Source organism: Lissotriton vulgaris, chromosome 10 (genome assembly GCF_964263255.1).
Source record: "Lissotriton vulgaris chromosome 10, aLisVul1.2, whole genome shotgun sequence".
Classification (NCBI taxonomy): Eukaryota; Metazoa; Chordata; class Amphibia; order Caudata; family Salamandridae; genus Lissotriton; species Lissotriton vulgaris.
In genome coordinates, this window is record NC_141698.1 from 838,581,917 (window position 1) to 839,158,632 (window position 576,716).

At 44.1% G+C, this 576,716-nt stretch overlaps 1 protein-coding gene across 2 annotated transcripts; it reads left to right on the forward strand.

Annotated features, from left to right (window-relative positions):
- Positions 1 to 37,981: 37,981 nt before the first annotated feature.
- Positions 37,982 to 459,904, forward strand: HYCC1 (hyccin PI4KA lipid kinase complex subunit 1). 2 transcript variants are annotated; one of them, XM_086941769.1, is made up of 12 exons: positions 37,982 to 38,339; positions 154,404 to 154,486; positions 198,797 to 198,898; positions 217,543 to 217,722; positions 243,518 to 243,598; positions 245,926 to 246,041; positions 299,934 to 300,029; positions 405,342 to 405,458; positions 409,454 to 409,541; positions 418,709 to 418,868; positions 452,747 to 453,040; positions 455,692 to 459,904. In XM_086941769.1, exons 2-11 carry the CDS (start codon positions 154,436 to 154,438, stop codon positions 453,010 to 453,012), a joined length of 1,257 nt encoding a protein of 418 aa, XP_086797895.1. In that variant the 5' UTR covers positions 37,982 to 38,339; positions 154,404 to 154,435; the 3' UTR covers positions 453,013 to 453,040; positions 455,692 to 459,904. The 2 variants fall into 2 exon arrangements, with proteins under 2 accessions (XP_086797895.1, XP_086797894.1); XM_086941768.1 differs by lacking the exon at positions 452,747 to 453,040.
- The last annotated feature ends 116,812 nt before the right edge of the window (positions 459,905 to 576,716 follow it).

Here is a 576,716-nt window from a genome sequence, read left to right on the forward strand (position 1 = left end):
ATATTTTCGGAATAAGCAAGCTCTGTCACAAGAGCTCTCTGCGGGTCAAATCCTTCGGCATAGCTCCGTGATCTACAGAGCAGCGGTGCAGGGTCTCGGGAGGTTGCTCGGAGTGCGCGGACCGCTCTAGCTAACGGCCGCCATGTTTCCCCCCATCTCCATTATCGCCACTTTTATCGTCAGGAAACTGCCGATAAAGCGGCGATAATGGGCTTGATATTATGCCCTGTGAATTCCCATGATTTTTAGGAAAACAAGGGGGACCCAGCGGGTAACTATGAACCATGGGTATCAGTTAGGTTTTAAGGAACACTGGTTCTTAGCTTTTTTGAAAATAGAACAGTTATTATATAGAACACAGTAGGCTGCTATATGCTTAACTTCCTTGTCCAGCCGGGCAAGGAATTTATTTATCAACAGATAAAAGATAATTAGTTATAATACATTTCTACAACAGTAGCAAGACACAATCCTGTGCCATACCGGGAGGAAAAAAGAAAATAGAAAAGGGTGAAAGGGGTGTTTCAGGCAAAGGAAAAGAGCAGGCAGGGTACTGTTATGAATTAAGAATGTTGACAGTATCGCCTGGAGTAGTACATACAACCACAAATATAAATTATTTTCATGTATGGCCACTCATGGGTGTCGATGTTTCGATCCCTTGCTCAATTAATAAAGGGGATCATCTTCAGGACTTAAGTTAAGTAGTTTTGCCTGAGTTAAGAATGCCTCTTGGTGGCGGTATCGGGTCGCGAAGCTGGTGGCGCCGCCGGGGCTTTGAAAGTGAAGCAAGTTGGTGATATCAATTCCTTGGGCTGAATGGTTGGATGCCCGTTATTTACTTCGAAATACGATTTGTACAGCTTCTTGTTGTGCCGTTTGTTGGACCCGTGAGCGGCGTAGATCCGAACGTTGATAACGATATTGTTCCAACTGGGCTGAATGTTTGGATGACCGTTATTTACTTCGAAACAGGATTTGTACGGCTTCTTGTTGTGCCGATTGTTGGACCTGTGGGCGGCGTGGATCCGAACGTTGATAACGATATTGTTCCAACTGGGGAGAGTTAAGGACGGGAGGCTCGATGGCCGTCGCCACGGTGCGGTCGATACCGTAGATGAGCAGCGAGTAAAGAATGAGCTCGTGGTGATAGCCGGGGTGCCTGGTCCTACTGCCGGTGCATTCCCATAGCAGCCCAGGTTCTTGTGTTAACCTGGGCTGCTATGGGAATTCGCAAGGGCATATCAGCAAGCCCATTATCGCCGCTTTATCGAAAGTTTCCTCCCGATAAAAGAGGTGATAATATATCACCCTTGCTTGATAATATGGCCCTTTCCTTCCAAAACAACAACAAATTATTTGTGAAAGGAAAGAATGTATAATTACCGCCAAGAAGTGACAACAGATAGGTTACAACAGTCTGACAAACAGATTTACAGGCTTATTACGCCACAGGGAAGGAGCGAAACTGAGCAGGCCATTGTTTTGGAGAAATTCGTGAAGATTCGTCCACCAGCGCCAAAGTTATTCCCAATAGAATGTTGTGGGTTTCCTATGAAAAGTAGGTCCTAACTATAACTACCTACTGGCGACCGCCAATAGGATATATATATATATATATATATATATATATATATATATATATATATATATATATATATATATATATATATATATATATATATATCTATATATATATATATATATATATCTATATATATATATATATATATATATATAGATATATATATATATATATATATAGATATATATATATATATATATTCCACTCCTTCCCTGAAAGTTTGGGGGTGATTTGTCAAGTGGGGGCTGAGAAAAAAGGGGGGTCCCAAAACATGTTTTCCCCATGCAATTTTCCATAGGGACCTTTAGCCACCGCTACAGCCTGAACGGCTGAACGGAATTTTACCAAATTTGGCAGAGAGGTAGAGTTCTGTTCACAGATTCTGCTTTTTGTTAAATGGTATAAATCCGTTCAGTAGTTCCTGAGAAAATCAAAAGTAAAACCATAGTGATATCTAGAGACGAAGTACTGTACTCGTACGTAAATCCGTACAATTACGAGCACAAGCTGCATGTTGATTGGATGTCAACTGTCTGTCAACACTCCAAACCATGAAGCGTTGGCAGCCATCTTGTGCATCGGTAGAACCGAGTCACAAGAAAACAGTAAAACAAAGTTGAAAAATAAGGAAAGGGGGCAGGGTAGAAACATCCTGACCCTCTAGGCCTGCTTAGGGGGTCCCACATGGATTTTTAGGCCCAACATTTTTTTTATAAGAAATCGCAGGGTACTCGTATGGTACTCGTACGCGGTGGAAAAGTAAAAAAAATAGAAGTCCGTTTTATTCTAAATTAGTCCCCGGGGGGCCAAATATCGGGGGCAATTTTTTTTTCATAATGGTGGGCCCAGAGGAGTCTCCCTACTCCGGGGATCGCCATCCCTCAGGGCTTTAACTATATGTATGCGGGGGGCTTATGGTCCCCCGGAACCCCGGGGATTCGCCAGTCCCTGGGTCCTCTTTTTATTTCAAAAAAACTGTGTGGGGGGTTTCAAGACCCCCCACACACCCCGGGGACCGCCACCTCCCCTGGGCTCTAATATAGAAAATAGGGGGGACGGACCACCCAGTCCCGGGGACTATCACCCCTCGGGGTTGTTGAATGTTGGGAGAGGAGGTGCGCGGCCCCTTTCCCGGAGCCTTTGATGGCCCTGGGGACCTCCACCTTTCAGGGCCGGCTTCTGCAGTGTCCCGGGGTGCCTATAGTGCCGCCTTTTGCAGTGCCCGGGGTGACGAAAAACAATGCCGGCTCCCGAAGGATGCGTGGAGCCGGATGGGACCGTGGGGGCTTTGGAGCTCATAAAAAACAGTTCTTTTCAGAACTAACTTTACTGGTCAAAAAAAGAGCTATATTTTTATGATAGTATGTAAAACTTTCCGTTTTTTTTCTGCACCAGTTGTACTCTCTACGCATGCGCAGCCTCGTTTCCAAGCCCACGCTTCTTTGTTTTTCTTCAAGTTCTCCAAGCAAACCTCTCCTCATTTCAGGTATTACATTTTCCACTTTCTTCTGCTGGGTCGTGTTCCTCATCCGCTGCTATACTTTTGTAATATATTAATAATCATATTCTATTTATATTTATTTGAAACATATTGCAGCGGCACCAAACGGTAATTACATACTCCGTCCTCCACCATTTTAGTAGTTTTCCTCGGTTATTTTTATTATACCTGCTACTTTCAATTTACCCCGCCTATCTTCTCTGTGATCCATGAGATTTCCTGCCACAGACACCACAGTGTTTGTCCTTGGCTTCCGATCTTATCAGACTTGGTCACAAGCATACCTAAAAACTAATTTGAAGCACGTAAGGCACAGCCATTACAACGTGTGACCATCACCACAAAGCAATTACCGTGATTATGCCTTTATCATGCGTGGTAAATGTATAGTAGTTGTAAAAGCATGCATGCTAAAGGCATGCGTGGTAAAGCCATATGCGTGGTTATGACCGCGTTGTAATGGCTGTTTCTCCCCAGGACACTGCAGTAACCGGGTCTGGGTGTGGCGGACTCCAGGGCATCAGGCGTTGGGCCACGCAGCCTCCCTCACACAATATAGAAATCTCCGGGGGTGGTCGTTTTCGAGGTTTGAGGGGCGTCATTGAGGCCCACACAGTTAATTTTGTAGGGGGGTAGGTTTGCACGCAAAAATGTTGCAAGAGGTTTGTAAATGGGGTACACATTGTTTTGTTTTACTTTGATTTCCTTTCTATGTTGTAGTCCATCCAGAGAAAATATAACTTTTTGTACAGCCAGTACTTTTCAACCCTACTGTCAAACATCTTACTATAGTACTTCAAATTATAAATATTATTTTTGTTGTGGACTGTCCCCCCAAAAAAAACAAGTATATAGTTTTTTATTAACTTTTATTAAAACAACAATAACTGTAAACGTAACTTAAAGATAATATAATAAACAACTAGAAAAATAACTTTAATAAAACAGTATTATAAACAAATTGTGATGTGGACTCCAAAAGATGTTGGGTAGGTAATCTGCAAAACAAAAAAGAAAAAAATAGTTTAAAGTTATGTAGATGTGACTAAATAAGGTGAAGCATTACAAGTGAAGGTAACACTACGATTTTACGTGTGCAGTGTGCCTAGTACATTTCACTTCTGTTATAGTCCCGGCGTTCAAGTGGTATCTATGTGTAAGTGCGTACTGCGTTACTGACACAAAAGTGGCACAACGGGATTGTAAATACGCTGATTTATTTCTAATGCATTGCAATGGAGGCATTGTATATCTAGGCCGCTGTGCTTACCTTGTATAAACACTGCGGCCACCAGAGTTCACAACTTCAATTCAACTCTGCTTCTACACGTCAAAGTAGACAGCAGTGTGTATAACTTTAAAAGCGAAAGAGAAATGATGTCACAGAGAGTGAGTGAGAGAAAGAGAGAGAAAACAACATTAAAACTGTCTCGTAGTCAGGAGTTGAGATTTTTTTCTTGAAAAGTCAGACTCAGATTTACAAGCTCCTTGCGCCACTTGTCCCATGTTAAAAGTGACACAAAAGTGGCACAATAAGCTTGTAGATCTGTTTCTCAAAATGCTGTAACCGATCTGTTGTCACTGCTCGGAGGTAATTATACATTTCTACAGAGTCAAGCTGCTGCATACTACCCACTCTCTCCTTTCACAAATAATTTGTTGTTGTTTCGGGAACAAAATTCTTTGCTCACCTAGTGCCATTGGCCTGATTGAAAGAGGGTGGTCTATGTGTCGAAGAAGCCTTTACTGTAACAAAGAGAGTTAACCACTTCAACTCAGATAAGGTTGTATACAGCAGACTGGAGATAGCAGCATCCAAAACTTTAAAAAAGAAAGAGAAACGATGTGAGAGCGTAAGAAAGTGAAAGAGGGAAAAAAGGACATTAAAACGTGGGAGAGACACACACGACAGGGGGGGTGCCTGAAGCCAGAGGCGCACCCACAGTCAAAAATATCGGCGGGGGGCTAGAAAAAAATTTCGGAGGGGCTTAACTTCAAGCAAAAAGAAGAGTGGAGCTGCAGGGGCTGTAAGCGGGGGACATCAAAGCCTCATTAACAAGCAAAATGTCTTTAAAAGACCTGTGAAGTACTCGGGTGCGACTGTGTGTGAGCCCAGGAAGCTATCTCATCCTACCTGAAGCCCCGTTAGCCCAATGTTTGTTTTGTGCACCTGCTGTATACTACACATTGTCTCCTTTCGCAGATAACTTGTCGTTCTTTCGTAAAATAGCTTCTTTGCTTACCTTGTGCCATTGCCATCATCCTTGTTACATAATCCATCCTGAAGCTCTACATCTAAAAGATATTAAAAGAAAGATGTTATGATTGGTAATTGTTACTATATTAATTTGGAGTTAGATAACATTGCGCTTTTATACACGTTCCTTCTCAGGTTTAAAGTCTTTATTTCGATTAAAAAAAATCATAAAAGACAATTAATAACAAACATTAATTAGCAATAAATTCATTAACAATAAAAAAGCATTAACAATGTAAAGACAGTCCTGAGTCAAATTTTCCTTGAGGGGAAAAAGGATTACAAATAAATTACAAACAATAAAAAAAAAAAAGAAGAGGCATATACCATCGGTGTGTTAAGAAAAAGGTCTAAGTTAGACTAATGTTTTGCCCTCAGTATCCAGGCCCAGCCCAGGTATTTGGCCGTACACACTGTAATAACTTCTAGTGTGTTAGTTCTTAATACATGAATGGCCTCCTCAGATTTTCTAATGGGCAGGCGCTGAAACAATGGTTTTAGCCCTTTAGCCCTAGGAGCATGGTATCTGGGACAAGCAAACAGAAAATGGCCCACTGTTTCCTTATGTCCTGGGCACCATTTACAATGATCCGTGGTACTTGATGGCCATTTTTTCGTGAAGGTGTTCAATGGCAATGAGCCCACCCTGAACTGGTGAAAGAGTTTCCTGTCTAAGGATTTGGAAACCTTATACCAATATTGTTCACGAGATGGGTCCAGCTTGAAGGAAAGGAACCTGCCCGTGAGGTTGGTAGAACTAGAGGCATTGATTCTAGTCAAACGAAGCATAGACCAATACAATTCTTTTAATGCCAATTTGGAAGGGAAGGTAACGGTGGCAGGGGATATCCATAACTGCTCTAGGCCCATATCCATCAGGATGGATTTTACCGTTTGGAACCAGGGAATTTTCTCCGATCCCCTGATTGACCTAACTTCTGCTACCCCGTTTGCAAATAGTGTAAGCTCGGGGGAGGTCCATAGGCGCCTCCAGAAAGCAACCAGTCTAAATCTGGCCATCTCATTAATCGGAGGGCATCCTAAGTCCAGGCAGAGGGGAATAGAAGGGGACGACTGTGGCAGGCCTACCAAATTTCGGAGGAATTTACACTGTATTTTATACAGACCCGTAAGATCCATATGGCCCCACAAATCTGCACCATATAGGATCGCAGGATTGATTTTAGCATCATAGATTTTAAGAGCTGGGGTGACCCGCTTGGTGATAGATTTCCTTTGCTCGCTAAGGAGGCAGCCAGTAAGTCGGGCAAACTTGAGATGTTGAGCATCAACTTGTGCTTTCCACTTCAGGCGACTATCTAGCGTGACCCCCAGATAGATCATGTTCTCCACTTGATCCAACTTGATTCCACCCATACTAACTGAGCTCCGGACAGGGCAGTTCTTAGTTAGCACCATGAATTTGGATTTTCCCACGTTCACCTTAAGGTCGCTGATGACACAGAACTCCTCAAAGCGGTCTAGGGCCCGCTGTAATCTGCTGCGTGTTCTGGAGAGGAGTAGGGTGTCATCAGCAAAGATGAGCATTGGGAAACGCTGTCCTGCCAACATAGGGGCATCTGTCGGGGTCGATTCAAAAAATTTGACCACTTGGTCAATGAACAGTAAGAAAAGGGTAGGTGCCAATACGCACCCCTGACAAACACCTCGGGTGACAGGGAAAGGTTCGGTCACTTGGCCCTGTCCTCCCCATCTTACCCTCGCAAAGTTCTCCTCATGCAATTTGACTATCAGGTCGAGCAATTCTACAGGCATCCCTAGATTCCTCAAGACTCCCCACAGTTTGTCCCTCGGGACTAGATCGAAGGCGGACTTCAGATCAATGAACGCTGCGAAGATGGTACCGCCGCCAAGCTGCACCACCTTCCAGTAGATCAGACAAAATCTGAACACCTGGTCGATGGTGCTTGTTCCCGATCTGAAGCCCGCCTGCATGGGAGATAAAATGTCCTCCATTTCGATCCAGCCTTGGACCCTACCCAAAACCATGCGAGCAATGAGTTTTTGCATAGAGTCGGGCGGTACTTTCCCGGATCAGACCTACTGCCCTTTTTATAGATCGGTAAGATCTCCGCCCCCCTCCAAGATTTAGGTATTCTTGCACCTGCGGCTATGGAATTTGCCACCTTGATGATATATGGTATCCACAGGGCGGGGTTGGCTTTAAATAGATCGGCGGGTATAAGATCCATACCTGGAGCTTTCCCTCGCATAGTGCAATTTAGTGCCAGCTCGACCTCACCTTCTGTGAAGATGATTGTCTCGCTTTGGGTAGTAGGTTGGTATGTCGTTTCCAAAATACTGGAAGGCGTAGAAACCTCGCCACAAAACTGAGTTGAGTAGAAAGTCACCCACACGTTAGGGGGCACATGGTTTGAAGGAATACGTGCGTCCGGGTCCTTCCCCCACTTAACTAATTCCCAGAATTTAATGGGGTTATTGGACAAGGAGGCTTCCAGTAAATCTAGCCAATACTTGTCCTCCCACTCCAGTTTGGCTTCCCTCTGTATTTTCCTATAGGTCTGTCTAGCCGCTTTCACTAAGCCCATATTCCGAGACTTGACTGTTTTAACCAAGTCAGTGTGGGCTACCCTGCATTTTTTGTTGTACCATTTCTGGGGGCGGGTAGATGCCTTGTGGTTTCCCTGCCGGCAAGGTTGCGAAAGCAGAGATTTTAAATCGTCAAAACAGCGATTATGCAAATTAATAGTAAGCACATCTATTTCAGAGTTGTCCCCCAGCTCGGCGTGGGTCAGCATTTCATTATAAGTATTATTTACCACGCTGAAAATCTTATTCCTCAGTGCCTCATCCTCCTCAACTTTTGACCATTTAAGCCTCTTCCTATCATTTGTTAAATAGGTGTCCCCCATCTGTGAGGTACCGGGTCCTGCTAGTCTCACTAATCCTGGCAACCCTAGTTGCAGGGTCAGAGGGTTATGGTCACTTTCTGGACGGGATGATACCTCCATGTCCACCAACAGGGGCCAGTCTCCTACTTTCAGTAGGATATAATCAATGCGGCTTCTTCTTAACCCATTATCAAATGTGCATTTGGCTTCCTGATCAGATTTTGTCCGACCATTACAGGCCCGAAAGCCACTATTTAGACAAAAGGCCGTCCAATTCACCGCTGCCTCAGTGGCGGGTACCGGTTTGATGGACAGCAGGTCGGGTATGCCCCATACTGCATCCTCCGCTGAACCCCAACAGTCCCCTGGGTCTAGTAAGGGTTCAAAACAACAATTTAGGTCCCCAGCAAGGAGAGTAACGCTATTGCTATCTAGGGCTGCTAGAATAGGGTCCAGGGCCTCCAGCAAAGGTGGCGTACGGCCGCCCGGCAAACCACGTGCATATATGTTGAACAGGATCAGGTCCCGATATCCAGACCTGCTCAATTTAACTATGAGGAGGTCCGGATTTTGTACACATATCTCCGTGGTGTGATATCCCAGGGATTGTTTCACCCAAATCAGTAGCCCCCCTGAGGCCCTCCCTTTAGCATTTCCAGTAGTGCTTCGAGTAGCTGCTTTATAAAAATTAACATAGCCATGCCTAAAGATTGGGTCAGTGGCCCAAGTTTCCTGGAGTAAGATGATATCAAATTTCTCCATGAACTCCGGCCAGTCCTCAGAATGGTTACGACTTTTGACCCCAGCAATATTCCAGGACACAAGGGCAAGAGTTTCCAATGTGGGTACCACTGCAGGGGCCACCCCCTCTAAGACTACATGCTGATCCGGTCCAGCCTCAACAGCCCACCCATTTTCAGATCTTACAACGACGTTCTGACTATGTTCTTTCAACGTTGTGGTGGTTCCCCCTACCCTATACGATTGTGCACCCAACCCAGTTAATACTGGGGCCCTCTTACACTCCTCTGCCATAATTGTAGACTGTGGGGACTCCTGACCATGCCACCAGCTCTCTACCCAAGGGTCAGCTTTTTCTACATGGAGTTTTGGAAGTCAATCAATGGCCTCAAGATCAGACAGAGGACCAAAATGATTAAATAGGGGAGGGAAAAATGGTAGTTGCGGTGTCCTTATCCTGGGGTAGCTCCTAAAGGTGGGCCGACCCTGTTTGGGGGCCTTCAGGGCGAGAGCCTGTCTTTGTGGATAGAAATATGAGAGGTCTAGGGTCTGGACGTCCCTCTGCCTAGCAAACCTGGCTTCTCTACAGATTGTGTCCACTACCCATGGATCCCTGAACGATATTAAAATACAGTCACCCTCCAGATCTTTGCTACCCTGGCCCACCCAGTCAACCCTTCTCACAAATAAGATTTCTGTGGGCGAAGAAGGGGGTAGGGGTCTATTTTTATTCAGCCAGTAAATGACCTTGTTACGCAGGTCATCATGAGTCTCCCTTTTGCCAGATTGTTGTGGGGCTACACCAGTCAGTACCATGGTGTATGGTGTGGCCTCTATGGGGATATCAACCCGGGGTGTTGGATGTCTGGAGTGATTTCCCACCAAAGGGTTTTGAATACTATGTTGATTTACTGGGGGGCCATGTGAGGAATGGCTATGGGTGGCTGTGCCAGGTTTTGGCAGGGAGGGTGGTTTGGTTGTGTTACGTCTAGTGGGGGTTGACCTAACCAGTTTATTCACGGGTTTTGTCAAGTGGGTACGTTGGGGCAAGGTCTCTGGTACCTTGCTTGGAATATTTTTAGAAACACCAACCCTGTTTAATCTATCAGTTGCTGTCCCTGGGGGTTTATTGTTGCTGGGATTGCCATTAACAGTATTCGGAATGTTCTATATTTTTGGGACAGGGGGAAGAGGTTTAGCCCCCCCTGAATTAATACCAGGCATAGACAATAATATGGCAGAATTTGCATTGACTACAGCCTCCAGTGCATCTATTTTCAATGTCATTAATCTAGTCCGCTCCAAGACAGGTAATAAAAGGTTTTTCATCAGAGCCTCTATCTTAGCCAGCAGGGAATCATCGCTGCTTAGGCATGTTGGGCAGGGGTTTGAGGAGCCTAGGGAGATGAGGGAGGGGCATATAGCATTAGACAGTGTATTGGTACATTGTGTTTCGCTGGGGCGAGGATTACCAGCGGTTTCTTTTAATTTGGGCAACTTACTTTCTCTCCCACCCTTGTAGCTCGTGTCTTGTTTTCTCTTCCTTGAGACCTTGACTGTACCCAGAGAGTCTATGTGGACTGGGTCATTAGAGACTGCTTTGAGTGAATCAGGGGGTAAGTCAACAGATTCCGAGCTATATTCGGAATTTTGACTGTCCTGAGTATTAATTTCCCCAGTCATTTCATGATCATCTGATGGGTGAACAGGAGGAGGTAATGTGTGTGCAGAAAGGTCAGTCCCCTCGCTATCCATATGAACTATAGCCTCCGTAGTGTCTAGATGTATACAATTAAAAGCTGCGTGTGCTTGTGCATGAGACACGGGGCTTGGAATCTTGGCCAGCCTACCCAGTGAGGAACGTTTTCCGCTGACCAAGTCAATGGAGAGACGTTTTTCCACCATTGCAATTTCCTTTTCTAGGATACCCGTGGCACGTGTGATAAAGGCGTCCAGTGGACCCGAAACCACTCCTGAGGGTGTTTGAATTTGGACATTACGTGTTTTACCAGACCTTAAAACCATGATTTCTAAAAAGTACCAACTGCAGTAATCCGAGCAACACACACTCTTTACACAAATAAGATGATAACTTAATAGTCCACTCAGTCAGTGCAAAGTCTCTTATGGCCTTCCAAACTATGGGACACCAGATCGCCTACCTTACTTGTTTCACAACTAGCCAAGAGATATGGGCCGGGGCCGTCCTCTGCCGTCCTCGAACGGCCTCAAACGGCCCGCTCTTAGCCTGGTCTTTGCTCCGGGCTGCGTCCCCCGCTGCGGGAGGAAAGGTCCCAAATATACCGGCGTACAGGGAGGTGGGCGGGCCGCCAGGGAGAGCGGACCGGAAGTTGTAACCGGTCTAGCAGGGACTCCTGGGTAATGGAGTCCCTGACGCTCGCAGCCCTGCAGCCCTCAGCCACTGATGACAGAGTCTGCCCCCTGGAAGTCCTGGGCAGATGCCCCTTGCTTTCTCCGGCGATGCGGCACCCGCGGAGCGGGTGCGGCGAGGTCCGGTGTCAGCTGACACAGAGTACGGTGAGCGCGTCCTAGAAGTGCGCTGTCTGCTAGGTAGACGAGTGAACAGGAAACCCACTGGTGATTTTGCAGGTGAGGGTTTAAAGGCACTTCAGGTGTGGGTTGGGCCGGCCGCCAGGGAGAGCGGACCGGAAGTTGTAACCGGTCTAGCAGGGACTCCTGGGTAATGGAGTCCCTGACGCTCGCAGCCCTGCAGCCCTCAGCCACTGATGACAGAGTCTACCCCCTGGAAGTCCTGGGCAGATGCCCCTTGCTTTCTCCGGCGATGCGGCACCCGCGGAGCGGGTGCGGAGAGGTCCGGTGTCGGCTGACACAGAGTCCGGTGAGCGCGTCCTAGAAGTGCGCTGTCCGCTAGGTAGACGAGTGAACAGGAAACCCACTGGTGATTTTGCAGGTGAGGGTTTAAAGGCACTTCAGGTGGGGGGTGGGCCGGCCGCCAGGGAGAGCGGACCGGAAGTTGTAACCGGTCTAGCAGGGACTCCTGGGTAATGGAGTCCCTGACGCTCGCAGCCCTGCAGCCCTCAGCCACTGATGACAGAGTCTGCCCCCTGAAAGTCCTGGGCAGATGCCCCTTGCTTTCTCCGGCGATGCGGCACCCGCGGAGCGGGTGCGGCGAGGTCCGGTGTCAGCTGACACAGAGTCCGGTGAGCGCGTCCTAGAAGTGCGCTGTCCGCTAGGTAGACGAGTGAACAGGAAACCCACTGGTGATTTTGCAGGTGAGGGTTTAAAGGCACTTCAGGTGGGGGGTGGGCCGGCCGCCAGGGAGAGCGGACCGGAAGTTGTAACCGGTCTAGCAGGGACTCCTGGGTAATGGAGTCCCTGACGCTCGCAGCCCTGCAGCCCTCAGCCACTGATGACAGAGTCTACCCCCTGGAAGTCCTGGGCAGATGCCCCTTGCTTTCTCCGGCGATGCGGCACCCGCGGAGCGGGTGCGGCGAGGTCCGGTGTCGGCTGACACAGAGTCCGGTGAGCGCGTCCTAGAAGTGCGCTGTCCGCTAGGTAGACGAGTGAACAGGAAACCCACTGGGGATTTTGCAGGTGAGGGTTTAAAGGCACTTCAGGTGGGAGGTGGGCCGGCCGCCAGGGAGAGCGGACCGGAAGTTGTAACCGGTCTAGCAGGGACTCCTGGGTAATGGAGTCCCTGACGCTCGCAGCCCTGCAGCCCTCAGCCACTGATGACAGAGTCTACCCCCTGGAAGTCCTGGGCAGATGGCCCTTGCTTTCTCCGGCGATGCGGCACCCGCGGAGCGGCGAGGTCCGGTGTCGGCTGACACAGAGTCCGGTGAGCGCGTCCTAGAAGTGCGCTGTCCGCTAGGTAGACGAGTGAACAGGAAACTGTTCCTTCTCACATTTCTACAAACTGTTTGTATTGGTAATATTCCGGACATTTCAGTGATTATAAAACGTTCCTGCTATTAGAAAAAAATGTGTACATGTAAATGAATAGACTATATAGGAGTGTGTTTGTCTAAAATACTAAGTCGCGTTTTTGTATGTAGTCTGTTACAACCCTGACTCCCTCCAATGCGTACTCAAGCCTCATGCTCACCTTTTCGTGGTGTCAATATTATAATATAAAAAGACACTATATATAAGGTGAAAGGAGCCAGAAAAGGAACAATGTTTGTTATAATCTATCTGTTTCTAAAAACAAGCTGCTGATGTTACAGAGAAAAAGCGAAAAACATACAATAACATTTTTTTCTACAGATAAATGTTTAAATATTGACAAATAGCCACAAAGTATAACTAAGTACTGTGCCTAAGCCATATTGAAGCAACTAGCAACTCCAGAATATGTTTGTTGGCGCAAAAAGAGAATCTGATGCTAGAAAACGGAACCTGCAACATAGATTGGCGACTCAGAAATAATTCACGAAAACGAAACTAATTGCACAGTAGGTGTGGTTTATATAGTTTTTGGTTGTTTAGTAGTCTACGGAAGGAAGCTGTGGGTCTGCCTATTTAGATGGCACATTTTGCAGTTTACACGTGCTCACGTTTTAACTGTTTTTCTTCTGCACGTGTTCTGAAAAATTACAAACTGTGAAGCTGTAAAGCTTTCGATTTATTTTGATCGTAACACGAATAAGGTATTATTATCTACATACGTTGGAGAATTTAAAAAGTGTTACTCGTTAAAATGTGTTCTTTGCATTCTCATTATTAAAAACATGTAAATAGAAGACATAGAAAAATATCGTTATCATGGAAGAAAAAGAAAAGATTAATATTTGTGATTATTATGCTTCTTAATATAAAACATGCTAGCATTTGTAAACCGTAAACCTACCCTCGGAAAGGTGTGCTGGTGCTTGGGGAAGATTAATAAATAATAAATGCCCTTTTGTATGCACCTGCAAACTTGGCTTTTAAACTTTCAATTGCACCGTCTGTATCTTTACAATTCCTCCAAACATTCTGCTACTGCTATTTTAGTATTGTAGTGAGCCATACAGCAGTATGTGTTTATCTATACACTGTTTTAAAAGTGAAGCAGTTATACATTCAGCTCGACACTTTCCTTGGACAACTGTACTCATTCAGCCACTACCCAAGTAGTCATGCAGCAAAGTAGGACTAAGGGATGGACTGCTTCAAACACCTATAGATAATAAATGCACTTTTCTATGCATCTGTAAAGTTGACTTTTAAACTTTCAATTGCCCAGTCTATATCGTTACACTTCCTCCAAACATTCTGCTACTGCTATTTTAGTATTGAAGTGAGCCATACAGCAGTTTGTGTTTATCTATACATTGTTTTAAAAGTGAAGCTGATATATATTCAGCCAGACACTCTCCTTGCAGAACTGTAAGCATTCAGCCAGTTCTCAAGTAGTCATTCACGAAAGTAGGCCTAAGGGCATGAACTGCTTCAAATCTGTATAGACTATGCATGCACTCTTGTATGCACCTGCAAACTTGCCTTTTAAATCTTCAATTGCCTAGTCTGTATCCTTACAGTTCCAATAAACACGTTCACACTTATGTTTCAGTATTGTAGTGAGCCATACAGCACTATGTGTTTATCTATACACTGTTCTAAAAGTGAAGCTATATACATTCAGCCAGACACTCTTCTTGGAGAATTGTAACTATTCAGCCAGTACCTAAGTACTCATGAAGCAAAGTGGACCTTAGGGCATGGACTGTTTCAAACCCCTACAGACTATGCATGCACTGTTCTATGCACCGGAAAACTTGTCTTTTATACCTTCAATTCCCCAGTCTGTATTCTTTCACTTCCAACAAACTCTCTGTGATTGCTGATTCATTTTTGTACTGAGCTATTCAGCAGAATGTCCTTATCTGTGCACTGTGCTAAAAATGAAGCTCCTATAGATTCAGTCATGCACTCTCTTTGAAGAACTGTAATCATGCAGTCAGTACCCAAGTAATTATGGAGCAAAGTAGGCCTTAGGCCTTAAACTGCTTTAAACTCCTATAGACTATGTTTGCAGTCTTCTATGGACCTGCAAACTTGTCTTGTATTCATTCTTTTCCCCAGTTTGTATTCTTATACTTTGAGCAAACACTCTGTCATTGCTGGTTCAGTATTGTACTGAGCTATTCAGCAGAATGTCCTTATCTATGCAGTGTGCTAAAACTGAAGCTCTTATAAATTTAGTGAGTCACTCTCCTTGCAGAACTGTAATCATCCAGTCAGTACCCAAGTAATCATGGAGCAAAGTAGACATAGGCCATGGACTTCTTTAAACCCCTATAGATGATGTTTGTAGTCTTTTATGTACCTGCAAACCTGCCTTTTATACCTTCAATGTCCCTGTCTATATAGTTACAATTTAACCAAACACTCTCACAATACTGTTTCAGTATTGTAGTGAACCATACAGCAGTATGTGCTTAACTATACACTGTTCTAAAAGTGAAGCAGTTACACATTCAGCTTGACACTGCTTGGAGAACCCTTATCATCCAGTCAGTACCTAATTATTCATGTAGTAAAGTAGGCCTTAGTATATGGACTGCTTCAAACTCCTATTTAGTATGCATGTACTCTTCTATGCACCTGAAAACTTGTACCCCCAGGGACCCCCAGTATTCAAGGGATTTAGTTCCCCCTCTGCAAACGCGCCCGGGTGCTGCGTTGCAGAGCGGTGTAATGAGGCCATGCCCCTTTTTACACCTCTCTGCAACACAGCCCCCTGGCGCATACTGGAGGTTCCTGGTGGGCTAGTTGGCCCCCAGGGACCCCCAGTATGCAAGGGGACCTAATCCCCCAACTTAGAACACGCTACAGGGGGCGTTTGCACAGTGGTGAAGGTAGGGGACAGGGCTTGAGGTGATGTGAGTGCAAACATGCCCTGTGGCACGTTTTAAGTTGGGGAATTAATTCCTCTTCAATCCAGAGGTCCCCTAGGGGGCCACTAGTCCAACAGGTATCTCCACTAAACGCCACGGAGCTGTGTTGCAGAGTTTTGTAAAAAGGGGGCGTGCCCTCTGAACACCTCTCTGCAACGCAGCTGCCTGGCGCATACTGGAGGTACCTGGCGGGCTAGTTGGCTCACAGGGGACCTCAGGATTGAAGAGTAATTAATTCCCCAATCTAAAACTCGCCACAAGGCTTGTTTGCACACATGTTACCTCAGGCCCCACCCCCTTCCTTCACTATTGAGTAAAATATTCCTGTAAAATCGCCGAACTACGAATTCCGATTTACTCACCTGTTATCAAAAGAAAAGTCAGTGCTACATCTTTGAGCGCACTACTGATCCTGAAAAGTAATTCTAACCATACGGACTGAAACTTGAATTTCCTTCCATAGGCTAACATTGACTGGTTTCACTTGGAAAATTTTCTAAGTGTGGAGTTTTGTAACTTTAAAAAATTCCTCAAAAATCAGTCGAACTACGAATTCCAATTTACTCACCTGTTATCAGGAGATACCTCAGTGCTGCATCTTTCAGCTCACTACTATTCCTGAAAAGTAAATGTAACTGTACTTACCAGTAACTTTAATTTTCTTCCGTAGGATATCATTGCCTGCTATATAAAATATATATAAATTAAAAAAATATTAAATAAAAAATAAATATTACAATTTCAATATTTTTAAAAACATTTTTTTTTCAATTTATATTAAAAATATGTAATGTAATTTAAAAAATAAAATATCTAAAAATAAATACTTTAAAACAATGTAGTAAATTAGTATAAAAATATAACAATTAATACATTTAAAAATTATCATTTACAAAACCTTTGAAATTCACTGAAAAAAACATAGGTTTCAGCCACGTTATAGTTAGGAATTAGCATTTAAAAAACCTTTGAAATTCACTGAAAAAACCATAAGTTTCAGCCACGTTATAGGTAGGAATTAGCATTAAAAAAACCTTGCAAATTCACTGAAAAAACCATAGGTTTCACACATGTTATAGTTAGCTGGACATTTCACTCATACAAAACCATTGAAATTGCCCCGTTATAGTTAGTTCAGCTAACTATAACTTGTGCGCCCGCAATGCACTGCTGATGATGTCACATACGACATCACTCATGACATGGTCAGTGACATCACTCATGACATCACTGATGACATCTCAAATGACATCACTGCTGACATCATCCTTGTGAAAGAGTGACACACCTCCTCTTACCCTAACACAACCTTTGATAGACACATTCAAAAATAGAAACTAAATTTTTCAAAACAATGGAGATATCAATACTAGTTAGAACAACCTATTCAGTAATTCCAAAATCTACATATACATCCACTCATTTACCAACAGTTCTATATATTCACTCATACATGTACTCACTCATCATATGTACTCATACACCTATACATCCTGTTACACACCTACACTCATACATAGAGTTACACACATACTCACACATGCAAATACATTTTCAAACATCCATTTGCTTGCATTAATAGCTATACACACACCACTACACATACTTACTCTCTTAAACAAACACTTATAGAAACACACACTTGGTTATACAGGAACTCTTCCAATCTCTCACTCTCATATATACTCACTTATATACACCAATACTCACTTATAGTAGTTTAAAACATATGTACTTAGTCATAAAGACAGTATTGAGACAGTCATTCACTCACAAACACACCTATACACACACTCATCCACCCATACAGTCCTGCACACATGCTGTCTTCAAAACACATACAGTGAGTCACTCATTCATCACCTATGCGCTAAGTAATATCCCCCACCGAACCATATAGACACTCAGACACTCATTCTGATACTCAAAAAAACAACTAATAACCTATATAGACACTCATGTAGCTACTCACCAACCCATGCAGCCACTTATTCAAAAAAAGTGTGAGACTGATACAGATATTTACATATTTAAACATTACTCACTAACCCATGTATTCACTAAATTACAATTATTCAGTCAGTTATACAATCAATTTTATAAAAAAATCATCCATTTAGACACTTATATACCCATTTATTCTTCCATCGACCTTGAGATATACATATATAAAACATATTTAAATTTCAGAAAAACACACATTCACTGGATGATGTCATCAGTGATGTCATTTGAGATGTCATGAGTGATGTCATGAGTGATGTCACTGACCATGTCATGAGTGATGTAGTATGTGACGTCATCAGCAGTGCATTGCGGGCACGCGAGTTATATTTAGCTGAACTAACTATAAAGGGGGAATTTCAATGGTTTTGTATGAGTGAAATGTCCAGCTAACTATAGCATGTGTGAAACCTATGTTTTTTCAGTGAATTTGCAAGGTTTTTTTAAATGCTAATTCCTAACTATAAATTGGCTGAAACCTATGTTTTTTCAGTGAATATATATATATATATATATATATATATATATATATATATATATATATATATATATATATATATATATATATATATATATATATATATATATAAATATATATATATATTACCTACTGGCGATAGCCAGTAGGTATATATAGTTAGGATTTTTTGTCTATGGGACTTTTGAAAATTCTATGTCTAATAACTTTGGCGTTTGTGGACGGAATCGGCTGAAATTTTCAGGAAAATGGCACATTTTGTTTCTGAGCAGCCCCTTAAAATTCGGGGGGGTTTCATCAAGGAGGGGCCGAGAAAAAAGGGGGGTCCCAAAACACGTTTTTCCCATTCATTTTTCCATAGGGCCTTTGGCCTCACTTTTAGCTCGAACGGCTGAATGGATTTGCACGAAACTTGGCAAAATTGTAGGGACTGTTAGCCCGATGTGCCTTTGCTAGGTCTCAATATATGTGCTCCAGTGGTTTTTGAGAAATTAACGTTCAAAACAAGATATATATCTGTAACAGCGCTCCGGGCTGCGCTCCGGTCCGCTTACTTTTCGCGAAACGGAACTTTGCGCGCAGAAAGCTGATTGGCTCTCCGGTGTCTGTCAACATTCTAAACAGTCCGGAGCGGCCGCCATCTTATCTCTCGGTAGGATCGAGAGAGAAGAAGAGGTGAAAAACGAAGGGGGAATTTAATGAAAGGGGGCAAGGTATACCTCTCTTGACCCCCTAGGAATGATGTTGGGGTTATTAAAGGGTCCCGTGGGGAAAATAAAAAAATATGTATTTTTCACGGTAGAAGCGCTTCCCGGGCCGCGAACTGGGCCGCAAACTGGTAGCGAAACGGGAATTCGCCATTTTGTGTTTCGTTTTAATTAAATTACTAGGTATAAGGGGGTGCGGGAGACGTATCCTGACCCCTTATGTTTTCTGAGGGTGGCTGAGGAGGCTCATATATGTTGATACATGTCTTCCAGCGGCTGTGCGTGAGCTTTTTTTTTTTTTTTGCTGCGTGACGTCTGTTAACGTTCGATTCGATGGAAATCAGGAAGTGTTGACCACCATTTTGTCACTGCGAGTAAATATTTTGTTATAAATGAATCCTTATTGATAAACATTGTCTGCGCCATCTTGCCTTTTTGTCCAATGCCACAATTTTGTCGTGCACGGCAGCCATTTTAGATGCCTTGACCAGACCCACTCTCTGCACGCCGTCGATTCTCAGCACGGCTCCCCACCCTCGCAAGCATCTCCCCCACGCACTGGTCACCCCCGCTCTCTCTCTCATGCATGGGCCATATACTTCCCCCCATCTGCGCTGCTCTTCCCTGAGAATCACACCCTGTGCCCGCCCGACACCTCCCTTTCACCCTATTCACTACCGCACCCTCTGACACTCCTCTTCCTCTGTGTCCGATTGTCCAGGCCGGACCCAGGCTATCACCTAGCCCTGCGGATGTAGTTTATGGCCCCAGCTGTAGAGAATCCAGACATACCAATCCTCCCGATTCAGGCGTGAGACTACTGATTTCAGTGCTAGTCTTCCGCCTCCCGATTCCTGCAAGGAAAAACCCGGGGGCATATTACCAACAACTTGCGCTAATTTTTGTCTCTAACTTGTTTAGAGACAAAAATTATCGCCGCACATCGGCGAATTTTATCGCAGATAAACCTTGCTATTAGCAAGGTTTATCGCAAATGCGATAAAAAACGACCGCAATGCATGAATATCGCTGAAAAGTCAGCGATATTCATGCATTATCCAGCAAATGCTCTTAGCCATGTTATCCACCTTCCATTGGATAACATGGCTAAAAACTGCTCAGGGCAGGTGTTAGCTTTTGGAGATATTCGCGCTTAGCGCGAATATCTCCAAAAGTTGGTAATAGGAGATAGCGATGGTTAGGGACTGTTTCCAGTCGCTAACATCTTGGCACGCCCACTTTGCATGTCATTAGTGATAAATATCACTGACATGCAAAGCGGGGGCCAAGAGGGTCGCTATCTCCTTTTAGCTGTCACTAATTGGTGTTAGCGACAGCTTGGTAATAGGGAGATCATTTTATCTCCTTTTTTTTGGCTTTTAAAGCCAAAAAAGTGGAAATAAACCCCCTTGATAATATGCCCCACGATTCCTCGGGGGTTTCAGCTGACAGGGCTTGGTATTGTGTTACGTGCTAATTCTTCCAGGAAACGTCAGAGGGTCGATGCAGGGGTTCTAGAAGGGGTGATAAACCATTTAAGCCTCATGAACAAGCGCATGGTCTTTTAAAGATTTGTGAAGTACTCGGGCGGCGGTGTGTGTGTGCCCTCTTTCAGGAGCGGGCGGGGGGGCACTGCCAGCAACTTGCCAGGCAGTGTTCAACACGTGCATCAGCCTTTCTCTGCCTGCTATTGCGCTCCATGCTTCGGAAAGGTAAGAAAAAGAACGTGCATTTGAGTTTGAAATGTCCGATCCTGTAGCAGTACACTTGCAAAGCCCACACATGACAATAACCCGATTCAAGGCCCCATTCACCTGATTTTTTTTAAAAATATAGTACTCCAAGAAAGTTGGATTATAAAACTTTATTAACTTTTAAATATAACGAACGCAACAAAAACTGTAAATATATTTAAACATTTTTTGATTAAAAAAAACAACAATGGTCAGAAGCTGTCTTTTGTGCGAATAGTCCCAACTATAGTTTCAATGAGTGCTATGTCCCAGGTTTTACATAAAGTAGTGTTTACCTAGAGTGGTGCTGTGTAGGACACTCTGAATGGAAATTAACCAGAACTATAACGATAACAACAACAACAACAATAATATAACTTTTATGCCCAAATTACGCAAACATTTAGCTAATCTGCTAAAGGGGGGAGTCGCCATTTCTTTTGATAATTTATTCACCCATCCGTAGCCTCTCTAATCTCCATTACAATGTGTTTCTTGCTAAAATTAACCAGAACTATAACCATAACAACAACAACAACAATAATATAACTTTAATGTCCAAATTACGCAAAGATTTAGCTAATCTGGTAAAGGGGGGGAGTCACCATTTCTTTGGATAATTTATTCATCCATCCGTAGCCTCTCTAATCTCCATTACAATATGTTTCTTGCTGTCGCTAGCTGATGAAAAAACTAAAGTGATAACTTCCTCATCCTTATTTTGTCTTTCTTTGTTCCTTAAGATGTTATCTGTGTCAACCTCTTCCGAGAATGCTGATGCGTTAGGGATTTCCTTGTGTTTCTTAATAGCATTGGTGTCTGCACACTTCTTTGTCAATTCTGTGAACAAGATAACTGCTTCATAAACAGACGATATCTTTGTTAAGTCATTAGTGTTAAGTGTGTCTGAAACTACAGTGCCCTTCTGTTTTTCTTTCTTCAGGCTCTACAGAGTTTTGTGTGTTGTTCTTTTGAGCGACAATTATTCCAGAGGTTTCAGGTTCACTTGTTTTGTCCTGCAGTGAGTTAACAGCTTTAGAGACTTCATGTTTATTTGCTATGTCCTGCTGTGCGTCAACTGCTTCAGAGACGTCAGCCTCATTTGTTATGTTTGACTAGATCCTGGACCTGCCCGGCCGCGCCCAAAATGGCGCCGGTGTAAATGGGACTCGTAACTGCTTGTTGTGTACTGGTTGCCCAACCTTGATATCACGAGATACGTATGCAGTTATGAAGCACATGGCGGAGGCTCGTCTGCTGTAGTGGGGCGCCCCTTTATCGTTTCAGTCGCCATTCCGCCCGCTTTTGCTACACTGTGCCTTTTCCGCCATTCAGCTGTTTACCGCCCGCTCTTACGGCTACAGCGTCTCGCTCACCATGTAGTTGAGTTGCTCCCACTCTTGCGGTGCAGCGATAGGCGGCTGCCACAGGACTCTTAAAATGGCGGCCGGCTCTTCGGATTTGGGCCTGGTCCAGTAAAATGGCCCTGGGACACCTTGGAACTCGGACGCTTGTCTGCCAGGGCTTGGGTCCCATTCTCGAAAGCGTCCCCTCAGCCTTGAAGATTTTACAAACGTCTTGGGGGCCCTCGACTCCCGCAGGCTTCCGGTGGGGAGCGGCTGCCATGATTGCTTGCGGAATGGCCACGACGGAGCTACGAGATGGTGGTGCTCTCATGGTGACGCCAGCTTCAGTCTGAAACATCCAGAAACAAGGTGGGGCTTTCATCGTTTGGGAAAAAAAATGTTTTAATCCAATGAAAAGTGTTATTTTTAGGTCACATGACCTAGTCTTACATCATTAGGAAAACAAAAGTAAAATGAACCAATGAAAAGTTTTATTAACAAGTCACATGACCTGTTATGCTTACGTTACGCGCTGCGCGGCGCGCTCTAGATCGTTTCCGGGAAGCTGCGCCTTGCGCACCAGAGCACTTCCGGGTGCGCTAACGCGGCGCGTCATATGACGTATTACGCGACAACGCAGGTCCAGAATATAGTCAAAATGTCTACACCAACCAGCGGTCGGAATACAACCGCTTTCAGCAGTCCAAAAAGTTCTGTTAAATCTTAAGAGCGGGAGCAACTCAACTACATGGTGAGCAAGACGCTGTAGTCGCAAGAGCGGGCGGTAAACAGCTGAATGGCGGAAGAGGCACAGAGTACCAAAAGCGGGCGGAATGGCAACTAAAACGGTAAAGGGGCGCCCCACTACAGCATGTCTTCAGGTCAAACGGATTGTGGGACAAGGTCCAGAATGGAAGAGTCATCAAAAGGCAAAAAATTCCGCCGGACCCCGGGAGCCGGCCGCCTATGTTGGGGGCGATCTCAGGCCACACCAGGGCAACACGACTTGGGGAGGGGGCAGGAGCCAAGCGCCCCCTCCCAGTCCGCGCCATCTCACCGCCCCTCGGGGGCCTCCGTCAAGCGGTTTAGGGAGGCACCTTATCACATTGTTTTCCAATGCAGTCAGGTCCACAAACGGACCCCACTTACTTTGAATAGTGAAGCTGCAGCAGGTGCAAATAAGGTTTAGACAGTGTTACAAGCGCTGCTTAGAACTCTGAAGTATGGCACTCAACATCCAGAACTTATGCCATTTGTGTAAGGCAGTGACATCGAAGCAACTCAGGGACCAAAAGCATGAACGAACACTCACGTATGAAAATCTTATTTGGGGAAGGGGCAGGATCCAAACGCCCCCTCCCAGTTCGCGCCACTACACCGTATGTAGAAAATCTGAAGCCATCGTTCTACAAACTCTCAACGCTTGCTATCAGTGCATGAGTTTCATGCTCGATCGATTGAGCTAGCCGGATCGGGCAACAAAAAGTATAAAATAGTTATGTAAATAGTTATTTAATAAAATGTTTTACCCTGTTTCTTTGCTGGTGTGTTAGCTATATTTATAATATTTGCATAGGGTTTGTTGTTATTTTGGGCGGGGTGGGTGGCGGAGTCGAGCTGTCTTGCAGCCTTTATGGTGTGGAGCTCAGTTCATTTCACTATTTTCGTATTTCTCATGAAGGGTTGTTCCTAATGTTTGTATTTTAGCGAGGTCAAAAAGAGATCCAATTAGTGGTCTACTGATTTTGCACGATTACTTTTATTTTTTTACACGATTTTTCACTATCTGCAAAGACTAAACAGAGTATTGCGAGTTTGTGCTTGTTTGTAAATAGAGAATGATCCAAAGAGAACCAATTCTAAAACAGTAAATGCTTGGATAACAATCAATCAAATGGAGAGACAAGCAGGTACGACGGATTACAACGGGGGTAAAGGTCTGCGTTAACTACCCTTCACTATCTGCAAAGAGAGAGTACTACTAAGAGAAAAGAGGGGAGTGGGGGGGGGGGGAAGCGTTCAAAGCACATGAGCGTGCATAAACACGAAAACGTTTTTACCTATCACGTACTTGACATTTGACAGCTTTTGATATTTGCTATTAAAAAACCATTGAAATTCACAGAAAAAACCATAGGTTATAGTCCATATATAGTTAGGAATTTGCATTTACAAAACCTTGAAAATTCAATGAAAAAACCATTGGTTATAGAACATATATAGTTAGGAATTTGCATTTACAAAACCTTATTTTACTCGCATAAAACCATTGAAATTCCATATATAGTTAGATGCGCTAACTATATATCGCGCACCCGCAATCCACTGCTGATGATGTCACATATTACATCATTCATGACATGGTTAGTGACATCACTGATGACATCACTGATGACATCTCAAATGACATCACTGATAAAATCACTGATAACATCTCATTTGACATGACTGATCACATCACTGATGATATCATTCATGTGATAATACCATGAACCTCTTCAGACTCTAATATAACCTTAGATACAATCAGTGTAAACAGACAGTCACAGACTGTCACTCATCCATGGAGTTACTCACACACCTAGTCAGTTATGCAAAAAATCAATCACACCTCCATTTTCTCAACTATACAGTTATACACACCTTACTTATTCAAACATATAATAACACATATTTACTCTCTTATACAATCCCTGATACATGTTCACAATGATCCATACAGCCACTCACACATTCACTGGCTCTTATGTACAGTTATTTATAGATGTCAACTCTCACATGTACTGTGTTTTACATATGTACTTACTTTGACATGTAGCACTGAGATATCCATTCACTCACTAATACACTCATGCACAGTCAACCGCCCATACAGCTGTTTCCACATGCACTTTTGAACCCATACATATAGTGAATCAACTACTCACACATCTATGTACAGAGTCACACACCTCCCAGCCACCCATACACACACACTCAGTTTCCCATACAAATACTTGGACAACCAATGAATAACCCATACAGTTACTCATATAGCTACTGATCAACATATGCAGCAGTTTGTAGAACAACAGATATAATGATGCACAAATTAAAACCCAGTCACTAACCCATGCACTCAGTGAGACACATTTAATCACTCACTCATATAGTCAGTCATGCACCTACTAAATCCTTCATCCAGACACTTATACATCCACTCATTCTTCAATATGTAAGACATATTTTAACTTTACAGAAACATACAGTCACTGGATGTTGTCATCAGTGATGTCATCAGTGATGTCATTTGAGATGTCATCAGTGATGTCATCAGTGATGTCACTAACCATGTCATGAATGATGTAATATGGGACATCATCAGCAGTGGATTGCGGGTGCGCGATATATAGTTAGCGCATCTAACTATATATGGAATTTCAATGGTTTTATGCGAGTAAAATAAGGTTTTGTAAATGCAAATTCCTAACTATATATGTTCTATAACCAATGGTTTTTTCATTGAATTTTCAAGGTTTTGTAAATGCAAATTCCTAACTATATATGGACTATAACCTATGTTTTTTTCTGTGAATATATATATATATATATATATGCATATATATATATATATATATATATATATATATATATATATATATATGTGTGTGTATATATATATATATATCTATGCAGATGACAGAGAAATGTTTGAACAATAATACTTTCCTGTTTAATGATGATGTGTTTCGCCAAACAAGAGGTGTCGCCATGGGGTCATGTTTCTCCCCCAGCTACGCGGGGCTCCGCGTAGGCTGGTGGGAGGAACATGTCCTCAGGGTGGAACATAAAGAAATGTGGTCCAACAATGTATGCCAATATTGGAGATATATCGATGATATATTCATTATTTGGAGAGGGACTGAGGCGTTAGCCAGGCAGTTTGTAGAGGCTATTAATGTGAATCACCTCAATCTCCATTTTACAGCGAACATCAGCAGTACCACAGCTAGCTTCTTGGACGTGAAAATTGACATCATTGAGAATGAGATTGTCACCAGCCTATTTAGGAAGGAAACTTTCGGCAACTCAATTCTACATGCGTCAAGTTTTCACCCCAAGCATACCATTAGGAGCATCCCCTACGGGGAGTTCTTACGAATCCACAGAGCATGTAGTTGCCCTATTCTGAGAAATAAATGCCAGCAAGAAGCTAGGGCAAGATTGATCTGCCGTGGATACAAAATAGCTTTGTTGGACTCAGCTATGAGGAGAGCCAACCAACTAGTGATGCATGATATTTTGCACCCTGACAGAGAGAAAAACATCACTGCCACACAATCAGGAGACATTAATGCCTCTAGACTCATTACAGGGTATAGCCGCCAATCCAAACAAATAACCAAGATCATCAAACAGCAATGGCCCATTATATTATCAGATCAAGTGCTCAGAGATATCATGCCATCAACACCAACTGTTACATTCAGGCGAGCATACTCCATGAGAAACGATTTGGTAAAAAACAGTCCCGAGACCATCAAGACCAACAACTGGTTGTCCCCACGCAGGGGTTTCTAACGTTGCAGCTCATGCAGAGCTTGCAAATTTGGTGTCAATACAAGAACGTACACAACCCCTTTTGAAGTCAACCCCATACCCCTACGTGATCATTACACTTGCCGCACTGAACTAGCAGTGTATGTCCTCACCTGTAGCTGCAATTTGCAATATGTCGGCAGCACCAAACTTCCGGTGCATCAACCCATATTGCAGCACCTACGTGCCATTATGCACGCAGATCAGAGCTACCCAGTGGCCCGACATTTTCAAACTGCGCACAACAAAAACATGACGCACTTGAAATACTACGTCATTGACGCGGTAGCCACTAACAGGAGAGGGGGCGACTATGAGAAACAACTGAGACAACTTGAATCACGCTACATAGTTCTCCTCAACAGTAGGAGCCCGGGGGGTCTCAATATGGGGGAAGACTTACACAATTTTTTGTGAGCAAATCCCAGCTCTTTTTACTACTGCTAGCTGATTATGACAACTGCACTGGAATTAACCTCTGAGCCATGATAATAGAGACTTCACGTCCTGTAAAATTTAAACATTTGAGATAAACCCAACAACCCCATAGTCGAGTTGATGAATTTTTTCACTATATATTTCACGAACACTTATGCACTTTAATTAGTTTTCTTTTATTTTCCTCAAGATAACATAAGCACTAGTGAAGCACCCCAATGTATGTAACACACTCAACACCATTGATGTCAGACATTTATGTCTGTTAACGTAGATGATGGAAGACAAGAGCCTAGCATGTTAACATCGCGTTATGTTCCAACATGTTCCTATCGTTGTATTTCAGGCGAGCTCTTTGAGAGCTTTGGTTTGTTCATAAGACTAGGATGGGTGAATAACTTGTTTGCCATATATTATGAGAAATATTCATTTTATTAAGATAATACGACAAGTTTCACATATCTGTGTATTTGCACAGAGGATAACCTACGGCATTAGCTGTTTTTTAACATATTAACATGTCAAAAATTATTTAAATATGTTTCCCCATTTTTTCTGTTTATGGACAACATAGAAATATAGGATCATGTGATTTTCATTGTTATCATTACGATTTAAAAATGTACATAATTTGATTACAAACGCGAGCAAGCAAGGCATCCGAGGACTAATGTACTAAACATCTGCATAATCGATGTGACTGTGGTATTTACTGACATCGCTTACACTTTGAAGGGATACAAGATAGTATTGGGCATTTGAGTCAGAAATGAATAAGGACCTGTATGGTCTCTGGATAATATTGTTTAATATTACTTGTTTCCGTGTTACGTTTTTGTATATTTGAATACGTCAACGTATATGCTCAATTCATGTCAAGTATTACCACATACTGCATGCTATAAGATGGCGCCCATTTTCGTAACCTAACACCATTGTAAGTTAACTATGAGTCTTTCCACTATGTCTACAACTCTCTTGGCGGGAAAACGCGCAATTGATGTGATTTCAAATAGTGTGTTCCTACATTCTGTCTATTGTCAGTGAGCAAGGGCACGGACGTGCCCGAAACGCGTCTGATGACAGCTTTTTACCCACACGATGAATAATAAACTCAAGAAGTTGGATATCTGACCTCGCCTGGGCGTGCTGATTCATGGTCTGTGTGCCTTTCTGTGCAGCAAGCACTTGTGTAGACGGGCTGGATACATATATATATATATATATATATATATATATATATATATATATATATATATATATATATATATCATTACTCCGCATTGATCCTGGAATTCTGCATCCCAATACGGACACGGGCCAACGATTCTGGTGTTAAATTAGTTTATTGCAATTCCGTCATGACGTTTCGGCTCGTCCGAGCCTTGATCTCATGACATTGTACAACTATTTGAGAGCCATATTTAAAGGGACAGGTGCTTACAAATCGATTTCACATGATTAGTGCAATCATAGACATAGACAAGTTATTCAAAGTGTCTCAAATGCCTATACACAAACCTTTTAAAAGAAATCATTTTTTAGTTAGCCGTTATTGTGTTTGACATTTTTCCAAGTTCATTATTGCCATATATAACCATTTTACTAGCGTTTATAAATCTATTGAATTAATTTTTTCATTTTTTTATTTTTTCAAATTTCGCAGTTAAATCCACTTTATCCATCTCTTCTACTGGGTATGTGTTGACTTTTTCCCTGACTAGGGTGCCTATGTGTATTCTTTTTAGTGTGTGATAAAATCATCGTGATATGTATTGAAAAATGTGATGATATAAAAACAGTCTGTTAAAATTGTCTTTTTGAGTTCAGCCGGTAACAATAATTTGGTACTTCATTCAGATCGTGTCCTCTTATTAATGGTCATTTTCAAGCAATGTGGTGAGTATGCTACGATACAGCTTTGTTCCCATTGAAATTTACTGGTTTGCATGTTCCTGTTTCAAATATTTTTTTTTTTGCAGGGGTCCAATGCTGAAATGCTGTTTAAATTCTGATTCACCCAAAACGTATATTAGGTAGTTATAGTTAGGACCTAGTTTCCATAGAAAAAGCATTTTTTGATTTGTCAATATCTTTGGCGTCGTTTGACAAATCTTTGTGAAATGTTCAAAACTAATCGGGTCGTCAGGTCAGCTGCTGGGTTGAAAGCTTCGGGGTGATTTGTCTAGCGGGGGCCGAGAAAAAAGGGGGTCCTAAAAAGCTTTTGCTCCATGTTAATTTCCATAGGAAACTGTTGACTCAGCTACAGCCCGAACTTCTGAACTTAATTACACCAAATTTGGCAGAAAGGCAGCTATCAGAACTCAGCAATCCTGCTGTTTGGGACTTACTGGAGGCAATAGGAGGGTTAGATGGTCCCCAAGAAAAAGTCCTTGTGGGCCAACTACCTCTCCTGTTACCTCAGTAAGCCCCACACAGTGGGATTGCTAAAAGGTCTTCGGAGGCCACGCCCCCTTTCTCCACGCAGTGGGATTCCTGAGCGCTGGTTGGAGGCCCAAGCCCCTTTCTCCACTACTCTGCAAACGCAACTGCTAGTTAAAAAAAAACACAGAAAAATCCTGACGATTATAAAGTTATTAGTGGGAATGAATCAGTGGTTGACGATTGCTGCATTTGCTGCGTGCCGCTTTTGAGAAATGATTTTCCTAAAACGCGTCAGGTATGAAACTGCTTCGTCTTTTTTTATGAACTTACCAAGAAAACCTCCAGATAGTAAAACTGCTTGCTCTGACGTATATATACACATGACAGGTACCAACACTGCTATACACCTTAACTACTGGGAGCTACTGTGCTGAACTTTCGGGATGATTTGTGAAGCAGGGGACCAAGAAAAAGGGGGTGGTTCTAAAACGCATTTTCCCCATTCAAATTCCATCAGGGATTTTGAAAACACTACTTCCCGAACCACTGGATGAAGATACACCAAATTTGGTAGAAAGCTAGCTCTTGGGCCAGAAAGAGGGGTTTTGTAATTAGGTGTAAATCCTTTCAGTAGTTTTGGAGTTATTTAAGAAAAAAGAAATATAGATATCTAGGAACACTAATCCTCTGTGGATCAGAGAGTTTTCCAACTGAGTTCTGATTGGCTGCTAGCACTTCACCCAGGAAGTTTGGCAGCCATTTTAGGACTCCAGACAACCAAGAACAAAACCTGAACCTGGGTACCGCAGGAAATGTTGAAAGATCAGACAGTATGAATATGTTACAGGTTATTAACCTCTCTGATAGGGAATTGAATGTGACAGAATTGAACATTTTACAATGGGGTCTGATTTTCAGTCCTAATAGTTATTGTGACTTTATCGAACTACAAATTGATCTGTATAAATTTGAAAGACACCTCAAACTTAAAAGTTTTTTTACTACAATTGACCAAGATGATGATAAAAAGATAAGAAATATTAAAAGGTCTAGCAACACATTCACTGATGTTTAAGAGCTGTGTGTTCTATCATCAAGGAATGATGATGAGGAGCCGGATGTTGATGATATTTATACCATGTTGGATGTTGAAATTGACTATAATTGTGAGAGTGATCTTGCACCACCATCCAAGTTCACACCACAGGAGACTCAATTTTCTGCAATTAATTTCTTTGCTAAGAGGGCAGTAGCTGCATGAATTGGAAGATGGTACGATGGAGTAAAAGAAGACGTTCCAATAGGTGTGATAATTTGAAATATGAGAAAAAAAAGCTCTGACTGGCCTAAGTACTGACAATACGATAGTTATAAGGGAGGCGGACAAAGGAGGTTTTATTTGTCAGGTCCTTGAATCCTCAGAATCGTATGATGCTTAAATGGGTTCCACCTCCCAACAGCTCCACGGTCTGAGTAAAACAACAGACACGTTGGAGTGATCAGGCGAGGGAAGGGAAGGATGGGGACAGCAGGGAGGGAGACCTGTAACGAGAACAAGGCACTATGAGACCAAAAAACATACGCCACTGCTATAGAGACTGTTAATACTCTAAGACAAGCCTTAAGCCCCTACAGATATAACGCAAGGCTCCAATACATGTAAAGGAAAATAACGCAGTGATGCTGCATAATCAGTATGTCCATAGAAGCGCCACCACTAGCAACCTATGGGTGGAATAGGATACATCAGTATAAACTCAACTTAACATGTACTACGGAATTTATAACGTATTACCAAACATACCCATTAGATTACCAAAGATCTTTCAACAGGGGGGTAATTGGAGCTAGCCCCAGTTGTAAGCTCAACAAGCCCCTGCTGTGTGAGATACATAAACAAGGATGGTTATATTTCCAGCTGAAGCACTGGTACGCAACCACGGAGAAACACTCCAAATGATTTGGAACCGCAGTGGTGTCCTACTGCGTGCGCATGAGCTTTATTACCCGAGTGTCTAGTTACGAGCTTGCGCCTATGTTTACAGTGCCATTGCGCATGTGCAGGTTTTAACAAAGAAAGAGTCCCGCGTAAAGTGGAGCTACTACTTTTTGGTACAGGGACCTGCTTGTGTGGCCACACCGTGGGAAAGAAAATATTACTGTGTGCAGTTACACCTGCCGAGGGACATGTGTAACTAATGACTCATAATTATATAATTATTATAAAGGCAATTCCGTAGTGGGGTTCCTGATATGTTCCACGGGACAGGCACAGAAGTCGGTCACCACTATTAACTGGCAACAGATTTTTAATGGAAAAAAAAGAAAAAATTTAAAAAATCACCATGGTCCATTATAATGCTATTAGGCTAATATGCCCGGGGGTACGATGTCTGTATTAGCCGGGACAGAAGATAGTGAGTTCCTTAAAGTGTTCATTTATATAGCATGCCATTGGTGGGCAAAACCACTGTGGTTTAATGATGTCCTCGTACTTGGTTCATAATACTGGATAGGGTTACCCCGTCAGCTGTAGGGATTTCGTCATTCAGACCTCTTTCCCATGTGCGCAACCGGTATACCCAGTGTTGTTCCCGGATATGCAATTGTCTGCTAATGCCTGTTTTTTGTTTTCTCGTCACCTCCAAAACCACCCAGCGTAGTTCTGACTTGTGTTTTTTTTCTGTGAAATGTTTAGTCAGTTTGGTGTTGGTCTTCCTGCATCGGATTGTACTGTGATGTTCGCTGATCCGTGTTTTAACCTTCCTTGGTGTCATCCCGACGTACTTCAGGTTGCATGGGCAGGTGAGGAGGTAGATCACGTTTTCTGTGTTACACTACTTCGAGAGGGCGTTTCTGGGGAATGCTCGTATAGAGCGCTTCAATGTCCATAGTTATGAACAGGTCTTCCTCGATGTTGGTCTCCAGGTCCCTCAGATGGCACAGAACATCCTTTGTGTCCTTCAGGTAGGACTGGGATTTTTGTTCGAATGGTTTTAAGAACCAGTCGCAAAACTGACCTGGTACGCTCCAAAATCACACATGAAGACAACAACAGTCAGATCACCCTCTGGAGCCAACCAAAACCAACAGGCCATTTCCATGTGGGAACGGTGTGTGCTGCTGCCTGACCATCAGTACCAAGGAAGTCGACATCGGCATGGACAACCCATGGAAACTGAAAGACTTAAGCAATTGTAACTCGGAAACCATGATCTACCTCCTGACCGGCCCATGCAACCTGAAGTACGTCGGGATGACAACAAGAAAGGTTAAAACATCGCAGTACAATCCGGTGCAGGAAGACCAACACCAATCTGACTAAACATTTCACCGAAAAAAACACAATGAGTCAGAACTTTACTGGGTGGTTTTGGAGGTGATGGGAAAACAAAAAACTGACATTAGCAGACAATTTCATATCCGGGAACAACGCTGGGTATACCGGTTGCGCACATGGGAAAGAGGTCTGAATGACGAAATCCCTTGGCTACAGCTGACTGGGTAACCCTATTAAGTATTATGAACTAAGTACGGGGACATCATCAAACCACAGTGGCGTTCACCACCAATGGCATGTTATATAAATTAACACTTTAAGGAACTCATTACCTTCTGTCCTGGCTAATGCAGACATCGAACACCCGGGCATATTAACCTAATAACAATATAATGGGCCATGGTGATTTTTTCCATTTTTTCCTTTTTTCCATTAAAAATCCGTTGACAATTAATAGTGGTGACTGACTCCCGTGCCAGTACCGTGGAACATATCAGGAACCCCACTACGGAGTTACATTTATAATAATTATATGACTATGAGTCAGTTACACATGTTCCTCGGCAGGCGTAACTGCACACAGTAAGAATTTTTAATTTTTTTCCCACGGTGTGGTCACACAAGCAGGTCCCTGTACCAAAAAGTAGTAGCTCCACTTTACGCAGGACTCTTTCTTTGTTAAAACCTGCACATTCGCAATGACACTGTAAACGTAGGCGCAAGCTCGCAACTAGACACTCGGGTCACAAAGCGAATGTGCACGCAGTAGGACACCACTGCGGTGCGTGGAGAATGACACTGCGAGTATCGGCACCACTCGAGAAGCAAGCTCACAATTGAAACTCTGGTCATATAGCGCATGCGCACGCATTAGTACACTATATCGTGCACAAAGAGCGGCTCAGATGGGCAGATACTCAACCAAACCAATGAGGTAGCAAATAAACGAAGGCACGCTGAGGTACTGGGTTTTCTCTGAACCAATACTACTACAATAACCCAGCGGTGTCAGGGCAACACCCAAAGACCCCGGATTTCCCTGTCTTGGCAAACAGAGACACTGGATACTTCTGGATGACGTCAAAGACCAAAGTTTAATGGTTGCAACCAGGGACAGAGGTCTACGAAGTACACACGGGTAGTTCGACAGAGACTGCACCATCTCAATGAACGAACCTCAGTCTTTTATGCCGAAAATTACTCTCATGGCAATATCACAATTTACATTCAGTGCATACAAAACTAACCAATGAACAAGTAAACATTTCAAAAGTAGCGAATCACGACAGTCAAAGTTAATCCCACTTTCCGTTGTCCAGCCCACCAAAACAATCGCACATATGTTAGTTTCCTGTTCGATCAGGCCGGACAAACCCACCATAAAACCTTCAAGTAGATCGATGAGCATGTCGTAAAGGAAAGGTAGAAACAGATGGAAAGGGGATAGAGGAGTGGGAACGGTGGGCCATAAAATCGGACCACGTCCTGTTCTTTGATCTTTATCAGTGCAGCTGCTAACCAAGGAACTGGCACAGCAGGATCCGCCCCAGGCAAGGAGTCAGTTCGGCCAGGTCAACCAGAAGTCAGCTAAGGCGTACGTGTCAAGGACTCGTTCGGCCACAATCGCAAGGCCTATGTTAGGGCAACCATACAAGATGGCTGCCACATACAAAATGGAACCCGAGGGTTCGAACTAAATCCTCAAATGTAGAGTGTTGTCCTATATATCGATTCATACGAAAACACTCAAAACACGTTAGACTCGTCATTTGCGGTCTGCTGACACCAAGATCGTCCATTTCCGACAATCTTTATAAACCGGGTTGCGGAACTATCGAACCCAATTCGAGACCACGGAACCACAACGCCTGCACCAGGTGGACAGGCATGTTCTCAGCAGTACACAGGATACGCAGCAGGCAGCTCCAATTACCAACTAATTAGTGAGTAATTAGCCATTTGACCACTGTATATAAACCTGCTCCTCACTCACTACAATCCAACGGCGCGGAGGTGAAGCGTACGATCGTAGATGGGACTGCTGGAAGTGCTGAAGTAGACAGTAAGAGTGTGATAGACATGGATGATTGAGAAGGTTCAACCTTGGTTCACTTTCTGATGCATGTGTATGCACTGCCTACAAAGGGAAGGCATTTTTTAACAGGACACTTGTATGTTTTTATGTGTGTCATAGACCAGTATCCACAACAACAGGCTTTGACTCCGTGTACCTCTCCATTGCAGAATGTCACAGTAGGCCCTTCCGCCCTTGACCCCCCATGGAGTAAGTAAGATAGTTATACAGGGTAAGAAGCGTACTTAAGTCATTTTTGCTCATTTGACTTTGACGACACGTATGAATGCCACGTGTCTCACATAGTTCCCACCACGCGTGCAGTAAGTGTGGTGATGTATGAAAGGCAACTATGCTATCAGTATATATTTACACTTTCAGTATGTACATCTTTTGTGTCTCCTTTTCTTTTCCTACAGAAACGCTCACACTAGTACTATACTGATCGGGGAGTTTGATTTTCACTACCCCCGACCCTTTAGTGGTAGCTCCTTTTTGCACTATGTGTAGAAAGGTTCAACCCACATTTAGAAACTCTCTGGTCCTGATGAATTCTATGTACCCCACGGGGACAGGTAAGAAGAAACATGTTGACCTCACTTAGCACGGTGAAGGGACAATAAAATCCCATATCATCGCTCATTTCTTTTAATACCATGCATTCCCTCCTTGAATAAAATTAGTTTATTGACGAATGTAAATCGTTTTTAGATCACCTCTCACTTAATCACTGGTCATCACTTAGCTTTAGAAGTGCATCCCTGTCTCCAGGTGTATGCCCGCCCTCTATCAAACTGAGTTTTTAGAGGAAGAGGACAGCCTATGATGAAGCAAAACACTGGGCAGTGTGTGATGCCAGTCCGTTACTTTTTATGAGATGCCCCCACTGCTGACACATCTTGAGGAAACTCTGTAGGAATCAATAGGAGTCCGTACTAGGGACAGCCCCATTTTGTGTTTACATGTAGTATTGGAGGCTGGCTAGTCCCTAGGCCCTGTGCCTCTAGTTCTCATCCCCAGCAAGGTCTGGGGCTAGTGTGCGTGACATTTAATACTTCTTGCCCTGCGTATTTTACTGGATGGTATTATCACATCAGGTCTTTTTGCTACTCTGTGGGACATCAATGCAGGTAAAGAGCTCTTAGATTATCTTAATACACATGAAGAACCTTATATTGATGAAGAAATATATCACGAAAAGTACTGTCTTAATAGGTTGAAGAACAGTGGTTCAATCGTAATGACAAAACTGCCTGTGCAACTGATACATCTTGACATTTGCCCCTTTTTAAAATAGTTTATGGGGCCCTAATCCCAAGAGACTCCTGAGACTTCTGACATGGTGCCTCTTAGGGACACACATGGTGTATCAAAGCATTGGTAGGACGATCAGTTCTCCTCTCCACCCCATAGCCTTGATGAGTTGGCACTCCTCAACCTCTCTGTCCAAGTCCTTTCTGGTGGGAGCAGATTATAATGAATGGGGAACAGAAGATGCACTCTGGTGTGATACCTGCTGGCATCCCAATCTAATGAGGCCCAAGAACCTGTCACAAATGAGCCACATCTTTTTTTATGTTTATGAATGTGTGCAACAGTAGGGGCAAGTGTTTGGCACCAATGATGCCAAATAGTTGAAACTGTGAGCAGAGCATCGACCGCCATCGCCTTTGGTGTATCTGTCGCTAGGGTTAGATTAAGTTCATTAAAAACATTTTTGGTGGAAATCAGTTCGTTTCAAAGAAAATTGAAAATGACTCGACCCACAGGGGCATAGAGTAGCCAATGAGATTCGGGTGGTGTGAATCACATATTTCACAACTAATAAACAGTATGCCGAAGGATGGAGGGGTGACCAGGGTTTGGGATACATTGTTTCCATGAGGAACAGGTTAAAAAAGTATTTTCATTAAGTATGCCTCTGTCTAAGATGATCCTGTAAAAAAACATTTTTTAAGTTAAAACCTTTTAGACAAAGGAAGACGACGAGAACAAACAACAAAGGCATAGAACACCTGACTCAGGGGCCCTTGGCCCAACTCTCAAGGTAAGAATGCATTTATTTGGAGGGGAGGGTCAACCACCAAGCACTACGCCACCCCCACAGAAAAACAATGATAGCCCCATCCTTGTACATTGCGTGATTCCTTTGTCTCCAGGCACTATTTGAGGGTAGACAAAATTTCCACCCACATAATATGTTGGCAGAGAGATTAGTGCCAGGTGGGCACTGGCCACCACAGTACATCCTAGGAGAAGAGGTGCCCTTTCTGGAAACCTCTCTGAGGAGGGGAAACTATACTCGAATACTGTTGGTTGATATTTCGAACTCTTACAGTTTGGTGTTAGTGGACTTTGGCAGAAAACCCTGGAGGACGTGGGGTGTGATTTTATGGGTAAGACCCTTTGAAAGGGAAGGAGTTGGCTGGATTTCAGATTCTAGCTGCGCTTCGTGTGGTATCTCTCTTCATTTAAAGGACTGGGCCAGGAAGGATGAGCTCGTAATAATGAGAGATTGGCAATAAATCACTAAAACAGAATTACATTTCTCCTCTCCCTTGCAGTTCTGCGAGTCTCTCCAGGGTTGTATCGCGGCTTCAAGTGTATTTATTAAGTTTCCTGGAAAGCAAGATACCGTTTGTTTTCGGGGAAAGGACGAAGCATTCAAGTGCATGAGCCCCCATAAAAACTGTGCCGAGGAAGAGAAGAGTCGGAGTAACAAGGATTACCGGAAGTAATCCAAGCAGTTACTTCTCATAGTCTATGCTGTTCTTCGTAAAGAGGCATCGCTCAGAGGCTCCGGCAAATTGCTAAAGTGCGTAATTGTTAATTTTCTGCGTGAAAACCAGTTTAACGTGACACGGCCCTGTGACCTGCGAACACGACTAGAGGATCTCGCAACCGAGCGCTGTCACAGAGCCACGGCGGTGCCAGTGCAGATTGTGGTGTCTCGCGGCCCTCACCCGCAGAGGGGCTGCTCGGAGCTGCTCGGAGCCGCGCGCTCGCGCGTCTCTCGCGGCCTCGGGGCAGGCGGAGGGCCTGCACCGCCCCCAGGCGGCTTCCGGAGCAGCGCCGCCCAGCGGCACAAGAGCGGAACGTCGCTGGTGGACCATGGCGCCCTACAAGGAATAGTTTTCTGGTTTTTGGCAGGCAGCAGGAGCGCTTGGAGCCCGAGTTCGGCTCGCGCTGCCTGACGTCACGTGTCGGTTCGGGACGGCGGGTTGAGTCACCCGGGGGTGTGGCGCCGCGCCCGGAGCCGAGGCTGATGCGCCGCTGCACGCCGGGAGGCAGCCGCCCCGGCTCCCGCGGAGCTCTTTGTTTTCCACCCCCTCGCCAGCAGGACTTCCCCTCAGAGGAACTGTCGCTTGTCCTCCTGCCTGCGGAGACTGCTTCACGTGAAGGCGAGTTGTTTCCAGGAGAGTGAAAGTTGGAGTCCGAGCTGAGATCAGAGGAAGCGAGAGGGCGTCGAGGGCAGCCTCCCTGGCAACTTCACTGGGTGAGTACAGTCCCGGCGTTACACTGTGGGCACGCGGGGCTGGTGGGCACCACAGTCCTGGCCGTGCACTCTGCCAGTCTATGGGCACGCGAGGCGGTGGGCACTGTCTACAGTGCTGGCTCTATGCACGCTGCCTTACACCCTGCTTATGGGCACGCGGGGCTCGTGAGACCGCAGTTTTGGCCCTGCACTCTGCCAGTCTATGTGCACGCGGCACAGCGGGCACTGTATACAGTGCTGGCTCTATGCACGCTGCCTTACACCACGTCTGTGGGGCTCGTGAGACCGCAGTTGTGGCCGTGCACTCTGCCAGTCTATGGGCATGCGGGGCAGCGGGCACTGTATACAGTGCTGGCTCCATGCACGCTGCCTTACACCCTGTCTGTGGGCACGCAGGGCTCGTCGGGACTTCATTCCTGACAGTGCACTCTGCCAGTCTATGGGCACGCGGGCGGCGGGCACTGTCTAATGGGTTCTTGCCATGCACGCTGCCTTACACTCTTTGGTGGCACGCGGGACTGGTGGAGACCGCAGTCCTGGCCGTGCACTCTGCCAGTCTATGGGCAGGCGGGCACTGTCTAATGTGTTCTGGCAGCTGTCACCATCTCAGATGTCATCGGTGTTGTTGCGGTTTTCCCACATCTGTGCCCGGGCTGCGGCTGGCAGGCACGCGCCTGCTGTTGCTGTCTGTAAGGTGTTCCAGATATTGCTGTCCGAGAGGCGGAGTTGTGAGTAGTTTTAAGGTGCTGCCACGCTTTGTGGTTATTGTGCAGTAACAAATTAACGCACAAATCCCTATGGCATGCATTTATTTAGTAGCCCCGGTGAATTACGCTGCCTCCTGGTGACATGGGGCATGACGTTTTCTCCAAGAATCGCGTTGTCGGCTGCTGCTTATGACATGATCGGTTCTCTTTGCGTGTACCACAAGTTCAGAAAAGTGTTTGCTCTATTTTTTTGTTTACAGTAGTCATTAAAGGCCCGCTTAGAATCGCAGCTCATTGGATGTCGGCAGACTTCGCAGCCTGCAGATGTTCATGTAGATTGCCTGCGAGGAGGGCAACTGCACCTTGGATGGGAACTGAAACCACTGCCGTTGTCGGCGGGGTTCACTCGGTGCACACCCGCACTTAAGGGTACATGCGGGGCAGAGAAAGTGGAAAAAACAATGCTGGCTGCTTTGTGTACATTTACAAAGTAGGGCATATATTTATTATTTACGGAATTGGCTGTTTTAAATCCATTGACTGAAAGTTCCCTCGGTGTAGCAGTTAGAGGCCGGAGGGCATCGAGCTGCGGTTCTCACTCTGAGCTGCTTGCATCTGAATCCCGCTCCTTCACACCAAATGAAGGCTTCGGTTGTGTTGTTCACCCTTCCCGGTCGTGCTTTTATTTGAGCTGGTTCCCATGCCTTTATTCCCGGGTTCTCTTCTTACCCCATGGCCAGTTTGCGGGGCACACACATTGCAGTAATGCTGTTGGTTGTTTTATGTTAATTTTTTGTTTCTCTTAGCTTTAGTGAGCGCGACTTTTATCATGGCCTGTCTTTACAGCCATCACCACCTACTTTAAGAGAATTTGTAGTTTCGCTTTTTCCATGACAGGTTTGGGCATACAAGTCCCAGCACGCTTCTTGTTGGCGGAATGACCAGGCGGTGGCTACGAGTCGTCTCCAGGACGACTGGTAGTCATGGTACAGGTTCCCTGCACTGCGTTCCTTATACGACTGCCCAATCTCAATCCACCTTGTACATGGGATCTCTAAGCAAAATGTAAGAGCAAATTGTAAGGCCGCTGTTCGCCTTTGCATTAGTGCATTTAGACACGATGCGTCCTTTCTGCCAGACGAGACGCGACCCTCAAGTTTTCCAAGTCCACGTTTACGCCCAGCTGGGGCGGTAGAAGCTTCCTTGTACATGCAGCACATACTTGGAATCAGCTGCCTCTTGCCATAAAAACCTGCCCATCTTTGGAATCCTTTAGAAAGGAAGTAAAAACATGGCTGTTCTCTGCATAACTTTAGACACCGTTCAGGAGATGGAAGGATCTATCATAGCGCCAAGACGCCCACGGGCATTCCCGCGCTCTACAAGTTGACAAATCAAATACGCCCCTCCATCAATACCTTTTTTATTTATTAGTTTGAATTCTGATGTGCAACTACTTTTTTAAACAGGACTACAAATACCAGAATGCCTACAAAAACCGTCCTTGCTTGGACCACATTCAATACTCAAGCACTGACCCGGCAAACCTGGGAGTGCTTGAGACGCAGTAATCACGTGGGGAAAGAGAGGCTGGGCTGTCAGACACTTGTATCCTTCCATATATAACTGTAAAGATATCACATGAACAATTGGGGCTTTGGAACCCGGACCTGTAGTTCGATACCGCCTTACTGATGGCAGTAAACCTCCGCGTTGTAGACTTATTTATAAAGGATGCGAACCCTCACTAGCATCCATGCTTAATCTACTGCGGACGTGTACTGCCACACAGGTTGGTGGGTGAGAGTTCACCTCTATTTTATTTGTATTATTACAGTTATTGTACGGAGGTCGTCTGCAAGGCTGTATCTAACTAAAGGTCCAGGTTGCTAGGTCAGGATTGTTCATTTGAAACCTGAAAGCACTGCCTATATTAACATAGGTTGCAGGTGCTTTAGGTCTAAATATTACTTTTTTCAGTGGCCCTAGTCAGACAATGCACAGCGTTATAGTGAAATTGTTAATATGTGGACCGTTTTTTTCGTGAACTTCTTTGACACTTTCTTTAATGTCCCCTAATTGGTATCTGGAGCTATTTTTAGGCCCGGGGCTTTCACAAGGGCTTTCATCACATGTCACTTGTGCAACCTGGCTCTGGGCGTTGCTCAGTTTGTGGCGAAATAATCCTTTGTTGCATTTCTAATGTCCCGGTGGCAATTCTGAGTCTGTATCCTTTTGACTTCCGATTGATTACAATTTTTTTAATGTCGCGGTGCACCATCAGCAGCAAAACATTTAATAAAAAATATGCACGTCAAAAAACCAGAGTTCAATGCTTTATTTCAGATTGCTGCTTCTGCAAGGCACATAATGAAATACGTAAGGTAAATAAAATGTACCCAATCAATAGAGGTTTGTATCCTTAAAAATATTTGTATGTTGATATTTCTACTAAAACATGTTTACAGTTAATTTTAGTTTCTGTATTTACATCATCTTAGGTTGTTTATCAGGTCGTTAGAAACCCAGCTCCTTATAGTACCTGTCCATCAAAATTAGTGTCTCTTCAGTCTGATTGGTGAGAAGATAATTGTTAGTGTCGTTCTTTGCTCGGATCAGGTATAACAGGCTTTCTTTCTCCCCCTCTAATCTTTTCAGTTGTTTCTTCTGCTTTACATTAGTGAGGGTTTTTTACTAGGCCGTGTTGCATACATTTTTTAAATTAAAAATTCTGTGTAACTGTGTAGCATACGCAGAATTTTTAATTGAAAAAAAAAAAGTAGCACTTGTTCAGATGAGCAGTCTAACTCCTTCGCTCTTTTATTCATGATTTGGCTACTCAAGTGGCAAAATGGATGTTCTCTCCCATGTAATTTTCTTGCTGCGGGAATAACACCTCTTTTTAATACTTTAGAGTTTTACGTAACTCACTAGTTTCTCATGATTTTTAGGGAGTATGATGTAGTCTGCCTGTCTTCTCCTCTAACTCCACCCGCTAACCTGAGAACCCCTTTATCCTTCCTCCATTTCCACGCTTAAGTTTTACTTCCAATGTATGGGTGAAAGGCGGCGGCTAACTTAGTTCACCTTTCAGTAGGTGAAACTAATGGTGCTGTAGCCCCCTCAGAAGCAGCAAGGCTTGTTATTAGGACTTATAGTGCGTCCTGGTTGTAATCTTGCACAGGGAGAAACTGAAATTCAAAATAATGAAAATAGACGTCAGAGAGGGCTGAATGACCATATGGCTAGTGCAGTGGAAACAGAACCGCCATCTAGGTCAGTGCATTGCGTATTTCCCTGTGGGATGAATCAGTGCCTTTTCTTTGAAGCCGCCAGCCAAACGAGAGTAGGCCGCAGACATGTTTGTATGAGTTAATGTCTGATTCTGAAATGATGAGCTGTGAGGGGTCTGTTCTCTTTCCATGCTGCAGGCCAGAAGGGGGTGGGGGGTACATTGTCCTACTCCCCTATCTGCTAGCCAGAAAGATCTCTCTGTTAGCCGGCAGCTGGGTGCATGCGAGTGGGACAAAGAGCATCTCCTCTCAGCCTCCAGTGGGATAAGCCTCCTCCCATTCAGTGCTCTAAGCAGTGAGATACGTGTTGTAATTCACTGGCCCATGAAACACTCTTTCTCTGTCAGTCACCCTCTCCTAGGAGCTGTATACAGCAAGGGACAAATATGCCAGTGTTCTTTAGCGGCTGGAGAAAATTGGGATTTTAGAGTGATCTGTATAAACAAAAAAAACAAAAAAATCAGGCTGCCTACGCACCTTTTCCTGAGTCTCTAAGCATGTGAGTTTAGTTCAGCCAGTGATGCCCTGATTCTAGCCTTCAACACATACATCGCATCCAGAACAGATTCCTTTTTATAGTGAAAGGTGTCCTTAGATGTGCAAAAGGGAATGGAAGTGCCCCGTTTCAAATTGTAAAAGATTAAGTGTTAAGGCCTCAAAATATGCTTAGAAGCCCACCACCGGCAACTACTGAATTTTCGGTGGGCCAAATACCAAGGTTCCACCTCGTGCCTTTTTTTTAATCCACTCCCAGACATTCCCAGCCTCTTTATTTCACTCTTACAGGTTCCTTGTTTTAATTTTTCTGCCTTTCCTTCGTGTGTGCTTTTCTGTCTCTCACTCTGGATCAGTCTAATCAGGAAAAATAAGTGCCAGTCCATGAACATGAGTACTGGCGGGCTCCACCTGCAACATCTGGCTCAATTTAATCACTGACCCTTTCTACATGTTCAGCGTTGATGCTCCCCTTCGCTCTGTTTGAACTGTTGGTAGCTGGGCGCTCCTGTCCGCTGTGTTCTTATATTGCTAAGAAAGACTCTTGTATTGGACCTTACTCCTAGAGGGCAGGTGCTGTTATCCATAGTAGATTTACAAGCTACTATTATAAACTTTGGGGTAGGATACATTGGATGCACTCTGGAATATTTATTTTTCGTCACATTTTCTTTATTTACATTCCAACAAGAAAGAAACAGACATGTTCATATACAAATTATATACACAGAGGCGGGTGATGGCACACCAAGTAGTCAGTATACATCCACATATGTTCTATGAACTTGGCGCATGTGCTATCTGGTATGCTCGCTATCGGTTCTCATTATCATCAAATGTAGAATGTTGGTCAAGGACGAGCATAAAGTCAACAAGTAGTGGGAGTGGAAACTGGGTTGTGGACGGGTACTGAATTGTAATGTAGTGTTCTTTAACCGCATCGCTGCGGCGGCTTTTCCCGCTGTATGCGGCAAATTAAAAAAAGCTGCGTTACATGACGAGCTCAGCTCGTCATCCGCACACGACCACCGTGGCTTATGACGAGCTGAGCTCGTCATCAGCAGCGAAGAGGTTAAAGAGGTGAGTCTTAAACTCTTTCTGAATTGGAGCAGTGTTAGGGGTGGTCATGATGAATATGGAGATGTTGTTCCAGATCCTGGTTGTATAGATGGAGAATGCTTCTGGTCTTGTTTTGTTCTTTTATACACTTCTTAGCCTCCAGCTTGATGGTGTCCTAGCTGCAGGTGTGCTGAGGATCCCCAGAGATGGTGAGCTTGTCTGTAGCATTAGGATGGTTGCTGGTCGTGATAGCTTTGTAGATGATGGAGCTGGATTTGAAAATGGTGTGGCTCAGCAGAGGGATCCAAATGGAGTTCAGTCAAGATGGGTAAACGGTGTTGTGATAATCTCTTCAGGCCCTGATGAGACATGCCGTGACATGTAAGATGTCCTTTACAGGTCTCATTGTCGAGCCTGGGAGGCCATGGAACAAGGCATTTTCACCATTCAGATGTAAAAGTGTAAGCGCTTTAACAGCAGTTCTGGATTACATCTCTGGAAGAAGCATGTTAGACCTGTCCCTCTTTGCAGGATCACCCCCAAATGTTTAGCCTTTTTACCCTCTGTTTATGGCTGAATTCGCTTTTGTTGGCCATAGGACTCTTTGGACTTTACCACTGCCAACCAGTGCTAAAGTGCTTGTGCTCACTACCCTAAACATGGTTTGATTGGCTTACACCTGATTGGCATATTGAATTTACTTATAAGACCCTTGTAGTGTGGTATACCATATACCCAGGGCCTGTAAATTACATGCTACTAGAGGGCCTGCAGCACGTATTGGGCCACCCACTTAAGTAGTATCTTAAAACATGTCCTAGGCCTACCCTATTGCACCCCCCTGAATTCTGTTTTACACTGCCAATTTTACATGGCAATTTACCCACCTTGGCAAACCTTAAACTCCAATTGTATTGCATATGAGTCACCCCTAATATAGGCCCTGGGTAGCTATAGGGCAGGGTGCATTTTAAATAAAAGGTTGAACGTGTACTTTTGTCTTTTACATTTTCTGGTAGAAAAAAACTCCTAAATTTGTTTTTCACTACTGCGAGGCTTACCTGTCCCAAAAGATAACATTGGGTTGCTTTATTGCATTTAATAAGTGCAAACTTTTGAATTAGACTAGGTATTTAGTTCATGTTTGGTAGCTATGAAATTGCTTTGAAAAGTCACATTTTTAATAACAATTTTGAAAATGCCCCTTTTAGAATGTTTTACAAAAATAAAGACAGAATGCACTCCTTCCTTTTTTTTTTTTTCTTCTTAAAACAGACTGCCCCTACGTCAGTTGGCAAAACAGACTGCCCCTACGTCAGTTTGCACCCTGTGGTCATATCATTGAAGATTATTAACTAAAGTATTGAGCAAACATCCATCACTCTGAAGGCAGCGCGAGAACATGAATAACATCAGTGATGATTTCGACCAATGCGGTTGGTAGGATACGCACTCATTTAGTTGTTTAATTGTGATCAAAGTCAATATAGGTGGGTGGTGCCCGTGGAGTAGAACCCCCTGTACTTGGGGTTGAACAAAACTGTAGAACGCACGGTCTCCCTCGAGATCAGTGTCTCTCCCTCTGGAGAGACACTGATCTCGAGGGAAACAGTGCGTTCCACAGTAACATCAGTGATGCTCATGTATGGATATTGTGAACATAACGGACGGACACAACGGATTCTGTTGCAAGGAGCATTAACAACTCTGCAAATATTTGGGTTTTTCATTCAGAGCCGCATTTTATTCGGAGCCGCATTATTTTTATGCATCTGGATTTACACCTGATTGTATTTTATGCACTATTTCATCTCTTCATTTTATGGTTTAATGTGGGAGGGTTGTATTGTCATTTCCATAATTTAAAAGCTCTGTTGGGTTGGTGTTTCACGTAATGCATGGGTGTGATTGCTTTTGCCTTGCTTTTTGGTAATACCTTGGGACCTGTTTCTTTAAGGATTTTAAACTCGAGTGATTTTGGGTTATCGAGTAGAACCACACCTCTTTTCCATAGAGTACGAGTTTAAAAGTGCGGTTGAAAGGCTTTCACTCAAACCGAATGTTGACTGTGTTAATGGGAGCTGTACGTTACGATGAGACTGCCATTCCTGGTTGTTTAAGGTGATTAATCTGCTCATATCTCGCAGCGCACTTTGGGGATGGTTATCATTAATATCAGTGTAGTGGGTGAATGTAACTGCGGGTTTCAATTGTGGAAGGCTACGCACTCAAAGGGTATGTGAGCAAGGGCTGTGGTTTAGTGTGTTCACCAATTGGTTTCCACATGTATTTACCACGTAGTATGTTAATTTTTGGTTTGGGCAGGGGATGAATTGTGGGAGGGTGGAGATTAGCATTAGGAGTTTTTAGGTTTTAATTGCACCGGGTTTGAACATGTGGGTTTATGTTACACCAAGGATATCATTTTATTATACTGCAGAGAGTTTGCATTGCACAAAACGTTGAGAAGTCTTTTATTATCCATTTCAGTGACCCCTGACGAAGGGCCCCTGCGGCCTGAAATGCATTGGGTGAAATGAAATAAACATCTTCTGAGCTAAACTAGTTTCCAATGATTCTTTCCAACGTGTCGCTGTTGAAGGCCCGGAGGGCATGCAGGAGATATGTGAAAATATTAAATGAATCATGCTGGAATTTCGCTGCTATCATAGTGATGCTGAAAGTATGGATGAACTTCAGGAAAAAAATGTTGATTACAGATTGGTTTACTGTGAAAAAAAGAGTACTATAACTAAAAGGAAAAGAGAAGTTGTTGCTGGCAAGGATACACTCCTAAATTCGCAGTGCAATACATGGGTGCGCATTATCGCACCCTTTTCGACAACCTTTTAGAATGTTGTCAGTTTCTGCCCTTAGCCTTTTGGGCCTTCAGCCTGTCTTGGGTCACATGACTTGGTGTAACTGATAGACATTTCGAATTCCTACCAGATGGTCACAAAATAGAGGGATTAGATATGTCTGAATTCTCCATCTGCTTGCAGGACGGGGAGGAGTGGAGCTGATTACAGCCCCACTTGCAACTGAATAGGGTGTATGTAGACTGCCTTAAACCAAAGGACTTATCGCCTCCACATCATCACTGCAGCCAACTTGGAGCCAGGTCAGGAGAGTCAGGAAATTCCATGTACTTCAAAGAACCTTTCCAGCACTTCTCTCACCTTCCAGAGGAAGACGACCAGGGTATAAAAATAAGACCTTCAGACCCGCTCTTCAGTTAACTCCTGGATCTCCGGAAGGACTAACAGAGGACTGCATGATGCTGTAACCTACTGCGCATTCTGTAAGACGGCTGTACCTGGAAAGACTGTTTGCTTCCTACCCAGGACTTCCAGAGTGACTCAAAGGGCTAGTTTGATGACCTTCTGTTCAGAGCTACAGGGAGACAAAGAGCTTCCACCATCTCGAACCTGCACCTGGGCCTACCCTGAGTGAGTCTTGTTACCCCCCCCCCCCCCCCCCCCCCAAGTGGTGTCCCACCAGTCCTGGACCCTTGGTTATGGTGCTACAGGGGCCCAGATGGCTAATTCCCAAAACTGAGGACGTGAGCATTTTCAGCCAAAAACTGCTCTCAGAACCAGGAGAGAGACCAGGACCAACCTGCTTGCCTATCTACCCGAGGTGCATCGCCTGTTAGATTGCCTATGCAGCTTCTCCTGCTACGTCCTTCTCTGCGACAGCAAATCCTATTTAGCAGTCCTTCGCCAAAAGGGTATCTGGCCTTACGGAACTGTCTTCGGCTACAGCCTTCTGCCTCCTGTCTCTGCAGCTTTTTAAAATTTTATTTCAATTATCTTTATTGTTCTTTTTTCACAACATAGAACATAGAACATAGAACATAAAACATATAAACATCATTCGACATCCAAAAAAGAGACTAAGTCTGAACTTAGAAATCTTCACCATGGCTTCGACCTAAGGCTCCCCAACAAAAAAATGCACCCTCCTCGAACACCGCCTGCAGCCTTGCTTCACTGACCTTTTACCTTCTCAGAACGTTTTTCTCAAAATGTATTCCAAAACCGAAGGTAAGCTCTGACCGGGCCCAATTCACTTCTAGTATCTGAACCGACGTCCAACCAGTGTCTGCCATATTTTCGGGCTTTTACCTATTCGATGCAAACAATTTTTCCGTGGTTGGCCCTTTTAGGCTCTTTATTTTAGTATAAACGTAAAGAATTCGTAGCTCCGGTTCTACTGATTGGATTTCTGTCTTAATGGGGTCAAATAATTTATTAAAATTTACTCTGTTTCTAAATTGGTATGGGATTTTTCCTGTGTTGTATTTTCACTTTATTACTGTTTGTGAGCTGCATAAATACTTTATGCCTCCGAGTTAAGCCAGCCTTTGTTTTGTGCCAAACTAGCCAGGGCTAAGCATAGGTTAACTTGGTGACCTTTTGTGGTTCACCCTGTAAGAGATTGTGGCTGTTGCTTAACCAGGGCTTACACCCCAATCAACCATCAACTCAAGTTCTCGCAAAGCAGTATGACTTTCTTTAAAAGAGAGTACTGGCACTAGGCCATCTTTGTTTTTTGGCAAAATGTTCCTCGACGGTGAAGTTGGTGTCAGGTGAATCAAATTGACTTGGTATTTGATGAAAGTTGGGTTTAAAGCTTCAAAGTTCATGTCATTGAGTGAAGTTTGTATAATCTGTTGCCCTTGACGAATAACAGGAATTCTGTCTTGGTTGGGTTGAGCTTAAGGTTGGAGCTGGACACCCAGGCCTAGATTTGTGCATCCTCTGTTTGAGGCATCAGCTGTCTGAAGCAGAAGAGACTTTCAAGTTGAGTTGAGTATCATCAGCATATCAGTGAATCTTGATGCTGTTATTTGTGAGTAGTGCACCAAAATGCACAATGTCAAAGTTGAAGAAGGCTGGATACAATGTGGAACCATCGGGGACTACTTTACTAAGCATTTCTCTACAGCAAATCTCGAGCTACTTGTGTGCAATGAACTGACAACCTTCTGTTAAGGTGTGTGATACAAATGCGCTGCTCACAGATGCTCCAATTACCTACTGGTTCACTTCATAGCCAGTCTTGCTGAGCAGGTTTTGCAGTGTGATGTACATTAAACATATTCTGTGTATTTCCGAGATCAGAATGTTGTAAATTGTGGCCACTGATTGCTGCTACACACACTGTGGAGGGCTGAGCTTTGTGTAGATTCCATTTCTGTAATGCTCTAAGGTAAGGAAATGTTATCTTGTCTTACACAATATTTGACACTTTGAACAGGACATCAGTAATGCCTGAAGCAGAGTTGCCACACAACACCATTGTGATTGGTGTGGGCTGGGTACAAGTCTTTGTTTCTGCATTTCTTTCATCAGATAGGTGATTTGAGGAGTCCCCTTCTATCATTCCACCTGATAGCAACCCTTCTAGCTAGGTATCCCTGCTTTCCAGTGACTACCTGGGGCATGTGGAGAACCTCAAGGTTTATTCCTCTGTCATTTTTGATCTTTACTTTGACGCTTTTTGAGTTCTCCAGGCTAAGCACACATTCGAGAATCTTGATCTGGTTCTTTACCCTTAGTACCTGATTATGATTGATGAGGTAATAATGGAGTTGGTTGTAAACTTCAGTTTGTGCAGGACTTGTGTTAGACCTGGCACCTTGGCGTGAGTCTCCCTTCCACTTTTTGCTGATGTGCCTCCGATGTTTTGCTGGTTTTCCGATACTCAGGGCACTGCGCCACGGCTGATCCGTGCCGCAGTGCTAGTGCTCCCTACTGTAAACTGTACATACGATTGGTATCCATGATTGGTGCATTGGATTTACTGTTAGTCCCTAGTAAAGCGCACGAGAGAGTGCCGGGGCTTGTAGATGCCAATACTGCTGGTGGGCCTGCAGCGCTGGTTGCGCCACCCACCGAAGCAGCCGTAAAGATGTGTCTGGGAACTGCGACCGCAGAACCCGCGTGCGGTCTCGTACTGTCACGTTAGCTGGGCAAGTGTCCCCACTTGCCAGCACCGACCCTTCCCTTGACTACATATTAGTCACCCCTATGGTAGGCCTGCGGGCAGGGTGCGTTGTAGGTGCAAGGTAGGACAAGCCCTGATGTACGTGGCATGTCCTAGTAGTGACTTACAACGAAGATCGTATTTCACTACTGAAGGCTACCTGCTCCATTAGGCCAGACTGAGCTGCGAGGTTTATTACACCCTATAATCCCCGCAGGCTCAAGGAGCATGGTAGTGAGTCATGTTTAGTATGCCTGAACTCGGGATAATGAGATATTTCTTGTAGTCAAGTTTATTTCAGTATCCTGGGTTTGCAAATGCTACTTTTAGAAAGTTAGCATTTGCTTGCTTAACCATTTCAGCCGCCTCTGCTGGTGTGTATCTGACTGTCTGGGGTGTGTGAGTGACAGGGCTGGAGGGATGACGGGTGGTGAATGCGCAGATTACACCTTAGTGGGAGGTAGGAGTGCCTCTTGACTCGAGCTGTCACTGTGCTCGACCTCCACAATGCTGGCTCCACCCTCCTGGGGAGCGGCGGATGACTCTGCCGGCACCTGGCCCAGGAAGGGCGAAGCCCCCATCAACAAGGTACTCTGGCCACTCCTGTCCGGACAATGCTGGCTCCACCTCCTGTGGGGCGTCTGATGCGCCTGCCCCTCACACTGAAAGCAGAAGCCGGAGTACACCCGCGGGGGTACTCCAGAACTGAGAGTGGCTATGCAAAGGCCCCCCTGGCCTGCGAGAACAAAAGAATTGGCCTATAAAAGACGGAGCCCTGCTCCTTGAAATTTAGATCCGGTTTGGGCCACAGAAAGACTCTGCCCTACGAGAAGGACCGTGAGAGACAAGGAAGGGTGCTGACTCTTGCCTGTGTCTGGTGCCTTGCTGCTGAAGGAGAGGAAGACAATAAGACTACGAAAAGACTGTTGTGCTACTTGTGCCAAACTCTGCAAAGAGATCTCCAAGGGCTTGCAACTGAACTTGCCCCCTGACCAGCGTCCCAGGACCAGTGGACGCTACCCCCTTGGAAAGCGACTGCGGGTGCTGACCATCGCCGCAGCACTGACGGAGGAATCTCCTCTAAGGCATCAACATCCTCCCGACCACCGTGACCGGGGCCCAAAGCAACAGCGGAAGCAAAGTGAGGACCAGCCGCCGCTGGCCCGAACACCGTGACCGCAACTGCACCGGGAGCCCGAGAGCAAAGTAAAGGAGGACCCGTCCGGTCCGAGCTACCGAAGTGACGGCATAGCGAGCCATCACTCACCTGCAAAGACGGACAACTGCCCTACGAGAATCCACAAGGTCGGTGAGCCTGCCCGACAGCCCAGCTGTGAGCCCACAGCTGCACCGACATTTGGCTGGGTACGTCCTGCACTTGGGGACCGTACTGCCACTTGTCACCACCGCACAGCCGCCGCCTCCAGGGTCGGAGCAGATGACGAGGAAAGGACCCTGCCGCCACAGAACACCGCTGCCCCGGACGACCAGTGACCTGCTCGGCCGAAGAGCCGCAACGATCAGCGACCCCGGGAAGGCAACGCGACGTGGGACAGATCCCTTGGAAGCCGCCGGCTCCACAAGAACATTGAGTAACCTCGGCCTACGGGCCTCAAGAGAACTTCCATAAGAACTGTGGTAACCCGAATTAAGTAACCTGCAACCGTCTTCATAAAGTTATTGACTGTATTCATAAGCCTGCTTAAAATCTATATAAAGATATATATTTTTACAAGAATACAGTCTGGTCTCGTTGTGTGGTGGGTTGGTTGTAAAGGTGTACTGTTGCAAGTGTTTAACCCTATGTGCCCCAAAGATTAGCCTACGACTGCTTAAGCCACACTACCTAGAGGGTAAGCAGAGGTTGTCTGGAAGGTAACCCTCAGCCCTGACGAGGAAGAGAGAGTCCCTGCTTGTCGCTAGTGTTACACTGCGCCAACTAGAGCCTCCCCCTTCCTACATTGGACGCAGCGGTGAGGATTTTCGAATTTACACTTGCGATAGTTATACCTGAGCTTCTGACCACTACACAAGGATTACGGTACAGTTACTAAACCACAGACTTTGCCGAAAGAGGATTCCGAGCGCAGAAACCATGCCGGGCACAAAGAGCTTGGATGGAGCGGAGTCCACAACCTCCGAGGTGTTGGAGATAGAGTGGGATGCCGCAAAGCTGGACAAATATTCAAAGATGGAGCTGAAGTTTTTCTGTAGGAAACTAAAGGTTCCGCACGCTGGTTGCAAAAACAAGCCGGAGCTCTACAAGGCCCTGAAAGCCTGGGTGGAGTCCAGAAAGACCCCGGAAGAGCAAGACGTCCTCGCCGAGCAGAATACGACGGAGGAGCAGAATGCACTTGGGGATCTGATCGATCTCGAGAGGCAAGACAGCGAGCACAGCTTTGGTAAAGGCTTGTCGCCAGAGGAGCTGGCGGACAGGAAGGAAACCCGGAATCACGAAAGAAAGTTGGCAGAATTGAAAATCCAGCTGGAGCTGGAAACCAAAAGAATGGCGCTGGAAGAGCGAAAGCATCAGATGGATTATGAAATCAAGATGAGGGAGATAAGTCTCAAGGAGAGAGACTTGGATCGGCCTCCCTCTGGTGGCAGCACATCGCCAGTGCAGGTAGAGTCAAGAGTGCACATCCCGAAGGACGTAGTTAAGGAGTTCTTTAAGGGGGATGACATAGGACAGTGGTTTAGGGCATACGAGGTAGCCATGTCCTCCCACCGGGTCCCTGACAAGGATTGGGGAGCGGGGTTGTGGGGAAGGTTCCTTAGCGAAGGGAGAGATACCTTGCTAGATTTGCCCGTTGAGAATCAGAGATCCTATGCCCACATGAAAGAAGCTTTATTAAACAGGTACGGGCTTACCCCTGAAATGTATAGACAGAAGTTTAGGGGATGTACTAAGCGGCCTGGGAATACGTATGTGGAGTATGTGACTTACTTTTGCAGAGCACTGGATGGTTGGGTGAAAGGTAACAAAGTGAATGATTTTCAAGGTCTCTTTGATTTAATTGCATGGGAGCACTTGTCTGATCACTGTTTTCCTGAGTTACGCCAACACCTGATCGATAGCAAGCTGTCCAACCCGAGGAAGCTTGCTGAGGAGGCGGACCGCTGGCTCAGCACCAGGGTCCACAAGGGTCCCGTGGGAGACTCCGCCAAGAGTGGGCAGGGTCCCCAGCAGAAGAGTGGGGGGGACAAAGGGGGAAAACAGAAAGGGTTCCAAAAAGGCCCCCAAAGTAGTTCCCAAGGGAATCCACAGCAGGGTTCTCAGCCTCCCCCACCCCCGAAGCAGAATGGGGCCCGACAGGTAAACCTGTTCCAAAGGGGCCCTTCAATTGTTTCAAATGTGGCGAGCCTGGGCACATATCCAGTGACCCCAAGTGTCGCCTATTTGGAAAACCCGCACCCACTGGTGCTCCGCCCCGACAAGTGACTAGCGTTCACCTGGGAGAAGAGATGATGGTCCCGGGGGGTGGAGATCCCGTTCACATGACCCTGGTCTCGCTAGGAGACAGCGAGATGATCCCTACGAACTACCTGCCCTCTAACACTAAGAAATATGGGCAGGTGGTGATCATCAATGGTAAGGAAGCTGAGGCTCTTAGAGACACAGGAGCCAGTGTGACTGCAGTGAGGCAGCACCTGGTGTCTCAAGAGCAGGTTGTACCCCATGCCTACTGTAGGGTTATCAACACTGATAATTCTGAGAGTCAGTGTCCGATGGCTCAAGTTCCCTTCGAGTGGGGGGGGGGTCTCTGGTACTCTGCAGGTCTGTGTGAGAAAAACCATGCCTGTTGACTGTTTGCTAGGGAACGACTTGGAGCACTCCCCTTGGGAAAAGGTGGAGAAGACGACTCACCTGCGGATGGTGGGTCTGCCTGACTGGGCGTGCGTGACCACCCGGTCGATGGCAGCCAGTAAGGGTGATCGAGAGGTCCTGGGGCCTGATGGAGAGGCCCAGGAACCGGCTTTAGGGAGAAGGCGCAGGGGGCGCGGGAAACCGGCCCCTGAAGTTCCTACGGTCCAGGAGGAGGCAGACCTTGAGGGGGATGCCCTGGAGCCTACAGGGGAACAGATCGCCGAACTGGGGGACCTGCCTGAGCTGACCCATTGGCAGCAAGAAGGAGGACCCTCCAGGGAGGAATTCTGCAGGGAGCAGAAAGAATGCCCTTCTCTCGTGGGTATGCGGCAGCAGGCTGCAGACCAGGCCAATGGTGTTCAGGCCAAAACACATTACGTGTACTGGGAGAACGACCTCCTGTATTCGGAGCCTAAGGCTGCTGAACCTGGGTCAGCCCGTGTGCTGGTGGTACCCCAGAAGTTCAGAGCCTTCCTACTGGGTCTGGCTCACGATGTGCCTTTAGCAGGACATTTAGGGATGGACAAGACCTATGACAGGCTTGTCACCCACTTCTACTGGCCCCAAATGCATAAAAGCTCAGACGCTTATTGCAGAACCTGTCCGACTTGCCAGGCAAGTGGGAAGACGGGAGGGAAGAACAAGGCTCCCCTCCAACCCTTCCCTGTGGTCGGTACGCCATTCCAGCGAGTGGGTATTGCCATCGTTGGGCCTCTGGACCCCAAGACAGCCATGGGCAACAGGTTCATCCTGGTCTTGGTGGACCATGCAACCCGGTACCCTGAAGCCATCCCTCTGAGGACAGTGACGGCTCCCGTGGTGGGGCGTGCACTGATGGGAATTTTCTCACGAGTAGGATTCCCTCTAGAGGTGGTGAGCGACAGGGGGACCAATTTCATATCGAAATATATGAAGTCCCTTTGGCAGGAGTGTGGCGTAACGTACAAGTTCACCACACCCTACCATCCCCAAGGTAACGGGTTGGTTGAAAGATTCAACCGAACCCTCAAAGGCATGATAATGGGCCTGGAAGGTCCGATGAGGCGTAAGTGGGACGTCCTCTTGCCATGCCTGCTGTTTGCATATCGCGAGGTACCACAGAAGTCCCTAGGGTTCAGCCCCTTTGAACTGCTGTACGGTCACCCCGTGAGAGGACCACTGAGTTTGGTAAAGGAAGGCTGGGAGCAATCTCCCAGGAAACCTCCCCAGAATGTATATAGCTACATGCTGGCCTTCAGAAACCAGACCAGACGCTTCAGACAACTTGCCGAGGCAAATCTGGAAGCGAGCCAGGAAGAAATGAAGCGGTGGTACGATCAGAATGCCACTCTGGTCGAGCTTCAGCCTGGACAGGAGGTGTATGTCTTGGCCCCAGTGGAGCCCTGTGCCCTTCAAGATAAGTGGACAGGACCATTTGAGGTTGTGGAGCGCAAGAGCCCCGTGACATACTTGGTGGACATGAAGACGCCCAGGAACCCTTTGCGGGTCCTACATGTCAACCGCCTCAAGCCCCACTTGCGAAGGTCCGAAGTGGGCATGTTGTTGGCAACCGATGACGGAATGGAGGAGGAGTCGGAGCCTCTTCCTGACCTCTTGGTGGCCTGTGAGAAGGATGGGTCAGTGGATGGAGTTAACCTCTCACCCTCCCTGACCGCCGAACAACAGGAGGACTGCCGCCAGTTGCTGGGACAGTTTCCAGACCTGTTCTCCCTGGTTCCGAGTGTCACAGATTGGTGCGTCCATGATGTGGACACTGGAGATAGCTTACCGGTGAAGCACAAGGCTTACCGGGTAACTGACAGGGTCCGGGCCTGCATCAAGGAGGAGGTCTCCAAGATGCTTGCCCTCGGGGTGGTTGAGTCTTCCAGCAGTCCTTGGTCCAGCCCCGTGGTCTTGGTTCCGAAGGCTGCTGCGCCGGGAGCCACACCCGAACTACGGTTCTGTGTGGACTACAGAGGACTCAATTCAGTCACGAAGACTGACGCGCACCCCATCCCCAGAGCTGACGAGCTCATTGATCGGCTAGGGGCTGCCCGGTTTCTCAGCACGTTTGATTTGACGTCTGGGTACTGGCAGATCGCCTTGACCGATGGGGCAAAGGAGAGGTCGGCATTCTCTACACTAGATGGGCATTTCCAGTTCCGGGTTATGCCATTTGGAATGAAGAATGCCCCTGCCACCTTCCAGAGATTGGTCAACCAGGTGTTGGCGGGACTGGACGAGTTCAGTGCCGCCTACCTGGATGACATCGCGGTGTTCAGCGGCACCTGGCCCGAACACCTGCGACACCTCTGGGAAGTGTTGATGGCCCTGCGCAGAGCAGGCCTCACGATCAAGGCAAGCAAGTGCCAGATTGGGCAGGGTTCAGTGGTGTACTTGGGACACCAAGTTGGGAGTGGCAAGGTAGCCCCCTTGCAGCCCAAAATCGAAACCATCCTGGCTTGGGAACCCCCCAAGACCCAGACTGCAGTGAGAGCCTTCCTGGGGCTCACTGGGTATTACAGGAGGTTTGTCAAGGGCTATGGCACGATTGTGACCCCCTTGACAGAGCTGACTTCGAAAAAGCAGCCCAGGAATGTGATTTGGACTGACACCTGTCAGAAGGCTTTCGACACCCTGAAGACTGCCATGTGCACGGCGCCCGTGCTCCTGGCCCCAGATTTCTCCAAGGAGTTCATTGTGCAAACAGACGCTTCAGAGCATGGTGTAGGGGCTGTTCTTTCACAGATGACTGAGGAGGGCTTTGACCAACCCGTAGCCTTCATAAGTCGGAGGTTACTTCCACGGGAAAGTAGGTGGAGTGCAATAGAGCGTGAAGCATTTGCTGTGGTCTGGGCGCTGAAGAAGCTAAGACCCTACTTGTTTGGGTCTCACTTCCGAGTTCAGACGGACCACAGGCCCCTCAGATGGTTGATGCAAATGAGGGGTGAGAACCCGAAACTGTTGAGGTGGTCCATTTCTCTACAGAGTATGGACTTTACGGTGGAACACCGCCCTGGCACCGATCACGCCAACGCTGGCGGTCTGTCCAGATTTTTCCGCCTTAGTGATGTGGAACTCCCTGGGGAAGGGTAGTTCCCCCCACATTTCCGCTGGAGGGGACACATGTTAGACCTGGCACCTTGGCGTGAGTCTCCCTTCCACTTTTTGCTGATGTGCCTCCGATGTTTTGCTGGTTTTCCGATACTCAGGGCACTGCGCCACGGCTGATCCGTGCCGCAGTGCAAGTGCTCCCTACTGTAAACTGTACATACGATTGGTATCCATGATTGGTGCATTGGATTTACTGTTAGTCCCTAGTAAAGCGCACGAGAGAGTGCCGGGGCTTGTAGATGCCAATACTGCTGGTGGGCCTGCAGCGCTGGTTGCGCCACCCACCGAAGCAGCCGTAAAGATGTGTCTGGGAACTGCGACCGCAGAACCCGCGTGCGGTCTCGTACTGTCACGTTAGCTGGGCAAGTGTCCCCACTTGCCAGCACCGACCCTTCCCTTGACTACATATTAGTCACCCCTATGGTAGGCCTGCGGGCAGGGTGCGTTGTAGGTGCAAGGTAGGACAAGCCCTGATGTACGTGGCATGTCCTAGTAGTGACTTACAACGAAGACCGTATTTCACTACTGAAGGCTACCTGCTCCATTAGGCCAGACTGAGCTGCGAGGATTATTACACCCTATAATCCCCGCAGGCTCAAGGAGCATGGTAGTGAGTCATGTTTAGTATGCCTGAACTCGGGATAATGAGATATTTCTTGTAGTCAAGTTTATTTCAGTATCCTGGGTTTGCAAATGCTACTTTTAGAAAGTTAGCATTTGCTTGCTTAACCATTTCAGCCGCCTCTGCTGGTGTGTATCTGACTGTCTGGGGTGTGTGAGTGACAGGGCTGGAGGGATGACGGGTGGTGAATGCGCAGATTACACCTTAGTGGGAGGTAGGAGTGCCTCTTGACTCGAGCTGTCACTGTGCTCGACCTCCACAATGCTGGCTCCACCCTCCTGGGGAGCGGCGGATGACTCTGCCGGCACCTGGCCCAGGAAGGGCGAAGCCCCCATCAACAAGGTACTCTGGCCACTCCTGTCCGGACAATGCTGGCTCCACCTCCTGTGGGGCGTCTGATGCGCCTGCCCCTCACACTGAAAGCAGAAGCCGGAGTACACCCGCGGGGGTACTCCAGAACTGAGAGTGGCTATGCAAAGGCCCCCCTGGCCTGCGAGAACAAAAGAATTGGCCTATAAAAGACGGAGCCCTGCTCCTTGAAATTTAGATCCGGTTTGGGCCACAGAAAGACTCTGCCCTACGAGAAGGACCGTGAGAGACAAGGAAGGGTGCTGACTCTTGCCTGTGTCTGGTGCCTTGCTGCTGAAGGAGAGGAAGACAATAAGACTACGAAAAGACTGTTGTGCTACTTGTGCCAAACTCTGCAAAGAGATCTCCAAGGGCTTGCAACTGAACTTGCCCCCTGACCAGCGTCCCAGGACCAGTGGACGCTACCCCCTTGGAAAGCGACTGCGGGTGCTGACCATCGCCGCAGCACTGACGGAGGAATCTCCTCTAAGGCATCAACATCCTCCCGACCACCGTGACCGGGGCCCAAAGCGAACACCGTGACCGCAACTGCACCGGGAGCCCGAGAGCAAAGTAAAGGAGGACCCGTCCGGTCCGAGCTACCGAAGTGACGGCATAGCGAGCCATCACTCACCTGCAAAGACGGACAACTGCCCTACGAGAATCCACAAGGTCGGTGAGCCTGCCCGACAGCCCAGCTGTGAGCCCACAGCTGCACCGACATTTGGCTGGGTACGTCCTGCACTTGGGGACCGTACTGCCACTTGTCACCACCGCACAGCCGCCGCCTCCAGGGTCGGAGCAGACGACGAGGAAAGGACCCTGCCGCCACAGAACACCGCTGCCCCGGACGACCAGTGACCTGCTCGGCCGAAGAGCCGCAACGATCAGCGACCCCGGGAAGGCAACGCGACGTGGGACAGATCCCTTGGAAGCCGCCGGCTCCACAAGAACATTGAGTAACCTCGGCCTACGGGCCTCAAGAGAACTTCCATAAGAACTGTGGTAACCCGAATTAAGTAACCTGCAACCGTCTTCATAAAGTTATTGACTGTATTCATAAGCCTGCTTAAAATCTATATAAAGATATATATTTTTACAAGAATACAGTCTGGTCTCGTTGTGTGGTGGGTTGGTTGTAAAGGTGTACTGTTGCAAGTGTTTAACCCTATGTGCCCCAAAGATTAGCCTACGACTGCTTAAGCCACACTACCTAGAGGGTAAGCAGAGGTTGTCTGGAAGGTAACCCTCAGCCCTGACGAGGAAGAGAGAGTCCCTGCTTGTCGCTAGTGTTACACTGCGCCAACTAGAGCCTCCCCCTTCCTACAACTTGGTATTAGTTACTGCATGCATTCTAGTATTTTTGCATGCCCAGATTCTGATAGGTCAAGCCTGGTGCACATCAGGGCCCACATTACAAAGAGTGCACAGTTCCTGTTTGTGCCTCAGTCCACCTTTAAATGGGAATGCCAGGTGCAGGCTAGTAGAGTACTTCTTATCACAGTGAATGTGATGCCTACAGTGCAGCCGTAACTCGTTCCTGTCCTGGGTGCTCCCTGTTAGTGAAAGTTGGACTGGCTATTTGAAGCAGTCATTCTTTACAGGTGGAAACTATGCCTGCAGTTCAAAGGGAGAGAGAGAGATCCCCCTGCAGGTGATTACAGTGAATGATTGCATCTGGAAGAGTGGGGTCCAGAGGATGCTCTTTACCCCTCAAGAGGAGTGCTCTAAGGGTGTGCATTGACGGTGCACTAGCATTTTGGGGCACACACTCAGTGATCCCTTTAACAGCTCCTTTCCCTTTATGCCTGCATCTATAATATGTGTGATTGCAGTTCAAAGTGCTTCCTAGTTGCTTGGTACCATGATCCATGTAAATGAGGGAACACTTTAAAGGGATCACACTGGAGTAACAGGTGCGCCGGCATGACCTGTACTACAGAAGGTGCCACACAAGCATAAGCGTCCCCTCCCCTCTGTGATATCAAAGAGCCCGAAGGCACAAAAAGTAGATGGACATACCTGTGGCACTCTCAGGACACTTTTCACACAATGGCCCTAGGCAGGCAAACAACTCGTGCCGTTTCCAACACTTTAAAATGGGGGGTTAAATAGTGTTTGATGTAGATAGTGCACCTGGTAAATACCCACCAGCTGCATAGTCTGTATTTACCAGTGCACAATTTGCAGTTTCAGTAGGTGACTTACAGGATTGAGGGGCCCACCTTCCCCTGCTGTGCATATCTTTTACTACACCACCAGGTGACTGGGCAGCATCTTCCTTTCTTGCATTGCGGACTGTCTCGCCCTTGCTATGCCACTGAGTTATTTTGTGGTTGGGACGTTAAAGGGCAGCAACACCTCTAGTCACAGATGACCCCACTCTTCCGCAGCTGAAATTACAAGCATCCTGCAGGCCACTACTCGACTCATCGAATGTCTAAAGAATTGCTCCCACGTGAGTCACATGCTAGCAGAGCTGCAGCATTGTCTCTGTAGACTCACGTCATTGTCAACGCCTAGTGCATCATCTCCAGGATTGCAGCTCATAAAATGCCTGACTCCTTAGAAGCAAAAGCAAGCATTCAGGAGGACAATACAGCTAGACCAGATATTAAGTTTAGTGATAGAAACAACTAAAGGACAACTCTTTTCTAGTTGCACTCCTATGATTTGCATAGTTGCCCGCAGTAAAGGAAACTTGCTGCTACAGTCCTGCACTTCAGACTTAAGAGAAGTTCTGAAAAATAATCTCTTCAAGGGCAACCTCATCTGAGACGATAAGGAGATTTCTAGCTCCTTTTTGCCTGACCCCCTTGATGACAAGAAATCCCAGCAGCCATCTTTTCTCACTTCCCTTTGTAAAACAATCTAAAGTGTTCCCCATCTCGATTTATATTACAACCTTTCTTCTTACCTAGGTTTTTCCTCTGAATGTGGCAAAATACCCATCAGGAGTTCCACGAAACAAAATGTGAGGAAATAAGTAACTGGGTAACTACAGTGACTATAATCCATTGGAACATCAATCACTTGAGGCATTTGTTATATAGTAGAGCACTTGCAACACCCAGAAATACAAGCATTGTTTTAAGTGGGATGAAAAAGATGGAGTTTCTCCAAAAGTGGCGTGGGAATACAAGTGTAACTAGGAATCTTTCCCAAGAGGGATGGCCTATGTTATTAGGGTTGTGACTCAAAATACATGAAGTAAATTCCTCTTTACACAGTACCACATGTTTAGTAATTAGCTGCCTTTTCCGTTATCGCATCCAGACATATCACACAACAGTGAACATACACACAACTCAGACCGGTCGGCTTTACCAATGCTTGTCAACAGTATCAGATACTTGGATAGCAACAATTATTTTGTTTCAGTTTTGAAAATATGAGACTGATATTGCGAAGTTCTGTGGAAGGGGTGGTGGGCATCGGAGTGTCTCAGACACACATGTTCTCCACCTCACCCCTTTCCTCTATTACACACTTGTACCCTTTTCCTCTTGACATCTTTCTGAAATCCTCCATCGACATATCTCACAGAAACACAGCATCCTGGAAAACACTCTTGGGCAATGCAAGATGAAGTAAACCACTGTGAAGCGTTAACCAGGACTGTATCGCAGACTTGGAATACCGTGAGGGGTTTTACACTCATTAATGAAAAATTCGATAAGTGGCTTTAGCTGTAAACATAAGGAAATGTATATCAAGTCTGGTAGTGAGGGCGTTTTAAAGTCAGTTTTTAGGTTTTTCCTGCCCAGCTCTTGCGCTGTGTTTGTGAAATCTCTTGTATTTAATATATCTTAAAAGCGGGCCCATATCAGTTCCCATCGTCAAATTACTTTGTTCATTCGCTTTTGTGTGGAACTTATTTTCTTTATTGACTACCCCTGGCTGCATGCATTTACCATACTTCTACTAAAGCTGTTCTCACTGTTTAAGCCCCATTCACTATCAAGATAAGACCTCTTTATACAGAAAAGGCTGACAACTTCTACAGTATGCTCGAATGCTTGCTTTTTATTACTTAGTTGTGTAAAGTATATGCCTTAGCCCTAGAACATTTGTGGCATTTCCTATTCATGCCTCAGTACCTTTCTTTGCACTTTGTAGGCATTATCTGATTGATTTTTTTCAATGTAATCTATTTGGTCATTATGATGAAATTCTAAATGTAATAAACACTGCACGTTAAAAATAAAGTTAATATGCAAGAGCGATGCTATATTTTACTACCAAACAGGCAACCACAAGTGCAGTTAACTTGCAGACAACAGGGTCTTGATTTGAATGGTGCAGCAGGTGCAGTAGTACCGGGCCACACAGTTGTCAGACCTCAAGAGATAATAATGCTATATTTGACTACCAAACAGGCAGTCACAACTGCAGTTACCTTGCAGTTCAAAGGAGTCTTGATTTGAATGGTGCAGAAGGTGCAGTGGCACTGGGGCCAAACGCTCTAGGGACCCCACTAAACCCAGATTATTGCTACATTTTTACTACTAAACAAGACAGTCACACGTGCATTTATCTAGCAGGCAATTGGGTCATGCTTTGAATGGTGCAGCAGGTGCAGTAGCACCAGGACCGAAATCTCTTGGTACTCCACTAAACACCTAGTATTGCTATATTTGACTACTAAACAGACAGTCACAAGTGCAGTAACCTTGCAGACAACAGGGTCATGATTTGAATGGTGCAGTGGCACTGGGCCTAAAATTTGTCATGACCTCCCCCAAACAGGCAGACACAATTGCAGTTACCATGCATTTAAAAGGGGCTGGATTTGAATGTTGCCACAGGAGCAGTAGCACTGGGGCCAAAAGCTCTAGGGTCCCACTAAACGCATAATATTGCAAAACTTTACCACTAAACAGGCAGTCACAAGTGCAATTATCTAGCAGGCACTAGGGTCATGATTTCAATGGTGCTGCAGGTGGGAGAGGCACCGGACCAAAAGTTGTCAGATCTCCTCTAATGACCAAATATTGCTAGCTTTAACTACTAAATAGGCAGTCACAAGTGTAGTTACCTTACAGGTACTAGGGCCATGATTTCAACGATGCAGCAGGTGAAGTGACACCGAGGACCAAAGCTCTAGGAACCCCTCTAAACACCAAATATTGCAATATTTTACTACTAAAAAGGCAGCCACAAGTGCAGTTTCCTTACAGGCAATACAGTCATGATTTGAATGGTGCTGCAGGTGCAGTGGCAAGGAGCCCAAAAGTTGTCGGAACTCCTCTAAACTCATAATATTGCTATTACATCAATTAATTCTATTATTTCCCTATTTCATTTAATTTTTCAAAATGTTGTTCCTTACCTACACTATACCACTAGTAACAGCACAATTTTTTTTTTTAATATTTTTTTTTACATAATCAAGCCTTAACATTTTCACAAACTTTCTGTAACTTCTAATGCACAACTACTCAGCAAGCTACAACTTACAACAAAAAAGAGCTTATTATTAATCATATAGGCGAAAACGTAATGCATTTACCAATGCTTGTAATTACCGATGGCCATTAATATACATGGGGTGACCCAGAAAAAAGTCAAAGGGCCTGGGTATCGATTAGTACAGAAGACAAAATGGTCCTAGCAATAGTGTCTAGGACTATTTTGTCTTCTGTTGTGATTACTGATGGGTCTAAGCCCTAGCAGGAGCCGTCCCATTTAATGTTCCAAATTCCAAGATCCACAACAGAGGAAAGGCTATTACAGCCAAGAAACACAACTGAAAGGCATTGTTGCTGGTTTATCGGTAGGCAGCCACAATGTGTGTTTTGGACAGACACCTATTTTTACCTGGCAGTAAGGCAGAGAAACAAAGGAGCATAATGCATACCGTCTTCTCTTCATGCAGGAAGGATGGCACGTAAAGCCAAAATTGTGCTTCTCTTTACTTGGCACTATTCCCAGTTGGCAGAAGATATTAATTGCTCCTAAAGTTCGAAGTGTAACAAAAAAACTGCTGCTCTTTGACCGGTCAGGTGATGGTGGGAATGGCGGCAATCAGTTCACTGCTCACCCTTCACTTGTGCAGGCACCTTTCACCCTGCACTCCCATAGACTCTCCTCTCTCTGCTCTTAGTAAGTCACATAGGCCTCTCCGCACTCACACAGGCACCCTGAATTTAGGCACATAATCTACCCTGCACTCACTTGGGCACAAGCCTGCGTGTGCACCAGGGCCGGCTCTAGGCTCATGGTGGCCCTGTGCAGGGAGCGTAGGTGGGGGCCCCAGTGCAGCAAGGCTCATACAGATGACGGTAAAGGACATGATGGGTGCTGCTAGCGGGTGATTGTAGGGATTTGTACAGGTGCTTGCTGTCTGCCACAGTGCCACGCTTTTCCTCCCCCCCCCCCTCCCCATTGCCGAAACACCATACCAGTTGGAGGCAGCGTAGTGACACACAAAGGGCAGCTGAAAACTGTGCGACCGTACGCCCTCCAGAGAGCAGCCGCCACCGTGAAGAGGCTTCATGCCAGGGGAAGAGCATGGCCCTGGGTGCCTGACTGCAGTGAGATTTAATATTCTCCCAAGTTAATGTAGAGATCTTCGTTGTATTATTTTAGTAACCATCCAGTCAGCACCCTGCTTGGCCTCAAACTAGCGGCTAGAAGAGCTTTAGCCGTGTTTAAACCCCATGAGAAGGTGCGTGTAAAGCCTGTAACATTGGGAATGGTTGGGGGAGATGGCTTACAGAAGCTGGGGTTCCGCCGCCGAGGCAGTCCTGAGGCACACACAGTGGGTGGGAAGTCGAGCACACAGCTTCCCCTCTCCCCGGTGTTATTATTTCTGACAAAGCCCTGGGTCCATTGCTCTTCCTAATGCACCACTCTCCCCGTAGAGACAGTACCTTCCAATTATTCTGACAGCCAAAGGCTAATTTGGCCTAGCCTGTGAATCCACAACCCCACCGCCATGTCGGCCTTTGCAGCTATTTGCATACAATACACACCAGGTATGAGGAACAGCCTCAGTCATATCTTGTATATAATGTTCTTTTTACAGAAACCAACTTTGATTTACTGTGGCCCATTTTCCTGACGAAGGCACAGCTCAGTGCCGAAACACACGTAGAACACAAGAGATTATTACTTGTGTGCCACACTGCCTTTTCCTCATAAACATTGAAATTGTTATCATTGCATTTATCTGAAATGTAGAAAAGTTGCAATTTTTAATGTACACTAATTTCTTTAAAGTATGAATGAAGATGAATGATTGAGTTGTATGGGACCTTGTCTTTTTTAATGAAATGAATTTCTTATTATTATCAATATAAATTATGTCTATTTTGTAAAACATATCCAGATACATTTGCTTCTCCTTTCATCCATGTTGGTTTGTCATTAACTGTTGAAATCATAGTTATGTTTATACATTTGTTGCTTATGTCTGTACACTAGACTGTCAGGATGACGGTCAGACTAGTCAAAAACATACAGACATCAAGCAATAGTGGGGATGATCAGGAAAGCAGATCCTACTTTTCTACACTCCCCATCTTACCCTTGAAGAACAGTGGATGATAAAGATGATTATAATGACAGATTGCGCAATTATATGGCATGGGGGTGAGAGTGAAATATAACTTTCAGAAACTCGCTGTAACTTATGTTTCACTGCCTCTTAAATGCCAAAAAGAAGTGCCCTCTCTGAGGGTCCAGCATGTTGTTCATATCTTGGCTCGAAAGTGAGGAAGTGTTTAGGTTCCAAGTGTTTACTAGGCTCCCTTTGTTTGACTCCACCACATGTCTCCATTGCAAGCCAGTGTGTATCCTTCTATAACTGTGTGTGCTGCCTTTGATGGTAGAGCAGTTTCCAACAGGTTTCCTGGACTGGAGTTCCCTCTGTCTTACTGAATGTGTGATTCACAGATTATTAATTTCTCTTAAATCCTTTCAGACTTTAATTAGTGCATGGAGAATGTCTTTAATAGACTGTTGGTTGTGGCAGCGGACAATCACAGCAGTCGAGACAAACCTTTCTCCTTTCACCTGTATAGACAGAGAAGCCTCCCAGCCTCTTTGGGAGGCTTAGGGTGCTGACAGTCCCTTTTACCTGATCACACATGAATGCTTTCTCTGCAGTAGGGCTGCTTTATTGTATAAATTATTAACATTCATAACTATTCATATAGAAAATACATAGGTATAAAGTGTAAAATGCAGTTTTCAAAAAACGTATTCCCTTCAAATCTATTGAGCAGTTTTTTAAACCTTATCCAACTACAATACAAATGTTAAAACAATTTAAATACATGAGCTGTGCAATGGAAAAATGCTGTGTAATGTTACACTCTCCCATCCTAGGCTGCCGTCAACACCTCATCATGAGACTGAATTACCAGTTTTGAGCCATCAACAGTTTTGAGGCTACTGTAAATGTGCTCCAAGAACTTCGCAAAGTTCACAATAAAAGTGTTTGTTTGCAATGCAGACTAAAGGTCTGTTGCTTCTTTTATTGTGCTAGCGATAACTTCCTGAAAGTCGGGAGGCGATATTTACTACGCATGTCTCACATGCGCGTGCAGAGGCATAGCATCTGCTGTAAGGTTTCTGGTGTACACAGGAGTCTCAAAGTTTTTGATTATTTTTCAAGGAGCCGTCAAACTGTTTCAGCGGAATTTAAAAAGATGACATCTTAATTATGTCTATTTCATAGTGCCTTCCAAGTTGAGTCGATGTATTGCTGTCTAAGTAACAGTTGGAAGTAAGGTTCCTATAGGTGTTTTTAATAAGACACATCCTCTAAGCCCCCCCCCCCCCCTCCTTCTGCTCGAGTCCCAGAGCCTTTCTACTGGACCTTTGAGCGTCATCCTTTTCTGCAAGTCTTCCATCGGTGGTGCCTTCTGTTCCTTGAATATAGAGTGGGCCTCTAGTCTACGAGGCGGGCAATTAGGTCTCATTAGGCCTGAGCCACGTCCCGCTCGCTGCCTTCAACACCGCCCCCCCTCTGCCCCAACACGTTTTTCACTTGCTCCGGTCTCACAGCTTCTGAACGGAAAAGTGGAAGGCGGGGTCGGAGGCCGCCAAATCCTGCCAGGAGCCTCCACGAGAATATGTATGATTGTATCCGATCCTCGTTGTGGCGGCCCCTGCGGTTTGGCGGCCCTGTGCAGGTGCACACCTTGCACATGCCTAAGGCCGGCCCTGTGTGCACTCACATAAGCACACCCCTGACTCTGTGCTCAAATTAGCACACTCCTCACCCTGCAATCAAATACACAGTGAAACCCTGCACACAGCACATTGTTCATAATGCATTTGCATAGGCACACCCCTCATTCTGCGCTCGCACAGGCACTCCCAGCAATCTCACAGGCACTCCCCCCACCTTGCAGTCCCTGAGGTACACCACTCATCCTGCACTCACAGTATACACTGGAACCCAGCATAGAGGCAGGTTAATTATCATTGCACTCGCACCGTTGAATTGCTCACTGTGCACTCACACAAACCCCCCTTTTACCCTGGAGTCAGACAGGTGTAATCTTTGGCTGCAATCAGATGGGCACAGCGTGCACCCTGCGCTCTGACGGGAATAGCAAGCACCCAGCGTGCACCTTGCACTCTGACGGCACAGCAAGCGATTTGCCGGGCAGAGCGCGCACCGTGCGCTCTGCTGGACACAGCAAGTGATCTGCCCGGCACGGTGTGCACCCTGCGCTATGCTGGTCAAAGGGCGCATCCTGCGCTCTGCCGGGCAAAGGGTGTATCCTGTGCTCTGCAGGACACAGAGCGTACCCTCCGCTCTGCCGGGCATAGGGCACACCCTGACAGGCTCAGCGTGTCCCTTGCGCACACCATGCTCTAAGCAGGGCACAGCACACACCCTGCACTCAGACGGCAGTACGCACCCTATGTCCAGACAGGCACAGAACACTCCATGCTCCTCCTCACTTGCACTGCCCCTCTGCTCATTCTCACTCACTGCTCATTCTCACTCACTGCCCTACTGCTCATCCTCACTTGCACTGCCCCATCTCACACACTGCCCACTGCTCATCCTAACTCACACTGCTACATCTTTGACTCTACAATTCCACAGACACATTGGTCACCTCACCCTCCCAGGTACGCAACTGTAAATGTAAGTAGGCATATCTGCATCATGTTTGAGGGTGTAGCCGTAGGGATAACCAGGAGCGGTAGATAGGGGTAGCACGATAGGGCCCACCCGGTATGAGAAATTGCGAAGAATGCTCCTGCAGAGGGAGAAGTAAAGGGGTGGTGGTGAGGGAGGATGGGTGGGGGGCAGCATGAAGGGAGGCCATTTACATTGAGACGCAAAGGGCAGTCCTCCGGTACTGCTGCTTCACTGTGGCCTTAGGCTCAGCTATGCTCCCTGTCTATTCTATTTAAGACTCATGCCAGGAGTGAAAAGTGAACAAACCAGACAGGCTCCATATTTAGGTGAGACAGGAGTGTGCACAGCCTGCCAGTGGCACTCCTTTCCTCAGGCCTAACCAGTGACAGCTGGAAGTGTAGGGGGCAATCTGTGTTGGTTTGGAAAAAAACATTAACTGTATGACAGTATTTGGAAGTAAAAGGGACTAGTCAGTGGGTTCCTGGAAAGGATTAATGGTGCACATCTCACTCTCCCAGAAAGCCACAATGATCACTTGTCTTTAATGTAAAAGTACCAAGCTGCACAGCAAGTAATCAAAATCAAGCTGTCATTTCAACTGTCTAGAGCTTTGCCTAGAAAAGGGTCAGCTAGAGCCTAATACTAAAATACATGAAATCTACAAATAGTTTTTTATGTTTTCTCTCAACACAAATCTATGGAACCTAATCACATGACAGAAACGTGTTACTTTTAGCAAAAACAAATGTAATGAGCTAGTGGCAGGACCTTCTCCTGGAGGAAGCTTGAGACATCCTTGAGGAGGATATATAATTCTTGAATAAAATATTAAATAGAACATTCTTCAAAAACACTAAAATCTTCTTCAATCAATCAATCAAGAGTATTTGTAAAGCGCGCATCTCACCCGCTAGGGTCTCAAGGCGCTAGGGGGGGGGGCTGCTACTGCTCGAAAAGCCAGGTCTTGAGTTGCTTCCTGAAGGAGAGATGGTCCTTGGTGAGTCGTAGGTGGGTGGGGAGGGTGTTCCAGGTCTTAGCCACCAGGTAGGTGAAGGATCTTTCTCCGGTGGTGGTTCTGCGGATCCGTGGGACGGTGGTGAGGGCGAGGCTGGCGGAGTGGAGCTGGCGGGTTGGCATGTAGAACGTGAGGCAGTTGTTGAGGTATTTGGGGCCCAAGTCGTGGAGAGCCTTGTGTGCGTGGGTGAGGAGTCTGAACGTGATCCTTTTGCTGAAGGGGAGCCAGTGCAGGTCCCTCAGGCGGGCAGAGGTGTGGCTGTGTCAGGGGATGTCCAAGACGAGTCATGCTGAGGCATTCTGGATGCGCTGGAGTCTTTTCTGTAGTTTGGCGGTGGTCCCAGCGTAGAGGGTGTTCCTGTACTCCAGACGGCTGGTGACGAGGGCCTGGGTGACCGTTTTCCTGGTTCCAATGGGGATCCTGCAAAAGATCTTACGGAGCATGCGGAGAGTGTTGAAGCAGGAGGAGGTAACAGCGTTAACTTGCTTGGCCATCGTGAGGGAGGAGTCAAGGAAGAAGCCCAGGTTGCGTGCGTGGTCCGTGGGCTTGGGTGGGGGGCCCAGAGCAGGGGGCCACCAGGAGTCGTCCCAACCGGAGATGGATGGGTCGAGGATGAGGACTTCTGTCTTGTCTGAGTTCAGTTTCAGGCGGCTGAGCTTCATCCAGTCTGCGATGTCTTTCATTCCGTCCTGGAAGCAGGCTCTGGCGGACGTGGGGTCGTTGGTGAGGGAGAGGATCAGTTGGGTATCGTCGGCGTAGGAGATGATGTTGAGGTTGTGCTTGCATGCGATGGCTGCGAGGGGGCTCATGTAGACGTTGATGAGGATGGGGCCGAGCGAGGAGCCTTGAGGTACGCCGCAGATGATCTTGGTGGCTTCTGCGAGGAAGGGCTGGAGACGGACTCTTTGAGTTCTGTCGGAGAGGATGGAGGTGATCATTCCAGGGCCTTTCCTTGGATCCGGGCGTGGCGGAGGCGGGTTGCCAGGGTGCCGTGGCAGACCGTGTCGAACGCGAAATAAAAAAAATCTGAATGTATTTACTTACAGCTAAAAATGCCAGTTGCCAACATAAAAAACGAGGTTCCGCTTTGCAGAAATATGTAATGTGCTACTCTGAAGAAAATGGTTTCTCTGCCTCACATCTTAACACGCATAATTGAGACTGAAGAACCATTCAAACATCCATATGTGCTTATAACATATATCCGTTCAGTGATGGCAGATATATAGCCATAACGTTGAAGTACCTAAGAATATTTGATTGTGATATTATTTTTGTATAATGTAGAATGCAAGTAATCCTGATGGGTGAGGGCAAGTGAAAGGCATGCATATTTCTAGCTAAATATATGAAGTTAAAGGTTAGGAGAAACTGATGCAGTGAGCATTGTCTTTCTGCACAAGTGGATTACACCTATTAAGCGTGGAAATGGTATAAAGTACAGCATTTTTAGCTGCAAGTAAACACATTCAGATTTTTTTATTTTTGGCTAAATGTCATGCATACATACTCCTGTGCTGCTGGATTCGAACATGGAAATGCAGGTCGGTCGCTGTTGGTGCTACCTCGAGACTACATTCCATGGGAGTGTTCTTGTGCTCCTCGGGTATCGCTCCTTTGAACCGGATGTGTTATGTCCCAGCCACTCTAGGGCCAGTCAAGTACTGGAGATTTGTGAAAAAGGGTTAGGAGACTGCATGTTGAAGAAAGACGTTTTTTTTTCATTAAAACTTTTTTTTTGGACATTTAATATAACTCACAATAAATTGTAATACACCATTGTGTATCAAGGCCATCTTACAACAAAGCATTATCTTTTGGCATATCATCTAGTACATGATCTGTACACTACCCTCCCTTGAGAACTTCCCTCACTCCTCTTCCACATCGTATTCAGAGTCTCTCGCTGAGGCATGGGAAACCTCTGTACTCATTCCATATCTTATACCACTTTTGGGGACATCCTCTGTTTTCGTAGATGGTCTTATCGGCTACCAGTACATATCCTTCTCCCAATCCTTTAGAGTTGGTGTCCCCTCAGACCTCCAATTATGTGCCTTATTTCTTTTTGCGATCATCAACCCCAGAGTAACGCAAATTTGTTATCCTCTTCCCAAATCCGTCACAACAGTCACATCTCAAACATTAAGCAGAAGAAAGACGTTTTTAAGTGGCCAAGGGGAATTCATATTGTATCCCAAACCATTCTTAACCATTTTTCAGATAGGTCCAGAACCTTTCATTAGTTTCTAATCCAAGATGGAGGAACTTCTGTTTCAGCTCCACATAAAGCGCTCCAGGACTGCTTCTCCTAGAGTTGCAATGTAGTCAAAGTCTCATACACTTTCCTTGCCTCGATCATGTCGTCCACAGGGAATCATGTTTTCCAGTTAGCTGTTTTATTCAATCATCCTGGACTTATTTCCTAGCTACCTACAGCAGTGACTGCCTTCCTTTAATTCATGCCCTGCCAAGTCCAGGGTTTTTTGGCCCATGTTTCCCACCTTTTGTTCATTTCTTCTTGCAGGCTCTGTACTGCTCCATGTTCTCTACCGTCTTTAATTGTCTCACACGTGTCTTAGACTGAGCAAAGCCAGGTTGAAGAAGCCTCCTCCAAGCTTGAAGAAGCCTCCGCAGCTTTCAGCCCATAACAAATATTGGAAGGACAAAAAAATGAAAACTGAGTGGTGTGTATTGATTGGCTTGAGAGAAGAACTTGCAATGTTCCTGCTCTGGCTGTTCGACTTTTATTTGTATAGACAAGGAAGTCTGGCTTCTAAGCTGGGGCCTCCTTACTGCAGTGGTAGGACTGGGTAGGCAGTGAGCCCTAAGGAACAGATTTGAACTTTCAGGGACCCTTGTTTTATATTGACTTGGAAGATATTTTTTTTATTGCTGTGACAGCATTTCTTTCATTTTTCTTTTTCAGCTACTGTCTCTTCCATTTCATAATGGGATTTCTGTGGGTCATTCCACTTCACTTGATCTCAAATTGCATTATAATTGTCCTCTCTAGGAGGGAGTACGGGTAGGCCTCCGGGGATTTTTGATATTCGGTTAACTTGGTTATCACATTAAAAAAAATTCTTGAATTGAAAGAAAAGGCAAAGAAATATGTTGCCTAATGAGGGAAATGTTCTCGCCTACCAATGAGAGAGAATTTTTTAATTCACAACGCTTTCTTTCTCATATCTGCCGAGCTGGTAGTGTCGATTTTGGTGCAAAAATTAGTATGCACCGGAATCGGGATCACGACATAGGAAATTATAGCTCGGATCAAGTAGTTTTCTGCCAATCTTATTTTGAGTGGTAAATTTGGTGACCATTGTGCAGGAAAAAAAATCCCAAGTTATGAATTTTGATGCAGTTAATCTGGGAAGTGGAAAGATATCTGCTATTACAGCATTCTTCATCATTGTGACCCGCAGTCTCTGAGTAAGAAGAAGTAGGGGATGGGGGCTAGCGGGTCATTAACCATTCTTTTCAATAAAGTATTTACCACACAGTGCCTTTATAATGCTGGTAAGTATCACACAAGTAATTAATCGTGGCTTTACCATGCAGGTAAGGGTTTTTAAGTGACACACAGTAATTGGTAAATGGAGGTAAGGTTAATTTTAGGGTGTATGGTTGGATAGTGGTAAAGGGAGGTAAGGTTACTTTTATGGTTTATATGATGGGTAGTGGGAAAGGAGGCTAAGAGTAAATTAAAACAAAGTCAGTTTGAAGGATTCCTTCAAATTAAATATATAAGTGTGTATATAGGGTGTTACTTACCTTACGTATACTCACTGCGTGGTAAATACATTCATTGCGGGGTTGTAATTGCAGACAGGAAAAACGGAGTCCTACAGTATTTGTCATTCCTCGTCCTGCAGTATTTGTCATTCCTCGTCCTGCGTTACTGCACCAAAATACTAGTTCGGTCCAGAAGGACGGTGTCTTGTAAAGAAAACCCCTTTGAGAATAGTTTTAAATTTCTATTTTTTTGTAGGTTGGAGCCTTCATGCTTACCTTGAAGGCAGAAGTTGGTAGTCATTATGAGAGGAAAATTCTCCGTGCATTAGATTTGCTGAAGAGCAGACCACATCTGAAGCTAATCTTGCCTGCTTACAATTTTCTGCTCTGGGCTGCCTCTTGCTTCCATCAGTCCTTTTGTTAGAGACAATCCTCTTACTTCATATTTTCTGCTTGGAGCTAGGTCTTGACGAGAGTGGATTTTCGCAAGTAATAGCCTTCTGGCTCAAGAGATACTGTGTCTGCATGGGCGCAGCAAGGATTTTAATGGAGGGGGATGGTGGATATTTTAGTGTGGAGTCTAGAGGCAAATCACGTAATAAATGAAGCTGATATGAAATGTTCTTGCTTGTGCAATTTATAAATGTGATTTATATATTTTTTAACGTTATGAGTGGCAGGACCTGTTAAACTTTTGTGGGTCTATTTCAAATGCTTTGGGAGAGGGTGTTGTCAGTACAGCAGAGCAAGCTCGTCCACATACCACCACAATATTATGTAGGCAGTAAAAGGTGATGGAGGGAAATGCTTTGATTCATGTAAAACACTGGTCATTATTCTAGTTGACATTCCTTAATAGCATTCTTCAGCTTGTCTGTGACATTACTGAAGGGAATCAGCCATCTGCAAATCCCTTTTGGTCCTGCTGCAATAGAATGAAGCCAGCCCAAACTGACCATGAAAATTGTGAATGAAAACACAAATGGCATCAGACTGTTTTGGATTTGTTAGGATTCATCATGGAGCGGAATGTTGAGGCCCTGAGACATAGTGATAAATTGATGCACATCGTGGCATGCCTGCGCCACTTTGGGAGTTCCTGCGTGGGATTCAGCAAAAATGATGTTTGAATTGTTCTGAATCATATGTAATTTCTTTGGGTACAGGCCTAACCTATATTTTTATTAGCTTTGTTGTTTCATTTCCCTCTGTGGCATGGCATGATTGTAACGAATATGCAAATTAGGTCCTGAAGCTCACTATGGGACACAACCTACATTTCACTGATAAAGCCCAACAAAGCCAGAAGATGTCTAGGACCGCTTGTCTTCTGCTGATAAGAACACGGCCTAATAGTTTGTACGCGGGATCCCTTTTGCTGAAGAATCAAGACTGATTTGTATAGAGTTGGTCCTTAATAGAAGGGACTCTGTGAACATATTAATGGAATGGAAGGCATCAAAGAGTAATTTTTAGTCGCAGAGATTATTTCAAGCATTCTATCCATTGTCCTTTTATTTTTTTCTAAAACTTATCCATGTGGTGATATTTATTGGTTTCAAATTAAAAACTCTGTGCAGAGAGCTTTTGAGCTTTTAGCTGGTATAAATTTGCATCCCAATGTAAATATATTGGATTTAATTTCTAGGAGATTCAACATTTTATTAGTGGTGCTTCTACTTGGCTTTGTTGTATTGCATTGTAATGTATTTAGCATTAGCTTTGGTAGAGTACAAGTGTCTAGATGCATAATAGCAGATGTTGTTTGGGGTGTCACAAGGCTGACAGGGACTATTGGGTCGCATCTGTTTTGATGAGGTCGTTTGTTATGGGAGTTCTAGGGGCGGCCCCTCTATGGCTCTGCAAACTGGGCCAAGAACACCATTCCTCACTTGAGGTAGTTAGGGCGAACAATCCGAGGCTTCTCAGGGTAGTATGTATGTGTGTGTGAGGGGGAGGCAGAGACTCAAAGTCACTCAAACAACAGATTCAATAGACCACTGACCAGCTAGTGCTTGCCTATAGCAAAAGAAAGCAATTTTAACATTGGAACAAAATGGTATACTACACAGTTAGATGGGGGTACATCTACAGGGCATAGCATCTAACCGACATGCTCTTTTCAGGCTCTACACCCTTTCTGGCGCCCTCTGCCACTCTAGGGTGCTCTCCCCAATGTCAGTGGTAAATTTCCAGAGATTTATATATGCACCCAAAGATTAGATACAGGTGCAAGTTTAGTAAGTCATTCGCAGCTCAGGTCAAATAGTTCTTGAAACAAAGAGTTCACACTAGCAAAAGCTTAACTAACAGCAATTATCTTTCTGCGGTCAAGACAGTCTGCCTTTCGAGCTGAGACCCCATGTTTCCTGCTAACCTGAGACATGGTTGTTAAAATACTGGTTGGTGTGCTTGTCAGGATTGCATCGTTGCCATCTTCTCTGGCATTGCATGACTGCGAGCAGTGGCCCCACTCCTCACTGGCTGCTGAGGTGATAGGCACCGTAAGCTTGATTGGTGAATCACCTCTGGGCTGTGAGGCAGGTGTTTGTTCCACTTCGGCAGTGGGTGTCAGCTCTGGTGGCTGCATCTCTCTTCTGTCTGGCCACAGAGGTGATCGGCAAAGCTGACAAAATCAATGAATGTTAGAATTTAGCAAGGGCGATCTCTGGGCCATGATGGAGGTCTTCGTCTTCGGTGGTGCCAGCAGCTGTTTGCTGGATATGCAACATGTCCGGTAGCAGCACTAGCTTCAACTTCTACATACACTTCACCACATTCTGGGAGACGGGGTGACCCTCACAATTTGGGTTGGCACCGGTGTTGCTCCTGTTGGCTGTCCTCTTCTGGGTGCTCCACAAGCCAGGAACATGGCTGGGTTTCTCCTCTTCAACAGTCCTCTTCTGCAGAGCCATACACTCTCTTGCTGTCTTAGTTGGCTGGCAGCCTTGTAGACTTTAGGCAGACCCACAGTTTCTCTGGCAAGTTGTACCGGCTTAAAGGGATAGCCCATAACTTCTGGCAGACTGCCTGTAATGCAGACACCAGACTTGGTCTCACTGCAGTTCTTCTAGTATCCTATGGAGCTCTCCTTTCTTTGGTTAATCGGAACCTGGAATTGGAAATCAGTGGGGTGTTTTTGGGTCTCAATTGTATACCCCTGTCTTAGACAGAGGATGTGGATTCACTTTCTGAAACCCTGGAACCAATTTGAGGTGGTTCACTTTGAAATTACATTTTCAGACTGCAGTGCAGACACAGCCTTTATGCAATATGTGTGCTCTCCCAACAGATAGTGATGATAATGGATTCAAGCAGGAAAATCCATATATGGGCACAGTGAAATGTGAAGTCTCTGAACCTGGCTGTCATCTGTCTTTCTGAAGTAGCAATCAGGAGTAGAAAAAAGGACAGGCCCTCTCTAGAAACGTCCGCACCTTTAACTACAGACTCTGCTTCCTCATTTACATATCCCCTCTCCTCTACCACACAACAAATGGCAATGCCAGGACTATCTAGTCCGCAATCCCTTGATAAAATGTCCTCATATAATTTGTAAGAAGAGCCCAGTCTCTACCGCCTCTCACTTCAGTGTCTTGGGTCTCCACCTTCCAGACACAGAAATGCAGACATTACACCACCACTGTATTGGGAAGCTGTATACATCTTCCAACTTGTGGCATGATAAACCAGGGGCATTTAAAAAAGGATCCCAAAGGTCATGTGCACATCTCATCCAGAATCTAGCTTCCACATATGGAATCTCACAGCACCCGTCTAGGTGATGCATGGAAGAGGAACTTTGCACAAGTGGAGCTCGTAGGCTGTAGTCCTCCTTGACACTGAAAAAAGGTCTGTTTAGGGCTATTGATTCGAACAAATTGGTATACTGCTACCATTTTTCATCAACCTAGGTCATGGGCAGTTGTCGCATGATGACAAAAGCGGGTGCATTTGGTGTGCTTCCCTAGATCACAGAACACGTTCTTAACCTTGGAATTACTATGTCCAGGCCTAGCCTTAAGAACCGACATTAGATTAGTGTGTCAGCTGACCCAGTGAAAATTCACGAGCCCAGTTTCACATGCAGTAGGGTCATTCAGGACAGGTGTACATTCCTGTATAGCGTGCAGGAGAATTCCTATTCCAACACACATAATACTAAAAATGTGTTGCTTTACATAGGTTTTGGGCTGGCACTCATTCCCTGAGTTGGAGTTCCATGTTCTATTGTAATGTAGACTAAAAGGCTTCAACTTTGACACTTCTAGTCCATAGTAAGCAAACTGTGACATCTCTTAAGTGAAGGATTCTAACTTTGACACTGTCCACATCTGAACTGCCTAGTCTAGTTAGCCCTAACTCTGATATTATGAAAGTCTAACAGATGTGATGCAGACGAGTTTGAATGTCACAAGCAAGGAGGCCCTCTTATTTTGATGATTATGATACTTAAGACCTTCTGTAAGGCTCCTGATTGAACCCCACTTTAATGGCCTTTGGTGAGAGACAGCCCTCTCTATTTGAAGGGCTGTCACTTTGGAGTTCTCTCAATTTGCGGGGCACTAACCTTCCTTGTGTGACACATGATTTTGGTGATTCTGCTACCTTAAGGGGCACTGACCATGAGAATCTCAGAAACAATGAGTTCAGGCTCCAAAACATTTTGTTCTTGCCTGCTACGATTGTGACTAAGCTTGAAGGGCTGTGACTCTGATACCCTCTTGGTGTGAGTGGCCCAGGAACAGAAACTTCCAAAGCCTGAATATAATGGCTTATTTCTGTTTGCTAGTTTGAGGGGCTCTGGTTGACAGACCCCACCTAGTTTGAGCCTTATTTATGGCTCACACCAGGAGTCTGTCCTGATCTAAGTTGCTCTGATGTGGAGTGAGGGACTGGAACACTGATAGTTTCTAGTGATGGTGCCACCAAAAAGACCCAGCTCTGATACAGAAACAGTCTTACTGTAGGAATAGCAGTTGTTACCATGCACACAGCTGTATGCCTTTCATAGAGGCACTGTCTGCATATTATGCAATGTGCTATCATTTTGCCTGGATTGTTATTATTTGTATTGGGATTGATTGGGAAAAGAACAAAACAACAAGATATCATTCTAAGTTGAATTCATCAACAAATGTTTCTAGGCATAAAGCTCTTGTTTCCCATGCAGTAGTTATCCACTGCATTCACCCATGTAGCAGCTTAAACCCATATTCATATCTATGTTCAAAATATTTGTTTCCAAACACAATGTTTAAAACCACTGCAGTCATTAGTTTATTCCCTGCCTTCATTTGTCAAATTGTGCTCCAGGCTGATAGCACAAGTTAGTCATAGCGCTGCAGTTTTCAATTCACCAGGCTAAAAGATCACAACAAGCCTCTTAACCCCCTCCCTCTACCCCCACTTTATATACCAAGCCTTATCCAAGTTATTTTGATAGTCTCTTATCCTTTTGATTTACAGTGTCCATTATACCCAACTTACACTGTGAGGTAGAAGGATGGAATAGTTCAGCTCCTCTGGCATAGCTATTGACCACTTCCGTGATGAGCGCTTATGCACTAACTGGGGACTTTTGTTTGTGGAAGGCCACTAGGGAGCTATTTGAGACTTGGAGACCAAAACCTCGAATTAAAGCTGATCCCACCTTTGTTGTTTGTTGTCCATACCCTTTTTCTTTCAAAATGGATATAAAGTTGGCTACACATGCCCCACAATTGTAGTCTTCTGAAATGAATATATAATTTCTTACATATGAATATAGACCCTTAATATGTTCATTGAGGTATTTTACAATTGAGATTAAATGCTTGTGCTTTCACATTGATTTGCACTGTTCAATTTGAAACTTGTATACATCTTTATTTGTAGTTCACTTGACATGGCCCCAAGGCCAGTCAGAACACATGTGACTCAATTAAGCACTGCGCTCGCCCCCTTATATCACTGTCCACTGCACCCTGTATAACAATCTTATAATTATATAGCCATCCTTTTTATAAATGAAAAATGAATGCAACAAATCTGTATATCGACCCGAGACATTTCTTGTATGGATATTAGTTTCTACAAGCTTTGAATTATTATACTGCATATGTTGAATTGATTTTCTGTTTAGGTGAACTGTGTAGTAGACCTAGATACTACCTGCTTTAAAGTTCTAACAATTGTACTTCAGTGCTTCAAAAGGAATGCTTTTCTCTAAAAAAAATGCCCTCTCCCCCAACATGCGACAAAAAAATTGATGCATACTGGTACAGTTCTCATGCAGCCAAACCAAGGAAGCTTTTGTGTGCAGAGCAAAGATGGAGTGCCCCACCCCTGTGAATTGGCTGTTGCCACTACAATGTAAAGGAAAGTGGTAGAAATTACAGTTGCACAATTCAAAATAGATGTTTTGCAAAAGTAAGCTTTCAGTGTCATACAAATCATCTGAAAGAATTCTTCAACATTTTGAAGATTCAAGCATCCAAGTATGCTCAAATTTGCTTAATAAATCTAGGTGTAATAAACTGGGCAGCTGTTTGTCACTTCCACCACCCTTTAATACTGTAATTAATACACGGTGGGGGGGGGGGGGGAATAGTTTGGCTAAATGCAGCTGCTTCACACTGGTAAATCGAGAGGTTATCAAAAATTCACTAGACATTTCAATACTTTTCTGGTTTCCAATCCCGCTCCCCTCCCTCATTAGCTAAAGAGGAGATGGTTGCTCTTATTCCAATTTATTGTAAAGTAGTAAATGCCCCCCTTCAACAAGGTTATGTCCATTATTATAGGACATATTTGACTGCTGCTTAAAAAACATTGATTTCCATAGTTTATTGAAAATGTTAAACTCATTACTGGTCTTCCCTTCTTGGCAAAAATCCTTGAAAGATATGTGGCCCAAACACTGAAAGACTTGACTGTCAAACTCCACCATCCGAGTCATTTTCATTTTGGCTTCTACTCTTGTCATAGCACTGAAACTGCCCTTTTCATAATCATAGAAGACATCCTTTAGGTATTGGAGGAAGGAAACCCTTGTCACTCACTACCTCCCAAACGGTCCAGGGCATTTGATACAATCGATTTAACTAGGACATCCTCCTGAACTCGCATAGAAGGATTGTTTTTTTATAAGCATTGTCCTTCAATGGTTCTCTTAAATGAGCTCCTGTACTTTATAGATTTGGCGTGCCCTAAAGCTCAGTCTTTGCCCCACTACTTTTTAACTTGCATGTTGAGCCAGGAGGTGAGTTATTATGTAAGCCTGGTATCTCATTTTAGTGAAACACCAATGACACTTGCCTCTGTCAGACCCAACTGCCCTGGCAACCTCGACACTTTAAATATATGCCCCTCTAATATAGAGTTGGGCATGCACCAGATTTAGCAATTTTTCAACCCTGAAATTATAAAAATGATACTATTCTCCCTAATCATAAATGTGACCTGGATTAAATACATGCACACTCTAGGCCTCTTCCCGAGAATATATAGCACTGCAAAATACCTTCATTTTTCTCTTGACTTAAAGCTTAACTTAGATACGGATCCTAAGAATATAGACAGTAATGCCTATCATCAGTTGAGAAACTTGTGAAATCTCAGCACCTGACTCTCAAGAATGGACTTACATCTGACAGTTCAGGCCATGGCGAAATGCAGTATGTTAATCCTCTACTTACCGGAGCTTGCTTTACTCCCCTCAAAACATGCAAAATTCTGATGGCAAGGCTTGCTGCTATTAGAAAATTATTATATTGTCAGTTCTGAGCTCCCTACATTGACCACCTGTTGAAGCTTACAGCATTTACAGGATTGCATGCAACATTTACAAGATCGCATGTTTCACATAAAATAGCCCACACACGAATACTTCATGAAAAAAACTAATTATCTCTGCTGACATTAGGGCCTCATGTAGCAAATGTCTCTTAGGTTTGGATATCCCTCAGTTCAAGGAAAAGACCACCCTACAGTGAACTTTTTCCGGAAATGCTCTAAGGATTTGGAATACTCTTCCAAGCTAGATCAGACTCTTTCCCTAGTACAGTTCCACAGGGCCTTAAAGCCCATTTAATGAATTATCACAAGCCTATCCCACACCCACTCAAACATTGCATTGTTCATACATAACCAAACATCTCACCTGTTCATAGTTCCCTTTCGTAAAATAGGCCTTAAACAATTTGCATTTCATTTCTCTGCCATTCTCCCTATTTTGCCTTACTTCATGGTCTGTTCTCTCTATCCACTCTCTCCCGGTTTATGTACTAGCCATACTTTACACACAATACATCATAGAATTGTCCTTTTCACCTCCCACTTGCAAATGAACCTCTTGTTTTTCTGCACCAGAATACTTGACTTTCACACATAACCTCATAGGTATACAGGTATTGATTGTGATATACTTATCTATTATTCTGTATTATAATCTTATTTTATTTCTCACTTTTCTTTTTTTTAGCTCCATAAGAAAACTCAAATAAATATACTAAGTGACCAGCAGATTGCATCAGAGTTTAATAATCAGTTTCTAATTTGCAAGACAGTTCTACAATTTGAAAGTTTTGCTAGGCTCTTTACACAGTATTGTGTGTATATAAAATAGAGTACCAAGATAAGCCTTGCACAAACACACTGAGATAAAAAAGTCAATAAAATACCCTTGCCAAATCTCTGTAATTGATTGACCCGACGCTCCATTTACTACATTCCTCTGAATGGAGGTGTCTCACGCACACTTTATTTGATGTTGCACAACCCTGTATTTCCTGTTCGTCAGACTGTTCCAAATACACTCCCTGTTGTGTTGAATGCATAAGAATTCCTTAAGATCTAGAGAATATAACTGCTTAATTTCATCTATTAATTGGGAGTGCCTGAGATTAAGAGGAGGGCCATACCCGAGCCAGTGTCCAGCATAGGTCCATGAGAGCCAGATCAATGCCACATTGTAAGGAGAATCACTGACTATGTGGATTACTTTCATTTGGATTCATTGTATGTATATTTATAATATTAAGTGTTAATTCTGAAAACTTGACTTTGATACACTCCTTTTGGACCTCCATTGGGCATCCCTGCTCTAAATACTATTGGAATTCCTAAATTGTTAATGATGGTCTTCTCTTTTGTATGTCATCATCACTACCCAATGACACATACAAATTTTAACTGCCCATCTGCTGCCTGTAGGATACTTGATCAAGTTTTGACAATGGCAAGTGCTGTGACAACCAAATCCATTTTCACAAGTCCAGCAATGGATTTACTTTCATGCTCAACCTCACTGTTGAAATGGACTTAATGATTATTTAATTTCGTCCTACTTTTTCCAGTATTGATTTAACCACATCCGTGCGGGTAAGATTTACCGCCGGTGCTGAGCCTTAATGAAAACAGGCGTGGTCATGACCGAACGGTTCCGTCATGAGCACAGCTCAACCGATGCTCATGACGGAACCGTTCCGTCATGATCATCGAAGGGGTTAAAATACCCTCAAAAAAATCTTACTGTGCAGTAATGGTTCACGCCCAAGATACAAGGCTTTTATTAGCTAGAACTGTTAGATGGGATTAATGAGTTTAATACTTAGTGCAAGATTTTCTTTCTCCCTGCGGTATGTGGGGCCCACCTTTCAGAAGAATGGCGTCTCGCACATCAACTTCAACAGACACTCAGCCACAGCTAGGTTTTAGTAATCTGTCGTATGAGATACAGAAATGACAATCAAAGATTGACACTTTGACAACCAAGCGGCAATACCACAAATTCTGCGTGGAGAAGTGTGGCTCAATGATTAGAGCGGCAGACCCTGATGCAGAGGTCTGGCGCCCGGGACCATGGTTCAATTCCCCGCCTCGGCGAGTCTTGGGCTCAAAATTCCACGGACCTGATAATACTCGCCTCGGTGCCTATTCCAATCATGGAGTCCCACTCTGCATCTCTGGGCAATAGCTTGCTTAATCTCCACAACTGCCCCCACAACGCTAAGGATGCCGGGCCTCCACCTTGGGGGTGCCCAGGAGTGGACGCCTCACAGGGAAAGCCAGGATGGGTTCCACAGCGGTATTTGTACAAGCGCCTTGAGACCCTTGCGGGTGAGTAGTGCGCTATACAAGTATCAATTTACATTTACAATGTATTTGCTAGAAACAAGTGGAACCCTATCCCTTTGGCCTTGGGGTCCCTCTCTCTTTTAATAGAGATTTTGCTAAAAACAAGCCAAACCTGTATTTGCCAAAAGATGTCAGTGGGCTTCACACTTCCCCTGACCTGCGACAGAGGAATGCACCTCTTTCATTGTAGTCATGTGAAGGGCAACGGAGGTGTTAGATTTACAATTGTCAACCATGGAAATGAAAACTAACGTATTAGCAGAAGTTCTACAACTAAGGCATGCTTCCACTGAGCCTCTGCTGCCTTTTAATGCAGCGCTTATTGACACCCTTCTGAGCACCTAGATCAAGCCCTGTTTAGGGCCACCAATTAATAGGCAGGTTGTGTGCCACCATCATCCTGCACTTGGCAGTCCTGCTGTCCTATCACAGCATCCCACTATGGGGAGCCTGGCGGTACAGGCATCCAAAAGCCTTTCTTACTACTCCTCCCAACCGCGAGTCCAGAAGAATTGAAACTTTTGACAAGAGAATTTTCTCCTCTGTGATCCTTCCTTTGAGATGCGTCAAAGCCAGTTCTCTCCTCGCCGTTATTGCTATGCCTTTTGGGATACCGTGGGTAAAGTTTTACTGGTTGTTTCAGATGATGTTCAGGTATCTCTCACTCAGGCTATTCAGGACGGTTGTGATGTGGCATGCTCAGAACTGGACACAATTGATTGTCTAGAGTGTACCATTGGTGCCAGTGTTGAATCTCTCTTGCGTTTGGTCCGCAGGTTTGTCCAGTGACGTCTTGGCATGCCTTTTGACAGATCTCACCTTTTTCATGATTAAGCCGACTCAGTCTTGGAGAGTCTTAAGGAGAGCATAACTAAATCTCGATCTTTGGGCTTTTCTGCTCCTACAAGACAATTCCACCAACAGGTTCAACCTCTCCGTGGTAGAGGCTTTCCTGTCCATCATGCCAGACTCCTTCTCCAGCACAGCAGGCTTTTCAGCCCTTTTGTGGCATAGGCCGCAGTTCTCCGAGTCAATGTGGACAATGGGGACAATGTGCAGCTCAGTCCTCTACCCCTCCAGAGGCTGCAACCACAAAACCACTTTAATGTGTCTTTGCCAGCACATCACACCTTGTCTGAGGCAGGATCCGATATTTCATCCAAGCATGGCAACCCATCCCGACAGACAAGTGGGTCCTCCAAATTTTCAATTGTGCTATGCCCTCCCATTTATTTCTACCCCGACACACCTTCACCACCTTAAGGGCCGCTATAGGAGTACCATCTGTCCATCTTACAGCAAGAAGTGCAGACTCTTTTTACAGAATGGGCAATGGAGAGGTTTCAGGCCTAAGAAATTGGAACTGGGTGTTACTCCTGCAACTTCATTGTGCCGAAGAAGGCTGAAACCTTTGTCCTACTTTAGATCTTTGTCCTCTCTACACCTTTCTGTGGAAAGGGAAATTTAAGATTCTCTTCTAGCCCATGTCGTATGCACCCTAGATCCTGGACAATGGATTGTGGCATTGAACCTGCAGGGCAATTATTCTCACTTGTTACTGTTGAAAGTGATTCAGTTTGCATTGAAGGTCTTCCTGCGCAACATCAAAAGAAGGTTGGTTAGTGCAGGTGCTCTCAGACAAGACCACGGCCATGTGGTACTACAGCAAAGAGGGCGAAGTGATGTCTTGGGTCATGTGTCGGGAGAAGCTGCACCTCTGGAAATGACTGGACCACCAAGGGATTTCTCTGGCGGTGACCCACCTGGCGGGATCTTGAAAAGCCAGGGCAGACAAACTCAGTTGCAGGCGCCTAGCGGATCACGAATTGCAGTTGCATCTGGAGGTGGCACAAGTCGCCTTCGAGCAATGGGGAGAGCCATAGCACAAACTTTTTCCCACTACTGAGAACGCGCAATGTCAGTACTTCGGTGCGTTGGAGTTTCCAAAACAGCTCTCACTCGTACATGCCTTCAATTTAGAGTAGAGTTCAGGACTCTTGTATGGCTTACCACCACTACCTCTCTTGCCCTAAGTTCAGAAGAAGATTAGGAATGACTGGGTGCAGGTCATCTTAGTGGCACCGTATTGGGACAGGAGAGTGTGGTTACCAGAACTCCTGGGCAGGAGCGTCACTTCTCCTATTAAAGCTACAGCTTCGGGAGGATCTCTGTCGCAGCAGCAGGGCAAGTTATTGCATCTGAGCCTGCACACTTTGTACTTCCATTCCTGGAGATTGAGCAGCAACAGTTGACCTTCTTAGACCTGGCCCCAAGGTCATTGATTTTATCTTGGCGGCGAAGTGATGCTCCATAAACTTTGTGTAAGTCAGCCGATGGGACACATTTTGTATATTGGTGCAGCACCCAGCAAATTGATCCTTTACATGCAAAGTTGTCTAACGTTTCACTATTTGTTGAGTCCTGCCCCAGCAAGGACTTGCTTTGGGCACTGTTATGGGCTACTTAGTGACTCATTCAGACTTCTTGTGGTTGCCCGGTTAGCCTTTGTTATTCAAATCACTTGTTGTAAAGAGGTTTTCAAAAGGTTTGCAATGTTTATCATGACCAAAAGCCTTTGTGATGCCTCAGTGGACTTAAATTGTTTCTCACTTTCTTGATGTGCAGCTCTTTCCCTTTTTAACCACTGCACAATTGTCCTGTTTTTTAACAAACATATTTGTATTTGCTTTTACGAATTTGCACGTATGAACAGTAAAATCATGAGTACACGATACCAAGTGATCGATGGACATTGACAGTCGGTGTAAGACAGAAAATATTACAACACTTCCACTGAAAGAGAGCACGGGCCGAATTCGCAGTTTTACATATATACATGTGCTGAGGGTCATATCTGAGTCAACCATCATTTTCAACAATAGGTCAGGTAATACAAGTTTCAAGGCTCTTTTCCCGATTTTCCCAATTCCAGATCTAGTCCCTCCCCCTCCGATCCTAGTTCCAAACCATAATATTGTAGCCATGGAGTCCATATCTTTAGAAACTTTCGGGGACACCCCCTTGTCGTATATGTCACTTTCTCCGCTACCATATACAGATTTAGACAGTTTCTCCATTCCTTTAGTGTAGGGAGTTGGTGTGCACCCCAGTAGCGAGCTATGTCCCTCTTAGCTACTACCAGTCCCAGGTTAACGAACATAAGCTTCTGTCGGGGGAGATGCACCTCTATGGGGATTCCCAGTAGGAGGTATCGAGGTTCCATCTCAAGCTGGGCCCCCAGTATATTATTTTATTCCTGTACTACCTTACAACAATATGTTTGAATCCTGTTACATTCCCAAAGGGTGTGTATAAATGTACAACGTTCCGTGTGGCATCTAAGGCAATCCGGGTTATCGGCCCTACCCATAGTGTGCAGCCTCGCTCTATCAAAGTAGGTCCTGGGTAGGATTTTATATTGAATAAGCTGCAGTCGTAATTTAATTGCCACTTCACGTGGGTGCATAAGGGCGGGCTCCGAGTCAATGTCCTCTAACGGGCCAGTAGTGAGTTCCCATTTAGCTCTAAGTGGGCCTAGTTTGTCAGGCATATTGTTCATTTGTGTTTTGTATGTTAACGAGATAGCTTGACTCAGGATCTCTTCCTGTAGGAGCCTGGCTTCTAATGGGGCATATTCCAGCAGTGTCTCCGTGTCCAATCCTTCAGCTCGCCTTGCGTTTTGCAGTCAAAGGTAAGCATAGGATTGAGTCTGGTGAAATTGAGAAGTGGCTTGGAGCAAGGGGAACGGGGCCAATGTGCCTTTTTCCATAACATCACCTAACTTGGAGATTCCCATTAAATCCCATTGTTTAAAACCTCTCAGTTTTCCAATTTCCTTCAATCTAGTTCCCTCCCATAAAGGAGTTTCCCTTGTGGGTTTCTTATCCCATTTTATCTGCTTCTCTGCACTTTTCCATGCCTCTGTTGTTCGTTGGGTAGCTGGGAGGAGTCGGCTACAGCCTTTACCGCCATAGAGGTAGTGCAATTGTGTGTGGTCTCTGAATTGCAGTCGCTCCAACATGTAGGTGGGGTGGTCTCTTGGTGCGTGATTCCATTCATTAATTATAACAAGGTGAGCAGCGTCCATTGAGACTTCTGACCTCAAAGACAGTCTTTCTCATTGTGATAACATTGGCTAGACGTGTGAGCGAACTTCAAGCTCTCTGTGTAAATCCATCTTATGCCACTTTCTTTCCTGACCAGCTGCTTCTAAAGACCTGGGCTTCATTTCTTGCCAAATCAGTCACTCATTTTCGTATCAGTCCGGCTGTCTCCCTTCTGGCGTTCCTTGCTTTATCTCACCATGCCCAACAACTTCATTAACATACAGCGTGTCTACCCTATACATCTGTCAGGCGGGTACATGGACTTTGGTGCACACCTTCAGCATTACTTTCTTGACCGTCTGGTACATTGAGCACAGCATTTGGCCTGCCTAATCCTGCAGGTCGTTTTGGCCAGTTCACAAACACACCGCCTTGGGAAGTACTGCCCTGGTATCTATTAATCAGGCGAGGAATCTGCATTTAAAGTATCGATCAGGTGAACTGGGTACTTACTATTTGTAATGATGGCTTTGGTGGATACTCTGTGTAATGTGAACTGGATCCATCAAAACAAGGTCCAAATGTATTGATCTACACAGTTATCATACTAATTTGCTGAAGGGCTCTGCATCTGAGGCCGACAGGCAGCCTAGAAAGCAACTGACGTCAGAACGGATATGCGGCGCTTGTCACTATCTGTAACTTCATTGGTGTGGAGCTACACAATGCTTTCTTGCAGCACGCATGAGAACTGCTTTAAAAGTGTTCGGACCCAGTCTGACGCAATAGGATTATTCACAAGGTGCGGAATCTGTTTTTAGAGTACCCACCAGAAAGATTGTTACCAGAGGTAAGTAACTTTTTAGTTTTAATGTCTGTAATCGGTTCAATACCACAAACAAAAAATAGGTAGCAACTTATACAGAGGACTCTGTCGAAGCTTGTGCGTGTCCTGGACTAGTACTATATCCAGAGGTGCCACCGGCCACAGGAATACGCTCTGTCACTCCAGTGTGCCCTAAATAAGGTGTTGAAGGTGAAAAATTTGCATTTTAATTTTAGTGCGATCCCAACATGAATTGCCTAAAAAATACTCATTGTTAGAAATGAAAATGATAGATTTGACATTTATTTTTAGCTGTTTGAAAATACTTGATCAGGGAAGAAAATTATGTTTTCCCTCCACAACGACCCAGGCGCTAAGTTTCTTTTGCATACCTAAGTGAGGCTGCTGTGTGCAAGCAGCTGCATTTATGAGTACAAATTCAACTGTGCTGTCACAAGGTGTGAATATGCTCTCGGGCTGAGTTTTGTGCATTCCAGGAAGTTGACACCTCCATGTGGTGAACAATAACAAACCTGCAATTTTATGAATATTTGTGACCCTTTACTTACACGTTGTTTGCCACCCTGAAAATGCTGATATTTACTCGGGTGATACCAGAAGCCAATGCAGTATTTGAGTGGAAAGGGAAACACCCTAAAATTACTGAGGTGTATGAGAAGGCTTTTTCCAGAGTGAACAGTGGTTTCCACGTACAGCAAAACAAGGTTAACAAGGGCAAATGCATCACGTAGACTTTTAGAAATATGCACATGCTACATTGCTGAATGCATAAATGTTTACAGACGTGAGTAGTATTGGATAATATATGTATGATAACAGCTCTCCAGCAGTACTCCTGGAATTTTTAGAAAACTCCAAGAAATTTGCTCCAAGCATAGGAGAGACCTTACAAGATCAACCTTTCAGTATGTAAATAACTATAGGAAACCTCTTTAAATGTGGAGAATCCGAATGTACCATAGTATAATTGGCGATATACTGATTAAATGAACTGTGATGGCAATAAGAGACTGATTCAGATACATGTTATCATCAGCTCTTCAATGAATGTACAGATATATACATATGGTTTCATTGTTTTATACTTCTGAAAAAAAGTTTTTGAATAAAAAAATTATGAATTTCTATTGAATTATAATCCATGGGTTTGTACATATATGTTTAAAGTTATTTAGTCCACGTTTAAAGATGTTTCCTATAGTGTTATTTACATAGTTTGTTTACCCTGATATAGGGAACGTTATTAGGGGTACCCTTTTTGTTACAAAAGGATCAACCATTCAACCTTCTCTGTAAATCGTAAGAAAGGATTTTACTTCCAACTCAAAAAGAGGAATGTAAAATAATCCCTATCCAAAACCGTGTCTGGAATGCTGCCTGAAATTACATGGTGGTAAAATGCGAACAGTGTAGTTATCCAAATACCGAAGGTGGCTGACTCCACTCCTAAAAGTACATTTTAACTTCTGAAATTGAAATAGCTCGTTTGTAACTGGCTGTACTTTGCATGTGAAGCAAACCTGGTTCTCGTTTGTGTCTGTCATGAGAGATTTAACACGTGAAGTCCAAACATAATAAAGACAAATTCATTGTGCCTAGATAATTTTAAACAAAGAACAGTCAGAAGATGTAGATTACATAACTAAGGTTTAGGCTATCAGTCATAACCTCTCTTGCTGGCCAAAATGAGAATTATGAGAGAGAATGAGGCGATGTAGATGCAAGAGAATTCATTAGCGAAGGCCAGTTGTGCATAACGCCTACTTTACCAGAACAGAGAAGTTCCACTATAAACCGCAAACCTACTTTTAATCAAGTGGTATGAAATCTGAATGAAGCTTCACTATTAAAAGTGATAATATAACTCCAGATATACATGGAGTTGGCTAGAGATTTAGCACAGCAGATGGCCAGAGTTGATGAAACAGATTGCTTGTATTTTATTTAACGTTAACAGATCTCCCTTAGATTGCTTATTCTTTAGTTTGATTTTGTCAAGGGAGAGTCAACAACATGGATTAGCTATATGTGAGCAGAGTTAGCCAATGCTATAAAGTGTACTTTGTGCATGTTAAGATGACTTTTGTAATCCTTGTGTTATCTTACACCTGTGACCTTTGGTTTCTCACCCATAATAATTCTTCTTTGTTTGAACGCAGTTATCTGATTACCTGTAATAAATACTAGATGTTCGGCCTATACAAGTTTTAAATGGCTCCATCGTCAAGAAATCGCCACTCCCTACGATTTAATTAGAGGAGAATTATTTTCAGGATGTAAAATATCTGGCTGGGTCAGTAACCGGGAATCGGCTATTGGCAAAGTTAGATAAACGCAGTTCCTAATTTTTGCAGGTGATTGCAGTTGGTGGGCTCTGGAATTCATTTTTGGGGCTACGAGTCATTTTGTTACATCCATGCTGGGAGCTTACCTGAGGCAATGAGTGTTAAGAAGAATCTGTGCACTTATTGTGCAGTGATGCGCTGTGTATCTGGATGCTGTGCTTAGCATGTGGCTGGATGTCCTCATGGCCTAGATTGCACCTGCGTGCCCTTGGATACTGGTATTCGGAGTGGTGCACCACATCTTACTTGGATCATTGTAATGACAGGCTGGCAGTTGGGTACAAAGTCTTTCATCATTGGAAAGATGTCAAACTTGGCTTTCTTGTTTGTGTGCCTTGTTGACGCCATGTTTTGGAAGCTAAGGACATGACCAATCCTTATGAAGTGCCCTTTGTGAGATGATGTCTGACCGGGGGATGGGGCTACCTGAGGTTCTCAATTTAAAATGAAGTTGAGTCTTTTTCTGTTATCTTTCCATGTATGAATAATATTCAATGGAGGGGTTAACGACTGATGGATGTGTCACAGTGTGTACAGTGTGTATGTACATGTGTTCATGTGTGTGTGTGTATATATGTATGTGTGTGTATATATATATATATATATATATATGTGTGTATTTATGTATGTATGTGTATTAATGTATCTATGTATGTGTGTATATATATATATGTATGTGTGTATATGTGTATGTGTATATATATATCTTCATCCAAAGTGATCCATCAGCCATGTGAGCGTGCTCAGCAGTGTGTGCTCTGCCTAGGGGTCGGATCCTGACCCAGGCAATTTTTCAAACAAAAGAGGCGGCACAATCAGGATATCTTTTTAAGCCTTATTTATTCAAGACTTCACCCCACCAAAATATATATATATTACCTACTGGCGGTAGCCAGTAGGTATATATAGTTAGGACCTAGTTTCCATAGGAAATCCCCAACATTCTATTAGGAATAACTTTGGCGCTGGTTGATGAATCTTCGCAAATTTCTCAAAGAAGATGGCTCGCTCCGCTCCTCTCCTTCCCTGAAAGTTTGGGGGGGATTCGTCAAGTGGGGGCTGAGAAAAAAGGGGGTCCCAAAACGTGTTTTCCCCATGTTAATTTCCATAGGACCTTTAGACTCGGCTACAGCCCGAACGGCTGAACGGAATTATTTGAAATTTGGTAAAATGGAAGAGACTGGTTCGCAGATTACGCTTTTCTTTAAATGGTGGAAATCCGTCCAGTATTTGCTGAGAAAATTGCATTTAAAATCAATTATATATCTATCGGCGCGCACGCGTGCGCGCACTCTCCCCGCCTGCCTGCCTGAAACAAATTATGACATCACTGATGACAGCTCATTTAACATCAATAATCACACCACTGATGATATACTTCATGTGATAATACAATGCACCTCCTTACACTATAATTTAACCTCTGTTACACCTGGTGTAAAATACAGAGTATCATTTTTGAAACTATTGACACACCAATACCATTTACTACACACCCACTCACTGATTCCTACGTCTACTTGCACATTTATTCATTCACCCATAAGGTCACTCGTACATACAGTCACTCATCATTGCAACACTATCATATGCACTCATACACCTATGCAGACACTCACACACTGCCACTCATCCATGGAGTTACTCACACATCTACTCAGTCCTGTAAAGAATCAATCACACTTTGATTTCTTCATCTATACAGTTAAACACAGAACAGCTTACATTTTCACAGATATACTAACACATACTTACTCACTTATACAATCAAATCCTTCATCCATACTCTTATACATCCTCCCATTCTTCAATGTGTAAAACATATTTAAACCTTACAAAAACACACAAACACTGGATGATGTCATCAGTGATGTCATTTGAGATGTCATCAGTGATGTCATCAGTGATGTCACTGACCATGTCATGAATTATGTAATATGTGACATCATCAGCATGGGATTGCGGCTGCGCGAAATATATAGTTAGTGCAACTAACTATATGTTGAATTTCATTGGTTTTATATCAATAAAATGTCCAGCTAACTATATAGGAGGAATTTCAATGGTTTTTTATATGTTAATTCCTAACTATATAAGGCCTAAAACCTATGGTTTTTTCAGTGAATATATATATATATATATATATATATATATATATATATATATATATATATATCTCGAACAACCTCCGTCTCCTCCCGCAATCGCTCTCACTACGATCACGCTGTGGACACAGACACGGACCAGAATTTCAGATGCTGGTTAGATTTTATTCAGCTGTCGCCATAACGTTTCGGCACAAAGCCTTGATCACATGTATATATATATTCTTTGATATGGCTCTGGAAAGACTTTACTTGGGTATCTTCCCTTCCCTGGTGTTATCAAGAGTTTAGTGCCTTGCTTGTTTTCTATTGAACCCCTCAACCTTAATCTAGATTTCCAAGTGGTTGTTTCCCTTAATAACTGAGATGCTCTTAAGGAGACACTTGACATCTTTCATGTGTGCTGTGTGCTGAGTAGCAGTGAGGCTACTGGGAGGAGTTGGCCCTTCTTTGGGCAGTCAATGAGGCAGATATTCACAGCATTCATTCCTTACCAATGTTTTGTCATCTTTGAACAGAACATGAGAGCGAAAGGCAGGAAAGGGGAAAAGAAAGAGGAAGATAAACATAGGCAAAGTCTGAAAAGGAGAGAAATCAGGAATGAAGAGCAACCCAAAATAATGTGAGGGTAAGAGACAGGAAGTCTAGGACTGTGGAAGAAAGCAGGTGAAGAGAAGGTAGTCTTGGTAATTAGCAATGATTGCATTCCGCAGAACCAGTGGTTGGCTAATAAGAAAAACCTTGGGCCCTTGCCCTTATTTATTTCTTTACAAATCAGGCACTGAGTAAATGTTGCACATTCATGTAAGCAAATGGGTGAACTAATATATGTATAGGGTGGAACTTGCCCAGTAACAAGCAACTGGATGCTTGAGTCTTAATAAACCAGGATCCATAAATAACAAAGTGTACTTATAAAGCCTACCCAACAAACTTATTCATCCAAGGGTGCTTGAAAATAATTGGGGTTATTGTCCGTATCTGTGGTATTCTTTTTCTCGCTCTCAGAAAGATGTATGGCTAAGTCGAGGATCCAAATGTATTACCTGGTTTTGTGTGCTATACGCAATTATCAACTGTGGATGCAAAAAAGATGCCAACTTTAACATAAGCACCTAAAGCCAATGGGCCTGATTCATAAATGGATTGTAAATCTGCTCTTGTAACAGTAGTTTGTGCATGCATACCCATTCACAGTTTGGCCCTAGTCCCTTATTGTAGCAGTATTACGTCTGCAAAGCTGCACCATTTAAAACTTTCTAGAGATACTACTGGGTAAGTTGTGTGAATTTTAGGTCTTGATAAGACAGTTGGAAAACAGATGTGTTGTATTCAATATAGAGTTAGAGTAGGCTGTGTGTCCACCTATTGCTCATGATTCAGAAGCTTTTTTGTCTGCCTCAGAACCCCAATCCAGACTTGATGGCTTTCCTCCCTGTTCTTGTGCTTGTCCCACCCCAGGAGTATTTCGGTCTCACCATGTTTTGATTCAACTGTTTGTATTGCTCCACTGTTGATGTCTCAGTTTTGCATTTCACTGCTTGCGGTAATATTTTCCCTCTCTGTCTCCTCTGCTGTTCCTCCCTCCTTTGACCCTCGCTCTGTTCATAAAATATTTGCCCCCCATTGCCTGCTTGCCCCTCCATCTCCTATTGTGGTCACTGCTGCCCACCAATAGTCAATCAGCTATCTTGGAAGGGATTTAAAAGATTCAAACATGGTGTTGCAGCGTCTAGAGGGGCATCTTTGCAAAATTGTACGGCCCAATTCACCGGGGGTTGTATTGTGAACTCTGTGCTGCCTGGAATAACATCAGGGGCTGGCCCAGTGACGCCTTCACCTCACGGACGGACTACGTGTCCCAGGAGCCCTTCGCTGGACACACCTGAGCTGGAGATTGTGCCCTGCCCCGCCTACCACCCAGACGTTATTTAACCAACGCTATCTTCTGCTGCACAGGAGCGTCCCGGGAGAAGCCTGGGACAAGGGCGGGACCGTCTGTGGCCGGACGAGGTCGGACAAGGCTGGGCTGGGCCACCTCTTAGCCACCCTAAAAAGAATCAACAAAAAAATCGACCCCTACTGATTGGTTCTCTCTTAACAATCTCTTAGTTCCTACTGTAGCCTTTGTGTATACAATTGTACTTTCCTCTTAAGCAGTCAAAGCTTTATTCTTTTTAATAGGCCTTGTATACGAGTGGGTCTTACTAAGATATCTTTTATTAACATTATTATTCATTGAGTCTAATTTGTATTAAAATTACGGGCTAGTAGGGATATAGCCATTTTGGCTTATGTAATGAACAGTATGGGGAAAAATATCAAGCCCTCTACCACACGTCCTATGACCAGGTAATTAGCAGCCACGACACAACCGCGCCTGAGCCTCGCAGCCATTGATAAAATGCTCCAAAAAACCATAGGAGCAGTAGCAACGGCCATTGAAAATACGGAAAGGTGCCTATCTATCACTCCCGGAATTGCCCCCCTTCAGCTAAAAGGGGATATTTCCGTACTCCCAGTTAACCCCTATGATTCTACCTCACTCCTAATGCCCTCATTTTCTGACCTACCGTGTGCTCAGATTGCACCGGATGTGATTGTCTCTACCTCGACTTCTCCGTCTATGCTACATCTAGTAGAAAGAAATGACCCTAAGCCCTACCCCAAACGCAAAAGACCAAACCCAACTAGAAAATATGCTAAAGGGATAGTACCTCCATCTACTGGGTTGCAGCCCAAGCCTGCTCTCCCCCCCCCCCCCCTATTGGACCACCTGTTTGCGTTTCAAACCTAGTGATTGATTTGCAAGCCCATATCGAACAGGTTATCAGCTCCCATGTTAAATCCCTGTCATCCAGGATAGATAGAATACTCTCCCTCATCACTAACAAGTGTGCAGGGAAATTCCAGCTAACTAACTCACAGGGGAATGTGGCTATGGGAGAGGGTTCTAGCACTGCTGTGACTACCACCACGGGCACGGCATTGGGGGAAGGTATTCTTACCACTAAACCACCACATGTTATGGCCCATGTAGTTGTGCAAAAAACCTACCCCAGTATTAACCAACTCTGGTTGATCCAACTGTTTTGATGCACCCCCAGCCATAGCTGTCCAAACAACACTTGTCTCCCCCCCTCCGCTAGCAGTCCCTGGGAAACAGCAGTCTGTTGGTAGGAGACCCGCACCTGCTGTTTCTCCGAAACCCCGGTAAATACTCCAATAAAATCAAATCCCCGCCCCCAGTTACCGCCTGAGGCATCGCCATATGTGGTAGTACTCACAGGTGTGCCTCCCCTGGATAAATGTAGTACCGAAACCTATCCTGAGCTAAAAAATAAAATTATCTTTTGGTTAATTAGGCATAGACAATTAGTGGGACTTGGGCAAGGAGAGATCCTATTTGCACGCAGAGTTAGCTGGCTGGGATCCAGACCTAAAGATATAGGAGGTGATTGTTTGATCATCAACTTTAGGGACATAGAGGTGGTCAAACACATCTTAGGCAGTGGTGGGACGGAAACCATGGGCACAATATGCACCCACCTGGGGTATTTCTATTCACAAATCTCCGTAAAGCCCTATTCTTTCTATGGTGGGTCTGACTTGGAGTATAATCTCCCAGTGGGCAATAGATATAGGGCCCTGAGTAATGGTTAAATAACGTCTGGGTGGTAGGCGGGGCAGGGCACAATCTCCAGCTCAGGTGTGACTCCCTATACCCGGGGGGGATGATCTAATGGGCATGCATCCTCTTGAGAGGCAGGCTGAGAGAGGTTTAAGTGTTGAGCCGGGGCCTACGGAACAAAACCCTAGTCTTATGTTGCCTTGCACTCTGTCCCCCTACCACTAAGAATTTTTTCAGAAGGTGGACGGGAGTTGGGTATCCACCCATGCAGCCCATCGACATCCATTGATATACGGCAACCTCCGGAGGCTTCTCCTGTGCTAGAATCGCACTGCCGCTCATTGATCGGGTCCTGGAATGTAGCAGGGCTGGGGACAAAGTTGAACATCCCGGAGTGGGGAGATTTGATGGATGATTACGACATTTGATTATTCCATGAAACCTGGCTTCTGTCTCCTCCCGTAAGGGTAGGATTCGCGTCCTACCATATAGCGGCAGTACAGGGTCCCAGGGGAAGACCATCGGGAGGTCTGTGTATCTGGGTGGCGGTGCATTTGGGGTGCACAGTCAAGGTAGTTGATTCACATAGCCCAGACATCCTTTGTATTCTTCTTACCTTCAAGGATGCCATGGTATTGGCAGTGATCAACATCTATCTATGACCAAAACCCCATCAGCTAGGATTAGCAATTCTAGAGGCTCTGGAGGCACTTCTTTTTTCCTTCCCCTCGTCCTATAACATAATAATAGGTGCAGAATTTATCTGCCATTTCGAACCGTTTTTGCGGATCCCTTCGGTAACCGCAGAAGAGGATGAGACTTGGTCCATCCCTGAATGTTCCATGTATCCAGAAAAGCGCCTATCGCCCGTGGCTCTTGCGATTAATAACTTGGTTGTAACTAATTCCCTCAGGGCATGTAACGGAAGACTCCTCCCTGATATCCCGGGTGAGCATACTTTTAATAGAACAGGGAAAAGTACAACAATTCACTATATCTTGGTCAATGTGGAATTTTGGGCAAAAGCTAAAACGTTTTCTGTAATTCCTAGGGTCGATAGTGATCACAACTTGCTATCACTGCAACTGGTTAATTATTTAGGGTACCAAAGTACTCAGGGAGATGCAGCGATCTCATGTAATGAGAATCTGCTCCAAATGGCGGGAGGTAGACGTGTTAGGTGGGCAAAGGTGACAGTAGCACCGGACACAATAGCGGCAATATATAACCACGCAGTAAGTGCCTTACTAGAGGTCAGTGATTTGTCAAGCTGTAATTTTGAGCCCTCGTATTTTCTGGCCCTGCAGCGCACCCACAATGAGCTTTTTAGTGTATTGGCTAATTACTTTTATTCTACTAAAATCGGCAGGAATGGGGCTTGTAGGAATGATCAACACTGGTTGAACAAATTGTAGGGCGGCCAAAATCGTCCTGGTAAAGGAGGTAAAACTGGGGTCATCCTTGCGGATTAGAAACGCTAGACAAATCTATAAAAAATTAATTACAGAGGCTAGGTCTGAGTGGGAGGCTGACAGATGGGATAAGGTCAGATTGGCGCTTGCCGCCCGCGATTATAGGTCCTTCTGGAATATGGCCCGTGGGGGACCGGCGGCAGGGATGAATGCCACACTGCCCAATCTCAGTGAAGACGTTTGACTTGCCCACTTTAAGCCACTTTATTCACTCAGTCCTCTAGATTTCCCTGATGTCGCACCTGATTTACCTAGTACATCTGTATCACCCTTTTTGAAGGGTGGGGCACAAGAAAATTACCCCTGCACGCTGCTAGAAGTTAATGCGGCACTTAAAAGTATGGCTGTAGGGAAAGCACCGGGTCTGGATAGAATTCCCGGTGATCTCTACCGGAGTGAGAAAAAGGTTTGGGCGCCCTATATTTGTGCACTTTTTAATGCTATTATGCAGGGTATGGATACCCCAGCGACATGGCTGGGAGCAGATATATAAGAAGGCCTCTCCCCTGGACCCGGCGAACTACCGCCCCATCAGTTTGATCGACGTCCTTCAGAAACTCTTTGCACGTGTCCTCCTAACTAGGTTGCAGTGTTGGATGGACAACAACCCCATCCTAACCGCCCTACAGGCAGGATTTTGTGCGGGCGTGTCTATGATCGATCAACTGTTCAGGCTTCAGCTGATATACTGGAGGACTGTGACTTTAGGGTCGGGTCGTCTGTACTTGATTTTTGTGGACCTTAGTTCCGCATTTGACCTGGTCCAGAGGGATAAGCTTTGGGCAATACTTTTAGAGATGGGTGCCCCAGCCTATTTGTGTGAGCTTTTTAGACGAATGCATCAGGGAACCTATGCTAGGGTAAGATTTGGCAGGGGAGGGGAGTTGTCGGCCCCGTTCCCTGTGGATAAGGGCATGAGGCAGGGGTGCGTTCTAGCCCCCACGCTCTTCTCTTTATTCCTTAATGGTTTGATAGCACACTTACTTGGTGCCAGGGACTTGGACTCCCCTAGTTTAGCTGGGCGGAAAATACCTGCCCTAATGTTCGCTGACGATACCCTCTTACTGTCTAAAACATCTGGGGGTATCCAGCGTACATTGGAAGCTTTCTGCTGCTTCTGCAGAATGAGGAACCTGGAGATTAATGTCTCCAAAACCAAGTTCATGGTTTACAACTTGAAAAAATCTAATTGTCCCCACCCGCAGTTGGACGAAGTGGCCCTGGACCGAGTGTCCACATTTGACTATCTGGGGGTCACCCTAAATGATAGAATGGACTGGACTTCCCACATGGCCAAGGCCAACCTGAAACTGGCCCAATCCTCAGGTGGTATCTTAAAAGTTTTTATCGAAACCTCCCATAAATTGGTGGGCCCACCTGTTGAAATTTATAAAGTCCAGGCGAGAGGGGATGCGATTTATGGTGCGGATTTATGGGGGCACGCCAGCGCTCTTTCGCTATCCCTCACTGAGAACAGCTTTATTAGACACATTTTGAGACTCCCTCTGAGTACTCCCCTAACCCCCCTAAGGTTCCATTTGGGTTTAGTCCCAATACAGGAAATCGTCTCGAATCGCCCGTTATTGTATTTGAGACAAATTTGGTCCACTTCGGAGCTAGAGAGCTACAGAGAGGACCTGGGGGATCTCTTGTCCAGAGGGAGCGCAGGGAAGATCCCTTGGTTGAGTTATATCAAGCACCTTACTCTAGCTCTTGGTAAGGGGGACATGTGGTCATCTCCTGAGGTTGCCTGCCCCCGGATATCCAAAAAATCCCTGACTTTGGCTCTAAACTAATATCACCTTGCCAATGTTTTAACAAACCCTTCTATGGGCAGGTTGACTAACAACTTTTTGGATTTTAAGGTACTTCCAAAATATGAGAAATTCCTGGATGAGATCCAGCCTCCCCTGGCACAAAAACTTTATATTCAGTTTAGGCATGGTTCACTGCCCCTTTGGGGTCTCACGCATAAGTGGTCAAAGGCTATACCACAAATTAGCGCTTGCCCAGGGTGCACGGGTGCTAAAGAGACTGATCAGCACGTTCTCCTCTTCTGCCCCTTGTACTCTAGCGCGAGAGCAAAGTGGATAATCCAATTCTGCAAGTCCAGGGGTCTTAGGGATTATAGGGATGTTTTTAGAATTTTAAAAGCCGATACCACGGCTTTGGCAGTGTTTGCAACATCAAGATTTCTTTTGTCCATGTGGTATTCTAGGTGTGCAATCCTAAAAAGTATTAAACCCATGGCCATTACTCTTGGGTCTGTTCCCTGATTCTGGGGGGATATTTTCTATTAATATACTGTGTGGGGCCACTAGACCTATTTTGATTGTATATTGTAATGGTATAGATCTTATATTGCGCAACTAAGCCCGGAGGCATCAAGGCGCCTAAAAAACAGTATCATAAAAGTGGTTAGATAACAAGCACTACGGATAGGCCTTGGAGAAAAGCCACGTTTTCAGGACTTTCCGAAAGTTCTGGACCGATGGCTGTGTTTTAATTCCAAGAGGCAAACTGTTCCACAATTTAGGGGCTACAACTGAAAATGCCCTCCCGCCTCATTTGGTTTTGCGAACGCGGGGAACCACCAGCAGATTCTTGGTTGAGGATCGGAGAGCTCTCTCCGGAGCGTAAGGATGCAGCAGTTTCCTCACGCCCTCAGCCCCCTTACCAGTGAGCGCCCCGTAAGTCAGACAGAGTCTTAAAGGCAATCCTAGCCTCAATAGGGAACCTGTGTAGGGTTTTCCTGGCCGCCGTGGCGGAAGATAAGTTTAGGAGCGTCCAGCACAAATTTGGCCGCCGCGTTCTGTACTGTCTGGAGGCGCTGCAAGAGACCTTTGTTCGCTCCTGCTTAAAGAGCATTACAGTAATCAAGCCGCAAGGCCACTAATGCAATGACGACCTGCTTACGAGCCTGCGGAGACAGGTAGTGCTTGATACTGTTCTATTTACCTGCAGTGCCATTGAAAGGTCCCAGTCCATGATTACTCCCAGGTTCTTAGCAGACTCTGTGGGAGAAGGACAGGTTCACAGCGAAGGAGGCCACCATTCGGCCATCCAGATGTTGACATTGCCACAAACACCAAAACTTCTGTCTTCTCCCCATTCAGTTTGAGTGAGTTGTTAATCATCCACTCAGCGACCGCCTCCATACAACTTCTAAAGTGATGCATAGGGGCATGCACCGACCGAGGGAGGGACACCAAGATCTGTGTGTCATCAGCATAGGAGACTATCTCCATCCCATATGATCTCACCAACCTGGCAAGTGGGGTCACATAGATGTTAAACAGGGTCGGGCTTAATGCCGACCCTTGGGGGACCCCACATTGCACAGGAGTGGGAGGAGATAGAAAGTCTCCCAGCTTAACCCTTTGCTCCCTCTGATTCAGTAAAGAAGCCCGAAGGCTCAAGGCCACACCATCTACCCCTATCTCCCTCAGACGAGATGTTAGAACAGAGGGAGATAGGGTATCGAAGGTGGCTGTCAGATCTAAAAGAATCAACAGGGAGGTATGGCCCTGGTCGACCTCCGTGTGGATGTCATCAAGCACAATCGTGCTTGATTGTGACATTGATGTTTGCTACTTGTGCCCTTCTTAATATTTTATGACTTAATATTTACTCAGGACATTTTATCACTGTAAATATTTTTTTATTTTGTCTGTAAAAGTGTAATTATGTATTTTTATGGTTTTTTAACCGATAATAAAAGCTTTTTGACTGACTGGTGTTGCATGTGCTCTTCTTTAACCACTTGACTTGCCGCCTACTCCTCAACACCGCAGTCCCCATGGTGCTAAGTTCTTTTTGGATGTTTGGGATTGGTCACGCTTAAACCTTTATAACTTTCTTTCAACCAAAGGTATCCGCAACAAATTTGCATTCTTTCACCCAACATCCCAGATATTCTAAATGTACTCTGGTTGTGGATTCCCCTAGAGGGGAACACCATAGCTGCACACAGCAGCTGCTGCTTCAGTGCCCTACTCGTTTAGGTGTCCTCCCGATCAATAGCAACTGGCTGCAGGAGCTCTTGACGGGAAGGTCACCTCATTAGTGTCAGAGAGGTTAATACAAGAAAAGACATTCAAAAATGCACTTTGCCAGCATGAAATGGTTTTTTCCTTTTTTAAGGAGAACCATTTTTAAATGGCTTCAGAGTGTGCTGTGCATGCATGGTGCCCATTTCTAGAGAACGGAACATTGTCATAGCCAATAAGTTTCATGTGCACAACCTAATGGCTTTGCCAGTGTTTGTTTAAAAATGTCGCTAGTTCCCAAATGTTGAATTGTATGCAAGATACTATAGGGTTGTGGGGAAAAGCAGCCCCCTATTCAAGTGCACGCTTTGTTTTGCTTTTTCCCACCCACAGAAAAATAAATGTTTTACTAATAGAAAGCCTTTCGCTGCAGCACTATGAAGTTTGGGGTTGCTCTCCTCTTTTCCCATTTCTAGTCTGGAAGGAGATTTACTCTATCCCTCTGTTTGAGTAATTATTCAACCATTTTCAGAGTGCAAATGGTTGGAAAGACGTTTGTAAATGGCATAAACTGTCAACTTTGCAGATGTTAACAAACGCAAGTCAAACCATGCTTTTTCGATCCTCTCACTCTCCAACCCTTGCAATGGTTTACTACATTTATGTTGCAATAAGTGCATTTATGCATGGTAGGTATACTTTTGTAGATAAATGAGAGGCATAAATGCTGCTGTGACCTCTGAAACATTACGGAGCCCCTCTGATCGGCCGACTGACGATATTTATCTTTAGCCTACCGTACCCTCCTGCCGTTACTACATCGCTTCTATCCAGTGGGACTTTTCGGAATATGGCTGGACCCTGCGGCCTCCCACAGGCCTAAACCCTTCAGTGAAGGTTCCCCTGGAAATGCTTGAAGCACCACCGCACCTTTTGCTCTCACAGTTTGGACTGTGTCCATTGAGACATCTACCCGACCCGATGATCTATCCCCTCGGATTCTAGTGTGGATCCCGCCGTTCTGTGTCTCCCATTCAATACATCATTGCTTGACCACGAGTGTTCTACTCCGCTGTTCCAGGCACATCACTCTGTAGGTCTTTCACATGACCCCTGCGCCCTGAAGGTGTGACCCATAACCGGGTTAGATACTGAAACGCGCGTCGGCGCTTAAGCTGATCCTAGCTTATTGTTTTCATTCAACACCTTTGAGAAAGCAATTGGATAATGAACTGTATGATCAACATGCTATGGGAACTTTAGAGACTATTACGGATTTCATTTAATTCTGTGTCTGAATTTTTGTATCACCTTATCTGACGGAAAGATTCTGTGATTATTTGTATATTTAGATTTAAACTGTTTTGATGTACCATTTTGGTTTAAATTGCTAGTATGCAAGAGGTTGTTTGGGTATGTGTCTGAGTTTTGTGACTGAGTGGTTGAGTGTATGGTATTTTGGATGCGTTTGGAACTTTTATTCACCATGTTCATCAGTTTGATAAAAATCAAATAAATAAATTTGACTTATTAGCCTATCATGTTGTGTATATCATAACTGGGATGGTTGAAGCTGTCGGACTGATTTCTATTGACTAATGACTGTTTAGCTTTTTATGTATCAATTGTGGACAGAGTGATTTTTCGTTGTGATTACTGAGACAGGCATAAATGGGCCCATTTTCAGGGAGAGGTAAGCTACTTTGTAACAAAAGATCCTTGTGTTCATATGTGTCTTATGAATTGTTTGTGGTCATGTAGGGCAAAAAGTATCCAGGGCGAGTTGTTCCACAAGACTTCCTCAATCACAGACATAGAATCTGCCCCCTATCATGCATCCCTATGGAGTTGCAGCCTTCTCCATTTGAATTTTTGTGGGATGTTTCTTTAAAGTTTCTGTCGCTCAAGTTTTTTTTCTCATGGCAATCACTTTTGTTAAACAGTAATGTGTGTTTTGAGTGATGCTGTGTGTTATGTCCTATCTCAGAGGGTTTCATGATAGGGTAGTTCTCAGTCTTAGCCCTCTATGCCCCTTGGGTCCTCTCCTGGTTGCAATTCCTCCTGATTTAGTTTGAGACAAAGCTGTTTCTTCACGTCCAAGGCACTTTTCATCTACCTCACTGTACTGACTGAGTTTTATTGTGGTGATTTCCGTTTTTGGGCCTTCCTTGATTATGCAGCTGTTGCCAGACAATTATATGGTTATCACCAAGAGAGGGGCTTTGGCCCCACTCCTATAGTGGGAACCAGGAATACTTGTTTTGATTGGGTAGTTTTGTTCTTCCCCCAAAAAGTGCTTGCCCTTCACACAGCTTTGATCATTTTGTTTATTTATCCAGTTGCCTGAGGTTGAACTTTGAGAGTCACTGTGTGACATAGCAATGCTATTAAAGTGCCCTAGATAACTAAATAATGTATGTTGTTTTTCTCTGTCTGCTGCACATATGGGAGGAGGACAGTCATTAACCTACTTGGATTTTGGGGTGTGGCTTGACAGTGCACGTCACCTGACCTTTTAACCTACACCAATATTATTCTTTGCTTCCACACAAATATCCTCTCCCGTGTTATTTACTTGTAATGCTTCGCATTACCATACATCATTCCTTTAAAGCCAGAACTGTTTGCAATGTTTGTCACACTGTGCCTAACACAGGTGGTCTTGGCCAAGGCCACAGTGGGCGTCCTGTGCGCACATAATAACACTTTACGTAGACACTGCTGTTTGATAACAGGATTTCAGAGCTGGGAAGCACGCCATGCTTTTATCATCCAAGCAATAGCCGTGTTTCCTTCGGTGCTTGTATCTGTTTTGCAGACAGTTTATTTCTGAGTCATCAAACATTTGTACCGCGGCAGTGGAAACGCGGAGCCCTGCAGACTTTCTACAGGGCGGGTTTTGTTTTCTCTGGACCCCACGTCGACGGTCTGCGTGAAAATGAATCCGTGCCGACCTGTTATTGATGGGGTATTTGTGTTGTTGACATTGTAAGATGTATTGCTGTGTGTTTGTTGTTGATTTTGTGGCTTCTTTCATAGCATAATATTTAAGTTAAAACCATAATTCCTAGAGTTATTTTGTTTTTTGAGTAGCTGTTTAAGATGCATTTATACTTAGCTCTTGGCATTAACCATAAATAGTTTTTTTTTTAATTGTAGCACTTTTCCAATTTGTTTATACAGTATTTGATATCGGAAAAACACCCAAAAAATTGTATTTTACAGTAGGGACACCATTTAACAAAACTGAATCACTTTCTTATGTATCCTAGCAACAAATTGGAATACAAAATTAAAAATACATCAAAGTTACATTGCAATTTTTGGAAGGATGCTTTCCATCTAAAAGAATGTCATATTGCATACTCTTTAACGCTCGTGGGTTTGATTATGGCTCGATGGGCAGCGCGCGCCACAGAGAATCCTGTCCGCGCCGATTAACCTTCCATCCTTCCCAGGTCCATCACATTGGATAATAGGTATACTTGTTATGTACGGCACGTGTAATCGGAAGGCGCCTGGTGTGAAAAGAAGTTATTATTATCCTCTGCAAACACACGCATCGCCATCACGGAGTAGTCGAAAAGTGTTTGAGCAGCTACACGTGAAATCCGCGCCTTTAGACACAGTTCGTGTGAGGGGAAAGGCTGGACGCTGTCTTTCCGGATTTACAAACTGATATAACCTGACAGGTCCGCAGTACGGTGTGATTGCGCAGGTTGTGCGTTTTGGGATGTTCTGTTTTGGATTTTGAACGTCCTGAGTTTTTCTGCGCAGTTTCTTTCGTCAGGATCCTGCGGGCACTACTAATGCCTGACCAGATTTCGGATTTCCAAAGCGCTTACTTTTCTCGGAGGGGCACACTTGACGTTTTCAGGCGCTCCCTCCCCTAAAGAGCTTAGGGCTTGGTTTAGCATACCGTCATCCCATTACCGCAGGGAGCCGTGGCGGCTGAGTGACAGGAACCGCGTCACCGAGCCGTCCTTGTCAGTCAGGCCCGCGCCAAAGGCAGCTTGGGGTTCTCAGCTGATGCCTACATCCTGCCCCTCTCCAAGTGCTTCACGTGTTGCTGCCTAATACTAGTCTTAACCCCTCTGTGTTTATGACGTTAAACCCCTACGCCCCAGCCCGTTTGTTTGTTGTGGTCTGGCTGGATGTATGTGTATCTTGCCGCCGTACAACCCGTATTTTTGATTGGTGCATTGGCACAAAAACTCTTGTTAACAGTACACTTTATAAATAGTTATGGCCAACAGCAATCTACTTTTTTGGTGTCAAATAATATGTAAAAATGATGGTGATTTGTGCGCTATACAAGTACTGGATTTACATTTACATTTGGGTTACCAACTTTAAACCTTTTACTTTCATGCACTTCTTTATGGGTTTCCCTTATTTGGATGTCTTCCCATAAAAGCCATGCCATTTAATGGATCGTGCAGAGTAGCAGTTGCGTTCCCCGGTTTTGGTTATGGAGCATCATGTAGCCTTTTGTTAGATTTGAGGTGCAACATGACGTGTAGCACAGCCATTGTGTCTTTGATCATCTTTTTTTGTTTTTGCTGGGATGACATTTTGATTGCTGTTTTATGCCTTTTTTGTTGAAGTATTGGGTGCTGTTTGGATGCCTTGATCTGTTATAAAGGCACAGTGTTACCACTTGTGATCTCGTTCATGTGGCATCCAGCTTTTACTAGCCTATATTCGCTGAAGGTGCTGTCATCTACCACTAATACCCAAAGCCACCGGAATTATGTGGCAGCGGAGGACCAAATTATGTGGAAGAGTTGACTTATTTATGCATCGTAATGCTTTACTTATTGTTGGGTATTACTTCATTCTTTTGTCATTTTTAAACATTAACACTGTCTGGGGAAAGGTTTCACCTAATTAATATCAGTTTAACCCTAAAATATTGCAGCCAGTAACTGAAAGGTTACCTGCCACTGCTCATTAAAGAGCCTGCCACTGTAGCGCAACACTTCATTTTTGCTAACTATTGATCTTTTTGAGCCACAAAATGTTTTTGTTCAAATCTGCAAAGTATTCAGAAGACAGTGGATTATGTGTCAAGTGCGGCAAATCATAATTCTGTGGCTGTGGCTTTTTCTACATAGTTACATAATTCCAGTGACCCTGCAAAACCACAGGGGCTTAGGCACTATTACCTTTCAATTGGAAAATCAAATAAACTTCCTTTGTACAGTCTGCTTCCAAAGAGTATCAAGCATGAGCAGTGAGGCATACTCCAAGAGGCTGCAATATGTTTGGATTACAGATACACTTCGCACACAACTTACAAAAAAGAAGAAGTCTCTGTCCGCACCTTCAGGGTTATAATTAAGGCTCCCGGTTTTCCGTTTTGTACGGATTTTTACAGATAAATACAGTGCCTGCATTTTTCTTTAAAAGTGGATAAATGCAGAAAATGGTGCTTCTTTTAAGTGACTCTCCGTGCTTTCTTTCATGAATAATAGGCCAGCAGCTGAGCGATGGACATCATGGGAAATTAAAAAAACGGACGAAATGTCTTTAAATAACCAAATATGTTAACATATATTTATGGTATAGTGGTAATATCTACCAGTGTGTATATTGTGTAATATTTGGCAGCTTAAATGGTTAAAACACAACAGACTTCAAAGTGTGAGTGCGCGTCTGTCAGTTAAATAAATATGGAAATGTACAGTTTTACAAGTTCATTTATACGCAAACACAAAAATAAATATGGATAAATACAGATAAAATGGCAAAAAAAATATGGATAAATACAGACGGAACTGGCCTAAAAATAAACACCATAAAACTGGGAGCCCTAGTTATACTACACTTGCTACTGGCAGAGACTCCATTCTGCATTTGGTTTCGAATTTCCAACTACAGTGCAGATCTGCCAATCTGAAAATAAAATTCGCAATGTCAAAAGGTGTGGCTTGGGGCGGGGGCAGGGCTTTATGGTGAGGCGGTCTGCCCCTGTGCCCGCCCCAAGGGACCTCCTTCCCCCTCCAAAAAAAAACAAAACACAAAGGTTGCAGTGGCTGCTGTCGATGTCCCAGTGTGATTTCACAGTGCCTAATGGACATTGGCTGCTTGCAGCCTCAAAAGAGGAACTGGAAATCCACTCTGTTCAGTGTGGTTTCCTGCTCTTCTTGCCTGTCACCATGTGGTTTCTGCTCCTCACCGGATGACTGTGTGTAGAGTGCTGAAATTGTGTGACGCACTGTGGCACAGTGTGAGGTTGTTAGGTCTGACAGTAACTGGCATTGATGGATTTTTCACTAGAGGTTTTCTTCCAAAATGGCTCTTTATTGACTTTGCCAAAGTCTCTTTGGAGGTTAGGCAACCACTGCAGGCCAATCCCCCCAAGCAGCCCTTCAGCATAGGGATAGTCTCTCCTCAGTCTCTCTAGTTCCTCTCCTCAGCAAAGGTTTGTTCTTGTTTCCTAAAAGTGATCTAAAGTTCCTGGGTATGGGTCCCCCTTTTTATACACAGTTTCTCTTTGTTCTCTGAAGGCAGAGAGGCCTTTGCCTAGTTCAAAACAGCTCTGGCCAGTCCTGGAGCACTCTGTTTACGTGACTCCTTCTTTCCTTTCACAGTGCAGGGCAGGAACATCAGTCGCACCACAGGAGGTGGAGCCAGCATTGTAGATGGAAGGCACAGCCCTATTCAGGTCCCAGGTGCAACTCCTCCCACCCATCTACATGCAGATCTCTCTTTTCAGCCCTGTGCTGAATCACCCTGTCTCCTGGAATCCCCAGTCACTCAAACTGCAGACAAGGAATACGCAACCTAGCAGAGGCAGGCATGGGTGGTTAGACAAGAAAACACCTACTTTTTAAAAGTGTTTTTTTCAAACACAGAATGTTAAAACCAACCAAAGATGTTTTTTTTCTTTCTGAGTTCAGGTATACTAAACTCTAATTTCTACCTGGTTCCCTGAGTCACTTAGGATTATAAGATGTAATAATCAAACTGCCCATTCTGGCCTATGGTGAACAGGTAGCCTTGCAATAGTGAAAAACGAAAATGGCTGTAATTCACTATTAGGACATGCCACTCACATCAGGGCTTGTCCTATCTTTTAACTACAATGCACCCTGCCCTTGGGCCTTTAATATGGGTGTCTGGTATGAAGAAGAGGGAAGGTTTAGGGACTGGCAAGTGGGTGCATTTGCCCAGTCAGCCTTGCAGTACCAGACTACACTCTGCAATGGCAAGCCTTAGACATACTTTTACAGGCTGCTTCTGTGGGTGGTACACCAATGCTGCAAGCCCACCAGCAGCATTTGGATTTACCAGCCCCGGGCACCCCTAATGTGCACTGTACTAGGGTCTGACAGGTAAACCAAACCAGACAATTATGGAATCATTAATCCATACATCAATTTACCATAGGGAGCACTTGCACTGTGGCACTGAAAAGCAGTGGCACAGTGCCCAAAGCATCTAACACCAGCAAAAACACATGAGGCAACAGCAAAAATGGAAGGGAGACCCACGCCAACTGCCCTGCTGTTTGAAGCCTGCCTTGTTCTTCATAAGACTGCCCTGCGGCTTGAGACCTGCCCTGTACTCTGAGTAGGAAGACTAGACCTGCTCTCTTCACCGCAGTCTGTTCTGAGTAACTCCAAGGGTCAGTTGGCTGACCACCTGTTCTGAGCAACAAGGTCACTACAAGTTCCAGAGGCCTTCCTGAAACTGCCTAACTGACCTGTTGCAACTGCACCTGCAACTGGACCTGCCTGCACCCTGATGGCCTCTGCTGGAGTGAGTTTCTGATCCACAAGAGGTGCCTCCCCAGATCCTCTACCCTTAGCTGGCATCAGCAGAGCTCCTCGTTTGAAATCCTGAAGTTTTGAACTCTTTGCGCCGGACTTTGAGAAGATAACTTTTTCAGTGAGCCTAACCTGGTCCCTGTATCCAGCCCACACCCTATCACAGTTGGCCTTAATCTGTTACTTTGTAACAGTCCAGTGCCCACAGTTAACCAGATACCCACAAGTAGCGCTATCTGCTTCTTGGCTCTATTTTACATAATCCTTTAAAATTACAGGTATGACTGTTTGGTATTTTTTTGTTTTGGTCTCATTAAAAAAAAATTAAATGTGTCTTTATTTTTTTAAATTGGTTTGGAATATGTCTTGTTTTGTGTCTTCACTGTATTACTCTTTGTGTGCTGCATAAATACTTAGGCAAACACAATGAGATGATGGATGGATTGCTGAAACATTTCAGACATTCACCCCCCAGTCACATATCTGGTTTGAATCCTTCATCTTTCTTTATCTCACTTCGCCACCCCAGTTCAGACGCAGCCATATCCAAATCAGTCTTGACCCTGTTCCTCATGGGAACAGTCCTGCCCGAACTGCCAAGCCAGGTTTTCCCTGGATCAGAAACAAGCATCCTGGGACTGGTTTCTGGGTAACACCCCACATCAGCTAGGCTAGCTTGAATCCAGTGGCAAAGTGAGCAAGGGATCTATGTCCGGGCATACCTTGCCAACTAGGGTGAACAAAGCAAACACAATGAGGTGGATTTAACCCAGATCTGTGAATGAGGGTGAGTGCCTGAAAAGATTCAGCGCTCCCTCCATCATCTTGTGAGTACTCCAGAAGGCAGGAAGGTGTCTGTTCATGGCAGTTTTAAGCTTTGTAACTATGAAGAGGATTCTTCATCTGTGGGAAATATCCTGCTTAAACATGCACAAAGCCCACCAAACAGTAGGCAGCTGTCCTTGTCAGTCATCCTGGAATCAGGCCTAAGCATTGCTCCCCATCTCACCCATTCTCATAGATGGATATGCGATGTTTTGCTTTTTGCTTGGCCTCCAAGTTCCTGGCTTGCCAGGGACAATACTAAACACTCACCACTCCCTCTGGAGTCTCATTTATAAAAACAGCTCAGGTGACCATGGCCATAAAGATGAGTAAACAGACGTGAGAATAGCCATGTGTGCAGTGCATCTCCTACGGAGAAGCCTTCAGGAAATTTGTGAAATATAGTTTTTCAGCATATAATGTTGGTGTTGCCTTTTTAAAAAAAAACCTGTTAAAGTGTATTTTCATTCTGTTCTGATAGCTTAACACTTTAGTAACTAAAATAACATAATAAATAATGAGATTTCTACATGTATATCCAATGTGACACACCCTTTCCACAAACAAATTCTCAGACCTTTCCTTTTCTCTTTAGGACGTTGCATCTGTGTAAGATTGTATTACCTGCAAATACATTAGGTTGATTTGCTACAACTTCTACTGTTCAAAACGTTTTACGAATGGTAGAAGGCATTATGCGGTCTTCCCCTTCTGTGGCTGGAGCAGGACAGCCATCACCCGTCTTCACCTGCAAATTCACCCTGCTTCTCCAGAAAGATTTTAAAGTTCATGTCAGCAGCATGGTGCCCAGAGCTGGTGTATTCTAAGTTGACAGCCACTTTTTATGACCTGGCTTGACATCGAAGCCGTCAGCAGACAATTATATGAGCTCCACTAGAGAGGGGCTATCGCTCCTCCCATATGTTGGGAGCCAGGAGCACATGTTTTGATTGAGCAGAAGTTGTGCGTTTGCACAGAAAAGTGATTACCCTCCACACAGCTGTGGTAATTGTGTTTGTCCAGCTACCTGAGGTTGAATTTTCAGGGCACACACACATGCAGTTGTTATGCTAATAAAATGTATTGGGTAAGTAGATATTTTATGGCGTTCTTCTCTGGCAGCATCACAGATGAGAGGAGGACAGTCATTAAAGTACATGGATATTTAGGTCTTGATTGACAATGAATTCATGAGCCAGACCTATTGGAATTGCCAATGCTTAAAAAAATATTTGGAAAATAAATTTATTTTGTGTGACTGCTGCTGGGACTGTTGTTACAGTGGCAAGCCCAGTTCCAGGTTAGTGCGGCTTTGCCTTGCTGACCGTGCCCCTTTGTTGACCTATTCAGAGGCAGCTTGGTTTCCGGTTTTGATAAGTGGGCTTCGTCAGACTCAGGCCTTTGAGTCATACTCTGACACACTCAGTTTTAAGGTAGCCTCAGGCAGCATCTGCTTTTGCCACTCCGGGTCCCCACGGAAGACCGTTCTGGAGCCTGCAGCAGGAACAGAACACTGCACCAGCTTCTATCTCCGGACGGGAGGGCTCATTTATTTGTGCCTCGGATAGCAAGCAGCATCCCAAACCCAAATGCTGCATCAGTGCAGCACAAAGCTCATATCAACCAGGCCAGCTGGAGAACATTTAGGTGTTGCGCATGTAGCGCTGGCATTCATTGCACTTGCAGCATTTATGTAACTGTATGTAAAGTAAACAATATAAGTTATGACTGTGCAACCCTTATCTGCTGCTAAATGAGTTGAAGTTCCTTGCAAAAGGCACATGACATTGCACAGTCGGTGCCTAAAGGGAAATGATTCCAGACAGTAGCAGTGTTGTTTGCTGTTAATTTCTGGGGAGACCCACTGCAGCACAAACCATTTCACTGCCAATTTACAGCACCACAGAATGAATCTGTGAAAAAAGAGGACTGTCTGCGACTAAGGCAAGATGTGTACATATGGATGCACTTCTTGGCTCACATAAAGGCTTTGCATTAATGCAAGATTGGCGATTGCTTTCAAAATAAAATGCACACAAAGAAAGTGCAAGTTGCAACAGAAATTTGCTTTACTATCGTGCAACTTTAAATAATAATTGTCTGAGGCATTGTAAGAATGGGATAGTCTCTAGGCAGAGGTACGCACCTTGTCAAAGTAGAGGCCCTTGCTTCTAGTCAGGATAAGGGAGTTACACACTTTAGAAAGTCCCTGCTCACACCCATGGCAGCTTGGCACGAGCGGGCAGGCTTATCTCAAAGCCAATTTATAAAGTACTTGCACCCAGACACACAAAAATAAAGTATCTTTATCTAAACTAAACGAGACCAAAATGACAAAAATCCAACATACACAATTCAAAATATGACTTTTAAAATGTTTCAAGCAATTCTGTCCTTAGAAAACGGTGGATGCGTGACTTTTATTCAAAGTACCTTAAATGCGTCAAAACTCACAAGGCCAAACAACTTCAGAGAAGGGGAGTGTTGAAAAACACAGCAATGCTTCAGTTTCTGAGGCCTTGGGGAGGCGATGCAACAGTTCTGCTGCACGCTGGAGAAGTGATGCGTGGAATCCAGACTGTAGGGGGAAGTGATGCGTTGTTTCCAAGACAGTTCTGGTCTGCGTCAGAACACTTGCCGCACAGGGGTGATGTGTGGAAATCCAAGACGCACTGGAGGTTGATGCACCAGCTAACAGGCGCTGCATCGATTTCTTCAGCCGCGGTCCCACGATGCATTGATTCTTTCAGCTGTACAGCAGGGCCTGCATTAAAGAAGGTGTGGTGATTCTTGGACTTCGGAGATTAGTGCACAGGCTCGGCGTGCAGTGGATTTTTCAGCTGCTGGCAGGCGCTGTGTCAATTTTTTGGCCGCACGGCAGTGGAGCATAGAAATGTCTCCTTCTTGGTTCTGCATCAGAAAAACAGGCGCTGGAAGGGCGATTCATCGTTTTTATTGGTTTCTTCAAGCTTTTTCAGCTCCAAGCAACAGAAACAGACTTTAGAGGCCCAGAACTGGAACAGGCCCCTCCTGGCTCGTCCGAGCTCCCACCAGTAAAGTTCAAGGAAGCTGGTGGAGAAGTCTTTGTTCCCCTGAGACTCCAGAACAGGAGGCAATCACACACAATTCCTTGGAGATTCTTCACTAGCTGGTTCACAGCAAAGTTCCAGTCTTTGTCATCTCCTTGGCAGAAACAGCAACTGCAGGCAAACCCAGCAAAGCAACACACAGCAAATGTGCAGTACTCCTCCTTTCAACTCTCCAGTTCTTCTCCGTGGCAGAGGTTCCTCTTGATTCCAGAAGTGATCTAAATTTCTGGGGTTTTAGGTCTAATATTTGTACCCCTTTTTCTCGTTGTAGTCTTTGTTGCAAGAGTCTCTGAGCTCAGTAAAAACCAATACTACCCTCCCTGGTCCAGCTTCGCTACAGGCGGCGGAGACAGTATTGTGCAGAATAGATACAGCCTATTCAGGTGCTAGTAAAACTCCTCCCACCATTCTAAACGCAGAAAGGTCTATTCAGCCTGTCTATGAGCCACCCGGGAAAGGCAGACCACGCCTCAATCCCCCTGATGACTGTCCAGAGTGAATGCACATCCCCAGCTCCTGTCACTCCAAAACAAGACAGTGAATACACAAACAGGCAGAGGCACCCGGGGTGGTTAAGCAAGAAAACGGCTACTTTCTAAAAGTTGGCAATTTCCAACACACAATTTAAAAACCACCTTTACTAAAAGATGTGTTTAATAAATTCTGAGTTCAGAGAACCTAAACTCCAAATCTCTAGCAGTTCCCAATTGAAAGTTAAACATGTGAAATGTTACAGTGCAGCACCAATGATAGCCTATGGCAGCCAGCCTTTGAAACAGTGAAAAGCTAAATAGACAGTATTTCACTATCAGGACATGTAAAACACACCAGTACATGCCCTACGTTTCACATACGTTACACACTGCCAATGGGGGTACCGTTCCTACCTTGGGGGTGCCTTACATGTAAGGAAAGGTTGGGGCCTGGCAAGTGGGTGCACTTTGCAGGGCGACATGGTAGTCTAAGACTGCGCAGTCCGACACAGCAGTGGCAGGTCTGAGAGACATTTGAAAAGCTACTGCTGCAGGCCCACAAGAGTGAACAGCAAAACACACAAGATGATGGACGGAATGTTGCACAATGGCAAAACATTCACCCCAGTCACAGATCTGGGTTTAATCCATTGTTATTTTGCTCACCAAGCCACCCCAGTTCAGACATGGCCATATTTTAATCAGTCTTGACCCTGTGCCTCATGGGAACAGTCCAGCCCGAACTGCCGAGCCATGTCTTCCCTGGACCCGAATCAAGCATCCTAGGACCGGTTTCTGGCTATCAGCCGTCTTCAGCCAGGATAGCTTGACTCCAGTGGCGTAGTAAGCAAGGGACCCACGTCTGGGCATACCCTTCCCACATAGGGTGAACAGCAAAATACACAAGATGATGGACAGAATGTTGCACAATGGCAAAACATTCACCCCCAGTCACAGATCTGGGTTTAATCCATCGTTGGTAGCATTTGATTTGCAGGCCCTGGGCACACAAAGTGCACTTTACTAGGGACTTATCAGTAAACCAAATATGGCAATCACGGATAACCAATTGTAATCAACATTTACACACAGTGCACTTGCCCTTTGACACTGTTCAGCAGTGGCAAAGTGCCCACATATCTAAGTCAGCAAAAATTAAATCCAGTACACAGTCAAAATGTAAGAGGCAGAGGCAAAGAGTCCGTGGAAACCACGCCAAGGATGCCAAGTCTAACAGTCATCAATTAGGAAAACGTCTTTGGTGCATGACATTATATATTTAAAAAAATAAGTGAGTCGCCTAAGTGCACCTATAAGTATATATCCTTGTATTAGTCCAGATTTACAGCTTTCTGATATTCACAAGTTAACAGAAGCAGGCCTGGTAACTGTATCCCTAACAAACGTTTGTTATATTCCTTTCACTTTAGCTCAGCAGTTTTAAATTCACCTTCCCTATTGCCCCTTTGGTGCACCAGGAAAAAGGTTTTACTAAAATTTCCAGTCTTTTTCAATATGGAAAGAGATTGGAAAGGAGTTGGTGAATACCATTAAACATGTAACACTGGAAGTACAACTTCTTACCTACTTCCAGACCACGCGGAAAGTATGCACATGTAGAAACTGATATTGTGCAATAACAACCGGTCTACTGTGAAATAATGAGTTTATCCTCATGGAATGGGGGTAATCATACATACCTGGTTTTACCATGCTCAATTAAGCACTTTATCCCACTTTTCTGTGGGATTTATCACTTATACTTGCAACCTGATAAGAGAAGGTGATAATGTGAGCTCGGGGGCAAGGGACTGCTATGGTGCAAAGGGGATGAAGGCAGGATGGGATGGTGGTGGGCAGGGGAGACTCGAGTCTGGAGGAGGGGAGCTTTACATGCTAAAGGTGTGCATTGGCTGAGGGCCCATTTTTTTTTTTTTAACTGGCTGGGTTTTCTAGACTGTAAAATGTGGTCTATTGTCTCTGAACCCAGTAAATCCAGATACGGGAACAATGGCCCACTCGTAATTTGGCAGAGAAGAATTCAATATGGAAATTCCACTCCTGAATAGAGCCTTTGTAGATTTGCAGAAAGGTTGGCGGCAAAATCCACCTTTACTGGAATCTAAGCAAGGAAATAGAACGTGAGACTGGCATTTATTTATTTATTTATTTTTAGAGTTTTCTATAGCGCGAACTTGAACCGATTAGGTTATCAGAGCGCTTTACATAGCATAAGTTTCGTTACATGTTAACACAGCAGTTTACATAGAGTCAGTTACGTTGCACATTTCAATAAGTTGAACCGAATAGGTTATCAAAGCGCTTTAAATAAGACAGTATTCGATGTCCAGTGCCCTCCTCCGCCGTGTAGCGGGGGACCACTTCAAGCCCTCCGAAGTCGTCGAGCTGTCGGGACTAGGCTCCTGGAATGTCCAGTGCCCTCCTCCACCGTGTAGTGGGGGACCTCTTCCAGCCCTTCGAAATCGTCGACCTGTTGGGACTAGGCTCCTGGAATTTCAGCTGTCCCTTTACAACTACTTTGTTTGAAGTCATGACGGAGTTACTAGAGAACATAATACAACTAGAGATATAGTATTGCCATATAAGAAGGTAGACATTCTATCCAGAAAATGGTGTAAACACATGAGTGTAAACCCCGGCTATCCACCCGAGAGAGAGACTAGGCAAAGATGGCCGCCCCATATGAGGAGAAGAGACAGTAGTCCTCTTTTTATTATTGTGGCTTTGTGAGCAGGGAGGGCAGTTTCGTTTTCAAGCTAGCCCAGTTCCTGAGTTGCTGTGAGGGAGTCTTATCTTGCAGGGGCCTCGTGGGCATCTGAAGGCACAGGCGGTGATTTATTGCCTTTCTTTTTAGCACCCCGCCATTTTGAACAAAGGGTTGTGTCAAAGTACAAGCGAAGGTCAAGAGAAGTATCTTTTTTGTGTAGCAGCCCGTCCGTTAGTGCTCAGTTCCAGATGTATGACCTTTTTTTGTGTAGCAGCCCATCAGTTAGTTAGGGGGGGGGGGGGGGCCTCGTCCACTGCCGCCCCCGAATCTCCGCGGTTTCCTGGTGCATCAAACAGCGTCCCCGAGCCCCTCCACTGCCCTCAATGCTGTGGGAATCCTCTGATGTGGGGCGGGGGGCAATCGTGAACTGTAGGCACCGGAGACCTGCTCCCAGGGTCCCGGTGGCAGCCGGTGGGGGGAGGACGCAGGGGGTCACCCGAGCAGAGGAGGAATCACCGCTCTTGCCTGCAGGGTGCTCTGAGCCTATGGGAGTAGCTATAATCAGAGATTTTGTATAATGAGAACACTGCCATAATTTGTCACCCTTCTGCATGGCATCAATAGCGACACGATTTTTTGTATAGGGCAATCACAATTTGGACGCATCCTGTTCCTTGGACACGTAAAATTCCACACCCCTGTAGATGATTTGCTGGCCTGATGGTGTGCATGCCCCACTCATTCTTTTGATCTACCAGTTGTGATTTTTGTTATGTCATGAGAATTACTCCGGATTCACTGTTGAAAACTAAGAGGAACTGCAAATAGTGATATCCTTTAGGATGCTAAGGAGCACATATTTAATAATTGTGCAATTTGTATTAATTGATTTGTACAGAAGGATGAAGAAAATGTTGCTTAAAGAGTATATCAAACAGAACATAGGATTTCAGTAGTGGATGGTAAAAGAAGTAACATGCCTGGAAAATATGGGTTGGGGTGACATTACAGGATAATTTCTAAAATGTCTTTAGAATTATCCCAAAGGTTCAGGGCATGTTCATATTCAATCAATCAATCAATCAGTGACACTTATAAAGCGCGCTACATACCCGTGGGGTCTCAAGGCGCTGGGGGGGGGGGGGAGCCGCTACTGCTCGAACAGCCAGGTCTTCAGCTTCTTCCTGAAGGAGAGGTGGTCTTGGGTCAGGCGCAGGTCGGTCGGGAGGGAGTTCCAGGTCTTGGCGGCCAGGTGGGAGAAGGACCTTCCTCCTGTAGTCGCTCTTCGGATGCGGGGGACGGCGGCGAGGGCGTGGTTGGCTGATCGGAGGTGGCGTTTGGGAGCGTAGAAGTTGACTCGGCTGTTGAGGTAGCTCGGGCCTTGGTCGTGTAGGGCTTTGTGTGCGTGGGTGAGGAGGCGGAAGGTGATTCTTTTGTTGACGGGGAGCCAGTGAAGGTCTCGCAGATGTCCGGAGATGTGGCTGGTTCGTGGGATGTCGAGGATGAGTCTGGCTGAGGCGTTCTGGATCCGCTGGAGTCTCTTCTGGAGCTTGGCGGTGGTCCCGGCGTAGAGGGCGTTGCCGTAGTCCAGTCGGCTGGTGACGAGGGCCTGGGTGACGGTCTTCCTGGTCTCGGTGGGGATCCACCAGAAGATCTTCCGTAGCATGCGTAGGATGTTGAAGCATGCCGAGGAGACGTTGTTGACTTGCCTGGTCATGGAGAGGGAGGAGTCCAGGATGAAGCCCAGGTTGCGTGCATGGTCTGTCGGTTTGGGTGCGGTGCCCAGGGCGGGAGGCCACCAGGAGTCGTCCCAGGCGGAGGGAGAGGGGCCCAGGATGAGGACCTCCGTCTTGTCCGAGTTCAGTTTCAGGCGGCTGGTCGTCATCCACTCGGCTACCTCTTTCATCCCTTCGTGCAGGTTGGCTCTGGCGGCGGCGGGGTCGTTGGTCAGGGAGAGGATCAGCTGGGTGTCGTCGGCGTAGGAGATTATGCTGAGGTTGTGTTTGCGTACGATGGCCGCGAGGGGGCTCATGTAGACGTTGAAGAGGGTGGGGCTCAGAGATGATCCTTGGGGGACGCCGCAGATGACTTCGGTGGCCTCTGACTTGTACGGTGGTAGGCGGACTCTCTGTGTTCTCCCGTCGAGGAAGGAGGTGATCCACTCCAGCGCCTTGTCCTGGATTCCGACGTTGCTGAGGCGCTGCACTAGGGTGCGGTGGCAGACCGTGTCGAATGCCGCGGAGAGGTCTAGGAGGATGAGGGCCGCTGTTTCTCCATTGTCCATCAGGGCTCGGATGTCGTCGGTGGCGGCGATGAGGGCGGTCTCGGTGCTGTGGTTGGCTCGGAAGCCGGACTGTGAGGGGTCGAGGGATCCGTTCGTCTCGAGGAAAGCGGCCATCTGCTTGTTGACGGTCTTCTCGATGACTTTGGCTGGAAACGGGAGGAGCGAGATGGGGCGGTAGTTCTTGAGGTCGGTGGGGTCCGCTGTTGGTTTCTTGAGTAGGGCGCTGAGTTCGGCGTGTTTCCAGCTCTCGGGGAAGATGGTGGTGTCGAGGGATGTGTTGATGATGTCTCGCAGGTGGGGTGCGATGACAGCGTCGGCTTTGTTGAAGACGTGGTGAGGGCAGGGGTCGGTCGGTGATCCGGAGTGGATGGAGTTCATCGTGCGGATGGTGTCTTCGGTGCTGATCGGGGTCCAGGTCTATTCAAGAGACATTGTGTATAAAGGAATAGAGGAGATAGAGGCTCCTCGAGTCCAGAGATATAGGGCCATATGTATCAAAAAGTCATTTTGCGATTCTCAAATAGCGATTTTTTTGCGAATCGCTATTTGCGAATCGCAAAATGCTATGTATGTCGGATTTGCAATACATTTTGTGAATCCTACATATTCCTTAATTGGAAATCTCAAATTGTGATTCGCAATTAAGGAAAACCTCCCCATTCATTCCTATGTGCCTATGGGAAGACCTTCTCAATTTGCGATTAGCAAATAGCGAATAGCAAATTGAGAATGCAATTGCAAGGGTGTCAAAAGGACACCCTTTTGCACCCCTGAAATAAGCATGGATGCACTTGTGGCACACATACATGCCCTAAGGGCATGTATGTGCATCACATGGCACTTTGAAAAATGCAAAAAAAGTGAATTTTTCAAAGAAATCTCAAATTACCACCAACTTGAAGTTGGTGGTAATTTGCGATTCCTTAAGGTGAAATTGCACTTTTTTGGTGCTTCTTACATTGCATTTAACGAATCGCAAAATTTGCGATTCCCTAAATGCAATCGCAAAATAAGGAATCGCAAATTTTGCGATTCCTTATTTTGCACGCAGATTTGCTTCATACATACCATTTAGCAAAAATGCGATCGCAAACGCCGAAATTTTGCGAATGCATTTGTGCTTGATACATATGGCCCATAGTATTTAAGGGCTAGTACTAATTTCAGTGATGAGATGGCTTCTGTGAGGATTCTAAGGTGAAAAAGAGCAGAATCTTAGGGAGATTCATGGTGTTTAGTGATATTTAGATATATTGGGCCTGTGACACAAGGAGCAGCCAAGGGTGAAGAGAAAGAGGACCCCTGCAGTGTAGGTCGGTTGTGGGAGATAATGTCAGAGATGGATTTGAAGATTGGAACAAGTCATTTACTGAAGAGCCAGCCTGCTTGATGCATGCATGGTGAACAGCTGAGGGAAGGATGAACGTGATGATGCCAATGACAAAATATAAAACTTTAAAAGGTTTGCAAAGGAGTAGCAGCTGAGGATGAGGGGATATTTTTGCAGTGGCGAAACTGTCTTTGAGCCTTGACCAAGGACCTCGCAGAGTGAAAGGTAAAGATTAGCAGATGTTGGGCATAACGTGTACTGGTTGTTAAGGTGATGAATGTGAAGATCTGGTACAATAAAACCCTAATATTTCTGTTTTACGGGCGTGGTGGAAGAGAGTGACATTTTTTGGGCACACGTTTGCAGATGGAATGAGTTGGAAGAGTTACAGGAACCAGAATCATGGACTTCAAGTTGTGACGACAGTCTAAAAATTTAGCTCCAATGAAAAAAACATGGTTGTTTTTTAGTTTGTTGGACAATATATTAAACACTGCATTGAGATTAAGATTGCCACGTATCTCTCGAGCAAGCATTTGCGTGAAGATAGCTTTCACTTCACATGAAGCAATTCACTCTACTCTGCTGCCCTATTTGAGCAGCAAATTCGAGGGCTGGCGAAGAAGCAACAAAGGCAGAGGTTGCCTCATTTTAGATATGCCAGAAAAGCCAAAAACATTAACACAGTTCCTCTCATTCCTAGTTTCAAGACTGTATACGTGACTACATAGGGCTAAAGCCGAACCTCTTTTCTTTTAGGAAAGCCGTAAAAACGTTTCTCTTCAGACTCTGTACAATATATAAATAAATAAATAAATAAATGGTGCATGGGTGGAACATTGGGAACTGTAGTGGGTGAAGGTTTTGAAGTAGACACAAGTTAAAGGTCTCTGTAGATATTTGTGCACAGTGTTTTGCAGAGGTTGTTGATTGTCAGGTACTGGCTGGGTGTGCTTTAAACTAAGGTTTTTTTAATCGAAGTTTTGAAGGTGATACAGACGAGATGTGGGGCGTTTTAATTTGGAGCGCTCACAACCCAGAATAAAACCAGGAGTGGTCAGTGAGTTCTGCAATTTTAATGTGTGAGATGCACTTTTTCTTTGTCTCACAGGGGTTATGGTGATGAGGTACACTTGAAACAGCGATTGCGATCTATTATTCGCTGGGGCACGGAATCGAGCTTGATTTATCTGTTCAGGAGGAAAAGAATTAGTACATATTGTATGTCCTTTCCCTCCATGTGTCCGTTTTTGTCTTTTTCTTTCCACCTTTATGAGAGTGAACAACCGATGATAAGTGGGTACACTGGCATCTGCTAGCCAGATAACCCCATTGGCGGTTCTACCGTGAGGTGCTCACTCTCTTTCTTTACAATCTTTTGTGTTTTGGTGATGGTATCATGGTATTCTTTACCTTACCTTGTTTGTACTGCGACAAAAAGTGACACTTGCGCAGGAACTAAAGAGCTTTGATTTAGAAGGGTAGGGGTAGTGATAAGGTTATAAACACACCCTTTGAGTACCTGCAGCCTAACTAAATAATAGAAGTGTTTGGTGGGACAGGCCTTCTTTGTTTTGAGACATTTTGAGTGGGGGGCGGCCTGCACCTCTATTCCCCCTAAGACTCCGATGAGTTGATGATACAGACGAGAAGCCCAGTTTTCTAATTAAAGTAAAAAATGTTACTATTAGTTGTGCATTGGCGCCTTGCTGATGACAAAAACAAGCTTATACTGCCTTTGAAACACGACATCACTTCCAGGAAAGCAGGATGGGTTGTTCTCTTCTGTGCTTGAAAATGTTCCTGAGCTAAGTACATGTAGGATGTGCTTTAGCAAAGACTTTGTGTCTGTAGTTGCTTTCAAGCGTGTGCCCATGCAGGCTGTATAGGAATGAAAGGGTGTGGGAGCAGCTGAGCTGCACACAAAGATACCGGAAATTAATATCGACACAAAGAAATTACATTTAACTGCAAAAACGAAAAGGTTGTCAAGGTTTCCATGAATGCATCAGTAAAAGTACTTATCTGCTCTGTAATTTAACCTGTAGGCAGTGACGCTATGTGCGTTTGGTGGGGAATCATGCTGGGAACTGTAAAATAGCACCCACTATGTATCAGAGAATCGTCAATGAATGCATTCATGCTCTAGCAGTGTTCAGGGCTTTCACACAATGAATTGGACTTCAATTCAAGATCAGACTGTTTAAATGCAGTATTTTCACCTGTGACCGTGTTGCTTTAAAGAGAACGAAGCGTTCTGTCTGTCTGTCTTTCTAATAAACTTCCTGTAAAAAGAATAACATTAAATAAAGAAATATGCATATTAAACACTGGATATACAAGACCATATATTCACCCAGAAAGAAGCAACAACAGTGGGGTGGGACGGGAGAGGGGGAGAGGTGACAACTTCTAAGGTTATACTGTACTAGGAAAGGAAACATTTGAGGTGCACATTATGTACATGTGTGCGTAGGGGACACCTAAGGATGCATCGTGCACGCACAGGGAGAAGACATACAACTAACTATACATAGTGTGTGCGCGTACACAAGGGACAGCACATACATGCACGGAATGAGACGAAGTGATGGACAAGCCAACAAATTACCATGAGGAATCGAGCCAACAGTCTCGTTGGGCTCTAAGAGCAGGTGCAGGAGCCCACCCCAAAAATGTTCCCATGTAAGTCACGAAACAAACCTCATGTAAAATATGATAGTCTCTTCAAAACTGAGACAACGAAGAGATATCTGCGAGAAAAATGTACAGCCGTCCATGCTAGTTCACCTACACCAGTACCATACCTCAGGCTAGTGTGTTAATGGACATGCGTTCTATACTGCAGGCTAGTGTGCAGATGGGCATGTGATCAATGCCTTGGGCTACTGTGGGAACACATGTCTGTACCCCTAGCTAGTGTGTAAACACTGGTTCTGTGCTTCAAGCTAGTGTGCGCAAACACTGGAGCAGAGTCCATAATTTTCCCTTTTAATTACCCCGAGTATATAAATTCCCAAAATCATCTGCAAGCTCCGCAAATTTGGCCACGTCTGGTTTTCTTAGTAGAAAGCAAAGTTTTTCCCGTCTTCGCCCACGTTAATGGACAGCTTAACAAAAGGTTCTCGAGTGCATTTTAACCCCTTGCATGCTCATGATGAGCTCAGCTTGTCATGAGCTACAGTGCTCCGGTGCTCCGGTGCTCATGACGAGCTAAGCTCGTCATGGCCATTAGAACGCTCGCACGCTGGGATAATTCCCCTGCTGTGCTGAAAGTTCTATTGAAACGGGTGTGGCTGTTACGTGCTCAGCTCGTCATGAGCACAGGAGCACTGTAGCTCATGACGAGCTGAGCTCGTCATGAGCACCGGTCGTTGTGCGCGCCCCCCGCCCCCAGCACAGCAGATAAATTACCCCAGCAGCCAATGGGTTAAGCCTATTTTGGTGACGGGATATTGATAAAGAGGAATAGGAGGACATCTTCACCAAAGAAAGAAGAACTTAGCTAATTTAGATAAGGGGAAGTACCCTCCTTGGGTGATATTCACCTCTTTGTAGTCTCATCTTATTCTGAGGCCGAGGATTCACATTATCACAGATTTGTGGATGAAGACGCTCAAGGAACAGCAAAACACTCAAGATGATGGACGGATTGTTGCACAATGGTAAAACATTCACCCCCAGTCACAGATCTGGGTTTAATCCATCGGTATTTTGCTCACCAAGCCAACCCAGTTCAGACATGGCCATATGCAAATCAGTCTTGACCCTGTGCCTCATGGGAACAGTCCAGCCCGAACTGCCAAGCCATGTCTTTCCTGGACCGGAATCAAGCATCCTAGGACCGGTTTCTGGCTATCAGCCTTTTTCAGCCAGGATAGCTTGACTCCAGTGGCTCGGTGGGCAAGGGACCCACGTCTGGGCATACCCTTCCCACATAGGGTGAACAGCAAAACACACAAGATGATGGACGGTATGTTGCACAATGGCAAAACATTCACCCCCAGTCACAGATCTGGGTTTAATCCATCGTTATTTTTCTCACCAAACCATCCCAGTTCAGACATGGCCATATGCAAATCAGTCTTGACCCTGTGCCTCATGGGAAAAGTCCAGCCCGAACTGCCAAGCCATGTCTTTCCTGGACCAAAATCAAGCATCCTAGGACCGGTTTTTGGCTATCCGCCGTCTTCAGCCAGGATAGCTTGACTCCAGTGGCTTAGTGAGCAAGGGACCCACGTCTGGGCATACCCTTCCAACATAGGGTGAACAGCAAAACATACAAGATGATGGACGAAATGTTGCACAATGGCAAAACATTCAACCCCAGTCACAGATCTGGGTTTAATCCATCGTTATTTTGCTAACCAAGCCATCCTAGTTCAACGCTCAAGGAACAATCACATTGCCGAAATTACATGCACACAAATTCAAAATTCAAATGATCTTTATTCGGATTTTAGTACATCCATAAAAGCACATACAGATTGAAGATGCATTTAAAAACAGATTAAAAACATTTACAAAAGGTTAAAAACAGATTATCCAATTGGGTTTAAGCAGCAAGAATAACGTAAAGTGCGATGTACATAATATAAAGTGCAAAATACATAGTAGAGGAAGAAGCATTAATCTATTAATGTACTTAATCACAGAATTCAATTTATATTCTCCCACAGGGATCATTTAAATCAAGACACATATACAATTCTGTAATCAGTTTGTAGTGGAATGATAAAGTGCACAAAAAGCGTAAGATGGCATAGTACTATCATCCATTAGCCATGTTCCATGCTTGCCCTCGATCTCACGCAAACTTTTATGAAGCAGCTTACCGTATATATAACATCATCTATGTGCAACATTTGCAAAAATTTTAATGCATGAATGGAGTCTCTAATGTTGTATTTATGAAGAATCGGCCTTAAATATTGACAGGTGTACAATTTGTAGTGGCCACAGAAGAAGAGATAGTGCAGTAAACTTTGTTTTCCGCCTTGAGAACAAGGACAGTCCAGCTCTTCTAGTTTTTTATTATGGCCGAGGGGGAAGCTGAGCAAATTAACTATGCTTCCATCCCGAAACCTGAATAAAAGGCTCCGATTCCATCTTCCTATAGGGATTGACAAATATCTTAAGGGATTGTTCAAATTATCAATACCTGGGTCAATAATACGCAAATATCTAGTAACAACTGGTTTAATGGATTCTGATCTCATCCGATCCTCATTATATAAGTCCAGCAATGCCCGTTTAATACTTTTCTTATGAGCGGGTACAATAGAATTGGGGGAGCTAAATAAAGATCCCTGACCCACGCTCTGCAGACTGTTTTTGACTGCATTTAACCAGGGTATGTGATGGGATCTATCACTTAACAAACAGTCAGATATTATACTGCGCGTTAAGGATGCTGCTGGATTTAACCATATTTTAATCCAGAAAAGCGCAGGCCTTGACTTAATAAAATCGACAATATATGGCAGCCTTAGTTCATTGTGACAAATAAATGTAGCTGCAAATGGAACTCCCCCCAGCACCCTCCTGCAGAATCTATTTTCCTCCAACTGGAGGGCCATGCTGTTACAGTAACCCCACACTTCCGCTCCATACGTCCCAGTTGGCTGGCATTGGGTGCGATAGATGTTAAGAAGGGGGGTAACAACATCAGCCAGTTTTGGTTGGCGGAGAGATAAAATTGAGTTAATTGACTTGTCAATTTTATTTCTCGCATGGGCAGCGTGTGGCTGCCATGAGCCTGAGTTAGAAAATAACAACCCTAAGAAAGGGAAAGTGCTGGTGCATTTTGAAGTGTTGTTACCAGATTTAATTGATGAAATATTATACTTTTTTGGTCCGCAATTCATGATAAAAGATTTTTTAAAATTGGTATTTAGACCAAGATCGGACATAAAATCAACAAACCCAGAGATTAAAGTGCGTAAAGCATTCGGGGTACGCCCCATTAATACTGCGTCATCCGCATAAAGTAGGGTAGTAATGGGAGCAAGGGACCCACGTCTGGGCATACCCTTCCAACATAGGGTGAACAGCAAAACATACAAGATGATGGACGGAATGTTGCACAATGGCAAAACATTCAACCCCAGTCACAGATCTGGGTTTAATCCATCGTTATTTTGCTAACCAAGCCATCCCAGTTCAACGCTCAAGGAACAATCACATTGCCGAAATTACATGCACACCTCGTGGTCCTTTATTCACCTGTAGTGTAGAATATGCACAAGACATTTACTCAACGGGGTAGCACTTACTAATTAACCAAATTAAAGCACCCCTGTTGAGTAGACAAATTTGGCAAAATTGGGGACTCTTCTTGGAAAAAATGAGGCTTGATTCTGGTCCTGGTGCTGATTTCACAGAAATTAAACCTAAATGAGAAGCACATACAAATATAAACTTAGCAGGGGCCCCAATTGAAGCTCCTCTTCAGTAAAGCACAAACTATCCTAACTTCTTGGGATTGATGAAGCAAAGCAAGTGTGTTTCCTCGTATTCAACGTTGAAAAACCTTAAAGGAGGTGAATTCATTGTTGAGCTGTTGGAGAACAATCTGATGTGTATTGACTGTGATGAGTGGTTTCTTTCTTGTCATCTCCTGGTGAGTCTATGGTTCTCCCTTTTAACACCATCGATGCTAGTGGTATTTTCCTCCTGTGCTGACCTTTTGGTTCTTCCATTGTTCATGACGAGCTCAGCTCGTCATGAGTGTATGGAGGTGTACATCATGACGAGCTGAGCTCGTCATGAGCGTCGAAGGAGTTAAATACCCTAACCATGCAAATGCCCAAAATGCATATCATCACTCACACACCCACTCGCATACATACACAGGTGCTCACACTCCCAGACCCACACAGGCACTCATACACCCACTCACAGATCCACACAGTAACTCACACAGGTACTCACAGACCCACATGGACACTCACATACCTACTCACACAGGCGCGCACACTCACGCACATATCTACACAGCCACTCGCACACCTACTCTCAAGGGTGACCGGTTTTAGTTAGGATTAGAAAAGGTAAAAAACCAAAGAAATCCACTGAAAAAGCAAAGTTTAAAAGGAAATTATAGTTGGGGAATAGAATTTAAATAAACCTTAGAAATTCACTGGAAAAAAACAAAGGTTACAGGGATGTTCTAGTTAGCTCAGATTTCATTCATACAAAACCATTGAATTTCAGCAGTTATAGTTGTAGTTGGCTGATCGGACTATAATTTACGCCCCGGCAATGCAATGCAGTGCTTATCACCTAACTTATTACATCGCTCATGATATCGTCAGTGACATCACTTATGACATCATCCACAGAACCACTCACACATCGACTCACCCCCCTGTACAACCTCTCATACACCCACACAACCACTCACATACCCATTTAAAGACCCATACAAGTACTCAGACAACCACTTGCTCAATCATTGAGCCAATCACATATAGGTGAGCCAATCCCTCACCTATACAGGCACTGACACACCAACTCGATTAACCAGCCACTCAAGCAACCACTCACTCACCCATACAGCTACTCGTATAGCCAGTCACCCATCTAGCCACTTGCACAGCCTCACACCCTCCCATACAACTACTCAAACACCCACGTATAGCCACTCACACATCCATTCACTCACCCATACAGCCTCTCAACAGAGCCAGTCACTCACTCACCCACCCATACAAGCACACACACCGACACAACCAGTTACATACCCATTCTCCCATCCATGCATGCCCTCCTACATCTGCCCACTCACCCTTCAGTCATTCACACAGAGAAACACTCTCCAATACAGCCACTCACACACCAGCTCACTTAACAAACACCCACTCAAACATCCACTCACTCACCCATACAACTACTTACTCACCCAGTCATACAGCACTTCAGACACCCACTCATCCACACAGCTACTCACACACCCACCTATACACCCATCCAGCCACTCACACAGCAAGTCACACACCTATATAGCCACTCAGACTCACTCACACATGCATACAGCCATTCACACAGCCACTCTTATAATATAATATAAATAGTATCACTCATTAGTTTTACACCTAGTATACAATTGAATGAATGAATGAATTCGGATTTCTAGAGCCCGGGTAGCTGCCCTGAGGCGTCCAAGCGCTAAGAATATTGCTGAGGTTTAAGTTGGAAGGAAGGCAGATACAGCTTCATTGATTATGTAGTAAACAATAGCGTTTTCAGCTGTTTGCGGAAGGAGAGAATGTCGGGGTCTGATCTGAGATGCTGAGGCAAGGCGTTCCACTTTTTTGCCACATTGTAGGAGAAGGAACGGCCTCCGGACCTTGATTTCTTTATTTGCGGCACAATGGCTAGATTAGCAGAGGTGGAACGCAGCTGTCTAGTGGGTAGGTAGGGTGTAATGAGAGGGAGATTGATAGCCGGGCCTCGAGACCAGAAAGTCTGGTGTGCGATGCAGAGTGATTTGAAATCTACTCTTTCCTTTACGGGGAGCCAGTGCAGTATCCTTAGTCCTGGTTTTACTGAGGATCTGCGGGGGATTTATAGAAGTGTTCTGGCTGCGCAGTTCTGTATTAATTGTAGTTTGCGTAAAGTGAAGTCAGGAGCTCCGAGATACAATGCGTTTCCATAGTCCAGCCGCGATTGGATCAGGCCCAGGACTACGGTTTTTCTTGCTTCAAAGGGGAGTAGAGGCAATATCTTCCTGATGACTCTCAGGATGCCGAAGCAAGTGGCAGAAAGTTTTGTTGCCTGTTGGTCAAAGGACAGGGACCTGTCGAGCCAGACACCAAGGCTCTTAATGGCGTCTTTGGGAGCTGGAGCCGGACCTAAGCTGGGGGGCCAAAGAGTGTCTATGGTGGATGGTAAAGTGTGACCCTGGAGCATGAGCTCTGTCTTGTCTCCATTAAGTTTGAGACAAGACTTGGTCATCCAGCTTTTGACCGTCTCCAGGCAACCTGCGAGATCTACATTCGCCGAGGGACCGCCTGTCTGTGCCAAGGAGACCACCAGCTGGGTATCGTCCGCGTAGGTAACGATCTTAATACCAAACGGGCGGACGATCTCAGCCAGTGGCCTCATGTAGACGTTAAATAACGTCGGGCTTAGGGATGATCCCTGCGGGACTCCGCACCCCAGAGGCTTGCTGGAGGAGGTGACATTGCCCTCGTACACCTGGAAAGATCTATCACTCAGGTAGGATTTGAGCCACTCCAGAGCTCTGTCAGATATTCCGATGTCCAGGAGACGCTGCAAGAGGATACCGTGGTTAACGGTATCGAATGCGGCGCTCAGATCGAGAAGGATGATTGCCACCGATCCTCCCCGATCTAAGATTCTCCTGGACTCCTCTGTGACTGCCAGCAGTGCCGTCTCGGTCCCATGCTTGGGGCGGAAGCCAGTCTGGGATGGATCGAGCAGTTGGTATTGTTCGAGAAAAGTTGTTACTATACTGTTTGTGTTTCTCCAGGATTTTGGCTGCCCAAGGCAGCAAGGAGATCGGGCGGAAATTGTTGAGGTTTTTGGTGTCAAGGTTAGGTTTTTTAACCAGGGCCCTCACCATAGCCTGCTTCCACACTGTTGGTACTATGCTGGTAGCGATCGAGGTATTGAGTACTCCAAGCAGTGTGGGAAGGATGGTTTGAATAGCCGAGACTAGAACATATGGGGGTGCTGGGTCTCTAGGGGAGCCCGACTTCACTTGGTGCATGAGGGAGGTGAGGTGATCTGCCTGCAACTGGGGGAATTCCTCCAGCACCGGAGGGTGATAGGGTGAATGGTTATGAGGGGGACAAGAGAGTGCTTTAGTCAGAACAGTCTGTTCTGTGGATGGGAAGGATGAGTAGATAAGGTTAATTTTCTGCGAGAAGAAATTAGCCAGGTCTTCACAGCGGAGCTGTGGATTCGCCGTTATAGACGGAGGGGTAGGGAGGGTGGTGAGGCTTTTGACTATTTTGTATATCTCTTTCGAGCTGGAGCTGGCCTCTGCGATCTAGTTAGAGTAGTATAAGGATTGCGCACTTTGTATGTCTTTTTTGTATAGCCTGATGGCGTCTCTGTAAATAGTTTTATCTGTTTCGGCGTATCCTAGTCGCCATTTGCGTTCCAGTCTCTTACAGAAACGCTTTTTCTCCCTTAGTTCGCTGGAATACCAGGGGGCTGAGATTCTTGATCTTTTGAAAACTGTTTCCTTCAAAGGGAGCGTGGCGTTTAGGGAACTATGGATCCATTCATTGAATATTTCATTGGCCTGTGAGGGGGGTCTGACCGATTGAGGGAATAGATTTTTGTAGTTCCTGGGTCCACTGGGCCAGCGGTATTTTGGACCAATTTCGGGTTTCTTGGACAGTGGGTGTTGGGAGTGTAGGTTTCTCTGTTGTCCAGAGCAACGGGACTAAGGCATGGTCTGTCCAAGGGAGTGCTCTAGAAGGACAGGCCTTCAAGTGTGGACAGTTGCTGAAAACTGGATCCAGCAAGTGGCCTTTCATATGTGTAGGAGATGAGACCAGTTGGAGCAACTGCAGAGCAGATAGGTCCCTGCTTAGTTTGTAAGCGATGGAGTTATTGGGGTCGTCAAAGTGTATATTGAGATCACCCAATAGCGTGAAGTTGGAAGGTGATAGGGCCAATTATAATATGTTTAACAATCAAAATCTCCTAGAAAAAACTTACACTTGCATACCTACTCCCTCGGGCACTCAAGAGACCTTCCGGTGATTATGCGCTATACAAATCCAAGCTAACACAACGTAACATTTGAGATGTCATCAGTGATGTTATCAGTGATGTCACTGACCATGTAATAAGAGGTTTTAGGTCATAAGCAGTGCATTGCAAGGTGTAAGTTATAGTTAGCTCAGGTAAATATGACGGCTGAATTCCAATGGCTTGTACTAGTGAAATCTGAGCCTAACTATAACGTTCCTTTTAACCTTGATTTTTTCAGTGAATAAAAAGTATATATATATGTATACGTTTGTATGAGTGTGTATATATATTATCTACTGGCGGTGAATTCGTTTTTTCTTTTCCCAATCACTTTGGTGCCGGTTGAGGAATCTTCACGAAATTTTCAAAACTAGTGAGGCGTTCTGGTCAGCTTTTAACCTTAAAGTTTCGGGTTGATTCGGTAAGTGGGGGCTGAGAAAATGGGGGTCCGAAAACGTGTTTTTGCCATTTTATTTTCCATAGGAAACTTTAGACACGGCTACAGCCCAAACTGCTGAACGGAATTACACCAAATTTGGCAAAAAGGTAGTCCTTGTTTCAGAAAGAACTCTTTTTGTTAAATGGTGTAAATCCGTTCAGTAGTTCCTGAGAAATAAAAAAAAGTCGGAAAATGAATTTTTCATAGTAAACTTTAGACACGGCTACAGATCGAACTGCTTAACGGAATTACACCAAATTTAGCAAAAAGGTAGTGGTTCGTTCAGAAAGCGCCCTTTTTAACAAAAATTGTAAATCCGTTCAGTAGTTGCTGAGAAAATCAAAAAACTGAAAGTTTCGATATCTAGAGGCGCAGTGAATCCGCAGACCCTCCCGACCACAAGCTTTATTCTAAGTGTTGGCAGGCATCTTGTGACTCTGTAGAACTGAGTTACAAGAAAAATAAACTTGAAAAACAAGAATACGGGGCAGGGTAGAATGAATGAATGTTGGATTTATAGAGTGCGTGGTTACCCTGGGGCATCCCAGCACTGTACCACTGGGGAACCCGTCCTGGCTTTCCCTGTGAGATGGTCCCTTTACTGGGCATCCCCAAGGTGCAGCCAGGCATCCTCGGCGTGATGGGGCCGGAGTGGAGATTAAGCAAGCTATTGCCCAGAGTTGCAGTGTGGGACCTCATAGTTAGAATGGCACGAGGCGAGAATTATCGGGCCCGCTGACATTGGTCCTGCACCATGGCCGCGTCGGGAATTGAACCATTGTCCTGGGCCGACCACTGCCTCCGGGTCTGCCGCCTCTAACCATTGAGCCACACTTCTGGAAACACCCTGACCCCCTAGGCCTACTCAGGAGGTCCCACAAGGACCCCCAGGGCCCAAAAAAGCACTTAAAAAAATAATAAATTGGCTGAATTCACGCTGGGTGCGCGAATCTGGCAGAGAAAATAAAAAATAAAGAAGCAGGAGCTCCCACGCTTCGTTGTATTGAAGCCCCCAGGAGGGCAGGTCCCGGGGGCACTGCAAAAATGTCGGAGGGGGCCAATCCCCCCACACTGCCCGGGGACCACCACAGGGCTGTGTTGCACAGAGGTGGTCAGAGGCCAAGCCCCTTTTTTACACCTCTCTGTAACGCAGCTGTGTGGCACTGTCTGGAGGTACCTGTTGGGCTAGTTGGACCGCAGGGACCCTCAGGATTGAAGGGGACTTAATCCCCCAACTTAAAATGCGCCTTGGGCGTGTTTGCACAGTGGCCAAGGGAGGGGACGGGGCCTGATGTGACATGTCTGCAAACAGGCCCTGTGGTGCATTTTAAGTTGGGGAATTAATTCCCCTTCAATCTTGAGGGCCCCTGGGGGCCAACTAGCCCACCAGGTACCGCCAGTAAGCGCCATAGGGCTGCGTTGCAGAGAGGTGGTCCGAGGACATGCCCCTTTTTACACTTCTCTGCAACGCATCTGTGTGGCACTTACTGGAGGTACCTGGTGGGCTAGTTGGACCCCAGGGACCCTCAGTGTTGAAGGGGACTTAATCGCCCAACTTAAAACGCGACACGGGCCGCGTTTGCACAGTGGTGAAGGGAGGGGTTGAGCCCTGCTGTGACGTGTGTGCAAACAGGCCCTGTGGCGCATTTTACATTGGGGGATTAAGTCCTCATCAATCCTGAGGTTCCCTGGGAGCTAACTAGGCCACCAGGTACCGCCAGTAAGCACCACAGGGCTGCGTTGCAGATAGGGGTCTGAGGCCAGGCCCCTTTTTACATCTCTCTGCAACGCAGCTCTGTGGCACTTACTGGAGGTACCTGGTTGAGCTATGGAGGTACCTGCTTGAGCTGTGGAGAGGTGAGTCTGTTATTTGGGTTGCAAAGGATAGTGGAGGAATAGAAGAGGGATGGGTTTGCGTGTTAGTGCTTGGTACCCCTGATGAGGCATCAAAGTGCTTTTTTGAATAGTAGCATGCTACTCAGGAACCCAAACCGGATTAGTGGTGAATTAGTATAGAGAAATATGACATTAATTTGAGTGGTGGACATGTGAGCCTGTTAGTTGGATTGAAAATGATAGTGGAGGCATAGAAGATGGAATGGTTCAGAAAGGGTTTATTTGGAGATCATAGCAGGAGGAGCACATTTGGAATGAGTGGGGGGAGAGTCAGAGGGAAGGGTTTAGAGAAGGCTTGTTTGGGAGACCTGAATAGTAAAAGAGGTTTTGAAATGATGCAAAGGAGGGAAGAGTCTAGAAAGGGTTATTTTGGGGGATAATAGTAGTCGGAGAGTGGAGATAGAGGATATATTGAGAGAGGTATAGGGTGAGAAATAGAGTAGTTCTTTGGAGAGAGTAGTAGATAGAGTTCTGGGATGAGTCAGAGAGTTGAGGTTGAGGATATATTGAGAAAGGCATGCGGTGAGATATAGATTAGTGCATTGGAGATGCAGAATTAGGAGTAAAGTAATAAATATAAAGATACATAAGTACATGGAAGGTATGTATGTATATGTAAGGTAATATAACTAGATTTAAGTTGTATTTAATAAAGTCAGACTTTCAAGCGCTGCTGTACTTTAAGCTTATATATATGTGTGTGTCTATAGGCGGTAGGTGGGTCATAATTTTCCAATCACCACTTGTGAGTATTTCTGTTTTGGAAGCATTAAATTTGAGATGGCTCCATGTCATCCACTGATGAACGACTCTGAGGCAACAAAAATAGTGTGGGTTTCCAATGTCTTTGGGGCTTTCCAGTTTAAGGAGTATGTGTGTGTGTCATCTGCATACCTTTATCATGTGATGTGAAATAGATTAATCAGTGATGATGATGACTTCATGTAGAGGTTGAAAAACATGGGTGAGATGATAGAGCCTTGAGGAACACCTGCTTTTGTGAAGTACAATTTGGAAGGGTAAGGAAGGGGGTGGATGACACTAGTTCTGTTTTGAATGTAGGATGTGATCCAGTTGAGAGAAGTCCCTTCTATGGCAGCTTTGTAGATTCTTTGTATTAGAGTGTCATGGAGTGTAATGGTCAATCACTTCAAAGGCGGCTGAGAGGTCCAAGAGAAGAAGTGCAGAAATCCCATTCCGGTCAACTGTGTTCTTCCCAGATGGCGATGAGGGCAGACTCTGTGCCTGTTCCTGGATGGAATCCTGTTTGAAAGTCTGAAAGAATGGAATTATCTTTAATGAATTGTGACATCTGGGCGAATGCTGCTCTTTCTATTAGCTTGCCCAGGTATGGGCCATTTGTAATTGGTCTGTAGATATTTGGGTTAAGCAGGTCTAGGTTTGCTTTCTTTACTAATGTGCATATGTATGACTTTTTAGGTGTTCTGGAAATTTTCCTGTAGTTAATGAAATGTTGATGAAACTTCCTACTCTTGTGGCAGCAGAGGTAGTTCAAAAATATTTCTTGTACGTTTGTGGTGGACATGGGCCAGAAGGGTTGCCGGCAGGCCTGCTTGCGTTGACAAGGTCCATGAATTCATTGTGTGATATTTATTTGAAGGAATGCAGAGGCTGGGGTAGCCTACTCTTGTATGATTGTTTTGGAAAAGGGTCAGTGATGGTGTTTTTTCTTTGTTTTAAATAAGAGTCCAATATGTCTGCTTTTGTTGTGTAATGATTTTCCAGTTTGTCTGTGATAGCTTGAGTAATGGGATGAGCTCCTTCTAGGCAATTTGGTTTATTTAATTTGATGAGAATTTTATAGAATTGTATATTAGCACATTTAACATTTTGATTTCTTTGTGAACAGTATCTGTTCTTAGCTTTTTTGATTGCGAGTTTATATAATTTAAGTTTCTGTAGATAAAGTTTGTCTTGATTGGTGTTTGTGTTGATTTGCAATAGAAATCTTTTGTTTCTTGCCAGGATGCTCCGGAGGGGAAGTGTGTGCTGCCTTCCATAAGTTCACTGTGTTCTGCATGCAGATTAGCGCTTCAGACCTAGAACAGTTTGTTTCAGCTAAACGGTAAAGCTTCTGTAAATCAGATAGTCATCAAACCAGAACAGAAGGTAAAAGATGAATTGAAGCAGTTTGGGATCTGTGTCGTCAACAGTTTGACTTGTAATAAGGCACAAGAATGTGATACAGGACACGTTTTCCCCATACCTTAAGTTTTCCAGTTTATATCATTGGCTGGTAAAAGCACCAAGGCAAAGCGGAGAAATATTGATTGTTTCTTGCATGAGCAAGAGAGAGGTGCAATGGTTAGAGTGGCCATGCAAGGGCCCGCGAGAAACCACATTTATTAATTCTGACGGCTTTCAGTTTCTGATTTTCTAGAAAGATGCTAAATGTCAGAGACTCAAAACCACCATGCTCTAACCGCCCCTTCTTCTACACAGCAGGCAGTTACTTGGAGGTACATGAGCTTCAGACGCCTCTGAGAGCAGTTACTTGAGCATTTGGTCTCTTGTCATTCTCCCTTGACAAGAATGCTGGTTTAAACTCACCCCTCTGAGTTTTCTGCTGGTTAACTTCCCCATTCACCCATTTTTGCTGTACTTGTAAAACATTTGCTGGTGTCTGGGTTCACATGAACAGGTGCTGAGACCTCTTGCTGTCTGCAGACAGACCTGTTGTTTCCAATGCTGTAAGAATACTTAGGGTGGGCTTTGGGTCAGCTACTAGCTCCTGATTGGATGTCTTTGTTCTATATATTTTTATCTGCCTTCTGATTCAATGACTTTCCTACCTATTCATGCAACTTCAGCTCTCTGTGTTCTGATTGGATGAGTTGTATTCTTCCACTGAATAATTGAGAGGGTTGTATTTTATTTTGTATTGAACACTCTATGGGAGTGCATGTGTTTTCATAGCTTTCCTACCCTCCCATCATCACCTAGTTCCAAAATGTCCAGCCGTGCATGCAGTAGGGTAGGCAGGATACCATGGGCTGTGATGCAACCAAGGGAATTGGGCCACTGACTGGGATAGTAAATACTGTAATTATCAGAATTCGTTGGGCCCCTTATGGCTCTGGGGACTGATGCCTCTACACATGCTGCACCAGTGATATCTTCATGCATATACAGAGTGCTTTAAGTGGTATGCAAACGTTGGTGGGAGTGCGGGGGTCTCTATGAGGGACTTGGCCAAATAAAAGTATCTAGAAATCCTTATCAAGAAGTATGGCCATGTAATTAAGGGCATGAATTAAAACCGGTAAGCTTCACTCATTGTGCCATCCAATGCTTAATTTATTAAAGAATAAGTGCAGGCGGTCAAAGTTTTTTTTTTTAAAAAGCTGCCATCAGCACTGCAGAATCTCACTTTCCAAATATGAAGGCAGCCTAGTCTTGATTCTGCCTTATGCTTCTTTAATACACCACCATACACTCCCTTTTACCTTTATCTCACTCTTGCATTTTTTTCTTATCTGCTTTCTCCCTTTGCCCCTGTTTTCCCATCATTCTATTCTTCTTTCTTTTCCCCCTTTCAGTCTTCTCTCTCTTGTTGTGGGTCATAGTAGTATGATGAAAAAAATAAGTCTTGGTCCACAAATATGAGTGCCAGTTCCCACCGGCTGCAACAACCATCTCAAATTAAGCATTAGTTCCACCTGACCAGTATTTGGGTGCCTCCATATGAGTCTCCTGTGACTGCATTCAGATGTGTCACACAACAGCCAACACATATACCTAAACACATATACCTTAAATAAGCCAGACCTTTTGGCTTGGTCAATGCTTGTTAGCTGTATTAAATAAATGAATAACAACAATGATTTTCGTGACTGAGTATGTCAGACCCTCCAGTTCACCCCTTCACACAACTCCCATCTGCAGTATCTCAATTTTGGACACATACACCCTTTCTTGTCCTCATCTTACTGAGATCCTTTATCTGCATTTCTCACACTTTTCCACAAATATGATCTGCACATATGTGATCACTCCTTTGTGCACTCTACTGGCAGTAAAGGATAGGATGTGCACACATTTATGACCCACGGAGAGGCACTTTGAGAAACTTGCACTGCCTCCCCTTCAGAGCTCTCATTCTTGCATTGTCATAAACACCCATCCACAACCTGAACTCACACAGACACCAGGTAGTGGACTAGTTCAAAATATACACTGTGCAAGCATCATATGCTGCATGAAAAAATAACGACAACAGCAATAATCTTGAGAAAAGCAAGTATTGTTAGGGAATGCAAGGTCAAGTAAAACCTGAAATGCGAACACGGATTGTATGGCTGATATTGAATATCTTTAGTATTTTTAGTCATTGCTGAGAATTCGATCTGCGTTTTTGCCTGTAAGTTTAAGGTCAGGAACATAGAGGCCAGTAGGGACGTGTTTGAAAGTCGATTTTTAATGACTGGCGAGTCTTAGCCTAGGCAGTCTCCCATCCACCACCCCAACCCCCATTTAAGTCCTGCATGTGTCTTGATGTATGCATGTGCATGGAATAGAATAAAAAGTATTGACCTAAGCAATAGCATAACTTAGCCCTTGATGACTGAGGCCTATTGGCTTTCCCAAAGGCAGTTATCACATACTTTTATGCTGTTCAAGCATGACGCCATCTACCAGTTGGGAAGTATTTTTATTTTTGGGGGGAGTGCAGGGGCAATAGATGAACAGGTGCTGTTGCCTCATGGGTGGTGGAAGTGGGAAGTGTTCCTTGTGTTATTTTGTTGCACTAAAAGATTTGTGCTAATGAGCGGAAATGGACTGTCTTCTTGGAAGCCATGGAGTACTAGGATAATGTTCCTGGTCAATTTGTGGTGATGGGCATCAGAGTCTGTTTTTGGTGTGCCTCAAAGGTTTTCCTGCTGAAGCCATTCTGCTGTACCAATACCTTATACAGCATGTGAATGTCTCAATCGTTTACAGATAGGAGCGACAAGAGGATTATGGGAGGGTGGTATGCTGTGCACCTGGCACACTTTACCCCAATTTGAAGGAGAGCAGATACAAAATCTACACTTTACTAGGTTCTTACATAGACTTACCTATCCATAACCATATCCTCTCCTTTGTGTATGCGGAGAGAGGGACTGGAGACTTTGGAAGAGAATGCAAGCAGAAAACCAGTACTGAAAATAATGTTCTGTGTGCTACACCACTATGCTTGCAATGTTATTTGTGGAAAGATGCTTGAGGAAGGCACACATGATTTCGCTCCCTGCAGATCTTTCCCCTGTATGGACTTCTGTTGTTTTCTCTACAAAATGTCTGTAGCATCCTCCTCAGCCCGGAAGCATGCAAATGAATACGGCTCACACGGAGCTCTGGAATGCATGTCTTTGTTCATTGGAATATGTTGTATATTTATACTTACTTCCATGGTGTCTGTAGTCCTTTCTTAGTGTTCCTATTTTACCAGTCTCCCATACTACATAAGAGTGTTCTATCTGTTATGTGAAGATTCAAGCCTTGACAGTTGATGGTATGTTTTCTTCTTCGTGTTTCTCCATGCTTAACTCCTACTATGTGTTGGAGTCTTTCATTTGTGTTTTATCTGTAAAGGGAGAAGATGTGTTGTATATTTATACTTTCTTCAATATGGCTACTCTGTCTGTAGTCCTTTCTTAGTTTTTCTATCTTTTAACCTAAGAGTGTTCTATTGAGTATGTGAAGATTCCAGCCTTGGCAGTTGATGGTCTGGTCAGCTGGGAGTTTTACTGCTCTGCTATCTTATCTTGTCTAACTTAATAAATATATCTTAATCAGCTGAAGACGCGTCCTTCTGCCTACCTAAACTACTTACAACAGAAACAATCACATTCTGTTCTCTGATTACGTCATAACCGTTAAGAACCACACCTTAACACCTCACAGCAAGTTACATACTTTCTATATTGAGTTTGCCCAGAACCGTAAGGGTCCTAGCACATATAGTCTCACAACACTACCACTATTACTTTGTTCAATAAAAAGTACATACAAACAACAGTTACTCTATTTCTAGGATGAGTCGTCAAGGCGCTCGCACTAGTAAGCCAGATTGATTGGCTTGAAGTGGTTGAAATGCCATCTGTTCATGCACTGATGGTAGATGTTCTGATGCTTGATCTGAACTGTCCTTCAGGACGGCCTCACTTGCAAGTGCAGGAGCAGATGATCACAGAGGTAGGTGCTTCAAATGTGATGAGTCCCATGTGATGGACTGTCCGGGATGATGTGCGGTCACTATGTGTCATTTGCATGTCTCAACCCTCAGAGGCTAGAAAGCAAACTGAGTGTCAGTTTTCTGCTTTTGCTTCTCCTAGACCAGGGCTAAGTCACCCTCATTGAAGACAGTTTCTTAGGCTTTCTGACGCTGATTGGTGTACGGCATTATCTTACACTTTCGAGAACTGTCATTGACAGGAACCTTGTCAGCACTCAAGGATCGGTCTACTGTCCATTGTGGCACTTTTGTTCTGATGGCTCTCCAAAATAGGAAGGTGATGGGACTTGCACCCATTTTAGATTGAGTAGCTGAATGATAAGCACAAATGAACTGACACAGGCTTGCTTTAATTTAATCCCCTCCATTGATGCTCACTGAATTACCCTTTTGAGGGTACCCATAAATTGTTTCACAACGCTTTTTGCTTGGGACCATACAGGTATAGTCTTTTGATGCTTGATATTCATTCTAATAAGGAACTTTCTCAATTATTTGCTGTTGAAAAGCAGACCACTGTCAGATTTGACACAGGCGAGGATTCTCCATGCTGCAAAGATGTTGTTCAGCCACTCAATGACCTTGTCCTGGGTTGTTGATGATAACTCCTCTACCATAGGGGAACCTGAATACTCATCAATGACTACCGTGAAATGATGTCCGTTTCCTAGGGGCCCAAAGAAACCAACTGCAATCCTTTCCCAAGCCTTTGCAAAAAGGTCAGACAGGGTCAATGGGTATTGGGTCACTTTGTGGCAAGGCAGTTGCAAAGATGACTCTTTTAGTTCCCTCTCAACTTTCTCATCTGAGCTTTGGAACCACACTCTGCTGTCTTTTAGGGCTCTTTTGGAAGCTTCAATGCCACAACGTCCTTTGTTGGCTAGTTCAATGATCTGTTGTCTTCGACTCTCCAATATGACAATTCTTGAGCCTCCCAATACCACATCTTCCTTGATCAGACCGTTCATCCTGTAAAAAAATTTTAATTCGACATCAGAAAGCGGTTGAATTCTCCTTTTCCAGGATTGAGTTAGAATTATGTCTTTGAGGTAAGCATGTTCTGGTTAGCATTAATGGCCACAATAATCTGTCAGATTGATGTGGCCAATGGAGTACTGGACTTCACGTTGAAGCTGATGTACTCCTCAGCTGCTTTGGATGTCAAACTGGGACGATGTAGCAATACTCATGAAAAGTAAACAGCAGGGTTCTGGTCTTTACCTGGCTTGTGTACAATTGCTTAGTTGTACTCTTGCAGTCTCAAACCCCACCTCTAAATCCGAGGGGGGCATTTTCTCCTAAGGATTTCCAAAGATGGTGAACAGTGCTTGGTGGTCTGTTAGGATAATGAAACGTTTTCCGTACAGAAAAGCATGAAAATGTTTGCAGGCCCACACCACGGCCAGACGCTCCTTCTTCTGCTGAAATTAGGCATGTCTGTGTCAGACAGGCTCTGACTGGCATAGGCAACAATATGTCTCTGAGCATTCGGATGACGATTATGTTGAGCAAGAATTACCCCCAGAGCCATGGGGCTCACATCAACGGTGATCTCAGTCTGTAGTTTGGGGTCAAAGTAGTCCATCTCGGCTGCATTCTCAATTGCATGTTTTATTCTTTTGAAGCTTTGATCGCATTCAGCAGACCATTGGAAAGGGACATTTCGTTTTCTCGCCTATCTCATTGGGGCACTCACAATAGCAAAATCACAACTGTACATAATTGGCCATTGCTAAAAAGGATCTCTGCATAGTGAGGTCTTGTGGGGGCCAAGTAGCTGAGAGTGCTTTTTCATGTTATCAGGTCACGAGTCAGCAAGTAACTGGCACCCTTGCGTCGTCCAAATACCAGTATGTCATCACTGTAATTAAAAGCATTTGTGACAGGTTGAATTACGCGACGTATAATATCCTGAAATATTTCTGCAGCTGACATTTCAAAACTCAATTTTTTGTATCTGAACAAACGAACATAAGTAAAAAAAAGTAATGATGTATCTGCAATTCCCTTCCAATTAGAGTTAACAATATCTTTTGTTCACGTCAAGAAGGGAGAAGACTTTGGCACCAGTAAGTTGCATGATCATGTCCTCCATGTGTGGATCAGGATGTCTTTCTTTCGCAATTGCTTTGTCGGCCTGGCGCATATCAACATAGAATGGCACAGAAACTCTCGCTGTCCTTTTTATGCACCACCAATATGGGTAACACCCATGACGAAGGACCAGGGGAGCGCTCCATGATGTCATGCTTCAACAGCGTCTCTAGTTCTTTCTCAGTGGTTTCTTGCAAGTGGAAAGTGACTCTGCGGTGCCACTGGGCAACAGGGTGAACATCCTCATTGATTTGAAGTTGCACTTTCATTGCTTTAAGCCTGCCCAGACCATGAAATAATGATGCAAATTGATTCACAACTTAAGTTGAGTGTAGAGGTTGTATTTGATTGATAAATATCAGTCCAATGTCAGCACAGGCGGCAAAACTAAGTAGGCAAGCACTGGACAACGCTCCTTGAAGACCATGAATTGGCACTTGCACAGATACTGTTTTAAGTCTCAAAGTTGGTGTGAATGACCTTCAACTCTCTAATGCTTTAGAATTGGCCCACATGTATATTTTCGTGTTTGACGTGTTGCCTCTACCACGCAGCCTGAACCACAAATGCGTCTTAACGGCACATTCCTTTACCGCAACTTACTTTACCACCCAATTGCGCTGTAAAGGCATGAATGATAAAGCGGTATATTTGGCTAAGGTCGCGACCTCCCCTCCCCAAGCTACAAATCCCCTACCTGCCACCCTCGCCCTGTGGTCCAAATACCCCTCTCACCCCCACGCTGTCCCTAACCCTTAATGTACACTACCCAGACCCCTTCAAACCCCCTGCGCTGTCCCTAAACTCTGCCCTTAGGCTTAATACCCTAACCCATATTTTAGAAAACTAGCCGACAACCAGCGCCCCGAACGCTAAAAAACTACCCCGCCCTCCCCTAAGCCCTAAAAACGACAACTACCCATTCCCCACTCTGCACACCTTCAGGAAGTGCCTAACGACCTGGCTATTCGGCTGATCTGGAAACGCACCCCTCCCCCACCCTCAAAAGTGTCTTAAGACCCTCAAGGGTGAGAATCACGCTTTAGAAGTCCCGATTGATTGATTCATTCCCCACCCTGAGACCTACAAAACCGCCCCTCAACCTCCTCCCACCCCCACGTTGTCCCTAAAACTACCCCAACCCCTTCCACTGCCCTTAGGCCTAATAACCAAACCCCCGATTAAAACAAGCATTGGCATAGCCAATAGGTCTCACCTTTGGGACCTTATAACTGTTTAGCCATGCAACAGTTAATGTTATTGCTGTAAGGATATTGTCCTGCATAACTAAATAATTATAAGGTCCCAAAGGCGATACCTATTGGCAATGCCAATGCTTGTTCCTTGTGCACTCAGTGGGGCGACGCTCCTCATCCCTTAGAAGAGGAGACACCGCTGATGAGCGTAAGGTAGGGAAGCTGCCGGGCCTGCTGCGCCCGAGGAACAGCAGGAGCATTTGGTGAAGGGTCTGTAAGCAAAACATCCTTGAGGTCCAGCCTAGTTATCCAGTCTTCTTGCAGGAGAGCCCCCAAAATATGTGGATGTCTTTAACCTTGTGGTGCGTAGATACCCAGTGGTTTAAAGTCCAGGTAATGATGGCAGGGCGTGCTCATGCGTGCATTGCCTCTTCTTTCAGGGAGAAGGACGCTACTGATAAAGCCTGAAGCCCCTCATGGTGTTTATGTTAAAGTAAAGAAGCGCTGCCGCGAGACGAGCTCTGTGGTGGGGGAGGGGCGGAGGGGTGCTGCGAGGAAAGCCAGATGGCAGAGTGAAGCCAAAAGAAGTGAGGAGCACAGTGGGGACCAAGACATGCGAGAAAGTTAATTACCCACATGGCGTCTGCACGGGCACGCAAGCTTGAGGCTAGAAAAAGCCTCAGGTAGCACTTTGAAAACCCCCTTACTAAAAGTCGAGCAAGCTGCGCATGCGCTGCTCTAGGCTTGACCTAAAAAACTACCCCGACCCTCTCCAGCCCTAAACAATTCCCCAACCCTCCCACAACCCTGAAAACGACCCCCACTCCCTCCAGACTTGAAAACTACCCCTAACTCCCCAGCCCTGACAACTACCAGACCCCCTTCCCCAGCCCTAAAAATGACTCAGACTACCCCCCTCCGCAACCCTGATAACGACCTGACCCCCCCCAGCCCTGAAACCGTCCCCGACCCACCCAGCCCTACAAATGACCACAGCTCTTAGTGAAAATAACCCAGCCCTGAAAACAACCCCTCCAACCCATACAAACTACCCCCACCAAACCCAGCCACACTTACCTCACTGCGTCCTCTCTTCCTGGCATGCTTTTGCCGAGCTGTAGGCAGCAGCTAAACAGTGCTCTGCCTTAACCGCAATTATGTGTGGTTAAGGCATATGCGTGGTTAAGGCATGTGTGGTGGGGCTTGCGTAGTCAGAAGATGCGTGGCTCTGTCCACATTGTTCCAACTGTTTCCCGCGCACGTCCATCTCCCTCACTGGCGCTCAATAATGAAGTTGATGAGCCTCTGTAGGATGACCTTGACGATGATCAAGTTTGTCTGGTTTCTACTTGTCGTAACTGATGTTGCCTTTTTGCTTTGTGGGTGTGGCAAGAACGCTTCTGGAACTTTCTGACACCCTTTTTCTCTTCTTGCTGTGATGTGGTTAGTTTTATCTTATGCTTTGCAACAGTTATGAAGTGGTTCTCCTTATAGCAGCCTCTGCACTTTTGGCCTATGGCTAGACATTTGTCTTCATGTGGAAGTGAAAACCCACATCAGAAACACAACCTTTTCTTCTTTGTAGACTGTGTCTTTCATGCATCTACTCAGTATTTGTTCTTACTTTTCATGACCAAAGCTGATTCACTTTTCGCTGATCCAGTTTCCATGTCAGCGGCTTGTCGATCTGCTCTTACTTCAGCCCTGGTGGCCATTAGTACTTTCTCTAAGCTGAGCGTCTCTCTCAACATAGGTCTTCTGACAGAACCTGAAAGACAGCCATCGATAACCCAGAGACGTATGGCTTATTCATCATTCAATTCACTAAATTTAGAGGGTTTGATAAGAACATCATGACTTTCAAAAAACTTGTCTATTGTTTCATCAGCTTGCTGCCATGCTTGATTGAAAATGTACCTTTCATGGTCGACTTTCGGCATCAGATTCGACTTGGCTTCCAATGCTTCCTTGATCTGACGGTATGATGCTTCATCAGCTTGTGACATTTTCTTCAGCATTTCTTTTCCTCTGTTATCAGCAAGGTTCTTTAGGTACTTAGTGATTTTCTTATCTGCTTCTTCTAGGACATATTTGAAATCATCAAATGTCTCGATCCATTAACTCAATATGGTGCCAATATTCTTCTATTTGGCGGTGTCGAAGGGCGATGGTAGTTTCAGCAACACAGTTGCAGCGTATTTCGCACTCCTTTCTACTGCAGTCGAGATCATATGCTGTTCAGGTGGTGACCACTGTTCTTCTGGGCCAGCACCTCATGCAAGCCCTGGCCTTGTGCTTGTACTTGGGTCATCACGCCCAATCGTAGGTCGTAAGGCGCCATCTTCTTTCTTGAGAGTTTTGTCTTTTATATTTGTTTGTCATTGCCTGTAGCTTTTTGCATTGTACCTAGTTGCGGCTGCGTTTAGCATTTTGCTTCATATCAATGATGGCTCTGTGTTATGCGGTGGCGCAGCATCTCTTCTTTTGGCCTTAGCAATGGGTCTCTGGCAGACGTATTGAATGAGCTCCAACTGGCGCTGGACATAAGAACCAGCAAGCCACGATTCTCAATGAAGAACCAGACCGAGGAGGAAGGCTACATTCGAAAAGGGGAAAATTAATCTAAATCCTTCTCAGAGCTTCTTGACAGGAGTGGACGCACAGCCTTACAAGAAGCTCGGACAGTACTGGGGATCCTGTTTCTACTGATATGTGTAGCTTCTAATTGGACTCAGGGATGCACTGATGTGTTTCCGGACAGCCACATTTTAGCAGTTATACTGCCCTGCCTGAAGCATGCAGAGTATGTCTGCTAGATAAAATGGATTGTGCCTGTGTGAGGTGATCGTAGTTGACCTATGCCCGTAAGATGCACATTACCGTCAAGTGGCCCTAGGTGCGTGAGTCGCTTTAGAAAGAATGGTTTTCAGGAATTCACTGGTACGAGGGAACGTCAAAGGGCAAGGGTTTTGCGCTGGAAGGTAGCTAGATGCCCATCCCAATCAAAAGGTAAAGATATCGAAAAGATGACGTGAATCAGTTTATAAAAAATGGCATAAAAGGCATGAAGAGTAGCCAGAGGGTAGTGGGGGTGCAGTAAAGGGTGAAGTATTATTTATCAGGATATAGTTCTTATCCCCTGTCTATACTGATTTCTTCCTGAGCCTTCTTTGTTGCACAAGTGTTTGCCGATTTGAGAAAATAACCTTTTTATCACAGAAGGCTATAATTGCGAGGAACAGTGCGCGTTTAGTGTTCTTTCCTGACATGGATGCTGTCCGAAACAAATGCATTGTGTGACTGGTCCTTGCTTGGTATGCGATCGGTTGTCCATTCACATTTTAGGGGTTGCGTCTAACCCCTGGAAATCTGCTGGGCATGAGCTTGTGCCCTAGCAAGACAGCCTCAGGCGGTTACATTTTCGGGATAGCGATCAACACTAAGCAAATTGGGCAATAGTAAAAAGTTTCTTAACACCACATGGAGGTGGTATGAGTTTCATTATCAGCCTATTTATACTTCGTTCCTCTTTTGTTTTCGGCGAAGGATTTTAAAACTTCTTTAGCTTTTTAGAATTCAACTTCACATCTTATGAGTTGGTGGATTCAGAACCGTGGTGTGCATGTTGAACGTTTCTTTCATTACGATGAACACGAGTTATTTTTGCAGTCTCGAACGCCCAGAATCCACGAGGGACTGAGATTAGGATGAAATGTTCCAGTTGGAAAATACAGCTGTTCTGAAAAATGTAAATTAATTTCCGGGCTAACAACCTCTGGAGTGCATTTTTTTAAAATCATTTTGCGTTGTTTTCAGTGGGCAGAGTTTGCGCCATGTCTTCAATGCTCAACAGGAGGCCTGGACACTTGTGCAATTCATGCAATTTGAAAGAGTGTAACTGCCAACAAGGTCGAAGCTCACACTAGAGTCGACACAAGCTGTAGAGTTAGCTTGCATCCTGTTGCTGCTTTTGTGGGCCAATAAAGAGTAAATCATTTTATTTTGTGGTTAATTTAAACCATTACAACAAACACAATGCAGGTTCAAACCAAACCAGCATCGGCAATGCCAAATAGTTTGGCTTTAATGTGCTGCACCTTAGTCATACAAGCACGCCGTTACCCCTGCACTCACAAAGGTTTGCCCTGCAGACACACAGGCGCACCATACACTCACGTAGGCGCAGCTCAGTTCATACTCAAAGGAACACTCTTCAAGCCCGAACTGCACCTTTCACTCGGGCCTACCTGTCACCCTGCTTGCCACCAGAAGCTTATTTTACTCTACACACACACGCACACGCTCACGTACACACACACACACGTACACACACACACACGTACACACACACTGGTACAGACATAACCCGGACTGCACACACTGCATTGACCCTAGCAAACCGTGCAATCACATAGTCCCACTCTAAGCTGACACAAAAACATCCTTCTCCATGTTTGTACACAGGCACAAGGCTCCTCTGCTCCCACAAAGCCAGATGCCTCTCGCACACAGGTACAATTTAATCTACACTGGTAGACACTCCCCTCACCCTGCCCTTTCACATGCACAATGCTCCTTCTGCGATCAGACATAAGACTCATGCCACATTTCCACAGTCACTGGACTCACCCTGCATGCACACAGCCACAACCCACTGTAGACGCACACAAATTCACTGTTCAGACAGTTGCGGCAGCTGCCAATATGTAGTGGCTGGGCGTCGGGGCAGCGGCTTGGGGAGGGGGGTAGTGTAAATAAAAACGGACCTGATTCTGCGTCCGCCTCCTGCTCCGGTGCTCCTCCTTTCTCCTGCTGCTCCCTGCAGTCCCTGGGACAGACTCCCCATCCAATCCAGACACTACTTCCATACTATGGAAGCACAGCCAGGATTGAACTGAGCGGGCTGGTTTGACGCTCTTCTCAGGCACAGGTAGTCTGTGCTGTTTCTCCAGCCTACTGTAGAAGCCAGGTTATAGAAACCTAAGCGCGTGCGCATGTATGTTTGGCAGGCATAAGATGGCTGTCAGTCGCAGCCAGTGCAGGTGGGGTGGTGGATTGGGGGGAGGGGGGTGGAGTGCTGAAGTAGACAGGCCACTAAAAGGGAAAATCAAATAAAAAAAAAGAAAAGAAAACCACTTACCTGATGCGGCGAGTGCAAGCTAAGTGTTTTTCTTTTAAAAAATGTATTTTCCTTCGGCTTCTGTCGACTTTATTCCCCGTATGCCTTACCCCGCCTCACCGGTCTTACCTGCCGCAACTGATGGCTGGCCAAACACACATGCGCACTTAAAAGTGCACATAGCACTCAATCCCTCCTCACTCCTATGGCCCTTCCCCGCTCGCCTCTCTACCTACACACGCTGGATCAGCCAGCAGCTGAAAAATAAAACGATAATAAAATATTGTTTTTTTTCCAGCTGCTGGCTCTGAGCCAGTTGGGCAACGCTCCTCCGCCATTGCAGAGAAGCTGCCAGGTCTCCAAAATCAAGTATTTTTTCTTATCAAACCATTGAAGTTCCCTGTGCAAAACACCACTTTTTTGTAGATTGCAGGCACACAATTCCTTTGAGCTGCGGTGAAAATGTTTTAAAGAGTGGTTGACATAGGAAATGCAGGCCTGCAAACGTGGGCAGTAGATGAAAACATGAAAGAGGGTGAGATTGGGGAGAGGGTGATGTAGCAATAGAGTAGACCATCAATTTACATCTTGCTTCCCTCTGGGATACGCTGAAAGAACAGTTGGAGAAATGGCTAGAAAGTGGGTTTGTGAGTTGGATAAATAGATTCATATATGAAGGGTGTTTGTGTAAATAGAAAGATGGAGGAATAGCTAGCAAGCTTAATAAATTAATATAGCGATGAAATGAATATAAACAGATGGGTGAATTGATAGATGGTGAGTGGGGGCAAAGATGAGTGGATATATATATTGAAGGAAGATGAATTCGTATGGGGAGAAGAATTGCTGGAGTTATACATAAATGCAAGGTGCATATGTGACCAATCAAATTAACATTTGGATGGACATGAGTGTGGTAATACGGGGAAGGTGCAAGACATGGTGGAATTAGCAATAAGCGTGCACTTACTGGTACTTTACTGTAAGGGATGTTTTATGCTTGGCTATAGCTCATGGATGAGGTGACGGATGAATGAATGAATGAATGGATGAGAGTATGGAAGATGGGTGGGTGGATGACTGGTTGGAGGAAGGAATGTAAATTGTTTTGTGAGTTGTGGATTAGTAATGTGGTGTGTGAGTTGGTCATGCAATGGAAGAGTATCAATACCATTGTTTCGGCTGGGGTGCGGTGATAGAATGACAGTGTAGTTCTGGGATGATAGTCTGGTGCCTATGATGTTTAAACAGGGCTTGGGTTTAGTTGTACAGAGTGATGTGGGTGGTATTTCAGTAAGGTGAGTATCAGTAGTATGCTTCTGGCAAGTGAGAGTATTGTGCTGGGTTGATGGTAGTGGTAGCTTTGGGATATAATAGTGATGTGTGGCAGTGTAGTGTGGTGCTGAGGTTGGAGTGCAATGCTGGGGAGAGGCACACTGGTGCTTGACACCGGTAGTGTGGTGGGGTAGATAGTAGTATACTACTTGAAGAGAATGCAATGCTATGATGGTGTAGTGCAATGCTGGTTGGCTGTAGGGCAGTGGTACGACTGCAATAGTGGTGCTGGTGATGTAGTGTTATTAGGAATAGAGGTAATGCATTGCAGTGTTGAGGCAGTAGTATAGGGATGTGAGAGAGCAAACAGCTGGTAGCATGGCCAAGGTAATATTTTGGACATAGTAATGCAGCAGTAGAGCTATTAAGCAGAAGATTGTTGTGCAGCAGGTAGTACTCGTCCCAGGAAGTGCTCTGTATATGTAGGGGACAGGCTTGTTTTTCCATCCAGGAAATGTTTGCCGGATTGCTGTTGGCTCCATGTCTGCTGCCATAACTAAAGCAATGGGCAGGAGTGCTTGTTTGTGCAACATCCCAGCTCACCAGTCGGACAAGATGTTAGAGTGTGACGGTATTTTTTAAATAATTGTCATATCCTGTTATAATTAAAACTCTGGGTGACAAAGCATATTAAATTTAACACAAGCAATCAAATACAGGCATTCTTTCAAGGAGTGAAAACGAAAAAGCACTTTTTATGGGATGAAACATATATGTAGTTTTGAGTAGCCTTGGGTACCCAATACTGACCTCAAATGCACAGCTGCACTTTTATGTTAATGATGGAAAGAGAACGACCCTCCTCCGATCTGTGCTGTTGCAGAGAGGAAAAAACACGATTATTGTATAATTATCTAGGAGACTTTGTTTACCATCACAGTGAAATGTGTGCGACAAAAAGGGCAAGCTCCATCCCTTAGTAACTCAATAGCTTGAGTAGATACTGTATGGGCATTAAAGAGCCTTCCCTTGCTGGCCACACTGCTGCTGGCTCACGCAGCTGATAGACAATGACCTCAGCTGCTCAGAGGGAAAGCCCTCTTGCAGTGGAAGAACACATCTTTTGCGAAATCAAAATCTGTACTCAGGAAATCCAAAATTTGGGGGTGCCACAGCAACTCTCTCTGTAGTACTCCAAAACACTTTTGTTTTGATCACCTCAAGTCCATCGACAGCTGCGCTGTCAAACCAGACCTAAAGTTTACACAAAATGAAAATCCGTGAGGCTGCCAGTATAATGCAAAAACCTAATGACATTAATGTTAGCGAGCATAGCTAGTCCTTTTCACCAGAAACATTGTTACCACAATTAACATGTCCAGATGACATTACTGCAAACCCATGGGATCACTGAATACCACGGCTGCCTAGTTTGCTTTCCACCTCATGCCTCTTTCTTCCACCACGCTAAACTTGTTGTGTCTTTGTCTCACTTTTGCACTTTCTTTTTCATCCCTCTTTTTTCGGTAGTCGCAGTTCTCCTATTTTTCTCTTTTTCCTTCTTCTCTCTTGCTTTTAGTCTGATGATGAAAAATAAAATAAGTCCTGGGTCCCAAAAATAATATGGTTTTAGTCTCACTTTTCTTAGAATAGCAAATTGAGGACACATTCATAGGTTCTGCATCTCTTCCATACAGAATCAATATAATTGAGATTAATTGATTTTTTTTATAAATTGCTGTCTTAGAGATAGCAACATGTTGCTCATTAAATGCCATTGTAGGCTTGTTTGATCTTATGAATTTGCTACATGTTTGGCTTTTTTCCTCTTAAAGCCCCAAGATTTTCTGTGTAAGACATCATACTGATTAACATCGCTACTTAAAAAGACAAAACTATTCCCTTGACCATCTATCATCATCATATCTTTAAAATTCCGAAGAGAAATCGCAAACAAAAATGTGAATGTTTTAAAGACATTAATTGCAAGGCCATTAGAGGCAAGAGGGTGAGTGGGCTTTGCTTCCTTAATCAATTTCTTTGTACTCATCTCATTTATAGGAGTCTGCTAAGGTTGCAGTTGAGTTTTACGAACATATACCCCAATAGCCATTGTGTAATAACTTTACTTGCCACTTCTCAGATAGTATAAAGAAACAATGAACCCGCTTGTACATATTTATACTGTAAGTTATCAGCCTACATTTTCTAGTATCTTGGCTTGTGAGTACATCACAACCCATTTCCTTTCATCCTAAGATTTCCTAGCAATCCTGATTTATTTTTTATATCACTTCTTTAAATTCAAAATGTGTGTTCCTGGCTGTTTCATGACACAGCTATAAAGACTGTTTTTCTCTACATTATTGAATTTTCCATTTCTTTTCTATTACATTTGTGAGGCAACTCCCCCAAATTCTCGGTGATAGATCCCGATTTCCCGTCATTTTAGTAGCGAGAATAGAAAAACTAATATCTATTATCGATTTCTCCTAGGGCATGCATGTAACAACTACTGCCTCAATCATAAGTTCTACATTAAAAAAGTATCTATCACTCAATAATAAGGTCAACTAAAAATATATATATATGTTTTAGCGATGCCTGCCATTTATGTGTTTTCAAGCCTCTGTTCCTCCCATATATCCTAGCCTTGGAGATTAAGAGCTTATTTTCATGTGCGCTATTACCGCAAAGTGTTGCAGAAAGTGATTGCTCTCAAGTCTGTGCAGTGTCTGAAGGGCATCATCAAAATAATGGCAGAAAGAAGTCGAAACACTAAATCCTTGAAGGTCAATTTCAAATGGTACTGAGGGTGCTCAGTGTGATGTAATATGCCACGTTCATTCCCTATTGAGTCATGCATCAATCTTTCCTTTATAATAATGGCCTGTACCTGTGGAGCGTTACCCATCTTCTTGACAGTTTCCAGTTGGATGCCCAAGGAGTGAAGTAAATCAGGATGAAATAGCAGTCTCTACTAATATGCTATGCATCAATGTTACTTCTATAGCTATAGCACTGCCTTAAGCACCTTTATTCTCATACCCTGTGTCCACTGATAGAGCTGCAGTGGTGCAGGTATACGCTTCCCTCTTTGCTTTTATTAAGCAACTTTTCTCATGCTTCATCCCTGGCTTTGAAGAGCTATCCTGGTTTGCTTTATTAAGATTAACGAACATAAAATAGAATTCCCTAATCAATTGATTCAATATAGTTGGTGTTAGCTTGCAAGCCCCTTTCATTTCGATTCTTATCTCCTTCTCCTGTCCCAGCCACCAAAAAAGCTTGGATCTCTGTCTGTGTTGCTTCTTTCACCTCCTAATGCCTTTTCATTAAGGCCTCTTCCGTTGAGCTTTTGGGCATTTGTCTGATTATTTTTTAATATTTTCTTAAATCTGTTTTTTTCCTGTATAGGAGTGGTGGAAATCATTTTTCCATAGTACATCATGGGCATATAATTGCTTAAAATTTCTTAAATTGATTCCTCAATCTTCTGACTCTAAGCAGTTTATGGAACCTACGCTAAACCTCGTTTCCAGTGGACTGAACTCTTGTACAACGGATTAAGCATGTCATCAGCCACAACCACAGTCTTTATAGCGGGCTTCCATTAAAATATTTTGGGTTCCAAAATTTGCAGGCTGGATGGTAACTTATCAGAAATAGGGGAACACTCTATCGACTTAAGTAGTTTCAAATGCCCCAGCATTCCCTTTAGTTGCGTATCGCAAGAGTTTGTTGTCAGTGGAAACCATATTATACCCTAGGATTGTGCCAAAATTCCCTTTACCCATCGATCATGGCTCTCTGATCATCTGCTAAATCTAAGTGATTAGGGAAATCCAGGACACCTTTAGTATCTTTAATAAATATTTGTAGATCAGTTATTCAGGTTTGGTGAATTACTCAAACTTGCTCCTCTCTCTCTATGAACAGACAAGTCAACGCTGTCTCATCTTCTTGCTTCAATATTCTTCGCATGCTCAAAAAAACATTTCGTTGGATCCCCACCGAAACCAGAAAAACGGTCACCCACGCACTGGTCACGAGCCGCCTGGACTACGGAAACACCCTATACGCCGGTACCACCACTAAACTCCAGAAAAAACTCCAACGCATCCAGAACGCCTCAGCCAGACTCATACTAGACATCCCGCGTAAAGACCACATCTCTGGACACCTGAAAAACCTCCACTGGCTCCCCGTTAACAAGAGGATTACGTTCCGCCTCCTAACCCACGCACACAAAGCACTCTACGAACTTGGACCCGAATGCCTCAACTCGCGACTTTCCTTCTACACCCCCTCCCGCCACCTACGATCCTCCAACCAAGCCCTTGCAACTGTACCTCGCATCAACAAAACCACCATGGGAGGCAGATCCTTCTCCTACCTGGCAGCTAAAACCTGGAACTCACTTCCCACCCACCTTCGTCTCACTCAGAACCACCTTACATTCAGAAAGCAACTTAAAACCTGAATATTCGACAAGTAATTCCCCACCCTTCCTCAAGCGCCTTGAGACCCTCTGGGTATGTAGCGCGCTATATAAATTACTTGACTTGACTTGACTTATTTCTGCGCGTGTTGTGCTTGTGTCCAGTTATTTAAATTTGTTGCCTCATGACTGGGAATGACACAAGTTTGCATTCAATCATATGCCGATAATAGGCCCTAATAATGTCCCGTGTAGTAAATGTAACAGTTTCTGGTAACTTAAGAAAACAAACAGATACGGTCATGGCTGAAACACACCTCACAAGTATAGAATTTCCAGGTGTTTGAATACAGGATGTAAACATAATTTTATCAGGATTTAACAAAATTATTGCTGGCAAATAGATCTACAACACATGTATGAGGGATTATGGCCAATGTCTTATGATGCCAACCTGCACTTTGCAGACAGTATTCCATTGCAGAATTCCACTGATTTTTTTGTTTTCCCACACATACATGCATACGTACAAAAAGTATACAATATGAGATTACAATGTGCAGTGACATTTATTTTATTAAGTTTGTTGATTTGCGAACCAAACGTGAATGCTTTTCTCTATTGCAAATAATGTGTTTTTATTAGAAAAATACATCAAAAACCAGATGGGTACAGGTTCAACTGGAAAAGTTCACTGCTATCAAAACAAGTTTTTTGTCCTTTACGACTGCCATTTGCTGAAGGAATAACGTAATATTATAAAACACGTGTAAAATAAGATTATTAGAAAGAAGAAAATATATTGAGCGTTGGCTATTTAGTTTGTTCAAACAAAACGTTTGGTGGAATAAGGTGTTGAGGACTCTAACAAGAAAGAAGTTTTCCTATTGCACCAGTCGCTGGTGTTTTGACTTTTCTCAAAGATTATTTAACAAAAATGAATGTTTCAGACCAAGGTCAGCCTGCAACATTTTTTCTTTTATGCCTAGTAGTGGTAGCTATGAGCTTTAATAGGGTCTCACAAATGTATATCCCGTTTAAAGATGATTATGTGACGAGGATTTAGGCTTAAATTGATCCAAGATGCTTCAAACAGTAAAGTATGTATGTTAGTCTCTGAAATATTTCTGGGGGAAGCACTGTATACTTAGAATACAAAATACAAATTCAGCAAGCATCTTTGGAAGTTGGCCAACAAGATGTTCTAACTCTTGCATTGTTTTCAATCCAGGGTGAAATTTGAAAAGTAGCAGATGTGGGAAAATGCTTGCTGTGGACAAAGGGGTTGTGGAGGAATGGTTGTCGGAATTTAAGGTAACAATGCAACAAATACTTGATTTTATTCAGCAGTGCACAAACTCTATATGATATAATTCGAAAATAAAACTTGTTTTGCTATATTTTCTATTAATAATAGTTATTATTATTGCAATTGAAAAGTTACTAAAATTATAATTCTATCACGTCTCATGTGCTGCACTATGTGAATGTTACTATGCATGGCGATCTCAACTTTCATCTCAAAGACATTCCTTATCCTGATGCCGCTGCTTTGATTGATGCTGTCAGTCATCCACCTAACCCAACTAGGTCGCTTGCCTACCCATCAGGCAGGCCACGAGTTAGATCCTGTCTTCTCTAATGATTCTGATTTGATGGCTAATGCATCTCTTCCCCTTTATTTGGATGGATCACTATGCTGTGCCTTTCAGATCCCAGTAGTTCTTCTTGTGGTCCGGTAACTGTTCATTCATGCTCCAAACTTACTCCAGGGTATTCTACGCTCCCTCTCTGGTTCTAATTAATAATATTTACAAGTCTACGTAGAATTTCAGTGACTGGATTACTCTAGCTTTACTTGATATACGTTTTTGAAAAAAGACCTACTTTTAGGTCTCTGCAACAGCTTATAATATGGTGATCTTCTCAGACCTCTGAAACATAAGTAATGATTTGGCAACTTTTTGTTCTTAAAAGATTGAATCATTTTACTTTAGATTCCCATGTAAAGCCCTTAGTGTCTTGTTACTGCGCTTCCACTCTCTTTTCTGTTTCTGCTCTGAGCTCCCTACAATGTGTCTAGACACGAGAGGCCACACATTTCACATTTGCATGAATACAAAGTGTTCGTTCACGCAATGTTTATTACAGAAAGGGCTGCACAAGTATCTGTGGCCTCTTCTCTGAACTTCAGGGTCAGCGTAATTTGAAAAGGAGGCACACATGTCTTCGTAATTCAGCAGCAGGTGTCCTAATGAGGCTGACTGGCGTAAGGAAAAGAGAGGGGGCCTCCCTGCACGGTACTTAGAGGGGCCCCCTCCGGGCTCAATCAAGAGCTCTCTCGGCCAGTGTGCAGTGCCGAGGGGGCCTCTTGGAGCTAGAGGCCCCCCGCACCGCGGGGGATGCGGGGGCCTGTGTTACGCCCCTGCCTGAACTGCAGTACCTTACTTTGGTGCTTATGGTCAGTTATGTTGCGCCTTACACACAGCATTTGTTTGCCTGTACCTCTGATAAGTGCATTGAATTCTGGTAGATTCGGCACTTCTATATTCGGGTAAGCAAAACGTGGTAATGTGCAAAAAGGCTCCCTTCCACAATAAAATACATCTAGGGGCTGTGAAAGTTTCGACATTAATCAAATGAAGCACCTTCAACTGCAAAAGAGACAAGACCTATACAGATGAAAAAGCATATAAACAGTCACTGAAATTTCAGCAAAAGAATCCTACTGGAGGACAGTAAACGATCCAAGGACGTTGTCCCTTGAAGTAAATAAGTAACATGAAGCGCGTCCTTGCGTGACGCTACATCTGGTGGTTGGGAGATAAAGATACTTGTGCAGCCCTTGCTGTAATAAATATTGCGTGAACGCACATTTTGAATCCATGCAAATGTGCAATGTGTGGCCTCTCGTGCGTAGGCCCCCATGCATTTAGGACCAACCTTTTGCTTCTGCATCATATTTCATACCCAGATCCACGGGCAAAGAGACCCTTGGGTACATGCGATCTCTATACTCCCTGTAGAAAGTGTTTCAGAGTCAATGCATCCTAGATTATCCCTAAAAAGGTCGCTTCCAGTGTGGCAAGAAGCTTTCCCACACTGGTGCAATCATAGACTCCACTCAGCTGCGGGGGAAGAGGTCCATGTTACCCTGCAAAAGCAGACCGGGCTTCGCCTACAGCAAAAGGATTGAGCAGTGGTTTGAACCACCACTCTCTTTCACTACCGTGCTGTCCATGTACTGGAGAATGCATCCTGGACCATTTATGTACTACAGCTGACAGTGTAAAACAGGACCATGCATTAGTTGCATAACCCAGCCCATAAACCATTGCCAATAAATACCTGCGCCAGTCGAATCAACCCCACCCCACAAGTGGGGGCCCACTAGGAAAGAATGCAGTAATTTAAGGTTTCAGGTACAATATTGTTTGCGATTGGATCTGTGTTGGACAGGTCTCAGTGGTGCATAGAGTTGACCCAACTGGCTAGGCATTACATTGAGGAAGCAAGATGAAGGCACAGTATCACAGCCTAGCATCCTTGTATTTGTTAGATGCAACAAAACAGGTTTCTCTGGATTGTACGGATGTTCTCTGAGAGGCCAAGAAAGATTTTACATGCTTTTGCCATCCAAGCATATTAAAGACTCTCTGCATATGGTGACTAACAAGTGGTTTAAGCCACTTTGTCCTTGAAGGCAATGCTTGGCTGCAGAGTGAAAATCTTTTTTTTTTTTAAATGTATTTGTATTTTCAAGACTTACAAAGTCAAATATAAATAAGAAAATTGACTGTTGCACAACAACATCCATTTTCCAGCCTGAGTATATTACAATAGTTTTCAAAGATAGCCATACAACACATGCATTTAATCAGTCTTGTGTGATTTTAAATAGTCGACTAAGTAAAACCAATAATGCCTGGGCCTTGAGCTCGCAGGCAGTTCTTCCTCATACGTCATCAGGGTATCCTTACAGTATGTCAAGTCTACAATCCATTGTTTGATTTATGGAGCACTTGAACCATTCCAACCAAGAGAGATTCTACGCTTCGCCGTTAACAATGCAACTACACAGAACTTTCGCTTAGTAGCTCGTACACTAGGTACCAGTCCCAGTAAGCATGAGCGTATTGTACATTCAATGGGGACACCCACCATATCGCTCAACAGTTTAGTCACCTTCACCCAGTAGTCAGCTACCTTCGGACACCACCATGCAAGATGTATAATGTCTGCTACATCTGAGTGACATCGTTTGCATTTCGAATCCATGCTCAGTCCGTATCTGTGAAGTCGCTCAGGTGTGTAATAGGCCTGTTGTATATATTTATAGTGTAGTATGCGAAGGTTGCCATTAGGTTTTAGCAGGCCTGTAAATGTGCATGTTGTGGCCCATTCCTCTGCTGTCAACGGAATGTCTAGACTAGCCTTCCATTTTTCTAATGCTCTCTCTGTGTTCCCCGCTATTTATTCTTGCAATTTAACATATTATTTAGAAACTATATGCTGTGCTGTGGGGGTTGTAAGCAATAGTTGCAAGGTTGACTGTTGCTGCGGTCCTGCAGGGTATGACGGATACAGTTCCTGTATCAATCTTTGCAATCTGTAATATGTGAATTTGAAAAGCAGAGTCGGGTTACTTATAAATGTCAGCTCATCAAGGGTCCTAAATTTTCCATCCTGAAACAGATCACCCATTGTATCTATACCCACTTGTTTAAGTATGCCCATTCCCACCTTTTCTTGAGTGACCTAAAGTTCTGGATGGTGGTGTAAATGAAGGACAGCTGCATACAGTGGTAACTTGTTCGCTTTCTTCCCCATTATGTACCAAGCTTCATTTGTTGCATCTATTGTGTTTGTCGCGAGCATGCAATGGGGGCCTCCGGTGTGTTAAGAAAGCTGTCAGCGGTATGGGAAGTGCCTCACCTTCTTCTATTGCGACGTGCATGAGGAATAAACTTCGTAATACCAGCAATGTGCATTTTGTGCTTGCGCACATAAGTAATAAAGTAAAAAATCAGGCACTTTAAACCCTCCCTGTGAGTATGGTAAGGTTAATGCTCGCATTTCTATCCTCGCCTGTTTGTCATCCTACGAAACACTTACATCGGCGGCTTTATCGGAATATTATTAAATAAATAAAGACATTTAGGTAAGATTACCATTTTCACTATAACCGCTCGGTCAGCTAGTGAGAGGCAGACAGTTCCATCTTTTTATCTGGTCTTCCAGAACACTTATCGCTGTACCGTAGTTTGCGCGAATAACTAGGTCTGGGTCTCTATGGATCCAGATTCCCAAATATCTTACCGGCTCTGTTTGCCATTCTAATGGGTAATCCATATGTTGTGGGCATGTGGTATCAGTCAGTGGGACAATTTGTGATTTGGACCAGTTTATTTTAAGTCGCGAGTGTAGTCCGAATTTTATATTGTAGTGTAGTTCCTAGTTTCCCACTAGGCCCTGCGCATTGGAATAACATAAACAGTAGTATCAACGTGGAACTGCAGATATTCCAGGCCTCCACTGACTATGCTAAACTTAATTGGGTTGTGTTACCAACTAGCTCAGAGGTCACTGGAAACTTTCTTCTCTGCATAGGAAGTGATCAGCTTCCTTGGCACAGACAAGAAGGGATTCAGTTTTCCAACAACCGTGCAACATGACAACTTTGCTCCTCAGATCAAGAGTCGATCTCTAGGGTCGTGTGAAACAATAGACATAGATTTCACTCAGTCAGTCTAGTGCAGTTTACTTTCACAGTATGTAGAGAATAGAGAGACGGGCGTTTATCAATAAAGGTTAACATTTATTGAACAGTCTTTCTTCTCGTACAAGAGAAATGTATTGCCACAATTGCAATAACTGTTATTATAAAAAGTACGTACAGTAAGATAAGTATTGCGAAATAGAACTGTAAAAGCATTGATATGGTTTCTTAGCCATACAATGGTTAAAAGTAATAAAACATATATACAGTCATATATACATTAGGCTAACATACTCAACTGGTGCTTCTAACTAAGCCTACCCCAGTGTGCCTGACCTAAGCCTAACACGTGAAAGGGGAGTAAGTAAGTAGCTTAAGTTAAGTTGGTTTTGCCAAGGTTTGTTTCAAGAATTCTCGTCTAAGGGTTTAGTCAACACCATACCTCTGAATAGAATGATGGAGGATTGGTATCTCCTTCAGGGGTCTCTCTCGATATCCCAGTCACCCGCGAGGGTAAACCGGAAGCGCCGGGACTGGATTTCTCTGCACGAGAAATGCAGCGGCTTCTCTCTTCAGCGCGTCGAGGAAGGAGGGGTGACAGCGTCCACGGGCAGCTGGGCTGGATGTCTTCGCAGAGGACGGCTGCACGGCTCCTCAAGCGTACTGCACCATAGGTCGCGCTGTAGCGGCGATAATGGTAATCAGCAGCTTCACCACCACAGGATAGCAGGCTGCAGCGACAGAGTGCTAGTTTTTACCAACACAGGGTCATGCAGGCAGCTGGCATCAGCAACAGGCAACGAACTCACAGCTCGTATCTCTCTCAGCTCACATTGCTTAAGGCAATGTTGGTAATATTTATACCTGACAGGTGCCGGGTTTGACGCAAGTTTGCTGGACATAAGACGTCAATTAAAGATGTCACTAGGAAGTGACAGTTATCAGTTGCTCATTAGAGTTCCATTACTAATCAAAACATAGCAAGCGGGGATTTCCAGGTTTGCTAAGTTTTTATCTTGTTGAAGAACTCGGAGTGTTATCTAGGAATATCAGATAGTGACTGCTGCACTGTCATTGCACTAATTGGTCGCAAAGGAAGTAGCAGAGAGTCATGCTGGAATGTGGCTCTGTTCGTGTGAGACCAGAGATGACTTCGCAGAAAATCGCACTTGAACGGTTATGCCAATATAGGGAATAAATGGATTTATAGCCGAATAGGGGCATAAGGTCACAGTATCGATCAGGAACCTAGATAAGCACGCAACACCCACTCCACGTTTACATGTCCATCAAAATTACTAAAACTAAGCAATAAGATGCATGTGTAACATTGCCCACCCCAAAATACATAAATGCATTCGAAATAGGCGTACTTGTAATACATGGAATTTAGGTACTGTACGTTTTTTAAAGCATATCAATCATTCAAAAAATTATTGCATATGAAGTCAATGAATGATTATGCAAAAGGAATTACACATGAAGTATCTCTGACAGAAGAAAGGCGAGATAAATCATCACATAAAAATGCATTGTAATAACATGAGTGCTAGAGGCTGGTGTTATTTTGTTATGTCTCTAGATGTGTTTTTAGAAATAGAAGTGTGAAGCTTCTGTTCTCTAAGAATAGTTTTTACGTTAAGCAAAGAACTGTTCGTGCCAAAAAGGGTCAATATTAGAAAAATTGTCCAAATCAAAAAGTTATTGCTTGAACGGGGAAAAATAGATTTCCAAAGCTCTTGGCAGTTTTTGTTGATCAAAACTGAAGGCCGAATTCAGAGTTCATGGGAACGCTGTGTGTCGGAAAGCTTCTCAAAAGTTATTGTTTCTCTGTGGGTGAGAACATCGTATCAGACAGGCTCTCAAAGAATTGGTCTACAAATTCAGGTGATAGTTCAACCAAATTAGATAGCGCTGTAACTTGGCAGGTGTGAGAATGATTGCTGTCATCGATTTACAAAAGGGGGTGGATTTACAAAAGGGGGTGGTGATGAACAGAGTGTCTGAATTGAGCAGACCACTCTTACCCAGTCCAAAGATCAGGGCTTGATCCATCACCGTTATTTATCTCACTGCCCCATCCCAGCTCAGAATCTGGCTATATGCAAATCAGTCTGTCCCTGGCCCAGTGCATCATGGGAACAGGGCAGACTAAACTACCAAGCCAATTCTTTACCAGAAAGGAGACAAGCTACCGGGGACCGGTTTCTGGCATTTCAGCCTCTTCGGCCCGGCTTGCTTGAATCCTGATGGAGCAGTGAGAAAGGGACTCATGTCTGAGTATACCCTGCCACACCTATAGTGGCCAAAATCGATTTACAAAAGGGGGTGGTGATGAACAGAGTGTCTGAATTGAGCAGACCACTCTTACCCAGTCCAAAGATCAGGGCTTGATCCATCACCGTTATTTATCTCACTGCCCCATCCCAGCTCAGAATCTGGCTATATGCAAATCAGTCTGTCCCTGGCCCAGTGCATCATGGGAACAGGGCAGACTAAACTACCAAGCCAATTCTTTACCAGAAAGGAGACAAGCTACCGGGGACCGGTTTCTGGCATTTCAGCCTCTTCGGCCCGGCTTGCTTGAATCCTGATGGAGCAGTGAGAAAGGGACTCATGTCTGAGTATACCCTGCCACACCTATAGTGGCCAAAATCGATTTACAAAAGGGGGTGGTGATGAACAGAGTGTCTGAATTGAGCAGACCACTCTTACCCAGTCCAAAGATCAGGGCTTGATCCATCACCGTTATTTATCTCACTGCCCCATCCCAGCTCAGAATCTGGCTATATGCAAATCAGTCTGTCCCTGGCCCAGTGCATCATGGGAACAGGGCAGACTAAACTACCAAGCCAATTCTTTACCAGAAAGGAGACAAGCTACCGGGGACCGGTTTCTGGCATTTCAGCCTCTTCGGCCCGGCTTGCTTGAATCCTGATGGAGCAGTGAGAAAGGGACTCATGTCTGAGTATACCCTGCCACACCTATAGTGGCCAAAATCGATTTACAAAAGGGGGTGGTGATGAACAGAGTGTCTGAATTGAGCAGACCACTCTTACCCAGTCCAAAGATCAGGGCTTGATCCATCACCGTTATTTATCTCACTGCCCCATCACAGCTCAGAATCTGGCTATATGCAAATCAGTCTGTCCCTGGCCCAGTGCATCATGGGAACAGGGCAGACTAAACTACCAAGCCAATTCTTTACCAGAAAGGAGACAAGCTACCGGGGACCGGTTTCTGGCATTTCAGCCTCTTCGGCCCGGCTTGCTTGAATCCTGATGGAGCAGTGAGAAAGGGACTCATGTCTGAGTATACCCTGCCACACCTATAGTGGCCAAAATCGATTTACAAAAGGGGGTGGTGATGAACAGAGTGTCTGAATTGAGCAGACCACTTTTACCCAGTCCAAAGATCAGGGCTTGATCCATCACCGTTATTTATCTCACTGCCCCATCCCAGCTCAGAATCTGGCTATATGCAAATCAGTCTGTCCCTGGCCCAGTGCATCATGGGAACAGGGCAGACTAAACTACCAAGCCAATTCTTTACCAGAAAGGAGACAAGCTACCGGGGACCGGTTTCTGGCATTTCAGCCTCTTCGGCCCGGCTTGCTTGAATCCTGATGGAGCAGTGAGAAAGGGACTCATGTCTGAGTATACCCTGCCACACCTATAGTGGCCAAAATCGATTTACAAAAGGGGGTGGTGATGAACAGAGTGTCTGAATTGAGCAGACCACTCTTACCCAGTCCAAAGATCAGGGCTTGATCCATCACCGTTATTTATCTCACTGCCCCATCCCAGCTCAGAATCTGGCTATATGCAAATCAGTCTGTCCCTGGCCCAGTGCATCATGGGAACAGGGCAGACTAAACTACCAAGCCAATTCTTTACCAGAAAGGAGACAAGCTACCGGGGACCGGTTTCTGGCATTTCAGCCTCTTCGGCCCGGCTTGCTTTAATCCTGATGGAGCAGTGAGAAAGGGACTCATGTCTGAGTATACCCTGCCACACCTATAGTGGCCAAAATCGATTTACAAAAGGGGGTGGTGATGAACAGAGTGTCTGAATTGAGCAGACCACTCTTACCCAGTCCAAAGATCAGGGCTTGATCCATCACCGTTATTTATCTCACTGCCCCATCCCAGCTCAGAATCTGGCTATATGCAAATCAGTCTGTCCCTGGCCCAGTGCATCATGGGAACAGGGCAGACTAAACTACCAAGCCAATTCTTTACCAGAAAGGAGACAAGCTACCGGGGACCGGTTTCTGGCATTTCAGCCTCTTCGGCCCGGCTTGCTTGAATCCTGATGGAGCAGTGAGAAAGGGACTCATGTCTGAGTATACCCTGCCACACCTATAGTGGCCAAAATCGATTTACAAAAGGGGGTGGTGATGAACAGAGTGTCTGAATTGAGCAGACCACTCTTACCCAGTCCAAAGATCAGGGCTTGATCCATCACCGTTATTTATCTCACTGCCCCATCCCAGCTCAGAATATGGCTATATGCAAATCAGTCTGTCCCTGGCCCAGTGCATCATGGGAACAGGGCAGACTAAACTACCAAGCCAATTCTTTACCAGAAAGGAGACAAGCTACCGGGGACCGGTTTCTGGCATTTCAGCCTCTTCGGCCCAGCTTGCTTGAATCCTGATGGAGCAGTGAGAAAGGGACTCATGTCTGAGTATACCCTGCCACACCTATAGTGGCCAAAATCGATTTACAAAAGGGGGACCAGCAATGCTCACAGAACGTTGTACCTGGATGATGTTGCTTTTGTCACTCGCTCCACTGTTACCACTTGGCTGTAGTACAGGAGTCTCCACGAATGCCGTCATCAGGATTGGTAGCCGCTGGGGACAACACAATGCGTGAGCCGTTATTGGACTGAGCAAAGTATCGACGTCCAATGGTACTGCTGATGGAAGTGAAAGACAGATGTCCAACACGCATTCATCGCCGCAAAGCATACACCGTAGCACAGGTAAAATGCAATTTTGCCATATCGGTCTGAATGAAAGGAACCAGGTCATGTTTAGATCTCTCAGCCTGGCCAATCCGAGGACGTTAGTTATCCTGTCCCTGTAGCGCATTGCTAGGATTGTCTCTTCCATTCCCATGGGAGCTATGTCTGAGCCGAGGCTTGCCATAACGTAGCAGGATGGTCAAAAATAGAATCCCTGCGATGAGTCCCAAAAATAGTGGAATGCCGCCAAAAATGGAGTGCACGAAATTAGGAAAGATTCCCAAAATTGCCTGGAAGGGTGTTAGCAGTCCCGTAAAGACTGTCTTAAATATGCCTGGGATGCTTGTTGCACTAGACATGTTAAGGAGTTGGCTGAACATTTCTACGAAATGCACGGGGCAATTTGTTGATAAAAGGTCATGAACCTCAGTAGCCGTCCTTGCGACTAGAAGATCATACGTCTCTTTAGATGACATTATAGGCACTGTTGTCTGTAAAAGCACAGATTTCATTTTGCTTAATGTATCAATTCGTATAGAATAGAGATTCAGACGAGGCCAGATGGGAGTCACTATGTCTGGAGGCCCGCTCGGGAACAATGCTTGCATGCAACATTTGACCATGGACGTTACTTGTACTAGATAACTTTTCCTGGGCGCGAGGCCACAGCACCTGTGATCCATTCTAAGAATGTAACTCCCGTTTGCGAGTTGCATAAAGAAGGGCTCTATCTGAGTTGCAGGTGTGACTAGCTGGTGGCATGAAAGGTTGTTTGAATTTCCATCACATGCTCCGTGTAAATTAATACCTTGACACAAAAGTATACCGCTTAGTGAGTGTTTACAGTTGTCACCACTAAGAAATACATTTTTGTCGCTGTCACTATAGCAAGAATGAGTGTATGGTAATTTCCATTCGGATTTTACATATCCCTTACCCAATTGTTCATATTGGCCAGCAGGTATGTACTCAAGGCATTTATGAAATCGGAAAGTTGTTATCGGAATTGTGATAATTCCGTGTATTATCCATTCAATGACAGGACTCTCTGACATTGTCAATGGTAATCTCTCGAGTTTCTCGATGCTCAGGATTGTATAGTCTACTCCTTTCTGTGCCAAACTGATCTGTTTATCAGTAAGGTTAAAACTGTAAAATAATGACGTTGTGTTGATTAAACGCCAAGGCACATAGCCTGAACGAAGATTTTGCAGCGTCCAGCCTAATTCTATAATAGAGCGTAATTGAGACTGGCCATGTTGTAACATTAGCAAATCTCTGTCTATCACATCAAAGGCAGAGGATACAATATTGTCCAAAGAATATATTCTGGAAGACAGAGTCATTAACCCATTGTCTACTACAGAAAGTGATTTCTCCAAATTAATACGATCAATTTCTCGTATTTTTTCAGCAGTTTCAATTTGCTTTACTTTCCAAGCCTCGTTGTAAGCAGCATAGATGCTGGTCGCTATGAAACGCTTTTGACGCTGTTTGCGTGGTCCAAGAATGAAATCGCGCAAATCAGCACCATCTTTTAGTAAAGACAAGTGTTGCTTAATTTCAGCCAGTGTGGACGAAGTTAGCCATTCTAGGCAGAGTTTCCCTACACTGTATGTTGTTATAATCCCTGGATGTTGTCTCTGGGAATATCTAGGGTCTAATCTGGTCATTTTTAACCCCTGTGTTTTATTCAGGAACCTATCTTGACAGCTATTTGTGTCTGTAGGCCAGATTAACCACTTTTTCCAATCAGGATGTGTTCTGTTGAAATGTAAAATTTGTGACACGTCTAACTCAATATCAGCTGTTGCATTTTCAGGTATTGGCTTTGGTATAGACGGTGTTTTAAGGTCTTTGATCTTAGCTAGGCCAAGACAAGATGTTTGGTGTATTGTGTCATTTAAAAATAACATTTGTTCAGGTATCATGCAGGTTCTAAACAGTGCTTCTATGCCTTGCACCTGCCAATCTTTTGTACCCCAAATCGTTTTCGTTTCAATATTATTTTTCCAATAATCAAAACCAAATGTCATCATTTTGTCATAAAATGCTTCTGAATATATCAATTTAGAATTTGTCAGCATTGTTTTCATACCTGTTTTATCTAACAGTTTGTAATAAAACGTTTCTGCATCACTTGCGTTAAACCCTGAAAAGTATTTGAATTTCTCAAAAAATGCTTTAGAACTGCTTTTAGGTGGTGTAGCACAATGTTCCCATTGATTATACATAAAAACATTTCTAGGCTGTGCAGATTTATGCAAGTAATGATCCCCATAGTGGGTGTAACAGAATAACTGCTCATAACTAGATGAACCTTGTAAATAATCATGATCTGTGAATCTAGCTGACATTACTAAATCAGACATCATGTCATTAATACTGTTAAAGTCCCAATCATCAGAGAATGTACTTGGTGTCACAAAGTCACTTAAGGAAACCTTTAGTTGATGAGGATACTTCAGGATTTCGACCGGACCATAGATCTCATAGTCTGTTTTCTCCCATACTACCCCACCAGGTATTGGAATTGCTGTGACATTTACTGTTGACAGTTCTCTTTTCTTCACGTGGGATGATCTGTGTGGTTTCAGGACTAGGTTGATGTTCTGACTTGCTGTGTCCATTGTAATATATTTTCCTTCAATGAATTTTCCCAAACACAGTACCATGATGAGCCAAAGCAGGAGGAAAAATACACCTAGACCGAACCAGAACTCTAGCCAAGGGGAAATAAGGTAGATTTCCTTCAGTTGATGAAAGAGTTCCGTTGCTTTTTCTTTAAAAGACTTTTTTGTTTCTGGCATCACTTCGGGGTCGTTTAAATCTTCAGAGAAGTTGTCGAAGTTGATGAAATAACCAGAGGCAGTTCTGTCAATTGATGGGATTGTTCTTTCAATCTGTCTCTCGGTAGCACTTTCTGATGCCACATCATTGTAGACTGGTGTTGTTTCTTGACGAACTGTTTACAATCTGTGTTTCAAGAGGCACGAGTTCCATGGCATTATTGCATAGTCCTTCATTGTGCACTGCAGGCTGATCGAATGTGATTAGTCTTTCAGTTTGAACCTCTTGGATTGTTGCAAGTTTGGGTATTCTGTTGTTTCTTGGGAGTCCACTGGGCCTACTGTTGATTATAGGCCACATGCTTGTGGTTTTACCAGATCGATGGACACGATTCTGTTCTCCTTTTTACCAGCAAGGGGCGGTAGCACAACTGATCTTGTTCCGGTGACTGCCAAGACAGGTACTGCTTTTCTGTAAGAAGGCCCAAATTCCTTCTTAACCGCGATCTTTTCTCTGACTAGATCCCCAATCTTTGGAATCCAGACAGGCCTTGCTGGGGCTGTTGCGGGTGGTGCCTCGTCAGTGGTACTTGGCTGTTGCTTTAACTTTATGTTGCTTAATGATTTTCTTGTTTCATTCAGTTCCTGTAAAACAGCCAAACGGTCTTTTACATCAAACTGCGTTTTTTCTTCTTGTACCACTGACATCTGACTATCGAGGTCCTGAACGTTCATTCTAATTCCGAACAATAGTTCGTATGGGCTGAAACCTTTTAGAGAATTTCTTGGCATGTTGTTAAGACTAGTCTGGACACTTATTAAATGTTTGACCCACCCAGCGCCTGAACCTAATACCTTCGCTGCTATAGATTGCTTTATGTCCCGGTTTTTTCTTTCTACCACACTTGTGCGACGGACAAGAATACCGCAACCCAATTCCCATGCTGGCCATGGCCTCCCTATAAGCTCGAGAGCCAAAAGCAGGACCCTGGTCAGAATGGAACGTGGTAATTGCGTATGTGCCGATATGGACTCGCAAATCTTTTATAACCGTTCTAGCGTCAGCCGAGCGCTGGGGACCTCATTTTTTAAGTGTATTTCGTCTTAACTATCAATAGGACGCAGGATGGGGTGTAGGCAGCGTTACGCTCTTTCTGATTGGTAGCCGGTAGCAAGGTTCGCTACTGCGATCCCTATTACAGTTCTCACAGTTGTTTGCATATATTTGGTGTTCTACACTCATTCCCGGCCACCAGAATACTGATTGTAATTCAGTCAGGGATTCCTTGATCTCTCTGTGCCTTAGACCCAAACCCATGTGTGCGTCTGCTATTAAAAATATTCTCCTGTTCGTGTTTGGAATTACTCTATCCCCCACTCCAGGGATTCGAGCAAAAGGAACGGAGTTTGCATCGATTATGTATGCATAATTGAGTGGATAGTTTACGGGTAGTGCTGCACAGTCGCCTTTTACGGTTGTTTTTACTGCCAGCATGGTTTCCCCGTCTATGTACTTATCTGTACGCTTTTTTGTGGCTACGGAAGCCGGGTTAGTTGCTTCCGCGGTGGCTGTATTAGCCAATGAATTCCCTGCAACGTGAACGCCATCACGCTGAAGACTCTGTGCGTGAATCACGTGAGTCTTTTGTAGTTCTTTGTGTAAAAGAGCTACCTCGTTCCAGAGCTTTTTATGCTTTATTGTGGCACCTGTGTCATCTTTGTAGTCGTTTTCGATCCAACTCTGCAGTTTGTTATTGTAAGAATTGACGCAAAAATGAGAATCGCACACTATAAGTGTGGGGAATTCGCGTTCTGCATTTTCGAGCACCATCTTTAAAGATCTGATTTCAGTTCTTTGAGCCGAACAGTACTTTACTGATTCGGTTTTTGTTATTTTCGGTCTGAATTTACCGCACAGCCAACGACCTTTAATAATCGCACATGCTGCATCGTAGGATTTTCTCTCTACGTTGAAATGCTGTACAAAGCTATCTGTATAGATTATACAGGCGTATTGTGGGAGAGGCAGGATTTCGATTGGCAGAGGATATTCTTCTTCATATTCTAAATCATTCAGTTCTTTGTATTGCAGGGCGAAGTAGTATTTCACGTCTTCCGCTCCTAGAGAATCTATACACTGTATCCATTTCGGATCCAGTGACACTGTAGGCAGGTTTACTGGGCTGAATAGCGCCTCGAAGGCGGATTCCGCTGTAAGGATATTAATCCGTTTGCCGTGTGCTAGTTCTCGTTCATTTGCTAATGTGATTTGCACTGCGTTCACAGTTCTTTCTGTGTGACTGAATGCTTTTTCTGCTTGTGTGTACAAGTGAGATTTAATTGAAATTGGTACCTTTTCTCCCTCATTAGAGGTTAGGTACGTGAATCCGCATCTTCCTGGGATGACTCGGATTACAAGATCGATCGTGTTGTCACGTGTATCTAATTTTGTTTTTGCTAACATGTCTGTTTGCAGTGATCTCAAAATTTCTGTGTGTTTTTGAGTCCAATTGATTTGTTTTAAATCAGGTTTTATTAGTTCATAGAGAGGTTTAACCCTCTCTGCGTAATTTAGAATGTAGGTTCTTCCGAAATTCAGAAAACCTAGAATGGATTGTAAATTCTTCAGCGTTTTTGGAGCTTGGAGTACAGCGCACTTCTCTAAGAAGTTGTCCGCTAGGCTTTTCCCTTCACTTGATAATTCGTACCCTAAGAACAGTACTGTCAGATGGGCAATTCAGGACTTTTTAAAGTTGAATTTGTAACCCTCTGCTGCGAACCCAAGTATGATGGTGTTCACTCTTTTCAAGTGAGTATCCAAGTCGTCGTCTGTGAGATAAATATCATCTACGTAAGACAATGCTTCATCATCATAGATTTGTAGTAACTCTGTTACCCTGGCTGAGAATAGCCCTGGGCTGTTCTTGAACCCCTGTGGGAGTCGACAGAATTTTTTTCTGTGACCCAAATGCGGAGAAAGCGGTCAAGTATCTGCTTTCCGGTGCAATGTTTTGACAAAAGAAGCCATTAGAATGTCTAATGTCGTTTTGTATTTTTTCCTAACTATGTTATTCATTAGGGCTGCACTATGCGAGTTTTGTACTGTAAAAGTTTTGCAACATGTATTAAGATGTCTGTAGTCCAAAACTAGACGATATGAATTGTCTGGCTTGGAGACAGGAAACAACGGATTGTTCATTTGAGAGGTGCATGTTTCAATCACCCCCTGGTATTCAAGTTGATCTAAGATCTCCCTGACTTGTTTTTTAGCTTCTTGCTTTATGGGATACTGCCGTTGGGCAGTTGATTCACTTTTTAATTGGATTTTGTGAGGCGGTGAGTCCTCATCCCATCCTACATGATTTTTATACAATGCAGGTGCCTGGGCTACTGCCCATTTCCTTGCATATGTGTATTTTTTGTGAATCGGTATGTGATTCGAGAAGGCAGGCATAATCACTTCTTCGCCACGAGGGCACTCCCTGACAAACTCCGGGGGCCAATCTTTTTCAGCTAACAGAATATCATAGCCTTTTGAGAGCTTATCCCAAAATAGACCCTTAATTTTCCTAGTCTTATCACCCTCCATACGCAATGTTATTTCGTATATTTTATGGGGCTCGCTAAGTCTGGCGTCGGCAGTTTCAACCTGAATGTATTCATTCGTGTCCACTGTCTCCAGATGACTCATCAAGATCTTGCGCGCTATACTGATTTCTGCTGCACTGTCCAACATTGTCAATGCCCACTCCCCGTTTTTCAACTGTGTCCTCAGTATTCTCGGCATTGTTGATTACTCTAATACTGGCTACCTTCTTTTTCTGAAATTGAGATTTTTTACTCTGAGCAGGTTCCTTGTCTTTGGACTTGGTGTGCTCTCCTGGGTCTGACCGTCCTCTTCTTTCCGAATTCTGTGGAAAAGATCGAGAGGGACGTGTATCAATACTTTGATATCTATCAGGTTTTTTTTTATATTATCCCTATTTCTAAGGTTATATCTTTTCTCAGAGGGCTCCCGTTGGGGAGACTGGCGTTCTCGAGTCGGAGTTCTTTCCCTCCGTCGAGGAGACCTTCCTCTGGACTGGAAAACTTTTTCCTTGGGAGTGGATTGTTTATTTCCATCCCAGCTCTTTTTAGGAGTGTTTGAATTATTTTTAATAAATAATTTTTCAGGATTTTCGAGCAGTTGGGGCGTAACTGGTTTTCCACCCAAGCTGTCTCTACCTAATTCTTCATAGCACTTTTCTATGATTTTTGCAAGTTCAACAGGATCTTTTATATCTGTTTCCCTCAACTTCTGGCAAATCGCCACAGATGCTGCTTCTCCCTTTATGTTGGCTAATAATATAGCCGTGACCTGCTTGAAATCTTTCAGTAATTTCATACCTAGATTTAAAGCGGGCTCTGGACCGAATTCATTTTGAATCTGTTTTAGCACTTCTGGTATTACCGCCATAGACGGAACACCGTGTGTTTTTGTGTAAATGGAAGCAAAGACTGTACCCCAAGTGTCACAGTCCTCCACGTGTGGTGCGATTCCCATAGGAAGGCAGATGGTCAAGATTCTGTGTTTCTCAATAGGGGTAGTATCAGGAAATACTGCCTCTATTTGAGTGATTTTCTGGGCTAACCAGAAAGGAATTTGTTCCCGTTTTACGGGTGTTTTACCAAGACATGACTGTATGTTCTGTGGTGTAATTTTATTTGTGTTCCCCTGATGAGGGGTCAGCTGTGGTGTATTAACAGCTGGCTGGACTGTTGCAGTCCGTATTACATATTGGACTAATTGCCTATGTATTTTTATTAATGTGTTTAGCTGTGCTAACAGCTCTTCCCTAGACATTTTTACTATGTCAGGATGTGGTGTGTAGCTGGCTAGAACCGGCCACGTGGCTCCTGGTCTACCTAGTGGACCGAGCCTGGTAATGTGATCATTGTGTTTTAGGGCGCCATTAAACCAGAGCAGGTGCTCTTGAAATTTAAGTGGGATTTCAATCTCCTCGAAAGGAGCGTACTCTCCCGGAGGTTCCTCTATTTTGTAATAGTGAAACTCTTTTGTTCTAGCGTTTACCGCTGGAAAGTTTATCCATGAATAGAATACCTCTGTCTGCCGATACTCGTGAGCCTCTATCACGAAAATTACTGTACCACCTTGAGGTGTCAGTCCGTTTTCTTTAAGTTTTAAAGTTATAGATCTTCTTAAGTGGACCGGGATGATAATAGCATCCGGGTCTGCCTGTAGGAGACTCGAGTCCTCCTCTATTAGTATGGAAGCCAGCCTAGCTGCTTCTTCATTGTCTGACATTTTAAAAATGCAGTTTTTGCAGAGTAGGTCTCCAAGGAGACAAAGATTAGATGCACAATATTTTGGAACACTGTATCCTTCAACGTTGAATAAACCAGAGCTTTACATAGGAATCTCTTCCTACTAAGGTCGGGCGGATTTTAACCTTTCACCCACTCCAGACGTCTATTGGAGTATTTACGGGAGAAAAGGGGTGTGAAATATGCACGACTGAGTTACTCTACAAGTCTTGCGTTAGTTTATCGCCTTACCAAACGTTGGGCGCCATGTAGTGTAGTTCCTAGTTTCCCACTAGGCCCTGCGCATTGGAATAACATAAACAGTAGTATCGACGTGGAACTGCAGATATTCCAGGCCTCCACTGACTATGCTAAACTTAATTGGGTTGTGTTACCAACTAGCTCAGAGGTCACTGGAAACTTTCTTCTCTGCATAGGAAGTGATCAGCTTCCTTGGCACAGACAAGAAGGGATTCAGTTTTCCAACAACCGTGCAACATGACAACTTTGCTCCTCAGATCAAGAGTCGATCTCAAGGGTCGTGTGAAACAATAGACATAGATTTCACTCAGTCAGTCTAGTGCAGTTTACTTTCACAGTATGTAGAGAATAGAGAGACGGGCGTTTATCAATAAAGGTTAACATTTATTGAACAGTCTTTCTTCTCGTACAAGAGAAATGTATTGCTACAATTGCAATAACTGTTAATATAAAAAGTACGTACAGTAAGATAAGTATTGCGAAATAGAACTGTAAAAGCATTGATATGGTTTCTTAGCCATACAATGGTTAAAAGTAATAAAACATATATACAGTCATATATACATTAGGCTAACATACTCAACTGGTGCTTCTAACTAAGCCTACCCCAGTGTGCATGACCTAAGCCTAACACGTGAAAGGGGAGTAAGTAAGTAGCTTAAGTTAAGTTGGTTTTGCCAAGGTTTGTTTCAAGAATTCTCGTCTAAGGGTTTAGTCAACACCATACCTCTGAATAGAATGATGGAGGATTGGTATCTCCTTCAGGGGTCTCTCTCGATATCCCAGTCACCCGCGAGGGTAAACCGGAAGCGCCGGGACTGGATTTCTCTGCACGAGAAATGCAGCGGCTTCTCTCTTCAGCGCGTCGAGGAAGGAGGGGTGACAGCGTCCGCGGGCAGCTGGGCTGGATGTCTTCGCAGAGGACGGCTGCACGGCTCCTCAAGCGTACTGCACCATAGGTCGCGCTGTAGCGGCGATAATGGTAATCAGCAGCTTCACCACCACAGGATAGCAGGCTGCAGCGACAGAGTGCTAGTTTTTACCAACACAGGGTCATGCAGGCAGCTGGCATCAGCAACAGGCAACGAACTCACAGCTCGTATCTCTCTCAGCTCACATTGCTTAAGGCAATGTTGGTAATATTTATACCTGACAGGTGCCGGGTTTGACGCAAGTTTGCTGGACATAAGACGTCAATTAAAGATGTCACTAGGAAGTGACAGTTATCAGTTGCTCATTAGAGTTCCATTACTAATCAAAACATAGCAAGCGGGGATTTCCAGGTTTGCTAAGTTTTTATCTTGTTGAAGAACTCGGAGTGTTATCTAGGAATATCAGATAGTGACTGCTGCACTGTCATTGCACTAATTGGTCGCAAAGGAAGTAGCAGAGAGTCATGCTGGAATGTGGCTCTGTTCGTGTGAGGCCAGAGATGACTTCTCAGAAAATCGCACTTGAACGGTTATGCCAATATAGGGAATAAATGGATTTATAGCCGAATAGGGGCATAAGGTCACAGTATCGATCAGGAACCTAGATAAGCACGCAACAATATGGTCTCGCAGTAGAGGATTTAAGTTTTGTGCTGGGTCACGGACATAGAGCATCATGTCATCCGCATATAGTGAGATGTGTAATGGATGCTGTGGGAATTGAAGGGCCGAATAGTGGTGACCCTGTCATATTTTGCACGCCAGTGGCTCTAACGCTAGTGCAAATAATAAAGGAGACAGGGGACAGCCTTGACTTGTTCCTCTGGTAATTGTTATTGGGTCTGATCTATACTTGTTAATTTTAATTTGCGCTGATTGGGCTGTGAATATGGGTGGGAAGCCCATTCTATGCAAAAGTGTGTAAGTAGGGCCATTCGACTGTGTCAAAGGCTTTGGCTGCATCGAGTAGTACTGCTGCAGCTTTGGGGTTGGGGACCAAGTAATGTGATAGTGCGAATAGTGTTCATGTGTTATGTGCCGTTGATCTTGTCGGGATAAAACTTGAGTGGTCCGGTAATACCAGCAGTGGCATCAGCGGTAGGAGACGCGTGGCAATTAGCTTGGCAATAATTTTCGTATCTACGTTTATGAGGGACAAGGGTCTGTACGAGTCACAATATTCTGAATTCTTGTCCGGTTTAAGCAATGCAATTATCATGGCCTCTCTTAAAGTGGGCGGGAGTATACCCTTGTCATGGGCGTCCCCGTACATTTGTATCAAGTGTGGAGCTAATAAGTCTACAAACGATTTGTAAAATTCACATGTAAAGCCGTCCGGTCCTGGTGCTTTACCATTCGGTAGGGACTTAATAATGGTACCAACTTCCTCCACAGTGACAGGCAATGAGAGGTATTCTCTATGCGTGTCTGACAGCCATGGTGGAAAAGTGTGGCTCACTGGTTAGAGGAGGCAGACCCTGATGCAGAGGTCAGACCCAGGACCAGGGTTCAATTCCCGACGCGGCAGGGTCTTGAGCTCAAAATGTCCATGGACTCGATAATTCTCGCCTCGGTGCCTACTCGAATCATGGGTTCACACTCTGCAACTCTGGGCAATAGCTTGCTTAATCTCCACTACGGCCCTACCGTGATGGGATGCCTGGTCTTCACCTTGGGGATGCCCAGTAGTGTTATCTCGCAGGGAAAGCCAGGACGGGTTCCCAAAGCAAGCGCTAAGAGACCTGTCGGTGATTTGGCGCTATATAAATCGAAATTAACATAACATAACATAACATAACATGCTATCGACACGTCAGATAAATATTCCATAATTTCCTCCTCATTAGCAGTGGGACTTGATGTGTATAGTTTTCCATATGTTGCCATGAATTCACGCAGTATAGTATGTGTCTCATATCTAGGTTCCCCGTTAGAATCTCTAATCACCTGAACCATTTGCAGGGTGCGACCTGCACAGATCTTAGTTGCTAAAGTTCTGCTTGGCCTACCACCTTCACCATAAGCACGTGCAATCGGACGTCTCATGACATATTTTAATTCATCATTGGCGTACGTCTGGTATTCCACTAGTATAGTTTTTATGCCCCCCAAAGGTTTAGTACCCTGTGTATGTTCATATTGCTGCTCTAGATCACGCAATGTATTTTCCCGCATAAAAAGTTGCTGTCTAATGTCTTTAAGGATACCTGCGGTGGTGCTGATACAAACGCCCCTAATTGTTGCTTTAAAAGCCTCCCACAGGAGCCCTGGATCCTCAGTCGTTGGTGCGTTCAACTCCAAGTACTCGGATAAAGCTTTGTGAATAATGTCAGTGTATACTGAACCTAGTAGTGCCTTAGCATTAAACCTCCAACTAAAGGGTGGTGGGGTATAATGCGGAATGGTTAGTGACAGCAGTACCAGGTTATGATCGGATAGTGTCCTGGGCAAATGTTTGATCGTTGTTGCCCAGAGTTACATGTCGCCCGTGCCCAACCAATAATCTACGTGTGACCAACTATTGTGAGCAGCTGTTGTGTGCGTGGTCTCTTTACAATCGGGGTATCGTGTCCTCCATATGTCAGTGAAATGCATATTGGACATAATATCTTTTAGTGTAGCTACAGCACGCTTGTGAGGCTCAGTCGTGATTCCAGATCTGTCCAAGTCATCTTGCAATGCAATATTAAAGTCCCCGCCCCATAGCAATGGAGTATCTCGAAATTCAAACAGTGTGCTCCACACCCGATGGTAGAAGTACGGATCGTCTAGATTTGGGCCATTAGTACCTCTGTGACAGTGAAATTCAGGCCCTTTCTTACTAAAATGAGTACCCCTCTGGAGTACGAGGAGTAATTTGAGCTATGTACTGATTCTGCCCATCTAAGGCTAATGTTAGTAAGTGTGTTTGATGCAATGTGTGTCTCTTGAAGAAGAGCGATATCTATTTTTTGCCTATCAAAAATATGCAAGGATTTGGCGAATTTTCTTCGGGTTATTCAACCCTCTAATGTTCCAGGTTAGTAAATTTAAACTCTTTGGTTGTAATTTTTCCTCAAACATTTGTGAAACAACATATCATATAGTGTACGATTGACATTTGCCACGTGTATAATCTTCAAATGCCATCTACAGACAACAGTGACGTTACAGGCTGTAACATATGGCTGGAATTCTTTGATGTCTCTCAAGTGCAGTGGTCTAAGGAGAAAAATCCCAACATCCCCTCCCCCCCCCACCACCCACTTCAGCATCCCAACTATGCCAAAGACAGACCAATATAGAAAACAAACTCAAATTCAAACAGTGATTGGGGAGCATCCACCACCTGATGCACATATCTGTATCCAACATAGTGGATGTGGCCAGGTACTTGTTAGCTATACGGATATAGGACAGTCTTACTGTGTTCGTGGAATAGCCCCATGAACAGCTGAACACATACAAGTCGCCTCATAACCAACAGTCCTCTATCAAACATGAGTCCTTGATAGCGCCCAATGTAGGGAACATTAGTGGTTGCTATAGTAAAGGCAAACATGTGAACACAGTACAAAGTTTTAAGTACAAGGAGTACATACATCATATCCTCTACTTGGAGCATGTCCTCGCACACCCCACCCAATATACCTGTTACATTACCGCTAGAATCCGATATTATCAGCCTTGTGCTAGTTGCCCACACTGTGCTATCCGCTACAGCCGTTTACCAGTTTGTATATATGGAGCTTGGTCTAGTATATGTAGCTCATCGACCAGTATGACTCGTTAGTACTTTCAGGCCTCTGATGGGCCTATACTTATCCCCACTGATTTTCAGCAGTTCAACATAGTTTGTCGTCAGTGGCGGAAATCACCCTTAAAAGTCCCAAAGCTGGAGGGCTTCCTCACATGTATAAGACTCGTAAGTCGACCAAGCGGACTAAGCAGAAAAACTAATGACAGTACAAAAAAAACATTCGTAGGCACACATTTGTGTCTTACCAGAAGTATGGCACTTAGATGTAGAACCACATACCATACCAGTGTCTGCTCAGTCAGTCATGTTGGTGTTCTTCCCTACTCCTTTTATTACGTTTGCAGTCTTTAGGAAGTCTTGTGCAGCTTGTGGTATGGGAAGTATAGTAGAGCGACCATCTTGCGTCACTTTGAGACATGTCGGGTAAAGCATGGCGTATTCAATGCGCAACTCTAGCAGTTTTTTCTTCGCCGGTTGCACTCCTTAAATGCTAGCTGGACCGCTACTGTGTAATCTGGATAGAACTCCAACTTGTTCCCCTCATAGTTGATGTTGCCCTTCTCCTGAGCCAACTTCAAAATGGTGTCTCTATCTCTATAATTGAGAATGCGGGCAACAATGGTGTGCCGAGGAGTGCCTGGTTTTGTTCTTGGTGCAAGGGATCTGTGTGCGCGTTACACCTGCAGGACTGACGAGAATGACTTTGAACTGAAAACATTACGGATCAGGTCCTCCACACAATATTCCATTTTACCAGTGTTCTTGGATTCTGGCATGCCTGTTATCCAAACATTATTGCAGCGGGATCTCGCTTCCAAATCCTCTGTCTTATTGCGGATGACCTCCAGGACCTTCTCCATCGCAGAACAGGTTTTTCTAGTGGCAGGGGATTCATCTTCGACCGCAGATATCCTAGTTTCAGCTTCAACTAATCGCTCTCCATGTTTATCCAGCTTAGCCGCCATGTTGTCGACACGCTGCGTAATAGTATTGTGTTTCCCATTTATATCATGAAGACTCTGCTGGATAGCCTGCAACACCTGTTCCATACCACTACTCCCAGCCCTGTCCTTGTCAAACTTTTGTCCGAATGTGCAGTGGTGCCTTTGTTCTGCCTCTTTTCCTCAAATTGCAGCTTAGATTTTTGTTTCTCAGGCTTACCCATCTCCACGGTGCAATATGCCTTACTGACAGAGGGTTAACAATGTCACTTTGCAGCGACTGGAAAAGCCTCCCACACAGTGTTTGCACTGCTTCACGTCCACGCAGTCGTGTCGTCCCAGTTCAGATGTGTCCCAATCCGGGTTTGTCAGAAATTAATTCAGGAAGCCAAATTGCGGGCCCAACTGGTTGTCAATTCAGCTAAGGGCGGTACGAACCCATGTAGCTCCCAGAGCCATGTACCATACAATTTTTAGCCGTAGGGAGGACCTTCAATGGTCAGCCCCGTTCTCTATTTTCGGGGTCCCGTTAGGCGTTTCGCAGCGCAGGATTCCTCTCATGCGATATATATACCTCGATATTCAGTATCCACACCGTCATTTCCTCCGGGCCAGCCATTCATTCAACATGCGCTGGCACCCTGCACAGTACCGACGTTTTTGTCCGTATGATGTTCAAAGACAACACGTGGCACTGTGGCGTTCTACAGAGCCAGTCACGTTAATGTGCAGGGAGGATGAATGCGACACACACCCAGTCCTCTATTTTCTACAGCAGGCAGGGCACTCTCCGCGAGCTGCAAGGGCAATAGGGCGCAGATCATTGCATATCTGCGTTTTTCACATATTCCGCTGCCTCGGATCTCTCCATGCGCTGCTGCAGCCGGTCATCGGCAGTATTAGGCGCCATTTTGTCCCAATCGCCCGCGATTTCTGTTGCAAATGGGGATCGCTCCGCACCTCATTATCAGCGCCACAGGTTGTATTCAATTAGCGCCGCATTTAGTACCTTACAACGTTGCCTGTCCACAGAGCGTTTCCGCGCTCACTTTGGGTAAAGTCCGCTACAGGGCGCCGCCATCTTGCGCTCCTTTCAGTTCACCCGGTGCCGCCACTATTGTCCCAGAGTACTCGCTATTTTGGCGTCATTGGGAGTGCACTTGGAGTGCATTCTAGTGATCAGACTTTCCGACACCAGAGCTGGTCCCTGGAATCTCGTTTGGCAACTGTAAATTGCACTTTTAGTCCGTTAAATGGACCTGGCCGGCGGAGCTGTCCTAGTAGGCAGCCATTCCGCTGTGCGCCCTCTAGCGCCCCCAGAGTTGAAATCTTTCATTTCATTAGGAATGATATTCACCATCTTCATTGTGATAAGTTGCATTTTTTCATTCATTCAGTTTTCTACCAGGGGTCGTCTCCACTTTTCTCATCTCTCTAGGTCCTTAATGTTCCTTGTTTACTCATTTAGTTACTTTTGCCCACTAAATCATAAATTGACGTAACTTATGCTGTGCACAGTAGTTGCACTGGAGCGACTTAACGGCAGTATACTTTGAGTACTACACCTTTGAAACAGTGTCCAAGAAGTGGCCCCATGGTATAGATTATTTTCACACTCTTTGCTAGCGGTTGGATCCTAGAGCCTTCCCCCTGCCTTCGAAATTTGCATCTCGAAGTTCAGGTGGGATTCTTAACAGCTCACACTGTTCTGTCTCCATCCGTTATATTTTTGTTTCCTGCCCTGCCATTCTCTGTAACTGGTTGTGAGTGTGCGACTGTCGAGTTTTAGGTCTCGCCTAGAGTTGCAGCGCACATGTGCTGCTCGCTCTGTGAGGGCTATTGTGATCAGAAGATTTCAGAAGGGGACTTGAAGCCTCTCCCATCTTTTTCATTGGGTTGCGTCAGCGTTTATACTACACGCTGGCTTCTCATTGAAAAGGATGCTTCTTAGTTACATCCCTGTCTCCCTTTTGGACTGGGCAGTCAGCTTCACGGCTGTCGTGAAGCAATTTCTTATCACAAGGGGGCGTGTACACATCTGTTTCACTCAGACGCTTGTTTATTTTTGCATCGTTATTTCACTTAAAGTGAAAGCACAATGCAAATATAAACAAGCGGCTGCCTTCCTGTAATGGCGAGTGCTTGTTTTTGTTGTTTTGAAACCTCCCTGTTGTTAATCACCATCACCAAAGGGCCTGCATGTTGCAACCTGCTGATTACTGGCTGGCCGTGGAGGTTCGGGCAGATATTCTGGTTTCCTGTCACAAGTGACTGGTGCAAGCTGTGGTGTGAGCCGTCCGTTCCTGTCAGGGTTGCTGGCAGCACAGTGCGCTGAAGACGGGCCCGGCACCCACGGAGGACTGTTGAAATTTGGAGCACCTGGTACACTCTTACAGGTAAGCTCTCCTCTTGTTTCTTGCTCGATATGGGGGCGCCACCCACCGTTGTGATCTTATGCCGTTGGGACACCACCGTTGGCCACTGGTTACTACTTGATAATCAGACATTTTCATCCCTCACGTCTATAGGCGCCTCCTTTCATCCACACAATGTCACGTCAACCCCTCAACGCATGTGAACAAAATAATACTGATCAACTGCCGAAGAGGGTTGAGTGTGTCAGTGATTGTTCAGTATCTTTGAGAGCCGGCTGTCTTCGTCATTCTTACAAGGACATTGACTTTATAGCATTCTGAATTTTTGGTCGAATTTTTCGAAGTGGAAAGGTGTTTTCTCGAAAGCATTATACAGATGAGCGTAAGGTGTGGTTAGGCTTATGTGCGTTTGTCAAATACATCTGAGAGGTATTTAGTGTTTGCCAAAATTTATTTCACAGTAACTTGCAGCTGTTCCAAATGTTGACGGTGTTCGCACTATTTGCTTGTAATCCTTTTAACAATTATTTTTTGCTTTAACAAAGTGCATGCCTAGTTTCTTCCTGGGATGAGTTCTGATGTGAAAATCCCCCATGAAGGGCTGATAAGGGTGTGTGGTGTTTTTTATACTGTGTCTATGTGACTGTACCTTTGTGTAACTTTGTGGGTTACTTTAAATTTTGTACGTTTTGATTTTAAATGTCGCTTAAATTGAATTTATATGGCAGGTTCTTTGGAGATTTGAAAGTATAAGTTGCTATTTTGTGTTCTGAGTGAAAGAGGAATGCCAGAGCAATGCTCCAACAATGAAAGTTGGCTCTTTCATCATGGCAAATTTGCCTCTGATGTCTCCACCCTGGCTATGAAAACGTTTCAGAGGAACGCCATAACTTAAAACACATGACATTGTTGCCTTTGACGCACTTCTTTTGTTCAGAATGCAGGACACCAAGGATGCAAAGCTCACCTTTAAGTAGACCAGCATTGGCAATATCAATAGGTATGGCTTATTAATGCACTGTCAATCCATGTACGTTAAGGGCTCCCTCCTACTATCCATGCTGCCACCAAAGAAAAAGGCCATAAAATATCTAGTTATCTTAGACATTTGAATAGCATAGTAATGGCATGTGTGTGCCCCTGAAAAGGTCAATCTCAGGCAGCTGTATAATAAACAAAATGATCACGGCTGTGTGGAGGGCATGCACTTTATTAATATGTACTCCTGACTCCCAACGTGTGGGCGGAGCCAAAGCCCCTGTCATGGTGATACTCACATAATTGTCTTGCAATAGCTGCACAGTGAAGCCAGACCATAAAAAAAAAAAAGAAAACTTGTCAACATTTCAATAAAATAATGAGTAAATGTAAGCTTATGTTCCTTAGGTTCGCCAGTGTGCATGGATGCCTCTCTCTCCAGGGTTGAACCTATCAATAGTGCAGCAGGTGCAGTAGCACTGGGGTGCACTGGTCTGAGAGGCCCACTTCAGCCCAGCTTAGGCTGTATTTTTATACCAAACAAAGAGATGGGTGCAAGTTCATTACTTTCATTAAAGCATGTGGCACTCTTGTTACCCCACTGGCTCTGTTTATGTTATGGGTGACACCTTCACAAAGCTCTTGATTTTTAACCTACAGCAATTGCAGCATGCAAAATATTGCCTGCCAAAAACCTACAACTGGCTGTAAGTGTCACACATTACATGAGGCACGTGAACATGTTCATGCGCATCACCGTGCACCCACACCACTCACCACCGGGTGGAGGACTGTCAGTCACATGTCCCAGGATGTGTGACTTCGTACCGGCACTAATAACCCTATAAAGAGACCACCCATTGTGTGATGGCCCTGCTCAAAATCAAAGGCATCAAACTTTTCAGCATCACAGGCTGTGTGGCCAATGATCTTGGTAGAGTAAATTTTCATCTTGCAAACGTTTGGAGTAAATTGTTGAAGCTAAAGGATGATGATAGATTCAACCCTGATCTGACTGGGGGTGAGTGTCTGAAACGTTTCATCTCTCCGTCCATCATCTCCTGTGTTTACTTCCACTGGATTGGCATAATATCTACAACATTCCTGAGAGTAACACATTCTAGAGATTACAATATACACCAATTTCTTTATAATAATATTATTCAATATTTAAATTTATCAGGGTTAAGTTTGGGGTTAATGGGTCGTTTTAGGGTGATGGCTACTACAGTTAGCGTTGGGGTTGGATGTACTCCGCAGGTTAGTGTAGAAAGTTTTTGGGGTTTCAATGTATACTGTAGGGGCAGGATTAAGTGAGGGTAGGCCAAAGTGATGGGTTTCCAGGAATGGGTATTCTAATGTTAGGTGCAGGAGTCACGGAAACGGTAGGTCAGAGTGATGGAATAACAGTGATTGCATATGGAAGGAAGATTATCATAGCAACAACATACACTTCATGAAAGTGGCGTTGTTCTAAGGACTCTATGCTGTTTTGGCCAGGATCACAAAGTCTGGGTGAGAGGTGAAGCCAGGATTAGAATTTAGAGCTCAAGCTTTCACATTCAGATTAGCAAATGACATCTTTTCATTTTCACTAACAATATGACTATGGTAAAATATCATCGAGAAAAAAAGGCATTACTACTGAACAACCGCAGTGATGTCAGCAATTGGGGCGTTTGATATGGGTGGGGGGGATACTCGACCTTGGACATATTCATATACACCACTCCATGCATCAGAATGTTTGGAACATTACTATTATAGCCGATTCATGTTTATATCACCCCCCTTGACATGTCTATGAGATTGTACAATATCATGGCTTATATTGATCATTAAATTCAAAAGCAACATTAAACAAAAAAGGAAAACAAGGATTTATAGATACCCTTTATTGTGCGCCCTGGAGTGCAAACCTGGTGACAATTGAGTATTCTCCACCGCCCGCCTCCTACCAACCCTCTCCACGCTCTCGCTGAAATGATGTATTAGAAAATGGTACCCGAAACAACAAATTGGGTTAACTCAGTAAACGAGAGAGAACAGATAAAGAATCATACACAAAAATCTTCCAATTTTTTTGAGGATTGAGAGAGTTGTTAAATATGCCCCTGGCCATAGCATATGTGATGATAAATGCAAACAGTACTGGTAGTGACGGATAATTCACAGATTTGTGCATTTCATAATGTAAAGCATGGACATCTTATGCTCTTATTTAAGGTTCTCTAATATGCTGTTGTTTGGGTCTTGTACTAAGATCGCACCTTTGTTACTTGCTCTTATCCCTATTATTCATTTGTTCATTTTTTTTTAGTTTAGAAAGCTTTATTGAATAAGTTAAGCATAGTAAAATATCAGTACAAAAGGAAAACATTGAAAAAATATAATGGAAAAATATACAAATCTGATCCCAAAAGAGGGATATATAAACTATACGAAGGAAAAAAACTTTTTTGTTTGTTGTTGTTTTGTTTTTGAAAAGCTTTATTGTGCAAATAGGAGCATACATATATTCGGGCCTACAACCAGTCAGGCCGGCCACGACACATCATAAAAAGCACATAGATCAATAAGGAGGTTTCCCGGTAGTACCCAGCATTGTGTAAGCGATTAGTTAAGTCTGAGAAAGCTGAGCACGACCGCTAAAAGCAGGATCAATGAAGGTTAATTTTATAATAGGGAGTATAGGATTAGTTGCAATTTTTAATCATCTGAGTTTCCATAGCGGGCTACGAATCAGGAATGAAAACACAGAGGCATCGATCAAGACGGTTATCAGCAACAGTTCACATTAATCAGGATGTAGACGCCAAATTTCAAAGCAGAGTCCCCCGTGGCCCGTCACTCGTCCACCGACCACCTAATTATCGTGCTGACACATAACAGAGGAACCAGAACAGCAACAGTGGTTACAATCATCCTCTACACTAACCTAAATAATAAGAAAAAGGGGGGAAAAAAGAGGGGGTGGGGAAATATTATACAATAGAGAAGAAAGAACGCTGCGCTGCTGCATGCACCCCACAGCAAGAAAGGCGCGCAAAATGACGAAGGATCCTGCCATCGGGGTAGGGCGTGCAAGTCTCAGTATATGTGCAAGCAATAACGTGGAAAGAAGAACAACTCGCCCCCCTTCCCCACCTGCAATCACACCATGGGAGACACGCACAGATACGGCGCACCGATAAAGGGATACAAAAGAGCCATAGAACTAAGGAAAAAGGAAAGGATAAGAAGCCCCAACCCACCCACCCCAACCTGCACTCCTGCAGAAGGCTATGGCCTACCCCCCCAGCAGCGTGCCTGTCGCCCTAAATAGAAACCCGAAATATAGAAAAAGTCAGAGAAAGAGAACGAAGCAAGAGAGGCAAAAAAAGGGGGGAAAAGAACCAAGGAGGGGAGGAGCCCATCAATCGAGTCATTCGACCCCTGCCTCCCGCCTTCCACACATTTATACAACATCGAAACGAGATCAACATAGTCTCAGGTATCGTAAATCCTCAATGGGTCGTCCATGCTATCGTGATTGGGGGCATTCATCATTTACATCCGTTAACACATAGTCCTCCGGGTGCAGTCCGGCTCACCCCTGCCCTTCCTTAGTTACCGCCATCTTACATGATAAAGTAGTGGGCAGCAAACGTTCCAAGGTAGATAAGCCACTCGATCGTAACAAAACGGGACAGGGGTGTAAACCAGAGGGCCCCGGCAACGAGCAGTAAAGCAAGAACTTTTCGCGGCAGTCCAGACTTTCCATGAGTGACACCAGGAGCAACAAACAGTGTGGGTGCAGTCTCGTCGCACAGGAAAGTAAAGTGTCCCCCGCAAAGTATCCACGGAATCTCACCGAAGCAGATCGAGTCGACAATCCACATCGCTCCCCGAACAGTCGAGCAAGAACGGGCCCCTTCGTGGAGCCCACACCCGCGTCCACCCCAATCAAAGCTACCTGGAGATTCAGGGCCGCGGGCGTACAGTCCTGTTGATGCACGGCGGCCGCACCCCCCGCAGCTATTGAGGGGGACGAAGCAGCGCACATTGGAAGTCGAGCCGCGCTCATGAGGGACGGCCCAACAGAAATGGCGGCAGACCGTCTATGTTGCGCAGGGGCGACTGGGGTCATGGCCGCATGTAAAGACTGTAGGGCATCAAGAACATCGCCAAGCGTGGGCTCTCGCTCATAAGACCAGGCCCCCACGTACCTCAGCGACCCAAGTTCGTCGCCCTGAGTAAATCCGTGAACCAGGGCGTCGGCAGCCATCTTGCGGGTCCAGCCGCGTCTTCACACGCCTCAACTGTTGGAGAGGGCTCTCAAAAAAGGCCACCGCTGGAGTTCACTCGAGCCCCAGCAATGGCAACCTGGGTGCAGAAAGGAGAGCCACCGAAAGGGGGTCAGTCGGCGCCACCGCTACGTGGGCGCCTCACGCCCACTCCGGGCGCAGGGCTTCAAAATGGCCGGACAGGACAACAAAGGGGGTATCCTCTTGCGCGGTCCCCCCCCCATCAACGGCGTGCCACGCCCTACCACGGGGCTCCCCGGCAGCTGGACCGGGCCCGGTCAGTATCCACCGGCATAACCGCACAATGGCCTCTCCCAGCCGACCCCTCTCCTCCACTAGGGGCCGCCGCCAACAACGTCGCTCCGGCCGACCTGCACAGGCAAGTCCCCGGTCTCCACTCCGCAAAGGCCTCGGATCAGGCAGGAGCACAGCTTCGGATCCTCGGCTCGCAGGAGCCCCCAAGCCAGACGGTGAGTACGAGCATAGCTTCACCTTTCCGTTTCTTCCCGAGTATGTCGTCTCGGGGCAGGATGTTTGGCAGGATATGTGCGTTGGGCAGGAAGGCTGGCGGAGCCGAGCTATAGAGCGGCCATCACAGTCGCGAGCTTGGCTCCTCCCCCCGAAAAAAACCTTTTTAAAGGTGTTTTTTGTGGGGAGAAGGAGAGAAAAAGAAAGAAAAAGAGAAGGGCGAAGGGAGAGAGGAAGGGCAATGTAAAATATATAACAATAATAAATGTACCATAAACATATAAAAATGAAAAGCAATATACAAAAACAATGAGATATTAAAAAAGAGAAGAAGGAAAGTCAAGGGGCAACTCTAGAAAGAAAATTGGTTAAAGGAGACCATAACAAATCCTTTTTTATTAGTAGAGGTACGGTGGTGGCAAAAGCATGATCAAGTCTGTGATGATGACATAATAAGTTCCACTAAGCACTGTAGGAAATGTTGGAAGTTTCCTTCCAGTTGGTTGTGATGATCTGAAAGGAAATGGCTATATAGAGATCTATAAATTTACGTACATTACATCGAACATTCCATATAGGTGAAGACCGGCCCAAAAAAAAGTACAATTTCAAAAGGAAACTCTGTGTCTAAAATATCATTACGTTTTGACCAGATACGTAACCAAAGGGATTTAACTAACGGGCAATGAAAAACATATAGAGGAGATCGCTTTCTATATATGAACAGGACCAACATTTTTTGGATTCAAGTAATCTAAATTCATGAAGAATAGAGGGAGTGGAAAAAAGGACTGTTATAAAAAAATATGTGTGGTGCTAGCTGAACGGGAGACAGTATGTAATTTAGATCAAATAGAGTCCCAAACCTGGAGGGAGAAATCCTGGTCAAGATTTTTTTCCCACAAAAGTTCTAATTTAGATTTAGACCCATCAACAGCTGGATGGGAAAGTAATTTGTAAATGACAGCTGCTTTAAAAGTAATAGAGCAGTCTGGAAGAGGGGAGCGGGTCAGAGCAATGGTGGAAAAGGAGCTGTTTTGAGAGAGGATGAAAGCTAAGGTGTTCTTTTGTAGCAGGGTTTCCGTTCTCCCACAGAACTGTGCACAGAGATCTAGAACCTGGGTGAATTAGGGTGACCCAAAACTCACCTTAGTATCAGAAATCCCCTTACCGAGCTAGCTACAGTGTCTCATTGGTCATAACGAACTCCCAATGACTTAGACAAACCAGAACATGAACTTAGGGTACCTCAGGTATCGTGGAACACATGAACACTCTTTCGCTCTATAATCATTTGAAACCACAACTGGGAGTAAAAGAACACACATGCAAGTTTGAAATATTTATTTTTCAATGCAAGGTTCTCAAACGCAGTATCTTATATAATACCAACATACATATTATAAAAATCAGAGTTATCAGCATAGTCACTAATCCATAGTAAGCGAACGGTGATAGCATATTATAATGCAAATCTATAGAAATTTGTATCACCTATATTTCGCGCACCCTATTTAGCATACTATATTATATCTAAGAAGGTCTCATTTGGGTTTTTAGCAGGGCGGGCCCATACCTCTAAATGTCAGCAGAAGAAGATCACATCATCAGCTACCAACTCTCTGCATGCGAAGCACCATCAAGTGTGTTTTTGCATTCTTGGTAACTCTATCTTAAACCCGCTTAGAGCCCAATGTTGGCAGCAACATTATTTGTGTTATGTCTAATGTGGTGCGAGGATCAAGCCTCCCAGCAACCTTGTGTTAGGTTATTCTTAGAGGGTGCAGTTCTCAGTGTGCAGACAGTGTACCAAGTGTACCAAGCACAACTGATATCAGAGCAATAACATATTATTCTCAAATAAATCACATCTTTCGTCTAGGTTGAAAGCTACAATAACAATTATGTGTCGTGTGCAAACTGAAGCCGAAGGAAAATATGTCGTTTAAATCGTTACTAAACTCATGCTAACTTAACACAATATATAGAAAAGCAGTAACTATATGACACTTTAACAGGGGAAATCGGGAAGAGTCTGCGTTAGAGATATTAAATGAATCACACATTTCTGAGAAATCCTTTGGGGAATTGTCTTTAAGTAAGTGGTTATAGGTGATGATACCTTTGTTAATCCATTCCTTCCAGAATAATGCTCTGTTGTTAATCCTTAGGAATTTATTAGACCAGATCGGAGTTTGGGAGTGAAGTTCAGCTGGCGAAAGGAAAGAACGGGACAATGAGAGAGCAAGGGCTCTGGAGTGTTTAAATATGGGGTGAGAACGCTTCGGTGGCTGGGTTAGGCGAGTGGCTGTACAGAAAGAAAAGGGTGAAATTTGCGCAACTCAAGGGAACTCCAAGCTGTTGAAGAGGGACAAAAAGAGTCTGTCAAAAAAGGCCAGATTTGTTTTAATGTGAAAGCAGAGTGATACCGATTGAGATTGGGAAAGTAAACTCCGCCTAGCCGTTTGGATTGTTGGAGACGAGACAGAGAAAGCCTAGCTTTAAGGTTGTTCCATAAATATTTTGTTAAAATACAAATACAGTTTTGAAGAAGAAAGCAGGAAGAGAGATGGGGAGCATGCAGAGGTAGAAATTAACAATGGGAAGGAGCATCATCTTGATAGTTGTTAACCTCCCCCACCAGGATGGAAAAAGAGGAGACCAACTCTCAATGAGTACGGAAAGCTTTTTAAGTATTTCGGTATGATTGATTTTAATAGCTTCTTTATTTGTATTGGCATAGAGAATTCTTAAACAGTTAATATTCCTGGGATTCCATTCAAAGCCAGAACCGTGAAACATATGGGCAAGGCAACATTTGTTGAGAGGTAAAACTTCAGATTTGTCGATGTTTAGTTTGTATTCAGAGATTAAAAAGTATTCTTCTAATAGAGAGAAAAGGGAGGGTAAAGAGGTGGATGGATTGGAGTTATAGAGAAGGATATTATCAGTGTAGACAGTAAATTTAATATCAATGTTCTGAAATTTAAAACCTTTATAAGATGGTGAACAACAATTTATTTCTAAGAAGGGTTCTAAAGCGAAAATAAAAAGAAGATGAGAAAGGGGGCAACCTTGTCTGGTGCCTCTATGAAGAGAAAAATATTTAGACTGAGAGCCGTTAACCCAGATGGAAGTGGAGGGGGCGGAATATAGTAATTGAATATAATGGATAATGGGGGGGCTAAAACCATGCCATCGTAATGCTCCAAGCATAAAATCCCAGCTTACTCTGTCAAATGTTTTTTCAGCATCCAATGTGATAGCAGTGACTGGGGTGTCCAATTGTGAGGCAAGTTGAATGACATTGAGACATAATTTGTTCATTTTGACTACTATATTGCTAACTTTGCGTTGAAGTTAAGTTTATCAATTTGTCAATCTTCTCTGTTTGTACCTGGCTTGTATATGTGACTGTATCTTTTGTCTCGTACTTATTTCTTACCTCCATCTTATGTAAAGCTTACTGACACCCTATTGGGTCATGTTCGCACTATATAAAACATTACTAGATAACAAGCATTTGCAATACAATAGGTCTCGCATTTACGCACGTTTGAGCTATTGGAATTGTAAATGACAATGCCTTTTTTATGTTTTGGTTTTTAAAACATAAATAAAAGGCGTTGTCATTTACAATGCCAAAAGCTTAAACTTGTGTAAATGCGAGACCTATTGCATTACAAATGCTTGTTATAGTACTATTTCTAGTCCAGCATATATTTGTATAGTTTTGTACTCAACTCCGTGGTACTCGTAAGTCGTTGAAAGTCTCAATTTGATGTACTGTGAATAGAACATGTGATGTCTAGATAACACATTTGCCAAAATACCTATTAGTCACTGAAGCATGTTATCACTTACTACAGTTATTTTCAGTGCCACAGTAGGGAAGACGCGTCTTTGTTTACGCGACCGAGCAGGCTCTGTATGCTTGATCAATTTTAGCTGTTTTTCTCAGCGTGAAAGGTGTGCACTTTAGCTCTGAGATTCTGCAGATACTTTGGCAGACTCAAACTGACTGAAAAGGGGTCTTCTTTGCTTCCTTCGACGACCCATGACATAAACAAACTTTTTTTTCTCACTTTAATGGACTTCGAAGTGATAGGTGAGAGAAAACAGCCTACCAAGGAGCACACACAAGATTTTGTGACAATCTACACCCTAACCGATTCCTTTATTTAGCCATACATTTAGAAACAGTGTTGCTTTTTGAAAATTAATAAAGACTATTTTGAAGTAAAATAAATTAATATGTGAGGATGTAAATACTGTTTACTATGTTCTTCAATATTTTATTTGGTTTTGCCCTCTTAACTCGATAAAATGTACTTTCAAGTACATATTTTGACTTTGTAGGGAATGTTGTAGAGTGACTATTAAATAGTTTTATTAGGAATTTCTACATACTGGTTGGATAATGCCCAGTGGCAAATTGACACCGCCAAGTCAGCAATGAGTTATTGCTCGCAGGGGGATCTCTTTTTGGGCCTAGGATTTGAGCTCACTGGTTTTCTCGGGGGCATCATGATATAGAGAAGAGGGGGCTGGTCGATTAGTTTTGTTAGGATTGTGTGTTTTGGGGGAAGGCTTCTCAAGAAAAAGCCATTTCCTAGGTATTTGGGTTACTTGCAGTCCACACAGTTACATCCCTGCAAGGACATCTCATCTTTATCACCTATGTGATGTTGATAATGTTTGTGCCTTTAAATTCACAGCATCTATAAAAAGAAACATGTGATCATAAGGTGACATTTAACTAGTTATTTTCAATATTGAGCAGGATTAAGATTCAGCATGAAATTTAATTGTACGGTCATAACTACCTGGTCTTCTCCAAATTTATGTATCACTGAAAATCTCCTTAAAATGTACATGTTTTGATTTTGGGACATGCTCTTAACATGTACGCCCAGGTGATGTTATAGTCTCCAACCAGGTACTATTATTGGTCCGCCCTTCGGTGCAAAACCAGTACAAAAAACTTTGGGAGGGCTTGTACATGAGCTCTGGTTTCAAAATATACAGAAGTGACATGCTCAAAAAATCATGGTCAGTAATTTACACAGGACTGGAACGATCCGCCTACTTAACTTTCTTTGTCCTCTCCTATGAATAAAATTAGATACTCATTTAAACTTGTGTATAATGGGGACATGTGGGAAACATACTCATTTTCGCTCTCTGTTATGCGTTTTCACCCATCATACTCGCCTGTGTTTGTCTACAAGTCATTGAATCATCACAACAAATGCTAATACCTGGATTTGCTTTCTCAAACATATAAATCAAACCCTAGTGGGGCCGTGGTTTAACCCATGGAGGGAAGTAAATCAATTATAGATCATAACCAACTTAATGTTGCAAATTCGGGTAATGGGCCACATCTTGGGATGGTGTAAGAATATGGTCTTACATCAATCAAATGTACTGGAAATTAATTAGACCTTTCTAGCTTTCTTAAAAGGCATATAAGAGGTGGCCCACATCATAGCTTATGTTAATTTATACTATACTATAAGTTTCAGACAGTTTCCCTAGTTATGACCTGTTTGTTCAAATGCCATTTATTTTCTCTATTCAGCTGTTTGCTCAGGTCAGATTAAAACTGAAGATTTAACAAAGATCTATAAATTGAAGATTGGTTATAAAAACAGTCCTCCTCTGCAACTATCTGACTATTTCTTCCTTGCTGGTCAGCTGTGTACAGTAACAGATGGGAGTACTCCACATATTTCAAGCCAGAGTTCATTACTGCCATCTACTTCAGTGAGTGGTTTAGTACAGATGATTCTAGACAGTTTGATTAGGGTTTTAATGGATGCATATTTCGGACCTTATCAGAGTTCTCTGGCCTCAAAAAGAGGTGATGTTTACTACAAGATGTTTGGTGCTGAAAAAGTGCATACAAATGTTGTAAATTTCCTGTACCCAACTCAACACAGGTAGCTGGTCTTTATGGTAGTCACCATAATTGTAATGTGCTACAACATCAATTAGGGATGTGCAATATTGACTACTATGCCCCAGAGCAATTCATATGAGAATAACCACTTCTAACTGATGTCAACTCTTTTACTCTGTACCTTGTATGTTTAGTAACAGAATATCTTACTCCTATTTAATGACAATACCCTCAACTCAGTATTCTCTGTCTTTCTCTGTAGTTTGGTTCTGAAAGGGTAGAGTTTAAAGAACTATTCTTTTCATACAATTCCTAACGGAGACCAGCAAACCTTTTTCCCAAGAACTTTAAAATGGCTACACCTTTTAAGTAGCTGATTAACATCAATTCTAAAACTGGGATTTATAATTGCATTTAGTAAAGTACTAGCCTTGCATTGAAGTAGCTCGCTCTCATTTATACCTACCGATTGAAGGCATAGGTTGAGCTCTTCAGATGCATCTCTAGTAGTTGCAATGTCTAAGTCACTTGTATGTAGATGCAATGTGGCAGGTCAGTCTGTCAATAGGGCACTTTTTGGGAACTGTTGGCCATCCTCTTTATGCAAGATACATGACAAGAATATAGAAGAACATAACATATAAAGGTAGTGCAAATGGTGTGGTTAGCTGTATTCTGGCAAAAGTGTTGTATCTTGGCGCTCTGGCTTGGCTTCACCACCCAGAGACCCAGGCAGCAGCCGGTGAACTGTGTGACACAGTGGTGATGGTGGCATTAGGTAAGTAAGGCAGTTGTGCCCAGGCAGCCCACTGGTGGATCACCAATTGACTGCCTTTGGTTGAAGGGATCAAATGGAGCATGGCTCCTCTCTTACATGTAGATTTGCAAATGCTTCCCTACCCCTAGTGCTATGGAGGTAACGGCACTGGTAGGAGTGGCCAGCTTGATGGTAGAAGATCTATATGGGCCCTAATATCCAGAGAGGACCTGCACTTGTTGACTAGAGATACAACTAGGTCCACCAGAAGCTGCCGTTGATGCTGTAAGACAGAGAGCAGTTGAGGAGGGCACCAATGGGCTTGTGGAAAACGAAGTCCCAGTGGATGGGTCTGGACTCCCTAGTCTGGCACCTTGCACTGAGCCAAAAGTGGATGTGGGCTGACCAGCATCACTAGCATAATACACCAGACGTAACATTGAAGGGAAAGTTACCTCCATTGATGCCATCTTTGTCTTTCTGTATTAGTGACCACAATGTAGGTTGATCTGCAGGGTCCTGTTAAGAAGGTTTTAAAGATGACAGACTTGAAAGACGCTGATACATCACATCAGACTTTTAAAATCAGTTCCATAACCTCCATAAAATTGTAATCCCAGTTGAACTTTTTTGAAAACATAGTGTCACTAACATCCATCTTTTGGGGGTATCTGCCCAGGTGACAGAAGGAGAACTTCAATGCCACAACCCAGAGTAGATTCTCCCAATTGAGCCTTGCCTGAAGTTACAGTTCACAAGGCATTCAGACTGCCTACCAAGAAAGTGAAATGAGGTTTAGTATCTGGAGAAACGGTCATAGCAGGAAAGTGCTTTTTGAAGAGTCTTGATGGAGGCCATTAGGTATGAAGCTTCCACTGAGGGGAAGTATGTCCTCCGCTTCATAGATTACAGTATACTAGGCCTGGTGAGGAGACACAGTGTAGGCCATTAGGAAGGAAATTATTTCGACTGCCCTTGTTGCAGCCTCATGGCACCCTAGAAGGCTGCAAGTAGTAAATGAGAGACAGCAGCAAATGTTGTGGCAGACTGGTGCAGCAGAATCCTTTCTTGATGTGAGAAATTAGGAACGCAGGCTGAAAAAACAGGTGTTTGTGTTTAGTTGTCTTGTGCTTACTGTTGTGACATACTGATCACTTTACAATTAAATTATACCAACTTATATATGGTTAAATGGTTGGTTAGGTTTTGTGTGGATATGAACCACATTGGGCAAGTTGATTTGTTAAGTTAGCAATTAGCTCTTTACCATCCCTTCCACTCTGACCCTAGATTACTGGTGATCAAGAGGGTTAGAGTTCATAAGTGAGATGTTAAATCCAAATTGACTCTTACTAAATTACTTTGCTTGGGATTGAAGAGGTGACATTTTAATGAGTACCTAGTTAATCCTTTTTCAAATGTTTGACATTGTGAATGTCAAGCCTGGTGTCTTCATATTTTTTTTAAAAGAATACGCAGGATTAGTTGACACAGGACCTTATTTCAATCTCTGTTATATTCAGAATTCTTCACAATCCCTTCATCTCCCATATGCAGGCAGTAGTCCTAACTGGAGTGCGGCTCTTAATACAACAATACAGTCTAGCCAGCCAAGACCTGAGTTACCTGTCATTACCCACTGAGAACTAATAGAACAACAGTACTGGTACAAACCATCAAGTGCGCCATACTGTTCTATTAGTATAGAACGAAGGTTTAGACTTGGGCGCAAAACCCTGTGGAACTATGGAGGAAAGTTTAAGAGCAGCAATAAAACAATGCCAGATACTGTGCCTAAAGGGAAAACAAAGCCATCAGTACTGTTCGTATTGGGAGCTGGAGTATATATCAGTGAATATGTGCAAAGACAACAAGATGATTGCTGAAATGCTTGAATTAATCTCTGCCGCTGGCAGTCTCTTGGGTTGCATCCCAATCTATTGTTTTCACCTAACCGTGACACCTCAGTTTGGACCCAGCCATATGCAAATCAGTATTGACCCTGTTACTCGTGGGAATAGTCCAGCCCGAACTGTTAGGTCAGGTCCTCTCTGAACTGGAAGATAAGGACCGGTTTCACCCTTGTTATGGGCTCTTCATTTGGGTATAGCTTGGTTCCAGTGGTACAGTGAGTCTGGGGCGCACATTTGGGCATACCTGGTGCACTAGGGCATCAAATGCAAAAACAAGGTGATGGATGCAATGCTTGAATTTATCTCAGCTACTGGCAGTTACTCGGCCTGCATCTCAATCAATTGTTTTTTGCCCACCATGTTGCATCAGTTTGGATCCAGACATATGCAACTCAGTCTTGACACTGTTCCTCGTAGGAACAGTCTAGCATGAACCACTATGCCAGGTCCTCCCTGAACAGGAATACAATCAACCCAGGACTGGTTTTGAACTTGGGATGAGCTCTTCAGTTGGGTATAGTTTGGTTCCAGTGGCACAGTTAGCCCGGGACCCACATTTGGCCATACCTGGCGCACTAAGGGCGTCAAATGCAAAAGCAGCAAGGTGATGGATGGAATGCTTAACTTAATCTCATTTGTGCATATAGCAGATTACTGGGATTGAAGGATTGGCAGAGGTACAAATTCCTGTCCCAACACTAGTGAATGGATACTCGAATCTGAGGGAGGTGAAAAGAAGAAAAAATTGTACATGTGCTGAAAGTCTAATACAATCTGTTTGGCAGAAATGAACTCAGAGCAACTTGGAAGGTTTCCATGTAATGTTGTCCCTTATTGCCATAGTGTTGAAGTGATTAAGTCCTGTGGGCTATGATCCAGATGCTGAAAGTGATATGTCCCCATTGAGAGGATAAGAGCACCCCGAATACCGTTCTTATGCTGGCTATGATAAAGGAGTCTTGCTAGAAAAGATCCCTGCACCATGCATGCCACAACCCCCCTTGAACATCACTTGAATACAATTCATTAACTCTTTTAAATAAAGAGGGGTCGGCATCTTAATCCAAGAGTGCCTAAAGTGTAGATCAATCAACGGTGTTGATTGTTTTCCAACTCCTTTCAAAATTCAAGTTATTTGTTTTGTACAGGGCACAGTAAAGAATAATCATTTGATGAGTGTTTACTATAGCTGCTTTGATACCTGCCTTGAAGTTCAACATAATGTTTGCCTCAGTTGTTCAAGCCTAAAGCATAGAGAGTTTTACATAAAATATTGCAATATAATCAATGAACAAAAATTACCTCTAGTTATGCAGATCATTGCAATTGCTGTTATTAAAAATTGAGCGCAAACCACTGGCCAGGTCAAGCAAACAAATTATGAAACTTTTGTTTCACGCTTGTCTCTTCTGAGATTCTAATTCTGCACTTTGTCGATATGTGTCCAGAAACTGTGTACAAAGCAGAAAAAATGTGTGAATAGGTACGAGGTGAAACTTCTGAATCTAGAGCACATAGCTACTATTATTTGTGGGAAATTAATACTCATCATCTGACACTATACATCCAGTTGATAGGATTTTGTCCTATCCAATTTGAGGTAAAAGCAACTGTTCTGGCTTCTTAGATGACTAACCTCGCCACCTCCTCAAACGCAGCTAAGGGATTTGCGTAACCCTTCCTTCGGCCTTTAGCCAACTAAATGAGTAAGCTTGGCTGCAGATGCGTTTTTAGACATTTGTAGAAAGAAGGTCAAGATGGACAAAATCTCTTGTAGCTCAGCTACATAAGTATCCTTTAATCATGCTGGCCTGACCCTAGGGTGGGCTTCCCACCAATATTTTGCCTTCCTCCTCCATTTTTGCTGACCTTCGGACTCTGTGCCCTTGACCACTGCTAACTATTGCTAAAGTGTGTGTGCTCACTCCTTAAATCATGGTAATATTGGCTTATCACCAATTAACATATCTAATGTACTTGTAAGTCCCTAGTAAGGTAGTCCCACATGTGATCAGGGCATATAAATTAAATGCTACTAGTGGGCCAGCAGCATTGATTGTGCCACCCACTTAAGTAGCACTTTAAATATGTCTCGGCCTACCATTGCCGCCTTTGTCTGCAATTCATAACTGCCATGTCAACCTGTCGAAATAAACCTTTTGCCAGGCCCAAATATTCCCTTTTTGTACATATAAGTCACCCCTACGGTAGGTCCTGGACAGCCCAGAGGGCAGGGTGCTGTGTTTTTAAAAGGTAGTACAAGTACTTTTAAGTTTTACATGGTCTGGTAGTGAAAAACTCTTAAATGCATTACTGCAAGGCCTACCTTTCCCATAGAATAACATTGGGGTTACCTTATATCAGTCTATAAGTGTAATTTCCTAATAGGAACAGCTAATAGGTTCATGTTTGGTGTCTCCTGAGTTGGAATTTAAAATCATAGCTTATGGTGAAGTCAGATTTGTAGTTACAATTTTGAAAATGGCACTTTTAGAAGTTGTCATTTTCCTGCATTAGCCATTTGGAGCCTGTATCCTGTATCCGGGTTACAGGACTGGATGTCACTGACAGTTGAGGTTTGTGTATTCCCCATATATAGGCACACACAATGGGGAGCTTAGGTGCGCCTGGATGAGCCATCACTGGCAGGATGGTAGATAGGAAATGGGGACCGCCCCACTTACATTTGAATAGGTTGTGTCCTACCTCCACACAAAATGCTTCCTACCCCCTGTGTCTAGTCTGGAGCCAAGGGAGTCAGGAAGCCTGTGGACTTCAAAGTGAAACCTCTAGAAACTTCACCCCCCCCCCCTTCAAAGGCCCAACTGGGCATAAATACTGGACCTCCGACACCACATCTTCAGTACACTTCTGGATCTGTGTATACTCTGCCAGGAAGAAGGACTGCTGTGCTGCTACCAGGACTCCCACTCTCCCGGACTGCTGCTCTGGAGGAACTGCTGACCTGTTGCACTGACCTGCTGCTTGCTGCTCTCTTGCCTGGGTGAGAAGGTCTGGATCTGCATGTCTTGAGCCCCAGAGTTACTCCAAGGTCTAGTTGATTGGCCTCCTGATCTGAAGCCTCGGGGAAATAAAAGGCTTCCAACAACCTTGCACCTGCACTTGGACTCTGCCATCTGTGAGTCTACCCTGCCAAGTGGTGCCACCCCAGTCCGGGACCCTTGGAAATGGGCTGAAGGTGCACTGCCAGCATCTGTGTATCCAGTGGAACCAATGCATCTTCTCTAATGCGTAGGGTATTCCTGTGAGGTACCAACGCATATCTGCTGCTGCATGGATTGGACCTGTTGCGAAGACCTGCATCGCCTTCGGAACTGCTACTGCACGACAAATCTTCAGCGCAGGCCCTTGCATCGCTCATCGATGGCAGACTTGATGCTGGAATCTCATCACAGCCTCACATCTCATAACCGACAAATCGTCCTGACTGGGCTTCACGTCCCCAAAGCCGGGCTTCCCATCGCAAGCCCTCTTTGACGGGATCTTCTATAACGAAACAGGACCTCGTCCCACAGCCTCACGACATCTTGGAACCAACATATTGCTTCGGCTGTGCAATGCTTATTCGTGGATTCTTGCAATGCTCCGCAAATCGGGATTGAAGGTATTTTGTTCAGACCTACCTAGGTCCCTGTAACTGTTCCGTGCTCCATCGTAGTTGGCCTGAACTTGTGACTTTGTCCCGACAACGTAACCAGATATCCATAGTTGTCACTTTACAAGTATCAGGAAATACAAATTTTTGTCCAGTATGAAGAAACTTAGAGCTAGGCACTGCCACCCAGTACTAATATGTCTATAGAAGTTGAAGTTCACTTTGGTATGTTTGGCAAAATCACAATTTCTTAGATCTGCACTGAGCTTCAGGAAGAGTTTATTGTAGTTCTCCTCCTACTGAACGAACCGCATGATTTTCCAGGGTTGTTATCAGCCTCATTGACTGCCTATTTCCTTTGTTCTGCTGTTAAATGTATGTAATTGTTTTTAACTATAATGAATTTACATTTGCATATTTTTTATTTTGTTTATTTTTATTGTATTCTGTTGTATGTTAAGTGTGCTTTTAGGAACTATAGCAGTTCAATATAAACTATGTATTGATTGAAAAGGTAGAGTTTGTCATGCCTGTTGTGGCTGTTCTTGTATTGTGTGTTCAAGTGCTGAACGTGATCTCATTCAGTCTGAAAGTACACTTTTGGAAGATTAATACAAACATTTCATAATGTACTGGAAACCTCAGTTGTTTCGTCTGTTTATCTTTTTCAGACACTTCCGGAGGCATCCATAGGAAATTACGCTTCAAGTCTGAAAGAGAAGAGTGCTCTGGTGTCTGCTTTGTACAGAGTCATCCAAGAGCCACAGAGTGAGGTAGGTGGCTGCACCACATCTTCCTTTTTCTTCTGGGCTGACTTTATCATTAAGTAGCTATAAACATTCGAATGGCAGAGGTTTCAATAGGTCTTGTTTCAACTATAATTTAGGTACAGCATTAACAATTAATTCAGTTAGAATCCAGGACTTGTGACGCGAAGTACCCATTAAGAAATTACAGAGGCATGGTTGGCCATCATCCAAATATTCTGGCGTGCTTTAGTTTACAATAAAGGCAAATAGCACACTTTAACTATCTGGAACATTCAGATGTGGGCCAAAATAAATGTATACTCAATTCGAGGTGTATATATATTTAGGCAAAGTACAGCACAATGATGTTAATGAATATGCATTTGTTGAACTGACAGGATTTTGCTGTATGTACCTTAGAACCAATTAATATACTTTGTCGCAACAAATGTAAGCCAAACATTTGTAGATAATTATGTAGGAAGTTAACAGAAGAAAACATATGCAATATTCATTCAAGGAAAATACATTACAGATGCACCTGTGGAGGCACAGATACAGGTCTTCCCCAGAGTCACATCAGATCACAATCCATTGCTATTAAAAGTTGTAATGCATGGTCTGATGCGACCCCATTGGTCGTTTACATTTGATAGGAAGTTACTGCTTAATGAACAGTTTATATGTCACATTCGGCAGTGGCTAACCCAATTCCTTTCTATCAATTGCAACTCTACCTACCACTCATAGTATAGTCTGGGATGCTTTAAAAGCAGGGCCCCGGGGGGAAATTCTTATTTTCGGCCTATATGTTTAAAAACAGCAGAGGGAGTTCATCAGTGCCGTCACTAGGGTTGGTGTCACCCGGTGCGGGTAACTCATGGTGTCACCCCCTCACGACTTACCGCATGGACCTCCTCCGCTCCGAGTCTGCCAGTGGGTACAGATGGCAAATAACGGGACCATACAGGATCCTTAGTAACGTTTGTAAATTTTATTTGTCACACCCCTATTTGAGGGGATAGCGAAGTCTATAATCATTGCTCCTAAGGAGGGGGCAGTCCTGCTAGCCCCGAGGAGACGGCTTCCCCCTCATTTCATGGCGAACCTGGCGGTTTAACCAGGTTTTACTGGTGGATGCGTTTCTGCCAGGCAGCTCATCACCATGGTGGCGTCGTGTGACAATGACACCGTAGTTGAGCCTCCCACCCAGGCTTGGACATCGGTGGGAGCTGCTCCTAAAAGCTATTCCAAATAAAGGTCTCAGTTCAATAGCACATAAATGCCCAATAAAGGACAGCCAAATATAGCCCCTGCCCCCCTTCCTGTGATGTGATGGGAGTGACAGAAGTAAATGGTCTGAAAAATGATAGCGCCACAGATTCACCCCTTGTGTCGTCTTCACATTTCAAATTACAGATGGCTGCCAGTGTCAGGTTCCATGATAGTGAATCTTACAACACATTTTTCATTACATATTAAAATTGTATCAACTTTCAAAGCACAGCAAATAGTAGATGGTGACTTTAAAGAACATCAGGTTACCCGCCCAATCCTATGTACCCATAGACATTCTTTCAGAGAGCACCGAAAATAGACACAAGTAGTGAATCAGAGAGAACAAAGTAAAAGTGAGACCAGCCCCCACATGGTGTGTAGCGAGCAAGCGCAGTGAGCAACCACTACTAGGGGGAGTTTGGGGGGTTACACTTCTCCCCTCCCAAGAAAATTTGGGAGACAGAAAGGTCAAAAACAAAGCTTTTTTCAACACATATTAGATTGCTAATTGATTTAAGGTTATAATGAGTTATTGACAGTAAAATGTATTCAGAAAGTGGCCGTGAGATATGCTTCTAATAGCAGAATGTCCCCAAATACGATAAAATGTGGAAGCACAAGACATTTCTCTCCGAGCCATGGAGTTTCTGTCATCATTCAGCACTTTTCCCTTTTCCACAACAGCAGTTAAAACATGAATGGCTAAATATCCTAGTTTGCAAAAGTTTTCTAAATAATAATGGCTCAGCCAGATTGGCCTCATAATGCAAGATGATGTGACCATTTCAACTAATAAATTGTTTGTAGGTCAAACGTATCAAAAGTTAAGAAAAAATGTGACTTGTGTTGCTGCGGAGTAGATGACATAGCTCAATGTTCTATGCTAGGATTATAACTTATAAACTGCAAGTAACAAAAGGAACGCTCTGACAAAAACAGTAGCCCACCACCCACTGTCCTATTTACATGATTATGTGTACTTTGTGATCTGCATGGTACATGTTCTTTGCAGCAGGTACATTAACCTTCTGAGCTACCTTTCCATGAGTTAAATCTTCCATTAGACAAAATTCCGATCTCTCTCTAGGAAGAACATTAATCACCAGTCATCATGACATTTTTGTTGTTACCGAAAATTGCTGGAGGGCAGGGAGGAGGCACTGGTTATTAAGGCTGGCTGAACTCGGTTCCCCAGTTTCAAATTCAGCAGCTCCTCTGCCCATAGTGCCACATCCTCTCCCCCACTAAACACCATACTGCAATGCCCCACTGAGAAAAACTCAGACTGCCTTCAACTACAACCCAATTGTTGCCACTGCGCTACAAACACCTGGATGCGGCTCAATTACGCACTAGGCAAGAAGAGCAATATGTGGCCTACAAAAGTGACAGCATCCTGGAAAAAGCAAACAATCAAAGGGAATGCAAAATGTTGCAAACCATGTGAAATGTAAGCAGGAACAACATGGCTACCTTAACGCTTTTACATTCAGTGTTCAGAAATTAGTGCTTTTGCCTGAAAAGTTAAGGACATGACTCGGGGCCCTAAATGGCCCATTTCAATGGCCATTGTTTATATCCTTACAAAACCCAAGCAGTATCTATGGTAAAAAAGACATCTGTAGATGCAGAGCAGCAGTACAAATTTTGTTTTTGAATCCTCACTTTGCAGTACCTCCAAGATTGGTGCACTAGTTCCAAGCCCAGGGAAAACAATGCCAAGACAACAGAAATAGCGCTTCACTGGCAAACTCTGTAAAAGTGGCGCTAAATGTATTTGGGTGTGAATAAAATCTATCTAGCCAGTTTGCTACCACTAGTCTGTCTTACTTTATTTAGTTATTTCTTTTTCATGTTTTTTAACTTTTATAATTGTATTGGCGGCCGCACAGCATGCGCAAGGACATAACTAACGTCACAAGACCGTCTTGATTCTGGGCAATCCTGTTCCTTATAATTACTCTACTTTCAAGCACTTTCAGCTTTACCGAGTGATGCACTAAAGGCCTGCCTCATCAGCCCTTCTTGACCCCGCCCCCTCTACTTACTCCTGCAGTGCTCTCGCAGCTCTCACTGCTGTCGCCATGTTGGAGTCTGTAGGTCGGTACTTCGCCAGGGCCCACCAAGGTCTGGCCCCATTGCTCAAGGGCGGTCCTGCTGTGGCATGTGCCCCATAGGTATCAAGTAGAGAGGCTTGAGGCGTTCTGTCGTTTTTATTGCCGTTCTGTCCATATAGTACATTGCTGTTTAAGAGAGGAGGGAGGCGTATTTGCATAGTGTTTCACTGTGGGTATTTAGTCAGAGCACTTGATGTTTTCAGTCACTACAGGTGCTTGGCAGTTGGTTCCACTAAAGAGGGTCCTCCAACTCTCCTAGCCAAACCTCCAAATTTGATCGTTGTGCCTCAGCATCCCTTCACTCTGTAATTAACTCGAGGTTCTGTTGGCTACTGGTTTATACACTGCCGGCTTGCATCCCAACCATCGCCCACATTACTGCTTGCAAGCAACCCCGACTCCCCCAAGGTCACCAATTGACAGTCCCAAATGCTCCTGTAGCGATTTAAATTATTTTAATGCACTTTGCATTGTTTTAGCTTTTAGTCGTTCCACTTCGCCCAGCGCTACACCTTCAGACGACTCTGTAACCCACTCCCACAACACTGCTTGTTTTTTAACTGTTACTGCCACCCCCACTGTTTCACAGTGTGCGGTCCCTTTCGCCCCACACACTGCCTCATCCTCCAATCATTAAATGTACGTAACCTTAGCACGAAAACTGGTGAACACATGATCCCAAGAACAGAAACTATTTGTAAAGCAGACAAGGGGAAAGATGCAGAAAAGTTACCATCCACTCCGGAAAACAGTATGTTTTCAAGAGGCATCGAAACAACTGAATAAATGAGAACGAAAACCAAAACTCGTTTTATAGGTCAATATATATGTTATTCAACCTCAAATTATTGCCCGTTATAGAATTGTCATCTTAAATATTAACTCAAATTTTCAAAGCTGGTTAATTTTTAGGGCAACAGTGCAAGACCCAGTAATCAATACACAAACCAGTGGAAAGCGAGAATCCATATCTGTGCAGCATTTAAATGAACGGGCCACATTAACGTTTGTTTTTTGTATTACATCTCGCTCGATTTGAAGCATATTAGTTCATACGTATGCAGCTACAAAGTAAAAAGAAAAAAGAAGAGCAGCCTGTGACTGTGTACTTATTGGTGCGTCTCCCCCCGCCCCCCGCCCGTCCGGACGGAGAAAATCACTGACTTACCTGTCCTGCTGTTAGACGGGGGGGGGGGAGGGGGGGGGGATCTACATCGGTCACGGTGGCCGGGGAATAAAATTAAATGATGACGGACCCCAACCCAACTGGAGGTCAAGTCAAGACGTGCCGCCTCTGATCCTCCTCCTGCAGTGCAGGCCAGTCACGCGCCCTTAGGGCCCAATGCTGCGCATGCGGATTCAGAATCGGGGATGAAGGGCATGACGTCATCCGCAATCCGCCTGTACGCGGCGACGGGCCTAAGAGGCGCGCTGACACGGCGGAGGAGACACTGCGCACAGGCACGTCCTCCTCCAGTCCTCCTGAGCAGGAAAGTAAGTTTGCAAGTTGCTGCAAGACAACTGACTGAACTTGCACGTACGTTGCGGTTGCAACGTCGTTTACTAGTTTCACTGCAAGCAAGTCTGCACACTGTTTGCAGCACACACTGCTGCCGATCGCCTTGGTGTCACCCCAGTGGGATGGTGACACCCGGTGCGGGCCGCACCCCCCGCACCCCCCTAGTGATGCCGCTGGAGTTCATACAGGGTCTATATGAGGGGCAGGGGGGGTTTGACTGGGGGAAGTGTCTGAAAAGTTTCAGTGCTCCGTCCATCATCTCCATGTGTTTGCTTTGTTCGCCTTAAGTTGGCAGGGTATGCCCAGACGTGGGTCCCTTGTTCACTTTGCCACTGGATTCAAGCTAGCGTGGCTGATGAAGGGTGTTACCCAGAAACCGGGCCAGAATGCTTGTTTCCGGTTTAGGGAAGACCTGGCTTTGCATTTCGGTCTGGACTGTTCTCATGAGGCACGGGGTCAAGACTGATTTGCATATAGCTGGGTGTGAACTGAGGAGGCGAAGTGAGCTAAAGAATGATGATGGATTCAACCCAGATCTGTGACTTGAGGTGAGTGTCTGAAAAGTTTCAGCGCTCCGTCCATCATCTCCTTGTGTTTGCTTTGTTTGCCCTAAGTTGGCAGGGTATGCCCAGACGTGGGTTCCTTGCTCACTTTGCCACTGGATTCAAGCTAGCGTGGCTGATGAAGGGTGTTACCCAGAAACCGGTCCCAGGATGCTTGTTTCCGGTTCAGGGAAGACCTGGCTTGGCAGTTCGGTCTGGACTGTTCCCATGAGGGACCGGGTAAAGACTGATTTGCATATAGCTGGGTCTGAACTGTAGTGGCGAAGTAAGCTAAAGAATGATAATGGATTCAACACAGATCTGTGACTGGGGGTGAGTGTCTGAAAAGTTTCAGCGCTCCGTCTATCATCTCCCTGTGGTTGCTCTATATGAGGACCTTCAGAATGCAGAGTATAGCCTTATGCAAGCTCTGCAGGGGAATTTAGGTATAATTCAGGCGCAATCCGAGGTGGCTCTCTGCAAGGCCAGGATAAATGCGCAGTGGACTAAGGATAATGCTAACAAATACCATCTTTTTAGAAGGGAATGTTACGGATATGGGGAGGCAACTGGTAGATGCTTTGTAAAGCAGATTAGATGCAAGGAGGCCAAATGTGCAATCACTGCGATTGAAGATCCAGCTGGGAGACCAGTCAAAAAACCAGTGGAAATCCTGGACATTTTCTGGGTTTTCTATGAAGAATTATACACGGAGGACCACAGTCACCAGGAGAGCACTGAGCCCTCCTATAAAGATCCATGTAGAAGGATTTTGAGTCCAGATGATCAGAGGTATTTGGAGGAGCCAATAACATTAGAAGAGCTTGTGGAGGCAGTTGATTCATTTACAGCAGGTACGGCTGCTGGGCCTGTTCAACTCCCACTAGAATTTTATAAAACCTTCCTGTCGGAGTTAAAATTAGATATGCTTACTACGTTTCAGGAAGCACAGAAAGGAGATGCCCTGGCCTTGTGGTGTGTAGCTACCATTATCATTTTTAAAAAAAGATAAATCTCCCACAGTACCAAGTCGTACAGATCAATTTTGCTTTTAAATTGTGATGGGAAAATGTATGGGTCACAGAAGAGACAACATACTTGGAGGTCAAGTAAGTGCATGCCTGGATAAAATTGTACTCGCTAATTGGGGTCCTGTGGTGCTGAAAATTAAAAGTGAGTTGGATAGAATTATACATTACATAGCTCAATGGTGGGAAGATGCAACATTTTAAAGATGAACATTTTGCTCAAAGTCCTGTACTACTTCAGGTCAGTACCCCTGGAACTTCGCTAGAAACAACTTCAGAAATCTCAATCCATATGCAGTAGTTTCATGTGGGCTCAAGGCAAACCCCGCCGAGCAATGAAATATGTGAACTTACCACGATCAAGCAGGGGCTGAGCAATACATAACTTTATTTTATTACTGGGCATGTCTACTCGCAACATATGGGAATTGTACTGGCTGGTGAAGGCGAAGTCGAGGTAGCGGAGACCCCGCATATTTTTCGAATGTTGCTGGGCTCCAAAGCGGAGAGGGTTTTTTTTCCCAAATTTCAACCCTTGCTATTCTAAGAAAACCCGCTTCAAGGTGGTCCAAGCAGCAGGTTCGGAGGCGCCTGCAGATTGGCAGGAATAATTACTATACCCCTACCTCTTTTTCAGCACTATTACCATCCATTTTTTGGATACTACTATGGCAAGATGGAGACAACATCAAAATCTGTGTACTGTGTTCTGCATAACTCTACTTGATGAAACAGAGTTTTAAGTGAGTTAAGATGACATCCTGTGTGAGGTTTTGTACAGCACATGAAGGGATTTTTCCAACTCTTCTAATTTTCTTTGCTACCAGATTTTTGATTGTGTTCTTTGCACCTGCTCCCAATCTTTGGCTCCCGAAGTCCAACCATCTTTAGGGGAAAATGCTTATGAAACCTTTCTCTTTTCCTGATTTTTCTACCTTACTAGTCGTTCCTCCTTCAATCCCATTGTGTAACTAGGACACGTCCTCTGCTTTGCCTCTACTGCTGTAAGATCTATATGTCTCGTCTCGCGGTTCAAGGCTGCACCCGCAAACTCATTTGTCTGCTTTTGGGTCCCACACGTCTGGTTGGATCCCTGCACTCTGCTCTGTGGACCTTCACTGCTTATGGTGTTTTTTCTTGCCTCGGTTGTACCTTTTTCTTTATGTGCACCTTGTTTCACTCACCCCTCACTTTGGTGGCTTTCTCCTGTGCAGGTGTCTTTTTTTCCGGGACGGGACACCTTCTTCCCTTGTTTCTTTTCACCTCTGTAACACCAGGTTTCATACATTAGCAATTCAGATATGATAGAGAGGAAATGTTTGATCAGCGTTTGTTCTTTGTTTCTGATGGTTTGGTCTAAGGGCCTGAATTGCTGCAGGAAATTCTGGGGAGCAGCTTTAATCCCACGCCCAACTGCTGCAGCCTTTTCCAACCCAAAAAGTTTTTGTCTAAAGATTTGAAAATATTTCTGACCCGTGAGATATGTTATTTTAGATGAGTGTTAGCCTTAACACTCTTTCAACGTTTCTAGTGATGAGAATGTCCAAACGGCCTGTTGTGATAGAGAAATTATAAAAATATAACAGTATTACTTATAATGATGACGGTAACACGATTCATATCTGCTTCTTGAACGTTTTAACCCCCCCCCCCACCCACACACACACACACACACTTTCTCTTTAGTGAAACATTACCTTCGTCTCTCCAAGACTCAGAAGCAGTTTTTTTTAACTTCTTAAAATCAATATGTATGCAACCAAGAATTTTGTCAGGACCAACATTCTGAGTGCTGTGTGTTTTTTTTAATGTGATCAGGTGATACCTGTATAGTGGTGACATAAATATGTTCCTCCAGCGATTCGGCACCACCTAGGCTAAGGATGTTTTAGGTTGTGCCAAGGGGTCTAAATATCACTTGTACAGTAGACACAGCGGCTCCGGGCCGCGGGGGTTAGTGGGGCCCGGCACCCACATTGTGGCTTTATTTTCCAACCCCACTGGTGTCTCTGCTCCCATTTTCCTTGCTTGTATAAAGCCCAAGGTACCCTTGCAAGGCCATTTGTTGATCTTCTAAAAGTGCGAGGTAATATCTTTGACATCTGAATAACAATAATATGTGTCTCTTGGCCATGCCCAGCTAACAATCGACTCCATGCTATGCGTGACAAGATGGGACTCTAATGCAATGAAAGGCCGTTGTGACTATACATATCAGGCATAGCTCGGTTTAACCATGCAGCTGTGGCTGTTTAAACGTGAATATCAAGGGCGGGGTAGCTTTTCCTCCCTCTCCTACACTACCAAGACGTGAAGAATGGAGAGCAACACTTTCACAGAAGCTGGCCTGCCTCGAAAGGATGCCCCTGGGCAGATCTTTGCAGTATCCCTTGCTCCCTGGAACTGGGAGGAATGGTGGGGGGTTGGAGGGCGGGCTTTGATTTAGCTGTACCAGGGGACTGCGCTCCTTCACTATCATGGTGTTGGTCATGTGCGGAAATGAGGAATAATATTTCAGTTCCCACTCCAAATGGTCCTTCTACTGAACTCCCCCACTGGCATCCATACCCCAAGCAATACTGCCTCACCATGCCATCTAGGCATTCGAGCTCCACCCTTCTGGGATACTCATCTGGCTTTGCAAGTGCTGGAATACTTTTTGAGGTTTTTGCTGGCTTGAATGAGGAGGTCGTACTGGACTACACCAGTGCTTATGAGGCCGACCTGGGCATATTGGGTGGTATCAAGCAGGTGAGGCTTCATGGGGCATACTAGACCTTGAACTGCATCGATTTATATGAGCTCCATCCGTTCATATTGGTTTGCACTTTGCATTTATGCACCTATAGGGTGCCATTGATAACAAGGCATAGGTCTGCACATATGGTTCTGCATGGAGCATATGGAACTACATATGTGCTTATGGATTTAAATGAAACCCACTTAGCTATAGCTGATGTGAATGTGAGGCTGTACTGTGCTTCTGCATCTATACTTGTAACATTGCAAGGCTCTACTGAGCATATAAGGGTGTACCCGGGTATTTAGTGCTGTGTTTGGACATGTGCAACTTTGAAGAGCAATTTGATTTGTGGCTGTGTGTAGGTATGTGAGGCTGTCCCTGGCCATTCGAGGCAGTGCCTGTGCATTGGGGGCAGTTCTTGGAAATTAGGGGTTTCTTGAAGTAGTGAATTTGGTGTGCACTATGGCACATAAAGTTTTACATGGGAATATATTGTTTGTCATTTATATTATGGGTATAAATCAGGGGCGGCTCCTCCATGTGGGTGGAGGAGCGTCGCCCCACTACTTTCTCGCAGTACGAGAAGCAGAAACATAAAATGGTATTTTAAATACCATTTTATGTTTCTGCTTCTCGCACTGCAAGAAAGCAGAAGGGTTTGGTTGAGGGCGGGCGGGTGGGTGGATCTGCTCGAGGGCAGGGGAGGAGGGGCTAGCCCAAAGCTGTGGGCCCTTACTGTTTGGTTGTCCCTCTAGGTCTGACCAAACTAGTCATGCGCACTCTCCCTTTTCAAAATGTCCTTCCCTTAGACGCATGTGCGGTCGGCGACCCAACCAATCAGAACGCTGCCATTGCAGCATTGTGATTGGCTTGGGGGGCGGCCTGCTTCCTGTTCCTGCGGAGGCAGAAAAGCAGGAGCAGACACAGCAGTGAAGGTAAGTTTTATGTAATATTATTTTTTTTTATTATTTAAACCCCCTCCCCGTGTAACCCCCCTTCCCTCACGACCACTCGCCAGTCCCCCCCACCCTGCACCTGCCCCACACCCATGAGCCATGCCGGCCGCAACTGGCTTCGGCACGTGTGGGAGCAGATGAGCACTTCCTCTAATGTCATGAGTGTCGAAGACAATGTGATGTCATTTCCTCTTACCTCATTGTGGGTATCAGAGGGCATGTAATGACACCATTTATACCTCTGTCATTTTGGTGACTTATTGTCCTTGTGTGTACAAACTATGCATCCTGCCAGAATGGGAAGGGAGGAGCCAACAACACTTGAGATTTATTACACCAGACAAACAATCCACATCCATATGAATAGCAATAAACAATGTAAAGGGCTATGTGTACAAAGCTTCCTCAAATTCATATATCTCTCTGCAGAATATCAAAATTACCCGAGATTGAAGAAGAAAGCAGCTCTCCTCTAGGACTACCAGTGACCCACAGAGCAGAAAACCAACCCTTCCCTGTGGGGAGCCCTTGAGCTGCAGATTACCCAACCTTGGGACAAAGCACAAACAATGCTCTTTTCCCCGATTAGGAAAATCTGCGAGAAAAGGAGATAATAGTGTCTTTCTCTTGTCAAGCATTCATCAGAGCAAACAAGCTCTACTTGACATCGTCAACAGCAAAACACCCCCAGAGCCTGTCTGCACCTCCCTCCTCCTCTGAGAAACTTCAGATGTCTCTGTTTCGTTTCACATTCATGAAACAGGCACACGCAGCGATTGCGCTCTCCATCGAATCCCATGTCAATTTACCCCGGACAACTCCTTTCACAATAGACTTTCATGCAGCAGCCTGGGCCATACACACCTCCCGCCAGTCCACACTGGTGCCCATTGCAGCTGTTGAAGTGGGCGAGCCGAGCCAAGGGTCTGACTTGGCTCTAGTGCCCGTGCACGAGCTGAGCCCTGAAAATGTTTTCTATGTAAATCATGCAGCAAACATATAAAATATGATAGTCTCTTCAAAATTCCAAAAAGAGTATTTATTTGACATGTGCAAGCTTTGACATTAATATGTCGCATTATAGCACTGTACTGAGAGTACTTATTAAAAGTGTTTTTTTTTTTAAAAACATAAACTTGGAACCTTTCCTGCCCCCGTCCTCCCCGCAATGGCGACAGTGCCATTAGTGAACCAAGAGGCAAAACAGGTTACATGTGTAATCTGTGTATGGACAGATTATAATAGAGCAACTTTATAATCTATTAAATCAAACACAATTGTTTTTTGTGCAGCTGCTTTTCTGAACTCGCATATTTAAGTTCTTCCATCCACGAATATGAAGAAAACAAAGTGTTGGTGAAATAAATAATTTGCCTAAGATCACACAATTTACGCGGGGGAGCCACAATTTATCAAGGTTTTCTGGTTCCGCTTTTTACAGATTATCCACTAAATGTGTATCTATGCCCCTTCTTGTAATGTTAATCTTTGTTTTTACCTCTGTGTGCATTTTTCTGCCGTTTTTTAATAGCTCGAACTCTACTATTCGACTCTGTTGGGGTGCTTTACACGAACACCTGTTACATTACACAAGGTCATACTAATTTGTTAGGCACAAGAAGAGAAAAGTGATATGATCAGGATCACAGGATGTTGAGCCAACGCCGAGGCTCGAACCTTGTTCTCCAGGTCCAAAGTCAGCAGCTCCAGCCCTAATACTACATGCTGGGTAGAGCTTAGGTGGGAGGCAGAAGCCACATGGAAGCTCAGCTCTTTATAGGTTCGAGGTTTCAACAGGACCTCAAGCTGAGCTAGAGCCAGACGCCAGGCTCGAATCTGGGTCGAGCTTTCAGTGGCTCGCCCACCTCAGTGCAGCAGCTGATGACATCACGCATTTTTACAAAAACCAAGGTATAGGGACCTGTACACCCCAGGACCACCTTTAGGTGCTTTGGTGCCTCTCACAGAGAACAGAGGCATTCCAAACCTTGGTTTGCGCAGAAAGACTGTACACTCCTTATTTCTTGCACATTCACTAAACAGAAAATAATGACACTTCAATCAAGGCTGCTTTAAAAAAAGCTTTTGAAATGACAAACTACAAAAGAATTAATAAATGTTAACAGTGGTGATTGATTGTTGACAGCGTTGATATTTGTTCCTACCCTTTTTGGACGGTGGAAATGGAAACCTGCTCAGTTGATGCCAAGCAGCCTTTAGAGGTAGAGTTAAATCTATTTACTCATTTTACATGATTCGTTTGTGAGTACTTGGCAAACACGTTACAGCTCTGACTAAAGATGGCATGCTTGAGCCTCAAGGGCACAGCAGATTTGTATAAATCGCCTTCCCTCTGCTGTTCTGAATATCTGATGAAGAGGTCTCAACTGTTTGAAATTGCAGCTGCCTGCAGGTGTGTGGGAATCCCCAAATTTGACATTGCATTGCTAGTGCTATTTTCTAGCTGCTGTTCTGTTTTGGTTCTGCCCCTCAGTTCTTACAGAGACTGTTTTCCCAGTTGTTTTTTTGCAGTTACTTCTAACTTTTTAGGTCGAGCGTAGCGATGGACCTATTGTTGGCACGTTCCGGGGAATGTGAGACAGCGATCGCCCACGCGCCTCTGCTGTCTCAGATTCCTCCTTGTGTGCGTGCACGGCGCCGTGCACATACCCTGCCTGCCATTCACTCTCATTCACACACAGCCACACTCACGCATGCGCGCACACACACATACACCCACGCAGGCACAATGCATACACACATACGAGCGCCCATGCACGCACACACATACATACATGCAGAGACACACCCCCGCACACATACACACACGAGAGCACTGAGGCCCCCCCAGCCCTTTGGAACTTACCGGGCCAATCTCGGGGGGCTCCACTCGCAGCACGCTCCTTTCCCGGGGCTCCCACTTGGTCAAGGGAGCCCCGCAACACTTCCACAACCTTCCGCAACCTCCTGCTGGCGGCCCCGGGGCTCTCCACCGCTCACAGGAGCCCTGGGCCGCAAGACGGATTTACACCTCCTGCCTCCTCATCCGGTCCGAACGTGGCCACGCCCCCGTCACAAGGCGACCTTGCCTGACTTCTGTTGCGGCCGCGGCGGGATTCACTGCTGGTTTTTAAAGCACTGAATAATTAACTAATGTCCGCAGCGCAGTGTTGTACAATGAAAACCAGCACATATCTTCAGTGACGCCTTGTTTTACTTGTGTTTTTAAAGGACTCTGGCTGATTTCCGAGACTGAGGCGCAAGCTGGAGTACCTTGTTGTCCTTCCCACTTGCACACACAGGCACTTGCTGCTTCACAGAGGTTCTCACACAGCAACGGCAGTCACTGGGCAGTGTCTGTGCACCGTACCTGTGGTGTGCTATAACGTTTCAGCATTGAACATTAACATTTTCTGTGCACTGTCTCTCGCACCCCGCGGGCGAGGGTGCGGGGTGGCTCCCGGCGCCCATTCAGTGTGCAGTGATGAATCTTTCACGCAGCTGAGCTAACGGCTAGCTGGAATATGCTGCAGACAATTTATGAGACTGAATCATGTTTTTCCTCAGATGGGGTTTCGGGACGTGAGCAGCTCTTGGCGCCCGACGAGGATGCACAGCATGATCAGCGTAGGTAAGCGAGTGCCGTATGTACTCGCCGACCAGCTGTCTGCTCCTCGGCAACCGCCCATTCAGACTGTGTGTTGTGTGATGAGATTGCCTTTAGAGACGTCATGGTCACTAACCTGGGGATACCTTGCTGACTGCTGTTTATTGGTATACACGCCAATGATTTCAGTGACGAGTTTAAGGGATACCGGCTGTGTTCTGAGTGGAATCTACGGTGTGTAGTTGACCGTAGTGCAATTGCTCCGCTGCCTCTGTGTGAGAGCGGACCTTCTCCAGGAAGGCAGAGGCAGCAGAAGAGTATGAAAAAATGCATTTCACTGCTTTTGTGGCCCTGAATGCTAGCATGCTGAAGTTGAACGATGGAGTTTTATCACGTGTTCTCTCTGTCTCAATCCATGTAGGCTCATTCATCAACGTATCTTTAATTCCTAAATAGTCGCATAGCATATTCGTGTGAACATGGTTGTAAATGCACCCTAAAACATTCTTGCCGGGAGACCTGCAGGTAAGTCACACGTGAGAGCTTCAGCCAGCGCTAGTTTCCAGGAGACATCACATGGCTTCCTGGGACCTGTAGTTTCATTTATATCATGGCAACTACATGTAATAGGTCACAGAATGCCCCGTACAGTTGGTTGAAATACCAGGACTCACTGGGGACGCAGGTGACGCACTTGACATCTGGGTACTAACTGGGCAGACGGGCAAAAGCGTGCACAGTATGCATCTTGCATGCGTGTAATACACAGGCGGAAATGCAGCTGTCAGGCGGATGGAATTGTGAACGTATTTGCATATTCTCAGTATTTTGGGACTGTGAGCCTCCAGCTGCCTGCCCACATGCTGGTTACTTTACAAAAGATGGCGGGAACTAAGGTGTGTCTAAAGGAGTCATACCTCTGACGTCACCTTTCACATCTGCACTCTCTCACTTTATAGCATCTGTCCCCGAACTCTGCCTCTAGTCTAAGACCCTGGATTCTTGGGTAAAGACAGTGTATCGACAGGCAGTTCAAACGGTGCCACGCGAATGACTAGAGCGCATGACGTGGACAGGACGGGTCTGCCAAGTATGGAGAAGCGCAGGAGCTAACGCAGTTTGTAGTACTTAGTGAATCATGAAATGTGAGGCTGCTGGGGTCATGCGAGAGCGGGTATTCATTAAAACATCCAAGCTAAAGCACACAGCACGTACTCCACCGAAATTCACAAATAGTAAACTACAGGGAATACATTCCCCCCACATGTTCCTGTACCAAAGCATAGAAAATGTAGAGCTCTGGGAAATGAATAAAGTTAGGGATCCTATTTAGGTTTACCCACTGCTTAATTTGTTTAAGAGACCGGAAGTGCAGGGTGGTAGAATAAAATACACGAGGTGGTAACAAGACACGCAGTCATGGTATTCGGCTATGGACTCCAGCTTGTCTTTATTTATTTACAACATTACAACATTTTAGCTATTGCCATTTTAAATCACAATGCATTTAATTTACGTTTTACAAAAGAAAAGCAAAACCAAAAAACAATGTCATTTACAATGTCAATAGCTCACAATAATGTCATTGCGAGACCTATTGCATTGTAAATGCTTGTTAAAATTCTTGTCCTTTAAGAAACGAGGCAAAAATGGACACCATATTTTTATTCCCACCAAGTCTAAAGTCTTTCCAAGTTATTAACATTTAAGAGCCCTTCCACAAACTTATTGGAAAGAAGATTAAGACAGATTTATTTCACATATAGTCCTGTGTTTATGTAATAGCTGCTAGCTAGTGGTTTGACTGCAATGGCAATTGGATTGGATGGAGGGCGCATACCTGTCTTATTCCTCTTTTTATTTGAATTGCCATGAGAAGAGTCCCAACCCCCCTCTCTACCGTGAATGCCTCCCAAACAATCCCGAGTGTAGAGAACAAACCGGAATTGACCTCAGTGTATTCAAAAAATGGCCTTTTTCAGTTTCTCCCAAAATACAGATTCCACTAATGCTATGGTAAGGAATAGCTGAAGCCAAGAGTGAGCACAAGGACATGGGATGCCAAAGTGTAGTTTTATGGATGAATAGTTTGATAAGTTATAGCCAGGTGTGTGATCTCCGCAGTGTTTCTGCTCGCATCTCTAGTGTCAGCCAGTAATCTTGGCAAAAGGAGGTGTTATGCACTTTCAAGTAAAATGCAGTAACCATGTAAATGGATACTTCTGACGCCAAATCTCAACTATGTAATTCTGGTTAAGTATATGTGCCATTACTTTTGAAGTCATAATTGAGCGACACTGTGCTTTGCCTGTCATGCTATAGCCCATGCTGAGATCTATTCTGAGGTGACATTATAGTCAGCGCCCTGCAAGATAACACCATTACATTTTGGAAAAGGAAGAGCCACACCATTTGTATTATCAAAATACATCCCTTTGAATCTGGAACCCTATGTCCAGAGCACCATGATTGAGGTGTGTTGCTGGGCCTTTCTTGGCCATTCCGTATAGGTCGCAAAGAAAGAAAATGCAGTCCGCTTGTAAGCAAACCTACTTTCAGTGTGTTTTTGCCATGTGCATCTCTTGTAATCGAACGTGCTACACGTCGTGTCTGTTGAGGTACCCAAGAGACCTTGCTGGATTTTTAGTTCTCTGACATTTCATATAATCAGTCTGATTGACAAACCAGAATTCCCTGGGGCCAGATCATAGTATGTCCTGGCATTAAAATTATTTATTTCAGGCATTGAGCCATGAAGTCAAAGACTGGCAGAATATTTTCCTTTCTAATATGTATTCAGACATATAGAAAGGAGTGCAAGAAAGAAACTATGTACTGCACTAGGTGCAGTGAAGGACATTAGATGAAAGCCAAATCTTTGCTAACTCTTGCTTTGTGTGTGTATGTGTGTGCATATATTATGCATGCACGTGTTTGTTTTACATTTTATAGTATGTTGTTGATTCCTAATAGCCGCTTAATATCACATCTTCACCTTTAATGAAAATGGAACTCATAGTAGATGTATATATTTGAGCCCCTGACTACTTCCTTGTTGCAGATATGTATAGGGGCTCAATGAACGTGTATTGTTCCTTTTTAGTATGAAAGCTGCTGCCCTGCTCATACTAGGTGGTCATTGCATCACCCATTGTAGTGATTCAGGGCAGACTTGAGATTCAGAAGGTTGGTAACTTGGCGAGAGGTTACTTTGTGGGTAGGCTGTCTGCTGCTTGAAGGGAAACTGTGATTCCCCAATTTTCTCACTTTTGTTTGCCCGTGTCTCGACCTTTAAGTGACCTTTAATACTTACCTTGGATTAGTTGAGTCTCCCTCTGGCGTTTCCTTGAGTCTCTGTGAACAGTCTGAATTCTTCTGGGATGTCCTTGTACTGAGACCAGTCAAAATAATAAGCAATTCTACTCCTTCGAGCCTAATGAAACACTGTGAAGGACAGCAATGTGCACACGCTATAACTCTCTTTTGGCATTATTTGCAACTGTGTGCAGAAGATGTGTTTTACTGCCAAAATTACCTTCGTAAATGCTCAGCAGGTGCCAAATATCATGATAGTGCTATGAAACTGTGTGACTGAATTTGGTGCAGCTTCTAGTTCGGATCTGTACAATGACTTTTCGAGTTGATGGTGTAAGGGAATGGCAGTGATTAAAAGGTTGTTGCCCTGAATGAGAGTAAGATTTGCTGAGGCTGCTGTAATTAAACCCCAGGTTGATTAAAATGTAGTTTTTCATCAATCTGTTACCTCCAGATTTTGACATAGAAGGGATTCTTTTGTCTCCTGGACATTTACTCTGGGGGGTAGTTTGAAGTCCTTTGAGGAGATCAAACCACAAGTATGAGATCCCTAAGACAAAGCGAGTTCATTATCTACAGATCCCACACTGGGTCACCCAGAGCTGTATCAAAGCAAACGCCACTAGGGAACTCCTACTGTTCGAAAAATTCCTCCAACACCTTACATTACCTAAACACTTAGTTTAAAAATTAATGACATCCTTAACTCTCCTAGAGCTGCATGCGAATCCTTCAAGATACAGTGAGAAATATATCCCAACATAACACTTGACACCAAACACTGCCACGAGATAGTCATCTGTACTAATAACTTTGTCTGCGAACGCCTGAAGCAAGTAGATTCTTTATAAAATACTATTTCACAGTACATACTTCTGCCAACTCCACACACACTAACACTTGCTGGCGGAAATGCGAGGACGTAAGCTCTCTATTGCAGATCCTGTGGTATTGCCCCCACCTGGGGGAATTTTGAGATCGGATCTTCTCCACCATCGCAAAGATCCGGGGTCAGCACATTGATGACTTACCTGATCTAGCGTTGCTTGGAAGGCCTTTAGAGTGCTTTTACCCATTCCATAGATGGCAAGAGGATCTCCTAGCTCCATATGGCTGCCAAACACACTATTCTATCTCTTTGGAGGTAAACTTTTCTGGCCAACATACAAGCTTTGGTTGCATAAACTTTGGTATCTATTGGGACATGAGAAAATATCTTATGACTTAGCAGATAATTCTAAACTTTTCACTAAACATTGGAGAGGAAACAAAGAAGGATTATAGAAATAGAACTTGCCAACAAACCCTGCGAGCCCTGGGACTGACTGATCTCTCTTGGTTCCTTGGTTTGGATCCTTTGTAGCCCAGGAAGAATGATGAGCGGTGAACTCTCTTAACCTCCTTTAAGAATGGTCTCAAGAGGTGGGTGGGAACTTGGGAGGGTGTCTGGAAGTTGGTTTTTCAGTGGTTGCAACCACCGGAGGCTGATGTGATTATTTTTCTTGTTTAAAAAAAGAAACAATAAAAACCTTTGAAACTAAAATGTTTTGTTTTCCCGTTCAGTTGCTGGAACCTGTGTGCCATCAGCTCTTTGAGTTCTATCGGAGCAGAGAAGAAAGGCTACGGCGCTTCATACTCCAGTTCATCCCGGAGCTCATCTGGTGCTACCTCACTGTTTCAGCTAGCCGGGATCTGCAAAGTAGAGGCAGCATTGAGGCACTCCTCCTCGGCATTTATAATCTGGTTTGTACCCGTACTTTTCCCTTTTAACAGTAATGCATCTGTGTAGACTATCACTGATAAGAGGAATAAATAGTTGAGCTTGGTGGTATGAGGTCAGCAGGCTGTAGGAACTGCATTAGACCACACCTACACACGTTCCCCATGATACCTCATAATGGAGCCAGAAGGCTTAATATGGGTCTGCTTCACAAAACATATTGAAGGAAATTTGGAGACTTTCTCCCTTAGAGTTAATTCTACATTAGTGGGACTATGATGTACTGCTGGAATTGTTATATTTTTGTTATATTTTTGATAGCATGCAACCAGCGATCTTTTTTGTAGCAAGTGACTTCAAAGGTTCAGTTGTGCTACAGGGACTTCTCAAAGTGCAAAAGAATTTGAGTAAAAATAACCCTATGTCATGGTAAGTTTCTGTCATCAAACTTCATCCATAGCTACCCATTTAAAGGTCAGTTTGCCAAAGTTCTCCTTTCCTCTCCCAAAAAAACCCAAAACAAAAACAAGATAGGTGGGCGTTAGGGAGCTGTTACGCTTTTGGCGGGAAGCTGCGCAGGAGATATGGGCAAGAGCCGTACTCGGGGTAACTGTGGTTTTATTGAGGCCAACAGATGATCTGTACAACTTTTTCGTCTAGGTTGTCTCCGGGGTGAACGGCTTCGGCTTCTTCTCCGATGGTGAACGTTCTCCGACTTCCGAGTCCCTTCCGGTCCTCTGGGGGGAGGGTCTTCCTCTTCGGAGTCCGTCCCGGCGTGCGGAGTAGCTCTCCAGCCAACCAAAAGGAGAAGAGAAGGAAAGTATCAGGCGTCTGTCCGCTAAAGCTCTTATGTGGGAAGGGAGTGAGGGATTTTACACCGGTGCTCTACATACAATACACTAACGTGAGATGAGGTAAGGGTAAGTGCACAGGGTAGGGTACCGGGGATTCAGGTGTCCCGAGGAGTTGTACTTAAGGTACGGTTACCTCCCACCCAGCCCCGTAACCGGTCACGCACCTGGCTGAGCCACGCACCTCCCCTGGGTGAGTGGCTGGGCGGCTCGTAGGAACGGTGGCCTCCTGGCTTTCCTCCGTCCGTTGCAGGCGCCGAGTCTGCTTCTGTTCGGTGTCTCGTCTCCTCGCCTTGAGGTGGTTCTGCCGTCCGACGCCGAGCTCCTTCTCTCGCAATCCTCCGCTGGGACTCGGTTCCTCCGTCGTCGTTTCCCGCTTTCTCCTCCGGTGTTTCAGTCGTTACCTCCTCTGCTTTCTCCGCACCCCAATCTGTTCTCAGCACGCTCCTCTCTTCCGACCTCCAGGTGAACAAGCACACCTGTGAGTCGGCGGGCTCTCCTTTTGACGGACAGCTCTGAAAACTTGGCTCCTCCCACTCTACGTCTTCTCCGGAATTAAAGGGCCAGTCCATGGCGTCCGCTTCACTCAAGCTTGTGCCCGGGTCCTGCGATGAGGAAAGAGAGAGAGAGGGGGGGGAGGAACAAGCGTTAGGTCGAGCCTCCCCTCTGTAGGGCTTCCGGCTCGTGGGGGACATGCACGTATAGACTGAGATACCTGTGTAGAGTCTGCAATCCTCCTGTACACCCCGTTACACAAGCCTACATTGGCCAAGTGTGTTATTATATTATGTCGGTTCACCTCTTGATTAGAACACTGTCACTAAAGATTCATACATTATATCTTGTATAAATAAAAAAAATGTATGTGCTATGATCTCCCTTCTCACTTTTACATCTTGTTTCAGTTGTGTTCTCAATGTGTGGCACTCTTGTCGCTCGAGCTTTGATCATACACATCTTCATGTATGGTGTACTTTCCAACATAAACATGTCCTCCTTCCTCAGACTCCTGAGTTGACTAAGATTGTGTGGACTGGAACCTGCTCTGCAGTTTTGCTAAGGAATTTCTCATTGCATGAGCGACACGGTCCCCCTCTCCCTCCATTGTCCTAAAGCTTTAGCCGTGCATTCTTTTGTTGTTTTCTGTCAGGGTGTATGTATGCCTATAGCGAGGCTTTAGTTAATAGCAAAGGACCAACATGTATAGAGTGGCAGTTGTTATTCATGAGAAAACCATCCAGTTAATTCACCGGTATAACGTCCCAAGAAATTTAGAGGCTAGGTCTTCTACCTTTTAAGGTGCTACTATTTTATAACTATTTTTCATGTGCTTACCCGTCTATCATTCTACCACAATAAAGTCAATACAATTGATGTGATCTGTAGTGAAAACCAATAGTTACACTCATTAGCCACAATACCTGCCTAATGGTGGGGCCCTTGCTTATTAGAATATTGGGAGCTCCATTGAAGACAATGGAGTGCTCTGGGCTTCTAATGGTTGGTAAAAGCCCGGAGTGCCAACATTGCAATGTTATCTTTCACAGCTGTTGCTTCAATCCTCTTTGGCTCCATGAGGCCTTTGTTTTATTTGTTAAAACATTCTGCCCTCTAATGGCGTAATGTTCTTGTAGCCTTGTAGCCCTCCATATCTGGGCTATACCGACATTAAAGTCCCACTCTCTTGTTAAAGGCCTCGCCTTCGGCTCGGGCCTTTAACGCTGGAGTGAGCCATTAATGGCCGGTATAGTCTGCTACGGCGGGCTGTAAGTGTATATGAGTACTTGCCACCCTGAACAAAAGACCCTAGAAAGTTTTCCACCCTGTAGCTGTACTACCAGATGTACTTCAATACTGCAATAGAAAAACCTTATTTATGAGTTATGCAGACTTTTCCTGTTCTCTCCTAAACGTCTGACAGTCTTGTCCCGTAAAACTTGCATTGAAAGGTTTGATGTAACTTGCACATCATAGACCTGAATAGTAAACTTAAGCATTTCAATGTATCAAGTGCAAATCCCATCTTGAAGAAGTCAAATCTTAGATAAAAAGCCTTTTGATACCTCACTCAAAAAGCTAGATTATTCTCAGTGTTTTGCAAGTTCCTGTGTGCTTCTGAAAATAAAACCACCTTTATTCTCTATATTATGTGTATTCACAGTTTTCGACACCATACACCACAAGACCATGCTAGAAAGGCTTTATTTTCTGGCTTGAGTACCTGACTCAAAAGTTCAAACCTTTTCGGTTTTCTAGGAGCCATCAACTTAACCAGTCTCCCCACCTTTTCCTGTGGAGCACTTCAAGTCCTCACTTTATCTTATCCCCTCTTAAGTGTTCTTTTTGCTCCCTTCATTTCTCATTAACAGCTATGAGATCCTTTTGTAGTCATTTAATGATAATGTGCAGCTTAATCTGAATCTCTCTTGTATGTGTGTCCGATACATCATACTTGACATTTGTTTGAACAGCACCAAAGCTTCGTGTTTTGCTATTTGGGGTCTGTTTTCCTTGGCAAGAAATCATCCACAGTAACAATACCATATCCAGCAACACCCCAAAGGGGTCACTGAGTTTCACCCCTCACTACCATTTGCACCTTCCTTCCTTTCATTACAACATCTACGGTGACCAATATTTTAGAGGCGGAACCCTACATATTGAAGCTCATCACCAGTCTGCTCAACCCCCACCCACCCAAAGAAGTGAATAGCCTTTTTTTACGATCCTAAAAAACAATATTTACTCAGTCGCCTCTTCTTTTCCTCTTGAACTTCTATTATCTGAAATACAATACTAAGAGGCAGTTCACTCCCCACTCACTCATTCTGTGCATCTATTGTACCAAAATATCTGTAATGTCATCCCCAGGTATTGGACGAGAGCACAGTATCCCAGGTGACACTGGCTCCTAATCTTTGCTCAGCGACTGTACATGGAATATGGTAAGAGACATGATAATGTAGTCAATAGGACTTTTGTTTGCTGGACTGACAGTCACAGCCCTTTCTCCGGGACCATCTCCCTCTGAACTGGAAGTTCTATTTTGTTTACAAGCAAGTGCAAATAGCTCCTTTGAGTGCCCAATCTTGGAGATATAAGTCCTTTTCCTCTGGCTTTGATGAGTTGTGTCTACAGCATGGCAAGGGTGAAATTAGGTTTGTTTGAAATTCACAAGAGTTTGATATTGCTTCTACTAAACTCCTTTGTCATGGTTGATGAGATAAGGGTCCCTGCAAAGGATAAGCAGTCAGTTCATAAACTTTATTCGACAGTTTAAAAAACGTCATAAAAGTACACAGATAAAATCATACATGTGACATTACACAGGGAAAGTACATATCATCATGGGTTGTTTTCAGAGGTCAGCAATAAAAAAAAAACCCCAGAAAAAAATAGCTAAAAAACCATACTTTTTCTTGCAGCAATGGATTTCAGGATAAAAGTTGCTATAAAAAAGCACAAATCTGGGCTAGCAAGTGAAAATAACAATTTCATGGCATTTGAAGTAGAAGACACAGAATATTTTTTAAATAACGGTTTCAAGTAAACAATACGTAGGGCTTTATAAAGGGGGCAGATTAACATGAAATGAAGGGTACTTTGCTTGGTTAGTCCATCACATGGACAAGCAGATGTTGTATAATTTTTCATTTTTGGAAAGGCCACAAGGTAGTGGACAATACCAAATCTAAATCTGGATAGTACGAATTGGTGAGATTGCCTGTAGATTATTTTAAGATAGATAGGCAAACCAGGACCCTCGTTAGCATTGGAGGAATAGAAAGCATGGGTTGAGTAGTTACTTGTGTCTGCTTTCCGTTTAATGAATTTTACCCTCATAAATTCTTCTTTCACCTCCTTTTTGGATAAAGTAGTTACAATCTCGGGATCTTTGCGTACATCCAAATCAAAGAGTTCTTTAAAAGTAGTGGTCACATACTTTATCCATGGTATATTCTTGAAATTATCCAAAGACAGACAATCTTTGATAATGCTCTTTGTGAAACTTGTTTCGTCCTTCAGCCAAATAGACCTCCATACCAGGAGGGGTCTCAATTCGATTAAATCGGCTATATGGTCCAACCTTAGTTCCTCGTGGACCAGGTAGTTAGATGCCGATGAGGGTAAACAAAGTAGCCGTTTCAGAAACAAATTTTCCAGAATTTGCAAGTCTTTGTTAAACCCGTACCCCCATACCCCTGAACCATAAAGTGCTATTGATGAACATCTGTGTCTATAAATATTTAGCATTGCCGGGATCCGTCGGCTGCCCAGTTTATTGGCAAATCGGAAGACACCTAGTGTAGCCTTCCCCATCCTGGCTTTTATATTAGTTTGTTCAGGTGTCCATGAGCCCCGACTGTTAAAAGTAATGCCCAGATAACAGAAGTTATCTACAACCTCGATTCTGTTATCTTTAAAATAGAAAGACTTGGGGTGATTCACCTTTTTGCCACAGACCATAATGAATGTTTTAGAGTTGTTAATTTTGAGTTTCTTGCCCTGGATAAAATCATAAAAACAGTTCATTAGCCGCTGTAGGCCGATTGGGGTTCTAGATAATAAAACGGTGTCGTCCGCATATAACAACACTGGAATTGGTAGGCCACCTGCTTGTGGTGCATCTGCTTGGACCTGTTTTAATTCTTGTTCCATAGAATTAATAAAAAGGGAGAAAAGCAAGGGGGCCAATACGCACCCCTGCCTAATGCCTGATTTTACCATAATCTTTCTCGTACACTCTCCTGCTGGTCCATATCGAATCTGAGTGGTAAGGTTGGAATATAACCTAGCTAAGAAATGGATAATAGCTGAGGGAGCTCCCATATCGAGGAGGGTTGTCCATAACAGGGAATGGTTCACCAGGTCGAAGGCACTAGAGAGGTCCGCAAAACAAAGAAATAAGGAGCCCGATTTGACCTTGGTATATTTGCCTATTAAAAGGTTGAGGTTAATGCACTGGTCAATGGTCCCCAAACCCTTTCTAAAGCCATATTGGGATTGTGCCAGGATATTGTTATTGGTCGCCCACTCCTCCAGGCGTAGTAGTAGTACCCGGCTCATGATTTTAAGGGAGGAGTCTAAAAGGGAGATGGGACGGTAGTTTTTGGCCTCCCCTCTATCTCCCTTCTTATAGATCGGGATAATAACGGATTCACTCCAGGTTGCCGGGGTGGAGAAATCGGTGGCAGCATTAAAGACCTGGGTCAATAGGGGGCTCCAAAGGGCCAGATCATGTTTGTAAAGATCTATCGGGACCCCGTCAGGTCCCGGGGCTTTACCTCCTTTACTAGAGTTAATTGCCGTAGCTACTTCTCGGATGGTGATTCCCAAGGTCTGCGGGGTCAGCTGGGGATTCATACAGATTTTATCATAAGACTCCTCAGGGGGGTCAAATATTCCTGAAAAATATCGGACCCAGCTATCTTCGCTTACTAATGCGGTAAGTACTGGGAAATCTTCTTTCTGGAGGAATGGGGCATTAATCGTACTCCAAAACAATTTACAGTCCCGGAGAGCTGCGGCACAATCCAAATTGTCCCAGGCTTGTTCCCGGAGTTCGTTTTTCCTGCGTTTAAGTTCAATGTTATAATTGGACCGCAGGGTTTTAATCACTTCCCTGTCTCTTGGAAGATTGGATAGTGCTTGCTTAAGGGTTTTTAGCGCTGTTGTACAAGCTTGGTCGAACCAGCCAACCTTATCCCGTCTTGATTTGGTCTTATTGTTAGTAAAGATTCTATTGGTAATAGTGCCAAGATCCTCAAAATCCGCTATAATACCCTTAGGGAGGGCATTGACTTCCAGACAGCGAAATATCTGCCTGGTACCACCTACCACAACTGCACTATGTAGTTTTTCTGATTTTTCTGTGCACCACTTTATCCGGGTGCCATTAGGCCTACTTGGGACAATATTGTCAACAACCCTGCCTGTAGGCGTGATTCTGGGGCCCCAGATAAGAATAGACATAGTCAGGGCATTATGATCGCTCAGACAATAGTCCTTAATTATTGGCACTGTGCAGAATGGCACCAAAAGGGTTGAAATCAACAAGTGGTCAATAACCAACTCAGTATCCCTCCCTTTGAATGTTGGAACAATATTGCCCTGTTTATCAAGAGCTGGTTGGTGAATAACTAAATCAAATTTTAACAGAAGACCATTAAGGGAAGTCCCATATGGGGTGTGTTGAAAATGTGCTAAATACTCCCCCGAATCCCCATCGAACCCGCAAACTGGGGTTTGAGAGTGCGGGCACGTTCTGATATTGAAGTCCCCTCCCCATACGATGTCATAAGATGTGAGGGATTTATTACAGATTTTATTTAGGAAGGCTTCCAGTTCGTCCACAACCAGGGTGCTGGTCGGATCAAATGTGTTATTATAATGATTGATCAGTAAAGTGTTCCTACCCTTTTTGGATTGTAATTCCAGGATTTGTGAATGTGTGCCAACAGTAGAATATGAACCTACAGTTATCGGGAGATCGACTGATATAAGAACAAGCAGACCCCCTTTAGCCCTCCCCATAGCAGATTCCTGGGCAACGCAATTATAAGAAACAAAACCATCAAAATGAATGTCTAAAGTGGACCATGTTTCCTGTAAACATAGAATATCAAATCCAAGGATAAGTTCCCTCCACCCTAGAGCCGAAGCTCTCTGACGCCAGCCAGCTATATTCCAGCTCACCATGGAATACCCTTGATCACTTGGGGTAGATATCTCTTCTAAGGGAGAAATCATTGTACATCCCCTATCAGCAATAGCCTCATCGAGTGGTGAAAGGTGGACTTCAGTTGGTTTATCGAGAGTTAAGGGGATCAGATCGGGTAGGTCAGAAGTTATTTTGCCAACCGTTACTGGTATGGTATAATACTCCACAGTAGCCCCGCTATCGACAGGATTAGTCTCGATGGGCAGAGGGGGAACAGTGGTGGAAGCGCTGGGTAGTCAGTCGACTCCCTCTAGCCCATCGAGACAACTATATCGATTATAATCCCAGAAGGTGTTCTGCGGGGGCTGAAATGGGGGCAATCTGGGGTATCTTGGGCGAAAAGGCCTTCCCCTACGTTCAACCCTAGTCCATTCATTGCCTCCATCATAGTACATGGGGTTAATGGGTGGGGGGAAGAAAAAGGAAACAGGGAGGGTCTGGATAGTGGAATCTAATGACCTATTAACACCCGCACATATGTAAGACACAGTACGTGGGTCTCTAAAACTGACAGTGATACAGTCTCCCTTAATGGATTTAGGGGTTTTACCAATCCATGGTACCCTCCTCACCATGATGACTTCATTGTGCAGGTGTGCCGGTAAGGGACGGTTCCAATTAAGCCATTTTATGACTTGGTTTTTAAGGGAGTTAAAGGTTTCAGTTTCACCCCTATCTAATGGAGGTGCTCCTGCCAGAATTACCATGAACCGGTTGGCCTCCGGTGGTAGGTCAGGCCGTCTAATTCTTGGAGTTTTGGTGACTTCGGGTGGGGGCCCTTGGGTATCGATAGACAAAAGTGCGGGTGGGATATGCGAACCTGGGGGGGGGACTTGGATATTCTGGGAGGCAACTAAGCTAACAGAGCTAGGGACTTGGGAATCTTGTTGGACGCTTGTGGACGTTGAAACAGGAATTTGGGGCACAGTAGTAGGAGGGATAATTTGGGGGGCAGGCAAACTAGGAGGGAGACCAGAACTATTAGGCTTGGAGGAGTTAGCTAGAAGTATAGCGGTTGATTTCTCTATATTAGACATTCTAAAATCAAGCCTATCTAGTTTGGCCTCTAAAGGAAAAATAATCGATTTTAGTAGGTTTGTTATTTTATCCATAGAGATATCGTTACTAGGTAAGCTCCCTCCACCATTGGAATTCAACAATACAGATGCTCCATCTATTCTAGCTGTTTTAGATGCCCTCCCGTTATTTTTACCTTTATTGTTATACTGTCTCTTCCGTTTCCTAATAGCCCCTTCTTTTCCCCCCTGAGTTGTAAGGAGGGTAGAATTTCCATCATTTACAGAGGTAAGAGAGACATTTGCACAATCAGAGACATGGCTAGAATCAGCAATGACGATGGAGGGATTAGATATTACAGCAGAGTCTACACTTAGCAGGGGGCCAGAATCGGGAAGTAAAAGTTGGGCATCAACCACAGGCAAGCAGTCAGTAGGTCTTTCAGGAGTTTTGGCATTAGCAAAAGGGCCCATACTGGAACGTTTGAGAGACATTAGTTCCTTGGACAATCGTTTCTCCAGTGTGACAATTTCTTTGTCAATAATGTTGTTAGCCCTAGTAAGAAACTTCTCCATACCTCCTGCGGCAGATTGAGATCCTCCAGCCAACAGGGATTTGCTCCTGGTTTCGCGTCCGACCATGATCCACAGGAAATCAGGCAGCAGAAGGATTCAAGGGGGTAGCCCGGTCCGGTCAATACCGGTCACGAACGGGCACAAACGGGCCCGCTCTTGGCCCGGTCTTCGCCCGCTTCTTCGTCCGCGCGCGTCCCGCGTACGCGTTCCAGGCGTGGTTGAAATAGAGGAGGAGAGAAGGGGGCGGGAAGAGGAACCAGGTGCGCGCGGTGGACGGCCCTAGCACTTCTGGACCTCGCAGTCCCGCTCCCACGGTAGATAGTAGTCCAGGCTCTCCCCCTGCCGAGGTGACCGAGCCGATGTGCTCCCAGGTCGCTGGATATGCAAATTAAGGCTCCGCTGCAGTACTTACCCCCAAAGCGTCCACGAAAGAGCAGAGCAGCACTTTACACACAGTGCGAGCGGCTCCCGCGCCAGCGGGGGCCGTGAGGAGTTATGAAGGTTGTCAGGCAGGTCGGAGGGAGAAGGGGGCGGGAAGAGGAACCAGGTGCGCGCGGTGGACGGCGCTAGCACTTCTGGACCTCGCAGTCCCGCTCCCACGGTAGATAGTAGTCCAGGCTCTCCCCCTGCCGAGGTGACCGAGCCGATGTGCTCCCAGGTCGCTGGATATGCAAATTAAGGCTCCGCTGCAGTACTTGCCCCCAAAGCGTCCACGAAAGAGCAGAGCAGCACTTTACACACAGTGCGAGCGGCACCCGCGCCAGCGGGGGCCGTGAGGAGTTATGAAGGTTGTCAGGCAGGTCGGAGGGAGAAGGGGGCGGGAAGAGGAACCAGGTGCGCGCGGTGGACGGCGCTAGCACTTCTGGACCTCGCAGTCCCGCTCCCACGGTAGATAGTAGTCCAGGCTCTCCCCCTGCCGAGGTGACCGAGCCGATGTGCTCCCAGGTCGCTGGATATGCAAATTAAGGCTCCGCTGCAGTACTTGCCCCCAAAGCGTCCACGAAAGAGCAGAGCAGCACTTTACACACAGTGCGAGCAGTCTTCAACAAACTCCCTTGCATTTCTGAGATCAGAGTGTGTGTTTGTCACTTGCAACATACCCTTTGAGCCATGATTAACAAAGTCCAGTGTGCACACAATCTAAATACCATCCCAGGGGATAAGGACTTTGACAGAGATTGCGGTTGCTGCTTGAGTAGGGTTGAAACGGTCTCTTCAACCCCCCATCCACCCCCAAAGAAGTAACCCAATTTCAAACAACTGCTAATTCCTTTGCTGTTAAATCTGCTGAGTTTTTGCACTCAAATTTCCGGTCTTGATATCAGTTATGTTCCTAAATGCATTGATCTTCAAGGACTAACCTGGACTGGGTGACTCCCGCTTGTCTGGTCCTTCTATATCTAGATTGCCACTGGTTATAATCCCCAAGATTTCACAAACACCCTTCTGCTGACGTAACTGTTTCCTACTATTGCCTACATTGATCCACTGGAGCTTCTGCATGAGAGGATGGTGACTGACCACCCAGAGCACAAGAGGTTGGGCGTACTTGATACATGGTAATGATCAAGTATGTGGAGTGTGCACGTTATGTATCAGAGTAGCCCGAGTCCAGCCAGCAGATGAAGATTCTGTCTCCCTTTAGGCATTAAGCTGAATCATCCTTATTCTGATAATTAGTTAGAGGCATAACGCAACCGATGGATCGTAGCTAGCTTGATGACAATCATGTGACTTGGCTGTAATCTTGGGCCTATACTCTGAGGGACGTCTTTCCATAGCTTTGTCGCTTATATTGTAGCCGATGTGTAGATACAGTATCTGGGGTACGTACTGGGGTGACTCAAGTAGCAATATAAATGTCCAACTTTAGTATTTAATGTATAATTAATAAAAGAAATCATTATTTGTTCATTCATTCATTTAGTTCTTTCTTATTTGATAATGGCATTAGCAACTTCTTGAAGTTGAATAGCCTTAAGCAAGATACCTTAGCGTACTTCTAGTCAATGTGTCTCAGATCAAAAATAAAGTAAAAAATATCCTCCTGGTATGAAAAAATGCAAGACTTATCATGTCCCAGAATGTCTTTTATGCTTAGACAGGTCTCAAAAAATAAAGCAACACCCAAGCTTTAACACCTTTATTATAAATGACCCAGAAAGTTAGTCATGGCATCTGTCACAATATACATTTGTTAGAGCCCATTACATAAAAACATCATCTTCTTTATAACGGACTATGATGTAACAGTAGAATGGGTCTAACGCCTCGGCTTCTAATAAATTGATTACATACATTAAACCTATTCCACATCAACAAAGCTGCAGTCGCGCTTCACGGATAGTTCGTGCATTCCTTGTTCTGGTGTCACAATTAATTCCCCTATTCCCACAACCTATAAAATGAGCACCAATATTGTATTGCTTAAACCATTCAAAAACACATTCATTGAATTTCACAGCAACACTCAATTCTCCTTGAGTAGCCCCTCTGTGTTAGTGACCAAGACATTTAAGGTCTTTCTATTTTCCGTTTCCCCAATATCAATTTAAAATCATATATCAGACATGATGAGCAACAGGCAACACCCCACATGTGCTTTAAGTGACCTGACATATAAGCTCAGTAAATCCTGTTTTTACCCTTGAGTGACTAAATAATACGCTTAAAAAGCTACTGCATTTATTAGAACCGTTGATTGAAATTGCTTTGAAAATGTATCAAAAAGTTCATAGTAAATATTAAATATATGAATTAACTTATGCTGGCAAGCATACAGTATTCTACTTAGTGTACAAATGCTTTTTGTTTGTTAAGATATGCCTGCCGAGTGCCGACATGGTTGTTGTGCAAGCTCCTGTTTCCACAAGGATTCTTCCAGGCACTTCCTGGCTGCACGTGCAGAGCAAGCAGTGTTTATCTTCAGGCGAGCAGTCAGCTGGCTTCATGTACACATATTGCACTTTGAGTTATAGCTCCACTGTACAGCATGCTTCTTCTGTAAACACACGCTGTGTACCCACAATTAATCTCGCATTAGATACACATGTAGGATCTTCATTGCATCATCACAGGCGGGTAAGTACTGTGGGTGTATCTAGGAGACTTTCCAAAGAAAGGACAAATTATATTGAATACGCCTGAATATGAACCCCAAGTCCTCGCTGCTTTATAGAAATGGTATGCTAAAAGATTTCTTAAATGCATTTATTGAGATTTTGAATAAAGAAAACAAGGACGCTGACGGAGCTTTACAGATTCTCACGACATTGGCAGGTCTATGGTGGAGATCTCTTCCCCGAGCTGCAGTTGAATTATCCTTATGTCAACCATGTATATGTTTCCCTGTTCTGTTATCTTCCTGACAAGGGTATAGTGGGTGTTCATCAGAGATCTCGTTTGTGTAGTACTCTACTCATCAGCTCCATGCTTTTAATGGTTTTGAGGCCAACGCCTGACCTTGTATATAGGGATTTACAGGATTCGGCACCTGCCAATGCCTCATTTCCAAACATTTAAGTTTGGCTGGGGATGGACTCCTCCGGTTTTGGACTGTGCCCCTTTTACGCAGAGAGAGGCTGAGTTCCAGAAACAGCTTCACATAGCTTGTGAAGCCAGCGTCTTCTAGTACGTGTAATAAAGCTGTTTTGGGACTTCGTTCTGTTGGCTGGCCCATTATTCTCTGAAGCATATTAAAAATCCTTGACCAGTATGGCTCCAAACTGGGGCATGTCCATACCGAATGCATATGATCCATAATAGCAGCCCGGCATCTCAGGCACTCCAGACCTGGCACCCAGCGGAGCTGCCACAGCCTTTTGCGTGTTGTGTACATTTTGTTGAGGTAATGCAGCTGTAGGAGGCTTAACTTGGTTTAAATTGAGGATTCTTGTGGGGCTAAAAGAGCAAACAGCCATTCCTCCTCTTTCAGTGGACCTACATCAGCCTCACAGGTTTGTCTGAGTTTATCGAAGTTGGTAGGTGAATTAAGCACTATATTTATTTTATATTTGAGATACTTTCCTCTTGGGTGATTGGTGAGACACCCCGAGTTTCTTCTCGAGAGCCCTGACCTCTGGGATATCTTTGAGGTTGGTTATGTATTGCATGAGTACATGTCTCAGTTGGAGATATCAATAGAGTATACAATTATGAAATCTAAAGCAAACACTTCCCAGCCTGTTTGTTAATTACCTAGGCTTGTGGCTGTCTCGAAGCAGTGACATTTCTGGTGGTGGATCATCTAACTTTCTGTATGAAACAGCAAACACCATCTCAGTAGGGCTGCTCTAATCCCTCCAAAATTTCTCGCGCACTTTAGAATCTTTCAGGGACTCTTCAAACCAGAAGGATCCCCTACATTTATTTGGGGCCAAGCGTGGTCCTTTCTTCTTTCTTTTCCTGGGGCCCATGTTTTCCCAGCGGAATTCCTTTTAACATCAATCGAACACCTGCTCTAGAACCTTACAGCAAAAGTTTAGTGAATTCTGCGTATTAGATATCGGAACAACCTCAAGGTAACAAATTAGATCTCTAACCATAAAACTGCACTGCTTTATGTCCAAACGGGGATAGAAACACATGATCTTTTGTCCCTTTTCAGCCAGATTTGATTATTTCACATTTCTGACTAGTGCCTCATAATTTGACGTCTGTTGTATAAAATGAAGTCAAAATTCGGTAGTTTTCATAATGAATTTTTCTAAACTTAAACCTTCAATCAAAAGGTAAATTAAATTCTAAATTGAGCATTCTGTATTCAGATGTGTGTGTTTCTAGTATAGATAATACTGCAAGAATTACTAATCATAACTCGTGGGCCTATTCAAAGTAAAAACAAACTGCATGCTTGCAGAGCAATTAATGATGGGCCGACATTTTTCATTGCCTGTTAAGCTCAGTGGCAATTTCGTCAGGGCTTGGGGTCTTATTCCACCTTTCTGGACCCTTGATTTATATGCACAGTGACTGGTAGCAGCCAAGGAATGAGAGAACGCTCATCCGCCTGCACACGCGAATTAGGACAACACAAGTGTCCTCTGAGAAAGGGCTCACTGTAAAATTGTGTTCCTGTTGACGAGGTGGATAGCTGGTACGAGGGGCCTTGGCTGCTACTCGTCACTGTGCGTACAAAATAAGGGTCCCGAAATGTGGTAGCGGGCACATTGGATGCCTTCTTGAACAGAGCGGAGTCAGTCCTAATGCACGAGATTGCCATGACAGAGCGTAGGCTTTCTCTAGATCCCCTTGTTACAGGGACATCAACTGTTTTGCATGCGCAGGAAGTAGACTCCCCTACCGCCCCTGTTGTTATATCTCCCATACTTGACTGTCCAATACTGGTAGCTTCATCTCAAGATTCTGCTTATTGTAACAGAGAGGGTGCTAGACCTAAGGTCATCACTAGGGCTCAAAAAGCCAAAAGTTCACGCTCAGCCCAAATGAAACCTCCGGGCAAGAAACGAAAATCAGTGAGCAGCCTTGGTCTCCCCAATAAAAGACAGACTATGGGTATGGGTCATCCTAATCTCCCTGAGTCGTTTTCGCCTCTGCCGCCTCCGAACCAAGTTTCTGCCCTGAAGCCGGTGGGACTTTCCTTGGCCATAGAGGGAAGTAAGGCTTTTTGGCAAACATTGGAAAATATAGTTAGGGTGGCTACGTCCCCTTTGATGGCGTCACTTGCTAATATGGAAAAAAGATTGGCCGCTTTGGAAAAACTGTGTACGCCTATTATCTCAGTAAACTCCCAACCGGCCACAAGTCCTCCCTCAGCATTAACCATTGTTCTTATAGTCTCCACATGTACTACCGATCAGCATAGAGTTCCCGAGTTTGTACCATGTCTAGGTAATCCCCCTATTGCCACTGCACCTCGGCCACTAGTGGAAATCTTGCTGAGAACACGCACTTGCAGCCTCCTCCTGGTGGGCTGGGGCCCTCAAATAGGAACTGCTATAATGGCTGGCAACAGGGCCCTTTGATCCCTGAGCATGTCACATCTAGCCTTGATCACCATGCATCAAGTAAAGAGCTAGTAACCCAATCAAGGAGGGCTCAAGCGCAACAGAGGGCAGATAGAGGGGGTCTTAATGCTCCAGGCCCATTCCACTTGCTGCCTGAAACGAATCCATTAACTGTAGTCTTAGCAAATGTTCCTTCACTACTTCAAGGGGATCTTGGGCACTGGACAACTTTGCGTAATAGATCTCTTCACTTTATAGCTGGGAGGACGGGCCTATCAAACGAGCTTTTTGCTAACGTTAAGGTGGCCCGTAGGATAGACTGGGTCGGTGATTCTGTAAAATCCTTGGAGGGGGACTGTGTTGTTCTCTCTTTTGCCTCAACATTGCTGGTCCGTACAATTCTTAGTAGGGTGGCTTTTTTCCAGTAAAGTTGCAGGGGGTGAACATAGTATTATTGGGCTTCTTCTACAAGCCTGATAGATTTCAACAACCATGTGTAAGTGTGCCTGACGGTCCCTTGCCACATTCTGGATATTCTATACCAGTTAGAAACTATTATGAGCCACTTTGTAATCTAGATGCGGTTGACTGACTGTCTTTTCCCTCCCCCACACAGTGCGATGTCGCAGTGGTTATTAGAAACAACTCATGTGTGGGACCCCCCGAGGGGCAAAAAACAGCCTGGAGCCTCATCTTGAAGCTCCTAATATAGCTTCTAATTGTCCACCATCTCCAAATCATGGTAGCCTAGATAATATTCTGCCCAGAACAGAAGAGATACCCGTCAATGTCAGAATCAATCCAATTACTACGGGAGTGTTGTCCAGCCGTAGAAAAGATTTATCTGACATTGACATTATCTCTTGGAATATTGCTGGGCTCCATGAAAAGGCCACAAACCCAGTATGGCTTGGATATATAGCAAAAATAGACATCATCTGCCTTCAGGAAACGTGGGTGTTGGAACCTGTTCATATACAGGGTTATTTGACTTTTAACACTCTGGCCTTAAGAGGCCTAGGAGGTCGGCCCATGGGAGGACTGTGTATGTATGTATCGAACTCATTATGTCTAGACAAGATTACAACCAAAGGTGGGATTGCCATCATCAGATTGTTCAATTCTCAGCAACAAGCACAAAAATAATTCTTATGGTGAATTTTTATAATAACGTTTCTGCAGAGAACTTGGGGGCTGAGTTCTCTTGCATTGACGAGACCCTGGACGCTATTTGTACCTTGACTACTGCGGATTCTACTATTTTATGGCTGGGGGATTTTAATTGCCAATATGTAGACCATTGAGTCGCAAAATCTGTGGGTACCCGATGGACCAGGGGGTCTCCAATTGTCATTTTGCAGATTCTAAGCTGGGCGACCAACTTAATGATCTTATGTCTCATTATGATTTGGGTTTCGCCAATGACTTAGTTCCATGTCCCGTTCCCATGTCTGCTACTTTTAATGGAAGAGGATTAACTTCTATTATAGATTTCATTCGGGTTTTACTGACATTTGCCCCTAGCCTGCTATCTTTTGATATAGGGACCGTGGCTCTGAGTGACCACTACCCGCTTTGCCTTAAGTTCCATTTGTAAGCTTTTGGGCCTGTGAGGAATAAAACTGTCAAGAGTATGGCGAGCACACTGGAATTGAATAGAACCAATGGATATGCTATTCGCTGGTCGAATGTTGAACCTGAGGTTCTGACTAAGCGGCTAATCTTTACCCATAAAACTGCTTTTGATATCTGCCTCAGTGAGCCCTCCCTTCCGGAAGAAATTACCTCCTCCTTTAACGAGATAACTAAGGAGGTCAAAAATCTATTGTCTGTCCAATGCGGTTCCTCCCCTAAAACAACCGGTTGGTTTGAAAGCGCTTGTTCTAAAGTGTACTCCAGTCTTAAACTGGAACTCCATAAACAACCTAGACTACAACAGGAGGTAAAGAGGGCAAGAGCCACTTATAGGAAAGCAATAGCAGATAGAAAGAGATCACTGAGGGAAGAAGCATGGGGGGAAGTTATGAGGCGACACAAAAAAAGGACTCCCCGGCCTTTTGGAAAATTCTAAGAACTCCACCCCTGAAAGGGGAGGGGAGACCTACCATTGAATTGGCCATTTTAGAAAAGGACTGGATAACTGATTACTCCACCTTGTATAATGGTCCTTCTTTTAATGAGTATCCACTTCCGCAGTCCCGGTCCACATACAAGGGCAACGTCCATGTCACTCTGGATGAAACTATGTTAGCCCTTGAGCGCAGTAAGGGGGGCAAGGCCCCTGGTCCCGATGGGGTTCCAGTAGATCTGTTCAAGTCAAATGTAATGTTATGGGCCCCTCTTTTAACTCCGCTGATCAATGCTAGTGACAGCTCCACCGTCCCTAAGACCTGGTCTGAATGAATCATTGTGCCAATTTTCAAGAAGGGAGATCATCAAGATCCTGTTTGTTACAGGCCGATCTCCTTTCTTGACTCCATGGTAAAGGTGGTTGGCCGAGTCATCCTCCAATGCTTGCAGGACTGGGCAACTGAATCTAAGGTTTTATCTGAACTGCAGTATGGGTTCCGGGAGGGCCTGGGCACCCTGGAACAAAGTCTCAATCTGGCTATGCTAGTTGGGAAGTACACTCGAGCAAAAAATGGGAAACTATATTTAGTTTTCGTCGACTTGACTGCAGCATTTGACTCTGTTGTCCATGTGAGGCTATGGGAGACCATTGTCGATCTTGGGGTGGACCATGGCCTAATTGCCTTCCTGCACCATTTTTATGAGAGAGCTTCAGCTAGTGTTAGATATGGGACGAAGGGGCAATGCACTTCGGGATTTCCTGTGATAATAGGGGTGCGCCAGGGCTGCGTGCTGGCCCCCTTTCTTTTTAACCTATATTTAAATGGTATGGTCGAGTCACTTCTTAAGGGGGGCTCAGACTTTCCGCAAGTTGGAGGGAGAGGAATTCCTGCTCTCCTCTACGCCGACGACGCAGTCGTCAGAGTGCACAGGCAATGGCCTACAAAAAGCCCTGACCAGTTCTAGCACTTCTATGGGTGACCTTAGATTAAAAATAAACCTCTCTAAGACTTTCACAATGAATTGTGTATCTGGGTCTCGGAGCACTACTGGCTGAGACATTTTTCTGGAGGGAAGTGAGATGTAAAATGTAAATGTAAATGTATTTGAGCTTATATAGCGCACAGCTACCCACAAAGGGTTTCCCGGCGCTTGCTTAGGGAACCCGTCCTGGTATTCCCCTGTGAGATAACCCCGGCAGGGTATCCACAAGGTGAAAGCCAGGCATCCCGCCGCGAGGGGCCGTTGTGGAGATTAAGCAAGCTATTGCCCATAGTCGCAGAGTGTGAACCCGTGAGTTGAGAAGGCACCGGAGCGAGAATTATCGAGTTCGTGGAATTTTTGAGCCCAAGACCCGCCGAGGCGGGGAATTGAACCCTGGTCCAGGGCCGATCTCAGCTTCCGGGTCTGCCGCCTCTAACACCTGAGCCACACTTCTCCACACTTCTCCACTAGATAGCTAACACAAGGACCTCTTCATATCTTGGTGTCCTCTTTAGCTACGATACTTGGAGTCAAGCAATCGCCCAGAAAAAACTGTCCTTTAAAAGACCCATTAGCGCCTTGATCACCTTTACTAAAAGACTAAGGAGGAAACCACCCAGGGAGCATCTACATATATATAAGGCTCAGTGTGTATCGGCTGTGGTATATGGGGCTGGAGTTTGGGGCATCTCTAATCCCGCATCCCTGCAAACAGTAGAAAATCTCTTCCTTCGTTTTATTTTTGGTGTTCCACCTGGTACGTCCTCTTTCGTTTGCCATGAGGAGTTGGGTCTTTCATATATTATGGATCTTATTAAACTCGAGCCCTTACTCCTTTGGCACAGGATTTGGTCTAGTGAACAGACCCAATTAAATCGTGAGATCCTGTACGATTGCATGAAGCTAGTTTGAGCATTGAAAATTCCTTGGCTTAAGTACATATTCCAGTTTGCCAAAGATCTTGGTCATCCGGAGTATTATTTTAAACCGAACTCAATGACCCAAATGTTAAGGAAACCCTTGAAGAAAGATTGTTTGGATATATTGGGAGTTGTGAGATTAGTGGTTGAAGCCCCAAAACCCACAGTCATCTACCATCAGCTAAGGCTTACAACCTTCGATATGGAACCCTACTTAAATTTTGTCTCTAAAGACCATGACAGAATGCTATTAAATCAGATTCCGATTAGGAATAGTCCACAGAATCTTGACTATTCCGCTAATGAATGACTGTTCAAGAGAACTCCCTGGTGTATGTGTGATTTGACATCAGAACAGTCTACCATTCACTTATTCTTTTTTTGTACATTTTTTAATGAATTAAGGAAATTCTGGATACTTCCTATTTTAAGCTCCTTCGGCCTAAGACAATGTCATCCAGTCCTCCTTGATTCAATATTTTAAGAATGAACTTGTGGCTTGGAGGGTTTCTAGCTTTTTGAAGAAAGCTGTGTGGCTGAGGAAAATCATGTGCTTTAATCCTTGATGGGCTTTTCCCCTTTTAAACTTGTTTTGTATAAAACATTTAAAATATACAGTTTTATAATTCTCGTGAGATCTGTATTTTTATATATTATGATTTGTCTTTTGTATAGATTTTGATGCTTGCTTTTATGATTATATGTATTTGATCGAATAAAACTCGATTTGAGTTGAGTGGAGGGCGACCTGCTAATTTTTCACTCTTTAGCTCCTTATTGTGAGAGAGGTGCTTGAGAGGGACCACACACCTTATGTTTCACTCAGAAAACTTTTAAATGAATTAAGATCCACATGACCGTTAAAAACTCACAAACTGGAATGAGGATAAACTAAAGCCAACCAACATGATTCCTTTCTAGTTTCTTCATGGTCAGTTGAGATACAGTTGCTATTGGATGAAGCTTGAGGACTTATTATAACAACAAGTAGTTGAGTGGTTCTTAGTTATGCTGGCAAAACCATCATGAGAAAAATGACTGCAGTCTGGAAACACAATTTTTCCGCTGTTGCACTGGTTTGGGGGCAGTTCACATGTTCAGTCAGCAAAATACCACACGATTAAAGCCCCAACTAACTCAGACCTGCTAAATAATATATATATATATATATATATATATATATATAGACAGCTCGCGTGCTTGAAGAAACACACAGCACTCGCGGGATAAGTTCAAAGGGATTTATTTTTCGAGGACGCGTTTCGGCTTTGCTGCCTTCTTCCAGCTCGTAAATCCTGACCAGTTCAGTTTGAGGGCACTATATAAAATATATATATATATGTTTTCTCACAAAGGACCAACGCTTCGGAGATCACACAACTTCCAAACTTCTATTGTGCAGTGGCTCAAACCTCCCTCGGGTAGATTAACTGTTGCCTTCCGCGTTTCGGAGCCCTTGTGCTCCTTGGTCACAGGCTGTCATGGAGGCACGGAAATTAGGAAGACGCCCATTTGACACGTGAATTTATTTGCGTCATTGGTTAGAAACCCATTCTTTTTCAGTTCAGTTTGAGGGCACTTTTAAATAGCAGAATGGAATTCCATTGGACGCACGCAGCTCTGAAGCAGGATTGGGTAAGTTCATGTTGCATCCCATTACTGATTGTGCTTACTCGTAGGTGAAAAAACTCCTGTTCACTGCTCCCAATTTGTGCAAAGTTTTCCCTCGATGTGACTGGTGAACATCCCTCGTCCTGCCAGAGGGCTTCGCGCATTCACGGACCAGGGGGCGGTGACATCCACATCCCTGACTCCAATGACCACAATGCCTCTCTGGTGTTGCCATGCGTTAGTAGTCAAGGTACTTCGCTCCGTTTTCCACCAGGACGCGGCACTCTTCTGGACAGGTGCTGTTTTCATGGAGGTGGGTCCATGCATAACATTGACAGCTCGCGTGCTTGAAGAAACACACAGCACTCGCGGGATAAGTTCAAAGGGATTTATTTTTCGAGGACGCGTTTCGGCTTTGCTGCCTTCTTCCAGCTCGTAAATCCTGACCAGTTCAGTTTGAGGGCACTATATAAAATATATATATATATGTTTTCTCACAAAGGACCAACGCTTCGGAGATCACACAACTTCCAAACTTCTATTGTGCAGTGGCTCAAACCTCCCTCGGGTAGATTAACTGTTGCCTTACGCGTTGGTCCTTTGTGAGAAAAATAAAAATATATGTATATATATGTGTGTGTGTGTATATATATATATATATATATATATATATATATATATATATATATATATAATTTCAATGAGTTCACTAGAGACACCATAACCTAACCATACTATAACCAGCTCACCTTATGATTCAGTTTTACACAATACCTCTAAAATTGACCGTAAGTCAGTAATTTTATTTCCGATGTAAATCGTTTACCTTTCAGTTTGTTTCTTTTTTATCTTTAGACATGCCTGGTTGGGTTATTAACTTACCTGAAAAGAAATAGGAGGAAAAGCAACCAAAGTCCAGTTTTAAGTCATAAACTAGAACACAAACCCAGGTGTAAATGTTTGTTGCGTTTATTTGCCATTCAGTAACTTGTTACTGAGTCGCAATTTGCATTTGCGATTCAGTATTTGGAAGGGGTGTGGGTTGGGCATCGCTTCCAAATACCGAAAAGAGATTTAATACGGTTTTGCAACTGAATTTCGGTAGCGAACAGTAATACTTTACCTTCAGCTTAAAAGAGGTGGTAACCCATAAGCAAAGGGAAATACAACTGCTCATGTGCACTTGCCAACACCTGAAATGAAGGTGTTTCATGTTGAAGTTTCCCCGAAGGTCATCATGGACCTGGAAATGGCACTGCACACAGGGGTAGTCTCCCACCAACACCAGTAGGAACTTGAGACAGCAGCAGCAACAGGGAATAGGCTGGGGGTGGGCCAGCAAGGTTGTGGGTGTACACCCTCCCAGTGTCCATTACAAGACCTAGAAACACTCTGCCAGCCTGGAGGGCTGGCGGTGAGAATCGCTGTCAGCAGGTTTGTTGAAATTTCATAAATGGGGGCGGAGCACACAGAGCAGCAGACGGGAAGGATGGCTGCTGGGCGGCACCAGCTCCCAAATATCCTGACTGTACCCTCATGTTTTTAAATGACGGGTAGCGTGTGACTGCTATTAGTTATATAACCCAATTATGCTTGCGAGCCATTTGGCTTAGCATCTTCACACACACCCCTATTCATGAGCACTTTGTGCGAATACTTAAAATATTCTCTTTGTACTCCACCCGGACAATATTAGGACACAGTCTGGGCATGAATTATGCTGCGTTAATCTGGGTACATGATGATCATCAAAGTCACCTGCTTGTTGGACTGCAGAAGAAAGAGGCACTTTGGAAGCACTCTGTTCTTTTATTTTGTGGGTAGAAGAATGTCTGATTCAGAAACAAGCCGAGGATTCTTACATTTGTCTTTGCGTGGGGTTTATCCCTGGCCTGTGAGCAAGGGAATGTAACCTACTTATCATGCTTGCATCACAGTATTATGAGAACTGCATTGGATCCATTAGCCCAGGTGTGATTGGCCTTCATACAGTTATATGTATGCTGTTTGATGTTGATGTGCTCCTCAATCCTTCTCTTGGCAGAGGTCAAAGTGGGTACGGTCTTCGTGCTTTCAGTCTTTTGTGCTGCGCTGTGCATTCACAAAATAAACAAGACAAAGGTGAGAGGGTGGATTAGTGAAGCATATGACGTGAAGTTTTTTCATGAATAAATTATTGTAAGCCAATTCTTATTTTTTAGCTGGGAGTTGGCAGACACAATAGAATTCCTTTTTGTCCAGGGTCAGAATTTCCATCCGCTCCTCGTGGTTGGTTAGGTGCTCTGCCGTGCATAGCATAGGCTTCAGAAGAGGACAATGAATCTCAAAGACTGTAGGTTTTCATAGAAATGTTATTGAACTATCTGAATTCAGCTAAATAAACCGAAGCAAACAATCTCCTTCATACTCCACTTAACTACCTGGCACTAGTAGACAGTGACAAATGAAAAGACACTTCCAAAACACATATTTCTCAGAAAGCCAGGAAAGAGGTCACAGGAAACTTGAAAAGACATGACTAAGAAAGTGTCAGCCAAGTTTCCTATATCATAAATAACACCTTTAGTAATGAAAGCAATGCTTTGTCTGACTACTCACATGGCCTTCCTATCCTTGGTCATTCCGTCGGTATCCTCAAACTCGCCAGAAGTCGTCAAATCACTTTTTGCAGAAGCGTTTAACTCTGGGCAGGACTCGGAACCCAAAGCAGCCCTGGCAAATTTTGTTAGACCAGCACCAATACGGTGCATAGCGATCGAGTCTGACCGCTGCAAAAGGGTTGGGGGGGGGGGGGGGGGGGTTCTCTGTCCAAGACTAATTTGGAAAAAAATGCAAAAATGGTACAATCTACAACACATATTTTATTGTAAATTCAATTGTGTTTGTTTTTAAAGCATAGTAAATGAGGACCTCACAGTGCACCAGGATGCGACAATCTTTTTTGGGCCTCTTCAATTATTTCCTCATTATCACCCTCCAACAGTGCCTCTCATCTTCCATAGCCTCTCTTGGGTGTATTTGTATATGAGAACATATGAGATCCATCAAACTAGTGATATAAGATATCAAATTGCCAAACATTTATCAGAGTGTGCAGCACAGGAATGGAATAAAAGTTTCACATTCCATAGGATTAGTGGTCCAGATATGGCCTGTGGACATTTTTGGCAGATGTTATTGATGAACACTAGATGATATGGGCATTCGGTTTCGAATTACCACTGATATCGAAGTAGGTGCCATTAAGATTACACATTGGATACAAGTGGTGGTATTTTAGAACATCGGAGTAAATTTTGTTTCTTACACAAGTACATACATTTTTTGTTTTTAGATATACTGAACTAGAGTAACAATAGGTACTCTTTCTTTTCAATTAAATCTGACCATTTTAGATATGAGTAAATCCTTTGCACATTTGGAGTCTTAACTGCACTTGGGATTGAATTACTTTGCATTCCATAACATGGGTGCATGGTGTGCATGGCAACTCACATGGATTTATAGGATATATATGACAATAATTTGAGTTTCCACATTTGTATGGATGCTTATTGATTGAGGAATATCATTTTGATGTGAGAGATCAACTTGGAAGTGTTGGTGATTTCTTTTTGTGTATAATTTTTTAGCCCTGAAGATGTTGCGTTAGTCATGACGAAACACGTGTCAGCTGAGAACAGAAAGAATTGAGAAGAAGAGAATAAAGAAGTGGATACAAACTACATATGGAAATCGACTTTGAGTTTATTGATATTGTGTGTGCTGGGGATTTTGACACAATTTGGAGAGAGGGGTGGTGCTCTCTACCCTTAGCACTGCTTGAAATTACGTTTGTTGTGCATTAACATTGTGAACTTCCATTTAGGGCACCAACACCCCATATTAAAGTCCACCCACGAGTAGACAACTATTATAGGACAAGGGCTTAAAACCCAATAGCATTTTTGATAATTACTCTGCATTATGATGCTTCTGACCGAGATCTGGAATGATGGTGAACTTGGGGCAGGCTTGGTTTTAGTCTGTAGTTAGCTAAGAGCTATCCACATAGGTTTGAAAGGGTAGATTCCTTCACCCTGATGTTTATAAGTGTTACATTGAAGATGGAGGTTTCGGGTTGCTGGAGCCGCGGAGGTCTAGGCCTAACGCTGCTGGGGCCGTTGCCAGTAGTAGCAGTAAGTCAAAAAAGGTTAACTGAGCAAAGTGCAGTAACTCCAGAGGGGAAGCCAGGTTAAGATTGTATCCTCCGCAAGCTCCGTACAGGAGGAGACCTATGTGGCAACGAAGGGGTATAAACAGATGATGTCATTGTGTCAGCTCCATTGAAGACTCTCCCTAAGGCACAGGTGGAGTCTGGATCCTGTTGAAGGAGTGCATAATGGAAACCTTTCTAAATTTAAAATGATGCATTTGAATTGAGACCATTGTCTTGTTAAATTGTACGTCATAGTCGAGAACAAAGCTATTAAATGCGATGATCTTGTAATGTGACTTTTCCCGTCATCCTCTGCCCAGTTATTGGTGGTCTGCTCCACACAATGCATGCTGCCTACAGAGTTGTGTAGTGGTACTCTACACAACAACTCTGGTTTAACATGAGCGTATGAAGCCTCTCTGTCCCATCCCCTCTCCTGGGACCTTTTAAATGACATCTGCATACATTTTTTATTTGGGACACACTTTCGTGAGTAGATGTTAAAGGCTTATGTTGGGTAATTTAGAAGTAGTATTCTTTGAATTCACCCTTCCCCCAATTTCCTTTAGCCGTGTGCGATTTGCAACTAAATACTGGTTAAACTGGTGAAATGACTTGTGGCCTGGGCTATAACCTAGCCCTCGACCTTTAAACCTTTTGCTGTGAGTTTGTAAAAAAGCTGGTGGAACCTGATCTTTCGGTGGTTATTCATTGTTTAAACATTACTTTTGTATGTGCCCAGACAAAAGGTTTTGCCCTTGGAATGCTGCTCACATTAGTTTTCAAAATAACATTGTTGATAGCTATGATATATTTGCAGTGTAGTTTGTGTAAAACATAAATCAGACTTTCCAAAACTATGTTTGGATTTGTGCCAATTGTTGTTTTCTCCATTCTTACCACAGGAAATTGTGGATGAACAAGGACGAAGCAAGGTGTTGTCTTTTACAATTCCTTCGTTAGCAAAACCATCAGTGTATCATGAGGTAAGCAAGGTGGGAAAGCTTTTATAAATTAAACACGGGTGACGGGTGTGGTTTGTATAGCGCAGACGATGATTCTGGCGTTGGGTTTTGTCAATCGCCAAGTGAATAGTGTTCTCTGATAGATGCCTGCTTAACAAGTATATCGTTTCCTGTTTCATTTGCACACTTCTCATTTTCTGCCCTACAGAAAGCTACCCTCATACCTCTGGCTGGAGTAGTGGCGTATGACTGCATTAGAACTTGATTTTCCCAACTACAACTGTCTGCTTTTTATTTCTATTAAGATCCCGCCATGTCAACTCATTCGCCAATTTGTGTTTCATTATTTATTTTTCCTCTCTCTTTTGATTTTTGATCAATGTATTTTCTTCTCTAGTACACACTGATCAGAGCCACCTCTAGAATATCCCAAGGTTTGGCAGGCAAGGGAACTGGGTCAGAGGGAGGTAGTGATTTTCACCGGTTTAGGATTTTGATTAAGTATGGAAGCCTAGGTTCGAAGCTAGTCTGTAAGGTAACCAGTACACTACCACCAACCACCACGTTTTTAGTTCTGGAGTTAGCCTGGAACTTTAGATTTTCCTAAAATAATATGTGTTATATATATATATATATATAGCCTTTCAGGCAGCCTTCTTCATCCATTCGTCTCTTATTGTGTCAATCTAATGTTTGTTTCATACACTGCAGTATACAGCCTTCTCCACTTTCACAGAGCACATCCACAAATCATTTCCCTTCGGCCCAGCTACTCCTGTGGCCATGTGTGCTTTTTGAAACCCATTTTTTTTTAATTTTAAGCCAATTTTTTTGGGGCGGTTGTCCTCATCAATGAAGTTTTGCAGAAATCCTTACAAAAAATAGAGCATTGACACAGCTAAAATGTTGGTAGCCAATGCCTTACCGCAAAAAACTTTGCCAATGCTTGTTGTACTATGGTCTGTCTCTTGATGATTATTCTGACCTGGAGTCCCCGTCCTTCTCTTGCTCATTCCCAACATCTTACATTTAGGCATGTTCCCTGGGTGGTTGGCTGCAGCCGTTAAAAGGTTAAAATGCTGCTTACTTAGTAGGCAAATTGTGCTTTGGGAAGGATCAAATTTTATGCACCAATTTGCCCAGGTTGGAGAAGGGGTTCGAAAGAAAGCTGGGAGCTGCCATTGGGGACTGTGATCTTTGGTCTCTCTAAACTACAGAACGTTTCCATGAAGACAGCGCAAGAGATGGCAGCCAACCAGCCGCTGCGCAAGCTTCCTTGTAATTCCAAGCATTGAAAGCACGCACATGCCGCAGCAGTGCAAGGAGAATTAGTTATAGCGAGGGAGATTGAATGGTGCCGACAAAGTCGCTTATTATGGTTCCTTGTTGGGTCTCTACTACATGGAATGCAGTGCTATTAAGGATTCTGATTATGCACTGTATACATGTCCTCACCCTCCTTGCACATGGGGTGGCCCAGGATTGACAGCAACCAAGTAGGACAACAGAAGAATGATCCACTGAAAACTAAAGATAGGGGGATACTCTCTAGTATTTATTTACGTATGAAGTTTTGGGTATTGCTTCTGTCCAGTGCGCTGCATGCAGCGTAAGATGAGGTACAAAATGTTGAAGCAAGTTATGTGCACAAACAAAAGAGTTGGCAACAAGCTTTCATGTTTGGCAGTGAGTGCCAAGAAATGACCCTTTAAGTACTAATTGAACATGGCTAAAGAAGGAGAAGGATAAATATTTTGCAGATCTTTAAATCCTGTAGGAAGAAAGAGTATAGGCGTGCCTGTCCAGTAACTAACGGTAACGTGAATAAGTAAGTGAAGGCAGTGCTCAGATGTTTCAGCCCATTAGAACATGGAACTTGACCACCAGCTGTGGAGCAGGGATTAATTGCGAGAATGGTGTGTGACCCTGTCAACTGAAGTCCGACTTATATCTATGGAATTTGATTGCCAATCTAGAAGGATTGGATTGACCCAGTGCAATATCCGCCAACTATATTTTATATCTATATATATCTATATATATCTATATATCTATATATATCTATACATATATATTAATTAAAGAATCACGTTTCATCTTGTTATACACGGTTACTGTGCCCCTCTGCCTTCTGGCAAACATTTAGAGTCGTGCACCAAAATATTAATAATTTTTCAAGTTTACATCTAAAAAATGTGCCACATTTTCTATACTTTTGCTAAGTAATTGTAGAGCAGGACCTAGTTATGACCTGTATTTAGTCCTTTATACTTATGCGTTGGCAATGGTCTGCAGATCGCCCATGTGCTCTTGTGCACAGTTAGTAATGCACATCTTCTTTCTCCTAGCCTTCCGGCATTGGCTCCATTGTTCTCACCGAGGGGGCTCTGTCGCAACATGGTTTGAGCAGAGTTGAGTACAGCGGGCCTCACCCACAAAGGGAAATGTTGACAGCTCAAAACAGGTAAACCTTCGGTTTAAATTTGTGTTCGTAATATGATTTGGAAGCATTTACTCTACATCATAAAACTAACTGTGTGTTGTGCGTAATTTCACCTACGATACAATTAGATGTTTTGAGACTATTAAATAGTTTGCGCCATACACAGTTGCTGTAACTGAAAATTCCTACTCAGATACCCTTGCCTTAAAGTAAAAAAAATCACACACCCATGCACTCAGTCTTTCACACTCACTTTCACACTTGCCCTCTCTGTGTGCCCCTCCCTCTCTCTAACCCCTTCTCTCACTTACTATTAAAACTTTCTATTGGTAAAACTGGCACTCGAGTTACAATTGATTGCATAAGAATGGTTACTTCGGTAACGCATGAAATTTTCACATACAGAAATGTTAGTCCTTGCTTGTTACAGTCTTGTCCAGGAAACTAGTCGCTTGCTTGTCCTGACGTTAAAAACCTTATACCGTTTTCAGAAGAAATGTCCATTCCATTTTTTTTATATTTATTTGTTTGTGATTTTTGTGCCGCCTTCTAGACCCATCCGGGTAACAGACTGCTTTATAGCAGCAGCACCAAGAGAAGCACAAGAGAAGTGTAATATCGAGAGTTACAGTGTGCAATGTGCAACAGTACGATATACAATCACAGTTCCATACTAGAAAAGGAAACATGGAACTGGCATTGGGGGACGCCTAAAGAAAAAAGAAATGTATATAATGTCCGTAAAAGGTATCCAAGTCGAAGGTTATATATATATCAAGAAGAGAGGCAGCCGTTCCCAATGAAAATGTATGGTTATCGGCGGTTGCATGCTAGTGCGACAGAACTGATGTCAATTTCCATTGATCAAAGTTGATTGAATCCAGAGGAATGCTAGGATCCTAGCTTCAGTGAGCTACAGTTTTTTCAAAAGAATAGTCTGGTTAATGTTGTTCAAGGCTCCTGATAAGTCAATAAGAAACATTTGCCCCACACCGAGCCATACATTTCTGTTCAGAGATTTGCGCCATCAAAATGGGTGCTGTTCCAGTTCCGTCTCTGAGATGGATCCAATACGTTCTTCTGGGCTGGGAACTCCTGGAGCTGTTGTGTAACTGCTCGGTTTATCCATTTTCATGCATGTGGGAGTTTGCAGCTCGATCCATAATTTCTATGAATCTTTGAATCTCTGTAGTGTCCCCTCACCTAAATTCGTCTGTCCCAAGTTATTCTGCTCAGGATGAGGAATGACATCCGGACTCAGTTTGACCGGCTATAAATACGCACTTGGATCCCAGAGTCACAATGATAGCCCTACTCTGCCCTCCATTTAGCACATGCTTTAGGGGGGTTTGCTGAGGGTCGTGGGCAGTCAGCAGAGTGTAAAGAGTGTGTAGGGTGCTCAGGAGCTACTCGGGGGGGGGGGGGGAGGGGGGCAGGCATCCATGCCCCCGTGTGATATGGGTTGTCCGGAAAGGAGCAGCTCAGATTTTGTCTGCAGCCCCTGCCTGGGCCTCATGCAATTTTTCAGTCTGGCCTTTCCACCCTATGAAACCAGGAACAGTTTTCTTACTCCCAGAACATCTGGTACAGTAGGACAGGCCCAGGTGATCAGGTGGAGCTTTGTAGAGTAGCAGTTGAACTAGAATAGTCGTGAGGATTTTCCTGTGTGATTTGGCTTTGCACAAGGCTTCACAACATCAACGGCACTGTGACATCACTACCCTGGTGCATTCAGGGGTTCATGGTGCATGTGTTGGACAATGACATTGTAACAGGCAAAGATATTCAGATTCTTGATATAACTGTATTCAAAGTAGTTTCTTTTTGGTAAAAGGAGATGTGGCGTGATTTTGGACATAGGAAATGGCTTATTTTACTGTGCCTACCACATTTCTGAAAGGATTGGAAATTGTCATGGCAAGAGAATGTTTTTAAAGAATCAACAGTGTATTAAGAAAGGCTATTCAAGAGAAAAGTGTGTAGTAATAGTGATTTATTTCCAAATATACGAGTGTCTGGTGATGCTATAACATATTCTGGCAATACCTCCAATTATCAGCTTTTTATTTCAAAAATCTTTATTGGTTGTTTTTAACAAAACATACAATAATACACAATAAGCACAAATAAGAGGTCATAAAAAGAAAAGAAAGTAGCCAAAATGAATCCAGTGCAGACATTATACAGAGATGATTGAATTTTAGATGTCATCATGGCAGTCTAGATAAAACAGTCTGGGTAAAAAGACAGACATATGTTGGAATATACTTAGGGCTGTGGGGACCACTTTAACTAACATCCGGAGTACGGTAATGTACAGAAACATAAGCTATATAGGGTAATTACCACCTTTTTAGAGCCATCAATACCTGTTGTCTGGAGGAAGCTGGCCATTACCATTATTGGACATGTGAAAACTGTTATTATAGGTCTCTGGGCGGACAGCCGCTTACAATGCGTGCTATCAGGCTTGTGAAACCTGTAATACCAGTCCCTGGGGATTATAAGCTCGTAGTAGCTTTTTAGACCTGTGTAACTGGTAACTCTGGTATTTAGCATGTGGAAACTGGAAGTGTTACTGAGAATAATAAGAATATCATTTCTTTTGATGAACACTTTCAAACTGGGAGTACATGGTGCCGGGCATGTCGAAACCTGGAGTACCTGCCACTGGTCATGTGAACGTTGTCTATCTTTTTGTGGGCCACTTGGAGACTGGCATCAACAGTAGGTGGGCCTTAAAATACTGGAGAGATCTCTTTCTGGGGGCATGTAGAAACAGCAGTTCCTCTCACCGAGCATGCGGATGCTGCAGTTATTGGAGGAGTGGCAACTTGTATTGCAAGTTTCTGCCATTTGCAGTCGGTAAATATTTTACTGGCCATGGAAAAGTTGGAGTTTCTGATTTATGGCTTGTTAATACTGATAGAGCATCTTACCTAGCATAAGGGAAAAAAAATATTTACAAAGTTTGTTGCAAACAGTTTCTCGTTAATTCATTCCCTCAGTAGTCGCATAATGCGTATTTAATCTATTCACTGGAGTAAATGTAAAACTCATGTTCTCTGCACGCACTCCTCTTTTGTGCCTTACCACACTGCTGCATTATGCTTATGGGAGCTGAGATGGTTCTGTGTATGTGCTATTTTTTTTTTGGTCAGCTTCTGCCAGGTAGGCGACACAGAGTAGCCCAGGACTGTTGGTGGTGGCTTCCAGGCAGGTAGAGTTCATGGAGCATGTGCAGCTCGATGCTTTTGGTCGGTAGAAGAAACCAGGCGATTCATTACCCCTCAGGTACCTATGAATCTACATGTTAACAACAAGGCCTCGCTCCACATTTTTAGCACGACTGTCCTACGCAGTGTATCAACAATATAGGCCAGGGTAACTAGCCCGTTGGTGGCTCCTGAGACAGCTCCGCCGGACAGGAGACTGCTGTGACTGATAGCGGGCTGCCAATGACCCTAAAACGGACGGACTTTGCTACATAGGTCGTCGGAACATGTCGGGACCTCCCGGCGGGTGTTTCCGAGGTCTGGAACTGCCTGAATAAGCAAAAACGGAGGTGGACGGAGCGGACCTCGGACGACCTCCCAAAATGGCGGTGACCGCGTTATGAAGTAACAGACCAAACGAGCACCCCATGGGCAATATCTGCGCCCTCTGGCCATCAGGGAGGATACAAGAGGTGTCCGCCAATAATGTGGCGCGGAAAATCGTGTGCAGACCTAACAGACAACGGACCGTGAGTAAATTGCGATATGCGTTCCACGGAGCGCAAGATGGCGGCCAGCGTGAAACGCACAAAAGTAAAGAGTTCCATGGCAATGTACGGACATTAAATGTGTGGCTCTCTTGCACTAAACTAGCGACAACGATGATCTGCAACTGCCGCAAGCCCAGCACCCGGGTCAAACCTTTCTCGGGGGCGCCTGCGACTATCGACTGTGTGTTTGCCCACAAGGAACCACGGAGTACGGCGGCGGCTTACTCAGGCACGCATGCTAGAGACACAAGAGACATTGCGGTGCTGCTGTGGAGCGAACTGAGGGTTAGCAGCCATTAGGGACGTGATCGAGCAGTGTCAATGTGGCGATGTTGGACAATGCGCGGGGAAGGTCGGGACGACAGTAACATCGGTCGTATCCCCCTGTGCGTGGTAGCAATATGCGACCGTGGGCTGCCATAGGAGGTGAACCAATATTGGCATAGCAACCAACGCGCATCCAGCGGGCTGCCCACGCCATCCAACAGGGTTCTGTATGTACGGCGAAAACCATGCTCGGTGGAAGTTAGCATAGAGCCTCTGCAAACAGGCAAAGCAATATTCTGGGAGACAGCCCCTACTTCTTCCCAGCCTCCTGCCTATCCTGCGGCCCTCTCTCAGGCTGTCGGGCCTGCCTCCCGTCCGGCTGCCGCTTTGGGGGCCTCTGCCACTTCCGTTTTGCCCTGTGGTCCTGCAACATGCCGGATCTCCTGGATCACCAGCTGCCGTGTGTTGTGTGTAGCCCCCGATCGGCAACAATTGCCTGACTCCAATATGGCGTCCATTGTTGAAAACGGCCGACGGAGCCGATCCTGGATATCTGGGGGTGTACAGCACCATCGGGACAGAGGTGAGCAGCGGACCACGCGCTTCCAGGGACAAACCTAAAGGGATTTTCTCTCTCTGCAGCAAGGACATAATTAACACACGAGGGTAATCACCCAACCGTTGCTTTGGACTGCCTTTCTCCCCCCGGACTTGCAGCACTCTTCCTGGACTTTCAGACTTGGACCTCTGTGTTCCCCGCCATTTTCTCTCTATGACTCACTTCTTCTTCTACCTTTCTACTCCGCCTTTTTAGCGATCTCTCACCTCCCCCTCTCTGTCCTAGTGACCTCTCTATTGTCTCTCCTGATCTGCTTCCCTCTCTGGTTTGTCTCACTTTCCTGCCCTTCTCTGTCCCTCCCTTGGTGATGTGACTTTAAAACCAGTCTTATCCCCTCCCTATGTATATAGAGATAACTCTAATCACTAGTATATACAGTAGATGTGACTTTTAGAGTATATCCATGTGTATCCGTCATGACTTCAAACAAATTAGTTGTAAAGGGGCAGCTGAAATTCCAGGAGCCTAGTCCCGACAGCTCGACGACTTCGGAGGGCTGGAAGTGGTCCCCCGCTACACGGCGGAGGAGGGCACTGGACATCGAATGCTGTCTTATGTAAAGCGCTTTGATAACCTAATCGGTTCAAGATCCTGAAATGTGCAACGTAACTGATTCTATGTAAACTGCTGTGATAACATGTAACGGAACTGGTGTTATGTAAAGCGCTCTGATAACCTAATCGGTTCAAGTTTGCGCTATAGAAAACTCTAAAAATAAATAAAATAAATAAATCTATGCCTTGAGGTAGGTAAACTGAGCAAGAATTTCGTGTTGTAAATCAGGATTATCGCTAATGCATATTTTACGTGACTTTATTCTTAAAAGATGTTGTTTGTTTCTTGAACATTTAAAAAAAATATTTATTAAATTGAAAACTGGCACTACCCATTATTTTTTTTTTAAGTTTGATTTTATTGAAGAAATAAAAGGTCATAGAGGGGAAAGGGAAAAAACAGTAAAATGGATAAGGCAATAATATACATCATAAGGGGAGGACAATAGCAAATATGAAATATACAAAAGAGAAATAATCAACATACGAAAGTCGCATAAAAGGCATGTGTAGCAAGCATGATAACTTTTCTAAACAAATTAAAAAGAGGTAAAAAGCAGATACATATTAGAATAACATTGTACAATAAAATTGAAGAAAAAGGCAATACGGAAATCAAGGTGGTTTGTGTACCTCAACTGAATCAGGAGCCAGGGAGGTGATTGCGGGAGCAGAGGAGGAGAGATAATTGACCAAAGGAAGCCAAATGATGTCTGGTTTAATTGCCAAGGAGATGGGGGAGACATAGTTAGTGTCTAAACGATGATGAAAACAGACTGAATTTCACCAGGAGTGATGGGTAATATGTGCAGCTTGTTTCCAATTGGACGTAATAGTGTGAAAAGCAACAGCTATCAAAAGGTCAAGGAGTAAGTAGTGATGTTGAGATTGAGGGAGATCAGGGGAAAGAGAACCTAGAAAAATAGGAGAGGGGGAAAAGGGGACCAGAAATTGGAAAATTCTTTGTATTTGAGTCCAAACTGAGTGCTAAAACTTGGAAACATGGGGGCAGTCAAACAACATGTGCTTTAAGTCCGCAGAAGGACAGGGACAAGACCAACAAGTAGGAGGAGTGTCTGGTGAAAAATGTGATGAAGCAAGTGGAGTAAATAAAATTCTATTGTAAATAAAAAAAAGAGTTTGGGTGGGTTGAGCAGCTCTAGAGTTCTTAAGAAGTTTAGCCCAAATTCTGTCCCATAGAAGAACCTACCAGTCTTGAGAGAAATCAGATTCCCATGCGAGTTCAATTTTGGTTTTTAATCTATCAATGGTATATCGAAATGAGTTATAAAGGGAAGACGCAGAGGGAGATGAGTTCAATAGTGAAGAAGTAGATTTGTGAGCTGGAGGAATGTCGTTGGAAGGTGGTAATGATTGGAGGTAAAGAGTGAGGGCAGGATAAAGCAAATCATATTGTAAGCGAGCCCTAGGAGGTAAGGAGAATGAAGATTGAAGTTCTGAGAAGGAAAGAGGCGTATTGTCAGAAAGAAGTTGAGAGATCCAGCGTAAGCCACAAGAGTGCCAGGTTTTCCAATAAAAGACACGGTTACGAATCTTAATTTGCGAGTTATACCAGATAGGTTGTTCATGAGTGGATATAAGGGAAGGATAAGATGAAGATAAGAAAGGAAGAAGAAGTTTATGAGAATGAGAGATGATGGGAGTATGAAGTCGAGTTAGGTTGGACGTAAAGGATACAATTTCATGAAAATTGAAAGGAGAAATAAAGGAGGATTCCATGTTTAACCAGATGGGAGGATGAAAAGGAAGATCAGAGGAAAGCAAGCAAATTGATTGTTTGAGAGAAAAAGCTCGATGATATTCTCTAAAGTCGTGAAAACGGACACCAGCCTGAGCCTTATCCCTTCGTAAAGAGGCAAGAGCTACACAAGGACGTTTACCGTTCCATAGGAATTTTAACAATAAAGAGTGAATTTGTTTAAAATAAGAAACCTGAATGCGCAGTGGAATCATAGAAATAGTATAAAGAAGAAGAGGAGAAAGCATAATTTTTATAGAATTGAGACGACCCCACTAGGACAGAAAGAGTGGGTGCCAACGTGTAATAGCTGCTTCCATTTTCTTAGAAATACAATCAAAATTAAATTTGAGAGTATCGGATAAGAGAGGAGCAAACCAAACACCTAGATATTTAATCTTAGTCGGTTGCCAAGAGAAGCCAGATTGGGAAAAAATATGTTTCTGACAAAGAGGATTCAAAGGGAGGATTTCACATTTATCCGCGTTTAGGCAGTAACCAGATACAGCAGAAAAGGAAGAAACTTGCTGAAGAAAAGAAGGAAGAGAGGAGAGAGGGTCGAGGCAGTAAAGAAGGATGTCATCAGCGTATACCGAAAGTTTAACCTGACGAGAGCCAAAGTGAAAACCAGATAAGATATTATATCATCTTGACGAATTTTTGTAAGAAAGGGTTCCAAGGCTAAAACAAATAGTAAAGGGGATAATGGGCAGCCCTGACTAACACCTATGTGGAGAGAGAAATAGTCTGAGGTCATACCATTAACAAAAATGGAAGCTTGGGGGTTTGAATATAGTAATGAGATAAAAGAAATTAATTTGGGAGGGAAGCCAGCCCAAAGGTGAGTGGTAAGGTGGGATTTTTGATCTCTTATCAGATCACTATAGATCTAGATCCCAACTCAGGTCGACTGAACCTTTGTTACCTGTCCTAGAGTAAAAAGCAATCCACTACTAGGTTAATCAGTTTAAGACTTTACACCACTCTGAAGAACCACTCACTGCGAATAAGTTTAAAGTTTTATTATAAAGCCAAAGATAACTGGAGATACAAACATCTCAGTATAAGGTTCAAAAGGTACACTGGCACTAATACAAACATGAATTCTCTAAATGATCTTAGGCGACAAAAGAATATCACCAAAACTAATTCAAATATCAACAAGTTTGCAAGGATAGACACAAGTTGTAACTTGTGCGACATTTACAAAAAGGCAGAAAAATCCAAATTAGACTGTCCCTACACTAGACTAAGTGACATCCCTACTTAGCAAGATCTTAACTTAAAAAGGTGTCAGCCGTGGTGACTTCCAAAGAAGATCACTCACTTTCCCTTAGTCTTTGTTGTAAATCTGTGCACCGCAGTTATGCTCTATCTGCCTACCCATCCGCTCTCTTAGGTTCCTCAGGCCATCTGCTCTAACTCCACCCAGGGGTGCTGTCCCTAATACAAAATCACAATTTCAGTTGAAACGCCCCTCAGAGACGCACCTCACGTACACCCCTCACGTGCAATGTTCCCTCTAATTATTTTCCTCTGTGTGCGGCAAAGTAAGGTCTCTGTGCGCTGCAGTCAAGGTTATGTGCGCCAAGAACCTGACCGTGCCTGTAGACCAGGGCTTTGAGTGGGATGAAAATACTCGGGGATCTTTCAAAGCGCTTATTTTTATGCAGATGTGTATGTGGCCAGGAGAAATACCATTGCTCGCAGAAGAGTTGTAGCGCTTTCGTGGGCCTGGGCGATATTTCCGCATATTTTTACTTCTAGTTCTCGATCATTGCAGCCGTGGTGGTCTGTTAATGTGGCTATGTGAAGATTGGTCTGTTTGGAGTCCTGTTCCATTGTACCACTGATGCACAATGAGGTTCAAGATGCGTCATATCCTGTCAGGAACTTTGTATAACATGGGTCAAAGGATTATGCATCTCTGGGACTTTCGCTTTTATCAGCCAAGTATTAGCTAAAAGGCTCCATCATGCTAAGCACTGTTGGGTAAAAACGAGTTTAAATAATCTTAATATGGGACCATTTAGAAGAAATTTTTATGGAAGCTGGCAAACGCAACCTAGCTACCAGGTGACTTCACTACGAGGAGGTCCTGGCAGTGCTGTTACAAAACCTATGTATGCTGGGATGTGTAGGCGTAAACTAACCATGCAAACTTTAAACTACAGGTCTCAGAATACAAACTGCTGCTGGATGTTAACCCTTTTCTGGTTTGAGGTGGCAAATAACTGGGGCTACCTGCCACTTGTGTGCTGCAATCCATATCAATCCATTGTAAATTGAGACTTCAACTCCGAGAATGCACTGGAATATTCTGTCAGAAACTGTATTCCATTTCATATACATAAAAGAATCTGGTGGGTACCAAAGCCCATTGATGTATGCAAAATAGTGTCTGCTAATTGCAAATGGTCTAAAGGTAAACAGACGACTGACAGATTGCAGGTGGGAAAATCTCATTTTAGAAACTGCAAATATTTAGTACAAGGGGAGAAAAAATAGATAGATAGATAGATAGATTCCATATCCCAAGTGATTCTGTCAGCCCGCCCAGGGGCTGACCAACCTAAGCCTTGTCGCTTGGTTTCCCGTTATAAACTGAACCTTAAAGCAGCAGGTTCTGAGTAGCTGCACTTCATTAAGAAGGTAGGGTACCAGCACTTCTCCCCAGGGGTGAAATACTATTTATAGGCGAGCACCCTCACTTAGCAGCAGACAGGCACCCTGGGACAGTGAATACATGCACTTTTATATTTCTTATTATAAGCATCTCTCTTAAAGTGCTAATGTGCCAAAAAATACTGTTTACAAAGCTGGGCTGGCCTGAAGGCGTCACAAGGTGACACTGGGGTATGACACAAGTGGGGAATTCCGCATTAAATACAGCAATACATTCAATGGGGGGCTTTGAAGTGGCCAGGTGCCAGACTACGCAGAAGAGAACACAAGTGAAAAACAGGGGGAGGCAACTACCCGCTGGGATCCGACAGCTTCTGAATCGTAAACAGACACATGAAGATTGCTTGCATGCAGGAAACGACCGACAAAACGTAACAGCCAGCGATAGTTCAAAACTTCACCAAAGACGCTGGAACTGCTAGAAACCTCAAATAAGAATCACAGAACTATGGACAAAATAGTAGCAGCCTGCCCTAGTAAAAACTGTAAAGTGAACTTTACTGCAGATTCCAAGAACCCCCTGCTTGGACTGTGCAGATTCAAACAACCCCCCTGCTTAGCTGTGTAGTAAAGTTCACTTTGTAGTGCTTGCTTTTCACAATCGGCCTTGAAACCTCATCTCGCCACCACCAGTCTGAAAGCACGACGATTGTGAGCTATTGTGAAAATATTCCTGTTAATTGCAGCGCATGATGGGTGCTAAGATTAACAGGAATGTTTTCACAATGGCCCACACTCAGGACCCAGCAGCGCTGTATTTAGAAAAGAAATGAAGCAAGTCTGAAAGCACGACGTGTGCTTTACACGTCGTGCTTTCAGACTTGCTTCAATTCTTTTCTAAATACAGCGCTGCTGGGTGCTGATTGTGGGCCATTGTGAAAATATTCCTGTTAATCACAGCGCATGACGGGCGCTGTGATTAACAGGAACACTTTCCCAAAGGCCTCAGGCAACCGGTAAATTGCAGTTTTTCGCCGCTCGCATTTTAAAAGCGGGCGGCGGCATGAACTTGTGCGCGCTTCACTGGGGACACTGCGCGCTCGGCGCCTTAAAGGTGCGCTGGAGCGCAGGCACGCAGGTTAGGGGGAACACTGCTCACGTGGTGTTGGTTCTGGCTTTTTCCATGCTGATACTCCTCTGGGCTCCTTGTTAGCGTTGACCTTGCTTCTCAGGCTCTTCTCCGGCAAGACGGTACCCCCCAGGAAATTCCTGAATCCTCCTCCAGGCCTGTGCCTGTCTCCCAGAACAGAGCTCTATTCATCACTCTCTTGATTGGAACCCCCTCGCACCTGTAAACAGACACCCATGAAGTGGGCCTCAAAATCCGGCCTCCAGCTTATCTCTTGAGTCGTAAACCTTCGAGCATGGTTCACAATTTATGCTTAACACGACCTGATTCTAACGAGCACATGCAGATCAAAAGAAACAACCTTATCTCTCCAGGCCTACTAGAATTACATGAAACAGGCCTGTGCACTCTATAAACCTTTATTTCTTAGCCTAAACAGTATTCTAACTTATTACACACACTGGTTATAAGGAACACTTCTATAAAAACATATAGTTTCAATTCTATGATCAATAATACTTTGAATTATAACAACAGTAATCCATATCATGTGAAATTGTAAAGGCACATATTCTTTCTCAGTGAACTGCCATGAGGCCTACACATTTCTACGTTTGGCAACATTACATTCTCCTCTGCAACGGCCACATAACATGGAGTTTAATCATTCTAACATCTCTAAATACTTTTACATTAGCTTTTCACACTGATATATGCACTCTGTATTAATTAAACACTCTTATATGTATGCACTCTATAAATTCGACACTCTTATATGTTCCTCTAACTAAACCGGTGCAACGTGCTTGTAAATATGGTGCACCTCTACATTTTACTTGATTTGCGCTCTCTCAAGAGCCTGGTACATAAAGTACCATCCAATCCTGTCAAAAGCTTTCTCCGCATCTAGGGAGATGGCGGCGAAAGGAAGATCCAAAGAAGAAGCTTTGCTAAGAATATTAAAGAAGACTCGAGAATTATCTGAGGAGAGACGGCCCTTGACAAAACCCGATTGTTCAGTGCCGAGTAAATCAGGCAGGAGGGGATCCATTCGTTGAGCTAGAATCCTAGCTAGTATCTTATAGTCGGTGTTAACCAGAGAGATCGGGAGATAATTCTTGCATAAAGAATGGTCCTTGTCTTCCTCACGGATTAAGCATATTAAGGCCTGTTGAAAGGAACCACTCGAGGAACCGGAGGCAAGAAAAGATTAGAATAAGAGTAAGAGCTTTGGCAGGAGAAGAGAAGCAAAATGACTATAAAATTCGATAGTGAATCCATCAGGACCAGGAGCCTTACCGTGATGCAGTTTAGAAACAGCGTGGGAAAGTTCAGAAAGTGAGATGTCCAAGTCCAAAGAAGTGAAATTAACATGGGACGCTGGAGGAGAAGGGAGGGAATGGAAGTAAGAAAGAAGGTCTGTTGAAGTTGGAACGTGTTCCGGGGTATTGAGAGTTTTGTAGAAATCGACAAACACGTGAAGAATATCCTTGTCTTTAAATAGAGAATCACCGGAGGAAGTTTTGATAGATTCGATTTTGGTACGTTCCTTCCTAATTTTTAAGTAGTTAGCAAGAAGATTCCCCGTTTTATTTCTACCACCATAATATTGAGAATTACATTTTAATAGGAGGTTAGAAGCAGCATCGGTCGTGAATTTGTTGAAGGAAATTTTGACATCAATAAGTTCTTTAAGAGAAGCTTCCGATTTGGAAGTGTGATATGCGAGTTCTAAGCGTTTAATATCAGTGAGAATTTGAGCCGACTTGGCCTCTGAATTTTTTCCCTCGAGCCACAAAGTTAATGATAAAATCCCTAGAAGATGTTTGAAGGAATCCCAAACCATAACAAAGGAAGAGTCAGGGGTTTGATTAAGAATGAAGAATTCAGTGGCAAAAGTAGAAAATTCAGAACAAAAAGTGGGGTCAAGAAGTAAAGTGTTGTTGAATCTCCATCTGCCGGAGTGAGGGGAAAAGGAAAGGAGATCTATGTCAACTAGGACAGGGGCGTGGTCAGAAATTAAAATGGAGCCTATTTCGGAACGGATGACATGTTGGGACAGAGATTTACTGAGGAAAATATGATCAATACGGGACTGGGATTGGTGGGGAGGGGAGAAAAAACTATACTCTCTGAGGTCAGGATTACAAATTCTCCAGATATCAACTAAAGTGTTATTCTGAGTAGTTTTGATAAATTTAGAGTGCATTCTAGAGGGTACAAACTTAACTTTTGAGTGACGGTCAAGGAAGGGGTCCATCATTTGATTACAATCACCCCAAAAAAGAATGTAATCACCAGAGAGGGAGGCTAGTTTGTCAGAGATAGAGGGCCAAAAGGATCTATCAATTCTGGTAGGAGCATACACATTAAAAAGAGTAAGAGGGATATTATCTATAAGTAGTTTAACAATAACCCAACGGCCATGAACATCACATTCATGAGAAAATGAAGACATATTTAACTTTTTGTGAAACAAAATCAAAATTCCATTTTTCCTGTCAACAGTGGGAAAGCAAAAAACATGACCCACCCAACAACGTTTAAGCTTTAAAGCCTCTGCTTCCGAGAGATGAGACTCCTGGAGGCGGGCAACATCCGTTTTAAGTCTGGCTAAGTGTGAAAACACCCGTTGCCTTTTAATTGGATTATTTAATCCTTTAACATTCCAAGTTGTAACACAGAATGAAACGGCAAAAGAAAACAACTAGCAACAACATGCTCGTTAAATGCAAAGAAAAAGAAGAACAAGGAAAAATGCAAAGTCATTGTTGAGGAAGAAGAGGATAAGAGAAGAGAAAGAGGAAGAGTAGAAGAAGGTAGAAAGATAGGAAAGAAGAAAGGAGAAAAAAGAAAAAGAAGAAAGAGGAAGAAAGTCAACAAGGAGAAGAAAAAAGAATAGAGATAGATAAGAGAGCAAAAAGACAGTACAAGTCCAAAAAAGACGACTGAAGAACAAACGAACACAACAAGAAAATGAATGCAGAGACAGCACAGCAAAAAACATCAACAAGTCAATTTAGACATGACTGGAAGTTTCCATAGTGTCAGCTCTGTGATGATGAAGAAATTCTTGAAGAACAGCAGGATCCTCGAACGTAGTAGTTTTGTCTTTGTAGGCACCTTTGAAGAGGCAAGGGTGAAGCAGACCATACCGAGCGTTGAGGGCCCTCAATTGCTGGTGCATGTCCAGAAACCTTTTCCTACGATCAGCTGTAACCTTGGAGACATCTTGTGATAGATAAAGACAGTGACCTTCCCATATAATTTGTTTTTCAAGCTTGGCAGCTGAAAGAACCTGCAGGAGATCCGTGTATTGAAGAAATAACATTATGACTCCTCTCGGTTTGTTGGAAACTTTAGGACCAAGGCGATGGGCTCGCTGTATATTGATAGAGGATAGAGCTGGTGCGTCCAGGATTTTTGAAAGAAAGGATTGGAAAAATGTAGTAGGGTTGGACCCTTCTGTAAGTTCTGGAAGTCCATACAAGCGGAGGTTGTTCCTACAGTTTCTATTTGCCAAATCCTCTGTTTGTCTCTTGAGCTGTAGTATCTCAGCCTGCATTGAAGATATATGAGAGTCAGAAACTTGAATAGACTCTATGGATTGTTCCAAGATGATAACCTGTGAGTCCAAGCATGACCATTTGTCATGCATAACTTGTAGAGTCTTAGTGGTGTCTTCCATAAAAGGGTTAAGGGCCCGTAATTCCTCTAGGATTAGGTCCATACAAAAGGAGGATGAGGCACTTCCAGGAGAAGGAGGATCCTTCTTAAGGTGCTTAGTAGAGGCTGAAGAAGTTGGCACCTTACCCCCAATGTGGGATTTGGGAATAGCACCAGGCATCGTGTCAGACTTTGACGCTGGGATTTCATCCATATCTTGAAGAGGGGAATCGGAGTCAGAGCAAGCAGGCACTTTCGTGGCTCAGGAGAGTTTTAAATTGTGAAGCTTCCCCATGAAAGAGCCAACTAACTTGAATGAGCAAAAAGCGCTAGCCACCAAAGGTTAAATAATGTAGGTCAGGGAGATAAAAATGAGTGGAGCCATGTAGAAGGCTGAAGTTGCAAGGACAAAATGGCGGAAAGACATTTATGACTGGAAAAGTCTTGAAGAGAAAGTGAAAACCTCCATGAAGAGCAAAAGAACCAGTGGGGCGCAAGAGGAAAGCTCAATATCCAAAAAATAAAAAGGGTGCTGAAAGGTCATTCAAAGTAGAGGGGAAAAAGTGGTGTGTTCACTGTAACACTGCGACATGTCAGGAAAAAATCATCTTGGGCTGTGAGAGACAAAATGGCGGCCTGAAACCCCAGAATCGGGTTGCGGCAAAATCAGTAAAAAAAATAGCAAGGGAAGCAGATGCAGCGCACAATATGACCATTATATCCAAGGGAGCGAGTCCAAATTGCAGGGGAAAGTCTCATAACAGCATCTTGAGGCAAAGCAGGCTGCGAGAGAAAAATCGGCAAAAATACAAAATGGCGGCCGGGGCTGAGGAGCTCCGATCGCGGCCGCAAACTTGCCGAAAACGCAAGAAAAATCTGGAAAATGAGGGCGCTAGGTCTCACCTCAGGTTCCGGTGTCCATAACTGGCTTCATATGCCGGCAAACACGCCTGAGAACGCCGGCAGAAGACTAAGCGCGGAGGCCGAGCGCGGAGCTCCGACGCTAGTCCGCCATCTCGGATGACGCGCTAGCCACGCCCCACTACCCCTTATTGAGCATGTGAAAGCTGGTATTATATATAGGCATGTGAAACTGGCAGTGTCTTAATGGGAAGTTGTATCTGCTATGATCATGTAGAAACTTGCGAGATGCCTTTTTTGCATGCAAAATCTGTAATTGTGGGAGCTAGACATATGGAATCATGATTTTGTGTAGTGCCTGTGAACGCATAGTAATATTTGTAACTGGGTACTGAGATAATTGAAAATATCTGCATCAGTAGGAAGAAATACCAATAGGGTGAAAAAAAACACTGGGCCTCATGTACAAAGATTCCATCTAAGGAATCATAAATTGCGACAAATAACGATTCACAGTTTTGAGATTCCTTAAATGGGATTTACAAAAATGGATTTGTTATTAGTGGTTGCAATTTGTGCACTGACTTCTAAAGAATCTATTGGGGTGAGCTGACATGCCCTAAAAAACGTATACCTCTTCCGCCTATCGGAAACCAACGCAGCATCCACCTAAGACACTATACCAAGAAAAGACATGAGAAATAGTGATACTTATACTACTTATCTTGAACTGTATGTTATAATTAAAACTACAGTAAAGAAACCAAAACCATGAAGAATCCATTGGTATTTTGAGAACCTACCTATGCACTGATCGGTTGGTTCTCAAAATACTGATTCGTAGTGGTTCACAATCCACCTACCTCATTAATATGCATGAGGTAGGTCGTCAACTGAGATCCACTACGATTGACTACAGTGGCAGGCATGGTGGCCTCATAGGGTCCGCAGCCCCCCTATGTCTGTGATTGCTTTTAAATGAAGCAACTGTTTTTTTTTTTTTTTTAAGTGTAGTCCGTTTTTCTTAAAGGTAAAAAATTACACAACCTTTCTTTATGAACTGGCAGAGGTCTCATGAACGTTTTTGTGAACACTCACAAAGGGGAAAGGATCCCATGGGGACCGCTTCCCATTTGTGAAGGGCCTTCTGGCCCCCTTGAGGAGGTGGTACCAGATTTTGGTCGCAAATATTATTACATACCTTAAAAATTCAGTATCTGGAAGGGCATCCATTAACACACCCCTTGCAAATACCGCATTGGTATAAATTCGCAAAACCAAAAAGCTATTTGCTACTGAACTGCAAATTGGGTTTGCTGAATTAGAAAATACCCTTTTGCGATCAGAAAGGCTCTGATTTTAGGAAACCGAGCCTTACCGACCGTAAAATAGCTTCATACATGAGGGTCAGTATTTTTAAACTCCAGTTACTTGCACACTTTGCTTTAAAATGTGGCACTTCTTCCCGAGCACTAAGATGTAAAATTGTCTTTAAATCCTATCATTTGTTGACAAATGTTACTGACCCAAAATTCGCATTAGTATGATTTGATTTTCATCGTCAACACTTAAAAGAAAAACAACTACCTGTTGGGGAACTCTGTGTTATTAAACTACTGCAGCACAAAGTATTAGACGCAATAAACATGTCTGCTCTGCATTAACAGGTAGATTCATCAAGCATTTTTGCGAGCGCAAATGGTGCGAATAGCAAAATTAGCCCGTTTGCGCCCGCAAAAGTGGCATTTGAGATTCATCAATGGTTCATGAACTCGCAATTTGACAATTCGCAAATAATTGAGATTCCTTAAATGCTATTCATGAACCTTTTAAAATTTGCGATTTCGCAATTTGTGGCCGCTATTTACCGCGAAGTCTGACTTTGTGGTAAATAGCGAAAACTTAGAAAAATGCACTTTAGTGCATTTTTCTAAGTAGTATGTTACACACACACACATGTCCTTTGGACATGTGTGTGCGCAACATCAGGCTACATTTTCATTTCAGGGGTGCTACAGGGTGTCCTTTGGACACCCCTGGCACCCTTGAAATCACATTCTTATTTGCGATTAGCAAATTGCTAATCGCAAATAAGGATTGACCCCCCATTCATTCCTATGGGCCTTTAGGCCCATAGGAATGAATGGGGAGTTGTTCATTATTTGCGATTAGCAATTTGCTAATCGCAAATAAGGAGGCTGCAGGAATCGCAATTTATTTTGCAATTTCTACATGAATCCCGATTTGCTAGTCCTTAATAGCGATTCCTTAATAATCGCTATTAAGGACTCGCAAATCGGGACATTGATGAATCTGGGTGTAAGTGTTTCTACGGAGCCCACATCTGTTTGATGGGTTTGTAACTTGTATTTGTTAAGGCTGCTGCTTCTTCATACTCTGGAAGTATTGAATGTATTCATGAGCTGCCCCACAGAACCGCTTCTGAAATCTATGTTTCTAGACAACGAGTGTTGAACATTTCTTGCAAATACACATTTTTTCCTTTTTTTCCTTACCCGAAATAGATTGGGGTTGGTCATTCTGGTTTGTTTGGCACTATATGAGTTAGAGGTAATTTTTGCTAGACTTGGTTTCCCAGACAACTGTAAAAGGATTCTTTTTAAATTATGATTTTGGACTTCTGCATAAGGAAAATCAGTTAAAAGGAGACTGTTTATAAAATCCCTAACCATTATTACTGAAAAATACATCCAGGAAGGTGCATGCTATTTTTCTTTTTGCTGGTGAAACCTCTTGGGATAAAAATTATTAATTTGACTATTGCTCCAAGTAATCATGATTAATGAGTAATGCCATGATTAGAAAAAGGACCAAGTAGAGTTTTATTTCCCACCCTATATCAGTCTGGCACTGCTATTGAAGTCTGAAAATACTCTTTTACGAATGTTATGTATGCGGTTGGATTGTGGATCTCTGTTCCCCTCCTCACCGATTATCAGTGGATTCTATTCTGTCTCCACTCCCCCACCATATTTATGGATCTCAGGGAATTGTGCTACTCACTGCCTTTTGCATATACTGGCCCCCCACAAGACCAATTAAAAGATCATTTTACGGGGACTGTGTGTGTCCTCGCAGTGCCAGCTCTGTAGTATTGATATGTTATGCCCATCGGGGGATGTGAAGTTGCGGGACCCGATTTGCTTGGGGGTATCCCCGGGCCAATTAGGTTCCACCTGTACACCGCTGATGGGGGAGGGGTGGGGAGGGGTGAGAGCTTAAGCTGGCAATGAGTTCCTGCCTACTGTAGCCCCCACTTTTTTCTGCATTTTGTCTGCAACTTGTTGGTAGGATCTATACAACAGGGCCCAGTCACCAGCAAGGAGTAGTCAGCCATCATTTTTGCAATGCACAACGCTTGATGTTAACATCATTTTTGATCTTCTGGGAGGGGTTAACATCATATACGTAATTCCATAAATAAACCTCTACTTATAATAACACTGCAGCAGTTTTATACCTAAACTTACTTGCGATATAACAGCAATGTAAGATAAAGGGTTAAAGCTCAGCAAAACTGCTATACTGGGTGTAAATAAACACTGTCTACGCTTCCTGACAACTATTAATCTGCAATGACTCAAGTCTGTACTAATTACACAGATGGCAGAGAATCACGTCTCCTTAGAGAGTAGCAGTAAAAAGCAACGCTAGAACAAAATGTAACCGCAAATCTGTAAAATATTAGCAAAATAAAAGCTTAAACTAATTGTACCTTTAAAATGCAAATGGGTAAAAAATATAACACAGTACAAATCTAATTGCAACTCTGTGGCAGAATTTGAACTTTTGCCAGATAAAAAGTTAAACGATTACATTTATCTAAAACTTTGTTACTGTTTACATGAAATAAAAAATACAGCAGGAGATGTGAAATCAGTTTTTAAAGCAAGCACAAAACCGCCTTTAAATTATTCAAAGCAAACTCTGTTCACACTTATAAACTCAAAACACAAGTTAGACCAACGAGGGAGTAATCATGAATTAGATTTCATGTGTGAGAAGGATTAATAGGTCTTACTCTACTCTGATTATAATTTTAGGTGCCTACCTTAGATTAGCACTCCACTTGGTTAGTCAGAAGCAATCACAAAGCTTCCCTCCACACCTGCACCTCTATGATGGGGTGTTCGAGGTCTGAGAAGTGGCAAAAGAAATTAAGTGATTCTAAGGAAGAGGTTTAATGTGTCTTTTTTTAATATAGCTAAGGTGTCTCCACATTTGATTTTGCATTTCCCATTGTGCAACCCAGCCGCTGTATCAGGCACATTTACTGCAGCAAAACCTTAACTGGACCATTGTTTTGACAAACACAAACGAGAAATTGCCCCACAACACAGTGCCATACCCGATTAAAAATGTGTGCGTTAATTAAGCAAAAATTGTAGGATTGGTTTTTATGCTCCAGCCATTTTAAATTTTACTCCATGTTTGAAACCTTCACATCCCTAAGCAGCAACTCTGCAACAAGAATTAAATGGAGATGGGTGCACTAGTGACGCCCAGTGATGGGGCTCCAGTGATGCACGTATAGCAGGCTCACACGTCAGCCCTATGTCCAGCAGGGTGCTCATAGTAAGGGCCAACGCTCAGCCATCAAATGCCGGAAGAGAGGAATCCGTTCTCGTATATGGCTTCCACCATTGTTGCCGAGGACAGCTGCTTCAGGTGCAGCCACAAGCCCAACAGGGGAGCCTGGGAAGTGCATACATTGGATGGAGCACCAACAGGTCCTATTAGGCACATCTGTGTATGATGGTACACCTACTGCCAGATGTATCAAAGCCACAAGTTCAGCAGGTGCTCACCAAGCCTGCCAACATCAGGAACACAATATACAGCAGAAACAAACTGCTTACGGAAAGAACACACAGTGAAAAATGCCCAAAATGATGCTAAAAAGATAATCAGGAAATCACATTCTGAGATCTGATGCTCGCGGCAACAGTTGCGCATAGGAGAATGACTAAACAGGAGGCTTTTGCCCTTTATAGCACAGCTGGAGGTGGAAGGGTTTAAACTTTTTACTTTTAGGAAGCAGCGGTCTACCTATCCGTAGGGTCAATCAGTCAATCAATCAGGGGTTGGTGAAGCGCGCTACTCGCCCGTGAGGGTCTCAAGGCGCTGAGGGGAGGGTAGGGCAGCTCCAGGTCAGTCGAAGAGCAAGGTCTTGAGATCTCGTCTCAATGAGTGCAGGTTAGGAGAGGGTAAGCCCAAACCTCATGATATATAGGGAATGGGTCAAGTACGTGTTAGGGAATTAACATATATAGGTTTACAGTGGAAGATAAGTGGAAACGAATAAACGAAAATCAGAGGACTGTAAAAGCACGGCGACAGTGGATTAGAGAAAGGAACTACATGGCATTGACAGGAGATGTAGGATTCCTCGGGACGTGTGATTTCACTAACAAATGTGAGTGGAGAAGAACAGATGTAAAATTTCAAGAGTGAGAAGGAAGCCTCTAATCCTCTTAACTTCTCTTCTTGATTTTCGCAAGAAGCTGAAGATCTGGCTTTTCAACTAAACCCCTAGTCCTGGCTTCAAACATCTGCTGCCGAACACATGGGTACCCTCACAGATGACTAGCTCGCTATCAAACCTCTGATGACATAACAGGAATTGGAGTCATTATGAAAATGTAGTACAGCATCAGGAGAAAATGATTGTCAAGCAAATGGAGAGTGAGCATTTCTTTGAATAAAATATTTGACTATGTAAATATTGGTACACGGATATGTGAAGACAGAATGAGTGAACTAGTTAGTAGATTTTCGTGAGGGGTTTCGCTGAACCAATCACAAAGGTAGCTGGCCTCATGCAGTGCATCATATATAAATACATATTTCAGTTGATCCACATGTGTGCGTGTGAGATGCTAGAGAGGGCATACTTACTTTGCAAGACTGTAAAAAAAATTTGTAAAAGACTCCACAATCTAGGCATATTTGAAATCCAGTTTCGTTACAAAGTTAAAAAGCAATGGTGGTGTTGACAACGATGCTTTGCTTGTGCCAGTGCTTGCCATTGGTCTGCACTGACACTAATTCGGAGGGACCAGAATTTATTTTTCATGATCTGACTTTGAGCCAGAGCAACAGAGGTAATGACTGAAAAGGAAGAAAGATAGAAGAGAAATATAAGAAAACAGCGAGAGAGGAGAAAATCAGTGATAAAACAGAGCCTTTATGAGTGAACCAAAGGGAGAGGAAGGGTGTAGGGCAGTGGAAGACAGAGGTGTGGCGAACAATCAATCCAAGTAGTTTTCGTATCCAGCAATCCACATTTTTTGGCAGCACCAGTGGGCGCTCTAGAGAAAATGTTTCCACTGATGCTCTTTTAATTTTGACACTGTCGTGGAATCCTTTGGGAAGAACCTGCCCATCCGATGAAGGGATTGAAGAGTATTTATTTAATATGTCCACTGACAAAAAGATGGAAATTACTTAATAAAAAAAAGATTGAGATCCTATTTGCCGTGAACTTCCCAGTTTAAAGAGAAAAATTAAGCTTTCTGTTTCTATTTTGACTTCTGCTCAAACCTTACAACACATTCTCCAGTGTCGTAAATATATATTTTTTTCAATTTCCTTTTTATTGTCATTAAAAAAAGGAAGTATATGGAATACAGCAACACAAATGTTGCTAGGTAGGCATGAACGCCGTTAACAATATATTTGGAAACTGCAAATTGTACCAGCAAGGACCCCAACATAACTTCTCTTTTTGGTGGAAATGTAAAACTAAGAATGGCCATATATGTATTGACAGCTTTTTGAAGCTCTGGAAAGCTTGCAGGGAGAACTGTTGGTGCAACACTTTTAAAGCAGAGGGAAACCGCTCTTAGCGCACTAATTTGAGGCAGGAAAGGCAGTTCTCTAACTAATCAAGTATGACCCCAGGGGCCTTACCATACTGATAAAGTGATTATCCCGCAGGGCTGACCAGATACAGTTGGGATGCCTATCAATTTTGGTAAGAGAATATGCTTTAGTCTTTTTGCCAAGTTCCTAAGGATTGTAAACATTCCAGATGATCCATCATTCAAGTAAAGAAACAAAGATGTTGGCCACCCATCACTAAACATGAGTATCATGAGTAACCGTACTCTTTCATTGGGGGAACAGTGAGGTGGGTAGAGGTCATAGAACGTTCAGTCCTCTTTGGCATTCCGTGCGTGATCCCATTGAGGCCATTAAAAAAGGCCCAAACATGCTGGTTATCTGCTAGACCATCGTATCAAACGATTCTGTGTTTCTCGAACTACTAGGAAATGTTTGCTCGCTAACTCTCTGCCGTAAGTCATCCTACATGGTGACTAGGGCCATCGCTGTTGTGAAATTTGGTGTGAATTGTGATTCTAGAGGAGTCAAAAGGTAACAGATGTGCCTGGAGCTGTCTGGCCACTACTGTCGCACAGCTTGTTGCATCATATGTTGTGTATGTGTCTGTGGTTAACATTAGATGATCCGTATCGCTACTCTGGCATGGAACGGTGTAAAGTGAATCGCATCAAGCAGCTTCGTAATCCTATGTCTGGAAGCAAGGAGAAAGGCAGGGAGGCCATCTATGTCTCGGTGGGGTCTGTACATACAATCCATGAGTCACTGGAATCTAAAAAATTGTTCATGCGCTCTGTTGTCATCAGTAAAAGGCATGTGCAGGAGACATTTCAACTATTTCTTTAGTTGGTTTATCTATTAATTTGTTTATTGTATTTAAAATAAAATACCCTATATAACTGCAAATAGACCAGCAAACTATGAAGGGGATATATATATATATATATATATATATATATATATATATATATATATATATATATATATATATATATATATACATCCAAAATGAAGGAAGAAATGTCTATATATTTATTATAAAAACAAGTTATTTTTTTCAAACTGCAGTTTCTCACAACAAAGATGTTGTCCTGTAGCAACATATGTGGTGCCTTTTCAACAATTTACTAATCATGCTTACAATAACATGTAGTAGTTAACTGGGAAAACTCTGGGAGAAGCTGCAATATCTGCCTGCTTCTGAATGCAACGGTATCATTTCCGTCTATCACATGGGGGTGGTTGAAAAATAACTCCCACGATCGCTGGGTTAAAGCATCATTTTTAAAGAGCTTTACAAACTACTCACATAATGAGTTGTCCTTTTATCCAAAGTATTAAGGCCTTGTAGAAGTCCAGCTTTAAAACCACAAAACATAAATCACTAATCTCCTATACCATTTTTGATAATAGTATATATATATTTCATAATAGGCTGCAGGGGCGCTAGCTGCTGAGTTTAATTTTGAAATTGAAGGTTTAATAATAAAGAGGTAGCGTAAGTATATGCGTCTTCAAATAGATTGAAGACAAAATATTTTAAGGGACAGGGATTAGAAGTTTACAAAATTGGCACTCCGACATTGCCCTGTAAAGCTTTATGAACTTGATAATCATTCAATTATACTTGTGATTTATGGCTCAGCCGCTCATTTATTAACCCTTTTTTTGTGCAAATGTTGGAGGCTGAGAAAAGCCCCAAGGCCCCAGCTTCCCCTTCTGGGAGCCAGAATGTCATTTTGTTACAGTGTGTGCCCACCCAGGCCAGCCAAATTAAGCCGGGTGTGGCGGGAGCCGGCTCCAGTGCTTTGCTCCCGCCTGGGTGGAAGCAGCTTATATCTGTGGTCCTGCTCAGACGTGAGCAAAGTAGAGTGCATACAAATAATAAAGTTTAGACTCTTTCCACACTCTTCACGGCAGGGAACACCAGTGTCCCAGGGAATTAAGTCCTTTGGACACTGTATCACTTATTGACCCCTTGGGGATAGGGTCCCTCTGACCTATCGGGCTCAGGGACAGGAGGCACGTACCCCCCCTGTCCTAGGGACCTCTGGGCTCTGGGACAGGAGGCATGTACCCCCCCCCCTCCCACCATCCCTGGGACATCTGGGGCTTAGAGACAGGAGGCACATACCCCCTCCTTATTTAAATAAAAGCGGCAACGCAAGAATGGATTCCCATTGCCAAAAAAGCTACCACAAGAACATAAAAAGGCGTAGAAAGCGCACATTATCTAAAGTCTAAATGAGGCTGTTCACTCTACCAAGGAACTGTATACATTTCTCAACTCTTTTACCAGTCTCATTGCTGGTCCAGAGCAGACTCCCCCCCCCCCCCCCCCTCAGGTGCTTTGTGATAATATAGCCAATTTTGTCAAAAAACAAATCTATTCAATTTATGATCAATTTTCTAATGATCCTAATCCCCTGGATACCACTATCATCCCTGAGAATGAAGGACACCTGCCTTGAGCATTTTCCTGCTCTGCAGATACCTAAAGTTGAAGCAATGATGAGAACAGCTATATCTGGTTCACTTCTAGATATTATGCCAGCCTATCTGTTTGCGTCACTCGCCTCCCTACTGGCCCCCCATTTGCAACATCTTAAACACCTCTGAGTTAAGGGGCACTCCCACTTGAATGGAAGGCGACACAAGTGCTACAGACCTGGAAAAAAGCACAGGTACCCGTGGAAATGTTGGCTAATTGCCGTCCCATCTCGCTCCTCCCACTCATGAGTAAACTGGTGGAAGGGTACATCAACACTAAGCTTATGGGATATCTAGAATCTCAAGGCATCCTTGATCCTTCCCAGTCTGGTTTCAGACCCAAACATTCTACTGGAACTACCCTTATAGGCAGTGGTGGCTCATAATGTCGACGAGTAGCGGGGCGGGCACGCACAAGCGCACACCCTTACTCCCGTCCCTCACAAGCACCCACACACACATACTCACTCCCACCCATGTACATGTGCACTCCCACCCATCCACATGTGCACTCCCACCCATCCATTCACAAGTTCGCACACATACACCCATCATTCGCTAGCACATACCCATGCACACACCCATTCAAAGCACACAGCACTAATTCACATACATTCATGCAGTCGCGGCTGGCATTACGGGCAGGTGGGGGGGGGTGGAAATGGGGTTGTCGCGCCGCGGAGGGGATGGGGGTGAGACGGGAGGGGTTGAAGGGAAAAATATATATAAAATAAAAGTTAAACTTACCGTCCCGCTTTTCCTCAAGTCCCGAGACTCCCGACTCCCGCCATCCGGCTTTTTGAATTATGCAGCGCTCGTCATCAGGAAGGCTGCAGGCTGCCTCCCTCACCTCCACCAGTCACAACACTGCAATGGCAGCATTGTGATTAGTGAGACCGCTGCCCCACCCGGGTCATTTTCTGTCTGTATGCTGCAGCATACACAGAGAACAGGGAGCGAGGGCGGTGTTTCTCGAGAGCAGGGGGGAGTGGCTTGCCCACTGTTGTTCATACTGACTATTTGGGCGGCCTCAGGCTGCCCAAAAAGTCAGTATGAACAACAGTGGGCAAGCCACTCCCGCCTGCCCTCGAGAAACACCGCCCACTCCCAACCAGGAACTTCAGCTTTCTCGCCGTGTGAGAAGGCTGAAACAGATGGTAGTTATTGCCATTTATGTTTCTGCTTTCTCGCACTGCGAGAAAGCAAGGTGGCGGCGCCCAAACGCCCCTATAGAGGAGCCGCGACTGCTTATAGGTGTCACAGACCACATCAAACTGGTCTGGATAACACCAAGGCAGTGCTGCTTGTTTTGCTGGATTTGACAGCTGCCTTTGATACGGTCTCTCACCAGAAGCTAATTCACTGACTGAGAGAGACTGGTATACAGGGACAGGCTCTAAAGTGGCTTGCTAGCTTTCTGGACCAGTGTACTCAAACGATTGTTGGACCTGGCCCTTTTTGGCTAAAGCTCCCTAAACTTTTTGCCTTCCCCCTAGACCTTTTGTTTGACCTGGTGTTGCCAATTTAGATGCTTTGGGCACTTTGCCACTTCTTATCAGAGTTAAAGTGCAAGTGCTCCCTGTGTAAAGTGTAATGGTAATTGGTTGTCCATGATTGGTATGTTGGCCTTACTAGTAAAGTCCCTAGTAAAGTGCACCTTGTGTGCCAGGGCTGGCAATATAATTGCTACTAGTGGGCCTGCAGCACAAATTGTGCCTCCCACACAAGTAGCCCTAAAGAGAGAACTCAGGCCTGCCACTGCAGTGCCTGCATGCAGTTTGTTAACCTGCCTTGTTGTCCTGACAAGTGCACCCACTTGCCAGGCCTTACCCATCCCTTTTTATGCACATCAGACACCCCTATGGTAGGCCCAAGGTACCCCCTGGGCAGGGTGCAGTGTTTGTGAAAGGTAGGACATGTACTAAGGTGTGTACCATGTCAATCAATCATATCATTTGTAAAGCGCACTACTCACCTGCGAGGGTCTCAAGGCACTGGGGGTGGGGAATGCTGCTACTGCTCGAAAAGCCAGGTCTTATGGAGTTTTCTGAAGGTCAGCAGGTCTTGGGTCTGCTGTAGCTGGATGGGGAGGGTGTTCCAGGTCTTGGCGGCGAAGTGGGATAATGATCTGCCGCCGAGGGTCGCTCTTGGGAAGTGGGGTACTGTGGCGAGGGCGAGGTCGACAGAGCGGAGCTGGCGGGTGGGGGTGCTGAAGCTGAGTTGTCTGTTGAGGTACGTTGGTCCGGTGTTGGGGAGGGCCTTGTGGGTGAGGAGCTTGAAGGTTATCCTCTTGTTGACCGGAAGCCAGTGCAGATCTCTCAGGTGGGGTGTGATGTGGCTGCAGCGAGGGATGTCGAGGATCAGGGTGCAGAGGCGTTCTGGATGCGTTGGAGCCATCTCAGGAGTTTGGCCGAGGTTCCTGCATTGAGGGCGTTTCCGTAGTCCAACCTGCTGCTGATGAGGGCCTGGGTGACCGTTCTTCTCGTTTCAGTGGGGATCCACTTGTGGATCCAGCGGAGCTTGCGGAGGGAGTTGAAGCAGGAGGCGGAGACGTCGTTGACCTGTTTAGTCATGGAGAGGGTGGAGTCGAGGATGACCCATAGGTTGCGTGCGTGGTCGGTGGGTGTTGGGGTGGTTCCCAGTGCGGTCAGCCACCAGGAGTCATCCCAGGCCAAAGGGGTGGATCCGAGGATGAGGACCTCCATCTTGTCCGAGTTCAGCTTCCGTCGGCTGTTCCTCATCCATTCAGCGACAGCCTTCATTCCTTAGTGAAGGTTGGTTTGGGCGGTGTGGGGGTCCTTGGTAAGAGAGAGGATCAGTTGGGTGTCATTGGCGTAGGAGATGATGTTGAGGTCGTGCCAACGGGCGACGTGGGCGATCGGTGCCATGTAGATGTTAAACAGAGTTGGCCTGAGGGATGAGCCCGGGGGTACACCGCAGATCATTTGGTGGCTTCGTAGCGGAAGGGGGGAAGGCAGACGCTCTGTGTTCTGCTGAAGATGAAGGAGGTGGTCCAGTCCAGGGCCTTCTTTTGGATCCCGGCGTTGTGGAGGCGTGTTCATAGTGTGTGGTGGCAGACCGTGTCGAAGGTGGCTGACAGGTCAAGGAGGATAAGGGCTGCTGTTTCTCCATTGACCAGCAGGGACTTGATGTCATTGTTGGCGGCGATTAGGGAAGTGTCAATGCTGTGGTTGCTGCAGAACCCAGACTGGGAAGGGTCCAGAATTATGTTCTCCTCGAGGTAGCGGGTCAGTTGTTCGTGGACGGTCTTCTCGATGACCTTTGACGGGAAATGGAAGCAGGGAGATAGGCTGGAAGTTCTTGAGATCCTTGGGGTCCGCCTTGGGTTTCTTGAGTAAGGCGTTGATCTGGGCGTTCTTCCAGCTCTCTGGGAAGGTTGCTGTTTTGAAGGAGGGGTTGATGACTTTCCAGGGATTGGGTGCGATGGCTGTGCTGGCTTTGTTGAAGATGTGGTGTGGGCATGGGTCTTACGGAGATCCGGAGTGGATGGTGTTCATGATCTTGATGGTGTCGTCGTCGTTGATGTTGGTCCAGGAGAGCAGGCAGTTGGTGCGGATGGTGGTCGTGGGGGCAGAGGTCTCAGTGGTTGTCGGGGCAGTCGTAGCATTGAAGCTGTTGTGGATGTCTGTAATCTTGCAGTGGAGGATGGTGGCTAGCGAGTCGCTCAGGTCATGCGAAAGCTGGACGTCGTTGGTGTTGGAGCTGGGGTTGGAGAGTTCCTTCACGATGTTGAAGAGCTCTTTGCTGTTGTGCCCATTGTTGTCTAGGCAGTCTTTGAAGGAGGCACTTTTGGCGGATCTGATGAGGTGATGGTGTCTGTGCGTGGCGTTCTTGTGGGCTACGTGGCTTTCCGGTGTTCGTTCACGGAGCCAGATCTTCTCCAGATTTCTGCAGGTTTGCTTGGAGGCTCGGAGGGCTTCAGTGAATCAGCTGGCTTTCTTGTTGGTGTGACTGTTGGAGAGTTTCTTGATCAGGGCGAAGGTGTTGGTGCAGTCCTTGATCCACTGTCTGAGGTTGCGGGCGGTGGTGTCGGGGTCGGTGGGGTCGGCGGGTGGGCTCTGGGCGAGGGTGGTGGTTAGCTGGTCTTCAGTGACTTCGCTCCAGCAGCAGCGAGGCATCCATTGGGTGCAGTGGTGTGTGGTGGGTTTCTTGAAGGTGAAGTGGATGCAGCGATGGTCGGTCCAGTGGAGTTCGGTGGTTGAAGGAGATGTGGGGGCTTGCGGAGAAGATGGGGTCAAGCGTGTGACCGGCGGAGTGGGTGTGTGTTGTGACGAGTTGTCTGAGACTGAGGTTGGCTAGGCTGTCAATCAGGGTGGTGGAGTTGGTGTCGTTGTTGTTCTCGAGGTGGAAGTTCAGGTCCCCGAGGAGACAAGTAGTTCTTAAATTAAAGTGAACATTTATCAAGCTGCAGCACTCTTGTACTAGCAGCCAATCAGGATCACTAAAATAAATTTCATCAATGTACCAAACGTTTGATGGCCTGTGATTGTCCAGAAAACTATTCTTGCACTCTTAGCTGCGATTGGTTCTGAGAACCCTGAGCTTGCCCCCAAATAAAACATTGCTTACTATTTGTAAACTCAGCTTGAAGGTGGGCTTAGGGGCACTGCACAGAAAAAAAGACTGCCTGTGCATTTCCCAAGACCATGAAATACAGGGCATCTCAATGCCCCAGAAAAACTGCACACGAAGGAGCAGGAAAACATTGCTTCAATGTAACACACTTCCTGCATACTGGTAAGAGGTTTGGTACCGGGGAGAGGAGAGGGACTTTTATAACTGTCATTTCACTCTCTGCTCTTTGTAATTTGCACGGGCGGTGTCCTCATTCAGGATGTAGGTCCCTGTTTCTTCTCGTCTTCTCTGTCCCTTTTTAGGTTTTGACTGGCGATGCGCACGTAGTGCGCATGCGCCAAAAAACCTTATGATATGTGTGTGTGGGGTCGGGTCTACGCCCCCTCCTCCCATTGGCTAGCTCCATAAATGGAGGCTAGCCATTGGGAGAGGGCTCTGTCCGTCAATCTCGGACCAGATTTGGGGGCGTTCCCGAGAATTTTTGGCTTTTGGCTACGTCAGCCGAAAGCCTCTTCTCGTCAACGCCCCCGAATCTTGTCCTGGATTGAGGGCACCCGCCTTTACTTTCAAATTCCCCCGTGGGACATCAGCCCAAAAACACGATGATAAAAGAAGTTGGTCGTTTGTTGTAAGGCTTTCATTGCGCACAGAAGCTGAGAATTATTTATGACGATAATAATATATATTTTTAATTATTCTTATTTATTTATGTGTTTATGTGATTATTATTATTCAGGATGACTACTTTTTGCTCGAAATCGGCTCACACCCCAAGTGCAGCATTGTTCCAGATTGTAAACGTGGCTGTTTTATTAATATGTCCTAACATTCACACTATTAGCCTGGATGTGAATATATCCCAGTTTGTGCACGTTTCTGCCGTAAGTGCCCGTTTCACGTGTGCGTTCGGGGTGCGTCTGGTTTCACAAGCACACACTTCTCTTTCATCCCGCAAGTGATGGACGGGTCATGTCCCGGCTCTGCCTGTGGTGTGAGGTGTCCGTCCGGGGGCTCCCAGCGTCTCGAGAGGTGGAAAGTAAACCTTGCCCCACTTCAGGCAAGGACTGAGTGGCCCTTCAGCCGAGGAGCTTTTACTGCCGGCGGTTACAGTATTACAACTGCCCCCCCCCTTTCCCCCCCCACCTTTGTTTCCCTTCCACAGTCGCGGGGGCCGCGGACTCTGAGTTGCACTTTTCCCCCTTGAACTGTTTGAACAGCGCTCGGGACCCTTCGCAGCTCGGCCCAGTTAATCTCTCCATAAAAGGGGCAGGCCGCATTCGTACCATTATCACCGTGTGTGTGCGTGCTCGCGCGAGCACTGTTTAGGGTGGGGTTGTGCACTGTGTGTATTTGTGTATGTCCACTGTTCAGTGTGTAGGTACACCGTTGAGATTGTGTTTGCACAACGCGTACAGTATGTGTGTCTGAGGTTGTACTCTGCTCACACTGTGTACTCAGGGGCAGATTTACAAGCCACTTGCGCCACGTTTGCGTCACTTTTAATAATGGGAAAAGTAACGCAAAAGTGATGCAAGGGGCTTGTAAATTTGCCCCGTGATATTTAGAACTGGGACGGGGTCTAAAGTATGTGGGCACCGTTTGGAAAGTGTGCTTGTGTGTGCGCACTTTTCGGAGCCCGTGTAAACTGTTTAGAGTATGGTTGTGCACAGGTGCATGCGTCTACACTGTTCAGTGAGCGTATGTACAGCGTTTACAGTGTGTGTGCACAATGGTTAGTTGTGTATGTGCTTGTTGCGTGTGTGCTGTTCAGGGGTTGTAAACAATGTTTAGAATGGAGACCGCGCTTAAAGTGGGTGTACACCTTTTAGAAAGGTATGCGGGTCCGCTTGTGAGCGTGTGTGCGCCTGCCTGCTGTACAGGGTTTATTCTCACAGTTTTGAATGGGCACCGCGGACACAGCGAATTTACACCGTTTAGAACGTAAGCTGGTCCGCGTGTGAGTGTATGTGTGCGTGGACGCTTGGGTGCTGGGCAGTGTTTGTATTCACTGTTCAGAATGGGGACCACGTTTGAAGGTTTGTATTCATTGTTTAGAATGGGGACCGCGTTTAAAGGTTTGTATTCACTGTTTAGAATGGGGACCGCGTTTAAAGCGGGTGTTCACCTTTTAGAAAGGTATGCGGGTCCGCTTGTGAGAGTATGTGTGTGCGCGCGCGTGCTGTGTAGGATATGCGCTTGTACTCGCTGATTAGAACGGGGACCGTGTTTAAAGTGAATGTACTCCCTTTAGTAGGTATGCGGGTCCACGTGTGTGTGTGTGCACGTGCTCGCGCGTGCTGTGCAGGGGTTGTACCCACTCTTTAGAACGGGGACCGTATTTAAAGCGAACATGCACCGTTTAGAAGGTAGCAGGTCTGTGTGTGTGCGTGGTTGGTGCTGCATTCGCTCCCTAGGCTTCATAGGCCGGCTCTCTAAACATAAACAATTATCAAGTAGGAGTCGTGCTGGGTACGAAGTGCCAAAGGCTCATGTTTCGTGGCCATTCCACCCACGCACCTCACCCACAGCAGCTCCGTGTGCTAATGCGCAGCCTCTGCCCGCCTGCGCGCCCTCCGTGGGTAAAGGGCAGTGACCCAGGGGCAAACACGACCCAGCGCTGGTCCGTCGCTGACGGTAACTTTAAACCCACAGGCAGGCATGGGTAGCAGAAAGAGCGCCCGCGTCCAGATGTCCTACACAGCTTAATGTTTGAGGTAAACAAAAGTGTGGGGGTGCAGAGTTCTCATTCGAAGCCAGTCGTCGGCACTGAGAATGCTGTGATTTCTTAGAACCTGGGCTGCCAGACCCGATTCCACCTGACGCCCCTTTCTTTCACCTCCACTTCCTGTGCCTTTACCTCACTCTTGAGGCCTGCTTTCTCCCTATATTGCCATTCACTGGTCCCCCTTTCTCCATTTGCCTTTCTTTTCCCAGGGTCAACCTATATCGCTGAAAGAATTAACTCTAGGTCCCCAGCAATGAGTGTCGTTGGCCAGCACCTACAAGCACCAGCACAAAAAAGTGCTGGCGACTTCCAGAGGCAGGAGGTTTGTATCGGTGTGTGGTAGCTAGCTGTTATTCTGGGCCGTGTTGATTAAAGGACGGTGTTATTTCCTTAAGAAACACTGTCCATAAACAGTCACCACTCAATAGGGTGGTGGCCATCTTGTGTGGTCACAAACAGCTTCCGTGTTGGACGTGTGGAGAATAGGAGGCAGGCGTCAGAATGCGTGGGTTTGCACCAACTTTGCCTTATTGCGTCGAGTTTCAATGGGGTTAATGTAATTTTGCAGCCACCTTCGCACGCACAGACTCGTGCAAAAAATGCAAACATTTTACATGCGGGCAAAAGTGCAAAAGCAACACCTTTACTGACCGAACAGTGCATTAGGTTTGGTGCAAATATTGATGTAAATGTACACGGGCACCAATGCTATCCCATGTAATCAGACCATTGCGGCACCCGGCAGGTGCACTGTGTCCCGCGTGCGGGCGTGGATGCGGTGAGTGCATCCAGGCTATGTGGGGTGAGAGAACACATCATGGACTGAAATGGGGTAAGAGGGTATAATGGGGCGTTCTGCAAGATTCAAGCGGATGGCTTCGGGGAAGAACCAGCTCGTTGTGGTTAACGATATTGTTTTCTTTAATCTTCCTCCCATAACGCACAGTCTGTTGTTTGGAAGCAGTGTCACCTATAGAAGGACAGACAAGCTGCAAGTTACTTAAGTAAAGTAGCTCCCTCGAGAGTATTACTGTACTATTTCTATTACAGAGGCGCTTGACGCATACCCCCTTTACAACTCAGGTTTGTTTTCGACGAGGTACTCAGGCCGCAATCAGACAGACTAGTAATCTGATCACGCAGTGCTTAATTTGTGCTAGTGGTTACAGGTGGGACCCACCGGTGGCCATTTTGGGGGGTTGGCACTTATTTTTCCTCCCCAGACTTTGATCCAGAGCACAGCAGTGAAAACACAAACGGGTGAAAGCTGGAGTGACAGGAAGACGGAAACACGAGGATAAAGTAAGAAAGCAGGAAGGAAAAAGAGCCTGAAGGAGTGAAATAAAGAGACCGGAAGTATAGGGTGGTGGAAGGAAGCGGCGTGAGATAGAATCACGACTACACAGCCTTGGCCTTGCGCAGCCAGACCTTAGATAGCGCCAGCCTCGAGCTTCTTAGCAAAACTTTGGGCCCCTTAAAAATTAAGTAGGGAGGGCAAGTACAATGCGTGCTACACCATAATGCACCCTACACACACACACACTGAACACCATCAATCGGCGCCGAAGTAAATATGTATCTAGAACATAATTATGTTTCTGTATAATCCATACGTCTCTCTATTATATCAATTAATATGTCTACCTAGCTGTCTGGATGGACGACGGACGGACTGAAAGATAATGTACTATGCTGTGCTAGCAGACAGAAGATATTGCACATTTCCTCACAGATGCGCTTACGTCATAAAACACATACACAATTTTGTTGTGACTTGTGGTACATCCTGTACTGAAGGGGGGTGGGGGCCCCTCTCCACCCAACAGATTATGCGCATAGCCGGCCTATCGCCGTTTTCAGTGCGCTGCGGCATCAGACAGATAATAGTCCCTCCCCCCTGTTTCGGGCTCTTATTAAGTGACTGAGGGCCGCGGAGCCCTGTGTTGCCGCCCCCACCGGCGGAGGGGCAGTGTGCGCAGTCTATCTTTCAACAATATACAGTAGCCGCACAAAACGCGCTCAATGCGGGAGGCTGGGCGCCGAGGATGTCAGGTGCGTTCATACTGAATCAGGGGCGCCGGGACAAGAGGCCTCTCCTTTCTCTCTTCATGAATGGGCTGCTGGGGGGCAGTGCATCCCTGAGTCAGGGGAGCCCCCCCGGGTTTTGTCCGGCCTGTCACTTGCGCCCATTGTGGGCCGTGTCGTACATGCTGCAGCCCATATGGACAGCTGGGCCCGGGGACCCAGCGACACCCAAACTGTGTCCAGCTTTCAGGCGCGCCATTGTTGTCCCTGAAAGGAAGACGAATTAAAAATTTGTGCGATATCTATTCTGGTGGAGGTCTGAAGAGCCAGGGACCTTTTTAGGTTTTGACTGGCGATGCGCACGTAGTGCGCATGCGCCAAAAAACGTTATGATGTCTGTGTGGGGTCGGGTATCCGCCCCCTCCTCCCATTGGCTAGCTCCATAAATGGAGGCTAGCCATTGGGAGAGGGCTCTGTCCGTCAATCTCGGACCAGATTCGGGGGCGTTCCCGAGAATTTTTGGCTTTTGGCTACGTCAGCCGAAAGCCTCTTCTCGTCAACGCCCCCGAATCTGGTCCGGGATTGAGGGCACCCGCCTTCACTTTCAAATTCCCCCGTGAGACATCAGCCCAACCGGGATTGAGGGCACCCGCCTTCACTTTCAAATTCCCCCGTGAGACATCAGCCCAAAAACACGATGATAAAAGAAGGCTTTAAATTAAGCATCCCTGTGAGTGTATCCTTGGATCGGTGAAAGCCTGGATGTGGGTGGGTACCTGCTGAGCCCTGGTCCAGGACGGGTCTGTCCAGTGGGCACTGAGTGTTGGTCTGTCCCCTCCAGAGAGGGGGGCAGCATCCTCCGTTATTTGAAGGTGGGGGTGTGTGTGGTGTGGGGTGGGGGTGCTGGCTAGCACTGATCAGCCTTTGATAACAGCTGGCTAGGACAGAGGCATCTCATATTCGGTGTTCAATGCAAATATTGTGGTGTGTGGTATGGAAATGTACAGTCAGTGTACCAAGTAGCAAATGCAGGCGCAGAACAGTGGTATTGCTCGCGTTACCACATTCAAACCCGTGTGCAAATCACCAGCGCGCGGGCGGCTCGAGTCCTCCCACAAACACCGCGAGGCACCAAGCCAGCCCAGGATGAAGGCGCGAGACGGCGGCTCCCCACCGGCGTGTGACGTCAAGAGCTCACACTGAGAGCCTGCCGTGGAATGGCGGCCGTGGGAAAGAGCTTCCGCCCCCTCCCCCCCCATCGGCGGAAACTGTGACTCTTATTATTATTACGACTATGTTATTCCTATCGTTATTCTTGCTGATGTTTTGTTAGGTTACATGATGTTACTATTAACGTTATTAAATACGTTCCTGTTATTATTAACGCACTCTCAATATTAGTCATCGTGTTGGTATAAGTGTCGCTACTGGGACCGTTACTGAAAGTGTTCGTTTTGGTATTGTATTAATATTGTTATTATTATTGTTGTTGTTTTTATTAGTACTAATAATAAGTATGTTGTTGTTCCTATTCTTTTAATAGTAAAATACAACAGCAACAATAATAAGATTAGTAATAATAACAATAGTAATATTAACAATAGTAATAATAACAATTAATAATAGTAATAAATAATAATAGTAATCATCATCACCATCATAATGATGATAATGATACTACACTTGCCGTGTTCCAGTGCGTGTTTCCAGTGCCGGAGTCTATGGCCTGGCTCTGGGCGGGCAGCGCATAGATTTTCCAGGGGGGTCCGAGGGCTCAGGAGGGGTGTTTAACTCTTTTGATTTTTTTGCTAGGGTTGCGAGGGGGCCAAAGAGGGTGCGGAAAGCGACACTCAGCCAAGATCTGCCACTCTGTAGGAAACAGATAGTAAAATAAACACACTGTCCAACAGATGGCAGACATCGAACTAAACAGCGAAAAATAGGCAGATAGATAGATAGATTCTTCTATAAACATGCTTCTTACTCCAACAATGCTATCCTCTCTGGAGAGCAGGGTGTATTCCAGTTGTCTCTCGCCACTAACGTGATGAGACTAGGCTTGGTTTTCAACAACTCAGTGTTAGTGGACAGAGTTTGCACTAATCCTTGCATGTGCAATTCAAACATGATTTCTGGGCGTGGTGCTAAAAAAACGAATAGATAAAAGTTTGGAATTCCCACGGTATTCGAACCCTGCCTTATTTAAGTAGCATTCGTTTCATATATCAAAATGAGTGAGTGTGGTGTGTGTGAGTACAACTATAAAAACAAGCATGTGCATCTAAATTTGTATTTTTATTTCAATAGGCTTAACTTATTCGTGCATCATGCATGCCTTTGCACGTGTTTTTTTTTAAAGAAAAGTTTAGGTGTTTATAGTCAACATGTGAAATAATATTTATGTTGTCAGTTCTGTGGTATTCAATTGGCTATGACACTTTCTGGGTTCATTTTACGCCCGTTTTCTGACCAGAGTAATCCAGTTGCGTCCAGTGGAACACGTACCTGCAAAAGAAGCAGAAAAACCTCGGAGAAAAAAGATAACCACTAAAATGTAGGCCGAGTAGTTCTTAAACTGTAATTTAGGTCACATTCAGCACAAACACACGTCAGACGTAGTCCAAAAAGAACATCCTTAAACTTACTTCCCCCAAGGCTCAAGTTGCTGCGTATATTATTTCATATTTCTACTTGAGGTACCGTTGTATACCACGCCTTAAAAAACATAATTTCGTTGGAAAACACTATATGATCACTGATTTCGTTATAGAATGTTTACAGCTACATTTTATTTCATTTATTCTCTGGCAGACCCATCTTTCTCTCTTCTCTATATCTCCCTCTCCTTTCTGCTCTCTCTTCCTTCTCCCTCCTGCCCCCTATTCCATCTGCTCTCTCTCTCCTTCCTTCTTGCTCCCTCTCTATCATGCTTCTCTCTCCTGCACTCTTTTTTTTCTTTTAACTCTTTATCTTTCTCTCTTTTCTCTTTTCCTCTTTCCAACCCTCTCCGTGTTCCTCTTCCACCCTATCTATCATTCTTCTCTCTATCTCTATCTCCTTTATGCTTTCTTTTCCCTCTGTTGTCCCTCTCCCTCCTGTTCCCTCTTCCATCTGCTCTCTCTCTCCCTCCTCTTGCTTATGCCTTACCTCCTACCTTCCTTTTACTTCCTGCTTTCTCTCCCTCCTGTTCTTACTCCCGCGTCCTCTCTCCATCTCCCTCCTCATCTTGGCTTCTTTCTATCTTTTACTTTTTCTGTTTTCTGCCTTCTCACTCCATTCTGCCCTTACTTTTCTTCCTGCATTCCCTCTCTCTTGATCTCTCTCATGCGTCCTCTCTCCTCCTCCTTATCTATCATGCTTCTCTCTCTTGCACTCTCTTGCGTGCCTTTCCTCTCTATTTGCCTTCTCTCACTCTCTTCTTTCAGTCACCAACTCTCTCTCCTTCTTTTCTTGCACTCTCTATTTTCCTATTGCCCTTTCTTTGCCCCTCTCTCCTTTTTCATCTCTCTCTTCTTCCTACCCTTCATTTCCATCTCTCCATTTCTCTCTCCTTCTTGTCTTTCTTCACAATTAACTCTGAGGGCCTGATGTACATTGCCAGACAAGGGGGGGGGGGGCTCTCTGTGTGTGGGCGGGGGGCTCTCTGTGTGTGGGGGGGCTTTCAGTGTGTGGGGGAGGGGCTCTCAGTGTGTGGGGGAGGGGCTCTCAGTGTGTGGGGGAGGGGCTCTCAGTGTGTGGGGGAGGCTCTCAGTGTGTGGGGGGCTCTCAGTGTGTGGGGGGCTCTCAGTGTGTGGGGGAGGCTCACAGTGTGTGGAGAAGGCTTGCAGTGTGTGGAGGGAGCTCGCAGTGTGTGTGGGGGGGCTCGCAGTGTGTGGGGGGGCTCGCAGTGTGTGGGGGGGCTCGCAGTGTGTGGGCGGGGCTTTGTGTGGGTGTGTGTTGGGGGGGCTCTCTGTAGGTGTTTGTGGGTGTCATTTGCGAAAGATAAAGCTAGTGGCATTGCAAATGACAATGCCAATTATTTATGTTAAAAAAACATAAATAAAAATAATGTCAAGAGCATTGCCAATAGCTCAAACTTTAACAAAGGCAAAACCATTGCATTGTAAATGCTTGTTTCACTCTGTGTGGCCCAGTGATCTGGCTTCCCCGGCGCCCTCTACAGTGCTGAATGATCATAAAGGATGTGACAAGCTGCAGCCACGAAGGCCAGTTTTCCCAGGGCCTGCACTTCCCAGCTGTCTCTCTGACACTGAGACTGAAGCAGCCAGGCCATGCAATGCAGTTTCACTTAAACTGCCTGCCTCTGATAAACTACTGCATCGGACACTGGCAGGTATCTGGATTGCAAGGGCAGAGGTACAGCCACTGTATTTATTTAGTGCTGCAGCAGAGTACTGGCCTTTCAACCCCAATGCTTCCGCACTGATTAAAAGAAATGTGCAGTTGATGCACATTTGTGCAAGGATCTATCTGCAAGTTCCTAATGACTGTCTCCCTCTCAACTGAAAAGAAAAGCTGTGCTTTGACCATAGATGCTGAATACATTGCTTTATGTTCCTTTTATTAATAGCAATGTTTACTTTATTTGCTGTCCGTGCAAGGTATGCCTTTTTATTGTATTTGTCTGAAATGGTGGGGAGGTTCATGTTGAGAGGAGTTGTAGATTTTCTTCAATTGCTAAAGTATCAAATGCTCTACACACAATGGGGTCTTGTGTACTTGAAGAGCTTTACATCTCTTATAGCTAGGGCTAGGAAGAAGGGAGAGTGGGTTTGTGACATGTTGGCATTTGTGCAGTGTGTTGGTCTGTGCTCTACTTATGGTTGGTGCACCCCCTGCTACCTTCGTCCTACAGCCCTTTCTGGTCCTTCAGGGAAATACTAGACGTGAGGCTGCGGAAGGGGTATTCATGGGTACTTGCGAACATTTTCCCAGGAGCCAAAACGCTTGGTCTGTGATGGGACGAGGGCGGCATTGATGCCAGCAGGGTGGTGGCAGGGCCGGCTCTAGGCTCATGGTGGCCCTGGGCAAGGAGCATAGGTAGGGGGCCGGAAGAGTGGGTCCGGGCGGGGCGGAGCGCGCAGGCCAGTAAAGAGGGGAGGGGGTCAGGGTGTTTAGAAGTGGAATAGAGCCGGAGGCCGCTAAATCCCTACCAGGGGCCGCCACGCAAATATGTATCCATCCTCAGAGGATTAATATATTAAGAATATATATTGGCGTGGTGGCCCCTGGGGTTTGGTGGCCCTGTGCAGGTGCACAGCTTGCACATGCCTAGAGCCGGCCCTGGTGGTGGTCAGATGAGGGATGGGTGGTGTGGTGGTTTCTTGGGATGGAGCTGGTAGTGTTGGTGGTATGGTGGGTTTTGGAGAAGCAAAACCTACCGTATTTTCCGGCGTATAAGACGACCTTTTAACCCCTTAAAATTTTCTGAAAAGTTGGGGGTCGTCTTATACGCCGGATACAAAATTAGACTGTTTGTTTTCGTGGTTTTTTTCAACAGCGCGGACTACTCCTGAAGGTTCTCGCGCTTCCGGCCCAGCCGGAGGTGGGGGAGGGTGGCTCTAATCCAGCCGGAGGTGGGGGAGGGTGGCTCTAATCCGCCCGCCAGCCACAGAGGTGAAGAGTTGAAGAGCATTGCATCCTGGGGGCTCCCGCGCACAATTGGCTTTCAAGCCGCAACTTCGCTCCAACTTCGCCCCTACTGCCTGGTGGGTAACCCCGAGGCCTCCCGCAGAAATTGGCAGCCATAATGCCGGAGGATTCCCGCCGGAGCATTGCATCGGTGGACAACGCTGAGGATCCGCGATAGCATCCACGGAGTCGGAGGACGCCGCCGGGCACTGGAGCTGCTTCACTGCGGTAAGCTGAGCGTACTCGGAGGACTAGCGGGTGGAGAGATTACGGTAGGCTTGCAATATTCCCAGCATACAAGCAAGGTGGAAGAAACATTTCCCGCCTAAGTTACATGGTTCAAAAGTGACAATAGCGAGCAACCAAAATACATGAGGTAGCAATCGGTACATTACAAGAGAAAAAAGTGATAAGTGTGCAGGTTATAAAAGCGTACAAGGTACAAGTAGAGCGTTGGACTGTGCTGGAAGTGGGGGTATTCTTGGGGTAGTCTTATACGGCGAGTATAGCACAAAACCTAAATTTGATCAAGCAAAGTGGGGGGTCGTCTTATACGCCGGGTCGTCTTATACGCCGGAAAATACGGTATATATCTAGTGGTTGAACTGCAAAATGTGAAACCATAAAACCTGGGACTAATCACAGCTTCTCGGCTTGACCAAATTGTGTGATCCTAGGCATTTTTTAAATTTCACTTCCTAAAATCTCTTTCTTCATTATTTCATATAAGAGAATCTCAAAATACGTAACTTTTGGATGTGTGCTGTACAAAACCCTCTCCTGTGTTTAATTTAATAGACTATAGTGTTCATGTAGAATAGGAACCCAAGCTACCCAAGAGTGCACATAACAACTGACTTGCCTTTTATTTCACTATTGGCATTGTTGTCAGGATGTGGGTTAAGAATGGATTTCTAAATTCATGGTTGAAAACGATCACTTTTAAAGTTCTACTTCTCAATGCACGGATATAATTTCATACTAAGGAGAAACGGTTCTGCATGCTAAAGAAATACACTTTTTGCATTTTAAAAATACTATCATATTTTTACAGGTTTATTCCAAGATGTCTTTAAAAATGGAGGTGTTCCTAAATGTTGCAGTGGAAGACACCCAAGTCACTTCCTTTTTTCAACTTCACCTTTAAATAAATGCTTGCCTCTTTATTTAGCATTTTTAATGTTAATGCTGAGTAGAGTAAACAGCAGCCCAGAAATGCTGTTGACCAGAGGCTGCTTGTAAAGGCTGTAGTTTGAATTTTCTCTTTTTCCTTGTGGTCTGTGACCATCACCTAACCCAGTAATACTCAAACAAGCAGTGGCACATTTGGATGTTTGTTCAGCTGAACAACTAATATTTGATTTAGACATCCTGGTAGCTGAAGCATAAATAAACTTAATTCGTCAGATAGCCTCTGACTAGCCATCAGGCCATGAAAGTGTTTCCAACTCTACTGTGATTCACCCCAGGTGTCCTTACTAGGTGTGCCATGGAGTGCTGGGTCTTTACAGCTACTCACTACCCCTCCATCTCAATGATGCTGATCCCTCCACTTCTAGATTGACTGTTTCTTCAACTTAACTCTCCTCCCCTTTGCTGTGGGAATGACGTTTAGTTTGCTACTGTGTGTGTGTGTGTGATAGAGAGAGAGAGAGAGAGAGAGAGAGAGAGAGATACATGTACTACATATCTTTTATTCTGAGTGAGGCAAACTTGCACATCTATTGAAGTGTTGCATCTCTTCATGTCTGTGAAGCTTTCGCTCCTTCTGCCATTACTGCACATGTACTGTGAAAGAGAACCTTGTACTGATACAGCCAGTTTTGTTTATGATCCTTGTGGGAGAGAATAATGTGCAGATGTTGCCTTGCATACACCATAATATAGCCACACTACACCTGCCCAGGAGTGTAAAAGGGGAAATTGATTTAACTTCCCCATTAAAAGTATAGAAACCCTGACAAGAAATGTGAATCAGTACCTCAGCTATGTGATTTTGCTGATCCATGAAGAGTTGATAAGCTCGGCCAAGAAATGCAGTTATTCCCATCCATACATGTTTATTAGAACATCTAGTGAGTATTTTTGAAGCTGGAGAGCTATGCGTTGGCCCTACGAAGGAGAAAACCCTTCTGTCCTACAGTTTCACATTCTGACACAGTCTGCCCAAAGACACCGGAATCAATGTAGTCCATTACCAGTCTGCATGCTGCCTTTAGCCACTGTTTCTTTACATATGAAAATCTTTCTCAGGCAAACCAGCTGATAAGTGGGTGCAGTGCACATATGCTGTACAACTAGCCAGTACAATATTTACATGTAAGGGTGCATCACCATTTACTGCATGATTGTACCTATATTTGACATATAGATTGCACAGTATGTTGCACTGATTACAGGGCAGGCACTCTCTGTGCAGACCTAGTTTAGTGATTTATGAAGTTGGTAGGACAAGCAGATATTTACAGAGAGCAAGTAGATTTCTGTAACATTTTGTCCCTTGGTCAAGTAGATTTTTTTTTAAATGACTACACCTCTGCACCAGCTTGGGCGGTGTTAGATCTGGGAGTCTCTAGTTGGCAGAGGGTAGTTACCAATGTCCAAATAGGGACCCTTGCTTCTAGTCAAGGTAAGGGGGATACACTCTTTAGATAACCCCTGCTCACCCCCGTGGTAGCTTGGTACGAGCAGACCGGCTTATCAAAGGCTATGTATAAAGTATTTGTACCAACACTCACAGTAACACAGTGAAAACCCCACAAATGGACTCCACACCAGTTTAGAAAAATAAAGTATCTTTATCTAAACTACACAAGACCAAAACGACAAAAATCCAACATACACAGTTCAAGAATATGATTTTCAAAGAGTTCAAGGGTTAGCGTAAAAATAAACCATAGTTGCGTCACTTTTAGTCCAAAGTACCTGTAGATGCGACAAATGATCCAAGCGGCAACGGACTCGTCGAAAAACAAGCGATGCGTCACTCCTGAGACTCTTGGGGAGGCGATGCGACAGCCCCGCTGCACTCAGTAGACTTGTTGCGACGAATCCGGTCTGTATGGGGAGGGATGCGATACCTTGTGTGGATTCCGGCGCATAGTTTCTCCAGTAGGATGCGTCTCGCACAGGCACGATGCGACCATCTTCGGGGCGGCGACCATCTTCAGTGCAGCGGCGATGTGCAGCATTGATACTCTTTTGCCACGACCCCTCAATGCGCTTGCGCTGGACTCTGCGACCATGTTCGCAGTGACGTAATGTTGTCCGCAAGCAAGCGGTGTGACGACCTCTCACGCAGATGACAGGCTCTGCGACGATATTCACAGCGACCGGAATCTTCCCACACCGTGGCGATGCTCTCCGCAAGCAAACAATGTATCGGCTCTTGCAGCGGCAATAGGTGCTGCGACGATCTGCGCGGCGATGGGAATTCTCTTGCAGTGTCGACGATGCTCTCTGCAAGCGAGAGATGCATGCAAATTACAGAACTTCTTTTCTTCTTGTCCAGCTCGCCAAACAGCAGGAAACAACCTCCAGAGGACCCACAAATGGATCAAGCACTCTAGGCAGGTCAGAACTCACACAGCAGAGTTCAGGGGGGAAGCTTGGGGTGAAGTCCTTGTGTTCCTGGGACTTCTTAACAGGAGGCCAGCTCTCCTCAAGCTCTTGGAGATCTCTTCAAGCAAGGGGACACAGCAACAACAAAGTCCTTCCCCTCTCCTTGGCAGCAAGGCAACTGCAGGTCAGCCTTACAGCAGGTCAGTCCTTCTTCTTCAGTCTTCCAGCTTTCTCCTTGGCAGAGGTTCCATCTTGATTCCAGGATGATCTAAAGTTCAGGGGTCTGGGTATCCCTTTTTATACCAATATTTCCTTTGTTCTCTGAAGGCAGAGAGGCCCTGACTCTGAGTGCCGTGACACTAACAATGATCCCAAATTCACAGCATCACAATTGTCTCTACTTTAAATGAGAGGCCCTCCAGATGCGACTCCCTCAGACTGCTGACGAACTACTGTGATACTCTTTCCAGAACTGTACACCTGTCTTACAATATCCCTTGCTCATGTTGCCACTTGATTGTTGAGAGGCTTTCTCCTCCACATTCCCCTTACCACTCTGATGTCCTCATCCCTCGCGTTGACACCCTACTGTAGCAGTTTATCCTCTCGATTGTTCTAGGGACAACAATCTTATTCATCTCTATTGGCACACTCTTCACATTCTAACAAGTGCCCATACAGGTCCTTTGGCAATGTGCAAAACACCATGACATACAAAGGCTAGAGATTGTGTTCGTCCAGTGCTACTGTTGTCCATATCCCTGCCCGATGCACCCCAAATGCAAAGGTTTCCTCTACCTATCCCAAGTTTGTATGGGGTGGCGTTTTCTTCCTGCCCTTTATGTTCCCAGTTAGTCCAGTTTGGAAGTGTGATCAGGCAGGCAGTCCCTATGGCCGTAGAAATTTGCAGGTGCTTGCTCGCAGGAACACCTCCAACATAATCTCAATGGACAGCAAGGAAGTGCACAACATTACTCTCAACAAGGCAGCACCACATTAGAAACAGGTATTTGCAGATTCTAATACAATACCTTGGAACATCGGAGATATTCAAAGCGCAGAGGCACACACAGCATTCTCTTCCAGGATACTGTGTGGGCCTGATGTTGAAGCTGCATGCTTGCAGAGGCGCTGGTGCGGGCAGGTTTTTTTTAACATGCAATTCAGCATTTGCTCTATTTAATGGATGCTGCAGGGACCATGCAGACGTGACAGCAGATCTTGAGAAGTTCCATGCAGAATGTGGCCTACAGATCAACTGGGTGAAGTCTTGTCTCTTCCCCTTCTCCAACGCCCCAGGATAACGCTTGACTAGGGTGGCGGCGTACTGCTCCAGCAGCAGCACAGCTTCTTCTACCCCCTCATTAATATCACTCTGACCAAGATCTACCTGACCGCAATCTAACACAAGCGTTATCAGACCTCCTAAGTCGGTCTGTTTTTTGGGTGGACAACTAATCTATAGCCATTGGGCAGAATTACCCTTTCTAAGATCGTCCTGCTCCTTCATTTGCTCTATTATTTCGCCAACTTGGCACTGTACCTGCACACCATGTTTTACAGTTCCTTAGTCAGTGTCCTGGGTGGCCTGATTTGGCACTCTAGGCTCCATCGAGTAGCTTTGGGCAAATTTCACTTCCTGCAATTGTGGGTGGCTTAAGAGTACCAAACTTTGAGGATTACTTAGTTGCCTCCCAGCTCCAGTGGGTGTGCTACTAGAGGTCCGGCAGCTGCTTGAAGGATGCAGCGATGGTGCTGTAGCTATGGCCCCCTCCCTAAGATACTTCAGTGTATCTATTCAGAAACCCATCCAGCTAACCTGTCGTCATGATTGCTCCATGTCGTGTACCAATGCTACGACTGAATGCTGTGCCTTAGAGCAAATATACTTCAGTAGCACATACAATACCGCATATGAATCTGCTCTATGCCCTGCGAGCAACAGATCTTGCTAGCATGGCTGAATGGGTTGCCTTTGGCATAGAAACTGTAAGAAATTGAGTTACTGGTTGAAGGGGGTGGGAGCCCTGGTCAAGCAGCAACCACAGTCCTTGTCAGGGTAAGGCACAAGCATCGTGGATCAGGCGGTTAAGCTGTTTATTTTATTTGTTTTAAAATTCCCTGATGAAGAGCCTTAGGAGCTCAAAATGCATTGGACAGATCAACTTCGTGCTTATTTCTCCAACTACATTGATTTCAATCTGTACATAACGTTGTATGAAGCCTAGAACAGCATACAGTTGGTGTTTGAAATGTTGAATAAAGATTATGGATTGAATTTTACTGTCTCCATTGCGATGAAGCACATAAAGGTAAAGCAATGATGGATGGTGAAAATTTGAGAGTATAAGTCTACCATGTAATACCAGGATTATTTGGATACCATTTGGGGGACCAGTTCCAGATTTTCACAGTGCGACAGTGATGAGCACGAGACAAGTGCTTTGTTTTGTAAGTTTCTAAAAGTTGCATTTTTGAAATTTTTATAAAAAATCACACTCTACTATTAATGAGGGTTTCTCATTACAATTTCATAGAAGCCAAACTTGACTTAGCCACCTGCTCCCAATTGGAAATTACAGCTTATTGAATGTGGGAGGGGTAGGACTGACAAAACGGATTGAGATGTTTTTCACCACCAGAACATGTACGAGTACATGTCCAACCCTTTAATTACAAAGCACTCTGCCTTATGGGCTACATAAGGCATACCTTAGGGGTGATTTATATGTAATAAAAGGGGAGTTTAAGACATGGCAAGGGGGTTTAAATGCCAGGTTGACATGGCAGCTTAAAACTGCATTTAGGCTGCAGTGGCAAGCCTGAGGCATGTTTGAAGTTGCTTCTTATATGGCTGGCACAATAACTACTGTAGGCCCACTAGTAGCATTTAATGTACAGTCCCTGTGTATATGGTATACCATTCAGGATCAGACTGGCCATAGTTGGCACCGGCCACTTACCCAGTGGGCCGGAGGGGTGGGGGCAGATTGTGTGCCCATGGGGCCGGGTTTGGCACTAGGGGCCAGTTTTGCAGCAGTGCTGCAATATTGCCACCGTAACATAAGCAAGAGTGGTGCTTTTTGCTAGCTCCCCCTCCCAAACTCACATACCCCGCAACCCCCACACTCCCTACCGCTGCTACGAGCGCTGGTCGAGCAGCAATCTGTCAGGGCCCGTTGCTGTCCCAATTCTGGCACTGATACCACTCTACAAGGGAGTAAGTGTTACAGGTAAATTAAAAATGCCAATTGCATGTAAGCCAATTTGACCATGTTTTTGGGAGTGAGCACAAGTACTTTAACACTGGTTTGCAGTGGTAAAGTGCTCGAAGGCCAACAAAAACATATTCAGCAATTAATGGAGGGTAAAAGGGAAAAAGTAAGGGGGTGACACTGCAAAGAGGGTCAGGTCCAACTGAAACCTTTGAACACCTCGTCCTAGATGCCCACCTGTTAACGTTTGAGGAGTTTGTTGAACATTATGGGGTCCGGCAAGGCCATTTTCTGACACATAATGAGTCGACTCACATTCTGCAATGTACCTTCCGCATTAACACAGATTAACCCCCTCCATATGAAGTTTTAGAAAAACTATTTACCATGGGATCTGGGCCCCACTTAATCAAATAGGTAACTAAAACTTTCACTGCACAAACAATGCCCCCCCCCCCTGGACATCGCTGAAAAAGAAATGGGAAGAGGAGCTGGGAGAGTGTTCAACGACGCTGTATCATATTATATATTAGCCATCCCTTCCACTGCTCCAGAAATGCCAGTTTCAAACCCATTAGTTTTTTTTTATTTTACACAGAGCGTACCTATCGCCTGCGAAATTGAGCTAATTCTTTCCAGGAGCAGATATTTCCTGTTCGAGTTGTATGACTGTGGTTACTGACCTACGTCATAAGTCCTGAGAATGCCCGTTATTGACTTGCCTTTGAGCTGCAGTAACTGTGCAGTTGTCCCACTTGCCTGGCCGTGTCAATGTAGGTAGTTGGGTGGTGTGCACTCTAGGGACGTTTAAATGTTCTTAAAATGTAGAGCTCTGAATCGCACTCCCAGAGTTAGCCATGACACTGGCAATGTGTTGTACTGCCTACCACTGGAAAGCCAACGATCGACCATCTGCAACTGAATGGTGCAACTCAGTCCTTCTGAGTGCTTGGTCTTAAATCTTGGTCCTCAGGCCTAAGTAAGGAACCTGTCATTTGACTGTGATGAGCTGGCCTCCTGCGGGCACACTAAAGATGACACTCTACCTCCGTAAGGGCGAGACGCTACCCTGACTTGGAGCCAGTTTAGCCCACACCCTATATTGTAGATTACACCAGGTCTAGCCCTGAATAACGCTCCTCCCAAGCCTGCTCCCTCCACTTTCCGGTCATCAACATGGGTAAACCACTCTCAGAACTGACAAACACAGACCCCTATATTTCATCTCAAGAGTGTGTGCAACCAAACAAAATCACGGTTGCATTCCTGATACACATATTGCAACAGCAACTCCTCCACCAACATCAAGTCTCTGGCCTCAACACCATTACATCCCATTAAGACCAACTTCCTGTACAACACTACCAACTCATCCCCTTCGTGTGATAGATGATTATATTGTTTTATTAAAGCCTACTATCATTCTCATTTGATGATGTCTCAAATACTTTGTCATTAAAATGCCTTTAGTAACATGCTATTGTAACTTAGATAGTGTAATACCTATCTGCCCAACATTTCTATAATAGGCTCTGTCTGGTTTTGAACTTGAAAAACCTATAAACAGATTATTAAACAAAAAGGCTTCTTGTAGATGTTGAAAGATACTAGTTTTTATTGGGTCGGGCTGTTCTTTTTGGAAGCATTAAATTTTATTTTTGTGAGAAAAGAAGAAGTAAATTAAATAGCAATGTGTGCTCCTCTCCATTCCACCATTTGACTTAAATTACTTTGAACTTTTATTGAGGTTCTGCATGTGTTTCTTTTTAAAGAGTTAACGTGTTGCAACCTTTTTCATGTTACTGCAGTACAGCCACTAATTAATTGAAATTTAGACTTTTGATTTTGCAATTCCAACTGTAAACACCGTGGCCATCTTTGACAGGAGCAGCGTGATATTTATTTCAATTAATCCCTTCAATTTCCCAGCTATCATTAAGGAAGCTCTTGATCAAAACAATCATCATGTTTATGTCTAGCAAGAGACATTTTATCTGTTCCAAAAGATAGTCCTCACAAAAAAAGGCAGCAAGCATCGGCAAAGCCAATTGGTCTCGACAATGCGAGAACAATTGAATTTGTTAATGTCAATGACTTTTACCCATGTTGTGTAGCAGTGTGGCTGCTGTTCAACATGGCTGAAAATCCTGGAAAAAACGCTATGAGACTGCTATGCAACTTGGCTAAAAGACATTGAGAAAGGCAAAACTTCTCATTAAGGCATGACCTGTTGGTTTTGCCAATGCTTGTTTTTATTGCTGGTGGGATTGAGGGCAGGAGGAAACACAGGGGCAGGACATGTGGGTGGGGACAAGACAGGCAACGGAAGGTGACACTGCCCTGAGAAGCATTGTTGTTGGTACTGTACATCTAACACTTCAAGCCAGCAATGACACGAGGAGGCTGACTTCGCAAAGGTGTACTATGCAAATGAATTCAACCATTTACTTTAGAGATATATTTAATCATGTATTTTTTAATGCAACAAGTAAATAATTCATACACACTGTCAAAAGTGTATTAATCCACTGAAGAGGTAATTCATGTATTCAATCATTTGCTGGCGTGCATCTACAATTTGTCTATCCATTTACGAAGTCAATAATTCATTGGTTCATCAAAGCATGCATTCATTCAAGCATTATTTATGTATGTGCCCAGTTAGTCATTCAATCACCCATTCATCTGTTTATCCGTGCATTTAATAATTTCCTTCTTTAGTAATAAATTCAACCATTCATGCATTTAATCATTTTTCTGAGCATTTGTTAATTTCTGAATGTAATCATTCATTCAGATATCGTTTTGAATCATTCACTTATTAATTCAGTCATTCACCTGTGCAGTCATTCTTCAATGCATTTGTTTAATTATGCATAAAATCCTTTATTCATTTATCGACGCGCACTTTCATTTGCCCATGTGTTTGTTCATGAATACATTCCTAGGTGGATGAATAGCCAGCTCTTCTGGTGGTGGTGTCATGCAGCAGGAAAGTGTCCACTATTGCTGGAATGCACCCACCCTTCTCAGCCATCTTGAAATACTGAAGCATACACCTGGATAAAACTTTTCTATTTATAGAACAATTGCATGTGCAACAGTGATGTTGTAACACACCTCAGCCAGCTGTCAACTGGAAAGCGCATCCAACTCAGGGTGCCCAGTGCAAGTACCTGCCACATAGTAACAGCTGGCTGCCACGCAGTGCGTAATTTGTAAAATATTAAGTGCCAGGGCTCTAACCAGGAGGCCACTGCAGCTGGCACCACCCAACGCCCTTGCCATTGCTGCCAAAACAACTACTAACCATCTCTCTTACATGTAAATGCGACATTTCCTATTATACCAGGACCCCAAAGCTAAAGGAATGGCTGGGGAGGCTGGCATTAGCAATTTTAATGTATATTGTAGTCTTAAACTACTGTTGTTCTGCTCATCTCTAAATTAGATGAGCAGCGCCACCATGTGGTGGACTGTTTGAAGTATGATGTTGACTGTTAGGCGCCGGTGCCGAGCTTGGGAAACAAATTAAGTGCCGGTGCTGAGCACCGGAAAGCACCGGCTCAAATTAAGCACTGCTGTCGCGCCCTCCAACAGCAGCATGTTTGTAATGTAGCTGAACTTGCAGGTTACATATTGCCAGATAGCTCTTGGGTTTAAAACTCCTACTGCCAATCTACACAAACTGAAGATAAAAGTTCTACTCTCAGTAAGATGGCTCATGCGGTTGCACCTGGCATTTGACAGATTCTGCCATAACTAAATCGACATATGAAGCATGTGCCTATACCAGTTTTCCGGCTTTGGATAGCGCCCAACACAGCTTTTGTATGAGTGCTAAAAAATTTCACTTTTGGAAGATCAGAGCCTTAAGACACATGCAGTGCGCAGCTTGCTGAGGATCACACATTTGACAAGAGTTGTTTACTAAAAGACGGAATTGACAGCCATGGAAGAACAGTATGGCAATGAGGGCAGTTTGGTGATCAAGAACACCACGTTCGACCGAAGGGAAGGTGTGCAAGTGCGGGGGAGGTGGCAACACCACAGACAACGGAAGGATGGCAGCTGAGAGAAATGGAGGTGAGAAAGAACACGAGGGTAGTAGGAGAGACTGCATACATTTATGCTAGATGCATGCAGTGTTTCTGGTAATATCAAGAAAAAAACTGTAAAAACCGGCCCACTAAACCACAGAACAGGCCCACAAACATCCCCCAAAAAAGCATCTCCATTCAAGAATGCCAAGCTGTGCCAATCTCACATCAATGCCCATAAATCAACAAGCTTTCGGCAGAACATACTTGCCTTCCACGCTTCCTGCCTGGTATCACAAATGCACAATCCACAGTGTCTGGAAGTTTATGCTGCAAGCTGGTCTACTGTGTTCTGGTGGGGTGAGCAATCCCCTCATCCATGCGTTCGGCCGCAGTTTACCAACCAGACTTGGCAGGCGATGGGCAACTTACACTGAGACAGTGCGTTGGAATGGGAAGGCAAATGCACATATTCGCCTGACTGCTGCAACTGAGAATCGTGCAAGTGCAAACAGGAACGCTCGTGAAAAGTGCACTTAAAAAAATTGAAAAGTAGATCCGAAACAATGCCCTAAAATGGCTTCTGCTTATGTTTAGGAGTGACCGGTCCATGCTCTCAGGGAGGGCTAAGCCTTGGAAGAGGCATGATGCATGAATACCATGGACAAATGGGGAGAAAGAATAATGGAGCGAAGATGGAGCCAGCAAATCGGAATTCCATTGCTTATTTTGTTCACTGTGCGACTACAGGCAGGCAAAAACCAATGCAAATAATGCATTTTCCTGCACCAAAATGAACTGTTAATCTGGAACTACTAACAGGGCCCGCTTTAGGGCTGTGCAACTGCACTGGGTGAAGACCTGGAAAGGGGGTCACTAACCTCAGGTGGGCGCTGTGTTTAGTAATAACTAACCATTTAAATGCAGCTGCTCCAGAATTAATTGTGCTTCCAGCTTTCTGGCAGCAATAAAAATGTCATGATAACTCTCTTGATTAATGTTCTTGCTAGAGAGAAAGATGAGAGCGTTGTCTAGCAGCAATTATGACTCCTTCTTCAAGTAGCGCAGAGGCTGCTGCAAAGAATGTCCTATTACTTACGGTAATCTTCATTACTCCGGGTCCCGTAGTCCTCGACACCTTCATGAACACATGAGATCTTATATCTCGCTGACAGAAAAAGAAACAGAAGGAATACTGGCCCTAACCCTCCCAACCCCCCCCCCCTCCCGCCGGGAGTACATAAGCGTTCAGGTCCCAGCATTCCCTCTAAAATACCAAGCCAAGGATGAAGGCCGGCAGTCCGGTAGGGAGGGAGGGAGGGTGGGAACCCATGAAGGTGTTGAGGACTACGGGACCCGGAGTAATGAAGATTACCGTAAGTAATAGGACATTACCCCCAGGTCCCTCCGTCCTCGACACCTTCATGAACACATGAGAAATACCAAAGCAAAACCCCGTCATTCATCCCAAAAAAACACAACAAACCACCAGGACAGCAAAGAAACCCAGAGATTTATTGAGCAAAACCGAAATCAAGGGTGAACACAACCCAATACCCCCAAAGCAAAACCGCCCTCATCACCCAGCAAATTGAGAAGGTGGTAATGCCGGATGAAAGTATTTGAAGAAGCCCAGGTGGCCGCCCTACAAATCTCAGAGAGAGGGACACCCCGGACCTCAGCCCAAGATCCGCCACCCCCTCGTAGAACGACCCTGAACACCCACCGGAGGAGGGGACCCAGAAAGAGAGTAGGCCAAGGAAATCACCTGCTGCAGCCAGCGACCGATAGACACAGAGGAAGCCCTACGCCCACGGGAAGCAGCCCCAAAAGAGACAAAAAGGGGAATCAGTCACACGAAAAGTTGATGTGCGCTCAAGATAAATGCGCAGAGCCCTGCACACATCCAACAAGGACCAACAGGGACCACCCGGGGAATCCAGAACGTAACCCAACGCAGGTAAAACCAACTCCTGGCACCTGTTAAACTGGGAAGCAACCTTCGGCACAAAAGAAGAATCAAGGCGAAGCACCACCCCACCCTCCGAAAAGGACAAGAAAGGCTCACGCGCCATCAAAGCCCCCAGTTCGCCAAGACGACTAGCAGAGGTGATGGCCACCAAAAACACAACCTTGAAAGTAAGGTCCAGCATTCCTTCTGTTTCTTTTTCTGTCAGCGAGATATAAGATCTCATGTGTTCATGAAGGTGTCGAGGATGGAGGGACCTGGGATAATAGATCTATATTTCATGAGGATAGCTGAATGGGTTAGCAAAGCCAGCCTTTACCAGCGCTTTAAAACAAATTAAATGTATTTGAGAGAGGGTCGATGGAGAGATGAGAAACAATTTTGCTGGGTGGTATTGAGGAAGTATGAGGAGGAGGTCATATGGGTGGGCTTAATCCTGCCCTGACTAAGAAGTAGTGTGCTTTTTGAAGACAAACTCAAGCAAACCAAGACCAGCCACGCCATCCTTGGGCCGCATCTTTGAGGAACGCCTTAAATAAAATATATAATCTTGCTTATTTAAATCGATCTTCCTCAGTAGTTTGATCCATTTGATTTTATTCCATGTAAATATGCGACTCTCAACTATGTTTATGGGTTTCTGGCGTTTAGGCCCTTTGTCAGAAGAAACATAATTACAGAGTTTTACATGTTTTCGCTAAAAAGGAAAGAAAAACAAACGGTGAAAATTCAGGTTGCCATAAGACTTGCTTAAGTGTAACATTGTAATTAAGTTTCACTTGACAAGAGGCTTGGACGCCTGAACCGAGCTCCTTAAATAAGTCTTTAAAATGCTAGTTTACAGGCATTTTTGCATAATTGAAATGCTTTTTCTAAAAAAGAAAGACATGCAAGAAGTGAAGATTATATTTTGCTTAAGTGTAACACTGTAATTATGTTTCACTTGACAAGGGGCGTGGAAGTCTGAACGGAACTACTACTATTAAAAATTATGTATTTCAGATATTTTTGCACGATTACGATAACGTCTGTCATTAATATTTTACCACTTAATGCAAAACTGCCACAAATTAAGTCCTGAATTGTTCAGAAAAGTCAGGATATCTGACTGCAACTGTTTTTTTCCACTTGCCTGTTCAAGTCTTCAGGCTGGATGCATCACGCATTGGAGTATTGCTTGTCCTACCTGTTGATTACTGGCTGTTGAAGGTTTTGCTTTAATAAAACCAGTCTCTTTAACAAACACATACATCCACATACATGGGCTCAGGCTCACACATATGTACGCTGGTGCACACCATTGCATGTCACGCCTGCTTTGTATTTCCCTTTTTTAGAAACTCCACATTCTCCATACAGTACAGTACTTGCTGTCAAAAACATTGAGTGTTATTAATACATGTCAGATTATCCAGTGTTCTCCTTTCGTTTGTTATACTTGTCTGCTGGAGTTCAAGTTTGAATTGCAATGTACTTTTCACAGTTACTAATGCGCCTCTAAAAGAAGTTTTTTATTTTATTATTAGTTTAACTTGATGTATTGCGTTACAGGTTTGAAGTGTTGTCGTTCCTGTTGCTATGTTACAATTCAGCCTTGACGTACATGCCTGCCGTTTCCCTGAAGTCATTGTGTCAGATATGCTCCAGGTAAGAGTTAAAAGCAACTGTATGATTAGCCAATGTTGTTTTGCCCCGAATAATCCGGGAATCCCACCAGCCGCGGATTCTTGCTCAGGGCGCGGTTTGAAGTGCAGGGTTCTTTTGAGGAGTGCAGTTTTCAAATTTACAAAGATTGATCACTTCCAGACGGTTTATGATCCGATCGGTCTTGAGGCTTAATTGAAAGTTTTATATGTTGTCGCGCCACTTCACAGGTGCTCAAAATCACTACAGTTTGATTGGAAGGTCTAGGGTTGTGAGTTGGCTCTCGTCAAAGGACCTGTAGGGCATTTCACTATCAGATTTTTCTTACTTGCTTTCATTAGTGCTGTGGTCTTGTCAAAGGCTCTTTTTATAAAAGTTTTGGAGCAGTTTCCTGGCGTACAGGGAGTTTGGGTCTGGCCTCAAGGTTGGGTTCACAGCATTCCACAGCTTTGTGGCTTGAACTTCTAGGGAACTTCTTATATGATTTATTTTAATTTTAATCTGAGAGTTGATTGAGCAAAGTTCTGATGCTATATAGTTGACTGCTGGTGCCTGAGTGATATCTAGTGAGGGCAAGATATTGCATGGTCCCAGGGCATTTCTTCCAGTATGCTTTATGTACAGTGATGAAAACTTTCAACTTAATTTGTTGTATTATCAACATCAATAGAGCTTTTTTCAGTGGATATTAACATGCCCACAATTCTGAAAATGTTGGTATGTTCTAGCTACATCAGTGCTGCTTACATAAATTATATTGAATAGATACTGGCGGGTCCTTTTATAGCCTGCAGTAGCAGGCTATACCAGAAATTACATGCCCATTCCAGCATCCAGCATGGGCCTTTAACAAGGGAGCGGACCTTTAATCAGGGGCTACTCCTCCTCAAGAGTGGAGGAGCGTCATCCCTTCTGCTGCAAGCGCAGCAGGCACACACTAATAAGTAAAATGGCATGTCTGTGCCATTTTACTTATAAGCCGCCGTGTTGGTGCAGGGGGCGGGTCTGAATCCTGTGAATGCAGGTTTACAGCTGTCCCTGCAGTGTGCAGGTTGGGTTGGCGGGCTGGTTTTGCCAGCCCACCTGACGTGCACTGGACACCCAGCAATCCCATAGCTGTGAAATATATGCGGGATTGCTTGCACTTGCCCCCAGCCTCAAAATGATTGTTGGTGCTCCACTGAGCAGTAATCAAGTCATTCCCTTTCTTATTCGAGGACGATGATCGGGGAGAGAAGTACCCACCCAGGGTAATAGTATCTATGGTGAGTTTGACGTGTCACGCCCTGTCATATTTGAATAATTCTAGCCACCACTGCCTTTTACAGCCTGTACAGCTGCTAAGGAGGGCTGTTAGGCTATTAGAACATTCCGGCCCTAGAGGGTAGAATGTTCTAATTCAAAAAACAAAGGCCTCACAGAGCCAGAGGGGCATGGCGACTCTCCGATTAACATGACAAGAGAATCAGGATTTTGTTAGACACGGAGGCTAACATTATACATAACCTTTTATTTGCCACTCCTGACAGCAGCCACTTCAAAGAACTTCAATAAATAACAATCCAGAACTGGAATCAAAAGTCAATATAAGCCTCCTGCATAGAACACTCCGACTCTTTTAAATGTGAATCTGCGAAGAGAAACTTCCAACTTCCTTTTTTTTTTTTAATAATAATACATCTATATTGCTTGAATAATTAAAATCATTGCAATCAAAACGTTTTCTCATCACACAAGATTTAAAATTGTACCACAAATACTATTTATGAATTTTCCATTAAATACTTGATAATATCCCAAAACAGATCAATTCACCATACATTGTACAACTAAAAAAAGGATATAAAATTAAACATACATAACTAATTAGATTAGTAACACATATAAAAACACACCAATAAATACTTTAACAAGATTTTACACATTTTGCAGTTTAAAGTGACAACGTGCAATGATTACTAATTCTCTATATATAATGACATAAATAAAATACAATAACAATACATCAATAGTTAATAATAAACACCCTAGCAGCATAAACAATAAGTTATACAAAATATATTAAAAAAATATAAAAAGCTATTAAGTTCCAGGGACATAAATATAATACATCTCAAACTTGTCATACCAAACATGTTTTGGCTGCACTTAAAATTTTTATCAATTGGCATACCAACGGGATCGATTCGCCAGATAATGACATAATTAGTGCCTGATGAAACTTCACATCTCAAACTCGTCTACAGAATATGAAACTCAAAACAGTTGCTAACTTAATTGAAAGATTCCTATTACTCAAATATTTATTTACCGGCCAATCAAGGAACAACCTTAAAATCAAACTTGCATCCCACAACCCATCATAACATGCTCTTGGAGGCCTCTTCGATCTCATACTAAATACTCTACAAACCAAAACATTGCTACCCACTGATCTTCCTCAAACAAAAACATGTCCCGCTGTTCTATAACAATTTACCATTCTATAGATTAATCCCTTTTTAAATTGTTCCACTAAAATATTTACCCCCTCCACTATGGGAGCTTGCACAGTTTCCAAACTCCTCTCCATGCACCATCAAACCCAAAACTTCCACACACCTTTATATCTTCTCTGTGTTCCGGGTGCCCAAGGTTCCTCAAGTAACTCAGCAGCTTTCTGCGAAAGGCCCTCCAATGCTCTGGATACCCTGCAACCTTCCAAACAAGGAGGTTCAACACTCCACTCTGAATCAAAGGATGTATCTCTCTTTCCTCATTTTCTAACATACCTTCTAATGCCAACCTTAGCAACGGAACCTCGCATGGCAATTCCCACATCGCTGTAAACCAGGGCTGTGACACCCAAAACAGCATTACCAAAATCAATTGACATCCTTCTCTTCTCACTTTCAATAACACCCTTTGGATCATTGTAAATGGAGGGAATGCATAACCTTTCACATTTGTCCAACTCTGCTGAAAGGCATCTATCACTGCCGCCCATGGATCTGGCAGCCAACTGTAATACTTCAACTGACAGGTCAATCTTGTTGCAAACAGATCCACATTCAGTGGGCCCAAAACATCTTGTCTCTTCCTGAAAAATGATCTCTTTAGCCTCAAATCCTTCACATGGCTGCAATTCCAATCCACTCTCTCATTCCTTCCCCCAGGAAGGTACTCCTTTTAAAGCCATTGTGTTCTCTAAACAAAGTCCACAACTCTTTTTTACACATCTGAGAGTCCCTTTGATCTGCAACCCCACAAACGGTTTAAAAATACCACAGCAGAAATGTTGGCCATTCTCATACTGTCGGTCCTTGCAATCTCTCCCTAAAACTCCTTAAGGCATACAACCCACTCTCAGCTCCAGGCAATTTATATGAAAATTCTTCTCTAGTCTTGACCATGCACCACGTGTCTCCAAAAGCCCTATTTGAGCTCCCCATCCTAACAGACTTGCATCCGTCTCCAAATCCACATCCTGAAACAACCCAAAATCGCCCGACTGTTCCATACTTCCAAATTTTGTGACAACCATTTTAATTCTTCCTTCGCCTCCAGACTAAACTTAATCCTGTCATACCAAAAGCCTTTCCTTAAAGCATCCACCGTCACCCTCTGTAGGTGTGGATAAAGCAAGGGGCCAGGGAAAATAGCCTGGATCGACGTGGAAAACAAACCAAAAATCCTTGCAAAATCTCTCAATGTCCGAGACATTATCTGCAAAGCTCTTAACACTTCTTTCCTTATCCTTTTCACCTTCTTCTCTGGTAACCTTAAAAACTCTCCATCCGTGTCTATTGTGAACCCTAAAAACTCCAAACTCTGAGAGGGTTTTAAAATAGACTTCTCTTTGTTTATCAAGAAACTCAAATCCTCCAACATCTTTATCACATCCTTGAGCTGCTCCATCAGTTCCACTGCATCCTGAGACATCAGTAAAAAGTTGTCTAAATACACAATCGAAAAACCCCTCTCTGAAAAATGCCACTACTTCGTGAAGCGCCATGGTCCTGAAGGTAGGCCAAAAGGAAGCCACAAAAACTGATACAACTGGTTCCTCCATATGAACTTCAGAAATTTCTGACTGCTTTCCTTCATTGGAATAGTGAAGTAGACATCTTTAAAAACCAGCTTCACCATCCAATCCTCTGATTGTAACATGTTTCTTAAAAGATGGATGCCCTCCATCTTGAAATGTCTGCAGACCAGAGATCGATTTAAATTCCTCAAATTTATTACCGGTCTCCACCCTTTGTCCTTCTGTTCTACCAAAACCAAAGTGCTTACAAAACTTTTCATGCGTTCTTCTATCATACAAAATTGCTCCTTTTTTACCATTTCATTCACTTCCACATCCAGAATACCCTCCTGATCGAGTGAAAAATGTAATCCCCTTAGTTCCGTAACCTGAATGGCCTGCTGAATAAAATCTATCTTGTATCCCTGTACTACATTTAAAACCCATGCATCTCTTGTTATTTACTTCCATTTTTCTTGAAATAATCTCAGACGTCCTACTTTTTCTTGGGAAGAACCAAAAGTTATCTGCATATCCACTGCCTGTTCTTGGACCTATCTGACTACTTCCTTTACCTCCTCTCAGATATCTTCCTCTTTGTGGGAAGAAATTGGAGGACCCCTGGAATCCTCTTCCTGACCCTCTGTACACATAATTATACTGGGACCTCTGAAATCCCCGGCCATTATATGGTCCCCATCGGCTGGCCCTGCCAAAAACACTTCTGAAAACCTTCTGCACATTTGTTTGTGCCTTCTCAGGAGCTATAAAGGTTGACACATGTTTACCGAGACTCTTGATCAGACCTTCACCAACTAATAAACCTTTAGCCTATTCACTTGGTTCCTTGCTTGCCTTGTCACCTAACTTAGGACTTACTTTCATCAAAATTGATTTCCTTCTTTCTGCTAGAGGTCCCGAATTGGCATTATCCAAAAATACCATTGCTGTCTGACTCCATCCTCGCAACAGTTGGTCATCAGCATGTTCTCCATTAATATATGCTTCCTCTGCCAAGTCCATAATGTTTGCTAATAGCCCTAAACTATGTAATAATCGGTCCTGACACTGCTTCAATGACCTTTCAAGACCTTTGCATTGGTCCCTATTTTAAATAAGTAAGAAATAAAATCTGGATCCTCATTGGGAGTGAAACAAATCTATCTATCTGTGGCCTTGAGCATTCAGCTTTTAACACTTTCCTTACCTCTCGTTCAAGAGGCTTCCTTATCCATTGCTTTATGAACTTTGCAACATGATCTAATGGCCACCAATCTGCACTTCTTGGCTGTCTAAACTCATATGGGTTAAATATTTCTTCACCTAAAGGATCTTTTACCACTGTGTTGTAACTTGCATGGTGGTATTTCCTACATCCCTTGTTTCCCCCCTCCTTCCTTCCTGGGACTTGGTACAGCCCTGGTGACAGCCGGCGCTCGCTATGGAATGTTGACATAGCGGCCCGGCTCAAGTGATGACAGCTGACGACATCTGTGAGTGTTAACCTTTCAAATAAACACTTACTCCCACGTCTGCCTCCCTTCATTATTTACAACATTTCTGGCGACGAGGACTAGGAGCACTGTGCCAGGGACAGTGGATGTCGTCTCCCTGGTATGATTTGACTGCTGTCTACAGTGAGGAAGAAAAGGAACTTCAAACGGAGCCGGTGATGTGAAGGGGAAAAGTGCCATAAGACGAGCCTACTGACTGGAAACGGCAAATAAAGAACAAGTAAGAAGCGCTTTGAGCTGTCAGGACAGCGCTGCATATTAGAGAAAGACTGTCGGGGGTGAGCTCATATAGGTCGGGTGCCGTGTCGGGCACACTATCCTTGCCTGCGCTTGCCTAAGTTACGTTCTGTTCTGGCTATCGGCGGCGTCTGCAATTGTCGGGTGTCTTGTCGGGCACAGAGGGCACTGAGGCAAAGTTCAAGGAAGCGCAAGCAAACGTGTGAGGGAGCTTCACCGCTTCTGGGCTAGTGGCGTGATTGATCTTTACCCAAGGGCGTGGAGTAAATCTTAAAAGGTACCTGGGAGCGCGACGCCTTCAGCCTCGCTGGATCTCCTCACGCGCGGAATCTTGAGCGGCTCACTGCACCTCTATTGTTGACAGAGTCGTGGCGCGCTTAAGGCGCCGCGCACAGTAAATTGTAGACGGTACCTGGGGGCGCTACGACGAAAGTCACGCCGGATTTCCTCACGTCTGGAACTGCTAGCAGCTTATTTAAGCCCCATCGTGTGCAGGATTAACTGTGTGGTGGCGCGCTGAGGGTGCCTGGTTGTCGCCCTCTGTCTTCTCAGTTCGTGAGGGGAAGCTGTTTACACAGGAAGTTCCCGCCTAGAGGAGGAGATTCACAGACTCATTGGCAGTGAGAACTAGAGCTGCAGAAGTAAAAAGGGGACTGTCAGTCCTTTGTAATACACATTTTCACCTCACACATTAACGTTTGAAGCAGAGGAAGGGGGCTCTAGTGTGTTTTACAATTATTCATTCCTCAAGTCAGTGAATTTCCTGCTTGTTTTAACAATTTATGTGTTATGTGAGCTGAGATAAAGCCTACATTGAGCGAAGTAAGGTTACTGTATGGCAATGGCGGGAGCTGGTATTAGCCAACCCCCACCTTTCCTCAATGAGTTAGGGGAACCTGTCATTCCATGGAGGAGGTGGGAAGGCATTTTCAAATCTTATCTGATTGCAATAGGAGGGAGCAATTACACCAACCTTCGCAAGCAGCATATACTTCTCCACAATTTAGGTACACATGGGAGGAAGATATATGAAGACATAACAGGGAGATTAGTGGAGGATGATCAGGAAGAAGTGGAGGAAGGTGTAAATGTATATGAGAGCACCCTGAGAGAACTAGGGGCTCACTTTAAGGAAAAATTAATGTAGTAATGGAGAGGCATAAGTTCTTCAAGAGGGTGCAGAAAAGGGAGGAGAAAGTGAGTAATTATATAGCAGCTCTGAGAGGGTTGTCTGCCACATGCGAATTTGGGCAACTCACTGACTCACTTATCAGGGACCAATTGGTGAGATGCACCAATGACACTAAGACACAAGAAGAATTGCTAACCAAGAACACCAATTTAGATGAGGCCATTAATATAGCCAAGGGTCTAGAACATACTGCGAGGTGTATTAGGGAAATTAAGTCTCATGAGGGAACAAACAAGGAGAGGGTAGAAAATAAGTCCAGCGCAGAGCAAGAAACTGTCTGTAAATTGGGGGACAAGCACAAAGAGGCAGTTCGCAGTAAGGATGGTCCAATGGTGTGTTTTAAATGTGGCAGTCCTAACCATTTAGCAAGTAATTGGAAGTGTCCTGCTAGAAATGTACAATGCAGGAAGTGCAACAGGTGGGGACATTATTCCAAAGTGTGTAAAACCCCAGGCAAAGCTGTGCATGTTGTGGAAGAGTCCACACAAGGGGAAGAAGGAGAGAAAGCTTATATATTCCAAGTCAATGATGAGGAAAATGATGAAGAGGTCACGTATCCTAAATGTGATGTGTTTCTAGATGGTGTGATGTTTAGTATGTACGCAGATTCATGCTCCCCTTTCACCCTGGTGGATAAGAATGTTTTTGAGGAAAAATTTGCCAATCATCCTGTGAAGTTAATGCCACCTGACATTAATCCTAAGGGGTACAACGAGGGAAAAATCCCACTAGAGGGCATGTTGACAATGAGAATATCCTTCAAGGATAGGCATACAGTTGGGAAGGTGTATGTATCCTCTAGGGGCTCCACACTACTGGGATGGAGGCACCAGAAGTAATTAGGGATCACATTAGACCCAAACAACAAAGAACAGGTGTTGTTGATTAACCCCGTGGGCATAGCAAGTAGTCTCACCGAGGAGTTCAAAGAGGTGTTTAGTGACAACTTAGGGGTCTTCAAGAACTATATGCACCGGATCATTCTCAAGGAGGGTGCGGAACCCGTAGTGCACAAAACCCGATCCATACCTTTGCGCATGAGAGAACCCCTTCTGCAGGAACTCCAGAGGCTGGTCAGTCAGGGAGTCATCAGGGAGATTGAAAGCTCAGCCTGGTTGGCCCCAATTGTTATCACGGCAAAAGATGGAGGAAACAGTATAAGACTATGTGTGGACCTGAGAGACCTCAACGCGAACATTCTTGTGGACAGGTTTCCACTTCCCAGGATAGGCGAAATGCTGAGCACAATCAAGGGAGCGAAGTACTTCAGTGTACTGGATTTGTCTTCCGCCTATTATCAAATCAAACTCCATCCGGAGTCTCAGTTACTCACTGCTTTCACCACCCCGTTTGGAAATTTCAAGTTCCTGCGAATGCCCTTTGGATTGGCGTCAGCGGCCGCGGCCTTCCAGAGAGTCATGCAACATGTATTGAAAGACTGTGAAAACACACTCTGTTTTCAAGATGACATACTGATATATGGAGAGGGTGAAAAATAACACAATGAGAAAGCGAAGGAGGTTTTGAAAAAACTGAGGGAAGTAGGATTCACCACCAAACCTTCAAAATGTAAGCTGGGAGTAAGTTCGGTAGACTACTTAGGGCATACGCTATCCGAAGAGGGCATCAAGCCTAAACATGATCTGGTCAGGGCGGTAAGAGATGCCCCTACTCCCATGAGCAAAGAGGACATACTGTTGTTTCTAGGGCTAGCAGAATATATGGCCAAGTTCATAAAGGATTTTGCCATGGTATCGCAGCCTTTGAGAGATTTGATCAAGAAGGACAGCGCTTTCAAATGGGGCAGAGAGCAAGCGGAGGCCATGAAAGACATAAAGAAGGCAATAATAGAGGCCCCGTTTATTGGAAAATTTGACCCTAATGGCGTAACTATCATCTCGACAGATGCAAGCAATAGAGGTATCGGTGCCACTCTGTCGCAAAGAGAAGGGAGCAAAACCAATGTGGTCGCCTTCGCATCAAGAACACTCACCGCTTCAGAGAAAAATTATTCTACAATTGAAAAGGAAGCCCTGGCGGTCTATTGGGCAGTTTGCCACTATAAGTTCTTCATCTGGGGAACTCCATTTGAAGTACAGACGGACCACAAGCCATTGGTCTCACTGTTTACGAAGAAAGACATGGAGAGCATGACACCGCGTATAGCTAAGTGGGCAGTGGGTCTGCAAGCCTACAATTTCAAAGTAACCTACATACCAGGTCAACAAAACAGGATAGCAGATTTCCTGTCGAGAGCTCCGACAGAGGAAGAAACAGAAGAGGAACAGCCAGGAGAATCTATCCTGGAGTTGCGTTTAGCAGCAGTGGATAAAACCATGTGGGAAACGCAAATGGAGCAAGACGAAACACTGAAAAAGGTGAAAGAACATATACTCAAGGGATGGCCGAAGAAATGCAAGGACTTGGAGACGGAGATCCAGCCATACTGGAATGTGAGAGAAGACTTGTCAGTGGAAGGAGACTTCATACTGAAATCTGGAAAACTTATTCCTCCGGAAGCCTTAAGGAACCAGATAGTAGATCTAGCTCACGAAGGACACTTGGGAAGAAGTCTGAGCAAGGCTAGACTTCGTACAGACTACTGGTTCCCCACTATGGATAGTGAGATGGAGGACAAAGTGCGCGACTGCTATGCGTGCAGTTTAAGCGACAAATCAAAGATCGCGAGAAGGGCACCACTGTCTCCTGTAGAAGTACCCGATGCCCCGTGGAACAAGTTGGGCTTTGACATAGCTGGTCCCATCCATGGCAAAGGGCCCCAAGACTGGTATCTTTTGGTCTTGGTGGACTACTTCTCCAGCTGGGTGACTTGCAAAATCGTACACAACGTGAACACCAGGACAATCATCGAATTCATGAAGGAGGTGTTCGCTAGTGAAGGGGTGCCTGCGACACTAGTGACCGATAATGGCGTACAGTTAATCTCGGAGGAGATGAAAGAATTTCTCAAGGACTGCTCTATTTCACATGTTCGCACTCCTCTGTACTGCCCCAAGGCTAACGGCAAAGTGGAGAGAGTTAACCGCATGATGAAAGAGTGCATACAACTAGCCAAACAAGCGGGACAGAACGTGGAGGAAGCGATAAGAGACATGCTGTGGGCATATCATACCACGCCCAAGTCTACCACCGGCTGCACGCCCTTTGAGTTACTGAGGGGAAGAAAAGCCGGCACAAAACTCACACCAAGTTGGATGGGAAGAAGACTGGAAGAGGAGACCAAACCCCAGGAGGTCAAAAGAAGAATCGAAACCAATCAACTCAAATACAAGGAGTGGTACGATAAGAAGTGGGGAGTTAAGGAGCGAGGATTCCAGCAAGGACAAAGAGTCTGTGTAAAGAAACCAGAGAGACTGAGAATGGGAGGAGACAAGTATTATGCCCCTAGTACCATTAAGATACGAAACAAGAACTCAGCTGTCATGGAGGATGGTAGACTGTGGAGTAATGACAGGATAGTACCAGCGGGAGGGGAAGAAACCAGGTCGCACCAGGCCAGATCTGAGGGTGTGGACTCCAGTGGAGATGCAAGACCTGGCAGGAGGAGCGACAGGCAGAGGAACACCCCCCGGTGGCATAGACATTACCAAATGAGATAGAAACTTGATGGATAGGCCTACCAGCTTGGTATATCCCCTGAGGTAACCCCATAGCAGGGACTGGGAGGTATTCTGTTTTTCCCTATTCTTTCTCTCGGGTTGCTGTTCTTTCCACATGCTTCTTTCCTCCTGAGGTTGTCAGTTCTCATAGGGAGGATGATGTGTTGTAACTTGCATGTTGGTATTTCCTACATCCCTTGTTTCCCCCCTCCTTCCTTCCTGGGACTTTGTACAGCCCTGGTGACAGCCGGCGCTCGCTATGGAATGTTGACATAGCGGCCCGGCTCAAGTGATGACAGCTGACGACATCTGTGAGTGTTAACCTTTCAAATAAACACTTACTCCCACGTCTGCCTCCCTTCATTATTTACAACACACTGTTTTCGACGTAGATACTTGATCATTTCTAACATCATTATTTAAGGGTATCGTCTTGATCTACATCCAAAATAACTCATCATAAACGTTCTCTTCCATCTGTCCTACCTTTTCATCAGTATCCATTGTATAATCGTCATCAACATATTCTTGTGTGCCGCCAAGGACACCACTCTTTCTTTTTTTTTTAGTTCAGTAAGATTTTATTGAAATTTTGAGGTAAGTAAGTAAGCTTTATTTCGATATATAAAAACATATCATAAAAGCAGAACATCACAATATAACAATATTCGAAAAACAACTTACAATTCATTATACAATAAAAGAGATCTGTCCATAGGACTAAAAATATGTTAAAAAAGGAGGGGAGACATTATTGGATCATCAGTTTTTTAGCGGTTCTTATACGCCAGGCCCATCCTAGGAACTTTGCCAAACAGATTGAGAAGAAGGGTCTTGCGTCTGAGAGCAGTAATCGCAAGGCTTCCAAGTGTGAACGAGTTCCTAGGCTCCCAAAAAGAGGCTTCAACCACCTCCGTCTGGGAGCTAAGTAGGCTCGGCACTCGAATAGGAAGTGAGCAACAGATTCTGTTTTCAGCTCACAAAATGGACAGTCGGGAACAGTTTGCAAGGGTGGTTTCCAAGTAGAAGTGAACTGGCACAAGGGTAAAACCCCGACCCTGAATTTAATATATAAAGCCCTGTCATGAGAGCTGTGTATCAAGTCCAAATAAGCTTCTCTGGAGGGGTTACATTTAACCATCAAGAAGTTGGCAACAGTTTTTGGATGGTTTAATTTACACAGTCTCTCGCTGTCGACCCAAGTCCAGTATGTCTTCTTCAGCTCCTGTTTGGAAGGTGCAGTTTTGTTTTCCCACGCTGAACCCAAACCAAGCAAGGTAAGCGCCTTCTTCACCTCTCTAAGCCAGGCGATCTTATGCCAGCCAGGGAGGGACAAGACATCTTTTAGGGCGTCCGCATAGCTATGAAGTTCAGGAACATTCCAAATTCTGGACCACAGCAATAAGGGACGTAGTTTGGCTTGATCACAAATAGGGCGAGTACCAGCGTCAAGCAAGAGTGGGATTGTGGGAGTGCTTTGGGGTAGCCTCATCAAGTCTTTATGAAATTTGTTTTCTAGGTGGGCCAAGGTGTCCACTTTCTGGGTTCCCCAAAGTTCTGCTCCGTACAACGCTGCACTCACGACCCTAGCCCTATAGATGTCAAGCAGTGCCCCGATCGGTTTTGTGGAAGAGGCACGTTGTTCTTTGAGGAGAGCGCCAACAACCCTCTTGTGGGTTAGAAACACTTTCTGGTGATGGGCCTTCCAATTCATACTGTCACAAAGGCGAATGCCCAGATAATCAAATTCTTTGACCCGCTCTAGTGGAACGGAGTCTAGGGTGGGAGGTTTTACAGATTTCTTTGGGGGATTCAGAACGAGGAATTTGGTCTTACCAATATTTATTGCTAGGCCCTTGGCGTCACAGAAGGCCTTAAAGCTGGTAAGTAGCGCCTGTATACCTGTGGGTGTCTTCGATATCAGGAGGGTATCATCAGCGAACAGGAGTGTCGGGATTTTCCTCCCAGCCAGGGATGGTGCATCAGCAGGATGTTGTAAGAGGTGCTCCACCACTCCGTTCACGTATAACGAAAACAGAGTGGGGGCAAGCACACATCCCTGGCGGACACCCCTGTCAACTGGGATACGCGATGTTTTTTCTCCCTGAGTACCCCATCTGATTTGAGCGAAGTTATTTGCATGGAATTTTACCAATAGGGCCAGAAGGTAGGGAGGTAGACCTAAACCGTCAAGGACCTTCCACAGTAGTGCTCGTGGGACTAGGTCGAAGGCCGTTTTCAAATCTATAAAGACTAGATATAAACTGCCTCCTCCTAGCACCACTACCTTCCAATAGAGCATTAGAAGGCGGAAAGTCTGCTCGACGGTACCTGTCCCTGCTCTGAACCCCGCTTGGAAATCAGATAGTATCTGGTTGTCGTCCACCCACTCCAGGATCCTGCCCAATACTACTTTCCCGGCCACCTTTTGCGTTGAGTCCAACAAACTAATGGGGCGGTAGTTTGCTGGATCCTCCCTGTTACCCTTCTTGAAAATAGGGACGACTTCAGCGCCCCTCCAGGAGTCAGGTAAGGATCCCCCCACTTGATCATTTCTAACATCATTATTTAAGGGTATCGTCTTGATCTACATCCAAAATAACTCATCATAAACGTTCTCTTCCATCTGTCCTACCTTTTCATCAGTATCCATTGTATAATCGTCATCAACATATTCTTGTGTGCCGCCAAGGACACCACTCTTTCTTTTTTTTTTAGTTCAGTAAGATTTTATTGAAATTTTAAGAAAGGAGCAGTACATAAAGACATACAAAAAAGCGAAGAAATTCATTAAAATACAAAGAAGCGAAAAAGAATAATCATAAAAATACAGTCATCAATAAAATGTTTCGCAACATAACAAAATTTGTCATTCAAAGGAAAACAGAAGAAGGGAAAAGGAGGGGAAGGGAGGGGAAGGGAGAAGGGAATGGAAATATACAATTCATAGCATAAATACTTAAATAAGTAGAGTTACAAATACTTCATGAGCAATACAACAACAATAATTAAACCTGTACATATGAATCTATAGGAGACCAAAAAGATTGAAAAGCCGAAGAATTATGATGAACACCTTGTAGTGACAATTGTGCACCTCTTCTTGTAAAGACAATCCAGGACCACCAAGCATGGACTGAAAGAGAGGAAGCATCCTTCCAACAAAAGGTGATGGATTTTAACGCAGCGGATACAAGAAAATTACATAATTTTGCTTCAATATCATCAAGGGGTACACTCAGAGCAACAGATTTACATATAACTAAATTATAAGAGGGTAAATCAGAAATAGGCAAAATTTTCTGTATCACGTTCCATACTTCAGACCAAAATTTCATAAATAGTCGGACAGTCAAATAACATATGACGTAAGGAGCCAGGATGTAAATTACAATGCCAGCATATATTAGATGGTAATAAGTGAGCTTTGAATAAACGCAATGGTGTCCATAAGGAATTAAATAAAATGTAAGCATTAGTTTGATAAATAGATACTGGTAAACATCCAGAAATAGAAAGGGATCATATTAAAGACCAGGAATCATTTGGCAATGATAGGGATAACTCATTATTCCAGAAAGTAGAAATGATATCAACATTGGAACCTAAGGATACGGTAAGTTTTTTATAAAATACAGACACCGCTTTAGAGGATAAAGAAACAGTATTAACATAAAGCAGAAAATCAGTTGTCATTTTTGAAGGGATGCCATTGGGGAAGGAATCTAAAATAGAATTACAGAGGTATTGATATTTTGACAGATCGGATAAAGGCAGATTATATTTCTTTTGGAGTTGAATAAATGGAATAAATTCATCATCTTTGAAAACATCTCCAAGATAAAAAATACCTTTAGCAATACAGGAAGACCAAAAGGAAATATTTCTATTTAATTTGAGCAAGGCACTATGCCACAAGGACAAATGTACTGTAGAAAGTAAGGGGGATTCAAAATTGGAATCTAAATCATTAAAAATTAATCTTGATGATTTAATTATGGCAGAAGAATGTACAATTTTAGACACGGGGGACATGGTTAATAGAGATAATAAAGGAAAAGGTTTGACAAGGGAAGTCTCAATATGAAACCAGATATGGGTAGGGAACATAGGAGATATATTAAACCATAACGAACTTTGTTTAAGAATAAACGCTTTATGATACAAAAGAAAATCAGGTAGTGCAAAACCAATATGACATTTGGGGATTTTTAATTTTTTATAAGCAATACGTGGAGGTTTATTATTCCATAAAAATTTCGATAAGAGTCTGTCAACATCTTTTTTAAAATTTGAGTGGAAATTGAGTCGGAATCATTGCAAGAGAATAAAATATTTTAGGGGCAATAGTCATTTTAATAGATTCCATTCTCCCCCACCAAGAAAGGTGAAGGGAGGCCCATTTGGATGTTTTTGTTTAACATATTCTAGAAGGAAATCATAATTTAATTTTAAAGTATCATGAAGGGACGATGAAAATAATATTCCAAGGTATTTCAATTTGCTCTTTAGCCAAACTATATCTGGTGAGGGTAGCATATCAGGAGTACACAGCATATTTAGTGGAAAAAAATCAGTTTTAGTAACATTTAACTTATAACCTGACACAGTAGAATACTTAGAAATAATATCAAGCAAAAAAGGAACAGAGGAAACCGGATTACTAATAAATAATAACACATCATCAGCATATGCTAAAGTCTTAACAGTAATATCATTGATAGTAATTCCTTGAATATTATCACATTTCCGAATGTAATTAAGAAATGGCTCTATACCAAGTAAAAATAAAAGAGGGGAGAGGGGACAACCCTGACGAGTTCCTCTGAAAAGGGAAAATTGGTTAGTAATCTGGCCATTAATAAATAATCTAGCTGTGGGAGCATAGTATAAGGCAGAAATCATACGGATAAAGGAGGGGCCAAAATTAAAAGATAACAAAGTTTTAAATAGAAATTGCCAATGGATTTTATCAAAAGCTTTTTCAGCATCTAATGCCATAACACCAGCAGGGCTAAGGATAGAGGGGCTTTGCTCAATAACATGTAATAACGTTCTCGTGTTGTTAGCAGAGTATCGATTTTTCATAAAACCAGACTGGTCAGGGTGAATAATTGAGTGAAGGATAGGTGCTAACCTAGAAGCAATCATTTTAGCATATAATTTACAATCTTGATTAATCAATGAAATGGGCCGATAATTAGCAACATGGATAGGGTCTTTGTCAGGTTTGGGAAGTACAACAATTAAGGCCTCAGAGAATGAACCTGAAATGGTACCTGATGAAGAAAAATGAGAAAAAATCTGAGCCAAAAAAGGTAAAAGATGATGTTGAAACTCTTTATAAAATTCGGCAGGGATACCATCAGGACCAGGGGATTTTTTCTTGGGAAGTGATTTAATGGCCAAGAGAATTTCTTCAGTAGTAATGGGTAAATCTAACTTAGTTTTATCAGAGGAGGAAATGTGAGGCAAATCAGAATGTTGTAAAAAGGACTCAATTAAAGAATCATCACAATAATCTGGTTAATTATATAAAGTGGAATAGAAATTCAAAAATTCATTAGCAATCTCATTATGGGAAAAAGCAATGTTACCCTGAGGGCATTTAATGGAAGTGATCTGAGTTTTATCTCGTTTAATACGTAAATAATTAGCTAAAAGTCTACCAGACTTATTAGAGTTAAAACGAAATTTAGCATTGGATTTAGAGAGTTGTATCCCTGCTCTAGTGCTGAGAATAGCATTGAATTCATACCTCAGCTTTTGCAATTTTTCTTTATATTGGGGATCATTAGATGTAATAAATAAACGTTCAAAATGAGCTATTTGCTTCTCTAAGGATTTAACCTGTGAATTAAATTTCTTATTTTCATGAGCCATGATAGAAATAGTGGTACCTCTAATATAGGCTTTAAATGCATCCCATCGAGTGATGATAGATGTAGACCCTTCTGGATTGAAAGTGAAATAATCCTGAATAGCCTGGAGCATTTTGGGCTTATGGGTGTCATTAAGGATAATGTCAGAATTCATACGCCATCTGGACTGTTCAGTAAATGAAGAGGATACATTTAAAACAAAAGAAATCATAGCGTGGTCTGAAATGTCGATGGTACCAATGGTAGGGTCATTTGCAAATTGAATAAGGGAAGGGGAAAGGAAAAAATAATCTATTCTGGAATGGGAATTATGAGGATTAGAGAAAAAGGAAAATTCTTTATCAGTTGGGTGGTGCAAGCGCCAAATGTCAGCTAACTTGGTGGTTTGAAGAAAAGTCTTAAAGGCATAAAAAGTTTTGGATGGTCGAAATCTAGATGTGGACAGTCTATCCAATAAGGGGTTCACAAACATATTGAAATCACCCCCAAAATTCAACGGAGCATTCCCCAACTTTAAAACTTCAGATGTAACAGTGGACCAGAAAACAGGATCCTCCGGCGTAGGGCCATAAACATTAATCAAAAAGAAAACAGAGTCATGAATTTTAACTTTAGCTATAATATATCTTCCATCAGAGTCTGTGATCTTATGCAAGACCTGACAATGCAATCTTTTGGCGAAGAAAATAGCGACCCCATTCTTTTTACCTGCAGCAGGTGAAGAGACAATAGAGTCCACCCATTTTTTGTTCATATAACTCAAAACTTTATCATCGACATGTGTCTCTTGGACAAAACAGATGTCTGCCTTAGAATTACCTAAATAATCTAAAATTTTTAAACGTTTTACTGGATGTCTTAAACCTTTGACATTAAGAGAAACAATTTTAATATTATGAACATTAGCCATTAGGATAGAAGAGAAAGAAAAGAAAGAGATGAGAACAAGAAGAAGGTGGGAGAAGACAGGTTAAGAGAGTAACTCTGACTGAAAAATAGGAAAGGGAGAAATAAAAAGGAGAGAGTAAAGCACAAACATACAACATAAATAAAGACATGGAAACGCACACCCGTTCCTCAAGCATGGCCAGTTACCGTTGGAGCTCAAAAAGAAAATTAGTTAGAAACCTGCAACAAGAATTCAGCGAGAAGCAGTCAAGAATTAAGGTCTTGTGTATCCATTGCTGGAGGAACCTGCTGTTCGAGGAAAAGACGAAGATCTTCTGGGCGCTGAAAAGATTTAGAGACATTGTCTTTCCATACTCGCATTGTAGAGGGATCAAATAGGCCATATTTGAAGCCAAGGCTCCTCAGTTGTGGACGAAGAGAAGAGAACTCTTTACGGATAGCCACAGTTTCTTTAGCAAAATCCTGATGGATGAAGATTTTGGTTCCATTCACCAGCAAAGATGGTATTTCACGAACAGCTTTCCGAATAAGAACCAGATGATGGTGATGTAGGACCTTAAATATCATCTGCCTTGGTTTTGAATGACGAGGATTACGATGTGACGGAACTCTATGAGCCTTATCAATTTCAAATTTTTCTGCAAACTTAATATTCAAGAGACCAGGCAAAAGAGATTCAAGATAAAGCCGACAATTGGTCCCTTCGATTTCTTCAGGCAAATTAAAGATGCGCAGATTGTATTGCCTATTGCGATTCTCTAAGTCCAGCAGCTGAGAATGCATGGGAATAATTCTTGCCATTAAAGGTGTAAAAGCATCCAACTTATTCTTATTATCTTGGATTTTAATGGTATTATCTGACACCTTCATGGACATAGAAGCCATGTCTTTACGAACATTTTTAACTTCTGAGACAATGGAATCAGTATTTAAACGCAAGGCTTTAATTTCCTCCAAAATCAGAGCCAAAGAAGGTTCCGAGGATTCCACCACTTTAGATTTTGTTGGAGGAGGGGAAACCTGCTGCTTCCTTTTATTTGTAGGAGCATTTTTCGAATCCATTCTGAGGAGAATAAATGTTCCTTATTATGAATAAAACAGAATGATACAAAATTACCTCAAAAAAAGATGAAGAATTGTTGTAAATATGGACCAATGCAGTAGAAAGCACCAAAAAAGCCCAGGTGCAGCAGCTAAACACAGCTGTAGGCGGAGTTAGGCCCCAAGCCAGCCTCTGTCTTAATGAGCTCTCCGCCCCCAGGTTCACAATCTCGGCAGGAAGTTAATGAGCAGCATGGAGCAGAAGCACAGGGCATGAGGAGAAAAGTCCCATCGAGCAAAAACGCTGGAAAAATAACTCACAGGTGAGGGAAGGCTTCAGCAGGCCAGCGCTGGTATTTTCGCTGTGAATTAAGCAGGTATTCGTCGTTTAATTGAGCTGAAAGCTCCTGGAAATTACGGAGCTCCGGTGGCGGCGGCCATCTTGATTGACGCGCTCGCGCGTCTCCCTCTTGATTGACGCGCTCGCGCGTCTCCAAGACACCACTCTTTCTAATGGAGTTAAATCCATCCTTCCCTTTCTTGTTCAAATGCCTAGTCTTCTAGCCTTCTTGGCTGGTCTAGATTATTTCCCTCCTTCCTCTTCTTCAGATCAAGACCAGAACTCCGCCTCACTTCTAACTTCTTTACTCTTCCTATCCATCACAATCTCAACTACTTCCCTTATTGAATTCTTCATCTCACACTGAATCAATCTCCTCAAAGTTTCTTCACTTGCTCTCCCTTCTACCACCTGCTGACTAACACTAGCCTCTTTAGAAGTCTTCTCCTAAAAAAAATGCTAAATACACTTGTTTAATACACTCCCTAATATTAATCTCCTCTAACAAACACCTCCGATGATCTGACCTCACACAGCTTATTCTTTTCTATTCTTATCGCAACGTCAAAACAGCACTCGCATTTTGTTTTACACCTTTTCTATTCTTCCTTAAGGTTTTACCCAAATCTAATATGGCCGCCATTCTCATGCGAGATTTTGATGGCCAAACTAAATCCTTGTTCTTCTTTTACCAAAGTTGTGACCTCACACTGATCTGTCACGCCAACGCAAGCCTTCAATAACCATTACCCAGTTACACACGATTCTGTCTGCTATGTCACCATGGTGACTTGCTGTAGGAAAGTAGGATGTGCTTCTATGGTTACTCCCACTTTTTTGCCTTATGCTAAGCTGTATTTTGACTTGTCGATCCTGCTATTCAGTACCCCAGTCTATCTGCTTTCTCCCTAAACTGTTATGTTCAGTACTTAGGTACATCCCAGGTTGGGTACTGGGGTACCTAGTAAATGGTACTAAGGTACCCTAGACATAGGTACCCCATAGGTCTCCCATGGGCTGAAGCATGTATTATGCCACCCATGAGAGGCCATTCAAAATGGAACTACAGGCCTGCCCTTGCAGCTTCTGTACGCTGGTGCTAGTACCACTTACTAAAGATATAGGTTTCCTCTCTCAATGGTCATGGCACTTCAAACCTATAAGTCACCCCTATAGCAGGCCTTTGTAATCCTGAAAGCAGTGTGCTTGGTTCTAAGTGAGAGGGTGCTTCTGCATGAGCAGGACAGCCCTGCAGCCTACGGAGTTCATTCTCCTGGGTTGTCAGTGAAGCAGCCATATACCATATAGAGGGGTACCGTGTAATAACGCGATGACCATCTCGAAAATGGCTGCTACGAATCCCGTCAGAAGCACCGGAAGAGCCCTCTGTTAGGCTCTCAGTGTTCCCGGTACCAGCCTTCTTGACCCAGACAGCCCAAAATGGTTGCTGCCACACAGAGACCCGATTCTGCTAACCTGCTGCTGAGCCAAGCTTGAGCAGGGGAAGGCAGAACAATTGGCATCCTGCCAAAGGGAGGTGTGATCACCTCCCAGACAGGATGTATTGCCAGTGCCACTTAGTCTGCATGAGGTGCACATTTGGTGACCCTGTGCAAAGTCCAGTTTAAACTAGTCCTGGGAGCCGTTGGCTCCCCTTCTGGCGGGGAAACTGGACAAAGGACATGGGAGGGTCCCTTGTATCTTCCCAACCCTTTCTCTAGTATACGTAAGGGCTTACCTGGGTGTAGGTCCCTAGATTTGTTGTGGGATAAGGTTCAGATCTGACACCACTGCACTTCTACCGTCTGGGCACTTGGGACTTTGTTTGACCTGAATTAGTCTCCCTTCCAGTTTGCTGCATCAACTGTGCCTTTGCATCATACAGGAACCTTCCACGGCCCGTGAAACATCAAAGACACCTGCAGAAATCTCCCTTGGAGTGAAGAAGTCACTCCCCTGCATTCGCAGGCACCACAACTAAGTTGACCGGTCTGCAGATCCTGAACTCCTCCGGACTCCGTGGGCTCTCCATCACAGGTGGTGGTTTTTCACAACTCCTGAGGCCTGCCCTGCCCTCTCACCAAGTTTGAGTCCAGTGTCCCTCGTGGCCATTGCAATAACCAAACCCCGGTGTATTGTGTTCAACTTGCAGTTGCAAAGGATTGATGGCTTCTTTGCAAGAAGATCTTCGGGATCCAAGTAGCCCCAACCTTGAGCACCTCCTGTGACCATAATCGTCAGCCACACTGCATTGTGTGCATCCTGACTGCCATCTTTTGGTGAGCTGCTTGAGGTCCTCTCGCGACTACAGTGCTTCCGGCCTGTGGGTCCACTTGAGGGTCACACTTATTTCTTTTGGGCTTCCCTGATTGCTCGGGGTCTGCCCTGACTCTCGTGCTGTTGGTGAGTGCCCTGGACCTTGCTGGTCCCGATGTTGCTCCTTCTTTGATTCCTGGGATGGCTGCATTTGCCAAGGCTTGTTGGTTCTCCCGCCGGACACCGACCCCTCAGCACTCAACTTCTTTTGTGGGACAGTTCGTGCACAGCTCCTGGTCCTCCTCAGCGTGGCCTGGTCCTCACAGCCGCAGAGTGAAAGTCATCTTCATCCACCCTGCAACACCCGACATCGGGGGTCATTCGTCTTTCAAGTCTCCTGGTCACTGCTGAGTGACATAGACTCTGTCCCCTCTGATTGCAGGTACCTCTCATCAAGAATCCATCCTTGGGTTCCACCGAACACTTTCTCCTTTTTCACCAGCGGCACTTGCCTGAAGTCCTCTATTGGGTTCACCGGCGGTTTCCGACACCACTTCACACTTATGCACCGGCTTCCCTGGTGTAGGTTAGTGGGTACTAGGGTATCCACGGGTGGGTTGGCTCTCCAACCTTCTGTCCTCCACTGGGTTTCTTCAGGGTCCACGGGAAAGGTCCTTAATATTTAAAAATGTTATGTTATGTTATGTTATGTTATATTGATTTATTATGCGCACAGATACCCCAGCCAAGGGGCGTCCCGGCGCAGACTTTACTTGACTTTAACATAGAGTTGGAAGGAGCACACAGTCATGTTTCCACACTGCACATGACCTCTGTGGGGACCCTACCTACACACCTTGGATGGTTCCTTGGTGTCCCAGCACTTCTACGTCCTCTCGACACAGTCTTGACTCAAGTTGTGGTTCTTGTACCACTTTCTTAGCATATGGTTGACCCCTGGGGCCACTGTGAGTTTCATGCTATTAACTGTGTTTCTTTGCGAACGTATTGTGTGCATTGTGTTTATCTCCGTGTTCGAGATACTGGAGCGTACTAGAGAGTATTATATAATAAATACATATTTTTATAAGTACTTGGTGTGGTTCTTTTTCACTTAATCTTTACTATAAGATTGTATTCTGGTAAAACAAGCTGCTTTACACTACTTCTGGACTAAGCCTGAAGGTTGCTCTCCACAGCTACCACTTAGAGAGCTTTCTAAGGTTGTCTTAGACCTTTAAAATCACCATACGGGTTGGCTAGACTGGTGCAAGGTGCCCACTTACATTAGTGGACATCATATACCAAGCCAGCTTCTCACACTCGCGCAGCAATTGCGTACAACAACAAACTCTCTGAGTGCGCGAGACCCCCTCCGCATACGACAGGATCCTCGGGCTGCAGAAATACAGTAAGCATGTTCTCATTTAAACACGGTTCTTGCTTTTAAATCTTTCTTGTTTATTAATTTAACCTCACTCTTGAAAACACGCTGAATAAAGAATTACTTAGCTATTCCCCTCACCCTTAACAGGTTTACATTCCTAAAATACTAGATCCTACTCATTTCCTAAATTTAGTTTCTTCTATATAAAACTAACACATACTGCTTCTGAAAATTAGAAGTTTAAGCATTCAACTACATACACTCCTCCTCTTTAAACAACAACAAAACGGTTTAGAATAAGGAAAAAATAAATACTTAACTGAACAGGAGCTGCATTTGAAAGAGGCTGAGTGTTCTATACAGGAAGCTTATATTGACGTTTGATAACAGTTCTGGATTGTTATTTATTGAAGTTCTTTAACCCTTTCCATGCTCATGTCGAGCTCAGCTCGTCATGATGCACGGTTGAGCTGTGCTAATGACGAGCTGAGCTCGTCATGAATAGTAGGAATGACGAAAAGCTAGCATAGGAGGGGAAAACACGTAGCAGCCAAGGTGTTAAAGTGGCTGCTGTCAGGAGTGGCAAATAAAAGGTTATGCATAATTGTAGCCTCCGATCTTGTATTGAAATCCCTGCAGGCTCCTGTTGAGGAAAACATTGAAATGTTGATGCTCTGGGCTTCTACCAGCAATTAGCAGCCTGGAGCACTCTATCGTCTTAAATGGAACGCTCAACATTCCAATGTTCTAATATAGCCTTATAGCCTGTCGTAGCGGGCTATACTGGCTATTAGAACATTGGACTGTTGAGAGCTCCTTTGCAGACAATGGAGTGCTCTCTGCTTCTACGGGCCGGTAAAGGCCAGCAGAGCAACACAGGGGCGTAACACAGGTCCCCGCAGCCCAGGCGATGCGGGGGGGGCCCTAGCTCTAAGAGGCCCCCTCGGCACTGAGCTCTGGCTGAGAACAGCTCCTGATTGAGCCCGGAGGGGGCCCCCCTAAGTACCGTGCAGGGAGGCCCCTCACTTTTCGTTACACCAGTGGAGCAAAATTCCAATGTTCTACAAAGGCTTCTCGAAGCTCGAGGGGATTTATATCCCCTCGAGCTTCGAGAACCCTTTGTTTAATTTGTTGGAACATTCTGCCCTCTAGTGGCAGAATGTTCTAATAGCCTTATAGCCCTTCGTAGCAGGGCTATACCGGCAATTAAAGTCCCGCTGTCTCATTAAAGTCCCTCGCCTTCGGCTCGGGCCTTTAACGATTCAGCTGGCCTTTAATATCCGGTATAGCACGCTACGGCGGGCTATAAGGCTATATTAAAGTCCCGCTCCCGCGTTAATGGCCCGAGCCGAAGGCGAGGGACTTTAACAAGGAGCAGGCCTTTAATAGCCAGTATAGCCCGCTATGAAGGACTATAAGGCTATAAGAACATTCTTCCACTAGAGGGCAGAATGTTCTAACAAATCAAACAAAGGCCTTCGGCTCGGGCCTTTAATGATTCAGCGGGCCTTCAATAGCCGTTATAGCCCGCTACGCCGGGCTATAAGGCTATATTAAAGGCCCGCTCCCGCGTTAATGGCCCGAGCCGAAGGCCTTTGTTTGATTTGTTAGAACATTCTGCCCTCTAGTGGAAGAATGTTCTTATAGCCTTATAGTCCTTCATAGCGGGCTATACTGGCTATTAAAGGCCTGCTCCTTGTTAAAGAACAGCCGCCTGAAACTGAACTCGGACAAGACGGAAGTCCTCATTCTGGGATCTTCACCCTCCGCCTGGGACGACTCCTGGTGGCCCCGCGCCCTAGGCAGCGCACCCAAACCGACAGACCACGCACGCAACCTGGGCGTCATCCTGGACTCCTCCCTCTCCATGACCAGACAAGTCAACGCCGTCACCTCGACGTGCTTCAACATCCTGCGCATGCTACGAAAGATCTTCCGGTGGATCCCCACTGAGACCAGGAAGACGGTCACCCAGGCCCTCGTCACCAGTCGCCTGGACTACGGCAACTCCCTCTACGCCGGAACCACCGCCAAACTCCAGAAGAGGCTCCAGCGGATCCAGAACGCCTCAGCACGACTCATCCTGGACATCCCCCGTCGCAACCACATCTCCGGACACCTGAGAGACCTGCACTGGCTCCCGGTCAACAAGAGAATCACCTTCCGTCTCTTCACCCACGCACACAAAGCCCTACACAACCAAGGCCCAGGATACCTCAACAGCCGCCTCAACTTCTACGCTCCCAAACGCCAGCTTCGATCGACCGGCCATGCCCTCGCCGCCGTCCCCCGCATCCGAAGAGCCACCACAGGGGGAAGGTCCTTCTCCTACCTCGCCGCCAAGACTTGGAACTCCCTCCCGACCCACCTCCGCCTGACCCAGGACCACCTCACCTTCAGGAAGCAGCTCAAGACCAGGCTGTTCGAGCAGTAGCGGACCCCCCTCCCCTAGCGCCTTGAGACGCTCTGGGTGAGTAGTGCGCTATATAAATGCCTTGATTGATTGATTGATAACAAGGAGCAGGCCTTTAACAGCCAGTATAGCCCGCTATGAAGGACTATAAGGCTATTAGAACATTCTGCCACTAGAGGGCAGAATGTTCTAACAAATCCAACAAAGGCCTCTCGAAGCTTGAGGGGATTTAAGTCCCCTCGAGCTCCGAGAGGCCTTCGTAAAACATTGGAATGTTGCTCTGTGGGCCTTTACTGGCCCGTAGAAGCAGGGAGAAAACTCTGGTCTTCAATGGATCTCCCAACATTCCAATGTTCTAATAAAGATTGGTTTGCTCTCAGGAATTTCCATATTATCAGCGAAAACCTTTATTTTGTTTATGCTCCCTCAATTTAGAATTGAAGTAAAGGATGAACTGTTTTTCCAATGTACAATGAGGTCTCAGCTCACATACAGTTTCTCAAGGAAGTCATTGCAATCATATTCTCAAATACTTGCATGCTTCTTTTTCGTTGTGGACTGCTAGTGTGGGAGCTTCACTTTCGTCAGAGACTTGAAATGATGCTACAGCTGTGAGAAGCAGGATGGCAGTGAAGAAGGGGGATTTGATGGACTAAGAATACAGAATTTATTTCAATGATTTGCATGTAATGTAAAAGCATGTAAACCATCGTCAGCTCAATAAGATATGATTAAGAAAAATCAAATCCATGATACTGGGGTTTAGACACCCCTTGGTAAAAACCTTTTAGGATTAATGCTGAATCTCTGGGAATTGTATAGACTTCTGACTGTCTGGGGACATGTTAGCTTGTTTATTAGATTAGCAGGATCAGCTGTCAAAATCTCTGATATTCCTGATTCAATCAGTTAACACAGTTGGCAAATTGCTTGCCATTATGGAAAACTAGTTTCTAAGGTCTCTTCCAAATATAGGGCCTTGTACTTCTTTGTTCAACGCATTTTCAAATTAAGAGTCGAGTATATCCGACAATGTTACCATCTGACTGCTTCTGTACTGGGTTAAACACTGGCTTAGTCACCTAATGTCTTGGCAGTTCCTAACCTTACTTGTCTTTCTGGTTTTTGAGCTATGTGAGCATTACTAGAGAGGGACCTTGTACTCCTGTCTCCCAATATGTGGATCGAGTCAGGTTTGGATTATTACGAAGTTGTGTGCTTCAACAAAAAACGTGCTTGCCCTGCACACAGCTTTGGTCATTTTTTTTAATTCACCCACTTGCCTGAGGTGAACTTTCAGGGGTACACACATGAGTTTGCAGTGCTGTAAAAGTGTGTTGGATAAATATATATCATTTTTGATGTTTCTATTTCTCTGGGCAGTCATGAGGAATGTTTACCATTCCAAATTGTGTTGAATTAGTGTGCTTTTTTGTGATTGGGTCGAAGGGTGAATGCAAGAATGAGTTTGTGGAATGATTGGATGTATAAGTGCATGGGTGAGTGACCGGGTACATGTGTGATATTAAGTGCCTAAATCCATCGGTGGCACAAGAGGCACTTTCCTTAACCGGAGCTATTAGCTTTGACAATACTTGTTCACATTTGTGAAGAACACTATGCTTTCGATTGCATGTGAAACATACTGGAAATGGAAGGTAAGTCAAGTTGTGGAGCACAGTGACTGTGGACTTTATTATACATATTTGTGTTAAGAAAAGATCATGTTTGAATTTATAGGTATCTAATAGTCTAGAACTGCATACTAGGGCATTTTTCAGCCACTTAGCGAGGCCCAATACCTTCCATGTTTGTATATATGTTCTAGTCCCCATTCATTTAGTGACCAAAAGGAAATAGTTAACACATTGATTCTAAATGCTTGTACACAGACTTTCCAGTAAGGCTTTCAGTCTTGAGGCTTTTTTAAACTTCACCACATTTTTAGGTCGAGCATAGCGGCAGTACTCATGCACTGCTCGTTATGTGAGGCATGATGTAGTCGAGTATGCTGTAGAAGGTTCGCCCGCTTTCCTCCCACATTTTTCTATTTTTCATTGGCTGGTGTCGTCCTTGATAAATGCTGGCTTCTGATTCATTATGAGGCTTGTTAGTTCCGCCTTGTTACCCCCTTTTCACTATTTGGTACCGCCCATGAAGGCTGACCTTTTATTTGGCACGTTACTTTTTATTTGGCACGTTACTCTGACTGCTTTATCTACAGCACTATTTGTTTGTGATTGATACTTATGGGGAAAATGGCGGCTGTTTTATTTTGTGTATTTGCATGTTGAGCGCGGCGCTCGCTTCAGGGATGCCGCGCTTTTTAAAAAAATGTCCAACTTTAATACTGAGTGCAGCGCCTGCTTCAGGGTCACACTGCTAGTTTTTTTTTTTTAATATAATATCAATTGCGGTGCCTGCTTCAGGAACACCACAGGCGCTTTGTTGTACTACACTTGTGCAGTTAGAGAGCTATTAATAATAGTCAAGTGTTATCTAATTTAAAAGCACCCCGTTAACTATGCTCTGAAATATGGGAGCACCCTTCTGGGGTCCAAAGTAGGGAGGTTCTGATCGGTGAAGATGTTAGGAGTGGACTTTAACTCACTGAAAGATCTGACCTGTTTGTGTATTTTAAAAGATGCTTTAAGTCACAGTCATAGTGCTTAATTGGTCCATAATTACTCCACCAGTGAGTGCGGGATGCCTTAGTTGTAGTTAGGAACAACCTGTATCCAGCTGTCTGACGAGCTCAGCCTTCCGGGTGCTCTGCACACCCACAGCCCAGACACTAGAAGACTAAGGATGACGAAGTACAAAAAAGTCAAACAAGCATCTGCAATGCAATAGGTCTTGCTTTTGCGAGAGTTTAAGCTATTAGCATTGTAAAGGACCGTGCCTTTTATTTTTGTTTTAAAAACCAAAACATACATAAAAGACATGGTCATTTACAATGCCAATAGCTCAAACTCGTGTAAATGCGAGACCTATTGTATTGCAAATGCTTGTTTAGTATGAAACCTTTGCTTTTTACAGTTGTGCGTTCTAAAAGGTTAGGCAGATACACATACGCATACATATTTATAGATGGCCTGAGTTGCCTCTAATACTTTATTATCATAGATATCGTTTATTCTATTTTTTGTAGTATTATTTATATTAAAATCTGAATGCTTTCTTCTCCTTTCCCTTCAGTGGTGGCTGGTGAAATTTGAAAGTGGTAGGGTGTCATTACCCAGATCAGCCCTGCCAAATGTTCCATGTCTATATGAGGCTACCTGTTCCAGAACCCAGACTAGGTTTTTTAAATTTGCATTTTGAAACTGTGTTTTCTTAATCCCCATATATGAAATCAGGACTACGAGTCCCAGAATGCAAAGATTCTGGAGTGGAGAAGCTAATCACAGAGTTGCAATATATGTAGCATCACTCACTTTTGTTACAGCTGCACATGACACATGGACGTAGGGTGTCAGCGAGCAGGGGATGAGTGGCGAACAGACTAGGCAGGGAGGGCACGGTGCGATCTAGAGATGGTGAGGGGAGGCAGATAGTGGCAGGGAGGGGTGCGGGGCAGATAGAAGTAAATGAACAGGGCTCGAGTCTGGGTACCACGCTGGTGGACGGCGCCCCACCACTTATTTTACCGGGCGGACGCCGTCCCCCCTGCCAAATAGCTGGACTTCACTCTTTGGCCTCTCTGGGACGAGATCGGAGCTCACAGCACACTGCAAACGCGCTGGCTTCTCAGATGCAATCGCACCTAAGGAGTGAGCGAGGGGAGACAAGAGACCGATGGTGCAAGCCACCTTTCGTGACGTAACTTCCTGTTGTGATGTCACTTCCGGTGACAGCGCCCCCCCCACTTATTTTTTTAGGACTTGTGTCCTGTAAATGAATAGTGAGTGAGGCTGGCTGGGGAGTGGGGAATGACAGTAAGACAACGGGACAGAAGCTAGGAAGAAAGCCTATCCATGGACTCTCTGTGACCCCATGTCCAGTGTCCCTCCATGGCTGGTAAGGCAGCGCCTGGCTGTGCGCCTATCCCTTCACAGGGTGATCTCTTCTGATCCCTACTCCTCCTTCACACACTGAACGTTTTTCTAAAGTTGTCTAATGTACCATAATGATGACGTCAGAATGATGCTAGAGAGCCTCGTTATCTTTGTAACACATTCTGAAAGCGAGAGAGAGACAAACATCCGTGTTGAAGCGAGGGAAGATATCCACGTGAACTGCATCACCGGCGTCACGGCTTGTGTTGCGTTCTAAGCCGAGCGCGCTCTTCAGAGCCAGGCGTTGCGAAAGTAACGCTGAGGGCGCTGTCAAGATGTGTTTAACTCCGTTCGTCGCCTCTCCACGCTTTCCTGAGTGACTGCGAGCCACACGGATGAATAAGTCGGCGTTTGATGGGCAGTATTGATCCCCGGGGTACTTAGGTGCTTTTAATTTTCCGCTGTGTTTCAGGAGCTTAATGAAAGTCAGTGTTTCTTATCGAAACTAAGAAGCAGCGGGTTTATCTGGTCTCACAAATAGCACACACAAATTACCGCTCTTTAATCCTCAGCCTGTAACGCGTCCAATTAAAGAGCGTCAACAGGCTCCTCAGCAGACGCACGGACCATTTTGAGGCTGTTAGTGTTTCGCAGTGCTTATTGATGTGTCGTCTTTACACGTTTTAAAGTTTTATAAATGGCATGTATATTTTTATCGGATTGCCGTTTACATGATCTAGTTTTATTACATATCACAAATGTGGGAAGGATTTTGGAGTTTGTTATTAAAGCCATGGGGATTATTGAAACACCGCTTAGTCTTTTTTTGCACATGTCTGCGCCATAGCTTTCATACAGTATGTTTCTCGTTTTCAAAATGTTTTTAACTGCAATTTTTGACTACATCCTGTTGTATTGTTGTTTCTGGCAGACTAGACACTGCTTGCTGAATGCATTGTGTATGTACATATACTGCATGTCTACATTTTTCCAATTCTTCTCTTTACTTTTTTGCACTTGCCCCCCTTCTTGCGCGCATTCACAGTGGGCCTGGCGCAAAGAGTGGATTTACAGTTACATTTTCATAACAGGCCATACTTTGTTCGAAAGGCGAATCCCCACATTGTCTAACTGAATTTTTTTTTTTTACTTTTCAGCTCCTAGCCCAAGATCTTCTTTTCTTTTCATTATTTTACATCAGTTTCTTTGACATATGGTGCCTATGCACGCTTTGACTGACTCTCATACTGTTCTGGATGGGGAGTGGCAGACCCCATTTGGGCATCCACAGGGCAGAGCGAGGCTACTGGAGCAGAGCCATGGTGGTTGAGGTTAATTGCCACTGGTGTCCTAGGACGCATCATGTTATGGATCTCCAAACTTTGTCAAGTACACCCTTTCCACTCTTGACTGTCAGGGTAGTGAGGGTGAGTAGTCCAAGGTGTCTCAGGGAGGTAGCGTGGCTAGAGACTCAAAATTCCAACAATCACACAGTAGAAGCAATGATGTAATGTAGAGACCAGTGCTTATCTTCCTATAAAATAAGTATTTAAACCACAACATAAATTAATACAGTTTACAGGGAATAAGCAGGTTTACAGGGATACTCTGTGAGAGCGACAAGGTCTCTAAAGAAAGGGAACATGTAAGTAAACCCAATTAAAGCTCAAATGCAGGCTCGCCGTCTTGCAGAGGAGCAGCTCATAAGCATTCTGTGACCCGCCGTAAGAGTGTGGGGATAGCAATGTACACTAAATTGTGCCATCAAACTCTGTTAGTCAAAGTTCACAGTTGGTGTCTCTTAGGCATATGGAAATTCCAGATGTGGGACACACTCTCTATTACCATGTGCTTGCTGGATGGGGCTTGGGGCAAGTCATCGTGCTCCCCGAGCTCTTTCAGGTGGCCCAACCTTCTTTTGTCCATGATCCCCTGGCTGAAATGTCTGAGGCCTCAATAGGACAGTGGCCTTCTGAAACCTCCAGGGTGCTTATATAATCACTGAAGAGAAACCAAGGTAGAGTCAGCACAGTACATTTGCATCTTTCTCCACATTGATGACCGAATCTGGCAGTCCTTACTTTACAGTTGACTGACAATTTGTAAACAACCTCTCTTTAGTCTGACAAAACTCGGCTGTTTGGCAAGGAGACGAAAACTTCTCAACACTCTTCCACATTTCCTTTCTTTCCTCTGCACTGCTCCGCACACTGCACCCATACACAAGCTGGACTCTCCTCCGTGGGCATGCAGACTCTTGCAGGACAAGGGCCTCCTTTCCTCTGGTAGCAGGCAGGCAGCTCCCTGGATCACTAGCAGACCGACAGCTTTCGAAAAGCGTGCTGAAACCAGGAGATATCCCTTCACCTTCAGGAGACTGACCATCAGTGACATCAGTCCTGGAATACAGCAGCTTTTCTCGGGCAGTGAAGCTGCTCGAACTGGAACAAAGAGGCTATCTTTGGGACCTGCTATTGTATGGAATTTTTAGACGGGGGAAGTGGATCCACTTTCTGTGTTTACTAAATAGTTTGGCCTGGCTTCTTTTTACAATTAAGTTTTCCTTTGCAGTGCATTCAGACTCTTTGTGGAAGGTAATGACTCCTTGCAGTAGATAATGAAGATGATGGCTCCCAGCAGGGGTACCCAGAACATAAGCGCAATAAGTGTAAAGTTCTGCACCAAGCTCTCATCAGCACATCAAGACAGGCCACTCAAGGGAAACAAAGGGTCCACTCCCTCCGCAGGAGCTTCTTGCAAGAAACTGGAATATTAGTTGAGAAAGGGTGAGACCCAACCTCAAATAATAATTACAGTCCTTGTGATGGTGCACCACTAAAGCCCCTCAATATACCTGTGCTTAACCCTCTGGTAGCTTGTCACAAAGCAGTCAGGCTAGCTCTGATGTAACGTGTAAAGTGTTTATGCAGTACTCAAACAGTAATAAAGTGAAAGAGAGCACAAGAAAATTTCCAAACTAATTTCCAAAATAAAATAGAGAATATATTAATAAATCAAATGAAACCAACATGTCAAAACTCCAATAAGTAGAACGGTAAATATGAAGGTTTAACATTTGAATTAAATATAATGTCCAAAAAGCACAAAGCACCAACGTGGTTATCTAGTGGAGCTAGACCGGGTCAAAGTGAAAAGTTAGGGCTGGTGGCAATGGATCACAGGTCAGATACAAGGACCAGGTTGGTCCTGGTGGAAAGGTGACCTTCTTTGAAACTTTATTGGAGGAAAAAGTGGTAGTTGATGAGAAAAGTGGTCATTGATGAGTCGTTGGTGTGGTAAGCTACAAACTGGACCCGAAGCGGGGCTTGATGATGGCGGGTTGTTGAAGAGCGGGGTCCCGGTGCAATTGTCTGTGAGGGAGGGAAAGCATTTTAAGTCCATGCCTGCAATGGCCTTGGCTTTGATCGGCTTCTTCTTGCCATCGGTCCAGGGAAAGTCCTCTACATTTGGACTTAGAGAGTTTTCTGGAAACCAGGCCTCCTGCAGTGGGGCAAACCAGCAAGCTGAGGCCGACTGGCATTCTAAGTTCCATTGGATCAAATGGCATCCACTGGAACTAGAAATGAATCAAGTGGAGTTCAGAAGTGGCTGCAAAATATCTCTTGGAAAGCACACCTATCTGATCAGACTTATCCTTCAATTAATACAATCAATGACACAGAACTCCTTGTGCCAATCTCATCAACAGCCAACAAGCCAAATTAACAATAAGTTCCTTCAGATCCACCTTTTCAAAGATGTGGTGAACAAAAGATCTCTGGTCCCAGAAAACATTGCTCAGTAAAAAGTTAAGATCACTCAGATCATGGTGGTGTCCCTTCATGCTTGCAGACATCAACATATTTCGCTGTCGGTATAAAAAACAAATCTGGCAAGCAAAACAAAAGTACTTGACTTTAAACAATATTAGAATATTCAATTGACACAAGATAGGAATGACCTTATTAGGAAAGGCTTGTTTTAGTTTACATTCTGGGGCTTACGCAGGCCTCTCCTGTGAGACACTTTTAGTACATGTAACCTGCAGTTTAAGTGGTTTTAAGATGGTCTGTATTTCTCATTGTAATATTTTATCTTTTGATATTGTATCGTGTTCTAATTTCTCGTATGGTTGCTGATTTTGATTAATCAAACAATAAATCATTTGACTTGACTAGGCTACTACAATTGGTTCAGCAAATTGGATCTTCAGTCCCTAGTGTGTAAATATTCATCTTCAGATCTAAAGGAAAACATACAACCTTGCCTGTTAGCCCCTTTACAATTAGGGAGTTTAGATGTCTTTGTGTTTGCACACTAGTTCTTTGATGATAATATTTTCATATGCATTTAGCTCCTTTAGTTTACATAGCAACACATCAATCTCTGTACCATTGTGAATTGCCCTAATGGCATAATATTGTCATCAAATCTCTTTTGTCTGTACTTGTACAACACCAGCAATTTCCTAATATCAAATCAATTCTCTATTAGGGGATGCAAAGCCAATTTAAACCAATGCCTATCCTCATTAGCATCAGGTATGGCCGCAACAAAAGCCTGCATTGGTGTTTCTGCTCATTTTACAATTAACTTGGATATTTCATTCTAGAAATGATGCTCTACATACTAAACATTAAGGGGTCTATCAGAATGGCGGGCGGATCGCCATCGCTCGTCTGGCGGTGGCGATCCGCCCGCCATTTCCAACCGCCCGCTCAACAATTCTCCCCCGCCAAATTACGATGGCGCTGGGGACCCCTGCGGATGGAAAGACCGTCTGCTGGTTTTCCGCCGGCCAAACAGGAGACCTGGCGGAAAAGGGCTCAGATATGGTGGCGGTGTCTGCAAAACACCGCCATCCATATTATGATGGGCGGCGGTGCAGGGCTTTCCATGGCGGAGACTCCGCCATGGAAAGCCTGGCAGAGATGACTTTAAGGGGGCCCATTGCGGGCCCCCAGAGGCATAAGGGGGTTGGGGCTGCACTTGTGGGTACCTATTGTACCCCCTCCATTTGCATGCACAATGTGTCAGGCACCGCACGGTGCCTGCCACGGTGTGCATGCAAATGCGTGACATGCATATATTGCATTATGGTGGGTGCTGCTTACAGCACCACCTGCCACAATGCTATATATGCTGGATGCCACCACCACCATGGCGGCAGCATCCTAATTTCAATGGCGGGTCCCATTTCCCGGTACGGTGGCAGGCGGACAAAGTCCGTCCGGCATCGTAATAGGCCCCCAAGTCTTTTGCTTTGCTCTGCGTGCTGTTCAGTAGTGGGCCTTCCTCGTGCTGTTGTCTCCCAGAGTATTCATCTCAAATGTCTCTTGAAAGGTTCTCAGTTTCAATGGCACTTTTTAGAGGTGCATCAGTAAGATCTTGAAAAAGTGCTGGCATAGAGGCATGATGGAAAGAAATAATTCTAACGTTATGAAATCTACTGTCACATACCTTGTCAGACAGACAAACATACAAGCAAGTACCCTGACGTTAACTCAGTTTTTTCAATCCGCATGGACCTAACTTCTGCAGAATTTTTGTTTTCTCCTTGGCAGTGCCAAGAGTGCATTCTTTTAGAAATATTCTCAGATTTAAATCCTTTTGTTTTGTCTTTCAATTTACAATTTGGAACACTTTCATCGACACACTGGCTGAGGAGACCGCCACTGTACCATTATTGGCAGAGCGTCATCAGATTTTTTTTTTACTGTCACTAGTTGTTGTTTTTCTTTTTTACTGGTTTGTAATCTATTATTTGATAACTGTGTCTACCACTATCAATGGCATACTTCAGTCTTCCTCCTGTAGTGTCCCTCTCTTCAAAAATGTGTGCCTGGAATGTGTCCATTTCCCCTGGCGTAACACGGGTGCCTGCTTTCAATCACTTTAACCTAGCATTATCTTGTCTGTTTCAATCCCGAAGTAAAATGGATTTAGAAATGATTAGTGAATTAAGTCGTGAATTCCAGGTAGCACATAATCCTGTGCTAATGTGCTGAAGCTGACAACAGCACATCCGTGTTACATCTGTACTAGCCATCTGACCGACTGTTTTCAAAAGCCTGTTTTATTAACACCACCAATACCAATACCCCCACCATCAATATCATTGCTAATACCACCACCATCGCCGATACCACTATCGCTACCACCACTGCCAATACCATCACCCTCAATACCACCACCAATACCACCACCAACACCACTACTGCCACCACCAGTATCAATACCACCACACCACCAATACCACCAATACCAATAATCCACCACCAATACCAGTGACGCCACCACTAATACCGCCACCAATACCACCACCACCAATACCACCACCACCAATACCACCACCAATAACACCACATCAGCGCCTCTCGCTCTCTAGTAATAGCAGAGCCACTGTATGAGGCCGGACCTGCAGCCGAGACCATCCATGTCTGCCATAAAGAACAGGCTGCTCTGCACCAGGAGATGAAGCCAGGGCCCTACTATAGCTGGAGTGTTTTTATTAGGCCAAAGATAACAATGACATTATGGAGTGCCACACTGCACACCCAAATCACTGAGAGGGCAGGAAATGGCCCCCGCTCTTCCTCCTGAGCTGCGACAGTTTAATCACAAAGCGACAGGAGTTGGAGCACTTTGTTAGTGTTTATAGCTCAGGTCATATGTAACATTCACTTTGCACTTTGTGTCTGTGTAAATTAAAACACGTACACATCTTCTTCCCTGCAATATTTATCACTACTTTGAAGGCATTGCAGGTTGGTCTCTTTCTCTGATATTTAGAATCTAACAAGCAGTCGAGAAGGCCCTTTATTTCAATGCAATAGGCCTCGCATTTACGAGGATTTAAGCTATTAGTATTGTAAATGACAAGGCCTTTTCAATCAATCAATAAAAACTTTATGCGGATAACAAAGAATACATAAAAGTACAAGTCAGAAAGAGAAACAATTTTAAAAGAAACAACATAAGATCACGTGGTACATAATGATTAATGAGTCGTGCATAGTCTGTCTAGCTTGGACGGCTATGCGCAAAAAAGCATTCCCATAAATAATGCTACAAAGACTGTTATACACTCCAGAAAGCCAGGGAATATCCAAACATTTATCACAGTTCCGACAATCAGTAATAATATCCCTGGTAAGTAATGCCGCCAGGTTATTCCAAATGGAAAGCCAAAACAAGGCGGGCGGGCACGAATGAAGTCCTCGATAAAATTCAAATGTAACTCCTTGTGACAAACATATTGTGCAGTAGAGATAGGAACACAAAGTATCTTCCTGAGAAATCTATTCTCATCCAGTTGTATGGGTCAATGCCTTTTATTTATGTCGTAAAACCCAAAACATAAATAAAAGGCATTGTCATTAACAATGCCAATTCCTCAAACTCGCGTGAATGCGAGACCTATTGCATTGGAAATGCTTGTTTATTTTTGTCCCCAAAGCTTTTTTTTAGAGTCTTATTCAGCGCAAACTAGACCCGAAGATATCCGGTATCAGAGCGCTTTACACGAGCACCAGTTTTGTTACACATTCATTTTTGTTAGGCATGTGGAGATTAAGTTATTTTACCCAGAATCACAGGATGTTTAGCGTTGTTGCAGAGATTCGAACCCAGTTCCCCAGCTCTGAGATCGACTGCTCTAGCCGTAAGGCTATATACTGTCCCCTGGGTGTTCCTGGAACCACCCAGGGGATCAGTCTCATGATACTTGAAGATTTTTGTCCTTGGATTTCAAGTAGAAAGGAGTCCTTCTCCTCGGGTCCTTCCCTCAGTTCCCAAATGCCAAGTGCAGCATTTTAGTCCCCCTGATTTCCTTTCCCAATCCACCACTGTTCTCAGGAAGGCTGAATGAGAGCCCAGATTTGTATGTTTCTCCAGCTTGCTGGTGGGGGACACCCTAAGACCGTTCTAGTTTCTCTCTGACTAATGAACTAAAGGTTCTGAGGCCCTGACATGTCTACTTTTGAAGTAATCCCTGTTTGCTTTACTGCAAACAGCCCCAAAATGTAATGTCTCAGGGGGGAAATTCAAGATGGCAAAGGTCTTCAGCCACACTAAACTTGGGCTCTGAGACTGGGGGTGAGAGTGGGGAAGATACAATGGTAATCTTAATATTCTCCCGATCAAATACTAAAATCCAATTTAGAGCATTTCTAAAAGTTCCTTTTCCTAAATATTTATTAGAAATCTGAATTCTCCTTTGACTTGGAATTGTATTCACTACTAATAATAGTTGTGTTTTCTTCTAGCTGCTTCTTTTCCTGAGATACAGTATTAGTATTTTAATTTGTACTCTGGTTTTCTGCATAAGACAGCTAAGCCTGCCACAGTGAAAATAGTTTTTACGGCCATGTCACTGTAGGGACATGTGAAGATTAATTTATCACGTCCCACTTTCAAATACTCTGCACCCTACCTTGTGGGCTACAAGGCTTACATAGAAGTGACTTACTAATTAAAAGGAGAATATTTATTTATAAATTAAAAGGGTTATATTAACCGATACTGCAGGGTTTTACACCACAGCAGCCAGGCTGCAATGGTCTGGCTGACGCCATGTTTTCCTTTGTCGCACAAGGTGATGGCACAATAAGTGCTGCAGTCTAAAGGTGACATTTTAGCTGTTTATGCCATAAAAGTTTTTTCCAGCGCTGCATACGATGGCCTTAGAGGAACGTTAAATACACAAGTCTGGGATTAGCCTATTTCTACATGTTTTAGGAATTAGAGCACACATAACTGGCACTGGACGGCAGTGCCTCAGCATGCAGAATCTAAAAACTAGCAATACAATTCAGAAGAAAAAAGGGAGGGGTAATTTCTACATGTTTTAGGAATCAGAGCGCATATAACTGGCACTGGACTGCAGTGCCTCTGCATGTAGAATCTTAGAAACTAGCAATAAAATTCAGAAGAAGAAAAAGGGGGAAGGGCAAGTACAGAGGGCCATTTCCTCACAATCTACATGCATATCAAATTATCATCTTCATAGCAATGCATTCATAACTGTTGTTTTGCATTGTGTCTTGGCACAGCATACAGATCTATACAGGTGCATTATTTCATTTGGTGACCAGCGGCCTAATCTTTTTGCGAAATTCATAATTGAACCCACCGAACTAATTTGTGAGCTGCATTTATCAATAACCAATGTTTTAAAACCATGGTGCTTGTCAAATAAAATCCCTAGATCGTTAAATGCTTGCACTTTTTCTAATTTGTGGGACCCAATTGTAAATATAAAATTCTCAGATGGTCTTTTCCCTGTTTTCATTACGTATGATTTGGTAAGGTTTGGTGTTAGATCCAGGTCCTCCATCAAGCTGATAAAACCATTAATAAGTGACTGTAATCCTCGAGCGGTGCGGGCCAGAATACCGCGTCATCGGCGTACAGTAGGACCGGTATACCTCTCTTACCTATACGCGGACTGTCAACCCATAGATCTCCAAGCGCCTTATCCAGTCCATTTATGTATAAAGTGAAAAGAAAAGGCACGAGGATACATCCCTCCCTTACACCTCTTGAGCAGGGGAAATGATTGGTTGTATTCCCCTCATCATTAAATCTGACCTGTGCCGCGGTGTTCTGGTGGAGTACTCTCAGAATATTTATCAGACCTGGGTCAACACCAAGCAGCCCCAGGGATTCCCACTATTTCCTCCGATTCACCCGGTCGAAAGCTGCGGTCAGGTCCTTGAAGGCCAAGTACACCGTCCCCTTACTTGACACGGTGTACTTGGCCACCAGGAGGTATAAATTGAGGCATTGGTCCGTTGTGGATCGGACGTTTCTAAACCCATACTGGGTATACGAAATAATGTTGTGTTCCTCCGCCCAATCCATCAACCGGTTAAGAATTACCTTTCCCAGCACTTTCACTGTTACGTCTATTAACGAGATCGGGCGGTAACATTGTGGGTCACTCCTATTTCCCTTTTTAAAGATCGGTACTATGGTGGCCATAGACCATGACCTGGGAATCCCCGATTCTACTGATGTAGTCGAGAAGGACCTTTATTTCAATGCAATAGGCCTCGCGCTTACGAGGATTTAAGCCATTAGTATTGTAAATGACAAGGCCTTTTCAATCAATCAATAAAAACTTTATTCGGATAACAAAGTATCCATAAAAGTACAAGTCAGAAAGAGAAACAATTTTAAAAGAAACAACATAAGATCACGTGGTACATACAGATTCATGAGTCGAGCATAGTCTGTCTAGCTCGGACGGTTATACGCAAAAAACTGCTAGTGCGAAATATGAGTTCATCATTATCCATAGTAAAAATCATTAGATATGCATTTTTCAAGCGAATAGGTTTGAATTTTTTAAAATACGGATTTAAAAACAATCCAATATATTTCATATAAAATTTACAAAAGAATAAAAAGTGCAAAGCGGATTGACCGCTCAGGCCATCACACGGGCAAGGGAGGGAATCAAGGTCTTTCTGATGGCCAAGGGGAAAACAAAGTACAAATTTAATTGAGCCTGTCCTTAAGCAGAATAATAGTCCCCGCACCCAATGGCTCATCGGAAGTGTCAGATAGTGAGGAATGGGCGAGGTTAAAAAGTCAAAAGCCAAATATGTAGAAACAGTGATCTTAAGGTATTCCTGGTTTGATCTTTCTTCAGCAAATAGTGAGTATAGAACATTTCTTATTTCGTTTTTAGGTGGGAGATTATCTGCAGTGTGCTCAGTAAAAACATTCCCATAGTTAATGCTACAAAGACTGTTATACACTCCAGAAAGCCAGGGAATATCCAAACATTTATCACAGTTCCGACAAACAGTAATAATATCCCTGGTAAGTAATGCCGCCAGGTTATTCCAAATAGAAAGCCAAAACAAGGCAGGGCGGGCACGAATGAAGTCCTCGATAAAATTCAAATGTAACTCCTTGTGACAAACATATTGTGCAGTAGAGATAGGAACACAAAGTATCTTCCTGAGAAATCTATTCTCATCCAGTTGTATGGGTCAATGCCTTTTATTTATGTCGTAAAACACAAAACATAAATAATAGGCATTGTCATTACCAATGCCAATTCCTCAAACTCGCGTGAATGCGAGACCTATTGCATTGGAAATGCTTGTTTATTTTTGTCAATTTTTTTTTTTTAGAGTCTTATTTAGCGCAAACTAGACCCGAAGATATCCGGTATCAGAGCGCTTTACACGAGCACCAGTTTTGTTACACATTAATTTTTGTTAGGCATGTGGAGATTAAGTGATTTGCCCAGAATCACAGGATGTTTAGCATTGTTGCAGAGATTCGAACCCAGTTCCCCAGCTCTGAGATCGACTGCTCTAGCCGTACAGCTACATACTCTCCCCTGGGTGTTCCTGGAATCACCCAGGGGATCAGTCTCATGATACTTGAAGATTTTTGTCTTCGGATTTCAAGTAGAAAGGAGTCCTTCTCCTCGGGTCCTTCCCTCAGTTCCCAAATGCCAAGTGCAGCATTTTAGTCCCCCTGATTTCCTTTCACAATCCACCACTGTTCTCAGGAAGGCTGAATGAGAGCCCAGATTTGTATGTTTCTCCAGCTTGCTGGTGGGGGACATCCTAAGACCGTTCTAGTTTCTCTCTGACTAATGGACTAAAGGTTCTGAGGCCCTGACATGTCTACTTTTGAAGTAATCCCTGTTTGCTTTACTGCAAGCAGCCCCAAAATGTAATGTCTCAGGGAAATTCAAGATGGCAAAGGTCTTCAGCCACACTAAACTTGGGCTCTGAGACTGGGGGTGAGAGTGGTGAAGATACTATGGTAATCTTAATATTCTCCCGATCAAATACTAACATCCAATTTAGAGCATTTCTAAAAATTCCTTTTCCTAAATATTTATTAGAAATCTGAATTCTCCTTTGACTTGGAATTGTATTCACTACTAAGCTTCTTTTCCTGAGATACAGTATTAGTATTTTAATTTGTACTCTGGTTTTCTGCATAAGACAGCTAAGCCTGCCACAGTGAAAATAGTTTTTACGGCCATGTCACTGTAGGGACATGTGAAGATTAATTTATCACGTCCCACTTTCAAATACTGTGCACCCTACTTTGTGGGCTACAAGGCTTACATAGAAGTGACTTACTAATTAAAAGGAGAATATTTATTTATAAATTAAAAGGGTTATATTAACCGATACTGCAGGGTTTTACACCACAGCAGCCAGGCTGCAATGGTCTGGCTGACGCCATGTTTTCCTTTGTCGCACAAGGTGATGGCACAATAAGTGCTGCAGTCTAAAGGTGAAATTTTAGCTGTCTATGCCATAGATGTATTTTCCAGCGCTGCATACGATGGCCTTAGAGGAACGTTAAATACACAAGTCTGGGATTAGCCAATTTCTACATGTTTTAGGAATTAGAGCACACATAACTGGCACTGGACGGCAGTGCCTCAGCATGCAGAATCTAAAAACTAGCAATACAATTCAGAAGAAAAAAGGGAGGGGTAATTTCTACATGTTTTAGGAATCAGAGCGCATATAACTGGCACTGGACAGCAGTGCCTCTGCATGTAGAATCTTAGAAACTAGCAATAAAATTCAGAAGAAGAAAAAGGGGGAAGGGCAAGTACAGAGGGCCATTTCCTCACAATCTACATGCATATCAAATTATCATCTTCATAGCAATGCATTCATAACTGTTGTTTAGCACCCTTCCGGTTTCTAATATTTAACATTATTTTCTAACTCACAAAAGGTATAATAAACCATCTTTGCCTGCTGTCAATGGCTACTTCATTTACTGATAACATGTAATCTCAATTATAGGCTCATCCCCAGGCTAGGTCGTTTAACAATGGAAAGATCCCTTAACAGCTGATGGAGGTGTTGAATCAAGGGCAATAATGCGTAAAGAACATTACACCCACCGTGGTTAAACTGTTCAGAAAAGATGTTCAGAAAAATGATCTTTGGAATATTGCTACAGAAGTTCTATACCAGTCGGTGTGCACCTGTGCCTCTTCATTGTCTTCAGTGGAGCTTCCAACATAATTATGGCGTCAGATAAGCATTATTGACAATTATCAACTGCTATGCCAGTTAAGACACTTTTCCCCCAGTTATTCCTCCTAACTGTAAGTGTGGTCATACTTCCTGATAGTGGTACATTGCACCCGCCAAAAACAAGATGTTTTAAATTAAACGGGAACAAATTAAGAGGTAAGAATTGCAACCTTCAAACATGCACACTATACCAAACACTATATAACCCTTATTCTAGCCATCACCAATCCTGTCCGACTCCTTTGCTATTCAATGAATCTCCCCTCAGTCCCAAGTTCTATTAAAATAAAAATGTTTTCTTGCCACAAACAGTGTGTGAGACTGCTCACTCTTCTTCCAAGTGCCCTTCACATTTATTTGCACTCAATTCAATTTTTCATTTACACTTTGAAATACTGTTTTACTTTTGTAACATTGCATTAATTAATGGATTTACCTATGTCTTACTTACCCATCTATCTTTTAATTAAAAAACTCACCACAGGCGAAGAAATAGCATTTTCACCCATTGTCAAGATGTGCACAGGTTACTAAATGCTCTTCTTCAGCTTCTTTCAAATGCACCCCAAAACAAAATTTATAATAATGATCTACATTGCATCTTATTCTTACTCACATTTTATTTACTTCTACATCTTCAAATAGATTAACTGTATCAAAACCATCAACCATGTCGGTTGTCAATATCTCAGTTCTTTGTATAACACTTGTTAGCTTGCTGAGAACATGGCAAATGATAATGTTAACCACATGACTGCTGGCCGTTTTCCCCCCCGTGCTGGATTTTGCACTTTTGCTGCCACCATGACGAGCTCAGCTCGTCATCAGCACACGACACCCGTGGGTGATGACGAGCTGAGCTCGTCATCAGCATCGAAAGGGTTAATCATTGTTGAATGCTTAAAATAAGCTATGCTCTTTACATGCTTTAACTATGTTGTCACAGCATTACACTCTTGCTACAGCCCAAGACTCTTCAAAGAACCGCCTTCCAATGCAATGTTTCTGTTTGTGGTTCCCTTGCGCCCTTATTCATTTTTTTCAAAAAGTAATGCTTAGTTCAATCGTGATGACTTTTAATTGCTTTCTTTTTGTGTCCACCCTCCTGTCCAGCCATAAGGCACAATTTACAAGTTGTGATCCCATTTTGATTTGTGATCTTCGCAACAATGAAATGGCTTTGTTGAATCCTGTTTTGTTTCCCCTACAACAGGGTTAATTCATGAACCCTTCTTTTCTGGATTGTCTTACTCATACTGTATTTCGAACTTTCTTTTGTTCACGATGAAGTTTCAATATTGTTTTAAGATTGTGATCTTTACAGATGCACCAATGTTTAACAATGCCCCCAGTCGGAACTGGCAAACATTGGTGGTGATCTTTTAGTAAGGATTTACAGCACTGGCTATTCAGCATGTTCTCTGTCATTAGTATTACATACGTTTAATGTAGAAAGTGTTCATTTTCCAAGAGATAGGCTTTTTCTTACTGACCTTCCCACATTTGTGTTCTGTGACTCCTGTCCCAATCGTGATTTGTCTCCCTTAGCACCCATTTTTTTTTACTCATCATGAATCCGAAGATGTACTGAAAAATATTGATGAAAGAGGTTTGGAGACCTTGGCAACAGAGAAAAGGGAGTAAAGTTGGGAACAAACAGGACATGCACAAGTGGAAACGTAGAGAGATTAGGCTTAGAGGCGGGCTCATCTACTGATAGCAATGTCAAACCAGAAAGTACGTTTTGTCCCCAACTTACACCAGGTAATAGGGTTCTATTTTTCCCGGGGATCTGGTAATTTAGGCAGTCATTGACTAAGAGGTCAAATATAACAAGGAAAAGGGGCCCAGGGCTATTCTTAAGAAGTATAGTCTATCCTCCTATAAACCAACAACACCAGCACTAGAGATTTACAAATGTAAAGGACAGGCAGCTGCCCTGTATGGATCAGAACTCTGGGATAATGGCGATATTAAGCAAATAACAAACGGGGTGAATACGATTGTGAGGAGAATCTTGGGGCAACCCGGTTAACACCACTTACCCCAATGTTTCACAATTTAAATGTAAAACATTTAGTGCAAACTGCACCTCTGCGCCTGCTGCTTTACTGGATTACGCCATGGACAACGCCAGAACTAGCGGCCTATAGAGAAAGCATCAAGTAACTCCTAGCTATCGATAGATGCCTAACTTTTCCCTGGCTGAGACTTGTTAAGAAATTGTTTACAGAACTTGGTCTCTGCTCATATTGGACAGAGCCACACAAGTTAGTACAAAGCTGTAAGAACACGCTGAAACAAACATACTGAGCACATGCCCTAAATGCACTTCGAGACCCTAATGTGGGCAGACTAACAATGCAATTTCTTAATGTTAAACCTAACCCATGTTTTGAAGAGTTCCTTGACTATATCCGGCCGCATTTGGCAAGAATCTTGTACTTGAAATTAAGGTACAACTTACTCCAGAACAAAATCTATACTGCTACTTGGGGAACTCCAGGAGAACGTACTTGCAATTTATGCACTTTAGGTCTTACTGAAAACTGCGCATATCCTCTTCTTTTGCCCAGCATACGCTAAGGCAAGAAAGAAATGGATCCGTCCTTTGTGCAATAGGCTGGGATTTAGGAAGCATCAAGAGGCCTTAAGGGTTTTGAAAAATAACACAGCACCTAATGTAATATTTGCTACATCTAAATACCTGCTTACAGTAGGGTTTAAATGAGGAAAGAAGGGGCTAAAGCTGTGATGTTGAAGTGAACAATGCATTCACTTGTTTGGAATTTGCACTATTAAGGATCTTAATTTTTATTGTAAATCCACTAAATCGTTTTATACTGTTTTTAACTATTTTACATACAAGAGCAGGATAGGGCCTAGATTGTAAAATTGTAAGGAATAGCATGCTCTCTCTCCACCATGGACCTTGTACTGAGACCCATGATAGTTTTATCGTGATACTGTATATATGGTTCAACTGATCTTAGATACTATTCATTTTAAATTGTCCACTTTGACTGACCGGAAATTATGGCTTTCTAAGGATTTATTGAAAAATTCAAGAAATGGCATTTCCTTTGCTGGTTCGGCACTGGGGCTGAAACATAAACAGTATTTCCACGTATGTTTATAATACAGTTGATGGTGGACTATTTGAAAATCTTGTTTTATTGTGAAACCTTTATGGCCTATGGCCGAAATAAAGTATTTAAATGAAATGAACACGGAAATTAAACCTTATTTGGAATGGCAAAGGTTAAATGTTTGTTCGATTCAACTCAAATTTACTTTATTCCGTATAGAAACAATACCATACAAAGTGCATTTAAAAAACCTTACAACCTCTGGAAGTTACATAAAAATTAAAAAACAAATCTAAGAACTTGTACATTAAAAATATTTTGAGTCTTAAAAATTCATGTTAAAAATGATGTATACAGTGCAAACAGCAATCCTGGAGAATGTTGGTGCCGCTGCCCCTTCTGTCTCCAAGGGGGATCATCGATAGTTATTCATCGCCTCTAGTGTTCCTTAGTCTCACGGCCGATCTCAAAAAATTTACCGTACAAAATAGTGTCAATGGGTCTACTGACAGTATCAGAAATAGTAGTGCCACCTTTGCCTGGTTGAATCTGCTTTGCCTTAAAATTGCTTTTAAAAACATTGTCCGTGGGTACGCATAAAAGGGGCATATTAAAACGAAATGCAGAGTGTCCTGTGGAGACCTCTGGTCTCAACCGCACAGTCCCTTTGTCTCTATATCTGATGTGTACCCCGCTGGGACTGATAAAATGTGATGCAGGAGATTCAACCTGAATCTGGTCATTAGGAATCTGTCGTGTTTGTTGTGCATATGAGACAGATACAATTCCATTCCTGGAGTTGATTTAGTTAGCAGGCGGGCTCTCACCGAGGATTTCATCAATTTTCTGTCCTCCCTTTCGTTTGCTGTTTGCCTTAAAAGTTCCGTCTTTATAATGCCCTTGTCTTTAGGCGTGAGTTTGGTGGGTTCATCAAAATACTTGAGATAACCCAACCCCTTCAAGGTTTCCCTTACGTATTTAAGCCAAGGTATAATTCATCCCCTGTCCAGGGCAATGCCGTCCGTTAATATTTGCCTGCTTAGTGTGGCTTCAGGGTTAGTCCATATTTTAATTCAGCAGGTTATGTGTTTGTGGCTTAGCCTCTCACTGATATATGTGAGGCCTAACTCCTCATGAACAATATGGCAGGACGTGCTTTGTGGTACCTGCAAGACCCTTCTCAGGAATTTGTTTTCCTCTTTTTGAATCAGCGTGGAATCTCTAAAGCCCCATACCTCACTTCCATACTGTGTCTTGGCACAGCATACAGATCTATACAGGTGCATTATTTCATTTGGTGACCAGCGGCCTTATCTTTTTGCGTAATTCATAATTGAACCCACCGAACTAATTTGTGAGCTGCATTTATCATTAACCAATGTTTTAAAACTAAGGTGCTTGTCAAATAAAATCCCTAGATCATTAAATGCCTGCACTTTTTCTAATTAGTGGGACCCAATTGTAAATATAAAATTCTCAGATGGTCTTTTCCCTGTTTCCATTACGTATGATTTGGTAAGGTTTGGTGTTAGATCCAGGTCCTCCATGAAGCTGACAAAACCATTAATAAGTGACTGTAATCCTCGAGCGGTGCACACCAGGTGTACCGCGTCATCCGCATACAGTAGGACCGGTATACCTCTCCTACCTATATGCGGACTGTCCACCCCTAGATCTCCAAGCGCCTTATCCAGTCCATTTATGTATAAAGTGAAATGAAAAGGCGCAAGGATACATCCCTGCCTTACACCTCTTCAGCAGGGGAAATGATTGGTTGTATTCCCCTCATCATTAAATCTGACCTGTGCCGCGGTGTTCTGGTGGAGCACTCTCAGAATATTTATCAGACGTGGGTCAACACCGAGCAGCCCCAGGGATTCCCACAATTTCCTCCGATTCACCCGGTCGAAGGCTGCTGTCAGGTCCATAAAGGCCAAGTACACCGTCCCCTTACTTGACACGGTGTACTTGGCCACCAGGAGGTATAAATTGAGGCATTGGTCCGTTGTGGATCGGCCGTTTCTAAACCCATACTAGGTATCCGAAATAATGTCGTGTCCCTTCGCCCAATCCATCAACCGGTTAAGAATTACCTTTCCCAGGACTTTCACTGATACGTCTGTTAACGAGATCGGGCGGTAACATTGTGGGTCACTCCTATTTCCCTTTTTAAAGATCGGTACTATGGTGGCCATAGACCATGACCTGGGCATCCCTGATTCTACTGATGTATTAAGAACTCTTGTGAGAATAGCTGCCCAAAGGTCTACCAGGCTCTTAAAAAGGTCTGGCGGGATCCCGTCGGGGCCTGGGGCCTTATTTCGTGTCAGCCCGTCTATACCTGCCTTAATCTCTCCCAGGGAGAAGCTTATCCTCGTACTATTTACATTTCCAGTGTCTGGTACTATTGAGTCTTTCAAGCCACCATAATTATACAGGCTTTTAAAGTGCTTCTCCCACGATTCAGGGAGAATATGGCAGGCCACCTTCGGTTTATTTGAATCCTGGAAACCGGGATCGTTAATTACTCTCCAGAATTCATTCATATCCCTGCGCTCTGCGGCTTCTTTTAGTGTCTTCCATGCCTGGTCCTGTAGCCTAGTTTTACGTAGTTTAATGTCCCTTTTGTAATGTGCCCTACAGTTGACCACCTTGCTCTTATCTTTTGGGGAGGTTTTAAGTGCTAGCTTCAATTCACGCTGTGCCAAGCTGCATTCGTGATCAAACCATCTAGGGTGCATTGGTTCAGGTTTTGTCTTTTTAAACCTCAATAGCCCATCGATTTGCTGCGCTGTGCTTTCAAATGCACTAATCAGTTCATTCCCCTCCACTATAGGGTCTAGGCATTTCCAAATCTGGCTTTCAGACTTGGCCAGAAGCGTTCTGTAAAACGCTTCCCCATCTATATTCTTCCATTTCAGTCTCCTACCCTGGTCAGTGGCTTCAACTAAGCCACCGGGTTTCCTTTGACCAGGCTTGGTGGATGGGTAAATATCCCTGATGGACAGTACCAATGGTTTATGGTCGCTGAATACGCTAACCTCTATACTGACACTCGTGATCATTAGTTTAAGTGTATTGGTTATGAAGATAAAGTCAATGATGGTATCCCTACCCCTACCTTTAAAGGTTGGGATGACTGTGTTATTTTCCCCCCTTTTGATCATGTCCATCGTGTGTATTAGGGCATGTGTGCCCAAGATCTTACTTAGTTCCCTGCCCTCTTTTGAATGTTCTAAATGCCAGCCCTTGTTAGTTGGGCAGGAGATCGTCCTCCCCTGCCCCAATTCAGGGAGCGGCACTGGTGGCAGTTGAAATCGCCCACTAATATTAGCTGAGAGGGTGTATCCCCTATCTCCTGTATGCCAGCCAGCCTGTCGTCTAGCTCACACAGTGTTAGCGTTGTTTGTGCCGCCACTATTGCGTTATAAATATTGATGATAATTAATTTTAGTCCCTTCTTACTATACCTAATTCCCTGCATGACTTTCGAGTCCCAACCCAAGTCTTCCCAAATTCCTTTCATTGTCAGGTCCACATAAGTGATCAAGCCACCCTTAACCCGCCCCATGGTTGTTTTGCGTGCCGGGACAAAAACATTTTGTATCCATCTAGATAAGGAGCACTGATATTAGTTATCCAGGTTTCCTGGAGGCAGATGATATGAAATGTACTGATGTAATCTAACCATTCTTTATTGTGCATTTTAGCCAATAGTCCTGCAATGTTCCATGAGGCCGCTCTAATTTCGCTGGAATCCGGACTATCCGTACTAATCTCCATGGGACCCTTCCCTAATGTTTATGGCGTCTCCGGACGTCTAACAAGCGGTTCAGTGCCCTCCCTCAACTGCGCCCCTTGCACTTCATAGAGGTTGGGTTACTTGGCTCAGTTGTGCATGCCATTACTATTGCTTCAGTCCTAAGGGAACTCTCCTGTCTTATAGCGTCTTCAACTCCCTCCCCTGCACCCAGTCAATCTAATTCATCCAAAGTGAATGCACTAGCGAGTGGGGCGTATCGATTGGTTACTGGTTTGGGCCAGTCCTCCCAGACTGGGACATTCCTAGGTCGCCTATGGCCTGCATTGCCTACCTCTCTGAATGTGTCCCTGTAAAAGAAACTCAAGGGCAACATTTTAATGCATGACTCACCGTCTACCTCATGTGTACCCCACTGCCGGAAGGCGAGCAAGTCCCTAACTAACTCTGGATGTCTAAGGTTTACAATAACACAATCCCCTGCGAACTTCTTCTTACTAGCTCCTATCCATGCCAACCTCCTTGCCATGGGAATGTGCCTATGGTGGGGTCTTCTCACATTCGTGTTTTTGGCCATCCAATGTGCTGCCTTATTAATCAGGGTACTTGTTGTTTCTTCTCTATCCTGGCTACATGCTGGGACCCCTGTCAATACTATAGTGTAGGGACAGCATGCCGGTGGTAAGTCCAGGATCTGGAGACCCTGGGTACTGGATACATGGTCAGTTGGGTTTGTGTTTGTGACAGTGGCAATCTCCTTTCTTCCCTCGTTGTGTGTGGTAGCTATAGGGGGGTTGGGGGTCTTACTTGGCCCCAAGCTTGTTGGGCTCCTGATGTTTGCCCTTGGTCCCTCCTTTGCTCCCTCTGTCCCACCTGTAGGCTTGTCAACATGGGGGTTACCCTCAGCTGTTCCCTTATTAGTGCTAGCTGGCTCTGTGCGATGCAGGAACCCTGTCCTCTCATCCACCGCCTGTCCACTGATCACAGCAGGTTGTCCCCTATCATGTTCTAATATCCTGCAAATTTTCCCTTCTAGTCTGTTTATTTCTTCAAGCACCGGCCCTAGGTGCACAATTAAAAGCGATTCCAGCTTTGACTCTAACCCCGAGGCAATTCCCTGGTACCAATCCACTCCTCCACAATTTGGGCAACTTTGACATACTGTACTCGCAGTTCCCCCCTCCCCCTCTTTATTAGTCTTGTCAACCTCTTTCCGTTTAGATGTAGTTTTGGGTCTTTTTGTTTGTGACCCGCCCTTACCGGTAGCCTTGGTGACAGCTGGCAGGGCGACTGGAGGAGCAGACTGTGGGGTAAGTAGAGACTTTTTAGAGCGTGTGACCACTTCCCTAACTGACCCTGGTGATGAGTCTGATTCACCTACGTCCAATGTTATTGGGGCTGACCCTTACCGCAATCCACTCATCTCCACTAACCCTCGGGGGTAACCGCGTGCCCTTTTCTTTCACATATAGAGGTTTGTGCAGGATTTAAATCTGTTCCGCTTCTCTCGTTTGGTTTAGCTAACTCGCCAACCCCTAGTACTATTGGGCTGGAATGGGCTTGTACCTTAGTGCAGTGGGTGGGTGTAGTTTGCGCGGGGTTAGCCTGATCTGGGGGAGTGTCAGCTCTAGGAGACGGACACATCGCTATTTTGCCCATAGAGGATTGTTTCCGTGCAATTAATATGTCCAATGATAATCTTTTTTCAGTAAGCTGTATTTCGTGCGTTAGGAGGTATTCTGCTCGTGAAATGAAGGCGTACAAGGTCCCCTTCACTCCCCGCCCCACCCTAACTGTGTGGGCTTACATTTCGCCATAATCAGGACTGGGAGGATCCCCGATTTGCTAAAAGTAGTGGTAAACAGTACCTTGGGAAAACTCAGTTCGTTCAATAGGCGTCTGTTATGCTGCCGGAATGTGCTCTGTGTTTATCCCCCCATGCGCAATAACAGCAAAAGGCAAATCCGAGAGTGAATATTAGGGGAGTGGCCCGACCCAGCCTCCTTTGGCCTCTGATGGCCACAGATGGCCCGCCCTTTGCCCGGGCTTAGCCCGGCGCTACCCACGCGCATCCCGCTCCACCGGTGCTCTCCTGGATTTTAATGCTCCTCCAGGCACGGAACAGGCGTGTGCGGCTTCCTGCTGCTAGGCACTATGGGTGTTGTAGTCCCCCCTCCCTGTGGCCGCGGCGGCGGGGGGAGACCAGCGCTGGAAGCAAGGTACGTGGCACTCTCAGCAGGGGACCAGGAACCACCAGTGATCACAGGAGCCACAGCAAAGGAACAGGTTGGTTCAGGATTGAGTTAGAGTTTGTTAAATATTGTGTCAAAGCTTTTGATAAGGGAGGAAGTGTAGTTACCGTGGACAAAAAAAATACCTAAATGAAGCAAACAAACCTTTACAGATGACAGATCATTATGAGAGACATAAGAATGATCCAGTACATATCATTCAGTTGGGAGAGTTTTTGGAATTAAGGTATTACTGGAATGGGGAAATAATTTGGGTCGCTCCTGGAGAATAGATCAGGATATCTTGAACTTTTCTGTATGAAAATGTAACTACTCTTCCATCCTATATACAGGTTTAATCAGATTAGTTGCGGAAGATCAACCACATTCCCTGGAAGGACATATATTTTATGGTCATATTTGATGTAACCTCTTTATGTGCATAAATTCAGGCTCATCATGGCATAGATGTGTTTAAATAATTCATAAAAGCAAGATTGATCAGTTATTTACAACATACAGAAATGCTGCTTATGATGCCGGAGTTCTGTTCAAGGCAAAAAGTCTTCTTGTTTAATGGCCTTACAGAAACAGGGAACGGCGACGGTCACTAGCTTCTCCCTGACATACCCCGGTCGTTTTACAGGTTGGTGGGAGAAGATGGCCTAGCCCAAAATTATGAGAGCAAGGAGTGAGCAGTTCCTGTGTGGGGAGCTAGGTTTTCTAGTGTGGTGAATCCAGGGGAGTGCTCCTATTAGGAGAAAGGGCCCTCACACACCCCAAAGATGTCATGCTTCTTCATCTAGCAACTCCTTGTTGGGCCTGCAATGCCCAATGCGCCTCTCAGGGGGGCTCTTTGCTGGAGTTCTTTTATTTTTAGCTGATGTGAGTAGTGAGGCTTGGACTCCTCTGGATTCATCACACAAGGAGAACTAGATCCCCACACAGGAACTGCACACTCCTTGTTCTCGATTTAAGGGGCGTGCGTGCTGAACCTTAAACAAACCCTAGTCCCTTCCTTTTGGTATTGACTGGGCTAAAAGTAACCCGACTGATGAACCATTTAGTATTATGGACTACGTTCATCAATGATTTATTTACAAAATGGGATATGAGTAGAAACTCTTGAAAGCTTTTATAGTTGAAGTCAATACCAATCTTCAGGACATCTCATTCATATCAATATGAGTCATGAATGAAAATGTGGGCTACCTGGATGTTACAGTATATTGTGAGAATGGAATGCAGCTAGCAATAGTTTTTGCATGGCAACACTGGCCATTCAAAGACGTGAAAGTGGAGTATTCCATAAGGAGAGTTGCTACAAGCATGCAGATGAAGACTTTGAATTGTTGAGCCTGATGAAAATATTCTAGGAAGGGGATTATCTACAGGCTTTTCTTGAAAATGCCAGCAATAGAGCAAAAGTAAAAAGCTGAGCTTTTAACACAGACAATGCAGTAAAAAGTACAACAGAAGGACGGACTATAAACTCATTAGGATTATTCTGAAAAAAACATTGGAGCTTGTTAAAATTGGCTGAGCACTTACACAGTTGGTACTCGTCCTCTAATCACTTCTTGAAATATTGCCTAGGGGAAAAGTTATCAAAAGCTACATGAAACCCACAAAATCAAACCCAGGTGACTTCTGGTCAAGATCGGAGTGTATGGGCATCTGGAAATATAATTCCTGTAAGGCATGTAAGCACGGAATCTATGAATAGGGTTTTTGTACATTTGAAGGAAACAAAGGGAGCTTCAAAGACAGGATAATTTGTAATGCAGATTATGTTGGTTATTTAATAGAATGCAGTTGCAATAAGAAATATGTTCGGAGCACTACCAAGAAGGTGAAAGCTAGGATATTACAGCACAAGTGCAATAAAAAATCATGATAGCAGTTATCCACTTGTGACCCAAGAACATGATGGTGATCTAAAATGTATGTGCTACTATGCTATAAAACAAATCCAAGGTCACCCTAGAGAATGTTAATGTGAAATGCAGCTAAAGAAAGGTGAGTTCAATATGATCCTTTTAGGCACTGAAACCCATGAATTCTCAATCTAGATGCTGAAATACAAGTACACCTCTAACGATCATAATAATAAGAAAGAATGAGTCATATTAATGTATTCCTATTATAATAATGCTTTGAAAATTAAGTACATCAGAAAGTACAGGGTACAAGAGCAAGCTAAGTGGACTGTAATCCTCATAAATGATATTCTTGGGATGAGAGTAGTACAGCTGACACATCACATCTTTATGAGGTCCAGCTAGGGGAAAAGCTTTTTTGTAGATGATTCCTTGTTCACATCTGTTTTCTTGAATTAAGATTGCAGACCAAATTGTCTGAAGCAGAATTCTCCCTTCAAGCAGTATTGTCAAATTGCACCCCACTGCCCTGTTGGCTTTAGGGGAATGACAGCACAACTCTTATCTAGTCACACATGTCCCTTCAAAAATTAGAAAGGGGTAACCTGGCTTGGAATTATTGGTTCCAACAGATATCGCCACCCCCAATCCTCCACTCCCAAAAATGACGGGGAATCGGCTATTTACAACCTTGGAATTAGATAACCATCTGGGACCCAGAATCACCGAAGCCAGTTCTGCTTGCTTTCCCTAACTAGGTAAAGCCCGCAGTCAGGGATAGGCGCCTAAGTACACTAACTAGTAAGACTAAAGTTACCAAGTCATTTGTATATTTCTATTGGTCATTAATGTAATTTAGGCTATGGCAAATCTTGCTGCTCACTCATAGATAATTCCTGCATTAACACCTTTTTTCTGTAAACACTTAGACTTCCTACCATCTGAGTACATCTTAACCTCCCCCATGGTGAGATGTTGAGAAGAAAGGAGTCTGTGAGCGGATTCTTGTTGTTCACATGCACCAAGTATATACGTCATCACACTGTTCACATATAACTCTTTTTAAGAGGGTGATTTAAGTCAAAACTGATAGGCTAATTTAATAATGATGCAGTAATGGACATGAGTCCAACGAGTAACTAACAGTCAGTGCTAGCATCCAAAATTGAATTTAAAGATATAACGGCAACTATCTGATGTGGTCTGAATACACATATGTATTACATATTACTTACATACTTTTCACGTATTTTTTTATTCATAGTTCTATCACAAATGAATTAGCCTACGTTCTGCAAAAATACTTTTTGTACCTTTTTTTTAAGCATTGTTCGATTTCAAATGAAGGGGCTCATGTATTGTAACATAATATGGGGGCTACAAGACGCAAGTCCCCGAATGCCTAACCATCAAAACAAGTAATAAGGTGTACCAAGATCTTGAGAATGGTACTAAGGCATGGGGTTGTGAACTAAGAATTGTAAATACTGTGTTGTAAATTGGAACGGTCAAGTGCTGTGTGTGAAGTTAATAGATAGGTGATTATGAACTGTAAAGAAATATGAATCAATGTATTATGGGCCATTTAAGGCATATATGAGAAGGGAATGACCAAATGTAGAAAGATAATTGGGATTATAACCGGAGTGGAGCAGGAAGTACTGCACTAATTGTACTGTAACTGATAATATATTCATTTTGGTATTGAAAACAATTGTTAAGTTAATTATGGATTGTAATGAATGCGATTTGTCACATTATGGTAAAAGGGATGAACAAGAATTCCGTAACTTAATAATTAAAAGCTAAATATCTGAATACAGAGATTACAAGAGGATTTCAATATTCTGAGGTATTGGAAATGTAAGTGGAACAGATGGAAGTCAGCACGTTCGCGAGGTATAATTATACACGAAGAAACACAAGCTCTAATTATCTCATAAAAACAGCATAATTAATATGAAAGTGTGATGCATTTCGAAAAAGCTCCACTGGTTCTATTACTGTATTGAAGAATACCATCTTGTTCCCTGTTTGTAAATAATAGTCGGACTTCAAGATGGCTTCCCTTTTATAGCAGCTTATCAGAGGCCAGCCTGATGCATGGGTGACAGTCTAGTGTTTTTCATATGCTTGCAAACATGTTTGTACATGAGCTTTGTTATCTCTATGGTTCAGTAGAAGGAACGTTTTGACACTTTGACAAGGCCCTCTACTGATAGGGTCTCTGACTTTTATGTTTTGTGATGGAATAAAGCCTTTTTGTGCACATACCCAGTGTGCTGCTGCCTCTCTTATGTTGGAGTAAAGAATTTAGATTTGTTCACACTAAAGACCTCTCTCCTAGGGCAACCAATCTCCCACAGAACTGTTCTGTTAGAAGGGATCTCATTTTTAACCATCCTGCCAAAAATAACGACTACCACTAATATTTGTGGTCACCTCAATGACTGTAAAACTGTGTTCACAATGCACTGACCGCACTCCTCAATCAAAGAAAACAATGGACTAATGTTATCCTATGGGAGTGTATCTGAAGGCCTTTTTCACACTTCAAAGAAATCTTATGGCCTTTAATATAAATTTTACAATCACTAGTGATACTATGAGCAAGAGGTGACAGGATGAGAAAGCTTTGTGGCGTTCGGTCAGTGTGTCAGAGCTCTTTGGGCAGGCTGGGTGCTTACATGTAGGCGAGTTAAACATGGAGCCATGTTTTAAGATTTTTCCCTCAACTGAGGCTAAAAATCTGCACACTTGGCGAATATTCTTTTGGTTCAATAGACTATTATTCTAGCCACTGTATCCTGTGTTTTGACCTAGAAAGTTGCATAAATGCATTATCTTAACCCTGTTTCGTCTTTTGAAACAAGTGGAGATTTTCAGAAACCAAGTGGTCCTTTATGTCCCTCCAGGGCAAGCTGGGGCAGAAGACCCATCTTTGCAATTGCACAAATGTCTGGAAAGAGTCAAAAGCTAAACGTGTATATTATGTATAATTTCAAAAGCCAGCATGTTTGTGTCTGTACATCGTAAGTTCCTATACGTATGCCACGTAGGTGTCATGTAGAGTAAAGAAGTCTAAACTAGTGTGTCATAGATTGTTCTAAGACAGTAGAACTATTTATATAGGTGCAGCCACTGTAAAAAGGGAGGTGCTGGTGGTGTGATTAAAGACATCTTATGGAAAGTAAGAGCAAACCGAGAGAAACCTATATTTTGGAGACTTGTAAGGTTTACAAATACACTTAGCACACTTCACATCACATAACTAGCTTGAAGGTATACCATTCAATGCAAACTATGTGCTTGTAGAGACATAGCATTAAGTGTGAAATATTCATTTTGTAACAAAAAATTGCAAATTTGCATTTGCTATTCATGACTTTGTGATGACTGGTACATAACAAAGTGTTAAAACCCCCAAAGAGAGGGCCTATATCTGTATTGTCAGTTGAGGTTTTTTAAGGGTTTATCTCATTCAGGACGCCGTGCAACACGATGCAATATAATCATGGTATGGACCCTGACATTAAAGTGGGATATTCAGGTGGAGGTTCCTTAGAGGAGAAAGAAATAGAAATTATCTATACGGCTAGGCTGTGGCCCAACATGTCACTTCACAGGGAGCTATAATTATATTGCACTCCCTAGTCTCCATGTTACTTGAAAAAGGAGGACACCCAGTATATGGTAGGACTAATAGGCGGAGCTGAAGTAGAAGGGGAAGATCACTTAGGGTCATTAGCGGTATATGGTATACTGATGGGTGAAGAAACAAAAGATATTTTTTTGAAAAAATTTGACACGGCATACTTTAAAAGAACACGCTTTAAGACCTTATTGGATGCACATAAAATATGGAAGGCTTTTATGAAAAAGTTTGGTTTAGGGAAGTTTAATAGGTACACGAGGTTATACAAGAATATGTTATTTTCGGGAGATATATTTTCTGATTCAATTTTTACAGAATGGTATGGGAAAGGGATAAGAAAATTAGGGGATGTAATGGGGATACAAGGGGTGAAACAATTTGTAACAATACAGAAAAAATTTAATTTGTCAACACGACATTTCTTCAAATATTTTCAAGTAAGAAGTTGTTTACAAAACAAAAGAGGGGGTACATGTGGATTTGAAAAAAATAGCATATTAGAGATAATAGAGACTGGAGTAGATTGCACAATTAAAAGATTCTATTTTGAGCTAAGCGAAAAAAGGCCAGATGATATGGCTAAATGGGGGGAAACTTGGTCAATGAAGCTGGGCGTAGAACAAGAGTGTTTTAATACATCATTAGAATTAGGGGTGAATATTTTATGCTCTGCGTCATTACAAGCACAACACTACAAGACTATGTATTGGCTATATTATACTCCGGCTAAACTGGCACAGTGGGGAGCGACAACTGGTATAAATTGCCCCAGATGTACGAGCGCAGTCGCAGACTCCATCCACATGTTTGCAACATGTCCGAGTTTAGCTACAGTACTTAAAGATATAGAAATGTTTCTACAAAGGGCATTAAAACTACCTGTTAACCTAACACCTGCGATTATCTTGCTAGGTGTAGATGGAAATAATGTTGCTGAGACAGGGAAATATTTCATTTTTGTGGCTATGGCAGTGTACAGACTGTGTGTTGCCACTGCATGGTTAGACCAAATGGCTCCATCATTCCAACAATGGTTAGCCAGGCTGTTGAGTATATACAACTTAGAAAAAGCGATCTACTCCAGAAGAGGGAAAAGGCTGAGGAAAATAGGCTTGGAAATATGGGGGATAATAACGAAATGGAAGGAAGAAGAATGATTTGTATAGGAAATGTATATGTATATAATTTGTATATAACTTGTATTAGTGTGTATTTGAAGTTATTTTGTATGTACAAGTAGAGGGAATTCACCCCAATATGGAGGGTTGTATTATTTTGATATTAAGAAGATGTCTCTTTTTCACCTCAGCTGAAACATATGGTGTAAACCTCATATGAGTAGACAATGCTGTTTTTCTTTATTATTTGCTCCATGCCCTCTCTGTGCTCCAGAGGGTGGAAAAAAAGTTAAAAAATTCTGTGAATAAAAAGATTTAAAAAAAGAAAAAAAAAAAAAAGAAAAAGGAGGACACCCTTGTAATCCCGCAAACCTGTTCATTCAGTAGCATGTTGTCGGAAGTAGCCCAGCAGTGTGTGAAACAGAGTTCGCGGACCATTTCATGTGCATCTAATGGAATGAGATGTTGGTTCAAGTTTAACGTTTTGGTTTTATTCAATAGGAAATCCATTTTGTACAGATGCATTTATATGCCACTTATGTTAGCACGCAAAATTCTGGGAAAAGGTAACAGACATGCAAGGAAATACCATTGATACTTGGACAGTGAGATAAGAGGGACTGTTTTGAATGTGGATGACAAGCTCGGAAGGGTGAGGGCAGGATGCCCAGGGCTGATGTCCTGCTAGGTTCACTGAAAGAGCTATCTTGCGTTAAATCCATTTTACTGCAAACACTTTGGTTTCCTATCATTTGAGTGCATCTTAACCTCCCCTTTCTGAGATATTGAGAAGGGTGAGTTGGTGTGCGAATTCCTGTAAGTCACAAGCAGCATGTATATGCATCCTCACAATGTATATATAGAGTGCTTATTTGTGTATGGACTATTATATAACAACTTGGCTCTTCAACATAACATTACTTGCACTCAGTCCATTTTTGGACCCACAATCTAGCAAACCTGCGCAAGAGTTTGTGAAGGAAAACCAGTACTTCTTCTAACAGCAATGTTATGACATACAAAAAAGAATGAACAAAAGACAGTAATTATTCAATGTACCTTAGGAGCACAACATTTAATTGGACTGGTCACACACCACCCACTAACTGTACAGAAAAACAGAAATACGAGTGAGTCAGGGGAATTGTTTTTCAGGCATAACTAAAACAGAACTGAGTCGGTAGGTGTGTGGGCGGGTGGGTGGCTGGTGCATCTGTCTCTTAGCAGAAGTGTTGATTTGTCTTTATAACATACTCTATTCTGCACTGTAACAAAGTCTATTAAGGACCACTTCTTAGTTAAATATTGTTCCTCTTTTTATGCTACATTAAAATGATCATGAAATGATCCATACTGCAGGAAGCAGAAGCAAAGCCTGGCTCCTGGGACACATCTTCCCTTCATGCAGAAACTCACGCTACGTCTATAGATGATGGCAGTCAAACCGTGTTGCTACCTGTCAGGCTATTATGTACACAATGGCAAGTGCATCGCCCAGTGCCCGATCTGTGGTTTTTAGCATTAAGAAGAAAATGTGTTTACGCAGCAGATGAATAATCTAACTGCAGAGCAAGCAAACACATTCACATATGTTTAATGAGACGTACACAAATCTGGGCTGTGTGTCTCTCTTTTTCTCCCTCTCTCAAGTTGTCCTGGTATGGTTAATGACACAAGCCATAACTTGCCAATTCACTGCTTACAAGCTCACGATATTTGTATTAATAAATAGCAGCAGTGCATAACCTAACATCGTTAAATAACAACACTTATCCATACAAAGAAGCAATAACGTATCCGCAGTGAGAACATCCAGAATGCTATTATTAAGGTGATATGGGATGGCACCAGTTGTGCCATTGCTTTAATTTGTGTCATCAATCTAATTTGTGATGCTATCTTTTGCATTATCTGTGACATTGTGAGCAGTGCATGTGGTGGGTGAGAATTTGCCTTTTTTTCCCCAGCAATTGCTAAATAACAATGGAATATTTCTGTGATTCAGCCCCCACCCTACTCAAGGAGAAGTGGGAAATTTCCTCTTAGCCCACTGCCTTTCTGAAGGCAAGGGGTGTTGCACAAATTACGACATCGGCAAAACTCCATTAAGCCTGCTTTCCAACCCAGCAGGGGACATGGAGTGAACTTGGCTCCATGCACCAGCGATGAATGTGAAACACAGGTTCTTGTAGCCCTGCAAAACAGTATTCAGTGCACCATTCACCTAGAAGAATTCCTTTTGGGTTACTAACAATATCATAAAGGGATTGGGGCACCGTGGAAACGGAAACACCCCTTATTTTGTCATTCACAGTATCGCAGTACTTCATTTGTAAAAAAAAAAAATAACCAAAAAATAAAATTGGCAGGGCCCTGTAAAGAGTCCACTCCGCCTTGCAGCGCCCATTGCCACGGTCAGTACTGCCAATTACAGTTTCAACACAGCTACTAACCCTCACACAAGTGTGAAAATTCTGACTTTATAAATGGCTTTGGTAATAAGTATTAGTCATTTTTAATGTATACCAAAATAATAGAGAACTGTTATTGTGTTTGGCTGTAATTTAGACAGTAATTTCTGACAGCCTGTCATAAGCGCCAGTGTTGATAATTAAGTGGCGGTACCGAGTCCCGGAAACCACTGGCTCAGATTAACTACTGAAACACTGTACTAAGAAGAAGGAACAGTTTAAAATATATATATATATATTTATTACTATAAGAACAATCTGTTTCGCAAAATGTCTAAAACAACTACACAGAATATTATAAAAAGCAGCAAGAAGGCACTTTATAAATACCCAGAATAAAATTAACATTTATAGTATCGTTTAAAATGTCATCTGGAACCTAACACCCTAACGTCTACTTCTATGCGCTATACTGTGAGAGCATTGAAAGGAAGACTAACTTGCAGTCTAGAGGTTCTCAGGGAGAGAAGACACACTGCCTACCTGTTGACAGCAGTGTTCCCCACGAACGCCAAACACAGACTGCGGTAGCACTCAGTCAACCTATCTCCTGGACTCAACATTATCAGCTACAGGCGAGATGCAGAATTCGCGAAGTGTGCCAGCAGTAGATGAGATCGTCTCTGGCAGGATCTCTGATGATTATCTGGGCGAATGACCTCTCCTGACAATTGGCCAAGTGGTAGTTGTTATACACTAAACGTTAACAGAAATTAACATTTCTGACATATGTTTACGAATGTCTGACATAGATTATGTGCATCAAGGTATTCGTCCTAGACTTTTCCTTTGGAATTATAAGGTAAAAGGACGTCAATTCAGACTTACTTATTTTGGTTGTATATTTGTAGGTAGTTTTTATTATCCTTGACATGGTAGAAAATAGTCATTTGACCCAGACAACTATAGCTTTGTTGGTTGTATCTGTGTCATCAATCAAATAACTTGAGGCTTTCACAGTTCTTAGATAGATAAGGTCAGGCAACATCTGCGTGGAATATCAGCCATGACTATGATTCTGCATAAATTGGGAAAGATGGTGACCCCATTTGTGTGAAAGAGGGAAGATGAGGACCTCCTCTAGTCAAGGGGGAGTCGGGCTTGCATATGATGGAGTTTAACCGTGGGGCTTTACTTGTACATCTGAATGACTTCATGGGTGGAATTTAATCAATAGCGATTTATATAATGTACAGGAAAATCCATGCTCTCAATTTACTAAGGTCTAAATACCTAACAAAAAATGTACACTTAATCATGCATGTAAAAATATAATGAAAAGCATTCATGAACACATATAAATGAAACCTAAAGCAAAGGCTACTCTAGGCTTAGAGGTCACATCTGGCTTATTGGTATCCTTAGTCTTACTCTGGACAGAGAATCATACGTCTAGTTTATACTTCGAACACACTGCTTTATTTGAATGACTACAATGAACCAGATTTCAGGAGAAACACAACAGCTTGTTTCGCCCATTTCTGGCCTGGGCTTTCTCAAGGCTGATAGAATTAGCAAACTAAAGGTAAAATAGGTAGTATATACCCCACAATAGTGGAAAAAAAACAAACAACATAAATATAGAGTAGGATTTGCTTCAAAAAAATTAATTAAATAACTTGTAACCATACTGAAAAGGCACGTAACGCAATGCACGTTAATATTAATAATGAGGTTTCCATTTTGTTAACGGTCCCAAATGAATTAAAGCACACAGATACATACACAGAATGAAAATAATAACACAATATATCCAATCCATAAATATGTATCAAGTCGATATTAAATTCTAAGAAACACAAAAAAACAGATGCATACTGAATCCAGTAGGGTGCACATATATCCAGGTTGGCAGTTGTATTGGAACTTTGTATGAGGAGAAGCAATGGCAAAAAAAATCAAGTGGTGGGAGTATATTTCAGTTGTTGCACATATTACTACAGCCTGTTTATTTGCGACTCCTCCGTGACCATCATTATAAAGGAAGCGCGTAGAAAAAGCAAAGATGGACCAGCCCGAGGGCGGTAAAAGAAAAGGTGTAACAAGGATAGCCTTAGAATCCAGATGCCCGGTAATGTAGCATACAGTCCAAGGACATACCATGGTTAACAAAACCATCAAGTGGAATCAAACAGCCAAGGGCTTACCGACAGAAACTTAAACTGTGCAGCGTCAGTGTCATCGAAGAGACGCTTGGGGTCACAGAGATCTTAACTTGAATAAAAAGTATAGTCCATAACGATTGGTACTCTTCAGAGCGTTATTGTGGGTCCCAAAACAAGAGTACTTCTCTCATCAATGTACCTGTATCCAGCGCATGAAATATTACTTTTAGTCCTAGCAGCATTTTAATCCTGTGCAGTCCTTGTCAATGAAATCCATACTCTGAGTCAAGACTGCCTGTCGCGTAGTTCCCCCAAATCTATATAGGATCTGCGCATTTACACAACATTAACTAAGGGATTGGTGTCCAGGCACTTCCAAAGGATATGTTTGTCTGTAAACCAGCTACCTCACAGTGCCACTGTATGCCCACAACCTTAGCAAGGAGTAAATAGTTTCTGACCACTATCGAACATGACAACCCTGACCTCTCAGGGATCATGGAAACAGTACAGTGCTTTTCGCTATGTCACTCGTGTTCATCTGTCTCAGAGAGATATAGAGAATATACGGTGGAGACGTTTTCAATAAGCATTTATTGAACCAGCGTCATTTTAGTATAACATATGTGTGCTGCAACAACCATGAGACGGAAACAGATATATACGGTTATAAGCACCAATAGAGTAAATAAAAGGCAGAATTCTACCATGATTCTAAAATAATGAATATATGCAGGCATATAGATACATGGCAGTAATCATGAATACTCCTAAGATGCCAACCCTAACTAGATGTACCCAAGTATACCGAGCATGTGTGCCGGTGTATAGCCAAGAATCCCCTGGAAAGAGTCAACCCTATTACCTGATGGGAGAGAACAAAGGACTCCTCCTTGGTCTCGAGTTGAACACCCCGCAAGGGATGTCAGACCACTGCGTGCTGGAGTGTCTGCACGCAGGGACTTCAGTGTCTTGTGTCAGCTCGGAAGCTTCTCTGGTTTGCCAAGCGAATATGTGGGACTTCTATACCCAAAAGGTACCCTCGGGCGTTCCACCTAGATGTGTCATGGTACTGTGGGTCTGTCGGCCAAGGAATACGATAGTGGTGACTTTTGTACAGAGTTATTATGCAGAAGATGGTAATCCTGCTGTGATACTAAGAATCCTCATGCATAATAAATTAGGCTAGTTTTCGAAGAAAACCACACAACATTTATTCGGCACCTAACTAGATAAAAGGTCAGCATCAGAGCCTTCATGTAGAGCAAGGTAGGATTAATGTAGATAAAAGGTTGTGCAACTACTTAGGCCTATATTGGGGTACATCGGGGTTCATAACACGCCAAGAGATTTATTGTGGTTAAACTTCTGGTTGGAGATGAGTCAGCGAGGGCATTGAACTCTTAAGTCCGAGCCCCACTGTCAACTAGCAGAATAATTACCACCACCATGGAACAGGTAGAATGTAAAGGGGAGATAGTGAGATAAATGGTTGGAAAACGAAAGAGTGAAACAGTAACAGATGAGATCAATAAAAAGTAAATATCAGATAGACTCTAGCGGGTGATCATAGTGCAGTATTTGGAAACAAAAGTATCACAAATCCCATAGAATATATGAGAAAATGTTTGGCTATAGCGGGGATCTACAGAGGCCATATTGGTAAGGGAATACACTTGAAAGTCTGAGAAGTAAATAACTTATGAATATAGTTCATTCATGCTTTTGTAGTATATTTACTGAATTTTTATTTTTTGTCAACTTACTTGTTGAATTCATTCTTCATCAGAGAACATGTCAGCAACGTCAGGTGCACTGCAGCATATGTGTGATTTTTACTAAAACCATACAGAGCATGTCCATAGTAAATAGCTGGTGTATTTGAGGGACCAGGTAGCTCATCTTGGGCATTTGATCGTAATGGTGGCTCCACTCCAGGGGGCTTGACAGATAATAGTGAGTCAAGCTAATCATCAAGAGCTGCATCGAAAAATGCCACAGGTGTTATTTCTCTGTCATAGGTAGCATCCTGTAGAAGGGACAGATGCATTGCTTGGCATTGTTTCTGGTGTTCATGGAGAGGTCGAATGATCATTTCCATAGCAAGATAATCCACAGAGGGCAGTTCCAAATGCAAGTTCAAGATGATGTCAGTCTGACAGTTTATGTATCAGAACACAGGTTTTACTTGTGTAGAATTCATTTAGTGAAATGTAAACATCCAGTGCTTGCTTACTTCAGATAGGCAAGCATGTCCCATATAGCGTACTAGTCTCTTTGCAGCTTTGTTCAGTTGGATATGGGTGCTTCATGCTGTTGATTACTTTGTCAGAATAGTAGAAAGATAAAGATGGTCAATTAGAAATATTATGATTGGAAATCCTCCAAAAAAGCTGGAGAACAAAGAATGAAAAAATGGCGGAATAAGTCCAAATACTGCTTTAAATCCAGTCACTATATCAGAGCCAATGTTCTTAAAAAAATGCACAACATCAGTTGTGAAAAACGGATTACATTTCATTTGCACAATATCTGCAAAATGCATCGGGTATTGTGCAGCAGTCTCTGAATTTCTGAAACAGTTCTGGCTATCTGCCGTTTATAAACTTCAACCACTGAAGTCAAAGGGACTTCTTTTTGTTTCAGACTTGACTGGAAAAAATGTTGTTCAAATCGCCAAAATGCATAGATTTAATACTTCTACTAGGCCAAGAGATATTCCAAATAATATTACAAGGCGCAGGATACAAGGTTCTCCCACAACACTGTATTGTTTCTGAACCTCTTCCAGTTTCATTCCAAAGCAAGTAACATTTGTTAAAAATGAGTGAGAGCCATTATTCAGAAGTTCATGATGTGTTGCAATAGATGCAAGTAGGGAAATTGATAAAACACAAATGAACCCTGGAATCAAAGCACTACACATTCCATGCAATTATATGGTTTCAGATAAAAGGAAGTTTCCAAGGGATTTCAACAATTTGCCATACTGATATACAAAGGGTAACATTTTTTTTTAAACAGATGTGTGAAAAAGGAAATTTCCATGACTGGAACAATTGCGAGTTGTGGATAGTTTCATACCAACGAACTGATTTATATTTTTGACATTCATGAAAATGAGAGGTTATTCTGGGTGGGGTAATACCATGAATTAACGAGGTAATAGGTGGCGTGTCACTGACTGTAAATGGTGCATCTTCAGCTTGTTCTATACTTGATAGGGTCTATGTAGATCCCTTTTTACCCATTATTGTTTGTGTAACCGTTAGTTTATATAGTTCAAACATGAAGCTGCCAAGGCACAAACCCTGATCTAAGTGCTTGTAATGCCCAATTTAGTTGAATGATTGCTCTTAACATAGCCTGTCCATGCTGTAATAAATTCAAGCCCCCTTTCAGGAGGTCTAGGCCTGAGGACAAAATGTGATTTAACGAGTGCACTCTTTTAGTAAACATGTGCATTCCAATGTGAATAACTTTAAAAACGGAGAGCCTTGAGTAAAAAATGAAACATTAAGCCAGCTCGCATGATTGAGGTGCAAGTCCAGTCTAAACACCTATCCCACACATCCATGCATCATTTTCTTCTGGATTGTTTTTGCAGTGTTATATAGTGCAAACTTTCACCAAAGGTATTGTAGTGCTTTACGTGAGTACCAGTTACATTACGCAAGGATGCATACATTTTTGGAAGGCATGGGGACATTAAGTGATTTCCCCAGAATCATAGGATGTTGAGCTGACGCCGAGACTCAAGTCCTGTTCCCCAGCTCTAAAGTCAGCAGGTCTGGCCATCACGCCAACTCCTCTCCCTAAAGATAATGGATTGCTTGGTATAACTGTACTAGAAATGTCTCCAGGCACCAAGTCTCCCTTTCTGGCTACAGACTAGCATTGATGAATGAAAAGTGGGTCAACAAAAAGAGAAATGTCTACAGGCTGTAGGCAACCATGGTGCTTTGACACAAGTACGGTAAATACTTCCCTGCATGTGACCCTATAATTCTCGTCTGTCTTACTCTTGCCTGTTGCCACTGTTTTCTATCTTTTTCTCCGTCCTTCCTCCCTCTTGACCACTTTTTTCACTGGTTTAAGGTTGATGACGGGAAAAAAACCAGGTCGTGTGGCTGACTCGCTTCCAAACCTAGGGCTTTTTTTTAAAGAGGCTGGCCTGTTTGGAGAATGATGTGGCTGCTTAATACTGAAATCCTACCATATACAAATGAATCAGCTTTGTTTTAAAGGGGTGGCAAATGTACTGAAGGCATCTATCTATTACAAGTCTGCTCCTTTATTATGTCTTTTGATGCACTTGTCGTCACCCCGGCATCCGCTACGCCCCCAAACTCTCATATGTGGCATTGATGCACTAATCAAAACAAAGTATATTTACGTGCAATGCATGTAGCTAAGCCTGCATGAACACAAAAGACTGCCTACCCTTCTAGGTATGTGCATCCTAAGAAAACCCCCTCATTCAAATGGTTTGTATACTTTTTGACAGTGTAAGCAGCTAAGAATTCTTAGATGGTGAAGAAGACATGTGAGATGACAACATTATTGAATGTGGCATGTATCTTTTTGCGTACCTTTCAGGAAACTTCAACTTCGAAAAAAGTCGTGGAATAGACATAATCTCATTCTCGACCCCTATTGTACAACAAATGACTGTTTATTGGTTAAAGGCCACTTTTCTTTACCAAAAGCCTACGTTTTATCACGTTACAGAGTGATTCAAAGTGAGAACACTGTTCCGAAAAGTAGTCCCAAAACGATGCGCTACAATGCCCGCTGCGTATGTTTAAATGTAGTTGGGCGTGCGCTCGTGCAGGGCTAAAGACTGGAAAAGGCATGACGTTTGCAAGCCCTTGGCAAAATGGGGATGATGAAAAATGGAGCAATAATGATACCAGCAAATGAGAGGCCTATGGGTGGGCTGCAAGCCCACAATGTAGATACAGCTTGTCTCAGTTTGAGACAGTGCGTGTGCGCCGTATAGAGCTGAGACCTAAAAATTGAATGAGTAGATCACCTCTCTTAGGAAGCTGCACTGGCTCCCTATTAGGGAAAGGGTCGCTTTCAAGGCCCTCTGCCTTGCCCACAAGGTTCTCCACAATACCGGCCCGCCCATACTTAACAACTGGATCAGTCCCTACAGACCCACGAGAGCGCTTCGCTCGGAGCATGGAAACCTCATCATGATCCCTAAGGTGAAAAGGCCCGCATAGGTGGCCGCCGCTTCTCGGTTAACACTGGCAAGAAGTGGAATGCACTCCCTTTGAGCATCAGAACAGAACCCAACCTCCTTCGGTTCAGAAAAGCACTCAAAACCCTACTCTTTCCCTAATCTGGCATTCCCCTGACTACACCCCTCAGTGAGTAACAAGGTTCAGCGCTGGGATACCCATCGGGTGACTACGCGCTCTACAAAACTATAAATAAATAAATAAATAAATAAACCTGCCACTCACTCTTGTGCCCTGTTCTAGACAAGTCCTCTTGTGGTTTGCCACAGAGGAGAGGGTCAGCTGACACCATCTCCTGCAACCCATCTCATATTGCAAACAGGGCACAGAGCAGGTGTTAGCAGGGATGAGTGTCCGCTTATACAATCATCTGTGACTGCAGCATTATGTGGCAACAGAGAACAGATAACCTATCCAACCACTCCTGCGCCCTTTTCCTAGGGCATTAGTGAGTGAGTATTCAGTCAGTATTCAGTATAGAGGAAATAGGTGGTTTATCTGTTCTTTAAGTGGGTCTTCCTGGGTCCTTCAGGCCTGTGAATAGTGGCCAGCTGAAAATTACAGAGCTGCTATCCAACAAGAAGGCAAATTCAGATCCCAGTTGATAAATGAAACTAAGAGAAGTATTAATAGTCATTCAAAAAGTAGTCCCTGTGCAATAGAATGTCTCCTATCCCATTCCCAGCTATTCTGGAGGCACCACAGTTTCGCCTCTTAAAACAGGAAATTATGGCAACAAATGCGCCTTATGGTGAGACTGATGATGATGTGGTCAGCCTCTGGAGATGGAACAAAAGAAAATATACTAACAAGCCACTGGAGATAAATGATAAAAAATAATAGTTACATTTGTAAAGCGCCTGGTTACACTGAGGCCAGTGTGTCCCCGCACTACAGAGCAAAAGTCAGCAGCAATCAACAATCAGCACAACAGATCAAAATCAAATTGAAATTAGGAGGCAGGAAACAGATGCATTTTAAGACTCTTCCGGAAGGTAGATTCAGAGCACTCCAGTCGGAGTGCCTGAGGTAGCGAGTTCCACAGCTGGGCTGCCAGATAACAGAACGAGCGGCCGCCCATTCTTGCTCTCCGGATTCTAGGAACAAACACCTTCCCTTTCCCACTTGACCTTAAAAGTCTAGACGGAAGATAGGGGGTTAGGAAATCATGCAGGTATCTTGGCCCCTTTCTCTGTAAAATCCGATGGCTCACGCACAAGGCCTTAAACTTTACTCTTTCCTTAATGGGGCACCAGTGTAGGGAGGCCAGCGTACCAGTGGCAGAGGCCCTTTTCGGGAGCATAAGAACTAGCCTTGCTGCTGTATTTTGAAGGCACTGCAAACATTGCAAACATTTAACATTAGCGCCCAGGTATAGCAAGTTGCCATAATCTAGTCCCTCCCCCCTTTCTGTTCTGGCAACCGCCCCAAACGAGCAATGGCTGCATTGCCAGCTCTCACCGTCCACCCTAATACTGTGTTTGCATTTACCCATCAGGCTAGGACAAAGGTCCCGGAGCCTCCGGGGACTATAGTGGTGCCTTGATTTAAAACCAGCAGGGGTTCTGGCCCCTAACCCCGGTCGGCAGCGAACGGGCGCAGATGGGCTTGCCTTTGGCGCGCCTTCAGCACGCGGCCGCAGAGGCATGTTGAATTTAAAGAGGAGCCTGTTGGACCTGGGCCTCTTGGTAGGGTCATCCCTAAACTTTTTGCCTTCCTCCAATATTCTCTCTGACCTATTTTGTTTGGTTTAATGACTCTGGGCACTTTACCACTGCTGACCAGTGCTAAAGTGCATATGCTCTCCCCACTGTAAATTGTACATGTGATTGATGTCCATGATTGGTTCATTGGATTTACTGTTAGTCCCTAGTAAAGTGCACTAGGAGTGCCAGGGCTTGTAGATGCCAATACTGCTAGTGGGCCTGCAGCGCTGGTTGCCCCACCCACAGAAGCAGCCGTAAGATGTGTCTGGGGACTGCCACCGCAGAACCCGCGTGCAGTCTCGTACTGTCATGCCGGCTGGGCGAGTGCACCCACTCGCCAGCCCCTGAACCTTCCCTTGACTGCATATTAGTCACCCCTATGGTAGGCCTGCGGGCAGGGTGCATTGTAGGTGTAAGGTAGGACAAGCCCTGATGTGTGTGGCATGTCCTAGTAGTGACTTACAACTAAATTCGTATTTCACTATTGTAAGGCTACCTGCTTCCGTTAGGCCAGAATGGGCTGCTGGAATTATTACACCCTATGATCCCAGCAGGCTCAGGGAGCATGGTAGAGAGTCGCGTTTAGTATGCCTGAACTCAGGATGATAAAATATTTCTTTTAGTAAAGTTTATTTTAGTATCCTGTGTTTGCAAATGCTACTTTTAGAAAGTTAGCATTTGCTTGCCTAACCATTTCAGCCCGCCTCTGCTGGTATGTGTATCTGACTGTCTGGGATGTGTGAGTGACAGGGCTGGGGGATGACAGGTGGTGAATGCGCAGATTACACCTTAGTGGGAGGTAGGAGTGGCTCTTGACTCTGAATCTTGCTGTGCTCTGCCACCACAATGCCGGCTCCACCCTCCTGGGGAGCGACTGATGACTCAGCCGACACCTGGCCCAGGAAGGGCGAAGCCCCATCAACAAGGTACTCTGGCTGCCCCTGTCCGCACAATGCTGGCTCCACCTCCTGTGGGGCGTCTGATGCGCCTGCCCTTCACACTGAAAGCAGAAGCCGGAGTACACCCACCAGAGTGCTCAAGGGCTGAAAGTGACTATGCAAAGGCCCCCCTGGCCTGCGAGAACAAAAGAAATGCAGTATAAAAGAAGGAGCCCTGCTCCTTGTAAATTAGATCCTGTTTGGGCTACAGAAGGAACTCTACCCGACGAGAAGGACCTGGAAGGACAAGGAAGAGTGCTGACTCTTGCCTGTGTCTGGTGCCTTGCTGCAGAAGGAGAGAAAAAGGAAAGACTACAAGAAGACTTTTGCTTTGAGAAACTTTGTGCCAAACTCTGCTGAAAGATCTCCAAGGGCTTGCTGCTGAACTTGCCCCCTGACCAGCGCCCCAGGACCAGTGGGCGCTACATCCTGAAGAAAGCGACTGTGTGTGCTGCTTATCGCTGCAGTACTGACAGAGGGGTCTGGGAGCGCTGGGCAAGCCTGCCACGCTCCCCGTAACCAAGGCATCGACATCCTCCCAAGCACCGTGACCGGGGCCCAAAGCAACAGCGAGAGCAACCGGAGGTCCAGCCGCCGCTGGCCCGAGCACCGTGACCGCAACTGCACCGGGAGCCCGAGAGCAAAGTGAAGGAGGACCCGTCCGGTCCAAGCTCCCGAATTGACTGCGCTTCGAGCCGTCAATCCACCTGCGAAGACGGACAGCTGCCCTGTGATAACCCCCTCTGGTCGGTAGCCTGCCCGACAGCTCAGCTGTGAGCGCACAGCTGCAACCGGTACTTTGGCTGGGTCCGTCCTGCACTTGGTGACCGTACTGCCACTTGCCGTCTCCACACAGCCGCCGCCTCCAGGGTCGGAGCGAACGACGAGGAAAGGACCCTGCCGCCACAGAGCACCGCCGCCCCGGATGACCCGTGACCTGCCCGGCTGAGAGCCGCAGCGAACAGCGACCCCGGAAAAGCAACGCGACGTGGGACAGCTCCCCTCAAAGCCGCCCGCCCCACAAGAATTTGAAAGGTACTGTGTTGTATCCTCACGGTGCGAGCGCCCTGCAACTCGAGCTCGCACCGCCCTATCTGCTCCCAACGCGAGCCGCCTCTGAAACCGAGGCTCGCACAGCTCCTGGCCCTCAAGGCCCACGCAGAGAGCGCATTGAGGCGCTACGAGACACTGAACCTTGTCGAACCTGGGCAGAAGGCCCAAAAGATTGCTTATTGCTAAAAGAGAACTGTGGCAACCTGAACTTAAGTAAACTGGAACCGCTATTGAAAGTTTGACAACTGTATTTACAAGCCTGCTTGAAATTTATATAAAGATATATACTTTTACAAATACAGTTTGGTGTCATTGTGTGGTGGGTTGGTTGTGACGGTGTGATATTGCAAATGTTTAACCCTATGTGCCCCAAAGATTAGCCTAAGACTGCTTAAGCCACACTACCTAGAGGGTAAGCAGAGGTTGTCTGGAAGGTAACCCTCAGCCCTGACGAGAAAGAGAGAGTCCCTGCTTGTCGCTAGTGCTACACTGCGCCAACTAGAGCCTCCCCCTTCCTACAGAGCCCTCCCAGCAACTAGACCCCTGCCCTCCCCAACCGGTAGTGCCTGTCTCCATCTCCACCGCCCTCTGCGCAACGGTAAACACCGCGTCGGACCGAGGCAGGGAGACCAGGTGATTGAGCACAGGTAAGCCACGCACAGCCCCATTCACCTCCTCACACAAGTTAAATAAAAACAGTTTAACAGGCTAAAATACATTTAAAATGGGGACTGGTGTTACTGATTTTCAAAGCTGCCCCGCCAGCCAACTAGAACACTGCCACTGCCCTGCATCCGCGCTGCGCTCGCCGTGTCACGCCGATTTTAAAGAGGAGCCCTCCCAGCAACTAGACCGCTGCCCTCCCCAACCGGAAGTGCCTGTCTCTGTCTCCACCGCCCTCCGCGCAACGGTAAACACCGCGACGGACCGAGGCCGGGAGACCAGGTGATTGAGCACAGGTAAGCCATGCACAACCCCTTTCCCCTCCTCACACAAGTTAAATAAAAACAGTGAAACAGGCTAAAATAAATTTAAAATGGGGACTGGTGTTACTGATTTTCAAAGCTGTCCCGCCAGCGAACTAGAACACTGCCACTGTCCTGCATCCGCGATAGCCGAGATCGCCTTAAATGGAGCTCCTGACGTATTTGCCCTCAGTTCTAGTAAGGAATAAACAAGATCATATTGTTTGCTGGATAATTGCATAAAAGAACTGGAAGCCATAAGCGCCTCAAGGAATTGGCAAGTATACTCAATTTTCATTTGTCCAACGTCCAACTATAAATAATAATGAAAACCCAGAGAGAAAGGGATCCATTTAGTAAGAGTCAGTTCTGCCGACTTCTGCCAGTGACCTTGTCCCAAGATTCAGTAATTACCATGAGGGAAAAAGTGCCTGTGAACATTCTCTTTCATGACTTCCTTAAATGTTTTTTTTTTTTTAATATTTTCCAACGTTAGTCCTACACTGCTTTCTGTTGCAGGAAAGGACAATAGAAAAAAAGTCAAATATTAAAAACTTAAAGAATTGGTCAGTAATTGGCTGAGTAAATGTGTGTTGGGGGGTTTATGAATCATTGAGTGACCAGATGAGAAAGATGACCAGTAAGACGCAAAGAAACTCGGGGAGCGAGTCACTAGAAAGTGCCCTTTTATATAATTGGAAATTATTCATAGAAATGCTGGATGCCCAAATGCCCCAAAAGAGACACCATTTGCACAGAAAGTGACATTGTATTCTCAAAAGAGCAGTCGTATACCCGGAAAGGTCCATAATATTCTCGAAACTTTGCCTTCATATGGCTAACAAGTGCCAGATATATGGAACAATAGTGCTATCATTTGTGCCTAAAGTAAAATCATATATGCAAGGCATGTAGTTCTGTTCCTAAGAAGTGATATTGTATCCTGAACAGTGTCCTATTACCCCGTAAGTGCCTTCACATGCCGAAGTGCCATTAGATCATTACAGGTGCAATAACATGGCACATTGATGTAATTTGTTTTCTTGTTAGTGATTTCATGTGAGGTCATGAACTCATGTGTAAGATAGGGAACTACTTTTTATAAAGTTAACTTGAATGCTAAATTTCTGTTTGAAGTTTTGGGTTGTCACTTTAACACTTTGACTGACTCTTTACCACAGAATGTAAAAATATTCTACACCAGGCATTCCATGTCAACATGTAAATATTGTAATCAGGATTTGCCATTTGGCCATTCAGACGTTTAGGCTCTGTTAAAGACTTATATGGGCAGACAGTTTTATACTGAATAGTTGAAGTCTACTCATGCAACGAATAAATGTTCAGCCATGCCCACCATATAGGCCCAGGATTAGCCTCATATGCCTAGTACAACCTTTTAAACTCCGGTATATCTCTATGTACCCATCTCAGTCCTAGATGCATAGGTTTAGGCCTACATGCTCATTACAGCTCATAGGTCTTTTCTAGCCTTTTACGCAAAGGTTTCTGTACACTGCTTGATATAGACTCACCTGTGCACATGTATCGCCACATGCGAATGTGTAGCTCCATATGTACTGGTATAGTTCTGTATTCTTGGGTACAGGTCCATATTAGCAGGTATAGCCTTGTATGCCAATGCGGAGCCACATGAACTCTGGTTTAGCCCTATATTTGCAGGTAAAGTGCTAGAATGAGACTGAGTCTTTGGCTGCATGCTTGGTATGAATGTATCTGAACAAGAATGACTGCGTAAGCACACATGTAAGCCAAGGTCTGCATGGTCTTTGGAGATTCTCCTTTGAGGAGAAACCAGTTTAGCAACAGATCTTTATCAATCAGTATTTGTAGAATGCAGCACTGTCACCCTTGGCGGTAGCTGGGCGCTGGGGTGCAAGGTCTCTGTTGAAAAGCCAGGACTTGAGTTTATTTCTGAAGTTCGCAAGAGAGGGTGCAGTTCGACGTTGGAAGGTCAGGACATTCCAGGCCATGGTGATGTAGGAGAAGGAAAGGCCACCTTTGCGGTTGTAACGGATATGCAGGTTGTTTGCTTGGACTAATGAGGTAGAGCGCCGGGTCTGGTGGGTTGAGGAAATTTTCATTGGTGGTTGATGCAGGCCGGTCCTTGATCGTGTTAGGCCTTGTAGGTGTGCATGAGGATCTTAAACTGGCATCTCTTCTGGATGGGGAGCGAGTGGAGGTTTCTAAGGTGCTGGGTGATGTGAGTCTGTTGAGGGAGGTCCCGAATGAGTCTGGCTGTCGCATTCTGTATGGTCTGGAGTCTTTTGAGGAGATGGGTGGAGATGTTGGACTAGAATGTGTTGCTGTAGTCGAGAAGGCTGGTGAAGAGGGCCTGGGTGACAGTCTTTCTGGTGTTGACTAGGATCCATCCGAAGATTCTGCAGAACATGCAGAGGGTGTGGAAGCACAAGGAGCGAATGGATTGATTTGCTGCTTCTTGGTCACTTCACTGTCTAGGCCCATACTGAGGCTGCCTGTATGGTCTGTTGTGCGGGTGTGGGTCCGAGTTTGGCTGGCTACCAATTGTGGTTCGAAATGAATGTGTTTCTCACAAAGATCCGTACTTCTGTCTTATCGTAGTTTAGTTTGATCATTTGGCTCTCATCCAGTTGGCTACATTGGTCATGGCGTCGCTGAATTTTGCTCTGGTGGTGGGTGGGTCTTGTGAGTGAGAGGATGAGTTGTGTGTCCTCTGCATAGGATATGAAGTTGAGACAATGTCAGCAAGGTGGGTTCCTGAATGTGTTGAACAATGTCGGGCTTAGGGATGATCCCTGGTGTACACCACATATGATAATCGTGGGTTCAGAGATAAAGGGGGGGAGGGGCACCTGGCTGTTCTGCATACATCCTGCAAGGAAGGAGGCGATCCACTTAAAGAAGATCTCCTGTATACTGATATTGTAGAGCAGAGATCTTTAATCTGTGGGACGCGACCCCCAGGGGGGTAGTGGAATCCTGGGAAGGGGGCCATGCATTCCCCAACCTCACTTGTGCCTGGAAACCAAAACATTTGCTTTCGTCTTGGAAAATGATGGCTAATTTCGATTGTTAAAATGCTAAAGCTGAGTCTCCTGTGCTGTGAAAGGTTTTCGTGCCTGGTCGCACTGAAAGACATGCAAATGTGTGCCCTGTCAGTTAATCTGCACGTGTAAAGCGTGCTTGGGACCCGTGAATCGTTACAAGGTAATGCAATGTGGTCTATGTCTACAAAGGGGGCGGGAGAATACCGAATACTGGAGCTTTCCAAGCAAATCTTGACGCACACTATTGTAAATGTTCCGAGACTTCCTGTCTTCTGTGAATCTTGCCTCTTGGACTACCCTGCCACTTGCTATTCAGTAGCATGTAATTTTTGATTCTCCTACTTCCTGTGAGTAGTCTTTTGACTATGCTTGTGAAGCTAGAAATGCATAGCTTTAACTCCGCCAGTCCAAATGTTAAACCTCCTGCTCTTCCCTGTTTGCACTCACGCTCTAGATTTTACCCATTTTAAAGGGATTGGCTTGGCTCGCATGCTAGCTTAGAAGTTGTTTCAAGCTTTACATTCTTGGTCATCTTTTGGCCGAAGCAAAATAAAGCAGATTTACTGGCTGAGCACGCCCATAGGACCCTAGTTTTTTTGTGTGGGGGGAAAACAAGTGACCGTCTAAGTACTTATGTGAAAAGCGAATGTGACTAACTTTATGGAGACCACCCAGGTCACCAGACTGCAGTACAAGAGCCAATGTTGAAAGGATTACATGTCGGGTAAGCATCTCGTTATAGAGGATGGTTTGCTATGGTAAAATACTAGCACTAACCTGGTACATTTTCATGGCATGGTACATGAACTTTTGAGATATAGGTAAATTAATGACAGGGTGGCCTGATATTACTGTAGTAGGTGTTTTCTCTGACCCTAGGCCAAAGCATTAGATTTTTAACAGTGACTACTGATTTTCTTTGCCACTGTACCTAGTGTTTGTCTTGTACTTTTCCTTCCGCTCAGCTCCCAAATGTAGGGTGCACTATCAAAGTCGTCGTTTTAAGTGCACATTTGGCATGGCAGAAATTTTTGCCAGGGTCAAACCTTTTTTATACCAGTTACATGGCTGGTGCAAGCTTCTTAAAGATGTCTACATAAGCTTTATATTTCGTGATGGTGATATTGACTGCGGAGTGGTTCTCATAGAAAAGCCCTGGATTACTTTATAATGAATAAATTCAGTTTAGCAATAGCAAAAAGCATGGTTCATGGACCCTATTAGTAATTTAAAATTTAAACCAACAAGAAACTGATTTGAACTGTGGCAGTGCGAGTAGCCAGGCATAATTACAGGCGATGACAAGGGCTAGGAAATACTGGAATGACAAAAGATGGCAGGGCTTCAGAGAGGCTTGCACTGCAAGCAATTCCAAGCAACTTTGGAACATAAAAAAATGGGACCGAGGAGGGCAACCCCAACAGCCAGAGAACCACGTCTCAAAGGAAAGATTGGGTTAATCACTTTCAACCCCAATATGCTCTGGCTTCAGGAGAGGAACATTTGGGCGAGATCCCTCCTGAGTTTTACGTAGACGAGGCCTTTAGCAGAGCTGATGTCGACTCAGCACTTAATTCATTATGGATTGGGAAAGCTCCTGGCCCAGATGGCATCCCTGGGAATGTATTTCTTAATGATAAGGCAGAATGGTGTCGGTACATTTTTCTACTGGCTAATGCGTTTGCCCATGGTGCACCAGTGCCTGATTCATGGAAAGAGGCCAAAACCATCCCAGTTTTCAAAAAAGGGGACAAATCCCACCCAGGAAATTATAGGCCTTTCAGCCTAATAGATCCCTTGCAGAAGGTAATGGGGAGGCTGGTGCTCAACAAGGCCCAAGAGTGGATTGAAGAATATAGTATTTTATCACCACTGCAAGCTGGTTTCCGGGCTTTCACCAACACTATTGACCAGGGGTTCTGGTTTGTCTTGTTATATTAGAAAACTGTAGCCTTGGGCAAGGGTAGTCTGTATGCTGCCTTTGTTGATCATAGCTCAGCGTTTGATATAGTTCACCATTCCAAATTATGGGTAATCTTGCAAGAAATGGGAATGCCACCCGAATTATTAGCCCTAATTAAAAGGCTCCACGATAACAGGCAAAATTTGTTGGGGTTCACAGGGCAACGTTACTAGATCTTTTCCAGTTGAGAAGGGCATGCGCCAAGGCTGCGTGATGGCACCCGCGCTATTCTCTGTTTATTAACCCCTCCCATGCTGATGACGACCTCAGCTCGTCATCAGCCACAACGGTGCTCGTGTGCTGATGACGAGATGAGCTGTTCATGGCCCGTGGAACGCTCGCACGCTGAGCTGATTCCCATGCTGTGCTGAGCGTTCCATTAAACGGGCGTGGTTGTGACAAGCTCAGCACGTCATCAGCACACAAGCACTGAGCTGCATGATGAGCTGAGCTCGTCATCAGCACAGGTGCGCTGTGCGTGCCCCCCAGCACAGTGGGGGAATTACCCCCGCAGCGAAGGGGTTAATGGAATAGTAAGTTGCATAGGATCTATTGCCACTGACGCCCCATCACTAGCAGACGAACAAATCCCCATTTTAATGTTTGCTGACGACACATTCATTATATCCAAGACCCCGAGTGGCCTTCAAAGTGCCCTTTCAATCTTTGAGGAGTTTTGCTCCATACGCGGTTTGGAAGTTAATGTGTCGAAAATGAAAATGATGTCTTTTAACCCACATAGAACATTTAAGGGGATTATTCGAATGAATGACCGACTGCTGGAGCAAGTTAACAAATTTAGTTGCCTAGGGGTCAATATCCAGCGTGGTATGAAATGGAACCATCAAATTGATCTGGTTACTTTAAAGCACCGGCAATTGTCGGGTGTGCTTTATAATGAATAAAAATAAGTCCCATTCAAAACCAATGAGTCTGGTAATCCAGATATACAACATGAAAGTTATCAGCTCAGCCCCTTATGGGTCAGAGCTATGGGTTGTGAAAACCTGGCTAAGCTTACTAAAGCAGAAAACAGGTTCTTAAGAAAAATCACCAATTTCCCCCAGAGCACACCAATGCGTCCATTGTTATACGACCTTGGTAGGAAAGAAATTCCGGAGGTAGTTAATCGCGCCCTCTACTATATTGGCAGAGAATTTGGACTACCCCAGAATTGGCAGTGTATGCTGCTGGTTTTCAGGATATAATTAGAGCTGATAGCTTTCATCAGATAAAATAGCTATGTGAGGTAGAGACACCCTGTCGAGCTTAGGTATGATAGCATTGTGGGATGACCCAACAAATTCCCCATTCCCACAAAAAAAATCCTAAAAGAAAAATATTGGGAAATGGTAATGCATAACATACTGAGAAGCAGCGAGTCGTCTTCTTTAACTGAAACTTTCCTGGAAATTAAAATGACCCCTAGCCTTGAGCCTTATTGGGATCTTATTACTGAACCGCATGACCGGAAGTTATATTTTCAGTTCAGGGTGGGTTCGCTGCCATTAAGACCTTTTACTGCTAAATGGGCAGAAACTAGTGACAATTGTGCCTTGTTTGCCAGGCCAGCAAAGAATCTTTGGCTCACTTATTGTTTGCTTGTCCAGGATACATTGCCCCACGCTGTGCCTGGCTGGCACCTATTTGTAAACTATTGGGTACTAGAAGGTGTATCAAAGCTGAAAGAATTCTATGTACTGATACATCTACTCCCATCGCTATAGCATTGGCCAAATGTCTGGGGTGGTCTTGGACTATAAGATCACATTCTCTTAGTCCTAAATAAGGGTGATCGTGTGTTATGGTTTGACATTTGTATCCCATTTAAATTGGTTGTAAAAGTGCTGATGACTTTCTTTTATTACTGGTTTTTTATGGTTTTTAACTAATATTAATGCAATTCATTATATAGTGGCTTAATTTTTCTCCATCCAGGCTTTGTACTACAATTAACTTGGTGTGTTATGGAAATTTTTTAGTATCTTGCTTTTATGACTAATACGTTGAATAAAGCTGTTTGGATTGGCTTTGAACATACTCTTGTAGCATTTCCAGACAATGCGGAGACATGTAAATTGCTTTTGCAAAGGAACTAAGGACCCCACCTGGGGAATGGGGCAGTGCCCAACTAACATGAACAGCCCCTGTCAAGGCAGATGTACTCTTACCATGCCATTGTTAGGTCGAACCTAGTGCAGCACGCATGCACTGCTCTAGGAGATGACCTTTTGGAATCGGTCTGCACTTTTCAAGCACTCGTGCTTGTGGCGGCATCCACCTTGCGGAAGCGAGCAGCGGCGCGCAGGGGCAATCTGTTTCCGATTAGCCTGGCCTTGTGCGCTTGTTGACATTTCTCTACTCTCGCTCCCCTGCCTGTCTCAACCTTGCCCTCCCTTGTCAACCGTATTTCTTCTTGCTTGAGTGATGATAACGAAGCCCACAGCGGTGACTTAAATTAGAATGGTAATTTTAATTACATGTTTTATGGGTGCATCAGCACATCTGAAGTCTCAATGAGATAAGAAATGGCTTTTTAGCAGTCCCCATATTAAATTGAAACTAAAAAGGGAACGTTCTCAGGCAGGTTGTGTTTTACATATTTAATCCTTCTCCTCCCTTTGTCTCTGCAGAGGGACCTGCTGACATGACACATAAAACAGGTCAGCCACACGTAGCAATTAAACATTTGGTGCTATTAATCTTGTACACTACATAGAAAGGCTAAGCCTGCAGTTCAACAATTGTCAGCGGTGAAGTGCGATTTGCTGGCTTCCGTTTGAAATAAATAAATAATCTTCCCGCTCCTCGTGCTCCTGCTCTCCAGTGTACTACGCTACCCTTGTTACTGAAACAGTGATGTCCAAGGGCTCCATCGCCAAGCCCATGCATTTAAAGTACATTGCAGAATCGCAGCACTGGACCCAGCATGCAGCGTCTAATGAAAACTCACCGAGCGAAACAGTTTTGCAGACTTTAAAATGCACTATGTCCTGTCGGCAGTCTCTACAAGACCCGTTGACAGCTCTCCATGAGAGAGAGTGAGGGGTGGGGGGCTTTGGCCGGGCAGTGGGAGGGGCGGGGTACAGTGTTGTCTGTAAGGCATGCTGCCCTGTACAACATGTAACGAGCTGTGAAAGGACGAGGTGTCATCACAGTGCCAGTGTTTGATTGACATCTAGTCCCCGCCAGGGCTTCAGACCAAAGCGCCCTGGGCTAAGGTTACCTCCTGGTCAGGCGGTGGTAGTCCATAGCGTTGCACACTACAGCTTTGCCAGCCTGATGACCTCAGGACTGTGAGATCATCCACAAGGTAAATGTTAATTAAATGCAACCTGTATAAGTTGAAAGATGCCAGCAAGGGACTTCGTTTCAGTTAACTAACTTTCAGTGTACGATTCTGTATTGAAATAACTACAAAATCCTATTGATCAAATCGATAACTGCAGTAGTTCATCATCAGTTTGAATAGAATGACCAAAGTATTAACATCAAATTATCAAGCAAATGCTCAGAGAAAGGGAGTTGAGAAAAACACGGAATAATTATTCTTTGATAAAATGTGTCTTTATATTTTTTCTTAATTCATAGGGTACAAATCAACATTAATCGTTGGTCACACTGCTTAACAAATGAACAAGGAATTTGCAAAAATTCACCTTTACTTCATTTGAGAAAAAGTCCAATCCTAAATAAAATTGTTAGATGACATCTATTCTAACACAATAAGATAGTCACCAATGTAAATTAATCATAAATAGAGAAAAGGACTGTGTAGTAGACGTTTCGGTCTTGAGTTGAATTAATCCTTTAGACCTTCTTCAGGACAGTAAAGTATGCAAACGGTTGTGACCCTTCACAATGCGGTCCAAGTGTGACCTTGTGTATATCCACCAACAGTAAGGCGCCTTTCTTTGGTGATTCTATTATTTATCTGTTCTTCATTACCCACAAGACTAAAATTGGCCGTTATAGTAGCTTGGAAATCAATCGTCCTGCAGTCATGGGCTTTGGGCAGTTTGGTGCTTCAAATTTTGAAAGTGTCACTCCAGCGCAGTGTGTACGAGTCTCAGTGCGTCACATCCGAGATCGCTTCTAGGCGATACGATTGATTTTCAAGCTACTATAACGTCCAATTTTATGCAACCTGGCCGCCCATGCGCATCAGTGTATTACAACCAGTGAACGTGACTTGGGTGAGCAAGTTGTCTTAACCTGGCCTCAGCTGGAATCTGTGCAAACTTTATTTATTATTTTAAGCATATCACTCTCTTAAAATGTACTTTTGAAAAAGCTATAAAAATTTGAGGAACAAGCATTGGCGTAGCGAATAGGTCTCGCCTTTGGGACCTCATAAGTGTTTAGTTATCCAGCCCAATATCCTTGGTGCAACAACATCAACTGTTGCATGGTTAAACACTTATAAGGTCCCAAAGGTGAGACCTATTGGCTATGCCAATGCTTGTTGAAGGAGCCAGAATGTCACCAATGCCAGTAGGGGAGAAAACCCTGCCTCAACTTTTTTTTTTGTAAGTTAATTTCTGCTGCCACCTGAGGAAGATGAGCGCACACCTGCTGAACCAAAGGACTAAAACTCTGCACTTATCTACTTGTTTACCTATGGAGAGACAATCCCAAGGGCTGGACCTACTCCCACTTAATCCCAGGATTGAGGAGCGGGCTTGAAGACTTAGATGGCTTGCACCCTGTTAATGCCCTATGGTAGTATTCTTCAATCTGTGGGCCGCGACCCCCAAGGGGGGACATGGAGTCCTGGGAAGGGGGTCGCGCATTCCCCAACCTCACTTGTGCCTGTGCAGCCCCCAAGGCGGGACATGGAGTCCTGCAAAGGGGGTCGCGCATTCCCCAACCTCACTTGTCCCTGGAATCTAAAACGTTTGCTTTCATCTTGGAAAAAGATGCCTAATTTTGTTTGTTAAAATGCACCAACTGAGTCTCCTGGGCTGTGAAACGTTTTTTTGCCAGGGTGCCTGGTCGCCTGGAAGAAATGCAAGTGTTCCCTGTTAGTTAATCTGCAAGTGTTAAGGGTGCTTGGGACCCATGAATCGTTATAAGCTTTGTGATGACAAAGATTTCCTTTTTTTGTGGTAGTGCAAAGCGTTGATAACTGGGCTAGGAAGTGCTTGCTCTTAATCATATGTGTATTTACACAGCCCTTAGTACCCTTAAGGAGGTCTTGAAGGGACAGTTATGTAAAACAAAATGCAATACGTGATATTACTAAAATCTGCATTTTGGAAGCACCATTTTATCGTGAAACTATTTACACATTTTGTATCAGTCTATCTTCTACAATGGGTAATGTAGTGCTAGTATAACATAATGAATTACCTATTCACAGTGCTTCTTGTCGCAGGCTGTGACCTTGTAGCACTAAAAATACACAAGTCACTATTCTCCACTGCACCAACCAAGATTTAAATCTGTGGCTCTCTGGTTACACACAGACCTCTGCAGTGCATTAACTAATAGAGGTTTCATAATGTACTACAGTGCATTTTCCACTGAGTAACAACTTTTTTTTAAATTATTTTTTATTTACGCCGGCCATTATTTTATATGTAGGTGCCTGAAAGTGAAAGACCTAAAACGTTTTTTTGACTCTCCTGCGGCGCAAGCGTCTCAACCATACCTATGAGGCTGCACAAAGTATCCCTGCATGGCTTTGCATTGCCTCAGTGATATAAAGTATGGCAAAGCATCGCAAGTCACTGCGTTGCTTTACTCTACATCAAGGAGGTGTTCCATGGGCATTGCAAGGGGGTTCCCATGGATTTTGATAATGCCCCATATTTACAAAATCATGTAAACCTTGGGCAGCGCCAAAAAGTTCCGCCTCCCCAGCGTAGGCCTAACTAGGAGAAATGCTTTAATTTCTCCTCGTTTTTTTCCTCTTTCCATGGTGCTGCATTCTGCAGCTCTCCTAGAACAAGGGAAACACCTCTCGGGACTGTTTGAGAAGGAAGATGCCCAACCTACTAAATAAGACACTTTCAGTTGGTTGAATTAGTCTATGCTGACCAACATTTTAAAGTATGTGTTCAAGACCAAAAAAAATGTGCATTTTGAAACCACATAATTTCCAAAATAATAAACCAGGTTGCCCTGGGGAGACAGACGTATTACTAATATCAAAACCATGGTGCCAGTTGCATCTCTTACCCATTTAGGGGCATTCCTAAAGTTATAAAGGCTTGTTAACTTTACTGCCTGCAACCCTGGTGATGCATTGATGTGACCTACTGCTAGTCGCCTTGCTCATGGAGACCATTAATATGATCTCGTCTGATATGGTCACCATTATAACACTAATAATATTAGCGGCTCTGGATGACTTTTATTGAATATAAGTAGCTCTTATTACTGGGAAGGTTGGAGACCCCTGTTCTAGAAAGTACTCTACATTTTGGAGTGACTGCTGTGATTGTCATTATAATTACCATTTTGATACTCTTACTTGGTAAAAGAATAATTAATAATAAATTGCCCTGTGTGGGGAAATAAAAGCTATTGTGTGTCCCCACTGGGCCGGGAACCAAGGTGGGTCTATGTATTCACTATACCGCTGCAGATAAGAGATGCTCTGCCTGGGATGTCTGATTCCTAACACTCCCTATCTAAAGGAGAATAACTCATTAGAGAGATACGTGAGAGACAACTTTCAGATTTCATTTTCACCGTCTCCTTTCCACATACCCTCTCCTCCGAGAATTCTTGGCAGCACTTTTGTATCAGGAAGACTCTGGGCTTAGTCTACCCAACTCAATTCAAATTGTCCTATCAATATAAATGATAATGAATGCAATCCATTAGCAAAAAAATATTTAATACCTCAGAAAAATGTATGTAAGTTTAGCATCTCTTATTTTTAGGTTGTATTTGTTATTGATGTTTCTTCTTCTTCCTTTTGGTGTATGGGAGGAAGTATCCCACTAAGAACGTCTATTAACAGCTTGTAATTTTATAAACTTGATTACACAGGACATAGTCTCAACTGAAAGCTGTTCAACAATACCCTGAGAAGGGCAGGCTGGAGCACCATGTTTTTGTAATATTAGAGCATGGAATTTGTGGAATAGATCTAGATTGTGCCTCAGATCTTTTGCCTCTTTGTTTAATTGAAAATGCTTAAGTTCGTACAGATAATTAGGCACAGAATCATGACTTGTTTAGATTACTTCCATTGCAAACAATATCAAATGATTTGGTTTGGTAGGGAAACAATATGAGACTTGAATCTTAGATGAGTGAGTCGGCGAGAGATATGAGTGGTCATACCACCTGAGTTTCCGGTGCCAGCACCTTCATCTTTTCACAATCCCTTATGTGGGGTCTGCCATCACTGCATGCTTATGTGTCTTCAGGCCCTGGTACTTCGCTCATGTTAGAGAAGGTTCTACTCCGAGGAATGAGTGGGCAGATAATTGACTGCTATTATGCTGTCTCCTACTCTGCAATTGGGTTGATGAAGAGGGCTTTGCTCTTGATGGGCAACTGACCTGTTGTCCCTTCCCTCTTCTATTCACATGTTGCATTTCCATGCAGGGTATACAGAGCCACAGTTGCCACTGCAGATTAATGTGGAGCATAGTGCCAAGGAGGGGCCTGCAGCAAATCAGAGCTTGTATATATCCATTCCTTTCACTGATCTAAGGGTGGCAGTTGCCTATTGCTGTTGTTTTTTGCTGCTGAGTACATAGCACAGTATGCAACAAGAGAATTCAACTTTTGGCAGGTTCATGAAATCAGTAGGGGCACTCTACACTCTTCTGCACAAGTACAAGAACCTATAGCAGGCAAGTCACAAGATGCTCATTCTACTAATTGGCACCAGACATCAGGCTAATGATTGTGGAGACACGCAAGCAAGTGGGAGACGAGATGGAGGACTTGTCACTGTACATCAACATGAGACAACTGGCCCTACCAGATAGCATTAAGAGCGGCTATGTGGAGACTTGCATCAATTGCCTTGTAAGGCAGTTCTTCATGATGTGCTGTTGGAATTCCTGGCTGTGGACAATGCTCATTGCGTGCCTGACAGCTCCCCCAGAAGAATCCCGTCACGCCAGTGATGTTACTGATCCTGTGCTTTCATGATATGATTAGCCTGGTCAATGCAGCATGGGAGGCTAATAAGGTAGGCATCACCATAAATTACTATAATTTAGTCCTGACATTTCACTGGAGATGAAAGCATCTAGTACTATGATGACGTGAGGAAGCAGTTTAATTCTTCTTGTGTCCCATATGCAGTAGTTGACTGGACAGATACCTATACAAAAATGTTTTTATGTACAAATAATGCAAGCTGATGAGATATCCTTTGGACACTAGATGTGGGTGATGGACTCTGTGAATTGTTTGGGACAAACATGATATCCATGTGCCGTAGTCTTGATCCCTCACAACAAGTTATGTAGATAAGTGCTACAGTGGTTACATTATTAATGTTAGGCTGCCTTTCAGCACTCTATTTGATGACTCTAGGGTGCACCTTGACAGGGTCATAAATTAGATGCTTCCCTCATTAAGTGGCCTGTCTGCTTCCAATGTATAGTGCCAATGTCAGTGGACTCTGATTGAGCTACACCTTGGGTGTCCTCATAACACAGCATCAACTTAACACACACCACACTTAGTACAAATATTGTTTTGCTTTTGGGGAGAGCAATTGATTCACATGGCACTCCTGTTCCCCCATCCCCTCAGACATGATATTGCTATCTTAATTGTTGTTAAGTCAACCCAACAACTTGTATCCAACTTGGGCGTGGGGGGGGGGTTGTAGTTCTCCCTGTACAGGCTTCCTGGCAGGTTGACTTCATTCTTGAAATTGACAGTACTGGCCAGCCCTGACTCGAGTCACACAGCTCAGGACCTGTGTTCCCACGAAGCAACGCACCTTCGCGCCCGCACACCTCCGTGCCCCGGAGCGCGCACGGCTGTGTCTGTGGCGCCTACACATCACCAAGAGCATTCGCGCCGCTGCTGTACTTAGCAAGTGCTCCCTCTTGCTAAATGTCTTTTGTTGTCTAGAGTGCAGCTGTGGGAGCACAAATCTGCCACGCTTTAGAAAACAAAAGAAATGCAGCACCAAACACAGCGTGTGCTTTTAGAATCACTTAAAAGCACACGCTGTGTTTGTAAGCTTACACCACAATCGTCAGGGCATGAATAGGGAGCAGTTAGGTAGTTCACACAAACTTGCCCCCAAGAAGGAGCTCACAACAACAGGGCCCCCAGGTCCAGCCTCTGAACTCCTGGGGCGAACAGCATGACACCGATTTGGGAGAGACCTCGCTGGAAACCCCCATCCGCTTGGTGCCCCAATGCAGCTTCACACCAGCGTGCAGTGCAGCTGCCAACAGCAGAATGACTCACCCTACATTCAGATGAGTCTGAAGCCCACCAGGGCCCATCAGGCCCCAGCTGGGCCAAACAGCACTGCTCTTCGGTGCAAGGCTCCCTGCCTCTCCCTTCATGGAGGGGGACCGCGCTGAGGAGTGCTCCAGAGGGTCGTTACAATTACTGGCCAGAAGAGAATTTCATGGAATGGCACCTCGCTCCTGTCGACATGGTCCGTCGCCTCCTCTTTGCTGGGGGGAACACAGAAAGGATTCCTGGGAAACTGTTGCTGGTTTGGCTCCTTCTCATCAGAGACCCAGTGCAACTGCAACCACCGAGCTTTGCGAGGCCATAGCGCTCACCACACACTACTTGAGGATTTCCCAGAACTTATGTGATCAGTAGCACTGGACCCCCGCTGTCTGTTGGGGGAAACCAGCAGCTCTCCCTGCACGCTAGGTATGCCGAAGGGAAAAGTGTTCCTCACGTTCTAATATGAAATCCAGCTCTCGCTACATGCTTGTTGCACCAATGAAGGGAGAGTATAAAGCGCTCGCCATTCACTATGTAAACACAGCATTTTGCTGCAAAATCTTTGTAATAGACTTTCACGCACCACTCACATCACAACTAAATTAAGGAGAAACCGTATTTAAAACAAACTGTCGATTAATTATTCAAGGTCGTCGATGAATTATTCAAGGTCGTCAGGGCAAACCTTGTAGAACAGAGGTGGCTCTATCAGAGGGCCAGAGCCCACTTTGCCCATGCTACTTCCAAGTGGAAGCACAATCCATTTGTCTCCGAGCCATGCAGTTTCTGTCATCAGCACTTCTCCTCCCTTTTTCAACAAGAGCAGTTCAAGCATGAATGGCAAAATATCCTAGTTTGCAAATGTTTCTATATAATTCTGGTTCTGCAATATTTACCGCATAATGCATCAAATGCTGCATAATTTGATGATTTTAAAATGATCCAAAAATTATTTATTAATTGATCACTAGGACATAAGTAAAAACATGAGCTGTGTGGTTATTTCCAAAATTATTTACTGACCGTGAATAATTTTGGAAATAGAGAACACACAGTGTTGTTTAAATGCCCTTCACACACCAACAGGCCCCTTGGTGTCATGCTTCATCATCGGGGCCTTCGCACCCCGCTTCGGGATGCGGCGTGCTACGACTCGCGGATACGCAGGAGCACTTGGAGTGAACTATGTGTAGGGGTGTGTGTTTGTTACAAAGGTGTGAGTGAGGTGAGGTGAACAAAAAAGTGAATGGTTAAAAAATACCTGGCACGTGGGAGGAAAAAATACTTTATTTAAATCCCCGGCTGGTATTATTAAAACAAAAGTGCAGGGCGTGGTTTAAATAGATACATATTAGGGTATCCAGACCACTGTATCAAGATGTCAACATGTTTCGGAGGTCACAGCCCCCTTCTTCAGGACAAGGGTTAATGCACTTACCCTCCCCTTACTCACATGTAAAATGTAAAAGTGTTATTAAAAAATTTTACCACAATGTGTAATGTTCCTAACAATGTTTTTATGTTAGTGAGTGTTGTTGCGCCCAATTGGCGTAAGAACCTGTGGAAACAAAATCATAGATAAACATACAAATCTATAATTCACAAGCTACTGTAGAAGAAACAAGCTTCTCTGCAAAACATCAGGGTGAACCAAAAATAATGGGACCCTGGAAAAGAAAAACACAAGGACACTACATACAAACATACACACACAACACCAAAATTTCTCTCTGCTCAGATGGAAGGAGAGCAAACATAAAGAAAGAAAAGTCTTACTTAAAGTTCCCAACTACAAGACTTCATGAGCCTAAGCGTATATTGGGGAATCCTTCCTTTCTAATCAGAAACAACCTATAAAACATCAATGTCAGGGGTTCAGTTGAAAAACTCGGTAATCAATACACCAATAGTACAGAAAACGACTGCTTCTCTCTGAGGTCAATAACTCACGGTTACTGCAACAGCTAATCGCCTGCTAATAAACCAGACATTTTCTTATTACACAAGGAAATGCAGGAGTTTATCAGGACTATAAAACTACGAGCATTTTTTAAGGACAAGGAACCATCTACAAAGACTTCTGACACCGGTTTGAAACCCAAGTCAACATTCACACCATTAGACAACCAACTTCCGGTCGAGGTACTGGCCTTTGAAAAAGCCATGATGCAGGAATTGAAGTGTCTGGAAAACAGACAAAGGGTCTTTCAGAACATGACCAGAACGGAGAATGAGGCCATCAAGGAATTGAGGATGAACAAAAACCTCGTTATAAAACCCGCGGACAAGGGTGGGGCAGTGGTTATCCAAACAACCACAGCCTATGACAAGGAATGCAGAAGGCTTCTCTCCGACAACAGGAACTATCAAATACTTACAGAAGACCCTACTGAATCATTAAGAGTCCAGATAGGTGGCATGGTGGAAGAGGCACTAGCACACGATTGGATTACTAAGAAGGAGTCCGAGTTCCTGATACAGAAGAACCCACGCATCCCGTACTTTTACACCATACCTAAGGTGCATAAGAACCTGGAAAACCCCCCAGGTCGCCCCATTGTCTCCGGAATCTCATCCATCTTGGAACCATTATCTAAGTTTGCGGATGCCTTCTTGAGACCCATTGTACAAGCTACTGACACGTATCTACGTGACACTAAAGCAGTACTCCAATTGTTGAATAACCAAACCTTTGATCCAACTTCTCAGATGCTGCTCAGTCTAGATGTGGAGAGCCTCTATACGAGTCTCCCTCATGAAGAAACTATCCAAATCATTGAGGAGGTACTGCATTCTACGAATTGGGAATACCACACACCACGGAATGTAGTAATGGAGTGCATCTCTTTGGCACTCATGAAAAACTTTTTCGAATATGAGGGCACTCTCTTCTGGCAGAAACATGGGACCGGTATGGGCAGCACATTTGCCCCTAGTCTGGCCGGACTGTATGTCCACCATTTGGAATCTGCAAAAATCCTGCATCCAGACAACCCGTATAGGGCGAGGATCCGCACCTGGCGGAGGTACATTGATGATATCCTGGTTATCTGGGAAGGAAATGAAACCACGATAACTGAATTCATCAATTGGCTAAACAATCAAAATGCCTTTTTGAAATTCACTCATCAGACATCGAATACCAGCATGGTCTTCTTGGATTTAAATATTTACCATGAAGCTGGCATCTTAAAAACAGAAACTCACTTTAAACCAACGGCTAGGAACTGTCTCCTCAGATTCGACAGCTTTCATCCACGTCATCTGAGAGAGAACCTTCCCTATGGACAGTTCCTACGCCTCCGGCGGAACTGTAGTGATGTTGCCAGATATAAAACCCAGGCCAAGGATCTCAGTGTAAAACTGAGACAGAGGAAATATCCGGAGACTGTGATCAAAAAAGCTTTCAAAAGAGCAAGAAATAACAACCGTGAGGCTCTTCTGGAGGATAACCCACGAAGAGATGACGCCGAAAACAGGACAGTTTGTGTCACCACATACAGTCCGGTCAGTAACCAAGTGACAAAATTGGTCAATAAACATTGGCGCACTTTAACGAGTGGTGGCCTGACCCTGGAGAAACCCCTCTTTGCACATAGAAGGGGCAGGAACTTGAGAGATATACTCGTTCACACAAGACCACCCCTCCTATAAGGGATCAGACAAGGCTGCAGGGCGTACATGGGCACTACCCGTGTGGCAACTGCAATAACTGCCATCTTACAAAAAAGAGCCAGAACTTAACCTTCGCCAATGGGACACAATGGGAACAACGTGCATTTACGAACTGCAACAGTAAAAATGTTGTTTACCTGATTGCATGTCCATGTGGAAAAGAATATGTGGGGATGACCACCAGACCTGTGAGAGTGAGACTGAATGAACATAAGAGTAACATCAGGTGTAAGAAACTCACAACCAAGATGTCAACCCACTTCATCGAATATCAACACTGTGTGAATGAGCTACAGTGGACGATAATAGAACAACTACCCTCAGAGGTGGGTCTCCTGGAAAAAGAGCAACGGTGGGTGTTCCGGTTGGGAACCGACACCACTGGACTCAATGATTCTATTCCGTGGAACCTTCTCAGATAACCCTTACCTGATCATCTATCATTGACAGCTGATTTACACTTGGGGTTACATCTAACTAACATGAATGAAGGTTCCCATTGGGTCAATTCACTATCAAAAAATGATACTATCAAAAAAAAAAATGATACTCCCTAGCTCTGATGTATGACGTATCACCTATCAGTAGGGACCATGCTTCTTGAGTTCTCCTTGAAAGACAAGCCTCCTTTGACACCCTCTTAAACTATTACCATCCTTTGAGCCCTGCGAAAAACTTATAGACTGTTGTCCTTAAACCTCCTAAATGTAGTTGATTCACCACCGTGGCGCCTATTCTTAGCTAGTATAGGCAGCTATTTGTTAAATGCACTGCCTCGTATTTTCCACCGAGGCGCCGTTCATTAACTAGCATAGGCTGTTATTTGTAAAATCGACCGAGGCGCCTATTCTTAGTTAGCATAGGCTGCTATTTGTTAAATGCACTGCCTCGTATTTTCCACCGAGGCGCCGTTCATTAACTAGCATAGGCTGTTATTTGTGAAATCGACCGCTTCGCATTACAACATAGCGTCTCCTTCGGCACATGCGCGGTAGCTTCGCTTACCGCGCATGCGTGCCGCTTGAGTTGGAATGCGCATGCGCGTCGAAGCAGTGAGCAGCGCTACCGCAACACCGGACGCTCGGAGATCATTATCTCCGTATTTGGGCATTCCCCCGGGCTGCATTAACCAATTTACCGGCACTAATTACCTACTGGGACAGTATATATAAGGGCCTTGAATCTATCGGAGCCGCGTTGAGGGAAGGCAGGCGATTAGCTGTTGCAGTAACCGTGAGTTATTGACCTCAGAGAGAAGCAGTCGTTTTCTGTACTATTGGTGTATTGATTACCGAGTTTTTCAACTGAACCCCTGACATTGATGTTTTATAGGTTGTTTCTGATTAGAAAGGAAGGATTCCCCAATATACGCTTAGGCTCATGAAGTCTTGTAGTTGGGAACTTTAAGTAAGACTTTTCTTTCTTTATGTTTGCTCTCCTTCCATCTGAGCAGAGAGCAATTTTGGTGTTGTGTGTGTATGTTTGTATGTAGTGCCCTTGTGTTTTTCTTTTCCAGGGTCCCATTATTTTTGGTTCACCCTGATGTTTTGCAGAGAAGCTTGTTTCTTCTCCAGTAGCTTGTGAATTATAGATTTGTATGTTTATCTATGATTTTGTTTCCACAGGTTCTTACGCCAATTGGGCGCAACGACACTCACTAACATAAAAACATTGTTAGGAACATTACACTTTGTGGTAAAAATTTGTAATAACACTTTTACATTTTACATGTGAGTAAGGGGAGGGTAAGTGCATTAACCCTTGTCCTGAAGAAGGGGGCTGTGACCTCCGAAACATGTTGACATCTTGATACAGTGGTCTGGATACCCTAATATGTATCTATTTAAACCACGCCCTGCACTTTTGTTTTAATAATACCAGCCGGGGATTTAAATAAAGTATTTTTTCCTCCCACGTGCCAGGTATTTTTTAACCATTCACTTTTTTGTTCACCTCACCTCACTCACACCTTTGTAACAAACACACACCCCTACACATAGTTCACTCCAAGTGCTCCTGCGTATCCGCGAGTCGTAGCACGCCGCATCCCGTAGAGGGGTGCGAAGGCCCCGATGATGAAGCATGACACCAAGGGGCCTGTTGGTGTGTGAGGGGCATTTAAACAACACTGTGTGTTCCCCATCACTCTAGGGATCACTATCACTCTGAGTGGATTCCACTTTGTTTATTCATATAACCCGGGAGACTGAATCCACTGACTCTCTCTCTCCCCCCTCCTGTTAGAATTTGTTAATTTTGGAAATAACCACACAGCTAATTGTGGACTAATTTCCTACACTAATGTTTTTACTTATGTCCTAGTGATCAATTAATAAATAATTTTTGGATACACTGAAGACATTTTTTAATCCCTCACCACCATTTAACTTTACTTTATTCTCACTGCACGCCTGAACTCACAAAAAAACCCACTCCGCAGTAAATCTGGCGTCGAAGCACACTTAAGAGGCACTCTGCCTCTTTAGTGGGGCCCAATGATGAAGCATGTCACCACCAGGTTGGTGAGTGAGGGCTTTCTTAACTAACCTAAGTGAGGCTAGTTTCTTTTGCTCCTTTTGTGGTCTTTTCGAAAACCATAGAACACTCTTTTTTTGTTTATTAGATTCAACCGGGGAATAGGAGTGTCCTATAACTCTCCCTGTCTGTCTCCTTGTTGTTATATACCCCCAGAGTAGACTCACAGGAAGGCTGGTTGGGGCATGGCTAATTGATCTGTTAAATTCTGGCCTTCCTGCTCAGCGCTGTTCATGAATATTATATCTCTGACGCATAGCATTTTACATTTGAAGTCACAGTTGCATGCTCTCATATGTTAGAGAATTTTACCATGCTGGTGCTGCCTCATTGACAGTGTGCCTCTATTGCAGTATTGTCAGAGGGGCGCTAGAATACGTGACCAATGCATTTTAATGCAGTGATGCGGACACTAGCATTAAAATGTGTTAGTCGAAAGCCTGATGAGGCCCTACCCTCACCCAACCCTGAAACTGCGAAAAGTAACATTTTAATAACGTTATTATAATTGTGTTTTTCCTGCTCAAAGAGAGCATTTGTTAAAGTTTTCATGTTAATAGCAGCGCCCATCATGAGCTGAAATTAACATGAAAACTTGAACAAATGCACACAACGACCCCGCAGCCCAGCTCTATTAAGAAAAGAAATGCAGCAACATAGTTGCTAAGGTTTCAAATTGCTATGTGGGATGGTTTCAAACCTGCCTTTAACACCGTTCACGTGGCTCTGCATGTGAGGAAATGCACTGTCTTTTCACTTTTTTATGCAAAAGTTTGGAGTGATATTTGGCACTGCACCCACTCGCGCGCCTGGTTACTGGTGCACATAGCTTAGGTTGCAGCGCACATAGACCTTACACTGCTACACACAGAGGAAAAAATTTAGAGGGAACATTGATCAGGACTACACCCCCACCCTCCAACAACAGGAAACACCATGACTCAAGACCATGCAGAACAAGGCAATCACTAGCTGGCCAGCTCTACTCTGCAGCGGCGAAGAGTAGACGTCTGTCCTGCTGCAGGGGAAGGCCCAAGCCAGGCCTATCACCCCCAACAGACTCACTTGTCAGCCTAGTACAATTAGCACCGCTTGCTACAGACCAGTTCCACCCCTGTCCAGTCCAGCCAAAGAACATGCTCTCAAGCTCAGCCTGGCATTCACTGCCCGCGGAGATCGGATGCACGGATGCATCCAGCTGCATTCAGCACTGAAGTCACTCATGATAATCGCAATGGCGCAATGTCTCTGTCACATTCTGGAGGGTATGTCTTATTTTCATCTCTGCACTCTGCTGCAGTAGGATAGTGACCTTCCATTTCAGGGGTTGTGCTGTAGTTTCAAGATCTTTTTAGGGCTTCTTGGTGCTTAAAATGGCATCATTTGTGATATTTATCTCGTTCTGTGGGCTTTAATTGCTTGGAATATGTCACTTAAAGAGTCACATATTTGACTGTTGAAATCACTCGTAAGTAAAATGAAACTATGAAAAGTCACACATAAGCAATCTGAAAACTTGGCAACTATGGGTTACTTGCTCCTGGAACATGGCTCCTTCTCTTTGGAACCTGGCTCCATCTCCAGGATTCCTGCTCCTAAGCAGTCATCCTCTACTCCTTTCCATATTTTTGTGAGTGACATGTTCCTCCACAATCCTCTACTTGGATATTCTGTCTTTCTGGAGGTGTTTTGTGCAACATGGCTTTTTCCTCCAATCAGTGACTAATGAAGGAGATGCCTGCTTCCACTTGATACGCTTTCGTGTTAATCAATGTAGTGGCTGTAGGAATTTCTTCCCTAATACTTCTGGACGAAAGTGCAACCATTGCATTCAGCTGTTAACAGATAGTGCTTTTAGATTGTTGCTCATTAGTTGAGATGCTTGATTTGATCAACAAACAAGAGTATCGCGTACTTGCAGCTTAGACATCGTCTCTGATACAAACTACTTTGAGTAACATGGCTACGTGACAGCAATGGATGGAGCTTTTCAGGCTACTGGCCATAATTCACATACAGGGCCCAGTCACAATTTGAAATCAGACCTGGGCTTTGAAATTAGTGCTGCACAAGGAGCAAGTGCTGCGCTTCAGTAAAGACAAGCCCTTTAAGAAGCATCTCGTAATTCCAAACCTAAACTCGTTCAGTCCAAGATCATAGCTCACACAAAATAAATAAAGCACGTGTCTCCGCCTCCGAATGCTTGCATCGTCCCTTGGGTCGGCTGCTCAAGCATTGATCGTTCATTTCTACATAAAATGTGAGAGATTCCACACCCACATGTGTTGGAAAGTGACACGGAGGGATTGTTCATGTTTATTTTCACACCATTATTGCTTCTAAAAAGCAGGGTTGAGGAACTCCGATGTTTTTTGTAGACCAAATCCAGATCGAATGTCGAAGACTGTGTTGTGACTATTTTATGCAAAGTTAGTTTTCTGACGAACCTGAATATTTGTTCCATTGGCATTAAATATTGTTTTATGTTCTAGCACACACCCCCTTGACAATGTTGCAAGTCCTTTCCCAAGTCCAAATTGTAAAACTGTGACACATGGAAATATAATCAAATTAAAGTAAAAAAAATTAATCTGAGATGACAAAACGATTGTGCGGATTTCTGAAGCATTTTAAGATTATCTGTATGCCCTGTACTCCATGAATTGTACTACCCAAGCTGACAGTTTTACAGATTTTAGGCAAGACATCCTCCCCCTATAGATCTGTGGATGATCAACTTCTTTAAATAGGTACAATGAGCCAAAAATAAATTTAGTATACTATAGTGATACTAAAAAGGGAGATTACTCTAGTCTCTATACTAATAGAGTGGCAATGGATCAAACCCCGTCAGCCATTGTTGCTTGTAACTGGCATTCACACTTTTGATCAGCTTAAAAGATAGCGATTGAATATTGTAACTGTAGACCATGGCATCTTGACTTTTTGGTTTCCTCCTCTCCGATCATTTAATTTGAATTGTACACTGAATGGCTGCAGCTGTGTGTTGAAACACGTGCCGGGAAGGCGAAGCTGGACCTCGTAGGGGCTCGTGCGGAACGCATCCCGAAGGCGGGAGCACCCAGAAAATCCAGCGAAAGAGACGCACACCATATTAGTCCCCCGTCAGACCGCTAGCCACCCAATTACAGTGGAGGGTGGCAAGCGGTCAAAGGAGTCAAAAGGGGATGGGGCCCCCCTTTTGGCCAAACAAAGACCCTTCGCCTAAGAATCCCACCCACCCACGCCAAAAGAAGCGGTCGTCGCTGCCGCAGAGTCGGTGGGAAGTGGGGAAGGTGGAGGCAACCCAGAGAAATACCCGGACGGCAAAGTAACATATGTAGAAGAGCTGCTCATGATGTTGGATGCCTCATGGCATGGACACAGGGTGAGAAAATGACCGCACACAACCACAGACAGAGTAGAAGAGCTGCTCGTACAGTGTTTTTGGGATGACACATGGCAGGGGCACTGAGGAGCAGGCGAGTGGCCAGCAAGGGTTCAGGGCAAGCGGAACAGCTCTAGCTGCCCGGGCCGGACCTAACGTATGCCCACAGAGTCGGTAGCAAGGAAAGATTAGACCCACAAACACTGAGACACTTGCATAAAGGGGACCCTCGAGCAGGGTAGTGCTGTCATCCAAGGACAGAGCCAAGCATTGGGAGGACAATGTGTGTTTTAAAGTAAAATGGGTTGCAAATGACCAACCAGTAAGTTGCGAGATGTATAATCCTTGTTCTAAAATAAACTGCAGCCTTTCTATGCACCATAATAGGCTGTCCCTGGAATGAAAGGGATGCAGGATGACAAGGCGGCAAGGAAGGGGGAGGGTGGCGAACTCGCCGCCTGGGAGGGGTTATGCACAAAGCTACTATGCAGAAGTTCCGCAGAGAAAGTATTTTATGCTGCATTAATTTTTATGACCTCATTAAAAGGCAGATTTTCTCCATAATTATTGCAAACCGAAGTTTGTGCATCTACTAGTAACAAGCCTCTTCAGTTAACCTGCACGTGTCTGGCTCGCTTCCAAATTACTTTTCTGACAGCAATTGGTGCCGCGGTGTCCTTCTGAGCCTGTCCCTTTTATTCAAGCCGGTGGGTTTTCCCACTTCTTCTGGGCTCGTACATCCACGCCATATGTGGGCACGAGCAGCTGGTTAGGAGATGGTGATTGGCTGTGCAGCATTCAGTTTCAGCAAATTTGACGAGCAAGGGAAGCGGTGTGTACCCTCCATGTGCTCCGTGAGCTGCCTACTGGCTGTCTTTGATGCTCCCCAGAAAACTGAGTGTCTGCTGTCTGAAACATTAATACAAGAAAGCTGACAAGACAAATTAAAGATAATAACTGCAGTCTGTTATTTGCTTGAACACATGCTCATCACTCCTGCCAGAGCTCCCACGTTACTTGTCAGTGACTGACGTATATGAAGATAAAGATGCGTCAGTGGGAGCTGACGGTTCAATCACTTGAGCTCAGAAGCAGTTTTCTAAAGGACTGGCGGCGCTAGAAGTGTATTCGTTGGTGCTTCACCATTGCCTAGGGAGCTGCAGATTGAAATCCCATATACGATTCATCCTTTGGAAGTCGGTAAAATTCCCACCTTTGCTTTTAGCATCATAAAGTCAATTCAGCGAGTGTTACGTCAGTAGTGCTAATTATATTCACGTATTACTTCTGAAGCAGAAATGGAACATTTGGAGGTGACTGAATGTGCCACGTAGCATTATCCTACACAGCACACACTTGTGCAAAACACTATAGGGCCTACTCACGAATGGTATTTTTGTAGTACGTTTTGTAATACTTCAATAGTACTAATGCAAGTAATGAAAATGCTATTCGCAAACCTATCTTTTCTGTGCGGAGATCTCCACCCCAACTGCAGAGTCATCACATAAGTAGGTGTTTTTATTAGTAATAAATGGGGGAATAGCTGCAAAATGGGGAATATTTACTACACAAACAAAAGAGTAAGACCACTCCTATTTATACATTGCACTTCTGTAGTTTCCACTTGCAAAAAAGACACCAAAACAGTAGTAAATGTACTCCAGCACCATCTCACTGGTACTGCAACACCCTCCCGTAGAAAATAAAGCCAGTACAGGCTTAAAATAGAACCCTGTAGAAAATGTTGAATTAAATAATGTCAAATAGTTATCAATATAAATAATAATCATTTAATTGTAAAACATGATCTAAAAAGAAATTCATTATTTTATTTTAACATGTTAACCTTTTCAGTGTAAATCAAGGTAACATTAATTTGTATTGAAATACAAATAGATTATTTTTAAATAATTCTATACAACACTTTCAATAATTGTAACATATAATAATAAATTATAAGATTTCTGCTTTAGGTGAGTTTTTTTTTCAAATTAAACTTTGGAAAAATAATTATATATATTCAAAGTAAGAAAAGTTTAATTTGACGGCGAGTTAAGGCTGTAGCACTTTTTTCTTTTATTGTACATTTAAATAAACATACTTTAATTTACATGAATGTTCAACAAACAATTATTTTTTTGCGTTGCAAAAACTTTTTTTTTTCTTTTTCCCTACAGTTTATAATAGAGAGAATCCACAGTCGGTGCACAGATCTTCATATAGCAATGTATAGGGAAAAGTACAAAAAAATGCCATGCCTGGACTACACTGTGTTTTTTTTTCTAAACGGAGTTTATTGATTTTATCAGCAAGAAACCAAATGTGATGACCAAGAAAAGTTATTGAATAACCAAATATCGGCGTGTAAAAAAATGTAAATATTATCTATTCAACACTTTCAGAGTTGTATGAGGAGAAAAATCTCTTATGGTAAATACCATTATATTGGCATTTAAAGAATAATTTGGTTCCCCTTTTATCATTTTGCACTATCTTAGATGTTCTCTAACTTTAGAAAATACAAGAATTGGACTTTCTATTATGCTGGCATCAACTTTAAGAGAGGCATAGTTGCACTTCTGTAACTGTTGGACTTGGCCCTTCTGGCAGGTTCACCCCGGAACTTTTTGCCTGGTGTTATTAAATATTTATGGTGATTCTTGGTTTCTGCGCACTTTCACTGTGTCCCAGTGGAAAGTGAGTGCGCACTCTTAGTGCGTGTGTGGAGATAGGCCTGCCCTCCCATAGGAATGCATGGGGAATGTATGTGTCCCTGGTAGTTCCTGATGCGTGTGGTGTGCAGGCTCGAGTGTGGTATATGCGGACTCGTGTGATTGAATGCTGCGCAATGATATGTGCGTCGTGAATGTGTCTAGTGTGGAATTGCTGCTTCTAGACATGGGTGTGCGTGTGCAGTGAGTGTGCTGGCACGTGATTGGCTGGAGCTGGCTGGTGAACCTGGCTCCAGGAGTCTGGATGGGTCTGCCCGGTGGTGAGTGTGGAGATTAGCCAGACCCTCCAGGCTTTCGCGATTTCGCGATTTGCCGCGAAATCGGCACTTTTGTAAAAATGCTGCGATTTTTACAAAAGTGCCCGCGAAATCGGCACTTTTGTACAAATTGCGGCATTTTTACAAAAGCCGCTATATCCTGGGAGGTCTGATTAGGGTTGGCTTTGGCAAGCGAGCAATGTACTGTTTTGCTAGTATGTGCAATGGAAACGAAAATATTTTAAATACAAAAGTAACAGTGAGGTGGAAAGCATAAACTTTCAAAGAGAAAATAGTAAAAAATGAGCATTCACGGAGTTATGGGCGTCATTTAGGCGCCGCCAGGGGTAACTTTTGCAAACCTTAGTTTGCCCCTTGCTACCCCTGGCACTACCCTTGCGATCCCTTTCCTAGGAGATCGCCAAAGTAGTGTCAGGAATGCTGAACTGGGCCTTCCAGAACTTTTTTTTTTTAACTCGTGGCCAATATTAACATGACAAACATTCAGCGGTGAAACCACACTGCACCGAAACTAAATGCTACCATTTGTGGCACATGGTATATGAGATGAGCTGCTTTTGCAGCGTGCATCTAAAGTAAAAACCTAGCACAGTGGTAAACTGAAGTTAAAAAAAAACTATGCAACATCATTTATTGTTGCTGATTGAGTAGGCCCGGCAAAAGGCGCCTCCATGCCCTAAACAGTCAGGGGAGAGGGGAAAAACAGCAGAGAGTAGAGAGAGAAGAAGTGTTGACAGGAATGAGGGAGCAACAGATGGACCAGAAGAGAGGAAGAAGACACAACAGATAGGTGAGATTCGGAAGCATGTGTGTGAGAGAGAGAAAGAAAAATTAAGCAACACCAGAGAGAGATGGAAAGATAAAGAGATATGGGTTGAGAGATAGAGACAGACAGGCGTGAGAGAGACAAGAGAGAAATGTAAGACAGACAGACGAAAAAGAGACAGCTGACAGAGGGAAAGACAGAGTTGAGACAGGCAGATGAGAACGTTAAAATCGAGACGAAGCAATATATGTTGGAACAGTAGTTACAGGTGTGAGAGAAAGAGAGACAAGAAATAAGTTGTAATACAAGAGCCAAAAAGATACTCCTGACAGAGTGGGAAAGACAGAGATGTGACAGGCATATACATGAGAAAGGAGCAATAGAGGCATAGAGAGGAGACAGGCGTGAGAAAAGGGCTAAAAAAGAGACAGGCCAGAAAAACACTTCAGAGACGTGACAGGGTAGAAAAGAAACATCTAAGAGACAGGTAAGAGATAGGTGAGTAGGAGACAGTCGAAAGAGACAGAGACGTAGAGTAGGAGGCAGGTGTTATAAAGGCGATATTTAAAGACTGCTGTGAGAAAGCTCAAAGAGAAAGGTGGTACAGGTGAGAGGGAGGGAATAGAAACAAATCAAATGAGCGGAGAGGGAATGGACAGGTGAGAAATAAATCATAAAGAGAACTGCAATCCATGTTAATGGGTTCAGCCAAACATTCATCTCCTGTACCTCTAAACACTGTAATACATACTCAACCTATACTAAAGTAAATGGAGAATTGCATTTCCAAGGGATAAAATCCTTCTCCTGTGGGCTGCTTCCTCTGTTTCATTCTCCAGGTCACCTATTCAAAGCAGAATACTCTGCTAAAACAGTTTCCATTGATTTAAGGCTGAAAATTAATGATTATGAGTAAAATAAAGTGCCGCAAAAATGCCGCTAAATTTCCATATTTGTGCCGCTAAATTTCCATATTTGTGCCGCTAAATTTGCGAATCCATGCCGCTATATCCTGGGGGGTCTGAATTAGCATGTGTGATGTGAGGGAGTGGTGCACCTGGGTCCTGAATAGGGCTGGGCTTTACCCACACAATGCTGGCTCCGCCCCGTGTGGTGCGTCTAATGTCCCTAGCCCTGCCAGTGAATAGAGTGAGGGGCTGAGCACATCAAGGGTGCTCCCAGACCAGCTGCGATTGGTTATTCCCCCACCCTGCACCTTTAGACAAAGGATTTCTCTGTATAAAAGGAGGCTGTGACCTCTTGTCAAATGTTCTTGTTTCTGACTGGAATCAACCAGGGGCGTGCTGCTGCTTGGGCCCAGGGGAAGGCTTGCCTCCCTGGGCCCTGCCCAGCCCCTGGATTGCTGATGGACTTCTTTTGGACCTGGGGGGACTGGAGGACTTTTTCTTTGGTAGGAGCTGCCTGCTCCCCTTTCCCTACCCCAGGATTCCTTCTTTACCCAAGAGAACATGGTTGCTGGAGCCCTGGTTGCTTAAGGGGTCATCCCAGAGGGCCCTGGTGCTGTCTGAGGGCGCTTCATTTCTCATTACTGGGCAGAGCGCTATCGTTTTCCCAAGGAGGGAAGCGCTCCTGCCCTTTTTTTGCCCCCGAGCGCGCAGGTGCCACCCTGCGTCTTTGTTCGCATTTATTTATTTAATTACGGGTGCCCACCCCGTTTATATGGTCCTTAGCGAGTGCCCACCTCGCTTGTGCATTTTAAATGCTTACCGAGGGTGCCCACCCCTCGGTATTACCCCCTGTGATTCACCGCCGCGGCCCATGTTGAAACCGGAAGTCAGGCAGCATTGTGCCTGGCAGTAGGTGGGACTTCCGGGTTGCCGAAGGAAGTCCCGCCCGCCGTCCCCGAGAAAGAAACGAAGCCGGCCGACTGATGTCCTCCCTGCAGCCCGGGGCTCCCATGTGCTGGAGGGAGCCCCGGAAGTGAAGTCCCGCCCCTCCCCCACACCCCTGGTGTCGGGCTGAGAGAGAAAAGAAGCCGAGCCGGACCCAGCAGGCACCTTTCCTGGAGTCCCGGTCCCGAGATGGGGGACCCAGTGAAGAAGGGCGCCAGCAAGCAGCAGTGGACAGCAGGTGGGGGCGCAAGGCACATTGCCGGTGCCTGCCCCCACCGCAAGCGCCAGGAGTTGACCTATGGCCGCCCGGAGGAGCCCCCGGCCAGAGAACAGCCCGGTAAGTGTGGAGTGGCTGCGGGGAGAAGCTCTGGGTAGGCATCGTGGTGCTTTCGATGCACAGTGGCTCAGTTACATGTCGGGCGGCCCCGGATAGCAGTGGGCCGCCCCAACGTTTTAGCAGGCCTATTTCCTTCTCCCACCACGGGCCCCCATTTTTTATCGAGCCTACGGGCTCCGACGAGGCACAGTGTAGCTGGTGCCTTTAGAGCGGCCCACGATGGCAGCGGGCCGCTCCAACATTTGAGGACACATTGTTTTAGAGCCTAGAGGGCTATCACGTCTTGGCGCAGTTTTGTTCTGAGGGCTAGCGAAAGCCCCTGCCGCAGTTTTGTTCTAGCTGCCCAGCATATAGTGGGCAGCTGCACCGTTTAGGTGTTGCTTTTCTAGGGATATGTACTGTGAACTTAGGAGTGAGACGCACTGCTTCATCCCTACCCTGGCCTTCCCCAGTTGCCCAGCACTTAGTGCCAGCTGCAGCGTTTAGGCCCTGTCTTGTCCCTCAGCTGCCCTGCAAGTAGGGGGCAGCTGCTACATTTAGGTTTTGGCGCAGTGGCGCAACCTGGATTTTGATGTAAGTTCTGTGCTATTGTGGATTCTGCGAATTGTTATTTGCTGCACCTCTAAATGTGTGTTAGATGCGTCATGTGCCTTGTTCCTTACACTTCTGAATGTGTTGTTTATGCATCATGTGTTCTCCTGTGCTGCACCTCTGAATGTGTTTTAAATGTGTCATGTGCCTTGTTCATTACACCTCCTGAATGTGTTGTTTATGCATCATGTGTTCTCCTGTGCTGCACCTCTGAATGTGTTTTAGATGCGTCATGTGCCTTGTTCCTTACACCTATGAATGTGTTGTTTATGCATCATGTGTTCTCCTGTGCTGCACCTCTGAATGTGTTTTGATGCGTCATGTGCCTTGTTCCTTACACCGCTGAATGTATGTTTATACATCATGTGTCTTTCCTCCACCTCTGAATCTTCTATACATCATGTGTGAAGCTTCTGATTGTTATACGTTCTAAGTGCTAGTTCTACTAAGTGCATATTCCTGACAGTGGTGCCTGTGGCCCTGTCCTGTACATATTCCCCTGTAAATTCTGCCCGTGCCTGTTGGCACATTGTAAAGTATGTGTGTTTCTATCTAATGTGTTTTGCAATACAAAGGCTATATTTACATATACCTTGTGTGGAGTTCCTTTTGTGGGGGGCTTTAGATGTTGTTGCTGGTGGGTGCGTGCGCAAATGCTTTACACATCGCCTCTGAGATAAGCCTGACTGCTCGTGCCAAGCTACCAAGAGGGTGAGCAGGGGATGTCTTGGCGGGTGACTTCCTTACCCTAACTTAGGAATGGTGGTTTCGGCCTGGCTTTGGCGCAAGCCTTAGCCGACAAGAAATCCCATTTCTAACAGTAACATATACGTATTACATAAAAAACACAGCTAATGTTTACGTATGGTTGCAGAATTAAACCTAACAAAACAATGTAATTGGCCAGTTATGGTTCGGTACACTACCATAACTCGTGCCCCTGATATGAAAACCATAATACGCCCACCAAAGGCCCTGCTTTCAACCTCAAGCTTGATGTGACACAGGACACATCTGATGACATCACTGGTAACATTATATTTCACCTCAGCATTACAATTATGGATGATGTTGCTAAGGATTTGCCACTTCTTTGTTTGAGTAAATGTCGTTATTTATTACTAGATGTGTACACGTCTATAATTTACTCTTACTAATGTTGTGTTGTTGTAAGTGGTGTGTTTGGTGTTTAAGTTCTGGTCTTTATGTCAGGGGCAAGAGATATTGATGGTTTTAGTAACTGTTGAAATTTCAGGCATTTCTAGTTGTTATTTCGTAAAGAAAACAGCACTTAAAAGGGTAATTTTATATAATGTCAGAGGTTTTTAAAAATGTGTTTTGAGCAGAGGAAACCATCTGCTACATCTTTGCTCTGATCACGAACAGTGCATTTTATGCGTCTTACAAGCAGAAGCAACCTCAAAGTACCATTAATAAAGTGTTTTTAGTGACTATACATCGTGCGTCTCCAGTTAAGGTAGTTCGTCCTTGGGAAAAGGATTTATTACACTTTTAGTAATCGTGGTGGTGCTATACGAATGTGCACCAAACTTGTCAGCACTTCGGTTAAAGTGCAGTGTTTTCCTGGTGGGTGCTCACAAAGTCATTGGGTGTGATCCTGAAGAATCATTTCTAATTTTAGTCCCCGTAGAGTTTTTCCTCTGGTGCAGACAAAGAAAAACTGCTCAACAAATCTATGTGACTCGTGGCATGAAATCGAACTTTTATAAAAATAGAACTTTTGTTATTTGCAGTAATTCATTCTATAGGCTTTGAGATGTTCCAAAAAGGCGATGATGGGACTTGTCTTTTGATAGGTGTGGAAAACGTTTGCAGTTAAAAAAGCAGACACATTTATGAACTCTTCAATCTGTTTGAAGCTGAGCACTTTCTCCCGCCCACCATATTGTGCTGTTGCATGATATCTTCACTCTTTTGACATTGTTATAGAAAGTATGTTTTGGGGTTTTTGAGGGGGAGAGTAGGGTTAGTCAACTCTGTTCCCCGTACTCCGTTGAAGTGATCAACAAAATAGTGAATAGGTGCGACTTGGCGTGTAGAGGAAATGACTTTACCCAGCCGATGGAGATCTCTAGAAAGAATACAAATAGCATGGAGTTTTTTCTTTAGAAAAAAATTAGTTTGAGAGGGCAGGTTTTAGTTTTAAGTGATCAAAATATATTTCTGCTATGGCTACCTGCAAAACCGTCATGTGCCAGTACCAACTGGTTGGAATTCGTGACAGGGTCTGACCCTTTGCAAAGTGTTTACTGATCCCACTGGAGAGGTCGGTGCAGGCCTATAGGGCAGAGAGCTCAAAATCATTCCTTTGAACTGTCTACGGCTTGATGAAGCATAAGTTTTATAATAATATTTTGTTTTAAGATGTATGACTTTCAATTTTGTTGAACACATTTTGATAGGCTTTATCTAACACAATCTGTTCCCCTAACTGTAAGACATGCTATTTTTATTTTCAAAATGTTCATTCTAGCACACGCTAGATAAGGAGTGAGCCGAGGAGAGCGCTGAGCCTGGCTGGTGCAGGGCAAGCGTTCTTAAGCATAGCAGTATATTAATACGTTAATGTGCAGGACATTACTGGTTGCATGCTAGAAGGCTTAATATGCTAAAGAGCATCTTCATATCTTCTATTATTTAATATGTTTGACTTCTTTTTATTTTAGGATTTGTGTTTGCGGATATCCTCGCCAGCATGTAAGAAAGTACAAGGGTGGAAAGAGCAGAATATCCGTGTCCCCTGATTTCATGGTGCAAATGCTAACTGGAATATATTATGCCTTGTAAGTACAGCTGTTGCAGTTTCCTATTAGTACGAATGAATGATTATGAGCCTGAGTAAAAAAAAACATGTTGTGCTCCTTTGTGAAACTTAAAAGTGCGACATGTTAACTTGACGTCATGCTGGTGCGACATGTGTTCCCTGGCCTTAGGTATTACAGAAGGTGTTGTGCAAGCATCCGCGCTCCATTATGTAATACGAAGTACCTCCAGGTGCAAAGGTCCGTTGTGCCCCATAGCACTTCTGGTCATTTACTACAGGTAATAAAACTGCGTGCTTACATTTTAGGTTCTCCTGTAAATCCTATTGAGGACCTATCTTTATTCCAAATACAGGAGTAATGCTACTGGAGGAAATGTCCCTCTGTAAAAGCCTAAGCTTTGTGACTTGGGCAGTCGGTGATTTATAATGCTGCACAGCTTTGAGACCAGGCATGAATTAACTGCCTAGCAGCAACAAGGCTAAGTTTTCAGATTTCGTTGATGTAGGAGGTCCCTACTCACTGATGCTCACCAACTGAAGATTGATAGACTGTCTGTGATAGCAAGGATCAGTAGAACTACGTTGGTATGATTTTTATCCTTCCTACATTACTGTACGCATCAAGTGAAATTGGGCCAATTCCTATTGGAATCTGCTGGCATCACTTGTGGTGTTCCCCAAGGATCTTGTTGCTTGCTGTATTCAGTGCTTACTTTTTCAATGCCGCCTGAAAAGTGGCACACAGCGGCAGACCAAATATGCACTGTGAATGTACAACGTTCAGTTAGGGCACACCTATTACCACACTAATTCTAGTGTTTATGACCAAAATTGATTTTTTTTTCTTTTCATATTTAATTTCTTGTGTGCACTGCACTTCCTACACTAGCGTTGAGTATTTCATATAAACCAGCCTGCCCACCGCCTCGTTACGCTGTTTTTGACTCTCTCCAGCCCCAAGGCTCCTATTCATTTTGCGCTGTACTCTGCCCTGTAGAAGTTTCACTTTTCCCGTTACAAACAGGCACTGTGTTGCTGAGTCAAAAGGAAGAACTGTTCAACTCAATTTTTGATGGTTAATTTTTTCCAAGCAGTTGTTTGCTGATAGCCGAAACTGGTCTTAAAATATAGTCAGGCTTGATCAATGTTACTGGCCCAATGCGCATTTAAAAGCACTTGTTTGACTCATTTTGAGAAAGATTCCTTGTGGATATCCCTTCTGCAAGTGGCATTTAAACACCTCTCATTATTCCGTCCATGAAATTGGCTACATATTGCTTGTTAGAAAGTCTCTTTACAGTATCACTCGCTGTTGTCACAAGCTAACAAAGAAGTTGCAAAAACTACATACCCTTCCGCTTAAGTAACCTTCCATGTTCTTTGCTGCCTGCCTATGGATATTGACTTGGAAAACACACTTGTAATTTTTTGAGGTTAAAACCCATTTTACAATTGAATTATTTCCACCCCTATGTTTCCATCTATTTTTTTATTTCCTTCTTTACCCACCATACACCAGACCTTCTACCGAAGCTACAGAAAAGCAGCATCTAAAGTCTTGTTTTTAGGGATGGATTCTGGAGGTAGGGTTAGGGGAATAGCACATAAATGCATACAAATGGTTATGAACTCTTAAAGGCCAATTATGATTTCGGTCGGAAAACCTCCGACCGCTATTCAGAAGCTTTCCGTTCGTAGTCAGAGCCTTTCCAACTGACATGTTCAGTTTGCTGTCCGCCTGCCGAATTACAATGTCGGCGAACAGAGTATAAACCGAGCAGTCATTCTGATGCAGTACCGATTGGCTCTCGGAGTCTTCCGGCCGGTCAGACCCACACCGTAATCAGCTTTGGACTGCGTTTTTGTCATCGGGATTACGATGTCGGTTTCAGACAGACTTACTGTGTTGGACTTTCCGACATGGAAAGGCTGTCAGAAAGCACCTTTGGGCACCCTGAGTGGGGCCCGCTTGCCTCCGCGGACTACGGTTGGTGCCCAAGGGGGTACCTAGGGTGCCCCCCTGTAAATCCCTACATTGTGTAGCAGGCATCGTGGGGTACCCAGGACTCTCTTGAGCTAGTGTGCACACCTTTTTACCTGGATTTACAGATTAAAAAAGTACGTGGATTATTTTAAAATAAATCTATATTTTCATACACAAGAACAAAAACTCTGAAGGAACGTTTGAAAGCCCTAAGAAAAAAACAAAAGAGGAAACGGGAGGCATGTGACGGTTATAATTGTATACATTGCAATAATGTAATAATATGCAATAGTATCCTGCATCCCAGATCATGAGAGGTCATCAAAATATGTAATTCTTGTACCTTCAACACACACAACATTATTTACAGTATAAAATTTCCATACGGATTGTTGTACATAGGCAAAACCGAGCGCAAAGTAAATATTCGGATCACAGAGCATAAGAGCATGATACGAAATCAGAATGTAAATTCCAATTTAGTGATTCACTGGTTAGACTCCAAACACACTATCTCACAACTGAGGTTTCAAATCATTGAAGCAACTGAGACACACACAGGTTACAATAATTCCCAGTTATTATTACAACATGAAATATATTGGATAAAACATTTAGACACAATAGCGCCCAATGGACTCAGTGACCAGATAGCCATGAGTTGTTTTCTGTAAATTATAGGCTGCACAGGAAGACACATAACCATTGAGTATACGTTGAAAAAGATGTCATCCACGTCACATGCCTCTACACACCGTAAATCTATGTTTCATTCTTTTGGGGAACTTTTTATGGATCTCTATTCTTTTTGAAACATGTCATTGAGGTTTTGGACAAGACTGGTGAAGTGTCCCTATATATGTTGAGGAGTGGTATTTGCATTGGATTTCAACATCACTGTTGCATTAAATATCCGGGTTTATATATTATGGGTCTTTGGCCCTCTGGGTCCCCCCAACAAGTGCCTAGCTTCAGGGTGTTCCCTACCCCCTTATACCAAATTAACAAAAAAAGCTTTTTCCGGACATGTGGACTGAGCCCCAAGTTCTGTAATGGCAGTTGCAACATTGTATTCTGAGTTGCAGCCAGCCAATCAAATCGATTGGTATCTTGAGACCGGTCCCACTGTACCAAAGTTGTTGATGGAAGAAAAGGCCAACGCGAGGACACTTTTTAAAAATATTTGATACTGTGGGATTCCTGCATGACAAACCTTTTTAGCCTCTTTAAGCCCAACCTTAGCAGCTCTATAAAAGCAAGTTTCTCAAACGGCTTAATGGATTGTGAGAAAATCCCAAACTGCACACTTTCTGAGTAGTCACTCAAATAACTTTCTGAGTAAAATTCAAGGTTTTTGCAAATTTGGTGTAGTTCCATTCAGCAGGTTGAGGTGGATGAACTTTATTATTTTGGAAAGATTTGCACAGATTCCAAATTTCCTACCACACAGCTTTTCTCGAGGTCTCCCGATAAAATTGGTACCTCACTTGTGTGGGTAGGCAAGTACCCATGGCAGGGAAGGGCCCAAAACCTATTGTGGAGACATCAAAATTATCTAATACAAAACAACCAGGTTTTGCCAGGGAGTCACCTGCGTTTTTGATCCTGGGTTTGGGTGCCATTACGAAAACCTACCCAGCACAGACATTTTTGAAAACCAGACACCCTGTGGAGTTCACGGAGGGGTGACTTGCATTGATCTCCTAACGTTTTTCTACCCAGAATCCCCGGCAAACTTCAAATTTAGAGAAGGGATACCAACGAAGGGGTTAATAAGTCTGTTTTCACACAATTGTTTCTACCAAAAACAAAAGGTCTCGCTTGTGCCAGAATTATAAAAAACAAAACACTTTTATAGCAATGATCTCAACAATGTGTTGTGGGAAAAGAAACATAAACAAGCTGTCTTTCCATATAAAATGTCAGACATGATTATGTCCATTCATAATGCACTCTGTTATTATTAGCCATGTGTTAGGGGTGTGATGTGTACTGCAGTTTGGTCATTTTTGTTATTTTGGTCTTTCTAGTTATAACGGAGAGTGGGATTCAGCTCGAAAAGCTTTAGATGATGTTATATACAGAGCTCAGCTGGAGTTGTATCCGGAGCCCTTGCTGGTAGGTGCACTATTTTTTGTTTTGCTCTATTACTTGGTATGCTAATTGTTAGAACTGGGGGGCTCTGGTTGGTTGAGGTAGGTTCCTTAGTCCAAATCGGGACTCTTGATTTTAGTCAGGGAAAGGAAGGACACTCTTAGATACCCCCTGCTCACCCCCTGGTAGCTTGGCACGAGCAGCCAGGCCGATCTCCAAGGCAATATTTGCAACCACACTCCCAGTAACACAGTAATAACATCACAAATGGACACCACACGGGGTTTTATAAAAATAGCAGTATCTTTATCAAAAGGAATACAATGAGACCAAATGATAGAAATCCAACATATGCCTATTCATAATCTTTCACTTTGCTGCTTATTAGGCCAGCAATCACTTTGAGGTTCTTGTGGTATTAATGAGCAATTCACACAGATCTAATGCAATCCTAATGTAATACTATGCAGTTGATAATGCAGTTCGTAATGTAGTAATAACACAGTCCTTAATGCACGTACTAATGCAGTTTGTAACACAGGAATAATGCGATTCGTAATGCAAGAATAATGTGAGTCGTAATGTAAGAATAATGCGATTCGTAATGCAAGAATCATGGCAGTTCGTAATGCAAGGAATAATGTGATTCGTAATGCAAGAATCAGGCAGTTTATAATGTAAGAATAATGCAGTACGCCAATCTTCGCGATCAACTCGGGCCCCCACACCAGAGACAGCTGTCATACGCTTAAAGGGGCGGCCCCGGTACTGCTGGGCAGGTAGGGGCCGCTCGGGCACTCAGCGTGTCTAATGAGGTGCAGTGGAAGAGAGCTCGGCGCACTCCTGTACTCCCCCTGCACTCCTCCCCAGGCCACACACGCTTGCGGCTCCCGACCGGAGTCCAAGCCTTACCTGGGGGCGGGGGGGGGAGCGCTGCCTCGCTCTCTCCACTCATCGTACGTCCTGCTGAGCGGCCCAATGACGTTGCAACTCTGTTGTTAGGCGACGATGTAGCCGGATGGGTTACGGCGCTGCCTTCTCCTTCGTTGACGATCTTGGGCAGATTCCTCTCGGTGAGCAACGATCACGATCCCTTTCAACTTGCAGCTTTCTTAGCTTCAAGAAATCCTTTAGCATGTTGCGGCTCAGGCCAGCGGCGGTGATCCTCACTCACAGCCTCAGTTACGATGACGGCTCAGGCCACAAACAGCAATACTGCAGCGTGGACGATGTTTCATGCTGCGAGAAGAATGCGATCATGGGGCACCTCGTAAACAGTACCACGGACCACACAGCAGTTTTCCCGAAATCCTGTAGCACGTTGCGGCTCAGGCTGGTGGCAATGATTCTTACTCACAGCCTCAGTTACGATGACGGCTCGGGCCACAAACAGCAATACAGCAGTGTGAACGATGTTTTAGGCTGTGGGGCAATGCGATCACGGGGCACCTCATAAACAGTACCACGGACCACACAGCAGTCTCAGGCGTGCAAAAGCACCACACACGAAGCGTAGCTGAGACACGGTTGGAAACGTTTATGTTCCTGAGTTTCCACAACCGGGGACCAGCTCTCCTCGCGCCCTTCGAGACACACTACTTCAGGACACAGCAAAGTCATCACAAGCAGGGGGACCAAGGACACAGCAACGTCCCTTGTCCTCTCCTTAGTCAAACCAGCAAGGGCAGTCCTTCTTTTCAGTCTCTTCAGCTGTTCTTCTTTGTGTTCAGGGGGCTCTGACCTCGGTCCAAACCAAACCTAGGTGTTTTCCTGCCAGTGCACACCCTCCTCCTTTGATAGTCAGGATCTGGGACCCAGAGGCTCAGCAGGAGGTGGAGGCATCCTTAAGTGGCAGCAACACAGCCCTCTTCACAATCAGGGGGCTACTCCTCCCCCCGACATCAAATGCAGGCCAGCCTGTTGCTGTCTCACCTTCTCCTCCCTGGGGTCATGACACTTCCGAGACCCGGTCACATTCAAACCCAGATGGTCAATACACGAACAGGCAGAGGCACACAGGATGGTTTAAGACAAGAAACCAGACACTTTTAAAAGTGGGGTTTCTAAACACACAATTCAAAAACCATCTTCACAAAAATATGTTAATAAATTCTGAGATCTGGCACACTTTACCCCACCTCTCTATCTTATGCCTATGGGAAGATATGCTGGAAACATGGGACACAGCATTCCCCATTCTGTCCTATGGGCAAGAAGGTCTTGCAACAGTGAAAAACGAATTTGGCAGTATTGCACTGTTAGGAGATGGTACACACCTCAGTACATGTCCTACCTTTCACTTACACTTCGCCCTGCCCAGGGGGGTCCCTTGGGCATACTCTAGGGGTGTCTGTGCATAGAAATGGAATGTAAGGCCTAGCAAGTGGGAGCACTTGCCAGGACAACAAGGCAATTAAACTGCATGCAGGCACTGCAGTGGCAGGCCTGAGATTTCTTCTTAGGGCTACGTGTGTGGGTGGCACAATTAGTGCTGCAGGCCCACTAGTGGCATTTGCATTACCAGCCCTGGCACACATAGTGAACTTTACTAGGGACTTCACTAGTAACACGAACATACCAAGTATAGACAACCAATTACCATAACACTTTATACAGGGGGCACTTGCAGCAGTGGCAAAGTGTCCAAAGCATCTAAGTCAGCCACATAATTTCAGAAAAAGGTCTAGGAGGAAGGCAAAAAGTTTAAGGAACTTTCGCCAAAAAGGGCCAAGTTCAACACTAATTAACTGACTGCAAGGATGAGTGTGCTTTTTATCTCCTGAGGGTTCCATTTTGAGATGTCCCTCCCCACATTCAAGTCTGTGGTCTGAAAGCTAAATGCAATATCCAAAGTCATTACTGCATCAACCCATAGAGCTGTCCAATGTAACTACAGTCACAGGAGAAAGAGGTATATTGTAGTAGCGGCTCGCAGGGAATGAAAGTGGCTAGGCGGGGAAAGAGTGGGTAGCGGGGTACATAATAAAACAAAAATAACACTTTCCTCTTCCGCAATGATTGTGTTGCGTTGTGATTGGCCTGCGCACCGTGGATATGCGCTCAGATGGGGCCTGGGGACCTGGGCATGTTCCCCACCAGGCTGTGTAATGCAGCCTGGTGGGGAACATGCTATGTGTGCATGACTGTTTGGCCAGTCCCAGCCGACCAGCCATGTGCACTTAGTGTACACAAATCACTTCTCTCCCTGTGCCTCCAGCCCCGCACTGCCCTAACCCAGCCCCCAGCCTGCGAAAAATAAAATGATGATAATCATGTTATCATTTTATTTTCCTGTTGAAAGAGCAGTAGGGCGACACTCCGCAGCCTTAGCAAAGGAGCCGCCTCTGGTAGAATGCCAGCACAGTCAACATTACAACCTGAATTATTGTGTAATGCCTTAAATAAAAGTTGACATTGTCCCCAAGAGTTCAGTTACATTTTATCAACTTCTGAATGTGAATGGTGGAGTCCACCAAGTCCAGCAATGAATCTGGGACTTGCTTAATACATATAGCTCATGGCAGCAGGAACCATTGCCCACCAAACAATGTTAATGCTGTCCACATCATTGTATTTCCCTGATAATGGAGTGCCTTACCTTGAGTTTTTTGCTGATGAAGGGAATGAGATTAACTGTACTTTTGGACTGTGGACACTGAGTGGAGCACTGAGTATGGTTGTTGTCAATATTGGGGTACTGTGCACTTGGAGCACTCTGTAACTCCCTCCAACAACTCCCCAGACATACTCCCACACATACTCATACCCTACCCCCAATAAGCTCATGTTCATCACTGCAGGATCCGCCACACATTGTCCGTACTAGGGCATAGGGTCCCAGACCTGGTGTGGGCCCATGATCCTCATTTCATAAAGAGGGGCTGAGGAGTAACAAACTGCAGCCTTAAAATCAACTGAGAGTCACATTTCCAAGGTGGTGTCCATTGAGGGTATTAAAGCAAGTTAATGCTCAGTAAATATCTACACCCATGTGGAGGAGGTGTGAAGAGACCTCATTGTATGATTCACTTATTGATAGACTAACTGAATAACTGATCCAGGATTTTGATAATTGTTCATTACTGAGATGTTTCTTGATATGTAGATTTTAGATTTATTTCATGGAAATTAATTCGGAGTGGTAGGTCATCAAATCGGCCGCAGCTTGTGATACTGGCACACACCACTGTCCAAATACAGTTCAGTATTGTGGCATCCATTAGGACATCAGCAGGTAGCTCCTAGAGGTATTAGATGTCCTTACATCTTGGGGTTCTCCCTTCTTTGGTTACAGAAAGCCAATCATTATCCCTCTTGCAGCATATAGGATATAATTGTATATCTGTTAATACATTCTAATGTCTTTCATTAACCATTATTTTACCAGTTCTCCCTGCTGAAAGTAATTGTGTGCTATGCAATTGAAAACATGCAAGGTACTAATAGCTCCTTGCCTCAACCTTCAAACCCAGAGGTGAAATGACTTATGTGTACTTATAAATGTCACAGAGCTGAAATTCTTACTTGGATTGTTGTCCTAGCAGATTGAGGCTGTGGCGCCCTATTTGAAAGTTTGTTTGCTCACTTGAAGGCCTCAGTCTTTATCTGATATCTTCTTGCTCAGATAAAGGTCTTGAGTGCAACACTGTTGATTCTTACTATAACTTGACCTTGATTCTAACTTTTTTGCCCCCCAAATGCTGACACAAAGGGCATTTTTTAAAAAACTTTATTTTGATATATTCAGGTACAGTACATTGGTAAAGAGTGCATTGATTCGTACACAGTTCATAATCCACAGAGCATGCATATATCTGTTGACCCACATTATAGAATGTTCCAAATAAAAAACATCAGAAGAACAGCAACTAGTCCTGAAGTATATGCGATAGTTGCGCATAATATAGCCCAGCTTCTCATACCGACAACTCATTGCCCCAAATGGAGACTCTGCTTTAGTGAGCAGGTCCGATGGCCGATGCCTTTCGTAATCCCCCCCAGGTCACACACCCCAGTAGACCAGTGAAATCAACACCTGCTTATGTGGCATGCAGTTTCATTTGCCTAGTAAAAGGGCATCAAGGTTTCCCATACAACCATTAAGACTCACATGTCCAATTCCTACTTACATATATACGCACCAGGGGAAAACCCAAAAAGACCCCCCCATAGAGCTTCAAGTGGTCGTCACATCAGAGGCGTCATCATGCACCTGAGCTAAATAGCCCTGTAGTGGGGCCCATATATCTCTGGGCCGTGAGGCGAGTGGTAGCAGCTCAGAGTATGTATTAAGCTGTTCCTGGCAATATGTAAGCTCGTGAATCCAATCCTTGAACTTGGGTGCTCTGCCTCAGACACAAAGGGCATTTACTTCTTTGATACCGCTGTTCAAGCTAATTAAGGTGACATGTACCCTGTGAAGCTTCAAAGTGACTGCTATTGTGCGGCAGCCTAAGGCAAGCAGATCAGTGCCCAGTCCTACCAAGATAGACCAGTAGACTAGCCACGCTACTTTTGCTGCCCTATCACCCATTAAACACCAGACAAACTGCATTCAACTGCATCTTAATAGGCCTGGCAATTTTCTTCAAAACCAGATATTACAAATGTAATTCGAACACGAGTATTGATAAACTCTTCAAACATTCATATGTTAATGTCTACCCCCTTGTTTTGTTAAAACATCGAATTCCTCTGGCAGTCTAAAACACCTTCTGAAACACCTAATCAGCCTAGAAATCTGGTTAAATACTCTTATTTTAAATATTTATTTGTCTGTAAAGTAGAACTCCAATATTTGTCCTCCTACAAGTGGAGAAATTGAAAGTATTGCTGATATTGGGACTGTGACTCATGGACCCTCTAGTACCAGTTGTTATTCACTTGATATATGTTGGGTCCTACATTACTGAATAGAACAGTCAATAGACGTGTTTTTTTCTGTCATGATTTTCTGTCATTGTGATTTGCTTAGGTTGGTAGAGAGCCCCCTTTTAAAAGTTATTTGCAGAATGCTAATATTGGAGTAGGTAGGCGATCTTCTCATAGAAGAAAGTGATGGATCTGCATTAATTGCTTACCATTGTACATTGCGTCGGAATCTAAGCGGCTCCCCGTAATGTAGATATCTTTGTGTCATTGACTGCCCTCTTCCTATTATACGGGAAAGACATCAGGGTGACATTTTCTCTGCCAGTCTACTGCATGGCAGATTGATGGCTCAGTGGACTAATCCACCAACTGTAGAGATCAGGGTCAGAAGTCAGTAAAGTCCCGGGTAAGGATGTGGTTAGGAACTAAATGGAAAAGGGTGCACCAGATAATTCACTTAGCTGATGACTGCTGCAGTTCACATTGAGAAACTAGATACTTTGGTACAATACAATAGTTCACAAGGAGGTGCGAAGCCTGCAAAATCTAAAATCATCTTCAACAGTGCTATACAATGGGATAACAATCTTGCTCTATTTACATGGGCAACCTGTATGAGCAACTTGGAACAAGGTTGGTACAAGGCTCAAATTGCTCACAATGCCCTATAGACACTTTCAGACATACTTCCTGAACTAATCTTTCTAGCTCTTTTTCTAGACATCTTCAAATATGATTTTGAATTTGGATATGAAACTATTTTAGCCACACCCAGATTACATCTTCATGGCCTAGTCATGCAGTTTCATGACCCGCCAAGATCCAGAATCCTAGAGCCAGGCTTTGTCTACTCTATGCACTGTCCAATAGGTTTACAATTTAATTCTGGTTTGAGCTCTTCAGTACCAGAGTAGTGCCAATGTACTGATAACAAGTTTTACTCCATTTGAGATGCCATACTCCAGGCCCTCACCATTTCCTCCTCCCTCTATCTGCAAGGGTTCAGATACTTGGTTCTTTTTTGCCACTCACCCCTACCACACTGATGGTCATTGGTGCAGGTAATGTTCACAGCCTGTTACTAAGTTCTGACCCTGCCGCTTCCCTCCTCTTTTTTAGGTCTCCCCTGTGGCAGTGCATGTGCTCTCACTTGCAATAGATATTCTATTCAATAGGAGGTTTGGAGCTTCCCCATTTGTTTATCATTTGTTGCCTTCATTGTCACTCTTATTTGCTGTCTCCTAATTGGCCTATGTGAGCCGGCTTCATTTCCTCTTCTTTTGTGTGAAACATGGACCAAGTACTGATTGATTTCTTTATAGGTGCCCTTTCGCAGATCGCGCTCATATTGAGGTATTTGTTTTTCTGCCACCCGCTCCATTTCTTGTTCCTGTCACCCCTCTTACCCCGTCGCTTGTTTCTTTTTCCTGAAGCACTCCATGAGAGTGCATGTTTTAGTCTACTATTTCCCTTGTTATGCTTCTCAACCCCATCCCATATCTTTTTCAAGCCCAGTGTGCTTCTGTGCAAGCTGTGTGCTTCGTCTTACTGTCCAGCCCAAATTTCTGTGCCCCGACCTGTGCCCCTTTTGCTCTGCCTATCGCATACTTCTGTTTTTTTTAAATATATATAGTGCAGACTCTGCCAAAGGGCATTGGAGCACTTTCTGTGACCATTGATTGCATTACACAAGATCAGATTTGTTTATTAGTTATGGAGAGATTAAGTGATGTGCCCAGGATCACAGGATGCTGAGCCAACACCAGGATTTGAACCTGGTTCCCCAGTTCCAAAGTGGGCAGCCCTGGCCATAACACCATGTTCTTCAGTCACTCCTCAGCTTTTACTGCCTAGCCAGATCAATGAAATGTCTCTTTGATGGGCGTGCGAGACTCGCGCTGTTTCCACATCCAATGCTCAAGTGAGTTTATTTGGCAAAGAAGGACAAAATGGCATGCCATTCACCTAAATTAGTTTCATGCATTACATCACTCAGATCTGAACATTATGCTGCTTCATGTGTGTTAGCGAGGCTTCTGCTGCAATAAAAACACATATTCTCAGTGAAAAACGTTCCACTGCTTTTTGACACTAGGTGTGTGTGGCATGTATCTAATCTAACCCATAAACATATTAAATGTGTTTTCCTCCAAGGTCGGGCTCCCATGACCCTTTACCACCTCTAAGACTCCGATGAGAAGTATTTACATGTGCGTATGTGTGTGTGTGTGAGGTGTTTGTCCGGCCATCTTAGGCCGGCCAAGCCCCTCATGCGCAGTGAAGCTCTCTCCAGCCTCCGCTGCGATGCTGGGGCTGGAAAGGGCTGCCACAGGCTCAAAGTCTGCCTGGGAGTGCAAGTTGCAGATGCTCAGCCCAATCCTGAAGCTGCTCTCATAGGAGAGCAGCTTCAAGATTGGCCGCAGAGCAGGCTGGGAGCCTCTGCCCAGAGCCAGAAGCAGGAAAAGCTGATGCGCTGGGAGACAGCGGCAGCAGCGTTGCGGTAAGTTATGTTTTTTTTCCTGTCTGCGCACAGCAAGTGATTGTCAGCCAGTGAAATGATTGACACCACACACGTGCACTATAGAAATCCCAAGATTTTATGAACAGTGACTCCTCCCACACCCCTCGCAAATTTAACCAGTAATAAATACATATTAATGGAAGGATTCCAGCACCCATACCCCGCTCCTAGAGGTCACCCACCCAGGGCTGGACTCGCCGTAGAGAGCACTGGGCGTTTCCGCAGTGGGCCGCCAGGGTGGGGGTTGTTTTTGGACTCCTGGGGGGGTCGTTTTTGTTACCCGGGGAGTTTTTGCAGCATATCGACCCCCTGTAACAAAAGCCATAGCGCGGAGACAGGAGGGGTGCTTTACGCTACCAAACATTGTACCTCCACACTCTCACGCAGTGTTATGAGAATCATTTTTTTACTCCATGGATTCCATTCCTAGCAGCATTGGTTACTCTCGCGGGGATCCAACCTCGCTGCTTACTAGACCTGCCCTTGCATCACCATTCACGTTTCTTTGTGTTTATGAACCAAGACGAAAATGTTCTAAGACATCTTTTACAATGCAGTTCTGGTACTTATTTCGAATTTAGTCAGACATCTTAGATTGTTACCGAGCTCATCAAACATTCAGCTACTACTAAAAACTCTAATGGTAATGGACGATTTGCATTTCCATCCTGCTGCTGGTAGCCGAGCAGGAAAGTGCATAACTGTGTCATTTAATTACATTATAATTGCCTTCTCAATAGTTTGATTTTGTCTTCTTACCAACAAGGTTTACAATTAGAAGACTTATGTTCTTTCTCAGGTTGCTAATGCAATAAAGGCATCTCTGCCTCAAGGTGCCCTGAAGTCAACTAAAGATGGCACAAGATGTATTCAGGTTGAAATCACGCCAACAGCATCGAGAATTTCGAGGAATGCAGTCACTAGTATGTCAATCCGTGGACATCGATGGAAAAGACATGGTAAGAACGCTTTCCTTGATTAATCGTTTGTATAGGTCATTCATTGATAAACATTGCTTTATTTCGTCATTTGATTTTTGTCCTTTTGTTAAATATTTTAGCATAAGTGGATCTATAGGCAACCTGCCATCGTATCCAAGCCTGTTAAGCAAAGTAAAATGTAACATGACATTAAGGACCTAATTAGGATGTCAGCGGAGAGCCTATAATCAACATCCTTGGTTTGCTTTCGGACCGCCGTATCACGATTACAGCGGTTGGAATTCAAACCGGCCGGTTATTCCGACTAGCTTCCGCCACCATAATCCCATGTGGTCAGTGTTTCCGCCATCGGGATTATGATGTCTGGTTCCGACAGGCTTTCACTGTTGGGCTTTCCGATATGGAAAGTCTGTTGGAAAGCGACTTTGGGGGCCCCTAGCAGGGCCCCACCTCAGCCGCCTCCGGTTGGAGGCCAAGGGGGCACCTTCGGTGCCCCCCTGTAAATCCCTGCACCAGGTGGCAGGCACACGGTGCCTGCCATCTTGTGCAGGGATTTACAGTGACTCCCATTTTTGTATGGGAGCTTGTGCTGCAGCTGGTTCCTGACTACCTCACAAGCTCCCATAAGGAAATGGGAGTCTGCGACCGCACCATGTGCGGTTCCATTGTAATCGTGGTTTTGGACCGCCGACGCGAGGTCGGTCGGTTATAAAACCGCAAGGATGTCAGTTGGAGGAAACTCCGACCGTCGTCCGAATTAGCCCCAAATTGTTTTCGAGGTTGAAGTGAGAGTTTCTGACCTATGCACAGGCCTGTGATTGAATGTAAAGTATCCAGCATCCACTTTTAAGGATCAAAGTCGAGTTTAGAACGATCAAAGGATTTTTAAAATGACCACACTAAATTATGTCTGCTGGATCTGACCCGAGTGCAGGGCTTCTATTCAGAAGAGTGGAAGATCTGTAATAAAGTTAAAAGTAAAGTATTTAAAATTAATTGAGATATATGAAAATCGAGTACTCCTGGAGTTTTGTTCCGGATAGTACTTATCCGTCATGGAAAGATGTTGGCAGGGCTCCTGTTCGGAAAATACTAGTTGTTTTCAGTTCTGGGACAGTGTTTTCTATGTTTACTTTGATGTTACTCTTTCCTTCCTTGGAGATCTGCATTGTGCTTGTAGGGTAGTGTATAGTTTTGCAGTCTCTCTTTTGGGATCCTGCTGTTCAAGTCTAGCTGGCCATGTATGTTCTCAGTCTCAATGGGTGGCCACAATCTTGCCCGTTGGCACATGGATCATAAGAGCCTCTGATTTTTGACTGTAAAGATTGTTGGTGCCGGCACAACAATTGCTTTAGTATTCAATGTCTCATCAGCCCATGGACGCTTTGCCAATGTGTGTTAGAGCACTGGAAAGATAAAAACACGAATTGGCAAAGTTGAAAGGTCTCTCCTATGGGAGCTCCTTGCTTTGACAATGAATGATGTTTAGCCATGCTATACAGCAGTGCGGCTGCTTTACAGGATGGCTAAAAAAACGTGGCCAGCACTAATGTACTTTTTTCATTAAAAAAAATAAAACAGCTCAGTGAGTTAGATGAACGAGGAAACTGAGAAGGCGGGAGGGTGTGAGAGAAGGATGTGGGTGGGGTAGAGGACACAGACCATGGCGGAGCTCACGGACATTGGAGGGTGGGCTTGAGGGACTATGAAAGCACATGCACAATATAGGGTGGGAGGGAGGGCCTCTGGAAGCAAGCTCACAATGGAGGGAGCTTAGAAGGGGATAGGACAGCAAGCTGATGGCACAGGCTGGGCGGGAGGGGCTGGGACAGCAAGCTGACAATAGAGGGTGGCCAGGAGATACTGGGTCAGCAAGCTGACAATGGAGGGTGGGCAGAATAGGATTAGAAAGCAAAGTGACAACAGAGGGCTGGCGGGAGTTGCTGGGGAAGCAAGGTGATAACCGAGGTCAGTTGGGATGTACCGGGAAACAAGCTAGCAGTGGATGGCTGGATAGAGGGACTAGTGCAGCAATGTGACAAAGAGGGCAGGTGCTAGGGCAGGGGCTAGGGCAACACACTGACAACAGTGGGTTGGCGGGAGGGGCTTAGGCAGCAAGCTTACAAAGGACTGGTCGAGGCAGGAAATAGGGCAGCAAGCTGACAATGGAGGGCAGGAAGGGACTGGCAGCAAAGTGACCACAGATGGTGGACTGGAGGCTTTGTTTGTGGGGGCACACTCTGACAACAGACGATAGGCGGGCCTGGGGAAGCAATCTGACAATATAGAAAGGGAGGTGGTTGGGTCTGAAGCAACACACGCGGACAATGGAAGGGATGGGGAACCACACAGACAACAAGAACGTGAGCAGGAGGGATTGGGGAAACCGGCAGACCATGAAGAATGGGTGTGAGGGAATAGGGATGCAACTGGACAACACAAGGTGGGCTGGGGGAGTAAACAGATAAGAGGGTGATGAGAAAGCAAGAATGGCATGGGAACATGGATAGGATTAAGCAAGAATGGCAACTGAGGAAGGGTGATAAATTGGAACATAAAAGGAGAAATACACAAGGGAGAGAGTTGGAAAACAAGCATTCTCATGGAGCACTTAAAGAAAAAGAAAAAAGTTGCTCTTGAGAAATAAGCAGTGGAAGTATACAAGTAATGCGTCCATGTTCCAGGAGAGTGACAAACACAAGAAAGGAACGAAAGCCTTCTGAAGCTGACAAACTAGAAGCAAGCAAATGAGATTGAGGATTAAGCCCACCATTGTAAGCAAAGAGGGAGCTCTAAGCCAATTGTAAGATAACAACATGTTTCGCAGCAGACACCTTATGCACTGTCTTAGGTGAGACCTAAGAATCTCAGTGCAGCATCACAAGTGCAGGATTGAGCAGCTTTTTTTGCTAGAGCACACCTGCCAGGCCTACGTGAAGGATGGCTTGTGCAGGCATTGAGCACGAGTGCTTCCTTCTCTCATTGAGGTTCCAAAAACACCTCCATGCTCCACCAGGCCAGAGTTTGAAGTTAAACTTTATCCTTTCCATTGGAAAATCTGGCAGTGCTGAGTTTCATACTCACTGCCACAGTTGATGTGCCTGTCTTAATAGTGAAGTTGTTGTCAGCAACATCTCAGTAGGGACACATATTTGTGCTTATCCATGGGAAAGAGAACGCAGGTGTAGCAAAGGATCCCGTAGGACAAGTCACGTCTACAAACAAAACATCAGTGGAAAGCCTCTCCCCGGACTTCCTCTCGGTCCTCTCTGTGACATGTAAGTGCAGTGGTGATCCTGGGCCATCCCTTTACTCTGTGAACAGATGCTGCAGATTCGTGGCACTTTCCAGCCATGGCAGGCGGCCTGCACACTGCCCTCAATTCCCATCAAGAGGAGTGGACCAGAGCAATAACAAACATCAGCAGTAGAAGTCTGTTCTGCCCAGCATCTTGATTGATGAATTGTTCTCATGTTTTTTCTCTCTATTTTCTCTCTCTCTCACTTTCCTACTCTCTCTCTTTTGTTCTCCCTATCTCCTATTTACAGAGTGGGTACAAATATTAAGTCTGTTAGTGTTAGGTTATACCTCAAACAATACACTTCTACAGAAACAAAGGTGCTAAGTGACAGAGAAATTCTAGGCTTTGCAGTCAACAGCGCTCTGCATTTTGGGATTTTTAGTTTTTAGATTATAACTATAGGCATGGTTATGACCATTCCAGCCTGTAACGTACTGGTAAATAAAAAGCAAATGCTAGCTGAAGATTTTGCACATAGCTCTGAGCTACTGAACAAGTAGCAGAAAGTGTCAAATAATCTAACTTTGTCTCTTCTTGTTTGTGATGTAAAGAAAATAAGCATTTTCGCATTAATGAAGCTGCTCACGTGTGTAGATAAGTATCTTAAAAAATGTGAAGGTTGACGAGCTGAACGTTATGCTAAATCACAAGAAATCTAAAGTCAGTATTGGATCCTAAATAATATTTTAGAATATTTTAATTAACTTTCATTTCTTCACTTAAGGAAAATCGTTTTGTGACTCATCTGTCTGATCATTTTCAAGTTAAAGGAACTTGGCAGCCTTGTGCATTAGGAATGTGTTGAATAGGAAAAAGCTGCTTAGTAACTAAGAACCAAGAATCTGATGCACAAAACACTTCTGTAGTCATAAACACTGTGAGTGGCAAAATCACAGGACTTAGTGTCCTCAAAATAGTGCTTTGCAATTAAATGAAAAGTGGATTTGTAGAGCGCTGCTTATCACCCGTGAGGTATCCAGACACTGAGTCAGTGAGTGTAGGCATGTGGCGAGGTTGGGCCTCAGTACAGGCGATCTTGATGGTTCTGCAAGAAGACTAATTGAAAAGCCAAGTCGTCAGCTTCTTGCTGAATTCAAGAAGTGAGGAGGAGGCCCTGATGTGCTGGGGGAGGTTGTTCCAGGATTTGGCAGCTTGGCAGGTGAAGATTATCAACCTCCCCTTCTGTTTCTGTGAGTGTGGGTGCAGGGTTTGTGTGCAAAAGAGAGTAATACTGAGCAAAGTCTGGTGGGTTGGTGGAAGGGAAACCAGTGATTGAGGTATGTGGGACCAGTGTTGTGTAGTGACTAGAATTAATCTATGAGAAGTTTGAACTGGCCGCGCTTTGGATGGGAAGTCAGTGGAGCTCTCTGAGGAGTGGTGTGGGATCAGTGCGGGATGTCGAGGACAAGTCTGGCGGTGGCTTTTTGAATGGTTTGAAGTCTGTGATGCTGGCGTACATTGCATTGCCATTGTCTAATCTGCTTCTGATTAGGGCCCGCCCGATAGTACGCCTGGTGTTCAGTGGGAGCCGCTTGAAGATTTTACATAACATGTGGAGGATGTGAAAGCGTGTGGAGGTGACGGAGTTGACCTGGGAATTTATGGTGAGGTTGGTGTCCAGGATGAAGCAGAGCTTCCAAGCGTGGTCGATTTGGGTGGGAGTGGGTCCGAGTTGGGCAGGTCACTAGGGAGAATCCCAGGGGTATTCACAAAAATCAGCCCATGAGTGTTGTTGGTGTGGAGCTTGAGACAGTTCTCTTTCATTCAGTTGGCCACGCTGGTAATGCTTTATTTGAAGTTTGTCCTGGTGTTGACAATGTTGTCTGATAGGAAATAAAGTGAGATGGGTGTTGTCAGCATAGGAGATGATGTTGAGTCTGTGAGATCTGATGATATCCACAGGAGTCATGTAAATGTTGAAAAGTGAGGGGCTGAGGGATGATCCCTGTGGGACTCCGCAGATGAGGTTCTTGCATTCTAATGTGAACGGCGTGAACCTGACACGCTGTGTTCTTCCGGAGAGCAAGGAAACTTGAGTGCTGGTCCTTGTTTTCCCGCTTTGAGTAGTTTGGCGAGAGTTTGTGGTAAGCGAGGGTGTCAGAAGCGGTGGGGAAGTCAAGGAGGATGAGGATGGCAGTTTGTCTAGAGCCGAAGATGGTGCTTATGTCGTCTGTGGCAATGATGAGGGCTGTTTTGGTGATGTTCGCAAAGAATATAGCAGCGGACCAAACGGTGCCGCACCTAAAATCCAGTTCCAGAATCAGTCTTTAGAGGTTTGTGCTGCCAACACCAACGTCAGCTGCTGTTTGACGTTGCTGTGCTTTCCAGATCAAAAAGATAGTTTACTCAACTTTTTCGGGGGAGCACCAAAAAGAAGTCCAGAAAAAGTATTGTTCGTGTATATAGAAAAGTTCTTTATTTATTTATCCGTTCTTTTAAAATACAAATCACCAGGCACTTTACAAAAAAGGATCAGCCAACGCGTTTCACTCCCTTCCAGGGAGTTTCTTCAGGGCTGAAAACAAATAGATACTTCACCGGAACCAGCTTGGGACCATCCATGCCGCTACGCTGAAACGACCACAGTAACACTACAGGCTCACATCGACAGAACCTTTATATACGGTCAGGAAGAGAAATTGACTCGACTCTGCATACTTTGAAAAAAATTCTTTCGACATCGGAAACGTCAGACGCAAGTGGGGGAGACTACACTGCCCCTCGTACCAGACCAACTTGAGAACCACTCTATGGACAGGACAAAGGGATATCAACTCAAAATAGGAATCTGAAGGACCTTGCCATATGGTTCCGGTGAAGTATCTATTTGTTTTCAGCCCTGAAGAAACTCCCTGGCAGGGAGTGAAACGCGTTGGCTGATCCTATTTTGTAAAGTGCCTGGTGATTTGTATTTTAAAAGAACGGATAAATAAATAAAGAACTTTTCTATATACACGAACAATACTTTTTCTGGACTTTTTTTTGGTGCGCCCCCGAAAAAATTGGGTAAAGTACTGTTTTGGTGATGTGGTTGTTTCAGAACCTGATTGCGAGTCATCCAGGAGTTTGTAGTGTTCTAGGTGGTCAGAGAGCTGTCTGTTGATGGTCTTCTCAATGACTTTGGCTGAGAAGGGAAGCAGTGAGATGGGTCGGTGGTTGTTGAGTACTTCAGGGTCATTCAAGGGTTTTTTGAGGAATGTTGTGACTTCAGCATGTGTCCAGCTTTCCGGGAAGGTGACTGTCTTGAGGGAGTTGTTGATGAAGGAAGTCAGTGCGGCGCTGATTGTAGCTCACTCCTAGGTGGTAGATATGATGGGAGCAGGTGTCTGTGGGCAAGCCTGAGTGAACTGTCTTCATTGTTGCTGCAGTTTCCTCAGTGGAGAGATGGTTCCATGCTATCTGTTGGTAGTCTTTGGTTAGCAGGCTTTGAAGGTCGAGGAGGGTGATGGGTTTGAAGCTGCAGGAGATATTGGTGATTTTTCCATGGATGATTTTAGAGAGGTTGTTGCAGAGTTCTTGTGTAGGGCTGATGGTGTTGGTTGCGGCTGTTGATTGATGAATTCCTTGATGATGGCAAAAAGTTCCTTGCACTTGTTGGATCTAGATCCGATGCTCAGGGTCACAACCTTTTTCTTAGTCACATTCACTTGATAATGCTAGTGTCTAAGTGCGGAGTCATAGCTGTTTCTTGCACTGGTTTTTCAAGTGGTTCTAAATTTCCTTTTTAGTTGTTTCCGAGCTCTCTTGGACTCTCTGAGGTCACCATTGTACCAGCTAGCGTGTTTGCTGGAACTTTTGGATTTGGTGTTTTTTAGGGTATCCGTGTTTTGGCACAGGTGGTGATCCAGTTGTTGAGGTGGTTTGTGGTGTTGTTGCTGGGATCTGGGTAGTGTAGTTGGAGGGCGTTGAGCCATTCGATTTCTGTAACTTTTTTCCAGCAGCAGCTTGGGATGTTGCTAGACTTCATAGGGGTGGTTGGTGGCCCAGTATGTGGTACTGGAATATTGTGGTCCGTCCATGTGACTGGAGTGCTGTGGCTAACTTTAACCTTGTCACTGGAGGAGAAGATGGGGTCCAGGGTGTGTCTGTTGATGTGAGTAGGGTCTTGTTCAAGCTGAGTGAGGTTGTTGAGATGAAAGTTGAGATCGCCCAGGAGTATTAAGACTTTGGTTCCCATGGCGAGGGTTGCATTGAGGTCAGTGAGGAGGTTGCTGAAGATGGGGTGAGGTCCTGAGGGCCAGTAGAGGAGGGAACCTTTGATAGTGGTTTTACAGTTGGTCTGAAGCTTGAAGTGCATGTGTTCTATAAAGGTGTCTTCTGAGTCAGTGTAAAAGGTACACTTGATGGTGTCTCTGTGGATGATGATGAGTCCTCCTCCTGGTTTATCGGGTATATCCTGGTGCTGGATTTTGTATCCAGTAGAGATGGCTGTGGCGATGTCTGGTGCCGATGTGGAGTTGGGCCAGGTTTCGATGAGGAAGAGATGGTCCGCTGCTCTGGAGTCAATGAGGTTATATATCTCGGTGGAGTGCTCGTAGAATGAGCGTGATTTGAGGATCATGCTTCTGAGTGAGTGTTGTGCAGGTTTGGTGTGTGGTGCTATGCGAGTGCAAGGCTCGACTTCTGACTTGGTGAGGGGTTTATTGCATGTTTTATAGGCGATGGGAGCGGGTGTGTGGAGGCATGTAAAGTAGCAATGCAAGCAGGCAAAGGGGCCTATCATGGACTTGGGTGCAGTTCACTGCAGCGTTGTGGCAGTGCCAGGGTTGAGCAGGTGGAGTTTGTCAGCGGTGTAGCTGCTGGAGGTGTTTGGACCAGTGTTACTGATGCTGTGTTGTCCTTGCATGGGTTGGTGCAGACAGGCTTACCTTTGGTGTGCCTCCTGCGTGTGACATCGCTGCAGCCTCCATTAAGTAGTGCCTTGGAAAGTAAGAGGAACGTGGGGAAGAGTGGGTGGGCTAAGCAAGAGCTGAAAAGTCCTTCAAGAGAGCAGGAAAGTCTAGCAGGTCCAGCAAGGTGGGAAAACATGACCAGGAAGGTGTGGCACGTCAGGGAAACATGATCAGCGGAGCAAGTGGGAATGGGCAAAAACTGCTAGAAGAGACCAAGATGCAAAACAGAACAGTAAGAGGAGCAAAAGATGCAAAAAGGGCAGTTGAGAGGAACAAGGATGCAAAATGGCACTGTTAAACAGAGGCAAGGGGCAGATGTTACAGATGGCACAAACAAAGAGCAGTTACAGACTCTGGGCAGAACGAGCAGCTAACAGGAAAAACGGCAGGAAACGGGCACCAACATGAGTCAGATGGGCAAGGCAAGGCTAGGCTAGGGTTGCACTAGGTCATACTAAACCTTGTTTCAGCAAAGTCTTTCTGACTCACTAAGGGGGTGTTTGACTCGTTGTATATTGCATTTAGTAGAGGTTGTGAAAGTGTGATCTCTTGATAATTGGAATACATAATGAAAATTATCAATTGTTTGCGACTTCAACTGTGGTTGCAAAACATTGAAAAGCTACCAGCTTTCAAGATGGTGTTGTAGCGGATTTGCACAGGAAGAGGGGACCCTTGGGAGAGCTTCCCTTTTGGGCATTGTGTCAGGTGGTCTTAATGGGAGCAGACAGTATTCCAATGGAAACAAAACCTGCCTCTTCAATGGACAGAGGCTGACATAATAAAGCTGTGTAGAATGCAAATGCAGGGGTGTAGATTTGCCATCAGCTTGCAAGTCACCATCCCTGCATTTGCAGTTAATCGCCGGGAGTTTCAAATGTCTAATATTTATTATGCCGGATTTTTTGCGCCCTCTACAAATGGGACATTTGCGACACAATCGGTTAGTATGTACTGCAAAACAACAAAGAGGTAACTAAAAGTCAGTATGCAGTTTGCACCCAGTATTTGTGACCCGGCCGTACCTATGTTGCATCAGACATTTTAAAATCAGACCAATATTTTGCTGTGCTTGTTACCCTCCCTATTCTAAGTCCTTTTACTGCACTTCCTCTTTACTAGCTTTGTTGTCCAACTGGGAAAGAAAGTCTTGGGAACTTTGCTATAAGTTCTATTTCTTTTATTTCCCCTGGCACAGATTACGTTAGTAGTAGTCATTTGTCAGTAGCAGCATAGCATTTCCTAATGTCTCCAAAAAAAAACTTACTGGCACTATCCATTAGCATTTTGATTTGTTGTAAGCTTTTTAGCATTTTCTTTTTTTGCTGCCAGAAACAGCATTACTTAGCTAATGAGTTATGATTCCTCCCTTTATTTTCCTTATGGTTTTCACTGTGGTGCAATGCCAAGACTGATTTGCATTAGGTTGTTCTTTGCCTATTGTGGCCCAGGGAACAAAAAGCAAACTGAGATGAGGTGCTAAGTAATTACCAGAGGCTCATAATAACTGAAGGATTTGATTAAGCTGAGACTTTTGTTAAATAATTTGGTTTACAATATCAATCTTACCAACTCATCCAAAAGAAAGTCCCCGTTCTTATTGGACCCGGGTCAATAGACACAAGTTGTAAGTAAGAATTAATCAGAAGCTGCAAATCAAAACCAGCTTTTCATCACAGTGTCCCTTTAAACCTTATGGGAGACAATGAGGAGAGTTGGTGTGAGTTTCAAAGCTTTATTAAAGTCTCAAATCTTTTAATCTTTAATAGAATTCTCAATAAATATCATCAATAGTAATCAGTCAGTAATGCAATCATAGACAATTAATATTCAGTAAAAATTTAATTCAGTGTCTTCCATAAAGGAAACGGCCCTATTTAAGGACTGAGCAGTAAGAGAAAAGGCTGATAGTACCCATAAAGAGCTCTAAATTGAGAGGCGAAAGCCTACTGCTTTTAGCATCAAAACTCAGTCAAAGCAGAACTTCCCGTAAACAGAGGTTTAGGAAATTCAGTAGAGTCTCAGAGCAGCATAAGTTCATGCAGGGAAACAGAATGGGTCTCTGAGTTAATCTGAGAAGCGTCAGCAAAGGGCTCCGCCAAGATGTCAGGAAATCCGAAAAGAAGAAAATCACCTAATAGAAAATTGCCTGATCCTACTCTAGGAACACACACATATAACATTATCGCATCAATAGTTGAAGCAAGTTGTTGCATTTCTTAGTCGTCTCATCCAATCAGCACATAGTGTCATCATGGGAACAGGAAAACTTTAGTTGTGTAAGCAGTCAAAAGTAAATATCAGCACTCAAAAGCAATATAACATGGGGCATTCATAGGGTTCCTGCTATTGAGGTTTGCTTAAACTACAATTCATAGTTAAGTTTTTACATTTCTTCATTAGATCATCAGTTTCTCACACATTACAGTTAAGTAAATGGTTGTTTTATTTGAAACATTCTGCAGAAATTAAACAAAAGATTTTAATACATTATTATAATATATGAAAACTATACTTACGGGAAGGTTGAAATCTAACTTTTTTTATTAAAGCATGCTTCTACGCGCACATTTGCGTCATTGAAAGTATAAAATCGCACATAGCTGACCTAGGTTAACTTTTGTGAAAAAAGGAAAAAATAAAATGCATTCTGCAGCTTTTTTGACTTAATACATGTAAGTGTGAAAGCCTAGTGCTCTCGCTTGCTTTTAAAATGACTTTTCGTGTGAGACCTCCACGTTATGCCTACATTTATTTATTTATTTTAAGGTTTTATAGAGCGCGAATTTGACCCGTGAGGGTATCAGTGCACTTTACATATTCATAGCATAATACAGAAAGAGGGGACCTGTACATCAGAGAGCTTACAGGGACGATGGATCAAGGGGAAGGCAGGATATCACATAGGTACAGTACGATAGGTTTAGGGAAAACTATACATCCGGTCATATTACAGAGAACAGAGTCATACAATAGGCAGACTATTACACGAGTCCTGTACAGGGACCCAGGATGAAGCAATAGTCTCTCGGGTAACTGTGGAACGGGTTTACATATTAAGTGCATTCATTTTCATTAGTTAAAAAGCTTCGGTACATTCCATCCATCCCTTTTTTTTGTTTGCTGTTTTGTTATGCCATTATTGACCATAAGTGCTACTACAGCAAGTTTTGTCTGAAAGCTTCCAAGGCAGTCTTACACTGCTGTTTTGCTCCACCCTACATAAGTCGTTTACTAAGGTCCCTTTAGATTTCCTAAGGCTGAACCTTTAGCACTTCTATGCGGACCCCACAGCTCATTTACTGAGGCTTACTTCAATTGCAATTAACTGAGATTTTGTAAGTCCAAAGTGAAATGGGTTGTGTGCTCGCTGTGCCGCACAGCACTCAGCTGCACCTCTAGAGCAGTACTGAGGGTCTCATGCATGGCATGTACAGGCCATGCAACAAACATAATCTTCCATCCTGGGCACTACTACCGGTGCTTAATTTGAACCAGTGATTTCCGGTGGAGGGCACCAGCACTTATTTCCCCTCATTAGATATTTACCGAGTTCAAGAGCACAGGTCAGAATGGCAAAGGAGGAGAAGGACGGCAAAACTGTCAAAAAGGGAGAAAGCAGGAATCTGCGAGAATGAGAAAAGAAGCAGGGAGTGTCTGATAGTGGATTAAAGACTACCAGCCTTGGTATTCCACGTTCTGATGTTTTATTACACTGGTCGCAGGCTTCTGGAAAGAGCTTTGTGCATCAACACTCGTTTTTTTCACAAATTAAACATTGACTCATATAGTGTGTTACATATACAAACTGTTTCACCGCTTCATCAGAGATAATTACTATATAAATGCAATTATAGTACAGCATGAAGCCAACCTACTCCAGATTAACCTCCTCCCTTTTATTAGCTTACCCACACCACAGACTACTTCCTTCCCTGGCTTTCTAGGTGGTAGAGTCTGTGCAACAACGCTTCACATGAACGAGAGAGATGAGCAGGCTGCCTTCTGCGGGGGGCAAGCCAGGCATAATGCAGGTCTACAACGCATGCTTTTCCAGCCGCCACAGTGCAGTATCATTACATAGTGTTCCACATTAAAATTGTAAGGTTCCCTGGCACCTGTTGTCCCTCAGATGCACACCGTCTGCAGTAAGTTGTGGTCTCGCCCATCTCATTTTCCACCTCTTCCTGATGATTCCAAGATTTTTTCTCCTAGTCCTTTGACACACAACCTAAACAGGTCTCAAATTGGCCATTTCCAGTTGCCCAAGGTGCCCTGTAGCATCCTCTGCCAGTGCTAGCTAGTAGCTAAGATTGTGATGCATTTTAAGAGTGGTAGGTTCACTTTCAATGCTAGGCCAAAATAAATCCAGGATGAAAGTGCTGTTGACTAAAAATCTTGGAATGGGAGCAGTTGTTTGACTTGGGCCCATTTGGAAGTTACACCTTGTGCGACACTTTAAATTGTTCATCTACTGATCAAAAGTGTATGTTTGTTTTACATTTCCCTAAGAGTGAGGTGTTGTATAGAAACTCCTGGATGGTCAGCTTCCTCATGCTCTTGGAGCTGTGCAAGCTGCTCATCCAGCATATACTGTCCATTGAAATGCAATGGGCCAACTATCTTCTAGAGTGAGGGTCCCACACTCACAGTGACCAGTTGTCAAATAACATTCTGTAAATGATGACATGCTTTAGGAATCATGTAAAGCTAAGGTAAAGATCTTCTGGCCTCCACTTCTATTAGCCATAAGCATTGGCAAAGTCAGTAGGCCTGGCTTATAGCTGAAAATGCATATGTGACATATTGGCTTTGCCAGTGCTTATTTCTGATTGTCACGCCATGTGTCTATTGTTAGGGCCAATTTTAGAGCAAGACAAAATAACTGGAACCTTATCCAGAAAATATCCCCTTCCCTGAGGTATGGTATTAATAATTAATGGTTCAGGGTTTATAATTTGTTTCAATAATTTTACTACCTAATAAAGCTTACATTAGGCCCTGTCTTTCTCATGGTTTAAAGTGGGGGTTGTGTTTTGTGGGCATTCAGTTCGGCACCATTTCCGCCCCCAACCAGGAAAAGCACCTCAACGATTTGCAGTAATTTATTATCCCTGCTTAAAAGGAGGATGGTACCCCCTGAAGCTCTTTACGACCCTTCAATTAATTAAATAAAAATGTCTCTTGAAGGCCTCTAGTACAGATAACCAGAGTATGCGAGTTTCCGGTCTCGTCTCCACAGCTTGTGAGACAGAACTAATTTGTTATCAGCTAGTACCTGAGCGTTTCTGCTTTGTTTTATCACTCACGACTTCCCTGGTTCAGCGTGCAACACACGTAATTTCATCTGAGATGAAGTTAGTTCAGAGCCTGTTTGATATGATGGTACCAGACAGTAAATTTGTTTTAATGGAGAAGACGTTGCAGCGTAGGCATAGCTGGAGAGCAGGAGCGCGCGCCTCGTGATGGGAACAGGCCGCTTGGCAGAGCTGCGGGCCAATCATGCTGATTAATTCTAGGAGTTCTGTCAAGTCTCAGTTTGTTAACTGACATGATTTAAAATGATCTGAAAAGTCCCCAGCTCACTGTGGAACTGATTTACAAATAACGGAACAATATATATTCCTTCGGTCTGCATTCATATCAAGCATGGTTGTGATTTAAAGAAGACATATCAAACAGACTCGTGTTTTTAATTGAATGCAAAGAGGAAGATTAATGAGCTAAAGAGTCCCTTTGTGCTACAGCAACGCTTGTAAATTATGGGTTCATATCACAGCTCATGACTCAAAAATATGAGCACTTTAATATTATTAACATTGTTTTGGTAATATAGCACCTTGAAAAAAAATCGTGTGTGTAAGAAATTGGGTTATTTGTTGAGAGGGGTGAGAGCCCCACTCAAATAATAAGCGCAGTCCTTGTTAGGGTGAACCACAAAAGTCACTAAATAAACCTGTGCTTAACACTTTGATAGCTTGCGACAAAAGTAGTCAGGCTTAACTTGGAGGCAATGTGTAAAGACAACGCAGGATAAATCTCAAACCAATTTAAAACAGTAGAGTGAAATGTAATAAATAAAATGACACCAAAACAGCAAAAATCTAGTAAGTAGAATTAGAGATGTGAGTTTTTAATGTTTTAGGTGAAAATAACACCAAAAGGATCAAATCGCCACTCGTGCTTATCTAGTCACTCTGGACGTGGGGAAAGTCACCAGTTCCTGCCAACTGTAATGTTGCGTCGGTCAGATACAGGCACCAGGTTCGTCCTACTGAAGAATTACCTTCTCAAGTCTGTGCAAAGAGCTAGCATTCACATTGTGGGAGGCGATGAGTAGGTTGTTGTTGGCACGAGGAACAGTTAGGGCATCACAGATGGTCACAGTTGTAGTGCAAAGAACTGGTCACCGATGGAGCTTTGCGCTGGTGGTCATCGCAGGCTGGCGCTGTTGACGCAAAGAGCAGGTCTGGTTGAAGCTTCCCATTAGATGTCGTCACAGGGGAGCGATTCTTGGCACAAAGAGATCACTTTGCAATTGGGAGGACCCAAAGCATCTGTATCTTTCCCTTTCCTTCAGTAGGAGTTCAGTCTTATGCCAGCCAAGGGTCCAAAACCTGTAGGGCACCTCTCAGGGATCGGGATCAGGATTCACTCCAGCAGAGGTCAGCAACAGAGCTCATGCAGGTCCAGTTGGTGCTGGTCAGCTAGGCAGTTACTGGGCGGCTGCTAAAAGCTTGTTGTGTCCTGTAGCTCAAACAGGAAGTCAGCCAAATCACCATTGGGGTCACTACTGGGGAGCCTGGGTTCAAGGCAAGCAGGTCCAATCTTCTTTCTGCAGCCAGCAGGGCAGTGCTTCTTCTGAATCCTCCACAGGTCCAGGAGTGCTCTGATGAGAGGGTTTGAAGATGCCACATTTATACTTGGTGCCAATCTTTGTATGGGTGAATTCCCAGGCCTTCCCTCAAAACTGGTTCTGGTCAGTTCTTCTTCATTCCGTGGTCCTGGCTCCAAACTGTCTATGGTAACATAAGCAGGCCTGGTGTCTGGTTCCTGTGTTTGTGCTGCAGGCAAGGACCTTTTAAGTGTACTCATGGCAGGGCACAACTCCTCCCCAGCCCTCATATAAGGAAGGCCCTCTCCCCTCACACCTATGCCTATTTTGTCTCAATGTCTGAAAGCCAAATACGAAACGTCACAGGAGAGCCATTCACAGTCATGTGACCGTGGACACTGGTTGAAAAGCACATTTGGTTTAGGGTAGAAAAAGGCCAACTTTCTAAAAGTGCCATTTTCAGAATTGTAACATATAGTCTGACTTTATCATTAAAGAGGATTTTAAATTTCAATTCATTTGAGTGTAAATAGCATATCTCTACCTGGTGCTAAACTGAAGTTAGCACTTATTGAGTGTGATATGGTGCCTAAGGTCAGTCTATGGGACAGATAGCCTTACAGCAGTAAAAAAACACCTTTGAGAGTTTGTCACTGCCTGGACATGTAAACTCACACGTCGTCCAACTTTGTAAAAACCATACACCCTGCTCTTTGAGCATTTGGGTCTATTTATTGGTAGCTTATAAGTAAGCATGGGCGAATTTTGCGAATCTCGCGTTCGCGAATTTTGCGGATTTGCGAACTCGCAATTCGCAAAATCCGCGAATTCTCGCGAATTTGCGGATTTTTTTTTTTTGTGTTCGCGCGTGTTTCTGCCAGTTCGCGAGGGTTTTGTACAATGTCGCAAAACGCGAACTTACCTGTCGGGTCGCAAGTTTTGCGAACTTGTTGTTTCTACGTGTCCAGCCTGTTTGGGACACTCTTCTTCATCACTGCCACTCTCTGTCACCACTGCCACTCTCTGACTACTCATGCCACCCTCTGGCCCACCCATGCCACCCTCTGTTTCATCACAGCACCCTCTGGTTGTCCAGTCAGTGTACATTATTGTGGCAAAGCAAAGCACACCTTCCCTGCCTCAAGTGACCTGAATTAATTTGGGGCTGATTAATGTGTCACAGAATACTTTTTTAGCTGGCACCTGCTTCCTTAGTGCTTCCTGATTAGTGATCTTTTGCACTTGCTAAGTGCTTTCATTGTTGCAAAATTAGTTACAACACCTGCCCTGCCCCTACTGACAATAATGAATTAGGGGCTGATTAATGGATTTGAACTTCCAGCCTGGCTCCTGCTTGTCTCCCTTAGCTGTAATTCAGGACCTTTGTGGCATATGTGTAACTATTCTGAGGTTCAGAGCAGGGTCACATAATAGTTGCAACTGGCAACTGAACTCTGGAGGGGCCCCTCAGGAAGCACTACAGGAAATGGCTACTAATGATGAGCCTGAACTTTTGAACCTGGTAAGTAGTTTCAGTTTTGCTAAGATCGTATTTCTGCAATTTAGCGCTTATTCGCGGGGTGCGAAGTTGTACTGGGAAGCCGCGAACTCACGCGAACAGTGCAAGCAAAATCTGCTGCTCGCGGATTTGCGGATTTTGCGGGAGATTCGCGAATCTCGCGGATTGCGAATTTACCGAAAATCCGCAAAATCCGCGAGCGAAACGGATTTTCCGCCCATGCTTACTTATAAGTATTAGAAAGGAAGGTTTAGGCCTGGCAAAAGAGGTATTTTTCCAGGTTAGAATGGCAGTTTAAAACTGCACTCCAGGCTGCAGGGGCAGGGCTAAGACATGTTGTAAACTCTGCATTAGTGAGTGGCATTATAAGTTCTGCAGTACACTAGTAACATTTAATTTACAAGCCCTGGGTACAAGTGTGACCATTTACTAGGGACCTATAAGTAAATGAAATGTACCAATTGGGTGTATGCCAACTGTACCATGTTTATTGAGGAAAGCACAAACACTTTACCACTGGGTGGCAGGGAAAAGGTTCAGAGTCATACAAGTCAACTAGAATGGGTTCAGCCAAGGAAGACAATCAGACATTTGTGGTGACAATAGAAAGTGCCAGGTCCGACGGTGTGCAAACCAAATAAAAAAAACTGTGCTTTGGGATTATGAACTGTTTCTTAAAAGTGTCTATATTTAGATGTAACCGTTTCCTTACATCTGGAATAAGCAAAAGAACTGAGAATTACCATTTATGCCCACAACAAACTATTCTGGGAGCATGAAAGTTTACTTTAAACATGAGAAATGCGGCATTTGAAAAAAATAAACCTTTGGGTCTAAACAGGAGAACTGTGTTGTAAACATACCCATGTGAAGTGTGTTATAACGTATAGAGTTTATTTAGATACAATTCAGGAATTAGACCTGTGGAAGTCACAAAATATCTAAGCAACTAAGCAGTTCATCTGAGTATATGAAACAAATTGTCCCTTATATTTTCCTAAAATAATCTGTCAGCATCGGTTTGAATTTAGTTTTGTGTTTTGACCTACTTGGAACCCCTGTTAACCCCTTAAGTGCTGCCTCGGTGCGTTGGCCGACGGCAGCACTACCTCCCCAGTGCTGCGCACGACCATTGGACGTCCATTCAGCACTAGTTCCAATGGACAGCGCAGCACTGGGGAGGGATGTTTAATAGCATCTATGAGGTTAAATATACTGTGGGGTAAGAGTTGACATCACGTTAAGAGTAACTTATGATGTCTGCTTATTCTCACGTCATATGTGACGCCTCCAACTAGTTTTGAAAAGGACGCCCCCGAAAGGGGCCTCAAGCACCAGCAGCATAACGGACGCCAGTTCCCTGCAAGGAGCTGCATTTCGCTGCTTGGAAGCACCCCGAAGCAGAGGGGGCACTTCCCTCACGGCAGACTTTTGCCAGAAAGGTGCCTGGTCACCTGGCCAATGGGGGGCGGGGGGGCAGGTGATGTTTTGAATCCCCCCCAATCAGGGTGCACCCCCAAGATCGACTGGAAGATTGGGGGGGGGGAGAATAAGGTGCCGCTCCCCACACTACAGCTCACTACTACATTGTGGAGCTGGGGAACGGTGGCAAAGGATTTTTCGAGGAAGACGTGAGCCTTCCTGGCGGCGTGGCGGATAAGAAGGGTACATTTGGCTGGTTATGGAAGTACACCGACAGGGCGGTGTGTAGGAGGGCTGCCTACTTTAGGATGCCTTACACAGGATGAGTAGGCCGGATAAAAGGGGGTAGCAAACGGAGATTGCGCTCACAGCCCAGTCTCTGTTATACGACAGGGCAAAAAAATAGACTAGCAAGGTAGCGAGTTGGGACCTAACTTCGGGAAGAGGCTACTGCCCCACAGGCAAAGGGCGTGGAAACCAACAGAACCATGTTTGACCCCAAAGGTGGCAAGGAAGGAGATACGTCTCGCAAACAGCAGAATAACAAACTGGCAGGGTGATTTATGACTTTGATATCCAAATGAGTTATGACAAACAAGTGATTTATGACTAGCAAATGATTTATGGATCCATGATTTATGACCGATAATGAATAATGATTTGTGACAGCAAATTTATGACTGCTTGTGACACAACGATTTACGATACACCAATGAACTATGACAACGGATGGTTGACGGAAACGCCCCACGTTCAGGAACATTCCTTACTGCTTCATTTGAAGTAATTTACTTACTTACCGAGTGTCAATCAGACAAAACCCATCTTATATACCGAAAAGTGAAGAACCAACTCAAATTGATTGATTCACTCACCATCATCAATTTGTAGGATCTACGGTAACCGAAATTGCCGTGAATTACACCAGCAGCCCCATCTGGGAATTAATCCTCTTGGACTTCACGAAATACCCAGGACCTATTTAGGAATAAATCCAAAATATAGGCACAATTGTGTGCCCATCTTCCCCAGAATTCCTGTCCTGAAGAGACCCCGTATAACGAGAGGGTCAAAACGCCTTGGGCTAATAGAAAGAGAGAGCTTAAGAATAACAAACATCTTATAACAATTGATTGTACTATAGCGCCTCTTCTTTTGAAATACCAATAACTACTACCTCCCCCCATTTTCAGCACTCAATGATATCACTGTTTGCTTATGGTCACCTCACTGGGGTTCACAATGTCACGTTAGAGTGTATATCGTGTAAATACAAAATTTCATATTTTCTACTGTGACCTTTTATATTTCAATGTTTCAAATGTTCTCAATATAAAATAAAGCATACTCATTTCGGCTGAAGTGAGTACAGCTCTGATATTTGTCCTGTGGGCCTTGATATAGATTAATTGATTACTATGATACTGATTGACCTAATTTAATTTAGGTAGTTTTTTGGGCTTTGATTAATTCACGCAAATCATACTACATCTTGCAGAAATTGTATTAAGTTTGTAAATGAGTTCCTTGTGAACATAGTTTTTTGCTCATTAGCAACACCCAGTTAACAAGGACTTATGATTTGCTCTTGTGTTTTTTGTGAATATGTGATTTATGATGAGCAACAAAATGATGTATGACACCCGATTTACGATGGTTTATGATGATGATTTTAGACCCTGGCCATAACAGAAAGCCAGGGAAATTACAAAATGTGTAGGTATCTAATGGTAATAAAACCAAGGCCAACAACGACCACAAAACTACCACAAGTGTTGGCTGATTTGCATGCCAACCTGGAATGGCCACAGTGCGGGTGTTATTCGCTATATAGTCTAGATTGCTCTATGTCCTGAAACTGGCAGACGCTTATGAGATTTGTGAAGCCTATGCCACAGTGCAAAACACTAAAACACTGGACACTGGTAACACATACCTTTACATTTTGTGATTAAGATGATTGTTTCCAGATTAAGGCGGTGGGTCAAACCTGAGGTACAAGATGCTAGCTTTGTGCACTTACAGTAAAGTATGATGGAGCCTGCACACGCAGCTAACCTGATCAACCTTCCTGAGAAACTGAATACTTCTCACTGCTAAGCACTTTGCTTCCAGGCCAGCTCTCCTCAGCGTGTAAGCACCAGATATACAGGACCACATCATACAGCACATCTCCCTTCTTTACAGACGCACAAGATACGTCTTCCTTCTAAATGGAACAATGACATTAAAATCACATAGCTTCTGTTCCTTAGAAAGGATTGCCCTGACTGGGAAGCATACTAATTAAGCACTTTGTTGTACATCAATTCCATGCATTTGAGCACATGTATTCTGAAGCGATCGCACAGGCTCTGCAGTGTAAGCAGAGAGGCAGATACAAGCAAGCTCCAAGTTTCTCAGAGATAACATCCAAACTCTCTCAAATGAGTATCTTGGGTACAAATGGGTAACCTCTGCAACTGTTGTGCCACAGAAGAGCATTTCTCATCCTCTGGATAAGATATCTTACAACGCTGAATCAAAAACGTAACGATTTACATCTAGAATAGAGTGGATACAACCCATTCACATCAGGGTATCACTAAACCCAGGACATTGTATCCCTCAAGCCTGAACAGGGAATCTTCCAGCAGCAACAGAATAACCATCAACCCAGAAGATTGTATTCAGCCCAGCAAAAATAGTATCCATTAAAGCAAAACACAGGATATCTCTCAGATCAGAATATGTGACCTCTTTCAATTCAAGAAACCGTGTACTACAACCCAGGAAATAGAGTACTGCTCTGATAGGAAACTGGATGTGTCTTGGCCCACAAGAGGATATCTCCCAACCTGTGAATAATAACTGCAGTGTATCACTCAATCCAGGGCACATCGCCCAAATATAAATGCAACACTGTTGAAAAACCTTACACCCATGCCGGATGAGGAAGAGTTAAACACTTGTGAAGTGAGCACAGGACTGCAGTGCTCTTTTCCCATATTAAAACCAGCATTTCACTCAGTGTGGCACAATGAGTGTGCACCCATATTTTCAACAGTGCACAACAAGTGCCCACATTGCAACTTCGAGTCCTATTTATTCACACTCATAGAAGAATAAAATCTGAAATTACGTACGATTTTTCAATAATTCTTTAGGCATGGTTGTTGGTCAATGTAAAGTTGTTACATCTTTAGTTACTGTAGCTCAAAAAGACCGTAAGACAAGTACTACATTATAAGCACACGATTGTTAGATTGTAAGCACAAAGGTAAGTTCCAAAACAGAGCCACGCTAAACCAACCTTATGCCCAACATCCAGTTTGGTCTGTGACACCACATCTATGCACACGGTTAGCAGTGTCAGTGTTGCAGGGTAAAACGCTGTCCCGATATGCTACTGTACATGTAGAAGCTTCAGATATTCAAAAGGATGCAGTACCTGATCCACCCACTTTGTAAAATTATATGAAATGGTCACTGCATTCTTAGAAAGTAGCAGAACAACATTACTAAGTATTTAAAATGTCATTAAAGAACTGAATTCCCTGACTCACCCCAAAATGTCTGCTACAATTTCTCTTTATCACAATTGAAAACCAGATGCGGCCATTGCACAGGTTGCAGAGGTTTGTTACCAGTGTAATACATGGGGGCCTTTTTCAGTGATTCTTTGTACGTTCTTGTGGACCCCCTGAACTCTAAATTAGCCATTCAAAGCTGGCTGTATAAAACTCTCCTGTCAGAAGTGAAACGCTAAGCAAAAATTTCCAAAACACAATGAAATAGCTCACCATGACTACAATTCTAACTATAACACAGGAAGAAATATGTGAGCCAGGGCAGCGAACACCTGCTTCTCCTCAGGAAACAGGACGGGTGATTACTTCCGTTTCAAATACGTTGGTAAATCTGGTGGGCGGGGCTTTAGACTTTAAAAAGAACTAGAGTGCCTGATCTGAATATCTTTATTATATTCAGAGCATTTCAGGGGGGGGGGAATGGTGGGGGAGAGGGGCTGAAAAATATTTCGGTTGGGCTAATTCTTCTAATCATAGACAGAGTGGCTGCAAGAAGGGGTGAACACACAACAAAAGCCTCATTTTCAAGTAAATGGTCTTTTAACCCCTTCGCTGCGGTGGCTATTCCGCCGCAGCGCTAAAGAGGCGGGGCGGCCGCGCGGCGTCCGCAAGCTGGTGACGGAGCCGCTCCGTCACCAGCCGCGGTTGAGCTATGCTGGTGACGGAGCGGTTCCGTCATGACCCGCCCCGCTCATTAGAACGCCCGCGCAGGCGCGTAATCAGCGCCGCGCAGGCGCGGCGGCTGGGCCATGACGGAACCGCTCCGTCATCAGCACAGCTCAACTGTAGCTGATGACGGAGCGGTTCCGTCATCAGCAGGGGAGGGGTTAAAGTCCTGCTAAGTACTCGGGTGCAGCTGCAATTAGATGCTCGCCAGCCCACAAAGCTGTGTCAGTCCGGGCTGACACACACGACGGGGGGGGGATTGAAGCCCCTTGAGCCCAATGGGTGTTGCGTGCCTAGAGCAGTTTAATGTTGAAGGCGTTGATGCTACCTTCAACTCTCCCACATTCCTGGGTTTATTGGATCCGGAGTTTGCATGTATAGGAGTTTTTTTTTTCTTAAAAGTCTAAAACATCCTCCTTCTATCCAAAATAACAGACAAGATGCTGCACTCAAAGGCTTGCACCATTTCCAGGGTTCCAGTGACAAAATGGTACATGGAAGAAGGTAGCAAAGCGCACCCATAAAAGATAGCTTCTTTGCGTTGTTACCAAAACATGTAACACAGTTCTTCTGTTCGGCTACCCATTTGTCGCTCCCATCCTGTCTCCCTTTAACCGGATACTCCATCAGTCATCACGCTAACACTCTTGAGCAGCTCAGAATATTTTACCTTACTTAGTAAATTATCAGTATGCACTTACATGACCAAATACATGAATTAAACCCAGACTCCAATATATGCAGCTTAGAAAAGAGTAATTATCGCCTACAAAGTACATCATACTCCTTTCACGTGCTCTACAAAAATTTAAGTTTTAGGTTTTACCCAACACAAGATAGGGTGGATCCAAGAATGTAGTGGTTGTTTAAACCTTGAAGGCATAGCAAGTAGGCACCTTTCAAAGAACGAACTCTATAGAGTTTAAATACGTGTCTTGGATGGGCACCTCTCGGTCCTGGCAATGCATAACTTATACAGAATGAACGTAGGGTCGATTGTTCATCCAGACCCTCTTGTCAGAGCTGGCTTGTGGAGAGTAGGCTTTCTTGGTAAAGTTTGTTTTATTCGCCTCTTCCAGGGAGGTACACAAATCTAGTAAAAGGACACCTTGTTTACAAGGACTTTACTAGCATCGGAAGGGGAGTGCAACCAGAGCTTTTGGACCTGGACCCTGCTTTGCACAGGGTCCGGCACTGGAGCTAAAAAAAGAAGAAAACAAAAAGAGTAAGCAGTAGAATAAATGCACAGAATAAAAATAGGTAAGCAAAGCCTGAAATAACTAATTAGCTATGGGAACAGGCGTTGTAATGGTGCTGCTGAAGCAAGTTTGGTGGCATGTCCCTACAATGTATCCCTGCAGAATGTGTACTATTTGCCCTTAAATGCCACTGCATTGTCTCTATCACCTTCACTTAACAAGCATTTGCAATGCAATAGGTCTCGCACTTGCAAGAGTTTGAGCTATTAGAATTTTAACCTCTTCCGTGCTTCGGACGGCCCCCGGCCATCTGACGTCACAGTGGGCTTGGGCGTCGGACGGCTGCGGGCCGTCCGATTTGCGCGCAGGTAGAATTTGCCCGCACAGCGGGAAAATGAGCACCGCCTCGAAGAGGTTAAAGGACAATGCCTTTTATTTTTTGAAAACTTGCAAGTGGTACGTAAACGCGCCCCTTGTACTTATAGACGTTGCTTATGAGAAGCAAGGCTGGCAGTAACTGGGCCTCTTTTACGGCCAGCTTTGCTTGCATTAAGCAAGGACTATAATCACAAACAGCATTTTTAGCACCGCTTGCCGGTTTTCAAAACACAGAAATAAAAGGCATTGTAATTTAAAATTCCAATAGCTCAAACTCTTGCAAATGCGAGACCTATTGATTTGCAAATGCTTGTTATTTACTCTTGACAAGACTAGCAACTAGTGGAGATCCCAATCAAGATTTGCTGTTTGGGTTTAATAACAATTAGTCCACCAGTAAAGATATTTTGTTCTACCCCACCGAAGAACACGCTGTATCTAAATGTCGAATGTGTTGGCCATAGTCATTCTTCACAGAGATATAATTGAACGGTAATTAAAAGCACCTGATAGTTAGATGGCTGAGCGAAGCCAAAGCCACATGGTAGACTTAAAAGAAAAGACATTGTTTTTTCTGCAAACTGCTGCAGAGATGATGCCATAAGATTGCGAAACTAAATGAATTGCCTAAAAATACTGCATATGCATGCAACTCCGAGCCTAGCTACAAGTCTGTGTGTGGAGGTTCTGCGTGAAAATGACATGTGCTGAATATCAAACGATTCTTAAAATAATACATTTATATATTTTTGTGTTCATATATTTGAAGGCAAACTAAACTTTGCTTTTAAGCACAGGGACTATAACTATTACCAGTAGAAAGGTGATTTAAAGCTACAATCACACCAAGGCATGGGGTTGCCCATTCTTTCATTCCCACGCGGAGGATGTTGCTATTGTCTTTATACGTCTGCTACACTGGAATAGCATTAAGTAATAATCTTCCCTCCTGTTTTACAAAGTAATTCCCCTTCCAGTTTAGTCAGAGAAGAGACGTTTTGCCACCCTGTAGTGTTTGTGATTCAGCTATTCACCTCAGGTAGGCCATCATATACGGCTGGCACATCTAAATCCAGCCAGAGTGGCAATTGTCAAAGCTACTTTCTATGTCTCTGAAGTTGACATTGGAATCAGGCAGGTGGTTTGTGATTCATCAAACACATCCTGTCAGCAGTCTGCAAACAACCCATCCCGTAGTTTAAAATGCAGTCCTCATATGCGTTTTGTTGTGAAGAGCAAGCACAATAAGTATTCTCTCTGTAGTAAATGTCCAGAAACTTGGGCAACTACAATACATTTCCCACGTGTCGGGTTAATAGATTGAATGCTCAGACTTGTCTCTCATTACAGCAATTGCAAACCAAACATGCGTATCGCAAACACATAAAAGGAAGGGACATGTTATAGGATTTTAATTAAATTGGCCGGGATGAGTAACCTAGATAGAACGAATCAAAATTGTAACACAGAGGCATAGAGGGGTGTCATATTGGGAAAACTGTGTACAGGTGCAACAAAAGAGAAAACTCACTGCACACCTTTTATGAAACTTGCACCAAAGCATATTGCAAAACGATTTATGCTAATGGCAAACATGGAGCAAACACTGGGTTGTGCTGTAGTTAAGTCTATCCATGGTGCGTTAAAGGGGTCGGATTTTGCGCATGGTGGTGTTTACCAATGTGCCAAATATAGAAATATTAGTAGGCACCTGTTGTTGGATCAATTCAATTCATAAGCTTTTATTCGATTTGAAGGTACAAATAATACAAGCGACATTAAAAATACAACACCATATATATACAATTAATACTCGATATTCACATTAATGGTGCGGAAAAAGCTAAGATACAAACATATGCATCAATCATTGGGCAGCAGCTAAGTTTTAAAAAAATTTAGAAGGGATATATACAAATATGTACAGACAGGAAATCAATATATTTAACACACAAGTGAAGTTTCCTGGCAGCTGTACATTAAACAAACCAAATCCAAACCGCTCAGATGGCATAAGAAGGTGAGTATTTGGGGTGTAAAAGGGACCTTACAATACATACTATGGGCATAAAACACAAGTGACCATTCCAAATTTATAGCTAATAAAAACTTTTATGTACAGACAGGGATGTATAAAATGATAGCAGCACTATACAATTCCTGGCAGCTGTACAACTCAAAAATTTACAGACAGGTAAGTATAAAGAGGTTACAATACTATACTTTTCCTGGCAGCTGTACATTTCAAAATATAGGTGGCCATAAGAAAACAGATATCCACAATCTCCATTGAGGATAATAGTATTAATGCGGTCTTTGTGGTTCGAGTATTGTATTTTATAAAAATGGGCTTAAGGTATTTTAACCTAAGAAAATGATAGAATTTACAAAAAAGTAAAAAGTGGCAACAACTCTGGCGTGAAGTATTGTCACACGGGCAGAGAGTCTATGATCTGACTTTGAGTTGGAAACGCAACAAGGTGGTGAACGATACCCAATCTGACCCGGGTTAGTACAAATTGGTGAGATGGGCGGGTCACGTTCGCAAGGTAGGATTGTAGCCCCGGAGTTAAGTTCAGGTCTTTATAAAACTTCACAGTGGCTAATTTACCATGCACCTTGTCCCGCTCCCCCTTTTTAAAGTTTAAAAATGTTAACTTGATTTCTTTTTTGGGGATGGCAGCAGCCTGCTCTGGCTCAAGAAAAACATCAATGTCGAATAGAAGGTTGTACCAGAAATGAATATATCGCATCCACTGTATACGTAATGAGTGGTCAAGGCCTATACAATCAAGAATAATCTCTTGAGTGAATCGAGTCTCTGACTTAGCCCAAATAGAACGCCACAATAAGAGTGGCCGAACGGCTGCTAAGTCAGATATAAACTCGATCCCTACCTCATCATGATTCAATTGTACTGAGGCGGAGGGAGGAACACATAACAATCTCTTTAAAAATTTGTTTTCGTCAGCTTGGAGCGAAGGACCTTCACTGTGGCCCCATACACCTGCCCCGTACAGTGCAGAAGAGACACAGCGAACGTTATATATATTAATCATATCTGGGATACTTCTAGAGCCAAGTTTAGAGGCAAATCGGAATATACTGTTGGTGAACCGCAACATTTTCAATCTGATGTCATCAAACTCAGAGATCCAGGACCCACTGTTGTTATACGTAATACCCAGGTAACAGAAAGTTTTGACGTATGTCATTTTATCTTTGTCCAGAAAGAAGCTATGCTTAGTCTTATTTGCAGCCTGCCCACATGCCATGACATACGTCTTGGATTTGTTCACACAGAGCCTCCTATTTTGAATAAACAACATAAAACTATCAATTAGGCGCTGAAGACCAATCTGTGTGCGGGATAAAAGAACAGCATCGTCTGCATAAAGTAAAAGTGGGATAGGTTTTCCTCCAATCGAAGGGGCATCTGCCGGAGTATCAACCAGGTTACGGTCGACGCCATTAATAAAAAGTGAAAATAAAAGAGGAGCCAAAACGCATCCCTGGCGAATTCCCCGTGAAACTTTGAAAAATGGTGTACATTCGCCTAGGGTGCCGTAACGGACCTTACATGAGAGTTTTTCATAAAGCCTGGCTAAGAAATGGACAATTTCCTTCGGTGCCCCAGATTCAATTAAAACCTCCCAAAGGATAGCATGGTTAACTAAATCAAACGCGCTGCTCAAATCAGCAAAACATAAAAAGAGGTTGCCTTTTTTGGCCACAGTATATTTATTAATAATAAGGTCCAAATTAACACATTGTTCCAGGGTGCCCATACCTTTGCGGAACCCGTATTGTACTTTAGTTAAAATATTCGAATCGGTTGCCCAGGTTTCTAACCTTTTAAGCAAGATGCGACTCATATCCTTAACCGAGGTATCCAACAAAGATATCGGACGGTAGTTAGAGCCTCAGATTTACTGCCTTTTTTAAACAGGGGAATTATAACTGATTGGCCCCAGGAAGGGGGAAAATTATCTACTGCCGCACAATTAAAGATCTGCGTCAGGATGGGGGCCCACAGGTGTGGTTCGGCTTTGAGCAAGTCGATCAGGACCCCATCCGGGCCCGGGGATTTTCCTCCTTTGCTATTGGAGAGCCCATCATAGACTTCCTCCAGAGTTACTCCCAAAGGTAGGGGTATCCATGATGTGGCCTCGATAGATAGTACCTCGAGGGGTATCCCATCCGGATTAAGATGTTGGTGAAATGGGTAATCCAGTCATTGCATGCGATATAGGAGGTGAGTTCCGGGATGTCGTCATTATTGAGAAAAGGGCTGTTAATTATTTCCCAATATAATTTGCAATTTTTCGTTTCTGCTGCTTCCTTTAACTTGTCCCATGCCTCACACTGCAGGAGCTTTTTCCTGTTGGTGATGGCCGTATTATAGTTGACCCTGGGGAGTTATATTCCATCCCTGTCTCGTGGTTTGGTACCCAATGCCCTCTTTAATTCCCGAAGTGCAACCATGCAAGGTTTGTCAAACCAACCCTGCTTTACCCCTCGGGCTGATGAAGGTTACCTAGTGAAAATACCTTCGATAGTAGTATTGATATTAATGAAATTTAACAATAGGGATTCAGGAATGATTGCATTGCTTAAACAATAGCTTATTTGGGTTTTACAGCTGGTTATAACCTCCTTCTGTTTGGCCTTTGAATTAGTTCCAGACCATCTGATCCTTGGACCATTTGGTCTGATGGGTACTAGGTCAGTAGAGCACTTTTCTCCTGACTCTGGTGATGGTGTACCATGACCCAGGAGTGTAATACAAATACTATTGTGGTCACTGAGGCTTTCTTCTTTGATATATAAGTTAGTGAAGTCTCCAGTGCTGGACAGCAAGATGTGATCTATAAATGTCTCAGCCTCCCTTCCTGTAAAGGTAGGACATGTAACTTCCTGTGCATTTCTATTACAATTTAACAGGTAAAGGTCTAGCTTAGTTGATATTTTGTTGAGCAATGTGCCATAATGACAATGTGGGAAATGGGGGAATTCCTCCTTCTCCCCCAGTCCCCCCCATTGGGAAAACTGTGTACAGGTGCAACAAAAGAGAAAACTCACTGCACACCTTTTATGAAACTTGCACCAAAGCATATTGCAAAACGATTTATGCTAATGGCAAACATGGAGCAAACACTGGGTTGTGCTGTAGTTAAGTCTATCCATGGTGCGTTAAAGGGGTCGGATTTTGCACATGGTGGTGTTTACCAATGTGCCAAATATAGAAATATTAGTAGGCACCTGTTGTTGGATCATTGTTGTGGTCAGGGTCATCGTTTGAGCTAAAGGCCAAGGGCCATAATATCAACTGTTTTGGTGCAACGCATTAAAAGTTAGGTGCACAAAACAGGCATTTAAAAAACTAAATGTAACCCCTATTGACAAAATGGAAAATGCTGTAATTTTGCTTTTGTATATGCCACTTATAAATTTGGAGAGGAAGGCAGCCTGGCTGTGTTGTTGCATTTGGAAATGTTTGGGGCTAAAAAAGTGAATTGGGGGAGTGAGAGTGTCCATGCAAAACAGAGTGAAAACCCACAACAATACAAGTTTGCGGGTAGATCAAACCGTTTTAGAGGCCGTCCCCCACCCGGGAAACACACAAACCTAACAAAAACTTTAGAGGAAACACAGCCTAGCACTTGTTCGCCATACCCTCTGCCGCATCTCCCAGCCTCCCAGTGATCTATATCCCCGTCTGCAGTACAAGGTGCTGCATCACAATACCTCCTTTAGAAAATGGTTATAAAAAATGCATTGTGAAGTACCATCATGTTCAAACACTGATGGCAGCCACAGAGCTCGTAGCAGTAGATGCCCATCCTAGGGAGGAGGCGGCCTGCATCCAGTGTCTGGGTGAGCTTCCCCCGCAGTGGCAGCAGTGTCACCATGGCGATGTATGCATTGTGAAAGTGCGCCTAACATGCTGCAAATGCAAACGCCAAAAAAAGTGTCCACCAGTGCAAAAACCAAGCGTGGACGTGGTCACTGCTACTCAACTTAATTACGGAAATGGCAGGCAGCCGTCCAGTGATATCCCCGTACACTAAAAGACGCAGCGAAAGAATGCATTGTAAAAGTGAAAGCGCGCATGGCGCTGTAAATACAAAAAATAAAACCAGCCGCCATTGCTAATGCTGGTGTCCCGCAAGTGCTGTTTACATTAACTGAGAAAAGAGTTCTCCCCAGCAAATAATTCAAGCTATACAGAAAGTAAACAGTAAAAGGTCCAGTCATTGTGGGAGGTAACAAATGCAGACAAGGCGGTACCAAAGAGGGACTACTAAGCCTATTCACAAATGAAAGGCAACGATTTCACAAGGACCGTGACAGGAGGCAATTAAAAAGATGGACAGGCTTCTATGCCACACCTCAATACAGCATGGCCCGAAGCAGTGCTTGCGCTGCCCAGGCTCGACCTAAAAACCACATCTTGAGCCTTGCTGCACGTATTGCGTTTAAAAACTGCATTATTTAAGTCTGATTCCTGCCACTCTCACTAGGACGAGGTACAGGGACTACGTGCAAAGAGTTGAGCAGAAATAAGGCAAACAGAAACAGCCCTGGTTGGAGTGGTGTAGTGACGAGCATGGTAGCGTAACAAAAAGGAAGACGGTAAAATATTGCCCCAGGACAGGAAACTGTATAAAACCGGCCCTGTCCATTACTATCAGAATATCAAAACCGCAAGGCGGATTTTTATCATCAACCAAATTGAACAAGCAAATGACTCTCCAAAAGCCCTTTTCAGTATAGTACAGGATTTTCTCTCCCCACAAGCATGCAGACAATCTCCTGTGGAATCTCGGGAGCTCTGTAACTCGTTGGCTGATTACTTTCAAGAAAAAATATCCCATATCTACTCAAAATTTCTGGTTGCCCCTCTGCAGGTATCGTGATAGGAGAACAAGTCGAAGTAACTCTTTTTGTACACCAGACTGCTTTCAGCCTATCACCTTAGAAGAAGTACACAATTCTCTGGCCACAGCCAGATCCGGATTCACCAGGGATCTATGTCTACCTAAGCCAATATCTCTTGTAGCCACATGCTGCGCCCCCATGATCCAAAAGATTTTGAACTGCTCTTTAAAAACAGGAATCATTCCAACATGGTGGAAGGAAGCGTGTGTATGGCCCATACTAAGAAAAGCAACCATGGACCAACAATCACTCGGCAACTACCGCCTGATTGGTACGGGAAGTGGCCAGGGCGGAAGTGAGCAGTGCAGTTGACAGAAAGGTAGATGGGCAGGAGGGAGAGGGAGATGTCATTTTAAAATGAATTGGAAAGAAAAGCGCAGAGGAAAGCTGAATTCAAAGGTTTGACATCCTTGACCAGTTGGTACTCAAACATTGTTCATGGAAATCTTGCTTGATGATATTATGAAGTTTTATTTTGATGGAGTTTTCCGCCCCTATGTTCTCTAAATTATAAAGTGTTAGGGACGTCCTAGATTAATGCCTTTACTCCCCTTTTTATAGAAGTTTATTTCAATTCAGAAGAAAGCACGGAAAAATACAGAACCAGTTAGCTTTGTACTACATAGTCCATACAGATTGTTCACGGATGCCTCGTGTTTTATTTTCCCCATTTAGTTGTAATCTATCTGTCTCCTGCCGAGCACCACGGGTCAGTCTAAATACATTACACATCTCATTGCACGCTCACCTTTAGATATGTTACCTGCCCTTTGTAGAAAACTGGGCACTTCATTACAAGTAATTTACGAATACCTTCTCACAGATTATGCCAACATACATCAATTAAAATGCTGACAGGTAGGGTACCGGTGAGACAATTCAATTTGTTTTGACTTAATGTAGTTCCACACACTTAAAACTTTCAAATTCACCATTGTCCATTTACTACACAGTTGGTTGAGAAAATAAACATGTTGTCGGTATCCGAATGTTTGGATCGTACCTTCTTGTAGTAAGACTGATTTATTCCCCTCATTTACATTTTTACTGCATTCTCGTGTGCTCTATAAAGCATACAATGAGCTGGAAATGTATTTAATTTTGCTTATCTGCAAAAAAAGAAAATATGTTGGCTTTTATCCATGTCACACGGATGTATAAAGCGGCTAGAGCTAAGATTTATTTCCGTTTTTTTTAACTTTAATTTATAAGTGAAAGCCAGTCTAAATCTTATGACTGAACAATGAGTATGTGGCATAAGAGGGATTCAAACGTTTGGGTGATTAAAAATATACAGCCGTTCACTTTTCTTTTCCACTGAACATTTTATTTTTGATGCTTACAACATTATTAAAAGCAATATTCGGACAGGACACACAATGAATTGAGCATCTGCCTGGCTCTACACTTGTGAGTGTATGTGCACAGACACACTCACGTTCATATACTATAATGTATTAATAAACGTAATATTTCAGGTAATTGCTGTCCTTAATCTAGCAGTTAGAACATGCATGCTGGAATATGGAGTATTAGTTCTTAACGTCATGACAGTGGATTTAATCCAAGCGAGGCGGGTTTGCATGTCACCGTCCAAGGCCTCCAGTGTGTGGCAGTCCTAGATTGCTCTAAATGAGTTTAGTAGACTAATGGATCTGATATGAATGGTTTGTAGATGAAAACTCTAGGACTAAAAAGTTGTTTTGAAGGCATATAGTGAGGTTGTCCTCCATATCCATAATTCATACATATCAAAAAACTGTAGTTGTCGACATATTGGACCCAATTTACGAAAGAAAGTGTACGAGTGGAGTTCTACAACTCTGCTTGAATCCACTTCCTCAAGTTTCACATTTTACTAAAAAGGTGTAATACAATATCTTGAAATCCAAGTCAGGAGCTGTTTCGGGCATGCCAACGCCCCTGTCGTGATTTTTTTTTGTAAGGCTGCCTGTTTCCACTGTGCTGAATTGTTTACAGCATGCAATTGCATACAGTGGGAAAGGCAGCCAAATGTACAGAAACACTTTTTTCCCCTCCTGTGAACAAAGCCCTTCCCCTACGCCTCAACCAAATCTGGGGGTGATCCATTTCCCTTCTCATAATGGAAAGGGATTGTTTCCTTGGCTGGAGTAAGTAAGTCTCTGAACATTTCCAGTGGAGAAGAGATCAGATGAGAGTTTGTGAATGCCCACAATGTACTTTTGTAAAGGTTTACAAGCTTAAAATACTAACCACACCCTGTAATGCTCATTTCTGCCCCCTCCTGTGGGATTTACTTCGCATCTGGATACTTGTGGCAGAAAAATTTGCAGTAGTAAAACCTTTAACCCTTTCCAGGAAATAGTTTGTGGATTTCTAGTAGGCATTATTGAAGGTATTTTCTGCCAAAAAGCTTAGATTTATGGCCGAAAATACCTATGTGAACCAAACCCACTGTCTAAATTTGTTTCTGGTGAAATAAAATTGAAACGATACGAAACCAGTAGCTATACAATTAAGCTGTACTACGGAAGAGCTGTGTACAGTTGCTTCTTATGTTTAATATCAAGACTGACATCTGTTTAACCATCAGTATTTTTGAAGGCCCAATTGTAGGCTGATTTCTAGACCATCATTTTTGATGAAACGTAAAAAAGAAAATCTTAAAAAATTATTCAGCCCGGCTCCTATTTATATTTTAGTACTTTTTGTTGTGAATTTGAGGAAAGACCCTAGGACAATGACAGGTGGCTTTTAGTTCCTGTCTGGCTGCATTGTTATGAAAGAAAAATACTTCTAGACATTCAACCAGTTATATGTGTATTCTCCTTGTTCTGATGAGCACAAACAGAATTGTGGATGAGGGAAACCTTCACACGGAGAGACTATCATAAATGAAATATATGTCGTTCAAAGCAGAATGTTTAGGACAAGCCTATGGGAGTGGATCATATTCCAGTTCCACCTCTCCTAAAGGTTTCCATGTAACGCCATTTAATGTTTATATCATTCTTACTAATATGGCGATTGTTTTTAGGTTCACAGCTAGTCTAATGCAGTATGAAAACATGTGGTCTGTCTTGGCATTATTTTTCATCTGTCGGTTTTGTGACTTTTCCTTCTATGTTCTATTTTGCATCATGTCACCTTTTGTTTCAGCCATTATTTTATCTTATCGTCTTCCATTTTAGAACAACCAGAGAACAGTGTTGAATCTTCTGAGTTGGGCACCCTGATCATTCCTGAAATTAGTGTCACAAACGTATCAGTCGAGAGAACCGGGAATGGGGAGAAGGGCAGAGCCCAAACAGAGAATGATTTGCAGGGATTGCAGGATTCCACAGCAGACTCCAGAACTGAGGGCAGAGGAGTAACAGAGATCAGAAGGCAAAAATCTGTAAGGAAAATGGTGGAGGATGGAGTTGGGATAAACTCACCTGGCAGAGTGCAGTTTTAGAAGAATGTGTAATCAACTGCACTCCAAGGTACCTGAAGGTGAAAGGGTCACAGCTGCATGTTTATAGAGGAACAGCCACCATAATATGTGGATGCTTTTCCTTTGGCCAAAACCGGCTCAGAGAACACTCTTAACCAGCCTGCAGACCCTGCACAGTTTAACTTGCTCCCCGGATGTATGTACCGCTCAAAAGTGTGGCAAGCTCAGAATTCTTGTAGCTAACTCGAATTTGGTAAACCTGGCAGAAATATAGAACAATCTCCAACAAAGGATTGAATATTGCACAATCAAATTTATTCTCATAGCTGACCCCCGATTGACAAATTATTGGGAAGTACTGCCACTTGGTGACTGGGACCACAAGCCGATTATGAAGCTGGCAAAGATTTGAATGTGACAGAAGGGCATGTTAGATTCCCATTTACGTCATACTTGTTTTACACCGCAAATAATACCACATGTTATACCTCTTAATTTTACATTTCACCTGACCATAACATATTCATGATGTTCTCTGCTTCATTTTACTGACACTTGTTTGTAATTTTATCTTATTTTTATCAGATAATTTTTGTTATCTTTAACTAGCGTCTGTGTTTACAGAGTCAATCATATGGGACAAACGCCTTGCCAGGTACCACCACACCAAGAGCCTCCGAGTCGGTTCAGAATGTAGTATTGGCCAAGTATTCCCTGTGTGACTATAGATGACTGTGGAGTGAGGTGGTATTGCACCCCATATTCCCCACCATCTCAGATTCATGAGCCCTATTCAAGGAGTAATTTGGTATTTCGAATACTGCACCTAGACATTCACCTGTTGAAATGAAGTTTTGATCCATCTCTTTCAAGGATGACTTGCTGCCTTCATCCGTACAGAAGAAAGTTATTTCCAAGAAGCTGACTCAATTGCTGCCCTTCTCCTTTGCCTACTGCAGCTGAATAGGTGACTAATATTAGACTGCAGCCAGTTCCACAGTTCCAGAGAAACTGCTTTTTCACATAGGCTCAATTAGCTTTAGCTCTCACTCACTCTGTTTCTCGAACCCCTTTTTCTCCATACACTCCATTTTCTCAAGACGTCCACAGACATTTTCTGAAATGTCATTAAAGCATTTACCCCATGCTTCTCATCCTTTGAGTCAGAAATGGATGTGGTTGCGCAGTGCAATTTCAGTCCGTAGCAGTCCAGTCCTCACGAGGCGGAGGCCTATAGTCTTTTGACTCTTTCCATACTCCTTTGGCATGAAATTATCTTCAAGTTCAGGGAAGTCTCTTTATTGATTGAGACCCATCCTTGTTCTACTAATGAGAACTTTTTTTTGCTTGCCTATTTACTTTCATGGTGCAAGAGTGCTTAGATGGTAGAAAGTGCATACATTAATTTCGGCATGGTAGTATTCGGTTTATCATTGAAAGTTAATCTTCGGTAAGGAAGTTTTAGTAGCATCTTTAAAAAATGCACAATATAATTTTTCAAATCCACCCTTAAGCTCACCCCCTATTCTGCAGTAGCAACACCTCTACACCCTCTTCCCATAATTCGATGTGCCTGCGCACCAGTTGTACATCTTTATCCTCTGCATTTTTAGACATTGCGGGAGATAGTGACTGTGGAGAAAAAGTGCCTTCTTTCAAACATTTTCTTTGTAACAATTCTAGAGTTATCGAGGAAGTGAATGTTTATGATCCTGTGATTGGTATCTCTGCAAAATACTCCTAATACTGCAGCTTTACAACATAGAAATCTTTGATTCCTGTGCTAGATTGTGGCCCTTTTGTGATTGAAATGGCATGTAAGGTCTAAAAGGAACAAGTCTGAATTCTTCTTTGGTTAAATGAATAGACATAAAAGGTTCTCTGAATGTTCATAAGTCACTCTCCGGTGGAGACCGTGACTCATTATTAGTGTACATGATTCTCCTTAGGAATAAAAACCATTCATTCATTTTTTCACATCGTACAGTGAATCTAACTGTGGGATAGTCTTTAGTAGTTTACTATCTTGAATGAAAACTGCATGTTTTCGTAGAACATTTTAAGCATTTTATCCAAGCAATCGCCTATTGGTTCCAACCACAAAGTGGCAATAATTCCCAATAAATTGTGAATCCGAAAATGTCTCGGAACCCATCTCATGGAGAGCTATGTGGTCAAGATTCTGCCGATTACTGGGGTTTCTCTATCTACACCAACCGTACGGAGTGTACTTCAATTGCAAAAGTTGACCTTTCCAGTCTTCAGTCCTATATGCTTATGTGGTTTGCTAAAATGATTTTACAATCAGGGTAAGTTGTTGGGCACTGAAAATCTTCTGAATTGATTATACTGATTTCTGCTTGGGTTCATGGTCTTATTGTCTCACAATAATGTATATTCTGTCTAGCGGTTTTCTCAAATGCTCTAATCTGCTGCATGAATAACATATCCAGACTTGGCACTTGATCATATTGGCATGCCTTTTTCCTCATTGATGCTTTAGTAATCAATTGAATAATGGTGTATATGAATCCCTATACAGGTATGGGTATGTTTCTTGCACGTCTTGACCAATAGTTTGCTTGGTGGCAGTCACTGGATTTATTTTTTAAATCTCTGCATCCTGTCTATACATTATATCAAATGTGAAGAATATTTATGTTTAAATGTACATCTGACTTTTGCTGTTCCCTTCGGCAGATGCTGTCGATTTAACCGGTCAAGATGAGTTGATGGACATTTCTGAGGTTGACGAGGGGTTTTGTTCGAGGGCAGCCTCTAGCACAAGCCAATCAGCCTTGTTCCACAACAGTAACAACAGCAGCAGCGGCAAGCCACCCTTGTCGAAGATTCAGCGAAGGTCCGGAGGACTCAAGGTTGGACTGAAGGATAAAGAAGCTGCAGCAGAATCATGCCGTGATCACCTTGCTCGCAAGCAGAATCAAAGAGCTATGAGTGAAAATCTTGAACTTGTATCTTTGAAGAGGCTAACTTTAACAACAAGTCAATCCCTGCCCAAACCTGGTAGCAACAGCTTGGGCAACACTGCCACTTCTGTTTTCAGTAGATCCTTTGAGCAGGTGAGTGGCATTACGGTCTCAAACAGTCCAGCCAATGTTGATACGGGGGCTGGCACTGCAAGCGGTGTGGAAGCAAATAGGTTTTCAGCATGTAGCTTACAGGAGGAAAAACTGATGTACATATCTGAAAGGACAGAACTGCTTGTACCCAGCAAGCACCAATCAAGTCATCAGCGGTCTCCAAGCATCTGCATTACTTTCTCTTCAGATTAGTGGAAGGCAATTACCGGTAACTTTGTAAATACCGTATCCACAAGTTTGGCTATGCTTTCCAAAATGTAGAAGTGTAGATTTGGCCAAATATTTCATTGCTTTCAAAACGAAGCATGTTTTTTATATGTTGTGAAAGTGACATTGATATAAGGGAAGACTGCTTTCCTAAATCATAAAAACAAAATGTATTGAAGAATCCTCCCTTAAAGTCACTGGCAGTAAGAAGAGCTGCAGATGGTGGGTGCCTTGGGCAAGCCGTAGCCTCATACTTTTGTGGTTTAGTCTATTAAGACACAGGACTTGTAATCAGTGTTGCAAGACGACCCTCAGCTGGACTTCCTGCTTTGCTGTAAATTCACCTTGTAATTGGTGTTATCTAAGTCATACGTAAAACGTATAATAGGATGGATGAACTTTCTTTTGGGAAGTATTTAGATCATGTACATTTGTCCGACAAAAATAGCTTGTTTTCAGTTCATTATGAAGAAAGATTACATTTGAGATATATTTTTCTGGAGAAATCTGCCCATATTCCTCTAGCTATGCTGATGCCTTTGAAGCTTATGATGAGTACTGTTTTACGCTGTGATTCCGATATCGCCTTTTTGTACAAGAGGGGTTAAATTTGTCTTTTACAGGAACGTCTGAAATATCCCTCTGCCCTTTGAATGCTAGTGTTTTCTGTCTCAGACACCTAATCCCTCTCCATTTCTATCTCCTTATTGGCTGTCAAAAAACATACTTGTGTCACTAAAATTGCAAAACCTTAATGGTGTCGCTGAATGTAGTATCACATCTGTTTAGTGAATTGTAGTGTGTGTGTTTGTGTGCGTGTGTGTGTGTGTGTCTTGTCCGTGAAAATAAATGTTGCAAAACAATTACGTTATTTGGAACAAGTTCACTAAGATATATGTACTAAAATGTTTAACTTCAGTGCAACGTTCTGATTACACATTAGTACCATAGGCATAGTGCAGCCTAACTACAAAACTTCACATGTATCCTCGCAGATTCTTGGTTAGAATCACATTGGAATGGTAACCAACTGTGCCAATGCCCATACAAACCTCTTAACTGGATTTTGTTGTTGTGCCTCTAGTGGTATGTGTTTGTCTATACCCACATGAAACCAGCATAGTGGAATCCAGATGTGCAGAGCCTTAAGAGTACCTTGCTGTCAGTTACCATTCTTGAGCGTGGGGAAGGGGCATCACTTGAGACAAATAACAGGTCATCAGCTAAGAGGTGAAGAAGGCTAAAACATTATATAATCTGTTGTTTGGAAAGTGATTTGCACAACTTAATACTGTGAAGCTGTCAAGCACAGTGATTCCAACTTCTATTTGAAATCAGCCCCTTTAGTTCCTTTCGCTTTGACCAACAATAACTAGCATTGGAGCCAGAAAGGCTTGGTAAAAGCCTTTACACTACTTGGGATCCCAGAAGGTTTATTTCAATGTGTCTTACTTCTACAGCTTCTATATGCTGAATTTGCCTGTCTTGGTCTCGAGCGGAACTTGTCATGTCTTTCTAAAAAGATCTGTATTTCTCCACTTTCTTTCTTTTTTTTTAATCAAAATAAATATATATTGCATATTTTTTTTAAATCGAAACGTAAAACAGTTCCATCAAGGCACGGTTTACAGAACTAGATTCTTTTAATTTTATTAACATAATGGCTCATACAAAATCGTTTCTTGTAGTATGTTGACCACGGTCTTACTCTCTTTATCAAGTGTACTCTGTATTTTGCATTGGTGCTATCATTGAAGGCAGGTGAAGAACAGTAGTTTACACCAACACTCATCAAATCTGTGCTGCTAGGCTATTTCATGTTTGGCATGATGTGAAATTAATCATGTACCATTCTCCCTCCTCTTCTCCCAAAACAAAACCTTTAGCAATCCTTTTGCTGACTACTCAAGATAACTCTGTTGCTATGGCAAATATTGGATATTTTTGTATGTATCTTTTATTCCGATTGCTCTGGATATTTTAGAATAGGAATTAAAATAATAAACTACAGTAGCCATCTGCTGTTCTGAAATTTATGACCAGTTACTAAAACATGTAACAAGTAGTCATGTTCTGTGGCGTATTTCATTTATATTCAGGGGTCATAAAACATGGTTATCACTCAAAATGTTTACAAAATAGTGGTAATTAAAAAGAAAATTGCTCAGTGGAGGTGTGCCTGCTCAGTGTTTATTTATATATTATTATTTAACATTGTGTGTTTAAGCACTTTAGTGCCCTTATTTCACTTTCTAAACTATAGTGGGCTCATTTTAGTTCTTGGCTGCACACCACTTTAACTATGTTTTGGAGACCTATTGTTTCCAATACATTACGTAAAGAAAACAGGGTATGGGTCAGCTGCATGCTGATGATTGGATGGATTTGTTGTCGAACTCATTATCCTGCATCTGATTCTATGGCTTTCCTTGCTATTCTCCAGTTTGTTCCACACAGAATCACGTTGGTCCCTCTGTGTTTTTATTGGCTAATGTATTCCTTCGCTGCTGGCATTCAGATCCTCCATTGCATTGCATGTGAGGGACTATTTTGTTGCCCACTTGCTCTCCCTGCTGTGCATTATGTCTTAACCAAATCACTAATTTATTAACCTCTTTCCCTTTTCTACCATGACCCCACATACTCTTCTCCCCAAACCTAAAGCTCATTTTTCTTCACTTGCCTCGCTATAGGGGGCGGCCATTATAAAATAATTTTTTGACCATTTCAAGATGGCTGTGTGCACTTGCTCATGAATACGCATGTGCAGTGGGCATCATTGAATGCATTTGTTTTACTTATACAACTTCCTTTCAGAAACAATCTTAAACCTTGTTTTTATTTCAAAGATGCTTTTGATTTAATTGTCTATCACTCTTACCTCCTAGGGTATGGATTATTAATGATTACCATCTTGGAGAAAACATCATTAGGAATCACTATGAGATTGAGATCTATAAGGAAGAGGTTTATGTAATTGCTGTTCACAGATGTGAAATCTTTTTTCAGTGATTGCTGCTTCCTGAACTCTGGAAAATATAGATTAAAGTAAAATCAAAGAACAAATGTAACATTTCCCATTGAGGGTGAGGCAAGAGCATAGACCTTTGTTTGCGTTAATCGGTTTGTTGTATAACTATGTGATCAAGTCAAGTAGTTTCTGTTCTGTCAGCTAGTAAATTGCCCATTAAGAAGCTCACATTTTGTGTTCATTTATAACAGCTATAAATTAGGAACACTGAGAGAAGCATGTGGGCTCATCTGTCCTGTGGATTATCTGTGGTTCAGTGTGGTACAGCACCATTTCTGTGTAGGGAAGAAGACCGATACAATTCCCAAAAGTGTTCCCATAGGATTCAATAAAGGGATCAACACAAAATGTGTATTTTATTAAAGTAGACTTTTCTTAGTTTCTAAGTTATCACATATTTTCATATTCAATATACAGTATGTTGTCTTTTGATATGTAGCTTTTTCTAAATTACTTTTACAGGTCTTCGTGTCAATGGAATTATTGCAAAAATGTTATTATGTTGGTTTCTGCTCTTGGTTGACTTTTGGTTTGGATATATATTTTTGCCAATAAATTTGTATTGATAATTTTATCTGTTTGTCTGTTTCAGTTTGTGATGGCCACGTATATCCACCTTTCAGGTCTTTTGTAATTTGTAGTACTCAAATCCCACCACTTGATGTGTCAATTGAACCATGTGATGTAAGTGCATACATTCCCTCACAATGCTATGAAAGAACCTCACTGCCCTCAACCCACTCTTCACTTCAACAGTGCACTCCCTTTCTAAATGCAGTCAGGAGCAGTGACTCAATCTGCCAACTCTGAGTATAGCACACAACGTGCTTTCTCAAATCAATCCTTACTCTCACTGATGTTGCTTACTTTAGAATTCTAGTCATTTTCTTTTAAATGAGTCAACATTTGGATTTCGAGAAATACATTTAACAATTAATGAACTGTTACTTTTGTTACCATTTCTAAGTATGTGTCAAATGTTAACCAGGTTGTGCAAAGGCAATAAGGAAGGAATCTCTTCATTATTTATATTTATTAGTCTGTGATGCCATGTACTTGAATTAGACCATATAAATTCAATGCACTTGTGCGGTTTAAAGGTATAGCACTGTGAACACCTCATCTGTTGCAGATATGGTTGCAGCGATTTTGTGCTGTTTGCGTGGAGGGAGAAAAGCGCTCGTGTTGCCTGATTGTTTCTTGCGAGGCAGCCATCTTTGATAGGTCGCCGGTCTAGTCTCCCCACACCTCCTAACCCTTATAGACAGCTACCCCCAGCGCAGCGGTGACGCGCAGCGGGAGCGCCTTTGACGCGCCGAAGAGGCGCCAAAGAGAAGCCAGTCTGCGCCAGTCCGCGTTCAGACGCTTCGGGCTTCGTGGTCTGGAATTATGGTAGGGCGCCGCATTGTATACAGTGCTCCTACGCTGCGTGCCCTGCGACCCACTAGCGTTTCTTCATGTCCTATTATTGGCCCTCCTTATCCCACCCATTTGCGTTGCAAAGGTTGCAACTGGGGCTTCTCTCCACCCATTAGAGTGGACCGCCAGCCCTTGTATACCTTGAAGTTGCTCCTCCTCAACTGCCGTTCTCTCTCAAAGCATCATACTGAGTTGGCGCTGTTGATTCAGGAGCACAACCCAGAGGTTCTCTTCCTAACAGAGACATGGCTCCAGCCCCACAATAATCCCACAGTAGTGTGGGCCATTCCTCAAGGCTATACCATCAAATGTCATAATCGTCAGACAGGCAGGGGTGGAGGACTAGCTATTATTTATAAAGATACGTATAGCTGTCGCATCACCCCCTACACCTCTTCATCGTGTGAAATCCTATATTTCTCATTATGTCTGTCTCCGACTACTACCTTTTCTGGGATCTTGGCATATCGACCACCAGGCGCTTCTGGTGATTTTATTGCCAACATAACAGATTTAGCCGCCAACTCTGTACTTACCTCTGCCAATTTCACTTTGCTGGGTGATCTAAATCTGCATTTAGACGATCCCCTCAATGTCGCTGCTAACAGCCTCCGCTCTAGCCTCCAGGCCATCGGTCTCACCCAAAAGGGGTTTCAGCCGACACATAACAGGGGCCATCTGCTGGACCATGTTTTCAGTAATTTGGACACGCTCTCAGTGGAAGCACCTGTACCACTGCCATGGTCTGACCATTGTCTAATTCCCATTACATGGTCCATCAACATTCCCATTATCTCTGCACCCCATACTAGGCATTGGGGTAGGAAATGGAGCGCGCTTCCAATTCACACCTGGGAACAGGCCCTCTCCGAACAACTGCCCCAAAAAACAGAGAATCCCGACCTAGCAGTCCATAATTTTCATAACTGGATCTCCAATTCTCTAGATCGAGTCCTTCCAAAACGCTCCCTGCAAACAATCAGAAGGCCCAAAGTTGCTCCCTGGTACTCTCTCGCCCTTAGGGCCCTGAAACAAACATGCCGGAAAGCGGAGAGAGCCTGGAGGAAGGACCGCTCTCAATCTAAAAAATTGGAGTACAGGGCAGTTATAAAGCACTACAAGAGGGAGATAAAACTTGCTCAAGCCAAGTTTTATGAAAATAAAATTAATATGGCAGCTAATTCACCGAGGGAAATTTTTAAGATCGCTAAATCTCTGATATCTCTTCCTGTTGAGAGACCTATATCAGAGGGGGCGCAGGCCCGCTGTGAGGATCTTGCCACTTTCTTCTCACAGAAGATTCAGGCCATATATTCCCAATTAGCAGCAAATGATGGGGGCACTAATCCACTGCCCACCTCAGATTCAGATCTGCCCCCTTCCTGCTCCTTGGTTACCTTTCCACTCCTGGACCCTAATACCTTAGACTCTCTTGCTCAGAAGGTTACCTCTGGATCCCCAAATGACCCGGCTCCACCCCAGACCTTAGTCAAAGCAATGGATACCATCCGCCCCTGTTTGATGGAGGCTCTTAATACCTCCATTACCTCCAACTCTGTACCAGCCGCCTGGAAGTGTGCAATGGTAAGGGCCTTGTTAAAAAAACCGAATTTGGACCCTAACAATCTATCCAATTTTCGCCCTATCTCGCTGCTTCCATGGATGAGTAAGTTGCTGGAGAGGCATATCAACAAAGCCTTAGGGGAATATCTGGAATCCAACAAATTGCTTCAGGTCTCCCAAACAGGGTTTCGCCCACAACATGGCACTGAGACCGCTCTTTTAGCGGTCACGGAGGCAGCGAGAGCCATAATGGACCAAGGTGGTAAAACAGCCATCATACTCTTGGACCTCAGTGCCGCATTCGACACTGTGAACCATGCCACATTATTACATCGCTTGAGTGGCTTGGGAGTGTCGGGTGCGGCCCTGTTGTGGCTGACCTCCTTTTTGGAGGATCGCTTCTTCCAGGTATTTGAGGGCGAGGTGACATCATCAAAACATCTTCTCAGTTGTGGGGTTCCTCAGGGCTCCTCCCTGAGCCCCACGCTGTTTAATGTTTATATGCAGCCTCTGGAGAAGATCGTTCTCCCTTTTGGTGTGCGGATTGTCACCTACGCTGACGACACTCAACTCGTGGTCTCTTTGGACCACGAGGGGGGTTCGTCGAACACTTTGGGTCCATGTCTGGAAGCTGTAGCTGGGTGGATGCAACGTTCCTACCTCAAGCTCAATGGGGAGAAGACCGAGATCATGGTGCTTGGCAATTCCTCCCCTACCTCCTTCCTGGATGATTGGCCTCTGTGTCTCGGTACTCCCCCCCCTCCTAAAGAGCAGATAAAGAGTCTGGGAGTCTGGTTGGACAGAGCGCTAGACTTCTCGTCCCAAGCTACTATCACTGCCTCGGTGTGCATAGGGCTAATGAAAATGCTCCGGAAAGTGCTCCCTCTGCTCCCATTCCAGGCGAGGAGGGTCATGGTCCAGGCCCTGATTCTCTCCCGCCTGGATTACGGAAATGTTTTATATCTTGGGGCCCCGGCATCAGTGACAAAAAAACTTCAGGTCACTCAAAATTGCGCCGCCCGCTTACTGTTTAATATCCCCCGCTGGCAGTCAGCGAGAAATGCCCTAAAGGAGCTTCACTGGCTTCCAGTGGCCTCAAGATCACTATTCAAGGCCATGTGCATCCTGCACAAATCCCTCCATCAAACTGGCCCGGCAGTACTGTACCCTCTAGTACCGCCGTATGTACCTCTTAGAACCCTACGTTCAGCTTCACTGCACCTGGCAACAAAAGTAAAAATCAAGAGAGCTCGATGGGGCGGCCGCTCTTTCACCTATTCAGCGGCGAAGGCATGGAACTCCCTACCCCTGTCCCTCAGGAAAAACAGCAACCTGATGTCATTTAGGAGAGAACTGAAAACCCATCTGTTCTCAAAAGCGCACTAATCTTTCCCTGCAGTCGCACACAGAATTCAGACTATAGCGCTGCGAGGCCTTCGGGTGGTTATGCGCTATATAAATGGAATTTTCAATTCAATTCAATTCAATTCATGGTCAAAATTCCTAATGTAAGTGAATTAAGAGAAATAGTTGGAAACAGGAACAAGTGGACTAAAGAATCAAAGCATGATTGTGCTGTGCTTATACCAACTCTATCAAATTGTGAGGCCACTGGGCAATTGTTGCGACAGTTTTTGAATTTCATAAGTTCCACCTTTTTTTCAACTTTGATTTTCAACTGTTAGCAAAGTCTTGCAGACAAGGCTAACTTTTGAAGAGTGGTGTGGGCCAGTAGTGGCCCACAGGGGGGGGGGATGGGGCGGGAGGACGGAATTAAAAGAAGTAATGAAAGCACTTACCTGGGTGCCGCCGGCCGGTGCTTCTCCTCCATCCTCTTCTCTGGCAGCAGGAAGCACACAGCCTCACAGAATCCCCTAGCCAATCACAACGCTGCCATACAGCAGCATTGTGATTGGTCTGAGCGCCATGGTTCGGCGCTCAAAGAGGGGCTGGGAGGCTGTGAATGTTCTCCACTCAGGTTGTGCAATACAGCCCAGTAGGGAACATGCTAAGTGTGCCTGGCTTTTTGGCTGGCACAAGACGGCCGGCCACATTGTTATGCACCCTTAAAAAGTGCCTACCACTCCTCCCACAGGTCTGAACAACCAACCGAGCCAGTACAGTAAAACAGAATGATAACGGTGCATTTTTATCATTTTATTTTTTCCTTTTGAACTTCTCTGTGGGACTAACCTCCTCTGCCTCAGCGGAGGAGCCGCCGCTGGTGTGGGCAATAACAAAGCTATATGTAATATATAAGTATAATATATAATGTATTTTCCAGTCGGTGGCACCTATTATTAAAAAGCTATAACATATTTATATTACGTTCAGTTGCTTAGGAATGTACCAACATAACTTTACAGTATATAACAGTTCTCTTAAAGAATTAGAAGGGGGCTATTATCAAAATGCAGCAGACAATTTACATTCACTCTTCGGCTCCATAAAGTGGAGCTGTATTCATTGTGGATGAGATGGTGTATGTGTGTTCTCTTTGCAAACTAGTAAGATTGCTTCACTTAGTGTTCATCAGTAGTCTTACTCAGTTGGGCATGCAAACTCTAAGACACGTTTTGGAGCTCTATGTTTCATGCAGATCCCTCAAATATTGTCAAAGCTATAGGCAGTCAAAGCTTTTTTGACACCTTCCTCGAGCTCTACCACCCACTACATAGATCTGAACAAAGTTGACATGCCAACATTTAACATGCTAATGGTTTTCTGAATTTCATACTGATTTCTCAAACACTGTCATCATTATTAGCAAATCATTTTTTTACACCCTACCCCTTTACACTTTTCCTCTCCACATTCATGCAACTGAATGACATTTGATGTAATACTAACATGCAGGTGTCTGCCACATTTTGTACAGGTTTGCCAAAGATGTAAAGTTATAAGAAATCAAGAGATACCTTTGTAATGTTAAACTGCAACTTAACCAAAATGTTTTATTATTAGATACCTAAGAGCCCCTTTAAATTCCACTCAAATCCTTTTTGTAATTCAAACGTATCAACATCTACTGACATTATTTACACAAAGCCATAAACGGGTCTATTCTAAGTAAAGTTTATTTATATATAACTTGCCTGGCTGCCCAAGACATCTTGGCCCAAACAGTGGTAAAACAGTTGAGCCTAACAAAATAACAACGTTTTGACACCTTTCTTGAAAGAAATCCAAAAGCTGCCAGAAGAAGACTTGGATAGCATTCCAAAGTTCTGAAAGAGGGGTCAAAGGCACTAGTACTTGAGTCCTTATTGGCACATGTTGAGAAATCTAATTACAAAACAAGATTCCCCAGTCATACAAAGGGTTCGGGGTCTCATGCATAGAGTCTTATAGCATATGCGTTCCTAAACTGCTAAGGCAAGGCTTGGAGAGCAGCCCCTATGTGATGCCTACTGGATGAACAAATACATTTTGACTCCTCCAAAGGTTGATGCTGTTCAAAGGGAGCTCCCAGACAGAAGGAGTCTGTGATCCATCGCATAGGCTTTGACTCCACATGTGTGGAGTGTGTGGGAAAGAAATTGTCTAACATAGAAATTTGAGCTGAAGATAATGCTGTCAACCAGTTTCCTGGATTTGATTTTTAAAACAAATATCCCTATAGAAGATCTGACCAAGATTTCCTAGAGAGGGCACAGGTCCGGAGGCCCAAGGTCCACCATCTGTGGAATGGAGGCACCAAGGGCCACCAAATGTATTTCGGTCTCCTCTCCATTCACTAGGAAATGAACAAACGTTATGGTCACATTCTTGTACTGCAAACATGGGTCCTGCAAGCAGGGCGTGGCCAAAGGGACTTTTTCTCATTGGTTTTGTGGGCAGTGGATAAATGATGTAATTTGAAATCAAGGAAATTCTATGCCAATCTCTGTTAAAAGGATATTCTGGCTCTCTTTCTAAGGTTCGGGGTGTGAGGTGATGTGAGAATCTGCTACACCCACCAAAAAGGCTGTTTTTGTGCCCCTCATGGGTTAGGCAGCCAGGTCATGTAATCAGATCTTGCTGTGCGTAGCCAAAGATTGAGTGCAATCAGTTTGAGTGGGGTTTATTGGTTGGTATGGCCAGGGTTTTATTCACTAATCTGGCAAGTATTAATATTAGCATGATATTTGGAGTAAATATTACACTCATTCCTTCAGGTTGTCATCATATAGCACAATTTAAGTCAATGCAAGTGATGTGATATAGCAATTTGCAGCCACTAGGTAATGATTTACATAAGCATGCTGAACAATACAGATCTAAACAATACATTAGTATATTATTCCAGTATGCCATCTCTGGAATGATATACCATGCATATTTAAAAAAGAACCTCCAGCATAGTAATGCAATACATTTTCAATGAGGAGGGCACAGGACACATCATATATGCTGAAACAAATATAATTGGCAAAATCCTATTGCCAACCTCCTATTTGGAAGGCGGAATTCTATGTTTAGGTTGATGTAGCAGTCACATAGTCGACAATAGTGTAATGGTCTCAGGGTATTCATCCTTGTAACATCAGAAGGTGATTATAACAATTCACATAATAGGGTGCGTGTTATAGAAGTTATTCAATTCCTACATTAACAACCCCTCTTTGTTCTGAGATAGAGACCACATCAGTTTATATTACTAATTAATATCAGTCTTGTGGCGCAAGCCATTCTGAACTTTCTGAATTTTAACTGGTCATTTCAATCTACTATGCTTGATTCTCTCACCTTAGTTTATACCATGTATACCAAGAAAATAAGCTTTAATGACAAATACCATATACCGTAACACTTTTCTGTTGTTGCAGTTATTTTAAAAAGTAAAGTAATACCTCCTTTTCAGTTTCAATCAGAATATTAAACAAAGGGAGAGTATGTTCACCTATTACTGCTATATCTTTAGTATTATTTTCAAAGAAAAATAAACATTCTGTTGCTTGGATTTGACATCACACACTTATCCCTTAGCTGCACTGCTAATAAAGTTAGTACAAAACAGGAAGGATATAATGTTTTAACTACAAACCTGCTAAATTGCAAGCATTCATAGTTATATTGTATCTTCTTTGTTTTATTTAAAGGCTACCACCCTAAACTGATCTTAAGTCCAGAGTTGCCACGTTGCATCTCTCTTAAGCAAGCCTTGGTAAAGCCAAAGGGTCACATGTTTGGGACCCATTGGCTTTGCTAATGGTTGTTAGTGATGCTGTCTGTCACGGCTAAAGAAGAATCTAAAAAATCGTATTTCGTGGCTGCTCCCGTCATTCTGTAGGCATGTATACCACAGATACATGCACCTACAAAATGACGCAATCATTTATTTTTTTACTCCTCCAAGTTGGATCAGTATATATAAAGATAAAAATGTGAAAGTGTATTTTTGTTTAAGCACGGAAGCAACAGAAGGGGCACAATGGACAGCACAAGTTGTGGCAGAGAATAGCAAATGGATGAAGGAGAGAGCAATGTGGAGGGGGGCTCACTAGGGAGACAGCTGAAAAATGTACCAGGAGTGCTTAAGTCGAAAGGAAAAAGTACCTCCCTAAAACTGAGTAGTGAAAGAACACAAATAAATAGGGACATGCACATGATGGTTAAGGCAAGTGAAAAGAAGTGGGAACCACAGCAAAGGTAAGGGAATGGCTTTATTAACATCCAGCCACAGCAACTCCCCGGCAGCAACTGCCGAGACTAGAATACCAGAAGTGTTCCACACAGGGAACATTCGGTATGGAATGCTAGGGCAGGGAGGAGAAGACCCAACAGCAAGCCATTGAATAAGAAGCATGTGAATGAGTGAGAGTAAACCCATAGGCGGCTGGTGACATTTGAAAGTGGTGAGGCATGGAGGTCCGAGTTGAGTGCCCGTTGGTGGGAGGGGGGGGTGTCTCGGGAGGGTTCAATTGACTTCTGCCAAACAGAAACAATGTCTGGTGCCTCCATTCGGCAGCCAAAGCTCAACTCCGCGGGCGCCTAAATCTATAAATGAAACCACCCAAGCCTCATTCTGGAATTTCCTAACGTACTGTACACGCGCGCTACTCTAAGACTTCTGCAGTGCAGTCACCGCCACAGTCGATCTTTCACTTTCACATTTGCACCTCCTCTCAAAACTCTAATTAAAGCCTGGCTAGCACGAGAATGTAATAGCGCAGAGGAAGTAAATCATGAAAATCTGTTATTAGGTAGAGAGAGACCGCGCTGGCAATTCATTTATGACCCGTTTGTTGCATAATGTGCAGGTAAGTTACAGCTCCCAAACCTGTACCGGCGATTACATTTAAAGCCCTAATTCCAAGAAACTGTTGTTCGTAATACAGATTTTTAACACCTTCCTGCTCATAAACACATAATACAAATAGCACAAAAAGGTTTTATTGAGACAAATATTTTACAGAAACATGGTTTATTTAATTTTTGTGTCTACCTGGCGTCACTCTGCTTGTGCCTTCCTAGCTGCCGAATCGATTAATCATTTTTTAACACAACCTGCATTGAATTCGTGAATGTTCATGAGTGCCACCCACTGCACTGTTTATCTTGCACGATCCACTTACCAAGTGACATCTATCTCTGCTCAAGAAACACATCCGGGCCTATGGCATGTGAGAGGCGAGTGTTCTGCAGTGCGATGCTGTGACTGTGGCCAGTGCCGGTGTCCATCCTGAGCAATGCACAAGCTCCCGCCTCCCATTGTCCGATCAGGAGGCCTGTGAGTAGTGCGAAGGCAAGGGGAGTGCTCTGGTTATTGCCACCCACTGTCCTGCCCCTTGCCATTGATATCAGTGGCTCTCTGCTGAAGACGCCTGGGGCGCAGTTTAGGTGCCCCATTTGAAACAAGGGTTTTTCCCCTTTCTTTCGCGCTCCCTTCATGATGACATCGCTCTTTCCGCATGTGCTTCCAGGGCGAGCACATGCGCAGGAGGTCTCTGACCTGCTGTGACCTCGTCATTGTCCGTCCCTAGAAGAAAGCAAAACAGAGTCAGAGAGAATGTAATCTTTGTCTATTGTGATCGACACACGGGGCAGTGAGCAGTGCACTTCATTTGACGCTGCTGCATTGTGTGTGGTTTGTGTCTCTCTTGTCTTCCTCCCTGAACCTCGTCCCACGGCTAGTGGGGCAACGCCCCATTCCCCCCTATGCACCAGCCGCCACTGAGTAAACTAACGAAGAGTAAGCAATGGACAGGCTGCAAGCCCACAATATGTTTTTCATAACTAGACATCATTGCTGTCAGGTAAGCTCAGCCTAAAAAAGGAGAACAGATATTGCACCATTTACTTTATTAATTTATAAACAACTAGCTGTACACTGCCACGCGTTGCTGTGGCTCAGTCTGGTTAAATGGAAGAGAAAGAAAAGAGCAAGCACACGTTTCTAATATGTTTAATTTCACAATGCTTGTGGGCACACAATATGTTTTTGTGACTATTGTCACGTTGTGTATATATCAACACGCGCTAATGTTGCAAAGTGTTCCAACTCCTTCCCACTCCCTCCACCCACTTCCCGGTCTGCCATCCTGACACCAACTGTTCATCCCAATAAATGTAGACTATTGTCTCTATGCTTCCTTTCTTAATGTTGCAAAGGGAACCAACTCCACCCCCCTCCCTCCACCAACTTCCTGGTTTGCCATCCTGACACCAACTGTCCATCCTAATATATGTGGACTATTGTCTCTATGCGTCCCTTGTAGATTTTGCGCAGCAAACAAAACGATAAGGTCTGTTCGGCCTTTCGATTAAAAACACTGTGTATTGGACATGCGTGTATTCTAATCCCACATTGTGTATATATAAACACGCGCTTAATCGAATCCAACGTTGTGTCAAAATTTCAAATCAATTGGTGAATAACTTTCGGAGATTTAAGATTTTGAACAAACGAACATTGACATTTTTATGTGTCTGTTCGGGCTTTCTATTAAAAACACGCACGTATTTGACACGTGCGTATTGGGTTCCAACGTTGTGTATATAAAAACACGCCCCTATTCGAATCCAACGTTCTGTCAAAATTTCAAAGCAATCAGTGAAGAACTTTCAGAGATTTGCGATTTTGAACAAACTAACATTTACATTATTATATATATAGATTATTTATTTGATTAATAAGTGCCAAAAGCAACCATGGGATCTTATCTGGAAGCAAAAGGTGAGTTCGCAAGTCAGAGACATTGGAGTCTCCAGTATATCCGAAGTGAACGCCTCAAACAAAAATTATGCCAAAATATGTATAGTCGTTTAAAAAAAATCACATTAAGAAGTAAAAACCGTATTAAAATGAATTAAAATATAAGGCACAATTAGAATCTACTCCTTGAGGTATTTCAACCTCTGCAAGCGTGCATCAAAAGCACCTGACCCTATCAGTGCACTATTAGAGAAAGTCTTGTCCTTGTCCTGCACTAACCAGCGATTGTCCAAAGATGTTTCAATTCAATTCAATTACTTTATTCGGTTAAAAACATATCCATAAAAGAACGAATCTCATACAGCACATAAAATGCAGAAATTCATGATCATCATAATAACAAATATAAAAGACAGATATCATAAAGTGCACATTGTATTGCGGGCATGCGCCAAAGGCGCGCCAAAGGCAAGCCCATCTGCGCCCGTCCGCGCCTGGACCGGGCCCAGGGCCATAACCCCTGCACAAAACATACTAGGCCAGGTGAGACTTAGCTATCCCAGTCAGTACTAAGCTCTCTCAGAACTAGCGCATGCTGTCCCACAATTGAGATGCATTTGGAAACCACACAATGTCCAGTCTTTTTCCATACTTTCATATTCTCACCTATCGAAGGACTGGCCACACCCAAGACACAGCTCAACAACCCAGAGATAAATTCAAACACTACCACGGCTGTACTAATCAGTGCCAGGTCCTTGGTCAAACACAACATTCATATGGCAGAATTAATAGAAACCCAAAATCTCGACCTCATATTTATTACAGAAACTTGGGAAGATGAGGCCTCGGACTTAGACTTAGCTGCAGCTATTCCAAAGGGGTTCTGTATCTGCAGGGTGGACAGGAAAGAGAAAAGAGGGGGTGGCTTGTCCATCATATTTAGAGACACATTTAGGGTCAAGAGCTCAGATAAGGGCAGCAACCCAGACTGTGAGACGTTAGCCTTTCAGATCAAGGTCACAAACAACTATACCTTCAATGGCCTTTTGATATACAGACCACCCAGGGCCAAAACACCTCTTATCCATCTACTTAGCCCGTTTTTAGAATCCAGTGTGAAAGGCTCCGATTATACCATCTTGGGCGATTTTAATCTACATTTAGGAAAAAGCTCTGACACAGCGGCATCAACACTCAGGGATGCACTGGCCAACTTAGCCCTGGGACAAAGGGTCATGCAAGATACTCATTGAGCAGGCCACACTCTCGATGGGATCCATACTTCCAGTAGGGGCATAAAAATAGTGGATACCTTGCAAGTCCATTGGTCAGACCACAAGGTGATTACCTTCTCCATGCAATTGAAAGAAGAGCCAAGCAGGCCCGCCCCACAACCTAAGAGCGTCACATACCGTGACTGGTTGAGGACCAATACCCCGACATTATTAGATAAACTTCAGTCATCAAATCTTGAACTTGCCCCAGACAGCAACACCGCCAATGATCAAATTACGTACTGAATAAACTCTGCAGTTAGAGTTGCAATCCCTCAAAGAAAAGTTACTTTCAAGAGGAAAACCCCTTCTCAACCTTGGTTCTCAAGAGCTCTTAGGAAACAAAAGCAAAACTGCAGGAAAACTGAGAAAAGATGGAGGACCAACTACGACCCAGGGCCAAAAGAAGACTTTAAATCCTCTTTGGCCGCCTACAAAAAATTGATTATAGCAGAAAAAAGCAGCTATTTTACGCGTAAAATCAACAAGGCAAAAAATTCCAGCAAAGAACTCTTTGCCACAGTAAAAAAACTAACAAAAATCAATAGCAATAACGCGGTAACAGTGACCTCAGAATTTTGTAACACTCTGGGACAATTCTTCGTCAATAAAGTATCATCTGTATATAACTCCTTTAAAAGAATTGACAAAGTCATACCCGCACAACCAACCTCTGAACCTAACAAGGAACCTCCTCTGTTACCTCAGGGTCCTCGGTTGAAATTCCTGCAACCCTCAGTGGAAGAGATTCTGCTAATGGTTAAGACCACCAGATCAGGTAGTCCGATGGACCCCTGCCCACCTAAGGTGATGCAGCTTTTTCCCGAACTGCTAAGCAAACAACTTGAAAAGCTGTTCATGCATATATTAAAATCTGGTATTTTTCCTGATGCATGGAAAACCACCACGGTTATGCCACTTTAAAAAAAATCTAATCTATACTCCGAAGAACTTGGCAACTATAGACCTATTGTAAGGATACCCTTTGCCGCAAAAGTCCTGGAGAAACGACTGAACAAGCAGCTAGCCCAATTCCTCTCGGACGGAGACATATTAGACCACTCACAGTTTGGCTTCAGAGAGGGACATGGAACAGAAACTGCGCTGCTAACGGCGGTGGAAGAACTCAGGAGTGTTCTGGATGACGGAGGAAAGGCCGCCTTGGTTCTTTTGGACCTTTCGGCGGCCTTCGATACGGTCATCCATGAGACACTCCTGACCCGTCTGGCTGAAGCCAGAGTCCACAATTCAGCATGTTCGCTACTGGCATCATATCTGTGCAACAGGACTTTTACAGTAGAGCTGGGGGAGGCAAGATCGAAATCTTTTAGCTCGCCATGTGGTGTGACTACTTCAGGTCCCTTAACACAGATTGGCCAGATGGGGAGGGAGAAGCTTCTTATTACAAACATCCAAGGCCTGGAATCTTCTCCCAATACCCAACAAAAACAGTCCATCTTTGCTCTCATTCAGGAAAGAAGTGAAAACATGGCTTTTTTCTGCCAGTTAGATCCTGTCATGTCGATCCCGAGTCTCTTGAATCCTCCCAACGCCAAGACGCCCATATGCATTCGCGCACTCTATAAAATGATAAAGCAAATCATGCGCTGCAGTTTTCTGGAAGGCGCCCACACGAAAGACCAATTCATCTTCCAAATTGAGGCTAGTCCTATATGCGGCTTCAAGGTGAACCGGTGAATATTTAAAAAATAAAAAAGGTACTTTAACCATTTGGCATACTTAATATAAAACTGAAGCGGTGGACTACACAGAGTGAGCTCCAGTGTTCATTATAATAATCTTTCCACACATCAGTATAATCAACTAGTGCACCCAAGGTGCTTTACCCTAACCATTTAGATGTCTTAAATTTTAATATAAAATTACAGAAAAATAAAATTTTTTATGTAGTTTGCCCTCTCTGGCCATCACAAGGGCATGGCAAGAAATCTAAGTTGGGCTGGAAACCAGGAGGGAAACAAAGTAAAAATGTTGCTGTGCCAGCCCTTAGACGGAAAAGCAGTCCCCTCTCCCCAACGGCCTTTAGGTTTTGTGAGATAGCTGGCCAACTGATAATAAGTATTCTCAAAAGGCATAAGAGTGACTACAGCTGGATTCCAGGACTCCCTATCAAGTCTTGCCTTACTATAATGCATATAGAGTGCCGTCCAGAGATGAGATCTTTTTTGCTTACGATATCTATCTCATTTGGGCTTACAAAAATGTGTTCATGATTAACCCTGCTTAGACTCACTCACCTCAGCTAGCCAAGGAATGTCCATTCCCTTTTCACACTAAAGGCAGTCCTATAATCTCTCTTGTGAGAGACGCGGCTGGATTTTTCCAAATGGCTAGACAAAATAGAGCAGGGCGGGCCTTTATATAATCTTCAATATGGTGTCATTTTAATTCGCTATGGCAAACAAATTGGGACGTGGAGATAGGGGCACTGAAAAGTTTCTGACAGAACCTATATTCCTCACATTGGATACTACAACTCTGAGAAGCCCCATACCTCTGCGCCATAGGTTGAGATAGGTATACACTGAAATTTTTAAAAATGTAAAATGGCTAAATTAGTCCTCGCCCTCCTAGGTTGGGAGAGACTAAGAACCGAATTAATAGCTTTAGAAAACTTATTCCTGCAGTATACCATATGATCAAACCAAGAGCCATTAGCTGCAAAGACCAACCGCAGATAGGGAAAAGTGGTAGTGCATTGTAAATTTTGATTGCCCACGAAGATGGAATTTAAAAGGCGGTTCCTTGGCTCGCAAGCCATTATTATAGATTTTTTTTAATTAGTGCATAGGTCTAAATCATCAAACCCCTCACTAAAAGGCGTAGGTCATTAGGTATGTGGCACATTAATACCGCATAATCAGCGTATAATAGGGCGGATAGTGTTACCATTAACTCTGGGGACATCATTAGTGAGCACTATCAGGGATTTGTGTAGATTGTTTATATATATATATATATATATATATATATATATATATATATATATTACCTACTGGCTATCGCCAGTAGGTATATATAGTTAGGATTAATTCCCTATGGGATTTTTGAAAATTCTATGTCTAATAACTTTGGCGTTTGTGGACGGAATCGGCTGAAATTTTCAGGAAAATGGCACATTTTGTTTCTGAGCAGCCCCTGAAAATTTGGTGGGGTTTCGTCGAGGGGGGGCTGAGAAAAAAGGGGGGTCCCAAAACGCGTTTTTCCCATTCATTTTTCCATAGGGCGGTTGGACTCACTTTTAGCTCGAACAGCTGAATGGATTTGCACGAAACTTGGCAAAATTGTAGGGACTGTTAGCCCGATGTGCCTTTGCTAGGTCTCAATATATGTGCTCCAGTAGTTTTTGAGAAATTAACGTTCAAAACAAGATATATATCTGTAACAGCGCTCCGGGCTGCGCTCCGGTCCGCTTACTTTTCGCGAAACGGAACTTTGCGCGCAGAAAGCTGATTGGCTCTCCGGTGTCTGTCAACATTCTAAACAGTCCGGAGCGGCCGCCATCTTATCTCTCGGTAGGATCGAGAGAGAAGAAGAGGTGAAAATCGAAGGGGGAATTTATTGAAAGGGGGCAAGGTATACCCCTCTTGACCCCCTAGGAATGTTGTTGGGGTTATTAAAGGGTCCCGTGGGGAAAATAAAAAAAAAATGATTTTTCACGGTAGAAGCACTTCACGGGCCGCAAACTGGGCCGCAAACTGGTAGCGAAACGGGAATTCGCCATTTTGTGCTTCGTTTTAATTGTTTAGAGACAAAAATTATTGCCGCACATCGGCCACAATGCATGAATATCGCTGAAAAGTCAGCGATATTCATGCATTATCCAGCAAATGCTCTTAGCCATGTTATCCACCTTCCATTAAATAACATGGCTAAAAACTGCTCTGTGCGTGAGCTTTTTTTTTTTTTTTGCTGCGTGACGTTTGTTAACGTTCGATTCAATGGAAATCAGGAAGTGTTGACCACCATTTTGTCACTGCGAGTAAATATTTTGTTATAAATGAATCCTTATTGATAAACATTGTCTGCGCCATCTTGCGTTTTTGTCCAATGCCACAATTTTGTCGTGCACGGCAGCCATTTTAGATGCCTTGACCAGGGCCATTCTCTGCACGCCGCCGATCCTCAGCATGGCTCCCCACCCTCGCAAGCATCTCCCCCACGCACTGGTCACCCCCGCTCTCTCTCTCATGCATGGGCCATATACTTCCCCCCATCTGCGCTGCTCTTCTCTGAGAATCACACCCTGTGCCCGCCCGACACCTCCCTTTCACCCTATTCACTACCGCACCCTCTGACACTCCTCTTCCTCTGTGTCCGATTGTCCAGGCCGGACCTAGGCTATCACCTAGCCCTGCGGATGTAGTTTATGGCCCCAGCCGTAGCGAAACGGGAATTCGCCATTTTGTGCTTCGTTTTAATTGTTTAGAGACAAAAATTATCGCCGCACATCGGCCACAATGCATGAATATCGCTGAAAAGTCAGCGATATTCATGCATTATCAAGCAAATGCTCTTAGCCATGTTATCCACCTTCCATTGGATAACATGGCTAAAAACTGCTCTGTGCGTGAGCTTTTTTTTTTTTTTTGCTGCGTGACGTTTGTTAACGTTCGATTCGATGGAAATCAGGAAGTGTTGACCACCATTTTGTCACTGCGAGTAAATATTTTGTTATAAATGAATCCTTATTGATAAACATTGTCTGCGCCATCTTGCGTTTTTGTCCAATGCCACAATTTTGTCGTGCACGGCAGCCATTTTAGATGCCTTGACCAGGGCCACTCTCTGCACGCCGCCGATCCTCAGCATGGCTCCCCACCCTCGCAAGCATCTCCCCCACGCACTGGTCACCCCCGCTCTCTCTCTCATGCATGGGCCATATACTTCCCCCCCATCTGCGCTGCTCTTCTCTGAGAATCACACCCTGTGCCCGCCCGACACCTCCCTTTCACCCTATTCACTACCGCACCCTCTGACACTCCTCTTCCTCTGTGTCCGATTGTCCAGGCCGGACCTAGGCTATCACCTAGCCCTGCGGATGTAGTTTATGGCCCCAGCTGTAGAGTATCCAGACATGCCAACCCTCCCGATTCAGGCGTGAGACTACTGATTTCAGTGCTAGTCTTTCGCTTCCCAATTCCTGCAAGGAAAAACCCGGGGGCATATTACCAACAACTAGCGATAATTTTTGTCTGTAACTTGTTTAGAGACAAAAATTATCGCCGCACATCGGTGAATTTTATCGCACATAAACCTTGCTATTAGCAAGGTTTATCGCAAATGCGATAAAAAACGGCCGCAATGCATGAATATCGTTGAAAAGTCAGCGATATTCATGCATTATCCAGCAAATGCTCTTAGCCATGTTATCCACTTCCCATTGGATAACATGGCTAAAACTGCTCAGGGCAGGAGTTAGGTTTTGGAGATATTCGCGCTTAGCGCAAATATCTCCAAAAGTTGGTAATAGGAGATAGCGATGGTTAGGGACTGTTTCCAGTCACTAAAATCTTGGCACGCCCACTTTGCATGTCATTAGTGATAAATATCACTGATATGCAAAGCGGGGCCCAAGATGGTCGCTATCTCCTTTTAGCTGTCACTAACTGGTGTTAGCGACAGCTTGGTAATAGGGAGATAATTTTATCTCTTTTTTTTTTGGCTTTTAAAGCCAAAAAAGCGTAAATAAACCCCCTTTGATAATATGCCCCATGATTTCTCGGGGGTTTCAGCTGACAGGGCTTGGTATTGTGTTACGTGCTAATTCTTCCAGGAAACGTCAGAGGGTCGATGCAGGGGTTCTAGAAGGGGTGATAAACCATTTAAGCCTCATGAACAAGCGCATGGTCTTTTAAAGATTTGTGAAGTACTCGGGGCGGCGGTGTGTGTGTGCCCTCTTTCAGGAGCGGGCGGGGGGGCACTGCCAGCAACTTGCCAGGCCAGGCAGTGTTCAACACGTGCATCACCCTTTCTCTGCCTGCTACTGCGCTCCATGCTTCAGAAAGGTAAGAAAAAGAACGTGCATTTGAGTTTGAAATGTCCGATCTTGTAGCAGTACACTTGCAAAGCCCACACATGACAATAACCCGATTCAAGGCCCCATTCACCCGATTTTTTAAACATATATAGCACTCCAACAAAGTTAGATTTTAAAACTTTAATAACTTTTAAATATAACGAACGCAACAAAAACTGTAAATATATTTAACCATTTTTTGAAATTAACCAGAACTATAACGATAACAACAACAACAACAATAATATAACTTTTATGCCTAAATTACGCAAACATTTAGCTAATCTGCTAAAGGGGGGAGTTGCTATTTCTTTACAATAATCAATAATGAAAAATCCACATCAATAGGGTTGTCCGTTTTCTCGATGCAGCACTATAGTGCAACATACACAGCACCTGGGGTGTCAAGAGTGAACAGGTCTTTCTTTGTTCCTTAAGATGTTATCTGTGTCAACCTCTTCCGAGAATGCTGATGCGTTAGGATTTCCTTGTGTTTCTTAATAGCATTGGTGTCTGTACACTTCTTTGTCAATTCTGTGAAGATGATAACTGCTTCATAAACAGACGATATCTTTGTTTAGTCATTAGTGTTAAGTGTGTCTGAAACTACAGTGCCCTTCTGTTTTTTTTTCTTCAGGCTCCAGGCTCTACAGAGTTTTGTGTGTTGTTCTTTTGAGCGACAATTATTCCAGAGGTTTCAGGTTTACTTGTTTTGTCCTGCAGTGAGTTAACAGCTTTAGAGAGTTCATGTTTATTTGCTATGTCCTGCTGTTCGTCAACTGCTTCAGAGACGTCAGCCTCATTTGTTATGTTTCAGTAGATCCTGGACCTGCCCGGCCGCGCCCAAAATGGCGCCGGTGTAAATGGGACTCGTAACTGCTTGTTGTGTACTGGTTGCCCAACCTTGATATCACGAGATACATATGCAGTTTTGAAGCACATGGCGGAGGCTTGTCTGCTGTAGTGGGGCGCCCCTTTATCGTTTCAGTCGCCATTCCGCCCGCTTTTGCTACACTGTGCCTTTTCCGCCATTCAGCTGTTTAGCGCCCGCTCTTACGGCTACAGCGTCTCGCTCACCATGTAGTTGAGTTGCTCCCACTCTTGCGGTGCAGCGATAGACGGCTTCCACAGGACTCTTAAAATGGCGGCCGGCTCTTCGGATTTGGGCCTGGTCCAGTAAAATGGCCCTGGGACACCTTGGAACTCGGACGCTTGTCTGCCAGGGCTTGGGTTCCATTCTCGAAAGCGTCCCCTCAGCCTTGAAGATTGTACAAAAGTCTTGGGGGCCGTCGACTCCCGCAGGCTTCCGGTGGGGAGCGGCTGCCATGATTGCTTGCGGAATGGCCACGACGGAGCTACGAGATGGTGGTGCTCTCATGGTGACGCCAGCTTCAGTCTGAAACATCCAGAAACAAGGTGGGGCTTTCATCGTTTGGGAAAAAAATGTTTTAATCCAATGAAAAGTGTTATTTTTAGGTCACATGACCTAGTCTTACATCATTAGGAAAAGAAAAGTAAAATGAACCAATGAAAAGTTTTATTAACAAGTCACATGACCTGTTATGCTTACGTTACGCGCTGCGCGGCGCGCTCTGGATTTCGGCAAGCTGCGCCTTGCGCACCGGAGCACTTCCGGGTGCGCTAACGCGTTGCGTCATATGACGCATTACGCGACAATGCAGGTCCAGAATATAGTCAAAATGTCTCCACCAACCAGCGGTCGGAATACAACCGCTTTCAGCAGTCCAAAAAGTTCGGTTAAATCTTAAGAGCGGGAGCAACTCAACTACATGGTGAGCGAGACGTTGTAGTCGCAAGAGCGGGCGGTAAACAGCTGAATGGCGGAAGAGGCACAGAGTACCAAAAGCGGGCGGAATGGCAACTAAAACGGTAAAGGGGCGCCCCACGACAGCGTGTCTTCAGGTCAAACGGATTGTGGGACAAGGTCCAGAATGGAAGATTCTTCAAAAGGGAAAAAATTCCGCCGGACCCCGGGAGCCGGCCGCCTATGCCGGGGGCGATCTCAGGCCTCACCAGGGCAACACGACTTGGGGAGGGGGCAGGAGCCAAGCGCCCCCTCTCAGTCCGCGCCATCTCACCGCCCCTCGGGGGCCTCCGTCAAGCGGTTTAGGGAGGCACCGTATCACATTGTTTTCCAATGCAGTCAGGTCCACAAATGGATCCCACTTACTTTGAATAGTGAAGCTGCAGCAGGTGCAAATAAGGTTTAAACAGTGTTACAAGAGCTGCTTAGAACTCTGAAGTATGGCACTCAACAACCAGGACTTATGCCATTTGTGTAAGGCAGTGACATGGAAGCAACTCAGGGACAAAAAGCATGAACGAACATTCACGTATGAAAATCTTATTTGGGGAAGGGGTAGAATCCAAACGCCCCCTGCCAGTTCGCGCCACTACACCGTATGTGGAAAATCTGAAGCCATCGTTCTACAAACTCTCAACGCTTGCTATCAGTGCATGAGTTTCATGCTCGATCGATTGAGCTAGCCGGATCGGGCAATAAAAAGTATAAAATAGTTATGTAAATAGTTATTTAATAAAATATTTTACTCTGTTTCTTTGCTGGTGTGTTGTGTATATTTATAATATTTGCATAGGGTTTGTCGTTATTTTGGGCGGTGTGGGTGGCGGAGTCGAGCTGTCTTGCAGCCCTCCTGGTGTGGAGCTCAGTTCATTTCACTATTTTCGTATTTCTCATGAAGGGTTGTTCCTAATGTTTGTATTTTACTGAGGTCAAAAAGAGATCGAATTAGTGGTCTACTGATTTTGCTCGATTACTTTTATTTTTTTACACGATTTTTCACTATCTGCAAAGACTAAACAGAGTATTGCGACTTTGTGCTTGTTTGTAAATAGAGAATGATCCAAAGAGAACCAATTGTAAAACAGTAAATGCTTGGATAATAATCAGTCAAATGGAGAGACAAGCAGGTACGACGGATTACAACAGGGGTAAAGGTCTGCGTTAACTGCTCAGTGTAAACAGGCACTCACAGACTGTCACACATCCATGGAGTTACTCACACACCTAGTCAGTCATGCAAAGAATCAATCACATCTCCATTTCCTCAACTATACAGTTATACACACCTTACTTATTCAAACATATAGTAACACATATTTACTCTCGTATACAATCCTTGATACAAGTTCACAATGATTCATACAGCCACTCACACATTCACTGGCTCTTATGTTCAGTTATTTATATATGTCAACTCTCACATGGAGTGTGTTTTACATATGTACTTACTTTGACATGTAGCACTGAGATATCCATTCACTCACCAATATACTCATGCACACAGTCAACTGTCCATACAGCTGTTTCTACTTGCACTTTTGAACCCATACACCTAGGGAATCAACTGCTCACACATCTATGCACAGAGTTATACACCTCCCAGCCACCCACACACATACTCAGTCTCACATACAAATACTTGGGCAACCATTCAATAACCCATATAGTTACTGATATAGCTACTGATTTAAACATGCAGCAGTTTACAGAACAACATAAATAATGATTGCAAAATTAAGACACTTTAATCACTAACCCATACACTCAGTGAGACACATTTAATCATTCTCTCATACAGTCAGTCATGCACCTACTAAATCCTTCATCCAGACACTTATACATCCAATCATTCTTCAATATGTAAGACATATTTTAACTTTACAGAAACATACAGTCACTTGGTGTTGTCATCAGTGATGTCATCAGTGATGTCATCAGTGATGTCATTTGAGATGTCATCAGTGATGTCACTGACCATGTCATGAATGATGTAATATGTGACATTATTAGCAGTGGATTGCGGGTCCGCGATATATAGTTAGTGCAACTAACTATATATGAAATTTCAATGGTTTTGTGCAAATAAAATAAGGTTTTTTAAATGCTAATCCCTAACTATATATGGTCTATAACCTATGGTTTTTTCAGTGAATTTTCAAGGTTTTGTAAATGCAAATTCCTAACTATATATGGTCTATAACCTATGTTTTTTTCTGTGAGTATATATATATATATATATATATATATATATATATATATATATATATATTACCTACTGGCTATCGCCAGTAGGTATATATAGTTAGGATTTTTTCCGTATGGGATTTTTGAAAATTCTATGTATAATAACTTTGGCGTTTGTTGGCGGAATCGGCTGAAATTTTCAGGAAAATGGCACATTTTGTTTCTGAGCAGCCCCTGAAAATTTGGTGGGGTTTCGTCAAGGGGGGGCCGAGAAAAAAGGGGGGTCCCAAAACGCGTTTTTCCCATTCATTTTTCCATAGGGCGGTTGGACTCACTTTTAGCTCGAACGGCTGAATGGATTTGCACGAAACTTGGCAAAATTGTAGGGACTGTTAGCCCGATGTGCCTTTGCTAGGTCTCAATATATGTGCTCCAGTAGTTTTTGAGAAATTAACGTTCAAAACAAGATATATATCTGTAGCAGCGCTCCGGGCAGCAATCCGGTCCGCTTACTTTTCGCGAAACGGAACTTTGCGCGCAGAAAGCTGATTGGCTCTCCGGTGTCTGTCAACATTCTAAACAGTCCGGAGCGGCCGCCATCTTATCTCTCGGTAGGATCGAGAGAGAAGAAGAGGTGAAAAACGAAGGGGGAATTTAATGAAAGGGGGCAAGGTATACCCCTCTTGACCCCCTAGGATTGTTGTTGGGGTTATTAAAGGGTCCCGTGGGGAAAATAAAAAAATAAAAAAATTTCACGGTAGAAGCGCTTCACGGGCCGCAAACTGGGCCGCAAACTGGTAGCGAAACGGGAATTCGCCATTTTGTGCTTCGTTTTAATTGTTTAGAGACAAAAATTATCGCCGCACATCGGCCACAATGCATGAATATCGCTGAAAAGTCAGCGATATTCATGCATTATCCAGCAAATGCTCTTAGCCATGTTATCCACCTTCCATTGGATAACATGGCTAAAACCTGCTCTGTGCGTGAGCTTTTTTTTTTTTTTTTGCTGCGTGACGTTTGTTAACGTTTGATTCGATGGAAATCAGGAAGTGTTGACCACCATTTTGTCATTGCGAGTAAATATTTTGTTATAAATGAATCCTTATTGATAAACATTGTCTGCGCCATCTTGCGTTTTTGTCCAATGCCACAATTTTGTCGTGCACGGCAGCCATTTTAGATGCCTTGACCAGGGCCACTCTCTGCACGCCGCCGATCCTCAGCATGGCTCCCCACCCTCGCAAGCATCTCCCCCACGCACTGGTCACCCCCGCTGTTTCTCTCATGCATGGGCCATATACTTCCCCCCATCTGCGCTGCTCTTCTCTGAGAATCACACCCTGTGCCCGCCCGACACCTCCCTTTCACCCTATTCACTACCGCACCCTCTGACACTCCTCTTCCTCTGTGTCCGATTGTCCAGGCCGGACCTAGGCTATCACCTAGCCCTGCGGATGTAGTTTATGGCCCCAGCTGTAGAGTATCCAGACATGCCAACCCTCCCGATTCAGGCGTGAGACTACTGATTTCAGTGCTAGTCTCCCGCCTCCCGATTCCTGCAAGCAAAAACCCGGGGGCATATTACCAACACTTAGCGATAATTTTTGTCTCTAACTTGTTTAGAGACAAAAATTATCGCCGCACATCGGCGAATTTTATCGCACATAAACCTTGCTATTAGCAAGGTTTATCGCAAATGCGATAAAAAACGGCCGCAATGCATGAATATCGTTGAAAAGTCAGCGATATTCATGCATTATCCAGCAAATGCTCTTAGCCATGTTATCCACTTCCCTTTGGATAACATGGCTAAAACTGCTCAGGGCAGGTGTTAGCTTTTGGAGATATTCGCGCTTAGCGCGAATATCTCCAAAAGTTGGTAATAGGAGATAGCGATGGTTAGGGACTGTTTCCAGTCGCTAAAATCTTGGCACGCCCACTTTGCATGTCATTAGTGATAAATATCACTGATATGCAAAGCGGGGCCCAAGATGGTCGCTATCACCTTTTAGCTGTCACTAACTGGTGTTAGCGACAGCTTGGTAATAGGGAGATAATTTTATCTCTTTTTTTTTGGCTTTTAAATCCCAAAAAGCGGAAATAAACCCCCTTGATAATATGCCCCATGATTTCTCGGGGGTTTCAGCTGACAGGGCTTGGTATTGTGTTACGTGCTAATTCTTCCAGGAAACGTCAGAGGGTCGATGCAGGGGTTCTAGAAGGGGTGATAAACCATTTAAGCCTCATGAACAAGCGCATGGTCTTTTAAAGATTTGTGAAGTACTCGGGGCGGCGGTGTGTGTGTGCCCTCTTTCAGGAGCGGGCGGGGGGGGCACTGCCAGCAACTTGCCAGGCCAGGCAGTGTTAAACACGTGCATCACCCTTTCTCTGCCTGCTATTGCGCTCCATGCTTCGGAAAGGTAAGAAAAAGAACGTGCATTTGAGTTTGAAATGTCCGATCTTGTAGCAGTACACTTGCAAAGCCCACACATGACAATAACCCGATTCAAGGCCCCATTCACCCGATTTTTTAAACATATATAGCACTCCAACAAAGTTAGATTTTAAAACTTTATTAACATTTAACTATAATGAACGGAACAAAAACTGTAAAAACATTTAAACATTTTTCACCCAAAAAAGCAACAATGGTCAGAAGCTGTCTTTTGTGCGAATAGTCCCAAGGCAGCACAACGTGCAGAGTTCTGGACGGCACCCAGGTGATGTCGCCTGGGTGCCGCACTGGTTTTGGGATCCTACAATGCTGCTCCGAAAATTGGCGTGGGGCGTCCCGGGTGGGGCGGGGGAGGCCTCGTCAGTAGCGGTCTGTTGTGCGAATAGTCCCAAGGCAGCAGAACGCGCTGAGATGTTGATGGCACCCAGGTGATGTCCAGTAAACTGCAGCACTGGTTTTGGTATCCTACAATGCTGCTCCGAAAATTTGCGTGCGGCGGCCCGGGGGGGGGGGGGGGGAGTGGGGGCGTGGGGGAGGCGGCGTGAACGGGCCTCCCCAGGTGGCGGCCATCCAGCTGAGTTGCGCCCGCTCTTGCGGCTACAGCGTCTCGCTCACCATGTTGTTGAGTTGCTCCCACTCTTGGAGTGCAGCGATAGGCGCCTGCCACATGACTCTTAAAATGGCCGACGGCTCTTCGGTTTTGGGCCTGGTGCACTGAAATGGCCCTGGGACACCTTGGAACTCCGACGCTTGCCTGCTAGGGCTTGGGCTCCATTCTCGAAAAGCGTCCCCTCAGCCGTGAATATTCTACAAAAGTCTTGGGGGCCCCCGACTCCCGCAGGCTTCCGGTGGGGAGCGGCTGCCATGATTGCTCGCGGAATGACCACGACGGAGCCACGAGATGGTGGTGCTCTCATGCTGACGCCAGCTTCAGTCTGAATGATCCAGAAACAAGGTGGGGCTTTCATCGTTTGGGAAAAAAAAATGTTCTAAACCAATGAAAAGTGTTATTTTTAGGTCATATGACCAAGCCTTCCATCTTTAGGAAACCAAAAGTAAAATGATCCAATGAAAAGTTTTATAAACAAGTCACATGACCTGTTATGCTGCATAGGGCTACAAAAAGCGTAGAAAATCCGTTGGCACGTGAGGCGGCGTCAGTAGTGGACCGATGTGCGAATAGGCCGAAGGCAGCACAACGCGTCGAGATCCGGATGGCACCGAGGTGGTGTCCAGCAAATTGCCGCACTGGTGTGGCCATCCTACAATGCTGCGCCGAAAGACGGCGTGTCCAGCTGAGTTGCGGTCACTCTTGCGGTACAGTGACTCGAACGCGCCGAGATCCGGATGGCACCGAGGTGGTGTCCAGCAAATTGCCGCACTGGTGTGGCCATCCTACAATGCTGCGACGAAAGACGGCGTGTCCAGCTGAGTTCCGGTCACTCTTGCGGTACAGTGAGTCGAACGCGCCGAGATCCGGATGGCACCGAGGTTGTTGCCGCACTGGTGTGGCCATCCTACAATGCTGTGCCAAAAGTCGGCGTGGGGTGCCCCGTTGGCTTATGAGGTGATGTCAGTAGTGGACCGATGTGTGAATAGGTCGGAACCAGCACAAGGCGCCAAGATCCGATTGGCAAGTCCTGGATGTTGAGTGCCATAGTTGAGAGTTCTGAGCAGTGCTTGTAAGACTATCTGAAGCTTATTTGCACCTGCTGCAGCTTCACTGTTGCCCAAGGTGGTGTCCAGCAAATTGCTGCACTGGTGTGGCCATCCTACAATGCTGCGCCGAAAGACGGCGTGTCCAGCTGAGTTCCGGTCACTCTTGCGGTACAGTGGCTCGAACGCTCCGAGATCCGGATGGCACCGAGGTGGTGTCCAGCAAGTTGCCGCACTGGTGTGGCCATCCTACAATGCTGCGCCGAAAGTCAGTGTGGGGTGCCCCGTTGGCTTATGAGGTGATGTCAGTAGTGGACCGATGTGTGAAAAGGTCGGAACCAGCACAAGGCGCCCTGCACTGTTGAGCTTTTTTCAATGCCTGTTTTTTGTTGTTTCCCCTCCATCAAAAACAAAAAAAAAAGATATATAAAACTGTGCAAAAATACAAAAAAATGTTTAGATAAGCAGTGCTTGTAAGACTGTCTGAAGCTCTTTTGCACCTGCTGCAGCTTCACTATTGCCCTGGTGTGGACAAAGATCGCCCATGACTTAGGCTGATTGAGAGTTTGTAGAAAAATGGCTTCATATTTTCCACATATTACTCTTCAACATTCTTCCTAAATGTAACAATGTGAGACTCACTAGGAGAACGGCTGTTTATCTTTCCTTTCAAAATGCTGCCAACAATATTTTCTGAATGGAAGACACCATCTTGTAGCATAAAGGGCCGAAAGGGGTTCTGGTCTGGCCGATTGTTGGTGGAGACATTTTGACTATATCTTGGACCTGCCCGGCCTCGCCCAAAATGGCGCCGGTATAAATGGGACTCGTAACTCCTTGCCCGCAAATGTATATCTAGAAAATTTTATTGTAAGTGGCCCTGTCTTATTTTAATTACAAAATGTACGTCCACCGATTCCGCAACTGTTAGACACCTTAGTTCTTGCAACCTAGGCCCGCTCGTTACGTTCCTCTACAGTGTAAATGTCTCCTCATCATATACGATTTCAGTTTGCTCCGTGGCCGGCCCAGGTGGTTATAGGCCCGTATTTGTATACTGACATTTTCACAATAAAGGTTTTTAAAACAAAACACGGTAGTAGTATTTACATTGGTAAAGTTTTTACTTTTAGTCACTGTTTTCGAATCAGTAAAAGGCAAGTGAAATAAAGCAGTCCAATTACATGACGGATAAAAGGTGTAATATGTAGGAACGTAGTAAAGATAAATGGTCAAGGGCAGTTGTGTTTTCCACTCCTGCAACATAAAGTGATCGATAAGAATCTGATAATCAGGCGTATCGGCGACTAAGACAGCAGGCCGAGTCTCTTTTACTCAACGGCTCCGTCATGGAACGAAGAAACGCCCTTTTTCTCGAAAAAGGAATATATTTTACTTGCAGGACAGTTGTAAATTTTCCGGGAAAGTACATTAGCCTGGAATATTATAACATATATGTTTTAAAAAAAATAATGTTCGAAAACAATAAAAAGCGTAATTTTTAGGTCATATGACCAAGCTTTTCATCATTAAAATAACAAAAGTAAAATGAACCAATGAAAAGTTTTATTAACAAGTCACATGACCTGTTATGCTTACGTTACGCGCTGCGCGCCGCGCCCCGGATCACTTCCGGGTGCGCTAACGCGGCGTGTCATATAACGCATTACGCGACAACGTAGGTCAAGAATATAGTCAAAATGTCTCCACCAACCAGCGTTCGGAACACAACCCCTTTCAGCAGTCCAAAAAGTTCTGTTAAATGACAACAGAGGGGACAGGCAACAAGAACCATCAGTCAAAGAGGGGAGGGCAAGTTCTTCTCTTCCGGGTCATGTTGGGGCGCTACCGGAACTGATCGAATTGGTAGTCTACAGTGTTTCTGGATGTTTCAGACTAAAGCTGGCGTCAGCATGAGAGCACTACCATCTCGTAGCTCCGTCGTGGCCATTCCACGAGCAGACATGGCAGCCGCTCCCCACCAGAAGCCTGCGGGAGTTGGGGGCCCCCAAGACTTTTGTAGAATCTTCACGGCTGAGGGGACGCTTTCGAGAATGGGACCCAAGCCCTATCAGGGAAGCGTCCGAGTTCCAAGGTGTCCCAGGGCCATTTTAGTGGACCAGGCCCAAAACCGAAGAGCCGGCCGCCATTTTGAAAGTCCTGTGGCAGCCGCCTATCGCTGCACCGCAAGAGCGGGAACAACTTAACTACATGGTGAGCGAGACGCTGTAGTCGCAAGAGCGGGCGGTAAACAGCTGAATGGCGGAAGAGGCACAGTGTAGCAAAAGCGGGCGGAATGGCAACTAAAACGGTAAAGGGGCGCCCCACTACAGCGTGTCTTCAGGTCAAACGGATTGTGGGACAAAGTCCAGAATAGAAGAGTCATCAAAAGGCAAAAAGTTCCGCCGGACCCCGGGAGCCGGCCGCCTATGTCGGGGGCGATCTCAGGCTACACCAGTGCTATAAGACTTGGGGAGGGGGTCGGAGCCAAGCGTCTTCTCCGAGTCCGTGCCATCACACCGCCCCTCGGGGGCCTCCGTCAAGCGGTTTAGGGAGGTACCATATAACATTGTTTTCAAATGCAGTCAGGTCCACAAACGACCCTCACTTACTTTGAGAATAGTGAAGCTGCAGTAGGTGGAAATAAGCTTCAGACAGTCTTACAAGCACTGCTTTTGTAAACATTTTTTGATTTTTTTGTATTTTTGCACAGTTTTATATATTTTTTTTGTTTTTGATGGAGGGGAAACAACAAAGCACAGGCATTGAAAAAGGCTCAAACTCAGAACTCTGAACTATGGCACCCAACATCCAGGACTTTCCATCCGGATCTTGGCGCCTTGTGCTGCTTCCGACCTATTCACACATCGGTCCACTACTGACATCATCTTATAAACCAACGTTATGTAAATAGTTATTTAATAAAATGTTTTACCCTGTTTCTTTGCTGGTGTGTTGTCTATATTTTTAATATTTGCATAGGGTTTGTCGTTATTTTGGGCGGGGTGGGTGACGGAGCCGAGCTGTCTTGCAGCCCTCATGGTGTGGAGCTCAGTTCATCTCACTATTTTCGTATTTCTCATGAAGGGTTGTTTATAATATTTCTATTTTAGCGAGGTCAAAAAGAGATCCAATAAGTGGCCTACTGATTTTGCTCGATTACTTTTATTTTTTTACACGATTTTTCACGATCTGCAAAGACTAAACAGAGTATTGCGACTTTGTGCTTGTTTGTAAATAGAGAATGAACCAAAGAGAATCAATTGTAAAACAGTAAATGCTTGGATAATAATCAATCAAATGGAGAGACAAGCAGGCAGGACGGATTACAACGGGGGTAAAGGCCTGCGTTAACTACTCTTCACTATCTGCAAAGAGAGAGTACTACTAAGAGAAAAGAGGGGAGGGGGGCAGCGTTCAAAGCACATCAGCGTGCATAAATACGAAAATGTTTTTATCTATCACGTACTTGACATTTTAAAGCTTTTCATATTTGCTATTAAAAAACCAATGAAATTCACAGAAAAAACCATAGGTTATAGTGGATATATAGTTAGGAATTTGCATTTACAAAACCTTGAAAATTCAATGAAAAAACCATTGGTTTTAGGCCATGTATAGTTAGGGATTTGCATTTAGAAAACCTTATTTTACTCGCATAAAACCATTGAAATTCCATATATAGTTATAAGCGCTAACTATATATCGCGCACCCGCAATCCACTGCTGATGATGTCACATATTACATCATTCATGACATGGTTAGTGACATCACTGATGACATCACTGATGACATCTCAAATGACATCACTGATGACATCACTGATTACAACATCCAGTGACTGTATGTTTCTGTAAAGTTAAAATATGTTTTACATATTGAAGAATGAGTGGATATATAAGTGTCTGGATGAAGGATTTACTAGGTGCATGACTGACTGATTGAGTGAGTGATTAAATGTGTCTCACTGAGTGCATGGGTTAGTGACTAAACTGTTTTAATTTGTGCATCATTATATCTGTTGTTCTACAAACTGCTGCATATGTTGATCAGTAGCTATATGAGTAACTGTATGGGTTATTGATTGGTTGTCCAAGTATTTGTATGGGAAACTGAGTGTGTGTGTATGGGTGGCTGGGAGGTGTGTGACTCTGTACATAGATGTGTGAGTAGTTGATTCACTATATGTATAGATTCAAAAGTGCATGTGGAAACAGCTGTATGGGCGGTTGACTGTGCATGAGTGTATTAGTGAGTGAATGGATATCTCAGTGCTACATGTCAAATTAAGTACATATGTAAAACACAGTACATGTGAGAGTTGACATCTATAAATAACTGTGCATAAGAGCCAGTGAATGTGTGGGTGGCTGTATGGATCATTGTGAACATGTATCAGAGATTGTATAAGAGAGTAAAGTAAATATGTGTTAGTATATGTTTGAATAAGTAAGGTGTGTATAACTGTATAGTTGAGAAAATGGAGGTGTGATTGATTTTTGGCATAACTGACTAGGTGTGTCAGTAACTCCATGGATGAGTGACAGTCTGTGACTGTCTGTTTACACTGATTTTATCTAAGGTTATATTAGAGTCTGAAGAGGTTCATGGTATTATCACATGAATGATATCATCAGTGATGTGATCAGTCATGTCAAATGAGATGTTATCAGTGATGTCATCAGTGATGTCATTTGAGATGTCATCAGTGATGTCATCAGTGATGTCACTAACCATGTCATGAATGATGTAATATGTGACATCATCAGCAGTGGATTGCGGGTGCGCGATATATAGTTAGCGCTTATAACTATATATGGAATTTCAATGGTTTTATGCGAGTAAAATAAGGTTTTCTAAATGCAAATCCCTAACTATATATGGCCTAAAACCAATGGTTTTTTCATTGAATTTTCAAGGTTTTGTAAATGCAAATTCCTAACTATATATGGACTATAACCTATGGTTTTTTCTGTGAATTTCAATGGTTTTTTAATAGCAAATATCAAAAGTTGTCAAATGTCAAGTACGTGATAGGTAAAAACGTTTTCGTGTTTATGCACGCTGATGTGCTTTGAACGCTGCCCCCCCCCCACTCCCCTCTTTTCTCTTAGTAGTACTCTCTCTTTGCAGATAGTGAACGGTAGTTAACGCAGACCTTTACCCCTGTTGTAATCCGTCGTACCTGCTTGTCTCTCCATTTGATTGATTATTATCCAAGCATTTACTGTTTTACAATTGGTTCTCTTTGGATCATTCTCTATTTACAAACAAGCACAAAGTCGCAATACTCTGTTTAGTCTTTGCAGATAGTGAAAAATCGTGTAAAAAAATAAAAGTAATCGAGCAAAATCAGTAGACCACTAATTCGATCTCTTTTTGACCTCGGTAAAATACAAACATTAGGAACAACCCTTCATGAGAAATACGAAAATAGTGAAATGAACTGAGCTCCACACCATGAGGGCTGCAAAACAGCTCGACTCCGCCACCCACACCGCCCAAAATAACGACAAACCCTATGCAAATATTATAAATATACACAACACACCAGCAAAGAAACAGAGTAAAACATTTTATTAAATAACTATTTACATAACTATTTTATACTTTTTATTGCCCGATCCGGCTAGCTCAATCGATCGAGCATGAAACTCATGCACTGATAACAAGCGTTGAGAGTTTGTAGAACGATGGCTTCAGATTTTCCACATACGGTGTAATGGCGCGAACTGGCAGGGGGCGTTTGGATTCTACCCCTCCCCAAATAAGATTTTCATACGTGAATGTTCGTTCATGCTTTTTGTCCCTGAGTTGCTTCCATGTCACTGCCTTACACAAATGACATAAGTCCTGGTTGTTGAGTGCCATACTTCAGAGTTCTAAGCAGCTCTTGTAACACTGTTTAAACCTTATTTGCACCTGCTGCAGCTTCACTATTCAAAGTAAGTGGGGTCGGGGGGCGTGGCTAGCAGCCGATGATGGCGGCAGCAACCTAGAGAGGCTCCCGTAGCAAGGCGGCTTCCCGCAACAATCCGCATGCCAATCCGCGTACTACTCAGTCCGAAGAGGGTGTACTGGGTGCGGTGACCGAGCGGCACCGGCGCAGAAAATTTGGGAGTGCCTGGACCCCGATTTCGGGGCGAAACTTCATCTCCGTCCCTTGGGCGAGACGGGCCTGGTGACACGAGGCGAGCATCGGTGTCTAGTGAATCCTGAGGCCGGGCGGAAGTTCATCCTCCCCGGCGCAACCATCCGGAAGTAGCCGACGACGCCATCGCCCGACACCTTTGGCTGGCGATCCTTCCCCACCGGCTGCTCTACCCCTCCCGTGGAATACACGGTGACGCTGGGCATCTGTGCCCCTTGGCTGCGCTCAACGCGGACCGGAGGTCCTGCACGGCACCTGACGCCATTTTGCTGAACTGGCCGAGGCCGCCAAAGCTCCGCGGCGGCCGGCGACACTTGCGTAGTACCAGCGGACGTTGGCATCCCACCAGTACTGAACCCCCCCTGCATTCCCTTTTTCCCCCCCGTGGACAGCGACGGACCTCCGGCCCGTTCCAGCTTGGACTTTGTCTCACTGGACAGCAATGGCGGGGAAGGGACAGCGGCAGAATGCTGCTCAAGCGAAGCTCGGGAAATATGCCTATGAGGGCCAGTCGGCCACACAATCTGAGCAGCGCAAATCATTGGGGAAGGGTTCTGACAATGACGGCGCAAAAAAGGCCACGCTGGACGACGTGCTACGGACACTGGAGCAGGTGCAGGCCACGGTGGGTTCGACCGCGGCGGAGGTTACCCTGATCAGAGCCGACCTCCAGAAAATGAGCGAAAGGGTGAAGCAGGTGGAGGTAGTGACCAAATCTTTGATAGAAGACGTTTCGGACCTGCAGGTGGCAATGGAGAGGCTGCAGGCGGACAATAAACTTTTGAAAAGTAAGCTGGACGACCAAGAGGGGCGTTCCAGACGCAACAACGTCCGTATTTTGGGGGTCCCGGAGTCTGAAACAAAGGGGGCCATGGACCTATATGTTGAAGACCTTATAAAGACCAAACTGGCCCCGAAGGGACTATCAAACTTCTTCACAGTAGAACGGGCCCATCGGGTCCCGGGCGGGACGCCCACCCCGGGTGCAGCTCCGCGCCCCATCCTGGCGAGACTCTTCAACTTTCGAGACCGCGATGCAGTCCTCCAGGCCGCTAGGGTGGCACCGCCCATCCAGATCCAGAATTCAAGGATTTCATTTTTCCCCGACTACACGGCGGAGGTCACCCGCAAGAGGAGGACTTTCCTCGAAGTTAAAAAGTCGCTTCGCGACCAAGAACTGCCGTACTCCATGCTGTTTCTGGCCCGGCTACGAGTGGTAGCGGATAAGAAGGTCTGGTTTTTCGATTCAGCAGAGAATGCCAGGGAATGGCTGGATGGCTGGCGCACAGTGGACCGCACCTCTAACCGTCGACGCAACAGATCGGGGGGGACGAGCCGGCGGGGCTCCCGCTCCCCATCCAGGACCAGCGAGAATGGATCACCACCACAAGACCAATTGGGAGCGGCTGGCGGCAAATGAAGATACCACAAGGGACTATCGAGTTACTCCTGAACTCTACTCCCACTGATTCTCTACTGAGCCGTTAGTGGACACTGGCCCGGACGCCCGAGGGCTGCAAAGGGACCGCCTGCTTTGGGGGACACTCTCCCCCGACGTGCAAGTACTCTGTTTCAGCTATGGGTTAAGCGCTCTGCTAAGTTGGGGTGGCGGGCAGTTTTGAGTCCGTTTGGCAGGGAGGCAGGGTGGGGGGTGTTGGGGGGGGGACTTGTTTGGTTTTACGGGAAATTCATGCTATCGTCTGAACAAAGTAGAATGTACTGTGCTGTTTACTGGAACGATGTTGGGAGGGTGGGCCATGTGCTGCGGGTTCAGGCCCCTGAGTTTCGATGGTGGTGGGTGTGCGGCGTAACGTGATGCAGGCGGGTGAGACGCGATTGGGCGGCTCCTCCCTCAAGCTTCTGGCATGGAACGTGCGTGGATTGGGTGATAAAGTGAAGCGAGGCCTTGTTCTGTCCGAGGTCAAGCGACATAAACCTGACCTCATACTCCTTCAAGAGACCCATCTAATGGGTACTGCCACCAAGGCCCTGGACAGGCGGGGGTACTCAATGTTGGCCCACTCCGAATTCTCCACTGGGTCCCGGGGCACGGGTATCCTGCTTAGAAAATCCTCAACTTTTATCACCATTTGCACAAAAACCGACTCACAGGGCTGTTTTGCGGCAGTGAGTGGTCAATGGGAGGGGCGCCCCCTGACAATAGTATCAGTGTACATCCCGCCGTCCTTACACTCTGTGATGCTGCCTGCCCTGGGCGATTTCCTACTGTCCCTCCCCGAGGGTGACACCTTGTTGGGCGGGGACTTTAATTCCCCTGCCGACCCACTACTCGACAGGTTCCCCGCACCCGCTCTCCCCGGGGGTCCCTCCAGATTCCAAAGGTTCCTTGAGGCGTTGGGGCTGGTAGACATATGGCGGCACGTCCACCCTACATTACGACAGTACACCTTCCATTCCACCGTCCACAATAGCCTGTCCCGCATTGACCACTTTCTGGCGCTTGGGGATGGTTTGCAGCGCGTAGAAGAGGTGCTCATTCACCCAAGGGGCATTTCGGATCACTCCCCACTGACTCTCACCATTACTTCACAAACACGCTCACGCCACCGCGTCTTCCCGATGCATGCCTCATATCTTAAGGTGCCGAAGGTCCGGAAAGCACTGCAGACCGCCACAACACATTACTTTGTGGAGAACGAGCCTACCGCAGCCTCGGCTGAGGTGCTATGGGAGGCCTATAAGACTGTCCTGAGGGGGCAAGCCATTAGCTCCATAACCTCGTATAGGCGAGAACAGGCGGCGGACCACTCGGCGCTCGAGATACGACTGCGCGACGCAACCGCAGCCCATGAAACGGACCCCACTGACGACACACTGCATGCGCTCACGCTGGCCCAGCGTCTCTATACAGACCATGCTCGACACATTGCCCAAGGTCACATCACTGACACACAAAACCGAGTGTATGATTTGGGGGACAAAGCAGGGAAAATGCTGGCCTGGCTAGACAAAAGAGGCGGGAGTGCCAAGGGGATCCAACAGGTCAGGGATGTCCTGGGGAACATTCACACGGACCCAGCTCGGATAGTAGAAGAGCTGGCTGCCCACTTCGAGAAAGTCTACACCCCGGAGCGGGACGTCACGGCCATTGCGGCCCAAAGCGCACTGTATGATCTGCCCATCCCGGCGCTGTTGCCCGAGGCGGCGGCTGAGCTTGAGACGCCTTTCACTGCTGACGAACTGCGGATCGCCATTGGGGCCCTGCATACGGGCAAGGCGCTCGGACCAAACGGCATTCCAATTGAATGGTTCCAAGACCGCACTGCTGTTATTAGCCCATACCTGCTTCGAATGTATGAGGAGTGCCGTACGGCGGGGGTACTCCCGTTAGACCAACGAACGGCCACGATAGTGGCTATCCCTAAGCCTGGCAAACCTCCGGAGGACTGCTCCACATACCGCCCTATATCCTTACTCAACGCAGAAAGTAAAATCCTGGCGAAACTGCTGGCAAATCGTCTCCTGCCCCACCTCTCTGATCTAATTCACCCAGACCAGTCCGGGTTCATGCCCCACAGGAACACCTCACTCAATCTACGACGGGTGCATGGGGTGTTGGCCAAAACGGATGAACTCGACGAACCAGCGGCCATCTTGGCCCTAGATGCCAAGATGGCCTTTGACATGGTTGAATGGGCTTATCTCTTCGAGGTTCTCCAGTACATGGGTTTCGGCCCTGTTTTCATATCCTGGATTAAACTGCTGTACACTATGCCGGTAGCGCATGTGGTGGCGAATGGCCACACTTCGCGCTCCTTTCCGCTCAAACGCGGCACTCGGCAGGGCTGCCCTCTTTCCCCCCTACTATTTGCACTGTCGCTAGAGCCCTTGGCAATCCGCATTAGGACCACCCCCTTGCTCAAGGGGATTCAATGGAGGGAGGGCTGGGAGGACCGCATTTCGCTCTACGCGGATGATATGCTTGTATACCTGACGGACCCTGACCATGGCATCCCGGCTCTTTTAAGTATCTGCAATGCCCATGGGGAGGTGTCGGGCTACACAATTAATTGGACTAAATCTGAATTATACACCCTGGCGGGCGGCCCACCCGCGGTTGGCTCTGACTGCCCCTTGCGATTGGCCGGCACGTCCTTTAAATATCTTGGTGTTCATGTTACGAGTGACCCGACGGAGTTTGAAAAGTTGAACTTGGAGCCGCCGCTGGACCGCCTCAGGCGAGATGCGAGCTTCTGGGCAGGATTACCGCTAACGATGCTGGGAAAAGCAGCCCTCTTTAAGATGAAATCCCTGCCCCGCTTTCTGTATATTCTGGACAACACCCCCTTTGCAGTGCCCCCCAGGTACTTCAAAAGGGTGGCGGCAGTGGTCACTAGTCTACTATGGCACAATCGCCCGGCACGGATAGCTCACGCCAAGCTCTGTAAAGGTTGGTACGAGGGTGGCATCGCACTCCCTAACCTTCAACTTTATTATTGGGCGGCTCAGCTTAGACCGATTAATCAATGGCTGCATGCATCACAGTCGGACCCTGCATTCCAGGCGGATCGGGCCCAGCTAGGGGCGGGTACCCTGCTGGCCCCGCTCTATGACAAGCGTAAACTCAGGTTGTTGAGGGGGCCCACTAAGATCACAGTTTCCGTCTGGCACGCAGCCACCGCTGCGCTAGGCTGGAAAGATACTATCACTAAGCTCACCCCGCTTTGGGATTCACGTGCTCTGGGCAACCTTCGGACCAGCAAGGGGTTCTCCCGCTGGGATGACATAGGCATCTCAACAGTGGGAGACATGTGGGACCATGGGGCTGTCATCACGTTCGACCGCCTGAGGGAACTCTACGAAATGGGACCACATGAAACCTATCGGTATGTTCAAGTGCGTCATGCTCTGCTGGCGGTTATTCCGGTGGGGTCAACTCTCCCAGAGTCGTCCCCGCTAGAGGATCGCCTCCTAACTGACTATATGGTGGAGAAGGCCACCTCCCTTACCTACCGGAAACTCCTGAATAATTCCCCAGACCCGCTAGAGCCTCTTAAGGGGAAATGGGAGCAGGACGTGGGGGAGATGGATGAACACGAATGGAACGAGGCACTGGCATCCCCTAAAGAGGCGGGCATATCCTCTAGAATGAGACTCATCCAACTCAAGGTTCTGCACAGGACATACTACACCAGGACATTGCTTCATCACATACAGCGAGCCCCTGACCCCTTCTGCTTGCGCGGCTGCGGGGAGGAGGGCACACTACTCCATACACTCTGGGACTGCTCTCTCATACAAACATATTGGTGTCAGGTCATGCGCACCGTCTCACAAGTCCTAGAGGTCTCCGTGCTTCCAGAACCACGTCGCTGTCTTCTTAATGTGTGGGAACCAACTGACCTGTCCCGACATGGTCGCCTCTGGGTGACGATTGGTATGATGATGGCGAAGAGGGACATCGCGCAGCGCTGGGGGGTGGCAGATCGGCCGAAGGCCTCCCAATGGTGTGTGAATATGGATAGGACCATGGTCACGGAGCGGGCGGTGTATTTATCCAGGGGGTGCCCGGCCAAGTGGAACAAAGTTTGGTCCCCGTGGAATGTTTACCGGGGTGAGATTTGTGAGCCACTCCCTGAAGGGGACACACTGGAGTCGGATGAGGACGAGTGAATGAGAAGGGAGGGCATGATGGTGGGAGGAGGGGCTGCACTGGGTGGGGGCGATATAACGGAATGGGGCAATTGCTACGGTATTTACCAAAATGTGAAAAGCGCAATTTGAATGGACTCAGAGGCACATTTCCACCTGAATGGCATTCAGTTTCCTGTGTCGATGGCAACGTGATTTCCCGAAGTTTGAATGTTTTTCCTTTTTTAGGTATTAAACAAAAAACGAAAACCTCATAATTTGGCAAGGACCATTCGCAACTCCTTCTTCACAATTTCCTTTATGGTGCTTTATCCTCAAGTCCTCACGACAGCATGTACTGTGTTACTGCATATTTATTGCTTATACGCTATGTTAGCGGCCGGCCCGGTTGGGTTGTAGGCGACGTGCTGTGTACTAATCTGTGAAGACTCAATAAAGGTTTTAAAAAAAAAAAAAAAAAAAAGTAAGTGGGGTCCATTTGTGGACCTGACTGCATTGGAAAACAATGTGATACGGTGCCTCCCTAAACCGCTTGACGGAGGCCCCCGAGGGGCGGTGAGATGGCGCGGACTGAGAGGGGGCGCTTGGCTCCTGCCCCCTCCCCAAGTCATGTTGCCCTGGTGAGGCCTGAGATCGCCCCCGGCATAGGCGGCCGGCTCCCGGGGTCCGGCGGAATTTTTTCCCTTTTGAAGAATCTTCCATTCTGGACCTTGTCCCACAATCCGTTTGACCTGAAGACACGCTGTCGTGGGGCACCCCTTTACCGTTTTAGTTGCCATTCCGCCCGCTTTTGGTACTCTGTGCCTCTTCCGCCATTCAGCTGTTTACCGCCCGCTCTTGCGACTACAACGTCTCGCTCACCATGTAGTTGAGTTGCTCCCGCTCTTAAGATTTAACCGAACTTTTTGGACTGCTGAAAGCGGTTGTATTCCGACCGCTGGTTGGTGGAGACATTTTGACTATATTCTGGACCTGCATTGTCGCGTAATGCGTCATATGACGCGACGCGTTAGCGCACCCGGAAGTGCTCCGGTGCGCAAGGCGCGGCTTCCCGGAAACGATCCAGAGCGCGCCGCGCAGCGCGTAACGTAAGCATAACAGGTCATGTGACTTGTTAATAAAACTTTTCATTGGTTCATTTTACTTTTCTTTTCCTAATTATGTAAGACTAGGTCATGTGACCTAAAAATAACACTTTTCATTGGATTAAAACATTTTTTTTCCCAAACGATGAAAGCCCCACCTTGTTTCTGGATGTTTCAGACTGAAGCTGGCGTCACCATGAGAGCACCACCATCTCGTAGCTCCGTTGTGGCCATTCCGCAAGCAATCATGGCAGCCGCTCCCCACCGGAAGCCTGCGGGAGTCGACGGCCCCCAAGACTTTTGTACAATCTTCAAGGCTGAGGGGACGCTTTCGAGAATGGAACCCAAGCCCTGGCAGACAAGCGTCCGAGTTCCAAGGTGTCCCAGGGCCATTTTACTGGACCAGGCCCAAATCCGAAGAGCCGACCGCCATTTTAGGAGTCCTGTGGAAGCCGCCTATCGCTGCACCGCAAGAGTGGGAGCAACTCAACTACATGGTGAGCGAGACGCTGTTGCCGTAAGAGCGGGCGCTAAACAGCTGAATGGCGGAAAAGGCACAGTGTAGCAAAAGCGGGCGGAATGGCGACTGAAACGATAAAGGGGCGCCCCACTACAGCAGACAAGCCTCCGCCATGTGCTTCAAAACTGCATATGTATCTCGTGATATCAAGGTTGGGCAACCAGTACACAACAAGCAGTTACGAGTCCCATTTACACCGGCGCCATTTTGGGCGCGGCCGGGCAGGTCCAGGATCTACTGAAACATAACAAATGAGGCTGACGTCTCTGAAGCAGTTGACGAACAGCAGGACATAGCAAATAAACATGAACTCTCTAAAGCTGTTAACTCACTGCAGGACAAAACAAGTGAACCTGAAACCTCTGGAATAATTGTCGCTCAAAAGAACAACACACAAAACTCTGTAGAGCCTGAAGAAAAAAAAACAGAAGGGCACTGTAGTTTCAGACACACTTAACACTAATGACTAAACAAAGATATCGTCTGTTTATGAAGCAGTTATCATCTTGACAGAATTGACAAAGAAGTGTACAGACACCAATGCTATTAAGAAACACAAGGAAATCCTAACGTATCAGCATTCTCGGAAGAGGTTGACACAGATAACATCTTAAGGAACAAAGAAAGACCTGTTCACTCTTGACACCCCAGGTGCTGTGTATGTTGCACTATAGTGCTGCATCGAGAAAACGGACAACCCTATTGATGTGGATTTTTCATTATTGATTATTGTAAAGAAATGGCGACTCCCCCCTTTAGCAGATTAGCTAAATGTTTGCATAATTTAGGCATAAAAGTTATATTATTGTTGTTGTTGTTGTTATCGTTATAGTTCTGGTTAATTTCAAAAAATGGTTAAATATATTTACAGTTTTTGTTGCGTTCGTTATATTTAAATGTTAATAAAGTTTTAAAATCTAACTTTGTTGGAGTGCTATATATGTTTAAAAAATCGGGTGAATGGGGCCTTGAATCGGGTTATTGTCATGTGTGGGCTTTGCAAGTGTACTGCTACAAGATCGGACATTTCAAACTCAAATGCACGTTCTTTTTCTTACCTTTCCGAAGCATGGAGCGCAATAGCAGGCAGAGAAAGGGTGATGCACGTGTTGAACACTGCCTGGCCTGGCAAGTTGCTGGCAGTGCCCCCCCGCCCGCTCCTGAAAGAGGGCACACACACACCGCCGCCCCGAGTACTTCACAAATCTTTAAAAGACCATGCGCTTGTTCATGAGGCTTAAATGGTTTATCACCCCTTCTAGAACCCCTGCATCGACCCTCTGACGTTTCCTGGAAGAATTAGCACGTAACACAATACCAAGCCCTGTCAGCTGAAACCCCCGAGAAATCATGGGGCATATTATCAAGGGGGTTTATTTCCGCTTTTTTGGCTTTAAAAGCCAAAAAAAAAAGAGATAAAATTATCTCCCTATTACCAAGCTGTCGCTAACACCAGTTAGTGACAGCTAAAAGGAGATAGCGACCATCTTGGGCCCCGCTTTGCATATCAGTGATATTTATCACTAATGACATGCAAAGTGGGCGTGCCAAGATTTTAGCGACTGGAAACAGTCCCTAACCATCGCTATCTCCTATTACCAACTTTTGGAGATATTCACGCTAAGCGCGAATATCTCCAAAACCTAACACCTGCCCTGAGCAGTTTTAGCCATGTTATCCAATGGGAAGTGGATAACATGGCTAAAAGCATTTGCTGGATAATGCATGAATATCGCTGATTTTCCAACGATATCCATACATTGCGGCCGTTTTTTATCGCATTTGCGATAAACCTTGCTAATAGCAAGGTTTATGTGCGATAAAATTCGCCGAAGTGCGGCGATAATTTTTGTCTCTAAACAAGTTAGAGACAAAAATTACCGCTAGTTGTTGGTAATATGCCCCCGGGTTTTTCCTTGCAGGAATCGGGAAGCGAAAGACTAGCACTGAAATCAGTAGTCTTACGCCTGAATCGGGAGGGTTGGCATGTCTGGATACTCTACAGCTGGGGCCATAAACTACATCCGCAGGGCTAGGTGATAGCCTAGGTCCGGCCTGGACAATCGGACACAGAGGAAGAGGAGTGTCAGAGGGTGCGTTAGTGAATAGGGTGAAAGGGAGGTGTCGGGCGGGCACAGGGTGTGATTCTCAGAGAAGAGCAGCGCAGATGGGGGGAAGTATATGACCCATGCATGAGAGAGAGAGCGGGGGTGACCAGTGCGTGGGGGAGATGCTTGCGAGGGTGGGGAGCCATGCTGAGGATCGGCGGCGTGCAGAGAGTGGCCCTGGTCAAGGCATCTAAAATGGCTGCCGTGCACGACAAAATTGTGGCATTGGACAAAAACGCAAGATGGCGCAGACAATGTTTATCAATAAGGATTCATTTATAACAAAATATTTACTCGCAGTGACAAAATGGTGGTCAACACTTCCTGATTTCCATCGAATCGAACGTTAACAAACGTCACGCAGCAAAAAAAAAAAAAAGCTCACGCACAGAGCAGTTTTTAGCCATGTTATCCAATGGAAGGTGGATAACATGGCTAAGAGCATTTGCTGGATAATGCATGAATATCGCTGACTTTTCAGCGATATTCATGCATTGTGGCCGATGTGCGGCGATAATTTTTGTCTCTAAACAATTAAAACGAAGCACAAAATGGCGAATTCCCGTTTCGCTACCTGTTTGCGGCCCAGTTCGCGGCCCGTGAAGCGCTTCTACCGTGAAAAATCATTTTTTTTTTATTTTCCCCACGGGACCCTTTAATAACCCCAACAACATTCCTAGGGGGTAAAGAGGGGTATACCTTGCCCCCTTTCAATAAATTCCCCCTTCGTTTTTCACCTCTTCTTCTCTCTCGATCCTACCGAGAGATAAGATGGCGGCCGCTCCGGACTGTTTAGAATGTTGACAGACACCGGAGAGCCAATCAGCTTTCTGCGCGCAAAGTTCCGTTTCGCGAAAAGTAAGCGGACCGGATCGCTGCCCAGAGCGCTGTTACAGATATATATCTTGTTTTGAACTTTAATTTCTCAAAAACTACTGGAGCACATATATTGAGACCTAGCAAAGGCACATCGGGCTAACAGTCCCTACAATTTTGCCAAGTTTCGTGCAAATCCATTCAGCCGTTCGAGCTAAAAGTGAGTCCAACCGCCCTATGGAAAAATGAATGGGAAAAATGCGTTTTGGGACCCCCCTTTTTTCTCAGCCCCCCCTTGACGAAACCCCCCCAAATTTTCAGGGGCTGCTCAGAAACAAAATGTGCCATTTTCCTGAAAATTTCAGCCGATTCCGTCCTCAAACGCCAAAGTTATTAGACATAGAATTTTCAAAAATCCCATAGGGAATTAATCCTAACTATATATACCTACTGGCGATAGCCAGTAGGTAATATATGTATGTATGTATATATATATATGTATATATATATGTATGTATATATATATGTATGTATATATGTATGTATATATATATATATGTATGTATATATATATATATGTATGTATATATATGTATGTATGTATATATGTATATATATGTATGTATGTATATATGTATATATATGTATGTATATATATGTATGTATGTATATATGTATGTATGTGTATGTATATATATATATGTATGTATGTATATATGTATGTATGTATATGTATGTATATGTATGTATGTATATGTATGTATGTATATATATGTATGTATATATATGTATGTATATGTATGTGTATATATGTATGTATATGTATATATATATATACACATTAATACCGCATAATCAGCGTATAATAGGGCGGATAGTGTTACCATTAACTCTGGGGACATCATTAGTGAGCACTATCAGGGATTTGTGTAGATTGTTTATATATATATATATATATATATTACCTACTGGCGGTCGCCAGTAGGTATATATAGTTAGGATTTTTTCTCTATGGAACTTTTGAAAATTCTATGTCTAATAACTTTGGCGTTTGTGGACGGAATCGGCTGAAATTTTCAGGAAAATGGCACATTTCGTTTCTGAGCAGCCCCTGAAAATTTGGGGGGGTTCCGTTAGGGGGGGGGGCCGAGAAAAAAAGGGGGGTCCCAAAACGCGTTTTTCCCATTCATTTTTCCATAGGGCGTTTGGCCTCACTTTTAGTTCAAACGGCTGAATGGATTTGCACGAAACTTGGCAAAATTGTAGGGACTGTTAGCCCGATGTGCCTTTGCTGGGTCTCAATATATGTGCTCCAGTGGATTTTGAGAAATTAACGTTTTAAAAAATAGATATATCTGTGACAGTGTACCGGATAGCGCACCAGTTCGCGTACTTTTCACGTAACGGAACTTTGCGAAGCGAAGCTGATTGGCTCTCCGGTGTTTGTCAACATTCTGTACAGTCCGTAGCGGCCGCCATCTTGTCTCTCGGTAGGATCGAGAGACAAGAGGAGGCCAGAACGAAGGGGCAAATGCCCATAAGGGGGCATAGTAGATCCTCCTTGACCCCCTCGGTTTGATGTGGAGGCTTTAAAAGGGCCCCGCCGTGCAAAAAAAAAATAAAATGTTTTTTTCGTGGGGTGCGCCCGGTACGCCTACCCGAAAGCAGTCTGGGGAGCGTACTATAAGGAAACAAGAATGATTGACTTTTAACTTATTGTATGTTTATCAATTGTTCGTTTTGTTGTTTTTTTTTGTTTTTTTTTATTTACGTAGCTACATGTAGGTACCAATGCAGAGTCTATAAATTAATAAACGCCATCTCCTTTGTAGATATCTTGCTTGTTGTTAAAGAAGTTATTGTGGTATATGGAATTCATACCATAGTCTGTCTGGAAAGCCGAAACAACATGGAGGCAGGAGATGATAAAGAGATGTTAAATACACATTGGGGATTATATAGTGGGAGAAAGGAAGTAACTATGAACAAAGTTAGTATGTAACACCAAAAAGTTGCACAGTATATTTAAAGTCTGACTTCACGTTATAATCAATTTGCTACTAGTTTTCAATATACATATAAAAATAAATAATGTGTCAAACAATTTTTGAATTAAGAAATATAAATTTATTTTTCAGATTGTTTTTCAAAATTTAAAAGAAAATCTAAAAAATCATGATCATTTTTTTATTTATTTTTCAGTAGAAAATCTACTGCATCTACACATTGCACAAGTTCATTGTTTATTGAATCGTCGTAGAAATCCTGGTCAACTTCCGTCTCCTTTTGTTTTTCTGTTTCAGTTTTCAAGTTGTTTTCTTGTCCTTCCATTTTGAATTCTGAAAAATGAATTTTTAAAAAATATATCAGTACAGATAGGGCACTGTTGGGTTTCAGTACAGACAGGCAGTTTGGTTATTTAAACAGTGTTTTTTTCTTTGGGCAGTGTATGGTATCAAATTGGAAGTAGAAATATGAAGAAAATTATCAAATAAACTCTTAGTCAATTCTGAATTATACTAGAGAAGTCTAACTCGATCCTTAATTCAGGGCCGGCGCTAGGCATGGGCAGCGTGGGCTGCCGTTCAGGACCTCGCACTTAGCCCACCAGCATGGTGCCACGCACTGGTGATGTGTCCTTTTGTTTTCCTGGAGATCTATCACAAAGAAAGGTGTCGTCTGCAATTAAGGTCTATTGCAGGGGGCCCCCTCCTTGGGCCTCTCATGGATGGTGTCAGGAGGTATAGGGGAGGGAGAAGGAGACGCTCCCTCAATTGCAAGGAGACCATTCACAGACACGGTGGGGGGCCCATTGTCCAGCATTTTGGCGCACCCTCAGTTTTAACTTTTAGACCACAATCAATTCTCACACCTATGAAGGTGTGAGAAATGCGTGTGGATTAAAAGTTAAAACTGTGGGGGCGTCAAAATGCTGGACAATGGGGCCCCCACAGTGTCTGTGAATGTTCTCCTTGCAAGTGGCCACTTTTGTAATTTGGATGGGGCCTCGCGCACGTTCCCTTTTAGCCCAGGGCCTCGCAAATCCTTGGACTGGCCCTGCCATAACTAAAACAGAGAAGTCTATTTTATTTTATAAGTATTACAGAGTGATAGAATATAACTGTCTGAAAATGTTTTTCTAATTAGCTTTCAGTACAGAACATATTTCAGTTTTATAAATAATATCTTACCTTTTAAATATAACTTGAAGTTATCAGTTGATTTTTAGTTGTTCTGCACTTCACGAAGTAGTAGTCAAAATGGCTGTGTTTCTCTCTCTTTGTTTATATATATTCAGGTACATAACCAATCAAATGTCATGATATAATAGTAAAAATTGAAAGTAATATTTTAATTGGTTATTTCCAACACTTCCAATATGTTTTGTGAAGTAATTTATCTCAGGGATTTTAGAGAGTTCTACATGCTAAATGGCTAAATGGTATTCCAACGAAATTTGTGAAAATGGTAGGGATTGGTATGTAGTATGAGCTACTGTGTAATTAGTGAAAGTGTCTCCAGTGGTTTTTCTGTAAATTACTTTCCCACCTTTTTTGAGCGAGTGCTTGTCAGTGCGTTTCCCGGTACGCGAACTTGCAGCGTTACGGGAGTCCTCCATTTTGTGTTTCGGTAGAATTGAGATATAAGATGGAGGGTAAATAATGTTCAGAATGGGTAGATTGGGGTACTTTAGACGTATCCTGTCTCCCTAAGTTTTCTGAGGGTGGCTGAGGAGGCTCATATATATTGAGAAAAAAATTTTTTTCGCCTGGTTAGCTGCCGGTACGCGAACTGGGTAGCGTACCGGGAAGCGAATTTAAGTGAAAATAAGAGAAAAAGGGTATATTCGAAATTTCAAAAGAGTTAACTAAGTTAAGGTAGCTCTGAAAAGAGCTTTTGGGTTCTGTGTAAGTTCTAGAAACTTATAAGTAGGAACCAATACACATTCTTAAATTTAGTATGAAAACTCCGTTCCCCTCATCTGAGAAATGCACGCCATCTCCTCTGTAGATATCTTGCATGTAGTAACGCAAGTTATTGTTGTAGATGCAGCCCATTCCATGGTCCCTCATGTAAGCTGAAACAGACTTATTTACATGCTTCCTCGATTTCTCAATTTGTGGACAAAATTGATTGGATCACCTCCATTTTTGTCTTTGGCATATATTGGAATATACCAAAGCAGTTTGAGGAAAAAGTGTCATCAATTGCTCAAAGGTGTCCTTTAAAAGCATTTCCAGACCTACCCCAGTCAAAGTGCCCAAATCGTTTCCTCCACAGTGCACTATTATGAGGTCAGGGGTTGGCAAATGTAAAAAGGTTTTCACCAATGGTATCAATTGGTGACATTTCAATCCTCTTCGACCAATCCATTTGATTTCCACATTTTGTAAATTGAGGTTGTGTAAATTTCTGTTATCAGCATACCTGTGAACCCAGTGGATGTAGCTATGTCCAAGAATCCAGACTGAAAACATAGCTAGAGGAGTTTTTGCTGCAGTCAGATGAAGTGTGGGAATGAAATGGCAGTTGAAATAGTGATGTTTGTAATATAAAAAACTGTGGAGTTTAAGTGCAAATGATTCATTAGCAGTGATTGGTGTATTTCCATTGCTGAAAACAGAAAGTTAGGGTGCATGGATGTGTTCTTTGAAAGATGTATTTTGAATGGTTATTTAAAAATGTTATGAAAGATTGCAGTGGATTAGCAGGTGTACTGAGAGTTCAGAGTTCATTTGAAACATTGTTGTGTGAACTTGTGACCATGACAGGTCTGGCAGGCGGTAGTTGCTATGGAAAAGAGGTAGAAAGGGCAGAGGGGGAAGGGTGTTGATTTGAAAAAAGTGAGGGAAGAGTTTTTATTGGCTGACATGAGAGATATGTGTGATGAATATCAGCGTTTCGGTGCCTTTGTTGGTTCCAGCCTCTGGAGTGCATACCTTTAATTCTGCTAAAGAATAATTGGTGTGTTTCTGAGTCTGTTTTGAATTTCAAAAAGAATTTGTAAAGGTGAGTTATCGTTTATATATTTTAGATAAAGAGTGGTATGCTTTTTTGTGTAAATAAGAAAGTCAGCTGTGTATTTAAAATGATGTTTTGCGTCAAGTGTTTGCATTCTGCTTTCAAAGGGGATTTTGGATTCTTTTACCAATTGTAATTGTAGATAATGTAAAGTATTAGTACTGACAAGGTGTGTATGTATATAGGAGCTGTGCATGTTAAAAGTTATTATAAAAAAGGTGCAAGTTCCTTTAAAAACGTTTTCATTTGTATTAGGGCATTTTAAGTCTGTTCCCCATGAATGTAGGTGTATTATTGTTTTACATAAAAGGTTTAAAAACCTATTTTGAAATCAAATGCATGCATTCTTAGGGCCCGATGTAGGTGGTCGTTTCAGGCCATTTACCGACCGGTTACGGCCGATTTCGGCCGTTTCCGACCGGTAAACGGCCAATCGGTATGTAGGGGCCTAAATCCAAGGCCACATGTAGGTAAATGTACATTTACAGAATCGGAAAAATTATTGGTTCGGTAAAATACCGAATCAGTAATTTTACCGATTCTGTAAATTTGCTATGTAGGGGGGACTCTTCTGAGTCGCAAAGGCCTTAACGAATCGGTATTTTAGCATGAAATCAAACTTCATGGTAAAATACCGATTCCGATTCATGGCACCTGTGCCTGTTTTGAGGGTGCCAGAGGGTGTCAAAGTGATACCCCCTGCACCGTTGTGAATTCTTTAATTACCGATTTGGTAAATACCGAATCGGTAATGCCTAATCATTCCTATGGGCTTCAAAGCCCATAGGAATGATTAATTGTTTGAGTTACATAGCCATGTTAAAAGAAAATGATGCATAAGTGTTGCACGGGCATTGTAAATACCCTCCTATGTGTGCTTAGCAATTTCAAGTCACTTCCCCCGGGTTCAAGGGCCTTGTAAATACATCCCCATGTGTGTCTGGTCATTTGAAGTCACTTTCCTCGTAGTGCAAGGCCCTTGTAAATACGCCCCCATGTGTGCCTGGAAAATTTTCATTTTGATTGTTTGAGTTACATAGCCATGTTAAAAGTTATTGAAAAAAAGGTGCAAGTTCCTTAAAAAAACTTTTCATGTGTATTAGGGCATTTTAAGTCTGTTCCCCATGAATGTAGGTGTAAAAGGTTTTAAAACTTTTTTTGAAATCAAATGCATGCACACTTAGGGTTCGATGTAGGTGGTCGTTTCAGGCCATTTACCGACCGGTTACGGCCGATTTCGGTCGTTTCCGACCGGTAAATGGCGAATCGGTATGTAGGGGCCTAAATCCAAGGCCACATGTAGGTAAATCTACATTTACAGAATCGGTGAAATTGTTTTTGATGGTAAAATGATGTGACTCCTGCAATGCGTCGCTTTTTTTGCGGAACAGATATATGATGCATTTGTGTTGTTAATGTTACGGTGTATATGTAAAAAATGATGCATAAGTGTTGCACGGGCATTGTAGATACTCTCCTATGTGTGGTTGGCAATTTCAAGTCACTTCCCCCGGGATCAAGGGCCTTGTAAATACGTCCCCATGTGTGTCTGGTCATTTGAAGTCACTTTCCTCGTAGTGCAAGGCCCTTGTAAATAAGCCCCCATGTGTGCCGGGCAAATTTTCATTTTGATTGTTTGAGTTACATAGCCATGTTAAAAGTTATTGAGAAAAAAGGTGCAAGTTCCTTTAAAAAACGTTTTCATGTGTATTAGGGCATTTTAAGTCTGTTCCCCATGAATGTAGGTGTATTATTGTTTTACATAAAAGGTTTAAAAACTTTTTTTGAAATCAAATGCATGCACACTTGGGGCCCGATGTAGGTGGTCATTTCAGGCCATTTACCGACCGGTTTCGGCCGATTTCGGCCGTTTCCGACCGGTAAATGGCCAATCGGTATGTAGGGGCCTAAATCCAAGGTCACATGTAGGTAAATCTACATTTACAGAATCGGAAAAATTATTGGTTCGGTAAAATACCGAATCGGTAATTTTACCGATTCTATAAATTTGCTATGTAGGGGGGACTCTTCTGAGTCCCAAAGGCCTTAACGAATTGGTATTTTAGCATGAAATCAAACTTCATGGTAAAATACCGATTCCGGTGTGCATGCACATGTGTGCTTGCACACCTATGTCATGTGAAAGGCAGACCTTCCCTTAGGGCTGGTATGCCTGCCACATGGCACCTGTGCCTGTTTTGAGGGTGCCAGAGGGTGTCAAAGTGATACCCCCTGCACCCTTGTGAATTCTTTTATTTTATTCATTTTTATAGCATTGGTGAATCAAATTCTTACTGTTATTGATTTACTGTTTGGCAATAGTGGTTAATAACATTTTTTATTATATTTCACCACAGATTCTACTGCAGATTATTTGGAAATTAGACAATGCCGTCTAAGGATAGAATTCGAAAGGCTACGAAACGTCAAAGACAGCAGTTGGCTAACATTTTGCAGCAGTCCTCTACATTAGAATTACCTCAACGGACGAAGAGAACACCGGGTAAGAGAACGAAATCATTCCTTAGAAACATTTGTAGAAACAAAAGTATAACTACAGAACAAGTTTTAGTCCAGAAAAAGAGAGCCAATTTAAATGGAAAGGAAAGGCCCGTCAAAAAAGTTTGTGCTAGAGCAGGAGATAACTCTGTGCATGGCAGTAGAAGGGCAAATATATTCAGGGACATTCGTAAGCGAATGTTCCGCAACAGGGTAATTGTCAATTTGCTAAAACAATTTAAAAAAGGTCAACAGAAAGTGTCATTTTATAAGAAAAAGAAAAATGTAGAGAAAATTATTGATCAGGCTTTCGAAATTAAGCAAAAGTTATTTATTTTGGTAATTAATAGAATTAGGAAACTAAACAAGATAATCTATGTTTTCAAATCTAATAGTAGATGGAAGAGAGAAGTTAATCGAAGTAATTTTTGTGAAGTTTTCTTAGGAGAATGGATGCATAGTTCAAATAGTGAGGCATTTAATGAGGAGAGTTATTTTCAGGACAATGTTTTGGTGCATGCAGTTGACAGCAGTGGTCGAGCATATGAGGTAAAAGATGGTCATCCGGATGAAAAAGAAATACTTGTGTCTGCAGATGCAGAAGAGGCGCTAAGTGATGAGGTTTTAGGGAGACGTCCTAAGGGACCAGTGTACACCTGGAAGTGTAGTTCTATTTGCAGTGTGCGACAGGATTCCATCAATTTGCTTTGTGATCTTATACGGACATTTCATAAGAAAAGTGTAAAGCAAAAAATAAAGTTGTTGCAAGAAATAGATCCTTGCAGAGTGAGACAAATGACAGGTTTGCGTGGTCATTCACTGGCTTGTCTTTCTAGGAGAGTATGCCAGAGTGTATTTCATCATTTCAGGATGCTAGCAGTGCATCATAATAAAGTGAGGAAATTAGTTAAAATGTTGTATTATGCTAAGAGTCCAGCAATTATGCTTAAAAAATTAAGCAGAGCTCTTTTGCATGGTTCTGAAGTAGATGTGAAGAATATTTGTCAAGAAATTGAGTTCTGTTACTTTGCTGGTAAAGAGAACAATGTTGATATTGAACCACTAGAAGAAGGTAATGGGGAAGACAGTGTACAGATTTTCAGTACAGATAAGTTTCACAAGGAAATTTCCACGTTTATGGTGAAATCAAGTGAGAGGCCTAATTTCACTTGTGTGTGTTGTCGACGGACTTATTATAAGAATAAGACTAAGTTAGTGGATATATATGCAAAAAGTGATATGGAAAACAATAGTGAATGGAAGGATTTTGCCACATACTTGATGGTATAAAATTGTTTTGATTTGGGAGCGGACCAATGTATGTGTGCTTATTGCTATAACAAATTAAACCAAAACCAGATGCCTGCTAGAGCGGTTTATAATAATCTGGAATTAGATGACATTCCTTCTGAATTGAAGGATTTAAATACTTATGAATCTATTTTGATTCAAAGTGTCCATCCCTTCCAGGCTATTGTACGAATGGAGCCAAAGACAGGGAAGTTGCCTCCATCAGATTTACAGAGAGGATTAAAGGGAAGTGTTGTTTATTTGCCTTTGGATTTGAAGAAAAACATTAATACAATTGGAGTAGAGAAAGTGGAAGAGGAACCTCTGGTTATCATAGTTAATGGTGTTCCGACAAAGAGTAAGAAAATCTGGCAAGATTTAGTGGATGTTAGGAAAGTCAAAAAGGCAACATTGTATTTGATAAAAAATAATAAGTACTACAAGAATGTATGTGTTGCAGAAGAGGAAGTAAGTGAAGAAGAGGACAGCGATTTGTGTCCTGGACAAATTGAGAAAGTAGAAGCCTCTAAAAAGGAAAAAATATATGAACATTATAGTGTTCATCCTTTGCATTCCAAAGAAGTCATGGGGAATACTATTGAGTTGTTTCAAATGAAACAAGCCAAAGGGAGTCCCATTAGTGTTTGGGAGGAAAGTTTGGAAGCTCGATGTTTTCCACAGTTATTTCCCACAGGTCGAGGAGGACGATATGATGAGCGACCTGTTCAAATTCCTGCTTCAGAATACCGGACTTTACGATTGTATACAGAAGATCCTAGGTTTTGACAATGCATTCCTTATTTATTTCATCTACTGTTTGAAAGTGATCTCTCTGGATTGTCTTATGCAGTGAACCACATCTTGAAAAGTGGTGTACAACTGCGAAATATCTCGGCAAGGGACTTTATGGATAAAGTCAATGTGCAAGACAGTATTTTGGATTCTCACCTGATTAATCTCATGGCTTGTCAGCGTGGTACTAATGAGTATTGGTACCGCCGTCATGGTGACTTAAAATGTATGCTGAGGAACTTAGGAACTCCCACATGGTTCCTCACTCTCAGCTGTGCCGAGTATGGCTGGGAAGACTTACTTGAATTTCTACGAGAGGTAAATGGAAACATTGAAAATATTGAATTCAAGACACCCGGAGAACTGTGCTCTTTGGATCCAGTGAATGTATGCAGGTACTTTAATCATAGATTTGAAGCTATGATGTCTTTCATCACGAACAAGAAAAATCCACCTCTTGGAGAGGTGTTGGATTTCTTCTGGAGAAAGGAGTATCAAGCAAGAGGTGCTCCTCATATACATATGCTGCTATGGATCAAAGATGCACCTAAATTTGGAACAGATCCGGATGACTTAGTGATGAGTTTCATAGAACAGTATGCTACATGTGCTGTTCCAAAGACAAACGAAGACAAAAGTCTAAGAGAACAAGTTTTACGGTTTCAAAGCCATCGTTGTGGAAAGTACTGTCGTCGTAAATTCAGAAACAAGGACAAGTACTACACCAAATGTCGTTTTGCATTTCCACGGTCGGTGATATCAAAAGGAAGAGTTAACAATTTGATGTCATCGCTGCAACATAATGTGACGAGGAAATCACCCAAAAACACATACAATTTGAAAAGAAACGAAGAGTCCAAGTACATCAACGACTACAACCCAGTGATTTTGTCCATGTGGAATGCTAACATGGATATACAGTTTGTGGCTGACAACTGTATGGCTGTGGCTCGGTATGTGACGTCTTACATCACCAAAAAAGAAAAGACAGAACTGAAGGATATGTGGGAGGATATTTCCCATGAAAAGAGCCTCAGTAAGAAGTTGTACAGTTTCAGTCTGAAGATGTTGTCGCATCGAGAAATCGGAGCTTACGAATGTTCTGACCGGTTATCTTCAGCAAGTCTCTATGCCAAATCTAGGAGTATCATTTGGGCGAGTCTTGGTCTTGCTGCAACGCGTAATCGAGTTCTGAAACCTGTACGGGAAATTGGGTATTTGGCGGAGAAGGAGCCAAACAGTACAGATATTTTGAAGAGCAACATGTTGGATACATATTATCCAAATAGAAGCAGTCGCCTGGAGAATGCTTGTCTGTATGATGTTCTTCAAAATTACGTTTTCAAGAGGAACATCAAAGAAGATATTGATAAAGGAGTGTATGCTGTAATTGGAAGTGAGGGATGTCTGGTCAAGCAAAAAAAATGTCAATTGATAAATCATCGAAAATTGGATTGCGAATCTCCCGAAAGAAAAGAGTTTTTCTATTTAGCTCTTTTGCAACTTTTCAAGCCTTGGCGTGCAGAAGAGGAACTGCTTGGGGATTTCTTCTGTTACGAAGACTCTTTCAATGCAGCCAAGGAGTCCATAGAATGTCCTGTTTTTCCAAAATATCTACAAATGTTGAATGCAGAAATTGAGCAGGAAGCAACAATTGCAGCCGAGATTGCTAGAGACAGTTCTCAGGACAGTCAGAGTTCTGTTTCATTGAGTCAGGATCCACTAGGAGAACCAGTTATTGAAAATGAAGCTGCCACTGCCATGATTGAAGTGGAAAGAGCCATGGCACATGCTCAGAAGGATGCGGTTAACTTAGAAGAATTGGAAGGACAACTTAACGTTGAGCAGAGGAAAATATATGACGAAGTTACCAACCAAATTGAGCATGGATTAAGTCATGAGAAGGAAGAGTGCTCATGTACGTCGTTGAAGCCTGTCCGACTGTACGTGAGTGGAGAAGCAGGAACTGGAAAAAGTTTCCTTATTAAAGCAATTTCATGTTATCTGCAGAAAAGGACTGAGTCATCGCTGTCTTGTGTTGTGACCGCTCCAACTGGACTGGCAGCTCATAACATTAAAGGGATTACTTTGCATCGGTTACGGATGCTGCCAGTGGAGCATGATAACAAATTACAATACCACAAGTTATCTGGAGATGCTTGTTGTGAAGTATCTAGAGTCCTGAAGAAGATGAAACTTCTTATCATTGACGAAGTAAGCATGGTTTCCAATGTCATGCTTGCTTTTGTGCATTTGAGAATGCAGGAAGTTCTTAAAACAGAGTATGATGTGTTATTCGGTGGCAAACACATCATTGTTTTTGGTGATCTTCTGCAGCTGACACCAGTGAAAGGACAACCAGTGTTTAAACTGCTTACACATGAAGATACCAAGAAGTGCCTAGGGAGCATTGGCAACGTTAACATATGGTTAAACTTCAGTTATGCTGAGCTGCGTGAAAATATGCGTCAGGCGAAGGACGAAGATTACAAGAATATTCTACAAGATATTAGAATCGGGAAAGTGACTGAGCGTGGTAAAGAAGCTTTACATGCACGCTTACTGTCAAATTTATATCCAGAAGAAGACGTTTTGCCAGAGGATATTTTTCAGAAAATTAATGTGAAGAAATCTGGAATATGTTTGATGCCAACTCTTGCAGAATGTTCCATCTTCAACAACAAAATGTTGAATTTAGAAAAACAAGAGATTGTGAAACTGGAAGCTATTGACAAAATAGAGCATATGGGAGCAACAATTATTTTGTCTGAGAATTTGAAATCTAAATTGGATTCATTAGAGAAGACTATATCTAAAACTGAGGGTTTTGAAAAGACTTTGAATGTGTGCTTAAATTGCCGAATCATTTTGAGAAGGAATTTACATGTTGAAAGAGGTCTGGTAAATGGATCAATGGGTAATGTTGTTGATTTTGAGAAATACAGAGGTAGAGATGGAATTGAATTTTTAAAAATTAAATTTGATGGCATTGAGGAAGTACAGCTAATTGGTCGTTGCTCTGCTAGGTTTTTGCTTGTTAAAGACTTATATGTTCACCGTAAGCAGTTTCCTGTTTCCTTGGCATATGCGGTGACAATTCATAAATCGCAAGGTTTAAGTGTAGATACTGCTTTAGTGACTATTGGCAGTTCTGTATTCAAAGAGGGTATGGCTTATGTAGCATTGTCACGAGTCAGAACTTTATCGGGTTTGTACTTGATTGACTGTGATTTCACAAACATTTGTGCGGATCTAGATTGTGTTAAGGAATACAATAGGTTAAGAAGAGAGTATGCGCCACATTTGCCTCAATATCCTTTGATTGAGAAACGTGTGGTAGGCCGGAAACGAAGAAATATCAGTAATAGTTGGGAGGTTGTAGCAAAAAGACCAAAAGTCGATGAACCCAAAATTGTAAGCAGGAATAGAATGAATTCTGTTGAAAATGTTGTTGGTTTTAAATTTGAAAATAGTTCTGGTGTCAACTGCTATGCTAATGTAGTTGTTAATGTTCTCTTTTCACTAGAGACTTTCAAAGAACAGATTGTGATCAATTCGGAACAAAGTTTATGCTGTTTGTTGAATTCTGTGTTAGAGAAATGTAGTGCTGATAGAACCAGAGTAGAAAGTGTGTCTGAAATTCGTTTTCTGTTAGACGAATGTTCAGGTCAAACAGAATTCTCTGAAAATATTCAGCAGGATTGTCAGGAGTTTTTAATGTATATGCTTGATGTATTGCAAGATGAGGGTGTAGATGTAGATTATCTATTTGGCCTTTCTTATCAATGGCAGCATGACTACGAGAACTGTAGGCTATCAAGTACTACTAGTGTAGACTCAGAAAGATTTATATATTTAACTTTGCCTGACAGTAAATCAGTATCCTTCAATAAGCTAGTAAAGGCAGCCGATCAAAACATGGAGTCCAGCCAATGTAAGTCTGGAATGCTGTCCATGTTAATTTTACTATGGCTGAGATACCCGCCACCCCCTCTCAACACAATCCCCAAATGAGGGAAACCGGAAACAGTTCTTGAAGTTTTTGGAAGTGGGAGGGAGTGACCCTCCCGGCCGTATTTATTAAAAAACAAAATTAAAACATTTAAACATTAATGTACAATTTCATACCACACTGCGATGTTTGGCTAACCCTAACAGATTCTCTAATACAGAGGTTCTCCTAGCCGATCTAACATCCTACAAAACATTTACTTGAAACATTGAAATTGTACATCCTAACGTTTAAGGGCCAACGGCAAGGTCGTAACCGGTGTCAAGATCCCTAACCAGACATACCCCCCCCATTTGGGAGGGGCGACAGCACTGAGGCGTACTCACGTGCAACTACTACAATTTCCCTTGTCTTGACGGGGGCACTTATCAACTCGACGCCAGTTAAAGGTCGTTCGAAGACTCGTGTGAGGTATCTAGAAGGTATCGTAGACCTCCCCCCAACCCCACACAACTTACCGCATCTGCCGTCGCAGATGTCACTGGCCCCGGGAAATTCCCCAGGAGGGGGCTGTAACCCCTCCTACACAGGAAGGGGCCTTGACCGCCTTTCCTCTTCTTCCGGCGACCCATCCTTAGAAGGGACCGCCTCCCCGTTGAGGGGCCAAAGGCCACCTCCCCCGAGCGCTCCCATCCGTGTTGGGTGACGCCCACTCATAGGGATCTTCCAATTAGTGCTCACCGATCATGACCTTACCGCCTACCGCCTGACCGAAATAAATACGACAAGTGCTAACTAAACGAAACTACATTGGCCACTATGACCGAAAAACCTGTGTCTAAATGGACCTTAAATCCGACATTCTTTAATCACCAACTTGTAACATTATACCAATCTTTATTACACATTAAATATCAACATAACACCAAAACAACCTGAAAACGAAATAGAATAACTGATCAACTTTATTAAAACAACTAGCTGTCCTCAGGGGCTGGTGGGTGGGTCAAAATTGGCTCTTCGTTCCGTCTCGAGCTCACGTGCAGCGGGGAGGTGCAGCTTCAGAGCACAGGAACAAGAGGATGTCTTCTGGTCTTGCGTCTCTTTTTATCCATCTTCAGGGCGGGCGTAAACCCGCCCCTGCCTGCCCCGAGGGCGTGGCCGGCGGCGTCCGTGTCTAGGCCAGCCCACTCAAGGGCGGGAAAAAGCGCGCCCCGGCTACGCCGCTTCGGGCATACCAGCCGAGACGCGCCTCCCGCCCAAAAATGTCTTCCCGGGGGGATCGAGGCACTCTGCCATACGTTCGGGGGGACCGAGTGGTCGCCCCTTTCCATATGGCTGAGATACCCGCCACCCCCTCTCAACACAATCCCCAAATGAGGGAAACCGGAAACAGTTCTTGAAGTTTTTGGAAGTGGGAGGGAGTGACCCTCCCGGCCGTATTTATTAAAAAACAAAATTAAAACATTTAAACATTAATGTACAATTTCATACCACACTGCGATGTTTGGCTAACCCTAACAGATTCTCTAATACAGAGGTTCTCCTAGCCGATCTAACATCCTACAAAACATTTACTTGAAACATTGAAATTGTACATCCTAACGTTTAAGGGCCAACGGCAAGGTCGTAACCGGTGTCAAGATCCCTAACCAGACATACCCCCCCCACTTGGGAGGGGCGACAGCACTGAGGCGTACTCACGTGCAACTACTACAATTTCCCTTGTCTTGACGGGGGCACTTATCAACTCGACGCCAGTTAAAGGTCGTTCGAAGACTCGTGTGAGGTATCTAGAAGGTATCGTAGACCTCCCCCCAACCCCACACAACTTACCGCATCTGCCGTCGCAGATGTCACTGGCCCCGGGAAATTCCCCAGGAGGGGGCTGTAACCCCTCCTACACAGGAAGGGGCCTTGACCGCCTTTCCTCTTCTTCCGGCGACCCATCCTTAGAAGGGACCGCCTCCCCGTTGAGGGGCCAAAGGCCACCTCCCCCGAGCGCTCCCATCCGTGTTGGGTGACGCCCACTCATAGGGATCTTCCAATTAGTGCTCACCGATCATGACCTTACCGCCACAGGCCGGATAGTTGACCGGCTATCCGGACCCCCCACAAAACTCCTACCTAAAGGTCATGTTTCAAAGATTTCAACCATGCTAAGAGGTCTCCTAAGAACAACTCATTCCCCACCCAAGACAAATGCACACCATCCCCCGAATACATCCTGTCATCATTAATACAGCTATGAGAAATAGAATGCAATGTCCTGGAACGGAACAACCTACTCACTTTATTGTTAAGCTTTCTAACAGAGTGATTCAAAGCAGGTATAGAGATAGCCCCCCGCCACACCTTTCGTGGAATCAAATGGGACCATGCAATCGTGCACCCCGGAACTCTCCTCGCCAACCAACTTACAGTGGAAAGCATTGCCTCCAGGAGTAGTCGTCTACCGATGGTGACCAAATCATTGCCCCCAACATGCACTATAACTATAGACGGCGGTGACCTTGTCCGCCCTAACAAACCCTCAAAAAATGTTTGAAACTGGTCAATACAGAGACCGCCCCTTCCGTAGAAGGACATCCTGTACCCGTATTCCCCAGCTACGTGAATCATGTCACCTGCTTTGAATACGTCTGCGGCACGCCTCACGTATGAGTGGCCCACGACCCACACCTCCTTTTTCACAGCCGGTGATGTCTGACCGCTGACCCGGTGTAAGGTCGACTGCATAGTCCGCCCCGCCTCGTAGGCTTGCGTAACTGAAACCAAACAAAAACAAGAAGCGTGAGTACAGAGTACATAATTACAGCTTCACAACATGTGCAACCGCACATATCTTTTATAACAATTGGAGGACCAACGCCCCATTCGTTTCACTTGCTCAACATTAAGACCCCTGGCTGTAGCTTCCGTAGCAGCCCCTATCCGAAAGGAATGGGTCCCAAATTCGCCCGGGTTCAAGCCCGCAGCGGCAACTGACATCGCAAGCACCCGCTGAAACTGAAATTTCGTCAGTGGGGTGGCGTCCGCGTGTCTTAACAAAGTCCCCCCCCATGATGCCACCCTTCGTGCTAGGTAATCCTCTAAACACTTTACCGGACATATGGAGGACCCAGGAATCCTGCGTATGATGACGCAGTCACCCATCCCATCTTGGTCAGTCTTAGACCTTACAAAGGAGACAGTCATTGTTTCTCCCCTGATCTGGACGTGTTCCTGGCACAAACCCCCCGCCACATCCAGTTTGTTCCTTGCAACTAGTTTGCTTACCCGCATTGCTCCGTGAAATGCTAGCGTAAACGCGGCTCGGAACAGCACTGCCTCAAACTGAGATGAACATGTGGCAGGAAGTGTAGCCAACAACTGGGACAATCTATCCAAACCTATCGGGCGCCTTTCATCTACTCTGCGACCCTCAAGGCGTTGCCACCCACGCAGCGCTTTCTGTACAACGAAAGACGCTGCTGGGTCCTGGATAGCATGTGCTCTGGCAACAAAGGAAATGGCAGCACGATGCCTCTGGGCCGTTGCCACCGATTTCCCAGCCCTACATAAGGACATCAGGAAATTCACCACCCATTCCTCATGACCCCAAAGTCGCTCTCTATCACTCCCCAAAAAGGCTAAATAGGCCCGAAACGCCCCTTCATATGCCTTCCTCGTCCTTGGTGCTAGACTCTCTCCCACGAGGTGACGAAGTTCGGGGCACCGAGAGACCAGAGAGCTTCGGTAAAGGGTGCCGGCTCCGGGTCCGCTGAGGGAAGGAAACCCGAAAAAGCCTGCATTTGAAAACGAGACAGTGCGTCAGCTGCCTGATTCATCACCCCTGGCACGTGTTTTGCTCTGAATAGCACGTTCAATTGCATACATAGTAAAACAATTTCTTTAAGCAGTCTTAAGATCAGTTTACAACGTGCTGCCTGACTATTGATGCACTCGACCACAGTCATATTGTCCGACCAAAATATGACCGAGTGATTTTTGAACCCATCGGGCCATGTTCTCAAGGCCACCAAGATGGGAAACAGTTCGAGGAAAGCAATATTACTCGTCAGACCCTTCTCATGCCACCAAGTCGGCCATCTTTGTGCCGACCATTTTGTGCCGAAGATGGCGCCAAAACCTATGCTTCCCGCCGAATCTGTCCATAGCCCCAGCTCCTCAGAAGACACGGCTGGTTTATTCCAGACGATTCTACCATTGAAATCCGCCAAGAATGCTAACCAAATACGCATGTCCTGGCGGATCTCGGCCGATAGTCTCGTGCGATGATGGCCTTCTTTAAGGCCGACCATCGCTTGGGCAATTGAACGGGAAAAGGGGCGGGCCATTGGTATTACCCTCAGGGCAAAATTCAACTGTCCCACCACCTGCTGTAATTGTTGCAGCGTAACTTTTGATGCATTTATACACACTTGCAGCGCAGCCCTGAACTTCAACACTTTCTCGGCTGGCAAACGGAAACACCCCTCAATGGAGTCCAACTCGATCCCCAGAAACTCGAGGCAAGTCGTAGGACCCACTGTTTTACCCGGCGCCAATGGCACGCCTAACTGTTTCATCAACACACAAAATTCGGCCAAGGCCCGGCCACATTCAAGACCCCCGGCTGCCCCAAGAAATAAGAAATCATCAAGGTAGTGCATTACATCTTGGAAACCCGTTTTCTTTGTGAAGACCCATTGTAGAAAACAACTGAATTTCTCGAAATAAGCACAGGATATAGAACACCCCATTGGCATACACCTATCCATGTAATCACAACCCTGAAACATGAAACCTAGGAGACGCTGGTCGTCTGGGTGTACCGGGAGCAATCGGAACGCTGACTCGATATCTGACTTCGCCATCAGCGCCCCGGGCCCCAGGCGATTCAAAATGGCTACGGCCTCATCGAAGGATGCGTACCGCACCGAACACACTTCTGGATCGATTGCCTCATTTACGGAAAGACCTCGTGGAGCTGATAAGTTATGAATTAGTCGGAACTCTCCAGGGTCTTTCTTGGGGACTACCCCTAAGGGAGAACAAACAAAATTCTGGACTGGGGGTACACTAAACGGGCCAGCGACCCGACCTCGAGTCACCTCTTTTCGGATCTTATCCTGTACTACGGTTGTATGCTGCAGGACGGAAAGTTGGTTTTTACACTTATCCACACCCTGAAAGTCCCCTACCGGGATGCGGAAACCATACGAAAAACCGTTTCGCAGCACCCCAGCAGAAGAACGATCCGGGTAATCACTGAGCCAAGGGATCATTGCCAGGGTATCAATGGGAGTGGGTAAAGGCGCCCCTCGGACTATATTAGACCTGTTTGGCCCCCCCTTCCCCCCCCGTTATCACCCGTTCTGGCTCTGCACGAGGCCTCAGGATGGGACGACCCACAACCACTACATTCATGTTTGAATTTACACGATCCCTGCGGTCTCGTACATTTTCCTCTGTTGTAATTAAAACAGAAACCCTTTCTTCCGGTATTGCCGGTAGGTTTCGAGTGATCGTCGGCCCCCGAACCTGATCGAAAGGGCGACCCGCATATTGTCGGGAGGATTCACCCACATTACTTCCCACCAACGGCATTTTTAACATCCCTGACTCCTTCATTTTATCCCAGGTCAAGGCATCATAACAATCCCAGGTTAAACTTTTATTATGCTCCTTTTCCTTTCTGAACATATTATCGTAACAAAACCAATGATTCCCCTGGTGCGATGTCGAGTACCCCATGATTCGTGATTGGTAGATTGGGAACTCGGAAAGCAACTCAGGCCTACGTTCCCCCAGGATTGATGTAAAGATTCCCCAGGCATTGCCCCAATTGGCGATATTCTCATTCACTTTAAAGGCGGCCATTTTTGCGCGCCAAACACTCGGATGCATTAGGTCCTTCTGACTCTTTACATGCTCCACCTCATAATGATCAACAAGTAACGAAAAAATGTTCACATACTCCCCCGCCCAAATCTTTTCCTTAATTGCCAAAGGAACATGTTGCCCCAACTTTTCCCTCCGAGAGGGTGTTGACTCATCCCTCGCGATCGGCAATGGCCGCTTACCTGCACCTGACGCTGCCTCTGTGGTCGCAACCGTCCCTGGTGCCTTGTCCCCCACTGCAGCCGGCACGGGCACCTTGGCTGCTTCCCGTTTCTCACGCAATTGCTTAATCAGCTCCTGCGCTTCGACAGCCGTGGCGCCCTCGTTACCTTTTCCCAACCACGCTGCCAATTGTGCTGCCAACTCGGGCGGCATATCATCCTCGGACACGGGGGTGATCGGATTCCCCTCCTCTGGCACGGGAGTTGGAGCCTCGAGCGGAGCACTGGGACCGGGGATCTCCTCTCCCGCTGCCCCCCTCCTGGGCCTCTTGTTTTTTCCCCCCGGGGCTGCTCCCGCCAAAGGACGTTTTGGACCCCTTTCTTCATTCTTGTCCACCCGCTTCCTTAGCTCGGACATCTCCTTCATGAGAACACGCAGCATCTGGTCGGTATTCATGCGCTTTCCAACCTTCTTCGGCATTCTCCAACAAAGTAACTGAAAAACAAACAAGAACGATTAAAACGCTCAAAATTGGCTCTTCGTTCCGTCTCGAGCTCACGTGCAGCGGGGAGGTGCAGCTTCAGAGCACAGGAACAAGAGGATGTCTCTGGTCTTGCGTCTCTTTTTATCCATCTTCAGGGCGGGCGTAAACCCGCCCCTGCCTGCCCCGAGGGCGTGGCCGGCGGCGTCCGTGTCTAGGCCAGCCCACTCAAGGGCGGGAAAAAGCGCGCCCCGGCTACGCCGCTTCGGGCATACCAGCCGAGACGCGCCTCCCGCCCAAAAATGTCTTCCCGGGGGGATCGAGGCACTCTGCCATACGTTCGGGGGGACCGAGTGGTCGCCCCTTTCCAGAAGTTATGGCCAGTATGTCATTTTAATGTTCCAACGATGTAGGCCTGATGGAACTAAATTGACAACTTTAATTAATAATTTTGTGGCTTCGCAGTTGTCAATATCAGGAAGGACTTTTATAACTACTGCAATTATATATCATAACGGTCCTTCAACTAATTCAGGACATTATACAGCTTATTTGAAATCTGGAAACGGTTGGTCATTCTGCAATGATTCTGTTTTAACTTTCAAAAAAAGATTGCCTTTCCACCTTCAAAATTCTTACCTGGTGTTCTTACAACCAAAATTTTAGGAAAGGAAGCTTGGGATTTGTTTAGAGGAATTTACAGAGGTTCTAATGGCTCCTACTCTATATGGCCTTGTGGATAATTGTAGTACAGAGCGAAAACTGTTTGTTTTTATAAGCTAAGTCAAGCAGCAGATCAAAATAAAGAGTAGAGGAAATGTAAGTCTGCAATGCTGTCCATATATTTTATGGAAACTTATGGGTAAAATGTCATTTTACAATTTGAACTACATAAACTGGATGAAAAAAAAGTTGTTAAGTCTAATTAAAAAAATTTGGGCAACACAGTCATCGATTTCAGGAAGAACATTTGCAACTGCAGCTATTATATAATATGCTGGTCCTTTGACAACATCTGGATATTACACAGCTTATTTGAAATTTAAAAAATGGCTAGTCTTTCAGCAAATATTACTAATTGAGTACGAAGCAATGTTGCCTTTTGACTTGATTTTTGAAGTCAGAATTTAGGGTAGGTAATTGGACTATAATGATTCTAGGTGTTGCTGTAACTTAGTGTGCTGTTTTAAATTGCTTTGTATGTCTCAGTTTTCTTAAAACAATTGAGTTTATCTTTCAGAAAGTGGCGGGCAGAAAATAATAACAGCACAACAGAGTATAAGCTGTTCATAGGATATCCTTTGACGTCATAGAAAGTAAGTTACTTTGGAGAAGTTCCTATTTCTGCTTATTTATGTTATTTGGGTTTTTTAAACACAATCATTTTGATTGTGTTTTTTTTCTCCGCTGTTATATGATGAATACCTTCAACTCACTGTTTTCAGTGAAATTTGATATTTTCTGATAACAGCAAAAATAAACCATTAAATATGTTTAATTAATTTACTACTTTGAATTGTGATTTCTAATATGTATATGGATTGGTGTGGCTCACTGGTTAGAGGCAGCAGACCCGGAAGCAGAGGTCGGACCGGGACCAGGGTTCGATTCCTGACGTGGCAGGGTCTTGTGCCATGGTCAGCGGACTCGATAATTCTCGCCTCGGTGCCTACTCCAACCATGGGTCCCACTCAGCAACTCTGGGCAATAGCTTGCTTAATCTCTACTAACGGCCCCATCAGCGCCGGAGATGCCTGGCTTCACCTTGGGGATGCCCAGGAGGGACCATCTCACAGGGAAAGCCAGGATGGGTTCCCCAGCGGTATACAGCGCCGGGACGCCTCTTTGCTGGGGCAGCTGTGCGCTTTACAAGTATACCACATTTAACATTTAACATTCATTTTGTCTCATGCTCACACTTTTTTTACCACCTTGTATTAATTTAAATTTTTTGTTCTTTCTTACACAGAATAAAAGTATAAAAAAGATAATTTAGTACGGTAATGACAATTATAAGGTAAGTGTTTAGTACTTTTTACGTTACATGTCTATCAGATTTAACTTTTATTAGTTCCACTGCTTCTTTTCTTTAACCCTTAGTTTCCTGTCTTTGCTACTTCCTTCATTTCTTTTTCTTTTACTTACTTATACTACTCTTTTCACTTCTTTTATCAGTCCCTCTTTCAACAGTAACTGTGTGTTACTCCCTCTATTTGTCTTTCTTTTCACATTACTCTCTGTTTATTTACTCGTCTTTTTAAAAAAAATATTTTTTTTAGTTCGCTCCCGGTTCGCGTACCCGAACGCTAACCGGGAAGCGAATCAAAAGAAATAGAGGATGCTAGAGTGCTAAACATTCTAGCAATTTTTTTAAAAAGGGAAGGTAGTTCTGAAAAGAACTTTTTTTTATTATTTTTGATATTTTATATTTTTTTTGTGTTTTTTTGAAGAAGGGGAAACAAAAATGATTCACTTCAAAGGGCTCAACAGGAGCAACAAAAAAAAAATTACTTTCTTGGACGTTTTGGACATTGATGATTTTCAAATGATCTATTTATTAAAGTAATACTCATCTCTCCGCATGAAATTAATTTTCTACATGCTACACATGTCAATCTCATCTGCCCAAAGTTCTTTTGGAGATTTGGGACCGTTTCCCTTGCCTCTGACTCACTTATTGCTAAGTCATTGGTGGATATTTTAGCCGGTCGGGGGTTATCCACCAAATCTCGAAGTTGTACTTTAGAATAATTAAGAGGGTGCCAACTCTCCATGTGCCGATGCATGGTATGATTACCATAGCTATATTTTTTTTCGGTCCCTCTCGAGAGTTTTTTTTTGCAGATGAGGCAGGTAACGTACCTGGCATTAACTTTCTTTTCATGAGAAGGAAAAGAAAAAAATTGCCAGATAAAATTCACTTTCACATGGGACGTTCTTGGCATTTCTTTCAGAAAGCCACTTGTCCCTTGCTCCTGTTCCTCGTCTTCCTCTTCTTCTTCTTCCTGGTCGAAGATGACCTGGCTAGTCGGTCCTCTCTTCTTTGGTGGTGGTGGAGGTGGTGGAGTTCCACCAGCTGCAGCTAATACAAATGCCATGTCTTAGCAAACAAAAACAGGTCTTTCTCTCATAAAAATGAAAGTCGGAGTGAGGAAAAAAGGTGGGACTTTCATCATTTGAGAAAAGAAAATGTTCTAAACCAATGAAAAGTGTTTGTTAAACGTCATTTGATCAAGCGTTCCATCATTAGGAAACTAAAAGTAAAATGAACCAATGAAAAGTTTTATGAACTAGTCACATGACCTGTTATGCTTACGTTCCGCGTTCCGCGCTGCGCCTCGGATCGATTCCAGGGCTTTACGTTTCGCGCCTTGGTTCGCGTTCCAGAACGCTTCCGGGTGCGCTAACGCAGCACGTCATAAGTGGCATTACGTAGTAACGCGATATGTTGCGTTTGCGGGACGCGTCACGATGTGCCTTTCTAACGCGGTATTTGCACTAACGGAACGTTTACCGGTTCGCGGACCGGCAGCGAAACGAGAAAAAATAATGTAAACTATAATATAAATTGAATTAAAAAAATATAATGCAAATATATATAAAATATATTTGTGAATTAGAATAAGAATATATGTTACAGCTATAGATATTAGCTTTTGAAAAACCAATGAAATTCACTGAAAAAACCATAGGTTATAGACCATATATAGTTAGGGATTAGCATTTACAAAACCAAGAAAATTCACTGAAAAAACCATTGGTTATAGACCATATATAGTTAGGGATTAGCATTTACAAAACCATAATTTACTCGTACAAAACCATAGAAATTCGCATATATAGTTGGTTGCAATAACTATATATCGCGCACCTGCAATCCACTGCTGATGATGTCACATATTACATCATTCATGACATGGTCAGTGACATCACTGATGACATCTCAAATGACATCACTGATGACATCTCAAATGACATCACTGATGACATCACTGATAACATCTCAAATGACATCACTGATAACATCTCATTTGACATTACTGATCACATCACTGATGATATAATTCATGTGATAATACGATGAACCTCTTCAGACTCTAATATAACCTTAGATACAATCAGTGTAAACAGACACTCACAGACTGTCACTCATCCATGGAGTTACTCACACACCTAGTCAGTCATGCAAAGAATCAATCACACCTCCATTTCCTCAACTATACAGTTATACACACCTTACTTAATCAAACATATACTAACACATATTTACTCTCCTATACAATCACTGATACAAGTTCACAATGATCCATACAGCCACTCACACATTCACTGGCTCTTATGCACAGTTATTTATATATGTCAACTCTTACATGTACTTTGTTTTACATATGTACTTACTTTGACATGTAGCACTGAGAAATCCAATCACTCACCAATACACTCATGGAGACAGTCAACCGCCCATACAGCTGTTTCCACATGCACTTTTGAACCCATACATCTAGTGAATCAACTGCTCACACATCTATGCACAGAGTCACACACCTCCCAGCCACCCCCACACACACACTCACTCTCCCATACAAATACTTGGGCAACCAATCAATAACCCATATAGTTACTCATATAGCTACTGATCAACACATGCAGCAGTTTACAGAACAACAGATATAATGATGCACAAATTAAGACAGTTTAGTCACTAACCCATGCACTCAATGAGACACATTTAATCCCTCACTCACTCATGCACCTACTAAATCCTTCATCCAGACACTTATACATCCACTCATTCTTCAATATGTAAGACATATTTTAACTTTACAGAAACAGACAGTCACTGGATGATGTCATCAGTGATGTCCCTGACCATGTCATGGATGATGTAATATGTGACATCATCAGCAGTGGATTGCGGGTGCGCGATATATAGTTATTGCAACTAACTATATATGCGAATTTCTATGGTTTTGTGCGAGTAAATTATGGTTTTGTAAATGCTAATCCCTAACTATATATGGTCTATAACCAATGGTTTTTTCAGTGAATTTTCTTGGTTTTGTAAATGCTAATCCCTAACAATATATGGTCTATAACCTATGGTTTTTTCAGTGAATATATATATATATATATATATATATATATATATATATATATATATATATATATATATTCACTGAAAAAACCATAGGTTTCACACCAGTTATAGTTAGGAATTAGCATTTAAAAAACCTATGAAATTCACTGAAAAAACCATAGGTTTCACACCGGTTATAGTTAGGAATTAGCATTTAAAAAACCTATTAAATTCACTGAAAAAACCATAGGTTTCACACCAGTTATAGTTAGCTGGAAATTTTACTGATATAAAACCATTGAAATTCCCACGTTATAGTTAGTCGGACTCACTATAACTTGCACGTGCAATGCACTGCTGATGACATCACATATTACATCACTCATGACATGGTCAGTGACATCACTCATGACATCACTGATGACATCACTCATGACATCACTGATGACATCGTCCAGTGAATGTGTGTCTTTCTGAAAAATAAATATATTTTATATATGTATATGTTAAGATCGATGGAAGAATAAATGTTTAAATAACTGTCTAAATGGATGTTTTTTTTAAAAAAATTGATTGGTTAACTGGCTTATTAAGTGTATCTTAGTGAATACATATATTAGCGAGTAATGTTTAAATATTTAAATATATGTATCAGTGTTTTACTTTGTGTATAAGTGGCTGCATGGGTTGGTGAGTAGCTACATGTGTGTGTATATGGGTTATTAGATGTTTTTTTAGTATCAGTATGAGTGTCTGTATGGTTTGGTGGGGCTGTTACTTAGCACATAGATGCATCAATGACTGACTCACTGTTTGTATGTGTTTTGAAGACAGCATTTATGTAGGATTGTATGGGTGGATGAGTGTGTATATGTGTGTGTTAGAGAGTGAATGCCTCTCTCACTAGTGTCTTTATGAGTAACTACATATGTTTTAATCTTGTATATATGAGAATTGATGTATATAAGTAAGTATATGTGAGAGTGAGAGATTGAAAGAGTTCCTGTTTAAATAAGTATGTGTTTCTATAAGTGATTGTTTAAGAGAGTAAGTATGTGTAAGTTTCCTTAGAAGTAATGTGCTAATGTGTGTATAGTTGTATATGCAAATAAATGGATGTTTATTAGTTTATTTGCATGTGTGAGCATATGTATGAGTAAGTTTTTGATGACTGTCGGTGTGTAACAGAATGAATAGGGGTATCACTACATATGATGAGTGAGTATATGTATGAGTGAATACATAAAACTGTTGGTGAATGTGTGAATTTGTATATAGATGGTTAAATTACTGAATTGGTTGTTGTAACTGGTATGGGTATATCCACTTTTTTGTTAATGTTAGTTTCTATTTTTGAATATGTGTTTCAAAGGTTACTTTACAGTGAAAGGAGGTCTGTCACTGTGTTACAAGGATGGTGTCATCAGTGATGTCATGAGTGATGTCACTGACCATGTCATGAGTGATGTAATATGTGATGTCATCAGCAGTGCATTGCACGCGCAAGTTATAGTGAGTCCGACTAACTATAACGTGGGAATTTCAATGGTTTTATATCAGTAAAATGTCCAGCTAACTATAACTGGTGTGAAACCTATGGTTTTTTCAGTGAATTTAATAGGTTTTTTAAATGCTAATTCCCAACTATAACCGGTGTGAAACCTATGGTTTTTTCAGTGAATTTCATAGGTTTTTTAAATGCTAATTCCTAACTATAACTGGTGTGAAACCTATGGTTTTTTCAGTGAATTTCATAGGTTTTTTAAATGCTAATTCCTAACTATAACTGGTGTGAAACCTATGGTTTTTTCAGTGAATTTCATAGGTTTTTTTAATGCTAATTTTTAACTTTTTGTAGGGCTTCATACCTATGTACTTTTTAGTGAATTTCTAAGCTTATTTTTTCACAAATGTCTTTAGCTGAGAAAGGTATGTTTTTCTAAAAATGAACACTATAATGTATATTAAGATACTATTTTTATTTTAAAAGAGTATTTTACTTTTTTTTTATATTTGACTCTGGAGCGCTCCCGGTGCGCGCACCGATGAACGTTTCGGTGCGCGTACCGTCCGCGCACCAACAAAAAAAAATAAAAAAAAAATTAATGAAGGAGTGACCATAAGGAATGGGGACAGAGAGAGTGGTGTTAAGAGAAAGAGAGCTAAAGGGAGGAACACAGAGGGACTGTGTAATAGATAGTAAGACAGATAAAAAGTGTAAGAGGAAGTAACTGAGAAAAGAAAAATGAATAAGGGAGCAAAAGAAGAGAAGAAATAGGAAGAAGACTAAAGCAGAGGTTCTGGGAGAATGTAAATGGATGATGAAAGTAAAAGGAAGGACAGTTAAGTATGGGAATGACAGGTAGTGACGGAATCAGAGGAAAGGAATAGTAGTGATGGAGGGAAAGTAAATAGCAGTGAATATAAGTAAAGAGGGGTGAAACAGGGTACATGTAAGTGAATAAGGGTAAGACATGGGGAATAATAGAGCGAAAGAAGAGAGAGAGTAAAAGAAGGAGTGTCACAAAGGGACTAAGTGAACCAGTAAAAAGGGTAAGTGAAGGAGTGTGCATAGACAGAGGTACTGAAAGAAGTTGAATGTGGTAGGAAGTAAACATGGAAGAAAAGAATAAGTGAGGGAAGCAAAGTAAGGAAACAGGGGTGAGGTAGGGTGAGAGAAAAATAGTGAAAATAAAACCAAAGGTGATAACAAAAAAGATTTTGTAAACACACTTACCATATAATCAATGCAAACTTGTATCTGTGAAAGATAAAAGAAAAAACACGTTATAATTACTTAAAAATATATAATAAAATAGAAGAAACAGTTCATGAGGTTTAAAAATCTACAAAAGTTTACTAAGAAATGAAGCAATAGTGAAGGATACAAAAACAGAAAGAAAGTAATGTAGAAAGAGAAAAAAAAGGAAAAAGAAATAGAAAGAGAACAAATTCCTAAAGATAAATAAGATACTAAAAGAATGTAAAATATCAAAACAAAATCAGTAAAGATAAGAAAGTAAAAGAAAAATGAGTGAAAAGGAGAGAAGTCTGATTGAGAAACTATAAATAAAAAAGAGGAATAGAAGATGATTGAGAGTGAGTGAAGTGAAGTCACAGAGTGAAGGGATGAAAGGAATGAAGTTAGTATAGAACGATGGATAAAACAGGAGTGAGAGAGTAAGCACACAGAAAGACAAAAGGAAGAACTAAGTGAACTACAGTACAATGAGTGCGAAAGAAAAAAAAATGGAGAAAAAGAAAGAGAGGGTTAGGAAACTAAAGCAGTGGTACTGAGAGAAAATGAAAAAGATAAAAAGTGGTGGAAGGAACAGAGGAAATGCAGACAGTTCCTATTAGATTGAGAAGTTGTGAATGAAGTGCACTAAAGAAACAGCGATGAAAAAAGAGTGTAAATTAGTAAAGAGAGGTAAATAAGGATGAAAAAGAAAATGAGTGTAAGACAATGTGAACACAATATAAATTACACAATGCAAACTACACAATAACTTCTACAATATGTTACATTATTTATTTTTGCTGTTCTCAGAATATATTGAATTTAACTTAAATTAGTGAGTTCAAAGTCTTCATCATATAACAGCGGGGAAAAAAAACACAATCTAAAAGATTGTGTTTAAAAAAACCCATTCAAACATACATCTCATATATGTACACTAATCTTTGATTCACTTACTTTTCCGTGAGGCCAAATAGAAGATAGTGAAGGTCCTTTTGGTGGAAAAAAAGTCTGCTGTGCTCTATAACTTCCATTTCATCGACTTCCTATGAAAAAAGATCTAAGAACATCATATCTTACACTTTCCTCACGGCCAATTTGTGTCAGATATATCAGTATTTTTTACTTTGAGATCCACTTAAAGTATCTACATGAGATAAATAATTTAAAATATTAGATTAACTAACTAACTAACTAACTTTTATTATCTACTCCCGTCTTCAAAGGCCAATTCCCTTTACTAAAACTTTGGTTTTAAAAACACTAGATAAGAATTTGTAGAGTCATAAGGCAAACGTTGTTTATAAGTTAAATGAGAATCATTGCAGTAACTCCATCCATTTTCAGATTTTAAGTAGCATGTATAATGTCCTGAGGTTGTCGAAGATCCATCATGATAAATAATAGCTTCAGTTGTAAAGGTTCTTCCTGAAATTGATAACTGAGAAGCTACAAAATTTTTGATAGAAGTTGTCAATTTAGTTCCATCAGGTCTACATCGTTGGAAAACTAAAATGATATACTGACCATAACTTTGTATAAATAATGTGGATACCATTGGATAGTTACATTGGGTACACACCATATTATGATCTGCTGCTTTAACTAGATTTTTAAATGACACTGATTTACAGTCTGGTAAAGTCAAATATATAAATCTTTCAGTGTCTATTCTAGTAGTACTTGATGAACTACAATTGTGGCAGTCATGCTGCCATTGATAAGAAAGGCTGAAAAGATTATCTACATCTACACCTTCATCTTCCAAAACACCAAACATATACAATACAAATTCCTGACAATCCTGCTGAATGTTCTGTGAAAATGTATCTTGACCAGAACACATATCTAAAATATTTCGAATTTCTGTTACACTTTCTATTTGTGCTGTAACACTGCTACATTTCTCAAACACAGAATTCAATAAACCACACAATCTTTGATCCCGATTTTCAACAATCTGTTCTTGTAAACTTTTAAGAAAAAAAACAACATTAATCACTACATTAGCATAGCAGTTGACACCAGAACTATTTTCAAACTGAAATCCAACAACATTTTCTCCACAATTCTTTTATGGCTGAGATACCCGCCACCCCCTCTCGACACAATCCCCAAGGATGGGAAACCGGAAACCGTACTGAACTTTTGGAAGGCGGGAGGGAGTGTCCCTCCCGGCTGTATTTATTAAAATATGAAACAAAATCAAAACATTAAAAATAACAGTTTCATATTATGTACAATTTCATTTCCACATTACGATGTTTGGCTAACCTTAACATATTTCTAATACAAAGGTTCTCCTAGCCGAACTAACATCCTACAAAACATTTTAACTTGAAATTGTACATCCTAACGTTAAGGGCCAACGGCAAGGTCGTAACCGGTGTCAGATCCCTAAACCAGAATTACCCCCCCACTTGCGAGGGGCGACCGCACAGAGGCTGTACCTCATGTGCATCTACCAATTTCCCTTGACTTGACGGGGGCCCCAATGAACTCGGCGCCATTTAATGGTCGTCCGAGGACTCGTGTGAGGTGTCTAGAAGGTAGCGTAAACCCCCCTCCCCACCCCACACAACTTACCACATCTGCCGTCGCAGGTGTCCTGGCCCCGGGAAATTCCCAGGAGGGGCCCGTAGCCCCTCCTATCCAGGAAGGGGCCTTGACCGCCTTCCCTTTCCTTTCGGCGGCCCATCCTTAGAAGGGACCGCCTCCCCGTTGAGGGGCCAATGGCCACCTCCCCCGGGCGCTCCCATCCGTAATGGGTGACGCCCCCCCCATAGGGATCTTCCAATTACTGCTCACCGATCATGACCTTACCGCCCGACCAAAATAAATACGACAATTAACTAGAATTACTAAAATTAAAAAACAACCATAACGCTTCACGTATGATTACTGGTCAACACTAGTGCAAAATACTTTATTCGAAAAAACATACTGAAAAAGAACCAGTCACTTTATTGCATACTCAAATAACACTTCAATCGTAACAACCTGTAAGAAATAGAGTTACCACATCAAAACTTTATTTCAAAACCACTTGCTGTCTTCAGGGGCTGGTGGGTGGGTCAAAATTGGCTCTTTGTTCCGTCTCGAGCTCACGTGCAGCGGGGAGGTGCAGCTGCAGAGCACAGGAACAAGAGGATGCTTTCTTGGCTTGTTGCTCCTTTTATCCATCTTCGGGCGGGCGTAAACCCGCCTCCGCCCGCCTCCGGGGGCGTGGCTGGCGGCTTCAGTGCCTAGGACAACCCACTCCAGGGCGGGAAAAAGCGCGCCCCGGCTACGCCGCTTCGGGCATACCAGCTGAGACTCGCCTCCCGCCCAAGATGGCCTCCCGGGGGGATCGGGGTACTCCACCATACGTTCGGGGGGACCGAGTGGTCGCCGCTTTCCATATGGCTGAGATACCCGCCACCCCCTCTCGACACAATCCCCAAGGATGGGAAACCGGAAACCGTACTGAACTTTTGGAAGGCGGGAGGGAGTGACCCTCCCGGCCGTATTTATTAAAATATGAAACAAAATCAAAACATTAAAAATAACAGTTTCATATTATGTACAATTTCATTTCCACATTACGATGTTTGGCTAACCTTAACATATTTCTAATACAAAGGTTCTCCTAGCCGAACTAACATCCTAACAAACATTTTAACTTGAAATTGTACATCCTAACGTTAAGGGCCAACGGCAAGGTCGTAACCGGTGTCAGATCCCTAAACCAGAATTACCCCCCCCACTTGCGAGGGGCGACCGCACAGAGGCTGTACCTTATGTGCATCTACCAATTTCCCTTGACTTGACGGGCGCCCCAATGAACTCGACGCCATTTACTGGTCGTCCGAGGACTCGTGTGAGGTGTCTAGAAGGTAGCGTAAACCCCCCTCCCCACCCCACACAACTTACCACATCTGCCGTCGCAGGTGTCCTGGCCCCGGGAAATTCCCAGGAGGAGCCCGTAGCCCCTCCTATCCAGGAAGGGGCCTTGACCGCCTTCCCTTTCCTTTCGGCGGCCCATCCTTAGAAGGGACCGCCTCCCCGTTGAGGGGCCAATGGCCACCTCCCCAGGGCGCTCCCATCCGTAATGGGTGACGCCCCCCCCATAGGGATCTTCCAATTACTGCTCACCGATCATGACCTTACCGCCACAGGCCGGATAGTTGACCGGCTATCCGGACCCCCCACAAAAACTCCTGCCTAAAGGTCATGCTTTAAACTCTTTAGCCAAGCTATGAGGTCTCCTATGAGTAACTCATTCCCCACCCGGGACAAATGGACTCCATCACCAAAATACATACTGTCCCCCTTGATACAACCATGAGGAATACAATGCAGTGCACTTGAACGAAACAATCTACCCAATTTGTTATTCACTTTCCTCACAGAATGATTTAAAGCAGAAACCGAATTCGCCCCCCGCCACACTCTACGTGGAATCATATGGGACCATGCAATTGTGCTCCCTGGAACCCTTCTCGCCAACCAACTTACAGTGGAAAGTATCGCCTCGAGAAGAAGTCGTCTACCAGTGGTCACCAAATCGTTGCCCCCAAGATGGACTATGATTATAGATGGCGGTGACCTCGTCCGCCCTAACAAGCCCTCGAAAAAGGATTGAAACTGGTCAATACAGAGCCCACCCCTTCCGTAGAAGGTCACCCTGTACTCGTATTCCCCAGCCATGTGAATCATGTCACCTGCTTTGAATACGTCCGCGGCACGCCTCACGTATGAGTGGCCCACGACCCACACCACTTTTTCCGCAGCCGGTGATGTTTGACCGCTGGTTCCCAGGTGTCGGGTCGACTGCACAGTCCGCCCCGCCTCGTAAGCTTGCGAAACTGTAAACCAAAAAAAAAAAAAACAAGAAGCGTGAGTACATGATAGCAGCTTCACAACATGTGCAACCGCACATACCTTTTGTAACAATTTGAGGACCAACGCCCCAAACGTTTCACTTTTTCTACACTCAGACCCCTGGCTGTAGCCTCAGTAGCAGCCCCTATCCGAAAGGAATGGGTCCCAAACTCGCCGGGGTTCAAGCCCGCGGCCGAAATTGCCATTGCAAGCACCCGCTGGAACTGAAACCTCGTCAGTGGGGTGGCATCAGCGTGCCTCAACAAGGTCCCCCCCCATGATGACGCCCTCTGCGCTAAATATTCCTCTACGCAAACAACAGGGCACATGGGAGATCCGGGAATCCGATGTATGACTACACAATCCCCTATCGCACCCTGATCGGCCTTGGACCTGACAAACGAGACAGTCATCGTCTCCCTCTTTACCTGAATGTGCTCTCGGCACAGTCCCCCCACCGTATCCCGCTTGTTCTTCGCCACCAGTTCGCTTACCAGCATTGCCCCATGAAATGCTAACGCAAAGGCGGCCCGTAATAACACTGTTTCATACTGGGATGAACATGTCGCAGGGAGTACGGATAATAACAGGGCCAACCTATCCAGACCTATCGGGTGCCTCTCATCTACTCTGCGACCCTCAAGGCGTTGCCACCCACGTAGCGCTTTCTGCACCACAAAAGACGCTGTCGGGTCCTGGATCCCATGAGCCCTTGCCATAAAGGAAATGGCGGCCCGATGCCTCTGGGCCGTAGCTACGGATTTGCCTGCCTGATGTAAAGACAGCAAGAATTTTACGACAAGCTCTTCCTGGCCCCAAAGCTCCCCCCTAGCAGAACCTAAAAAGGACCAATAGGAACGGAACGCCCCTTCATATGCCTTCCTTGTCCTGGGTGCTAAACTCTCTCCCACGAGGTTTTGTAGTTCGGGGCACCGAGAGACCAGAGAGCTTCGGGAAAGGGTGCCGCTACCGGGTCCGCTGTGGGCAGAAAACCCCAGAAGGCCTCCATACGGAAACGAGAAAGCGCATCAGCCGCTTGGTTCAGTACCCCCGGGACATGTCTTGCCCTAAAGAGCACATTCAACTGCATACACAATAACACAATTTCTTTGAGCAGTCTCAGAATCCATTTGCAACGTGCTGCCTGACTATTGATACACTCAACCACGGTCATGTTATCAGACCAGAACACCACAGAGTAATCCCGAAACCCCTCAGGCCATGTTTTCAGGGCCACCAAAATAGGGAAGAGTTCAAGAAAAGCAATGTTACTCGTCAGCCCGCACTCGTGCCACCATGACGGCCATTTTTGAGCCGACCATTGCGTACCGAATATGGCGCCAAAACCCAGACTCCCCGCCGAATCTGTCCACAGCCCCAGCTCCTCGGAGGACACCGCCGACTTGTTCCAGACAATTCGACCATTGAAATCCGCCAGAAATGCCAACCAAATGCGCATGTCCTGGCGAATCTCTGCCGAGAGCCTCGTGCGGTGGTGTCCTTCCTTAAGACCGACCATGGCTTGTGCAATCGAGCGGGAAAAGGGGCGGGCCATTGGCATTACTCTAAGGGCAAAATTCAACAGGCCCACCGTTTGCTGCAATTGATGCAAGTTTACCTTAGTCTCTCGAATACACGTTTCCAGGGAGGCCCTGAATTTTACCACCTTTTCTTTGGGTAACCGAAAGCAACCCTCCTCCGAATCGAGCTCTATCCCCAGAAACTCGAGTGAAGTCGAGGGACCCACAGTCTTACCTGGTGCCAATGGCACACCAAAATGATTCATTAAGCCACAAAAGTCATTTAAAGCCTGTCCACATTCTGGATCCCCGGCTGCCCCCAGGAACAGAAAGTCATCGAGATAATGCATAACATGCTGAAAACCCGTCTTTCTCGTGAATACCCATTGCAGAAAACAACTGAACTTTTCAAAATAAGCACAAGATATGGAGCATCCCATTGGCATACATTTGTCCATGTAATAGCGACCCTGAAACATGAAACCAAGGAGACGCTGATCGTCTGGGTGTACCGGGAGCAACCGGAACGCTGGCTCGATGTCTGACTTTGCCATCAGCGCACCGGGCCCCAGGCGATTCAACATGGCGACGGCCTCATCGAAAGATGCGTACCGCACCGAACACACTTCCGGGTCTATCGCATCATTCACGGAAAGACCTCGCGGAGCTGACAAATTATGTATTAGCCTAAACTCACCCGGGTCCTTCTTGGGGACCACCCCTAAGGGGGAACAAACAAAGTTAGCAACCGGTGGTAAATCGAATGGACCGGCAACCCGCCCTCGAGTCACCTCTTTCCCAATCTTTACCTGTACCACCGCCGTATGCTGCAGTACCGACAGTTGGTTCTTACAACTTGTTTTACCCTGAAAATTCCCCACTGGAATGCGGAAACCATACGAAAACCTGTCTCGCAACACCCCAGCGGAGACATGATCCGGGTATTCATTGAGCCAAGGAATCATAGCCATGGTATCAACCGGGGTAGGTAAAGGCGCCCCTCGGACTATTTCAGACCTGTTTGGCGCTTCCCCTACCACTGTTATCACCCGTTTCGGCTCTGCACATGGTCTCGGGATGGGAGGACTGTCCACACCCCCCACAGTTGTGTCTAAACTTTGCATGACCCCTGGGGCCTCATACATTTTCCCCTGTTAAAGTTCCAACAAATCCCCTTTTTACCCATGTTGCCACTCGACTTCGAGTGATGCTCGTTACCTGCACCCGTCCGAAAGGGCGTCCCAGAGGATTGGCGGGAAGATTCAACCCCGTTACCCCCCGACAATGGTACCTTTAACATGCCTGAATTCTCAATTTTTTGCCAAGAAATAGAGTCATAACAATCCCAGGTCAGAGCTGGGTCGTGCTCTTTGGCCTTCCTAAAACATTGTCATAACAAAACCACTGATTGCCCTCGTATGATTGACCTTAAAGGCGGCCATTTTGGCGCGCCAAACACTCGGATGCAGAAGCTCTTTTTGGCCCTTCACATGTTCGATCTCGTAATGGTCGGTAAGCAAAGAAAACATGTTCACATACTTATCAGCCCAAATCTTTTCCTTAACTTCGAGTGGAACATGCTGGGCCACTTTCTCCCTTCGTGATGGTACAGACCCCTCACCCGCAATCGGCAGTAGCCGCTTACCTGAACTAGGAGCTGTAATCGCTGCCGAACTCGTGCCCGCTGCGGTCTCGCCCACCGGAACCTGTGGGGGAACAGAAGATGGTGCCTTCGCAGCCTCTCTAGATTCTCGCAATTGCCTCATTACTGCCCTGGCATCATCCGCCGTGGTGCCCTCACTATCTTTTCCCAACCACGCTGCCAGTTGTGCAGCCAACTCGGGAGGCATATCCTCCCCGTTCACGGGGGTGACTACAACGGGGATCGGATGCCCCTCCTTCGGAACCGGGATTGGCTCCTCTATCGGTGTATCGGGAACCGGGGCCTCCCCCCCAGGTGCCCCCCTCTTGGACCTCTTGCCTCTCCCGCTGGGGACTACTCCCGGCAATGCTGGTCCAACGGTTCGCTTCGGGCCTCCCGCCCCGTTCATTGCCGCCATCTGCTTTTTCAACTCGGCTATGTCCTTTACGAGCATGCGGAGCATCTGATCGGTACCGACCCGCTTTCCGACCTTCTTGCCCGGCATTCTCCAACGAAGATATCTGTAAGAACAAGAACAAAATTACAACGCTCAAAATTGGCTCTTCGTTCCGTCTCGAGCTCACGTGCAGCGGGGAGGTGCAGCTTCAGAGCACAGGAACAAGAGGATGCTTTCTTGGCTTGTTGCTCCTTTTATCCGTCTTCGGGCGGGCGTAAACCCGCCTCCGCCCGCCTCCGGGGGCGTGGCTGGCGGCTTCAGTGCCTAGGACAACCCACTCCAGGGCGGGAAAAAGCGCCCCGGCTACGCCGCTTCGGGCATACCAGCCGAGACTCGCCTCCCGCCCAAGATGGCCTCCCGGGGGGATCGGGGTACTCCACCATACGTTCGGGGGGACCGAGTTGTCGCCCCTTTCCATTCTTCCTGTTTTCAATTACAGTTTTCTCTACTTTTTGTCTTTTTGCAACTACCTCACTACAATTATCCTCATTTCTTCTTTTTCGGCCTACCACACGTTTTTCAAACAGAGGATATTGAGGCAAATGTGGAGCATACTCTCTTCTTAATCTATTGTATTCTTTAACACAATATAGATCTGCAGAAATCTTTGTCTCATCACAAGCAATCAAGTACAATCCTGATAAAGTTCTGACTCGTGATAATGCCACATATGCCATACCCTCTTTAAACACAGATCTTCCAATGTTCACCAAAGCACCATCTACACTTAAACCTTGAGATTTATGAATTGTCACCGCATACGCCAAACAAACAGGAAACTGTTTTCGGCGAACATATAAGTCTTTTACAAGTAAAAATCTAGCAGAACCACGACTTATTTGTTGTACTTGTTCAATGCCATCAAATTTTATTTTTAAAAATTCAATTCCATCTCTATTTCTGTAATTCACAAAATCAACAACATAACCCATTGCTCCATTTACCAGACCTCTTTCAACATTTAAATTCCTTCTCAAAATTATACAACAATTTAAACACACATTCAGAGTCTTTTCAAAACCAGATGTTTTTGAAATACTTTTCTCCAATGAATCCAATTTAGTTTTCAAATTTTCAGACAAAACAATTGTTGCACCCATATGCTCTATTTTATCTATTGCTTCCAGTTTCACAATCTCTTCATTTTCTAACTCTAACATTTTGTTGTTGAAGATGGAACATTCTTGCAGAGTTGGCATCAAACATATCCCAGATTTCTTCTCAGTCATTTTTTTAAAAATATTCTCTGGAAGAATGTTTTCATTTGGATACAAATTTGAAATTAATCGACTATGCAAAGCTTTTTTCCCAAGCTCAGTCACTTTTCCAATTCTTACATCTTGTAGAATATTTTTATAATCTTCATCCTTGGCCTGTCGCATATTTTGAAGCAGTTCAGCATATTTAAAATGTAGCCATATATTAACGTTTCCAATGCTTCCAAGGGACTTCCTGGTATCTTCATGTGTGAGCATTTTAAACACTGGTTGTCCTTTTACTGGAGTCAACTGCAATAGATCTCCAAAAACAATAATGTGTTTTCCTCCAAATAACACATCATACTCTGTTTTAAGAATTTCTTGCATTCTCAAATGCACAAAAGCAAGCATTAGATTTGAGACCATGCTTACTTCATCAATGATAAGAAGTTTCATTTTCTTCAAGACTCTTGAAACTTCAGAACACGCATCTCCAGATAACTTGTTGTAATGCAATTTATTATCATGTTCAACTGGCAGCATCAATAAACGATGTAGAGTAATCCCTTTAATGTTATGTGCTGCCAGACCAGTTGGAGCAGTTACAACACAAGACAGTGGTGAATCAGTCCTTTTCTGCAGATAACTTGCAATGGCTTTAATTAGAAAACTTTTTCCTGTCCCCGCTTCTCCACTTACGTACAGTCGGACAGGGTCAAATGATATACATGAGCACTCTTTTTTCTCATGTCTGAATCCATGTTCAATCTGCTCTGTGACTTCATCATATATCTTTTTCTGCTCAATGTTTAGTTGCTTTACCAAATCTTCTAAGTTAACTCCATCCTCTTGAGCTTGTTCCATAGCTCTTTCCACCTCATCCATGGCAGTGGCAGCTTCATTTTGGATAATTGGTCCTCCTAGTGGATCCTGGCTCAATGAAGTAGAACTCTGACTATCTTGAGAACTGTTTCTAGCTATCTCTTCAGCAATTGTGGTTTCTTGCTCCATTTCTTCATTTAACATTTGCAGATAATTTAGAAAAATAGGACATTCTATGGTATCCTTAGTTGCATTAAAAGAGTCTTCATAACAGAGAAAATCTCCAAGTAGTTCCTCTTCTGTACGCCATGGCTTAAAGAGTTGCAAAAGAGCTAAATAGTAAAATTCTCTTTTGTCTGGAACTTCACAACTCAATTTTCGATGATTAATCAAATGGCCTTTTTTCTGCTTCACTAGACATCCTTCATAGCCAATGAGTGCATATTTTCCATTATTGATATCTTCTGTGATGTTCCTCTTATAACTGTAGTTTTGAAGAACTTCATACAAACAAGTGTTCTCAAGGTGAGTACTTCTATTTGGATAGTATGTATCCAACATATTTGTCTTCAAAATATCTGTACTGTTTGGTTCTTTCTCCGCCAAATATTCAATTTCTTGTACAGATTTCAAAACTCGGTTTCGTGTTGCAGCAAGACCAAGACTCACCCAAATGATTGTTCTTGATTTGGCATAGAGACTTGCTGATGATAACCAATCAGAACATTCATATGCTCCAATTTCTAGATGCGACAACATCTTCAGACTGAAACTGTATAATTTCTTGCTTAGACTCTTTTCATGTGAAATGTCCTCCCACATTTCCTTCAGTTCTGTCTTTTCTTTTTTTGTGATGTAAGATGTCACATATCGAGCCACAGCAATAGAGTTGTCAGCAACGAACTGAATATCCATGTTAGCATTCCACATGGACAAAATCACTGGGTTGTAATCGTTGATGTACTTAGATTCTTCATTTCTTTTCAAATTGTATGTATTTTTGGGAGATTTCCTCGTCACAGTATGTCGTAGAGATGACATTAAATTATTTACTCTTCCCTTGGAAATCACTGGTCGAGGAAATGCAAAACAACATTTTGTGTAGTACTTTTCCTTGTTTTTAAATTTTCGACGACAGTACTTTCCACAACGATGAGATTGAAAACGTAAAACTTGTTGCCTTAAATTGTTTTCTTCAGTAGATTTTGGAACAGCACATGTTGAATACTCTTCAATGAAACTCATCACTGTTTCATCTGAATCTGATCCAAATTTGGGTGCATCTTTAATCCACAACAACATATGTATATGAGGAGCACCTCTCGCTTGATATTCCTTCCTCCAAAAGAAATCCAAAACCTCTCCAAGGGGAGGATTTTTTTTGTTGGTAATAAAAGACATCATAGCTTCAAATCTATGATTAAAATATCTGCATACATTCACTGGATCTAAAGAACACAGTTCTCCTGGTGTTTTCAATTCTATATTTCGTATGTTTTCATTTGCCTCCCGTAGAAATTGAAGTAAATCGTCCCATGCATACTCAGCACAGCTAAGAGTGAGGAACCATGTAGGAGTTCCTAAGTTTCTTAGCATACATTTCAATTCTCCATGACGACGAAACCAATACTCGTTGGTTCCACGTTGACATGCCATGAGATTGATTAGCTGAGATTCCAAAATACTGTCTTGCAGATTAACTTTCTCCATAAAGTCCCTTGCACAAACATTTTGAAAATGAGCTCCACTTTTTAATATATGATTAACTGCATAGGAAAGCCCAGACAAATCACTTTCAAACAGTAGATGAAATAAATATGGAATGCATTGACGAAACCTTGGATCTTCAGCATATAATCTTAGAGTCCTGTATTCAGCTGCAGGAATTTGAACTGGTCGATCATCATATCGTCCACCACAACCTGTTGGAAATAATTGTGGAAAACAACGAGCTTCCACACTTTCTTCCCATACACTAATGGGACTTCCTTTTGCTGCTTTCATTTGAAACAAGTCAATTGCATTTCCCATTACTTCTTCTGAATGCAAAGGATGAACAGTATAATGTTCATATATTTCTTCAGTTCTAGACACATCAACTTTTTCAATTTGACCAACTGAAGAATCACTATCTTCTTCTATAGCTGTTTCCTCTGCTCCAACACTTACATCTTTGTAGTACTCATTGTTTTTGACCAAATACAACGTTGCCTTTTTGACTTTTTTAACATCCACTAAATCTTGCCAGATTTTCTTACTCTTTGTTGGAACCCCATTAACTAGAATAACTAAAGGATCTTCTTCTACTCTTTCTACACCAATTGTATCAATATTTTTCTTTACATCTAGAGGCAAATAAACAACTCTTCCCTTTAATCCTCTCAGTAAATCTGATGGAGGCAATTTCCCTGTCTTAGGCTCCATGCGTACAATAGCCTGAAAAGGATGGACACATTGAATCAAAATAGATTCATAAGTATTTAGATCCATCAATTCAGAAGGAATATCTATCAACTGAAGATTATTATAAACTGCTCTAGCAGGCATTTTATTTTCATTTAATTTATTTAAACAATAATTACAAATACGCTGATCCAAACTCAAATCAAAAGAATTCTCCACCAACAAATAACTTACAAAATCCTTCCATTCACTATTATTTTCCAATTCACTTTTTGCATATAAATCAACTAACCTAGTCTGAATCTTATAATGAGTCCGTCGACAACACACACAAGTTAAATTAGGCCTTTCACTTGATTTCACCTTAAACTTGATAATTTCCTCATCAAACTTTTCAATACTTGAAATCTGTCCATTATCTTCTGCATTACCATCCATTACTATATCTATTTCTACACTGTCCTCTTTGTTTCCAAAATAACAAAACTCAATTTCTTCACAAATAGTCTTCACATCCACTTCAGATCCATGCAAAAGAGCACTGTTTAACTGTTTAAGCTTAAGTGCGGGACTTTTTGCATAATACAACTTTCTCACTAATTTCCTCACGTTATTATGATGCACTGCTAACATCCTAAAATGATGAAAAACACTCTGACAAACTTTTCTAGAAAGACAAGCTAGTGAATGCCCATGCAAACCTGTGCTTTCTCTCACTCTGCAAGGATCTAACTCTTGCAGGATCTTCATTTTTCGTTTGAGACTTTTCTTACTATATGTACGTAAGAAATTTCGAAGCAAATCGATTGATTCCTGTCGCACACTACAAATACTACTGCATTTCCATGTGTACACTGGACCCTTAGTACGTCTCCCTAAAACTTCATCAGCTAACACCTCTTCTGCATCTCTAGATACAAGTTTCTCTTTTTCCATCACACAACCATCTTTCACCTCATATGCTCGACCACTGGTGTCAACTGCATGCACCAAATCATTTTCCTGAAAGTAACTCTCCTCATTGAAAAAAGGCTCAGAACTTGAACTATGCATCCATTCACCAAAAAATACTTCACAAAAATTACTCCGATTAATAATTCTTTTCCATCTACTGTTCGATTTGAAAACATCAATGGCCTTATTAAGTATCCTAATTCTATTGATTATTAAAATAAATAATTTTTTCTTAACTTCAAAAGCCTGATCAACAATCTTTTCTACACTTTTCTTTTTCTTGTAAAAAGCAGCTCTCAGTTTACTTTTCTTATCATTTTTTAGCAAATTTAAAACTACCCTATTGCGAAACATTCGCCTACGAATGTCCCTAAAAAGATTTACCCTTCTATTGCTATCCATTCTCTTCTCTCCTGCTCCAATGAAGACATTTTTTGTGGGCCTCTCCTTCCTTTTTAGATTTGTTGACTTTTTCTGTATATTCACATTAGCAATATCATTTTTTTTTCTACGACATATGTTGCGAAGAAAAGACTTAATTGGCTTACCAGAAGCTTTTCTGGTGTTTTTTGAAGTAGTTGTTGAAGAGGATTCCATAAACTCTGTTGTTGATGTTCTCCTTTTCCGTATGGTATTTTTGATAATTCTTTGCCTTGAAGGCATTTTTGCTTGCTTTTCATATGGCTGAGATACCCGCCACCCCCTCTCAACACAATCCCCAAATGAGGGAAACCGGAAACAGTTCTTGAAGTTTTTGGAAGTGGGAGGGAGTGACCCTCCCGGCCGTATTTATTAAAAACAAAATTAAAACATTTAAACATTAATGTACAATTTCATACCACACTGCGATGTTTGGCTAACCTTAACAGATTCTCTAATACAGAGGTTCTCCTAGCCGATCTAACATCCTACAAAACATTTACTTGAAACATTGAAATTGTACATCCTAACGTTTAAGGGCCAACGGCAAGGTCGTAACCGGTGTCAAGATCCCTAACCAGACATACCCCCCCCCACTTGGGAGGGGCGACAGCACTGAGGCGTACTCACGTGCAACTACTACAATTTCCCTTGTCTTGACGGGGGCACTTATCAACTCGACGCCAGTTAAAGGTCGTTCGAAGACTCGTGTGAGGTATCTAGAAGGTATCGTAGACCTCCCCCCAACCCCACACAACTTACCGCATCTGCCGTCGCAGATGTCACTGGCCCCGGGAAATTCCCCAGGAGGGGGCTGTAACCCCTCCTACACAGGAAGGGGCCTTGACCGCCTTTCCTCTTCTTCCGGCGACCCATCCTTAGAAGGGACCGCCTCCCCGTTGAGGGGCCAAAGGCCACCTCCCCCGAGCGCTCCCATCCGTGTTGGGTGACGCCCACTCATAGGGATCTTCCAATTAGTGCTCACCGATCATGACCTTACCGCCACAGGCCGGATAGTTGACCGGCTATCCGGACCCCCCACAAAACTCCTACCTAAAGGTCATGTTTCAAAGATTTCAACCATGCTAAGAGGTCTCCTAAGAACAACTCATTCCCCACCCAAGACAAATGCACACCATCCCCCGAATACATCCTGTCATCATTAATACAGCTATGAGAAATAGAATGCAATGTCCTGGAACGGAACAACCTACTCACTTTATTGTTAAGCTTTCTAACAGAGTGATTCAAAGCAGGTATAGAGATAGCCCCCCGCCACACCTTTCGTGGAATCAAATGGGACCATGCAATCGTGCACCCCGGAACTCTCCTCGCCAACCAACTTACAGTGGAAAGCATTGCCTCCAGGAGTAGTCGTCTACCGATGGTGACCAAATCATTGCCCCCAACATGCACTATAACTATAGACGGCGGTGACCTTGTCCGCCCTAACAAACCCTCAAAAAATGTTTGAAACTGGTCAATACAGAGACCGCCCCTTCCGTAGAAGGACATCCTGTACCCGTATTCCCCAGCTACGTGAATCATGTCACCTGCTTTGAATACGTCTGCGGCACGCCTCACGTATGAGTGGCCCACGACCCACACCTCCTTTTTCACAGCCGGTGATGTCTGACCGCTGACCCGGTGTAAGGTCGACTGCATAGTCCGCCCCGCCTCGTAGGCTTGCGTAACTGAAACCAAACAAAAACAAGAAGCGTGAGTACAGAGTACATAATTACAGCTTCACAACATGTGCAACCGCACATATCTTTTATAACAATTGGAGGACCAACGCCCCATTCGTTTCACTTGCTCAACATTAAGACCCCTGGCTGTAGCTTCCGTAGCAGCCCCTATCCGAAAGGAATGGGTCCCAAATTCGCCCGGGTTCAAGCCCGCAGCGGCAACTGACATCGCAAGCACCCGCTGAAACTGAAATTTCGTCAGTGGGGTGGCGTCCGCGTGTCTTAACAAAGTCCCCCCCCATGATGCCACCCTTCGTGCTAGGTAATCCTCTAAACACTTTACCGGACATATGGAGGACCCAGGAATCCTGCGTATGATGACGCAGTCACCCATCCCATCTTGGTCAGTCTTAGACCTTACAAAGGAGACAGTCATTGTTTCTCCCCTGATCTGGACGTGTTCCTGGCACAAACCCCCCGCCACATCCAGTTTGTTCCTTGCAACTAGTTCGCTTACCCGCATTGCTCCGTGAAATGCTAGCGTAAACGCGGCTCGGAACAGCACTGCCTCAAACTGAGATGAACATGTGGCAGGAAGTGTAGCCAACAACTGGGACAATCTATCCAAACCTATCGGGCGCCTTTCATCTACTCTGCGACCCTCAAGGCGTTGCCACCCACGCAGCGCTTTCTGTACAACGAAAGACGCTGCTGGGTCCTGGATAGCGTGTGCTCTGGCAACAAAGGAAATGGCAGCACGATGCCTCTGGGCCGTTGCCACCGATTTCCCAGCCCTACGTAAGGACATCAGGAAATTCACCACCCATTCCTCATGACCCCAAAGTCGCTCTCTATCACTCCCCAAAAAGGCTAAATAGGCCCGAAACGCCCCTTCATATGCCTTCCTCGTCCTTGGTGCTAGACTCTCTCCCACGAGGTGACGAAGTTCGGGGCACCGAGAGACCAGAGAGCTTCGGTAAAGGGTGCCGGCTCCGGGTCCGCTGAGGGAAGGAAACCCGAAAAAGCCTGCATTTGAAAACGAGACAGTGCGTCAGCTGCCTGATTCATCACCCCTGGCACGTGTTTTGCTCTGAATAGCACGTTCAATTGCATACATAGTAAAACAATTTCTTTAAGCAGTCTTAAGATCAGTTTACAACGTGCTGCCTGACTATTGATGCACTCGACCACAGTCATATTGTCCGACCAAAATATGACCGAGTGATTTTTGAACCCATCGGGCCATGTTCTCAAGGCCACCAAGATGGGAAACAGTTCGAGGAAAGCAATATTACTCGTCAGACCCTTCTCATGCCACCAAGTCGGCCATCTTTGTGCCGACCATTTTGTGCCGAAGATGGCGCCAAAACCTATGCTTCCCGCCGAATCTGTCCATAGCCCCAGCTCCTCAGAAGACACGGCTGGTTTATTCCAGACGATTCTACCATTGAAATCCGCCAAGAATGCTAACCAAATACGCATGTCCTGGCGGATCTCGGCCGATAGTCTCGTGCGATGATGGCCTTCTTTAAGGCCGACCATCGCTTGGGCAATTGAACGGGAAAAGGGGCGGGCCATTGGTATTACCCTCAGGGCAAAATTCAACTGTCCCACCACCTGCTGTAATTGTTGCAGCGTAACTTTTGATGCATTTATACACAGTTGCAGCGCAGCCCTGAACTTCAACACTTTCTCGGCTGGCAAACGGAAACACCCCTCAATGGAGTCCAACTCGATCCCCAGAAACTCGAGGCAAGTCGTAGGACCCACTGTTTTACCCGGCGCCAATGGCACGCCTAACTGTTTCATCAACACACAAAATTCGGCCAAGGCCCGGCCACATTCAAGACCCCCGGCTGCCCCAAGAAATAAGAAATCATCAAGGTAGTGCATTACATCTTGGAAACCCGTTTTCTTTGTGAAGACCCATTGTAGAAAACAACTGAATTTCTCGAAATAAGCACAGGATATAGAACACCCCATTGGCATACACCTATCCATGTAATAACAACCCTGAAACATGAAACCTAGGAGACGCTGGTCGTCTGGGTGTACCGGGAGCAATCGGAACGCTGACTCGATATCTGACTTCGCCATCAGCGCCCCGGGCCCCAGGCGATTCAAAATGGCTACGGCCTCATCGAAGGATGCGTACCGCACCGAACACACTTCTGGATCGATTGCCTCATTTACGGAAAGACCTCGTGGAGCTGATAAGTTATGAATTAGTCGGAACTCTCCAGGGTCTTTCTTGGGGACTACCCCTAAGGGAGAACAAACAAAATTCTGGACTGGGGGTACACTAAACGGGCCAGCGACCCGACCTCGAGTCACCTCTTTTCGGATCTTATCCTGTACTACGGTTGTATGCTGCAGGACGGAAAGTTGGTTTTTACACTTATCCACACCCTGAAAGTCCCCTACCGGGATGCGGAAACCATACGAAAAACCGTTTCGCAGCACCCCAGCAGAAGTACGATCCGGGTAATCACTGAGCCAAGGGATCATTGCCAGGGTATCAATGGGAGTGGGTAAAGGCGCCCCTCGGACTATATTAGACCTGTTTGGCACCTCCTCTCCCCCCGTTATCACCCGTTCTGGCTCTGCACGAGGCCTCAGGATGGGACGACCCACAACCACTACATTCATGTTTGAATTTACACGATCCCTGCGGTCTCGTACATTTTCCTCTGTTGTAATTAAAACAGAAACCCTTTCTTCCGGTATTGCCGGTAGGTTTCGAGTGATCGTCGGCCCCCGAACCTGATCGAAAGGGCGTCCCCGCATATTGTCGGGAGGATTCACCCACATTACTTCCCACCAACGGCATTTTTAACATCCCTGACTCCTTCATTTTATCCCAGGTCAAGGCATCATAACAATCCCAGGTTAAACTTTTATTATGCTCCTTTTCCTTTCTGAACATATTATCGTAACAAAACCAATGATTCCCCTGGTGCGATGTCGAGTACCCCATGATTCGTGATTGGTAGATTGGGAACTCGGAAAGCAACTCAGGCCTACGTTCCCCCAGGATTGATGTAAAGATTCCCCAGGCATTGCCCCAATTGGCGATATTCTCATTCACTTTAAAGGCGGCCATTTTTGCGCGCCAAACACTCGGATGCATTAGGTCCTTCTGACTCTTTACATGCTCCACCTCATAATGATCAACAAGTAACGAAAAAATGTTCACATACTCCCCCGCCCAAATCTTTTCCTTAATTGCCAAAGGAACATGTTGCCCCAACTTTTCCCTCCGAGAGGGTGTTGACTCATCCCTCGCGATCGGCAATGGCCGCTTACCTGCACCTGACGCTGCCTCTGTGGTCGCAACCGTCCCTGGTGCCTTGTCCCCCACTGCAGCCGGCACGGGCACCTTGGCTGCTTCCCGTTTCTCACGCAATTGCTTAATCAGCTCCTGCGCTTCGACAGCCGTGGCGCCCTCGTTACCTTTTCCCAACCACGCTGCCAATTGTGCTGCCAACTCGGGCGGCATATCATCCTCGGACACGGGGGTGATCGGATTCCCCTCCTCTGGCACGGGAGTTGGAGCCTCGAGCGGAGCACTGGGACCGGGGATCTCCTCTCCCGCTGCCCCCCTCCTGGGCCTCTTGTTTTTCCCCCCCGGGGCTGCTCCCGCCAAAGGACGTTTTGGACCCCTTTCTTCATTCTTGTCCACCCGCTTCCTTAGCTCGGACATCTCCTTCATGAGAACACGCAGCATCTGGTCGGTATTCATGCGCTTTCCAACCTTCTTCGGCATTCTCCAACAAAGTAACTGAAAAACAAACAAGAACGATTAAAACGCTCAAAATTGGCTCTTCGTTCCGTCTCGAGCTCACGTGCAGCGGGGAGGTGCAGCTTCAGAGCACAGGAACAAGAGGATGTCTTCTGGTCTTACGTCTCTTTTTATCCATCTTCAGGGCGGGCGTAAACCCGCCCCTGCCTGCCCCGAGGGCGTGGCCGGCGGCGTCCGTGTCTAGGCCAGCCCACTCAAGGGCGGGAAAAAGCGCGCCCCGGCTACGCCGCTTCGGGCATACGAGCCGAGACGCGCCTCCCGCCCAAAAATGTCTTCCCGGGGGGATCGAGGCACTCTGCCATACGTTCGGGGGGACCGAGTGGTCGCCCCTTTCCAGAAGTTGATTTGAATCTGTTGTTCTGTTAAAAAAACACATGAAAGACCACTATTAGCAAACAACAAAGTAATGTTTAAAAGCAAACAATATAAACAATAAATTGCAACATATTTAAGTTTATACAATAGCAACTCAGGGCTTTATTTATAAAGGCCTTGCGCCACCAGTGCGTCACTTATTACCCATGTTTAAAGTGATGCATCAGCTGCACAAGGCAATCATAAAAAAGGGCCAAATGAAAATACCAATCAATTGCACCCAAAAATCGATTTTTGAATAACATGTAAGAAACACTGCGCAGAACCTATGTACAACCACTCAATATCAGCAAACAAAGTCAGGGCCTTATTTATGAAGGTCTTGCGCCACCAGTGCGTCACTTATTACCCATGTTTAAAGTGATGCATCAGCTGCACAAGGCAATCATAAAAAAGGGCCAAATGCAAATACCAATCAATTGCACCCAAAAATCGATTTTTGAATAACATGTAAGAAACACTGCGCAGAACCTATGTACAACCACTCAATTTCAGCAAACAAAGTCAGGGCACTATTTATAAAGGCCTTGCGCCACCAGTGCGTCACTTATTACCCATGTTTAAAGTGATGCATCAGCTGCACAAGGCAATCATAAAAAAGGGCCAAATGAAAATACCAATCAATTGCACCCAAAAATCGATTTTTGAATAACATGTAAGAAACACTGCGCAGAACCTATGTACAACCACTCAATATCAGCAAACAAAGTCAGGGCCTTATTTATGAAGGTCTTGCGCCACCAGTGCGTCACTTATTACCCATGTTTAAAGTGATGCATCAGCTGCACAAGGCAATCATAAAAAAGGGCCAAATGCAAATACCAATCAATTGCACCCAAAAATCGATTTTTGAATAACATGTAAGAAACACTGCGCAGAACCTATGTACAACCACTCAATATCAGCAAACAAAGTCAGGGCCTTATTTATAAAGGCCTTGCGCCACCAGTGCGTCACTTATTACCCATGTTTAAAGTGATGCATCAGCTGCACAAGGCAATCATAAAAAAGGGCCAAATGAAAATACCAATCAATTGCACCCAAAAATCGATTTTTGAATAACATGTAAGAAACACTGCGCATAACCTATGTACAACCACTCAATATCAGCAAACAAAGTCAGGGCCTTATTTATGAAAGTCTTGCGCCACCAGTGCGTCACTTATTACCCATGTTTAAAGTGATGCATCAGCTGCACAAGGCAATCATAAAAAAGGGCCAAATGCAAATACCAATCAATTGCACCCAAAAATCGATTTTTGAATAACATGTAAGAAACACTGCGCAGAACCTATGTACAACCACTCAATATCAGCAAAGTCAGGGCCTTATTTATAAAGGCCTTGCGCCACCAGTGCGTCACTTATTACCCATGTTTAAAGTGATGCATCAGCTGCTCAAGACAATCATAAAAAAGGGCCAAATGCAAATACCAATCAATTGCACCCAAAAATCGATTTTTGAATAACATGTAAGAAACACTGCTCAGAACCTATGTACAACCACTCAAAATCAGCAAACAAAGTCAGGGCCCTATTTATAAACGCCTTGCGCCACCAGTGCGTCACTTATTACCCATGTATAAAGTGATGCACCAGTTGCATAAGGCAATCATAAAAAAGGGCCAAATGCAAATACCAATCAATTGCACCCAAAAATCGATTTTTGAATAACATGTAAGAAACACTGCGCAGAACCTATGTACAACCACTCAATATCAGCAAACAAAGTCAGGGCCTTATTTATAAAGGCCTTGCGCCACCAGTGCGTCACTTATTACCCATGTTTAAAGTGATGCATCAGCTGCCCAAGGCAATCATAAAAAAGGGCCAAATGCAAATACCAATCAATTGCACCCAAAAATCGATTTTTGAATAACATGTAAGAAACACTGCGCAGAACCTATGTACAACCACTCAATATCAGCAAACAAAGTCAGGGCCTTATTTATAAAGGCCTTGCGCCACCAGTGTGTCACTTATTACCCATGTTTAAAGTGATGCATCAGCTGCACAAGGCAATTATAAAAAAGGGCCAAATGCAAATACCAATCAATTGCACCCAAAAATCGATTTTTGAATACCATGTAAGAAACACTGCGCAGAACCTATGTACAACCACTCAATATCATCAAACAAAGTCAGGGCCTTATTTATAAAGGCCTTGCGCCACCAGTGCGTCACTTATTACCCATGTATAAAGTGATGCACCAGTTGCACAAGGCAATCATAAAAAAGGGCCAAATGCAAATACCAATCAATTGCACCCAAAAATCGATTTTTGAATAACATGTAAGAAACACTGCGCAGAACCTATGTACAACCACTCAATATCAGCAAACAAAGTCAGGGCCTTATTTATAAAGGCCTTGCGCCACCAGTGCGTCACTTATTACCCATGTTTAAAGTGATGCATCAGCTGCACAAGGCAATCATAAAAAAGGGCCAAATGCAAATACCAATCAATTGCACCCAAAAATCGATTTTTGAATAACATGTAAGAAACACTGCGCAGAACCTATGTACAACCACTCAATATCATCAAACAAAGTCAGGGCCTTATTTATAAAGGCCTTGCGCCACCAGTGCGTCACTTATTACCCATGTTTAAAGTGATGCATCAGCTGCACAAGGCAATCATAAAAAAGGGCCAAATGCAAATATTAATCAATTGCACCCAAAAATCGATTTTTGAATAACATGTAAGAAACACTGCGCAGAACCTATGTACAACCACTCAATATCAGCAAACAAAGTCAGGGCCTTATTTATGAAGGTCTTGCGCCACAAGAGTGTCACTTATTTCCCATGTATAAAGTGATGCACCAGTTGCACAAGGCAATCATAAAAAAGGGCCAAATGCAAATACCGATCAATTGCACCCAAAAATCGATTTTTGAATAACATTTAAAAAATACTGCGCACAACCTATTTACAAGCACAGAATATCACTTTTGATATGGCTGAGATACCCGCCACCCCCTCTCAACACAATCCCCAAAAGGAGGGAAACCGGAAACAGTTCTTAAAGTTTTGGATGTGGGAGGGAGTGACCCTCCCGGCCGTATTTATTAAAACAAAAAATTAAAACATTAAACGTTTCATGTTATGTACAATTTCATTATCACATTGCGATGTTTGGCTAACCTTAACATATTCTCTAATACAGAGGTTCTCCTAGCCGAACTAGCATCCTACAAAAACATTCTCTAGAAACACTGAAATTGTACATCCTAACGTTTAAGGGCCAACGGCAAGGTCATAACCGGTGTCAAGATCCCTAACCAGACTTACCCCTCCCACTTGGGAGGGGCGACAGCACAGAGGCTTACCTCAAGTGCAACTACTAACAATTTCCCTTGACTTGACGGGGGCACTTAAGACTCGACGCCATTTAAAGGTCGTTCGAAGACTTGTGTGTGGTATCTAGAAGGTATCGTGGACCTCCCCCCACCCCACACAACTTACCGCATCTGCCGTCGCAGATGACACTGGCCCCGGGAAATTCCCCCAGGAGGGGGCTGTAACCCCTCCTACAAAGGAAGGGGCCTTGACCGCCTTTCCTTTACTTCCGGCGACCCGCCCTTAGACGGGACCGCCTCCCCATTGAGGGGCCAATGGCCACCTCTCCCGAGCGCTCCCATCCGTGTTGGGTGACGCCCACTCATAGGGATCTACCAATTAGTGCTCACCGATCATGACCTTACCGCCTACCAAAATAAATACGACAATTCCTACTCAAACCTAAGAAAACATTGGTCGCTACGACCAAAAGAACATGCTTAAAAAGCAACACTACATCAAATCATTTTAATCGTAACAACTTACACGACATTCACCATACTTTATTATGATCAACAACAAACTGATACTTTCACAGCCTGTAAACGAAACGTAAAACATACTTATAAAAATTCACTTTATTGCACAACGACTTGCTGTCCTCAGGGGCTGGTGGGTGGGTCAAAATTGGCTCTTCGTTCTGTCCCGAGCTCACGGGTAGCGAGGAGGTGCAGCTTCGGAGCACAAGAACAAGAGGACGTCTTCTGGTCTTGCGTCTCTTTTTATCCGTCTTCAGGGCGGGCGAGAACCCGCCCCTGCCTGCCCCTAGGGCGGGGCTGGCTACGTCGGTGTCTAGGCCAGCCCCCTCTAGGGCGGGAAAAGGCGCGCCCCGGCTACGCCGCTTCGGGCATACCAGCCGAGACGCGCCTCCCGCCCAAAAAATGGCTTCCCGGGGGGATCGAGGCACTCCGCCATACGTTCGGGGGGACCGAGTGGTCGCCCCTTTCCATATGGCTGAGATACCCGCCACCCCCTCTCAACACAATCCCCAAAAGGAGGGAAACCGGAAACAGTTCTTAAAGTTTTGGATGTGGGAGGGAGTGACCCTCCCGGCCGTATTTATTAAAACAAAAAATTAAAACATTAAACGTTTCATGTTATGTACAATTTCATTATCACATTGCGATGTTTGGCTAACCTTAACATATTCTCTAATACAGAGGTTCTCCTAGCCGAACTAGCATCCTACAAAAACATTCTCTAGAAACACTGAAATTGTACATCCTAACGTTTAAGGGCCAACGGCAAGGTCATAACCGGTGTCAAGATCCCTAACCAGACTTACCCCTCCCACTTGGGAGGGGCGACAGCACAGAGGCTTACCTCAAGTGCAACTACTAACAATTTCCCTTGACTTGACGGGGGCACTTAAGACTCGACGCCATTTAAAGGTCGTTCGAAGACTTGTGTGTGGTATCTAGAAGGTATCGTGGACCTCCCCCCACCCCACACAACTTACCGCATCTGCCGTCGCAGATGACACTGGCCCCGGGAAATTCCCCCAGGAGGGGGCTGTAACCCCTCCTACAAAGGAAGGGGCCTTGACCGCCTTTCCTTTACTTCCGGCGACCCGCCCTTAGACGGGACCGCCTCCCCATTGAGGGGCCAATGGCCACCTCTCCCGAGCGCTCCCATCCGTGTTGGGTGACGCCCACTCATAGGGATCTACCAATTAGTGCTCACCGATCATGACCTTACCGCCACAGGTCCGGATAGTTGACCGGCTATCCGGACCCCCCACAAAACTCCTACCTAAAGGTCATGTTTTAACGATTTTAACCAAGCTAGGAAGTCACCTATGAGTAACTCATTCCCCACCCTCGACAAATGCACACCATCCCCCAGATACATACTGTCATCATTAATACAACTATGCGAGATCGAATGCAATGTCTTGGAACGGAACAACCTACTCACTTTGTTATTCAATTTTCTAACAGAATGATTCAAAGCAGGGATCGAGATAGCCCCCGCCACACTTTTCGTGGGATCACATGAGACCACGCAATTATGCACCCCGGAACTCTCCTCGCTAACCAACTTACCGTGGAAAGCATAGCCTCCAGGAGAAGTCGTCTACCGGTGGTGACCATATCATTGCCCCCCAAATGCACTATGACTATGGACGGCGGTGACCTCATCCGCTCTAACAAACCCTCAAAAAATTCCTGAAACTGGTCAATACAGAGACCGCCCCTTCCGTAGAAGGACACTCTGAACCCGTATTCCCCAGGTACGTGAATCATGTCACCTGCTTTGAATACGTCTGCGGCCCGTCTCACGTATGAGTGGCCCACGACCCACACCTCCTTCCTCACAGACGGTGACGTGCGACCGCTGGCCTGGTGTTGGGTCGACTGCACAGTCCGCCCTGCCGCGTAGGCTTGCGCAACTGAAAACAAACAAAGGACAAGAAGCGTGAGTCCATGATTACAGCTTCACAACATGTGCAATCGCACGTACCTCTTATAACAATTGGAGGACCAGCGCCCCACACGTTTCACTTGTTCTACATTAAGACCCCTGGCTGTAGCCTCAGTGGCAGCCCCTATTCGAAAGGAATGGGTCCCAAATTCGCCCGGGTCCAAGCCCGCTGCGGCAATGGCCATTGCAAGCACCCGCTGAAACTGAAACCTCGTCAGCGGGGTGGCGTCTGCATGCCTCAACAATGTCCCCCCCCATGATGCCACCCTTCATGCTAGGTAATCTTCTAAGCACTGTACCGGACACATGGATGACTCGGGGTTCCTGCGAATGATCGTGCAGTCCCCTCTCCCATCTTGGTCAGTCTTGGACCTGAGAAAGGAGACAATCATCGCATCACCCCTGATCTGAACATGTTCCCTGCACAAGCCCCCCGTCACATCCTGTTTGTTCCTTGCAACTAGCTCACTAACTCTCATAGCCCCGTGAAATGCCAGCGTAAATGCAGTCCGGAACAAACAGGTCTCGAAAGGGGACGAGCATGTGTTAGGGAGTGTGGCCAGTAACTGGGACAACCTGTCTAAACCTATCGGTCGTCTTACGTCTACTCTGCGACCCTCTAGGCGTTGCCACCCACGCAGCGCTTTCTGTACTGTAAAAGACGCTGTTGGGTCCAGGATGCCATGGGCCCTGGCAACAAAAGAAATGGCGGCACGATGCCTTTGGGCCGTAGCCACCGATTTCCCAGCCCTACGTAAGGACATCAGAAAAAGTACAACCCACTCTTCCTGACCCCAAAGTCCCCCTCTCTCTGGCCCCAAAAAGGCTAAATAGGCCTGGAACGCCCCTTCATATGCCTTCCTTGTCCTGGGTGCTAGACTCTCTCCCACGAGGTGACGAAGTTCGGGGCACCGAGAGACCAGAGAGCTTCGGGGAAGGGTGCCGGCTCCGGGTCCGCTGAAGGAAGGAAACCCGAGAAAGCCTGCATGTGAAAACGAGACAGTGCATCAGCAGCCTGATTCATCACCCCTGGGACATGTTTTGCTCTGAATACCACGTTCAGTTGCATACACAGTAGGACAATTTCTTTGAGCAGCCTCAAGATCAATTTACAATGGGCTGCCTGACTATTGATGCATTCTACCACGGTCATATTGTCGGACCAGAACACGACAGAATGATCTCTGAACCCTTCCGGCCAGGTTCTCAGGGCCACCAGAATGGGAAATAGTTCAAGGAAAGCAATATTACTCGTTAGCCCCTTCTCGTGCCACCATAGGGGCCACCTTTGAGCAGACCACTTTGTGCCGAAGATGGCGCCAAAGCCTATGCTTCCTGCTGAATCTGTCCATAGCCCAAGCTCTTCTGAGGACACGGCTGGCTTGTTCCAGACGACTCGGCCATTGAAGTCCGCCAAAAATGCTAACCAAATCCGCATGTCCTGGCGGACCTCAGCCGATAACCTCGTGCGATGATGACCCTCCTTTAGGCCAACCATCGCATGGGCAATTGAGCGGGAAAAAGGGCGAGCCATTGGGATCACCCTCAAGGCAAAGTTCAACTTTCCCACTAATTGTTGCAACTGATGCAGTGTAACCTTAGATGCATTCAAACATACTTGGAGGGCTGCCCTGAATTTTAACACTTTGCTAGCTGGTAAACGGAAACACCCCTCCCTTGAGTCCAACTCGATCCCCAAAAACTCGAGGCAAGTCGTGGGACCCATAGTTTTACCCGGTGCCAATGGCACGCCAAAATGACCCATCAACACACAGAATTCAGCTAAGGCCTGAGCACATTCGGGATTTCCGGCGGGACCAAGGAACAAAAAGTCGTCAAGGTAGTGCATTACATTTCGGAAACCCGTTTTCTTCGTGAACACCCATTGCAGGAAAGTACTGAATTGCTCAAAATAAGCACATGATATAGAGCATCCCATTGGCATACACCTATCCATGTAAATTGACCCCTGGAACCTGAATCCCAAAAGACGCTGATCGTCTGGGTGTACCGGGAGCAACCGGAACGCTGACTCGATATCTGATTTCGCCATCAACGTCCCGGGCCCCAGGCGATTCAAGATGGCTACTGCCTCATCAAACGATGCGTATCGCACCGCACAAACTTCTGGATCAATTGCGTCGTTCACCGAAAGGCCGTGTGGAGCAGACAAATTATGGATCAAACGAAACTCACCTGGGTCCTTCTTGGGGACCACCCCTAACGGAGAACAAACAAAATCCGGTACCGGGAGTACACTAAACGGGCCAGCGACCCGTCCCCGGCTAACCTCTTTCTGAATTTTTTCTTGCACCACAGATGTATGTTGTAAAACAGAAAGTTGATTTTTGCAAATCCCTACACCCTGAAAGTCCCCTACCGGGATGCGGAAACCATGTGAAAAACCGTTCCGCAGCACCCCAGCAGAAGTACGATCCGGGTATTCACTGAGCCAGGGAATCATTGCCAAGGTATCAATCGGGGTTGGTAAAGGCGCCCCTCGGACTAGTTTAGACCTGTTTGGCGCCTCCCTTACCCCCATTCTCACCCGTTCTGGCTCTGCACGATGACTCAGGATGGGACGACCCACACGTACTACACTCATGTTTGAATTTACACGATCCCGGAGGTCTGGTACATTTCCCTTTGTTGAAATTAAAGCAGAAACCCTTCCTCCCTGTATTGCCTGCGGGCCTCGACTGATCGTCGGTGCTCGTACTTGGTCGAAAGGGCGTCCCCACATTTTGGCGGGAGTAATCTACAACATTGCTCCCAACCAATGGCATCTTTAACATTCCTGATTCTTTCATTTTATCCCATGTTACAGAATCGTAACAATCCCAAGTCAAACCCTTGTTATGTTCCTTTTCTTTCCTGAACAGATTGTCATAACAAAACCAATGGTTACCTTGATACGCTGTCGAGTAACCCATAATTCGTGATTGATAAATGGGAAATTCAGAAAGCAACTCGGGCCTACGTTCCCCCAAAATCGATGTAAAAATACCCCACGCATTGCCCCAGTTGCCAATATTCTCATTTACCTTAAAGGCGGCCATTTTTGCGCGCCAAACACTCGGATGCATTAGGTCCTTCTGACTTTTAACATGCTCCACCTCATAATGATCAACAAGCAAGGAGAAAATATTCACGTACTCCCCAGCCCAGATCTTTTCTTTTATAGCTAAAGGCACATGTTGTCCCAATCTCTCTCTACGAGAGGGTGCTGACTCGTCCCTTGCAATCGGCAATGGCCGCTTACCTGCACCGGACGCAGCTTCGGCCGCTTGCGGCTTGTCTATTCCCGCCAACGGCGCAGTCACTTTAGCTGCATCTCTCTTCTCACGAAGCCCTTTTATCAGCGCCTGTGCCTCGGCAGCCGTGGCGCCATCACTACTATCCCCCAACCAAGCTGCTAGCTGTGCTGCCAGCTCGGGGGGCATGTCTTCTTTGGATGTCGGGGTGACGACAACGGGGATTGGATTCCCCTCCCTTGGTACTGGGGTCGGCGCCTCGAGCGGTACAGAGGGGGCCGGGACGTCTCCACCGGCTGGAACCCTTCTCGGCCTCTTAGGTCTCCCTCCAGCCGGCGCAGGGCCTGAACCCTCCTCCCCGTCCCGTATCGCCAACCGTTTCTTTATGTCGGATACCTCTTTGCAAAGGGCCCGCACCATCTGGTCGGTCGTCATTCTCTTTGCGACTTTCTTTGGCATTTCTCCGACGAAGTATCTAGAAGACAAAGAAAAAGATCAAAACGCTCAAAATTGGCTCTTCGTTCTGTCCCGAGCTCACGGGTAGTGAGGAGGTGCAGCTTCGGAGCACAAGAACAAGAGGACGTCTTCTGGTCTTGCGTCTCTTTTTATCCGTCTTCAGGGCGGGCGAGAACCCGCCCCTGCCTGCCCCTAGGGCGGGGCTGGCTACGTCGGTGTCTAGGCCAGCCCCCTCTAGGGCGGGAAAAGGCGCGCCCCGGCTACGCCGCTTCGGGCATACCAGCCGAGACGCGCCTCCCGCCCAAAAAATGGCTTCCCGGGGGGATCGAGGCACTCCGCCATACGTTCGGGGGGACCGAGTGGTCGCCCCTTTCCAAACGTCACTGTTTCCCCAAATACAAATCCTTTATCTTTCAAATGTTGATATCAAGCATTATCAAAAATCCAAAAACAAATCAACAGCAAACAAAGTCAGAGCCTTATTTAAGAAAGCCTTGCGCCACCAGTGCGTCACTTATTACCCATGTTTAAAGTGATCTATCAGCTGCACAAGGCAATCATAAAAAAGGGCCAAATGCAAATACCAATCAATTGCACCCAAAAATCGATTTTTGAATAACATGTAAGAAACACTGCTCAGAACCTATGTACAACCACTCAATATCAGCAAACAAAGTCAGGGCCTTATTTATGAAGGTCTTGCGCCACAAGAGTTTCACTTATTTCCCATGTATAAAGTGATGCACCAGTTGCATAAGGCAATCATAAAAAAGGGCCAAATGCAAATACCAATCAATTGCACCCAAAAATCGATTTTTGAATAACATTTAAAAAATACTGCGCACAACCTATGTACAAGCACAGAATATCACTTTTGAAACATCACTGTTTCCCCAAATACAAATCCTTTATCTTTCAAATGTTGATATCAAGCATTATCAAAAATCCAAAAACAAATCAACAGCAAACAAAGTCAGAGCCTTATTTAAGAAAGCCTTGCGCCACCAGTGCGTCATTTATTACCTATGTTTAAAGTGATGCATCAGCTGCACAAGACAATCATAAAAAAGGGCCAAATGCAAATACCAATCAATTGCACCCAAAAATCGATTTTTGAATAACATGTAAGAAACACTGCGCAGAACCTATGTACAACCACTCAAAATCAGCAAACAAAGTCAGGGCCTTATTTATAAAGGCCTTGCGCCACCAGTGCGTCACTTATTACCCATGTATAAAGTGATGCACCAGTTGCATAAGGCAATCATAAAAAAGGGCCAAATGCAAATACCAATCAATTGCACCCAAAAATCGATTTTTGAATAACATGTAAGAAACACTGCGCAGAACCTATGTACAACCACTCAATATCAGCAAACAAAGTCAGGGCCTTATTTATAAAGGCCTTGCTCCACCAGTGCGTCACTTATTACCCATGTTTAAAGTGATGCATCAGCTGCCCAAGGCAATAATAAAAAAGGGCCAAATGCAAATACCAATCAATTGCACCCAAAAATCGATTTTTGAATAACATGTAAGAAACACTGCGCAGAACCTATGTACAACCACTCAATATCAGCAAACAAAGTCAGGGCCTTATTTATAAAGGCCTTGCGCCACCAGTGCGTCACTTATTACCCATGTTTAAAGTGATGCATCAGCTGCACAAGGCAATCATAAAAAAGGGCCAAATGCAAATACCAATCAATTGCACCCAAAAATCGATTTTTGAATACCATGTAAGAAACACTGCGCAGAACCTATGTTCAACCACTCAATATCATCAAACAAAGTCAGGGCCTTATTTATAAAGGCCTTGCGCCACCAGTGCGTCACTTATTACCCATGTATAAAGTGATGCACCAGTTGCACAAGGCAATCATAAAAAAGGGCCAAATGCAAATACCAATCAATTGCACCCAAAAATCGATTTTTGAATAACATGTAAGAAAAACTGCGCAGAACCTATGTACAACCACTCAATATCAGCAAACAAAGTCAGGGCCTTATTTATAAAGGCCTTGCGCCACCAGTGCGTCACTTATTACCCATGTTTAAAGTGATGCATCAGCTGCACAAGGCAATCATAAAAAAGGGCCAAATGCAAATACCAATCAATTGCACCCAAAAATCGATTTTTGAATAACATGTAAGAAACACTGCGCAGAACCTATGTACAACCACTCAATATCAGCAAACAAAGTCAGGGCCTTATTTATGAAGGTCTTGCGCCACAAGAGTGTCACTTATTTCCCATGTATAAAGTGATGCACCAGTTGCACAAGGCAATCATAAAAAAGGGCCAAATGCAAATACCAATCAATTGCACCCAAAAATCGATTTTTGAATAACATGTAAGAAAAACTGCGCAGAACCTATGTACAACCACTCAATATCAGCAAACAAAGTCAGGGCCTTATTTATAAAGGCCTTGCGCCACCAGTGCGTCACTTATTACCCATGTTTAAAGTGATGCATCAGCTGCACAAGGCAATCATAAAAAAGGGCCAAATGCAAATACCAATCAATTGCACCCAAAAATCGATTTTTGAATAACATGTAAGAAACACTGCGCAGAACCTATGTACAACCACTCAATATCATCAAACAAAGTCAGGGCCTTATTTATAAAGGCCTTGCGCCACCAGTGCGTCACTTATTACCCATGTTTAAAGTGATGCATCAGCTGCACAAGGCAATCATAAAAAAGGGCCAAATGCAAATATTAATCAATTGCACCCAAAAATCGATTTTTGAATAACATGTAAGAAACACTGCGCAGAACCTATGTACAAACAATGAATATCAGCAAACAAAGTCAGGGCCTTATTTATGAAGGTCTTGCGCCACAAGAGTTTCACTTATTTCCCATGTATAAAGTGATGCACCAGTTGCATAAGGCAATCATAAAAAAGGGCCAAATGCAAATACCAATCAATTGCACCCAAAAATCGATTTTTGAATAACATTTAAAAAATACTGCGCACAACCTATGTACAAGCACAGAATATCACTTTTGAAACATCACTGTTTCCCCAAATACAAATCCTTTATCTTTCAAATGTTGATATCAAGCATTATCAAAAATCCAAAAACAAATCAACAGCAAACAAAGTCAGAGCCTTATTTAAGAAAGCCTTGCGCCACCAGTGCGTCACTTATTACCTATGTTTAAAGTGATGCATCAGCTGCACAAGACAATCATAAAAAAGGGCCAAATGCAAATACCAATCAATTGCACCCAAAAATCGATTTTTGAATAACATGTAAGAAACACTGCGCAGAACCTATGTACAACCACTCAAAATCAGCAAACAAAGTCAGGGCCTTATTTATAAAGGCCTTGCGCCACCAGTGCGTCACTTATTACCCATGTATAAAGTGATGCACCAGTTGCATAAGGCAATCATAAAAAAGGGCCAAATGCAAATACCAATCAATTGCACCCAAAAATCGATTTTTGAATAACATGTAAGAAACACTGCGCAGAACCTATTTACAACCACTCAATATCAGCAAACAAAGTCAGGGCCTTATTTATAAAGGCCTTGCGCCACCAGTGCGTCACTTATTACCCATGTTTAAAGTGATGCATCAGCTGCCCAAGGCAATAATAAAAAAGGGCCAAATGCAAATACCAATCAATTGCACCCAAAAATCGATTTTTGAATAACATGTAAGAAACACTGCGCAGAACCTATGTACAACCACTCAATATCAGCAAACAAAGTCAGGGCCTTATTTATAAAGGCCTTGCGCCACCAGTGCGTCACTTATTACCCATGTTTAAAGTGATGCATCAGCTGCACAAGGCAATCATAAAAAAGGGCCAAATGCAAATACCAATCAATTGCACCCAAAAATCGATTTTTGAATACCATGTAAGAAACACTGCGCAGAACCTATGTACAACCACTCAATATCATCAAACAAAGTCAGGGCCTTATTTATAAAGGCCTTGCGCCACCAGTGCGTCACTTATTACCCATGTATAAAGTGATGCACCAGTTGCACAAGGCAATCATAAAAAAGGGCCAAATGCAAATACCAATCAATTGCACCCAAAAATCGATTTTTGAATAACATGTAAGAAACACTGCGCAGAACCTATGTACAAACACTCAATATCAGCAAACAAAGTCAGGGCCTTATTTATGAAGGTCTTGCGCCACAAGAGTTTCACTTATTTCCCATGTATAAAGTGATGCACCAGTTGCATAAGGCAATCATAAAAAAGGGCCAAATGCAAATACCAATCAATTGCACCCAAAAATCGATTTTTGAATAACATTTAAAAAATACTGCGCACAACCTATGTACAAGCACAGAATATCACTTTTGAAACATCACTGTTTCCCCAAATACAAATCCTTTATCTTTCAAATGTTGATATCAAGCATTATCAAAAATCCAAAAACAAATCAACAGCAAACAAAGTCAGAGCCTTATTTAAGAAAACCTTGCGCCACCAGTGCGTCACTTATTACCTATGTTTAAAGTGATGCATCAGCTGCACAAGACAATCATAAAAAAGGGCCAAATGCAAATACCAATCAATTGCACCCAAAATCGATTTTTGAATAACATGTAAGAAACACTGCGCAGAACCTATGTACAACCACTCAAAATCAGCAAACAAAGTCAGGGCCTTATTTATAAAGGCCTTGCGCCACCAGTGCGTCACTTATTACCCATGTATAAAGTGATGCACCAGTTGCATAAGGCAATCATAAAAAAGGGCCAAATGCAAATACCAATCAATTGCACCCAAAAATCGATTTTTGAATAACATGTAAGAAACACTGTGCAGAACCTATGTACAACCACTCAATATCAGCAAACAAAGTCAGGGCCTTATTTATAAAGGCCTTGCGCCACCAGTGCGTCACTTATTACCCATGTTTAAAGTGATGCATCAGCTGCCCAAGGCAATAATAAAAAAGGGCCAAATGCAAATACCAATCAATTGCACCCAAAAATCGATTTTTGAATAACATGTAAGAAACACTGCGCAGAACCTATGTACAACCACTCAATATCAGCAAACAAAGTCAGGGCCTTATTTATAAAGGCCTTGCGCCACCAGTGCGTCACTTATTACCCATGTTTAAAGTGATGCATCAGCTGCACAAGGCAATCATAAAAAAGGGCCAAATGCAAATACCAATCAATTGCACCCAAAAATCGATTTTTGAATACCATGTAAGAAACACTGCGCAGAACCTATGTACAACCACTCAATATCATCAAACAAAGTCAGGGCCTTATTTATAAAGGCCTTGCGCCACCAGTGCGTCACTTATTACCCATGTATAAAGTGATGCACCAGTTGCACAAGGCAATCATAAAAAAGGGCCAAATGCAAATACCAATCAATTGCACCCAAAAATCGATTTTTGAATAACATGTAAGAAAAACTGCGCAGAACCAATGTACAACCACTCAATATCAGCAAACAAAGTCAGGGCCTTATTTATAAAGGCCTTGCGCCACCAGTGCGTCACTTATTACCCATGTTTAAAGTGATGCATCAGCTGCACAAGGCAATCATAAAAAAGGGCCAAATGCAAATACCAATCAATTGCACCCAAAAATCGATTTTTGAATAACATGTAAGAAACACTGCGCAGAACCTATGTACAACCACTCAATATCAGCAAACAAAGTCAGGGCCTTATTTATGAAGGTCTTGCGCCACAAGAGTGTCACTTATTTCCCATGTATAAAGTGATGCACCAGTTGCACAAGGCAATCATAAAAAAGGGCCAAATGCAAATACCAATCAATTGCACCCAAAAATCGATTTTTGAATAACATTTAAAAAATACTGCGCACAACCTATGTACAAGCACAGAATATCACTTTTGAAATGTCACTGTTTCCCCAAATACAAATCCTTTATCTTTCAAATGTTGATATCAAGCATTATCAAAAATCCAAAAACAAATCAACAGCAAACAAAGTCAGAGCCTTATTTAAGAAAGCCTTGCGCCACCAGTGCGTCACTTATTACCCATGTTTAAAGTGATCTATCAGCTGCACAAGGCAATCATAAAAAAGGGCCAAATGCAAATACCAATCAATTGCACCCAAAAATCGATTTTTGAATAACATGTAAGAAACACTGCGCAGAACCTATGTACAACCACTCAATATCAGCAAACAAAGTCAGGGCCTTATTTATGAAGGTCTTGCGCCACAAGAGTGTCACTTATTTCCCATGTATAAAGTGATGCACCAGTTGCATAAGGCAATCATAAAAAAGGGCCAAATGCAAATACCAATCAATTGCACCCAAAAATCGATTTTTGAATAACATTTAAAAAATACTGCGCACAACCTATGTACAAGCACAGAATATCACTTTTGAAACATCACTGTTTCCCCAAATACAAATCCTTTATCTTTCAAATGTTGATATCAAGCATTATCAAAAATCCAAAATCAAATCAACAGCAAACAAAGTCAGAGCCTTATTTATGAAGGCCTTGCGCCACCAGTGCATCACTTATTACCCATGTTTAAAGTGATGCATCAGCTGCACAAGGCAATCATAAAAAAGGGCCAAATGCAAATACCAATCAATTGCACCCAAAAATCGATTTTTCAATAACATATAAGAAACACAACACAGGACTTATATACTAGCATACCATTTGACTTCTAAAACATAACTATCTGCTTCTAAATATTCTCCATAGAGCAAACAAGTCTCTATCTAAATTAAATAAATCATTACTTACCTTTACAAAAGCTTTGGGAGATTGAAAACAGTGTCAGACACACACACCAATTTCTCTTTAGCAGAGCAAAAAGTGTGCACTCAATACACTGAAACCAAGACTGGCATAGAAAATCTCTAACTTTGTACACATATGCCTTAATTCAACCAATCAAAAGTTTCCCCTCACTATTTTCAAACCAACACCCTTCCCCCTCTCAGATCTTTCTATCTGTTTCCATAGCAACTCCCTCCTAACTGAACTCTCAGGTTCAAAAGTTTATTGTACAATGTTGCAAATTAACTCAGCAAGGATGTTTGACCTCTCAATACACCAGCCTATCCATAGTATTTTAGCTTTTAGTGACTTTTTTTTAACCATTCAAATTGCTTCTTTAACACAACACAACCATGCACCCTAACTTTAAGTTTTCAACTATCTGAATCCACCAATCATTGCTTCTGATTCAAAAGCAGTGAAACTCCACAATTATTTTTTTGTAAACGCCTACTGTTCCAACTGCCATTTCATTCCCACACATCATCTGACTGCATCAGAACCTTCTCTCATCATGTTTTCTGTCTGGATCCTTGGACACAGCTACATCCACTGGGCTCAAAGGTATGCAGATAGCAGACATTTTCACAACCTTGATTTATCAAATGTGGAAATCAAGTGGATTGGCCAGAGAGGATTAAAATGTCACCAATTGATACCATTGGTGAAAACCTTTATGCATTTGCCAAAACCTGACCTCTTAATAGTGCACTGTGGTGGAAATGATTTAGGCACTATGACTGGGGTTGGTCTGGAAATGCTTTTAAAGGACACCTTTGATCAATTAATGACACTTTTTCCACAAACTGCCTTGGTATATTCCAATATATGCCAAAGACAGAAATGGAACTGGTCCAACCAATTTTGTCCACAATTTGAGAAAGCACGGAAACATGTGAATAAATCTGTTTCTGCTTACATGAGAGACTATGGAATGGGTTCAATATACAATAATAACTTGCGTTACAACATGCAAGACATCTACAGAGGAGATGGTGTGCACTTCTCAGATGAAGGGAATAGAATATTCCTCCTGAATTTAAGAATGTGCATTGGAACCTACTTGTAGGTACCTAAATCAACCACAAAACCCAAAAGCTCTTTTCAGAGCTACCCTACCTCTGATCATTCAAAACGTTTATCTTTTTCCAACTTTTTTCACTATTTTTCACCATAGTACGCTTTCCGGTACGCATAACGGTGCGCGTACCAGGCGCTCCCCCCGTGGAAAATTAAAGATTTTTTTTTTTTTAACGTTTATGAGCCTCCTAAGCCCCCCTCAGAAAACCTAGAGGGTCAAGAAGTCTCTACCGTGCCCCCTTCTACCCATACCGAACATTGTTTACCCTCCATCTTGTGTCTCGATTGTACCGAAACACAAAATGGAGGACTCCCGTAACGCTGCCGGTGCGCGTAAAGGAGCGCGCACCGGTAAGCGCTCGATAAAAAAAGGTGGGAAAGCAATTTACAAAAAAACCACTGGAGACACTTTCATCAAATATAGAATAGGCCCTACTACATAGCAGTCCCTACCATTTACCCAAACTTGGTGGAATTCCATTGAAACATTTAGGCTACAGGCCTATCTAAATATCCTGAGGTAAATTACATGACAAAAACACATATGAAATGTTAGAATTTACAACCAATTAAAAAGTTTCTTTCATTTTCTACGATTATTTCCTGACGTTTCATTGGTTAAGTACAAGAATATATATAAAAGAAGAGAGGGAAACAAAGCCATTTTGACTACTGCTTCCAGAAGTACATTTGAGAACAAATTACACTGACAACTTCAACTGATTTCTCCAAGGTAAATTGTTATTATGGAAGTATATTGTACACTTTAAGTTAATTTCTGAAAAAATATTCTGTTAGTTATATACTATCCCTCTGTAATAGTTATAGATTGAGATAGACTTCTCTGTAATAGTTATGGATTGAGTTCGGCTTCTCTGGTATACAGTACCCTAACTCTACTAATATAGTTAATTTGTATGCAATTTTCAGAAAGAAAATGGAAGGAGAAAATCAAGCAAATGTTACTTCTATCAAAATAAAGGTGGAAAAACCAGAAGAGCAAAAATATGAAGTAGATTTCATGGATGACTCTTTGGATGAACAGTTAATAGAATGTTTGGAAGAAATGGAATCATGTACTTATAATTATGAGGAAATTCCGGACAATATTATGTTAGAAATTTTATTAAATTATGAAAAAGAATCAGAGGAATAAATTTATATTTAATAATTTCAAATTGTTTGAGACAATATTCATTTTTATATGTAATTCATAAAGTATTACCAAAAATGTTTAAAATATAAAGTGAGACTTATAGTATACTGTTCAACTATTTTTCTGTTACATAGTAAGTTTACTCATAGTTACTACCTTTCTCCCACTATATTATCTCATATGAATATTTTATACCTCATTTTCATAAGGGAGCAGGATAGACTACTCATGATCCCCTAGAAATTCTCAGGGACTGCTTAAAAGATCTGTTTCTGCTTTCCAGACAGACTATGTAATGAATTCCATATACCACAAAAAATACAATAACAACATGCAAGATGTCTACAAAGGAGATGGTGTACATTAAATGTAAGTCTCTTCATTGATACCTACATGTAGGTACTTACATAAAATAAAAAAATAAAAAAAAAAACAATTAATAAACATACAATTTTTTGAAGTGATTATTTTTCCATAGTACCCTCCTTGATACGCTCCCGGTGCGCGTACCAGGCGCTTCCCCCGCGAAAATCGAAAAAAAAAAAAAGGGTGAGACCCCGCGGGGCCCTTTAATGGCCCCCACATCAAACCTAGGGGTACAGGGGGTGTCTACTCTGCCCCCTTATGGTAATTTCCCCCTTTGTTTTGGCCACCTCTCGTGTCTCGATCCTACCGAGACACAAGATGGCGGCCGCTCCGGACTGTTTAGAATGTTTACAGACAACTGAGAGCCAATCAGCTTTCTGCGCGCAAGTCGCGTGGCGCGCCTGGAGCGCTCTCCGGTGCGCGCACCGGAGAGCGCCTATAGATATATTTTTTTGACCCTAAATTACTCAAAATCCACTGCAGCACATATCTTGAGACATAGCAAAGGCACATCGGGCTACCAGTCCCTACAATTTTGCCAAGTTTGGTGGAAATCCATTCAGCCGTTCGGGCTAAAAGTGAAATCGACCGCCCTATGGAAATTAACATGGGAAAACGCGTTTTGGGACCCCCCTTTTATCTCGGCCCCCGCTTGATGTATCCCCCCCAAACTTTCAAGGAAGAACCGGAGCTCGACGAGGCCATTTTCAGGAAATTTTCAGGCAGATTCGTCAACCGGTGCCAAAGTTATTCCAAATAGAATTTTGAGATTTAACATTGAAAAAAATCCTAACTATAACTACCTACTGGCGACCGCCAGTAGGTAATATATGTATATATATGTATGTATATATATGTATATGTGTATATATATGTATATATATGTATGTATATATATGTATGTATATATATGTATATATGTATGTATATATGTATGTATATATATGTATATATGTATGTATATATATGTATATATGTATGTATATATATGTATATATGTATGTATATATATGTATATATGTATGTATATATATGTATGTATATATATGTATATATATATGTATGTATATGTATATGTATATGTATATGTATATATATGTATATATATATATGTATGTATATGTGTATATGTGTATATATGTATATATGTATATATATGTATATGCATATATATGTATATGTATGTATATGTATATATATGTATGTATATGTATATATATATGTATGTATATGTATATATATGTATATATATGTATATATTACCTACTGGCGGTCGCCAGTAGGTAGTTATAGTTAGGATAATTTTCAATGTTAAATCTCAACATTCTATTTTGAATAACTTTGGCGCCGGTTGACGAATCTGCCTGAAATTTTCAGGAAAATGGTCTCATGGCGGTCCGGTCCTTCCCTGAAAGTTTGGGGGGGATTCGTCAAGCGGGGGCCGAGATAAAAGGGGGGTCCCAAAACGCGTTTTCCCCATGTTAATTTCCATAGGGCGGTCGATTTCACTTTTAGCCCGAACGGCTGAATGGATTTCCACCAAACTTGGCAAAATTGTAGGGACTGGTAGCCCGATGTGCCTTTGCTATGTCTCAAGATATGTGCTCCAGTGGATTTTGAGTAATTAAGGTTCAAAAAAATATATATATCTATAGCAGCGCACCGGTACGCGCACGGGTGCGCGTACCGTGCGCGCCACGCGACTTGCGCGAGGAAAGCTGATTGGCTCTCGGGTGTCTGTAAACATTCTAAACAGTCCGGAGCGGCCGCCATCTTGTGTCTCGGTAAAATCGAGACACAAGAGGTGGCCAAAACAAAGAGGGAAATGAACATAAGGGGGCAGAGTAGACCCCCCCTGACCCCCTAGGTTTGATGTGGGGGCCATAAAAGGGCCCCGCAAGGCAAAAAAAAAAATTTTTTTTTTTTTGATTTTCGCGGGGGGAGCGCCCGGTACGCGCACGGGTGCGCGTACCGGGGAGCGTACCATGGGAAAAAAGAATGACAGTTTTAAAAGTAGCTGTTTAGAAAAAAAAATGTTTAGTTGTTTTTTTTATACATACACATACATATATATAAATGCATATGCACATATATATATGCATATATGTCTATATGTGTGCGTGTAGAGAGAGGTAGAGAGGTAGAGGTGTAGAGGTAGAGAGGTAGAGAGGTAGCGGTAGAGAGGTAGAGATTAGTAGAGAGAGAAGAAGAGAGAGGTAGAGAGGTAGAGAGTAGAGAGTGAGTAATAGAGAGTAGAGAGTGAGTAGTAGAGAGTAGTAGAGAGCAGTAGAGAGAGTAGCAGAGTGAGTAGTAGAGAGTAGTAGAGTGAATAGTAGAGTGAGTAGTAGAGAGTAGTAGAGAGTGAGTAGTAGAGAGTAGTAGAGAGTAAGTAGTAGAGTGAGTAGTAGAGAGCAGTAGAGAGTGAGTAGTAGAGAGTAGGAGAGAGTAAGTAGTAGAGAGTAGTGGAGAATATTCCAAAGTTTGGCACAGCACCACTTTCACAATGAGTCCAATCAAATCATATCACTTAGAGTACTTATTGAAGCGCTGAATCTTGGTGTATATTCAAATGCTTTTATTTTCCTTAAGTTTATGTACCACAGCCAGCCGAAACGTTTCGTTCTGTACAACAGAACTTCTTCAGGGCGTTCTTATTTCCTTCAAGTTATGTCGGTATCCCGTTGTCATATAACTAGATATTTCTTCCAAATGTTAGACGAGACATAAGTATATTCTTATTAAAAGTGACTAGGTATCAATTTTACCCACACAATTCGGGCAGACTTGAGTAATTTATAGCATCCTCAAAGTCAGTCTTTCAAAAATTCCAAAGTATAGGACATGATAATCCAAATCCAAATGTTTCTCAAGAAAAGTCATTTACAATCGTTCGGAATATCGGTGTTTGGGCAGATATGATCCAGGGACCCCCAGTATGCAAGGGGAATTAGTCCCCCCTCTACAAACATGCACGGGGGCTGCGTTGCAGAGAGGTGTAAAAAGGGTTGTGGCTTCATTACACCTCTCTGCAATGCAGTCCCCTGGCGCATACTGGAGATTCCTGGTGGGCTTTCAGGTCTTATATAGTTAGGAATTAGCATTAAAAAAACCTTTGAAATTCACTGAAAAAACCAAAGGTTTCACACCAGTTATAGTTAGGAATTAGCATTTAAAAAACCTTTGAAATTCACTGAAAAAACCATAGGTTTCACACCAGTTATAGTTAGGAATTAGCATTTAAAAAACCTATTAAATTCACTGACAAAACCAGTTATAGTTAGCTGGAAATTTTACTGACATAAAACCATTGAAATTCCCACGTTATAGTTAGTTGGACTCACTATAACTTGCGCGCCTGCAATGCACTGCTGATGATGTCACATATTACATCACTCATGACATGGTCAGTGACATCACTCATGACATCACTGATGACACCATCCAGTGAATGTGTGTCTTTCTGAAAAATAAATTTGTTTTATATATGTATTTGTAAAGGTCGATGGAAGAATAAATGTTTAAATAAGTGTGTAAATGGATGTTTTTTTTAAAAAAAATTGGTTGGTTAACTGGCTTATTAAGTGTATCTTAGTGAATACATATATTAGCGAGTATTGTTTAAATATTTAAATGTTTGTATCAGTGTTTCTCTTTGTGTATAAGTGGCTGCAGGGGTTGGTGACTGACTCACTGTTTGTATGTGTTTTGAAGACAGAATATGTGCAGGACTGTATGGGTGGACGAGTGTGTATATGTGTGTGTTAGTGAGTGAATGACTGTCTCACTAGTGTCTTCATTACTAACGACATATGTTTTAATCTAGTATATGTGAGTATTGATGTATATAAGTGAGTATAGTATATATAGTGAGAGATTGTAGGAGTTCCTGTTTAAATAAGTATGTGTTTCTATAAGTGATTGTTTAAGAGAGTAAGTATGTGTAAGTTTCCTTAGAAGTAAGGTGGTAGTGTGTGTATAAATGTATATGCAAATAAATGGATGTTCAATAGTTTATGTGCATGTGTGAGTATGTGTGTGAGTAACTTTTGGATGACTGCTGATGTGTAACAGGATGTATAGGTGTATCACTACATATGATGAGTGAGTATATATATGAGTGACTATATAGAACTGTTGGTGAATGAGTGGATGAGTATATAGATGGTGGAATTACTGAATTGGTTGTTGTTACTGGTTTGGGTATCTCCATTTTTTTGAAAATGTTTGTTTCTATTTTTGAATATTTGTTTCAAGCGTTACATTACACTGAAATTAGGTCTGTCACTCTGTCACAAGGATGGTGTCATCAGTGATGTCATGAGTGATGTCACTGACCATGTCATGAGTGATGTAATATGTGACATCATCAGCAGTGCATTGCAGGCGCGCAAGTTATAGTGAGTCCAACTAACTATAACGTGGGAATTTCAATGGTTTTATGTCAGTAAAATTTCCAGCTAACTATAACTGGTTTTGTCAGTGAATTTAATAGGTTTTTTAAATGCTAATTCCTAACTATAACTGGTGTGAAACCTATGGTTTTTTCAGTGAATATATATATGTATATGTATATATATATATATATATATATCTGCAATACCTCACAGCGCTCCACCTCTCAGGCGAAAAAACAAGGCATGGACCACTTCTTTGTAGCTTTCAATTTATTCACCCCAACAGCTAGTCATGACGCGTTTCGGCCATCCCTGCGGCCATGGTCACATGACGATGCCATTAACTCAGCCTCTTTTAAAGTGCAAGTGCTCACATGTGCAAATGGAAATAAAAGAAATACTTTCCATTTTAAATACATTGTTGAGTATGATGTCTCATGTATAACTGTAGGAATACGTTTAGAAAAGACAGTTTAAATGGAAAGGGGCGACCACTCGGTCCCCCCACACGTATGGCAGAGTACCACGATCCCCCCGGGAAGCCATCTTGGGCGGGAGGCGTGTCTCGGCTGGTATGCCCGAAGCGGCGTAGCCGGGGCGCGCTTTTTCCCGCCCTAGAGTGGGCTGGCCTAGACACTGACGCGGCTGGCCACGCCCTCGGGGCAGGCAGGGGCGGGTTTACGCCCGCCCTGAAGACGGATAAAAGGGGACGCAAGACCAGAAGGCATCCTCTTGTTCCTGTGCTCTGAAGCTGCACCTCCTCGCTGCACGTGAGCTCGAGACGGAACGAAGAGCCAATTTTGAGCGTTGTAATCTTTCTTTGTCTTACAGATACTCTGTCGGAGAAATGCCCAAGAAAGGCGGAAAGAGAATGACGACTGAACAGATGCTTCGGGTCCTCATGAAGGAGATGACCGAGCTGAAGAAGCGGGTGGCGGAGAGAGAGGGGGAAGGGGGGCCGGAACGGCCTTCGGCTGGAGCAGCCCCAGGAGGGAGAGCCAAGAGGCCAAGGAGGGGACCAGCTGGGGGAGACGTCCCGGTTCCCCGTACCCCGCTCGAAGCGCCAACCCCAGTACCCGTGGAGGGGAATCCGATTCCCGTGGTGGTCACCCCGGTGTCCAATGAAGATATGCCGCCCGAGCTGGCAGCACAACTTGCAGCGTGGTTGAGCGAAAGTAGTGAGGGCGCCACGGCTGTCGACGCGCAGGCGCTGATGAAGCAATTGCGCGAGAAACGGGATGCAGCCAAGGTGCCCGCGCCGGCTGCAGTAGTTGACGAGCCACAAGGGACGATTACGACCGCAGAGGCAGCGTCCGGTGCAGGTAAGCGGCCATTGCCGATTGCGAGGGATGAGTCAGCACCCTCTCGTAGAGAAAGGTTGGGTCAACATGTGCCTTTGGCAATTAAGGAGAAGATTTGGGCGGGGGAATATGTGAACATCTTCTCGTTGCTTGTTGATCATTATGAGGTGGAGCATGTTAAGGGCCAGAAAGACCTCATGCATCCGAGTGTTTGGCGCGCAAAAATGGCCGCCTTTAAAGTGAATGAGAATATTGGCAACTGGGGCAAAGCATGGGGGATTTTTACGTCGATCTTGGGGGAACGTAGGCCCGAGTTGCTTTCCGAGTTGCCGACCTATCAGTCGCGAATCATGGGGTACTCGACGTCACACCAGGGTAACCATTGGTTCTGCTACGATAATCTTTTTAGAAAGGCCAAAGAGCATAATAAAAGCTTAACCTGGGATTGTTACGATTCTTTGACATGGGATAAAATGAAGGAGACAGGTATGTTGAAAATGCCATTGGTAGGGAGTAATGTTGGCGAATCCTCCCGCCAATATGCGGGGACGCCCTTTCGATCAGGTACGGGTACCGACGATTACTCGAGACCTGCCAGCAATACAGGGAAAAGGGGGTTCTGCTGGAATTTCAACAGAGGTAAATGTACTAGGCCCCAGGGATCGTGTAAATTTAAACATGAATGTAGTGGGTGCGGGTCGCCCCATCCTGAGTCCACGTGCAGAGCCAGAACGGGTGATAACGGGGGTAGAGGAGGCGCCAAACAGGTCTAACATTGTCCGAGGGGCGCCTTTACCTACCCCGATTGATACCTTGGCGTTGATTCCCTGGCTCAGTGAATACCCGGATCGTACTTCTGCTGGGGTGCTGCGGAACGGGTTTTCGTATGGTTTCCGCATCCCAGTAGGGGACTTTCAGGGTGTGGAGAAGTGTAAAAATCAACTTTCGGTCCTGCAGCATACGACCGTGGTACAAGATAAGATCCGGAAAGAGGTTACTCGAGGTCGGGTTGCCGGCCCGTTTAGTGTACCCCTGGTGCAGGGTTTTGTTTGTTCTCCTTTAGGGGTGGTCCCCAAGAAGGACCCGGGTGAGTTCCGACTGATTCATAATTTATCAGCTCCACGTGGTCTTTCTGTAAACGATGCAATTGACCCAGAAGTGTGTTCGGTGCGGTACGCATCCTTCGATGAGGCCGTAGCCATTTTGAATCGCCTGGGGCCCGGGGCGCTGATGGCGAAGTCAGATATCGAGTCAGCGTTCCGATTGCTCCCGGTACACCCAGACGACCAGCGTCTCCTAGGTTTCATGTTTCAGGGTCATTATTACATGGATAGGTGTATGCCGATGGGGTGCTCTATATCTTGTGCCTATTTCGAGAAATTCAGCAGTTTTCTACAATGGGTCTTCACAAAGAGGACGGGTTTCCAACATGTAATGCATTACCTTGATGATTTTCTGTTCCTTGGGGCAGCCGGGGATCTCGAATGTGGCCAGGCCTTGGCCGAATTTTGTGTGTTAATGAAGCAGTTTGGTGTGCCATTGGCACCAGGTAAGACGGTGGGTCCTGCGACTTGCCTCGAGTTTCTGGGGATCGAGTTAGACTCCAGTGAGGGTTGTTTTCGTTTACCAGCTGACAAAGTGGGGAAGTTCAGGGCAGCCCTGCAAATGTGTATAAATGGATCTAAAGTTACGCTGCATCAATTACAGCAGTTGGTGGGACAGTTGAATTTTGCCCTGAGGGTTATACCGATGGCCCGCCCCTTTTCCCGTTCAATTGCCCAAGCTATGGTCGGCCTAAAGGAGGGTCATCATCGCACGAGACTATCGGCTGAGGTCCGCCAGGACATGCGCATTTGGTTAGCATTTCTGGCGGACTTTAATGGTCGAGTCGTCTGGAACAAACCGGCCGTGTCCTCTGAGGAGCTGGGGCTATGGA

Bases quoted from the DNA above. Each gene is read 5' to 3' on its own strand.
- HYCC1 (XM_086941768.1), top strand. From the start codon at position 154,436: ATGCTTGCTGTGGACAAAGGGGTTGTGGAGGAATGGTTGTCGGAATTT. The intron at 217,723-243,517 runs GTTTGTACCCGT...TTCTTACCACAG, and splicing joins TCCTCGGCATTTATAATCTG to GAAATTGTGGATGAACAAGG. The intron at 405,459-409,453 runs GTAAGTACAGCT...TGGTCTTTCTAG, and splicing joins ACTGGAATATATTATGCCTT to TTATAACGGAGAGTGGGATT.